General features: G+C 37.6%; 4 protein-coding genes, 1 non-coding gene and 2 pseudogenes across 18 annotated transcripts; 4 read left to right on the top strand and 3 right to left on the bottom strand.

The window, feature by feature from the left end:
* The first annotated feature begins 19593 nt into the window (after positions 1 to 19593).
* Positions 19594 to 28713, top strand: SSB (small RNA binding exonuclease protection factor La). The gene is made up of 12 exons (XM_019459030.2): positions 19594 to 19724; positions 21416 to 21490; positions 23514 to 23617; positions 23706 to 23880; positions 24546 to 24653; positions 24744 to 24844; positions 26073 to 26144; positions 26466 to 26508; positions 26898 to 27038; positions 27568 to 27754; positions 27871 to 28002; positions 28318 to 28713. The coding sequence occupies exons 2-12, from the start codon at positions 21425 to 21427 to the stop codon at positions 28407 to 28409; spliced, it is 1221 nt and encodes a 406-aa protein (XP_019314575.1). The 5' UTR covers positions 19594 to 19724; positions 21416 to 21424; the 3' UTR covers positions 28410 to 28713.
* METTL5 (methyltransferase 5, N6-adenosine) lies at positions 28410 to 36016 on the bottom strand. Of its 5 annotated transcripts, none has more exons than XM_019459061.2 (8): positions 35903 to 36016; positions 35520 to 35676; positions 33561 to 33675; positions 33014 to 33195; positions 31719 to 31801; positions 30850 to 30901; positions 28909 to 28958; positions 28410 to 28513 (listed from the first exon to the last, which is right to left on the bottom strand). In XM_019459061.2, exons 2-8 carry the CDS (start codon positions 35626 to 35628, stop codon positions 28475 to 28477), a joined length of 630 nt encoding a protein of 209 aa, XP_019314606.1. In that variant the 5' UTR covers positions 35629 to 35676; positions 35903 to 36016; the 3' UTR covers positions 28410 to 28474. The 5 variants fall into 5 exon arrangements, with proteins under 5 accessions (XP_019314606.1, XP_053763803.1, XP_019314625.2 ...); XM_053907828.1 differs by having other exon boundaries at positions 35818 to 35930; XM_019459080.2 differs by lacking the exon at positions 28909 to 28958.
* Positions 36017 to 60852: 24836 nt separating this feature from the next.
* On the top strand, positions 60853 to 287677 carry UBR3 (ubiquitin protein ligase E3 component n-recognin 3). Of its 10 annotated transcripts, XM_053907819.1 has the most exons (39): positions 60856 to 61463; positions 96877 to 97016; positions 99772 to 99930; positions 106032 to 106175; positions 106716 to 106765; positions 130675 to 130741; positions 137397 to 137527; positions 139058 to 139286; positions 144818 to 144997; positions 145580 to 145713; positions 152155 to 152241; positions 155292 to 155357; positions 155451 to 155540; positions 156868 to 156996; positions 157663 to 157715; positions 157819 to 157952; positions 158318 to 158394; positions 159938 to 160088; positions 162537 to 162633; positions 176502 to 176643; positions 180247 to 180351; positions 182038 to 182211; positions 184065 to 184525; positions 191248 to 191336; positions 204516 to 204665; positions 212744 to 212877; positions 218794 to 218904; positions 223922 to 224122; positions 225588 to 225724; positions 231810 to 231895; positions 242996 to 243101; positions 255006 to 255109; positions 258215 to 258339; positions 263481 to 263588; positions 263709 to 263834; positions 279180 to 279359; positions 283830 to 284039; positions 284816 to 284955; positions 285257 to 287677. In XM_053907819.1, the coding sequence occupies exons 1-39, from the start codon at positions 60919 to 60921 to the stop codon at positions 285372 to 285374; spliced, it is 5670 nt and encodes a 1889-aa protein (XP_053763794.1). In that variant the 5' UTR covers positions 60856 to 60918; the 3' UTR covers positions 285375 to 287677. The 10 variants fall into 10 exon arrangements, 7 of the variants coding, with proteins under 7 accessions (XP_053763774.1, XP_053763791.1, XP_053763784.1 ...); XR_008424145.1 differs by lacking the exons at positions 258215 to 258339; positions 263481 to 263588; positions 263709 to 263834; ... (2 more) ...; positions 284816 to 284955; positions 285257 to 287677 and adding exons at positions 182402 to 182434; positions 234501 to 234604 and having other exon boundaries at positions 60854 to 61463; positions 242996 to 243105; positions 255010 to 255109; XR_008424142.1 differs by lacking the exons at positions 258215 to 258339; positions 263481 to 263588; positions 263709 to 263834; ... (2 more) ...; positions 284816 to 284955; positions 285257 to 287677 and adding exons at positions 182402 to 182434; positions 234501 to 234604 and having other exon boundaries at positions 60854 to 61463; positions 223922 to 224134; positions 242996 to 243105; positions 255010 to 255109.
* LOC109272776 (hydroxyacyl-coenzyme A dehydrogenase, mitochondrial-like) lies at positions 91978 to 92909 on the bottom strand (annotated as a pseudogene).
* Positions 186050 to 186152, top strand: LOC128772675 (U6 spliceosomal RNA). Its single transcript, XR_008416822.1, has one exon. It is a non-coding gene; the product is annotated as a U6 spliceosomal RNA (small nuclear RNA).
* A 20758-nt stretch (positions 287678 to 308435) lies between the features above and the next one.
* On the top strand, positions 308436 to 429973 carry LOC128778557 (myosin-IIIb-like). The gene is made up of 9 exons (XM_053907793.1): positions 308436 to 308696; positions 331050 to 331186; positions 333699 to 333744; positions 394905 to 395088; positions 395811 to 395945; positions 406694 to 406798; positions 407043 to 407142; positions 410141 to 410217; positions 429824 to 429973. Exons 4-9 carry the CDS (start codon positions 394942 to 394944, stop codon positions 429971 to 429973), a joined length of 714 nt encoding a protein of 237 aa, XP_053763768.1. The 5' UTR covers positions 308436 to 308696; positions 331050 to 331186; positions 333699 to 333744; positions 394905 to 394941.
* LOC128772726 (U6 spliceosomal RNA) lies at positions 319306 to 319403 on the bottom strand (annotated as a pseudogene).
* Positions 429974 to 455997: the final 26024 nt, after the last annotated feature.

Raw genomic sequence — 455997 nt, 5'->3', positions numbered from 1 at the left:
CCACTCCACCCCCACCTACACACACACCTTACCACCATTGTTCACCAACATAAGACTGTGTGGGCACATGTAATCTGTGAACCCTCTTAGCAATGCCAGCCAGACACTGAAACTTGCTAAATGCATCTTTCAGCACTTCTTTCCTGGACAGATGGATACACAAAGGCGGCACTTATGTTTCCCGGATGTGTGTTTCTGCAGCCCCTCTTCTACCCTTTAGCTCTTTCCTTCTCACACCTTCCTCACTGAGGAAATGAGACAAGCCTTGTCCCAGACAACAGACTCTAGGGCCTGTGCATATAGGCAGACATGGAGATAAGAGCTTCACTAGTTTGTGTGTGTGTTTTTTTAACCTTTTTTTAAACTGTCAAATATAATACAAATCCAGAAAGCCACATGAAACAAATGAACAGATTAGTGAGTTGTTAAAAGGCAAACCTTCTTGTAACTGGCATCCATGTCAGGAGAGAGGACTGGCCAACCACCCTAGACACCCTCCAGAGGCACCTCACAAACACACCCCCCGCTGCTATGAATAACCTCTGTCCTCACCATAGTGATTATTTTTCTTCTTCTACTGGCTATTAACACCTGTATTACTAGTTTCCTGTGGCTGCTATTAAAAAATCATCTCAAACTGGATGGCTTGAGACAACAGAAATTTATTCCCTCAAAGTTCTAGAGGCCAGAAGTCCAAAATAAGGGCTGTGCAGGGCTGCTGTCTCTCTGGGGTATCTAGGGGAGAATCGTTTGATTCCAGCTTCTAGTGGCTGTCAGCATTCCATCACTTGCAGCCACAAACGATCCAATCTCTGCCTTGCTGGTTGGATGGTCTCTTCCTCTTCTGTCTGTGTCAAATCTCCCTCTACCTAACTTATGAGGACTCTTGTGATTGGATTTAGGGCCACCTGGATGATCCTAGAGGATTTCCTCCTCTCAAAATCCTTAATGTAATTACATCTGCAAAGACCCTTTTTCCAATTAAGGTGATGCTGACTGGTCCATAGGATGTGGACATATTTTTGGAGGGGTCACCATTCCACTTAGTACACCATCCAAGTGTAAATTCCTACAACACTGTATTTTGCTTTGCCTTTATTTTGTCTTTCAGGTTTCTTAACTGATAGGTTCCCCATCCATCTCTCTCTCTCTTTAACACCTTACAATTTATTTGCTGAAGAAGTTGGATCATTTATTTTGCTTTCCCAAAGCTGGGGTTATACTGATTGAATGCGTGTTGTGTAGTTTAGCATGTTTCTTTGTCCTCTGTGTTTCCTGTAAGTTGGTAGTTAAATCTAGAAGCTCAGTCAAGTTCAGGTCTGATTCTTTTGTCAAAACTGCTTTGTAGGGGGTGCCTGGGTGGCTCAGTTGGTTGAGCGTCTGACTTCGGTTCAGGTCATGATCTCGCAGTTTGTGAGTTGGAGCCCCTGCATCGGGCTCTGTGCTGACAGCGCAGAGCCTGGAGCCTGTTTCGGCTTCTGTGTCTCCCTCTCTGCCCCGCCCCTGCTCATAGTCTGTCTGTCTCTCTCTCAAAAATAAATAAACATTAAAATAAAAATTAAAAAAAAACAACCATTACTTTGTAGGTGGTGGTGTGTTTGTCAAAGGACACAGAATCACCTCTTTCTGATGTTAGCAGTCATAGGTACTGTGTGATGAGAAAACCACCATTTGGAGTGGCTGCCTATGCCTCTTGCAGTATGACAGCCCTGCTCACACCTGGAGTCTGGATATTCATTTGTTTGTTTATGGAATTTTATTTTTATTGAAATATAATTGACACACAATATCGTATTAGTTTCTGGTGTACATCGTAGTGATTTGACGTTTTTCTACATCAGGAAATGAGCCTACAATAAACCTAGTCGCCATCTGTCATCATACAAAGTTATTACAATGTTATTGACTCTATTCCCTATAGTTTATATCACATGCCAGAGTCTGGATGTTTAAATAAGGACCTACGCTTAGGATTCCCGCCCAGGCTCCTGCTTTGCTTTTCCCTGGGCACCTTTTAAAAATAACCACTTACAGTGGAGCCTGGAAAAAGTTAGTGGCCTCTGCCCCTACCACCTTATAAGTAATAAGGGCTTGCTACCCTGCTCTCTATCTCCCACTCGCTCCTGCCCTGGGACAGAAGACTGCCTCTGCCTGGCTCATTGTGCACATCCCCACTCCCTCCACCACCAGTTTCTGGCATTTGTAACAAATCTTGTGACTTTTCTTCTTTTGTGTGAGTATATGGAAACTGTGGCTTCATCATAATGACCCTGGAGTTTTCACTTCCCCCAAATGGGAGTTCTGATGCAGAGGAATCTACCTGCTGACCCCGTGGTGGTGGCTTCTGCCTCCTCATTCAGCATATTCTGCGTATTCTTAATACACCAGGCAAGGGCCCCCTAAAACAGATACTTAATACATAGGTCTTTAATTCATTAGAGACTGCCAAATGGTGATTTCCATGCCATTATCTTTTTGGATGTATTTGTTGAAATACTTCTGTAAAGAGAAACTTTCCTTCATTTACTATTTGTTTACCCAGAGGTATAAGAAAGGTGGGATAAATGCTTGGTTCCTACCTTAATGTACCAGTTTGCAAAATAAACAACCTTCAAAGGTAATTTATTAGAATTATTGGATTTTTTAAATCATGATTAGCGAATGGATTTAAACATATTTGTCACCTTTCAGTCCATTGTAATCTTTTTTTTTTTTTTTAAAGTCTAAAATAGTTTATTTTTATAAAATTGACATATGCTTGCATTGCATATTATTTTTTATTTATTTATTTATTTATTTATTTATTTTTTAATATATGAAATTTACTGTCAAATTGGTTTCCATACAACACCCAGTGCTCATCCCAAAAGGTGCCCTCCTCAATACCCATCACCCACCCTGCCCTCCCTCCCACCCTGCCTTCCCTCCCCCCCCCCATCAACCCTCAGTTTGTTCTCAGTTTTTAACAGTCTCTAATGCTTTGGCTCTCTCCCACTCTAACCTCTTTTTTTTTTTTTTTTTTTTTTCCTTCCCCTCCCCCATGGGTTTCTGTTATGTTTCTCAGGATCCACCTAAGAGTGAAACCATATGGTATCTGTCTTTCTCTGTATGGCTTATTTCACTTAGCATCACACTCTCCAGTTCCATCCATGTTGCTACAAAAGGCCATATTTCATTTTTTCTCATTGCCACGTAGTATTCCATTGTGTATATAAACCACAATTTCTTTATCCATTCATCAGTTGATGGACATTTAGGCTCTTTCCATAATTTGGCTATTGTTGAGAGTGCCGCTATAAACATTGGGGTACAGGTGCCCCTATGCATCAGTACTCCTGTATCCCTTGGATAAATTCCTAGCAGTGCTATTGCTGGGTCATAGGGTAGGTCTATTTTTAATTTTCTGAGGAACCTCCACACTGCTTTCCAGAGCAGCTGCACCAATTTGCATTCCCACCAACAGTGCAAGAGGGTTCCTGTTTCTCCACATCCTCTCCAGCATCTATAGTCTCCTGATTTCTTCATTTTGGCCACTCTGACTGGCGTGAGGTGGTATCTGAGTGTGGTTTTGATTTGTATTTCCCTGATAAGGAGCGACGTTGAACATCTTTTCATGTGCCTGTTGGCCATCCGGATGTCTTCTTTAGAGAAGTGTCTATTCATGTTTTCTGCCCATTTCTTCACTGGGTTATTTGTTTTTCGGGTGTGGAGTTTGATGAGCTCTTTATAGATTTTGGATACTAGCCCTTTGTCCGATGTGTCATTTGCAAATATCTTTTCCCATTCCGTTGGTTGCCTTTTAGTTTTGTTGGTTGTTTCCTTTGCTGTGCAGAAGCTTTTTATCTTCATAAGGTCACAGTAATTCACTTTTGCTTTTAATTCCCTTGCCTTTGGGGATGTGCCGAGTAAGAGATTGCTACGGCTGAGGTCAGAGAGGTCTTTTCCTGCTTTCTCCTCTAAGGTTTTGATGGTTTCCTGTCTCACATTCAGGTCCTTTATCCATTTTGAGTTTATTTTTGTGAATGGTGTGAGAAAGTGGTCTAGTTTCAACCTTCTGCATGTTGCTGTCCAGTTCTCCCAGCACCATTTGTTAAAGAGTCAGTTCATTGTAATCTTATTGAAGTTCAATTTATTCCATCTTGAGCCAGTGAAAGGCTCTACAAATGGCTTTCCAATTCCTTTTGGCACAGTCCCAATAGTCTTTGATACCTTCTTTGCTACCCAGTGTAACGATATACTCCTGGCTCATTGTCTACATCTCTTGCCTCCAATCTGAAATCTGACATTTATACAAAGAGCCCTGGTTTCTTTTACTGAAAAATGATATTCCAACACCATAGTCTGCACGCTAGGGATGTTTATTGCTACTAGGTAGGTCATTGTTTCTAGCTCTAAAATTAAAATATATAATAATAACAACAACAACAACACATAAGACAGGAGAGGGGTAATTAAAGTTTTCTAAGGTCCTAGCATTGTCAAGGAAGTGCTAAAAGCACCATATGGGGTTTACCTAACCTCTTCTAACAGCTGTAGCCCCGTTTTCCCCCAGAAAGTGTTCTGGTTCTCAGAGTTACCTGGGATACTAGAATTAGAATATCACATTACAGTTCATTTTCTTTATCCCACATCTTACACACACATGCACCATTCTCAGAATAACAGTATTTTTCCCCCTCAAAATAACAGTATTAACATGCAGGCTGGGAATGCATTTTCAGTCATTTGGGGCTTCTTCAAAGTCCACACAGGAAGTAAATGCAGAGATAAGGTTGAAACTGACTCACTACCACCTGGGACTTTGTGGGGTTTAGACAGAAGGAAAGGATAGTAAGGGATTCCAGCCACGAACTCTAAACGTGTGTAAAAAGTAGGAACATTTTAGAGGATTTTGTTCTTCATAATTTAAAAAAAAAATTTTTTTTTTTTTAAGTTATCTCTATACCCAACGTGGGGTTTGAACTTACAACTCCCAGATCAAGAGTCACATGCTCTATGAGCTAAGCCAGCCAGGCACACTCAAGTTCTTCATAATTTTGAAGATCTTTGAAACAGTCTTTGTTAGACCTTTCTTCTGCTTTTTCATCCTCCAATTTCTAGCAGAAGGCATTTATGCTTAGGAACTCAGCCAACAGCTTATGGGGGAACTCTTCCAGATAACAATTCTCCCTTGTCAATATGTAAAATTATTTTCAACTATTTTAAAAGTTTACTAATTTATTTTGAGAGAAAGAGAGGGTGTAAGCAGGGTAGGGCAGAGAGAAAGGGAGAGAGAGAATCTCAAGCCAACTCCAGGCCCAGCACAGAGTCCAAAGTGGGACTTGATCTCATGGCCAAGAGATTATGACCTGAGCCAAAATCAGGAGTTGGACACTTAACTGACTGAGCCACCCAGGCACTCCTCAACTGTTTTAAGAAAATGTAGACACCCAAAGTTGACTTAAAAATTTATGTATTCTCTTTTTTACCTCTGCTTTTAAAAGACGTGAGGAAGGCAAAGTGAAGGAGTCCATAACATTTGTCTCCTCGAACAAGAAGAAGTTTATCTAAGGTTTGTGTCAGGAACTGCACAGTTTAGAATCCCCGTGTATCCAAGCATTTATGTAGCCACACCCAAGTCACAGCCCACACCTGGTTATGAAATTATTGGAAAGTTTAAACCAAAATTGCACCCAATGTAAATTATCATTATTATCCTTACAGCTTCAGTCTTCAGGTGCATTTTGTGGCTTTAGATTTCCTATTTGAGTTTTTCATCTTGTACACCTGTAATATTTTGAAAAGTAGTTTTAACTAGGCATCTCTCCATAGTGACATCCTCTTCTGAACCTCTGTGTTTTTATTGTTTAAGTTATAAATAAAGATGTTCTTGGCCATTACAAAGGATGAGCTGAAGCTTTGAAATGTTTTTTTAATGAGGAAGCTCAAGGTTTTATGAGAAAATATAACAAAACATCCTTGAAAGTAGCACAGCATCCTGTCTCATAAATCCAGGATTGGAAACTTTCTCAACAGGCTCTTTTCTTTTCTTCCCCTTCCCTGTCTATAAAAAACATTTAGAAGAGTTTAAGATGTGGGAACGGACAGCACCCAACCCACTTCCCTAGTGGTACATTTCTGAGGATAACCAAGAAAAATGTATCAAAATTGCAAATGAAAGATCCTGTTGAACTGGAAGAGAACACTTCTCATCTCCTGATGTGCCCTTCCAGACAGAAGCAGCTCTGCTAGTTTAATATCCTTGGATTATCCTGCTTCTCCCTAGCGAAGGAGGGATGGCTTTCCTAATTTTTAAACTTATAAAGAATAAACTGGCGGGGCGCCTGGCTGGCTCAGTCAGAAGAACACACATCTCTTGATCTCGGGGTTGTTAGTTCAAGGCCCAAGTTGGGTATAGAGATGACTAAATAAATAAATAAACTAAAAAAAAAAAAAAAAAAAAAAAGAATAAACCGGGAAGGCTCCACTTAACCTCTCTTCTTCCTAAACCTATACAGGGAGGCCTATAGTCCATCAACATTGCCTTGAATAAATGGAAAGAGATTGGGAATTAGAAGCCCCCTTATCTACAAATGTAAGCCGCATTCTTCAAACATCAGTTTTTATCAGCAATAAAAGTCATATTTTGATCACCTGCCTAATTCTTTGTCTAATTTCCCAATTGGCTCAAAAGTTGGGTGGGGATGAGGAGTGTTATTTATTGTTCTAAAATCCAAACACACATCTAAGAATTTATTCTACACATACAATTATGTATGTGTGAAATGACACATGTACAAAATTATTCATTGCTTCACTGTTTGTGAACGGCAAAAGACTGAAAACAAACTGAATGTCCTTGTAGAATTATTTAAATATATTAAGACACTGCTGCACAATGGAGTACTATATAGTCATAAAATTTGAGGAAGCTCCAAACAGAGATTAAGTAAAAACAAACAAAAAACCCCACAAAACAAAAACAATGTACAGAGCTGTGAATATAGTGTGCTATCAGTTCTGTAAGAAAAGGAAAAATGCATAAATATTTGCTGGTGCATTCATAGATTATTTCAAGAAGGATATACAAGAAACTAATGATTTTATTTACTTATTTTGCTTCAGGGGAAAGAAACATGGTAGCTAGGTGCATTTTATATTTGTTGCTCCTTAAAGTCACAGAAATAATGGGTGAGTGAAAATCCAAGGCAGAAATCATACGTCTTAAAGTCTTATGAAGTAGGTATACCTCTGAAATCATATTTGTTTGTAGATGGGTTATAAATTAATCAGTCATAAAAATAAATCAGTTATTCACTCAATCAAAATGCATTCACACTTAGTCATCTAAATTGAAGTGATTGCTGTGATTGGACTTTAAAAGAAAATACTTAATTCACATTTGCATAAATCCACATATAATTGAGTACCTAAATGGAATTTTCAAATAAATAGAATAAAAGCATAGGTATATGAATTGTTGCACTATATGGTAAGTTTCATCATGAAAAGCTATCTCAGTCTCACATATTCAGAAACTACTCATGGAGAGCCTCCTCTGTGCTACGTCCTGCTCTAAACTCTGAAAACAAAGGGGAGCAAGACACTGTCCCTGTTCTTAGTAGTGTTTCCCCTAACAGGGCATAGAGACCATAAACAAATAAACAAGCAGACAATTTTAAAAACTGATAATGCTAGAATCAAACCTATAAATACAGAGAACAAACTGGTGATTGTCAGAGGGAAGGGGGTGGGGGGCATGAGCAAAATGGGTGAGGGCGAGTGGGAGGTATAGGCTTCCAGCTATGGAATGAATAGATCATGGGAATAAAAAGTACAACATAGGGAATATAGTTAATGATATTGTAATAGCCTATGGTGACAGATAGTAGCTACATTTATGGTGAGTTTAGCACAATGTATAAACTTGTCCAATCACTATGTTATACACCTGAAACTAATGTAACGTTGCATATCAACTATATTCAAAGAAAAAAAAATTTAAGGGATAGTACTAAAAGAAAATAAATACAGCTAAGAAGATAGAGTTGATAAACTGGGAGAGGAAACAGGATTATTTTTCCAATTTGGGGTGGGGGGTGATAAACACATGTAGTATGCCTCTCTGTGCCAGGCACTCAATGCGCATGAAGTAGTAAACACAGAAGACACCATTGCTGCTCTCAGAAAGCTAACATTCCGTTGTGGACTGACAATAAATAATCAAATCTATATTTAAATTTGCAGAATCAAATTTATCACGATAACCCAAACCATATAAGCTTCAGGCCCCACAAAACCTGTATGTACCTGTAATAAGGTACCAGATGGGTTGGCATAAAAAACAGACACATAGACCAATGGGATAGAATCAAAAGCCCATGCTACTCTTGATCTCAGGATTGTGAGTTCAAGCCCCAGGTTGGTTGGGCATAGACATTACTTAAAAAAAAAAAAAAAAGTCAAAAGCCCAGAAATAAAACCAAGCAAATATTTGGCAGGGAGCCAAGCATACTCAATAGAGAAAAGACAGGCTCTTCAATAAATGGTACTGGGGAAATTGGATATTCCACATGTAAAACAATGAAACTAGACCCCTCTCTTAGACCACTCACAAAAATTAATTTGAAATGGATTAAAGATTTAAATGTAGGGGCACCTGGGTGGCTCAGTTGGTTAAACATTCTACTTTGACTCGTCATGATCTCCTCGTGCATGAGTTTGAGCCCTGCGTCGGGCTCTATGCTGACAGCTCAGAGCCTGGAGCCTGCTTCAGATTCTGTGTCTGTCTCTCTGCCCCTCCTCCACTCACACTTTCTCTCCCTCTCCCTCTCTCTCTCTCTCTCTTGAAAATAAACATTAAAAAGATTTTTAAAAATTAAATGTAATACCTGAAATCATAAAACTCCCAGAAGAAAACAAAGGAAAAAAGCTCTCTGACATTGATCTTGGCAACAATTTTTTGGATATGACACCAAAAGCATAAACAACAACAAAAAAATAAACAAGTTGGACTACATGAAACTAGAAAGCTTCTGCACAGCAAAAGAAACAATAACAAAATGAAAAGACAACCTACAGAATGAGAAAAATATTTTCAAACCATATATCTGATAAGGAATTAATATCCAAAAAATACAAGGAGCTCATACAACTCAATAGCAAAAAAAAAAAAAAAAAAAAGAAACAATCCAATTTAAAAATGGGCAAAGAACCTGAATACATGCTTGTCTAAAGAAGATACATGAATGGCCAACAGATACCTGAAAAGATGCTCAGCATCAATAATCACTGGGGAAATGCAAATCCAAGCCATAATGAGATATCACCTCATGCCTGTTTGAATGGCTAGCATCAAACAGACAAGAGATAATAAGGGCTGGTGAGGATGTGGGGGAAAATGGAACCCTGGTGCACTGTTGGTGGGATTGTAGATTGGTATAGCCACTGTGGAAAACAGTATGGAAGTTCCTCAAAACAATAAAAATAAACTGCAATATGGTCCAGCAAGCCCACTTCCAATCCCAAAAGAAATGAAAACACTGTGTCAAAGAGATATCTGCACCCCAATATTCATAGCAGCATTATTTACAAGAGCCAAGACATAGAAACAACCTAAGTGTCCATCATGAGATGAATGGATATAGAAAATGTAGTATATACATTATTCAGCCATAAAAAAGAAGGAAATCCTGCAACATGGATAGAACTTGGGGGCATTAAGCTAAATGAAACAAATCAGATGGAGAAAAACAAATACTATATGATCTCATCGTATGTGGAATCTAAAAAAACAAACAACCCCCCTCTCCCCCGGCCAAAAACCAAACTCATAGGAAAAGAGATCAGATTTGTGGTAACCAGAGATGGGGGGCAGGAGTGGGCGGATTGTTGGATGAAGGCGGTCAAAAGTTACAAATTTCCAGTTATAAGTTAAATAAGTACTAGGGGTATAATGTACAACATGATGTCTATTGTTAGCACTGCTGAATGATATGCTGGAAAGTTGCTAAGAGCAAATACTAAGAGTTCTTACCACAAGGGGAAAAAAACATGTTTTTCTTCTATTTTGTATCTGCATGAGATGATGGGTGTTAATTAAACTTCTTTGGCAATCATTTCATGATATATATAAGTCAAATCATTATGCTGTGTACCTTAAACCTTTTCAGTGATGTTTGTCAATTATGTCTCAATAAAACAGAAAAAAAAAAAAAAGATACCAGGTGGTGATCAATGTTATGTAAAACAAATCAGGATAAAGTAGATGGAGTGGGGTCATTGTGAGGGAATACTGTTTATATAGGGTGGTCAGCAAAGGCCGCTGATAAGATATTTGTGGTTGAGGTCTGAAGGAAAACCCAAACCTTGGAAACAGCAAATGCAAATGTCCTGAGGCATGTATACTGAGAGATCTTATGTATATTTGTTATCCAAAAGGATTTAGCCTACGCTTAGTTAATTCTTTTAGAATATTTTACATTTACAGAATCAAGGAACAATTACACTAATAAACATATATACTCATTAAGCAATCAATTCATAAGAAATGCAGAGGGTGAATTTTCATGAAAACAGTTTCATTTTCTGCAAACCAATCTGCAATTTAGTACTGTACAAAGTTTATAGGCTGACTCACATGTTCACACTTGGTCCTCCACAATGATACTCCTAAAATCCTAAAATGATTAATTAAGTTCTCTTTATTTCTGGTATCTTTCTAGTATCTGACTCTAAGAACCAGAACAAATTTCTTTACATCTTCTGTGGGTCTTCCAAAGTTTACTTTATCCAGAGACAAAGGAGAAAGAATCCTTCAAGTTGGTAGCTCTTAGCTCTGTTTTTAGAGTAAACATAACCGTTTAATGAAAACAGACAATGTGCGTGCACTGAGTGTTATTTTAAGGGAATCAACAGAGAAGGGAGGGATGGGGGAAAACCAGAAGAGATCAAAGGTTATTAAACAACCCAGAATTAATAATAATAAGCTTTTGAAAAAGTTTCAAGCCAGTGTATCCTGTTTTTTTCCTGTCTACCTTCAATAAAGAAATGGTCATTAGAGAGAGGATGAATTTAACTAGACTCCAAGCTTTCCTGAATCAGAAGGGAGAGCCTCTTTTGTTTACTTTTGTGTCCTCAGGGACAAGCACATGGTAGGCTCACTATGTATATTCGTGGAATTAATAATTAATGTTAAACTGAGCAGTAGCAACCATAGTTTTCCTACACTTCCTGGTGACACTTGGATTCAATCTTATATTTGGGTTTCTTATTATTTTTCCAAGCCCTGCCCACAAAAAACCTTAAGAAGATGAAATGGAGAACTTTCAGCCCTGACCCTGTAGTCACAGAAAATGGGAGAATACCTGACTGCGGGCCTCACAAGAATTTCAAGGCCCAGAACATGTAAGTTGGGCCTAGATGGCTTAGCTCACTGAGCCTCTGAACGATCACCTTCCATGGTAGTCTAAGCTGCTTCTGAGCTGCTGTAGTTGGGAACATAGAAAGCAGGGAGTCTGTCATTTTATGTTCCTTTGACCTGGGGGATATTCCATTCTGCAGAATTGCCAAGAGATGCAAACTTTGGGTGCACTCTGAGAGATACAAAGGAGGCAATGGAAGCCACATTCATCCTCCTGCATCTATATCTTATTTATATCCTTTGCTCTGCCTGTTGGCTCATTTAGAACTAAATCAAAGTAATATCAACTTGAAGAAAAGCCTTGTCTTTATTCTCTCCATTCCCCAAACTTAGACCAAATCCCATGGTCTAGTTTTGAGCTCTAGCTCTGTGTTTACAGGAAGCATATTTAATTATCTAATAAAAGATGACAATTTATGCAGAGTATTATTTTAAGAGAAACTAGAAATATATGCTCCAGCCCTCGAAGAGGTGACTTTATAGTAAGGGAGGCAAAAAATATAAAAACTATTCCCTCAAAAGCAATGTCAAAGCTACAGGTTCTGGGGCACCTGGGTGGCTCAGTTGGTTAAACGTCTGACTTCAGCTTAGGTCGTGATCTCACGATTCATGGGTCTGAGCCCTGCATTGGGCTCTTTGCTGTCAGTGCAGAGCCTGCTTCAGATCCTCTGTCTCCCTCTCTCTCTGCCCCTCCCCCATCTGCTCAAGTGCGCGCGTGCGCTCTCTCTCTCTCTCTCTCTCTCAAAAGTAAATAAACATTAAAAAAAAAGCTACAGCTTCTAAGAACTATAATGAACCACACGACATTCACTCAATTCGATGTAATAGTGTAGAAATCTGCCTCTTCAAATTATATTTTTTTTACAGAATTTTAAAACATAGTAAAAGATTATCCAGTATGGAATTATTTAATGCATTTAAACTAGACCTCTTGTATGAGTATACCACAATACCATACACTTCTCCTCCTGACTCCAATATTTCTTTGTGGTTGGGGTAGAAGTCCACAGTACTCAAGCTGTCAATGGTGTCTGCAATGGCTCCTCAGTCACCTTGACTTGGATGTGGTAGGAGGAGTCTCATGGAAACAAGGCCCAGAGCCTCTTGGCCTTTCAGGGATAGGAGGGTGGAGGGATAGTGTGTACTCTGCACTGGGAACAAGCATCATCGAGCTATGAAAGCTCTGGGCTTTACTGAGTGAACCCTAGTGTGTTGGTCTAGTTATGATGTAGTATCCTTCAAGAGATGTCAGAAACACTTATGTGTGGGCTCTGATAAGGTACAAGGGCCAGAACAAAGATTTCAAGTCTTAATTCAAATACAAAAACAATAAGAAGTGTTATAATTGGGGACGTGTGGGGTACTATGGCAGCATAGATGAGGGACAACTTCTCCCAAGAAATAGTATCGGCTAATGAATGCAGAAGGAATGATGGACTAATCGCCATTTTGCCATCTGAATGAAATAATGGATCTAGTCAATGATCATCAACAGCTGCTAAAATCATTAGGTGAGAAGCTGATGGGGAACTTTATGATTCTGGATCAGACAATACTTGGGCTCAGTGATTAATTTTTTTTAAGTTTATTTATTTTTGAGAGAGAGAGAGAGAGAGAGAGAGAGAGAGAGAGAGAGAGAGAGAGAGAGAATGAACATGATCTGGGGAGGGGCAGAGAGAGAGAGGAAGACACAGAATCCTAAGCAGGTTCCAGGCTCCAAGCTGTCAGTACAGAAACCAACGCTGGGCTGGAACCCACAAACCGTGAGATCATGACCTGAGCTGAAGTTGGACCCTCAACTGATGAGCCACCCAGGTGCCCCCCAATGATTAATTTTAATATTCCAGAAAGGAGACTAATAGACCATACATGTCTCCTAATGTGATGCAATAAAAGCACAGTATCACCTATGGAATGTTCCTCCCAAAGTTTATAGCCAGAATCTTATCAAGCCTCTAGACCTAATTTTCAATTTATAGGAAATGCAGGGAACAGAGGAACATTTTAAATAACACCCAGGATACAATCAGCCAAACCTAGAATGTAGCAAATTCTATAGGGAAATGATTTGATTTCATCAACAAATAAATGGTGAGGAAAACTAAAGAAAAGAACATATAGATTAAAATAATTTTAAGAGGCATATCAACAATGCAATATGTGAATAGCATTTGGATCCTGATTTGAATAAAGGAACTGAAAATATATTTATGAGGCAAAGAAATTTGAGTACTGACTGCCTATTGATGATATTGAATAATTTTTATTAAATTTACTTTTTGAGTATGATAATGGTAAAGATGGCTATTTTTAAGTCCTTATTCTTAAAGATACACATATAAGGCTTTATGGATGAAATCATTATGCCTGCCACTTGCTCTAAAATAGTCTGCTGACGGTTTTGGGGAAGTGGGTAGCATACAGATAAAGCAAAAGTGATCATATGGTGATAAATGTAGAAACTGGATGGTGGGTATTTGGGGAGTTATTATACTATCTACTTTTGGAGCATTCTTGAAAATTTCTGTGATAAAAATGAAAACAAACAACACAACAACAACAAAAAAACTTGCAGCCCTCTTAGCTCTCTCCTTGTGAATTATTTTTCAAAGCCTACCAATGGTTTATCAACAACACCTTTGCAAAACAATACTTCATCTATGGATTTCTTTCATTGAGGTCCCATGATTCTCTCAAAATTCCCCATGGTTGTTCTGAGTTAATTTATTACTTCATTTCTGTTTTTGAATGAGTAAGAGAGAACTTTTTCCCTGGGATTTTTCTACTAACTGTGCAGTTATGCTCCCCAATGTGGGGATTAGACCAGTCCTCTCAGTGGGAGGTGCCCCCAAAGCATGATTTCAGCTTGTGTGTTAAGAGAAGATCCCCCAGACCTTCCTATGCTGCTCCTGTCTTCATAAAGCTTTCCTGGGAGACCTCTGCATGATAGGGAATTTCTTAAAGTAGTCTTGCTTCTGGAATGATTTTCTACCACTTTGCTGCCCAAGTTGTATGGGTCAGGATTTCCTCCACAATGCCACCTACCCCATCTCAGCTGGTTTTGCTTCTTTTCTCTCCTTCATTAATGAAGTTTCTAAGGTCTTTTCAATATATGCCTGTCACCCATCCATGAGAGAGTGCTTCATGTTGTAATTTAATTGCTGTTGTTATCATTGCAGTGAGTAGGCTCACTTTTGTATTTTGAGCAGTCATCATATCTGAATTTATGGGGCATGATGCTAAATGAAATTTGGGGGACTCACTCTAAGAAAAAGAATACCAAATTATGTAGGAAAATGAGTATCTCTTTAAATGAAATGATAAATCACAATAAAGACAAATACCACAAAATCCAGAAAAAATAACATTTTAAATTAGTTAACTGCCAGAAACATTTCTTTAATACTTTCCCCTACACTTTTGGCTTTGATCCCCAGATCAAACTGCCAGAAACATTTCTTTAATACTTTCCCCTACACTTTTGGCTTTTAGGTTTTGATCAATCTGTATATAACAATAATTTTGTAACATTTTCTACAGAAAGAGTATTTTCTGTAGAAAATGGTACAAAGATAATTCAGTCTTTCCTCTAGAATAATTAGAATTTCTCTAGGATGCTTTTTATTATTGGTTACTTAGAAAGATATTGCTATTGGTGATGCTTTGTAAATATTTAAGAGTATTATCAAATTTAGGGACACCTGGGAATCTCAGTCGGTTGAGCATCTAACTCTTGATTTCAGCTCAGGTTGTGATCTCGTGGTCATGAGATTAAGCCCTGAGTTGGGCTCTGTGCTGACAGTGGAGCCTGATTGGGATTCTCTCTCTTTCTCTCTCTGCCCATCCCCCATGTGTGCTCTTGCCCACCCTCAAAATAAATAAACATTTTTTAAAAAGAGTATTATCAAATTTAGGAAAACTGTCATTTTTTTTCACATATTGATTGTAAGATTTCAGGGTGTATAAATGTTACTTGATGGCACTCATTACAATGGTATAATTTTAGATCATATTTGTTGTCATTATTTTTAAGTGATCAAAAAATTTAATTTTGGGGGCACCCAGGTGGCCCAGTCAGTTAAGCCTTCAATTATGGATATGGGCTCAGGTCATGATCTCACAGTCCTGAGATTTAGCCCTGAGTCAGTCCCCGAGCTCGGTGTGGAGCCTGCTTAAGATTCTCTCTCTCTCTCTCTCTCTCTCTCTCTCTCTGCCCCTCCCCCGCTCACACGCACTTTCTCTCTTTCAAAAAAAATTTTGGGGGGGCACCTGGATGGCACAGTGGTTAAGTGTCCAACTTTTTAAAAAAATTTTTTTTATGTTTATTAATTTTTGAGAGACAGAGCGTGAGTAGGGGAGGGGCAGAGAGAGAGAAGGACACACAGAATCTGAAGCTCCATGCTCCGAGCTGTCAGCACAGAGCTCTACTGGGCACTGGAACCCACTGACCACGAGATCATGACCCCAGCCACAGTCAGACGCTTAATTGACTGAGCCACCCAGCCGGCCCTAAGCGTCCAACTCTTGATCTTCATTCAGGCCATGATCTCACAATTTGTGAGCTCAAGCCTGCGCTGGGCTCAGAGTTGATGCCCTGGAGCCTGCTTGGGATTCTGTCTCTCCTCTCTACCCCTCCCCTGCTTGTGTGCTCTCTCTCTCAAAATAAATAAATGAATATTTTTAAAAATTAAAAAACATTTTACAATGTGTTATGATTTTCTCCTCTTCATTAATTGGATTGTAAATAATCCAAAAGGCTTATTCCTTTCTTTTTTGGAATTTATTCTTCTTCCTAATCAATTGCTGCTATTGAGATGATCTAAAAATTTTTTGGTATAATTTGCTTCTTGAAGTCAAAATTATGCCCACTACCATTCTCTTTATCACTTTATCTTCATGCTCCATTAATTTTATGAATTTTTCTCAGTTCTTTATTCAATAACTCTGTGCTGACAGCTCAGAGCCTGGAGCCTGCTTCAGATTCTGTGTCTCCCTCTCTTTCTGTCCCTCTCTTGCTCACGCTCTGTCTCTCTCTCAAAAATAAATATATATTAAACATTTTTTTTAATAAATAAATAACTCTGAAACCTGTAATTTCCTCACGTTTTACTGAAATGTTCTAAAACATCTGTTCAAATTATAGATATAATGGCTTATTCTCAATTCAACTGCTTCTTAAACAGATAAGAAAAATGCCCATATCGCTTTAACACTATCAGACACTAGGCGAAATGGGATAGAGGGAAATTTGAAATGGAAAGAACACCAGTTTTAAATTTTTAAAATGTTTTATTTATTTTTGAGAGAGAGAGAGCAGGGCACGGGCAGGGGACAGCACGGGCAGGAGAGGGGCAGACAGAGAGACACAGAATCTGAAGACAGGCTCCAGGCTCTGAGCTGTCAGCAAACAGCCCAATGCAGGGCTCAAACTCAGGAACCCTGAGATCCTGACCTGAGCTGAGGCTGGACGCTCGACCGACTGAGCCACCCAGGTGCCCTGAAAGAATACCAGTTTTAATGATCTTGGTTAAAATATTTTACTTCTGCAAATTTAACAAAAACACTATCTCATGAACATGTTACTAGGATTCCTCCCAGGCTTTGGAAAGAGCTTATGTAACTGAGGGGCTCTGAAGCTTAAACTTCATTAGCTTCACTGTTAATCCACCTCTGATCTTGAGAAATCAGTATAAATATCCTCTTCCTTCCCTTGGACAAAGTGTGTTCCTGTGTTTTGTGTGCTGGATCTTCTGTTTGCTCCTCCAGATCCAGTCTCCACGGGGGAGGCGATGCATTCTGGTTGGGTCCAGCTGAAGGAGAGTACTGGTAACAGATTGGAGCAAAGGGGCAACATCCTCTGACCTTTATTTCCCTGGCTCCTTCCCTGATGTGTTGGCATGAGTTGGATGCCTCTTGTGAGGGCCCTCTCCAAACAGTCCTCTTTGTCACCACTTCCTTGTTTTATTCAGTCAGCCCTTGGGATGGTAAAAGAACCTTCATTGTTACTAGTCCCAGGATACTGCCTTATCCCTCAGTTTATTTATGCCCTGCCTACAATTTTGTAGAAAGTGGTTTATTAAACTCTTGAAATTACCCAAGTTGAGTATATCACTTTTTCCTGCTGGGACTCTGATACAGTTTGTAACATCAGCCTTGTACAGGCAACAAATTTTTGTTGTTTAACACTATCTTAACCACTTTGAAGTGTACAGTTCAATGGCATTAAACACATTCATATTGCGAAGCCATCACCACCATCTATCTCCATAATTCTTCCATCATGTAAAACTGAAACTCCGTACCCATTAAACAGTAACTCTCCATTCTCCCCTCCTCCATTCCCTGGCAATCACTATTAAGCTTCCTGTCTTTATGACTTTGACTACTCTAAGTATCTCATTTAAGTGGAATCCTATAATATTTGTGTTTTTATGAGTGGCTTATTTCACTTAGCACAATGTCCTCGGGTTCATCCATGCTGTAGCATACGACAGAATACCCTTCCTTTTTAAGGCTAAATTCCATTGTATGTGTTGAATGCCACTGTAAGTGGCATTTTAGATTTCTTCTAAAAGTTTTTTTTTTTTCTTTAACTCAGCATTGTGTGTATGAATTTCATCTATGTCAATGTAGGTACCAAGAGATGGTCTTTTAGTATATTATCCTATAAAGTTAAGCTATGAAAGAGGTGGATATTAGCAAGAAAGTCTTCACGGTGCTTTTTCTGAAAAAATGAAGCTTGCAGCTGTGTAGCCAGGAAGCTTGGCCTCTGGAAGAGAGAGGGAAGGGGAGGGAGGGGGTAGGGAGAGAAAGGGAAGAACAGAGACAGAAGCGGGAGGGGAGGGGAGAGAGAGACTAAAGGACTAGGGACCCAATAGGAACACTAAATAAATGTCCCGCAGTAAACGTGGTTTCTCGAAGTAGACTGTACCTGCAGTTCTACCCAGACACTATAGGGCATAAAGGAGCAGTTACATTTGTTTAGGTGCCACTGTTTCTAGGCAGAGTCTGGTCTTTTTATTCCCAGTGCTAAGCTCCATACCAGGACATTAGTAGGTATGTAATAAAACAGTTTGCTGAATGGATGAGTGAGAGTACTTTGACACATATTTGATGTGTTTTGTTAAATACCTAAATTCTCACTGACTTGATCAAAAAAGAAAATTAACTTTTTAATTAAGTCTGGCAGAAAGTAGAGACTAGATAAGTACTGAACTTGATGAGTGAATAAAAGAGAACCTGATTAATTTGAATTAAAATTACCTGAGTATACCTAATTTTTTTCTCATCGTCTTGATGCAATGTCTGGATTGAATCTGTAACTGCATTTTCCCCCCCAAATAAATATATTTGATCTATTTTGGGACTGCCAAAAAGCCCTGAGATCACTTAGGGATCTCAAATTTTCAAGAAAACTGAGGGGAAAATAAAGATTACTTCACAAGAAAAAAACTCCGTTAGTGACTATATTATCGTGCAAAAAGTATACTAATAGAAAAGAGTTCTAGCAGAGGTAATAGATTTCTGCATTAGATGGCATCTTGGTCTTCTAAAATTACGTTTTTTGTTTTAAATTAACGTCACCTGCTCCTCCTACTATATGCCAAGCAGTTCCCAGTAAGGAACATGTTGTATCACGTTTAATGCTCACAACTGTATGAAGTAGGTAATATTTATCATTGGCCCCACTTGATACATGAGGAACAGAGAAGCTGAGTAAATTGCCCAACGAAAAAGTCTGTAAACAAGGAGAGGCATTACTTGAGCGCAGGCAATCGGATTACAGATTCCCAGCTCCTAAACGCTCTGCTCTGTTGTTTTCTCAACCTTAAGATTCCTGAATCCCTGATTTTTAAAAATTTCACTTGCCATTTTTTTGAGAACTATCACAACGCGATAAAGTTTAGATATATATACGGATCAAGTAAAACAAATTTTTTGAGAAGTATAATCTGAAAAAAAGCCAAAACTTCATACGCATGAAGCGCCGAAGTAAGTACCGGAGATACAAACCCGGTCTAGAAATACTTAATATATATTTACCCTAACACTCTCCACCACCCTGCAGGACACTTCAAACCAATCTCCTTGGCGAGGGGGCGGGACTTCGCGGGCCGTGGGAGCCCACGGCCGGCGCGCATACTCCTTACGCGGCGCTGGCTCCAGCCGCCCGAAGCTCCGCCCACTTGGGCCGCGAGGGCTGCCGGGAAGGCCCCCATCTTCCTTACGCGCGGTAGGCCAGCCGGCGGCGCTGGGAAGTGGAGACGTTGTTGTCGCTGTTAGTGTTTTTGTGGCGTGGCTCTGTGGGACCGGGACCTTAAAGGTGAGCAACTCAGGGTGGCAAAAGAGAAGTACAAAAGGATATGCTTTGCGTGGCTGCGGCGCATTCCCTTTCCTTTCTGCCTCACGCCGGGTGCGTCCACTACTTTGGTCCGCATGTTCCGGGCGAGCGCCGCGTGGGCCGCAGCCCGAGGCGGCGCGCTGGGCTGGCCGCGGAGCGGCGCGGGCCCCGGCGAGGTGCAGAGCTGGCCCTAGAGGAATGCAGGAACCGGGGTTTCCCGCACGTGCTGGGGTCGGAGCGGGCCAGTGGTTGCTTTGGGACTGGACTCAGGCGGGTTCTTTGGATGGAGGCTGCCGGCATTCCCACTGCGTCTTCGACTTCCTATCTTCTCCGTGTTTCGGTGTCGCCGAAGGTGGACGTTTCGGGCAGTGTTTTCAGTTTCTGAGGTGGTTGGCTGTGGTGAATCGCCGGAGGCGCCCTTGGATCCCGTGGGACCAACTGGAGGTCGGGGAATGGGGGCCGCAGGTGTTCCTCTAGCGTCACCTCTCTAGGGTCTTTAGTGTCCCTCGTTCACTCACGTCAAGGATTCTGTGCGAAGTGAGAAAGTGTAGGTAATATTTCACTTCTAGTTGTACATTATCTCGTGAAACGGAAGTTTCGAAATTGGGTAGGCCAAAGAAGTCTTGTAACGACGGAACAGTTCTTTTCTGTTTCATCCTTTGCTTTGTAAGGGACCCTAGATCATGGTAATAATTTAGGAATGTAGGTTGTGGTCGGCAAACAATGCATAAGATCGAGCAAATTTTGTAGTGGAATGGCACCATACAAATACCTATTATAGGAGCTTCCAGTGTGCATCCAGATTACTGCATAGCAGTTACAGTGTGAAAAGCGATAACTTGAAGAAGTGTACCAAAGATAGTTCACTAGAGTCAGCTAGTGGCATCTATCCTTATGAGTTCTTGCAAATATATTTTTGTAAATGTGGATGACTGGGTGGTTTAATAGAGCACTGGAGGCAAGTCATTTGAAGTCAGAAAAGTTGGTTTGTGCTCCCTAGCAAACCAGCCTCACAACCTTTTTCCTTCAATGCCAACGTCAGGGAAGTGAAACAGGAAACTGGCTGTAAGGCTAACCAATATATTGGTGAATTCGGGGGCATACCCCCAGCTTAACATTATTTTAGTGCCCCCAGATTCTTAAATTATCACGTGTTCCTTAACATACAGATTTTAATCTAACCCTGATGGTAATATTTGATTTTTTCAAGTATCATTATGATACTTAATCTTCGCTGAAAAGTTTTTGGTAAGTCAGCTGTGAGTAATTTTAAAAGACGTGCAACCCACGCCAAACAAATAGAACTGAGATGGATCGAAATATACTGACAGATGGTGATCTGCTTAAAGCTGGAAATGGTTGGTAAGTAGTTGAATGGAGTTTTTGCCCAGTGCTTTCTTGATCAGCTAAGTGAAGATAACTACTTGCTTTGTTATAGAGATGGAAACGTGATTTACTGAAAGGGTTGCAGATTATCTATCCTTTTCAATGTTCCATCATTTATTCCAACATTCTTTTGTTGAAATTTGAGAATTGAGTAGAGAAATTGAAACTGAAATTAAAAATTGTTGATTTTTTAGAAAATAATTGATAACTTTAAAACATTCTTCTAGTCTTGAGTGGTATGTAAAAAAAATAATAACCTCTTTATGCCAATTTGGGAAAATTTGCAGATAGCCACAATGGCTGAAAATGGTGATAATGAAAAAATGGCTGCTCTCGAGGCCAAAATCTGTCATCAAATTGAGGTAGGATTCTTGTGATATTAAATTGCAAAAATGCGCTCTTTCTTTGAAAGGAAATGTAGAGCCTCAAAACAAATACAGAAGGAACATTTAATTTCACTATGCTGAGCTATTAAACATTTCGTGTAGAGTATTAAACATCTGGTTTGTCTTTGATACTTGGAATTAGATGAACTCACAATAGTGTAGAGTTTTGTATTAGTGAAATCAGTTTATGAAATCCAAGACCTGCAAACCTTTCAAAAGGTAACATTATAGACTAATGTTACTTTTTTGTTTTCCTTCCCCAGTTTATAAAGTGAGGATAATAGTACCCTCCTCCTCCTAAGGTTGTTGTGAAGATTACATTAGCTAATAAAATGTAAAACATTCAGAAGAGTTCCTGGCACATAATAAAAGTAAAAATTCTTTGTAAAGCAACTTCTCTGTTAAATAACACTTTATCTATTTGAAGGTCCTAGATTTGTCCGCCCAATTAAGCTAAGTTCTGGGCTGTTACAACTTTTAACAGAGTGTCTATTTTTTTTTTAATGTTTATTTTTGAGAGGGAGAGAGCAAGAGCAGGGGAGGGGCAGAGAGAGAGGGAGTGTCTATTTTCAGTCAGCATTTTTTTCAACTTAGGTATTATATTTAAATTGAAGCTTTTCAGTGTCCATAATGGCTCTGTGGGAAATTATCTCTTAATGTTTTCTGTTCTTACCAAGGAATTTCAGATCATATTATTTGGTGGTTTTTGCAATTCTCAGAACTTTTTAAGTTGCACTTCTCTGCCATTTAAAATATCCTGTGCTACAAGTTTTTGTACTAATTTCATTATATTTTGTGAAGAAAAATTACAAACTTCAGTTTATCATTTAGAAAGTACAAAGATGTGTATAGACAGAGTTAATAATGTCCCTTCCACAATCTGCCACCTCTCAAATTCTGTTCTCTTGCACTAATCAAAGTTAAAAACCTAATGAATACCCCTTCATACTTTGTGGTCAGTGCTCACACTAACATAATTCTTATTTCCTTCCCTTTCCCCATCACACATGGATGCATTTTGGGGGAGTAAAGTTTTGTGTCCTCAGTTATTTACCCAGTCCCCTGTTTGACGTAGGGTATTTCTATTTTTTTTTAGCTGTAAGAGTTCTGTGATGAGTATCTTTATATATAAATCTTGGTAAATATGTTCACTGATAAGGAGATGTTCCAGCTCAAGTGTTATACACATTTTTTAAAACCTTTGATACTTATTGCCAGTTTACATCTCCACTTGCATGACCATTTGTCTGTGTTCAGGACAGTACTAGGTATTCCTGTTTTTAGAATTTTGGCCAGTTTGTTAGGTGAAAAGTGTTATTTAATTGCTTTAAATTCCATTTCTTTGATTAATAATGAGGTTGAACTTTTATATGTTTATATTACATTCTTAGTAATTTTTTGATGTCCTTTACCCATTTTTCTATTAGGGTTTTCAGAGTTTTTTCTTCACCCTTGATTTATAAGAATTATTAACAAACTTCTTTGTCTTTTACTTTTTAGTTACTTTTGGCATTCCAAGTAGTCATACCTGGGTCTTTCCATGTATAGTTTTCTTGTCTTTTTTGCTTTTATACTGAGAAATAGTGTTTTTATGCTTAAATAAACACTTGCCTATTTTTTTTAACTTTTAAAAATTAGAGAGATTAATCAGTTTATTCCAGTTCTTTTTATTTAACAATCTGTTCTTCACACACTGATTTGAAACAAGAGGCTTCTCATATACTAAATCCTTAACTATGTTTTTAAAGACTTGATAGTCTATTCACATATCTGCTAATTACATTGTTTCAGTAATAAATTTTTGGTTTTATCTTTTTAATATGTATTGTAAGTGTTTCATTATAGTATATTTGGGAGACAATGTTTATTGCTTCTTAAGTTATGACATGTATTTTTAAAGACTAGAACATGGTGATGTAATGGTAATTAAAAAAAAACAGTTTCAGAATTGGAGTCAATATTATACAGTGCTCTGAAATATAATGTAATTATCTTGCAGTATTATTTTGGTGACTTCAATTTGCCACGGGACAAATTTTTAAAGGAACAGATTAAACTGGATGAAGGCTGGGTACCTTTGGAGATAATGATAAAATTCAATAGGTAAAAACCTTTTTAAAATCATCTTTAGAGTTTTCTGTTAACAAGTGCTACTATGAAGTTTTATGATCCTTTTATATATATTCTTCAGGTTAAACCGTCTAACAACAGACTTTAATGTGATAGTAGAAGCATTGAGCAAATCAAAGGCTGAACTCATGGAAATAAGTGAAGATAAAACTAAAATCAGAAGATCTCCAAGCAAACCCCTCCCTGAAGTGACTGATGAATATAAGAATGATGTAAAAAACAGATCTGTGTATATTGTAAGTAGGCCTTTAACAACGCACTTAATTATATCTTAAATATATCTTATTTAGAAAAACCATTTGGTAGAGTGGATAAGGATAAGGACTCAGGAATCATAGCTTTACCATTTACTGTGTGTTCCTGAGCAATGTTCCTAACCTGTCTAAGCCTTATCTTCATAAACGAGGAGAATATTTTTTACTTTATAGAACTATTATGAGAATTAAATGAAAAAAACCCTTATATACCATTGTACAAAATCTTGGGCATGTTGTAAGCACCCAGTGCCTATCAACATCTTATTTATCAATAGCCAATCTTGATAGTAATTTTCTTTAGCATCTTAATTTTTTTAAGTAGATTTTTTTTTCCTGGAAAATGTCAGACCTACAAAGGTAGATTGACTGTATAATGTACCATTATCCAACTTCAGTTATTAACACACAATTAATCTTGTTTTATCTCTGTCCCAAGTAGATTATTTTGAAGCAAATTCTAAATTAGTCACTTTTATTGCACTGGAGTACAGTGGCTCTTAACTAGAGCTGTTGTTAAACATTTAAGGGACAGAGGGAGATGGATATGTGTATCCTTGGCTTGGTTTCAAGACAGAATGAGTCAGAATTTCTGATAAATTGTTTACCTGAGAAGTCATTTGTCCATTTCTTTCTACTCTTCACAGAAAGGCTTCCCAACTGATGCAACCCTTGATGACATAAAAGAATGGTTAGAAGATAAAGGTCAAGTACTAAATATTCAGATGAGAAGAACATTGCACAAAGCATTTAAGGTACAGTTGTATGATATTAACAGACTTAATCTAGTTGAAAAATATATGGGACATACCTTTTTAAAAAGGGTTTTCTTCCCCTTTTCATAGGGATCAATATTTGTTGTGTTTGAGAGTATTGAATCTGCTAAGAAGTTTGTTGACACCCCTGGACAGAAGTATAAAGACACAGACTTGCTAATACTTTTCAAGTAAGTCTTTATGCTGATGTTTCTTTTGGCTGCTTAGTTATATGGAGTTGACACATTGGCATATAGAATTTGGAATAGCATCTCCTGTAAGGACAATATTTTTAGTATCTTTGGGCATTCCTTGATAAATACTTGACATTTGCTCAGTGGAAACTACTAGTCCTTTGAGACCTTAAGTGTTTTTTAGTACCTTTTCACTGTTAGCAGTTAATAAAGATTAAGTTTTAGTACTTATTTTGCATCTAAAACGTATAATCAAGTTAGATAGTAAAATTTGGGCTTTTGGTGTGGTTAGAGAATCAATCCCTGTACAATTTCCAGTCTGTTCTTAGTTCTCATAGTCTATACATATCTATATTTGTTAGTACAAAGGACTATTTAATATGGATTTGGATCATGTTTTTGTTTTTGAGAGAGAGTGCCCACACAGGGGAGGACGAGGGACGCAGGGAGAGGGAGGATCTGAAGCAGGCTCCTTACTCAGGATGAGCCTAATACGGGGCTCAGTCTGAGATCATGATTTGAGCCGAAATCAGGAGTCAGAGGTTTAACCTACTGAGCCACCCAGGTGCTCTGGACCACATTCTTTAGTGTGTGTGTATGTGTCAAAAATTGGGACAAACCAGAGCGTTTTGTGGTAAAGTTAGGCCATTGTCCCCTACTTTCTCATTACGCAGTCCTTCAAATGCCATGTGCTAAATCTGATGGACTTAGAGAAAACTGATGAATCGTGCAATCAGTGTTAACCCTCAAAAGTATTGTTTAATGTAATTTTCATAATAGATCTTATTCTTGGGTTTCAGAGATTGTAGAATTTTCTCCTTTTGTGAAAGTAACACTGTAGAAAATTCTATGAAACATTAAAGAATTTACATAACTTCTAGTTTACTTTTTTTTCCTACACATGAATGAGAAAACCAGTGTGAGATTATTATGGTATTGGGTTTCTTTTTGCTCTGAGATTAGATGGTAGTGATGGTTGTGCAATTCTGAATATACAAAAAAAAAAAATTGAGTTGTAGACTTTTAAAAGTTGTAAGTTTTATGGAATATGAATTGGTTTTTAGTAAAGCTATTAAAATAAGTAACTTCCTTGACATCTTTTGAATTTTTAGGTAATTATGTTGATAGAAAATGTAACATTCCTTCCTGTGCTTAAATCACTCAAAATAATTTGCATCTTATCTTTGTTCTCATGAACTCAGTCCCTATATTTTGTGTTCTTTAGGGAAGATTACTTTGCAAAAAAAAATGAAGAAAGAAAGCAAAATAAAGTGGAAGCTAAATTACGAGCTAAACAGTAAGTACGTTGAGCCAGTCATTTTAATTCCTTAAAGGTTTAACAGGGATAGAGTTAATGGTTCTGGGAAGTGGCGCTTGATGATGAGTTCTGAAATGAGTAGCAGTAGATTTTTCTTTTGCTAGTGAAACATTGAGATCTTAAGCTGCCTTGATAATCTGGGGGCCACATTGTGTTGCATTCCAGCCTTGAACAATCAGAAAACTTACGGACTGGCTTTGATTACTAAGCAGTGTATGATCGTGATTGAGGTTAACTTTATCAGGATTTAATTTTTTCGTGCAGTAAAAGGAAACGTTCTAACTAACATTTCTTTTGTAGAGAGCAAGAAGAAAAACAAAAGTTAGCAGAACATGCTGAAATGGTAAGTATGTATTATTGGTATCCAAAGAAATCATTAATTCAAATTTATGAGACTAAAAAGCGAGGACTTTTTGAGGCATGTCTATAGTTGTTACAGTACAAAAGTCATAGCCCAGTAATATTGCCTAAAATCATGATTTATCCAGAGAAGTAACTTAATAACTAGATTTATTTATTAACATATATACCTAAGTAAATATTACTTGTTGAAGAAATTAAGTTAAAATCAAGCTGTTGTGGAACAAGGGATGACATAGGAAAATGCACTGTTAAACTACTTCAAAATAGCATTTTAACTTATAGCCTTTTCCATGTATTAGGTATAGAGTGGTTTAAGCTGTTTGTGGTTGCTTTTAAGAAACTTCTTTGTTGCTTTGTATGTTTTTATAGAAATCTCTAGAAGAGAAGATTGGCTGCTTGCTGAAGTTTTCAGGGGAGTTAGATGATCAGACCTGTAGAGAGGATTTGCACATCCTTTTCTCAAGTCATGGTGAAATAAAATGGATAGACTTTGTCAGAGGAGCAAAAGAGGTTTGGAAACATTCATGTGCTTTTTAGCAATCAGTTTAAAAATCCATAGAAACTTTTATTTTTTATTTAGTTTTTAAATGTTTACTTCTTTAGAGAGTGGGGGACAGAGCATGAGTGGGGGAGGGTCAGAGAGAGGGAGACACAGAATCTGAAGCAGGCTCCAGGCTTTGAACCTGCCACCCAGGTGCCCCGAAACTTATCTTTTAGAAGACAACATTAGTAGAAATAAAATAATTTTTTAATTAATGTGTTTATGAAATAGTTTTTACTTATTCATTTACTTTCCATTTTGTTACTGCCATCACTGGATGTGATGTCTGATATTTTCTGAATTATACTATGAATAACTGTTGATATTAGTGACTATGAGTTTTGTAGTAACTTCCTTCCTGAAGTTTAGTAAAATTCATTGAAATTGGTAATGGCATTGAAGATTTGCAAGGTAGGAAAAATAACTCGACAAAGGAATTAACTACGGATCTAAAAAAAACCTTAAGGGTGTGGCTTTCATTGTCTGTCTTTGGTATAGGGGATAATTCTTTTTAAAGAAAAAGCTAAGGAAGCACTGGATAAAGCCAAAGATGCAAATAATGGTAACCTACAATTAAGGAACAAAGAAGTGACGTGGGAAGTACTAGAAGGAGATGTGGAAAAAGAAGCATTGAAAAAAATCATAGAAGATCAACAAGAATCTCTAAACAAATGGAAGTCAAAAGGTCATTAGTTCCGATTTGTCTTTGACCATTGGTTATTTTAACTCATTTGCTTGTTCAGAGACGCTGACAAGAGATTTAAAATATTTCTTAATGGATTTCTCATTATGTTTCTATAGGTCGCAGATTTAAAGGAAAGGGAAAGGGAAATAAAGCTGCCCAGACTGGGTCGGCTAAAGGAAAAGTACAGTTTCAGGGCAAGAAAACAAAATTTGATAGTGATGATGAACACGATCAAAATGGTGCATCCGGTAAGTTTTTCTAAGTCCTTTGGTACTTTCATGAGAAATTATTTGTGGGAAAGGACAGCAATGTGGGTTTTTCAACTTCTGTATAGTGACATTCTTAGACAGTGATTTTACACAAGTTATCCTGTTTTACAAGTAGAAAACAAAAGATGTTTGGAAGATAAGTTTAGAGAGCAGAAGATCTGTACTAAAGGAAAAGCCTTCTCATTGGTGTTGGGAAGTTGTTTTTAAACAGAACTATTTTTGATAATTATGCTCAGTATTAAAATAGAGTAATGCCTATATAGTGAACATAACAAAAATTCTGTTATTGTGTAGGACCAGCAAAAAGAGCAAGAGAAGAAACAGACAAAGAAGAGGAACCTGCATTAAAACAACAGAAAACAGAAAATGGTGCTGGAGACCAGTAGTTTAGTAAAAAAAAATTTTTATTCATTTTAATTAGGTTTTAAGCTGCTTTTGTCTTTAGACGCTTTTAAAAAGAAAACCGAATTAGGTCCACTTCAATATCCACCTGTAAGAAAGGAAAGTTTTTTGTTGTTTAACTTGTCTTTTTTGTTATACAAATGAGGATTTTTTTTTTTAATGTATAGTTCTGTTTGTGTTATTTCAAATGATTTAAATATCAAAAGATCTTTCCAGTAAATTGCCTTTGTAATATGAGAATGTATTAGTACAAACTAATAAAATATGTACTATATAAAAAAGCAAAAACCTAGTTTTTTTTTTGTGTCTAAAGCATATGAGAAAGAATTTACTTAAACCAGAATATTAGCTGTTTTCCCATAGATAATTATTCTATCTCCTGCTGGCTTTCTGTATGTACTCTGGCAACTTGTTAACACTGGAAACACTCATTGAAAAGTTCTTCAGTACTGAATGTAGATAAGCCAGAATCAAGAGACTTACTGATTTCTTTTTATGAAATTTGTATGATGCTGGCAGGTCATATCGCAACTCTATAAAACAAAAGTCATCTAAGAATAAAAATTACATTTCTAAACATTTACCACCCCTGACATATATATACATACATTCAAAAAATTAAGGAAGTACTTAAATTAACCCTGGTAAGGAGAACATTTGACTTGCTATTTCCCTGAGATTAGCTATGGCTAACTGAGGTTGGCATTTTTGTTATTTTGGTCATTTATACCATAATTTGAGGTTATGGGGAAGAGTGTGAAAGGGAACAGTTGGGGTGCTTGGGTGGCTCAGTCGGTTAAGTGTCCGACTTTAGCTCAGGTCATGATCTATGGTTTGTGGGTCTGAGCCCCATCTTGGGCTATGCGCTCTCAGCTCAGAGCCTGGAGCCTGCTTCAGATTCTGTCTTCCTCTTTCTCCACCCCTCCCCGTTAGCACTCTTTCTCAAAAATGAATAAACATTAAAAACCAAAATGGTTGAACAAAAGAGATAGTACCTTTCTATTTTTAATTTCCTAATAATCTATAGCTGGCGATCATAATCATGCTTATTTTTTAATTTCTTCTCTGGATTTTAGTATTGGTAGTAAGTAATTATTTTCCTACTAAGCTCTCAAATGAAAATCCATTTTTCATAATCTAAGAAATAACGTAGGTTCTCCAAACTTAACACTTTTAGAGGGATGGCAATGAGACAGCCTATTCTTCACGTTTCCCAACATAAATTCTAACTCTATAGGCTACAGCTCTCAAATTTTAATGTGCAGTCAATCATCTTCAAATCAAATCTTTTTGAAATGTGTATTTCAGTAAGTCTGGGTGGACCCTAGAATTATGCAAGACTCCTCTCCCAAGTGATGTCAATAGTATGGTCTGAGGACATTTGGAGTAGCAAGGCAGTGGTTTGGTATATGTGGAATTGTTTTAAGGTGCTCCAGGTTGCATATTCTAATACCTTAAACTAGGTATAGAATGACAGTATTGGGTAAATAGGAAGACTGTATAATTACATTACTAATTATTATTAATAATACCTGATCTAGTTACCACAGTGCTAATCCTGGACAGTATATTATCAAATAAAGATATTTCCCCTATTGTATTCTTATTTCAGGCCTTCCAAATTATTTGGATTTACAGTTAGCTCCTAGTTACAGGTTCTGCCCATTTTGATGTTTGTGAATATTACCCAATTTATTAATAAAAATGTATCAAACATTTACAGTGTGGATGATTACATCCTATCCCCCACTAAAAGAAAAAAACTTAATGTTCTTTGACTTCAGGGACAATTAGAAAATTGAAATAGAAAAGTAATCGGGGAGCCTCGGTGGCTCGTTTGGTTAAGCATCTGACATCAGCTCGTGATTTCACAGTTTACACGCCCAGTAGGGCTCTGTGCTGACAGCTCAGCCTGGAGCCTACTTCGGATTCTGTGTCTCCCTCTCTCTCTGCCCCTCCTCTGCTTGTGCATGTGCGTGCTCTCTCTCAAAAGTAAACAAACATTAAAATTTTAATTAAAAAAAAAAAGTAATGAGGCATAATCTGGTGGTATTTTCCATGAATGGATTTCACACAGGTCTGACCCACTCCAAGCCCAAGATCTTAAGTCACTACGATGCTATATATTGTTCTGAGCCCGGTGTGACCAAATAGTTGGGTGCTATTATAAATTTTCAGTAAAATGCATAAATTGAGACAGTTTTAGCCAAACACTCTACCCTGCCTTTGCTTCATTTCCAACCCATTACCTGTTACTTCATTTCCATTACCCATCACCTAAACTGAATTTTGCTAAACTGAAAACATGTTCTATGATATCTTTTCTCAGCATCTATATACAAAATCTGGTTGGGCTGATATATATTGTCCTTAAATAATTAGGATTTAGATTTGTTTTGTGAAAAACTTAAAAAATTGTCTTACCTGCAATAATATCTATCTTGATTTTCCATTCTGTAGCTTTCTTTTGAATATGCTGAAGATAACATGTTAATGTGAGCTGATTTTTAAAATAAGTTTTTGAAAATTGCTTTACTGCTAATATTTCATATTGAGTTTTCAAGCTTTTATATTTCATTAGACCCTTAAAATTTTTTCAACTGGATGGGTAGTATTTTGAAAATAAGAAACCAAGCCATTTCAATACTGTAAGTGTAGCAGTGAGTACAGTAGTATAGGTGGTAAAGCTGAATTCAAGTACTTTGACCAAGAAAGCTAAATTCAAGTACTTTGACCAGGATAACACAGGGAAACCATAGTCTGGATATGAACCTCGGCAGTCTGGCTCTACAGTCTGTGTCCTTGATCACTATGTTATATTGATAGATAATATACCCAGTGTTCTAGAATACATCTTACATACTCCCATATGTTACATGCTGGCAAGAAGAAGAATGGAAGAGGTAGGTTCTGAATTCAAATCAGTTTAGCTCCAGGCTCAGTGTTCTTAAAAATCAGGTCTTACTGCCTCCCTCATGCACACAAAAGGACAATGGGAGTACCAGGACTTAGCTAACTAGGACATATTATAACTGTAGTTATACCACACTTCTTAAGTCTCTTTCCTGGTACCAGTTCCTGCCTGAGCAAATCTGTGGCAAAAGAAGTTATGTAAGGCTGGGAGAAAGCTAATCACAAATGCTAGCTACTTAAAGGGAAAATTCAGTTTCTAAGTGCCAGATGTTTATAAAGGTCAGGAGAAATAGATACCTTGGTAATTAGTATTCACAACAAATCCTTAAAAACACTGTCATGAATTTTAAATTGACAATATCATGATGATTTGAACTTACATCTCTAGTGGAGGATTTGTGTAAAGAGTACACTGCTGTTCTTGCCATTTCCAAAGCAGTCTTCAGAAATGCCATATCTGTCCCTGTTAAGATAGAAAAAGCTCCTGTTTACATTATATATCTGTTATCAAAATAAAAGATTAAATGACTACCAGGTATTAAAAACTTTTTTTTTCCAAATTCCAAAAGACACTTCAAATTGTTCCTTCAAAAAGACAGGATACAAATAAGTAAAATATCTAAATATCTTTTAAAGTTGATAGAATAAAACCAGAATTATACTATCTTGGTTAAATAAGGCTAAAGTAAAACTTTTAATATTCCAAATTAACAGCTTTCAAGGAAGAAGAGAACAGGAACAATAGTAATCAGAATCAGATGGGGGCTGGAGGGAAAACTTTTCATATCTTCTTACCAACTTCCTACCCTCCTTGCCCAAAGCATACACAAAATAAATAGCCAGAGTCCGTCACTGTTACTAATGGATACATGTTGAAACCCTCATGTGTTAAGGCATCAAAAAGAGGTTTTTAGAAGCATAACAGCCTTGGGGTGCCTGGGTGGCTCAGTTGGTTAAGTGTCCGCCTTTGGCTACGTCATGATCTCATGGTTCATGAGTTTGAGCCCCACATTGGGCTCTGTGCTGAGAGCTCAGAGCCTGGAGCCTGCTTCGAATTCTGTATCTCCTGCTCTCTGCTCCTCCCCTGCTTGCACTCTGACTCTCTCTCAAAAATAAATCAACATTAAAAAATTTTTAAAAAAGTATAACAGCCTTTACAGGATTATTATAATCATTCATAAGGGTTAGGTAAGTCATTCTTGAAAGCACAGTATAAATAGTAAATGAATAAAAAGACTATTCACTTAGTACAAATAGATGAAAACAAAGATCGAAAAATTCGATTCCCTAGCCATGCATTAAAAAATTCAAATTGTATGGGACGCCTGGGTGGCTCAGTCAGTTGAGCATCTGACTTCAGCTCAGGTCATGATCTTGCGGTTTATGAGTTCGAGCCCCGCGTTGGACTCTGCTGACAACTCAGAGCCTGGAGCCTGCTTCAGATTGTGTGTGTGTGTGTCTCTCTCTCTGCCCTTCCCCCAACTCACACTCTCTCCTTCAAAAATAAATACACATTTAAAAAAATTTTTTTAACTGAAATTGTACTAATTACATAGGTAAGAGATGGTTTATTTAATGAATAGTGATAAAATCATTTAGCCCAATCAATAAGAAAATGACTTTTAAAACTTGCTTTTCTACAAATACAGCAGTACACATGATTCTTGTTACTAACCTTTATTATTTTTGGTCCCAAAGGGAGGATTCATAATTACTGTATCAAATGACTTGGACATTCTTTTAGATAATGAGCACACATCACACTGAACCATGTCAACATTTGTTAACTCAAACTCCTCCACATTCCTATTAAATATTTCCAATGCATCTTCATCTATGTCAAATCCAACACACAGCCTATAATACAAAACACAAAGAGTGACTACTTATAGCTCCCAAGTCAAAACAATGACAAAATCAAAACCATATACTTTTTTAACCCAACTGGCAAAGTAAGAGTGAGTATTGCCTTTCAACAGCATGATTTCCCCACCTGGCAAGGGTTGGAAACTGAGATGTGTATAAGGGAGGCATCTGATAGCTGCTGTTAACCATTTTGTGTTTTAATTTTTTTGTTGTTGTTCTGCTCATTCATAATGTACTCAGTATCAGATTCTTGCTCCCCTCATCTCATACTGTAGAGTCTCATAAATCAGTTAATTCTACTTATGTTTCTTATTAAGGCCATCCTATACCCAAACATTACATACAGGATCACCTACCCAGCTCCTAACATTGCAGTTCCGATGCTAAGAACTCCACAACCACATCCTAGATCTGCAACCACTTTATTTTCAATGTCATCATATGTATTATGGATTGTATAGAGCATACACGCTAAAAGATAAAAAACATATTAGGAAATAAGAGCAAGTTGATGACCAAAATCCAATTCATGTAAATGACTAACATAATTTCTTGTTTTGCATTATTCTTCCCCAAATGGTGTTCCAGATTATTTTTAAAAACATATAAAGAACAATAATGCACACCAGTGGCTCCCAAAAACTACTCTGCTGACAATGCCAGGAATGACAAAACTCAAAATAAAATAGAAAAATAAGGTTAAAATGTTTTTTCCTCAGCCTGTTCAAAACATTGCCATACACACATATACATTAGTTCTTTATTTGATGTTGAAATGTAAATAAGTTTAAAAAATGTCTTTGTCAAAATATCAACCTGGCAACCCTGTGTCAGTCTCCAAACTGTTTTGAAATTTTACTGATCTGTGAAATCTGTAAGTCTGGGAGCCACTAATATTGAACAACATTAACATTAAAATGGCACAGAACTTCTTGGCAACAAGTTTGTTACTAGAACACAGGTACCCTAAGTTCAAGATAGAATGGGAAAGGAGAAGTCCTATATCCACAATATAGCTTTTAGACACATATTCTCATGATCTACAGATATATATGCATATCTACTAATGAGAACTAATAAGAGAACTGAGGAGCACAGCGGAAGCTGCTGAGATCAGAAAGCAATCTTTCAAATACACAAAGATGTGGGATATATACTAAAAGTTAAGCGTGAGTAACACCACTGATATCTCCCTGTGGATATCTGAACCCAGCAAGAATTACTGGCCATCACTGATGCCCTAGGATCCAGGGGTTTTATGAAAAACACAATTAGAGGGATACTGCAGTCTGACTGCTGTCCCAATTACTGCTGCAGGTGTTAGTGACTTCGAGCTGGTATCTCAAAGAATTAGTACATCCACGTGCATGGTGCACCATGGGTATGAAACATGGATTAAAAAAAATTAGACTTCACTAAGAAACCCTACAGCCAGAATACATTAAAGAAGTCATCTAGGAGCACCTGGGTGGCTCAGTTGGTTTAGTGTCCAACTTCAACTCAGGTCATGATCTCACAGTTTGTGAATTTGAGCCCCACATCAGGCTCTGTGCTGTCTCCCTCTCTCTCTGCTCCTCTCCCACTCATACTCTGTCTCTCTCTCTCTCTCTCTCTCAAAAAAAAAAAAAAAAAAAGTCATCTAAATTGAGAAAATAGGTCTTAACCCAGACACAGTTTTGTGCCAGTTTGCTTGGAGTTCTGACAATACTTTGGAGTTAAGTGCAGGTATGCATGTATTTTCCTTGATTTTCATTGACTGCTTAGAAACAGAACTATGTTGGAGCTGGCAGGGATTCCCAAATTAATTTTCCTAAGACTCCTCAGTGACTCTGGTAATAGATTTACTAAATATGAATATTTTTTCCTGTTTTCTCCTGTACTCCCAATATCAATCTCTTACATTAACACTGATGATTCTGGGTCATTAAAAATTGAAACTCATCCTCATCCTTATAGCATCTATTCTGGATTTGTTAAACTCAGTTCTTTGGCTACCAACCCTAGTATTCATTCATTGTGTGAACACGACCGAGAAATTCTTTACCCTCAAGGAGTTTATGGTATAAAGACAGAAACAAACATTAAAATGATGTCTGACAGTGTTAAGGGGTGTGCAGAAAACTAAACAGTAAAACAATAAAGGGGGGGGCTGTCTTTAGCTGCAGTGTCAAAATAGTCCTCTCTAACGTGCTATGCAATCTCAGAGCAGAATTCCTCTAGACGTTCTTTGTATTCAAATAACTTCCATTTTCATTATGGAGTAAGTAGACGGGACTAACCCTGGGAAGCAAAGACCTGGTCACCAGCCGCCCTACCTGCAATGTGCGGCCTGGTAGGATACTGTTCTAGAAGTAGCTTGGGCTTTTCGAATCCATCCACTTGTTGCAGGCGACTTTCTAGTTCCTTAAGCCTTAATTTCTTCATTTTTTTTTTTTTTAAAGTGTGGGGTCGCAGGATTTACCGGCACTGGATCTGCAGGAGAAACCCATTTAACCTGCATCTCGCCCCCCCATCTATCCCCGGCCCCACGCCCACCCCCACGCCCACCCCCACGCCTTTTTTCATCGCCGCAGGCCGGGGCTGGACTGTGGAGGCGGGGAGCAAAGCGCACACCCAGCCCAGGCTGTTCAAGCTTTCCTTTCAGCGCCAGCGGCAGGCGGAGCCTGGGGCCAGCCTCCGATCCGCCCGCAGGTTATACCGAGCCGATCTCGGGCCCCTCGGAGACCCGCAGCGGCTGCAGCCCGGAGTCAACACAACGCTCCTCGCGCCGCGTCAGGGCGCTCCGGGAGACTGCTCGCGCCTGGACCGGGGCCGGAAGCGCTGCCACGCACGCGCGGCCGTGTCCGCTGCCCGGCGGCCCCGCTCCGAGCTGCAACAGCGGCCCCGCGGACGGGTTCCGCTGGCGACCCGGGAGCATCACCCACCGGTGGACGCCGGTAGAGCCGTCCCTTCTCGAAGCTACGAAACCGGACCCCGCCGCCTCTCACAGGGCCAAAACCCTCTACCTTTCCTTGAGTACCTGCAGGCCCCCAAAGGATGAGGGAAGAAAGGTGAAAGCAAGGGTGAAAAGTCACGGTGGCTTTGTGTTAACACCTGGTTTAGCCCTGTCTTCCAGTCTCAGGAGGCCCGTCTCAAAAAGTAACTATTTCCACTTACCTTTGCCTCCTTGGCCAGTCGCATGCCCTGCTTTGTTTTACATTCGTTTCCCTCTTTTTAGGTTACCTGTGTCACTTAAGTTGAACACTCACAGGGTGGTGATGTCAGAAAATGTAAGGAAGACAGTTTAAATGAAGGAATGGGTAGTGTGTCAAATGAAGGGGAGGGGTCAGCTTTCATAGAATAGACGCAGAAAGCAAGTTGTGGTGGATTGTGAAATGAATGGAAGTTTAGGAATTAAAGCCAATGTGAACAGTTAAGAACCGTCGCTATGAAAAGTGAGAATAGTTGGTGCTAAGTAAGGTTGGGGGAAGGTTGTTTTGTTTTGTTTTGTTTTGTTTTTAACTGTGGCAGGAGACATGAGCACACCTAAATTCAGACAGGATAGCGCTTATAGAAAAGCAGACGTTTAAAAAATACAAGAAGAAAGGACGCCTGGGTGGCTCAGTTGGTTCAGCATAGGACTTCAGCTCAGGTCTTGATCCTTCGGTTTGTGAGTTGAAGCCCCAAATAGGGCTGTCTGCTGTCAGTGCAGATCCCGCTTTGGATCCTCTGTACCCTCCTCTTTTTGCCCCCCCCCCCCCCCCACCAAATAAATAAACCATTAAAATACAAGAAGGATATTGGAAGGAGTTAGGATCCTGAAAAAATAGGATCCTGTGCATAAGTGAAAGAATTGCCCTTAATCTGGAGAATGGCCATACTTCATTATTAAAGGAAGGGAAACAAAAGGAGTGGATGGATGAGGATGGGTGAGAATGAACTAGAGAGAGTGGTGTCTGAAGCTATTTCCTATGAAGAATAAAACTCAAAGTTACCTGTTATGAAGATTAAGGGAATTAAGATATGTAAAGTTCCTACTGTGTAAAGCTACCACATAAAATTGTCACATAACAAATGCCCAATAAATGTTAGTTTTTGTTGATGGTGGTGGTGGTATCTATAGAGGAGGAGGTGGCTAGAGTAAGGAGGTGGAGCCAAACGAATGATTGAAACTAGCCTGGTATGTGGAAGGACAATGAATTCATCTGAAGTCGAAGGCAATTTTTTTCTTTCTTTTTTTTAGAGATGAAGATTTTACTTTGAGATAATTGTAGATTCGTATATAACCATAAAAAATAGTACTTAGAGGTGCCTGGGTGGCTCATTTGGTTAAGCATCAGACTTCAGCTCAGGTCATGATCTCATGGTTTGTGAGTTCAAGCCCCACATTGGACTCTCTGCCGTCAGTGCAGAGCCCACTTCATATACTCTGTCTCCCTCTCTCTCTGCCCTCTTCCTGCTCATTCTCTCTCTTTCTCAAAAATAAATAATAAAAAAATAATACTTAGAGATCCTGTGTATCTTTGCCCCCAGTTTCCCCCAATAATTACATTTCATAAAACTATAGTATGGTATTACAACTAAGATATTGACAGTGATACAGTCAAGACAGCATTTCCTTTACCACAAGGATCCATGATGTTACACTTTTGTAGCCACACCTACTTCCTTCCAGCCCTCCATAACCCCTGACAACTATTAATCTGTTCTCCATTTCTAGAATTTTGTCATTTCAAGAACTTCATATAAATGGAGGCATACAGTATGTAAACTCTGGGGAATTTTTTTCACTCACCATAATTCTCTGGAGAACCTTCTAAAGTTATGTGTATCAACAATTTGTTTCCATTTATTGCTGTGGTATGCATGTACCAGAGTTTGTTTAAACATTCACCCACTGAAGAATATCTGCGTTGCTTCAAGTTTTGTCTATTACAAATAAAGCTGCTATGAAAATTCATGTACAGTATGTGTGTGAACATAAGTCTTAATTTCTGTGGGATAAATGCTCAGAAGCACAATTACTGGGTCATATGGTAAATCCATGTTTAGCTTTTAAAGAAACTCCAAACTTGTCCAGAGTGGGTATATCATTTTACATTCCCATCCATCATATATGAGTGACCCAGTTTCTCTGCAGCCTAGCCAGCATTTAGGGTTGCCACAATTTTTCTTTTTAGCTATTCAGTTGGTGTATATTGATATCTCATTGAGGTTTTAATTTGCACATCCTTAATGGCTAATGACATTGTACACTTTTTCATGTGCATATTTACCACCTGTATATCCTTTTTGGTGAAATGTCTGTTCATTTCTTTTGCCTATTTTCTTTTAATTTTTATTTTTAGAAAGAGAGCACAAGTTGGGGAGAGGGGCAGGAGAGAAAGAGAATCTCAAGCAGGCGCTATGCTCAGCATGGAGCCTGACGCAAGGCTCAATCTCACAACTCTGGGATTGTGACCTGAGCTGAAATCAAGATTTGGAAGCTCAACTGACTGAGCCACCCAGGCACCTCTTTTTTGCCTATTTCTAATTGAATGTGTTTTATTTACAGTTCAGTTTTGAGATTTGTTAATATAGATTCTTGTCCTTTGTCAGATATGTGGTTTCCAAATATTTTCTCTCAGTTTGTAGCTTTTTTAATCCTTTATTGCAGAATAAAAATTTTCAATTTTAATAAAATCCAGTTTATCAACTTTTCTTTTCATGAATCAGTCTTTGATGTCAAGTCTAGGAACTCTTTGGCCCTAAAACTCAAAAAGATTTGCTCCTATGTTTTTCTGTAAAGGTTTTATAGTTTTCTGTTTAATATTTAAGTCTGTGAATTCATATCAAGTTATTTGTTATATAAAATTTGAGATTTCAGTGGAGCTTTTTTTCTTTATTTATTTTTTTTTAATTTTTTTTTAACGTTTATTTATTTTTGAGACAGAGAGAGACAGAGCATGAACGGGGGAGGGGCAGAGAGAGAGGGAGACACAGAATCGGAAGCATGCTCCAGGCTCTGAGCCATCAGCCCAGAGCCCGACGCGGGGCTCGAACTCACGGACCGCGAGATCGTGACCTGAGCTGAAGTCGGACGCTTAACCGACTGAGCCACCCAGGCGCCCCTGGAGTCTTTTTTTCTATGAATGTCCAATTTGCTATAGCACCATTTGTTGAAAAGGCTACGCTCTCTCCATTATTGCTTTGTACCTTTGTCAAAAATCAGTTGAGTATATTTGTGTGAGTCAATTTCTGGATTTTCTACTCTGTTCTATCAACCTGTGTGTCCGTACATCTTCCAATACCACATAGTATAAAACTGAAGCTATATAATAAATCCTGAAATTAGGTAGTTTGAGTCCTTCCACTTTATTCTTCTTTTTAAAAGTTGTTTTGGGGCGCCTGGATGGCTCAGTCAGTAGAGCATGTGACTCTTGTTCTTGGGGTCTTGACTTTGAGCCCCATGTTGGGTGTAGGGGAAAAAAAAGAAATAATTTTAACTATTCTAACTCCTTTATCTTTCCATATAGATTTTAGAGTAAATTTACCAATATTATAGAAAATGTTGTTGGGATTTTTATAGGAATTGGGTGAAACCTATATGTCAGTTTGTGAAGAACTGATGTCTTCACTACATTGATTCTTCCAATTCATGAATACAGTGTCTTTCCATTTACTTAGATCTTCTTTGATTTCTTTCATCATCATTCTGTAGTTTTCTGCATATAACTCCTATACATGTTTTGTTAGACTTATGCTTAAGTATTAAATTTTTTTTAATGTTTATTTTTGGGAGGGGGGAGGGGCAGAGAGACAGGGAGACAGAGGATATGAAGTCGGCTCTGTGCTGACAGCAGAGAGCCCCATGCAGGGCTCAAATTCACCAACCATGATATCATGACCTGAGATGGAGTTGGGTGCTTAACAGACTGAGCCATTTAGGTGCCCTCATTAAGTATTTAATTTTCATTTTGAGCAAGTGTAAGTGGTATTACATTTTAAATTTCAGTGTTCAAATGTTAATCGATAATATATAGAAGTATAATATGTTTATCTTGTATTCTGTAACCTTACTAAACTTACTAGTTGCAGGAGGTTTTTGTTTTGTTTTAGTGGATTCCTTAGAATTTTCTGTGTAGAAAACCATGTCATCTGAAGCTCAGGACAAATTTATTCCTTTCTTATTTGTATGCATTTATTTCCTTCATTAGCCTACTGCACTGACTAGAACTTCCCATGCTATGTTGACTGAGAGTAATAAGAGTGGACGTTTTTGCCATGTTTTCCGTTTTTGGGAGAAAACTTTCACTCTTTCACCATAAAGTATACTGTTAGATGTAGGTGTTTTGTGGATGTACCTCATCAAGTTGAGGGGTTCCCCTCTATTCCTAGTTTTCTGAGAGTTTTGATCATGAATGGGTGTTGAATTGTGTCAAATGCTTTCTCTATATTAATTGATATGATCATGCGATTTTTCTTCTTTAGTCTTTTACTTTGGTGGGTAACACTGATTGATTTTCAAATACTGAAACAGCCTTGAATTCCTGGAGTAAATCCTACCTGGTCAGGATGTATAAATTCCTTTTTATACAGTGTTGAATTCTATTTGCTAATATTTTATTAAAGGTATTTTCCTCTGTATTTATGAAGGTTATTTGTAAGTGTCTTTTTTTGTACTGGCTATGTCTGGTTTTGGTATCAGGGTAATACTAGCTTCATTAAATGAAGTGGAATACATTCCCTTCTCTTCCATTTTCTGGAAGAGATTATATACAGTTGGTGTTAATTCTTTAAGTGTTTGGTAAAATTCTAAAGTGAAACCATCTGGACCTGGAAATTTTTGAGGAAGGGAATTTTTAAATTACAAATTTAATATTATTAGTTTTAGGGCTATTCAAATTAGCAGTGTCATGTTGGGTGAGTTGTAGTAGTTCACGTTTTTTAAGAAATTGGTCCATTTCATCTAAATTATCAAATTTATGAGTATAGAATTGTTAGTAGTTTTTCCTTATTATCCTTCAGGGTCTGTAGTGGTATCCTCTGTTACAGCTCTTGCTGTAGTCAGAAGCGGGTGAAAGTTATAGGCTCACTATGTGGTCCCCACTGACATCTGGTGGTTGGAGGATGGGAGAGAGCCTTTGTACAACCTGAGGAAGGTAGAAGTCTAGGCTTCCCCTTGGGCCTTTGCTAGTGTGGGTATGGGTGGGACCAGTGTCTTTTGTGGTGTTTGGCTGGAGTAGAGTGGTTGTTGTTTAAGAGTTTTCTGTCTTGCTACGCTACCCCTTTCTTGGTTCTTTGGCTAGAGAGAGAAGCTTTTGTTTCAGCTGCTCCTCTTGGCATTTATGAACTGCTAGCTTCTTTAGGCCCAAGTCTGGAATGTAATGAGACAAAAAGAATACACAGGGAAGTCACCCACTGTGTTCTTCCTTGGATCTCAAGGTTCTTCACTGGTCTGTCTTCTTCTCTTTCCTTTCAGCGTCTTCTTATGTTATATATATAATGCCCAGGCTATCTATATATATATATATCTATATATATATATCTATATATATAGATATATTTGTCATTTTTAAGTACATTTACACACTGACCAACAGCACTATCCAATTCTAGAACATTTTCATCACTGCACAAAGAAAGCTCATACCTATTAGTAGGAATTTCTCATTCCTCCTCTTCTCCCAGTATCTGACAACCACTAATCTGCTTTCTGTTTGTATGTATGGATTTGCCTGTTCCAAACATTTTCTATAAATGAAATCATGTGTCCTTTTGTGTCTGGCTTATTTTTTTCTAATTTTTAATGTTTATTTATTTTAGAGAAAGAGAGAGCAGGGGAGGGGCAGAGAGAGAGAGGGAGACACAGAATCCGAAGTAGGCTCCAGGCTTTGAACTCTCTGCACAGAGTCCAACACGAGACTTGAACTCACAAACCATGAGATTAGGACCTGAGCCGAAGTTGGATGCTCAACTGATTGAGCCATCTAGGCATCCCTGTGTCTGGCTTCTTCATTTAGTATAATGTCTTTAAGGTTCATTCATGTAGTATATGTCAGAATTTGTTTCCTTTTGATGGTTCCATGTTATTGTATGGATATAACACACTTTGCATATCCATTTATGAATTAATGGACATTTAGGTTGTTTTGTGGCTATTATGAATAATGCTGCTGTGAATATTCATGCACAAGTTTTTGCAGGAATATATTTCAATTGTCTTGAGTACATATCTAGGGGTGGACTTGCTGGATCATGTGGTAATACTATATTAACTTTTTGAGGAACCGACAAAGAGTTTTCCATAGTGATTGCATTATTTTATATTCCCACAAACAGTGTATGAGGGTTCCAATTTCTCCATATCCTTATGAACACTTGTTATTTTCCTTTCCTTTCCTTTTATTTTATTTTTTTTTTTGTTAAGTCCATCCTAGTGGGTGTGACGTGGTAATTCAGTGTGGTTTTGATTTGTGTTTCCCTGATGGCTGATGATGTTGAACATCTTTTCATGTGCTTATGGGCCATTTCTGTATCTTCTTTGGATAAATGGTAATCCAAACCTGTGCCTACTTTTACATTGTTTTTGTTGTTGAGTTGTAAGAGTTCTTTGTATATTCTCAATACTAGATCCTTACCAGATACATGATTTGAAAATATTTTCTCTCATTCTGTAGTTGTCTTTTTACTTTCTTGATAGTGTCCCTTAACATAAGGCAAAAGTTTTTAATTTTGGCAATGTCTAAATCTATTTTTTTCTTTGGTTGCTTGTTCCTTAGGCGCTTATCTAAGAACCTGTTGCCTGATTCAAGGTCACAAAAATTTACATCTATTTGTTCTTCTAGAGTTGTATATTAGGTCTTTGATCTATCTTGAGTAAGCGAACACTGAAATCTCCATAATGGTGGTAAGAACTTAAGAAGTAGAGGAAAGCTGCTTTTCTACTGCCAACACTTTTTATTTTATTTTATTTTATTTTATTTTATTTTATTTTATTTTATTTTATTTTATTTTAAAGTTCATTTATTTATTTTGAGATAGAGAGACAGCAGAGGAGGGACAGAAAGAGGGAGAGAGAGAATCCCAAGCAGGCTCTGTACTGTCAACACAGAGCATCACCCGGGGCTTGAGCTCACAAATCTTTTTAAAATGTAGGTACAGGATGCCTGGGTGGCTCAGTCAGTTGTGCGCTAAACTCTTGATTTCGGCTCAGGTCATGATCTAACCGTTCATACGTTCAAGTCCCACGTGGGACTCTGTGCTATGTCAGCATGGAGCCTGCTTGAAATTCTGTCTCCCTCTCTCTCTGCTCCTAGCCCACTCATGCTCTCTCTTTCTCTCTCTCTCTCAAAATAAATAAATAAACTTAAAAAAATGTAGGGGCAAGATTGATCTGTATAGGACATTGATAAGGAGGGTTAAAGAGTGATTTAAATGGATACCACAAGACTTTTGGGAAATACTTTTACCACATCACCAGGAGACCTCTTTGCTTAAACTTTAATTGATGGATTAGTAAAATTTGCTGTTGGTTCTAGGTAGTACACACTGTTCTAATGGTAACTGGGAGGTACATAAAATGTGTGATCCCTTCTAGTAGAGAGTTAATGATTTGCTTGGGGAAACCAACAATAAACAGTTGAAAAGTTTAGTAACAACTACTAGCATCTATTAGAGTGGCTAAAATAAATTAGGAAAAGAAGAAGAAACTCGCAATACCAACTACTGTAGAAAATATGGAGCACCTGGAATACTCACACTTGGTTGTGGGAATGCAAAATGAGTTAGCCTCCTTGGAATGGTTTCACAGTTCTTATATAGTTAAATATACACTTATCATATGATTCAGCAATCTGACTTGTAGGTATTTGAAGACAAATGCAGATACACGTCTACATAAAAGCCTTACGTATAGATGTTTATAACAGCTCTATTCAAAATTGTCAAAAACTATAAACATCCCAAATGTCCACTGACTGGTGAATGGATAAAATGTGGGACACTCATACATGCCATACAATACTACTCAGCAGTAAAAGAAAAAAAGAACCCTTGATAAATGCAACAGCATAGATAAATATCAAAAGCATTATGCTAAGTAAAAGAAGCCAAACTAAAAAAAAACTACATATTGTATAATTTTATTTATATAGCACTCTGAAATCTATCAGAGAGGAATACAAATTAGTGGATACCAAGGACTGAGTTGGGGAGGGATTGACTATAAAGGGGTATGAAAACACTTTTTGGGATGGTGGACTGTGGTGGTTATATGGCCATGCATTTGCCAAAATTCATAGAATACCTTAAAAGGGTCAGTTTTACTGTATGTTAATTACAATTTAATAAACTCAATTTCACAAAAAAAGTTTAGTAACAATATCAAACCAGTCATTTATACATTAATCTCACAGTTTTCAAGCTTTTTTGTGTCAGGATAGTTTTCTTTAAAATGATTCAGGACCAGGGCGCCTGGGGGACTCAGTCGGTTGGGTGTCGGACTTCAGCTGGGGTCATGATCTCATGATTTGGGAGTTTGAGCCCCACATGGGCCTCTCTGCCCACTTTGGATCCTCTGTCTCCCTCTCTCTCTGCCCTGCCCCTGTTTGCATGAGTGCCTGCACACACTCTCTTTCTCAAAAATAAATGAACTTAAAAAAAATTATTAAGAACCTCAAAAAGCTTTTGTTTATAATGGGTTATATTTACTGATATATTTATATACTGATATACTTATATTACTGGAAATAAACACTGAGAAATTTAAAAAATTCATTAATTTACTTAAGGCAATAATAATTCCATTAGATGCCAACGTAAGTAACATATTTTGTATGAGAAGTAACTGTGTTTTCCAAAACAAAAAACATTAGTAGGAAGAAAAGCATTGATTTACATTTTTGTAAATCTCTTTAATGGCTGACTTAATAGAAGACAATTGAATTCTCATATCCATTTTCATAGTCAGTTGGTTGTGATATGTTTTTTTTATTGAAATATCTGAAGAAAATCCAATTTGACAGGGATATTTAGTAGAAGAAGCTAGGAGTAGTTTCACTGCTTATTCAGATGATTGTAGATACTCTTTTATATGATGCCACAAGTTGAAAGCAGTAATATCTTGAAGAGCAGCTGTAATGTGCAATCTTAAGCTATCAATGAGCTACAATTCATTAGACTATGTTGGACTTAAAAACTTGTTTTTAATGTTTATTTATTTTTGAAAGAGAGAAAGAGAAAGACAGAGTGTGAGCTGGGGAGGGTCAGAGAGGGAGACACAGAATACAAAGCAGGCTCCAGGCTCTGAGCTGTTAGCACAGAGCCTGATGCGAGGCTTAAACTCATGAACCATGAGATCATGACCTGTGCTGAAGTCAGATGCTTAACTGACTGAGTCACCTAGGAGCCCCAGTCTATGTTGGACTTTAAATAATAATGGTTTACTTATACATGATTTTGTAACATTATGCGTCAATCATTTGGAAAATATTGGTTCACTGAATTACCCAAGTCTTCTGACATATTTTGTTATACCATAGCTGAAATCACATTTAATAATATCACCACCAATCTACCCAGAAAAATCTTTAAGTAATGGAAAGACTGTCAAGCTCATGGTAGCAGATGTAAAGCTTTTTAAATATTAATTTTGTCTTGAAAAATCAAATTTTTTTTTGGTAAAAAATACTGCCAGGCGTTTTTCATGAAATGACAGTCTACTTCATCCATTTATCAGAAAATGACAGCCAAATATGAAGTCTGAAAAACTGTATTTTGTCAATCATGCTTTCAAGTAAAATTGTGTGATTAATATCCAGAATATGTATAACTCCTACAATTCAATAAGAAAAAGACAAAGAAGCCAATTCAAAAAATGGACAAAATATTTGAGTAGACATTTCTCCAAAGAAGATATGTAAATGGTCAATAAGCACATGAAAGGATGCTCAACACCATTAGTCCTTAAGGAAATATAAAACAAAACTACTATAAGCTTATGCCCAATAGGATGCCTATTATCAGTAAAATGGAAAATAACAAGGATGACATGGATATGAAGAAATTGGAACCCTGTGCATTGCTGGTGGGGATGTAAAAGGGCAGCTGCTGTGGAAAACAATGTGGTGGTTCCTCATAAAGTTAAACACAGTGTTATATGATTCAGCAATCCCACTTCTAGTTACATACCCAAAAGAATTGCAAGTAGGAATGCAGATACTTACACAACAATGTCCATTTTAGCCTTATTCACAATAGCCTAAAGGTGGAAATAACCTACGTGTGCATCAACAGATGAATGGATAAACAAAATGTGGTCTACACCTACAGCAGAACATTTTTTAGCCATAAGTAATGAAATTCAGTTACATGCTACAACTGGATGAACCTTGAAGACATTATGCTAAGTGAAAACAGCCAGACACTGGGGCACCTGGGTGGCTCAGTTGGTTGAGTGTCGGACTTCCACTCAGGTCACAATCTATCAGCTCATGAGGTCCAGCCACGTGTTGGGCTCTGTGCTGACAGCTCAGAGCCTGGAGCCTGCTTCAGATTTTGTATCTCCCTTTCTCTCTGCCCCTGCCCCACTCATAGTCTCTCTCTCTCTCTTTCTCTCTCTCTCTCTTTCTCAAATAAATAAATAAATAAATAAACATTAAAAAAAAAAATCCAAAGCAGGCTCCAGGTTCTGAGCTGTCAGCACAGGGTCTGATGTGGGCTGAACCCACAAACCACGAGATCATGACCTGACCTGAGGTGAAGCGGGACGGTTAACCGATTGAGCCACTAGGTGCCCCAAACAACAGCTATTATATGACTTCACTTATTTGAAATATTTAGAGTAGGCAAATTCATAGAGGCAGAAAGTAGAATAGAGGTACTAGGGCTGGGGAGAAGAAGAATTGTTTAATAGGTGCAGTTTATGTTTGGGGATGATGAAAAAATTATGGGGATGGATAGTGGTAGTGGTTGCACAACATTGTAAATGTACTTGCTAATGAATTGTGTGTTTAGAAGGGTTAAAATAGTAAATGTTATGTATATTTTGCCACACAAAAAAAAGCTGTTCAATTTATACATTACATACACATTTTTTTGCTGGACATTACCTAGATGTTTCAGTATGCAACAAAAGTGCTTTATGTGTAAATTACTAACTCATTGAGACTGTTAAGATGTGTCCTCATGGATGAAAATGTAATAACATTTTATATTTTTTGATGCTTTCTTGAAAACATTTTTAAGGGAAAGTGGTTTTTTTTTCCCCCTGCAAGTATAATAGAGACAAATACAATGTCAAATAGATAGTTTAGTGCCATTGTCTTGATTAATACTAAGTTGTGAGCAGTTTTATCCATCATTGCTTTTGCAACATCAGTGCAAATAATAATGCAGTTGTTCCAGGATAAATCATGAGATTCAAGAATGTTATTCAATAGTCTGAATGTTTCAACGGGAAATTCATTGCCAAGCATTCACATAAAAGATCATGTTTGATGATTATTTGGCACTGAATCTGGACAAATACAAGGAAAACAGCAAGTCCAGCCATGTTTTCAGATTTAATATACTCTTTTTAAGCCAAATAGTCATTCATTTTTTTTAAGTTTATTTATTTACTTACTTGAGAGAGAGAGAGAGAGAGAGAGAGAGAGAGAGAGAGAGAAAGCAGGGGAAGGGCAGAAAGAGAGAGGGAGAGAGACAAAGAATCCCAAGCAGGCTCCGTGCAGTCAGCACAGAGCCCTACGTTAGATCCCATTAACCATTAGATCATGGCCTGAGCTGAAATCGAGAGTTGGACACTTAACCTGCTTGAGTTGCCCAGGTGCCCCGAGTCATCCTTAAATGTAAGAAACCTATAAATACATTTTCTTATATTTTATTTTATTTATTTATTTTTTAATTATTTTTTAACGTTTATTTATTTTTGAGACAGAGAGAGACAGAGCATGAATGGGGGAGGGTCAGAGAGAGGGAGACACAGAATCTGAAACAGGCTCCAGGCTCTGAGCTGTCAGCACAGAGCCCGACGTGGGGCTCGAACTCACGAACTGTGAGATCGTGACCTGAGCTGAAGTCGGACGCTTAACCGACTGAGCCACCCAGGCGCCCCCATTTTCTTATATTTTAGAATCAAACACTATTAGATATTTAAAAACAGTTTTAGGTAAAAAATTAAAATTTAGAAACATTTTCATATTTCAAAAATTATTGAAAAATGAGACAATTAGTACTGACCTTTTATGTTTGCACAGATGAGATGAAAAGTTCATGATAACTGGGTGGCTCAGTCAGTTAATAGGTGCAGAGTCAGCTCAGATTTGTTTGGGATTCTCTTTCCCTCCCTCTCTCTCAAAATAAATAATAAAAAAAGAAAAGTCCATGATTTTAAAACAACAATTTAGTCCATAATAATGAGGTTATAGAGACTATAGCAGATATAACCTAACATAGCCAGTAAGAATATGGTAGAAGTACTGAGAACAAACTTGGTTAATCTGTGAAAATGTACAGATTTAAAACCTAATCCTACTACCTCAGAAAGTCCTAAAAAACAAAGAATACAAAAGGACACATTTCATTAATTGTCAGAATGATCATATCATCATACATCATGTAGCATCTGGAAAACTCTACTGCACGCTTCTAAAATAATAAGAGTAAAAAAAGCAAATAATGTCTTAGTATTATTATGAAAACAGTCTTGTCTTTGTGGATGTCCTGAAAAGTTCTTGGGTACCCCCCAACCCAAAGTTCTGCAGACATACTTTAGGAATTGCTTACCGAATATTCAAATATTTAATGTTGGAATTTAGAAGATACTGTGTTGTGTACTGGAAAATAATTAAGACATGCCTCCTAGTTCTCAAGAAACTCGAGTTATATTATCAAATAATATTTGATTAATTGCTCAGGTCAGTGTGATTGAACAAGTAGGTGTGAATTGCCCAAGCACAGTGCATATGTGCTGGGTGGTCAGGGGCATTCTTACAGGGACTCTTGTAGTGGAAAACTTACCCTCCTGCCCATTGCCCAAACATCCTTTTATGAATTCTTATCTCAGGCCTTGTTCTACATTATCTTACTCCCTTTCTCTTTCTACAGTAGTCCAATAATTTAATATATTTTCCTTTTCTTCTTTTTAGGGAACTCTATCTGTTTTCAGTAGCAGGCAAAAAATACGTGTTCTGAGTATCTTTATGTCCTGTAGGGATGCACTGGAGACAGGAATTCTTTTTGAATTCCCACTCTGGCTTTTGATCATATTGTGTTGTTGTCATGAAATGAACTTTAAAGTTTCTCCTTCATATATGTGAAAGAGAGGCAAAGAGTTTCAGTGAAATTTAAGCGTATTCTAATATTTCTAATATTAGGAAGTATACTCTGAAAGCATATTCTAATATTTCAACTTAAATTCATAATCACATTAAACCTTTAAATTTGGAATGTTTTGTATTCGGTGGTGAAGAGTCACTCATTTATTCATAAATTATTAAATGTAAATTATGTATCCTTCTCACTATTAGTACTAAGTTTGATTGATTGATTGATTGATTGATTTACATCCAAGTTAGTTAGCATGTAGTGCAACAATGATTTCAGGAGTAGATTCCTTAGTGCCCCTTACCCATTTAGCCCATCCCCTGTCCCATAAGCCCTCCAGTAACCCTCTGCTTGTTCTCCATATTTAAAAGTCTCTTATGTTTTGTCCCCCTCCCTGTTTTTATATTATTTTTGCTTTCCTTCCCTTGTGTTCATCTGTTCTGTGTCTTAAAGTCCTCATATGAGTGAAGTCATATGATATTTGTCTTTCTATGACTGACTAATTTCATTTAGCATAATACCCTCTAGTTCCATCCATATGGTTGCAAATGGCAAGATTTCATTCCTTTTGAAAAAAAAAAAGATTTCATTCCTTTTGAAAAAAAAAAAGATTTCATTCCTTTTGATTGCTGAGTAATACTCCATTGTATATATATACCACATCTTCTTTGTCCATTCATCCATCAGTGGACATTTGGGCTCTTCCATACTTTGGCTATTGTTGACAGTGCTGCTATAAACCTTGAGGTGCCTATACCCCTTTGAAACAGCACACCTGTATCCCTTGGATAAATACCCAGTAGTGCAATTGCTAGGGTATAGGGTAGTTCTGTTTTTAATGGTTTTTTTTTTGTTTTTTTTTTTAAATTTTTTTTTTCAACGTTTTTTATTTATTTTTGGGACAGAGAGAGACAGAGCATGAACGGGGGAGGGGCAGAGAGAGAGGGAGACACAGAATCGGAAACAGGCTCCAGGCTCCGAGCCATCAGCCCAGAGCCTGACGTGGGGCTCGAACTCACGGACCGCGAGATCGTGACCTGGCTGAAGTCGGACGCTTAACCGACTGCGCCACCCAGGCGCCCCTGTTTTTAATGTTTTGAGGAACCTCCATACTGTTTTCCAGAGTGGCTGCACCAGTTTGCATTTCCACCAGCAGTACAAAAGAGATCCTTTCTCTCCACATCCTTGACAACATCTGTTGTTGCCTGAGTTGTTAATGTTAGCCATTCTGACAGGTGTGAGGTGGTATCTCATTGTGGTTTTGATTTGTATTTCCCTGACGATGAGTGATATTGAGCATTTTTTCATGTGTCAGTTGGCCATCTGGATGTCTTCTTTGGAGAAATGTCTACTTATGTCTTTTGCCCATTTCTCCACTGGATTATTGGTTTTTTGGGTATTGAGTTTGATAAGTTCTTTATAGATTTTGGATACTAACCCTTTATCTGATATGTCATTTGCAAATATCTTCTCCCATTCTGTTGGTTGCCTTTTAGTTTTGCTGATTGTTTCCTTTGCTGTGCAGAAGCTTTTCATTTTGATGAGGCCCCAGTAGTTCGTTTTTGCTTTTGTTTCCCTTGCCTCTGGAGATGTGTTGAGTAAGAAGTTGCTGAGGCCAAGGACAAAGAGGTTTTTGCCTGCTTTCTCCTGGAGGATGTTGATGGCTTCCTGTCTTACATTTATGTCTTTAATCCATTTTGAGTTTATTTTTGTGTGTGGTGTAAGAAAGTGGTTCAGGTTCATTCTTCTGCATGTTGCTGTCCAGTTTTCCCAGCACCACTTGCTGAAGAGACTGTCATTATTCCATTGTATATTCTTTCCTGCTTTGTCAAAGATTAGTTGGCCATACGTTTGTGGGTCCATTTCTGCGTTCTCTATTCTGTTCCATTGATCTGAGTGTTGTGCCATAGTACTAATTTTAATTGATGTACAACATATATAAGCAAATAATAAATGAACAGCTTATTGAGCAAGTGAATACAGTGAACAAATCTGTAGAAACACCACCCAGGTCAAGAGTGAACACCATCAGCACCCCAAAAACATCCACCTCATGCTCTCTTCCAATCACTTCCCTCCCTGCCATTCCAAAAGCAATTACTATCCTGACTTAAAAAAAAATTAAAAAAAAAATTTTTAATGTTTATTTTGTTTATTTTTGAGAGACAGAGAGAGACAGCATGAGCAGGAGAGGGCAGAGAGAGAGAGAGAGAGAGAGAGAGGGAGACCCAGAATATGAAGCAGGCTCTGAGCTGCCAGCACAGAGCCCGAAGCGGGGCTCAAACTCACGAGCCGTGAGATCCTGACCTGAGCCGAAGTCAGACACTCAACCGACTGAGCCACCCAGGCGCCCCCCACCCCAATTTTTTTTTAATGTTTATTCCTTTTTGAGAGTCAGAGAGAGACAGAGCATGAGCGGGGGAGAGGCAGAGAGAGAGAGAGGGAGACACAGAATACAAAGCAGGCTCCAGGCTCTGCACTGGTAGCACGGAGCCTGACGTGGGGCTCAAACCCACGAGCCATGAGATTATGACCTGGGCTGAAGGCAGATGCTTAACTGACTGAGCCACCCAGGCTCCCCACTATCCTGACTTTTTATACCACAGATTAAATTTACTAATTTTTAAACTTTACATAAGCAGTATCATACTATGTCAGATTTCTTTTTTAAAAATTTTTTTTTAATGTTTATTTATTTCTGACAGAAAGGGAGACAGAGCACGAGGAGGGGAGGGGCAGAGAGAGAGGGAGACACAGAATCTGAAGCAGGCTCCAGGCTCTGAGCTGTCAGCACAGAGCCTGATGCGAGGCTCGAACTCACGAACCAGGAGTTCATGACCTGAGTCGAAGTCGGACGCTTAACCGTCTGAGCCACCCAGACGCCCTTGTCAGAGTTCCTTTGTTCAACATTATGTTTGTAAGATTCATCTATGTTTGCTCTTTTTCATTGTTGTGTCTCAGTCCATTATGAATATACTATAATTTATTTGTTCTGTTGATGGATATTTAGTTTGTTTCAGATTTAAAACAAAGATTTAGTTGACAGAAAATGAACAAATTTTAACCATACAGCTTGATGAAACATGAATAACATAGATACCATATAAGTATCATCTCAAGTAACTCATCCTAATGATTTCTACCATTCACCCTGCAGGCGACCGCTATTCTAATTTCAATTATCATAGCTTACTTTGCCTATTACAAAACTTCTTGTAAATGTAATCATGCATATGCAATTTTTTGTGTGTTTGCCTTCTTTCACATACCATAACGTTTTTCAGATCCATCCTGGATGTATCTTTTTATTACCAAGTACTATTTTACTGTATAAATGTACCATGATTTGTTTATGCATTCATGTTATACATTTGAATGATTTCTAGTTTTTGGCTAATATGAATAATGCTACTATGGACTTTCCTGTACAAGTTTTTTTTTTTTTTCCCTGGGTATACATGTTTTTGTTTCTGTTAAATATAATTTTGGGGTCATTGAGTACATGTATTTTCAACTTTATAAGAAACCACTGAAGTCTTTCCCAAAGTGGCTGAACCATTTTGCACTCCCACTGGCCCTCATTAACAGTTCCAGGTGCTCAACATCCTCACCAATATTTAGTATTATCAATCTTTTAAATTTTAGCCATTGCATTAGGTGTATAATAGATAATACAATTTTGATTAGCAATTCTCTGATTACTAATGATTACTTATTTAATATGTTTTTAAAATATTTATTTATTTTTGGGAAAGCACAAGCAGGGGAGGGGCAGAGAGAGGGGGACAGAGGATCCGAAGCAGGCTCTGTGCTGACAAGCTGACAGCAGCCCAATGTGGGGCTTGAACTCACCAACCCTGAGATCATGACCTGAGCCAAAGTCAGATGCTGAACCGATTGAGCCACCCAGGTGCCTCCTTATTTCATTTGTTATTTTCCATCTGGCTATCTCCTTTTGTGAAGTGTCTATTGAAGTCTCTTGCCCATTTTTCTATTGGGATGACTGTCATTTCCTTGTTGCTTTGTAGGAATTCTCTATATATTATGGATGCATATCCTTTTTGGGTTAGACACATTGCAAATATTCTAACTCCACAGTTTTCCCTTTTTACTCTTAATGGTATGTTTTTTTAACAGGTTTTTTGATATACAATTTACATACCATTCAATTCACCAATTTAAAGTGTACGAATCAGGAGCGCCTGGGTGGCTCAGTCGGTTGAGCGTCCGACTTCAGCTCAGGTCACGATCTCGCGGTCCATGAGTTTGAGCCCCGCGTCGGGCTCTGGGCTGATGGCTCAGAGCCTGGAGCCTGCTTCGGATTCTGTCTCCCTCTCTCTCTGTCCCTCCCCCATTCATGCTCTGTCACTCTCTGTCTCAAAAATAAATAAATGTTAAAAAAAAATAAAAAAAAAAATAAAGTGTACGAATCAATGGTTTCGCTATATTACATTATCAGCTTTTAAAAATTGTGGTAAAATATATATAAAAAACTTGCCATTTTAACCATTTTGAAGGGTATAATTCAATGACAATAATTATGTTCATAATGTTCAATCATCATTACTATCTATTCCCAAAACTTTTTCATCACCCCAAACAGAAATGTTGTAACTCTTTAAAAAAATTTCTTTCAATGTTTATTTATCTTTGAGAGGGAGAGAGAGAGAGAGAGAGAGAGAGAGAGAGAGAGAGAGACAGTGTGGGAAGGGCAGAGAGAGAGAGAGAGGAGACACAAAATACAAAGCAGGCTCCAGGCTCTGAGCTGTCAGCACAGAGCCTGACATGGGGCCAGAACCCATGAACTGTGAGATTATGAGCTGAGCCAAAGTTGGACGCTTAGCTGACGGAGCCACCCAGGTGCCCCCAAATTTTGTAACTCTTATTGGTGTCTTTTAATGACCAGAAATGTAAAGTTTTAAATTAACTCATTTTGTCAGCTAGTCTTTTCTTTTTTGTGGTTAATATTTTCTGTACCCATTAAAAAATGTTTTCTCACTACAAGATCAGAAGTAATAATAATTGCCGCCATAGTAATAATGTATTTGTAGATTAGGCTGTAATATATAATGTGATTTTATCAGTCTGCAAGGTCCATGTCAGAAGTATTGCATCCTATGAGAATGGTACCTGTGGAGTTGTGCCACTCCAGGCCACGCCATGGACCATGTCTGTTTTGTTCACAGTGCTATCCTCAGCTCTTGCAGAGCAACTAACTAGCAGGGGCTCAACAAATACTGAATTTATTTGCTGCATGTATAAGGCAGTGGGTGAAAATTTTCTGTTCTTTAGTGGAGATGCAGAGAAAACAACTTCTCTCTGGCTTAAAAAAAGGGGGGGGAGGGAAGAAAATTAGGACAACATGTAATGGTATTAAATGATAATGAAAAAGACCCCAGAAGATTGTTAAGCATTTATAACCTTGGAAAAGTTGCACAGACCAGTCTGTAGAGGAGCTAATATAGGTCAAATCCTTAATGCACTGTCACGCTTTTTTCCCCAAAATACATCTAAAGCATGAGTTGAGAAACTTACTAAAAATGTCCTAGCTTCAGTATTAAACAAATGAGAGAATCATGGTAAGTACAGTTGCAAGATTTTAAAGGACTCAGTTTAAAGAAAGAAAGAAAGGAGAGAAGGGGGAGAGAGGGAAAGAGAGAGAAAGCAGACGGGCACATGTAGAAACAATAAATTTCTCTTCCAGTGTTTGTTCATATGTTTTGACTCCGTGAAATGAAGGGTATCATTGCTGCTCATAAAATGGGGATAATAACAATTCTCTATCAGGGTTGTTGTGAATCTTAAATGTGATCACCTGGCTGAATTTCTTGGCCATAGTAGGCACAATATTTCTCACAGCGTGAAATTTTAACAATCGTGATTAGAACTGGTGAATTTGCTGTGCACCTAGAGAAAGTCTGGTGTGTATATAGGAGCCAGAAGGAAATTTACAAGTTAATACTGTGGCAGTCATCTTGTATGTGTAATAAGCGTGGCATGGGCCACTAGCTGCGTCGGTCAGAATTCTTCCCCAGGGTTTTAAGGGGATCTGGCAGAGAAGAGACTCATTTCTCCATTGTGAGGTTGTGGAGATATGGCCTAGAGTTGGGGTTGGGGAGGCCGATTTACAGAAGCTGTTTGAGCCCATGGAGCCCATCCTGAAAGCAAAGATAAGGATGCGTCCAGATTGATCTCTCTCTTCCCTCCATTATTTATATGATTAAATATGGTCTTCTTTTTGGCTTAAGCTAGTTTGAGTTGGGGTTTTGTCTCTTGCATCCAGAGAGTCCTGATAAATACAAAAACAACTTTGGAGTGTTTACATTAATTTGTAAGTTCTCTGTTAAGGGTTTTTAATTTTAGAAGCAATTGTGTTATCTATCATTTATAGTTTTTACCTTATGTGTGTGGTTTATTTTCATTTGAAAAGCCAATTTAGACGTATCACAAGATTCTTCCTCATGCTAAGATGGAATACATGCAAAATGCAGTTTTTTTTAATGTTTATTTATTTTTGACAGAGAGAGAAGACAGAGCATGAGCGGGGGAGGGGCAGAGAGAGAGACAGACACAGAATCTGAAGTAGACTCCAGGCTCTGAGCTGTCAGCACAGAGCCCGATGCAGGGATTGAACTCACAGACTGCAAGATCATGACCTGAGCCGAAGTCACAGACTCAACGACTGAGCCACCCAGGCGCCCCCAAAATGCAGTTTTTTAGATACAATATTGCAGCTTTCTGTAACAGCAGTCTGCTGCATTATTTATTCAATGTCCTCAGTAGAGTAACAGTAACATTTAATGAGGTATAGCATTTAAGGAGTGTGGAGTTTTCAGCTGAATTTCAATCTGGCTTTCCCTCATGGAAATATGATCCTTGTAGGAATTCCCCATGATACAGCACAGTGATTTGAGAGGTAGTTTAGAAGAAGAGATTTTATATTTCACTCAGGCACTGAAAGAGAAATGTCAGTCTTCCTGAATCCGAATCATAGAAGCTGCAGACATTTTAGGAAAAGCAAAGATTTGAGAGCCTGTCATATGATTTTGAAAGCTAAAGCAGTAAAATAGTTTCTATCTGGACAGAAACTTGATGATTTCATTGATCTCAAACAATAGTTAATACTACTGATTACTATTATTATTATTAACTGATTTATTGAAGTCTGGTTTCATACCATAAAAACCCACCTTTTTTTAGAGTTAAATTCAGTGAGTTTTAGCAAATTACATAGTTGTGTAACCATCACCCCGACCATCGTTAGAACGTTTTTATCATTCTAAAGAAAGATCCCTTGTACCCATTTGCATCCACTGTCCGTTCTCACCCCCAGCTCCAGACAACCACTTTCTGTCTCTATACATTTGTCTTTTCTGGACAGTTCATGTAAATAGAATAATGTGTTTTTTGTGTCTGACTTCCTTCATTGACATAACATTTTTGAAGTTTATTCATGTTGTAGCACATATCAAAACTTCATTCCTTTTATCATTAAATAGTATATCATTGTATGAAACATGCCACATTTTGTTTATCCATTTACAAATTCATAGACCTTTGGATCATTTCCAGTTTTTTTGACTATTATGAATAATACTGTTATGAATATTTATCTATAAGTTTTTGTGTGGACATATGGTATAAATTCTCTTGGGTAGATTTCTAGGAGTGGAACTGCAGGGCTCTATGGTAAATTTATGTTTAATTTTTAACTTAATTTAATTTTTTTAAAGTAGGCTCCACACCCATGGTGGGATTGAACTCAGGACCCTGAGATCAAGAGTTGCATGTTCTACCAACTGAGCCAACTAGGCACTCCTAATTTTTTTTTTTTTTTATTAGAATATAGTTGACAGACAATGTTACATTAGTTTCAGGTGTACAGCTTGTGGTTTGACAAGTTTATACATTATGCTATGTTCACCACAAGTGTAGCTACCATCTGTCATATGCTATGACAATATCATTGACCTTATGCTCTGCTTTTTATTCCTGTGACTTCCCCATTCTATAACTTGGAGGCCTGTATAGTATCTTCCACTTCTCTTCACCCATTTTGCTCAACCCTCCACCCCCCTTCCCTCTGGCAACCATCACTTGTTCCCTGTAATTGTATGGCCGACTCTGCTTTTTGTTTATTCCTTTTTTTTTTTTTTTTAATTTTTTTCTTTAAAATTTTTTTTTTTTAATTTTTTTTTCAACGTTTTTTATTTATTTTTGGGACAGAGAGAGACAGAGCATGAACGGGGGAGGGGCAGAGAGAGAGGGAGACACAGAATCGGAAACAGGCTCCAGGCTCCGAGCCATCAGCCCAGAGCCTGACGCGGGGCTCGAACTCACAGACCGCGAGATCGTGACCTGGCTGAAGTCGGACGCTTAACCGACTGCGCCACCCAGGCGCCCCTGTTTATTCCTTTTTTAAAAATATTCCATTATGAGCGGAATCATATAGTATTTGTCTCTCTTACTCTGACTTATTTCACTTAGCATAGTACCCTCTAGGTCTATCCATCTTGTCTCAAATGGTATGTTTAAATTTTTAAGTAACTGCCAAACTGTTTTCCCAAGAGGCTGTACTATTTTACATTCCCATCAGTACAGTATGAGGGTTATTGTTTTTCCATATCCTTGCCAACATTTGTTATTGTCTATCTTTTTGATTATCACCATTCTAGTGGGTATGTATAGTAGTATCTTACAGTTGTAATTTGCATTTCCTTAATGACTAATGATGATGAGCATCTTCTCTATGTCTATTGGCCATTAATATGTCTTCTTTCCAAAATGTCTGTCCACATATTTTGCCCATTTTTCAATTGGTTTATTTATGTTCTTGTTATTACCAATGATTTTTAACAGTTTTTTTTGATTTTGAACAAGTCTGATATCCTCATTACCAGAATAAGTGGGAAATCTGACAAGTGTCTGGATTTCTGTGCATGTGCTGCAATGAATATGTAACTGAAATACAGGGTAGTATTTAAATTTTGTTGTTGTTTAGAGAAAAAGAGACCCTGGTGGGATTCTGTGGACATTTGCAGAATTTTAGGAGTGTATAGAGACCACTGAGAAGTCCTGAAAAGGCTTCATTTGCCAGCATGCATCATCATGGTCAAGCAGGGAGGGCACTCTTGTTATTTTCCACAGGAAAACAATCCTGGAGAGCTATATCAGCACACTTCCCCGACTGCCTTAACCCACAGACGTTGACTAGTGACTACATACTAGTTCTACCTTTGTTTGAAATATTCCTGGAATTTACTTGCTTTATAATTTGGTGATTCATCAAGAGAATTATTGAGCAACTTTTTTTTTTTTTGAGCAACTTTTGAATTACTTATCACTGTTTGATAATTAGTATGAAACGCTTTATTTATATAGAGGGTCAGGGCATGTGAAGTAGTATGTTTTACTATGGTGATTCATCGAGAGAATTATTGAGCAACTTTTGAATTACTTATCACTGCTTGATAATTAGTATGAAATGCTTTATTTATATAGAGGGTCAGGGCATGTGAAATAGTATGTTTAAGTTGTGTTCAATTCACTTATAAATTTGGGGTCATGGATTGGAAATACTCTTATTCTACTTCCTTGAATTATTTCTCCTACAGTTTTTTTTTTTTTTTTTTTTTTTTTTTTTTTGTTGTTGTTGTCCTCTGTCATGTGTTACTAAGGTATTTGTATAACACAGCCAAGTGTCTGGAAGTAAGCTGTGGAAACTTCAATGAGCTGTAGATTTTTAGTTCTGGAAGGATCGTTAATGATTCTCTCTCTCAAGATTTATATTTTGCTATGTAGGAGATTTTGATTCCTTAGGTCTGAGGTGGTGCCTGGGAATCTGTTTTTGTGAGTAGAGCTTCAGGTGAGTCTTAGGGATCAGGTAGGTTTGGGAAATACTGGCGTGGTAGTTAAGATCAGGGCTTTGGAATCAGATGGATCTGGGTTCTAGTCACATTTCATTTAATAGCTAGCTGTGTGTTTTGGGGCACATAAATCATCTCTAAGTTTTAGTTTCCTCTAATAACAGTTCTTATCTCATAGAATTATCGAGAGAATTAAAAGAACTAACATAGATAAAGAGCATGGCCCATAATAAATATGCAACAAGCATTATCTGTTGTAATTATGTTCTATTTAACAATCAGACAAATATTTGAGCATTTATGGCCAATGATGAAATTTGGCAGTGAAGAAATTTACCAGTTTGGGGTGCCTTGGTTAAGCAGGCTCAGGTCAGGATCTCACAGTTTAGTGAGCTCTAGCTCCACGTAAAGCTCTTCTCTGACAGTGTGGAGCCTGCTTGGCATTCTCTGTCTCCCTCTCTCTGTCCCTCCCTCGCAAGCTCTGTCTCTCTCAAAATGAAATAAAAAAAAAAAAAAAAAGAAATTTACCATTAGTAGTGGGGTGGAGATGAGATTTTACAGTAAGGGCAATAAGTTGTTTAATCAAGGAGTGTCTGGCTGGCTCAGTTGGTAGAGCATGGGACTCTTTAAGACCTCTAGGTGCGAAGTTCAGACCCAGATTAGATGTAGAGTTAAAAAAAAAAGTTATATCATCAAGTAAGAAGAGCCTTCCTTTTGAAGAAAATAAATTATAGGGGCAGACTGTGCTAGAATTGGTTTGTAGGGTGAGTGAGAGGAATACAGTAGTGTGGGAACTAGAAGCAATAAAGCCCCAGAGGCAGGAAATGATAAAGGCTCACAAAACAGTGAACAGTCCCATTGGTCTCTTTCATAGGGCAAACCTGGAGTAGTGTCAGGAGATAAGGACAGAAAGATGGGTTTTTGAGAGAGGATTTAAGGAGCTTGGCTTTTTTTTCCCACTGAAAATCTTGAACAGGAATATGATAGTAAGAATGTAGTGTACTTTAATCGCCTAAAAAATGTACTTAAGATTAACTTGGTAATAGCGTGAGGGTAAGAACTGATTCAGGGGGGAAAACTAGGAGTTAGCTTTAATAGTAATAGTGATTCAGTAGTAATTAAGGATTAATAACAATGGGAATCTACATCGTAAAACGAAATGCAAATACTTAAAGTACATCTGCAAGATGCCGTGTGTAATTCCACAGTCCAGGTAAATACAGAAGAAAAAAGTCCATATGAAAGATTTTTCATGTGGTCCATATTGAAGTGGCCCGTATTTACTTATTTATTCATTTTTAAGGCGGATCCTTTATTTCGGTAGCTCTCAACTTGGAGAGCCAAGAGGAGGGGGAAGTAGCACCCGAGGTCCCACGAGAGAGGGGGGGGGAGCAGGCCCCGCAGCCCGAGGGGGCGTGTGCAGGGGCGGGGACGCGGACGGAGGTGCGCGGCAGCTCCGGGGTATCGCGAGAGTTGGGCGGGCCGAGCAATCGCAGCAGTCAATTCCCCCACCCTCCCGGGAGGAGCCGCCGGCCCTGGGCTCTCCAAATTCTGAGCTCTCATCATGGCGGCGGCGGCCGCGGCGGCCGTCGGGGGGCCGCAGCCGCCCCAACCCGAGCTGCCCGCGCCCGGGCTGGCCCTGGACAAGGCGGCCACCGCGGCGCACCTGAAGGCGGCCCTTAGCCGGCCGGACAACAGGGCAGGTGCTGAGGAGCTACAAGCGCTGCTGGAGCGAGTCCTGAGCGCCGAGCGGCCGCTGGCCGCGGCTGCGGACGGCGAGGAGGCGGCGGCAGCCGGCGGCGGGGGCGGTCCGGGGGCGGCCGAGGAGGAGGCCCTGGAGTGGTGTAAGTGCCTTCTGGCGGGCGGCGGAGGCTACGACGAGTTCTGCGCAGCAGTGCGGGCCTACGACCCCGCGGCGCTCTGCGGCCTGGTCTGGACAGCCAACTTCGTGGCCTACCGCTGCCGGACGTGCGGCATCTCCCCCTGCATGTCGCTGTGCGCCGAGTGCTTCCACCAGGGCGACCACACCGGACACGACTTCAACATGTTTCGCAGCCAGGCTGGGGGTGCCTGTGACTGCGGGGACAGCAACGTGATGCGGGAGAGTGGGTGAGTGGAGCCCCCCTCCGGGGCGGGGGGCACGCCGGCGGCCCAAGCCGGGTCTGGGGAGGCCTGGGGCGTGCGGAAGGCTGGGAGCCGACCCTGAGCTGTCACGGGAAGGGGGTGGGGGAGGGTGCAGCCACACGGGGATGGAGGTGAGTGAGCTGTCAGCGGCGGAAAGGGAATGGGGAGCGGGGAGAGCCGAGCGCGTGTTTACGGAACGAGGCTTTCAATTTTCGGGGAAGCCAGGGCGAGTGTGTGGTAGCGACAGAAGAGCCAGTGCGTGGGGCAGGAGGGGAAGGAGGAAAGGGGAATCTGGGGAATCTGGTGTCAAGCTGTCAGTTGTGTACTTATCGGGAAAGGCTTCAAAGCTGCCTGATTCTTGGGAAGAAACTGATGATGTGATTTGGATTGGCTGGGCGGGGGATGGTATTAGGGACGGAATTGGGTCACAGGATTGTAAGAGTCGGGGAGGTGGTCTTGCAGCCAGCTGCAGGGGAGAACGGCTTGGGGAGAAGGACTTCTGAACTGTCAGTGTGTCTGTCAGTATCGGGGAAGGAGCTCTAGCGCTTGTGAGGTTGAGGGAGGAGGGAAGGGGAGGGGCCTGCATGAAAAGTGACTGTTGAGCTGTCAGTGGAGTATTTGGTGTGCTGGAATGACATCTAGAATTGGGCTACTGAACAGTCGGTTACAGAATATCCTACACACCAGAAGAACAAACAAAACACTGAGCGAATTAGGAATCGAGTGTTAGGTCTTCTCCAGTTAAAAGGGCACTTCATTCACTCGCTAATATGCGAACCTCTATCTAAAGAGGGACAGTCAACAAATGTTTTTTAGATAGCAGCAATGTACCAGGGTGTTGGGACTTAGGACAAAAGGCATTTCAGAGGTTGCAGTGAGCTAACGAGTTGGTACGTGTATACTGTCTTGGTTTTGGGACACGATATCAATGTCTGGGGAAGTCCTGGGAAAAGAAGAAACCTGATGCAAGAGAGGACATTTTGTCTGGGCGGTAGTTGAAAAGATGTTAGCAAACCCAGTTATTCAAGTTTAAAATTTTTCAGGTTTTATAATTGATGATAGAGCATAATCCCTTTAGAAATGGTCACTGTTTTCTCCTTTGGAGTATTTGTAGGTTACTGTTACTATAGAACCTTTGTATCTATCAGGTGCAAGCAAGGCACCTAGGATATCGAAGATGAACAAGACATTGACCTACCTCTTAAGCCGCTTAAGTAGAGTAGAAAATGATAAATTCTTTAAATAATCTGGAAGTTAGAGGAGGCTTCTGTGCAGAGGCAGTACTTCAGGAGGGAGGTATTTTGACCTTGCTACTGCAACTACTAACAACAACAGCAACGGCAGTAGTAATCACAGCCAACATCTGAGAACTAGAAAATGAAATGTTAAAAAAATATTTAAATATTTAACTATTTAAAAAATTAAATTCTTAAAAAAATTAATATATGAATAGCTAAAATGTTCATATAGCTAAAAAAGCAAAAGAAAAAAATAAAAACATGCACGGTTTGAAGTTTCCCTCCTATCTTGTCTTTTATCTGCCCAGTTCCTTCCCACCATTATTACTTTTCCTAGTGCTTAAAAAACGAATAAGGATGAATATGTATTTTGATGTTTCAGTTTCTTTTATGTAAAAGGTAACATATTATATACACTGTTCTATACATCTTGCATTTTTCACTTATCCAAGAGGTCTTTCCATGTCATAAATCAGTACTCTACTTTAAGAGTGTTGTTAACACTTTCCTGGTTGGCTCAGTCGGTTAAGTGTCTGAGTTGGGCTCTGGTCACGATCTCATGGTTCGTGAGTTCAAGCCCTGCATCTGGCTCTGTGCTGACAGCTTGGAGCCTGCTTTGGTCCTCTCTCTCTCTCTGTCTCTGTCTCTGTCTCTGTCTCTTTCTCTCTCTCTCTCTCTCTCTCTCTTTCTGCCCCTCTCCTGCGTGCACTTTGTCTCTCTCTATCAAAAACGAATAAAGGTTAAAAAAAAGGAAAAAAAAGTGTAATTAACACTTTGGATTTTTATCCATCTGTTTGGTAAACAGTGGTCAAAGATTAACTGCTTTACATTATGTAACTCTTTTAATCTCCAACAGTTCTGAGATTGTTACTGTCATTATTCTCATGATACAGAAGAGGAGGGTGGGGCACAGAGTTTTAAAAACTTGTTTAGGATTATACAGGTAGTAAGCTAGGTATGCTGGCTCCAGAGAGTCACAACTCAACATTTCTCTCTACTGTCTCTACAAATAGCATTCCTATTGGTACTTCTGTTCTATACTGTGTTTTGTCTTTTTTTCTTTCTTTTTTTTTAATATGCCATTACTATTTGAGCTTTTGTTTATTTTTCTTTTTAAAAATGAAAAAAAATTTAAAAGGGATTTTAAAACAGGAATTGGAACAATCCTTTACTGATATTCAGACTTTTTTTAAAATTAAAAAAAATTTTTTTAATGTTTTTATTTATTTTTGAGACAGAAAGACAGAGCATGAGCTGGGGAGGGGCAGAGACAGAGGGAGACACAGAATCTGAAGCAGGCTCCAGCCTCTGAGCTGTCAGCACAGAGCCCGACACGGGGCTCGAGCTCATGGACCATGATAGACCTGATGGTCTGATGATAGACCTGATGGACCTGAGCTGAAGTCTGAGACTTAACCGACTGAGCAACCCAGGTGCCCCTATTTAGACATTTTTTACTTGTTAGACTAGGTTAGCATTTGGGATGCCCCTAAACAAGGTGAAAGTAGGAAATAATATTGATTCTGTCTTGAAGTTTGGAACACGGTAGTAATTGTCGAGTTGATCTGATTGAGTTGCAAGTCTGACCTGTAATTGTGATGCTTCAGTGCTGGGGTGGAAAGATCTCTGAGTTTCTTTGAAGGTACTCATACAGGTTTTCGGGCATTTGACTGTGTCAGATAGTCCACATCCTAATCTTACAACATTTGCCTTTCTTTGCTGACATCTGGTAGATTCTTATTTTTTTTCCTAGACAGGCAGTGCTCTTATGAGTTGATACATAGTACTAAATAATTACTGTTGCCTATCTGAAAGGCAGAGCTGTTGCTGTATGTGCTAGCAGCTGCCATGTCCAATTTCAAGGTATTCCAAGGTAAACAATAAAAGTATTGTGGCCATGTAAATATTCTGAGATTTTTACAGCTCTGGGTTAGAAAGAATAATTCCAGGCTACACAGAATTAATCTACTGCCTGGAGAGACAGAGGTGATGTTAGCCAACAGTGCAGGTTAAAAGGCTGCCTCTGGAACCTTTTCAGAACTGGAAATCATCAACAAATTATAGCAGTTTTTCTGGTGGGCAAAGCTGGACTATCCTGGCATGGACAGAATATATTTAACTTTTCTCAGTTTTCTCAGTTTTGATATTTCTTAAAACCCTGTTAGATTGCTAAAAATTAAAGACGTGTTGTTTTGGAGTTGTAACTGCCATAGAAATTTATAAATCCCATTGTTCAATAAATTTTTAAGCAAGTATTCTATTTTTCTCTGTACCTGTTTTCTTAGTAAAAGAGAGAAAAACCTGCTGTGCCTTAATCCTTTCCCCAAATGTCTGTTTTGGGTAAGATTTTGTATGATTGGAGATGGGGAAGAAGCTTGGATCCATCACAACCTATATTACTATTTAATTTTCAAATTTATAATTATAGAAATATGGGGAGAAGATTTAAGTTATTTTTGATTAGTGTTATAGATATAATGTAATATTAACAGGTATACAAACCAAAGGAAGAAAACAACTGAGAATTCATTTGTGGGATGAAATCACAAAGGCTATGGAATGTGGAAGCTAGATATTAATAACTATATTATAACAGTGTAATTTTGCCATTAATGAATAAATGCATCATTGTCACAAATGGTTGAAGGATGGATAAATTTTAAAAAAGTAATGAAAAATCTAAAATCATATCTGATTGGTTTGGGGTTCTGATGATGCTAAGCAGAAGTTGGAATTTTAAACAATTAGTTCTCAAATTTTGATGAGATGATGACCATTTTTATGTTCTATCCTGTATTTATAGATTTTTTTGTTTTTTGCCTCCTTGCTTGTTCTTCTTACACATTTTAAGCTCCTTAAAAACAGGAATCTCATCTTGCAGTTAATCAGAGGCCAGCATAATCTCATGCACTTACTAGATGCTTAGTAAATTGTATAAAATAAATTGAATTCAATTGGATAAAATAGTGCTTGTTGTATCTGAAAATTTACCCTAAGATTACATTGGTTTAGGTATTCAGGAGGTGGCACTGATTATTAAATTCATAGCATTTTTTTTTCCAGAGTGATTTAGGTTTAATTTCCTTCTTTTTTAATTTCAAAAGTAATACATATTGGTTAGAACATAAAAGTAAGTGGATAAAGTAAAAAGTAAGGGTTCCTCTTTCCTCCATCCCATTCCTCAGTGAGAGATTTCCCTTATTTTCTTTTGAGCTTAGCTATACATTTAAAAGGTATTAGTTATAATTTACTCTGCAATTGTAGATGTTTTGTTGTGAGAAATTTTTAGGTTATTTGGTCTGTGGCAGTGCCAGAAATGGAAGCAGTGAATGTCTGGTTGAATTGTGTCATACTCTGCAGTACCAGGCTTTTTTCCCCTTACTGTATTTATTGCACACGGTCTCGTATTAGTGCACATAGAACCATTTTATTTTGTTTTTTTTATAGTTAAATTATAGTTCATTGCATTTTTAATTTTTTTTCCTGTTAATTTATGCTGTCATTTCCCTACTGGTAGACATTTAAATTGTTTTCAGTTTTAGAGTATTATAAACATTGTTGCAGTCAGTATGCTTATATACACTTACTTGTATATATGTGTGTACACATGGGTGAGGATAAATTCTTAGAAGTGATATCTTGCTTAAAAGAAGTGTATATTTTAAGCTTTGATAGACCTTCCAAAGACATGGATTTACACTCCCACTGACAATGTATGAAAGAGCATGTTTCCCTATGTCTTGGCCAGTGTATATGGTGTTATCTGTATTTCAGTCTTTGTTAAGTGAGAAGTGTATCTTGTTTAATTAATTATTCCTCCCTCCATTGCTCTTTCCTTCCAAACTGGAGTACTTTGAAGCAAATCTCAGTTATCTTATAATTTAATTTATGAATATGTGAATATGTATCTCCGTAAAGAGATAATAAAAATAAACTCATAAGAATAAAACATAACCCAAATGTCCATTGACAGATGAATGGGTCAACAAAAATGTAGTTTATACATAAGATGGAATGTTGGGGTGCCTAGGTGGCTCAGTTGGTTTAAGCATCTAACTCTTGATTTTGACTCAGGTCATGATCTTATGGTTCCTGGGATCCAGCCCCAAGCTGTCAGTGTGGAGCCTGCTTGGGATTCTGTAGCCCCCTCTCTCTCTGCCCCTCCCCTGCTTACGTGCATGCGTGCTCTTTCTCTCAGATAATAAATAAACTTAAAAAAAAAAGATGGAATGTTACTCAACCTTTAAAAGGAATGAAGTTCAGACACATGCTAGGAATGAAGTTCAGACACATGGATTGTGGTGATGGCTGCACAACAATGTGAATGTACTTAATACTACTGAACTGTACATTAAAAAAGTTAAATTGGTAAATTTTATGTATATTTTATCACAATTAAAAGAACAACCACAATACCATTACCACACCTAAAATATTCACAGATATTTTTAAAGTCTTCAAATATCCAGTGAATGTTCTGATTTTCCCAGTTTCATGAATGATTTCTTAGAGTTGCTTTAGAATTAGGATCCAAACAAGGCCCTCATATTGTGTTTGGTTGTTGTATCTCTTAGGACTCTTCTATGTTATAGCCCCCTTAAATCCATCCCCCCCCCCTTTTTTTGTTCTCTGCAGTTGAAGAAACCTTCATTCTGAGTATTACTGATTGCATCTCTATGATGTGATGTTTAACTTGTTCCTCTGCCCATTATTTTCTGTAAACCAGTAGTTGGGATCTAGAGTCTTGATCAAATTTTAGGTTATGTTTTTTTTGTTGTTTTGTTTTGGCAAGGAAACTTTATAATGGTGTTTTATACTTCCTGATTCATTGTATCAGGAGCTACAGATCGTTTCCTTGTCTCTCCTTTAGTTAATGTTAGGATTAACTTGTGGCTTAAATTTGTCAGTGTGATCCATTTGTTATAAAGTTACCTATCTTAAATTTTTTTTTTAATGTTTATTTTTGAGAGAGACAGAGACAGAATGTGAGTGGGTTGAGGCAGAGAGAGAGGGAGACACAGAATCTGAAGCAGGCTCCAGGCTCTGAGCTGTCAGCACCGAGCCCAATGCAGGGCTTGAACTCACGAGTTGCGAGATCATGACCTGAGCCGAAGTCGGACGCTCAACCGACTGAGCCACCCAGGCGCTCCATAAAGTTACCTATCTTGTTAAAGATTGTAGTAACTACTGATTATTATTGTCCAGACCCATATTTTCATTAGGGTTTGCAAAATGGCTATATTCTAATTGTAGTATTCCTTTCATACTCTAGTGAGAGCTTTTTCTAGACTACTTTTAAAATTTCATGGATCACCTACACTCACATTTGGCCTCTGCCTGCACTGCCAACCTTATCATCTCCATTGCAGTGGGATCCTCATTTGTTTAACTCACTGTATGTACATTCCTGTCCTTGAACTTTTATGTTAAACCTTCTCCCGCAAAGTCCAGAGGCACGTTTTACTTTCACTGTCCAGCTCATTTGTAGGGACAACACTCCTATAACGTAAGTACAGGGTGAAACCATATTGTAGGATTTGATTTTCTGAATTGTAACAGTTTTTTTCATTTCTAAGTTATATCTCTCCAAATAACCAACTTTCAATATTTGATGATAAAGGCCTCTTTTGTTTATACCTCACACATATTTAGAGTTTTAGTAATTTGGTTAATCATATCATATTTTGTGTTTATTGATTTTGTGGGAGAGTGTTAGAGCTGATCTCCTAAATTATTTATGTATGTATCCATGCATTTACATGGATTACTTTGTGAAATTTTCTTCCTTATGAATCTGGGATTTTCTCTACAGCGATATCCATCTAATTCAGGTCACAAACTCAAACAAGGGAACAACGACACTCCTCATGATCCAAGAGCTTGGAGGAAGAAGAGTTGAAGAATTTTTTTATCTTTTCTGTGTTCAGTGTACTTTTTTTTATTGCTAATTTACTAGAAATAGTATAGACAGATTCTTAGTGTAGAAGATTCTACTTGAGCTGGAAGTGTAATCTCTAGTCATCTTCATTGTAGTAAAGTTTAACTACAACACAGCAATTTGGAAGACTTATTAGATTGTAATTATTTTTTCTAATCATTTTAATGTTATATAAAAATCATTAAAACTGTTTTCAACTATGAAACATTTTTAATACACAGAAAGGTACAAAAATAATATAAAAATACCTTTGTACTCACCACTGGGATTAATAGATGTTAACCTTTGCCCTATTTGCTATAGAGCTTTTTCTGGTCAAAGAACTAAAGGTCATCCTCTTCTCCCTTCCTTCCTCTTTCCCTCCTCAGGAGTTACCATTATCCTGAAATTCCCATGTCATATCCATGCATGCTTTGTACTTCTACTACATCTAAGCAATATATGATTGTTTTACTGTTAAAATTTTGCATAAATTTTATATTATGTGAATCTTTTTGCAGCTTGCCTTTTTCACTTACCAAGTTACTAATATGGATTAGTTCATTCATTTCTAACCACCATTAAGCATTCTGTGGTATGACTGGATCATGGTTTGCTGATTATTTTGCTACCAGACCATTAGATGCTTTACATTTTTGCATTGTTTCCACAGGGCTGCAGTGAACATTTTTGCATGTGTCTCTTTGTGTAGATATACTAGAATATTTTTAGGATAGATTCCTGGGAGAGGAATTGCTAGGTCATAGAGTGTGTTGTTCTTCGTGTGTGTGTGTGTGTGTGTGTGTGTATGTGTATCTATACATATATATGTACATATATGTGTATGTGTATATGTATGTATACTTGTATATATACATATATATGTACACAAAATGTGTGTGTGTGTTGGATAGAAACATTTAAAAATTTTTTAATTTAAAATTTTATTTTAAGTTTTAAATTTTAATTTTTAATTTTTAAAACTTTCCTGACTACTGGTAAAGTTGAACATTTTTTCATGCTTTTAGGCTATTTGAATTCTTCCTTTGTGAATTGCTGGTTCATATTCTTTGCCTGTTTTTTATTTTTTATTTATTTTTTTGTTTTATCTTACTGAGTTTTAAGACTACTATATATATATATTCTAGATCCTGATCCTTGGTTATGTGGATTCCTGATTTCATCTTTCAATCTGTGGCTTGTCTTTTCCTCTTGTAATACACAATAGTGTTATAAAAAAAAGCTTTAAATTAAAAGTGTAACTTTCCTTCTATAGTTGGTATTATTTGTTTCTTTTTTAAATTTTTATTTTGAGAGAGAGAGTGGATATGCGCAGAGGAGGGACAGTGGAAAGGGGCAGAGAGAAAGGGAGAGAGAGAGAGAATCCCATGCAGGCTCCAAGAGCCCGATGCGGGGCTTGATCTTATGGTTGTGAAAATCATGACCTGAGCCAAAATAAAGAGTTGGATGCTCAACCAGCTAAGCCATCCAGGCATCCTTTATTTGTGTCTTTTAAAAGCAGTCCTATCTTTGTTTAGAAAAATGCTTATATGTTTTGTTTTAAAAGATTTAAGGTTTTGCATTTCATATTTACATCTTTATTTCCTCCATCAATCTATAGCACTACCTCTCATATATCCATTTCCTACATGTGTCCTAAGCTTTCTGTTGTATGGGTATGTCTCTGGCAACAGTATCATACTGCTTTAATTATGGTGACATTAGAATAGTTATTGATATGGCAGGATTTCCCTTATTATTACTCTTAAAAAGAAACTTGGCTATTCTTGGTCCCTAACTCTTTCATTTTAATTTCAGGGTAACGTCAAATTCTGTGGAAAATTTCTGTCTGATATTGATTGGAATCATATTAAATTTGAGGACATTTTAAAAGGAGACATGTACAAGGATATTCATTATAATACTGTTTTAAATTGGGAAAAATTGGAAACAAGGAGATTAGTAAACTATGGTTTAATCATGCAGTAGAATACTTTACACTAGAATACATATATTGTTGTCTTTATAGTATTTAGTCTGCCTATCCATGAGAGTAATTGTTTTTTCTTCCAGTAAAGTAATTTTGTCCATAAGTTGTGTATCTTTTGTTAGATTTGTTCCTCATTACCTTATTTTTGTTTCTACTATAAGTAGTATCCTTTTAAAAATTATTTTTTCCAATTTCTCATTTTTTGCTCTTTTGGTAATATTTTATATTGTAAACATTTTCAAATGCTATTGAGTTTTTTTATTGAGCAACCTTCAACCTTCTCAAAATTTTTTTTCCCTAATAGTCAATCTGTAGATTTTATTAATGAGTGCTTGCTTTATATCAGGAATTTACATATATCTCATTTAACATTTTCAGCAAGTCCTAGGGATTGATATTAGCATCTACATAAGAAAATACTATCTCAGAGAAGCAACTTGAGCAAAGTTACACAGCTCTTATTCACATTTGTTTCTGTCCATATCCAAAGCCTGTGTTCTAAGCTCCTTCCTGGCACCTCTGTTGTTACTGTGTAGTAGTGAACATTAAAGAAAACTTTACAAAGAATTTGATCTGGTGGGAGATTGGGAGGTGAAAGATGACATTGTGGATAGAAGGAACAGAATACATAAAGCTTCACAGGCATGAAAGAATATAAGGCAATCAAGTGCTAGAGTAGTTCTCACCTTCTTTCTTGAATAATGTTAAAACAATTTTTTTTTTAAGTTTATTTATTTTGAGAGAGAGAGAGAGAGAGACAGACAGAGTGAGAGCAGGGGGAGGGGGAGCGAGAGGGAAGACACAGAATCTGAAGCAGGCTCCAGGCTCTGAGTTTTCAGTGCAGAGCACAACGCAGGGCTCAGCCCACAAGCTGTGAGATCATGACCTGAGCCCAAGTAGGAAGCTTACCTGACTGAGCACCCTCAGGCACCTCTCTCTTAATAATATTAAACTGAGTAGAGAATTTTAGTTGACATTTGTTTTCCCTTGCACTTTGAAGATACTATTCTGTTGTCCTCTGGTTTCTATTGTTGAGAAGTATTTCAGTGTAATTGTTTCTTTGCAAGTAATCTGCTTTATTTATTGGTTGCTTTTAAGATTTACTTTTTGGTGATCTGTAGTTTCACTATGTTGTGTCTAGGTGGGACTCTATTTGTTGGGTTGGTTCTAGATGAAGATTTTTGTCTCATAGCTTCTGGAAATTCTCAACCATTGTCCCTTTGAATTTCAAGTCTCTCCCATTGTTTCATTTCTGTTTTGGGATTGCTATAGTATATTTGTTGAATCTTCTCATTCTGTCTTCTAAATCCTAGAGCTTACTCATTTTCTACTCATTTATCTTATTTTGGGCTGAATTGGGGGTGATTTCCTAGATCTATCTTCTAGATAATTTCTTCACCTCTATCTCATCTGCTGTCTAGCTTGACTATTACATTTTTTTTTTTTTTTAATAAATGTAATTTTCAGCTCTAGGAAAATCTGCTTTTGACTTGGCCTTCTTAAAAAAAAAAGTCTTTTTTTTTTTTTAAGTTTATTTTGAGAGAGAGAGAGAGCGCGCACGTGTGTGAGTGTGCACATGTGTGCACGAGAGCAGGGGAGGGGCAGAGAAAGAGGGAGAGAGAATCCCAAGCAGGCTCCATGCTGACAGCGTGGGGCTTGAACTCATGAACTGTATGAGATGATGACCTGAGCTGAAATCAAGAGTCAGATGCTTAACCGACTGAGCTGCCCAGGTGCCCCCCAAAGTCTTATTCTTTAGTTAGGGTTTCAATTCCTTCTATGCTTGTAGTAATTTTAAAAACATTTGTGTGTGTGTGTGTGTGTGTTTTCAGAATTTTTTGTTCTATTTTTCAAATTTTTTGGAAAACAAACCTGCCGTGTATTGTGCCTACTGACTGTTGATGGATGGTTTCTTTCTGTTTTTGAAATTTTGGAATGTAATCTCTTCTTTAGTGTTTGTATTTAAGTCCAGTGGTAGAGTGAAGTAGGAATGCTTTTGCTGTGGGAATACCTTGTGGTTTGGGTTTGTTTGTTGTTTGTTCTGCCAGCTGTCATAGATATCACAGATATCCCAATGCCAATTAAAAAAATTAATATTTGGCTTGGGGAGTTCCAATACGACATGAGTAATGTAAATTTGAACCTCAAACTAGCATGCAGCCTAGATTTGGGGTTTTGACTTCTTAAGGGAATTTTAACCCTTATTCGTTGCTCAGGTTGAGATACCCTGCCCCATAGGCGATTTTATTTGGAGAAGTAGGGACAGTTTAATGGAAGATATTCTTGAAAGAATCTCTGGAAATCTCACCCTGTAATTGAAGAATTTCCTAGAATACTGGTTTGGAAGAGTATGTTATAGTTCTGATTTATTAACTGTGATATTTTCATCATCACAGAACTCCAGTTAGCTTCTCAGTCATCTATAGAAAACTCCCATTTTTGACAGGGTATCTTTGAAATTGGCAACTTTTAGTTTAGAATTTGTGAGAACATTTCTACCTGTAAGGCCATGTTTGGGTTGTACCTCCAACATTTGTTATCTTTTTGTCTTTGGGTAAATCACTTAATTTTCCTTGGCTATAGTTTTTCTCACATGTACAATGGGAATGATGTTTGACATGCCTACTTCAATTTATTTATTTATTTTCAAGATTTTTTAAAAATTAAATGGGATAACACACACATATAGAGAATGGTATCATTCCCATTTTATGTGATTAATTGCCCAGGACTGTGAAACATTTTGGCATGTCGTATTAATATTCTATTTATACTGATGGTCTTGTGGACAGAGCCATAAGAAGCAAAGCCTTTTTTTTGGAGCATTGCATTGGAATGCTTGAATACGGCAATTGCATATGATTTTAGGGCATTTTGTGGTATTAGCTTTGTTGGAGGCATAATTACAAATTGTACACATTTAAAGTCCACCGTTTAAGTTGCCAAATATGTATACCCCTGTAAAACTATCACCATAATCAAAATAGTAAACATAGCAATGATTCCCAAAAGGGTCCTTGTGCCTTTTTTTATTTTATTTTATTTTATTTTTAAAAATATACATCCATATTTTTTAAAATATACATCCAAATTAGTTAGCATATAGTGAAACAACGATTTCAGGAGTAGATTCCTTAATGTCCCTTACCCATTTAGCGCAACCCTGCCTCCTACATCCCCTCCCATAACCCTCAGTTTGTTCTCCATATTTATGAGTCTCTTCTGTTTTGTCCCCCTCCCTGTTCTTATATTATTTTTGTTTCCCTTCCCTTATGTTCATCTGTTTTGTCTCTTAAAGTCCCCATATGAGTGAAGTTCCTGGTGCCTTTTTTAATCCCTACCTCCAGCTTTTTCCTGTGCCCTGTCCCCCAGCAACCACCTATCTATATTCTGTTGCTATGGATTTATTTATTTATGGATTTATTTTCTAGAATTTTGTATAAATGGAATTATATAATATGTATACATAGTTTTTGATCTGTTGTCTTTCAACATAATTATTTTGAGATTCATTCATGTTGTGTAGTTCATTTCTTTATTGATAAGTAGCATTCCACTGTATGGATATACCACAGTTTGTTTATTTGTTCATCTGCCAATGAACATTTGAGTCATTTCTAGTGTTGGGCTATTACATATAAAGCTGCTATCGACATTTGTATTCAGGTTTTTATATGGATATTAACAAGTCTTTATAGGGATACTTCATATCTGTTGGGTAAATACCTAAGTATGTTTTGAGTGGATCATATTGTAGATTTATGTTTAATTTTTTAAAAATTAAAAAGTTTTTTAGTATGGTTTTGTATATATTATAAAAGTTTACATTTCAATTATTTTTCAGTGTATGATTCAGTACATTAATCGCATAATGTTTAACTTTTATTTACTTATTAAAAAAATGTCTTTTAATGTTTACTTATTTTAGAGAGAAACAGAGTGCCAGCTGGGGAGGGTCAGAGAGAGATGGAGACACAGAATCCCAAGCAGGCTCCCAAGCTGACTGAGCCACCCAAGCACCCCTAACTTTTAAAGAAACTTCCAAAATGTTTTCCCATTGAATGTTCCAGTCTATATCAGCAATGTGTGAGAATTCCAGTTCGTCTGAATTCTTGCTAATACTTGCTGTTGGTCATTCTTTTTAATTTCATCTCTTCAAATAGCTATGTAGTGGTGTCTTCTTGTAGTATTAATTTGCATTTTCTTAATGGCTAATGAATTTTTAAAGTATCTTTTCATGTCCTTTTTTGCCATTGATATATTTTGTTTGGTATTGGCTCAAATATTTTGCCTATTTTTTTCTTACTGGTTTATTTTTTTCCTTTGTTTCTAATTATTAACTTTTTTTTCCATTTTATTTTATTTAATGAATTTATTTTTTAAAGTAGGCTCCAACACGAGGCTTGAACTCCCAGCCTTGCGATCAAGAGTTGCATGCTCCACTGACTGAGCCACCCAGGTGCCCCTCTAATTATTAACTTTTGATATAGTTCCTTATTTATTGTGGATACAAGTAATTTTTCAGGTATATGATTTGCAAATATTTTTTCCTGGTTTATGGCTTATCTACTTACAGTATCTTTTGAAGACCAGAGGTTTTTAATTTCAGTGAAGTCCAACTTATCAATGTGTTGGCCTCTTTTGGATCCTATCTTTGATGTTAGATCAAGAAGTATTTACCTAACTCGGCATCAAGATTTTCTTCTAGAAGTTTTATAGGTTTAGGTCTATGATCAATTTTGAGTTAATTTTTATATATGGTATGAGGTATGGCTCAAAGTCCATTTTGTTGCATATGGGTATCCAGTTGTTGAAAATACTGTCCTTTCTTCATTGAATAGCTTTGGCACCTTTGTCAAAAAAAGAGTTGTCCATATATGTGTGGATGTTTCTGGACTTTCTGTTTGTTTTTGTTTTTTTTTTAATTTTTTACAGTTTTTATTTATTTATTTTGAGAGAGAGAGAGAGCACGAGCTGCGGAGGAGCAGAGAGAGAGGGAGAGAGAGATTTAGAAGCAGGCACTGTGCACTGTCAGCATGGAGCCCAAAGTGGGGCTTTATCTCACAAACTGTGAGATCATGACCTGAGCTGAAATCAAGATCTGCGCTTAACTGACTGAGCCACTCAGGCATCCCTGGACTTTCTATTTTTATGCCAGAGCCAAACTCTCTGGATTACCGTAGTAAGATTGTAGTAAAATCAGATAGTATCAACTTTCCAACTTTAGTATTTTTAATTTCAAAGTTACTGTGGGTAACTTTACATTTCCGTATGAATTTTGGATTAAACCTATCAGTTTCTACAAGAAAGAAAGCCTGCTTAGATTTTGACTGGGATTGTGTTGTATCTGCAGATCAGTTTGGGGAGAACTGACATCCTAACATTACTAAGTCTTCCAACTTACAGTAAATCTATTCATTTTTTAAGGTCTTCTTTAATTTCTTTCAGCAATGTTTTGTAGCTTTCAGTGAACACGTCTTGTACATTTTTTAAATGACTAAGTGTTTCATATTTTTATACTATTATAAGTGGTAGTTGAAAATATTTCAATTTCTGATTGTTGCTAGTAAATAGAAATCCAAGTAAATTTTGTATATTGATCTTGAACCTTGCTAAACGTATTTATTCTAGTAGTTTTTTGTAGACTCCATTAGGTTTTCTATGTAGGTGAGTATGCTGAGTCTGAATATAGTTTTACATCCTTTCAAATCTTAGTGCTGTTTATTCATTTTCCTGATTACGTGGAACAGAACCTCTATTACACTATTGAGCAGAAGTGATAGATATGGACATCCTTATCTTGTTCCTGATGTTAGGGAAAAGTAAACCTTTTATCATTAAATATGATGTTAGCTATAAGATTTTGTAGATGTCTTTTCTCAGATTGAGGAATTTCTCTTCTGTTCCTGGTTTGCTGAGAAAAAATTTTTTTAAAAAATCATGAATGGGTTGTTGGATTTTGTCAAGTGATTTTTTGCTTCAAATGAGATAATTGTATGGTTTTTCTTTTTAATTGTAGATATGGTGAATTACATGGAATAATTTTTGAATATTGAACCAGTCTTGCATTCCTAGAATAAACTGTATTTGGTCATGATGCATGTCTTTTTTTACATATTGCTAGATTCCAATTGCTAGTATTTTGATGTGAGGATTTTTGTTTCTGTGTTCAAGAGGAATATTGGACTTCTTTTGTCATATGTTTGTTTTCTTCTTTGGTAATATCTTTGTCTGATTTTGGTATCAAGGCAATGCTACTTATGTAAGATGAAGGAAGGTTTTCTTCTTCTATGTATATATTTTTAAGGGTTTATGAAGAATATAACTATTTCTCCCTCAAATGTTTGGTGGAGTTGGACAGTGAAACAATAATAAGTTTAGAGTATTTACTGTTGGAAGCTTTTTTAAGTAAAAATTTAATTTTTTTTTTATTAAGTTTATTTATTTTGGAGAGAGAGAGTGCAAGCTGGAGAAGAGCAGAGAGAGGGAGATGGAGGATCTGAAGTGGACTCTGCTGCCAGTGACAAGCCCCACACGGGGCTTGAACTCATGAACCATGAAATCATGACCTGAGCTGAAGTCGGATGCCTGACCGACAGAGCCACCCAGGCGCCCCAGTTTCTTTAATGATGTAGTACTTATTCAGGTTACTTTTTTTTTTTTTTTCTTATGTACAGTTTGGCAGTTTTAATCTTTCAAAGAATTTGTCCATTTCATCTAAATAGAATTTTCTGAGCAAACAAAAATTTTCATTTGTGTTGCCCTTTTCATGAAATCAGCTTTTGGTTTTATTGATTTCTCTGTCTCTTTTTTCCCCCCATCTGTTCTTTATTTCACTGATATGTGCTCGTTATTATTGTCTTCCTTCTTGTTTGGGTTTAATTTTGTCATTTCTTTTTGATTTTTTTAAGGTGGCATTTTTAGATCAATGCTTTGTGACTTTTTCTAATGTCAGTGATACTATAAATTTCTATGTACATTTTTAGAGGAATCCCACAAATTTTAATGTTTTTATTTTTATTCAAGTCACACTATTTTCTGTTTTCCAGAGCTTCCTTGTTGGCCCAAAGATTTTTTAGAAGTTTTGAGGATTTTCCAAGATTGTTTTTTAATAATTTCTAGGTGAATTCTGTTATAGTCAGAGAACATACTTCTATATCAACTTTTTAAAAATTGTTAACTTTGGGGCACCTGGGTGGCTATGTCAGTTGAGTGTCTGACTCTTGATTTTGGCTCAGGTCATGATCCCAGGGTTGTGGGATTGAGCCCCATGTTGGGCTGTATGCTGAGCATGGATTCTATCTCTCTCTCAAAATAAAAATAAATAACTAAATAAAATTGTTAACTTTTTTTTTTTAAAGGTTTCCTTCATAGCCCAGAATATGGTCTAACTTGGTGAATGTTGCATGTGCACTTGAAAAAAGTGTGTATTATTCTGTTGTCAAGTGTAGTGTCTTAAAAATGTCAAAATGTTTTTTTCTATTTCTATGAAAAACCCTTTTGGAATTTTGATAGGGGTCACACTGATTCTATAAATTGCTTTGTCTAGTATGGACATTTTATTTTATTTAAAAAAAAAATTTTTTTTTAGCTTTTATTTATTTTTGAGACGGAGAGAGACAGAGCATGAACGGGGGAGGGTCAGAGAGAGGGAGACACAGAATCTGAAACAGGCTCCAGGCTCTGAGCGGTCAGCACAGAGCCCGACGCAGGGCTCGAACTCACGGACCACGAGATCATGACCTGAATTGAAGTCGGACACTCAACCGACTGAGCCACCCAGGTGCCCCTAGTATGGACATTTTAACAATATTAATTCTTCCTGTCCATGAACATGGGATATATTTCCATTTATTTGTGTCTTCAATTTCTTTCAACAGTATTTTATAGTTTTCAGTGCACAAATCTTTCACCTCCTTTGTTAAATTTATTTCTACATATCTTATTGCTACTACTGTAAATGAGATTTTTTTTTCATTTTACTTGCATATAATTCATTGTTAGAATATAAAAATGCAATTGATTTTTGTATGTTGATTTGTATCCTGTGATACTAGTAATATTCTAATCGTTTTTTGGTGCAGTCTTTAGGGTTTTCTGTGTATAATATGTCATCTGTAAACAGATAATTTCACTTTTTTCTTTCTGATTTGAATGCCTTTTATTTCTTGTTCTTGCCTAGTTGTTGTCATTAGGACTTCTAGTGCTTTGTTGAGTAGAAGTGATGATAGTAGGCATCCATATCTTGTTCATGATTGTAGAGGAAAGCTTTCATTTTTTCACCATTTAGTATGAGGTTAGCTATGGGCTTGCCATATGTAACTTTTATTATGTTGAAGTTTATTTCCTCTGTACTCAGTTTGTGGAGTTTTTTTTTTTTTTTTTAATATATGAAATTTATTGTCAAATAGGTTTCCATACAACACCCAGTGCTCATCCCAACAGGTGCCCTCCTCAGTACCCATCACCCACCCTCCCCTCCCTCCCACCCTCCATCAGCCCTCAGTTTGTTCTCAGTTTTTAAGAGTCTCCTATGCTTTGGCTCTCTCCTACTCTAACCTCTTTTTTTTTTTCCTTCCCCTCCCCCATGGGTTCCTGTTAAGTTTCTCAGGATCCACATAAGAGTGAAACCATATGGTATCTGTCTTTCTCTGTATGGCTTATTTCACTTAGCATAACACTCTTGTGGAGTTTTTATCATGCAACAGATGTTGATTTTTGTCACATACTTTTTCTGCATCTGTTGAGATTATTGTATGATTTTTATCCATCATTCTGTTAATGTGGTGTTACATTGATTAATTTGCGTATTTTGAACCATCCTTATATCCCAGGGGTAACTCCCTTTTGGTGTAGGATCTGATTTTTTCATGTGCTGTTGCGTTCAGTTTGCTAGCATTTTGTTGAGAATTTTTGCATCAATATGCATCAGGGATATTGGCCTGTAAGTTTCTTTTCTTTTAGTGTCTTATCAGAGGAATGTTTGCCTCGCAAAATGAAATTGAGAGTGTTCATTCCTCTTCGGTATTTTGGAAGAATTTGAGAAGGATTGGCATTAATTCTTCTTTAAATGTCTGGCGGAATTCACCAGTGAAGCCATCTGGTCCTGGGCTTTTTTGTCTGGGAGGGATTTGATTACTGATTCAGTCTCTTTATGTTATTGGTCTGTTCAGATTTTCTGGTTTTTTTCATTGATTCAGTCTTTAGTGGTTGTATGTTTCTAGGAATTTATCCATTTATTCTAGATTGTCAAATTTTTGGTATTTAATTGTTTGTAGTAGACTCTTATCCTTTGTATTTCTGTGCTACTAATTGTAATTTCTTCTCTTTCATTTATAATTTTATTAATTTGAGTCATCGTTCTTTTTCTGTTGATTAGTCTACTTAAAGATTGGTCAGTTTTGTTTATCTTTGCAAAAAACCAACTCTTAGTTTTGTTGTTCTTTTCTATTGGTTTTCCATTTTTAATTTCATTTATTTCTGCTCTGTTCTGTTTTCTTCCTTCTGCTTTGGGCTTTGTTCTTTCTTTTTTTCCCCCCTCGTTCCTTGACATGTCAAGGTAGGTTGTTTATTGGTAATCTTTCTTTTTCCTTAATGTAGACATTTATAGCTATAAATTTCCCTCTTATACCTGCTTTTTCTGCATCTTGTAGGTTTTAGTTTGGTTTGTTTCCATTTTCATTTGTTTCAAGATATTTTTTTATTTTCCTTTCTTTTTCGATCTGTTGGTTGTTCAGGAGTTTATTGTCTAATTTCTGTGTGTTTGTGAGAATCCCAGGTTCTCTCCTGTTATTGATTTCTAGTTTTATAGTTTTCATTGTGTTCAGAAAAGATGTAATTTCAGTTTCTTAAATTTGTTAAGACTTGTTTTGTGGTCTAACATATGATCTTTTTAGGATAATGTTCTGTTTTGAGATGAATGTGTATTCTGTCACTGTTGGATGGAATGTTCTGTATGTGTCTGTTACATCTGTTTGGTTTATAGTGTTGTTCCCATCTGCTGTTTCCTTATTAATTTCCTGTCTGGATGATCTATCCATTGTTGAGAGTGAAGTATCACAGTTTCTTATTATATTATTGTGTTGCTGTTTATTTTCCTTTTAGAGCAAGAGAGAGTGAGAGCACACAAGTGGGGGAAAAGGGCAGAGGGGGAGAGAGAGAGAGAGAGAGAGGGAGAGGGAGAGGGAGAGAGAGAGAGAGAGAGAGAGAGAGAATCCTAAACCCCAATGTGGGGCTTGTTCCCAGGATCCTGGGATCATGACCTGAGCCAAAATCAAAAGTCAGATGCTCAACCAGCTGGGCCACCCAGGTGTCCCTCTTTTGCCTACTTTCTAATTGAATTTTTGTTGTTGTTGTTGTTTTTTACAGTTGAGTTTTGAGATTTCTTAATATATTCTAGATACTTGTCTTTTGTCAGATAATGTGGTTTTGATAACTTAATGATAATGGGTCTCAATGTAGACCTTTTGGGACTAAACCTACTTAGGGACTTTAGGGCCTCCTGAGTCTTGGTGTTCTTTTTATTTCCCCAAATTTGGGGTGTTTTCGGCCATTATCTCTTTATTTGAAAAAAATTTTTTTAAGTTTATTTTGAGAGAGATAGAGAGAGAGAGAGAGAAGGCACGAGCAGGAAGGGGCAGAGAGAAGGAGAGATAGAATCCCAAGCAGACTGCTCCATCAGCACACAGGCCCGTGTGGGGCTCAAACTCACAAACTGTGAGATCATGACCTGAGCTGAGATCAAGAGTCAAATGCTTTTTTTTGTTAAAAAATATATTTTTAAAAATATATTTTAAAGAGAGAGAGAGAGACAGACAGACAAAGTGCAAATGGAGGAGGTGCAGGGAGGGAGGAAGACACAGAATCTGAAGCAGGCTCCAGGCTCTGAGCTGTCAGCACAGAGCCCAACACAGGGCTCAAACTCATGGACCAGGAGATCATAACTTGAGCCGAAGTGGGACGCTCAACTGACTGAGCCATCCAGGCGCCCCTAGAGCCAAATGCGTAACCACCTGTGCCACCTAGGCGTCCCAGCCATTATTTCTTTAAATAGACTTTTGGTCCCCTTCTCTCTGTCCTCCTTTTGTGATTCCTATAATGATGTATGTTGTTTGTTTGAGTCGTGTCTTATGAGTCCTGTAGCTTTCTTCATTCTTTCTTATTCTTTTTTCCTCTTGCTCTGCTGACTGGAGATTTCAAATGACATGTCTTGTTTTTATGCATTCTTTCCTGGTGAAGTCTGCTATTGAATAGTTCTGTTGAATTTTTCAGTTCAGTTATATTCTTCAGCTGTAGAATTTCTGTTTGTTTTTTCCATGATTTTCATGTCTTCTTGAACTTATTTTATTCATGTATTTTCCCTGTATTTTTGCTTATTTTCTATCAGGGTTTTCTTGTAGTTCACAAAACTTATTTAAGAGGATTATTCTGAATTCTTTGTCATTCAGTTCATCTCCATTTCTTCATAGAGGAACCTTATTGATTTCCTTTGGTGGTTTCAGGTTTACCTGATTCTTCTTGATCCTTCTATACTTATGTTGGGATGTGTGCATTTGAGGAAGTGGTCTCCTTTTCCAGTCTTTACATGTTCACCTTGGTAGGGAAAGATTTTCTTCATTCACCTCAGCCTGGGATTCTGAATGGGCCAGCTGATACTATTCATTGGCAAGCAGCACTTCAGGGTGTCTGGTTGGGTGGAGCCACTGCCTGTGCTCTTAAGTTGAGAGGGGTCCCCTGGCTGGGTTTTACTGTCAGATGGGTCTGCATTCAGGTGGGGCTGCTGGCTGGGTTCTATGGTCAGGCAGGGCCATTGGCTGGGCTCCATAATAATCTCTGGTTGGACAGAATCGCAGGCTGTGCTTCCTGGCCAGGTAGTGTAGCTAGCTGGACTCTGTGATTGGGTGGGGCCACAGGCTAGGTCCTTAATCAGCCCTGATTGGGTGGGTCCCTAGGCTATGCTCCCTGGCTAAGTGCCAGTCTTTGTGTCCTGCTTGGTAGAATTTTTTGAATTCACCCCCTTTAAAAATTTTTTATTTTATTTTATTTTTCTCTTTGATTGTTCAAGCTGTTGAAAACTATGGGGGTTATAATATTTTATTATTTTGGCTATACTACATCTTACAGCTTAACTCTTTCATCTGGACACCATATGAAAATTCTTTCTTTGTACCTTGAAAAAATGTTCTCGTAGGTTTTGTGAAAAAGTTCTAGATCAGAAATTGGGCAGTCCTGACTCTAATTCCTTGAATTACTGGGTGAAATAGGTATGCATTTATACCTTTAATACAATATTGCCAAATTGTCCTCATATTTGGTATGTTAATTTACACTCTTCTCCGTCAGTACAATGAGAATATCCATTGCTTTAGTACTTAGCCAAGCACTAAGCATGGTCCATGCATTGTTTGCAGGTGTGTAAATTTTCAAATTTTTAAGGATTTTTAAGTTTATGTCTGTTACTGATTTCCATTTTAATTGCTTTGTGGTCTGAGAACATAGTTTGTGTAATGTTCATTTAAAATGTTTCAATACCATAAAGTGGTAAGATCCATATACCATTCATTGATATTTTCTGCTTGTCAGTACTGAAAAGCCATCAGTCTGGTTTGGACTAATTTCAGTGCTGGCCATAAGGCGGGCTCCATTGTGTATTTAGGCAGTTGTGTCCCATTGAGGGAGTATATTAGCTTGCTGCCATAACATAATACCATAGACAGGGGGGCTTAAACAGTAGAAATTTATTTTTCACAGTTCTGGAGCCTGGAAGTCCAAGATCAAGGTGCTGGCAGGTTTGGTTTCTACTGAGGCTTCTCTCCTGGGCCATAGATGGCTGCCTTCTCCCTGTATCTGCACATGGTCTTTCCTGTGTGTATGTGTGTAACCCTGGTGTCTCTTTCTCTTCTTCTTTTTTTTTTTATGTTTATTTTTGAGAGACAGAGTACGAGTGGGGGAGGGGCAGAGAGAGAGGGAGACACAGAATCTGAAGCAGGCTTCAGGCTCTGAGCTGTAAACACAGAGACCGATGCGGGTCTTGAACCCATGAGCCATGAGATCATGATCTGAGCTGATGTCAGACGCTCGAACAACTGAACCACCCAGGCGGCCCTATTTTTCTCTTCTTATAGTGACACTAGTTGTATTGGATTAGGGCTCCACTCTATGACTTCACTTAACCTTAGTTACCTCCTCAAAGGTCCTGTCTCCACATACAGTCACAGTGGGGGTTAGGACTTCAATGTATGAATTTTTGAGGGTCACAGTTCAGTAGGAAGAAGAGGATGGAGAGTGGGTATATTGATATGTATGTTGATAAACACATACAGTGTAGATCATTTGAAAAGGTCTGTGTGTTTGACTACATAATTCTGTCAGTCAGTAATATCCCAGTACTTCTTAAAAATGAAAAAAAGGTATTTATTAGGATATATTTTATGAACAATGGAATGAGCTTCTAGCTGTTGTAGTTTGTAGTGTTCTATTATTGTTGGTTAGGTCTAGTTTGTTGATAGTGTTTTTGGTAGTTATCTATCACTGTGTAACAAATCACTCTGAAACTTAGAAGCTTCAAACAATAAAAATTTGTCATCTCATAGTTTCTATGGACTAGGGATTTGGAAGTGGCTTATGTGGGTTGTTTTGGCATAGTGTCTCATGGGGTTGTAGTAAAAACCTTGGCTGGGTTTACAGTCTTCCAGGGACTGGAAGATCCACCTTCAAGGTGGGTCACTCACATGACTGTTGACAGGAGGATCAGTTTCCTGCCATGTGGGCTTATCATAATATTGCTTGAAAAATTTCCTTTAATATTTCTTATGGTACAGGTATGATAGCAATGAATTTTCTCTGGAAAGATTTTGTCTGGAAAGTTTTCATTTACCTTCAGTTTTGAAGGGTGTTTTCTTTGAGGTAAGAATTCTAGAGTCACAGGTTTGCTTTTTTTCTTCTAGCGCTTTGAATATGGTTCTACATTGTGTTCTGATTATACAGTTCCTGTTGAAAAGTCTGCTGTCCTTTGTATTTTTGTTGCTCTGTACATAATGGGTCATTTTCTTCTGGTTGCTTTGAAGATTTTCTTTTTTTCTTTTTATTTTTTTTTTAAATGAAAAAAAAATTTTTTTACATTTATTTATTTTTGAAAGACAGAGACAGAGAGAGACAGAGCACAAGTGGGAGAGGGGCAGAGAGAGAGGGAGTCACAGAATCCGAACCAGGCTCCAGGCTCCGAGCCATCAGCAAAGAGCCCGGTGTGGGGCTCGAACTCACGAACTGTGAGATCGTGACCTGAGCTGAAGTTGGACGCTCAACTGACTGAGCTACCCAGGTGCCCCAAAGATTTTCTTTAAAAAAAAAAATTTTTTTTTTTAATGTTTATTTATTTTTGAGAGAGACAGAGACAGAATGCGAGTGGGTTAGGGGCAGAGAGAGAGGGAGTCACAGAATCCGAAGCAGGCTCCAGGCTCTGATCTCTCAGCACAGAGCCCGACGCAGGCCTCGAACTCACGAGCTGCGATATTATGACCTGAGCTGAAGTTGGACACTTAACCCGACTGAGCCACCCAGGCGCCCCACTTTGAAGATTTTCTTACCACTGGTTTTCAGCAGTTTGATTATGAAGTGCCTTTGTATGGCTTTAAAAAAAGTTTATTCTGGTTGGGATTTGATGAGTTCTTGGATCTGTAATTTTATGGTTTTCAGCAAATTTGGGGAAACTTCAGCAATTCTTCAGATATTTGTGTTTTCTCCCCTCTTCCCCTTTTGGGTTTCCAGGGTAATGCAAGACTGCTTGTTATTGTCACTCTTCACATAAGTTTTGTTTATGTTCTCAGTCTCTGTGCTTTATTTTGGATAGTTTCTTATTTTTTAAATAATTTTATTTATTTATTTTAGTGAGGAGAGGGAGCGTGCGCGCATGTGCATGGATGAGCGGGGGAGAGGGGCAGTGAGAGAGAGGGAGACAATCTTCAGCAGGCTCCATGCTTAGCACAGAGCCTGACACAGGGCTCAGTCCCATGATCCTGGGATCATGACCTGACCTTAAGTTAAGAATCAAATGCTAAACCAACTGAGCCCCCCAGATGCCCCATTTCTTATTGTTAGGTTAGTTAAATCTCTCATCTTTTTTTTTTCTAGTGTCTAATCTACTGTTATCCTGTGTGGTGTATTTTTCATTTCTGATATTTTTCATCTGTAGAAGTTTGATATGGGTCTTATTTATCTGTTATCATGGTATAAGTTGTGAGGAGATTACTCCTCCCCCGAATCTTTGCTGGTTACTCAATTCATCTCAATATCATTCATAATAAACCATGTTTTCCTCATAGATTGAAATCTGCCTTGTCATGAATTAAATTCCATATGGATTTGATTCTGTATTTGGATTCACAGTAATTAATTTGTCCATTGATAGACCTTTTTATGTACCATTACCACATTGTTTCCTTTCTGCCCTTGAGCATTCAATATAATTTATTTACTATGTTAATACTTTAATACATGTACATTTCTAATTTTGCTGTCTTCTAATTTACTGTACATCTCTAATTTACATGTCTTCTAATTTACTGTACATCTCTAATTTACATGTCTTCTGATCCTATATGCACACTGTGACTGAATTTAGAACTTAGAGTTTTCATAAATATTTTGCTTTTGTTTTGGTAGTACTTTAGGCCTCACCAAATAATATTAAATCTATATAGATGGAATTTGTTTTCTTTATTTCTAATAATTTTAGACATGAGATGAATTAATACTTTAAGCTGTACAAATTAGAGATGCAGAACTGTATATCTAGAGAAATGGCATAAGAACACATATAGGTGAATTTGGAACTGAATTTCTGACCTAACTTCACCTTTCTTTACTTTATGTTTATTTAATTATATTTATCATTAATGTCTATTACTGTCTTCTAAAATGTAAGCTCCCTAAAAGCTGTCTACCACAGTTTTGATTATTTTAAAGTAAGTTTTAATATCTGGTAAAGCTATTTTATTATTAGTCTTATTGTTCAAAATTTTCTTAACCTTTCTTTTCCATAGGAATCTCAGAGTGACCATGTTTATTCCTTACTGGTATTTTTACTGAGGTCATATTAAATATATAGGTCAATTTAGTGGAAACCATATATCTTTACGGTATGTCTTTTGTCATCTTTAGGAATTTTTTTTTTAAACAATTTTACTAGTTAGGCATGTCATTTAGTGTTTCTGAGGTTTCCCCATCTGTAAAATGAAGAGAACAGTTTATTTCAAGGGCTTTTAATATGGGATGCCTGTCTTTCCAGGGATCTTTGTGAATTACCTTAAATTATATGCAGAATAGTGTATATGTGTGTAATTTGTGCTATTTGGGAATGGGATGTATATGCCACAGTCTGATTTTTAGGGGAGCTTATCTTAGATGCTTTTCTAATTTTTGAAATATGTGCTTGAGTTATTTGAATTGGCCTTTTCTTACCGTCCTAGGGCCCCCCCCCCCCCCCCCCCAACTAAGTCTTAATAATTTGCAAATGGACCACCAGGAATCTCTGGTCCTTTTTTCTTTCTTCCCTTCTCTCCTCTCTGGTCCTGTCCACTCCCTTCCCATCCTATCTCCTCCCTTCTCTCAGAATCCTGGAATTCCGCTTTTAGTCATTTAAACTCAGTATTGTAGGAGTCACAAGGAGAGTTTCTGGGATACTGGGAATGTTTTGTTTCTAGATCTAGTTGGTTACATAGGTGTGCTGTTTGTGATACTTCACTGAGCTGCACTTATTTTTTTGGAAATTTTCTGTCAGTTAGATTTCAATGAAAAATTTTAAAAAGTTGAGGTAAAATAAAATTTGGAGAGGTTATTTTATTAACTGTTTCTGTAGTTCTGTTCAACCTTTCTATTATTGCCATAACATCCTGCTCCACTAAGGAATATTTAATCTTCTTAATCATTCAAAACTGCTGGATTCTTTGAAGAAAGTATCTGTGATCTGTGAGCTGCTATTGTGAACACATTACTTTCTGCCTCATTTTTTCTTTGGAGCCATACCAGTTGTCTAGAAAGGCCTCTTCCTGTTCACTTGGGGAGAGATCTTTCATACCTGTTTATACGCAGTTGGCTTTTGTCAGACCTCTTGACAATACACCTACAGAGCTTGGTGTGCCTAGCCTAGCTTCTTTATGTCATTTGGCCTGTATCCTAAATATTACCTCTTCGGAAAGGCCTTCCATTTCAAACCCAATTTAAAGGAGCCTGGTAGACACATTCTGTAAATCATGCTGTCAAATTATTTTTGCAGAGCTTATTATTCATATTTATGTTTTTGTTTCTTTCTCTGTCATCTTCTACTCACTCCCCCAGTAGAAAGTTAGCTCCATGAGAGCAAGGCCCCTGTATTCCTGGGGCCTAAGTTGTCAGTGTCAGGCATACAGTGGTTCTTTAAAATATAATTGAAAAGCTCGTATTATTAAATGGGTGTCTAGTCCTTTTTGTTGTTGTTGTTGTTGTTCACAGGAAGTCTGGTTATTTTTTAACTGGCTGCCCTTGAAATCATCTTGGTGTTCTATTATTAGATTCATTCATTTCCTCAAGTCTTCATTGAACACTTGCTATGTAATATGTAAGATGCTTTAGTTACCACACTATGATCAGTTTGAAATATGAAAACCAATTTTGTTGATCTTATAATGCGTTATACCAGTATTGCACAGTCTTACATTATTTTAACTAGCTCTCAGAGCTTGGTCCTTAAGTCTTCTGGCTATTAATTTTTTCAGTCAATAGCCATCTGATATACTCCTGTAATCCCAGTCCCTAGGTTGCTTAGACCACTCTTGTTCCTTGGGCAAAGTTAGTTCAAGGTTGAAATTTCACTCTTTGATGCCACTTGACACTGTTCAAATTGTTCTTCACTGGCTGCCCAGTAGCACTTTTGAATTCATTTCTTTTCTACGTGGAAAGTGTCTAAGAGAGCTTTCTGTGCCCTCCTTCATCTAATCCTTTCTCTTTTCCTGCTTTTCAACTGTCAAGTTTTTCATTGCATCCTTTAGTGTATGTGTTCCCATTCTTCTCTTCTGGCTTTCCTTTCATCTGTTGTTTGTTCTTCATATTTATCCTTGTAGGCAGTATAATTAAATTATCTTCGATCACCACTTGTCTAACCTGTCACACAGGCCAGGCTTTTTTTTTTTTTTTTTTTTTTTTAAGCTTTTAAAAATAGAAATCTTTCCTTGATTTTGCTTATTAGATTTTGTGTGTCACAGCTGAAAGATGTTCTTAAGTTCATATTTATCTTTATGAAGCAGGTGCTTGAGTCTGGTGCCTTAAACTACTTGGCCATCTTGACACAACCTTATTTATCTTTAATGTTTATTTATTTTTCAGAGACAGAGAGACAGAGTGAGAGTGGGGGAGGGGCAGAGAGAGGGGGAGATACAGAAGCAGGCTCCAGACTCTGGGCTGTCAGCAAAGAGCCCGACATGGGGCTCGAACCCATGAACCATGAGATCATGACCTGAGCTGAAGTCGGATACTTAACCGACTGAGCCACCCAGGTACCCCAACCATATTTACCTTTAAAATAAAGGTTTGGACCTTAAGATACAGTACTTCCTAACCTTTTTCATAGTATGCTAGACATGGAAATGATATTTGGATGGGCCACAGAAGCAATTGAGGAGGCTGCTCCGACCCTGCCCATCTGTCTGCCTTGAGGACTGAGGAAATCTGTATCTCTCTACACTGTAATCTGTTGACCTAACATTAAGGATAGATAGGCTTCAGCAGTGTGTGACCATTCTGTTTTGTGGTCCTTCTTTCTTCCTTTTTTTAATATGGTTTTTAAAAAAATCTTTTCATATGTTTTATATTTGAGAGAGAGTGAGACAGAGACAGAGAGCCAGAGACGGAGACAGAATCTGAAGCAGGCTCCAGGCTCCAGGCTCCGAGCTGTTAGCACAGAGACGGACGTGGGGCTCAAAGTCATGAGCAGTGAGATTATGACCTGAGCTGAAGCCAGATGCTTAAATGATTGAGCCACCCAGGCGCCCCTGTATATATTTTTCTTAAGAAAGAGTTATAACTTTCATTAGATTCTCAAAGGACTCTATGAATCCAGAAATGTTCAGAATTAAAACTGTAAATTGTAGAACTAAAACCAAATGAATGACATAACTTATTGTTTGTTTGCTTTTAGTGTAAATCTTTTCCTTTTGATTACAAAGTTATGCATGTGTTACACAAAATTCAAATATTATAGGTAGAATTAATGTGGAAGCTAGAGTGTGTTATATATTGTATTCCTGGTTAATTTACACCAATTAATATTCCTGGTTAATATTCCACAGATACATGTATTTGATATAAATATTTTTTCTTACACGTATTAACATTTTCTTTCCTATTCTTTCTCCAAAATTTTAATTATAAAGATATTACAATATGTATACTATTATGTAGTTCATTTCTCTATTTATCTTAGATATGATTCTACTTCAGTACTTGTTGATCTACCTCATTCTCTTTAACAAACATAAAGTATTTTATGGATCTACCATAATTTGGATAACCTTTATTACTGAACACGAGTTGTTTCTAGCTTTTTTTTTTTTTTTTTTTTTTGCATTGCAAACATCTTTGTAGATACTGTCTTAAAAATTTAGGAGTATTTCTGTGTAATAAATCCCTAGAAGTAGAAATGCTAGGGCGGGGTATGAACACTTAAAGTTTTTTTTAAATTAAATTTTTATTTTAATTCCAGTATAGTTAACATACGATGTTAAAGTTTCAGGTGTACAATATTGTGATTCATTACTTCCATACGATACCTGGTGCTAATCACAACAAATGTACTCCTTAATCCTCATTACCTATTTCACCCATCTCCCCAGCCACCTCCCTTTGATAACCATCAATTTGTTCTCTACAGCTAAAAGTCTGTTTCTTTGTCTCTTTCTCTCTCTCTTTTTTCCTTTGCCCTCTGCCCATTTGCTTTTTTTTTTAAATTATACTCATGTTTATTTTAATTCAAATTTTCACAGGTTAAAAGATTGCATTTTATTAGAATCAATTTATAGGCAGTTTGCAGCAATGATTTCTCATGAAAAAAAAAAAGAGACGATAATCACTCAGATTTTGGATGTGAATGAAACCTCTTCCGGGGTGCCTGGGTGGCCCGGTTGAGCGTCTGACTTCGGCTCAGGTCTTGATCTCGCTGTCTGTGAGTTCGAGCCCTGAGTTGGGCTTTGTGCTGACAGCTCAGAGCCTGGAGCCTGCTTCAGATTCTGTGTCTCCCTCTCTCTCTGCCCTTCCCCTGCTCATGCTCTGTCTCTCTCTCTGTCAAAAATAAATAAACATTAAAAAAAAAAATTAAAAAAAAAAACACCTCTTCCTGCAAACCATGGAGATATTCCTACCAATCTAATAGCAGGAGTTGAATAAAGACATGACATCTTATGTTGTGCCCAAAATGTAGGGTAAGGCTTGAAGCTGCAGGTAGCATATGTTCTCAAAAATGCAAGGTGCAAGTGCTGCTCACTCTAGCATTCACAGACACACTACATATGTGTCCAATGGCTCATTACTGTCTGGCAGTGATGAACTTAGCACGCACTAGGAGGAAGGGCTGTCCCCTTTACAAGTGAATGGATCCAGGCAATTCTTTATGAAAATGATAAGGTTTGGGGCACCTGGGTGGCTCAGTCAGTTAAGCATGTTGACTTGATTGTAGCACAGGTCATGATCCCATGCTTTATGGGATTGAGCCCCGTGTTGGGCTGCGCGCTGACAGCTCAGAGCCTGCTTGGGATTCTCTCTCTGCCCCTCCCCACGCTTACACTCCTTCTCAAAATAAACGTTAAGAAGAAAATGATAAGGTTCAGAAAAATGTTTGCTTCAAGAGTTATAAAACTTGTTAGAAAATACACAGAATGAACAGAATATAAAAGGGAACTAGTTCTCAATGGAGGAATCTACTCTTATTATAACTAGTGTAAATAATTACTTCAGATAGATTACAATCAAAATGCACATTGGGGGTGCATGGGTGGCTCTATTGGTTGGACCTCTGACTCTTGATTTCAGCTCAGGTCATAATCCTGGGGCTGTGGGATCGAGCCCTGTGTCAGGCTCCGCAATGACAGTGCAGAGCCTGCTTAGGATTCTGTCTCTGTCTCTGTCTCTCTGTTTTTCCTCTCCATGTGTGCATGTGTTCTCTTTCACTCTGTCTCTAACATTAAAAACAAAACAAAACAAAAAAACCCCACATCGAACGGACTATGCTGTATGAGGGAATGTCTGACCAGAGAACATTCCCATGGGTACTTGGGGGGCTGCTGGTACATTGCTTACAGGGTTTCTTCGCAGAGGCAGAGAAACTGTGCCTCACTTGTATTTGCAATGTCCTTCTTCAGTCTTCTTGCCAAGCTTATTCTCTGCTACCAACTTCTTCAAGGACAGGCTGGGTTGAAACAAAGGGTTCCATTTCATGCCGCCTGTCCATGATGAACTTTGTAGTATCCGGCCCTATGTAATCAAGCTCAAATGGGCCCATGGAGTAACCAGCTCCTAGCTTCATAGCAGTGTTGATATCTTCCTTTGGATGCATTACTCATTCATGCAGCCTGACTGCTTCCATGAGGTATGGCACTAGGAGACAGTTCACAATAAACTCAGATGTGTTCTTACAAGAAACCGGATGGTTTTCCAGGGCTTTGCTGAAGTCTGTCAGAGATTCAGGTGTATTCTGGTCGGTCAGTGGTGTTTTAATGACCTCCACAAGCTTTATCAAGGGCACTGGGTTGAAGAAATGGAGTCCAGCGAATCAGTCCTGTCTTATGGTGGCATTGGCTATGTTTGTAGACTGCAGAGAGGAAGTGTTGCTGGCAAAGATTGTACGTTCAGAGGCAAACTTGTTCAACCTCTTGAAGAAGTCATTCTTCATCTTTAAATTCTCCAGCATGGCCTCTACCACCAAGTCCATGCTGTGGACTATGGATGCTGCATCCATGCTGGTTGATAGGTTGCTCAGGGTCTTCTCCACAAATTCATCACCCGCCTTGGGGTTTTATGCAGACTTCTTCTCTGGCACTTTCCTAAGGCTTTCCTCAATCTCATTTCTAGATTTTGCCAGCATGTCCTCTGTCTGGTCCACCAACACCGTTGTGGCCAGTTGCTGCAGCAACCTGGGTGATGTCAGTGCCCATCATCTTGCTGCCAGTAACCAACATGTAGTTGATGATGATTTTCTTCACGGAGGCTGAGGTAGCGGATGAGGAGCACACAGAGTGCACAAATTGCCGGGTTATGAAAACCATGCTGCAGAGATGAAGGCAAAGGTGGGAACCGCGACAAGACCCACCAAAGCTTTTTTCCGCTCATTTGCTTTTGAACACTAAAAGTTTTAGTAAATTTTGCTAGAACATCACCAGAAACGGGATTTATATACGCTTCCGTGTATATGATAACAAACATTTCTGAATGTACTTTTCAACAATGAATTAGTAAAGTGAACTTTCCCCAGTCCTCAAGATGAAAAAGATTTTTGTGTTATCAAAATTTTCAAACATACACAAAGATAAAGACGAGAACATTGAACCTCTGTATACCCATCACTGGACTCAACATTTATTTACCAAGATTTTTGTCACATTTGCTTCATTTGTCCTTTTCTTCTGTTTTTCTGAAGTATTTTGAAGGAAATTCCAAATATTGTCATCTCACCCTGACATGCTTCAGTATTACCTTTTTTTTAATGTTGATTTTTGAGAGAGAGAGAGAGAGAGACAGAGAGAATGCTAGTGGGGGAGGGGCAGAGAGAGAGAGAGAGAGAGAGGGAGGGAGGGAGAGGGACAAAGGAGCCCAACAGAGGATCCAAAGCAGGCTCAGCGCTGACAGCAGAGAGCCCAATGTGGGGCTCGAACTTGCAAACCATGAGACCATGACCTGAGCCAAAGTCTGATGCTCAACCGAGCCACCCAGGCGCCCCCAGTATTTCTATTTAAAAAATTCAAATAATTCCTTTCTTTTAAGCATTTTTTAGCTTTTTAGTACAGAAAATTTCAAACATATATAAAGGCAATGCACATAATGAACCCAACTACTATGATCTTTTATTCGGAAAAAGCTCCTTCAGTGACATTTTTTATTTAAAGACCAATTAAAACTACATTCATTTGACTTGGTGCCTTAAATATGTGAATGGAATACTTACTGGCTTTGATATTGGCCCACATTCTATTTAATGAGCACAACATAATGAAACCTCATGTATCCATCTCCCAGTTTCAACAACTAACAACTTCTGGTTGGTCTTTGGCATACTCCCACCTAATTCAGTTCACCCCACTGTGTTATTTTGAAGCAAATCCCATATATATAGCATTTTATCTGTAAGTATTTCTATAGATATATCTCGAACACAAGACTTCCTTTTCCCATGATAACTGTAATGATGCTACTGTCCTACCTACATAAAATAATTCCTTAGTATCACCAAATATCCATGCATATTTTCCTACATCATAATCACAATGCTGTTATCACACCTAATAAAATTATCTAATGAACTAATGAACTGTTTGTTATGTTACCCAGTTCATAATTAGATCTCCCTGATTGTTTAAAAAATACCTTTGTAAAGTTGGTTTGTTAGGATTGGTTCACGTATTATGTTTATTGGATCTCTAAAGCTTTTTTAAACCTAGAGTGGTCCTTCTACCTTCTTTCTCCTCTTGCCACTGCCAGGTTGCATAAATTAAATCCATTGTCCTATATAATGGTCTACATTCATGATTTGTCTATTTGTTTTTTGGGGTGTTTTTAACTTTTTCCTTTAACCCCTATACTTCTTATAAATGGAAGTGAGCTCTAGAGACTAGGTGTCAAGTTCAGCTTGTTTGGTAAGAACTCTTCCTAAATGGTGCTGTGTGCTTCATAAGAATCACAGTGTTTGAATTTTTTTTTTTAACTTCTTGTTATGCAAAGATTGATAAGGATGTTATCATCTAACTTCTTGTTATGCAAAGATTGATAAGGATGTTATCATCTAAATGGAAAATTTCCCCTTAAGCTTTTCTTTATAATGGCTCCATTCATATGTCAGTTATTTCACTAGATACCACAAAAAAGGTTATTTTCTAGTTACTCATTTTTTATTTAAAAAAAATTTTTTTTTAACGTTTATTTATTTTTGAGACAGAGAGAGACAGAGCATGAACAGGGGAGGAGCAGAGAGAGAGGGAGACACAGAATCTGAAACAGGCTCCAGGCTCTGAGCTGTCAGCACAGAGCGCAACGCGGGGCTTGAACTCACGGACTGTGAGATCATGACTGGAGCCGAAGTCGGACGCTTAACCGACCAAGCCACCCAGGCGCCCCAACTCATTTTTTATTTTAATATAATTCATTGCTTTGGTTATTAGAGAACTTGAGCATCTTTTTATTTGTTTATTGGCCATTCAGCAGGATTTTTTTTGGTGAATTGTTCATGACCTTGGCTGCTTTTTCTGTTGAATTGTTTTCTTTTTCTTAGTGTTTTTAAGAGTTCTTAATCAAAGATACTAATGTTTAGTGTGTTTTGCCTCTTGTAAATATATTTTTAATTTGTAATTTGTCTTCTGTATAGAAGTTATTGATTTATGTAGTTAATTTTTATCTTTCATTTATGGCTTTTGGCTTAAACTTGGTTATGCTTTCTGTACTTTGAGGTAATGTAGACGGAATAGTTTATTTTTTTCCTCGTAACTTTTTTCACTTAGATGTGTATGAAATATATTTTGTATGTAGTGTAAGATAAGAATAACACTTACTTCCTGCATATATAAGTAATCAATTGTCCTAAAGCAATTTGTTGAATGTCTTCTCCCTACCACATTGAATTGAAATGCCGTATTTATTATATTAAATTCACAGGTTTACATGGTCTGTTTCTATACTCCATTGTGGTCCTTTGATGATATTTTATTACTACAGTTTTTTTTTTAAATGTTTATTTATTTTTGAGACAGAGAATGTGTCGGGGAGGGGCAGAGAGAGGGAGACACAGAATCCAAAGCAGGCTTCAGGCTCTGAGCTGTCAGCACAGAGCCCCATGCGGGGCTCGAACTCATCAACCGTAAGATCATGACCTGGAGTCGGACGCTCAACCCACTAAGCCACCCAGGCAGCCCATTATTACCACAGATTTTTAATTATAATAGCTTTGTAGTATGTTTTAAGGTTTAAATCACTATCATTAATCATATTTCTCCCAAGTTTTACAGATTTTTTCCTATATATTTGCTCTTGCATTTAAACTTCAGAATTAGTGGTTAATCCCATTGTGATTTAACTGTAATGGTATCAAGCTTGGTGGCACTGATTTAAAGAAAAATAAAATTAGGGGTGCCTGGTTTAAGTGGTTGACTTCAGCTCAGGTCATGATCTCGCAGTTCCTGAATTTGAACCCCACATCGGGCTCTCTGCTGTCAGCATAGAGGGTCCTATGGATCTTCTGTCTGGCCCTCCCCACCTCTCCCCCGCTTGTGGGTGCATGTACTCTTTCTCTCTCAAAACTAAATATTTAAAAAAATTTTTTTTTAAATTATTTTTTCCATTTGAGAATGTAGTTTTTCTCTATTTAGATCTTTTATGCTTTTCAGGTGAGATAGTTTTTGCATTCTTTCTAATAAGTTTGTTTCTAGATATTTTATATGTTTAGTGTGGTTATTCTGTGTTGTCACAAAATACCATATTTGTGATCATTTGGATTGTGAATACAGAATAGTTTGCTTCATTTTTGTCCAAGTATATCAATCATACTTTAAAATAAGTATAAACAAGATTAGAAGGAATGTATATACTTAAGTGTACTATATTAATTTTTCAAATAAACTAAGTATTTCTATCAGTTATGTATTCATTAATACAATGAATTAGAAATAATTAAGGAATAGAAAATGCAAATTCTTAGGATATGATCAGTTTCTACTTAATGGTTTATAAAGAGTGGAAGTAACAAAGTAGTATGTAAAAATAATAAATTGCAGTTAAAAATATTAAACCCTGTAATGAGATTTTCTTTTTATATTCTAGTTGGAACCTAGCTAGTGTAGTCTTTTATTAGGAGGAAATCCCCCTCAGCCACAATTTTGATTTAAAGACTCATTTACAGTCTTTTAACATGGTACCTTGATAAGAATCATATTGGTCTGCATTCTGTTTATGGATATTGTAAATATAGTGATAATATGTTTCTGGCAGATTAGATATCACTGTTAATTTTTTTTCTTTTTCATATTACAGGTTTTGCAAAAGGCATCAAATTAAATCAAGTTCAAATATTCCCTGTGTCCCCAAAGACTTACTGATGATGTCTGAATTTGTTCTTCCAAGATTTATTTTTTGTCTTATTCAGTACTTAAGAGAAGGCTATAATGAACCAGGTATGTTTAATCTACTCTTTGTTAGTAGTCTTTTTAAGTTTCCAATTAACAGAATTTAGTATGAATAATGAAGTGAATTTTTTTCAGATATCATTTTTTTTGTTTACCGTGTTTTATGACAAGACTATGAAATACAGATACTAAATAAAAACATACTTTAGTATATACATCAATTATATAACCTAACAGATACCTTATAATCTTATAACCTTTTAGTAGGCACAGTTTGGAACTTTCTGTTCCTGAGATCATAGATATGTTGAATCAAACTTAGTTGGCCTTTTGCGGATGAGGAAATGATCATTTTATGGGGTTAAAGTGACTTTACGATTATATTGTGCTATAACAGAATTAAGAAGTCCTGGAAATGTGTGACTTTAACTTAGATTTTTAGAAGATAAACTACTTTTTCACCAGTTCTCTTTCTCTCTTTTTTTTGTAGATGTCTATATATTTTTATTCACCTCCATATATAACAGCTTATGAGAGAAATTGCTCACTCCCATCTTACAGGTAGAATGTATGGGTGTAAGCATCATGATAGTATTGAAAAGAAAAAAGAAACATGTAGATATTCTTCTTGCTTTTTAAGATTTAGTCACAATCTTGATTAACATACTTTACTAAATATTTTGGATTTGGATATTATCTGTTAAAGTCGTCAGTCTGACCTTGTAAGTTACAGATATCAATTAGTGTGGTAATTTACTTTTCTGATGATACTTGTATTTTTATCATTTAAGGGACTACATCTTGAATTACTTTTAGAGGTTTTAAATTATGTATTTACCATAAATAATCTTAAATCCAGTTTGAAACTATGGCACACGTTTTAATCTTCTGTCTATCCCCCATCATTGGAGTGTGAAGAAATATTTAGCATCTTCATCATTTCTAAAATACCATGTTATTCTCATTGTGAGCAAACACTTATACTACTGTATTTCTACATTTTAAACAAAATCTACAATCCTTTGTTAACTACTTCTACCCCTCTCAGAGCATATAAATATAGGAAGAAATATTACTTAAAATATAGGAAGAAATATTACTTTGATTTAGCCTCAAACTACCCTCTCTTTGGAATGAAGGACCTGGAGGCCAGCTGGTTATTGAACTTGCCTTTTGTGCTATTTCTCATATACTAGTTAATAGAGTTTTTGGGAATTTACATTTTGTATTATAAATGTCCTATTTTAGAAGAGTAATAGGTAGAAATCATTTATTATGAGAACTTTAAACCTTACCATTAGATCAGGGAGCAATTCACACAAAAGTACATTATGTTTATTTTTTCCTTTAGTTACCTTTAGCAGTTATAAAGGTAGATGACCTAGGTACATAGCTTTGATAATTATTTGCTATTTATTTGCTATTTAATTTGATAATTATTTGTTTTGCAAATATGAATAGAAGCACTTTTTTGTTTTCAGATGAACTTCATGAACTTAGGTTCATGAAGATTTCCTTTCTGTATTACGACTTGTGCTCAGCATTCATTTCTTCTTGCTGTGCCAGAAAAATTACTACATTGCTTTGTGTAGAGATCACTGTTTAAAATTAAAGAAAGGACTTGAAATCATCTAATTCAGCGTAATAGAAACTCAGAGATCTTGTTGTTTGGCAGATGCCTTGAGTTCCATTTCTCATTTCACTCTACAATCCTCAGACCAGTGTCAGAGCTCATCTAGAACCTTTGCAAATGTGAATTAAATATCTGCTGTGTTACTGCCTAAGTCATCGGGGAGGATATGAAGATGAATAATATACAGTATTAGTAATCCACTGAGAAAGTAAGGTTTTTTAGTTTTGGGTCTCAGGAGTCAAGAGTTACCTAAAATTTCATTCACAGATCATCTTTGAGCTGGGTTGTGAGTTCCTTGGGGGGTAGAAACTAGGTTTTATTTAGTTTTGCTTCTCAGTGCCTATCAATGTAGTAGGTACTGAATAAATATTGAATGAAATTGATATCCCCTTTCCTGGACACACAGGCCCCCCATTAGCTCCCTTATGATGCATCTTCTTTGCCAATTATATCTGAGCTCTAAATCTCATTATTTATTTCTTCCTTTAAGACTCGGTTTCTCTGAAGAATCACTTTTTTTCCCCCTCCTAAATATTCTTTTTCAGTTGCTGTACAACTTTCTACTCTCTTCCTCTAGCTCTACTAGACATATCTTGTCTGGTATCTTAAAACTATTTTAGTAAAAACATTCATGTTTATGAAAACAGCTATTTTTCATTTTGCTTGCTTTGACCTCCAGCTAACATGAGTTTGTATTTTTAGAATATGATAGAGGATGGGTTATTTGCTACACAGGTTTAAATTTAGAGCTGACATAATTTTGTTCTAATATTCTTACACTACTCTCAATATTATTTGGTTTCAAAATGTCTTGTTTTATTTTAGAGAATGATCTTACTTTTTCTTAAACACTAATTTTGAAATGATGTTATGATTACATTTATATATTTGGAAGTATAGGACCCTCAAATTGAATCCCTTTTAACCAGATTAAATGCTTAATATCTTATGAAGTCATCTCTTTTCCCCCTTTACCTTTTCTCAGAGAATTGAATTCCTGAGCAAGTCTACCCTAGGCTGGGCTCTGGGTGGATAACTACCTTCTAAACTGAGTTCTTATATTTTTTGATTATAAAATACTCTTACCCAAGTTGCTATAATTTGAAAAGAATAAAATATTGTTATTCTTAGCAAAATATCTTAAAGGAAGTTAATTATATGTTTTTACAGCAGCCGATGTACCATCAGAAAAAGACCTTAACAAAGTTCTTCAGCTTTTGGAACCTCAAATTTCCTTTTTAGAAGATCTAACTAAAATGGGAGGAGCGATGCGGTCTGTTCTTACTCAGGTTTTGACAAACCAACAAAACTATAAAGATCTGACTTCTGGTAAGTAAAATGTTAGAATAGAAGAAAGTTAGAATTTATTTATGTTACTGTAATCATAAGAAATTGCATATTTTCAAACTTAAATGCAAAATGTGGATTTTTTTCCCCATAGAATGCTAAAGCTGGACGTTATTAACTTGGAGTTAGCACTAGAACCCAGGTCTCTTCAAAGTTTTGGTGTGACATACTCATAATTGTACTCCACCTCCCCTTCTGTAAACAGTAACAAAACTACTTCTGTGTCTTCATTTTTGGTATTCTGTACTTTTGGGTTATATTGCATAGAATTTTATAATAATGTAGAGTTTAAGTTAAAAACTTCGAATTGCTGAATATGTTTGTACATGATATATACTGTTATATAAAATAGTACAACAAATATTCAAAAAAAATTTTTTTAACATTTATTCGTTTTTGAGAGACAGCAAGAACAGAGCATGAGTGGGGGAGGGGCAGAGAGGGAGACTAAATCCAAAGCAGGCTCCAGGCTCCGAGCTGTCTGCACAGAGCCTGACTCAGGGTTCGAACTCATTGACCACAAGATCATGACCCAAGCTAAGTCAGACACTCAATTGAATGAGCCACCAAGGTGCCCCAGTACAACAAATATTTTAAATAGCATTATTTTTGCTGGCTTATGAAAACATGCTTTGAAAATTGAGGTTTATCTTTTCTTTAGAGTGTGAAATTTTCATATGTATTGTAAACCATATGTTCTTCAGAGGTTGTCTTATCTGATATGTTTACTTTTTCAACAAATACTTATTAAGCACCTACTATGTACTTGGTTTGGGGGTAAGTACTGGAGCTTGGAGCAGGGAATTTAAGTAGTAAACCAGGTAATCCTATCCCTGCCCTTATAAAGCTTAAGGACTGGTGAGTGAGATGGCATTAACAATTATATTAATACAGTATAGAAGGGAGACTTGATTTCACTGATGGGGAATGTGGGATGCTTCACTGAGGAAGTGATATTTAAAGTAAAACCTAATGGTTGAGAGAAAGTCATTTAGCTAGAGGGTGAGCGGGAATTGGGTGGTAATGGGATGGAATTATATTCAAGGTGGAGGACATCCTCTGCTTCTGAGTGCTGGGCTAGCTCTTATGTCATAAACAACATAAAACTAGAAAAAATGTGAGGAAGCTGTTATTAGGCATTGTACAAAAGGCAATACAAGACTATAAACCTTTGAGAGAAAGGAAAACATGAGACGAACGCCACGATTGCTTTGAATATCTGTCGGGGGATAACTTCCTGACTGTAGTACAGCAAGCTGGCATTGAAGCAGAGTGTGGTTGTCCAAGTGAGCCAAGGAGGCAGAGATCACAGGTTAGGACAGTGGAAGCAGTTGGAAACTGGAATCTTTGGGGTAGAATACCAAGAGGTATTAGGGCAGATGAATGAGGGACCCCTGAAGGTGGTTGGCTGAGGACGGAGATTCACCTGTACAGTATGAGACTGCCTCAGGCTTACTAGAGAGTCACTATAGAGTGACTGCTATTGGGTTAAAAGCAGAATAGTGGCATTAGAGGTTAGGCAGTTTTGGGAGACATTGGCGTTTCAGCCCAACCAGACTGGAGAGACCTTGTTAATACCCCAGGTATCTAGCTGAGACACCTTCGAGTAAGGTCTACCCTAGGTCAGATTTAATGAAGCCTAAAACCCTGGCAGATTCTGCAATGGAGACAGAATTTAGAGATTATTCCTGTCACTTAAAAAAAAATTTTTTTTTAATGTTTATTTGTTTTTGAGAGAGAGAGAGGGAGACACACAAACCGAAACAGATTCCAGGCTCTGAGCTGTCAGCACAGAGCCGACAGGGCTCGAACTCACAAATCGCGAGATCATGACCTGAACTGAAGTCGGACGCCCAACCTACTGAGCCACCCAGGTGCTCTGTCACTTTAGAGGGCCTTTTGAGAACCTTAGGCTTTCTACAGACCTGCCCTTTACAAATTTTAAAACCAAACCTTCATGAGTTTGTGATCAGGCTATTAATTGAGTAGTCCACTAAATTAAAATTGATACTCTTCAAAGGAAGATAATAGAATTCAGAATCTTCTATAATATGTCCTTAGAATGTCCAGTATACAATAAAAACTACTAAACATGCAAGAAAATAAGTTGTGCACTATAACCAAGAAATAGGGCAGTCAATAGAAATTGATCTTGAAATGGTCCATATGTTGGATTTAGCAGATAAAGACATTGAAGCATCTATTGTCAATACATTCAATAAATTAAAGGAAAATCTATTTAGATAACTAAAAGTAAATATGCTGTTAATGAGTGAAGAGATCAGGAATCTTAGCAAAGAAATATAAACAAAAAAAGAAATTCTAGAACTGAAAATTAGTGTTGAGTGCAATAATTGAGAAAATTTACTGGATAGATTTAGCAGCAGATTGGAGAGGGTAGAAGAAAGACTTAGTAAATTCAAAGACAGATTAATAGATCATTCTATCTAGAGAACAGAGAGAAAATACAAGAGAGTCTTAGGGACCTGTTAGACTAAATTGGATCTAACATGCCTATAATTGGAATCCCAGGAGGACAGGAGAGTATGAATGTGGCAGAAAAAAACATTAGAAAAAATCCTGACTAAAATTTCCCTAATTGGATGTAAAACATTGACTTACAGATCCAAGATGCTTAATAAACCCCAAATAAGATAAATATAAAGACTATCAGTCACACCTGGACACCTCCTAGATTCCATGTTGAAATATTTGTGGATGACAATGAGCTTACTTTTTTAAAAAGGACTAAAAAAAGGTCTAGTGTTGAAATTAAATGAAGGTAAGGTGATAGTGACACCAGTAAGGCTACCACATCAGGTTGGATCCATGGCTCTCATAGACCATGTGATATTGTATGTGATGTCCTGAATGTGTTGGGAATTCATGGAAATATATATATTTTAAATGTTTATTTTTGAGAGAAAGAGTGGGGGAGGGGCAGAGAAAGAGGATGACCGAGGATCTGAAGCAGGCTCTGTCAGCGCAGAGTACAGTACGGGGCTCAAACCCACAAACTGCGAGACCATGACCTGAGCTGAAGTCGGACACTTAACCAACTGAGCCACCCAGGCGCCCCAAGCATGGAAATATTCTAAGCTTAAGAGTGACATGATCAGATATGTGTTTTGAAAAGATGATTTGCTGTTTTGCCAAAATAGATGGGAAGGGGCAAGAACAGAAAAGCTCTGCTATAGTAGCCTAGGGTAAAGATGATGGTAGCTTGTATTTGAGTTTTGGTGATAAAGCTGGAGAGAGATAAATTATACCTGGTGGTCTGTTATTCTTCAACCTTACTCAGAAACTCAACTGTTGTGAAAGAAAGCAGCAAGTTGTTCTTAATCATTGTAAGAATGTATACCTTAGGAAAGATTTATGGTAATTGTCTTTTATTTCCACAATTCCTTTTTAATTATTTATTGAAATTAAAAAACAACACAACAGAAATGCTTGAGTGATTTTTAGTGATGGAAATCACATTAAATTTTGATCAAGAAGTTTAAAATTTGCAGTCTAGCTTCACTGCTTATCACCGCTTGCTTACTCACTGGCTATGTTATCTTTGTAAGCCTCAGCTTCTTCACTTTTAAAAATGGTGATTATACATTCATTTTTCTCAGGCTTGTTGTGAAGGTTGGTAAAATACATTTTGTTATTTAAAAAGTATTAACAGTATTACAGTATTAAAAAGTATTACACCTGGATGGCTCAGTCAGTTAAGCGTCCAACTCTTGATCTCGGCTCAGGTCATGATCTTGGCTCAGGTCATGATCTCACAGTTTTGTGGGTTTGAGCCCTGTGTTGGGCTCTGCACTGGCAGCATGGAGCCTGTTTGGGATTTTCTCTCTGCCCCTTTGCATGTGTGCACATGCCCACGCCCTTTCTCAAAAATAAGTAAACTTAAAGTATTACAAAAATTTCATCCATCGTGATTGAGAGAAACACATGGCTTTTATTACTCAGGAGACATGTAGTCATTTCTCATATAGGACGCTTAGAAGGTCTTTATTTTTTTTTTTAATTTTTTTAATGTTATTTATATTTGAGAGAGAGAGACAGATCAGGGGAAGGGCAGAGAGAAAGACCAAGAAGACAGTCTGAACCAGGCACCAGGCTCTGAGCTATCAGCACAAAGCCCAATGCGGGCTCGAACTCACAAGCCTTGAGATCATGACCTGAGCCGAAATCAGATGCTTAACTGACCGAGCTACCCAGGTGCCCCAAAGGTCTTTATTCTTTATAAACTAAATGTAATTGTTTGTGTTACACTAAATGTAATTGTTTTTAATATTGGACTTGAACTGAAGGATAGATGTATTCCTGTCTGTTTTAATAAGTGCTAGAGTGGTTTTTTTTGTTTGTTTGTTTGTTTGTTTTGTTTTTTGTCTTTTTTTAAACCAGCCCAGAGAGACATTTAAAAAACTAAACTAGGGGCTCATGGGTGGCTCAGTCAGTTAAGCATCCCACTTCGGCTCAGGTCATGATCTTGTGGTTCATGGGTTCGAGCCCTGTTTTGGGCTCTGTGCTGACAGCTCAGAGACTGCAGCCTGCTTCAGATTCTGTGTCTCCCTTTCTCTCTGCCCCTCCCCTGCTCATGCTTTGTCTCTCTCTCTCTCTCTCTCTCTCTCTCTCCCAAAAATAAATTTAAAAATACTTTTTAAAACAAAACAAGAAAACCCAAAACTGTTCTGGGGCACTTGGGTTCAAGCCCCACATCGAGCTCTGTGCTGTCAGCACAGACCCCGCTTCAGATCTTCTGTCCCTGTCTTGCGCGCGTGCTCTCTCTCTCAAAAATAAATAAATCTTAAAAAAAAAACAAAAAACGCAAACCAAAACTGTTCTATTGCAATTATTCAGGCTAGCAAGGAGAGAAAATAGAGAAAAGGTCAACAAGTATTAAGTTCATTTATGTATTTTTATAATCAAGAGATTGAGATCTTAATTTAAGATATGTAATTTGCCTAAGAGGTGTCCAATGCCATGGTATTTTGGCTTTCAGAGAGCGAATAATCTTTTTCTTTTTTCTTTTTTTTTTTTATTTAAAAAAATTTTTTTAAACGTTTATTTACTTTTGAGACAGAGAGCATGAACGGGGGAGGGTCAGAGAGAGAGAGGGAGACACAGAATCTGAAACAGGCTCCAGGCTCTGAGCCATCAGCACAGAGCCTGACGCGGGGCTTGAACTCACAAACCGCGAGATCATGACCTGAGCCAAAGTCGGACGCTTAACCGACTGAGCCACCCAGGTGCCCCAATCTTTTTCTTTTCTTTTCTCTTCTCTTCTCTTCTCTTCTCTTCTCTTCTCTTCTCTTCTCTTTTTCTTTTTCTTTTTCTTTTTCTTTTTCTTTTTCTTTTTAATAAAGAACTCTCAAAATACATGTTTTTCTTTTACTGTTATTCCATGCTCCATAAATATATTAAAAAACAAAACAAAAATTGGCAATAATTAATAAGCCGCAATGCTAAAGTGAAAGTTCCAGGATTATGTAATTCTAGAACTTAAGGTTTTCAGTATTACTTGGAATAAATTAATTTTAACTGATACTTCTATAGAAATTATACTTTTAATTCTTGTGATAGAAAATGTGATGGAAAAAGTTTGATAAAACAAATTAAGAGTAATCTCAGTTATAATGCTTGAACATTCCACCCGGGTATTATTTTATCCAGGAAGCCTTTCCTAAGTATTTTGCTTTGGGTTAAGTCTAGCTGCACAGTACTGTGAGAGCACAGATTGTCAAACCAAATGGTGAAGTCTAATACACTAAATTGTCATTTACCGGATTATCTGCCTTTCTCTGCCATGAGTTTTCAGGTTCCTTGAAGGCAGGAATTATACCCTTATTAATCTGTGTACCTCTTGTGCCTTGCTTATAATCTCTGGCATATTTTACATTTGTTACCTAGTAGATTTTATTATTTGTTATAAACATGCTGTGCAATTTTGCCTGAAGCTGTTTTATATTATTCATTCTAGGGTTCTCCTGCCATTAGAATATTCAGCTCTTTTATATATATATTAGTTACTGAGATCGCTTTACTTATATTTTGAATGGAATTTTTTTTCTGATTTTAAATATTAGGTCTTGGAGAAAATGCTTGTGCAAAGAAAAGTCATGAAAAGTACCTTATAGCTCTGAAGAGCTCTGGACTTACCTATCCCGAGGATAAACTTGTATACGGTCTACAGGAACCATCAGCTGGCACTAGCACTCTGGCAGTGCAAGGTTTGTCTGTTTAATTTGAACAGTGGTGACTTTTCTGTGTTAAAACAGAAAGACCCTCACACTTGACTTGTTGTTGGAGAAATTTAAGTAATGTGTCATTCCTTGGTGGTAAACATGTAAAAGCAAGAAAGAATAGATTGGCCAAAGAAGAGAATACATTTCTTAAATGGAATTTGGTTAAGTTTATTTAAGGTCCTGTTTTTAGCTCATGAAGAAGGTAGCAGTTGCTATTTAAGAGTAGCCCAAAACTTTAGTATCTTAATATTTTAGTAAACCATGATATAAAAAGAAAGAGATCCTTCTGAAACATTATTTGTGATGATTAAATCTGGATTTTCACTACAGATTTCCTTTGAAGTATAAACCTATATTAGGCCCAAATTTATTAAAGATAAATGTTGAACTCTCCCAAGATAACTGTCAGAATGAATTGTCTTAATGTAACAAAACTTAGCTTTTTTTTTATGTCTCAGAATAATTTTAAAGTAAGGCAATACGTAACAGCTATGAAGGAAATTTTTTTTTTTTTCCTTTCCAAAGGTTTTGCGGGTGCAACAGGAACTTTGGGACAACTAGATTCTTCAGATGAGGTGACATTTAAAATTTGAAACTTTTTGCAAATACAAGTTTTAGAACTGTATAGATTTGTGGATGTTATCTAGTTTAAATTTCTCATTTTGTAGACGAGGACACTGAAGCCTAGAGTGAAATAATTTAGCCAAGATTGCAAAGTTACTAGCTTTTTACTTCTGGTTTATAATTCATTTCTTTCTTCACAGTTCAAAAGTGGGAGATAGAAAGAGATAGCGATTTCTCCTAGGAAGATATCCCCATGTTGACCCAAATTATCCTATATACAATGAAATTGTTTTAAGAAATTTAGCTTAGTCTAGAACAGTGTATTAAAAGAGTATAAAATGTAATTGCTTAAAAAAATAAAATGTAACTGCTTTTCCAATTTCATAACAAGTTATACCTTATATATCTTATTTTAAAAAGCAGGGAAATGGGCTGTCAGTTTGAAATTTCAACTTTTATAGTACTTATTAGCCAAATAGTAGTGTTTATTAAATATGTCTGATAAATCCTTTAGAACATTTAAGTGATCAAATATACAAATATTTGTGTACAGTTTTGATGCTTATGAAATTTAAATTTCACATTTTCCTAAAATTATACATTTAATGATTAAAATTTATTTATTTTTTGATGTTTGTTTTTGAGAGAGAGAGAGAGAATGAGAGAGAGAGAGGGCAAGAGCAGGGGAGGGACAGAGAGAGACACACACAGAACTGGAAGCTGATTTCAGGCTCTGATCTGTCAGCACAGAGCCCAATGCGGTGCTCAAACCCATGAGCCACGAGGCTCGAACCTACAAGCTGTGAGATCCTGAGATGAGTCGAAGTCAGATACTTAACCAACTGAGCCACTCAGGCGCCCCAGTGATTAAAATTTAAAACCTAAAAATTGTGTTATATTAAAACATACACTTTTTCTTTGAAAACCCATTTTGATTTGAAAATATCACATGAACTAAGAAAAATATCCTTTTTGAAAACATGATTTCTGTTATTGATGTCTTGTAATTGATTTAATGCCTTATAATTTGAACTTCCTGGTAGTATTTTTCCCCTCTAAAAAGGCTCTCACAAAATGCAACATCTTATGGAGTCCCTTTTTGGACAGTTTTAAAGAGTTTTCAACAAATTGGAGAGACAATTTCATAGGCTGTTTACAAGTTTGACTCTGGAATTAGAGTGCCTGGGTTTGTTTCTGGCTCCTGTACCAATTAGTAGTGTGACTTTAGGCAAGTGTCCTAACTTCTCCATGGCTAAATTTCCTTTTCTGCAAAATGGAGGTGATAATAGTATTATTGCCAGGAGTTATTATGAGGATTGAATGAGTTCATATATGAAAGCACTTAAACTAGTGCCTGGCATATTGTGAACACTGTATATGTGTCTGTTAAATAAGTTAAAATAAAATCATAAAAAAATTAAATTTAAAATCATTAAAAATAGTGCAAATGGTTAGCTAAAACTTTTGTTTTTTTTTAACTTTAAAGATAAGTTACAAAGAACATTGCTATAATGATGAATTGGAAAACTTGTATTTAAAATAGATTCTCAAAAGTACATATAAACATTATTCATTATTCCAACCAAAATAATAATAATTCCATTTCGAAGCTAATGGAGGGGAGTGATGGAGGTAGGAATACTAATTGTTCTTATGTCAAAGAAGGAAGAGATTGGATAATAGACGTGGTTTCAAATGACTTATTCTTCTTTCCATAAGGGCATTTTATGGGGAGGCAAAATGGCCTCTAAAAAGGCAAGATCTGGGAATACTAGGAGTTGAATATGAATGGGTGCATGGACATTTTTGGTTTAAAGCCAGCCAGATAGGAAAGGAGCCTTGTATCTATTGTCAGTAGAAACTTTAGAAAATAGTTCCATAATGAAATGGTTTAGTGATGTTACAGAACACTTTTAAAGATAATCTAAACGTTTTATGTGATTTAGAACAATAGAAACCTATACTTATGTTATATGATGGGATAAAATTTTCATATTATTTTAGCATACCTAGCGTTATGCATCTAACAGCCATGCTAATAATTCTGCTTTACTTCCATGAATTGAATTTGATTTCTGGGCATGTAGAAAACTGATCTTCAACATAGATCCTTTTCCTCTGTCTAAGGAAAGTAGTAACAGTCATTTTGTCTTGGCCTAAACTCTCCAGATTGCCTTTTTAAACTGCCAGGGGAGATTTTAATTGTATATAACTGCATTACAATAACACTGTATTTTATGGTAGGGTGCTAGAAGGAAATCCTTTTGTGTATGTGTGTGTGTGTGGGGGGGGTGGGGGTGGAGAGAGAAGTAATTTTTGTGGGGGTATCAGAGGATTTGAAATATGGCTTTTCTTTGTTCATTACCATTGCTTCTAGTCTGTCCTTACATCTTCTGTTCCTCTGTTCTTTCCTTTTGGATTCTTTGTTTCAGCAACTTTTTGTGTGTGATATGGTTTTATTACAATAATATATAATATTTTGTTCCTTGATTATGATTGTGTGTCAGTGTATCATATTAAAAACATCTTGATGGTGACAGCTTCAAAATACTTCATTTCTTCTATCCTCAAAATACATCATTTTTTGAGAGTATCTGAGAAGAATTACTGTTAGAGCATGTGATACATATTTAACTTATGTAGTTAAAAGTACTTTAGACTTTTTCACCTTTATTTTTTTTATTTTTTTATTATTATTTTTTTTTAATGTTTATTTATTTTTGAGACAGAGAGAGACAGAGCATGAATGGGGGAGGGGCAGAGAGAGAGGGAGACACAGAATCGGAAGCAGGCTCCAGGCTCTGAGCCATCAGCCCAGAGCCTGACGCGGGGCTCGAACCCACGAACCGTGAGATCGTGACCTGAGCTGAAGTCGGACGCTCAACCGACTGAGCCACCCAGGCGCCCCTGACTTTTTCACCTTTAAATCACATTTTATAATTAAAATTTTAATCTCTTTAAAAGTACTTTTTGTAATTTACATTTTTTTTTAGTTTATATATTTTCTAAATATATGTGTTTATTATATTTTCATAAAAATGGGGTAATTTGGGCATTTGCAAACTTAAAGAGTTTCAAGTGAGTTGTTTAGCTGGAAGTGCATTGAAGGGCTATCTACTTTAGTTTTTCTCTAAGAGAACCTTGGGCTTTAGAGTTAGGAAGACCTTAGTTTGAATTTTCTTTCATAATCTTGCTCTGCTTTTGCCAGGTTATTTAACTTCTGAACATCCATTTTCTCTTGGAGAAATGAAGGTGATTATGTTAGGATTAAATGGGATAACGTATAAAGTACCTATCATGGATTAGGCATAGAGTAGACTCTTGATACATGTTTTTGTCTGAGTACTTCATGTGAGAAGTGGTTCAAATATATGAATTTTTGAGCTGTTGTGGGTCATATTATATACATTTCTATTTATCGTTCCGGAGGAAATAGTTTGCTAAAGCATGTTTTAAAAGAATGAAGTTTATTTTTATTTTTATATTTATTTATTAAACACATTTTATTTTTTTCACATTACCTGTCAAATTTTCTTTGGCAAATTTACCCCATATACCAAATATTCAATTTAGAGCTTAGTTTATATTTATATAACTGAGTGCCATTCACCAAGATACCTTTCTCTAACCCCTAATGGTTTATTTATTTATTTATTTTTTATAATTTACATTTAAGTTAGTTAGCACATGGTTCAACAATGATTTCTGGAATAGATTCCATAAGCCCCTTACCCATTTAGCCCATCCACTCCTCCCCTAACCCCTCCAGCACACCTCTGTTCTCTATAAGAGTCTTTTATGTTTTGTCCCTCTCCCTGTTTTTATATTATTTTTGCTTCCCTTACCTTATGTTCATCTGTTTTGTATCTTAAAGTCCTTTTATCAGTGAAGTCATATGATATTTGCCTTTCTCTGACTGACTAAATGCACTTAGCATAATACCCTCTAGTTCCAGCTATGTAGCTGCAAATGGACAAATGAAGTTTATTTTTAAAAATTTAATTGAGATATTACCTAAATAATGCACAAATACATTGTAGTTGTTTTCCATGCAGTTCAGATAGAGTAAAAGTCCTTTCTCTATCCTCACTAGCACCAGCTCTTCTTTGGGTAACTACAGTTAATAGTTTGGATGTCCTTGACAGACCTTTTTCCATGGAGTTAAATAACCATATGTTTACAGAAATGTGTGTGTGCATGTGTGTAAATAAAAGGTGTTGTGCTATTTTATGGCCTTCTTTTATTTACTGCAAAATGTATTGTGTAGATCCATCTTTGTCAGTACTGTTCTTTCCATTTGCTGTACAGTAATCTGGAATATGAATGAACTACAGTTTGTCCAATCATTTCTTTAATTTGCAGTTTTTTCTTACAAGGTGCAGTACTTACATTTCTTTTTATGCAGATGTTCAAATAGTTTTCTAAGGTGGAATTGTTAAGTCACAGGATATGCATATCTTAAATTTTAATAAATTATATTTTTCTGATTATAAAAATCACGCATACTTAAAATGAAAAATGTAGAAAAGTGTAAAATAAGATCATTACTTAGGACTAATTGTAGAAGAGTTTTAGTGATAAAGTAAAGAAATTTCCTATTTTAAGATTATAATCACAATTTTTTATATAAAAACACTTATTTTTATTGATTTGTATACCACAAGGTCTTTGCTTTTTGGTTCTGAACACATTTTCAAATCTTGAGCTGGAAACAGAAAAATCAGGGGCTCTTGGGTGTCTCAGTCAGTTAAGCATCCAATTTGATCTTGGCTCAGGACATGATCTCATGGTTTGTGAGATCGAGCCCCACATTGGGTTCTGCGCTGATAGCATGGAGCCTACTTAAGAGTCTCTCTTTCCTCTTCTCTGTGCCTCTCCTCCGCTCACATGAATTCTGTCTCAAACAAACAAAAAAATAGAAAAGTCATATAGTACAACAAAAACAAAAATGAGAATTAGGAAGGGGCAATTTGGTGGTTATAAAAATTACTAATGCTAGAGCTAAAAGAAACCTTAAAGTGCATTTTGCCTAACTTTCTTATCAATGAAGAAGCTGAATTCCGTGGAAATGACAGGTTCACTCAAGCTAGTGAATTTCAGCTCTAGTTAGTAGAGTTGGAAATGGACTCTAGGCCTTCTGTCTAGTTGGTTTAGAGTTCTTTCTATAAAGCGGATAAACTGCTGATTAATTACTATTACTGTGCAGCAAATTTCTCCTAAACTTTGTGGCTTGAAACTGCTCTTTTTCTTTTTCCTTACAATTTTATGACTCGGGAAATTGGGAACTGTATAGTTTGGCATTTCTCACTTGGGTTACCTCATGCAATTCTAGTTAGTTATTGCAGCCAACAACTAACTGCATTGCAACTGTAGTCATCTAAAGCTCAGCTGTGGTAGAGATTTAAGGTGGTCACTGACAGGCCTAGGAGTTGATTGCTGACTGTCCCCAGGGAACTCAGCTGGCTTTTCATTGGAGTGACTACCTGTGGCTTCTCTAGCATGGGGTCTCACGTTGTTACATAGTTACTGGCTTCTCCCAGATTGAGCAGCTGGGGAGCAGAATCTGTACAGCCTTTTCTGAGCTAGCTTTGTAAGTTACATAGTGTCCTTTCCAGCTACATTTTATTAGTTGCGAGTTGTGAAGATGGGCCCAGAGTCAGTGGGAGGGAACATAGATCTCACCTTTACAGGGAGGATATCAAAGAATTTGTAAACACATGTTTAAAACTTCCATAACCAAGATGTGATGTCCGCCATTGTTTTCCCTGGATTCTCTTGATATCCAAAATAATGACTAACAAACCAACAATTGATTATAGATTTTTCCATCTATTCAGTCATTTTTTTTTTTTTTTTTTTGGTTGGAAAAACTATCGCATGATAATGAAACATCACTGCAATCAGAAATGACTTTTGTAGGAGTTTTCCTTAAGTGTAATAGTTACTGTGGTACATCAAGAAAATGAAAGCTTATATTTACGATTATAAGATATTTTTTTAAAAGGTGATGAAAAAGAATGAAATCTTGCCATTTGCAGCAACGTGGATGAAACTGGAGGGTATTATGCTAAGTGAAAGAAGTCAGTCAGAGAAAGACAGATATCATGTGATTTCACTCATATGTGGAATTTGAGAAACTTAACAGATGACCATAGGGGAAGGGGAGGAAAAAATAAGTTACAGAGAGGCAGACCATAAGAGACTTAAAAAAAATTTTTTTTATTTATTTTTTATTAACTTGTTTTATTTTTTATTTTTTAAAATTTATATCCAAATTAGCATATAGTGCAACAATGATTTCAGGAGTAGATTCCCTAGTGCCCCTTACCCATTTAGCCCATGCCCCCTTCCACAACCCCTCCCGTAACCCTCAGTTTGTTCTCCATATTTATGAGTCTCTTACGCTTTGTCCCCCTCCCTGTTTTTATATTATTTTTGTTTCCCTTCCCTTATGTTCATCTGTTTTGTCTCTTAAAGTCCTCATATGAGTGAAGTCATATGATTTTTGTCTTTCTCTAATTTCACTTCGCATCATATCCTCTAGTTCCATCCACGTAGTTGCAAATGGCAAGGTTTCATTCTTTTTGATTGCCGAGTAATACTCCATTGTATATATATACCACATCTTCTTTATCCATTCATCCATTGATGGACATTTGGGCTCTTTCCATACTTTGGCTATTGTTGATAGTGCTGCTATAAACATGGGGGTGCATGTGTCCCTTTGAAACAGCACACCTGTATCCCTTGGGTAAATGCCTAGTAGTGCAATTGCTGGTTCGTAGGGTAGTTCAGTTTTTAGTTTTTTGAGGAACCTCCATACTGTTTTCCAGAGTGGCTGCACCAGCTTGCATTCCCAGAGAGACTCTTAAATACAGAGAACAAACTGAGGGTTGATGGGGAGTGGTGGAGAGGGGAAAATGGGTGATGGGCATTGAGGAGGGCACTTGTTGGGATGAGCACTTGGTGTTGTATGTAAGTGATGAATCACAGGAATCTACTCCTCAAGTCAAGACTACACTGTATGTCAAGTAACTTCACAAATAAATTAAAAAAAAATTATATTTACCTTTGTGAACTCTTTTTTTAACTCTGTAAAGGAGAAAGTTGATGAAGGGATAAGATAGAGTATGATAGAAGAGTACCTAGATATACATTTTCTTGAACAAATACCTATTTGTGCCATTTCAAAATTTCATTAAGGCTTTTAAAGCTATATTACATTTTTTTTCCAACCATAGGCACAAATGGTATATTTGCTTTTAGTATTTATATTTGAAATTTAATGAAGACCTGGATATTATTTAAGGATTGGAGTTTCTACACTCTTACCCTGCAGGCCCATGAGATTATTGAGCAAACTCTTTTCATGATTTCATTCTTGTAACTTAACAAATGGTATGAAAAGACAGGATGAGAAGAGAGCAGTGATGTTTTAATTACTACTATAGAAAAGTGATTATAACAACTAAAAATGTTTTAAGAATTTAGAATTGGAGAGACTCTAGAGGTAAGGTACTCTTAACCACTTTGTTTTAAAAATGAAGAAACAGATTTGGAACTATAACAGCAGCAAGATTTCTATTTGTAAAGTTTTATTTGAATGAGGGTATATATTGCAGTCTACTTAAAGTATATTATTCATACAGGTTGTGTCAGATATTTGTCCCCGCTGTCCCTAGAGTAGCAGAACATTATGTACTCAGCAGTGCTATTTATACACATGACATTCTTCATGCTACTTACTAATACTTATTCTTTTTTTGTATAGCTCATATGAAATAGGAGTAGAAAATGTTGTTTGTGTTGTATGGCACTGAAAAGAAAATAAGCACATTTAACTTTACAGAGTATTTTAAAATTTATATTTGTATTTTTTGTTTACATTTATTTATAACCATCAGATAATTCAGTTCAAAAGAATTATCTCTGTAATGTATGTACATGGGTCTAATTAGAGAATTTATCAGAGAAAATAGTATCTTTTAGAGGAAGATAACTTTGTAAGGAAAGATTATATTCACTGTGGCCATTACCATAGCAGTGTCCATTTATCTGTGTGCAGTGACCAGATCATTAATTTCTGTGGCATTGACGTACTTAGCTGTTCATACAAATGAAAACATTTAGGACACTTTTCCCTCTGTGAAACTGTAAAAATATGAAAAATTGAAATATAGAAAAAAGTATAAAAAAAGAAAACATTTACCTTCAGCTGTACCATCCAGAGATAACCATTGATTTGTTTTTTTACTTCTAGTCCTTTTTTCTTCTTACTCTTATATAATTGAGAAATAATCACCCAGCAAAATAAGTTACTATGTAAATATGTTCTCAATACTCTTGCCTTTATTCAAGACAGAATCCAAATGAACAGTTAAAAAACTAATTTGTCAAACTGTAGCAAAAACAGGATTATTGAAATTGAAAGTCAGAGTTGCTTTTCATAAATTAATAGGTAAGGGAAAAATTATTTTTAGTTTTGGAGGTGTAAGAGTGGGGTAGGGAATCATAGAAACTTTTGGTTGGGAAGGCCTTAGAAATGTCTATTGTATTTCTTTTCCAGTGCAGGAATTGATTTTACAACATTCCTGATAGTTGGTAAGCCTTTTCATAAACACTTCGAGTGATAGGTAGTTTACCTAGTTCTGAGGCAACTTGTTCTTTTGTTTGATAGCTCTAATTATTAGGAAGTTCTTCTCAATACTGTGCCAAAATTCTATAATTTTCACACATTTCTTATTTTTTCCTGTAGAAAGATGTTTGTTTTTACTTCCATAAGATGCCTCTTTAAATATTTAGCTTTAGTTATTTAATATTCTCTGCTGTACATACCTTTTTTTTTTTTTTTAACCTATTCACTCCCTTTTAAATCTGTGATCTAATTCAGTATACAATCATGGGCTATCTTTCAATCAGCATACTGTTTGTTAAGGTCTCAAGTTTTTTTTTGTTAGCCTTCTAGCAGCTGTGCTAGACTGTTCACAGGAGCCCAGTGGTGAAAAATAAAATGCTTAGGATTGACCCTCTCACTCCCCAACACTTAAAGCTGACAAGTTAGAGTTTCCTCTCTGCTTTGCATTTGTAGAATTGATTTAAAGTAAACAATCTGATTGTAGTGGCTTACTTAAATCTTTATTTCATTTTATTGTTCTAGCCCCTCAGGATCTTTGGATTTTAGTTTTATAACCTGCTATGTTAAATATTCCTTTTAGCCATGTATATTCTTTTTTTTAAATTTAAATTTTAACTTTCAGTGCAGTATTGGTTTCAGGAGTAGAACTTAGTGATTCATCACTTACATATAACACCCAGTGCTCAACATGACAGGTGCCCTCCTTAATACCTGTGACCCATTTAGCCCATCCCCCCACCCACCTCCCAACATCAACTCTCCATTTGTTCTCTATAAAGAGTCTCTTATGGTTTGTTTCCCTCTCTCTCCCTTTCTCCCCCTCTCCCTCATCTGTTTTGTTTCTTAAATTCCACGTATGAGTGAAATCATATGATATTTGTCTTTCTTTGATTTGTTTTGCCTAATACATTCTGGCTCCATCCACGTTGTTGCAAATGACAAGATTTCATTCTTTTTGATGGCTGAGTAATATTCCATTGTATTTATACACCACATCTTCTTTATCCATTCATCAGTTGATGGGCATTTGGGCTCTTTTCATAGTTTGGCTATTGTTGTTAATGCTGCTATTAACATTGGGGTGCATGTACCCCTTTAAATCTGTATTTTTGTATCCTTTGGGTAAATACCTAATAGTATGATTGCTGGATCCTGGGGTAGTTCTATTTTTAACTTAAAAAAATTTTTTTAAGTTATTTTTTTAATGTTTATTTTATTTTATTTTATTTTATTTTACTTTATTTTATTTATTATTATTTTTTTAAGACAGAAAAACAGAGCGTGAGCAGGGGAGGGGCAGAGAGAGATGGAGACACAGAATCTGAAGTAAGCTCCAGGCTCTGAACTGTCTGCACAGAGCCCAATGTGGGGCTTGGACTCACAAGCTATGAGATCATGACCTGAGCCGAAGTCACAGGCTTAACTGACTGAGCCATTCAGGCACCCCTATTTTTAACTTTCTGAGGAACCTCCTTGCTGTTTTCTGGAGTGGCTTGCACCAGTTTGCATTCCTGCCAACAGTGTAAGGGGGGCTCCCCTTTCTCCGCATCCTTGCTAATATCTGTTGTTTCCTGTGTTGTTAGTTTAAGCCATTCTGACAGGTGTGGGTTGGTATCTCATTGTGGTTTTGATTTGTATTTTCCTGATGAAGAGCGATGTTGAGCATCTTTTCATGTGTCTGTTAGCCATCTGGATGTCATCTTTGAAAAAGTGTCAGTTCATGTCTTTTGCCTCTCTCTTAACTGTGTTGTTTTTTGGGTGTTGAGTTTGATAAGTTCTTTGTAGATTTTAAACACTAACCCTTTATCAGATACTCATTTGCAAATATCTTCTCCCATTCTAGGCTGCCTTTTAGTTTTGTTGATTGTTTCTTTAGCTGTGCAGAAGCTTTTTATCTTGATGAAGTCCCAATAGTTCATGTTTGCTTTTGTTTCCCTTGCCTTCAGTGACATGTCTAGTAAGAAGTTGCTCTCTGGCTGAGATCAAAGAGGTTTCTGCCTGTGTGATCCTCTAGGATTTTGATGGTTTATTTTTGTGTATGGTGGAAGAAAGTAAGTGGTCCAGGTTCATTCTTCTGCATGTCATTGTCCAGTTTTCCCAACCCCATTTGTTGAAGACACTGCCTTTTTCATTGGGTATTCTTTCCTGCTTTATTGATGATTAGTTGACCATATAGCTGTGGGTCCATTTCTGGGTTTCTATTCTGTTCCATTGATCTGTGTGTCTGTTTTTGTGCCAATGCCATACTGTCTTGATGCCCACAGCTTTCTGATATAGCTTGATATCTGGAATCATGAAACTTCCTATTTTGTTTTTCTTTTTCAGGATAGCTTTGGCTATTCAGGGTCTTTTGTGCTTCCATACAAATTTTAGGGTTGGTTGTTCTAGCTCTGTGAAAAATGCTGATGGTATTTTTATAGGGATTGCATTAAATGCGTAGGTTGCTTTAGGTAGTAGTATAAACATTTTAACAATGTTTGTTCTTCCAACCCATGAGCATGGAATGCTTTTCCATTCTTTGTGTGCTCTTTAATCTCTTTCATAAGTGTTCTATAGTTTCAGATCTTTTATTTTTTTGTTTTTAACTTAAATCCAAGTTAGTGTAATAGTGATTTCGGGATGGAGTTTAGTGATTCATCATTTGTATATAACACCCAGTGCTCATCCTAACAAGTGTCCTTCTTAATGCCCCTCTCCCATTTAGTCCATCCCCCCACCCAGCAGCCTTCCACCAACCCTCAGTTTGTTCTCTGTATTAAGAGTCTCTTACGGTTTGTCTCCCTCTCTGTTTTTATATTATTTTTGCTTCCCTTCCCTTATGTTCATCTGTTTTGTATCTTAAATTCCACAAAAGAGTGAAATCATATGATATTTGTCTTTCTCTGACTAATTTCGCTTAGCATAATACCCTCCACTTCCATCCACGTCGTTGCAAGTGACAAGATTTCATTCTTTTTGATCGCCGAGTAGTATTCCATTGTACCTATGATGGAATACACATCTTCTTTATCCATTCATCAGTCAGTGGACATCTGGGCTCTTTTCCATACTTTGGCTATTATAGATAGTGCTGCTATAAACATTGGGGTGCACGTGCCCCTTCAAAACAGCATTCCCGTATTTAAGGAGAGAGAGACAGAGCGTGAGCCAGGGAGGGGCAGAGAGAGAGGGAGACACAGAATCCGAAGCAGTCTCCCGGCTCTGAGCTGTCAGCACAGAGCCCAATGTGGGGTTCGAACTCACGGACTGTGAGATCTTGACCTGAGCCAAAGCTGGATGCCCAACTGACCGAGCCACCCAGCCGCCTAGCACTCCTGTATTCTTTGGACAAATACCTAGTAGTGCAATTGCTGGGTCATACGGTAGTTCTATTTTGAATTGTTGAAGAACCTCCATACTGTTTTCCAGAGTGGCTGCACCAGTTTGCATTGTCAGCAGCAGTGTAAAAGAGTTCCTCTTTCTCTGCATCCTTGCCAACATCTGTTTTTGCCTGAGTTTTTTATTTTAGCCATTCTGACAGGTGTGAGGTGGTATCTCATTGTGGTTTTGATTTGTATTTCCTGACGATGAGTCATGTTGAGCATTTTTTCATGTGTCTGTTAGCCTTCTGGATGTCTTCTTTGGAAAAGTGTCTATTCATGTCTTTTTCCTGTTTCTTCACTGGATTATTTGTTTTTTGGGTGTTGGGTTTGATAACTTCTTTATGGATTTTGGATACTAACCCTTTATCAGATATGTCATTTGCCAATATCTTTTCCCATTCTGTCAGTTGCCTTTTCGTTTTGCTGATTGTTTCCTTTGCTGTGCAGAAGCTTTTTGTCTTGATGAGGTCCCAGTAGTTCATTTTTGCTTTTGTTTCCCTTGCCTCCAGAGACATGTCAAGAAGTTGCTGCAACTGAGGTCAAAGAGGTTGTTGCCTGTGTTCTCCTCTAGGATTTTGATGGTTTCCTGTCTTAGGTCCGGGTCTTTCATCCATTTGAGTTGATTTTTGGGTATAGTGTAAGAAAGTGGTCCAGGTTCTTTTTTCTGGATGTTGCTGTCCAGTTTTCACAACACCACTTGCTGAAGAGACTCTTTTGTCTATTGGATATTCTCTCCTTCTTTATCAAAGATGAGTTGGCCATACATTTGTGGGTCTATTTCTGGGTTCTCTATTCTGTTCCATTGATTTATGTGTCTGTTTCTGTGCCAGTACCATAATGTCTTGATGATTACAGCTTTGTTATACAGCTTGAGGTCTGGAATTGTGATGCCTCCAGCTTTGGTTTTCAGGATTGCTTTGGCTATTCAGGGCCTTTTCTGATTCCATACAAATTTTAGGTTTGTTTGTTCTAGGCCTGTAAAGAATGCTGGTGTTATTTTGATAGGGATTGCATTGAATATGTAGATTGTTTTGGGTAGTATCATGTTCTTCCAATCCATGAGCATGGAATGTTTTGCCATTTTTTTTTGTATTCTTCAGTGTCTTTCATAACCTTTATCTGTAGTTTTCAGTGTATAGATTTTTCACCTCTTTTGTTAGGTTTATTCCTAGGTATTTTATGTTTTTTGGTGCAATTGTAAATGCAATCGATTCCTTGATTTCTCTTTCTGCTGCTTCATTATTGGTGTATAGAAATGCAACTGATTTCTGTACATTGATTTTATATCCTGTAACCTTGTTGAATTCCTGTATCAGTTCTGGCAGTTTTTTGGTGGAGTCTTTTGGGTTTTCCACATAGAGTATCATGTCATCTGTGAAGAGTGGAAGTTTAACTTCCTCCTTGCCAATTTGGATGCTTATTTGTTTGATTTGTTGGATTGCTGAGGATAGGACTTCCAATACTATGTTGAATAACAATGGTAAGAGTGGACATCCTTGTTATGTTCCTGAACCTTAGGGGGAGAGCCCTCAGTTTTTCCCCATTGAAGATGATATTAGCTGTGGGTCTTTTGTATAATGCTTTGATGATCTTTTGGTATGATACTTCCATCCCTACCTTCTTGAAGGTGTTTATCAGGAAAAGATGCTGTTTTTTTTGCCAAATGCTTTCTCTGCAACTATTGAGAAGATCATGTGGTTCTTTTTCTTTCTTTTATTAATGTGATGTATCGCATTGCTTGATTTGCAGATATTGATCCAGCCCTGAATCCTAGGAATAAAACCCACTTGATTAAGTGGATTAATCCCACTTAATGTATTGCTGGATCTGGTTTACTAGTGCCTTGTTGAGAATTTTTGCATCCATGTTCATTAGGGAAATTGGTCTGTAGTTCTCCTTTTTAGTGGGGTCTTTGTCTGGTTTTGGAATCAGGGTATTGCCTTGTAGAATGAATTTGGAAGTTTTCCTTCCATTTCTATTTTTGGAACAGCTTCAAAAGAATGGGTGTTACTTCTTTTTTAATTTTTAAAAAATGTTTATTTATTTTTGAGACAGAGACAGCACATGAGTTGGGGAGTGGCAGAGAGAGAGGGAGACGCAGAATCTGAAGTGGGCTCCAGACTCTGAGCTGTCAGCACAGAACCTGATGTGGGGCTTGAACCCACGAACCGTGAAATCATGACCTGAGCTGAAGTCAGATGCTTAACAGACTGAGCCATCCAGGCGCCCCATCTCTTCTTTAAATGTTTGGTAGAATTCTCCTGGAAAGCCATGTGGCCCTGGATTCTTATTTTTTGGGAGATTTTTGATTACTGATTGAATTTCTTTACTGGTTATAGGTCTGTTCAAATTTTCTATTTCTTCCTGTTTCACTTTTGGTAGTTTTATATGTTTCTAGGAATTTGTCCATTTCTTTCAGATTGCCCAATTTGTTGGCATATAATTGCTCATAATATTCTCTTATTGTCTGTATTTCTGCAAGGTTGGTTGTAACCTCTTTCATTTGTAATTTTATTTATTTAAGTCCTTTTTTTCTTTTTATCAATCTGGCTAGGGGTTTAAAGAACCCCTTTCTTTCAAAGAACCATCTGCTGGTTTCATTGTTCTGTTTTTTTGATTTCGATATTGTTGATTTCTGCTCTAATCTTTATTTTTTCCCTTCTCTGCTGGTTTTGGGCTTTATTTGCTGTTCTTTTTCCAGCTCTTTTAGGTGCAAGATTAGGTTATGTATTTGAGACCTTTCTTCCTTCTTTAGGAATGCCTGGATTGCTGTATACTTCCCTCTTATGATCACCTTTGTTGCATCCCAGAGGTTTTGGGCTGTCGTGTTTTCATTTTCATTGGCATTGGCTTCCATGTACTTTTAAATTTCCTCTTTAATTCCTGGTTAACCCATTCATTCTGTAATAAGATGTCCTTTAATCTCCAAGTATTCATGGCCTTTCCAAATTTTTTTCTTGTGGTTGATTTCAAGTTTCATAGTGATGTGTTCTGAAAATATGCAAGGTGTGATCTTGATCTTTTTTGTACTTGTTGAGGGCTGATTTGTGACCCAGTATGTGATCTGTTCTGGAGAATGTTACATGTGCACTGGAGAAGAATATGTATTCTGCTGCTTTAGGATGAAATGTTCTGAATATATTTGTTAAGTCCATCTGGTCCAGTGTGTCATTCAAGGTCATTCTTTCCTTGTTGACTTTCTGCTTAGATGATCTGTCCATTGCTGTATGTGGAGGTGTTGAACTCCCCTATTATTATGTTATTATAATCAGTGAGTTTATTTATGTTTGTGATTAATTGATTTATGTATTTGGGTGCTTTCACGTTGCAGGCATAAATATTTTCAAGTCTTAGATCTTCTTGGTGGATAGGCCCCTTAATTATGCTATGATGCCCTTCACCTCTTGTTACAGTCTTTATTTTAAAATCTAGTTTGTCTCGGGGCGCCTGGGTGGCTCAGTCGGTTAAGCATCCAACTTCGGCTCAGGTCAAGATCTCACTGTCTGTGGGTTTGAGCCCCGCGTCGGGCTCTGTGCTGACAGCTCAGAGCCTGGAGCCTGTTTCAGATTCTATGTCTCCCTCTTCCTCTGACCCTCCCCTGTTCATGCTCTCTCTCTCTCTGTCTCAAAAATAAATAAATGTTAAAAAAAAATTTTTTTTTAAATCTAGTTTGTCTAACAGAAATTTGGCTACTCCAGCTTCCTTTTGACGACCATTTGCATGATAGATGGTTCTCCATCCCCTTACTTTCAATCTGCAGGTGTCTTTAGGTCTAAAATGTGTTTCTTGTAAGCACCATATAGATGAGTCTTGTTTTCTTATCCATTCTGATACCTTATGTCTTTTTTTTTTTTAATTTTTTTAACTTGTTTTATTTTTTATTTTTTAAAAATTTACATCCATATTAGTTAGCATATAGTGCAACAATGATTTCAGGAGTAGATTCCTTAGTGCCCTTTACCTATTTAGCCCATTCCCCCTCCCACAATCTCTCCCGTAACCCTCAGTTTGTTCTCCATATTTATGAGTCTCTTCTGTTTTGTCCCCCGCCCTGTTTTTATATTATTTTTGTTTCCCTTCCCTTATGTTCATCTGTTTTGTCTCTTAAAGTCCTCATATGAGTGAAGTCCTATGATTTTTGTTTTTCTCTGACTAATTTCACTTAGCATAATACCCTCCAGTTACATCCACGTAGTTACAAATGGCAAGATTTCATTCTTTTTGATTGCCGAGTAATACTCCATTGTATATATATATATATATATATACCACATCTTCTTTATCCATTCATCCATTGATGGACATTTGGGCTCTTTCCATACTTTGACTATTGTTGATAGTGCTGTTTTCCGTATTGCTGATTTCGCTGCTCTGCTTCGTCCATCCTTGTTGTCGTGGCCTTCATTCTTGCTATAAACATGGGGTGCATGTGTCCCTTCGAAACAGCACACCTGTATCCCTTGGATAAATGCCCAGTAGTGCAATTGCTGGGTCATAGTGTAGTTCTATTTTTAGCTTTTTGAGGAACCTCCATACTGTTTTCCAAAGTGGCTGCACCAGCTTGCATTCCCAACCCTATGTCTTTTGATTGGAGTGTTTAGTACATTGACATTTAGAGTGAGTACTGAAAGATACAAATTTAGTGCCATCGTGTTGCCTGTAGAGTTAGTGTTTCTGGTGATGTTCTCTGGTCCTTTCTGGTCTTTGTTGCTTTTGGTCTTCTTTGTTTTGTTTCTTTTTTTCTCCACTTAAAATTTCTTGCAGGCTGTTTAGTGGTTATAAATTCTCTTAGGTTTTTTGGCTGGGAAACTCTTTATTTCTCCTTCTATTTTGAATGATAGCCTGCTGGATAAAGAATTCTTGGCTGCATATTTTCCTGATTCACCACATTGAATATGTCTCCCACTCTTTTCTTGCCTGCCAAGTTTCTGTGGATAGGTCTGCTGCTAACCTGATCTGTCTTCTCTTCTAGGCTAAGGACTTTTGTTCCCTTTTTGCTTTCATAATTCTTTTCTTGTCTGTGTATTTTATGAATTTGACTATGATACAACCTGATGATGGTCGGTTTTTATTAAATCTAATGGCATTCTCTATGCTTCTTTGATTTTGATGTCATAGTCATTCCCCAGATTAGGAAAGTTTTCTGCTATAATTTGCTCACATTAAACCTTCTGTTCCTTTTTCTCTCTCTTCATTTTCTGAGATTCCTATGATTCGGATGTTATTCCTTTCTAATAAGTCACAGAGTTGTATTGTGCTCTTTTGCCTTTTTTCCCCTCTTTTTTTCCTGCTCCATAATACTGTTTTCTGTATTGCTGATTCCCTGCTCTGCTTCGTCCATCCTTGCCTTCGTGGCATCCATTCTTGCTTGCATCTCAGTTATAGCATTTTTATTTTTGTCTTGACTAGATTTTACTTGTTTTGTCTCTGCAGAAAGGGATTCTATGGTTTTTTCCAACCCTAGCTAGTATTCTTATTATCATGGTTCTAAATTCTAGTTCAGACATCTTGCTTATATCTGTGTTGATTAAGCCCCTGGCTGTCATTTCTTCTTGTTCTTTATTTTGGGGTAAATGGGTGAATTCCTTCATTTTTTTCATTTTGGAGGAAGAAAAAATTAATAAAAAAAATTAAAAACAAAACAAAAAGTCAAACAAGGGAAGCTAGATCCTAGGTGTGTTTTGGTCAAGAAGTTGAAAGAAGCTTGATAGAATAGTGAAAAAAGACAGAGAATAGAAAAAATAGGTAAGAAAATATTTAAAAATTAAAAAAAATTTTATGGGGTGCCTGGGTGGCTCAGTTGGTTAAGTGTCCGACTAGGTGGCTCAGGTCATGCCCTCATGGTTCATGGGTTTGAGCCCCGTGTCAGGCTCTGTGCTGTCAGCTTGCAGCCTTGAGCCTTTTTCAGATTCTGTGTCTCCCTCTTTCCTTGCCCCTCCCACACTCAAACACGTGCTCTCTTTTTCTCCCTCAAAAATAAATAAACATTAAACAATTGTATATAATAAAATAGAATAAAATGAACTAAGGGAAATGAAACAGTAAAAATTTCAAAAAATAATGAAAAAAATAAAAAAATTTAAAAAAAGAAAATAAAAATAAAATTATTTCCTTATCCAAGACTAAGAAAAGAATGGGGGGAAAAAAACCCAAGAAAAACAATTTAAACAAAATCAGAAGCAACAAAAACCCAAAACAAAACCACAACAACCTAAATAAATGAACAAGCAAACAGAATGAAACCCGAAGGAAGTTACACCCAGGTTACCCTGGATTTCAAACTATGTAGTAATCTATAGTCCATAGTAAGCAGGGGGAGGGACTTGTGTGGTCTTCTAGGGGATGTGCTTGGAGGGTGCAGTTGGGTGGGGCTTGGTGTAATGACTCCGTTCTTCACTAGGTGGCACTGCTTAGCTTGCTGGGATGATTAGTGTGGCTTGTGCTAGAGAGGTGGAAATGGCTTCACCCAGCTCCCTTGTCTCTGGCATAGGAACTTCCCATTCTCACTGACCCATGATCAAGCACCCCTCCTCCTTTGTCTCAGGCCTCCCTCCACTCCCCGCCCCTACCCTGTCCATATCCAATCCATCTGCCTGCCAGGCAGTACCTCCCTCCAGAGTTTTATCTTAGGTGGGGTTGCGTTTCAAAACCCCACACTCCAGAGGCCCTTGCTGCTTGGACTTGTGCCAAATCTCTGGTGTAAGATCTCGCTGAGCAATGGCTGGGTGCCAGCTTGCTCCAGAAAATGTGATTGCGCAGTGACAGAGTTTCAGAGATTATGGCAAATCACAACACAGCCGGAGCCAGGTTTCTCTGCACTCTGGTGTCTTTGTCCTAATAGTAGCAAACATGGCTGCTCTCTGAGGTCTTCTGGGATCTTTGCCTTTGGTGAAGCCATATGACCTCTATCAGATTCCCTCCAAGGGGGGAACTGCTTCTCCCCATGTGGCACACTGACCCCTCAGACCTTGCTGCCTGCTCCTGGGGATTTGCCCTACTTCCTCACCAGCACACCACCAAGCGCTGAGCTCCAAACCGTCAGACTCTGCTCTCCAGTGTTTTATAGGATCCTGGTGGTATTGAAACCCTCTCCTTTCTTCCCATCAGTGGTTTTGGGGAATAGGTTGCTTGTTCAGTCCCCTGTGAGTGTTTTCCCTTCTTTCTCTCTCACTCCTGCTACTTTTGGGAAGTGTTTTTTTCCTGCACTCTCCTGATGTGCTTCATTCTCCACCTTTGTCTGTCTTCTTTCCAAAAAACCCCAGCTCTCTATCCTTCTCAGCTTTTCTCTCTCCCAGCTCACCTCTCTGCACTGTGTCCCTGCCGAGTTCTGTGGCTCAAGTCATGCAGATAGTTTTGTTCATCCTCAAATTAATTTCCTAGGGTGCAAATGGTTTGGTGCTGATCTAGCTGCATTTTAGGAATGAGGCAAGCTGAGGGTCTTTGTGCTGCTCTGCCACCTTCTCATGGCCTCCAGATTTTGTACTTCTTTAGTTAGGTTTATTCCTGGGTATCTTATTGGTTTTAGTGCCATTGCAAATGGGATTAATTCCTTGATTTCTTTTTCTGCTGCTTTGTTATTGGTGTATAGAAATACAGCAGATTTCTGTACATTGATTTTATATTCTGTGACTTTGATGAATTCATGTATTAGTTTAGACAATTTTTTGATGGAGTCTTTTGGTAGCCCAATAACAATTCTTTGGGTATTGTTTTAAGTGGTTGTTAATTTACCTGACTTCTTTTTATGGAGTTCACATGTTTTTCATTTGTCTACTAAATCTAAGAGAGAAAGGAATAGAGGTTAATTTGGATTGAGAAACCATCTGCAAATTTTTCACTGGGAGTTTGAATCTGGGTTTTTATGGATCTTATTATCTCATTTTGGACATATACATATTTTGTGTCTGAAACACATGTAGCAGTGTTGTCTACTTCTCTGCCCAGGGATTAGTTAAGATTTGGAAAGTGTTTCTGAGGGTTGCACAAATGCTGTTTGGATTGAGGTTGTACTTGATTTATTTCCTTCCTTGTCCATTAGACCATGATTTTCTCCCAGGGTTTTATATTGCTTCCTCATGGATAAATAGGGAAGAACTACAATTTACCATCATCAATTTGAGGTGTGTTGTGGTATTGTAGTCATGGTAACCGTATTCTCATCTTCCTTAATCCTGAAATTCTCACTACTGGGAGTTCTTCCTGTTGTTAAAAGTATTGTTTTTTTCTCAAAATAAAAATGTGGGATTTTTTTTATTTTTTAATTTTTATTTGTTTATTTGTTATTTATTTTTTAAAATTTACATCCAAGTTAGCATATAGTGCAACAATGATTTCAGGAGTAGATTCCTTAGTGCCCCTTACCCATTTAGCCCATCCCCCCTCCCATAACCCTCAGTTCTCCATATTTATGAGTCTCTTCTGTTTTGTCCTCCTCCCTGTTTTTATATTATTTTTGTTTCCCTTCTCTTATGTTATCTGTTTTGTCTCTTAAAGTCTTCATATGAGTGAAGTCATATGATTGTTGTCTTTCTGTGACTGACTAATTTCACTTAGCATAATACCCTATCCATGTAGTTCCATCCATGTGGTTGCAAATGGCGAGGTTTTGTTCTTTTTGATTGCTGAGTATTACTCCATTGTATATATGTACCACATCTTCTTTATCCATTCATCCATCGATGGACATTTGGGCTCTTTCCATACTTTGGCTATTGTTGGGGTGCATGTGCCCCTTCAAAACAGCATATGTGTATCCCTTGGATAAATACCTAATAGTGCAGTTGCTGGGTCATAGGGTAGTTGTATGTTTAATTTTTTGAGGAACCTCCATACTGTTTTCCAGAGTGGCTGCACCAGTTTGCATTCCGCCCAAAATGTGGGACTTGTAATAGATAACACAATAATCCATTATCTTGAGCAGGTTGTCACATTTTGGATTTGAAATCAGAAGTAGTATTTAAAACATATTTATCTTTAAGTTATAATCCATAGTCATTGTTGAATAAATAGAAAGTATTAACAAAAATATAAAAAATAATGTAGTAGTCTATCACTTAGAGGTGACTTATTGTAAACCTCTGTATTCTACATTTTATATGTAGTATAGTTTAATGGTTTCATGCTGTATATGTTGCTCTATAATCTACTTTTGTCACTAATGACAGTTTTGAATATTATAAGAATGAGTATATTTTAACAGTTTTATATGTATTTTATTAGTACTTAAATGGTTTCATACTCTATATGCTATTCTACATATCATGCTTTTCTCATTTTTAATAATGGTTTATGAAGACATATCTGGCCAAAATGAATTTAGAGCTCTAGCGTTGTTGTTCTTCATAGAGTACAGGTGTAGTATAATTTATCTAATCCCCTGCCATTGGAAGTCAAAGATTCTTTCATTTTGCTTTTATAAATAACACTGTTTAAAATAGTTATGCATATAGTCCTTATTCACTTGTCTATTTCTTTAGGATAAATTCCTATAACTAAAACTTCTGTTAAAATAATAAATAAAGGCTTTTGATGTCTATTGGCAAATTGCCATTCAGAAAAATTATACTACTGTATACTTTTAGCAGTAATGTACAGGAATTTGCATTTTCTGGTACTCTTCGTATAATCTCCCTTCCTGGATGTATTTGCTATCTATCTACCATGATGTGAATCCCAACTCACTGGTCACTGTTTCCATAGTTTGTTGTTGTGTTTTTGTCATGCTGTCTTTTCTTGGAATGGCTTTCCTCTCCTTTGCTTGGTTAATTTTACTTGTTTTTTAGACTATAAGGTTGGGAAATTTATACAACTTTGTTATGCCATGACCATTGTTGGATTGAGGATACTCTTCTTATAGAAAGTTTATATTTGAAATTATGAAGTAATTCTAGCCTGGGTTATAAAATATGTTTTTCCAGATTTGTCTTTTCTCTCAAGATTGGGAGAACAGTTTTATAAGTGGCTGTTAGCTAAATCTCACACTTTAGAACCCTCTGGGCCCTCTGTCATGATTTTATATTCTTGTGTCTTCTTTCCGCCTTTTAATGCTTGCAATTTCATTCTGGCCAAGTTACTCCAAGGGCAAATGAGGCTGGTAGAAGAGAAGGAGGAGACTGTAGTTTGACTTTCAGTACTGCTGCCAGGTAGATGGTCAGAGAGGACTGGCAAAAGTAGGGATTTACAGGGAAGGCATACTGAAGTGGTCAGTAAATGCTGACTGAGCTAAGTGGTAACTTTGGAAGACCCCAGCTCTGAGGATGGATGCTAGCTGGATTTGCCAGATATCTGAAGTTAAGGCTATGGTATGTAGGCCAAGGAAGCCATACCTTGGCCGACAAGGAAGCCAGTAGGTAAAACAGTAGCATGAAGCTAAGGTTACTTTTCTGCTTTGGAGATTTCATAATTGAGAAAGTATCTGGGAATTTGTACCACAGTTTAACCTGCCACCAACACAACACCATTGTTAGTACAACAGACTGTATACAGAATACTACCACACATGTCTTTAGAATACCATTTGGCTCCTATATGTTTGGAAAATAGGAGAAAGACATTAGTATAACATAGAGGTTTTGGATCCCTGTGTGGTCTTTCCTAGTTCAAGAGAGCTGGGATAATGGGGTAGAATCATCCTTTACCTGCATGGGAATAAACCTGAACTGTACTGTGAAGGCAGCAGGGACTTTTTCAGCAACATTTAAAGAAAATTAGAAATGTGCACTTGCATCCAGGGCTCCCTCTGCAAGAGGCATACCTCTAGCTTCACATTGGTTGCACTAGGGGTAGATTGCGGCTTTCTCTGCTTCTCTTACCTCTGTGTTGTCTTAGCTGGCTAGCTTCCCATTCTGCTGTGATGCAGTGGTAATATCCCCTGAGGCAGCCTAACACCACTCCAAGATATTTGTCTGGGCATCCAAATAATATCCCCACGTACCTATTACTGCTTTTGTTACTTCTCTGGTTACAAAACTGAATAGGTTGTAAGTTGTCTGCCCCTCATCCCCCCCCCCCCCCCCCTTTAGCTTTGTTATTTTTAATGGGAGGGTTTTTCAGGAATGAATATATCACATATAAGCAGAAATGCCTGTATTTCCTTTTTGGATTTTTTCTTAAGTATTTAAAATTTGTTATTATTACTTTTTAAACTATCAACTCTAGCTTTTAATGTACTGTGCTTATTTTTCAGAATTTTTTTTTTTTTTTTTTTTTTTTTTTTTTAGAATTTGCTTTCTTAAACTCATCTTTTCTCTTAGATCCTTCAAAGCCTTTTCTCTATTCATTGTTTTAGCTCTCTTCCCCTTCTCTCCTTTCTTCCTGTATTAATCTGCTTCCCTTCTCCCCTTTATCTTTTTTGTGCATTTGATGTTATGTTTAAAAGGTTAGTAATTTTTTTGTGTTTTGGAAATTTTTGTTTTGGAATTTTTGGGTTTTGCAAGTCTGCCATTACAAACACAGATTAAGGGGTGCCTGGGTGGCTCAGTCGGTTAAGCGTCTGACTTTGGCTCAGGTCATGATTTCTCAGTTTGTGAGTTCAAGCCCTGCGTTGGGCTCTGTGCTGACAGCTCAGAGCCTGGAGCCTGCTTCAGATTCTGTGTCTCCCTCTCTCTCTACCTCTAACCCACTCGCACTCTGTCTCTCTCAAAAATAAACAAACATTAAAAAAATTTTTTTAAAGCACAGATTAAATTTAAGAGCTCTTGTATTTTAATACTAAGGGTTTTCATTATATATTTTAATTATAATGCTAATTTTAAAGTAAAAATATATTTTATTACAGTAAATACATAAAAGTAAAATGTGTTAATATTATGGAAGCATGCCTGTGTTATATATTTAACATAATTTATAAGCATATTTATATTTGTGTAAAATGTGTACATTCATGAATAGGACTGTACATGATGCTAATTTTGTTTTTCTCCAGGAGGATCAAGATGGGAGTCAAGGTCTGGGCAAGAGAAAGAGGGTCAAACTAAGCAGTAGCACCAAAGGTATTTATATTCGTTTTTTTCCTTGTATAAAAAGCTAAAAATATAAACCAAGAAACAGACTCTTAACTATAGAGGACAAACTGGTGATTGACAGAGGGGAGGAGGGTGTGGGGATGGGTTAAATTGGTGATGGGGATTAAGGAGTACACTTGTGATGAACACTGGGTATTATATGGAAGTGTTGAATAACTGTATTGTACACCTGAAACTAATACTGCACTGTGTTAACTAACTGGAATTTAAATAAAAACTTTATTTAAATGTTTAATCTAAACATTAATTTAAAAATGTTTAATCATTAAGAACACTTACTGGCTAGCCATTTTGAAGAGAGTTATGTTTTTAGATTTGTCTAATGATGGAGAAAGTGTTGTTAGGGAGTGATTGTGGGGGACCTCAAAAGCAAATGAAACCCTTACTATCAGAATTTTGTTTCTTGTTTTTTTCATAAGATATGCATTATTATATTTGAATCATAAAAACAAATCTTTCATTGATTCTTTGATTTGGATCCAGTGTTTTTGGTGTAAAGTTTTAGTTTGATTTACATCTTGTTATAATCTGGAGTATGCAATTTCTAGAGTGAAAAAGGGTGGACACAGAAGAGATGATGAGAGAGAGAGGTGGGGGGGAGGGAGAGAACTAAAATGAATGGCACTTATTAAGGGTTGTTTAAAGGGGTGCCTGGGTGTCTCAGTTGGTTAAACTGCTGACTCTTGATTTCTGCTCAGGTTATGATCTCAGGGTTCATGAGTTTGAGCCCTGCATCGGGTTCTGTGCTGACAGCGTGGAACCTGCTTGGAATTCTCTCTCCCTCTCTCTCTCTGCCCCTCTCCTGATCACGCATGCTGTCTCTCTTTCTCAAAATAAATAAGTAACATTAAAAAAAAAAGGGTTCAGTAAAGGCTCACTATGTGTTTGCTCAAAGGAGGAAGTAGATATGTCTGTAGTGAGGAAATAGATTAATAATAATATAATAATATTTTTAAAACTTTTTTGCATATGCTAGACGTAGTGCTAAGCACCTCACGTTTCATTTAATTCTTAAAATCACCATATGAAGCAGTTTTTATTATTGTTATTATTGTTATGACTATTTTATGAATGAGGAAATGAAGGCATGTTAGAGATCACAGCTAATGGGAAGTAGTTCCTTAATTCAAGTCCCAGAGCTTAACCTCATAATCACTATGTTTTCTAGACCTTCACTAAAAGCTTTTCTAGAATACTTGTTATAAGTTGATGGCCTGTGCTGTGAATTTTTGCCATGGATTTCCAAATACCAATGTGGTCTATATGCTGGGTTTGTATGCACTGTTAGAGAGTTTCCAGAGGTTATATTACTATTTTGATGAAAAGAATTTGTTAAATTACTATTTTGATGTATCTTGTAGAATATTTAGAACTGCTTGGGAAGGAATATTTAGAACTGCAGGCACTTTCAGTTGAGGCTCATTTTGTAAGTCTCTTCTGAGGTACTTATGCTGTTGCATTTAATTTGCCGCTTCTAGTGGTGGGGACCTTTCAAGGTCCTTCTAGCCAGACTAAGATGACATGAGACAGATTGATAGGAGACAATCAGATTTAATCGCTTATATATGGGGAATCCACACCAACATGGAAATTCCAGAGACAGGCGAAATACAGCATCTAGGTCATTCTGAAGTAAGGAGAAGTGAGTAGGGGTCTGGGACTTCAAAGAGAAGACTTGCAATTCACAGGAAGGGAAAAAGAGTAAGTACTTGATAAATGCATGTTTTCCGAGCCACTCAGAAACAATGGGACATAGAAGACTTTGATCAAACAAGTCTTGCTAGGTTCCTCCCTGTCTACTATACTTAGTTTATACCATAATGTAATTATCTTTGGTGATAGCTCTCTTCCTGGAGCAGATCTTCTATCTAAATTCTTTCTTTTAATTTTTTTTTTTTTAACGTTTATTTATTTTTGAGACAGAGACAGAGCATGAATGGGGGAGAGGCAGAGAGAGAGGGACACACAGAATCTGAAACAGGCTCCAGAGCTGTCAGCACAGGGCCCGACACGGGGCTTGAACTCATGGACCGTGAGATCATGACCTGAGCCGAAGTCAGCTTCTTTACTGACTGAGCCACCCAGGCGCCCCCTATCTAAATTCTTTCTAGGTAGTTGCAGGGGTAGGTTTTCCTGAATCTGCTGGGTTTTGATTGCTTTTTGTTTGTTTGTTTGAGTATAGTTAAGACACAGTATATGTTAGTTTCAGGTGTACAACTTAGTGATTTGTCAAGTTTGTACATTATGCTCTGTTCACCACAAGTGTGGCTGCCATCTGTCTGGTTACTTCACTATTACAATATCATTGACTGTATTCTGTATGGTCTGCTTTTTATTCCTGTGACTTACTCATTTCTTAACTGGAAGCCCATATCTATACATCTATCCTCTCTCCTTCACCCATTTTGTCCCCACCCCCCCCACCCCCGGCACCTGTTCTGGCAGCTATCACTTTGTTCTGTATATTTGTAGGTCTGATTCTGCTTTCTTCTTCTTCTTCTTCTTCTTCTTCTTCTTCTTCTTCTTCTTCTTCTTCTTCTTCTTTTAGATTTCACTTATGAGTGGAATCATATGGTATTTGTCTTTCTCAGTCTGGCTTATTTCAATTAGCATTATACCCTGTAGGTCCATCCTCTTGTCTCAAATGGCATAATTTCATCATTTTTTATGGCTGCCTAATATTCTGTTGTGTGTATATATCATATTTTCCTTATCCATTCATCTATTGATGGACACTTAGGTTGCTTCCATATCTTGGCTATTGTCAATAACACTGCAGTAAACATAGGGGTGCATATATCTTTTTAATGTCTGAAGGAAGTTAGAAACTCATATGGCTGCCTGGCCCTTTGACTTGCCAGAGTTGTCTTTGTATTTACCTGAGTTCTTGAGGTAACATCTGAATTGAAGCAGACTGTTAGGCACATACTTGAGTTTAAGCTTTAGGGATGCCCAGAAAAAAATACCTGTTACGGTGTAACATTGTTTTCCTTTGGTCAGACTTTGGCTGAAGATACTTTTTATGGAGACTTAAAGTTGGAGCTTATTTTATACCTGATTTTTTTCATATTTGAGATTGGATTGATTATCTTCTCTTCCTTCTTCCACTGGTGAGGAGTAGTACAGAGATTTAAGACTTGATCAGTTATCATTTTTGCCCTAATTATGTGCATGGAAGAAATAGCCATTTGAATTAGTAGAACCCCTGTTTTCAAAAAATGATTGTTGCTTTTGAAGATATTGGTAGTCCAGGGAGTGGTGTAGTTTTTGTAAGAATTTGGTTCAGTGGTTAGAAAGGGAGCTGAAAAGAAAATATGTAATGATAGGCAAGAGGTTGAAGCTCTGTGCTACACAAACTCACTGTGTATTCTCAAAACCTAAATTTTAAGGATGAGAAAACTGAGGCCTAGAAGGCCAAGTTTATTGGCCAAGATTATTGAGTTCCTGAGTTATAGAGCCTGGACTCCACTGTTTTAACTAAAACCTTTACCTTACCCACAGATTTTCCACCACATAACTGATTGTTCAAATTTTTTTTTTTTTTTTTTCAGTTTGGCTTAAAGTAGTTTTGGCATTGTAAAAGTCATGACAATTTAATCCAGATTTTAACGTAAATATGTAGTCCTACATAACTACTGGAAGCATTTCTAACCACATTTCCATAACATAGCACACAAAGCCCATCACACGTTTTATTTTTTTGTTAAAATTTTTTACATTTTTTTTTTAATGTTTATTTTTGAAAGAGGGGGAGGGAGGAGGGAGAGAGAGAGGGAGACACAGAATCCTAAGCAGGCTCCAGGCTCTAAGCTGTCAGCACAGAGCCCAACGTGGGGCTCAAACCCATGAACCTCAAGATCATGACCTGAGCTGAAGTCTGACACTCAACTGACTGAGCCACCCAGGCACCCCACACATGTTTTAAATATCTGGGAGAAACTGACATCATCTATTTTAAGAACGACTGCAATGAAGACATTGTGGGGTTTTTCTTTGCTTTTTGTCTGAAGATGAAAAAATTGAATTGTACACAACTGTAGCTATTTTCATCTTAGTAGAAGCCGTAGCTTTTCTGGTTCATTTGGCTTGCTTTATTTATTTAAAACAAAGTTAACGTATCTTTCTTTTTAAATACTTGACATATAATAATTATGGTAGCTTCAGGCTTTCCTTTGACAAATGCAAACTTGCAGAGTCCTGTGAATTCTAAGATTAATACCACAAGTTTTTTTAGCTTTGTAAATATTTTTAGAAACACTTATCCTTGAAGGTTTTTAAATTTTTTTGGTAGCCTGTAAAATTTTCAATCATGTTAGTGCTAAATGAACTGTGCGAATTAAATTGGCATCAGCAATATGCTCTGGGTTACATTCTAATTTTAATTTCTAATCCTCATATTCCTGTCATCTGATTCACTTGGGCCCTAATTTTATTGCTTTTTTGGCTTTGAGTATGTCAGTGTGTGCTTTTGAATATATTTTACCTCAGTTTTTGCAAGACTGGTTTATTTCTATTTTTAAATCATTGTCATCCTGTGAATGATCTAGTTCAGGAGGAAGAGATTTTGGTTTTACAAGTAGAAAATTCTGAGATTTAGAAAATAAAGGATTAAGTAGTTTCCACTAAGGGGATATATAGTATAATTGTATTTATATTTTTATCCCTGTTACATATTGCTTATACTAAAGGCACAGTGAAAGGGAGTTGGGGGATTGGGACATAACTTTTGCTTTTCTGTAGTTAAAATTGTAGTGTCTCCAGAATAATGAAATTGTATTCTGAAAATATTGGGTTACCAATTATTAATGAAAAAACTGGGTTAAAGTTATGTCTAGTAAGTACTGATTCAAGCCTGTTAAGCCTAGAATATTTTATAGAAGAATCAAGAGAGCGATGACATGCTTGTTGATGGCATGTGTATTGAGCGTACTGTTACATTTGCATACCTATGAGCTGAGTAGATGTGGTGTGACCACATTACTAAATAATAGAACTGTACCGCTGAGGCAGGGCCAGTTGAAAAATGCTCCAAGATTACTCTGTAAGACAACTTAATGCTCCAAGATTACTCTGTAAGACAACTTGAACTATAATGTAGTTCGGGTCATTCCTGAGTATTTTAGTGCATGTAATTTTATTATTTTTAAATCTCTCATCTAACTCTAGTCCCTGTGTAAGCATCATAACTGAACCAACCCATTCCATTGACACTTGCTATGTCCTCTGAAATGTGCTTATGTGGACCTGATGATCCAGAGCAGTAGCCCAAGATTATTGGCTCCAGCAAAAATCAGTAGAATTTTCTTGTTCTTTTTCAGGGAAAGAAATTAGAGAAAGTGAGAGAAAGAAATAACCAAAGTATTAAAATATTCAGTTCATTATATACCCACTGAGACCTTTCTGTTGACTAAGTGTGGCAAGGATGCAGAGATTAGCAGGAGACAAAGTAGCTCTCAAGGAGTGAGTAGCACTTCACCATAGAAATTGGCTGTCTAATAGATAATTTTATCCTTTTTTGAATATTTTTATCTAAATGGGGCATCCAGGGGTGCCGGGGTGGCTCAGTTGGTTAAGTGTCTGATGCTTGATTTTAGCTCAGGTCATGATCTCTCGCATGGTGAGGTCGAGCCCCGTGTGGAGCTCCACGCTCATGGCATGGAACCTGCTTGGGATTCTCTCTCTGCCCCTCACCTGCTCATTTGCTCTCTGTCTCTCTCTCTCTCTTAAAATAAGTAAATAAACACACACAAATAAAAGGGGCATCCATTTTCTTTCTGTCTTTCATGTTTGTTTATTTTTGAGGAGGGGGGCAGAGAGAGGGAGAGAGATTTCCAAGCAGGCTCCACATTGTTAGTGTAGAGCTGGACACGAGGCTCAATCTCAGGAACCGTGAGTTCATAACCTGAGCTGAAATCAAGAGTTCAACCTGAGTTGAAATCACTGAGCCACCCAGGCACCCCAGGGGGCACCACCCATTCTCTGTTTCTTCTGTGCATGAAGAGGGCATCTTGAGTGCAGTGCAAGTAAGCATGTATAACACTCTTTATACTTGTTCTGGTATATTCTTTCTGGAAAAAAAGTGAGTGATTCCATATACTAGAGTAAACAATACATTAGTAATTATTTCCTGCAGGAAAGTTAGTATTTTATTTATGAAGAACAATTTTAAAGAAATAAATTATTGAATTCTATAAAAATTTCTCCCCCTTTCTCTAAAAATTAAAAATCAAAAGATGTAATAATTTTTGGCTTTCTGGCTTTGATATTTTGTTTTTAGCTTAAAATTGTTGTTACTGTAAATATTCAGTACCATGACTGTTCCATAATTATTTTGAATCTTAATAAATTTTAGATAAAGTGCTTATGTTTAAGGAGAAATAATTACTTATTTTTCTAGTACCTGCTTCCTATTAAAACATAAAGATTGAGTATTTTGCTATTTTATACTATGGAGATTATAGAAATCTGAATTGATGATGTCAGCATTATTGAATTAATGAAAAGGTATCCTTAATTTATATACATTCAGGTGTTTGAGGTTGATGGATTATTAATTATAGTAAGGTTTAAATGAGATGAACAACTTAAATCATTAGGTGATAAGTTTTCTTTTTTTATGTAGATCAATCTATAATGGATGTTTTGAAACATAAAAGTTTTCTAGAAGAACTGTTGTTTTGGACTATAAAGTATGAATTCCCTCAGAAGATGGTAACTTTCTTACTCAACATGCTTCCAGATCAAGAGTATAAGGTATCTACATTTTTTCCCTTTCTTTCTGAACTTTGCTCTCCTTTCTTTGCCTTTTCATTATGAAAAATCTTTTTGGTGTGTTTCTCAGCTGTGGCTTATTTTATTGTAGCTTTGAGGACTGATATAACACTAATAAAAAGCATTAGCTTCTTTCGTTGTCAAACAGGGTTTGCACAAAAAGCACAGGATCATAGCTCTGAGGCAAAGCAGCTTTACAGAGCAGAATTCCTAAGGATAGTCTTTCTACATGGAACTTGGTCCAAAGAGAATGCTGGGGGACAAAGACATAATTGCACAAGTAAATGTGTAGTTACAAATTGTAGTAAGTTCTCTAAAGGAGAGGCACAAGGTGCTATGAGAATGTTTAAGGGGGCAACTGAATTTGGATTGTGGGGTTAGAGGGGCACTTGGCTGGCTCAGTTGGTAGAGCATGCTTGATCTTGGCGTCATGAGTTCAAGCCCCATGTTGGGTGTAGTGATTACTTAAAAAAATGTATTGTGGGGTTAGGTTTGGGAAAATCGTGGGGTTAGTAATTGCTAGCCATACTGTTAAAGACAGAACAGGTATTGACCTATATATGCATGTAGGTATTGAAGGCTCTAGTCCCAGAAGGTGTGGACCCACACCTGTGACTACCATGTAGTTATGGCAAAGTGACACAACTGCATGCATGAAAAGAAAATAAATTATGTTGTAGTAGTAGTAGTTGTTGTTATTGTTTTTCATTGATTGATTGATTGCTGTAGTTCTTCTTATGGTTTAGATAATAAAGCCTCTTTGGGAGTTAAACTTTAATGAATAATGCCATTGTTTTGTGTCATTATACCCAGTTAAGAAAACAAGAGGAAATGTACATGTTACACAGAGTTTTTTTTTTTTTATTTTTAATAATTTTTTTAAGTTCATTGATTTTTTTTGAGAGAGAGAGAACCCCAAGCATGATGCGGGGCTCAAATTCACAAACTGTGAGATCATGATCTGAGCCGAAACCAAGAGTCGGATGCTTAACCGACTGAGTCACCCAGCTGCCCAGAAAGAGTATTTATTTAGTCATGTAGTGGTCAGCTTTCCAATCAAATAGGGGAATACATTTCTTTTGGAGTAATCACATTGACACGCTTGTTTTTTAGTTATATTACATCCTCTGGTATGGTTTTTAGCTGAGACTTTATATTTTGTTGTTAAACAAAACAGTGACACCTATTTTGACATTAGCTAATTGATATTATTTGTAAGCAAAGTGAAAATTTGTATTTTTAAATCATGGTATTTATAATTGCTCTAAAATTTAATGATTTAAAATGGTAATTAAATTTTTTTTAACCATCCAAGTATTTTGCTAATGTTCCAAAAAAAAAAAAAAAAAAAAAGAATGTGACTACCATCATCATTAAAATTACTTTTAAAATTATCTTGGGCGTCATCACAAGCTAATAATAGCTTTAAAATGCTAACATAATGTATTGGAAAATGTGTTGTAAAACTCTAAACTATTGTGTTTTTTTCCCCCTATTTAAAAAAATTTACAGGTTGCTTTTACAAAAACTTTTGTTCAGCATTATGCTTTCATTATGAAAACACTGAAGAAGAGTCATGAATCCGACACAATGTCTAACAGAATTGTGCATATTAGTGTTCAGTTGTTCAGCAATGAAGAGCTAGCCAGACAGGTGACAGAAGAATGTCAGCTGCTGGATATTATGGTCACTGTGCTATTATACATGATGGAAAGTTGCCTTATTAAAAGTGAGCTACAAGGTAAACTCAGAATTATTTCACCAGTTTTATTATTGGTATACTTTGTGTAACTAGTCTTAAAAACCTCCTTATATGCTTAAAATAACTTTAAAAATATTGTAAAATTATACATCTTTGTTAAAGAATTTTTTTGAAAATTTTCAGCAAAGTTTAAAGACAAACTTTAAAATTAGTTATAGCTTAGTTATTTACAAACAGCTGTTAACATTTGGGGATATTTCTTTTCTGTCTTTTTGTGTGATAGGAGTGTATTTACAGATAGAAATAATACTTTAATATATGGTACAATACTTTAAAAATACACTACCATAGTGTACGTGTTGGGAACATGGTTTTTAATGATTGCAGGTATTAATATCATATGACTTCACCATAATTTAACCATTTCTTTATTGCACATGTTCCTGTTTTTTTATTATAAGTTTAACTATCAGCCTTACACATTTTTATATGCCTATAGTTTTATAATTTAAAAATTGAAATAAATATTGCCTTTTTTTGTTTTCCCATAGTGAGGTCTTTAGTTTTTTTCTTTTGTGCCCACTATATGGTTGATATTCCTCAAACTGCCGTAATGTCTCTGGGGCCTCCTCCTATTCTCATTTCACTGTGGTCTTTCATCTTAACTTTGCCTTCCTGTAATAATTTATATTATTTGAGTATTTGCTATGTATGAGGCGCTGTGTTAATACCATTCATATGTTGTCTCAGTTAAGCTTTGGAACTCTTTTCTGAGACTGGTATTATTATTTTCCCCACTTTATAGATGAGTTAAATTGAGTCTTAGAGAAGTTAAGTCATTTACCATAGATAAGCCAGCTAGTAAATGACAGAGCCAAGGACTTCATATCTCCTGATGTCAGAATCTGCCCTTAACCATGAAACAAGGCAGGTCAATATCGATAGCAGTGTGTCTTCACTTGTTGGCATGTGGACCTAAACTTTAACAACAAACAGTACCTCAGATTAAATCTCAGGACTTTTCCATTTTCTCTGGAAGAGAGATCTTGTAGTTGAAACTTGCCTTGTTCCACTGTTACCTTCTTTTGCATATCAGCTCCTATTTTCTCTCTATTCTGATAGTCTGTCTATATTCTACTGTGATATCATAGCCTGAAAATTGATATATGCTCAGTGCAGGGTACAGTGCCTTATATATACTAATAATAGCTAGCTAATATGATAGCTACCATCTTTTAAGCACTCACTATATGCTATGCTCTTTTTCTTTATATTATGTCATTTAACCATTAGTAGTTCTAAGAAGTAGATTTTGGTTTTTTCCATTTTATAGGTGAGGGAACTGTGGCTTAGGGAGTTAAAGTCAATCATCTGTGGTTTTACAGCTGTAAGTAGTAAGTCTGGGTGTTTGACTTACACCCATTCTTTTGCCCACTCTGTGATTCTGTCTTCCATTGTGGGTATAGTGGGAGCATAATACATTATTTACATTAAGCAATATATCTCTTTACTTTTTTTAAAGGAAAATTTAACAGCTGCTTTGTATTATAGTTTTTCTGTCTTCATGTAAGATGACCCTTTCTTTCTGAGATTTAGTTACATACATTACATGTATTGTTTGTTCTCTTTTGAAATAGTATCTATCATCATTCAGTTCAGTATCTAATATCATATCAGTCATATTCTTGTATATAGAATTATTTATTTACAGAAGGACTTTTCACAAAAAGTATTTTTATTTTATAGACTAGAAAAATTAAAATTTAGAAGTATCTGCTCTTTTGAAAAGAATCTGGGGTCTGTTTTCTTGACTAAGTGGTTTAGCTGTGCTTATTATATATAGTTTGCACTTGATCTTCAAGGAAGAATGTTTGAGAAGATGTGTTTGGATCTGTCTCATATTTTTTCTGCAGCCAGATTTCCTGAAAGAGTTTGTTTGTTTCCTTTTCAGGCACTCAGTTACTGACTAGAGGTCTAGTGTCTAGTGTCCACTCCTATCATTCTGTTGATCTCTCCAAAATTGTCCGTGACTCCAGTGGTTGCATGTCCTACTTTCCCCAGAACAATTCCAAGTAATGTCTGCTGTTGTGATGTAGTTATTCACACAATCCCTTTTACTCTCAAAAGAGTCCCAGTTTATACAATAAATTATATGGTCACCCTTTCCATGACCTACATGATGGGGAAACCCATGGCCACTCTTTCGACCTTATCTTTCCTAATTTTCAGTAGCATTTCACACTGTTGATTGTCTATTCTTTCTGTGGCCCAGAACTCTTCAGCTTGTCCTGTCAACATTGGTGTTTTTTGGCACTTTGTCTTGGTATCTTTGTTCTTCTTACTTTACCCATATTTTATGAACTCATATTGCAAAGTCTTATTTTGCTTTCTGTATATACTTCCCTTCTAATGCAGTTAATCTGTCTTGGAAATTCAACACAAATTGAATTTTCTAGAAGCTAAATAGCTATCAGTAGCATTGCTAAGATCTTTAAATACAAGTGTATTTTTTCTAGCAGTAAATTACATTATTTCTAAGCCAAGGCCTAATATTATCTTTAGATCTCATGGTGTTTTATTCCAACGTAGCATAACATTTCATGATACCTGCTTGATGGTCTTCTAAAAACACCATAAACTTTCCTGTTTTTACATCGAGTATTGGAACGGGCTTTAAATATTTTGAACTACCTGTAACTTGCTACAGATATTACAACAGGATCCGTGTACTTTGTTTTTATTTTTAAATAGATCTATCTGGCTTTTTCATAAATTTTCGTTAGACGCTGTTTTAAAATTTTGTATATATTGTTAGTAAATAGACGCTCATATAATGAGAATTCACATGGCCACAGCAATAGTTGAAGATTAAAAGGAAAAAGCCTCTAGTAGTATGCAATCCCTACTTTACACTTTTACTCTGTTGTATTCATTTCTACACCATACTGCTTTGTAATTCCAAACATAACTATTGATGTCCCTGAAATTTTACAATTTGTATTATGAAACAGTCTGTGTAAAATAGGAACTTAAAACCATATGTTGCATAACTATGGGAGTGTCCGCAATTGGTAATAATCCCAGATCAATCTGTTCTGCACATCAAATTGTTTATTGTGCTATATTCTTTGGATGTCTCAAACATCCAATTGTGTACCTCAAACCCACGATGTCCACACCAAGAACTCTTTCTCTCTCTATCAAGCCTGCTTCTTTTCTATTATTGTGTGTGTGTGTGCATGTGTGTGAATGTGTGTATTTATATGTGTATGTGAGTACACAGTGTGTGTTTTAGTACCCCTGTCCAACTACTTACACAGCTGCCTCATCTAAAAACCTAGGAGTCATTTTTGACTTTTTACTCCTTGTAGTATAATGAGCATCACCGAATCTGTCATTTTAACCTTGTAAACACCTTACAATAGCCACTTCTCTTCATCTTTACATCTTCATGCCACCACCATAGTTCAAGCCATCGTCATCTCTAGGCTTCATACTAGTAGCCGTCACCACCTTCCTTGAGTTACTTTCTATACTGCACATCTGATCATGTCCCCATCTCTCAACCCTACCCCCAGTGGCTTGCCATTCTCTTCACGTGAACTCCAGACTCCTGAAGCTGCTTTATAAGGCCCTCTGGCGTCATTTGTGCCACCCGTCTTCTGCATTCTTTGTCCCAGTGATTCCATCCTTTTTTATATTGCTTCCTCTACCTAGAACACCATTGCCTCTCCCATCCCTAGTTTATTTGGCTTATTCTAACTCCTCCTTCATTCTGTAGATCTTAGTTTAAACATCGCTTCCTCAGGAGAGTCTTTTCTAGCTGTATTTGTTCTTATGATTTCTTATACTTTTCCTATTATAGCCCATGGTGATGGCGGTAGTAGTCAGGGAGGGCTTTCTAATCTCAGGTGTGGATGATTTGTAATCGCCCTCTTACCCCCTACTCCTTCATTCAGTTACACCCTCTCTCGTCCTATTGAGAGGCACTGAAAGAGAGCATACTTAACTTCGCGGGTCCTGTTCTTGTATATTGTTGTAAGTTAAGAGTTGAGTAAAATAATTTCATGGACTGAAACCTAAATTTAATGTATGGAAATTAAGAAGTGCTGTAGAAACCTCTTCACTGATGAGTTTGACAAGTAGATGGTTAGTTGAAAAACTTGGTTAAAGTGAGGAAACATTAAAACAGGTTACATGCATGTATTAAACAGTGCATTTTTAACTAAAAACACAGAGATGCACGTTCATTCTCCAATCTGTTAATTTTGGGCAAAACATTTTTAAAATTATTTATTATTATTTTTAAATGTTTTTATTTATTTTTGAGACAGAGAGAGACAGAGCATGAGCAGGGGAGGGGCAGAGAGAGAGGGAGACACAGAATCTGAAGCAGGTTCCAGGCTCCGAGCTGTCAGCACAGAGCGCGATGTGGGGCTCAAACTCACAGACTGTGAGATCATGACCTGAGCTGAAGTCGGACGCTCAACCGACTGAGCCACCCAGGCGCCCCTGGGCAAAGCATTTTTAAGTTACAGTTTCATTGACTGGAGTTCTCCCTCATCTTTCTTACATGTACCACTTGTGCAAAGCATCATCTGTGGTTTCCAGTTTCATTTTCTTTAAAGTTAGAACATAAAGATCTTTGTGAATCCATCTGAGTGTAAAATCCTAGATTTTTATGATTTTTCTCCAAGATTTTTTAGCATATATGCTTATCCAGTCAGTTTTTGTTTCTGTTCATGTTAAATGTTCTTATTATAAAATTTGAATTAAATGTATATAAACTGATGAAATATGAATGCATAAAGAGAGGTATTACAAAGCTTTTGAGAGACAAAAAAGTAACTGCCTAAGAAGTGCTAAAAAATCTTGGGGTATTAGTATGTTTTATAGTAGGAATGGGGAGCTCGTTTGTCCAGTGAATCAGTTAAGTTGGAACAGGTTAAGAGAGCTAATGCATATATGCTGTAACTTCTAATAGTAAAGGTTTTGTACATGCCTAATCTTTCCCCACCCACAATAATGTATTTAAACCTTGAAGATTTTTTTAAAGGCTTAAGAAGTTTATTTATGTGTGTATCTTTCATTTTCAAAACACCATGTTTGCTAAAAAACTATATGTATTTTTTGAATAGAAGAAAGTAACTAAATGCATATCACTTATACAGATTTGTTTGATAAGATGGAATAAGATTAATCTAAGAATAAAAATATTTTACTGATTAGAACTGAAGATACTGCATTATGTTGTTAAAATCAAGAAAATAATAAGGTTTTATGAACATATAGCTACCTCAGTATCATGTAATATGTCAGACAAGTGGTATAATTATTATAATGATGTACTAAGTATTTATTATGATAATGCTTCATTTAATTTCCTTAAGGTATGTGTCTTTTCCCCATTTTACAGATGGGGAAATTGATTCAGAGTATAAGTAACACACCATATGTCAGGCTGGAGTTTGAATTTAGATGTCCCGATACATAATCTGTATCATTGATAAAGTTTTTGTTTTGTTTTGTTTTTAACTTATTTATTGCTGGGCTGTGTGTATCTGTTTTAGATGAAGAAAATAGTTTGCATGTGGTAGTGAACTGTGGAGAAGCATTACTGAAGAATAACACTTATTGGCCTCTTGTCAGTGATTTTATTAATATCCTTTCCCATCAAAGTGTGGCTAAGAGATTTTTGGAGGACCATGGTTTGTTAGTTACATGGATGAACTTTGTATCCTTCTTTCAAGGTATGAATTTTACTTTTTTTTTAAGTTTTTAGTTTACAAAATGCCTAATGCAAAACTATCAAATAAGCTAATTAAAAGATAATAAGATACCATTCAGGTTACACGTGAAATGTCTCATTTTAATTAATATTTTTAAGTACTTTAATCAAGTGTTCATGAAAATATGTCAGAGTTATGAAAAATGTCAAATTATTAAAAAGGAAACAGGAGTGTAATTTTTTTTAGCACTTTAAACTGTTAATCTGGAAATTTCTAATCTATTCTCCAAGAAAGATTTATAACACTTTCATAAAATTTCAGTTACCATCAGTTAAAATAGTTTTGACTTTCTTATATAACATATTCAAATATGTTGTAAAGGAGGCAATTCACAAAGTGTTCCTAAGAAAACCTAGCTTGTAAAAACTTCCAAAAAGACTAGATTATTTTATTTTAAATATTTATTTATTTCTATACATACTGTGCCATTTATGCCATTTGTGTGCACTGAAGTGTTTGGTACTCAGAAGTATTTTACTTGACTTTTAATATGAATAGTTGCTTCCATTTGGCAAGGTTTATATCTGCTTTAATTTTTGCAAGGTATGAACTTAAACAAGCGAGAACTAAATGAGCATGTGGAATTTGAGTCTCAGACCTACTATGCTGCCTTTGCTGCTGAACTTGAGGCCTGTGCACAGCCAATGTGGGGGCTCTTATCACATTGTAAAGTTAGGGTATGTTGAAATATTTTTGTTAATTTCTGTCTTTACCTTTAAAAAAGTGATTTGAGAAAAATATTTGTGAAGACATTGGTTTGTTTACTCATATATACTAATGGACAATGTTTAATTGTGAATTCAGGTCTATGAAAGCTGACCTGAGACAGTAATTATTATTAGACAGGTAGGAGTTCATTATATTTTCAGATCTTTGCAGCCTTCCCTTACCATGTATATAGCCTTGCAGCTTTGTAAGTCTCCACATTCATTTTCATTGCTTCATTTTACCCATTATCAATTAATTGCCTGATGTTTCTTGTCTTTCAAGGAATGAGAATAGTTCTCAAGACAGTTTCCATTTTTAAGATTCCAAGCACAAAATTAGTACACATGTCATTCAGCTTCCAATTGTTTATGAAAGGAATCTTAAGAGTAGCATAGCAGCAACATAAATTCTTAAATTCTAGGATAAGAAAATGATCACTTGTAATTGCATGTGTGTGTGTCTTTGTGTACAAATATATATTTTACCTTTGCATTTTAAAGTATTGGTTTGATGGGTCTCCTGAATCCTTGGATAATCCAGAAAAATGGAATTCCCTGACCCTACTAAACTAAGAACTTGAATGAGATTTTGCCATATGGATCTCATGGAGACCAACCTGCCAACCTGTATCAGTAAGCATGCTGGACAAGATTTTATAGTGGGAATATTTTGAAGCCCTACATTCTGATCTTGGCTCTGCCTCTTTCTACTTAAGTCACTTGGTCAACTCATTTAAAACTATTTGAATGTCTCAGTCTTTTTCCTTATTTTTTAAAAAACAAAACAAAAGAAAGTGGAAATGGAATACTAAAGTCTGCCCTTCTTCACAGAGTTATTATGAGGCTTTCCTCCATTATATTCGTTAAATATATGGGTTCCTTTAAGCAGATTTATATTTTATCTCATGACTTCAGCTACTCTCCAAATGCACATGACTTACAACTTTGTTACTGTAGCTAGGTTCAAATTTCCAACAGCTCTGGTTATTCATGTGGATCTCCTTATATAGGTACATGAATTTTCTCAGGCCCCTAACTTTCTAAATTCATCTGCCCATACCGAGTCCTTTATGTCATTTAATGGTGTCTGAAAATATATAATTATCCAGCATGGATACTTTCTCTCCCTGCTGTGCCAGCTGTGTTCAGACTATAATAAGATACCATGAAATATCTCTTCTGTTCCAGAAGTTCTCCCTACCACTTCTTTCCTGTGTTTTATTTCTTCATATATTAAAAATAATCTAGGTTGTTAAGATAATTTCTTAACTGGTTCTTCTGAATTTAGATTCCACCTACTCTAATCTGTCCCAATACTTAAATTACTTTTCTAAGCTCTGTGCATATCTCTCCTTTGCTTAAAAATCATTAAAAGTTCTCATCTTTCTACAGGGGACATCTGTGTTTCCTATAGAGACACATAAGATCCTCCATCATAGGGGCGCCTGAGTGGCTCGGTTGAGCACCTGATTTCGGCTCAGGTTATGATCTCATGGTTCATGAGTTTGAGCCCCACGTCAGGCTCTGGGCTGACAGCTCAGAGCCTGGAGCCTGCTTTGGATTCTGTGTATCCCCTTTTCTCTGCCCCTCCCCAACTCACTCTATCTATGTCTCTTAAAGATAAATAAACATTAAAACAAATTTGAAAAGATCCGCTATCATTTGCCCTTAACTTGTCTCTTATAATTCATCTTCCATCTATGCCCCTCTGTCTATCTCCATGTCTTCATTGGATTGAATAGCATTCTTGTTTTTTTTTTTTTTTTTTGAGAGAGAGAAAGCGCGCGCGCACACACACACGTGTGCACACACTTGGGGGAGGGGCAGAAGGAGAGGGAGAGAGAGAATCTTAAGTAGGTTCCATACCCAGTGCAGAGTTCCACATGGGGCTCTATCTCACAACTGTGAGATCATGACCTGAGCTGAAGTTCGAGAGTTGGAGGCTTAACCGACTAAGCCACCAGGTGCCCCTGAATAGTGCATGCAGTGTCTTTTCTTGATTCCTGTGCTTTTGTTCATGTTAGTCCCTTTTTTGGCTTATGCTCTCTTATTCTTTCTGCTTAGTCTTACATGAGAATCATCTGAGAAGCTTTAAAAATACATATGCCCAAGCCCCAGAGATTTTGATTTGATGTGCAGAAGGACCTTGGCAGTGATTCTAACCAGAGTGGAGAACCATTAGTATTAGCTCTTAGAAAATGCTACTCAGATGGTATATAATTTGCTCATTTAAGTTTTTTCAGTCAGGTTTATGATTTTAGTTTCTGTGTTTTCATTGTACTTTAATTTCCACTATAGCATTTATAAAAAAACTATTATATAATATGAGGTTCATTTGGTCATTCACTGAAAAAATGTTTGTTGAATGCTCTTCTTAGGCCTAGACACTATCTAGATTCTTGGGTTTTTGGTGTTGAACCATATAGGTATGGTTCTTGTTCTCATGGGGCAGTCTGACTGGGGAGATAGACATTAAGTAGGTAAACACACAGATGCATTTTGTAAGTGCTCTACAGGAAAATAACAGGTTGCTGTGAGAGTAATGAGTATGAGGACTAATTAGTCTTGTGCTCAAAAGAGAATTCTGGACTAAGGTTATAAGTTTTAGACCCTTGGTAATGTAGATGGTGTTCATCACTGGGGGATGGGATAAGATCAAGTAGGAGGAGAAGAGAAATGGACCCTGAAGAAAGAACTAACATTTGGCATCAGAGATAAGGGTGAGGAGAAAAACCAGAGGAACACAGTATCATATAAACCAATAAAAGACAGCGATTCAGCAGGGAGGTTGATATGATGTTAATGTGAAAAGATCAGTATTTTGGGAGGACTGTATTTAGGATGAAACTGAATTATGAAGCTGGGGTTATGTTTATCTCTGATGATGAGAACTCATTGTTTCTAGACAGTAGTTTAATTTCCAGCTTTGGAGGTTAAGATTACAATGTGTTATGGTTCTCTTAACCTAAGAAGTGAAGAGAACAGAGAGAAAACAAGCTTATATTGTCCTGGTAGAATCTGAGAGAGTAGTTCCTCAGTTAAGGGAGTATTTAGTTCCTAAATAAGACATTCTCTTGAGGAGCACCCACACTATGTCAAACATTGTTATTCACACTATATTCTTTGCATTATATTCTTATCTAATCTTCATTGCATCTCTTATAAAGTAGATACTATCATCTCTTTCTCTTAAAATTTTAAAAAATGTTTATTTATTTTTGAGTGACAGAAAGAGAGACAGCATGAGCAGGGGAAGGGCAGAGAGAGAGGGAGACACAGAATCTGCAGCAGGCTCCAGGCTCTGAGCTGTTAGCACAGAGCCTAATGGGGGGCTTGAACTCCCAGACGGCAAGATTGTGACCTGAGCCAAAGTCAGACGCTTAACCGATTGAGCCACCCAGGTGCCCCTCATCTCTTTCAGAAAGAGAATAATGTTTATTGAACTAGAAGTTAAATAACTTCTGAAAGAAAGAGATATTCAGAAAAAGAATAATGTTTATTTAACTAGAAGTTAGATAACTTCTGAAAGAAAGAGATGATACTATTTACTTTATAAGAGATGTAATGAAGATTCGATAAGAATATAATGCGAAGAACATAGTGTGGAGAACAATGTTTGGCATAGAGTGACTTGCTCAAGTTCATACAGCTTTAAGTAGAAAATGAGTTTGAAAACAGATCCATCTGATTTCAGAAGTAGTACTCTTTACCATTTTGCTCTAATTGTTTCTTAAGCAAGAATGTCTAGAGCTTTGTTAGACTTTAGATACGTAAGCTAGAAGAAAGACCATTAATTAATGAAAAAAAATTAGCTATTTTGTTGTTTCTATTCTCTTATAAAATATAAAACTAAAGGATTAACAATGAAAAGAACTTTACCTGATAGCTGACTTTCTTTGTATGATTGCTCTAAATGCTGTTTGGTTCTTGAAAATGTAAAGGGCTAGTTAAACAAGTAATACTAGATTAATAACAGATAGATTGGTTAAAGGGATGGCACATTTCTAGCACCTTACTAATTTTTGCCTTCCTAACAGCACAAGTAAGTTGTAAAATCCCCATCTAGTGGCAACTTTAGGTTACTGCATGAGTCTGGCCATGACTCTGGAGCACTCAACTAAGTGCGTGTTAAGACATAGTGCTAGACTATGATATAGAGCATTTTACAAACATTATTCCATTTGCTTCTTTCACAGTACTAGGAAGTAGATAGTATTATGTCAATTTATGCATATGGATGACAGACTCAAAAGATTATCAAGTAGTAAATCAACATGCACATGGGATGTTTTTGGGTGGATGTGTTAGTGGTGGGAGATGGGAGATGATCTGAACATGATTATTAAATATGATGTACTTAGAAATGGAATGAACTGGTCACCTTTTTAAAGCCTCTTAATGCATGCTTTTCAGAGTTTTCTCCAGAAGGGCTATATCAGTTTATACTTGTGCCAAGAGGGTGTTATGATACACCTTTGCGCAAGCCCTTGATAAAATGGTAGAACATTTGGTTTTAAATGTTTCTTTATCCGTGACTTATCTGCCATGTTAGCTTGGTTATGACACATTATTTATGGTAACTTAAAAGTGCCATTAAAATTTTTTAGTAAGAAATAAGGGAACAAAATGTATAAAATAATATTCTTATAAAGATAAATTTCATATAGGGTAGATTAAAACAGGGTGAGACCTTGGCAAGGAAACTAGATAAATGATATTTGGTTTGGATGCTAGTGGAAATAAGAGTGGACCTACGTGATAATATTAAGGAAGAATTAGCACGATAGGAGACTGAGCAGGGTGAAGAAGGCAACAACATGAGACTTTTAGCCTTCTTTAAAGGCACAGGATAATTTATATATATTAAAGATTTTAACCTATTTGACTTTGATGCTACCTGCACTTTTATTACACATTAAGGCTCCAAAATGTTTGTTTTTCTTATAAAATGTATTTTTTAAAACTTTTTTTATTGAGATCAAATTTACACAATCTAAAATTAACTATTTTAACCATTTTAAAGTATGCAGATCAGTAATGTAGTATATTCACAAAGCTGTGCAACCATTACCAAAAATTCTCCACTAATCACCCCTCCTCCAAAGAAATGTCATACCTCTCAAACCCAAGTTCCTCTTATCTCCTGGAAACCACTGATCACCCATCTGTCTCTATAAATTTGCCTAATCTAGACATTTTATGTAAGTGGAATCATACAATATATTACTTTTGGTGTCTGGTTTCTTTCATTTAGCATAATGTTTTCATGGTCCAGCTATGTTGCAGCATGTATCAGTACTTCCATTTCTTTTCATAGCTGAATAGTAATCCAGTCCGTAGATATACCACATTTTACTTGTCCATTCATGGGTTGAGCTACTATGGATAATGTTGCTGTGAACATTGTATATAAGTTTTTGTGTGAACATATGTTTTTAATTCTCTTGTGTATGAGTGTAGAATTGTTTATCATATGGTAACTCTGTGTTTAATGTGGCCGCACCATTTTACATTTCCACCAGTAATGTATGAGAGTTCCAGTTTCTCCACATCCTTGTCAACACTTTTTATTTTTGCATTTAAAAAATTAGAGCCTTCCAGATAGGTGTGAAGTGACATCTCATTGTGGCTTTGATGTGTACTTTCCTAATAACTCATAGTATTGAGCATCTGTTCATGTGCTTATTAGCCATTTGTAGATCTGCTTTGGAGAAATGTCTGTTCAAATTCTTTGCTCATTATTATTATTTTTTTAAGAGAGGCTGTCATGATTTTTCCGTTTAATAGTTGCCTATTTCACTGGATCTGTTTCTCCATAAAACATTACAATTTTCTTTCACAGTATCTTTATTTTAATTGGCACACATTTATCCTTTCTTCTTCTTAGCAAGCTAAGATATTTGTAGGCTGCTTATAGTACTTCTGTGTTCTGCCCTCTTTTTTTTTTTTTTTTTTTTTGGTTTTTATTTTTTGTGGCAAATATACATAACATACAATTTAATCATTTTTAGGTGTGCAATTCATTGACATTAAGTACATTTTCAGTGTTGGACCACCTTCACCATTATCTATTTCTAACACTCTTTCATCATCCCCAAAGAAATTGTATCAATTAAATGGTAACATTAGGGAACTTATAATATGTTTGGAATCTCTTCAAATGGAACCTGATATATAACACATAAAACTATTTCAGCTTTGATTTGTTTTCAAGTTGTGTTCTATAATTTTCATAATTGTCACTGGTTGTTAGTATTAACTTGTGAAAGGCTTTCTTAAAATTGCACATGTAGGTATTTTAAAAATATATGTTTTCCCATTATGTATACAATTTTTATGTATTACATATAATTTGAAGTTGAAAATATACATATTTATATACTGTAAAATTTAACTAACTTATTACTTTAGGAAACTCAAGAATACACCCGAAATGTTGTTAGATATTGCCTTGAAGCTCTTCAAGATTGGTTTGATGCTATTAACTTCGTAGATGAGGTATGTATATTTTTGGTATATATCGAGGCACTTAAGAAAAAAAGTGTTAGATCTCATTTAACACTAAAAATAATATGGGGTAAGGGAAAGATGTTGAAATGAACATAGTATCCTTAGGTTTAAAAAAAGAAATGGGAGATCAGTTCTTTGACATTTAGGAGATTGAGGAGTGCACTGATCATACTTGCTTATTTCCTAGAGAAGGGCATGATTTCTTTTTCTATTATTAAATGTACATGTCTCCATATTTCTCAGGAGTGAAAATTAGTTTTATGTAGAGGGGTAAAAGTGACAGTGCAAATGTGAATAGGGTGGGGGACATTAATGGAAAGGGTGTTACAACTTTATTAATTGGTCAGTGTTCTTCTGTGGGCTTGAACAAAGGTGATTGTTATTAATAATAAACTGAGAAGAGTTGGCACGGAACATACTCTGTATGAATTAAACAAGGGTTTGCTTGTAATTAGCCAAGTTTCCTATCAGAAGCCCCTTTTATTTCTCTTATGAAGTGAGTTCAGAATATGCCATATGCATAAGGAGGACCATGTTTCAGACAACTCCAGCTCCCCCATCTGATTTCTAAATCCTGGGCAGAATAGAACTCTTGCTATCTTTGTGTGTGTGTGTGTGTGTGTGTGTGTGTGTGTGTGTGTGTGTGTGTGTGTGAGGGGGGTGGGGTGGGGGTAGTTTTCTTTTTCTTTGCTTTTTTAAAAAAAATTTTGATATAGTCACAGACTTATTGAAAAGTTGGAGTGGAGTACAAAGAACTTTGTTTTCTTGAACTGTTTGACAGTTAAGTTGTTGACTTGATGCCCTTTATGCCCAAATACTTTAGTGTGTATTTCCAACAAACAAGGACATTTCTCTTATATAACCAGATAAAACTGTAAATATTAGGAAATTAACATTAATATATTATTACTGTTTAAGTGTTAGAACTCAATCATGTTTTATAAATTGTCCAGTGTTGTCCTTTATAGCAAAAGGATCCCATTCTGAATCTCACATTGCATCTAGTCATCATGTCTCTAGTCTCCTTCTGGAGCAGTTTCTCATTCTGTCTTTGCCTTGAAGGATAGTAACATTTTCAAGAGTATGGTTGGTTTAGTTATTTTGTAGAACATCTCTCGGTCTGGGTTTGTCCCATGATTAGATTCAGATTGTGCCTCCACAGAACCCCTCCTCCTTTCAACCTGCTTTACTCCTTTGCCCCTCTAGGATTAGTTGGGCAGCTGGAGCATCTTTCAATACAGTTCTCATTGTTATTTGAAACTTTAGGAAGTATGTTGAAATAGTAGCATCACTAAGATAACACCTTGATTGAAGGAGGGGAAAACTCTCTTACACATAGAGGGTTATGAAGTACTTTAACATGAAATTAATAGTTGAGCTTAGGGGTGGAGTTAAGGACAGTTAGAATCATGTAAGGTATGTAGGGCAGCTGAACTTCAGGAAATAGTACATTTGTTTTTCACACAAATATTTTAGGAATATATTGAATATTATAAAGAATTTAAATAGATTTTTAATAGAAGAGAAAATAAGTTTAGAACTTAAGAAATCACATAGAATGGTATGTTTTTAATGGTGTTTTCGAAGGTTTTTGTTTCTTAAAAGTGCTTTGACAGATTTGTTCCTCAAAACAGCCCTGTGAAGTAGAGAAGGTATTATCTTCCTCTTTTTTTTTTTTTTTTTTTGGTAGATGTAAAATGGAGATGCAAAGATAGTAAATCACTTGCCTGTAGTTACATAACAAATTACTGGTAGTTCTCAGTCTAGAACCCACATCTCTCAACTCCTTGTCTGGTAGTATTTCAGTGATGCTGACTATTGGCAGTGGAAAGAGCTATGGGTCAGACAGGCCCAAGTGTAAATTGTGGCTCAGCCACAAACCAATGAGCTATGTGATCCTAGATAGGTTTTTAAAAATTATTTTTAATTTTTTTTACATTGCAAAATCCATCTCCTCATCTGTTTATTGAAGGTAATATTAGTAGTCAATGAGGATTGAATAAGAGGCACATTTTACATTTGTGATAAATATTTCTTTTACCATCCTTGTTCGTGGATGTCAGAAGTTATTGGGATAATATAGCACAGATTAAATAAATACTTTTTGAACTGAATTAAGTCAGATCAGTCATATAGAAACAAGGGATAGGGGGTGCCTGGGCGGCTCAGTTGGTTAAGCATCCATCTCTTGATTTTGGCTCAGGTCATGATCTCACAGTTCATGGGTTCGAGCCCCATGTTGGGCTCTGCGCTGACAGTGTGATATCTCCTTGGGATTCTCTCTTTCCCTCTCTCTCTGCCCTTCCCCAAATCATGCTCATGCTTGTGCTCTTTCTCTCACTAGAATGCAAAGTTCTTTGATATATACCGTACTAAGCTTTCTTATGGAGGCTGTGTTTTCATTGCTGATATGGGGAGCATCTCACCCAGCTTGTGAAGGCACATAGGCCCTTCACTTGTACGTCACTTTTAGGACTGTGATAGAACCTCTTACCACTCTGAATATAACAGTGGAGTCCAGACTGGCTCTTCAGTTCACTATTTGTTAACTGTAGGAAGTTATTTAAGTTTCCAAGCTTGAATTTCCTTACTTATAAAATGAGAACATTAATAGTTTCTACTCCCTAGGGTTCTTCTGAGGATTAAATGAGGTAATGTGAATATGGTCAGCTGTGATTATTGTTCTTACTACTGTCATCATGTTTGGTATGCATGCATTTGAAGATTCCCAAATAGGCTAATTGTAAAAGGAGATCTGTTCCATCCCTTGTTCAATGCTGGATGCTTCAGAGGATTCAGAGTTGAGTAGTATGTAGTTTCTGCCTTCAGAAACTTGCATTTAGGTGTGTAAAATGGAATTAATTTTATCTTTTATCTATACAGGATTTTTTTTAAAGCTATATCTTCTAAAATTTTAAGTTTTGGTTAAAAAGGTTCAGGAATAAATCAAGGTGAAAGTGTGGTTTTAGCATTTTGAAACCTTCTTTGAACTTGTATAAAACATGCTTCAACTTGTGGATTTTGTTTGTTTATTCTAGCCAGCACCTAACCAAGTCACTTTTCATCTGCCCCTTCATCGTTACTATGCTATGTTTTTGAGTAAGGTAAGACTATCATTAAGCAATTCTGGTATTTTTTTTTTAATATTGGGAAATAAATGTTGAATTAGTAACTTGTTTTTTTTTCAAAATTTTTAGGCTGTGAAATGTCAAGAACTAGATTTGGATTCTGTTTTACCTGATCAGGAAATGTTAATGAAACTAATGATTCACCCACTCCAAATTCAAGTATGTATTCAGGGTTTAAAAAGTTCTAAATTGAGGGACTCCTGGGTGGCTCAGTTGGTTAAGTGTCTGACTTCAGCTCAGGTCATGATCTCTTTGTGGGTTCGAGCACCACATTGGGCTCTGTGCTGACAGCTCAGAGCCTGGATCCTGCTTCGGATTCTGTGTCTCCCTCTCTCTCTGCCCCTCCCCGCTCACACTGTGTCTCTCTCTCAAAAATAAACATTAAAAAAAAAAAAAAAGTTTTGAATTCCTCAGTTAAGTGATTCTTCTTTATTTTGTTTTTATGTTTTACGTTGTTGTTATAGCCAAAATGTTTGAAAAGCTTTTTTTTTATACTTGGTTATTTTTGCCAGATTATATTTTGGTGTTTTTTGTTCTGTGAGATTTACAATGAGTTTTAATTTCCCCAGAAATTCTTTTCACCATATTTTAGGGAAGTTTTTAACATACTATGGCATTGTTTTGAGAGGAGATGCAAAAGAGTTCTAGCATTAGTGCTATTTCTATTTTACTAAAACCATGTTGTTTGGGGTAACTTAGCTACTTGATTCTTAGTTTCCGAATCTGGAAAATGAGAGGAGAGAAAAGAGAGAAGAATATTTCTGCATAAGCACCATGGTTTCTTTCAGTTCTAATACTATAATTTTATGGGCCAGTCTTTTATATACAGTACAGGGACGTGTGCTTCAATTTATTTTTCCTGGAAATTTTAGATTTATTAAGTATTATTGAACTTTAACACTGGGGGTAGGAACAAGTAAGAGATGAAGTTGATACAGGACACAAATTCATGAAGAATTAAACATTAAAAAAAAAAATTGTTCTAATCTGACCTTCTCTTACCTGCCAGTTACTTGAAAGATGATTAATTTAGGTTGAAGGTTGAGTTAGGGTCCATTAAAGATATAGATTATATTTATTTATTGGAGCAATTAACTTTGTTTTATGCTTATTTATGCTTATTTGTGTGTTTCTTTAAGCATTATGTAAGTTTTTTTTCTTGAGAAACAAAGAGTTAAATGTAAGTGTCATTGATTCCTCATGAAAGGTTTCATTTAAAATTGTTATAAATGTATCCAGGCATCATCATACTAACTCATGTATAAACTCCAAAAGAAGGGATTGTATAAAGCATAATGATCACTTAAAAATTTCAAAGTATGTATTTGAATAGAATATTTTAAACTAACATGGGGCAGAATGTCAGGCTTATTCTATGATTAAATTACAAAATACTTTGAACTGATTATTCAGTATAACATGATTTTTATAAAGATTGAATCTAGAACACTTCTTTGTCCAGTTTACTTAATTTTTATTTTACTAGGCAAGTCTTGCTGAAATCCACAGCAATATGTGGGTAAGAAATGGTCTACAAATCAAAGGACAAGCTATGACCTATGTCCAGTCTCATTTCTGTAATTCCATGATTGACCCTGACATTTACTTACTGCAGGTAAGCCAGTTTGATAATGCAGATATTATACTTTAGAAGTTTCTCATTTGTACCTGCAGCAGTTAGTTGATAGAGGTGACTCGATGACATGAAGAGGTCAGTGCTATTGAAAGAATTTACTACTTAAATTTTCCAGGAGAAGGGGACATGCCATGCCACAGCAGAACCACAGGAAGCATTAGACTTTGGTCAAGAGGCAGGAACAAGGGGGAAATCCTAGAGCGGGACCTTTTGGGGGGTATCCACAGAAAGGGCAAGGCAAGGCAGGGGAAGCAGTTGAGAATTGGCTAATTTGAATAGATTCTGGTGGGCTTTGGGGCATTGGGGCTGTCCCCAGCTACCTCGCCATGGGTTGTTTCAGGGCAGGGAGAATATTGGCTTGGTGTGTGACAGTTAGATAAAGGGGGGTGATTGACTTATCTGTAAGAGGCTTGTCCCCAGGAAGTTGTTTACTGTTTTTAGGAATATATTTAAGAATGTTTCTTGTCTTTAGCTAGCCCAGAGAGGGGTGGTCTCTCCCCCTGTCTGTAAGTGCCCCCCACATTGCCAAAACGTCATAAGACATAGGAAACTAACAAGCCACATGATTAATACAAGAAGTAAAACTGAATATTGAGAGATAAAGTTTCTGGGTTTTTTTGTTTTTTGTTTTTTTGTCTTTTAAAGGTTTGTGCTTCTAGACTTGACCCAGATTATTTTATTTCATCTGTCTTTGAAAGGTGAGCATAATTTTTATCAAGACCGGTATTAGGAAGTATTTGGAATTTAAGTTGATTTTGTTTTAACTTAAAAAAAATCTGTCTCAAATATTTCTTATTATAGATTTAAGGTAGTGGATTTGTTGACAATGGCTTCACAACATCAAAACACAGTACTTGATGCAGAGCATGAGAGATCGATGTTAGAAGGCGCTCTTACATTTCTTGTGATTCTTTTAAGTCTTCGTTTACATTTAGGTAAAAAGCACTCCTACTAATGCTTGGGTATTAAGTATTCTCTCTTTCCTCCCCTCTCCCTGTGGTAGTAACTGGCTTATGGAAAAAAGAAAAGGATTTGGATATATTTAAATACTGTTTCAAACTCTTGACTTGTACAATTGCTACTCCTTTCATAATATCCTTTAAAAAACCCTTTACTTAAGGGAGCTGCAAACAGCAGGTTAGTTAAACTGGTTATATTTGGGGCATTGCATTCTTTGCTCTTTAATTTTTGAAGCATCTCATTTTTGGTAAAACAGCTTAATAAAAAGTGTGGTAAGTGGTTTTTTTTTTTATAATTTACGTATATTCAGATTAACTAATTTCCTTTTTAATTGTTTTAGGAATGTCTGATGATGAGATACTCAGGGCAGAGATGGTAGCCCAGTTGTGCATGAATGACAGGACACACAGTTCATTGCTGGACCTCATATCCTTTTAAAGGCTTAAGTTTCTGTTAATTATAGAGTCTAAATGATAAGTAATTTTTATGGGTTAAAGATCCATCACTTTTGTGATGAAAAAATATTTTTGGAGTTGAAAAAAACCTTTAACTGTTCAAGTGTGTTTCCAGGGCTAGTTGGCAGATATTTTTGCCTCTCTCTGTCACTGCTCAGGGAGCTCTTGTTAGCCGTGGTTACACTTCTGAACTGATGGCTCTGGGCAACCCAGGATCTGACCTTCTAGGACTGTGTTCGTGAAAGGAAGCTGGACACTTGGTAAGAGGCAGCAAAGTCTACGTTATCTGTATATCTAGGTTGGAATTCTTGGTTAAAATTTATAGGTTTACCTTATAATTATTACCAGGGTTTTAAACATTTTAAGAATTTTTTTCTTAGAATTCAATCTTAAACCAAGAAGTTTTTGAGGGGAAGGACTACCGTCTGTAAACTTTAAAAACTTATGGTTCTTTGTATAGGACAGAGCATACAACAGACACTTTATTATTTTTTAAGTTGTTAATAAAATTTTAGACAAAGATTTTGTTATTTTGTGATAAAAATTTATTTTATAAATTTTGGACTAAGTTTACTTTGTATATTATGAATATGTTTGGAATAATTGGCTGACATTTTGTGAAATAACTCCTATGGAATGCCATTTGATAACCTTGAAGATTTTCATAAGCAAGCAATTTGATATTGTTTGATGATTTCATTCAACTATTCTATAATGTGTATCAATGCTGTAACAGCAGAGGCATTCCTCTGTAACTTTGAATTTTGAAAAGTTAATTGATTAATGTGAAATCAGTGGGAAAGGATCTTTGTGGTTTCCTGGCTTACTTCTTTTTAAAACTTTGTTTAGTATCTTTTCTCTCTCTCTCTTTTTTTTTTTTTTTTTTGGAGGATGGCATTTTGTGTTTTTGGAAAAATAATCTTTGCTCATAAAAATATTGGCTAATTTTTAGCATACTGTTTTTGATTCTCTAAGGGAGAATATAACATTATTTGTAAAATGATGAAAATGGAGGTGCGCCTGGGTGGCTCAGTAGCTTGAGCATCCGACTCTTGATTTTGACTCAGGTCATGATCCCAGTGTTGTGGCATCTAGCCCCGTGTCAAGCTCTGTGCTGAACATGGAGCCTACTTAAGATTCCCTCTCTCCCTGGGCTCCTCTCATGTGTGCTCGCTCTCTGAAAACAAAAAAGAAAAAAAACAGAATGGAGATTAATTTTATAAGCTTTTTTTTTTCTTCATTTCTTAAAATTTGGTTAATTTGTTTTGGGGAGAAATAAACTTGGGAACTACTTTAGCATATAAACTAGAAGTAGGCTTGTAGGTTAAAAATATTTTAAAAATTCACAATTAATAAAAAGTTACTGAACTCTTGTATTATATAGCCCTCTTGTGGCCCGTATTACATATTACAGCCAATTACTCTTAACAAAAATAGTTAGAAACTAGAGTACCTTGGTAATTTTATAAAGCTGGCTTTTAGGCATTAATTTTTTTTCTTGACACATACATCATATTCCAGAAAATCCAAATCCCAAAAGTGGTATTATTCCAGGCAGTTACAGCTTTGAATCAGTTTTATCAGCTGTAGCTGACTTTAAGGCTCCTGTTTTTGAACCTGGAGGTTCTATGCAGCAAGGCATGTATACTCCTAAAGGTACGTTTATATACGTAAATATATTTTTTCAGAAATGGTTTTCTGAAGGTAAGTTGTGTACGTAAAGAAAACATTTTGCTTTTTATTTATTTGTCTTTGAGTTATTCCTCAATTTTCTTATAGATGTGTGTTTGTTTTTTTATGGTATATGGTGATATTGCTTCTATTTATTTACAAATCTATGGTTTTATGTTACAGGAAACCTTCTTAGATGACTCTGAATTAGAAAAGGAACTTTATATATGAATTCTAGTTCATTTTTATACGTGAATGAGCTGTAAATGAACCAGAAATTATAAAACAATGTATATTAAAATTTTTTTTAAATCTATTCTCCCAAGTTTGATTTTGAAATAGTTCTCACTACCCAAAATTTAACTTGAAACAGTTAAAATTAAAATTCAGATACGATACTGATTACATTTTCCTACATCCTATGTAAATACATAAAATCTTTTCCTTAAGTGGTTGGTTTTCCAAGGTTTTCTCCTTAGCTTCATAGATGACATGCTTGCCAAGCGCCACAAGTAGTGAAGTCTTCATTCACAGTCTTGTCCTTTTCACTTTCACGTGTTCACTAATCTAAGTTAAAAGTTTGAAGGAAGTACCACTTACATGCTTCTTGACTTCCTCAACACTCATTGTCTAGCTGAAAAACTGACGCCCATGTTGAAGGTGTGAATAACATGTACTGTTTGGCAAAATCCAGCAGGATAAGCCTTATTATGTGGGATTTTTCCAGGAGTTTGCAATGGTGAATCCAGAGTCTCTGGTTGCAGTGTGTATTCCATTAAAGGAAAACCACAGTGTTTCTCTGTTGTAGAGAACTTCTCAGGTGGAGCTGTATCACATAGTACACTGCTTATTATGGTGTGAGGATTACCTCTGTCCTAGTCACTTGCGGTCCTTATAAAAAACACGGGTTCTTGTGCCTCACCTCAGTCTGTTCTCATCAGGATCTCTCGGGATGGATTCTGGGAATCTGCTTTTTTAATAAGCTTTGAAGGTGATTGTCATGCACAGGAAAGTTTGAGACACTGAGATCGAGCATTGGGCTTTTGAAGATTAGATTAACTGGTTTGTGTGATGTTTGGATTTGACATCTTATTTGTAAAAATGAGAGAGTTGGGGTAGATGAGTACTTTTAAAGCTTTTTAAAAAGTGGTTGAAATAAGCCTTTAGTTTTGGGCAACTAAACCTTAACTAAATCTGTTATACAAAACCAATAAAAGCAAACCTGCTCTTGTTAAAGTGGGTGCAGGTAGTAGACGTGGCTTCTCGACTGTTTTGTCATCTCCTTGCTCTTGAAGTGGCCCCAGGTACACTTGTGTGGGAATCCACAGAACACTAAAGCCTGCCAGACTAGTTAATCACTAACAGTTTCCTTCTATTGCTGTGGTTTTATTCTGATAAAAGCATTGGCATTTTAGTTGTACAAAGTAATAGATTAAAAAGTGAAGGACAATAAATGATAATAGAAATAAGAACAAAGGTCTTTGTGAAGGCCTATCTTAAGGATCTTAAGTCATACTTAGGATAATTTAAGACGAATGAATAGTCTGTTACATGAAAATAGGGACAATTGTTAACAGTTTCTTATGCCAGGAAATTGGAATTACAGTAGATATGTAGAGAGAAGCTTAAGCTTCTTACTGTTTTCAGATGTTAAGAATTCTGCTAGGATGAGATGTGAAAAAATGATCTAGGAAAGATAATACTCTTAAGGCAATGGTTTCTGAAATTATTATTTGCAGGCCATGCTGTAGATTTTTTCTACATCTAAATACCATCTCTGTTACTGTATACATAGTATGCTGTATTTTCTTGAGTGGATTCACTTCTTTAAATTTCACCTCATGCTAAGCATGATTATGAAATCATGGGTTTTATATGCAATGTACAAGTTCTTAATACATGTTAATATAATTGTATAATTGTTAAAAGCTTTGCGCACTTAAAATCATCTTGTATACCACCACTTGTACACATTCCACACATGGGGTAATGGTTCCTAATCACTTCTACAAACCAAAAATATTACAAAGACTCTTGAAAATCAATAGCTCATTAATTTTTTGATCTAGCTTTCACATTTTTATCTTTGAACGTTTTCAAATTTGTTAATGTGTTTTTTTCTTACATTCTATTGGCACTTTACAAAAAAAAAACATGAACTAAACTTTTATGGTGAAGCATTATCACATTGTAATACATTTTTTTTTCTCACTAGTTCTTACTGAAGTTAAAAGAATATTCATAATGATGAAATTATGATTTTTAAGACTTAGAAAAGTAGTTATGATATCAAGCTTATTAAAGCAAATATATGATCCAATTAAACTATCCCATCTTATAAATTTAAAATATACTTAAATGTAATTAGTCATCAGAAATTGACCTTGTTCCTAAGAAGTCAGTGTTTTGTTTCTACTTTCTTTTGAATAATAGCTGAAGTCTGGGATCAGGAGTTTGACCCCGTCATGGTCATTCTTCGAACAGTTTACCGTAGAGACGTGCAGTCTGCAATGGACAGATATACAGCATTGTAAGTCTGTTATGCTAGTATAAAATGGATATTTTATATTTATGTAGAAAAACTTTAGTTATAACACAAATGTTATATGCAGTGATTAAAGTATACTCTCAATCTTTAGAGGAGAAAATAATATTTTAAGATTTAAAAAAAATCTGCCATATATTTATGTTCTCAAGATCTTGATCCAAAATCTGATAAATATTATAATGTCACAAATAGACTAAAAAAATAACAAACTTATTTAGTTGCTGTTTGACTGGTGGAATGCAAAACTTGGTTTTGTGTTGTTCTGCTTTCACACCAGTAGAGGAGGCACAAGTTAAGAGAATAAAATTATCTGATCTCAGAGATGATGGGTATCTACCAAAAGTTTCATAATATTGCTGTGTTTTTCACAACTGGGAAAATAGCCAAAGAAAAATGAATTTTATTTGTAAATATTTAACAAAGTGGTTTAAAATGTTGATGATTGCAGAAAAAAGTTTTGAAGAATATCTTTTTAATGAAGTATTCATTTTTGTTATTGTTATAGACTATTTTTTAATGTATTGTTTCCACCAATTTTTAAACCTTAATGTTATATTGCTGAACATCATATGATACCATGTTTTATCTGTGCTTTTCTTTTTTTATTAGGTTTTTTTAAGTTTTTTTTGTTGTTGCTGAAGTTTTTATTTTATTTTACATATTTTTAAAAATTTATATCCAAATAGCATATGGCACAGCAATGATTTCAGGAATAGATTTCTTAATGCCCCTTAACCATTTAGCCCATCTCCTCTCCCACAATCCCTCCAGTAACCCTCTGTTTGTTCTCCATATTTAAGAGTCTCTTCTGTTTTGTCACCCTCCCTGTTTTTATATTATTTTTGCTTCCCTTCCCTTATGTTCATCTGCTTTGTATCTTAAAGTCCTCATATGAGTGAAGTCATATGATATTTGTCTTTTCTCTGACTAATTTTGCTTAGCATAACACCCTCTAGTTTCAGCCACATAGTTGCAAATGGCAAGATTTCATTCCTTTGGATTGCTGAGTAATACTCCATTGCATATATACACCACATCTTCTTTATCCATTCATCCATTGATAGATATATGGACTCTTTCCATACTTTGGCTATTGTTGATAGTGCTGCTATAAACATGGGGGTGCATGTGTCCCTTCGAAACAGCATACCTGTACCCCTTGGATAAATACCTAGTAGGGCAGTTGCTGGGTCGTAGGGTAGTTCTATTTTTAATGTTTTGAGAAAGCTCCATATTTTCCAGAGTGGCTGCACCAGTTTGCATTCCCACCAGCAGTGCAAAAGAGATCCTCTTTCTCTGCATCCTCACGAACATCTGTTGTTGCCTGAGTTGTTAATGTTAGCCATTCTGACAGGTGTGAGGTGGTATTTCATTGTGGTTTTGATTTGTATTTCCCTAATGATGAGTGATGTTGAGCATTTTTTCAGGTGTCATTGGCCATCTGGATGTCTTCTTTGGAGAAGTGTCTATTCATGTCTTTTGCCCATTTCTTCACTGGATTATTTGTTTTTTGGGTGTTGAGTTTGATAAGTTCTTTATGGATTTTGGATACTAACCCTTTATCTGATATGTCATTTGCAAATATCTTCTCCCATTCTGTCAGTTGCCTTTTAGTTTTGCTGATTGTTTCCTTCGCTGTGCAGAAGCTTTTTATTTTGATGAGGTCCCAATAGTTCATTTTTACTTTTGTTTCTCTTGCCTCTGGAGATGTGTTGAGCAAGAAGTTGCTGTGGCCAAGGTCAAAGAGGTTTTTGCCTACTTTGTCCTTGAGGATTTTGATGACCTCCTGTCTTACATTTAGGTCTTTCATCCATTTTGAGTTTATTTTTGGGTATGGTGTAAGAAAGTGGTCCAGGTTCATTCTTCTGCATGTCGCTGTCCAGTTTTCCCAGCACCACTTGCTGAAGAGACTGTCTTTATTCCATTGTATATTCTTCCTGCTTTGTCAAAGATTAGTTGGCCATACGTTTGTGGGTCCATTTCTGGGTTCTCTATTCTGTTCCATTGATCTGAGTGTCTGCTGTTGTGCCATTATCTGTGCTTTTCTGAAGCATATGTTAAATATTTTAAAAACAAATTTTATTTATTTATTTATCTATCTATTTATTTATTTATTATTTTTAAAAATTTACATCCATATTAGTTAGCATATAATGCAACAATGATTTCAGGACTAGAGTCCTTAGTGCCCCTTACCCATTTAGTCCATCCCCCCCTCACAACCCCTCCCGTAACCCTCAGTTTGTTCTCCATATTTGTGAGTCTCTTCTGTTTTGTCCTTCTCCCTGTTTTTATATTATTTTTGTTTCCCTTATGTTCATCTGTTTTGTCTCTTAAAGTCCTCATATGAGTGAGTCATATGATTTTTGTCTTTCTCTGACTAATTTCACTTAGCATAATATCCTCCAGTTCCATCCACGTAGTTGCAAATGGCAAGATTTCATTCTTGTTGATTGCTGAGTAATACTCCATTGTATATATATACCACGTTTTCTTTATCCATTCATCCATTGATGGACATTTGGGCTCTTTCCATACTTTGGCTATTGTTGATAGTGCTGCTATAAACATGGGGGTGCATGTGTCCCTTTGAAACAGCACATCTGTATCCCTTGGATAAATGCTTAGTAGTACAATTGCTGGGTTGTAGGGTAGTTCTATTTTTAGTTTTTTGAGGAACCTCCATACTGTTTTCCAGAGTGGCTGCACCAGCTTGCATTCTCATAAAAACAAATTTTAAGTGATGTAAATGTCTTTGATCTTGAGAAAGTATTTGTCAAAGTTTAAGTGTAGATATTAGGTATAATTGAAACTTCTTTTTTGCCAAGACAGTGTAGTAATAGATACATGTTGAATTTATGATCCATCAGAGACCTATCTGAAGAAAGTTTATAGTATAGAATTTTAGTATACCCTTCCTACCCCCTAGAAAACAAAAACAAAAAACAACGCATAGTTCAGCCATCAGCATCTCTCTTTACCTTTCTTTAAAACCCTTGAAGGGGGGCGCCTGGGTGGCGCAGTCGGTTAAGCGTCCGACTTCAGCCGGGTCACGATCTCACGGTCTGTGAGTTCGAGCCCCACGTCGGGCTCTGGGCTGATGGCTCGGAGCCTGGAGCCTGTTTCCGATTCTGTGTCTCCCTCTCTCTCTGTCCCTCCCCCGTTCATGCTCTGTCTCTCTCTGTCCCAAAAATAAAATAAACGTTGAAAAAAAAAAAATAAAAAAAAAAATAAAAAAAATAAAACCCTTGAAGAGGTAGTCTCAGGTTCTCTGTACTCTGGTTTCTTAACAACTTCTTTTTATATGGTTTTGTACCTATTTGTTTACTTGTAGGCTTTTACTAGACTCTTAGTTCCTTGAAGGAAGATATTTTTGTCTCTCCCTTTACATCTTTAGTGCTTATTTCAGTGCTGGCACATAGTAGGCATTCAGAATATATTCGTTGAATAAATAAATTGGAGTAGTTCATCTTGAAAAAAGATGGACGGGAGGAAGCATTTGCATGGAAAGCCTAATGTGACATAAACACTGTGGTCTTAAGTGGCTCTGCCTTTTTCAGGGGGTGGTAGTGGTGGCTAGTCATTTGAATATATAAAGAGTATGTATATAGTAAATTTTATTGCTTTTTTTAAACTTTGTAATAAATAGAAATTTGGACTGGGATTGGGCTCAAACTTTCAAAGTTTTCAGGGAGCCATTAAATACTTAATGCAATCAGTTTTAAAGGGGAAATTTTATTAACAATACATATTTATTGAATGCTTGTTATATGCCAGGCACTCTGTAAAGCAAACAGCATTGTATCTTTTATTTTTCACATAGCAGACTTAATTGCTCCGAGCACTTAATTTCCTTCATTGAGAACCAGTAGTTCTCAACCAGGAGTGATTTTTATCCTTCAGGGGACATTTGGCATTGTCTGAAGACTTGGGCGGTTGTTACTGACATCTAGTCGAAGCTAGCTAGATCTGTCCCCCTGAACAAGAATTATCTGGCCCCAAATATCATTAGTGTCAAGACTGAGAAAGCTGGTTTAGACCCATACTGACATAGAGGTATCCTTTTTTTTGTTTTCTGGTATCTTGTCTTTTGTAACATATTTTGTGTTATTGCTTAGAACCAGATCATAGTTTGATTTATACCCACTTCACATAGTCATAGAAGACCGTATCTTCAGAGCTATTTTTATTAATTTTTCCTCTTTCCTGTTTTGTTCTCCATATTTTTTCTAATTCTCTCACGTCCCCCATTGGGCTTTTGAGTTCCTTCCTGTACAATATCTTTATAATTTCTTAGTAATTTCTAAAGTGCAGTGATGTTTCTTGGCAGTTTGGAAATCTCTGTTTTAAAAGAAATATGTATTTTATTTTATTAAAAAATTTTTAATGTATATTTTTGAGAGAGAGAGAGAGGTGAACAGGAGAGGGGCAGAGAGAGAGAGGGAGACACAGAATCCAAAGCAGGCTCCAGGCTCTGAGCTGTCAGCACAGAGCCCTACACAGGGCTTGAACTCACAAACTGTGAGATCATGATCTGAGCTGAATTTGGATGCTTAACTGACTGAGCCACCCAGGCGCCCCAAGAAATGTATATTTAAATAAAGCAGTAATAACAAAGGACAAATAAATGTACTCTATAGCTTCAGGCTAAAACTCTTTAATCATTTTCTTATAAGTTAATTTATGTATAAACTATTATATTCATGTGATAACATTTCATGTACTTAAATATCATACTCATGAGTAAATGTATTAGTTTTTATGTAAACCTTAATTTTGTTTTGAAATTTATTTTGTATGTGAAATAATAGCATCTGCTTTCTTCATGTGATACCTTTTATTTGCTGTATATTTGACTGTATAGTTGACTGTTTCAGTTCTTATTAGAGCACAACGGGAAATAACCCTAAATGGTAGGACTTCCTGGTCATTTTCATTTTCTTTTACTTCTAAGGGACAAGAAGTGGCTAAACTGATTTTACTGAGTATGATCGTTTTTTATTTGCAAGAAGGCAGTAGAAAGTCCTTGTGAAGAATTATGGTGAAAAATGATTGGATAAATTGACACTATTATGTGTTTAAAATCAAGCTTGGTGCTAGGCCCTTTTTAGGCGGTTAGTAATTGCTAAATTAATGAAAAATAAATTTCTTTAAATTTTTGTGCTGTTTAGGTGAAAACAAGCCATTTGCTGTATGTAATGGTTAGATGTTTAGAATCTTAGGATCTTGTTGCTGGAAAAGGCCTTTAAGATCTACTATCCAGGTTGCATCAAAGTGTCTCTGGGGCCATCACTGGAAGAGCAGGTTGGGCAACAGCAAGAGAAAGCCTAAAGAGAATGGAGGTGGCTCATACTGCTTTCTTCACTCCTTTCCAAATACCCCTTAGTGGGCAGTTCAGCTTTTAAAAGGAAAACAAAAACAAGACTACAACAACACAAACACAAACCCAGCAGTTGGAAAACCATCAATATTGTATTTTATGTATGAGGACATTGTGGCCCAAAGAAGTTAAGTGAAAATGTTTTTTAATGGCAGTATTGGAACTATTGTCTAGGCCTTTTCCAACCCACAAATGTGATTTTTCTACAGTGGCTGTTTTAAATTCAGCTGGAAAGTAAGTTTTTTCAACTATAATTTTTGATATTTCTATTGCTTCCCATCTCCCATCTTGAAGGTTAATGATTGCTGGCCCATGTTTGAAAGTATGATGTATGAGTTTATATACATATCATTTTTGCTTCAACCTAGTCAATAATTAGGTGTTGGTTTGAATCACTTGGAAATTTTTTGCTGTCATGTAGCTTTTCATTTGCATTATTCTATTAATGCTTTTGAAAAGAGCAGTCAAAGTGATGTATTACCTGCTGCCTTGAACAAATATATAACCTTTATTTTGGAATACTTTATTAATCTAGGTGCTACATATCTAGGAGCTAGCAAACAAAGAAACAAAATGAACACTAAACATGCTTATCTAAGCTAAATGAAATAGAATAGTTGAAATATTTTATCATAAGGTATTGAGATTTTTTGAAAATTATGCTTTTAAATAGCTACTATAATAGTATATAGAAACCAGCTTTTTTTTTTTTTTTTAAACTTAGTTTTATGTCTTTCTCATCTTGAATCATAGATGCAACTCATTTCTCTGGTATATTAATGATATATATCTTTTTGTTTTTTAGTTTTTCCCCCCATTTACATAGTATCTGTTTATTCTAAATTCAGTTTTCTGTTGTTTGGTCTCTGGCTTCCATATTAGAAGCGTTCTTCAGATGTCTGATCATTCTGGCTGCTCTTGATAAAGAGCTCGGAGTACCTTGGTGTAGCTTGTAGATCCTGAGTTTTAATGTAGGGTGATTTGGGCAGGCAGGTGTGTTGAGAGCCTTTATGTTAGTCTCTTTAGAACTTTCTTTTTGGTCTAGAAAGAGTCCTTAGAGAAGTATTTTCATATATTGCCCAGAAGGTAATGGTTTGACTGCCATTATTCTGTGAACTGAATGGGAGGAGACAAAGGCCTGGCTCTGAATCAGAAGTGAATACTGTGGCTTTAATTCCCCATCCTCCTTCCTTTAACTGTGCTTGTGTTTTACCTTCTCCAGAGATGAATTCTCCAGTCAGAATTCTGTTGGAGTGGGAGAGAAACACTTCTTACTCCCTATCTACTACTGAGGTACCAGGTGCTGTCAGTTTCTGACCTTTTGAGGATTCTGCAGTGTTACTTGGATTGATTCTCAGTTTTCCCAATTGCCTTCTTGTGATTTGGCTTTCTTAGGTCTACTAGTTGAGTTACCGTGCACTCATTTCCTTTCCAATTAACAAAATTTTGCATTTTTTTTCTTTTCTGATTTTCCCCATCGTTGTGGTTTTCATCCTTTAAAAAATACCATTATCATAGTTCTGTTGGAGTTTTGGGTGCAAGTAAAATTAAATACTTATGTTCATTCTTTGATTTTAACTTCAAGAGCTGAATGTGTAGCTCACTTTAATTTGCATTCTCTGGATTACTAGGTCCTCGAGGTTGAGCTTTAAAAAAATCTATTAATTTCTCTTCATGTTTCTTGCTCTGAGAACTGTGTATACATGTTTCTTGCTCTGAGAACTGTGTATACATTATTCTTTGCCAGTTTTTCTATTAGGTTGTCTAAAGTTCATTCGGTCTCAAGTTTTACTTTTTATTTATTAAAAAAAAAATTTGTTTACATTTATTTATTTTTGAGAAACAGAGTGAGACAAAGTGTGAGTGGGGGAGGGGCAGAGAGAGGAGACACAGAATCTGAATCAGGCCACAGGCTCCAAGCAGGCAGTCAGCACAGAGCCTGATGCGGGGCTCGAACCCACAAACTGTGAGATCATGACCTGAGCCAAAGTCGGACACTCAACCGACTGAGCCACCCAGGCACCCCAAGTCTTACTTTTTATAGTTAGATCTGTAACCCACCTGGAATTGATTTTTGTTTGTGAAGTAGTGATTTATTTATTCATTTATTTTTCTCTTATAGAAAACCAGTTGCTTTTGGATCATTTATTGAACAGTTCATTCCTTTGTCAATGATTTATTAATATGCTAATTTTGTCATAAACACTTGATCCTCATTATTTGCAAATTTGGCTACTTGCTAAAGTTTAAACCCCAGATTAATACTTTCTCCTGGGTATTTGTTAAAGCTTTCTCCTGGGTATTTGCAGGTGTGTGCGGACATGAAGAGTGCACCTAGCTGAGGTTGAACAGAGCAAAGTTCTGTCCTCTTGTTTCAGTGCTCATACTTTAAACAAGTGTCCTTTTTGTAGTGTTTTTAGAACTGTTTTTGCATTTTTGTCCTGTTTACTATTTAAAATGGTTCCCAAATGTAGCTGAAGTGCTGTCTGGTATTCCTGAGGGCACGAAGGCTTTGATGTGCCTTACAGAGAAAATTCGTTGTTAGATTAATCTTCATTCAGTCATGAGTTATAATGTTGTTAGCTGAGAGTTCAGTGGTAGTGAATCAATAATATGGTACATCCAGAAAAAGGTAGAGGAAATTCACTGATCTGTACACGGGGTCATTCCAAAAGGGGCTAAAATAACAACTGTAGTGTGTAATGCAGCTATGGAAAAGCTGAAAATCTAAATTTGTGGACTCATGAGATGGTGACTGATAAAAGGTGTAGAGGATAACATTGTTACGAGACTGCAAGCCAAAGAAATTACTGTCATGTTTAGCAAGGGTCAGAAAAAAGGTAAGCCCTACTTTGCTAGTGCTGGCTGGCTTGCACGTTTCAAAAGGTAATATACTGTGAAAAATGTTAAATTTGCAGGCAAGGCAGGCTCTGTAGTTCATGAGATGGAAGAATTTTAAAAATACTTGCTAAGAGTTCTACAGAAAAGGGTTATGTTCAGAGCAGGTTTTCAGTGTTGATGGGACTGTCTTGATTTGCAAGGACATTGGCAAATATAATGTAAGTTGGAATTTTGATTAACAAAATTGACCCCAGATTTGCAGGAACCTAATTCTGTATTTCTCCTAGGAGCAATAATTCAGTGTGGTGTTTGTGGTGTTGTGGTGACTTTATAGAGCATAACTACTGTGAGTAAAGTCAGTTGACTGTATCAGGTATCATGTATGTAGACCTATTTCTCTTTTGTTCATTCTGTAAATTAATGCCGTACTATCACAAATATTGTTTCCTTCCTTCCTCCCTCCCTTCCTCCTCCTCCTCCTCCTCCTCCTCCTCTTCCTTCTCCTCCACCATCACCACCACCACTTCCTACTCTTCTCCTCCTCCTCCTTCTCTCTTCTATTTATAAGTTGTTTATTCTTGGCCCTTTGCCTAGAATTTTATGATCATATCAAATTTAATGATGAAACATGTTGGGTTTTGATTGAAATTGTACTGATTGAAATTATCTAGATTAATTCCTAGATTAATTTGATAGAGATGCCATCTCTTTTTTAAGTTTTTATTTTAATTCCAGTTAACGTATGGTGTTATATTAGTTTCAGGTGTAGAATATAGTGGTTCAGCAGTTCCATACATCACTTTATGCTCATCACAACAAGTACAGTCCTTAATCCCCATCACCTATTTCACCCATCCCCCCATCCATTTGCCCTCTGGTAACCATCAGTTTGTTCTCTGTTAAGAGTCTGTTTCTTGAGTTGTCTCTCTCTTTCTTACTTTCCCCACCCCCATTGCTTGTTTGTTTTGTTTCTTAAATTTCACATATGAGTGAAATCATATGGTATTTGTCCTTCCCTGACTGACTTATTTCACTAAACATTATGCTCTCTGGCTCCATTCGTGTCATTGCAAATAGCGAGATTTCATTCTTTTTTACAGATATGTAATATTCTATTATATATGCATACCACATCTTCTTTATTCATTCATTGGTCAGTAGAAATGCCATTCTAACAGTAATGTGTTCTCCCACGTGTGAACATAGTGTGTATCTCCATTTATTTAGGTTGTCTTAAATTTCTTTCCATAAAATTGAGAATGTTTTGGTATCTTTTATTAGACTTATAAGTCGAATTATCTTATAATTTTTATAGATATGTGGTATATTTCCTATAATTATCATTTCTTTTTGTTCTCATGAATAAGAATGCAATTGATTTTGGGGCTTTTATTAGTTCTAATAATTTGTAGATTTTTAAAGATTATCTATGTGGACCATTAAATTATCTGGGATTTTGTCTCTGTTTTTCACACAAAGATTTTCTATGTGGGCCATTAAATTATCTGGGAATAATGATGATTTTGTTTGTTTTTTACACACTCTCTTGTCTTTGCTGGCTAGTCTCAACTATAATACATGATAATAGCAGTGATGAAAAGACTTCTTGTTTCTAACACTTTTCATGTGTCACCATTAGATACAATGTTTACTTTAGTAGTTTTGTAGTTACCTTTTGTCAGATTGAGGAGATTCTTTTTTTAAAAAAAAATTTTTTTTTTTTTAACGTTTTTATTTAATTTTGAGACAGAGAGAGACAGAGCATGAACGGGGAGGGGCAGAGAGAGAGGGAGACACAGAACCGGAAGCACGCTCCAGGCTCTGAGCCATCAGCCCAGAGCCCGATGCGGGGCTCGAACTCACAGACTGCGAGATCGTGACCCGAGCTGAAGTCGGCGCTTAACCGACTGAGCCACCCAGGCGCCCCTGAGGAGATTCTTTTTTATTGCAAGCCTACCAGGATTTTTTATTATGATTGAGTTTTTAATTTTATTAAGTGCTTTTCTTGCATCTCTGTAGATGATGGTATACAATCCACATATCTTTGCATTATTGAAAAAAACCCAATCTTGTCATTATTCACTTAAAAAAATATTGCTTGATGTGGTTTACTGATTTAAACATTTTTTTTTTCCCCATTATACTTGTAAGAGTTTGGTCTTATAAGATAGTCTTTTTTTTTTTTTTTTCTTAAGTTTATCTTTATGTATTTTCAGAAGGAGTCAGAATCCCAGGCAGGCTCTGCGCTGTTAGTGCAGAGCCTGATGTGGGGCTTGAACTGACGAACTGTGAGATCACGACCTGAGCCAAAGTAAAGAGTCAGATGCTTAACCTACTGAGCCACCCAGATGCCCCATCTTAGAAGATAGTCTTATACATTTTTAAAATCATGTTGTTTTCATATTGGTAACGGGTTGTATTAGCATCATAGAATTATTTGTGTATCTTTTATCTTTTTGCTATTTTCTAAAATTTATGTCAGGAGTTGGAGATTATCTGTTTCTTAAAAAAATTGTTTTAGGCAGCTTTATTTAGATATATTTTACCTACAGTACAATTCACCTATTTAAAAAGTACTATTCAGTTAGTGGTTCTTAGTATATTCAACAGAGTTGTGCCACTGTCACCATAATAATTTTAGAAAATTTTCATCATTCTAAAAATAAACCCTCATTATTCATTAGCAATTACCACGCATTTTCCCCAACCCTACATTCCCTAGGCAACCACTAATCTACTTTCTGTTTCTATGGATTTACCTGTTTTGGACATTTCATATACATGGAATTCAATGTGGTCTTTTGTGACTTGCTTCTTTTACTTAGCATAATGTTTTCAAGGTTCATCTACATTCTAGCATGTATCAATACCATTTTTTTTATTGCCAAGTAATATTCCATTCTGAGGATATCCACTTTTATTGGTCCATTCATCAGTTAATGGATATTTGGTGCTATTATGAATAATACTGCTATGAACATTTGTGTATAAAATTTTGTGTGGACATATTTCATTTTTCTTGAGTGTATGCCTGTGAGTGGAATTGCTGGGCCTTATGGTAACTCTGTGTTTAATTGTTTAAGGAACTACTAGATTGTTTACCAAAGCAGCTTCAGCATTATGCATTCCTATTAGCAGTATATTTGGGTTCCAATTTCTCCTTATCTTTACTAACACTTGTTATCTGTCTTTTTGATTATAGTAATCCTTGTGGGTATGAACTGGTATCTCATTGTAGTTTTGATTTACATTTCCCTGATGGCTAATGATGTTGAGCATATTTTTATTTGTTTATTGGCCATTTGTTTATCTTCTTTGGAGAACTGTCCAGATCCTTTGCCCATTTTTAATTGTATTAACTTTTATTATTGAGTTTTAAGAGCTCTTTATGTATTATGAATACTTACTTATCAGAAATATGATTTGTAAACATTTTCTACTATTCTGTGGGTTGTGGTTTGTCTTTTCACTTTTTTGAATGTCATTTGAAGCACAAAAGTTCATTTTAATGAAGCTTAATTTATCTGTTTTTTCCTTTTGTTACTTGTGCTTTTGGTATCATATCTATTGCTTAATCCAGGATTACAAAGACTTATGCCTATTTTCTTCTAAGGGTTTTATAGTTTTAGCTCTTATATTTAAGTCTTTGATAGATTTTGAGTTAATTTTACATATGGTGTGAGATAGTGGTCCAACTTCATTCTTATTTATGTGAATGTTTCTTGAAGTTTTGATAGAACTTACCTTTTAAACTACCTGGGCCTGATGTTTTATTTTTGAAGGAGGTGTAATTTAAAACTGATTTCACTTTCTTTAAAGCTTATAGTCTTAGAATTTTTACTCCTTTTTGAGAGGGATTGTCAAGTTATATATTTCTAAGAAATCTTTTATTGTCTTTTAAGTATATAATAAAAAAATTGTCTTTGCCTGTTTATTTCTATTATTTATTTGTGTTTGTTGTTTCTTATTCTTGATTAGTCTTATCAGAGGACTGTCAGTTTTACTATTTTTTTAAGAACAAGCATTTGGTTTTGTTGTTACTTCTTTTTCCCCCTTGTAGTCCATTTTGTTCTTTTTTCCTTATTACTGTCTTCTTTCAATTTAGTTTGGATTTTCTCCCTTAGACACTTAGATTTTGACTTTTTACAAAAACATGCATTTATGGTTTTTTTTTTAATGTTTTTATTTATTTTTGAGACAGAGAGAGACAGAGCATGAACGGGGGAGGGGCAGAGAGAGAGGGAGACACAGAATCGGAAGCAGGCTCCAGGCTCTGAGCCATCAACCCAGAGCCTGACGCGGGGCTCGAACTCACAGACTGAGAGATCGTGACCTGAGCTGAAGTCGGACGCCTAACCGACTGAGCCACCCAGGCGCCCCCAAAAACATGCATTTAATGCTGGGGATTTCCTTCTAAGTACTGCTATAGTTGTATTCCACGATTTTTTTTCTCTATAGTTTAGGTTCTAATTTAAAATTTTTTCTCTTATGATTATAATTATGTCTGAATGTATAAGAACATCATGTTATAAAATGTCTGCATGTCTGAAGTTTTGAGTTATCGTGTAGTGGATTTCTAGTTTTATTTGCTTGTGACAAGTGGTTGTGGCCCATATATCCATTCTTTTGGTATTTTCTGAAATTTACTTTCAATCCTAGTATTTTGTAAATTTTCATAAATGTTCTAAGTGCACTTAAAATTATATGTGTTCTCTAATTATCGGATGTTCTATATTTGTCTTAGGTTCAAGCTTGTTAATTATGTTGTTAAAAATCTTGAAAATCCTTACCAATTTTTTTTTCTTGGGCTTTCTGTCAGAAATATGTTAATGTCTTCTATTATGATTGCGAATTTGTCAGTTTCTCTGTGTAATTCTCTCAAAATTTGCCTTTTGTATCTTGAGTCTGCTGTGATTTGTATACAAATCATTGTTAGTTTCTTCCTGGGGAGGCTGTTCTTCCATCACAGAAGAGACAGACAAGCTCTCTTACTTCTCCTAGTGAGTTATCGTTTCATTGAGGGTGAAGCTTTTCAAAAGTGTCAGCTTTATATGGAAGCTCAGTTCCAATAGCTTGAGATCTGCCTACTCAAGGACTTGAAACCATCACTAAACACGTATTTAGTGCTCATTGTTAATTCCTTCCTTTTCTGGTAACTTGGGAAGTTCACTTTCTTTTTTGTGAGTTGAAATATGCATTAAAAAAATTACATTTTATATTTTAACCAGCTTTCCCAGCTGTTTCTAAGTGGGATAGTTTTTCGGTTATCTGGTTTTTTTTGTTTTTGTTTTTTCCAGTTGTTTCAACTGGAAATTTCTTTGTTGAGTAGTTTATTTTGTATTCTTTCTGTTTATTTCCTTTTGTTAACATTTCCTATTCACGTTTTTTTTTTTTTTCTAGTTGTCAGCTTAGGGACTCTGTATTCATTTTTATCTGATACAAAAAGAAAATAGTTATGTTTATTGTGAGAAAATAGTTATGTTTATCTTTTTGGCATTTTTGAGCAATTTGATTAAAATAGTACTGCGTAGAAAAATATGACCAAAAATTAGTATCTATAAATCACTATTTAAACCATAGTTTAATTTTGAATCTATCATCTAATTTTTGTTTTGCTTTCTTTTTACAGTTTAAAACAGAGTGGAAAGTTCCCTGGAAATCCCTGGCCTCCCTATAAGAAAAGGACACCACTCCATCCCAGCTATAAAGGTCTCATGAGACTTTTGCACTGTAAAACTTTACACATTGTGCTATTCACTCTGCTTTACAAGGTACAGTAGTAATTTGAATAGAAAGACTCAGATTATAATTTATTTCCATAATTTTCAAATAAAAGTGTTAACATAATATTTGCATAAAAGTAGCACTCATAAAGCAAAGCGTATTTATACATTAAAGATGTATGAAGATATGTCATAATCGCATATATGTGAATTCTAAGTTGAAAACGGAATAGATACACCATTCTTTGTGGGAAAATATTTCATGTTACCCCCGTTTCAGATAGGAATATTTATTTATGGCTCCTGTAGAACAAAAGGTAAAATACTATAAAACGACAGGAGGGTGAAATAAACAATAGGTACCAAACGACTACCAGAATCCATTAAAATGACAAAACTAAGCGATGAGGGCCAGTGACCCTGTGTTTAGGGTTGTTTTCTTGGCTTTTTCCCTCTGATTAGGAATGCAACATGGAGGAATTTGAATGGTTTTATGTGTGGCAGCATTAAGAATTTGCTTTGGTAAATACCTTCTAAACTAAAAAGATACTTTTGCTCTCTTGTTACCTAGAATTTGTTTTATTCTTGGGTTTTCTTGTATAGAAGAGATTTATTTATATATTTGGCTAACATTAGCTATGTACTCAGAAACTGTATACATAATATTGTGCAGTAGGTGTATATATATAACAGGCATATTTATGATCTGTTACGTATTAGAGATGAAAGATGGAAGAACTGTATACTTGTGTATAGATAAAATAACTATAGATATCAATGAAGTACCTATACATGCGATAAACATAATTAGGTACAAAGAAAACCTTTTGTTTCTTATTCCTAATTAGAATTTGAAAAATTAAAAGAGGTTTTTAGAAAGCATATTTTTATGCAGATTTCCAATTGCTATATACACATTTTTTAATTACTTTAAGAAATAATTAGTGCATTTAGTTAAGTACACATTTGGTTTTAATGTTTGCTTTGTAGTGAAAGAATACTTTTAGATTTCTGTACCCCCCCCCCCCCCATTCATTCAACTCTACCCCTTGACCACTTTTTCATCTTACTTATTAAGTTACTTCTGTTAAGATTTTAGACGTGACTCAAAAAACGTCTTTAAATTGTTTATTTTCATTAATTTCTGAGAGGATTATTCAGTAAAATGATTTAAAATGTTCTTTTCTTCATCAAAAAAGGTAGATTTTTATTAGATACTTGTATTTATAGACATTTTTTGGATGCTTACCTATACCAGATTTTGTTTCAAATGCCTTATATATATTTACTTTGTTTAATTTTAACAAAAATTCTTATGAGTGTAAGTTTGTTATTCTTATTTTTTAGAAATAATTATTGAGTTTTAGAGGTTAAATAATTAGATGCTGAAGCTGAGTACTGTGATATCAGTTAATAAGTAATAGGTCAGTAAGTCACGTTTTAAAAATTAAAGGAGTGGGGCACCTGGGTGACTCAGTTGGTTAAGTGTCCGACTTTGGCTCAGATCATGATCTCACAGTTCGTGAGTTTGAGTCCCATGTCAGGCTCTGTGCTGACAGCTCAGAGCCTGGAGCCTGCTTTGGATTCTGTGTTTCCCTCTCTCTCTGCCCGTCCCCTACTCGGATTCAGTCTCTCTCTCTGTCTCTCTCTCTGTCTCTCTCTCTGTCTCTCTCTCTCTCTCTCTCTTTCTCTCTGTCTGAAAAGTAAATAAACATTAAAAAATTAAAAAAAAATAAAAGGAGCCTTACTGCAAATGATTTGTGTTCTTTCAAGTTATATTTTTCAGTCTTTTCATTTGCTTAATGTACAAATAGAGCTTTCTCAAAAATAGAAGGCAGTGTTTCAGTTGTTACAAGATTATGAACAGTTTTTTTTTTAAATCTCAACTTTGTAATAGCTGTTCTGACTTTAATAATAATAGAAAAAACTCTAATTGACGTTGCATTGGCAAATCAACTTTCTAAACATCAGTGTCAATGAGCCATCTCATCGCCTGCCATGTTTAATGTTAAAAAACATTAATATAGAACATGTTAAGAAAACTTCTCAGAAAATCATTCTTAGAAAGTCATTTTTTTCCTTAGCTTTTAGGTTACTCATTTGAAACTGTGAGATGTAATGTCGTAGGATTTCAGCCAAAATTTATTTGAATTTAATTAGTAATGTTTTATTTATCAAGAGGAGGCAGTGTAGTAACGACAGGCAATAGTTGAGGTCTGAAATCTGTTTGGTGTTGCTTATACTAGCTGGGTGTGTGGCTGAGCCTTGGTTTCCTCTCTGTGAAGTAAGGGATTACAAAGGATGACGTCCGGGGCCTCCCAGCCTTCCGTCATCTCCTCCTGCTGCTCCTCCCACCATGTGCACCACCTGCCTACTGTTTGTTGAACACCAACTGATACATGCTGTACCACACAAATTACAGTTGTTAACTTGTGGGATCCTCACAACAATTCTGGTCTGTTGTTCCAGGTTAAAGATGAGAAAACTAAGGCCAGAATCTGTTGCTCAAGGTCAAATAGCTAGGTATATACAGAATTTGTATAAAACAAGTTTTTTAAAGAAAGGTCCTTACCACCATGCCACACAAAAGGTGAACAGAAAAGCCTTCTCAGTAGTCAAAATAAACATTAGAAAGGCAATGAACTGAAAATCTTTTTATTTTTCAGTCAGAATACATTAGCTCTTAGGTGATTAAGTCCTTTTTTTAAGCCTGCTCAGCCTTTGGGGCAGTTTCTATGAGGCCCATCCTAGAATGTTCTCTTTTGTACTCTCTGTATTCTCACCTGCAGCTGACAAGGCCACCCTCAAACAACCTCTTTCTCTTACCCTTCCGTCATTTGGCTAGATGGCTTTCTTATAATGAGGACGACATGATGGCTGCCAGGCCACTTTTTTCTTAGGTATTTTAGGTATCTTCTGGTTAGTAGTTTGTTGCATCATGTTGAATGAGTGATGTAAGTTAGCCCTGAAATCCTGCATAAGATGTGTAAGACTTGCAGTGTATAATCCACATAAGGGCAGATTTATTGGTAATTTCTCAGAGAAGCCTCTTTTTCAACTAGCTGCATCCCTTTTTGCGTTCTCACCCATATAAACCAAAGACTAACACATACATTTACTCAACCTGAAAAAATACTCAGGCTGAGAACTTTAATTTTAGAGATATTTTAAGAACAATATTCTGTAAACATTTATTGTCCTCCCAATTATATGCCAGGTGCTATGCTAAACACACTTGCATGAATAATCCTATTTAGTACACTTATTTATCTGGTATTTTTGTCATCAGGAAAAGAGTATCAGCAAATGAGGCTGCGAAACATTCTTGTTAAATTATTTCATAGATACGGTATATTTATAATAATGGATTTAATGGACTATTATTGTGTTACCTTTAGGAATCAGTGAACCAGTATTCCTAGATACTGCTTAAAAGACTGTGTGATCTTGAAAAGGAACCTATTGTTTCAGTTTTAGTTTGTCTTTTCACCAAGATATAGTTTTACTTCTGATCATGTGGTATATTTATTTAAATATGTATGATTGTTACTTTTATCTATTACTTTTATCTATAACAATGTTTTTAGATACTTAAATGAAATATATTTTGTGGAAAAAGTAATTACGAAGCATTTTTTCCCCTTTTTAAAGATTTTGATGGATCATCAAAATCTGTCAGAACACGTACTCTGCATGGTTTTATATCTGATTGAATTAGGACTTGAAAATTCAGCTGAAGAGGAATCAGATGAAGAGGTAAGTAAGTTTCTTTTATTTTTAGATACTGAAGTTATGAAATTCCTTAACAAAGGTACTATGTTATCTTGAAATGTATTTATGGATTCATCATACTCATTAACTATTCCTTAGAACTACTGGAAAAGGCCCTTTTTTCTTTTATTTTTTTTAAGTTTATTTATTTTGAGAGAGACAGAGACAGAATGAAGGGAGGGGTAGAGAGAGAGGGAGACAAAAGATCCCAGGAGGCCTACATACTGCTGGCACGGAGCCCCACGTGGGACTCACAAACTGTGAGATGGTGCACAACCGTATCTGAAACCAAGAGTCGGATGCTTAATTGACTGAGCCACCCAGGCACCTCAATTTTCAAATATATGTATGTTCTTTTAGAGGTATCACTGATACTTTAAACTCTACTTACGAAATCACTGAATTTGAAATTTGTAGTTCAGCATATATAGGTCTAAGAAAAGGGGTTAATGCAATTTTGGAGTTATGCTAATAACATTGATTACTAGTAAATGTTATGTTAGGACTTCAGTCTAGAAATTCTAATCATTTGATTAGGGATTAATTTTGAGTGGCAAACTCTTCTGTAAAGGTTTTACGTTAATGAAGTAAATATTGTTATATGGGAGAATTTGTAAAGTACTTAAGAATACAAGTTATGGGGCACCCTGGGTGGCTCAGTCGGTTGAGCGTCTGACACTTGATTTCCACCCAGGTCATGATCCCAGGGTCTTGGAATTGAATCCTACATTGGGCTCCATGCCAAATGTGGAGCCTGTTTAGGATTCTCTCTCTCACTCCCTCTGCTCCGCACCCCCTACCCCTGCCCCAAAAAATAAATAAAAGGGAAAAAAATTGAAAAAAAAAAAAAAAAGGAAAAAAGAATGCTGTACAGGTTGTTAGAGGTGCCTGGGTGGCTCAGTCAGTTGAGTATCTGACTCTTGACTTGATCTCAGCTCAGGTCTTGATTTCAGGGTTGTGAGTTCAAGCCTGGCATTTGGCTCCATGCTGGGCAAGAAGCCTACTTTAAAAAAAAAAAAAAGAAAAGAAAAAGAATACAAGTTGTTAATATGTTTCAGGACTTTAGAAGTATCACTTCAATAAAAGCAGTTATTACTACAAATTGATTTGCAAATGTAAGATTCCCTTCATCTCCTTTCTCCAAAAAGACAAAATACTGTGGAACATTGTAACAGCAAAAAAACAAATAAAAAGACTAGGCAGTATGCTATTGTCTAAGATAAGTCAATGTATATTCTTTCATAGATATTAAAAGATCATTGATATTTCTCTAAGGCCAGGTCAGACTTTTGGTTGATTTTTTTTGACTTTCTTTTACAATTAGTCCAAATCAGCATTATTTGACTGTATTATGAGTCATTATTAATGGGTACTGAAAAATACTTAAGTACTTAAGTACTTAAGTACTTCCAGATTGAAAAGTGTATTTTTTTTTTTTTCCAGGAGAAAGTTAGCTGACTTCAATTGGACTTACCTATATTAGTATTAAGAAATTTATTCTTGTATTTTATGTTTGAATTTGGGTTTATTGGCACTTGATAATTTGAAGATGAGACTGTAAAGGATGCAGAGATAAGACAGGCAGTGGGTGATTATTTGGGCTAGTTCATCTCCATTGTACCTTAGACCTGACTTTTGCAAGGTTTCATGTTCATTATGTTCATGTTTTAGGCATCAGTGTGTGGACCAGAACGTTGTCATGACAGTTGGTTTCCTGGCAGTAACTTAGTGTCAAACATGCGACACTTTATAAACTATGTTAGGGTGAGAGTTCCAGAGACTGCTCCTGAAGTGAAGAGGGACTCTCCTGCAAGTACCAGCTCTGACAGCCTGAGTTCTTTACATGTAAGTGTAGAAGAGGGAAAAAGAAAAAGAAAAAGAAAAGACTACATGTTATGTCGGGGTATATTGTTTAGATCATCCTGTGATATTCAGAAGAAAAATGTGGTTGTAGGTAACTTTAAATTGTCTTTTGTTTCCTCTGATATATCTAAGCAACTTCTGCCTCACCCATCTTTTCCCTTTAATCTGCCAGAGTTCACGAAGGCCTAAAGTTCTTCAGAGAGAGGTAGATATATATGATACTTGCATTAACTAGCAATATGGCTTTAACTGGAAGTCGGAAAACACTTTGAAGTATTTGTGTGTATATGTGTGTGTTTAATATGGTTACATTTTTTAAAAAGTTTAACATGTGTGTGTTTTTATATGGTGACTTAGGCTTAAAGAAAATTCACACTACTGAAGTTAAAAAATAATACTGAGTATTTATTCGTGGGTTTTTCTTAGTATTTTGGATCAGTTATAAGCAGCACATTTGGGTTTGTTTGCGTTTCTCATTGTTACTAATATCTTAAAAATGAATGTTTCCTAAATCAAAATAAATTTAATCTTTAATTGCTGGCAGCATGCCTATTTACAGATTTTTTTTGTTTCTGTGGCAATCAATTAACTTTGATAAAATAAGCCCACAAAAATCTTAATACAGTGTGCATTTGGATTCATTTTGAAAATCAGCTCTTTCATTGCATGTACCTTTTAATTAACTAATTTTAAAACGCAGAAATGAAAAAATCTTGAAATGACCTGCCAAGTAACTGAATTTAAATACCTCTTATTCTTACAATGTATTTTTTTGTGGATAGAGAGCACTGAATCAGATGTTTCTCTTAGCAGAGTCCATGGATAGGAACTTTCTTTGCCTTTGACAGTATGTTTTTGCTGTGAACACCATAAAGAATTTTGATTAAATTGGAATCTTAATCAGAGGCAGCTTTTACCTCTAATAATGGTAGAGAGTACTTTGAAAAACAATTTGGATGTTAAAAAACAGCATATACTATAATTTAGCTCATAAAAGCTCTGTTGATATTGGAGCATCCTTTCTATGCTTGCTTAAAAAAATTAAATCCATTAAACTGACTTGTATCTTAATTAAAAGATGATTTCTAAGAGCTCCGATGCAGTTTGACTGTTTTAACAAAAAGGCTTTTTAGAAGACAAATTATTGAGGGAAATATTTTAAAAATCCTTTCAAATAAATTATAGTGATATTCAAATATGAAACAGACCAGTTTGATTTTTCATCTTTATATTTTATTTTAGTAACTAAGCATTTATTAGAAGTAATTTTTCAACTTTGAAGTTCTTTAAAAATGAAATTAATTAGTAGTTCAGATTCATCAACTTAGGAAAAATTAGTTTATAATTTACTTAACTAGGAAATGTATCAGTCTTGTAGCAGTTAGTAAAGACATAATATTCTTTTTTTTTTATAATAGAAGCATAGTTAACACACAATGTTATATTAGAAATATAGTATTCTTGATAAATGTTGGGTGGAACATCTTTTATTCCTATAAACTGGTGAGGAACTTCATGTATGATTTCTCCTTAACATGGCTGTAGATACTTCTCAAGCTTTGTCTCTTTTCCCTGGTAGATTGGCCTAGGAGGTTGAGAAAGAGGTGTTACTGTGGATAACCTCCTTTTTCCCCAAAATTGTTTCCAGATTGAGTGAGACTAAATATATTTGATTAAGAGAGGTAAAGGGACAGATTTACTTAAAGAGTAAATCTATTGGCTGAATCTTTGGATGGAACGTTGAACATACCCTTTGGAAAATGTTGTACTAATATGTTCTTACACTTGACATTGAATAACTTCTCTTGATTTTTCTTTCTCTTTTTTAATGGTAGAATTCTGGTACAGCTCAAGTTTTCAGCTTAGTAGCAGAGCGTAGGAAGAAGTTTCAGGAGATCATCAATCGCAGTAGCAGTGAAGCAAATCAGGTGGTTCGTCCCAAAACTTCAAATAAGTGGTCTGCTCCTGGTTCAGCTCCACAGTTAACTACAGCCATTTTGGAAATTAAAGAAAGCATATTGTCTTTGCTAATTAAACTTCATCACAAACTCTCAGGAAAACAAAACTCCTACTATCCTCCTTGGCTTGATGACATAGAAATTTTAATCCAACCAGAAATTCCTAAATATAATCATGGAGATGGTATAACTGCAGTGGAAAGAATTTTACTAAAAGCTGCATTGCAAAGCAGAATGAACAAACGCATCATTGAAGAGATATGTAGAAAAGTGACGCCTCCTGTACCACCCAAAAAAATCACTGCAGCAGAGAAGAAAACATTGGACAAAGAAGAAAGGTAATTTTTATTTTTAATATTTTAAACATAAATGGTTCAGTTGAAGATTTGGTGGATCCCCTTTTTTGGCCATCTGAGGCTAATCATCTGGATGTTTAGCAGCTATAATCATAGTTGATTAGTTTGTAAGATAAAGGGAACCAAACATAGTCAGTGCTTGGGCATGTATAATGCTTGAGTTAGTTTGGGGTAAGAAGACAAGAGTTTATGACCCCAACATTAAATTACTCCCCTAAACTTGTGAGATCCCTTTGGAAAAATTGCTACTTCAGTTATTACTGTGGGTTATCTAATGATTCTGCTGCTGTTTTCAAATACTATTATTCAACTTTAAATGAAAATAGAAAAATTTTAAAAAATATTTTAAATATTTCTCAAAAATTTGGTTGTTTTAGGGTTTTTTTTCTTTTTTGGTCTTTTCCAATCTTTCCAGTATATAGTTACTAATTATTAAACAAGTAATGTTTTATTTATTTTTTTAAAGTATATTTTGAGAGAGAGAGAGAGAGAGAAAGCAGGGGAGAGGCAATGAGAAAGGCAGAGAGAGAATCCCAAACAGGTTCTGCTCTGTCAGCACTTAGCCTGACATGGGGCTTGATCACACAAATTATGAGATCATAACCTGAGCTGAAACCAAGAGTCAGACACGTAGCCAACTGAGCCCCCAGGCACCCCAACAAGTAATGTTTTAAAACATGGCTGTAGTGGGGCATCTGGGTGGCTCAGTCGGTGAAGCGTCCGACTTCAGCTCAGGTCGTGATCTCACGGTTTGTGAGTTCGAGCCCTGCATCAGGCTCTGTGCTGACAGCTCGGAGCCTGGAGCCTGCTTCAGATTGTGTGTCTCCTTCTCTCTCTGCCCCTCCCCGACTTGCACTTTGTCTCTCTGTGTCTCTCAAAAAATAAATAAATGTAAAAAAATAAATAAAAAATAAAACATAGCTGTAGTTTTGGGAACTTTGGGTTGCTTTTTTTTAATTAAAAATTTTTAAGCAAACTTTACCACCAACATGAGGCTCAAACTCATGACCCCTATATCAGGAGTCACATGCTCTAATGACTGAACCAGCCAGGTGCCCCTGTTAAATCATAATATTTATAAATTACAAAAAATCTTTCTTGGATGATGTTCCTCTTTACCAAGATAGGGGAGGATAACAGACCAAGATAAGGAGAGGCTTAGGCTTAGCAGTAAAGTTGATATGCTCTGCTTTGTACATTACTAAGTTTAAAGAGCATACCCAAGTGGAGATGTCCAGTCAGATAAAGGGTTTGAGACTTAGGGGAAAATTCAGAGTTAGAGCTATAGATGGGGCCATACAGGTAGTAGTTAAAGGCTTATATATAGAAAAGTGTGTGCTCAGATAAGATTGGTATTTTCCTTTGATTCAGTAGTTAGGTGGTTATCCTTTCTGTGTCAGAAGCAATTTTAATCACATATATAGTTGTACTTCATTTCTGATATAATTAAAGTTGTAGATAATTTATATTAAAAGTATAAAGTATATAAATAAATATGTGTCCACATTTCTCACAAGGCAGCACATACACTAAAATTGGAACGATACAGAGATTAGCATGGCCCCTGCGCAAGCATGACATGCAAATTCGTGAAGCATTCCATATTTTTAATTATATTTGCAAAAAACTTTTTACTCTTACTTCTATTGCATGAAAAAGAGCTCAAGACAAAAAATTCAAACAGTTACCAAAAGCATTCACCAATCAAATAACTTCATTGGACTTTATTGGATAGCTTTATTTTGTTACACATTTCATTGTTGTTAATTTAGAAGACATGGTCTAAAAAAAAAAAAAAAAAATCAAACTCATGTATAATTCTATCCCTCAGTGAAAACCAATGTTAATAAGAGTATGTACAATCATCCAGTATAAATGCAATAATAATGGCTTTTCTATGTGTATTTATCATACTGCATTTTAATTTTTAAACAATTGTTATTATAACAGTAGAGGTGAGATTCTCCATGTTGAGGAATCTTTCTTGTATTTTTGAATCTCTTATATCCAGTACCATATCTGGAACACAGTGCTAAGTATATCTTTGATGACTAAATACATGAAAAAAGAAAAATATATATATACAAAAGCTTTTAGTAGGAGAATGTAGGAGAGTTTTATTTCTCACAGTAGTTCATAAATAGGAATCATTATAAATAACTAACCTATAATTTGCATGACAGTTTATTAATTTTGAATTAGTAACTGCCTAAGATTTAAGAGATCTATTGATAAAGTTGAAAGCGAGGTAAAATTTTTTATGTTTGTTAACCTTTTAAATTGGTGATATTTCCTTGATTATAGAATAATGTCATTTTTTAAAAAGAAGGTAAACATTCAGTGAATCAAAGTTTATTTTATTTGGTTAAAGGTATTTTGTAATTATTACTCAAAATGCATATGATACTGGAGTAGTTCAGATGCTATTTTTACAAAGGCTCTAATGCTATTGTAATAAATAGTACTCTTGAAAAATTGTAAAGGTTTTCTTCATAATAGGCTTTGTTTCCTTTGAGCAGTGGTGGTGATGGTATTGACAAGGACTTGAAACTAATTCTGTAGCAGACAGCTAAGGATTAAGATAAATTTATTTGAATCTCACTATGCTTCTCACATTATGTTTTCTTAATTTATTTTGGATTTTAGATTAAGTTTCATAATAAAGGCCAGTTTATAAACAGTGGTAGTCCATTTCCAACTACCTCACCCATAGACAAACGTGGCATCACTTTTCATTAGAGTAACTGCATAGAAAACAAGATACAAATAGGAAACCTTTAGATGGTTATAACAGTGTGCAGCCTCAATGTTTCTCCCTCTGGGATAATAGTGGAAAATTCCTGAGTTGTACTAAATCTGCTACACTTGTCTGCCTTTTCATTTTTACTCATATTTGTGCCCAATTTTAGACAAACAATTAACCTAAATTAAGAAAAAATTTATAAGGGAAAAAGAATTGACATTCTTTTTCTGGAAATCATAGAAAGCCAGTAGAGATTTTGTTTTTTTTAAGCAGCTTAAGACAACATCCATTTATTTACATAGTGTTTCTGTATGTCGAAGTGTAGGCATGATGTGACTGGGTTCTTTGTGAGAGTCTCTTGAAGCTAAAGTCAAGGTGACAGCCATAATTATCTGGGGCTTATAGTTTTCCAGGCTCATGTGGATGCGGGAGAGTAGACGTGCATTTTAATACTAGTACCAAGCAGTTATTTGAAGTTTTCTTAATGTTTGATATATGATTTGTTATTTGAAATGTTCTTTTATGGATATACTCTAAATGTTCATGTAAAGGTGATTTATAGAGTGGCATAACTGATTGTGCTAATTAAAGAAACATGTAACTTACAAATTTTATATGGAAATTTTATAAAGTAGTGATGTAGGAAACCAAACGTATTCTATCCATTCTCTTGTTGCTTATAGTATTTTTATAATAATAAATTTCATAAAGTAGTGATGTAGGAGATTAAACATGTATTCTAGGCATGCTGTTGTTGCTTATAGTATTTTTGAAGGTTTCACAGAATGCTTTGAGCATCTGTAGAGCATTTTTGTTTGTTTCCATTTCTTCTATGGTGGCAAATTTTTGTCCTTTGAGAATGGATTTTAATTTTCATTTTGAAGAAATGTCAAATTTATTGAAAAGTTTCAAGGACAGTACAGAGAACTTCTTAGACCATTTCAGAGTAAGTTGCTTTACCCTGGAATATTTTAGTTTGTATTTCCTAGAAATAAGGACATTTTTTTTTATATAATCACAATATAGTTTTCAAAATAAGGAAATTAACATTTTATTTGAGTATGATAAAATCCTTAGATCCCAAGTTTTGGTAGTTGTCTCAATACTGTTGTTTTTTTTTTTTCTTTTAAGGTTTTATTATCCATATTTGAGAGAGAGAGGGAGACAGAGCGTGAGCAGGGGAGGGGCAGAGAGAGAGAGAGGGAGACACAGAATCCGAAGCAGGCTCCAGGCTCCGAGCTGTCAGCACAAAGCCTGACATGGGGCTCGATCCCACGAACTGTGGGATCATGACCTGAGCCAAAGTCAGACGCTTAACCAACTGAGCCACCCAGGCTCCCCTCAATACTGTTTCTTACAACAAAAAAATCCAGTGCAGAATTGTTCCTTGCATTTGGTTGTCATGTCTCTTTGGTGTCCTTCAATATGGATTTTCTTTAGTTTTTCCTTTATTTTCTTGATCTTGTCACTTTTGAAGAATATAGGGTAGTAACATGGTAGAATGTGCCTCAATTTGGGCTTCTCTACTGGCCCCTTATGTTTGGATTCAGATTATGCATTGCTGGCAGGAGTATCGAGGAAGCATTGCTATGTTCTTTTGATTGTATTCCATCAGGTGTCCTATGATTTCAGTTTGTTTCATTTCGTGATTAATTTTGATCACTCGATTAAAGGGGTTTCAGCCAGACTTCTTCACTGTTAAGTACCCCCCTTTTCCCCCTTTGTAATTAATATGTAATTTATGGAGAGATATTTTGAGATGCTGTAATATCTTCTTTGTCATAAACTTTCAATTTGTTCATTTTTTTATTTCTATCAGTTTGGACTTACAGATTCTGATTTTATGGGTTGCAACCTCATATGCTTGCTATTCATTTTGATGCTCAAATTGTTTTAGATTTGACCTGTGGGACTCCCTTTCGGCTGGTTTCTGTATTCTTTTGATGTTTCCCTATCATTCTTTGAACATTTTCTTTTTTTCTGGGGCCAGAAGATAGTCCAGGTTCCTTTTGTATTTGGAACTAGCCATTTCTCCAAGGAGTTCTGATGGCTTTTTTTTTTTTTTTTTTTTTTTTTTTTTAAGAAACCACAATCAATGTGTTCATTCTAGGGGATGTAGCTATTTTCAGTCACTCTTAGTGGACAGAACTAGGAAAAGTTTGTGTGTGGGTGTGGGTATGTGAGAGAGTGGGAGGGAGAGGGGAAGGAGTTGGAGGGAATAGGGAGAGAAAGTTATTAAAAACTATGAGTGGGTTGCCTGGATGTTCAGTAGGTTAAACGTCCGACTTTGGCTCAGGTCATGATCTCTTCGTTGGTGAGTTCGAGCCCCACATCGGGCTCTGTGCTGACAGCTCAGAGCTTGGAGCCTGCTTTGGATTCAGCGTCTCCCTCTCTCTCTGCCCCTGCCCCACTCACTCTCACTTTCTTGTTCTCTCTCTCTCAAAAATAAATGAACGTTAAAAAGTTTTTTTAAAGTAATTATTAGAAAAGCAGTGTTAAAATCTTTTGAACGTTATTGGCAAAAGTATGTAACTTCTCATGGTAAGGCTTGACAGTACTTGACTCTATGCCTGTTCATGATAATCTCCACTAATTGGATGGGGGTGGATATGTGAATGAAAAATCTAAAATTACTGTTAGCATTTTTTAATCCAAGATTCTCTATCTTTGATTCATTGAGATTAATGAAAATTCTTTTTTAGGTTTCCCACAGAAATGACTTTATAGAATCTCAGCTTAATACTATGCTTTGACTTTTATAGTATATCTGTATAATAAATAGTCATTAAATGACTGCTATAATATGCTCTATCCATTATGGTTTTTTAGACTTTTTTTTTTTACTTTTAATTTTCTGAAAGTTTTTATTTAAATTCTAGTTAGTTAACGTGCAGTGTAATGGTAGTTTCAGGATATCCTTTATGTTTTAATGGATATGTTTTAATGTTTTTAACATCACAGGCTATGGTAAATTTCTTTTTGAGTTTTGTTTCAGTAAAAAGTTTTCTTTCTTTTGATGACCTAATATATAGCTTACATTGTAACTTTTTTTTTTTTCTTCTTCCTTGCCTTTTGTTTTAGATTACTATTTTAACCTTTCTTTGCTCAGGATAAAATTTTTATGCTTGCTAATATTGTTCGCATCCTCAAATCTAGGGAAGCCTCTGTTTCCTTTCTTTATTAGTTCACCTTTATTTTCTTATTCTTATGTTATAGTCCTGTTGTGTTGTATTTGTGTGTGTAGTTTTTATTTTTTTTCTTTTATTTTTTTCTTTTTCCCAACCAGCCTCAAGTTAAAATACTCTTTGGAAGTAGATAAAGGATAAATAATAAATAGAATTTGATGAATTAATCCAAAAGAATATTTATGCTTAGATTTGAAATAGTTTATTTTTTATGTTGTATTTGAGACTTCTGTATTTTTCCTTGAAACAAAATAAACTAAACTTGGAATATTTCCTAGTAGAAACTGGGAAATTTATTGGCTTCTGCTCATTCTCTTTTAGGAGAGTCCAATTCTTAATATAATAGTAAATCTGACTATTTTTTATCTTTTAGATTCTGTTTATATCTAAACATCATAGCTTCTAGCAACCAGTTTGCTGTTATTTGTGTGTGGGGTTAAATTGTGAGTTCCTTGATAAAAAAACTTTTCTTACTCTTGCTGCCAATTGACATGACATACTTAGGAAATTGTTAGAAACCCAGATTTTCTATCTACTTTAATTATTTCACATTTTAAAATAAATCTTGGCTTTTATTTTTGTCTGTTTAAGCCAGTGATCTTCAAACCATGTTTAAGCAGTGGAATCTAAGGACAGTCAAAACTTACATAAAATTTAATACACAGTTCAGAAAATAGCTGTGTGCCAGGAGCTTTTCATACAATATACACTTCTGAAATGTAGTAGGTAAGTCTTAAACACATCTGATACTTACCACTTTGTTCTGTTTAATCTAGGCGACAAAAGGCTAGGGAGAGGCAGCAGAAATTGCTTGCAGAGTTTGCTTCACGACAGAAAAGCTTCATGGAAACTGCAATGGATGTTGGTAAGCTAAAATTTATTAGTTTAGAACTCTTATAATTATACTTATTACCTCAGGGATTATCTAGTTCAATCTTCACCAGTTTTCAACATTGTAAACGGATGATTTCTGGTCTTTATTTAAACAGTAGAGCGATGGAGGATCAGACTGTTATTGCAGGCAGTTTATTCTGTGTGGAGTAGTCGTAATTATTAGAAAGTTCTTCCTGATGGTAGCAATAAAATATCGTCTGCTACTTTCTTCTGCTAGATTGTCCTTTAGATCTGAGTGGCACACCAATATGTATTTACTTGTTCTGATTTTTCCTGTGAAATTATCCTGAGGTTTTAAAAATAGCTTTCAAATACTTTTAGTGCCTCCTCCTTCTGCTACCCCTTCAATATTTCTTAAAATCAGGTGTACTTCTCACTTCTGTTAGGATAAGCATTGGTGTATGTACAGTGAGAGGGGATGCCGTTTTCCTGTATAATAGTAGATTGCTATGAGTAATTTTTTACAAACATTGAAAAAGAATAGATTAAATTTCAGTTAATCTCAGTCTTCAGTCAACCAGGATACTCCCTTTCTTGACGATCTCTTGCATTCCAGTGGTTTTTATTTTTTCTTTTAGAACAGAGATGCTGAAATAAAGTCATGCACGTAATTAAAATATATACACATATATGCATTCAAACACCCATGTACATTCTCGTGCACTTTTGTGCACATAAGCACACAGGGTCAACATCCAGAAGACGTGTGTGTGTGGGGGTGTTAGTCCAGATATAGTATAATGTCTTCTGAACTGTCAACAGTGGAGTTTATGTTCGGGACTTAATTTTGATGTGAAGAATACTGTTTATCAGATTTAGTATCAGTTGACTTTCTCATTTGAAAGATGAGGATTTAGTTCATTGACATTACTTTCCCTTTCTTCATCTCTTCTTCTTTACGTTTTTCCAAAAATTCGTAATTATTATTTTGTTTTTTACATATCGAATATAATTACCATGTGTATTATTTGTTCTTCCTATAGCCACTGTCTTCATACCCCTTCATATAAAGTAACCTTATAGCACCCCTATTTTTCCTTTTATTTTTCCTTTCCACATTTCTACCTCTGTCTTTATCAGTTACTTATTTACTTTTAAATTGTCAGGGTTGCTTACATTTTCTTCTGTAGTTACAATCAAGTGTTCCATCCAAAGATTGACTTTAAATGTTGAAAAATAATTAATATGACTTTTTGAATGTTGTTGAGTACAGGGCTAAGTAGTGTTCTAAGATTCATTTACTTTATTATTTTTTTTTCAGTCCAGTGGCCTGACTCCTAGACTACTTTAAGGAGATTGTATATAGCCCCATTTCTTACAGTTTCTCAATTGCTAAAACTGTACTACCCTTTACATACCTCTGCTTGGGCCATTACTTTGTTATATTATCTTTTGTTTTTCCTGAAGTTTTCAACTGTTGTTTTTTCTTAAGTCACGTGCCCTTTTGATATCTCTGTTGTTCTATTCAGTCGTACTGTCCTTTGCATGTAATTCTGTTCCAGTCTGGTCCATTTGCTCTGGAGGTATGCTGTACAGCCATTACCTTTGGATTTTCGTCTTGTAGAGTTGATCTGGGGTTTCCTGCATCTTATATCATCTCTCTTTTTTGGGTCTTGTTTTACTGGAGTTCAGCCATAAGTGTATTCCTAATAATGCTTATATGGGGTCTGAAATTTCTGAACTTTGTGTTTCTGGATGGAACTCTGTTTGCTCTCATGCTTGATATTTCATTTGGATAACTATAATTCCAGGTTGAAATATATTCTCTGTTACAAATGTTAAAGCAATACTCCTTTATCTTTTACTATTCATTTGATGAGAAGTCTGGTGGTAGTCCTTTGTAGGTGAACTTTTTTTTCCCTTTTCCGTAACTTTTTAATTGATCCTTAGAGATTTGGATTTTTTAAAAAAGATCGTAATGTGTTTTTTTGTTTCCTTTTGATTTGTTTTGTGTTGTTTTGTTTTGTTTTTAATTTTAAGGAGGCTCCATGCCCAACGTGGGGCTTGAACTCATGACCCTGAGATCGAGAGTCTCATGCTCTGCCGATTTAACTAGCCAGGCACCTCAAGAGATCTGAAATTTTATGATTTGTATCTAGATGGATCTTTTTCCTTTTCCTTAGTCCTTAGTGGGCCTTTTCAGTCTGAAGATTCATATCTGTGAAGCTCTGAGAAAAAACTCTCCTATGATTTCTCTGATGACTAGCCATTCTCCGAGATGACCCTCAAGGATCCATGCCTTACTTTTTATTTTTAATTTTTTTAAATGTTTATCTTTGAGAGAGAAAGAGACAGAGTGCAAGTAGGGGAGGGGCAGTGAGAGAGGGAGACACAGAATCTGAAGCAGGCTCCAGGCCCTGAGCTGTCAGCACAGAGCCTGACGCAGGGTTCGAACTCACGAGCTGTGAGATCGTGACCTGAGCTGAAGTCAGATGTTCAACCAATTGAGCCACCTCGGCGCCCCATGATCCATGTCTTCTGGTTATTTATGCCCTGTGTAGTCTTCTTTCCCATTCCACCAGAACTGGTGTGCATGGCCACTGGCATATGGCAGAAGTAATATTGTGTCATTTCTGACATTAGGTTGTAAAAAACATTGCAGCTTCTGTCTTGTTTTCTCTCTTTCTTGGATTACTTATTCTGGAAGAAAACCAGCTGCCATGTTGTGACCAGCGCTATGGGGAGGACTGTCTGGAGAGAGACTGAGGCATCTGGCCAACAATTATGTTAGTGAGCTTGGATGTGAAACTTCAACCTCCAGTTAAGCCTTTGGATAGATTTTTAGTTTGACAGCAGTCTCATAAGAGATCCAGAACCAGAACCATTCAGCTAAGCTGCTCCCAGATTCCTGACGCTCAGTAACTGTGTGAGATAACAAATGTTGGTTTAAGCCACTGAGTTTTGGGGTAATTTATTAAACAGCAGTGAAGAACTATTACATACTTTTCTCCTTATATTTTCTATTATTATTTTCTTAGAGACAGAGACAGAGAGAGAGAGAGAGAGCAGGGGAGGGGCAGAAGAGAGGGAGAGAGAGAATCTTAAGCAGGCTCCATACCTAGCATAGAGCCCACCATGGAGCCCAACACAGAACCTAGCATGGAGCTTGATCTCATGATCGTGAGATTATGACCCGAGCTGAAATCAAGAGTCAGACGCTTAACTGACTGAGCCACCCAGGCACTCCTATCCTAATATTTTCTTTATACTCCTTTTGTGGGACTCTTATTAGTTGTATAAGTTGGATGTTGAAACTCCTAGATTGCTATTTTTCTTAATCTTTTATATTTGTTACCTTTTATATGATGTGTTCTTTTTACTTTGCATGCTTAGAGATGTCCTTTCTTCAGTATCTTGTTCTTACTTGCTCTACAGAATTTTTTTCAAATCTTTCTGAATTTGTTAGAGTGCACGCATGCTCTCTCTCTCAATTATCTTTTATCCTTTTGAATTACTTTAAGCTATAATTTTTAAAGTTGGAGAGTGAATTTTTAAAGTTCATTGGAGAGGTAGCAAGGTGTAGTGGCTATGAATATGGACCCTGGAGCCTGACTGCCTAGGTTCATATCTCAGCCACTCTGTTGTCTGGAGCAATTTACTTAACCTCTCTGTGTCAGTTTTCACATAATGAAAAAGGGATTATTTTTTAAACAAATTTTTTTTTAATGTTTTATTTATTTTTGAAACAGAGAGAGACAGAGCATGAGCAGAGGAGGGTCAGAGAGAGAGGGAGACGCAGAATCGGAAGCAGGCTCCAGGCTCTGAGCTGTCAGCACAGAGCCTGACGTGGGGCTTGAACTCACTAACTGTGAGATCATGACCTGAGCTGAAGTCGGACCCTTAACCGACTGAGCCACCCAGGCGCCCCCCCCAAAAAAGGGATTATTATACTACCTGCTTCATAAGATTGTTGTGAGGATTGAATGTATTAGTGTATGTACATATATATATATATATATATATATATATATATATATATATTTTTTTTTTTTTTTTTTTTTTTTAATGTTTATTTATTTTGGGGGGGGGAGGGAGAGGAAGAGAGAGAGGGAGAGAGAGAATCCCAAGCTATAAGCACGGAGCCCATTGCAGGGCTGGATCCCATGAACCCGTGAGATCATGACCTGAGCCAAAATCAAGAGTCACATGCTTAGCCCACTGAGCCACCCAGGCGCCCCTGTATTAGCACTTTAAAATACTTAGAACACAGCACTCTCAACAATAGCCAAATTATGGAAAGAGCCTAAATGTCCATCAACTGATGAACGGATAAAGAAATTGTGGTTTATATACATAATGGAGTACTACATGGCAATGAGAAAGAACGAAATATGGCCCTTTGTAGCAACGTGGATGGAACTGGAGAGTGTGATGCTAAGTGAAATAAGCCATACAGAGAAAGACAGATACCATATGTTTTCACTCTTATGTGGATCCTGAGAAACTTAACAGAAACCCATGGGGGAGGGGAAGGAAAAAAAAAAAAAAAAGAGGTTAGAGTGGGAGAGAGCCAAAGCATAAGAGACTGTTAAAAACTGAGAACAAACTGAGGGTTGATGGGGGTTGGGTGGGAGGGGGTGGGTGATGGGTATTGAGGAGGGCACCTTTTGGGATGAGCACTGGGTGTTGTATGGAAACCAATTTGACAATAAATTTCATATATTGAAAAAAATACTTAGATTGCTTAGTACATAAGTGTTTATGAACATTGGCTATCCCTATTATTATTTTTAGTATATAATTTACTTAATTATCCCATCATAATTAGACTATAGCTTTTTTCTAATTTTAATTCTAAGCATTGTATACACAGAACTTTTTCTATATTTAAGAAAATTTTTTTTAATGTATATGTATTTTTGAGAGAGAGAAAGAGTGCAAGCAGGGGAGGGGCAGAGAGAGAAGAAGATGTAGAATCTGAAGTAGGGTCCAGGCTCTGAGCTGTCAGCATAGAGCTTGACATGGGGCTTGAACTCACGAACCACAAGATCATGACCTGAGCCAAAGTTGATGCTTAACTGGCATGACTCAGCCACCCAGGCACCCCAAACTTTTTCTGCATGTTGAGTCTGGGTCTAAGAGTATGAATTTTGGGAATGATGGTGGTTATATAGTTTTGTATGTTAATTGTGTACCCACTACTGTGTTGAATATATTGTATATTGACTTATTTATCCTGACACCCCCATGAGAGAGGTGGTATTATTCTAGATAAAGATACCTAGACTTAGATCAAGTAACTTGTTTGAGGTTATACTGTAGTACATGGTATAGTACCACAGTAAGTGGTATTTCTTCAGATTTGGAGGAAATTAAGAAGAGTTAAGTGCACTCGCCCCAAGTTAGTAGCCTGGGGATAGAAAGGGACAGACATGAGAATAGTTGCAAAGTAAGAATTAAAAGATCTGATCATTGCTTGATTGATTCAGGCACAAGGCACAAGATAGAAGGGATATTTAACGTGTTTGGAAATTTTTATTTTTTAAAAACCAGAATGAAAAGAATACTGTTTTTCCAATAGCTAAAGCAAAAATCTTTGATGTGCCTCTATTAGTCTAGCCTACTGTAGGGTCAGCCCCACCCAAATCATATGAATTAGAAGTGAGTGATGAGGGGGTGATTCTGCTAAACAAAAACTGAAGCCTGCTATTAGCAGAAGGGCAGTAGATACTAGGTAAATTGAAATAATATCTGTCCGCAGTACCTATCCTTTAAGATTTCATTTGGAATGTGGGGTTGTCCAAGCAACAGCTGGCACAGATCAGGATTTGGTTGAGTTTTATTGTTACTTGTGGAGACAGCTGATTATTTTGTTATTTAATAATACAGTTGGGTTTTTTTTAAAGTTTCTTTATTAATTTTGAGAGAGAGAGAGTGCACACAAGCTGGGAAGGGGAAGAGAGAGAGGGAAGGAGAGAGAATCCCAAGCAGGCTCTGTACCGCCAGCATAGAGCCCCACATGGTGCTTGATCTCATGATATCATGACCTGAGCTGAAATCAAGACTTGGATGCACCCCAATAATACAGTTTAATTTGAGATTTATCCTTTTATTTTTTAACATGCATGCTAAAAATGTAATGTTAGCATTTACAGAAGAAGGGGGCTGCGGATATGAGTATATTTTATATATTACATTAAGATATAAAAATACTTACATCCCTAGTGTCCCCTTCTTAGGTAAATAATAACATACTGTGTATGCTTTCTTTACCTTGTTTTTTTCACTTAACATTCTATCCTGGAGATCCCAGCAGACAGTGTATAGAGATCTTCTTCATTCCCTTTTCTAGCTGTATAGTATTCCATTTTGTAGATTTCCCCCGCGCCCAGATTTTATTCAAATGGTCTTCAATTACTGGAATTTGGGTTGCTTCTAGTACAAATAGCACTGCAGTGATTGTCCTTATATATGTATTTATTTGTATTTTGATAATATATCTGTGAAATAGATTTTTAGATGTGGGACTACTAGGCTAAAGGGTAAATACATAGGTAATTTTTCTAGGTACTGTCAAATTACTTTCTTAGGAGTTGTGCTATTTTGCATTCCCACCAACAGTGTGTCATAGTATCACTTTCCTTACATTCTTGCCGTAAGAATAAGTTGTCAAACTTTTGTTTTTTGGTAATGTCATAGTTGAGAAGAAGTGGTATTGTAGTTTAGCTATAATTAGTATTTCTCTTATTATTAAAAAGGATAATCTTTGCATTTTTAACTGCCTCTTATTCCCTGACATCTCTTTTTGCTCCTTACACAGTTTTGTGTGTGGTTTTCTCATGAATTAGCCTCTTTTTCATGTTCTTCCATTTTCTTGGAATCAGATGCATCTGTGAGCTTTGTTCTCTTTCAGGTAGGACCAATCTACTTGGGACATTGGAATGCATGTAGTGCATAGTACTATGCATCTATGGCTGTTGCATATATGTTTAAAAACATTATTTTATGAAGTATCGTTTTGAATTTTGCTGTGTAACTTGTGAAATTCTTGCTCTCTCAACTAAGTAGAAACTACTTGAATTCCTTTTCACTGAAATTAGAAAGCAGATCTCATGGATAGAATATTTTTTACGTTGGTTATTCTGAATCCAAATATGTCAGTTTTGAGGGATGGTGCTTGGTCTGTAATGTCTTGTAAGTTTTTAATTAGTTTCTAAAGTTTACTTTGAGAGAGAGCAAGCTGGGAGGGGCAGGGGGGGAAGAGAGGGAGAGAGAGAGAGAGAGAGAAGGAGAGAGAGAGAATATATCCCAAGCAGGCTCTACATGGCTTCAACTCATGAACCGTGAGAACCTGAGCCGAAATCTAGAGTCAGATGCTTAACCAACTGAGCCACCCAGGTGCCCTTTAAGTTTTTTTTTTTTTTTTTTTTTTTTACTTTTTTTAACGTTTATTTATTTTTGAGCATGAAAAATAGCATGAACGGGGGAGGGGCAGAGAGAGAGGGAGACACAGAATCGGAAGCAAGCTCCAGGCTCTGAGCCATCAGCCCAGAGCCCGACGCGGGGCTCGAACTCGCGGACCGCGAGATCGTGACCTGAGTTGAAGTCGGACGCTTAACCGACTGAGCCACCCAGGCGCCCCAGTTTTTAATTTAAATTCTGGTTAGTTAACGTACAGTGTAATATTAATTTCAGGCGTACAATTTAGTGACCAAACACTTACATAAACACCTGGTGCTCATCACACCATGTGCATTCTTTAATCCCCATCACCTGTTTGACCCATCTTCCCACCCTCCTCCCTTCTGGTAACCATCAATTCTCTATGGTTAAGAGTCTGTTTCTTGGTTTGCCCTTCTCTCTCTCTCTCTCTCTCTCTCTCTCTCTCTCTCTCTCTCTTTCTCTCTTTCTTTCTTTCTCTCTTTCTCTCTCCCTCTCCCCCTCTCCTCTCCCCCATTTTACTTATTTGTTTTGCTTAAGTTTCACATAGGAATGAAATAATGTGGTACTTCTCTTTCTCTGACAGACTTATTTCACTTAGCATTAATACTCTGCCGCTCCATCCATGTCATTGCAAATGACAAGATTTCATTCTTTTTTATGGCTGAGTGATAGGCCATTATTTATATATACCACATCTTCTTTATCCATTCCTTAGTCATTGGACACTTGGGCCTTTTCCATAATTTGGCAATTGTAAATAATGCTGCTATAAATGTTGGGGTACCTGTATCTCTTTGAATTAGTATTTTTGTATTCTTTGTATAAATACCTAGTAATGCAATTGCTGGATTGTAGGGTGGTTCTGTTTTTTTTTAATTTTTATTTTTAATGTTTATTCATTTTTTGAGAGACAGAGAGAGACTGAACATGAGCAGGGGAGGGGCAGAGAGAAAGAGGGAGTCACAGAATCTGAAGCAGACTCCAAGCTCTGAGCTGTCAGCACAGAGCCTGACGTGGGGCTCGAACTCACTCGTGAGCAGTGAGATCATGACCTGAGCTGAAGTCGGACTCCCAACCAAGTCACCCAGGTACCCCTGGGTGGTTTTATTTTTAACCTTTTGAAGAACCTCCATACTGTTTTCCAGAGTGGCTGCACCAGTTTGCATTCCCACCAGCAGTGCAAAAGAGATCCTTTCTCTCCACATCCTCGCCAACATCTGTTGTTGGCTGAGTTGTTAATGTTAGCCATTCTCACAGGTGTGAGGTGGTATCTCATTGTGGTTTTGATTTGTATTTCCATGATGATGAGTGAAGTTGAGCATCATTTCGTGTGTCTGTTGGTCATCTGGATGTCTTCTTTGCAAAAATGTCTATTCATGTTTTCTGCCCATTTTTAATTGGATTATTTGTTTTTTGGGTATTGAGTTTTATAAGTTCTTTATAGATTTTGGATACTGACTCTTTATCCACATTTGTCATTTGCAAATATCTTCTCCCATTCTGTAGGTTGCCTTTTAGTCTCATTGTTTCTTTCACTGTGCAGAAACTTTTTATTTTGATGTAGTACCAGTACTTTGTTTTTGTTTCCCTTGCCTGAGGAGACATATCTGGTAAGAAGTTGCTGTAGCCAGTGTCAAAGGCCAATGCTATGGCTTGTGTTCTCCTCTAGGATTTTAATGGATTCCTATCTCACATTTAGGTCTTTCATCCATTTTGAATTTATTTTTGTGTAAGGTGTAATAAAGTGGTCCAGTTTCATTTTTGCATGTTGCTGTCCAGTTCTCCCAACACCATTTGTTGAAGATGCTGTCTTTTTTCAATTGGATATTCTTTTCTGCTTTGATGAAGATTAATTGACCATATAGTTGTGGGGCTAGGTCTGACATTTTAAGTCCATCATTTGTGACGTGGTGTGTTTCAAAAACTGGAGCCCATAAATAAAAGGTTTTATTTGTACCATAAGACACACACTTCTATCAAGCCAAAACATTTTTTTAAAGCATAATAATATGCTTAACATATCATATGAAACTATTTGAAAGCAAAGGTAATCATCTCTGCCTACCTTCCCTTTTAATCTCACCATTCTGGGGTAAACCATTATAAACAGGTTTTCTTCATATGAATACATATAAAAATTATATAAATGGATTTTTTTTTCTGAAATAAAATTATAGTGTACATAAGGCTGTGCAGTTTGCTTCCTTTTTAAAAAACTTAATGTATCATGAATATCCCTGAAAATTACATATAGTATATATAGATCTCTTCTTATCCTAGATCTCATTATGCACACTTGTGTACACATGCATGCAATATTACATGAATGGGATTAGTGTAAGTGCTTTTCATTTGTGTTTTTTTCTTTTTCTCCCATGACCTATGATTACACTTTGGTTTGTGTACTCCTCTGCTACTCTCTATATTCATATAATCATGTACAAACATACTATAGTTACAGGTTCATTTAAGCTTCTCTCTCTCTCTTCCTCCCTCTCCCTCTTTCCTTTTCTTCCTTCCTTGTTTTTGGTCATTGTTTGCTTTTACCAAATGAGATCACCTTTCCCTGCTCTCTACCTCAGTAATATTTCTAAGTCCTAACCAGTAGTTCTGATTCAGTAGTTTTCAACCTTGATGCACATTAGAATCATTACAGCCTCCTTAAGGTAAATCTGTGCCTGGGTGCCACTATAGATTAAAGAAAAGTCTTTGGGAGTGGAATTCAGACATAGGGAGCTTTAGAAAGTTCACAGCTGATTCTAATGTGCAGCCAAAGTCGAGTACCACTGTTCTAATTTAGTGTTTCTTTTCCTTTCTTTATTTTGGGGCAAGCAGAGAAAGCCCATAATAGTGCATAATGAAGTAATTTACTCAGCCATGTCTTTATTATTGGACATTCACTTTATTTTCAGTTTGTTTTTTATTCTGTTTTAACTAACAATGCTGCAGTAAACAGACAACCTAATTTTCTGAAATTGAAATATCGCTATGTGTATCTACTCTTTGATAGCCACTAGATGGAGATAAATGTTTATTTTTGGTTTTAATATTTGTTAACCAATAGTTTATAAAGATCCAGCTACAGTGATATAAATGTGACATTTAACTCATAGTTTTTTCATGTGTTGCCAGTTAAAAGGACAAAAAGTTCTTTTTCTTGGAACTTTTGGTTTTAGGAATTTGACATTTTCCTCCAAGGTAAATTTAGTCTCACCATATGATCCAGCCATCATGCTGTTAGGTTATTTACCCAATTGATGTAAAAACATAGATCTACACAAAAATCTGAACGAGTGTTTATAGAAGCTTTATTTGTAATCACTAAAAACTGGAAGTAGCCAAGATGTTTTTCAGTAGATGAATGGATGAACAAACTGGTACATCCATACATTGGAGAACTATTCAGCAATAAAAAGGAATAAACTGTTATGCCATACAAAGACATGGATGAATCTTAAATTCATATTGCTTAGTGCAAATAGTCAGTCTGAAAAGGCTATATACTGTATGTTTCCCATTATATGGCATTTTGGAAAGGCCAAAACTATAGAGATGGTGAACAAATCAGTGGTGACCAGGGTTGGGGAAGGGACTTAAGTAAGTGAAGCACAAAGTATTTTTTAGAGCAGTGAAATTATTCTGTATAAGACTGTATGGTTGGATACATAACTATGCATTTTGTCAAAAGCCGTAGAATTTTACAACAGAAAGAGTGAATTTTAATGTATGCAAATTTAAAAAGTCACTTAAGAGGTTGAAGGTCCCAGAATGGACTTCAGAATGTGGCAAGAGGCTCTAACTGTATTTTAAATACACAAAACAGCCTCATTTAGGGGAAGGGGAGAAAAGAGGCTAAGTAACTTTGGAAATTAGTGAAGTCTAGAATACTGAAGATAAAAGGAACTATACATCGACACTGAGGTTGATAACATGCCTCCTGTGGAAGTATGGGTTAACTATTCTGAAACTGCTATCCTGATATACTGAGATTGAACAATTAGGTAAATAGATGGTGGCCTGATGGGAGCTGGATTTCTCACTACTGGAGTGGGAAGTTATAGATAGATAAGAGAAGGCTAAAATGATCCATGTAGTAATAGATTAGAGTTGGAGACTGAAAGTGCTCCCAGTGGCCAAGTTGGCACAGTTTATGCAAGGAAATAAAGTAGTATTGGATTATAACCCTGAGTACAAAATAAATATCCATGAATTCATACTTATATAAATAAATGATTGAATAAATGAAGACGAATAGACAAATTTCCCATGCAGAGGAATTCCAAACCATTTATGTAGATAACTCAACCTTCAAGCAGGTAGAACAACTCTCTACTCCTTAAGTGTAGGCTGTGGTTAGTGACTTCTTTCCAAAAAGTACAGTGTGGAATGGGGGGAAAGTAACGTTACGGTAGAGAAAGTTGGCAAGCACTACCTTAACTAGATGTTCCAGGTAAATATTGATAGTGATGTCATGTTGATAATATGACATTGGTATGATGTGATGAGAATGGTACATTACCTCAGTGGTCTTGTTCTTAAAATCCATAACCTAGGACTAATCTTGAGAAAAGCATTATCCAAGTTACAGTTGAGGAACATAGACATTAGGGTACATGTATCCCTTTAAATCTGTATTTTTGTATTCTTTGGGTAAATATCTTATAGTGCAATTGCTGGATCATAGAGTAGTTCTATATTTAGTTTAGTTTTGTTTTTTTTTTTAACGTTTATTTTTGAGACAGAGAGAGACAGAGCATGAACGGGGGAGGGTCAGAGAGAGGGAGACACAGAATCTGAAACAGGCTCCAGGCTCTGAGCTGTCAGCACAGAGCCCAACGTGGGGCTCGAACTCACGGACTGCAAGATCATGACCTGAGCCGAAGTTGGCCGCCTAACTGACTGAGCCACCCAGGCGCCCCTATTTTTAGTTTTAAGGGAGCTCCATACTGCTGACCAGTTTGCATTCCCACTAACAGTGCAAGAGGGTTCCCCTTTCTCCACATCCTTGCCACGTGTTTCTTGTGTTGTTAATTGTATCCATTCTGACAGGTGTGAGGTGGTACCTCATTGTGGTTTGGTTTGTATTTCCCTGAGAATGAGTGATGTTGAGCATCTTTTCATGTGTCTGTTAGCCATATGGATGTCTTCTTTGGAAAAGTGTCTATTCATGTCTTCTGCACATTTCTTCACTGGGTTATTCGTTTTTTGGGTGTTGAGTTTGGTAAGTTCTTTACAGATTTTTGGATACTGACCAAATACTTTCAGCTAATGTGATTTGCAAATATCCTCTCCCATTTTGTAGGCTGCCTTTTAGTTTTTTTGATTGTTTACTTTGCTGTGCAGAAATTTTTTTATCTTGATAAAGTCCCAGTAGTTCATGTTTGCTTTTGTTTCCCTTGACTTCAGTGATGTTTCTAGTAAGAAGTTGTTCCAGCTGAGGTCAAAGAGGTTGCTGCCTGTGTTCTTCTCTAGGATTTTGATGATTTCCTGTCTCACATTTAGGTCTTTCATCTATTTTGAGTTTATTTTTGTGTATGGTGTAAGAAAGTGGTTCAGTTTCATTCTTTTGCATGCTGCCATCCAGTTTTCCCAGCACCGTTTGTTGAAGAGACTTTTTTTTCCATTGGTATTCTTTCCTTTGTCAAAGATTAGTTGACCATATAGTTGTGGGTCACAAAATTTTTTGAACTTAATTTTTTTCCCTGTATTTTCATTGAAGAAAGATTTTTCTCCTCAGAAATTAAGACCTGCAACTTTTTCCCCCCAGATTCTCCTGAGAACGATATTCCTATGGAGATCGCAACAGCAGAGCCACAAGTTTCTGAGGCAGTATATGATTGTGTTATTTGTGGACAAAGTGGCCCCTCCTCTGAAGACCGACCTACAGGATTGGTTGTACTATTACAAGCATCCTCAGGTAAAATCAAAGTAATTTTTTGGTGGGAACATTTTAGAGCCAAAGTATATACAACAGATTAATAAATACCTGTATTAATCAATTAATATCTTTGGATATACTATAGATCTATATAGCAAGGATCAATTTAGATCTGTATAGCAAAGATTTTTAACATGGCTTTATCTGACTTTCCTGGACATGAGTGTTAGAAGAAGCCCTTAACAGAGAAGTCTTTCTATATGTTACACAGTCTTTTTCCTTAAAGTGTGATGGTATATTATCAATGGTAGGTGGCCAATAACTGAGTTTAGCTTTCTTGACAGTTTGTTTTAAAATTGGAAAGCAGTTTAAGCCCAGAAATACTGTCAGTTTAAATATTTTAATTACATAAGGCACATTCAGGTAGGTTTGCCTTTATGTTTTGAACTACTAGAAGCAGTCATTCTTTTTTTTTTTTTTTTTTAATTTTTTTAGTTTATTTTTTGAGAGAGAGAGCAGGGGAGGGATAGAGACAGAGAGAATGAGAGAGAATCACAAGCAGGCTCCACACTGTCAGCATAGAGCCTAATGTGAGGCTCGAGCTCATGAACCATGAGATCATGACCGAAATGAAGAGTCGGAAGCTTAACCAACTGAACCACCCAGGTGCCCCTATAAGCAGTCATTCTTGAAACAGCCTGCTGAATGATATGTTTGCCAATGTATAGTTAAAAAATTTTTCTTTGAAAAAAAATTGTCTGAATGCCCTTCATCCTCTCCCATACTGAAGTATTTTAAGGTGTGATAGCTCTTACACACTTTTGTCCCAATGAATTCAATCCATTTTCAGCAGGACTTTGTGTGAAGCAAAGAGAAAATAAAATTCTTACACATTTCTCCCAAGCCTTTTTTTCTAGGGCGTTTATTCTCTGAATTAGTATAGTAAAGTGGAAAGAGAAATGACTTCAAATACAGGTATTGCTTGACATAATCTGGTCAAGTTTGTTGCTTTCTTTTAACTATAGAGATAATATTGACCTCCGAGGATTATTGTACTTGTTAAGCAACGTAATATAGGCAAAAGGATCTAATATGATGTCTAGTAAATTAGTTTCTCCTCTTGTGACTTTTCTTGCTTAAAAATAAAATTGATTTGGGAAATAGAAATCAATTGAATAGTTGAATAGAACATTGGAGTAGAGCTGTCAAGATCAGAAATGCTGGCTAAAAAGGAAATGTGTGGGAGTATTGACTAGTTTTATAGCTATTTCTGTTTTCTACTATTGTGAGGAAAGTAGCGTATTAGATTTTTGCCACTTTTTATAACTTCTTCTCCAAATACTTTATAATCATCAATGTAATGTTTTGTTTATTCCTTCATTCATTCATTCCACATATATTTATTGAGAACCTAGGTACAAGATACTGTCACAATAAGAAACAAGGCAATACAAAATCTCTGTCCTAATGCAGAGTTTTGGTTTTTGTTGTTTTAATCTTTGTTTATTATTTTATATTTAGGTTGCTTTCACCAGATTGTCACTTCATTTAATCCTTTTTACAATTTTGCATACTAGCTAAACTTATTAATGTTAGATAATTCTACTATAACATAGCTCTTTTCTCTTTTATAGATAGAAGGAAGTGAATAAAAACTAACATTAAAAAGTGTTAAATCTGAAGAGTGATTTTAATTGGGAACTGTGGCAGGTGAAATCTCTGGCAGTTTCCTTCCTTTCTTTCTGAGCCTCACACACCTACTGACATCGTGCCTTTTACCCCTTTTTACTTTCTCCTTACTTCTGACTTCTTTTTTTATTTTGATCTCTTTTTATCTATTTACATTTGGATATGGAACATTTCAACCACACAATGAAGTAAAGAAATTAGTAAAATTAACTTCCATGTCTCCATCAGTCTTTAATAGTGACTGATTGGCTAATCTTATTTATCCCACCTCCTCAGAATTATATTGAAGCACATTCCAGATATTATTTCAGTTCATCTGTAAACATGTCACTGTTTCAGTTAAAAAGAAAGTTCATGTTTTTTAGATATAACCCAGTCACTTGTAAGTAAATTAGTTCCTCAGTATAGTAAAATACCTCGTCAGTGTTTAAAATTCCCCAATTGTGGGGCGCCTGGGTGGCTCAGTTGGTTGGGCATCCGACTTCGGTTCAGGTCATGATCTCGCGGTCCGTGAGTTCAAGCCCCGCGTCGGGCTCTGTGCTGACCGCTCAGAGCCTGGAGCCTGTTTCAGATTCTGTGTCTCCCTCTCTCTCTGACCCTCCCCTGTTCATGCTCTGTCTCTCTCTGTCTCAAAAATAAATAAACGTTAAAAAAAAATTTTTTTTAAATAAAAAAAAATAAAATTCCCCAATTGTTTCTTATTTACTTTATTTAATTAATTAATTTATACTTATTGGATCTCCTTGTAGTCTTTTAATTAATAAGCTCCCTTTTCATCTCCTCTCTTCCTTCTCCCTTCCCCCAAATAGGGGCCCTCCTATCCCCATACGTTTTACTTTTTTGAAGAAATTAAGTCATTTAAAGAACGTTTTGAATTTTACTGAATGTATCTCTATGATGTTTACCTAGTTCTTCTGTCCACTCTGTTTTCTCTGTTTTTGAAATATTTGCAATGAATTGTGATTATTGCCTAGATTCATCAGTTCATCCACAAATCTTTCTCTTTTTTTGTTTATTAGCTGAAATACTTCTATAAAAGAAATTTTACTTCATCAACTATTTTGATTACTCTGAGACATAAATTATGCACAAAAGGCAGGGTAAATACTGTATTCTTTCCCTTAGATAGTGCTCAAAATATTGAGGTAGCCATTCCTTAGCACTTTCCCAAAATAATTACTTAGTACTTTTTAAATCATTATGATATGTTGCAATTAGTTTCTCATTGAGGATCACATTCTTCCATCTTTGTTCAGTTGGAGCCTCTTCAAGTTACTTCCTCAGTTCTTTTGACACAACTCATGTAGACTTCGGACTTTACATTTTCTGGCATGGCAAGTTATACATTTCTGACCCAGGAATCAGCCATTTCTCTAAGAAGCCCTACTTTCTTTTAGTGGGAAATGGTATTTGGAGACCACAGTCTGGGTGCTAGGTGTGCTTATTGCTCTAGACCTTTTTTATGGCCATTGATTCTTTATTGGCCTACTTTGAAACCATGCATCAAAGAAAAGTCCCATGATATCTCCCCTTAGTCTAACATTTGACTTGTGCTGGATTACATTTTGATTACGAACCCTTCAAAATAACTGCTTGAGATAAGGGTTCTAAAGGTGTTGCTTTATATGCTGTCTCACTATTGTGCAGAATGCCTGTTGTAAATATTATTGACTTGGGAGATTCAGTTCTCCATAGGAGAAGAATACGATGTTATATGATCTTTTCCATATTATTAATCTCCACAGTCTTTGTAGAACTTAAGAAAATCCAAAATTAATGCCAGTGTTTTAATCTTCATAGTGTTTTAAACACATATGTAATTAAAAAAAAACAAAAAAAATATGTAATAAGAAGGAACTAAATCTGGAAAGCAATGCAGATTGAGGTTTTTAAACCAAGTATCAATGTTCTTGTAGAAAAATGCAGATAGATAAAAGCATGAAGGGCAAGGAGTAGAGATGTAACTGTAAAGGAGCAGAATTTTTGTTTACTATTGAAACTAAGTTCAGATTAATTCCAACTTGATTGTTAGAAAATGAAGGTAACTATTTAAGGAGAAACTAAAAAAGAAAAGAAATGAGAAGGAAATCAATACAGTATACTAGAACAACAAATTGAGGAACATATAGAAAATAAATAGCAAAATGGGAAAATTAAATCATCCTAAATCAATAATTACTTGAGATATAAGTGCATTCAGCTCTTTAATTAAAAGGCAGAGATTAACAGAAGAGATTAAAAAACATGAATAGACTGTAGGAGACATTTTATTTCCTTTTTTGTTTTTGAGAGAGAAAAAGAGTGCTCAAGCTGGGTAGGGGGAGAGGGAGAGGGAGAGAGAGAACTCCAAGCAGGCCCCACGCTCAAGGTGGAGCCCTCCCTGGGGCTCAATCCCATGACCATGAGGTCATGACCTGAGCTTAAATCAACTAAGATGCGCAACCAACTTAGCCACCCAGGCACCCTTAGACATTTTAGATCCAAAAGCACAAATGGGTTGAAAATAGGTGTGGGGGCACCTGGGTGGCTCAGTCGGTTAAGTGTCCGACTTTGGCTCAGGTTGTGATCTCACGGTTCGTGGGTTCAAGCCCTGCGTTGGGCTCTGTGCTGACAGCTCCGAGCCTGGAGCCTGCTTTGGATTCTGTGTTTCCCTCCCTTTGCCCCTCCCCTGCTCTCACTCTGTCTCTCTCTCTCTCTCAAAAATAAATAAACATTAAAGAAAATTAAAAAAAAAAGAAAAGAAAAGAAAATGGTTGTGAAAAAATATTCCACACAAATAGTAACCAACAGAGAGCTGGGATGGTAATGCTAATATCAGACACAATAGATTTTAAGTAAAACATTGTTGCAAGAGCAAAAAGGACATTATATATTGATAAATGAATCAATCCATCAAGAAGATAAAAGCAGTTTTAAACATAATATGTACCAAACAGCAGAAACCCGAAATATATGAAGCAAAAATTGATGGAGAAACAGTTTGACGATAATAGTTGAAGACTTCAGTGCCCCACTTTAAATAATGGATAGGACAACTAAACAAACTTTAGCAACAGTATAAAACAATTAGATCTAATAAACTTACATAGAATGCTTTATCCAACAAGAGTAGAGTACACATCTTTCTCAATTGTACGTGGAACATTCTCCAAGATAGATGATGAATTAGGCTATGAACAAGTCTTAATACATTTAAAAAGATTGAAATCATCCAAAGTATCTTCTCTGATCACAGTGGAATGAAACTAGAAATCAGTAACAGAAGAAAAACTGGAAAATTCACAAATAGGTGGAAATTAAATAAGAGATTACAAGTGAAATTAGAAGATACTTAATAGATGAAAATGAAAACACAATATACCAAAACCTGTGGGAAAATAGTGCATAGAAGAAAATTTATAGCTGTAAATGCTTACATTAAAAACAAAGATCCCAAATAAATAACCTAACTTTACACTTTTAAGAAACTAGAGAAAGAAGAGCGAGCTAAACCCAAAGCTAGCATATGGAAAGAAATAATAAAGATTAGAACAGAGATAAATGAAACAGAGAATAGGAAGACAGTAGAAAGAGTCAACAAAAGCAAAAATTGGTTTCTTGAAAATATCATCAAAATTGACAATTTTCAGCTTGACTGACCAAGAATAAAAGAACACACAAATAACTAAAATCAGAAATGGAAGTTGGGGACATTACAATAGGCCTTACAGAAATAAAAAAGACTAAGAATATTATGAACAATTTTCTGTCAATGAATTTGTCAATCTCACCCTTAGGTGAGATGGGTAAGTTCCTAGAAACATAGAAATTACTGAAACTGACTCAAGAAGAAATGGGAAATCTGAATAGACATTAAACAGGTAAAGAGAATGGATCAGTAATCAAAAACTTCTCAACAAAAAAGTCCAGGACCAGGAAACTTCACTCACAATGCTACCGAACATTTAATTTTTTTTTTCTTTCAATTATTTATTTTTGAGAGACAGAGAGAGACAGAGCACAAGTTGGGGAGGGCAGAGAGAGAAGGAGACACAGAATCCGAAGCAGGCTCCAGGCTCTGAGCTGTCAGCACAGAGCCTGACTTGGGGCTTGAACTCACAAACCGTGAGATCATGTCCTGAGCCGAAGTTGGATGCTTAACTGACTGAGCCACCAAGGCGCCTCCCCCCTACTTTTTTTTTTTTTTTAAATACTGACTGCTTAACAAATTTTTTGTTTTGTTTTGTTTAACATTTATTTATTATTGAGAGAGAGAGACAGAGCATGAGCATGGGACGGACAGAGAGAGGGAGACACAGAATCTGAAGCAGGCTCTAGGCTCTGAGCCGTTAGCACAGAGCCTGACACAGGGGTTGAACTCACAAACTGTGAGATCATGACCTGAGCTGAAGTCAGATGCTTAACTGACTGAGCCACCCAGGCACCCCCTGTGCTACCAAACATTTAAAGAATTAACATCAGTCCTTCTCAAACTTCTCAAACTTCTCAAACTTCTCAAAGAAAAAAAAAAAAAAAAAAAAGGAGGAGGGAACTTTCTAATTCATTCTATGATGACAGCCATACACTGATACCAAAGCCAGATAAAGACATCACAAGAAAAGAAAATGATAGACTAGTATCTCATGAATGTAGATGCAGAAATCCTCAACAAAATCCTAGCAAATGAAATCCACCAGTGTATTAAGAGGATTATACATCATATAGCTAATTATATTTTAGTTGCTAGCATCTCCCTACTTCTTTTTTTTCTTTCTACTGCTGCTATAAATCTCTTCAAAACTTGGGGTCCATATTTATATACCTGATACTCCTTCCCTAAGAATGGTCTTCCCATGCTTATTGAGTCTTATAGTAATATATGGCAGTGTATGTTTCTACCCCCCCTCCTTTTTTTTTGTGCTTTGATGTTTTACAGTTATAAAATCTTAGTATTATTTTTGCCCTTTTGTTATATACCTCTTTTCCTAGCTTTTCATTTTGAAAATTTTGTATCTACAGAATAGTCTTTACTTGCACTCAACAATTGTTAGCATATTGCCATGTTTTTCTTTCCCTCTCTTGTCTATACACACACTCATATACACATGCACACATACTTTTTAGAAGAAAATGGCAGATGTCATGATGTTTTATCCTTGTAAGAACAAGGATATTCTTCTATATTATCTATCTATATTACACCCAAGAAATTTATATAATATCTATTATGTTCCAATTATCCCAATAGTATGTATATTTTTAAAGTTTATTTATTTTGAAAGAGAGAGAGAGAGAGAGCATGGGCAGGAGAGGGGCAGAGAAAGAGGGAGAGAGAGAATCCCAAGCAGGCTCTGTGCTGACATGGGGCCTGAACCCACAAACTGTGAGATCATGACCTGAGCAGAAACTTAACTGAGTCAGACTCTTAACCGACTGACCCACCCTCGTGACGCCCCCAATAATATTTTTTTGTAGCAGATTTTTTTTCTTCATCCAAGAAAAAGATCATGTATTGCATTTAATTATCAATTCTTGTTAGTTTCCTTGAATCTAAAACGGTTTCTCCAGCCCCTTTAAAAATTTTTGAAGAGTCTAGATCTTTTGTTCTGTAGAGTAGTTCATGTTCTGGATTCATGTGGTTATTTTCTTATTAGGTTTAGGGTAAACATTTTTGACAATGGCATTATATACATGATGTTCTCTCCCATTCCATCACATTAGGAGGCTCTTAGTGACAGCTTGTCCCATTATTGGTGATGCCAACCAAGTTTGATCACTTGGTTATGGTGGTAGGTAGTCTATAGGATGATACGTTGGGATCCTGACAATTTATCCCTTTACCCCTTTACTTGATGTTCCTTGCCTGAATTGATGAATGTGTTATCTGTTACTATCATTATTCTTTTCAGAACTCAAATTTTCTCAAATTTGACCATCAAAACTCCTGAAGGTCCTCATGACCAGGCACCTCAGTGTTTGAATATCTCCTTGCTGTTTATTACAATACAATTCCAGGCTCACTTTGAACTTTCCCCAACCCTGGATGTAGCTTTTTCTCCAAGGATCTCTGTTTACTTTTAGTGACAAATAGTATATTTAAAGATGAGGTTTATTGATACCAGAGAATCATAACTTCTAGGCCTTTTCACTGGACAGATTTTGAAAACCATTCATCCTCTATTGATTGATCGATTGCTCATCCATCCATCTATCCATCCACCCAGAGTTCATATTAATATTTTAGTGTTATTTCAAAAAATAAATATTGTCATATTTCACACTTATTTACTCTTTAGAAGAAAACTAGAATATCACTTTTTGTTAGGTCTTTAAAAATATTCAGTAGTAGAATAATTAGAGTAGCTTGTGATAAATAACAGCTTTACTTAGTGAATCATGTTGAATCAGGTTGGTTATTTAATGAGCTCTTATTTCTGTTGTTAATGTAGTTTTGGGGCAGTGCCGTGACAACATTGAGCCAAAAAAATTGCCTATCACTGAGGAGGAGCAGATTTACCCTTGGGATACATGTGCAGCAGTTCATGATGTGAGGCTTTCATTATTACAGCGTTATTTTAAAGATGTAAGTACCCTTTTTTATCATATAGTGATAGTTTGTCTGCAAAACTGATGGTTACTTCTCTCCAGAGTTTTATATTTTTTCTTCTACTAGATATCATTCTAATTTGGAATCTGGAAGTTTATTAGAAAAAAAGTTAATATATTGATAGTAAGGAAATAGGAATCTGTAATAAATAAACTTTTTAGGTTATAAATGTCATACCTATGTTTTAAATGTTATTTATTATAAGATATATAAATTCAGTTCAATGGAATAAGTATTACCTCTATAAAAACTTTTAGTTATGGCATGAATATTTTATGAAGATTTTTGCCTCCTTTTACTTTCTTTTAAACATATACAATAAAATCTCATTATGATGCTTTTAAAATGTAAAGTAGGGACAGGTTAATTCATGGCTTCTATGGTTTGTTGTTGTGAACTTGATAGGTTTTTTTCCAACTCTTTACATCTAGGGGCTCTATCTAGCACTCAGGTGTTACTGGTCTTGGAAGGTCAACTTAGTTTATTTAGCAGCACCAGCATTGTTAACTTCCTTATAAAATTTCTATACCATTTTCAGTATTCTCTCAGTGGATTATTAAATGGGGTTTCCATTCACCTGTTGTTTTTGGATTTACTGTATCTTGAATTAAGTAAATAATAATAATAACAACTTAAAATAGTTAAAATATGAAGTGAAACATTATTTTTAGTTAGCTATATGAGATGAATATCTTGATACATTTTCACATATGATTCTTTTTTGCCCATAACGCACTGGATTAAATGGAAGAAACTAGTAGGAGATGTGGAAGACAGAAACTTAATGAGAATAAGCAGCAACTGACCTAGTAATGATGGGAGTCAGAGTAGGATGTGGTTCAGTAGTTTGGACTGAGGAGAAGGTTTCTAGTGGGTTCTGGAGAAAATGATGGCTCTAGTAACGGAGGCACTGTGTAGGGTAGAAAGAGTTACAGTTGAGAAAAACTGGGGCTTGGTCCTGATTCTGCCATTGCTTAGCCATGTAAGCTTGCCAAAAAAACAGACTAGGACTCCATTTTCTCATCTATAAAATAGGCCTCATATGAGCTTTCATACAGTAACCCACCAGGTTAGAAATTTCTTTAGATCACTGTACATGTTATAAAGGTCAGTATAAATGTAGAGTGGTGTTTTTAATATTCAGGCTAGCCCAGTGAGAGGGCTCAAGTTAGGCCTTATAAGGCAGTTGGGTTAGGAAGTGAGGATCATGTTCCCATATATTTTCAGAGGCTTTACAATGAAATTATTCTTATTTGGAAAAAGAGGGGTGCCTGGGTGGCTCAGTAGGTTAAATGTCTGACTCTTGATTTCTGCTCAAGTCATGATCTCATGGTTGTGAGATTGAGCCCTGCCTCGGGCTCCATGCTGGGCGTGGAATCTGTTTAAGATTTTCTCTCCCTCTTCCTCTGCCCTGTTTGCTCCCTCTCTCAAAAAAAAAAAAAAAAAAAAAAAAAGTCTGTGTGTGTGTATGCATACATATGTACACACACATACGTTTTCATGCTTTTTCTTTATTCTGTATTGTTTCTTTAAATTTTTGCAGCATATGTATGTTAATTTATTACTCATAGACCAATAAATATTTTCATTTTGAAGAAAACAATGAAACTGTGCCAAGTTCCTCTTTTGCAGAAATTTACTATCACCTTTATTTAGATTTTATTTTGTTGTCATAATCCTGAATTTTATCGTTTCGAATCACTTTAGAATAGATGAGTAAGGATGAATCCTAGAGCCAAGCAGAAAAGGAAAAAAACTTGATTCAATGGAAATATAACCCAGACTTAAGAATAAAATAATTTTGAGGGAAGGGGAGTTCTAATAAAGGAGAGAAAAAGTAGGGTATCTCTTTCTTAAAGAAGCCAGAATATTCATTTCTAGAAAAAAAAAAATCTTTTTTGTAGGAACTTTGAACTGAAATCTGAACTGGACAGAATCTCCGTTGTGTTTCTGTTAATGATTATGGGATTTTATTCTTAAATATATATATTTTTACACAACAGTTTTTTACTTTCATAATGGTTATTTTCTGTATATCTGGTGTGCTCCCTGGACTATATACATCTAGAGGTGTAGGGCCATTCTTATATTGATTTTACGGTCTCCTCAGCGGCTAGCACATGGTGTGTGTGTTGTAGTTGCTTAGTGGATTTCTTACTGAATTACTCTAGCATAGAGTACCTGAGTTTTGTATACAGGCAGACAGATAGACTGTATACAGCAGAAGAGTTTCTATTAATGAGCACTGATTCTGATTACAGAATTAAACTATGTAGATTGTTCTCTTCATATCAGTTGCATGCATTTTACAGAGTCAACCTGTAGAGTTTTAGTTGTGTAAGGCAGTAGTGCCATTGAAACGGGGAGTATTATATTATGAGAGAGAGGACAGAGTAGGGTGGGAGCCCGAGCTTTGGAGTCAGATAGACTTGGGTTTGAACTTGGATTCTGCCATATATAACTGAGTGGTCTTGGTAAACTTTTCATTCCTTTTTGGTAATGTTTTAATAAATATTGAGGCTATGAAGATTCAGTGTTAAGCAATTCTTAGCACAGTGGTGTGGGCACATTGTTGAAGTCTTCCTAAAATATTAGTCTCATGTTAGTAAATATTTTCCTGCGTTTTTGTTTTGACTCTGATTCAAACAAGAAATCTAACAGTTACTTAGACAAATGGCATACTGATTTTAGTTTTAAAAGCTGATCTATTAAAATGAAAGGGGCACCTGGGTGGCTCAGTTGGTTAAGCATCTGGCTCTTGATTTCAGCTCAGGTCATGATCTTACGATTCGTAGGATTAAGCCCTGTGTCGGGCTCTGTGCTGGCAGTGCAGAGCCTGCTTAGGATTCTCTGTCTCTGTCTCTGTCTCTCCCCTGCTGTGCTTGGGTGCTCTCTCTTGCTCTCTCTCTCTCTCAAAATAAAATAAATAAATATAACATTAAAAAAAGAAGTAAGATAAATTACATTTTTATAATACATTGCCAAAGAGAGCAGCTTATTAACTGACTACTAACCATTCTAAAATGATCTAAATCTGTTTCTACTTCAAGCGCTCCAAAACATAAAACAAAGATGAGCAGGTCTCCTATTGCTATTCTGATTTGTAACAATAGAAGCTAGCTTACCTGCTGTGAGTATTTGATTTGTGCTGCTACACATCTTTAAATAGGCTGGAAAGGCATTTTGCACCGTGTAATATTTTCAACTTTCAGATGTTCATGAAGAACATTAGAATTCTTTTAGAACATTAGAACATTCATTTAACATTAGAATTTTGTTTACTATTGTTTAAAGATTATTTGGTCACCTTACATTATGTTGTAAAAATTTCTTTCTAAAGTAAAAATAAAGTTTAAAGCTATACTCAGTTTTAGTGGCTCTCAAATCTTTCATCATGTGCTATCACCCATGTTAGACCCTTTTCCTAATTTTGCTCTGGCCTGGTCATCTGTTTACTACAGACTCTAGAGGGTGAACTGAACTCGAGTTCAGGCCCAAATAGTGTTTGATAGAGGCCAAATGAAAATTCGAAGAGGATTATTTTAGGAGGAAAAGTCTAAGCCTGTTTATAGGTTGAGGGGAAGGAATTAGTAGAGAAGGAGAGAAGGAAGAGTTGAAGATACAAGAAAAAGAGAAGATTAAAAAAGTTAACTTGTAGAACAGATTTCAAAAGGGTATTGTAGTTGCTTATATAATCTGGGTCCCTTTATTGCATATTCTATTAAACCCATGTAAATGTTAAGGTACTTTTTGGGGTTATCTTATGACCAAATTTGTAGTCCACAAAGATGTATGGAGGGTGATGCATTATGGAGAGAAGAAATTGGCATCAAGGTGACCAGTTAAAAAACTTTATTGAAAAACCTCCTCCCCCACAACAAATGATGCAGACATGAATGTTATAGTGGAAATGAAGAGGAGGGGCCCAAATCATGTTTTATTTAGGAGATAGAATCTGCATCGTTTGGGAGCTAATACTGTGGTGTAAAAGAAAGAATGTGATGTAGAATAACTCTTAGCGTTCTGATTTGGTGACTGAAAAGATTGTGGAGTTTTTAAACCAAGAGGAAAAGAAAGATTCATGGGGGGAAAAAGACAAATTTATGACACATTTAAAACAAATGTTTATTTATTATGAGAGAGAGTGTGTGTGTGGGTAGGGGAGGGGCAGAGAGAGGAGGAGAGAGAGAATCCCAAGCAGACTCTGTGCTATCAGCATGGAGACCAACACAGGGCTCAGTCCCATGAACCGGGAGATCATGACCTGAGCTGAAATCAAGGGTCTGACACTTAACCAACTGAGCCACCCAGGCACCCAGTGACATATTTTTAATGTTATCTGAGGGACATCAAACTATAGATTTCTGCTTGGGAGTTGAGTGGTTGTATCTGTCACTAAGACAAGTGATCCAAGTTTGGAGAGTAGTCAAATTTACTGATTAAATCACTCAGAGAACAGTTCTAGTAAGAAGAGAGTGGCACAAAGAACCTTGAGGAATATAAACATTGAAGGGACAAGAAAGAAAAAAGTTGTTATTCCATTGCATCTATCTATCTATCTATCTATCTATCTATCTATCCATCCATCCATCCATCCATCTATCTGACTATCTATCTATACCACAACTTCTATATAAATAATACTGCTATGAACATAAGCATGCATGTATCCTTTTAATTAGGAATTTTGTATTTGGGGGCAAAATACCCAGTAATGCAATTACTGGATCACAAGGTAGTTCGATTTTTGAGGAATCTCCATACTGTTTTCCACAGCTGCTGTATCAATTTGCATTCCCACCAACAGTGGATGAGGGTTCCTTTTTCTCCACATCCTTACCAACACTTGTTGTTTCTTGTGTTTTTGATTTTAGCCATTCTGACAAGTGTGAGATGGTATCTCATTGTAGTTTTGATTTGCATTTCCCTGATGATGAGTGATATTGAGCATCTTTTCATGTGTCTGTTGGTCATCTGGATATCTTCTTTGGAGAAGTGTTTGTTCATGTCTTCTGCCCATTTTTAAATTGGATTATTTATTTTTGGGGTTTTGAGCTTGATAAGTTCTTTATATATTTCAGATACTAACCCTTTCAGCCATAAAAAAGAATGAAATCTTACCATTTACAATGTCATTGTAAATGTCATTTACAATGTCATTTGTACATTTACAAATGTCATTTACAATGACATGGATGGAGCTAGAGAGTATAATGCTAGCAAAATAAGTCAGTCAGAAAAAGACAAATATCATATGATTTCACTTATATGTGGAATTTAAGAAACAAAACAAATAAGCAAGGGAAGAAAAGAGAGAGACAGCAAAAGAAATGGACTCTTAACTGTAAAGAACAAACTGATGTTACCAGAGGGGAGGTGGGTGGGGAGGGAGGGGTGAAATAGGATTAAGGAATGCACTTGTCATGATGAGCACTGGATGATGTATGGACGTATTGAATCACTGTATTGTACACCTGAAACTAATAGAACACTGTGTGTTAACTACACTGGAATTACAGTAAAAGAAAGAAGTTGTTAATGTCAGATATCACAGAGCAGGTAAAATAATCGATAGCAGAATAGTTTATAGTGAACTATAATATAATATCAAGAGTTTATATTTCATGGGGTAGAGAAAGTGTAATTTATAGTTGCTCTCTTTCATTATGAGCCTAGATATTTGGAAGCTAGAACTTTATGGTATTTCAAGTTTAAAGCTAACTGCCTTGGTGCTGTCAAGTTGGCTGTTACTTTATATCATAAAAATACGAAGTTCACATTAGTATAACGGTATGAAATCATTCAGAGGTTTATGTGGATATGTTTAGGTATGTTTATGCTTCTTAAAAATTAATTGTATTGTCTTTTTTTTTTTTTTTTTTTTTTTTTAAGAGTTCTTGTCTATTGGCAGTATCAATTGGCTGGGAAGGAGGTGTTTATGTACAGACCTGTGGCCACACGTTACATATAGATTGTCATAAATCTTACATGGAATCATTACGGGTAAGTTGATTTAAAGGTGTATGTTTCTTTCCAGGTATTAAATATTTTTATAGCATATATATCCCAGTTCATCTTGGGTGATTTTGATTGCCATTTGAACTATTCAGCCTTGTAATTCCCTGACCCCTTCAGCTTTAGGAATTTCATTTTTTTTTTTTACTTCACTTTAGCAACTGATTTCCATGGTAGTAATTCTAGACTTTGCTACTCTAGCTCTGAAATACTATGCTTTAATATCCTACTATATCATTTTGTTATATGATCACTCTTCAGATTTTCTTATTTCATTTTCATTAGCGTGTTTTGCTTCTGACATCAAGATCTCTAGTCCTTTAACCCCTTTATATTTTCCCTAGCGTTAGTTCTTCCTAGCCTCACTTTTTTGAACAGTGCCTATCCTGCTCTGAATATCATTCATTTAATCCTCCTCCCTTGGTTTTAGACCCAGGCAGCTAGCCCTCCAGAAAAACCATAAAACTAAGTTAAGTGGTATGTCTGTAAATTTGTGGTTTCCTATATAATAGTGGCTTAAACTAGGGTCACAGATTGTAGATATTATTTATCGATTCATTTACCTGTCTTTGATTGGTTTCCTCTCTTAGTGTCCTCAGCAGCTGTTCCAAACCTTTGCCTCCTCTATCCCAGGCTCTTTGCCTAAACTCCAAGATTCCTTTCCCCTCATCAGATTCTGTCTCTTCCTTTGTTACCGAGAAAACAGTGGCTTTCTGTCACACGCTACCTTAGCTTCCTACTTTGCTGATCTATTCCCTGCTAAATGAGTCTGCATCCCAACCAATCCTTTTCTTCTCTACTCTTTGAGATAGTATTCCTTCTTCTGTTCAGGAATAATTTTTCTGTTTATGCTCTAATATTCCTTTCTACCATTACCTTAGGAGCTTTGATCTATTAGTAAGTAACCTCTTTTTATTCCGTATCTTAAGTTTTTCTGCCCATTCTATTGTTTCTTTTCAGTCCATAAAGATGCTCAGGTCCCTGCCATTCAGAATTCCTTCGTTTGACTTTGCATTTCCCTGTAGCTGCAGTTTTTCTCTTTTTCTTAGCTCAACTTGTTAGAAGTGTGGTCTTCTCTATTCCCTGATTCCTAGCTCAGAAGCAGTGGATTCCTATTTTTCCCTTCTTATCCTTCCCTATCACATTCATTTAGCAAATTCTATTAATTCTGTTTCTTAAATCTCACTTGACTGTACTCTATTTTCATTATTGTTGCTTCTGCCTTTCTGTGTATGCCTTCATTTCTCATCTTGACTATTGCAATTGCTTTCTTATCAGTTTCCTTACTCCAAGTCTGATTTATTCACTACATTGATCTTTCTAATATGTAAATCCGATGACATATGTCATTGGCTTAAAAATCCTTTACTGAATTCTTCCTGATGGGATAAAGTCCATTCTTCTCTGAATGGCATTCAAGGCACTTCATGATCTAGGCTTGCCTGTTGTTGCTTCAGCTTTATCTTTCATCACTTCAGCATTAATAAGCTAATTAATGGTTCCTTAAGCACATTATCCATTTTTCATATATCTCCATTCAGTCGTTCATTCAACAAATATTTATTCAGTGCTTACAGTGTTCCAGATACTTTGATAGACATTGGGGATTCATCAGTGAATAAGACACAGTTCCTTCCCTTTAGGAGTTTACTATGGATTGCATGAGATGGTGTATGTGCTGAGTGTTATGAGGTATACACAGGGCCTTTTTGGAACATCTGCCAAGTGCCAGAACATTTGATGAATTAAGGTGCTTGAGTGATGAGAGATAAGGGAAGATTAGGGGTCATACTGTAGAGGACCTGGTAGTTCATGTAAGGAACTTGGACTTTGTTTAGATAGGTTCTTTACAGAGAGCCATTAAAGCCATTTAAGACTTTTAAGCAGAGATATGTTCAGAAAGATCATTGTGGTAATTGTGTAGATGGTAGGGGATTATGGTGGGATTGCAGGAGAGTAAGAAAGAATGCAATGATACTTAGGAGGTACGAAATGATGGTGGCTTGGGGTTAGTCATGGCACTGGAGATGGAGAAGAGCTTAGAGATTTGAAATATATTTAGAAGAAAGGTCTTCTGGATGTGGTGAGAGATAGCATGTGGAGTGTCAGAGGGAGGAAGAAATCAGGTGATCATTGAAAGATTTTGATTGGGAATAAGAGTCACATTAGGTGGATCACGTTGGCAGCAGTATGGTTGGAAGACTAGTTAGGAGATATTAGCAAAGAGAGTAGAAGGAAGTAGATGGAAGGACTTGTGAGATTTATTAATTAGATATTGAGATGGGAGAAGGTAGGAAGCAGAAGGAGCTGTCATGACTCTCTTTTCTGAGATAGGAAGTGTAGCTTTATGCTTCTAGAGTAAAAGGGGCAAGGCTCGGGTAGGTGAAGGGACTTGACAAGTGAGGAGGTGGTTTGGAAGAAACACTTCGGAATTGGGTGAGAGAGTGCTTCATAGGATGTTGGGGAGAGATTGTCAGGAAGTATTCAGGGCTCAGTTGGCGTGGAAACAGTTTGTAGCAAGAAGCTATTTCAGTATTCCATAACAACCCTTAATTCGAGTGTAGAATTGGAGAAGCCATACATTGGGTTACTTTTGTATGAAGGTTTTGTGGAGTGTGCATGATAGAAGGACAAATGGACAGGGAATGAGAAGTATTGACCGAAGAGTTTTTGAAGTGGTAGATCGTGTATAGGCAGGAGAGGAAAGGCTTGATAAAGTGGGGAAAAAAGGAGGAACTAAGACAGCTAGGAATTGGCAGTCAGAATGTAAGCTGTTTGGATTTAATATTTTCAGATACAGACACTTTGGGGTCATTTCAGTATAAGGGGATAGTCATGGTAGCAGGTGCTGGAGTAGAGTGGAGGTCAAAGCTATAAGAAATAATGAGGTCAGAGAGCTGATAGACTGAGATGTAAGATTGGTTGTCTCCGTTACACACTGAAGTTGCACAGGAGGATGACGGGACTTGGAGCGATGAGGAAAACTGTATAAGGGGATAGTCATGGTAGCAGGTGCTGGAGTAGAGTGGAGGTCAAAGCTATAAGAAATAATGAGGTCAGAGAGCTGATAGACTGAGATGTAAGATTGGTTGTCTCCGTTACACACTGAAGTTGCACAGGAGGATGACGGGACTTGGAGCGATGAGGAAAACTGATTTAGGTACCAAACTCTTGAGTGATGGAGGGCAGTGGATGACAGTAAAAAGGAAGGAAAAGGGTGATGTCACCAAATGACATTAGCCACAAACATGGGAGAATGCAAGAGTAAAGATCTCAAGCCAGCACTGGAGATGAGAAGGATACTAGGTGGGAGGGATGTGGGAGAATGAGCAGTGCCTACTTGAGAATGCTTCTGGAGAGGCTTTAGGAAAGAACGCATTTTCAATAAAGGCAAAGAGGGGGATCTAGCATTCTTTAAAATTAAATTATAGAAGAGCTTATCATAGAACGTTCTTCAGTGATATCAGGACCCTTTCCCCAACCGTCTAGTATGCTCTACTCTTGTATATCTTTAAAACTTAGCTCACAAGTCTCCTCTGAGAAGCCTTCTCTGTTGTATTTTTCACACTATTGTTATAATTTATTCGTTTCTATTTGCTTTTATATTGTTAGGACCTTAAGTGAAGATGTACCTTAAGTCTTTATGCTATCACCTGGCACAGCATTTGACACATGTTAGGAGCTTAACAAATATTTATTTGTAGAATTGGATTTAAGAAGACATGGTGTTATATTTTTAAGAACTTAAAAGAAGTGTCAAAAAGTGAAAAAAGTAGAATTTTGTTCTTTTAGTCAAAGTATTTGAGATCCAAGATAAAGCAATGAAGAGTGGGGAACTTAGGGGCACCTGGGTGGCTCAGTTGGTTAAGTGTCCAGCTCTTGATCTCAGCTCAGGTCATGATCTCGTGGTTTGTGGGTTCAAGCCCCACATAGAGCTCTGTGCTGATGATGTGGAGCCTGCTAAGGGATTCTGTCTCTCCTTCTCTCTGCCCCCCCCCCCCCCACTTGTGTGTGCTCTCTCTTTCTCTCTCAAAATAAGTAAACATAAAAAAAATTAAAAACAAAAAAGAGTGGGGAAATTTAAATTCATCCTGACATTGTCATTACCTTTGTAACCATAGACAGATTCATTTTCTTCTCTTTGTATCCTTTTTTGCTCATTATTTTTGTCTTGTTTGTGATAATGGTCATATTGTAGCATTTGTACATTTACATTAATACATTAAAACATATTTTGAGATAGAACATTAGGTTAGGGGCAGAATAAGAAAGAGACTGCTGAGAAAAAGAGTAATATAGTGGTTAGGACTAAATAGCAGTGGCCTAAAGAGCAAAATAGATGTGTGGTGGTGTCATGCAAAATAAAGGAACAAATGTAACCGTCTGGATTCCTGCCTTAAGTTTTCTGGTTAGTTAGCATGTATAGCAGTCTCTCGTGAACAAGAATTTTCCTAGGCATATACACTTATGTGTCTCTTTAAAAAATTCTCTTTCCTCCTCTTTCTATCAGAAACATCTGAAGAAAAGGGTGATAAATTAATTCCCCTCCTCTTACACTTATGTTCTGAATACTATAACTGAATCTTTCCCCATCCATTAATCCTAAACAAATCCACTGCATGAAGTCCAGTCAGTTGTGTTTGGCAGTTAAAGACACATCATGTTTTTAAGGCTCAATTCTCAAAAGTTGTCAATTCTTCATCAAGAGAGAAAGAGGACGTGCACGCGCAAGCAGGGGAGGAGCAGAGAGGGAGGGACAGAGGATCCGAGGTGGGATCCATGCTGACAACAGAGAGCTTGATGCGGGGCTCAAACCTGCCAAATGTGAGATCGTGGCCTGAACTGAAGTTGGATGCTTAACTGAGTGAGCCACCTGGGTACCCCTAAGGATGTCTTTTTTTTTTTTTTTGTATGGTTCATTTGTTTACCGTAAAATGTAATGGTGTGAATTTTGTTTTCTGTAGAGGTGTGCATTATAAATCTGTATGTTTATTTCATCTTTTAGAATGACCAGGTTCTTCAGGGCTTCTCAGTGGACAAAGGAGAATTCACGTGTCCTCTCTGCAGGCAATTTGCTAACAGTGTTCTTCCTTGTTATCCTGGAAGTAATGTGGAAAGTAACCTTTGGCAACGTCCTAGTAACAAAAGCATACAAGACCTCATAAAGGAAGTGGAGGAGCTGCAGGGACGGCCGGGAGCTTTCCCAGTAAGCATCAGTGTAAGGCAGAAATACCCTGGTAACCTCAGCTCTGCTTTCAGCTCTCATTTTCCTTCCTTTCATTTTCATTCCCTTTCTGAATTGCTCTGGACCTTTAAACATTTAATAGAAATTGCTTTTAGATGTTTTTCTCTTCTGTTTGTGGTTGCTACAAACAAAAATGAGAATAATGGAACAAATTCTTACCAAAGACTATACTTTTTCCCTCATCTAAATTGTTATAGTTTTAATATACATCTTCCAGATCATGAAATTCTATAAGCTTAGATATGGTTAGATTCTTTTAAGATGTTGAAATCTTAAACCAAACAAACAAATAAATTACATATATATGTATCTTGTAATGTGAAGCATAGTCTAACCACTTTAAAATATGTCTGTTAGGTATATTAGGATTAAGATGACATGTGTACACATACACACTTTTTATGTGTATAGTTATAGATTTACATACATTGTGTGTGTGTTAGATAAAATATCATACACTTGATTGAACCATTCACAAGCCAGTCTGTTTTACTGTGGGATTTGGTGTAAGTGAACCCATCTTTTATCCCATTCAGTAGGATTTTTTAGTTTTATTTTTTAAATTATTTTTTTAAACATTTATTATCGAGAGACAGAGAGAGACAGAGCGTGAGCAGGAGAGGGGCAGAGAGAGAGGGAGACACAGAATCTGAAGCAAGTTCCAGGCTCTGAGCTGTCAGGACAGAGCCGGACACAGGGCTCAAACTCACAAACGGTGAGATCATGACCTGAGCCGAAGCCGGATGCTCAACCGACTGAGCCACCCAGGCCCTCCAGGATTTTTTAATTTGATTTAAATACTTAAATATTTCACCTTTAATACAGGTTTATGATGTGGGTCTGAAAGAAGTCATAGCTGTGCCTAGTTTAAGCAGTAAATGTATGAAAACTATTAATATTTGACTTTTGGGACAGAAATTTATAGTTAAAAGCTACTCTGAAAGATTCATCTCTTGGCAGTTTCTTTTCTTAGTTGAAGACTATAATTTTAGAGTCTGTAGTTTTCTTCTTTTGTAAATCCAAATTTTTATGTGTTTAAAATATGCTTAAAGCAAGGGACATCAATATTAGTGTTTGAGAAATGAACTTAAATGAAAATCAGGTTGTTTATAAACATGAAAACTGTTCCAAAATATTATTTTAATGACATGTACTCATTTGTTTAGCATATAGGTTTGTGTGGTTAGTTCATGGTTAGATTATAGGTGAACCAATCACAATATAGAATTAGGATAAGATAAGAGAAAATATTTCTTAATCTATTTTATCTTTGTACAGTAAATATATTTATGGTAGAAAGTTAATGTACATTTGTTTTAACTTTTTAACTTTAATTTCCTAGTGTATTCATATGATAAACCTTGTAGACTATATTAGAGAAAGTGAATATGAATAAACTTTATATATATGTTTCCTTTTTTTGCAGTCAGAAACCAACTTAAGTAAAGAAATGGAATCTGTTATGAAAGATATCAAAAATACCACTCAGAAAAAATATAGAGACTATAGCAAGACGCCAGGCTCACCAGACAATGATTTTCTCTTTATGTATTCTGTTGCTAGGTAGGTATACATGTTATGTACTTCAATATTTACCTATTATTGGTAGTTGGTTTTTTGGTTTGTTTACTGTCATCCATATTTATTTGAAGAAAGGATATGTATTTTTTATGTTGGTTAAAATTATGGCTAGTTTTAGAAATTCCTCAAAGGATCATAAAAATGCAGGTTTCCTTCGTTTTCTGAAGAGTTTTTATTTTAATGAAATATTGGGTGAAATGTTCTTATATATTATAGGATATGTGGGAACAAGTATATTGTTAACATTTTGGGACAGTCTACCTCAAAGCATGTGAGTATTATATATGAAGGATGTTGTTAAGAAATCACTGTTCAAGTCCTATCAAGAAGTGATAATACTGTAAACAAAAACATTGTAATATATTAAACACTTTTAATTTGTTTTTAATTCATAAGTAAGAAGAACTTATTTTCTTTGTTTTCAGCTAGTAAAAGATCTAGTAATATCCTAGAAGACTGTAGGTGGTTAGAAAATCAGATAAAGGAGCCAAAGCAAGAGATCAGGCATGCTCTAAGCCTCTATTAGTAGCTAGCAGGGGGCTCAAGAAAATAGAGGCAAATACTTCTCATCTTTCAAATTAGGTAGGATTAGTCTAATTGACTGAGTAGGTGTTCAGTACCTAAGAAATAATTCCAAATAGGAATTTTAGAAAACTTAATTGAATGAAAATGGAGAACCATAAAAGAAGTAAATAGAAAAGAAGCAGGCACAGTTAGGAACTTGTAAACACATTCTGCCAGAACTGATGTTGTAGACCCCTGGATATCCTTAGAAGCATACTTCATATTTCATCCCAAGTAGTGTTATAATAGGCAACATTTAGAGAGATAACGTAACTTGAATGTCATGCAGCAAAATTAGGGGCATGTAGGACTAGAATTCAGATCTGAGTCAAGGTCTATCGTTCTTTCAATTACTGTCTTCCTTTTTCCTCCCCCGTGTTCACATTTTATAGGTCATATGTGCATGTGGTTCATCAGGGCCATTCTGTCTGCCCTGTTCCTGGAGCAGAGGGTAGTAAGAGTAAATGAACAATATGTAGTCTTTAGAACCTAGGAAAAAAGGAACCAGACTTAAGGAAATTGCAAGCAGGTTAGAGCTCAAGATAAGGAGACATTAGTCTTTCATTTAAGAATGCAGATGCTGGACATAAATTGATGTAAAAGGATCTAATGGCTTGGGAAGTAATTTTCTAGTCTGTACATTCCTAGACTATTGTTGTCATTTATCCAGAATACTTCGGGAGAACATATAACAGTTAATTCAACATTTTGTGTTTGGACAGTTACCAACTGCATACTTGCAATAAAATACACTTTATGTGAAAACTAAATTGAATATGATTTAATTTTGCTAAGGTTTCAAGGTTTTAAAAAACTTACATACAATATTGTAGTAGTAATGGTATAGAAGACTGAGATGAATATAGACCCACCCAGTTATGCTATGTGTATGTGTGTGTGTATATATGTGTGTATGTTTATATATATGTTATATATGTGTGTGTATGTATATATACATTTGTGTGTAAATACTATGTTTATGTTGCTTATTTATGCCTTTCATTTTCTTAGGATTGACCTCGTAAGAAAATTCTGGTTGAATAGGAATGATCTGTCCGTGGAATTTTTCTACAGTATGATAAATCAAATAACTTGATTTAAATTTAGTTTAGTGGAAATTTTAGATTCTTATTTCTTGAATATATAAATTCCTATTTTCTCAAATATAAAATAACTTATAAAGCTTGTCATTTTAATAGTAGACTTTATAGGATACCCAGCATATTTTGGGTTTTCTTTTAAGGGAAACCCAATTTGGTTAAAATTGTCCAGGCCATTATAAAGTTCTCACAGTGAGATTACATGCCTTTTCTAAGTTTTGCTTAGTCATTAAAAAGAAAACAAACAGAAACCAAATTAATTTAAAAAATTAACAAAAACACAAATTGAAGGAAAAAAGTATATTGTAAGTTTTGTGTCTTAATGTAATTTTCTCAAAGTATGAAACCAGGTCTTTATAAATAACTTATGCCTAGCATATAACCTTATTTCATAAATACATATGATTATAGATTATGATTATTTTCATGCCTAAAATGTAGGCATTAAAATGTTTAGCAATATTTAAAATGTTTAAATGTTTAAGTATTTGGAAATAAACTTACTTGAATTACTTAACTTTTAAATTAAATATTGTGATTCTTAAATGTATAATTCATTAGAATGTGCACATTTATTTGTATTTGACATTAGTAATTTAAATGGACTGCAACCCTATTTCCCAGAGCTGAATTTCTTCCCACTGAATGAGTAATTTAGTTTGCTCTTTAGGGAACTTAAATTTTTTGATGTTTAGGAACAAAATACATCCAGTGGTAAAGTAGCCTATAAAACTGTGGATTTTAATTGTTTTAGAGATTTTTTTTTTTTTGTAAGGCAATACATTATTTCTTTGTTTTTCATTTTATTTGCATGGTAAAGCAGCCTTGGAGGATTTTTTTGAGGGCAGTAGAGAAGAAATTGTTGGAATAATATCTTTCTGTTACATTAAAATTAATCAGAATTACTATATTCAAGTTTTATTGTATTTCCAAAAAATGGTCTGTTGCAAATGTCAGTCATTCAGATGGATTATGGAAAGTTAATTTGGGGAAGAAAGCTTTCTTCACTTAAATACCAATTCATTATTTCTTTATTGAAACAATAAATGACACTAATTTTAGTATTAGATTTTTCCAAGGATTTTGGACTCAAGTTACACATAGCCTAGAAGTATTGGTGAGTAGCATTTAGCCTGTATATATATAGCAAGAAACACGGAAATGGAAAGATGAAACATGAGTAGCTGAGATGTAGATGGAGAGACATCTTTAAGTCACAGTGGGCAAACTGCTCCATAGAGTGAGTGCACCTTGCTTTACACATTAGTTGCATAATTTTAAACTTTATCAATGAATTATGTTCAAAATAAAAGGAATGCTTGCTAAAATACCATATTATCCATTTTAAAACCAAAATTTATTTGATAATAACCCCCCCCCCCTTTTTTTTGTTTCACTGCTGGATTTAAGGAAATAGAAGGAAGGGTCAGCAAAAGAAAGAGAATAAACTACAGGGCAAGAGACTCTTATCGTTGGTTATATACCAAAACAAAGAGGTTGCCAGTTCCCAAGGTGTTTTTGAGCATTTTGCTGTGTACCATCAGGGATTTAGAAGCTTTATCTGAAATGATCCCTGCTCTCCAGGAATTTACAATGTGGTTGGAGAGACAGAATGAATATATATCAATCTGTATAAAACAATACAGTTTGTTTAAAAAATATCATATTGAAAAAGTGCTGTAGAACTTGAGAAGGGAAGATGAACAAATTGAAATATAAAGTATATGGAAATGCTTCTTTCCTGTCCCAAGAAAAAGGAATTAGTTCTCTCTGACTCCTGAAGGAGGTAGAGCTTGAGCTGAGTCTTGTATAATATAAGCTATGGTATGGATGAAGATATTTTTTTCTCTGAGAAATTGAGTCACTTGTTCAACCAGTAAGGGGTAGGCACAGGCCTTGAACCCACACTATACCAGTGTGTGTTTGAGTGGCTCTGTGTGTGTATGTGTATACACGCATTTGTTTTTCAAATTATTGCTTTAAAAATTGAAATTAGTGCCAAAGGAGGGTGGAGGAGGATGGAAGTTTGGAAAGCAGACCTTGGTCATGCAAAAAGAAGCTGGAGCATAGTTGGAGTTTTTATGTGGTATATGTAGGTGGACACCAAGGTAGGCTTGAAGCAATCTTCCTCATTATTGTTTCAGATACAGAGATATTTTAATTCATTTTTTTCTTTCCAAACTAATGGATGTGTGTTAGAAATATAGAAAGTAGAATCTACTTTTCTCTGAGAACAATCTTTATGTCATCCATTCAGGAGGGCAGAAACAGAATATCGTGTTGGGATTTTCAACAGTGAGGGAAAATCAAACATGGGGCACATGACATGTTTGTATGTTCTTTTCTCTAACAAGTGTTAAATTAAAGGACCAGTTTTGATGTAAATGAAATAAGGAAAAGCTGAGGGTTAGGGTCTCTTACATATTGATTTTTAAAGTCCTAGATTATTACATGATACTAATGTTTTGGGTAGGTGGGGCTGTGTGTGTGTGTGTGTGTGTGTGTGTGTGTGTGTGTGTGTGTGTGTGGCTTTTTTTTTTTTTTTTTAAAATGTCAGAGGAATGTTGTTCAGGAGATTTTCCAACCATAATCCGAAATGATTAATTACATTTAGTAGTTTTCTTTCAAGTAGTCTTTAAAATCAACTTCCTGGTAACATGTTTCTCATCCTTTAAAGTATTTTATTTGATGATTGAATTCTGTTCTTTTATTTATATTTTAATGAATATTTTTGCAAACTGTGCTGAAATAAAAGTTGACATTCTGGTTCTGACATTCGTTTGTAAGAATTGATCATGTTTCTGGTTAGCTCTTTTAAAAGTACAATCTAGGAAATCTTAGTTTTTATAAGAGAATATAGCCATTAATTTTTTTCTACAGATTAGGCAACAGAAGATTTGTGAAAACAAAATATATTGATCTCATTTATATTCCCTTGATGAAGGAACACATGCTGGTCTCCGCTCGCTTTCTGTCCACTAATATGAAATCCTTGTCCCTGCTTCCTTGCTGGTAGGTTTTTAGAAGTTCAGTGAGCAATGCAAATCGCCTGAAGGGTGGAAAATTCCCTTGTCACACAGATGCCCTTATCAGCAGCAACCAGATGGAGCTCTGAGCAGGAACATTATCAATGTTAAATTGCTTTTCCCCCACCCCAGTAGAGAGGATTAAAGCATTCCTTTAGAAATGGGTGGCAAATGTACAGACTTAGGAATATGAATTTAACAGTTTGCATTTATATGTACATATATGAAAATAATGTTTCACAACATTCTGTCTTTAAAATACAACCCAAACCAGTTCAAACTGTTTTGTTTTAAGTAAAATAGGATAATACTCTTCCTTGAATTCATTTACAGAGTAAGCTTGAAATTTTACCTTTTTTTTTTTTTTTTTTTTTTTTTTTTTTTTGAGATGGGGATATCTCACTATTCGTGTCAAATGCATATCTTGGATATAAATTTATTCAATTTTAGTTGTGACAAATAAAGGTGTGTTTAAGTTTATTAATACTGTTGAAGTAAAAATACACACATTTTATCACTCAGATTTTCATTTATTATTCTGGCAAAATTCACTGGCTATTTTATTTTCTTGTTTTTGAGTAAACAATTTGATTTTTGAAATGTCAGTTTAACTATTATTATTCTGTAAGCTAATAATTGCTAAATATATAATAATTGCAGATCTATATGAACATTATTAATGTTTAGCAGTGTCAGTAGTTATACAATGTACTTTATAAAACTGTGATTTTAGAAGTCCATAGAAGAGACTGTTGTTAATTATATGTGTTGTTCATAGCCACTTTGATGTTAGTGATTTTAATACTGAATTCTAGATACTATCTAAGCTCCAGTGAGTGATAACCGTTTCTCCGATAGAAAAGTTGGTATGCCCTTGTGTTTTATATGACAGTAACCACCTATTCAGTGGCTGACAGTTGGGTACAAACTCCTTCATCACATTCATGTGCAGGTTTATGAAATGTGTTGCTGTTGTTTTCCTTAAGGCCTAGTTTTTAGTATTTGCCAACATTTGGGATTTTGCCGCAATTACATCATGATGTATGCAGTTTTGCAGGTTATAAATATGAACATATAAATAAAGATAGATAAACTCTTTCTTTCTTTCTTTCTTTCTTTCTTTCTTTCTTTCTTTCTTTCTTTCTTTCTTCTTTTAATTTTCATTTGCTACTCAGATATATCTTGTTGTGGCATTCAGGTAGCCAGGGTCCAGAACTACAGATCCCTTTTTATTTATAAATATCAGATAAACTATTCTTTGGCAAATAATAAAGTTGAAGAACTTCATTATTTAGGTTGATTCAGACATATCAATAAAACAAATTAAAAAGTATTGCTTCAGCCTAATTGAGTTCCTTTTTAATGCTTTACTTACAGAACCAATTTGGAACTTGAATTAATTCATCGGGGAGGCAATTTGTGTTCAGGTGGTGCAAGCACAGCTGGCAAAAGGTCTTGTTTAAGTAAGTAGTAAACAGTGCTAAATTTAAAAACATTTTTATTTTAAAAACATTTTTAATTATGTCATTTCTGAAAAGTCTCTGCAGGCAAAGTGGTCTTTTGATGTATTTTCACATTCTTTTTATGTTCCATATAATCGGTTTTAATGGTGATTATACGCTTTAAATGGTTTATCTTGTACTTTAAAGAATCATATGAATATTTATCTCTTCCTATACTATGAATACTTAGTAAATAAATGCCATACCAATAGATCAGATTTACAGGGGCTCAAAAATAAAACAATGTCTCAGCTATAAAAAATTGTCTTCAAACAAATTGTTTTAAAGAAGTTTTACATTGTCTGGATTTAAGAAAATCTTTTTACAAGTTAATTTGTGTTGCCTACAGATTTCTGTCATACACAGTGCTGCTGTTAATGAAGGCATTTGCACTCTATTTTGATGTGGACATTACACTATATAAAATTGTGGATGCTTGCTTTTATTTATGAATATACTTTATGTTATGAAATGAGCATGATTTTTCATTACTTTTTGTAAGGGTAAATTTGAGAGAAGTGTCATTTCATACTTAAAGTACATTTTTCATGAGTATGGTTTTGATGCTATCACTATTTAGTCAGAGAATTAATGTGAATAATAGGAGTAATGTTACTGAATGTCATGTACAGCCAATTATTCTTTCCCAATCACTGAAGTTAAAATGTTACCTAATGTCATCAGCACAGGAAATAAAAATTGTTTAAAATATATAATGTATTCTTTGAAAAATGAATGTGTTTTCTTAAATGCTAAAAATATTAGTAGTTTATTAAAAATTATCAACACATAGGTTTCAAAAATATATGCATGTTATTGTAAAAAATATACATATATGTGATTTTGGTATGATTTCAAAGGACTGATCAAAAACATCTTGAAAATTTTAACATAAAGGTACAAATTTATGTGAAATTTCAACTGAGTTACTTTTAAAATTCTTACTAGTTGTATTAGATTTTGATGTTTTGGGTTATCACTTGATTCCTAGAAATGTAAGATTTTGGAAGTTATTTGTTACTGAATAGTATTTTTTGACTTTTGTATGTATTTAAACCCTACTGTACCAGGTGATTTAGTATTCTGTTTTAAAGGAGAAGTTGTTGATACATAAGAGTTTTAGTTTCTGGACTGTTTGAATTAGCAAAAACTATAAGTTCACTTATTCAAATTATTTTTTCTTATTAATTTATTCTTAAATGATGTTTGGCATCAATAGTGTTCCAGAAACTGTCATATTAGAAAGTATTTAGTAAAGGAATTTCAGTTTTATGTTCAAAAGCTCTACTTCATTTTTCCCCCTCTGAGGTACTTAAATTTATCCAGAGACTTGTAAATAATGAATTTATTCAGAATCTTAAAACTAGTAGTAAAATTCTAGCAGCATCCACTTCAGTTATCATCCTTAATTTTAGTTTAAATTATTAAATTGATAGTTACCTCCACTTTCTTTTTATTTTCCCCTTTAATGAATAAGAGATTATAATGTGCCAATAAAGAAAAGGTCATGAGCATCCTAAATAAAAAATCAATACTATTTTTGGTTTTTCTTTTTTTTCTTCTGATTTATGTTAGTCCTTCATTCCCCCAGCTTTCTTGAAGTATGATTGACAAATTATATTGTATACAATTCTATATATTAAGGTTGTACAACATGATGGTTTTTATTTTTACTTGCCATATGATTTATTATTGTTCAGTTGCTTATGCATTATTTATCCTAATGTAGAATATATTTTATGTTGTATAAAATCCCACTGTTTTGCAAATGTTATTTACACAAGCTTAACTCAAACTCAAACTTAAGATGATGATGTGTCTTAGGACCTTAGATCAAATATTTCATTTTTTCATTTTCCAGTAGAATGTTAATAGTATTATTAAACAAAAATTCCGTCTTTTCTTTAGAGACTCCTTTTAAGTCAGTATTTTCTTATTTCCATTTATTGTTCTCTGTTAACTTTTTAAATATCACATTTTTAAAGTGTCTTTTTGATCCCGTAATATTTTGGGGAAAGAGTAAGAAAATACTTCACTAATTAAGCAAATGGTATGGAACTTACACTTTGGAATGGTGTTCCATTACAACTTCCTGATAAAATTGAAGATTAGTCAAGAAAAAAGTTAATATATTTCATCTGGAATACTTGTAAAATGCCTGATAGATAATTATGAACGGACACACACACACACACAGGCAGGCAGGAGTTGAGGGGGGAAAAGATTGTTCTTTCCATAACAACAAAAGTATAAAATATTACTGGCTAAATTTATGTTGAGAAATAAAATTGTAGTGGAACAATGCCATTCAACACTTGCATATTCAACATTTTTAAGCATCGAGGTAAAATGGCCAGTACCCGATCATAATAAAAGTTCATTCCTACATATGTATCTGGGAAATTTTCCGAAGTAAAAAATGAGCAAAATTAATTAACAAAGCAGAGTACTATGGTGTTTTAATAATACCTCACATTTGTAGTTTTAAAGTTTATGAAGTACTTTCACATAAATTATTTAGTCTTTAGAATGACCATGTGAAATAGGTGTTATCTCTTTTTCATAGAAAAGGAAACTGAAGTTCAAAGTGATTGCCTTGCCAAGTCATACAGCTGGAAAATATCAGAGCTTGCACTTGAACCCACCTCTTCTGACTCTAAATTCAGTTATGTAAGACATATCCCTTGCCCTTAATTGTACCAAAGGGTACAGAACCTTTAAGAACTTTTACTCATGGGCTTAGTTAAGGACATCTTACTGAATACTGTTGCCTTGGAATCTTTCCAGGCTCTACCTGCTAACACTCCTATTATTTTGTCTCCTGTTTTTTTTTGTAAACCTTTCACTGTGATTCCTGTTTTTGTTTGGGGCCACTGCTTCAGATATTTTCTCAAGTCCTGATTCCTTCTTCTTTGAATACCAGCTGGTTTTCCTTTTATTTTTCACCAGTTTGCTGGCTGGTTCCTTCTTACTCCTGGTATCTGCATCAGCTCCCACATACAGCTCTGCTCCTGATTTCTGGATCAGAGTTCTGGACCTCCTGTTTATCAACTGGAAGGTCAGGCATTGAGGACCTTGTATTCAGCAGATAAGACTGTCTAGATAATTAATTATAAGGTAGAAAGTGTTCAATTCTATTTTTTTTTAATTTTTATTTTAATTTAAAAAAAAATTTTTAACGTCTATTTATTTTTGAGACAGAGAGAGACAGAGCATGAATGGGAGAGTGTCAGAGAGAGAGAGGGAGACACAGAATCTGAAACAGGCTCCAGGCTCTGAGCTGTCAGCATGGAGCCCGACACGGGGCTCGAACTCACGGACCGCGAGATCATGACCTGAGCCGAAGTCGGATTCTTAACCGACTGAGCCACCCAGGCACCCCAGAAAGTGTTCAGTTCTAAAGAGGGACATGGATAAAGTTCTAGGGAATTTGGAGGTTTGGGATCATACCTAGATGATAAATCAATGAAGCTTTTGGTAGACGTGGCATTTGAACAAGACTGTAAAAGATGAGTGAATTTAGGATTTTTGTTGGAAATTGGTATATATGCTGATAAGTACCACCAGTTTCATTAGCAGCAGATGTAGGACAAAGCAGATGCAAAAATTGAAGGCATAACTTTTAATTAAGAATAATGTTTTATTAAAATTGGTTAATTTCTTCATTCAAGTGATTCAAAAGTACATACAGAGCTCAGAGTCCAGTGAGGTTCACAGGATTTCAACACTTTTTTGCCATGATAATCTTAGTGTATTTCTTAGGTAGAAATTGTTGAAACCACTGGCTGGGCTAGGAGTAAAGGGAGGAGGTGTCAGTTGGTAAATTATTAATATTTTGGATAGCTTTTAAAAATATTTATCTTTAGGTAAACAACATCTTTCCATATCTTTGGGTCTGAGACTTTATATTACTGTCATTTAAGAAGCCACAGTTTATATTAAAAATTAAACTGTAGTGAAGTGAAATTATGGCAAACCCTTGCTTTGACATTTTCACTGGGGAGTCTAACTTAATTTTGATGTATGATCTCATCAAGAAATGATGCATATGGTGAATAACTGCCCCTGTGTTTGTTATTCATAGAAAGCAATCCAGCTTAAATGTGTGCAGGCAACTTGAAATAATTCTAATTGCTCAAAGAATGAATTAGGAAGAATGATTTAATGTTAATTTCATCTTACAGTAAGACTACACAAAGATATTGTTGGTTAAGATTACAAAATTCCTCTTAAGTAGTCTGACCTCATTCTTTAACAGTGGTAAAATTCTGATATCTATAGCTTATTAAGGTCTATTCTTAGACTTAAAAATTATGAATTCTACAAATAGATTGAATCACAACTCTTGTTCTATTCTTTCTGTTATTCCATAACAAGAGGAAAATTTGGCTACCAAATCATAACAGTCAAAATGTATAAATTAATATAGAAATGTGAAAATTGCCTCCTGATTCTATTCTTTATGAATAAAATAGGCAGATGATTTGGGAACAAGCTGTTTTACCTCATGAATTCTTTTTGTTCATAGTACGCAACCAGAAGATTGTTGTAAGAACTCAATATATAAGTCCTTTAATTTTTTTAAAGGACTTAACAGATGTTCTGTTGACCTGGAGATGAGAAGATCAGAATAGGATTTATTCCCAAAGGTTGATATAGTTTATCTATTGGGAACAAAATACATTGTTGGTCTGGGGAGACCTGGATTAGAGGGATAAGAGTGGGGCTTGAGAATCAGAGCTAAGAGGAGTGGCTTTTTTCTTTAAGGTCTTTCTGAAGGTTCTGTGCTTTGTGGCAGCGTAGTCAGGCCTTACTGCATTTATGATTTGTGTATTCCAATTTGTGTATTCCAGGAACTAGGTACCACAGATAATAATGTCCACTATCAGGGCTTAGGAGCCCTGAGACCTTGTTAGGCTTAGGGCAGGGCAGCTTCTTTCTTCTGCAGCATGATTAGAACCCCTGCCCCTCAGTTTTAAATGAGGTGTTCAAATTAGACCGGGATTCATGGAGCACATCCTTTTTGGTAAGAGGAAATTGAGAGTCCTAAGAACCGGCTTTTTTTCTTTACCTTTCCTATGATTACCTACGTTTGGAAGCACATTGGTGCCTCTCCCCATATTGTTCCAAGCAATGATGTAAATGTGAAGGGGGAAGCTGCTAGTCATCTAAACCTTAAAAGTAGAAGGAAAACAGTTTGATGAAATTAATACTGATGTTGTGATACTTGAGGTGACCGGCCAAAGAATGATGGTGTAGTGTGCCCTGGAGTGGAGACATAGGAACTCCAGGAGGCAGTAGAGGAACACACAGCATGGAAAGCAGGGGGGTACTAAAGATAGCTTTTTTCCTCTGCATTTTTCCAGACTCATATGGTGGAATAAAACCTCCCCTAAGTAAGCAAAGCTCTGCTACTTTACCCCCAAATTTCCATGTGCCTTTATAGGATATAGTGCTGGAAGGAGCACTGGATTCAAGTTAGAAGATCCGGATTCTAGTCCTGTTTGTTATCTTTTGTACTCTAGGAAAGTCAACTGATTTTTTACCTTATTGTGGAAATGGAGATGATGATAGCTGTGCTAACATATCTGTCACAGTTAATTTAAGGATCAGATGGTAATAGATGAGACTGAAAGTATATATATACATGCTATGTATATATACATATACACTAAAATAGAGTTTATATATAAAACTGAAGTCTATATATAAAAAGTTATTATTATTATTACTTTTTTTCTTAACCCTCTAAAATTCCTACCATGACTGCCACTCTATTCCCTGCCCTGCCTTGCTTGGAGTGGTGGGGAGTGGGATGGGGAAAGATGAGTCAGTTCCTGTCACCCATGGCATGAATCTCCTGTTTCTTGGGAATCAGAGCTGCAAATCTTCCCTTCTTAGAGTTGTACCCAGACTTCATTTGAGCAGCCATCTCCCATCTTTCTATGGCTAATTTCTCAGGGGTGTGTAGAGGAACCAGGATTAGCTGATTCAGCTATGAGAGGAATTTACCCACACCTATTACATTCACCTTGGATAAATTGGTCAGAATCATTTCTTCACTTTGATTGGTCAGTTACAGAGAAATTGGGATTTTTTTTCCTTATGGTAATTCAGAGAGTCATTGACTAATTGAGATTTTTTTTCATTGACAATTATTTCATCAGTGATAACTGCACTGGTACTACTAAATTCTTGAATGATCCAAAATGTAGACCCAGATAAGTTTACCTTAGGTAAATTTTAACAGTGGTACAATTTAAAATGGAACCAATTTATAAAAGTCTTTAGGACAACTCTTTAGTACATATTTGTTTAATGACATGAACTCCACTAAGAAATAATCTACCAGTTTTAGATTACTAGTTACTTTAATATTGATAAAGATAGAAGGGATTGTTAAAGCTTACCTTTTTGTTCCAGCTGAGAGCTCTTATAATTAAATCATAGGGTGTGTGTGTGTGTGTGTGTGTGTGTGTGTGTGTGTGTGTGTTAAGGACAAACCAGTTTTTCAGGGTGTTTTCTGCTTTGGTGAGGACATGTCTGTATTGTGATTAAGCACGTTATAATACTTTAGACTTGTCACAATTACAAAGAATTTGGTTAGGTATTGGAGAAAATAGAATTTTTTCTCCCAGGTGAGTTGTCAGAGTAACCAACATAGGGAAGAAGATGGTGGGAGCAAGTAGGTTAAGCATTGCGCTAGTAGTTAGAGTTGAAAGGTCAGTCTCTTTGGGGCAATAAAATTAGGACTGATTAGTTGGCATACTTCTTGGTTACTGAGCCAGTGTGTCATTACAACAGGAAAGGAAAGTAAAAATCCTTCATGAATTTTATGCTTATATCATACTATGTTTTTTTGTATGATTGTTGATTTATTCACACAATATTCAGCATACTTAAACAAAATCCTATTATGTGACAAGCACTGTGCTAGCCTAAAAAGTACAGAGAAGAAAGGACACAGTTGTCTTTTTCCGAGCGCTCTCACCATTAATAGAGAAAAACATGAAAAATAATTACAGGACTATATAAAAGAGAAAATGGAGTTAACTCAAGGTATAGAGAATGTATAAAGCAGGGGATGATTACATTTGTCTCAGTTGTGGTATTAGAGAACATTTTACAGAGGAGCACTTGAACTTGCTCTTGAAAGAGAAATCGATTTGCCTGGAGCCCAAAAAGGTACTATTCTAGACTAAGAGAAGAGCTTGCAGAGACGGAATAAGACAATATGACACATTGGGGAATACTTGGAAAGGAAAGGGAGGAGAGAAGGTTAAATAAAAGATAGGGCTTAGCTCATGAAAGGCTTTCGATACTTATTCCTTCAGTGGTTCACCAACCAGTTATGAGATAATATGATAGACTTATTGTTTACAGGGATCAGGAGAGAGTGAAACAAAATGAACCTGAATGAGCACTCTGTTGAGTAATCCATTTGTGAAATGATATAGCGGTGGAGTGAAGCAGAAGAGGATGGATCATAGGAGGCAGAACCAATAGGATTGGTAATCAGTTGGCTATGGAGGGCAAGGACATGGGATTTGACTCCCCAAGTTTTTGGTGTTTTATTTATTTTTATTTATTTTTTATTTATTTTTTTATGTTTGCAGGGGCAGTGATGTCATTCCCCCAAATAGGGATTATGAGAGGAACTGAACATTGCAGCCCAGACGAACATTGACCTATATAATCAGTTCATTTTTGGATATATTGATTTTGTGGTGCTGTTGAACATTGAAATGCTAGAGAAATTTGTGTATTGTCAACTTATAAGTAGACATGGAAGTTGAATTTGATGAAGTAGTATGTGCAGAATGAGAGGGAAAGGAAACTAAGAAGGGCTCCTTTTTCTTTTCTTATGGAGAAGGCTGTCTTTTAGGTTTAACAGAGGAAGAACACGTAAAAGTAACTGAGAAGGAACTGGGGGAGAACCAGAGATGAGTATTACCAAAAGTAGTACCAAAATAAATATTTTTTGTGGAGTGGTAGTTTTATGTGGAGACCTGATGTTTGTAATATTATGATTTCTAATTTTAGTTGTAATATTCTCAAGTTTATAAATATTAAATTTATTATTTATAATTTATTCTTGAAAACTATGTATGTATATACATGTATATAAGCACAGCTATCTACACTACAGATATATACTATTATTTATTTTTATTGCTATATACCAGGCCAGAAAGGTGGTATTATTCCCATTTTACAGATAATAAAACTAAGGTCTTTTGTCCAAGGACATGTGATCAGTACAGAGTTTGGATTCAAATCTAGGACTTCCTGGCTCCTATTAGACAGTGGTGCCTCCTATACATATGTTGAAATCATAGCACACATCTAAATAAATTTAATGATGTTTCTCATTTCCAAAACTCTTATAAATGTAGGTCTAACTTTATAACTTTAAAACATGTCATTCCAAAAAAGACATTATCTATTCTTTTTGCTATTGTTATTCAAGATTTTAATAATATGATTTCTTGATAAAATTATTTTTCAGCTTTTAAAGTATCATACAAATAGTTGGTATTTAAAATGTTTTCCCACTGGGGTGCCTGGCTGGGTCAGTCAGAGGAAGATGTGACTCTTGATCTTGGGGTTGTGTGTTTGAGCCCCATATGGGGTCTAGAGATTACTTATTTTAACTTTAAGAAACGTTTTCCCATTATTTTTAGTTTTTAACTTTTTGATTTTGATCATAATTTCTCTTTATCCTAAGTTTGCTACTGTCATTTGTGTTTTAGTGTAAGAGCTCATTTTGCTGATAAATGAGTTTATTCTTACTGATAGCCCTCAGACTAAATTTTGAAAACACACAATGAATAGTGAAAGGTATTGATTGTTATTTGACCAATTTTCTGTTTGCTGCTGAAGTTACCTGCAGTTTCTAGCATTGTTTTTCAAAGGTAGATGTACCTCGTTAGATATTCTTCAGCTCTAGTTAAAATCAGTACCAAAGACTATTATTATATATTGTATTAATAGCTTTAGAAGATTCCTCAGGGTTACGATATCAGTTTTTCATAGGAATGGAAAGGGGTGTGTATGTGTTAGAAAAGGAGTTTTGTATTTTTCTTTTAATTGTAAGCCCCCAAGGAGAACTGTGTTAGAAATAACAAGGAAGCAGCAAATCTTGAATTCTTAGCTTTTCCAGTATTAGGGTGATCTGGCAGGGTTCTTCCTTTCTCTGGGCCAATTTCCTCATTGGTAGAAATGAGGGAATAGAAGAAAATGAAAATGTTTCCTTCAACATTTGTATTTCTTTAATTAATGGTAGAGGTTGGGAAAATACCTGGATTGCGACATTATTGCTGTGCCAGCCATGGTTTCAATGTAAAATAACTTAGTAAAATTGTAACGCTTATGCTTTTGATTAAATCAGATAAACTTTAAGATAATTGACTTTGATCTTGAAAGGAAATTTTAAAAAGAGCCCTTTGATTCAGTTAGCACTTATATAAAAAGATTGTAAAACCCACCACTTTGCAATTTGAGTTAATATTTTTCTGCTAGAGGAATTTAGGTGTTTTCTTAAATAAACACTTTTAGGTTTTAGACCCTTTTTAGATTATAAATTATGTACTTGGTAAAAACAATCTCTTATGTGTAATTGAAGTGAAATAAAATGACCAATATATCTTCATCATTTTATTTCTCTGCTAAAAACATCCCTGTTGTCAATGCTATTAGTGGAATAAAGTTACTGGAAAAATTGGAGATTTGGGAAATTTAACTGGTCTCAAAACTGGGGGTAACAATATTACCTACCTGGTAGAATTTTTGTGAAAGTAATTGAGTGGCATGTAATAAATACTCAGCTAATGTTGGCTATTAATAGGATGAAGAAATTTTAAGAGAGGATTTATACTATACATTGACCTATAGACAGGAGTGAAGCAGGTTAAGGTATTTATATTTTTCTGATTGTTATAGAGAGGTCAGATTGAAACTTAAAGGTATGTATAGAGTGTTAAGATTCAGTTCCCCACCTCCCATTTCCTCTTCATGCCCCACAGAGTGGAACATTTATTTTCATCTTACAGCTCTCCTATGTCTTACAAAAGCTTCCCAAGACAACTACTACTATTATTCCTATTACTACTGCACAGCCCCCCCATAAGAATTATATTGATGGATCTTAAATGAATCTAAAATCTAGTTGATTTCTAAGTCAGTTGCTCAGAGAAACAAAATCTTGTTCAGTTTTGATTGTTTTAATTTAGAGAATAAGTGGCAACAATATGCTTGTGTTATTTGGCTTTTCATCCTGTCTGGTTTTAAGAATTAGATTCAGTTATACGTCAAAAAAGTATTATCTGATTTTCTAAAAAATGACTTTTGATTTACATGTTTTTGAATATTTATGGCAGAATACTCTAACCCATTCCTTGTCATTTTTACCATCAAAAAAAAGGCCTTATATGAAAACAAAATTTCGGATTTTCTTCTGCATAATTTAAAATTTTTAAACCAAAGTTTGTTGAAAGCTAAGAATTATGGATTATTGTTATGGTTTAAATAGAAGAAATGAAAACAGCTGGATTGGTTCTGCTAAATAATATTATTATTTCAGTTTTTTTCTTCATGTTGAATCAAAAGATGATGAAGTCACAATTCAGTCTAATGAGGATTTGGGGAAAGATACTAAGTGAACAGAATTTCACCTAACTGATTTATGTGGGTGGAGTAGGACTCAGGGTAGGGTATCAAAGATAACACTAAGGAGGTGACCACAAGAGTAAGAAGTACAAGTTGTCAAGTCTGAAGCATAAGCCAAGAAAAAGTAGGTCTGTGATAGGAGATGAGGAAAACAAACCATTCCTGTATTAAGATTGAACATAAGGATAGTCCATATTCCAAAAGATACTATTTAGAGAGATATATGTCAGAGTTTACCTTAAAAGAGTATAAAATAGTCGGTACTTAAAGTTGGTGAATTATCATTATAAGGATGGGAAATATTTCCACACAAATTAGCTAGAAGTTTTGTTTGAATTTTGTTCTGAAAGAATTGTGTGAACTTTCTAATTACTTTTTCTTCAATTTATTTAGATCAACTGTTCCATGTATTAGCCTTGCACATGCGGCTTTATAGCATTGATTCTGAATATAATCCCTGGAGAAAGCTTACACAATTAGTAGAAGATATGAATTCACAGTAAGTATTATCAAAAGATTAAAGTCAATTAAAACTGTTTTTGAAAAATAGTTAAGTATTAAAATAGGATTAAAATTCTCTATGAATATGTAAATTTTCCTTATTAAACATAGAAATATATTAAAAATAAACAATGGTTTATCATTATACATTCTAAAAATTGCATAAAAATTCACACCAAGTGAGAAAATCCTGTAAAGAATCCTGTTGATTTGTATGCAGTTAAAAAGTTCGAATGGAGGTACACAAAGGCTGATTGCCTGTCTTTTTATGTCAGAATTGATTATTGATTCAGATAACCTTAGTCTGATCCCTTTATTTATTGTAAAGTTTTCCATCAGCTTTCTACCCAGTGATTTTTGTAACCCCTGATGATTCTTGCCTAAATCTGGTATTTTATTAGGTGCCTCAAAATAGTGATTTTAAAAAACAAAACAAAAAAACTTCAATTCTGATTTATTAGCTAAGAATGTTTTTTTAATAAAGGGAAACTTTTCCATATCATATCAGCTATTTGGTTACCCTGAAATATAGTCTGGCAGGATGAATGCATGATTTTTCCCAGTTTATAAATTTTCAAAGATACGATTTGATGCCCTAGCAACTTCCAGTGGTGACCAATAAGTTGTGGCTAATTTGGTGATCTCATAATTTTTATATGTTTGATGTGTTCACTCCATTTCAGCCATTCTTCTTTTCATTCTTCTTTAATTTTTATTTTATTTTATTATATTTTATTTTATTTTGTTTTATTTTATTTTATTTTATTCTATTTTATTTTATCTTATTTTTATTAAAGTATAATTGGCATACCGTATCCTATTAGTTTTATGTGTACATCATAGAAATTTAGTATTTTTGTACATTACAAAATGATCTCCATGGTAAGTCTAGTTACCATCTGTCACCATACAGAGTTACTACAGTGTTATTGACTCTAGTCCCTATGCTGTACATTACATCCCGATGACTTATTTTATAACTGGAAGTTTGTATCTGTTAATCCCCTTCGCCTATTTCGCCCATCCCCAACTCCTCCCCATTCTGGTAACCACTAGTTTGTTTCCTGTATCTGAATCTGTTTCTCTTTTGTTTTGTCTGTTTTGTTTTTTAGATTCCACATATGAGTGAGATCATACAGTATTTGTCCTTCTGACTTAATTTCACTTAGTGTAATACCCTCTAGGTTCATCCATGTTGTCACAAATGGCATGATTTCATTCTTTTTTTATGGCTGAGTAATAGTACATTGTATGTATATATCACATCTTCTTTATCCATTCATCTATTGATGGATGCTTAGGTTGCTTCCATATCCTGGCTATTATAAATAATGCTGCACTGAACATAGAGGTGCATATATCTTTTCCCTAGTGTTGGTGAGAATGTGGAAAAAAGGAAACTCTCATACGTTGTTAGTGGGAATGTAAATTGGTGCAGCCACTATGGAGGTTCCTCAAAATAAAAAATATGATTCAGCAATTCTGCTTCTAGGCATTTATCCAAAGAAAGCAAAAACACCCAATTTGAAGAGATATATGTTGCTCCCTTTTAGGTTATTGAGAATCCCTTTAGGATGGCTGTTGGACTTCAACATGATCCAAGTAGTCTTTGGTAATAATATCCTAGTTTTCTGGCACAATAACCTAGGCTTATTTTGTATATTTTACACTCTGTACCTGGAATCAGCCAATCCTCTATGTAGTTCCTTTTAATGGGAAATGGTATTTAGAGATCACAATCTGGGTGGTTAAGGGGTATATATGACTATTATGTTATCACAAAATCTTACAGGCTCATAGGCCATTCCAGTGGACAGAGTTAGGGAGTCTTTTTTTTTTTTAGAAAAAGATTCTGAGTTCTTACTGGTATTTGTAATTCAAATGCAAGATTGAAGGGTATATTTTATTTCTTAACTTTTTTGTTATTTTCATCTTTTTTCTCTTATTCTGAAAGTCTAGGTTCATAATGGTATTAACTTTATTACTACTTGCATAACCTATAGTATAATGATAATTATTAAAAAAAAATCACTACTGACTATATGTTCTTTTGTCCTAGAATCTATACCACCAGGGATGTACAGGCAAAATACTGTTTTTAAACTCATTTGAAGTAACTTTTTTTCTTGTGTTGTTATGCCATCAACTTGATTTATAGTGAGACTCATTTGTTTCAGTTCTTTTTTTCCTCAGTGTTTAAAGATTGCCTTTTCCCCTTTGATTTATTTATTTTAATTTTATAAAACTTGTATTTTTCCAAAGGAAAAACTATGTGATAAAGTAAACTTGGAGACCTCTATCTTACATTCGTGCCCATTTGCATTTTTTGTGTGTGTGAACTCTGTTGCCTATTTCTAACAATTGAGTTGTTGGTTGTTTTCCTCTTCATTTTAAAAACATGTTTATGGATTTTGAATATTAGCCCTTTGTATTATAATTTGCAAATATGTTTCAGTAGATTGTCAATTTAGTTTTACTTTATGATTTTTTTTTGCCATCCAAAGTTTTTTTTTAATGTCATATTTATTAATCTTTTCAGTAATTCTGGAATTTGACTCATCCTGACTCAGGTCTTAGCCCCACTCCCTTTTTTAAAACTCAGGTTTTCTTTTCCTGTTTCTTTTTTCTTAAATTGAGATATGATTGATATACAACATTATATTTCAGATGTAGTGAAACTAATTACAACATGATTTGATATTTGTATATATTGTGAAATGATCACCATAGTAAGTCTAGTTAACATCTGTCATTGCACATAATTACAAACTTTTTTTCTTGTGATGGGAACTTTTGTGATTTATTCTCTTTGTTAACTTTAAATACACAATACAGTATTATTAACTGTAGTCACTGTGCTGTACATTATATACCCATGACTTATTTTATAACTGAAAGTTGGTACCTTTTGACCACTTGTTACCCATTTTGCTCACTCATCATATCTGACATTTTGCTCACCACTGTCCCTGACAACCACCAATCTGTTCTTTGTTATCTATGAGTTCATTTTTTGTTTACACTTTTCAATTTTATTTTATTTTATTTTATTTTATTTTATTTTATTTTGATTTGTTTGTTTTTTATTTAATTAATTTATTTATAAATAAATATGAAATTTATTGTCAAATTGGTTTCCACACAACACCCAGTGCTCATCCCAACAGGTGCCCTTCTGAATACCCATCACCCACCCACCCCTCCCTCCCACCCCCCATCAACCCTCAGTTTGTTCTCAGTTTTTAAGAGTCTTAGTTTTGACTCCCTCCCTCTCTAACCTTTTTTTTTTTCCCTTCCTCTCCCCCATGGTCTTCTGTTAAGTTTCTCAGGATCCACATAAGAGTGAAAACATGGTATCTGTCTTTTCTCTGTATGACTTTTTCACTTAGCATAATGCCCTCAAGGTCCATCCTTATTGTCACAAATGGCAGGGTTTCCTTCTTTTTTATGGCAGAATAGTAATTCCATTATGTATGTATACATCATCCATTCATCCATTGATGGATACTTATGCTGTTTTCATGTCTTGGTTATTGTAAATAATGCTGCAGTGAATATTGGGTGTGTCTTATTAAAGTTTTTTGAGTTAGTGTTTTTCTTTCCTTTGGATAAATATGCAGAAGTGGAATTCCTGGATCATATGGTGGTTGTATTTTTAACTTTTTGAGGAACCTCCGTACTGTTTAGTATGATGGCTGCCCAGTTTACATTCTCACCAGCAATGTACAAAGGTTCCTTTTTCTCCATATTCTTGTCAACACTTAGTATTTCTTTTTGATATCAATTTTAACAATTGCAAGGTGATAGCTCATTGTGGTTTTGATTTGTATTTCCCTCATGACTAGTGATGTTGAGCACATTTTCAGTACCTGTTGGTCATCTATATGTCTTCTTCAGGAAAATGTCTGCTCAGATCCTCTGCCCACTTTTTAATTGGCTTGTATTTTTCCTATTGAGTTATATGAATTCTGTGTATATTTTGGATATTAACCTCTTCTCAGGTACATGATTCTTCTAATATTTCTGTGACTTCAGTTTTTACATTTAGTTCTCTATTTGGAATTTATCATGATATCTGATATAAAGAATGGATCCAATTTTATTTTTTCCCATATAGCTACCAAATACTGCTTTATGTTCTCTACAATAGTAAATTAAAACAGACCTATCAAAAAAAAAAAAAAAGAAAGAAAGAAAGAAAAGGAAAGAAAGGTGAGAAAGCACTTTGTTTACTAATGTGGAAAGATCTCCATCAAGATAAAATGTTAAGAGAAAAATCCAGGAGAAGAAAATATGTACATTATACCACCACTTATGTGATCAAGTGGAGCTAAGAAAATTAATTTGTATTTGCTTGTTAAAACAAAACAAACCAGACCCACACATGTCCGGATACTGGATTTATAGCATAGATGGCACTGAGGAACAGTGAGAGAAGCATAGTTTTTAAAATAAATGGTGCTGGGTTAACTGGACATGTATATGAGAAGTAATTAATATTGACCCCTATCTCATACAGAACCTAACACATTTTGCCAGTTGTTTCAGTAATGTCCTAGAAATGCAAATGCAATGAAAAGGAAATTCAAGGTTGTGCTTGTATTTAGGTGTCATATCTCTTTAATTTCCTTTAATCTGAAATTGTTCCTGACTTTTTCTTTGTGTTTCGTAACATTGACATTTTTTTCTAAGAGCTCAAGCCGGTTATTTTGTAGAATCCCTCAATTTATTTTTGTCCAGTAGTTTCTTGTGCTTAGATTCAGGTTATAAACTTTTCACAGAAATACCACAAAAGCAATGTGTTCTTTTTAGTGCATCATATTAGGAGGTATATGCTGTTGACTTTGTTTTGTTATTGATGATAATGACTCTCATTTCTTGGTTAATGTGGCATCTGCCAGGTTTTTCCACTGTAACGTTATTATTTTATCCTTTGTAATTAGTAATTAAAGTTATCTTCTGGAGAGCTACTTAGAGGCTATGAATATATCCTGCTACTTCTCAGAAAAAATTTGTGTGTTTTGTGTGTTTATAGACAGAATTAGCAAGCTATTAGTATTTTGCCTGTTATGGCTAAGGAAAATCATTTTCCTTAATATTAGCTAGTGATTTTCTTTCCTAGCTAGACTTGCATACTCAAGGGTGGAGATGGTGTGCAAGTATTAGAAGGCCTAATTCTCTGAGTCTAAGCATGTTTAGCAAACATAAGGTTTCCTAAGCGTAGTATTGGTGAATTAATAGTTTTAAACAATAGGGCACCTGGGTGGCTCAATTGGTTGAGCGCTGGACTCTTGATTTTGGCTCGGGTCATGATCTCGTGGTTCGTGAGTTCAAGCCCCACATCGGGCTCCATGTTGGCAGTGCAGAGCCTACCTGAGATTCATTCTCTCCCCCTCCCCCTCCCTCTCCCTCTCCTTCTGTCCCTCCCCTGCTTGTGGTTTCTCTCTCTCTCAGAATAAATAAATAAACTTCAAAAATATATATTGTAAAAACTAGACATAGGTACTATGATTTCAATAGAACTATTTGCCAAGAGTGTTCTTATCAAGCCCTAAGATTTAATACCCGTTAGGATAGTAGTAAATGTTGTGAACACTTATCCAGTGATTATTTCATGCTTTCATTTTTATGCTTTGCATATATAATCTCATTTAATCTTCACCATAACTATATACACTAGGTACCATTGTTATCTCAATTTTTACATATGAAGAACGGAGGCTTAGAAAAATTAATTAACATGTTCTTTAGGGGCACAGAACTAGTAAGGAATAGGGGTGGCATTTGAATCCACACCTTTCAGATTCAGGAGTCTAAGTTCTTAACTATTATTCTGTTTCCTTTCTTAGTAAGAAGAAATCTGAGCAATTATTGGAAAATCCCATTGATTTTTCCTCCCTATATTTGTTCTCATTTTTATGGTTCATTAATTCACTAACTTGTAATATTATAGTTGACTATAATATGATATCTGTGTTTCCTATCTATATATTAGATTTTAAAAGATTGAAATATCTTTTTCTATTTTCTCACTTTTAATAAATACTTTACTAAAATAACATTCTATGTCTAATGATATAGGTTTCTCATATAAACTTTTTTCTATAATCCTCATGAAAGTTATTTCTTTGTTTCTTTTTAATTTCATTGTGTTGATAATGGCTTTGGTTTTAAAAAATGGAAAATCAGGCCTATTAACTCTAACCATCCATTTCTTCTTATCCATAGAGTTAGTAGTATACAGTTTTTATAATCTGTATTTTTTTTTAATGTTTTATTTTGTGCGCACGTGCTGGTGGGTGAGGGGCAGAGAGAAGGAGGGAGAGAGAGAATTGCAAGCAGACTTCCTGCTGTCAGTGCAGAGCCCAGTGCTTGTCTCAATGACATGAACTGTGAGATCATGACCTGAGCCAAAGTCAAGAGTCAGACACTTAACCAACTGAGCCACCCAGGCACCTATGATCTGGATTTTAAAGATAATCTAAAAACTTTAAAAAATGGAAGCAATTATGTATTTTTAAATTAAGTATTAAAAGGATAATTACTATAATGATGGTATTAAATCTCACAGTCAAAAGTTTTGGTTCTCTTTTCTACATTAGGGTATATCCATTCATTCATTTGTTCTGATTATTTGCCTGCTGTGTGCCAGGAAAGATCTATTTCTCTGTCCTCAGAATGATTGTTTTTGTCTTTGTAGCCAACAAGCTCCAGGTTATTACTGTTTTTGTAAATTTTTTTCTGATCATAAAATTGTATTTATTGTACAATGTTTAGAATGTGCAAAAATGGTGAGGGAGAAAATGAAAGAATATAAAATCTTATAACCCACTTACTATATATAGTTTGTTACAATTTAATGAATTTATGAGCTATAAAAATGAGGTCAAATATGAGGGCAGGGAATCAATACTATTTTCTGGGAATTCCTCTAACATTGGTAACATTTTGAGATATTTATTTCCAGTTTCTTTTTTTCTGTATATATATTATGAATTTTTAAGAACTATTTGAATCCTACTATACCAGTTTTAGAATCTGCTTTTTAAAATTAACACATAACTGGGGTACCTGGGTGGCTCAGTGAGTTAAGCATCTGACTCTTGATTTCAGCTCAGGTCATCTCACAGACTTGTGAGATTGAGCCCCATGTTGAGCTCTGCACTGACAATGCAGAGCCTGCTTGGGATTCTCTCTCTTCCTCTTTCTCTGCTCCTCCCCTGCTCGCTCTGTCTCTCAAAATAAACAAACATTAAAAAAATAAATAAAATTAACACATAACAACCAAATTCCCACATCATTAAAAATTCCTTAAATGACAGGGGTGCCTGGGTGGCTCAGTTGTTTAAATATCTGGCTCTTAGTTTCAGCTCAGGTCATGTGATCTCATGGTTCTTGGGTTCAAGTCCCACATTGGGGCTCTGTGCTGACAGCACAGAGCCTACTTGGGACTGACACACTCTCTCTCTCTGTCTCTCAAAATAAATAAACTTAAAAAAATTCTTTAGATGACATACATTATTCATTCCTATTGTTAATCTTTTAAATTGTTTCTCCTTTTCTACAATATCAGATGGTGTGTTTAGCAGTTCTTGACATGTCAGATATAATCCTAGAACTATAGAATGACATGAAAGTATATAAATATTTTTTAGTTTTAGTCATTTATTTGATAAATATTCACACTGCTTGTCAGGCACTGTGTTACGTAGTACAGCATTGCTTTTTGAAAAGAGTGCCCTTTTATAAGCTTTTGCTGGCAATGTAGGAACATTCCTGTTGCTGTTCATCTTGAGTATGATCACTTTAAAAACATATTTTGGGCTAGTTTGATAGATAAAAAATGGGATCCCAAAGTAATAGAAATTTGTTTAATTTCTGGTAAAATTAGCTTCATATTAATATTAAATATTTCCTGTTTATTAGCTATTTGTGTACATTTTTTATGAATTATATGTTTAGAACATCTGTCCATTTTTCTGTTGGCATCTTATTTTTTAAAAATTATCTGAGTGATTCTTCATGGCTTAAAAATAGTAAACCTTATTTTTTCATAGGTGTTGAAACCTTTTTCCAAAATACATTTGTCTCTCAATTTTATATTACTTTTCTTGACATATTAAAGTTTTAAAATTTCATGTAGCCAAACCAGTCAGGCCTTATAATTCTTATTTTTTCTGATTGCTTTCATACTTAGAATGCCTCCCAAACTTGTCCATGATGTTTACCTTTATAACCTGTATTATAATGTGTTTCCTGCCTTGGGTTTGCAATACCTACTTACATATTCTTTGTAGAATTTTCTTATGGGATGATTTTTAAAAATATATCATCCATTTGGAATTTATTTTCATCAGTAGTTATGAATGAAGAGTTAATATTTATTTTCAAAGAACTGACTAATTTTTAAAGCAGTTTTACATCCTGTTTATTATATGCTAAATATTTGTATGTTATGGTTCTGATTAGGGACTCTCCACTTTGTTCTGTTGACCCACAAGCCTATGTCTGTGGCAGAAGCATGCTGGTTTACTTTATTGAGAAGATAATGTGTATATCTCTGATCTAGATTAAGATTCTCTCCTTTTTCTCCCCTTTGACCCCCATCCATACTTCCCAATTTTTCCTTATTGTTCTCACCTGTTTATTCTTTCAGATGATCTTTAGAACCATTTTCTAAGCTCTTCCCTTCACTTGTGATTTTGATTAGAATTACTTAAACTTATAAGTGAATCTGGGGAAAATAGCTATCTTTACAGTAGACAGTTTCCTCAACTAGGAACATTCTTTATTTTTTTAAACTTTTTTATTTTTTAAGTAATCTCTAAGCCCAACATGAGGCTCGAATATATGATCCTGGGATCAGGAGTTGCACGCTTTACCAATTGATCCAGCCAAGCACCCCAGAACATTCCCCATTTTTTAAATTCATTTTTTGTTTCATTGTAGTTTTCAAACATTTCTTAATTATACATTCTTAATCGTATTTAATGTAAAGATTACTAAATTTTTAACAAGAATATATGAATAATTTTAATAGAAGATGTAATCTGGAGGTTTAGACTGATTTTAAATAATATTTGAAGGTCATTGCGATAATAATAAAAAAGCAAATAAGTAATAATAGCAAAAGGGAATTCACCTCTAAATTTGAGAAAGATTGCTTCTGTTACAAAAAAAAAAATTGTTGACACATAACGTAATAAAATAAATGAGAATCTAGACTTATGTTAGCCCTTTAAGCTTTTCAGTTGCTTATAATATCCCTATTTTAAGAAACTATATTTAATTTATTCATTTGAGATGTATTTCGTTTCTATACCTAAAAGCTTTGTAATTTGTTAGTCTTTAGGTTGTGACACAGAAGTTCTTAAGTCTCTTTGATTTTTATGCAGTAAAATATATCTTTGTATAGGTATGAGATTGAGCTAGTTTAAATGGATTCACAAAGTTCCTTTTAATTCTAAGTATGAGTATTTTGTCAACTGTTAGATTTAATGCAGCAGTATAATAATCCAAAATCATTTTTGTTCTAAATAGTTTTTAATGGACCAGTTTCTTACCACTTTCTTTTTTTATCCATAGGTTAGCAAGGATTTTTCAGTGTTATTTTCCTCTTTTCTTTTTGGGAACAGGTTTCATCTTCTTGGCATGTTTTCTTTTGAGTCGTTTGGTTCATTTCACTAAAGTAACTGTGATAAAACCATAGAAATACAAACATGTGTAGGAGTTAAGGGCCCTGATCTTAAGTTTATAATTTACAATGATGTTTCTTCCTTCAGTGCATTTTTTCTCTCTCTTTATGCTCTGAAGTCTTAACTGTCTAGTTTTTGTCTCTTTTGCCACCTGTATGTCCATCCAGCAATCCTTTAATTTTTCATTTTTTAATTTATTCAGCTAGTTTTATTAACTGTTTTAATCCAGCCATCAGGGAAATGATGGTAAACAAGATACAGTTTCTGTGGAATTTTTTTTTCAGCATCTTTAACAGTGTAGAGGATGAATTGGGAGAACGTAAAATTGAGGGAGATTGAATAGTTAGAAGTCAGTGGCCATAGAGATGGCAAAGAAGGAATAAAGATAGTTGTTAGGACTTACTGCCAATTAAATATGGGGTGAGTAAGAGAAGATAGGTTTGGGATATCCCTAAGATCCTACCTTATTTATTCATTATATTTTTATAATTTTACATTGTGCTAAATACATATAAATGTATATAAATATATCCATTGTGCTAAATACTAGAGGATATAATAAATAAGCCACATCAAAACTAAGAACATAGAAGGAAGAACAGATTGGTTATGGCTAGGGGAGATTGAGTGCAGTAGAGTAGAATGTTCATGTGTTCAGTTTTAGGCATGTTCAGGTTTAGCTGCCTGTTGGATATACAAGTGAAGATTGTAAATATTCAGGTAGTGGGTTTAAGAGATTCATAGCTAGAGATACAGACTTGGAAGTCATCAATGTGTAGCTGGTGATTGAAGTCATGGTTTAGGAGGTCTTTCAAAAAGAGTCCTTCATATTAAAAGAGAGTGGGAATTGGAGCCTTGGGAAACAGCACCAGTTCTAGGTTAGTCAGAGGAAGAACTTGTCAAGAAAACTAGAGTAATCAGAGAGTTAGAAGAGAATCTGCGAGAGTGTTTCAAAAAGGCCAAGAAAATTTTCCAGATAAAAGTGTTCAACTGTATGCAAAGTCAAGGGTCAGTATGATAAAGTTGAAAAACGTTCACTAGATTTTGTAATTAAGAGATCATTGTTGGCCATGTGGAAAACCATTTTCGTGGGGATTTGAATACTAGGTGAACAAATGGTGCCTCCCTCCCTGTTTTTTTAAAAAGTACTTTGGGCTTGTTAAAAAAGATTGGAGAGACAAATAGGATTCATAGCATTAATGGAAGGTTAGCTTTAGAGAGGGAGGCAAGTAAATTAAAGGGTTATTTGTAGAGAATGGAGACACTGAAAGAGCTGTCTTCTTCCTCTGGAAGTTATAAGCTTCACAGCAGCAGGCATTGGTTTACTTGCCAGTGCTTCCAGTGCCTGACATATAATAAGTGATCAGTAAGTACTTATTGAATGATGGAGCCTAATAAAAGAGTTGAGCAATTTTTGTTCATCCCAAATCTAGTCTGAAGTATAGCTTCAGAATTTATTGAATTCTTTAGAAACTTAAGATTTGCTTTTGTTTTCTGAATTAAAAATTAAACCTAAGATCAAAAAATGTATCCTTCTATAGGAGTTTTAAAAATTCTTAACAGATCTAGAATGAGATCTGCTTTAGAATATATTCTGTTCCTCATAGTACCACACATTGCTGAGGTTTCCTACTTTGTCTTTTATAGTTTAAGTACTGCCTATTATCTTTTTTTTTTGAAAGTGTTAAAGAATTTTTTGAATTTTGTTAGTCATAAAATTGAAACAACTTTTTAATAAAAAAATATTAACCATGCCTCTTCAATGTAACTTGTTTGCGAATTGTACCTGTTCTTTTTAATAATATGAACATTTACTTTTTAGTGTGAAGTTTGTGACAGCAAGTGTCCTATATGCCACCACATTTATAGTGAAACTAATCCTCTAAATTTCCAATTAATCCTTCATTTTATTTCTGTAATCTAAGAGATCAGAAAGACTCATAATCAAGTTAATGTATCCAATTGTTTGCTTAAATAAGATCTAATAAATTTTGTATATAATTTTTTCATATTAGGCAGAATCAAGGGAATAGATAGATTTAAAAGATTATACTTTTAGGCAAAAAACATGGCCCCTAACCTTTTCTTTTGAGATTTCTCAATTGTTTATGAAAGTTTAATTTCTGTTCCTTAGACATATATGTGAAATATAAAATGAATTAGAAAAGATATGCAATATTGTCTAAAGTAATTATGCATTTTTTTAGGCAGGGAAATGAAGAACAACAGCCTGAGGTTCCAATTCTTTATCATGATGTTACATCCCTTTTGCTCATCCAGATCTTAATGATGCCACAACCCTTACGCAAAGGTATGTCTTTATAATTCCGATTCTTAAATTATATAGTATATATAATATTCTAAAAATAGTGGGGACAAATATTCAGTCTGCTGGAAATGTTTTGAGGTAAATGTACTATTTTTTTATTAGTAGTAAATAGTTCATATGTCTAAAAGAAGATGACAATGAAATGAAGGTTGTTGTTGGATGTGTTCTTTGGAAAAGTGTTCATGTCTTTTGCCCACTTTTTAAAAGTTTTTATTTAAATTCTAGCTAGTTAATATACTGAGTAATATTAGTTTCAGGCATACAATATAGTATCTCAGCACTAACATACATCACCCAGTGTTCAACACATGTATACTCCTTAATCCCTGTCACCTGTTTAACTCATCCACCTACCCACCTCCCTTCTAGTAACCATGAATTTGCTCTCTATAATTAGGAGTCTGTTTCTTGGTTTGTTACAGTTCTTGTAAACCTTAGGCTTTTTCTGTGCCCTCAAAAAATGGCTTCATCTATCTGGAATCCCCCTTTCTTTACCTTTCCCTTCCCCCTTGCCTTCTTTATTATGGCTTATTTCTCTTCATCATTCAAGACTTAACTTTCCTCACTGAAATAGAAAGCTTTATTATTTTTTTTTCTATGCCTTGCCCTTGAATTAGGTTAGTTCCTCCTCTTATTTTCTCCCAGTATACCATGTGTATGCATGTAGCTCTCTGTTTCTCTCTTCCTCTCTCTCTCTCTAGATTGTAAGTTCTTATTGTCTTTATCCTGGCATATGTTCAGCACCTAGGTGTTAGGACATTTAGAAATCCATTTAGAGCTAGTTTATAAGCACAAAGGAAGAGCACTAATGTACTCACATAACCAAACTGTAGGAGTTAAGGGTAGTCTCGGGAATGACCAGAACCAGAACTTTGGATGCTGGCATCTTAGGTTTCTTGTCTTAATGGATCTGCTTTATTCAGTGTTACTTTAGACAGTCTGCCATAGACTAGGAACATGACCTGTGACACTTCTAGACTCACATTTTTATACCTTCCATTTACCTCCAGTTAGAAAAATCCCACAGCTGGCTCAGCTATAAGTTCCCACCCCGAGTCATCAACATGAGTAAGAGACAAGGCTCGCATGTGTATGCACTCACACGTACTCATTTTAACATCAGGAAAGATTTTCCTTAGGAAGTGACTTTAAGGTGTCACCTAAGAGTTAGCCAGGCTTTGAGGAAGGAAAGAGTGTTTCAGCTTGTACAGAGACTCCGTAGAAGGATGCTAGATATTTCTTTTAAAAAGATCAGTTTGGGTGCCTGGGTGGCTCAGTCACTTGAGTGTCCAACTCTTGTTTTCAACTCAGATCATGATCTTCTGGTTTGTAGGATCAGGCCCAGTGTCGGGCTATGTGCTGACAGAGCAGAGCCTGCCCTCTCCCTCTCTCTCTGACCCTCCCCTGCTTGGTCTCTCTGTCTCTCTCTCTCAAAATAAATACATAAATTTAAAAAAAATTAAAAAGATGAGTCTGGCTGTAAAAAATAAAAATAAAAAAGATTGCAGGGGACTAAGAGGTGATGCACATAAACCACTGTGCAAGAAAGACTTAACATAGAAGACCTGTTAACTTTTGAAAGGCCTGCTTACAAGGTTGGCACTTAACTGGCATCTGGGAACTTTGATTTTGGAAGGGTCTCTACCACCCCCACCGTCCACAGAACTGATGGGAGTGGGTCACTATGCCTAAACTGTACAAACAGTGGTTTATGCCAAACACACCTGCTTTCCTCCTGGGAGTCTAAAAACCTAGTTTGTGCTAGGCAAAGGGTGCCTGTGTGAACTTCCCCCAGTAACTTGGGCACTCAATTTCTTAACAGGCTCTCCTGGTGTCTATATCTCACAGTCTGTTATAACTTATTGCTGGAGGAGTTAAGCATGCCCTGTGCTAGAATACTGGTAAAGAACTCTGTATTTCATCTGGACTACACCCAATGTGCCTTTTGTCTTTGCTGATTTTACTTTATAGCTCTTGCTATAATGAATCATAGGACTGTATGTTGAGTCTTGTGAGCCTTCCTGTGAATCATCAAGCCTGGAAGTGGTCTTGGGGCACCCTGAACACAACTACTTAGGGCTGGAATTTTGGGCATAGGCAAGAAAGGATGGAAGCCTGGTCTAGGATTTTAGAATTGACTCGAGATATTTTTAAAGTAGAATTGACAGGACTTGGTGATTTTTTTTCATGTGGGGAGAATGAAATAGGAAAGTATCAAGGATATCTACAAGTTTCTGACCCCAGCAACTGACTAAATGGTAGTATCCATTTATTAGGGGAACCGCATAATATAATAGAAGGAATACTGAATCTGCAGTAAAATCATCTATATGGATTTAAGTTCAGACCTGGATGTTTATTAGCTTTGTTATCAGCGGCACATCATTTTGAAACTCAGATGTCCAACTGAGACTTACGAGGATTGAATGAGACATTCGAGGAAATTTTCTAAGTTATTAGCTGTATGTAAATATTACTTGTAATTTTTAAGCTACCATTTATTAAGTACCTAATATGTGCCAGAAGCTACCAGGCATTTTATGTATTGTTAATATTGTTTTTGCATTGTTATAGTTGTAAATTGAGTTTTAAAACTCAATTAGAGTGGCTAAAATACTGGGATTTCTTTTCTTTTTTTTTTTTTAACTTTAGAAGTTTTGTATTATATATAATATGATACGATATGATATTCCTTATAAGGTTTATATAATATTAGAAGTGGATGAAGTGTTGGTTTAACACTGTTCTCAGACATCATTGTTAAGTACATAATGATCAGGAAGGGGATTTGCCAACATTACACAGCTTGAGTGGCATTAGCACTCTGTTCGTCTAAAACAGAGCACACTTTACGCTGTGCTAAATGCCTCTCATTTACATATTCTGTGGATGAATAAAGGAATTTTGTTTTCATAATTTCAGATCAGGTGGGTAGCAAATATAATATCACCTTATAATTTCATTTTATTAGGTGAAGTGTTGAACAAAAACCAATTACATGTTCAAGGAAAGATGTATTTGTGAAATGATCTTGAGTACAAAATGTCTAGATTCCAAAGAAATAATGATCCTCTCTTTCTCTTCTAGACCACTTCACCTGCATTGTGAAGGTGCTTTTCACCCTACTATACACACAAGCTCTTGTGGCACTTTCAGTTAAATGCAATGAGGAAGATAGGTTAGCCTGGAAACACACGGGAGCTCTCAAAAAGGTTGGTGTCTTGTCTGAATTTGTCATTTATAGTTTGGTGAACTCATTTAAGTTGGAGATATGAATGAATGAGATTAGATGTTTGAAAGGCAAAATGAGTTATTAATAGTATTTCCACTGGAAATGGAGCACCTTCAGGTTAAACAAAGTTAAAAATGTTTCCTTGGATGGTGAAGTCTTCTTCATCTATCTCTAAACCTTGGCCTTTTCCTCTTCTTATTTGGGCAGTTTTGTTTTGCTTTTGCTTGTAAGCCTTAAACTTAGGGAAGTTATGAAAATTGTACCAACGCAGTGAGTAAGTAATAAAATGTCTGCAGACTTACCTATTTTACTTATTTGTCATCTTTTCTTCTGCTTGCTCCTATTTGCAGTCAGTCCAAAGATGGCTTTTGATGTGTCACCTATAAATTTAAAAATCTTAACCTTTTCTTAATTATGCTTCTTTAAATACTAATTTTTCTATCTTAAAAAAATGTGTAAGTTCTTACAAATTTAAAGTTCTCAAGTTAAAATTACATAAACAATTTTGAAAAATTGTCCAAGTTTAGTTAAATGTAAGTGTTTTCAGTGACTTGAGAACAAATGTGATACTATAGAACCGAAGAACTGACTGAGTGGTTTGGCTTAGAGGTAGGTAAAATAAGAAAACTACTTCAGGGTGTATTTGGGGAAGTTGGTAGGAAAAAATAGTAAGTGTAGTGTTAACTGAACCTCTTGATTGGTTTATAGACTCTTCAATAGGTTCAAACCTCTTTGAAAGGTTCCAATTATCTACTTAAATCATGGGGCGCCTGGGTGGCTCAATAGGTTAAGTGTCCAGCTCTCAATTTTGGCTCAGATCATGATCTCACAGTTCGTGAGTTCCAGCCCCACATTGGGCTCTGCACTGACAGCCTGGAGCCTGCTTGGGATTCTCTCTCTCTCTCTCTCTCTCTCTCTCTCTCTCTCTCTGCCTCTCCCCCACTTGTGCTCTTTCTCCCTCTCTCAAAATAAACATTAAAAAAAAATCACATCTACTTATGTCAAAGGAAAGAAAATCCATGATAAATACATGAAATGTATTCAATGTAATCTTTACTTTTATCACTAGTTTACTCCCAAACCATGATTTGGTGTAAAAAAAAAAAAAAAAAAATTAATATAGTATCACCACCAAGCTCATAATGTCTTAATTAGGGATATTGGTTGGACACTGAACCTGAATACTAGGCTGAGCTCCTGCCACTAAATAGAGCTATTATTTTTTTGGTCAAGACATAAACTTCCCGAATTTTAGTTTTCTCAAAGGTAATTGAGAGATTTGGACTATATAATTTATAAGAGCTCCTTTATTTCTAAAATTCTCTTATTCTAAATTCTCAAAATGGATATATCTTTTCCCTTAGTGATTTTTCCTCCTTGTTCCTAGTTTGTTCTTGGATAATTTTGCCTTCTGCAATTTTCTTTCTTTTTTTTTTTTTTTTTTAATATTCTTACAATTTCTCTGCACTGTAATCTGATATTTGGATTGTTAGTATTCAAATAAGGTATATTAGGTTTCTGTGCTGTTTCATTGTTTACATATGTTTTCTTTAGTAAGCTGTCTAATCATGAAACAGTACACATTTGAAACATTTTCTGATATAATTTGGGTCTAAATCTATTCATCTGATTGTTTACTAAAATGAGACCTAATGACAGAAAATCAGGCAATTGTAAATCTATGATAGAACTTAGGTAACTGTTCTATCAATTTTCTTTCTCAATTTAATAATTGTTAGCTATGTAAAAAAACAGTTAATGAAACATTTAATGTAAGGCATATTCTTATCAGAACATAAATTTAGAAGTTTATAGCCATATAAATTGCTTTTAGCAAATAAAAACAATATGATGTTCTCTTGGTTAGTTTGCCACATGTCACTAGCTTTTTCTGTAATAGATCTAAATATTTAGGTACACAGCAGCTGGTAAATAATAGAAACAATATTACAAGGAATGAAATACATCATTGTGATTTTCAACTATTCTGCATCATTCATTCATTTCCTTCTTCCTTTCCTTCTTCCTTCTCTCACCCCCACTTCTTTACTTATTTCCTTTCTTCGTTGAGTCTCATGTATTCATTCTATCCCTCTATTTTCTTATCCTCAGGTATTGATAATTCCAATGAAAACAGATTTTTGCCAGCTGTAATCTGGCCTAGGGCAATAAAAATATAGGTACCATGTATGTATTTTTAAAGGGATATTAGAGTTAATTTGATAATAAGGTTTAGTTGTGCTGGAATAATCATTATTATAGTTAGTATAAATTGTGTTCTTTTGGTTACTAAAATTTCTCTTAAAAGACTCTTTACAACAGGATTTCATAATCTGAGGTCCTGTTGTGTTGTGTTGTGTTGTGGTGTTTTGCTGGGGAGTAGGATGATAGCATCCAGCATATATCCATAGTGTCTGTCATCCCCAAAATTTGAAGAACTACTGTAATTTAAACAAAGCATCTGCCCAACACATAACTGTTGGATCTCTCAACTCTTGATCTTTCTCTTTAATTAACTGCATACCTTTGCCACCTTTCCCATTGGATTCTTTTGATTTGATTCTAGGTCTTTCATCCATGGTCTCCTAAGTCCTCTTCTTAAGCTTTACAAGCCTATTTGTAAATTCATATATTACGTATATAAAAATATGCTTTCTTAAGACATTATGTATGAAATAAAACTATTTTCTTGTCTAATAATCTGATCAGAAGAATTCTCAATACAAAAGAGTGAATAGTATATTATGTTTAACTTTCTGATCTGATATAGTACTTGCCATGTGTAAAAAAAAGTTCTTAAAATATATTTGATAATAATGACTTAAAAGCTGATTATCACTCAGTAACTCACCTGGATGATCTGAACATCATTTCTTATTATTGGAGGGTATTTTTTTCCATAAGTTAGAAAGTATTTTGACTTGAAATACTCTTCTGTTGCTATGTATTCTGTGTATCTTTTACTGAAGAATATATTGAATTTAGGAAGATTTTAGGCTGAATTGTATATTTCCAGAAACTTTAATATGTGCAAAATCATGGTAATATTTTCTTTTGAGTCTTCTACATTTTGAGTTTAAGTGAACTCTGTTTAAAAACTACTCTGACTAAATTAATTTTTGTGTTTTTTTCAAGTTTTTATTTAAATTCTAGTTAATTAACATATAGGATAATATTGGCTTCAGGATTTAGTGATTCATCACTTACATATAATACCCAGTGCTCATCACAAGTGCCCTCCTTAATACCCATCACCCATTTAAACCCCCATTGGGGGTAGGTCACATGATTTAAAGAGTGCGGTTGTAGAATCAGAACTGTTTTTGTAGTTTAGAATCAGGACATGATAACACTACATGGCTGAATGATATGAAAAAGAAGCAGAGGAGTAACTTAAAGATAATGCAAAGAACTTATTACCAAAAGAGATACATCTAGGCAAGTTCCAAGGTCAAAAATTCCATCAGTACCAAAAGAAATTCTATTAAGTAGGCAGCAGGTGTTTATTGCTCAAATTTTTGTTCTGCAAATGGATATATATAAAGTACAAAGCATAGTTCCTGACATTTTGGAATTTACTGTCTAGATGAGGAGAGCATAATAACACAGGGGAAGACTAAGGATCGTCAAGTAACAAATTCTAAAGATCGGACTGTTAGTGATTATCAGATGGTCAGGATAAACGTATATATCCCATAGTGTGTACTCAAATCTTATATTTTACTATGTAAAAAGTATAGTTAATGAGTAGAATAAATGACATCATAGCAAACTTATTACTGTAGCCCATTTTATACTTTATTGTATCTTTTTTTAAGAAATGTTTTTTTAACGTTTTTATTTATTTTTGAGACAGAGAGAGACAGAGCATGAACGGGGGAGGGTCAGAGAGAGGGAGACACAGAATCTGAAACAGGCTCCAGGCTCCGAGCTGTCAGCACAGAGCCCGACGCGGGGCTCGAACTCACGGACTGCAAGATCATGACCAGAGCCAAAGTCGGCCGCCTAACCGACTGAGCCACCCAGGCGCCCCTATACTTTATTGTATCTTGAAACAACCTCCAGTATCTCAGTGAATATAAAGAGAAACATTTGTATAAAAACTTATTGATATAAATTTGAATTTATAAATAGCCATTATTTTTCCTTTCTTATAAAAATATAGCATCATTAAGCTTAATTAATTTATAAGCTGTTATTTAATGTATCTGGATTTTCTTTATTAAACATATTGTCATGTGGTGCCTGGATGGCTCAGCCTGGGTGGTTGAGTGTCTGACTCTTGATTTCAGCTCAGATCATGATGTCACGGTTGTGGGATTGAGCCCCACGGGTCTCTGCACTCAGTGGAGCCTGCTTGGGATTCTCTCTCTCCCTTTCCCTCTGCCCCTGCCCTGCTCGCACTCTCTCTCAAAATAAATAAATAAACTTAAACAACAACAACAACAACATTGTCCTATTTTATTTTTACATTAATTTTTTTAAAGAAATCCCATTCAAGGAATTTGACAGAAATTGTAAAAGAAAAAGTTTGTGGTCCATGTTATTTCATGCATGTATGATTTTACATTATAATGAGTGTATGTATATATGCTGCTTTTGGCCTTTTTCACATCATATTATAAACATTTTTTCATTCAGCTCAAATTTGTCATGTCATATTCACTGCTTATAAAATGTTCTATTGAGTTGATATGGAATAATTTAGGTAACTGCTTTACTTTTGTTGGTCATTTCTAGTTTTTCAGTATTGTAGTATTACAGTGAATGTCTTGGGGGTTTAGTTATTTTTTTTATTTTAGATTATTTGCCTAGGAAGAATTTCCAGGAGTGGAAATTACTGAGTCAAAATATATGATTTACATATGTTTGTTTACTCATTCATTATATAATTTATGTCTGTCTTTTAAAGAAGTATTGCAATAGTTTTAATCCCATGCCCAGTTTCCTTGCGAATCCAGAGGTGTGCTGTTGTACATAGATTTGGAGGACTTGAAGTTTACATGTGTGAAAAATAATGTAGTCATAACTATACCCCTACTTATTAAGAAGTGTTCTTTCCAATGTAATTTTTTTTGTAATTTTCAGTGACTGATGGAACTAATTTTTCATTTCTTCCAGAATGCATGTGATGCAGAAAAGTCTTATGAAGTGTTACTGAGCTTTGTGATAAGTGAACTGTCTAAAGGAAAGTTATACCATGAAGAAGGAACTCAGGAATGTGCAATGGTATGCTCTAGGTGTAGAGATTATTTGTTAAAAATTTAGATTTTGTTGCCATTATGAATATAATTTTTAAGCTGTATCTATTAGAGAATGAATTGTTTAAATTCTCTTTTTTGACTTTAGGTTAGCCCTATTGCTTGGTCTCCTGAATCCATGGAAAAATACTTACAGGACTTCTGCTTACCTTTCCTCAGAATCACCAGCCTTCTTCAGCACCACCTTTTTGGGGAAGATTTACCTAGCTGCCAGGTATAATTTGGGATAGTATTTATATGCAGGACTGTCATGCAAGTGTATGTTAGTCTAACTCAAAAGGAATAAATATTTAGAACATTTACTATTAATGTTATTTTTTTGTATTTGCTAGCATCCACTCATTTTTATGATATTACTAATATTTGATATTAGAGCACTTTTAGATGAGATCAGTGATAATAAATGCCCAATACTTGTATAGGATCATAGTATTCATATTGATATATTTAGCATTATTTTTATCATATTGATAAATTAATCACTGATCATCATCTGCCTTTCTATCCTTTTAAAAGTTATGTTGATCAGAAAGCTCGTTGTCTGAAGACATGATGGCATTTATATAACTTTAGGACAGGAAAATGCTCAGTTTGTAGCCAGTTAAGTTAAAAATTTGGATATATTAGTGGTTTAGCCTATTTCATAAAACTGTGGGTTGATGTGAGTAGGCAAGAAAGTGACAGAATGGGGAACCACTATGTTTATAGGGTTATAATCCTGACATTATCTCCCATCTGTTTCCAGGGAATTTGATATTAATTCCATGGGAATTAAGACATTTATCATATATATGGCCTTTGAAACCTGTAGTATATCAGAATTAAGCAGTTGATTGTTCTTTCTGTCTTAAGTAATTGACCATTGCATTAAATAGTTTGGATTGTTTGGTTTTTTCAAATGATTCAAGATAAACTCTATACATTTGTCTTTGAAACATTCAGAATTTATGGACATTGAATAAATTAAAACTGTTCATCCATTAGATTTTCTTTCATAGGTGTTTTATTTTTAAATTTCAACTTAAAAGTGTTTTCTTCTGCCATACAGTAGTTGTGCCTTATCCATGGGGAATATGTTCTAAGGCTCCTAGTGTATGCCTGAAACTGGGATAGTGCTGAACCCTATATATATTATGTATTTTTTCTCTGTACATAAATATCTATGATAAAGTTTAATTTATAAATTAGGCATAGTAAGAGATTAACAACTAATAATGAAACAATTATAAGAGTATACTATAATAAAAGTTAGGTGAATGCTGTCTCTCTCTTAAAATAACTGTATTCACCCTTGTGATAATGTGAGATGACAAAATACCAACAGGATGAGACGAAGTTAGGTGAATGATGTGTAGGCATTGTGATGTAGTGTTAAGTTACTATTGACCTTCTAACTATATATCAGAAGATGGATCATCTGTTTCTGAACCACAGTTGACCACCAGTAACTGAAACCACAGAAAACAAAACTGGGATAAGGGGGAACTACTGTCTGAGCATCTTCAAGCATGCGGGAGATTAATTTTTTAAAAATATGCTACTTCATTAATTTTTCTTTCTTCACATTTAAAGGCCATAGGCCGTGGCTCTTTGTATGCTTATTACCTTATGGTTTATTTTATCATTTGTTTTTATTGGAAGTTATTTTTCTCCCATAAGTTGGACATTATCTGGAAGCAGAAGCTCTTGAACTGGGCATTGAAAGTTGGTTGGGGGTTGGGTGTACAGTGATGCCTATAGTAGAGCACCAGGCACATGCTTAGAACAGGGAAGGAATGCATCAATTAGGAGGCCTGAAAGGAGCAGTGCTACTTAGTGTTAGAAATACATTAAGGGGAAGTTGTAGTGAATCTTGAATTTCACATGAAGAAATTTGGACCATTGAAAGATTTGGGACAAAAATGTGACATGATTCAAATTTTATTTCAGGATGAAATTTCATTCTAATATTAGACAGATTTGAGACTGTGAGGAATGGGGTGCCTGGGAACAGAAAAGCTAGTTGGGGAAGGACATAATAGAAATAGAAGAGGATAGGGAGCAATTAAAGATTACAGAGGTGGAATAGTCAGGATTTGACAGCTAGTTGAACATGTGGGAGTCAAGGGAGAAGAGAGAGTCACACTGTACTTGGGTTTTGGGCCTCTGAGACTTGAACCTTTCTGGTATAGTTAATAGAAGGAGGAAGTATGGAACAAATCTCTGGGACCTGAGTGAAAGAATTTTGCATATATTCAAGTTGAGGGGTTGTTTGGATATGGATATATTCAACTGAAGTTAGATTACAACTTTAGGTAGAAGTTCTCTTTTTGTTTAGATTTCTGTCATCTGTGTAATCTAACTTTTGTAGATTTCACATTTTTTTCTTTGTGTCACTTTCATTTAATTTTTTTGGTTAGCGATATATTTATTCTCACAAATACTTTTATAATCAATTTGTCAATTTTCTTCCAATAGCCTACAAGATGTTAGATGAGAATTGCTTTGAACATGTAGTTTTAAGACATTGAACATAGTTTATATGTCCATTCAGGGCTTCTTTTAATTTTCATAGAATTTTTAAATTGTCATCTTTTTTATGTTTACTTTATTTCTGAGAGAGAGAGGCAAGAGAGCACAAGTGGGGGAGGGGCAGAGAGAGGGGGACAGAGGATCCGAAGCAGGCTCCGTGCTGAAAGGAGTGAGCCTGATGTGAGGCTTGAACTCGTAAACTGCAAGATCATGACTTGAGCTGAAGTCAGATGCTCAACCAACTGAGCTACCCAGGCACTCCTAATTGTCATCTTAAAGTCTGGAACATTCTTCATAAAGTGAACCCAAAAGGCTTTATGGTTTTAGTTTCTTTCTAAATGATGTGTTATTTCTGTGACACTGATTACTTCTTGCTGATATAGAATAATACTATTAATTTTGGTGTGTTCTTGTAACTGGTCACTTGCTGAACTCTTACTAATTCGAATAGTTTGCCTGTTGATTCTTTTAGGTGCTTTATGTAATTATCATATCATCTGAAAATAATGAGAATGTTGTCTCTTTCCTTCAAATATTTATTTTTCTATTATTGTCTTAATACATGTCTAGTGAGTATTTTGAGCAGTGGATGTAACAGGCAGCATCCTTTTTTTTTTTTTAAGTCATTTTTTTTTTAGTTTACATCCAAATTAGCATATAGTGCAACAATGATTTCAGGAGTAGATTCCTTAGTGCCCCTTACCCATTTAGCCCATGCCCCTTCCCACAACCCCTCCAGTAACCCTCAGTTTGTTCTTCATATTTATGAGTCTCTTCTGTTTTGTCCTCCTCCCTGTTTTTATATTATTTTTTTTCCCTTCCCTTATGTTCATCTGTTTTGTCTCTTAAAGTCCTCATATGAGTGAAGTCCTATGATTTTTGTCTTTCTCTGACTAATTTCATTTAGCATAATACCCTCCATTTCATCCACGTAGTTTCAAATGGCAAGATTTCATTCTTTTTGATTGCCGAGTAATACTCCATTGTATATACATACCACATCTTCTTTATCCATTCATCCATCGATGGATATTTGGGCTCTTTCCATACTTTGGCTATTGTTGAAAGTGCTGCTATAAACATGGGGGTGCATGTGTCCCTTCGAAACAGTGCATCTGTATCCCTTGGATAAATGCCTAGTAGTGCAATTGCTTGGTCATAGGGTAGTTCTGTTTTTAGTTTTTTGAGGAACCTCCATACTCTTGTCCAGAGTGGCTGTATCAGCTTGCATTCTCACCAACAATGCAAAAGAGATCCTCTTCGCATCCTCGCCAACATCTGTTGTTGCCTGAATTGTTAATGTTAGCCATTCTGACAGGTGTGAGGTGGTATCTCATTGTGGTTTTGATTTGTATTTCCCTGATGATGAGTGATGTTGAGCATTTTTTCATGTGTCAGTTGGCCATCTGGATGTCTTCTTTGGAGAAGTGTCTATTCATGTCTTTTGCCCATTTCTTCCCTGGATTATTTGTTTTTTGGATGTTGAGTTTGATAAGTTCTTTATAGATTTTGGATATTAACCCTTTATCTGTGTCATTTGCAAATATCTTCTCCCATTCTGTTGGTTGCCTTTTAGTTTTGCTGATTGTTTCCTTCACTGTGCAGAAACTTTTTATTTTGATGAGGTCCCAGTATTTCATTTTTGCTTTTCTTTCCCTTGCCGCTGGAGATGTGTTGAGTAAGAAGTTGCTGTGGCCAAGGACAAAGAGGTTTTTGCCTGCTTTCTCCTGGAGGATTTTGATGGCTTCCTGTCTTACATTTGTGCCTTTCACCCATTTTGAGTTTATTTTTGTGTGTGGTGTAAGAAAGTGGTCCAGGTTCATTCTTCTGCATGTCGCTGTCCAGTTTTCCCAGCACCACTTGCTGAAGAGACTGTCTTTATTCCATTGGATATTCTTTCCTGCTTTGTCAAAGAGTAGTTGGCCATATGTTTGTGGGTCCATTTCTGGGTTCTCTATTCTGTTCCATTGATCTGAGTGTCTGTTCTTGTGCCAGGACCATACTGTCTTGATGATTACAGCTTTGCAGTATAGCTTGAAGTCCGGGATTGTGATGCCTCCTGCTTTGGTTTTCTTTTTCAAGATCGCTTTGGCTATTCGGGGGTCTTTTCTGGTTCTATACAAAGTTTAGGATTATTTGTTCTAGCTCTGTGAAGAATGCTGGTGTTATTTTGACAGGGATTGCATTGAATATGTAGATTGTTTTGGGTAGTATCAACATTTTAACGATATTTGTTCTTCCTATCCAGGAGCATGGAATCTTTTTTCATTTTTTTGTGTCTTCTTCAGTTTCTTTCATAAGCTTTCTGTAGTTTTCAGTGTATAGATTTTTCACCTCTTTGGTTAGATTTATTCCTAGGTGTTTTATTGTTTTTGGTGCAACTGTAAATGGGATCGATTCCTTGATTTCTCTTTCTGTCGCTTCATTGTTGGTGTATAGGAATGCAACCGATTTCTGTGCGTTGATTTTATATCCTGCAACTTTGCTGAATTCATGAATCAATGGTAGCAATTTTTTGGTGGAATCTTCTGGGTTTTCTATATAGAGTATCATGTCATCTGCGAAGAGTGAAAGTTTGACCTCCTTCTGGCTGATTTGGATGCCTTTTATTTCTTTGTGTTGTCTGATTGCAGAGGCTAAGACTTCCAATACTATGTTGAATAACAGTGGCAAGAGTGGACATCCCTGTCTTGTCCCTGACCTTAGGGGGAAAGCTCTTAGTTTTTCCCCACTGAGGATGATATTAGTGTTGGTTCATTCATATATGACTTTTATGATCTTGAGGTATGCTCCTTCTATCCCTACTTTCTTGAGGGTTTTTATCAAGAAAGGAGGCAGCATCCTTTTTTGTACCCTATCCTAAGAGACTTCTTTTAAAGTTTCCTGTGCATTTCTTTTTGTTTCTTTTTTATTATTATTATAAAATGAATTATTTAAAATTATATTTTCTAGTATGTTGCTAAGATGTAGAAATCCAACTGGATTTTTGAACATTAATATCTACATTTATCCACCTTGCTAATAAATTCTGTGATTATTTGTAATAGACAGTAGACTCTTGAGTTTCACAAGACATTTAAAAAAATTTTTTTAACATTTTGGTAAGCATGGGAATTCATCAAGAATGGTACCTAGTACGTATTCCAGCACAACATTCTGCTCTCCACAGTAATCTTTAGACTTCCTAATTTGGTTAAATGTCTTAACCTAACACTATTTCTACTACTATGGTAGTAGAGGGCTAATTATAGTAAACTATATGGTTCTCCTATATTTTCTCCTACTTAAATGCAGCCTGTCTTATTTATCCCCTAACTCCGGAATTCTTACAGAGGGACTTCAGGTAATTTTTGAATTCCATAGCATTACCTGTAAAATGTTTGTGTATGTGTATTTTTCTTAGAAAAAAATGGTTATCAGACTCTTCTAGGGGACCTTGATTATCACCACCATCCCAACATTTGAAAATCAGTGCTCTAATATATCTCCTTTAATTCTTTTTTCTCTCTTCTGTCAAACAATAGTTTTGCCATGAATATTTATATTGATAGCTAGCATTTATTGTATACTGACTACATGCTAAGCACTGTTAAGTGCTTTGCGTTTGAATTCATTTAAGTTCCACAACAATTCTGAGATGGCTGTTATAGTCCTCACTTTACAGACAAGTAAACAGGCCCAGAGCTGAATAATCTGCTCAAGACTCACAGCTAGTATTTAAAGCAGCCAGGATTTGAACACAGTCAGTCTGCATGCCAAATCTGAACTATTACCGTCTGAACTGTGCTACTGCTTGCTACACAAAACTTTTTTTGAAGCACTGAGTTTTCTTCTAGTATTCAGTCTATAGAAACTGTTAAAATATTGCATGTTGTACTCTCTTTGAATCTCAATACAATTGTGAATACTTCATCTATAGGTGTCTCTTTTAGTACAATAATAGGATGATCAATTTATTGATAGCTGAATAGACATGGAAATAGCCAAAAAAAATTGAAAACATCTGAAGTATCCATCAATGAGAAGCTTGTTAAATAAATTGTGTTTTTTTCATACAATGGAATACTCTTCAGAAGAGAATAGAGGGCACCTGGGTGGCTCAGTTGGTTGAGCATCTGTCTTCGGCTCAGGTCATGGTCTCGCAGTCCATGAGTTTGAGCCCCATGTTAGGCTCTGTGCTGGCAGCTCAGAGCCTGGAGCCTGCTTGAGATCCTGGTCTCCCTCTCTCTCTCTGCCCTTCTGGCACTCATGTTCTCTCTCTCTCTCCCACAAAAAATAAATAAACATTAAAAACAATTTTTTAAAGAAAAGAATAGAAAGTTTTCTATGTATTAATATGGAAAAATCTCAAAAATATTTTAAGTAAACAAAGGCAAGGTATGCTTATATTAAATTCAGTAGGGGAAAAATAGTGGTTTATACACACACACACACACACACACACACACACACACACACACACTCTGGAAAAATACATTAAAAAATTATGGTCAGTTCTAGGGCGCCTAGATGGCTCAGTCGGTTAAGCATCCGACTTCGGCTCAGGTCATGATCTCACGGTTTGTGAGTTCGAGCCCCACATCGGGCTCTGTGCTGACAGCTCAGAGCCTGGAGCCTGCTTCCGATTCTGTGTCTCCCTCTCTCTCTGCCTCTCGCCTGCTCATGCTCTGTCTCAAAAATAAATAAAACATTTAAAAAAAAATTATGGTCAGTTCTTACCTAGGAGTTGGGATTGTGAGTTTGAGATTTGTATCGAAAGGGAACAGAGATGGTTGAAAGTTTTGTTTTTTAATGATATCTTTTCATACTTCCTAGTGTTTAAATATTATAAACATACTCTGCAATAATTATGTTTGCAGAAAAGAAAAATATATATTTTTTGAACAGGTAATGTATTCATACTTTTCAAAATTCAAAAGTACAAACAGTTTCTTTTTTTAAAAAGTTTTTATTTAAATTCCAGTTAGTTACCATACAGTATAATACTAGTTTCAGATGTACAATATAGTGATTTAAGCGCTATCATACAACACTTGGTGTTCATCACGGAAAGTGCACTCCTTAATCCCCACCGCGTATTTGACCCATCTCCCCACCCACTTCCCCTCTGATAACCATCAATTTGTTCTCTCAGACAATTTTTTTCCCCTTTGCTCGTTTGTTTCTTAAAATCCACATGTGAGTGAAATCATATGGCATATGGTATTTGTCTTACTCCGCTTAACTTATTTCGCTTAGCATAATACATTCTAGCTCCATAGATGTCATTGCAAATGGCAAGGTTTCATTCGTTTTGATGGCTGAGTAATACTTCATTGTACATATATACCACATCTTTATCCATTCATCCATCAATGGGCACTTGAGCTGCTTTTATAATTTGGCTGTTGTTGATAATGCTGCTCTAAATATTGGGGGTGCATGTGCCCCTTCAAGTCAGTATTTTTGTATCCTTTGGGGTAAATACCTAGTAGTGCAATTGCTGGGTCATAGGGTAGTTCTATTTTTAACTTTCTGAGGAGCCTCCATACTGTTTTCCAGAGTGGCTGCACCAGTTTGCATTCCCACCAACAGTGTAAGGGGGCTCCCCTTTTTCCGCATCGTTGCTAATATCTGTTGTTTCCTGTGTTGTTAGTTTAAGCCATTCTGACAGGTGTGAGGTGGTATCTCACTGTGGTTTTGATTTGTATTTCTCTGATGATGAGTGATGTTTCATATGTCTGTTAACCATCTGTATGCCTTCTTTGAAAAAGTGTCTATCCATGTCTTCTGCCCATTTCTTAACTGGATTATTTGTTTTTTGGCTGTTGAGTTTGATAAGTTCTTTATAGATTTTGGATACTAACCCTTTATCAGATAATGTTGTTTGTAAATATCTTCTCCCATTCCATAGATTACTTTTTAGTTTTGTTGATTATTTCCTTCACTGTGCAGAAGGTGTTTTGTCTTGATGAAGTCTCAGTAGTTCATGTTTGCTTTTGTTTCCCTTGCCTCTGGAAACGTGTCTAGTTAGAAGTTGCTACACCTGATGCCTAAGAGGTTACTGCCTGTGTTCTCCTGTAGGATTTTGATGGTTTCCTGTCACACATTTAGATCTTTCATCCATTTTGTATTTATTTTTGTGTATGGTATAAGAAAGTGATCCAGTTTCATTCTTCTGCATGTTGCTGTCCAATTTTCCCAACACCACTGGTTGAGGAGACTTTTTTTCCATTTGTTATTCTTTCCTGCTTTGTTGAAGATTAGTTGACCATATAGTTGTGGGTTTATTTCTGGGTTTTCTATTCTGTTCCATTGATTTCTGTGTCTGTTTTTGTGCCAGTACCATACTGTTTTGGTGACTATAGCTTTGTAATATAACTTGAAGTCCAGAATTGTGATGCCTCCAGCTTTGCTTTTCCTTTTCAAGATGGGCTTTGGCTATTTAGGGTCCTTAGAGATCATTTCATATTCAATATATGAAGATCTTCCTCATTTTGTTTTACAGATTCAGAATATTTCATTGTATGAGGTACCAGGATTTATTTAATCAGTCCTCCATTAATAAATATTTGGGTTATTTCTAGTCCTTTGCTCTTTGTAAATGATACAACAATGAATAATAGTATATGCAAGTAATTTTGCATGTTTTTTTTTATTGTATTTGTAGAATAAATTCTTTGAAGTGATTTGCTGTGGCAGCCCTTACACGCACTTATAGTTATGATGGTTGTTACCAAACTACCCTTAATTGAAGTTGTACCAATTATGTTGACAGTAATGTATGAGAGTTTCCCTATACTGTACTTGTATCTACTTAGTGTGTTATCACACTGTTTGATTTTTGCCTCTAGATCTTTTGTCTAGGTAAAATATATCTCAGTGTAGTTTTTATTAGCATTCCTCCTAAGGTTGAGCATGTTCCATATTTAGGAGCCATTTTCTTTTACTCCAATTTACTTGTTATATAGCACTTCTTTTGAAAATAATTAGAGAATGAAAAAATTAAAAAGATAATTTACTGTCTGATCTTGAAAAAAGTATCTCATGACTTTTCTTTGTTTAGAATAATCTGCCACTCTGTTTTGTTTAAGTTGAATGGGAAACTTTTCTTTCATTTTTTATTTCTTTCATAAATTTTTCCTCAGCTATGATTCTTTCATTTTAGTGAACTGCATTTGGACTCAGTATCTGCTTCATAAAATACAGGCCAAGTAATCATGAAGTAGCCTAGGAATCTCAGGAGAAAAGAAATACATTTATGTAAATCTTTGTTAATTTTTATTGATCGTTGGATTTCCTGTCACAAAGATGAAAATGTTGCTATTTTTCTACCATTGGTAGTTCCCTTTTTCTCAGGTTATTTTTGTGCCTTACATTAGAAATAACTGTCTTCTCTCAATACAGCAGGAAGATAAATCATTTATAAATATATATGCACAAAACAACAAAACTCCAAATTACATATGCAGAAATTGACAGAATTGAAAGAAAAAACAGACAAATCCACAATTACAACTAGAAATTTCAGGGTTCTTTCTTACTAGTCAATAACAAGTAGACAGATAACCAAATAGTATAAATGTTATCTGAATAATACTATCAATCAACTTGGTGTAATGACATCTATAGAATACTTCACCAAACAATAATAGAATGCATATTTTTTACTAGTGTACATGAAATATTCACCAGAATATACCATATGCCAAGCCATAATGCAAGTATCAATAAATTCAGAAGAACTGAAATCATACAACACATTTCTGCCACACAGGAATTAAATTAGAAATCAATAACAAAAAATATGGAAATCCCCAAATGTGTGGGAATTAAGCAACATACTTTTAAATAACTTACATTAGATCAGAAATTCCGAGGAAATTAGAAAATACTTAAACTGAGTGAAAATGAAAACACAGCATAGCAAAAAAGTGGGATGCTGCTAAAGCAGTCCTTGGAGAGATACAGCTTCAAATGCTTATATTTAAAAAGAAGAAAGTTCTAAGGGCACCTAGATAGCTCAGTCAGTTAAATGTCCTAGTCTTGATTTCAGCTCAGATCTCAGGTCATGAGGTCAAGCCCTGCATGGGGCTCTGCACTGATAGCACCAAGCCTGCTTGAGATCCTCTCTCTCCTTCTGTCTCTGCCCCCGCCCCCACACAAAAAAGTAAGTAAATTAACATTTAAAAAATTGAAGAAACTTCTCAAGTCATTTGTCTAAATTTCTACTTTATGAAGCTTCTAGTTTCAAATTAGACCCCGAGCAATTAAAAGAAAGGAAATTACAAAAATTAGAGCAGAAATCAATGAAGGAGTAATGAAGAGACAGTAGAGGAATTCAGTGAGTCGAAAGTCTGTTTTTTTGTAAAGATCAGTAAAATGGATAAACCTAAAATGTTAGGAGCTCAGCTGAGCTGGGAGAAAGAGAATTGAGCTGCTGGGTGTCAGAGTAGCTGATTAAAGTCAGTCACAAGCCAAAAGTGAGAGAATTAGGTCTTCAGTCACTTACTGTGAAGCAGGAGGCTAAGACCAGAAGAAGTGCCAGTTCCTTCTGTTCCATTTACCCTTATGGAATGAAATGGTACAACAGTGGAGGATCAGGGGTATCAGCACAGATACGGGGATCTGTTGAAGGAGCCCCAAAAGCCCCGAACTAAAAGCTCTGGCAGTGTTATGGACTCTGAGATAGAGAAGGGGTTGGGGAGACAAGGATAAGAGTAGAAGACACTCCTTCTCAAGGCCTCAGATAAAGAAGCCTAGGAATAAGGTACCAGGGCTGGGAATGTAAATATATGAAAGAGTGTGACAGGATGGGGGTAGGGGGCTGAGAACTTGACTAGAAATTCCTTCAGAGACTGCAGTGCATTTTGTCTGTGTACTGGATCTGATGTAGGGAGGGCGGTTTTCATCCACGAAGCCTGCGAAGTAAAACCTTTATGAATTGCCTATAGTTAGGTCTGAAAAATCACACGTAGAATTTTAACCAGGAGCCAGACTCCTCACCAGATCGATAAGAAAAAGAAAAGAAGGTACAAATTACCAATATCAGGAATGAAGGAGGAAACATCCCTACAAAACTGTAAGAGAATATTATGAATAACATTTGCCAATAAATTTGATAATGTAAATTAAATGGACAAATTCCTTGAAAAATAAAACTTACTAAAACTGACTCAAGAAGAAATAGAAAGTCTTAACTAGATCTGTATAAAGTAAGAAAGTTGATTTAGCTATTAAACCTCTATAATTATTATCGTTCCAAAAAAGAAAAATCAACAACTTTATACCAACAAAGATAACATCATGGTGAATCCTATCAAACATTTAAGGAAGAAATTCCATTGATACATATAAACTCTTTCAGAAAACAGAGGAAGAAGAAACAGTCCAAATTCATTTTAATCGGCCAATTTTACCCTGACACCCAAATCAGGCATCGTGAGAAAACTACAAACCCACATCTTTCATGAACATAAAGCAAAAGCCTTGACAAAATATTAGCAGTAGAAGAGGATAATACATCATGGCCAAGTGGGTTTATTCTAGGAATGCATAGTTGGTTCAACAACAAAAATCATTTAATTTAGTTTAATTCACCATATCAATAAAAGAGATTTTTAAAAAGCATATTATCATCTCAGTAGTCAAAATTTTTTTTGGACGAAATTCAATTCCTGTTCATGGTAAAAACACTAAAAAAACAACAGAAAGCAATTTTTTTCAGCCTAATAAAAGAAATGTATGAAAAATGCATAGCTAACATTATAATTAATAGTGAAAGATAGGAAACTTTCTCCTGAAGATCAGGAACAAGACCAGGATGGCTGCCCTCATCACTTCTTTTTAGTATTGAATTAGAGGTTCTGGGAAGAACAGTTAGGCAAGAAAAAGAAATAAAAGGCATCTGGATTGGAAAGGAAGAGGTAAAATAACGTCTGTTTTCAAATTAGATAATCTTTTATGTGGGCAAATTATAAGGAATCTCCAAAAAACTATTAAAGCAAATCACTGTGTTCAGCAGAGTTATAGGATACATGATCTATGTACCATAAAAAAACAAAAAAAAACCCTTCTAATTTATTTGCACTGGCAGTGAGCAATCCAAAAATGAAATTTAAGAAATAATTCCAGGGTGCCTGGGTGGCTCAGTCGGTTAATCAGCTCAGGTCATGATCTCGTGGTCCGTGAGTTCAAGCTCCGCGTTGGGCTCTGTGCTGACAGCTCAGGGCCTGGAGCCTGTTTCAGATTCTGTGTCTCCCTCTCTCTCTGACCCTTCCCCGTTCATGCTCTGTCTCTCTCTGTCTCAAAAATAAATAAATGTTAAAAAAAAATTTTTTTTTAAAGAAATAATTCCATTTACAATAGGGCGATGAAAATATTCTGGAATTAGTTTGTGATGGTTGCACAATTCTGTGAATGTACTAAACTGTGCATGTTAAGAGGGTGAATTTTATGGAATACAAATTACATCTCAATTAAACAAATATATGGAGGAAGGACTTGTATCCAGAATATGTTAAGAACTCTTGTAAGTCAATAATTAAAACAAAAACCACAAAGTGGGCATAAAATTTGTATAGGCACTTTTCATAAGAATGATATGTGTGAAAGAGAGGCGCCTGGGTGGTTCAGTTGGTTAAGCATCCGACATCGGTTCAGGTCATGATCTCACAGTTCAAGCCCTGCTTCAGGCTCTGTGCTGACAGCATGGATCCTGGAGCCCACTTTGAGTTCTTTGTCTCTCTCTCTTCTGCCTCTCCCTCCCACCCTCCCTCCATTCCTTTCTCTTTCTCTCTCTCTCCTCCCCCCTCCCAAAAATAAGTAAACATTAAAAATTTTTTAATATATATAAAAGACCTACAAGTAAGTAAAAAGGTGTTCACCATCATTGTTGATGAGAAGAGTACAAATTAATGTTACAAGTGTTGGTAAGGATTTGGAGTATCTGCAGCTCTCACTCATTGCTGGTGGGAATACAAAATGTTATAATCAAATTTGAAAAAAATGTGGCAGTTTCTTTAAAGAGCTGAGCATGGACTTACTATGTTTGGACAACCAAACAATTCTCCTATCCTGAGTATCTACCAAAAGAAATGAGAACATATATTCCCATAAAGACTTTTACGTAAATGTTTATAACAGCTTGATTTGTGTAGTCAAAAACTGAAACAAGCCAGAATTCATCAGCTAGTGAATACATCAACAAAATGTGGTAATATCCATGCAGTGGAATACTACTCAGCAGTAAAAAGGAACGGGCTGCTGATAGAATAACATGAATGAATCTCAAAATATTTTGCTAACTGAAAGAGGCCAGGCACAAAAGATTTTCTCTATCTATCTACACACACACACACACACACACACACACACACACACACATACACATACACACACACACATATACATATATACACACACTGTTTGAGCCTATCTATGTGAAAAATTTTTTAAAGCCAAAACTATAATGACAGCAAGCAGGATTAGTGGTTTCTTGGGGCCAGGAGTAATGGCTGGAATTGAAGGCATACAGGCACAAGGAAACTTGGAGGGGATGGAATTGTTCCAAAGTTTTATTGTAGTAGTGGTTACTTGGCTACACTTGCCAAAATTCATCAAAATACACTTAAAGTGGATGAATTTTATGGTATATAAATTACACCTCAATAAAGTTGTTTTTTAAGATGCCTTGTGTAGCTATGTAAATGGGGGATTTGCAGCCTCATTTCTAGAGATTTTAAACATTAACATCTTTTTCAGCCTGTGTATCATTTTGCTTTTTTATCTTTATTTTTCTTTGTTGTACATTTTAGAATTTTGTGCTTAATCTACATAATGAGTTCAGTTTTACAAACAGATGTGTGTTGAATGTCTACTATGTGCCAAGTGCTGGAGGTACACAGCCCCTATCCCCAGGGACTACTCCCACAGTCTTATAGGAAATGCTGATTTATTTTTAAATTAATTAATTAATAGAAAATATAAACATGAGAAGTGTTTACAAGGTATGGAAGGATTAACTTCATCTGAATGGAGCTGAGTAACCTAAGTTGTCATTAAGTTTGGTCGGGAAAGGATTCCCAGGTGACCTGGAATTTGGAGGATGATAGGAACTGATCCAGTGGACAGGGGAAAGTAAACGTATGAGTCTCCTAAATGGTCTTTTAGTTAGAGAAGGATTGGGGGGTGTATTTTGGTGTTTATAAGACTAACAAATTCTTTTCAAAATCAGTATATGTGTCCTTGGCTCACTGAATTCTTTGGTTCTTTTATTACAGAGTAGAGCTTCAGCTTAGCTGGCACTTAGATCTCTCAAGCTTTTAAAAACTCCACCCTCTTTTAAAAACTGACCTTGTTGGGGTGCCTGGGTGGCTCATTTGGTTGAACGTTCAACTTCAGCTCAGGTCATGATCTCCTGGCTTGTGAGTTTGAGCCCTGCATCGGCTTCTGTGCTGACAGCTCAGATTCTGTGTCTTCCTCTCCCCCTCTGTCCCTCCTCCACTCTCCCTCTCTCCCTCTCCCTCTCTCTCTCTCTCTCTCTCTCTCTCAAAGATAAATCAACATTTAAAAACTTTTTAAATAAAAGAGTAAATAAAAAACTGTTTTACACTCATTCAGGGTCCAGGCAAATTATTTTGCACTATGTCTTGTGCATTCCATGTTTTTACTGTTCATCCACACTGACAGCCTGTGTGTTTTTAATCAAAAGCCACTTTCCCTTTGCCCCAAAAACATTTGCTCTCACAGAGTAGCTAGGTTCTATAGACTATTCATCAGAAATGTGACAACACTATTTAAAAAATAAATACATAGAAGACACAGATGGTATGGCAGTTTAAGATTTGAATTTCAAAGAGAAATACCGAGGATATTTGAATATAAAAGCTAGAAACCTATTCTCTCTCCTTTGCTCCTCCTACTCCCTTCATTTTTCTTTAGTTGAATGTTAAGAAAATTTTCTTACTGTCCGAAAGCAGTTGATAAGGATGACACTTAAAATATCTTTAATGAGAAATGAATGTTCTTGATGAAATGTCTTGAGAATTTCCTGTTTCATGTCTAAAAGGAAGAAGAAGAATTTTCAGTTCTTTCCAGCTGCCTGGGACTTCTGCCAACGTTTTACCAAACAGAACATCCATTCATCAGTGCCTCCTGTCTGGATTGGCCAGTTCCAGCATTTGATATTATATCTCAGTGGTGTTTTGAGATAAATTCATTTACTGAAAGACATGCGGAACAAGGAAAGGTATGTAAAAACAATAATAATTAAAAATTTCTGGTCATCTGTTCTTGGCAGCATTTGTTAATAAACTGATGTTGAAAAAATGGTTTTGCTTATATAATGAGTATAAAAGCAGAAATATTTCAGTGAACAAACCTAAGTTATTAATATATTACTTTTAGTTTGTTTTAGGTCATCAAATTTTTATTGAATGCATTAAATTATGATAGTACTAGACTTGGAAGATACAAAGCAATTTTAAGATGGGCAAGGAACTTGTAAGCTTACTGGAAAGAGAACTGTCACCTAAAAGTCAAAGGTCTGGACTAGCAGATTTAAGAGGCCTTGTTTTAACTTTACAATTTGCCTATGCTGCCAGCTTGGCTGGTAAAAAAATTTGTTTTGGAGATGAGGTAATTGGAAAGATAGAGTGGGGGCAGTGGGAGGTGGCTGTGAATGCCATGGTTTGGTGCTCAGACTTTCTTCTATAGGTAGAACTACAGTTTTTGAGAACTGGAATTAGTGTATTAGGGAGGTAATTTGGGAGGTTTTTTTAGTAGGTAAATTGAAGGAGACAGGAAAGTCAGGGATTGTTTAGGTGGTGAAGAAAATCTGGTCTTATAGTAGAAATTAGATAGTAGAAAATCTGGCATAGTAGAAATTAGAATGTAACCAATGCAAGAGACATTTTAGAAAAAATATATAGGGCTTGATGACCAGATGTACTTGACTTTAAGACCTTGGAACTCAAATCATCGGAAGAGTAGTAGCTAGGAGACATAGATCTGATAGAAACGTGGTCTTGCTTAAAACACCATTGATGGTACCCCATTGGCCAGAGGAAGATAGGAAGTCTTTGCATGACATTCAAGAATTTTCACCATCTTGCTTGCCTTTCTAACCTCATTCTATGTCACTCCCCTGCTACCACCTTGCTCAGACCACAGAAGAATGTTTCATAAGTGTGCTGTTTATTTTTAAACATCTGTGTTATTGCTTATTGCTGTTGCTCTTATCTAAAGCAGTTTTCCTACCCTTCTCATGTTGAATTAATCACCCATTAAGGTTTTGCTAAGATACACATACCTCTTCTATAAAGCTTTTTCTGATAACCCATCTTCCTCTTCAGTTCTAATCCCCTCTCTCTGTTGTGCTGTATGACAGTACTTTTGCCATGGTCACTAACAGTTGCCATATTTATCACTTATGTTTGTTTAATATGTCTGAATGGGGGCTCCAAAAGCAAAAATTGTTCCTTATTTATCCTTGAATTCCTAGCTCTTAGAAAGTACCTGATACAGACTAGTCACCTAATAAATATTTGTGAAACAGTTAACTTGTAGGATGATATCATTGGTAGAAATAGAACTGATGAAAGAAGGGCTATGTTTCAGGGAAAATGAGAATTTTAACATCAAGGGACAGAAAATGAGTATTTTAGAGGGAGGTGTCAGACTAGACTTAATTTTTAAAACACTGGGTGAATAATAAAGGCAAGGTAAGCATAAATAAAAAATATCTCTGCTTTTGTTCATTTTGTTTTTTGTTGAAATCCTCAAGGAGATAATATCTCATGCTCTTTTTTTAAAAGGAAAGAGAATTTCAAGACATTGAACCTTGTATATTATGTGTAAAAATTTTGTCCTATGTAGTAGTTTATTTATAGATTATAGCTAGAATCTGAAGTTACATATTGATGTCTCAAAACCTATAAGGAATGACTAGGGGTAAGAGATGGGTATAATTGTAGAACCAGGACAGGAGAAAGTGATAAGTGTACTTAAAATTTTTTGTCTTCATAGGAGTCATGAGTTAAGCAATAGATAAAAATTCACTCATTTGACTGCATAATAGCAAGCTTACATGTTCGATATATGATTATTGGTATGGATATTGATGGATAATAAGAATTTATCATCTAGGGCCACCTGGGTGGCTCAGTCAGTTAGGCATCCAGCTCTTGATCTCAGCTCAGGTTTTGATCTCAGGGTCGTGAGTTTGAGCCCTGTGTTGGGCTCCATGCTGGGCATGGAGCCTACTTAAAAAAAAAAAAAAAAAAAAAAAAAGCATCATTTAAAAATAATTAATCTTTTTTGTAAAATTGAGTGATAATGATTTGTTTTAGAGCCAGAATAGTAGTCATTTATTTATTTCTACTTACATTGAATTTTTACCAGTTATTTGAATGTACTTATATCTGACCTGCATCCCTGTATTTGTTCCTATTCCATTCTGTTCTGTCTCTAATCCTTACCCTGACCCAGATCAACCAGATTTTCTTTACCTGGAATTTTAAGTTTGAACAAGATAAACAGTGATTGGAGCTGAATAGTCTAACAAAACTACCCTTGAAAGATAGCCTGAATTACTACTTCTAATTTTTTTATACCAGCTAAGATTCTTTGGTTATAGGCAGACAGTTTGATTGCAACAGTTTTGGGACATGGCAGGTGGGGTGGGGGGGTGGTGGTGGAAGATCTCTAACTTCGAAACATACTGCTGCTAATTGTATAGCAATATTTCAGTTCCTCCTGATAGTCAAGGTCAGTCCCTCCAGATAATGCTGTAAGCCATTCCTTTCTTCTCCTCGTAATGTGGGGAACCTAAAATGGCCAGATGACATTGAGTTTCTAATTTGGTAGAAATATTATTATATCCTCTGATGGATGAATTCCTCTGAACAGGAATTCAGAATAGCAGGGAAACAGAAATAAAAAACTGAATTCTTAGGTGTAATCTTGAGAGATGCCAAAACCACTTTGCACTCCCTGGTTTCCAGATTGGTGCATTTAATCTGTGAGAAAATGATCACCCATATATACTGGTTGCTGGTTTAGGCTGTATACCTCATTCTGTAGGAGCGTATACCCCATTTGATAGTTATTTTCTTCCAGCTGGTGCCATCTAAAAATTGATCAGCAAAGTAAGTTCATCATTTAAAGATCAGCAATTTTTTCAGATTTTTGAATATATGTTAGAATCAGTTAATTCCATAGACATCTACCTATTGGCCTTATATCTCTTTGTTTGAAGAGAATTCTTTAAGACCATGTGGTGTGAGCTAGTGGGTAATTTACAACCTAATCTAGATAAGTATCAAGTTCAGTGAGGACAAATGGCTATTCCTTCCACTGATGGAAGAGTGTAATATAATCAACCCATTACAAAATATGCAATCTTTGCAGTGTGGGATTGGACACTGAATACAGGCAAGTAGCATATTGTAAGCCATATGCTGTCCTTACTCTTGCCTCCATGGCTACTTTATCCATGACCTTATTGATAAGTGCCAAGCTGGCTGCTTAAGTACTGCTTTGATTTAGATGGATTATGGCTGTAGGTAATGTGAAGTGATCACCATATGAATTGCCTGCCTTCTATACAGTTTCTTGAGATAATAGATTCATACTACATTTTATCTATTTTAAATGTTAATGGAGAGGCATCTAGAAGAAGATTAGTGCTATTACCAGTATTTTTGTACAACTGCGAATAACGAATAAAGTATAGTATGCAGGGAAATTTAATTTGGCAGGTTTTTTCGTACTTAGAGCAGAAAATTTTTGAAAACAGTTGTAAGCCCCAGCACTTATGGATACAAAAGGCCTTAACAGCTTGTGGTGTGAGTAGATTTTACATCTTCTAAGAAGGAGATTCTAGATTATACAGTATCGAGGTAGAAATAATAAGTTACAACTATGACCTTACCTTTAAAAAAAAAAAAAAGCCAATAAATTGTTTATCTGAGAAAGATCAAAACTTGGGTTTTAAAAATGTTTAACTTTTTAAAATGTTGCATTAAGCCTATTTAAAAACAAGTACATCTAGATATATTTTCCATGCTTTCTCAGTTATGTTGAATATTTTTCTTGTAAAGTATTAACAGGTTTCAATGTGCTTAATCTAAAAACTGACATCATATTGTAATTGGAAACTACATATGAAAGTAGAGATTGGTAATTGTTGAAGCACTGTTTTAGTCATTTGTAAAATGAAAATGAGAAGAGTTTTAACAAAGAAGATATACCACATGCATACAGAGGCTTTTTCTTTAAAAAAAAAGCCTTTAAGTCAGAAAGACAAATACCATATGATTTCACTCATATGTGGAAATTGAGAAGCAAAACAGATGAACATAGGGGAAGAGGAAAAAGAAGAGAGAGAGAGAGGGAAGCAAACAATGAGAGACCCTTAACTATAGAGAACAAACTGAGGCTTGATGGAGAGAAGTGGGTGGGGGATGGGCTAAATGGGTGATGGGTATTAAGAAGGGCACTTGTTGTGATGATCACTGTATTTTATATGTAAGTGATGAATCACTAAATTCTCCTGAAACCAATATTACCCTATATATTAACTAACTAGAATTTAAGTAAAAACTTGAAACAAAAAACAAAACAAGCCTTTAAAAAATAAGTACAGTATTTTGAAAAAAAAATTTTTTTGTTAGTGACTTAAATACAAAGGACTAATGAGTATTTTTGGATATTTTAGGCCTTGCTTATCCAAGAGTCAAGATGGAAATTACCACACCTGCTCCAGTTGCCTGAGAATTATAACACCATTTTTCAGTACTACCACAGAAAGACCTGTAGCGTCTGCACCAAAGTTCCTAAAGATCCTGCTGTTTGCCTTGTTTGTGGTACTTTTGTATGCCTGAAAGGACTTTGCTGCAAGCAACAGAGTTACTGTGAATGTGTATTGGTAAGTAATAGTAGATAATATACAATTTATGAAAACTAAAATCTGTCACATGGAAATGTGGTATATGTGGTGAAGCCAACTCTTCATATTTAACTACTCTTTGAATTAAATGCACAGTACGCAAGGATTTCATTTTTGTTCCTTTGTTTGTTCTTTTTAATCTGGTAGAAAGGTTAAAAAAAATTCAAGTGAGTAATACTTTTCTTAAGTACAATTCCAGTTCCTCTCCCTACTCCCATTGCCCTTTAATGGCTCATGCTCTTAAATGATGGACAATGAAACAACAGTCCTGCCTGCTGTTGTGGATGCTAGTCTCAGAGTTAGATATAAGTTGGCTCTTAATTGTTTTCCCATGTAATCCTTACCCAAATTCCTCCTAATGTATTATTAATCAAGTGTTAAGAATGAAATTATAAGTTTAACTTAGATGAAATCTTATTAAAAATTTAAGTAGGGGCACCTGGTGGCTTAGTAGATTATGCATCTGACTTCAGTTCAGGTCATGGTGTCACCATTCATGAGCCCTGCCTCCGGCTCCTATGCTGACAGTGCAGAACCTGCTTGGGATTCTCTCTCCCTTTCTCTCTGCCCCTCCCCTGTATGCTCGTGCTCGCTCTCTCTCTCTCTCTCTCTCTCTCTCTCTCTCAAAATGGATCAGTGAACTTTAAAAAAAATTAAGAAATATTTCAGTATTATTTAGAAGATTAAGGCATTCTTTATTTTCTTATAAGGTCCATTTGATCATGAAGATCATTGATATATTTTTAATTTTTTAGCATTCTCAGAACTGTGGTGCTGGAACAGGGATTTTCCTTTTAATCAATGCATCAGTGATTATCATCATTCGAGGCCACCGCTTCTGCCTGTGGGGTTCTGTGTATTTGGATGCTCACGGAGAAGAAGATCGGGATCTTAGGTTAGATGCACATGGATATATTTAAATGTTTTATTGAGGTTTGATCAGTAAGAACAATGTACCATTCCTGGCTTTGTAATTGTAATAACAAATATGTTTTCTATCAAGAAATTCTGACAGTCATTACTTTAGAGCTATTTCTAGTTTTTGAGATACTTTCCACGTCCATATGCTCAGGAAATAGGAAATAAACCAGATTACTATATGAGATTTTTACCATAAAGAATCTATTTTTTAATGTGTGTGAAATCTTCACTGTATTGTATTACTTTTAATGCCTTTTTTTCCCTTTTTATTCTAGGCGAGGCAAGCCTCTCTACATTTGTAAAGAAAGATACAAAGTTCTTGAGCAGCAGTGGATTTCTCATACTTTTGATCACATCAATAAAAGATGGGGTCCACATTACAATGGGCTGTGATTCACCACCTCAGCATTGCATTATATCATTTTCATTAAGAATTTATCAACAATAAGCTTTACCTTAGTTTTGGGGATTAACGCTTTTGCTGAGAGAGAAAAAGAAAACATATATTATGAAGCCTTTCCAAAATTAGGTGCTTGGTAATGACATTAATGGTATAATAAACTTTTTTTTAAGTATCTGGAGAACATAACAAATAACAAGTTAAATCATTCTTTAATGGTCCTTTTTTTTTTAAGTCCACAATTAATAATAAGCACAACTTGTTGACAAAATCATTTAAAAATTATTCTCCCAGCAATGCATATCAGCTATTCATTGATACTTAGAGTGGGTGTGATTTATTTAAAGTTTTACTGCTTCTTTATATCTGTGTGTTTTAATTTGCATCTGCTAAACACAGTGCATCTTTTCCCTCTGCCATTCTTGTGTTGATTTGAGATTTTTGCTGTATGTAACTAGAAAAAAAAATGTAAAACATGATTTATGTGAAATACTGTATAGTAAAAGTTGGTCTAATAGTAGGACTTTAAAATTTTTTCTTATTGTGGGGAATCTGTTAAAAGTTTAAGGCTTTGCTGAAAACTTAATTCATTCTCAGGAATTTCATAAATATTCTCCCCAGGTAAATAATTGAAATAGTTGTAAAATAAGTAGATAGCTGCTGTTAATATAATACAGTACATTTTGGGGGACATATGTGTGGTTGGGGGAGGGAGTCGTTAAAAATCAAAATTTGCCATTTCAGTTGGATGAATTACTTGAGGTATTAACAAATAGATTTTGGTGTAAAATCGAAAGTTTTAAGAGCATACACATGGCAGATTTTGGTTTTGTGCATGCCCCCCTTTTATTACCAACCAAGTTTTTGTTTAAATGATTGAATTGGAAATGCTCAGACTTACCCACAAATGAAGCTTAGTTTTGGAACTTCCCTATCATCTCGAGAGGTTCATCTATATTGTATTTGTGCAGCGTAATCACTGCTATTTCTGCTTGGTTTCCCAAAAGGAAAAGAAGAGGCTCAGTGGTGATGGCCCTCATGAATGAGCCGCATCTGCATTCTTCTTAGAAGCTGCTGCGAAAAGCAATTTATGTTTGTCGGGGTTTTAATCAGTAAGAATGGGAATGATTGAGCTAAAACCCACTCTATAAATAGAGAAGGAAGATTACAGAAAAGCATGTTATATATTGCTAACAAGATTTTTCTTCCAAATTATTTAGTAATTTGATGACTATTTAATATATAGTGCTATCAAGCAGTTCCTGGTACTTCGGACTTCCATGGCTTGTTATATAAAATTACATTTTTACATGTAAAAAACTAAAAAGCATCTAATGATAAAATACAAAAATAAAGTCAGATCTATGTTCTAAAAATTATCAAATGACATGACATTACAGAATGTGAAAATGGACATTAAATGATGGTCTTGCATTACAATAGAGCAGAACAGTACATGTTCAAATGTGTTCAAAATGTCAAAAAATGACCTATAGCTCTACAATAAAATACATGGAAATAGCTTGCTATTTTTATATACATTTCCAAAATATTAAGATAACTTTCTGAAAGATGAGACTGATTCTGTTTAACTAAATAGTTGTCCTTTCCAACACATTGCTACTTTTTTAAATACTGTATCATAAGTTCAGCCTGTCATATTTTTTGCATCGGTCATTATGAATACCAGACCATTTGTAAGTGTGGTTGAAGAGCAAAATGCTAATTTAAATCTCTAGTAAATACTGTTACAGGATTCATGAACTTGAATAATTCTACAGTTTGAAACTCTGATGCTATATATACATGGTATAATGTATTCCGACTTTGATTACTACATATTTAAAATGGAATGTTTTATGGTTGTGCATATGGATGTGAAGTGAAAATATTAGCCTTAACATTAAAATTTGGGTATTTGATAGTGTTTATTTTGATATTGGTGAATTAGTCACCAGTAAATTTTTAAAAAGCACTTGGTTGAAAATTGTACTTGAATTACATACATGCATGCTGCTAAACTAGAACTTTAATTTTTTCCCCCATAACTTTTATAAGTCCCATTTATAAACCCACTTTTAAAAATAACAGGTCCAAGCTAGAGTGATGTGTGTATATTATTCAAAAAAAAAAAAAAATGTACTGGTGTGATATCTTGTATGAATGATCATTTAAATACAGTACATTACTGTAGAGGCTAAATCAATCTTTATAATTAAGCAGAGATTACAAAACTAGGAATAATCAACATTGTAAGATATGTTAATAAAAACCTACTGTCATTTGGTTTGTGAAAGGTCCTTAAAATGTTTAATTCTTACATGTTTTTCTTTTTTTCAAAGGTATTGACAATAATATATATAAGTGAGCATAGTGGAAAAGATCAAAGCATAACATAACTAATAGTTGCTTTAAGGTAGGGTTAAATATAAAGGGTTTGCTTTCCCTTAATACCTTTTGTTTACATAGTAGTTCCTGTTTCTTCTGTCCTTGTCTTAAAATGAATACAAAGCTCTTGGTATAAGTGTGTGTGTTTTTGGAAGTAGGAGAGAAGGAAGTGGATATGCAGATCTGAGGAACACTGTGTGGTCCTTGCTGCTTTCTGAAAATTCCAGCTACACTTCAGAAATCTGAAGTGCTTTATGAGTCTGTTTATTTTGAGTGATCTGTGGTTGTGCTGGAATTGACGGTGTTCACCCCTACCCCTCCCACCCTGCAGTTTACCAGGCAGTTATCAACTAGGAATCCATTTGTATTCACACATCTTTTTTTCTGTTTTATGTATTTGGATATTTACTGATTTGATTTCTGTGACTTGGAAAAGATGCTGATTTGAAAACACTTGAAGACTTAGAGGTGACAGCAGCATAAGAGGATATACAACACAAGAGTCTATCCCATCTCCGGAATTGTAATGGCTGACTCTCAAGTTCCTGTTGTTGGCTTATCTTTAAGGGCATGTTGAACAACAACAAAACAAAACACAACAGGGTTTTAAGCTCTAGAATCAAATCACCAAGATGAGATACATTTACTGGGGGTTATGTATGACATGTGATGGTTGGTGGGAGAGCAGAAGACTTGTGACTGTCTCAGTCCCATTTATAGCACATCGTTCTTTTCCTTTATGATCTGGCTGGATGAGCTGGAGTGGGCAGAAGGATGGCAACAGGATCACTTCTTAAGTTGTGACCCTTCAAGCTCCCTTGATAATGAGGCATATGAAATACAGAAGAGCTATTATCTACCATTCTGCTGTGCCATAATCAAGTAGCAGTGGAGTGAATGTGACTCCAGCTGAGGCAACACAATGAAAAGGCATAATGGGACCTTATGTAGAGTTACCATATAAAATGTGGCAATGCCAAGCCTGATGCGGCAGAACCCAAAAGCAAGCCAGAGAAGTAGGGTCAAGAGCACAGATAAAGGCTTCAGGTTAAGAGAAAGGAAAAGAGACAAAGGGAAAGGGAAGAAAGTCTGGAGCAGACTAAGAGGATTCATATCTGATTCCCTCTTAAGTTATGACAGAGGAGCAGGATCATCTGTTGACAGTGAGCAGGCCTAGTGTATCTGGGGGCTTGATTAAGTGGTAAGTGATTCATGCATATGCTAGGAGAGAATAGGCTAGAAATAAGGAGAAGCACCACGAAGTCATATTGAGAGCCCAATAGGGTTAGAGGCCATAACATTTGAATGGACCCAATTAGAAAGGTTCTATGACTTTTTAGAGCTCCTGAGATCAGCAGTCCAGGACCTTAAAGGTACAAGTTAGACTGGGAATTAGGTGGGTGCAGTATCAGATGGTAAGAGAATTAGGAGTGCTGGTTGGAATGAGTGTGGGGCCCATGCTAAGTAAATTGAGGGGTATAGGATTGGAATTCATGATAAGATTTAATGAGCAGATTTAATGCAAGTTTTCAAAGTTTTCATTTGGAATCAGGACAAATTACTGTTGAAACATTTGAATCCATTCAGTAAATATTTATTGAGCTCCTCTTATGTGACAGGCAGTGATGCATACTGGAAATACAATGGAAAAGAAGCCAGATAACCTATAAGCTTTTCTCATATAGCTTTCTGTGTGATTAATGCTACAAATGCTGTGTGTTGGGGGTGGGGAGGCTGGCAGGGAGGAAAGTGGAGTATAAGGTACTATTGTAGGGACCTCTAAACCAGACTTGGGAGTATGAAGAGGCTTCCAGGGGATACAGATGTCTGTGATGATCCCAAATACTGTGTAGGAGATACCTGGGTGAAAGTGGAGGTGTGGGGAGTAGTGTTTCAGTCAGTTGAAGGGGATGCCATTGGCAAAGATCCAAGGTTGAAAGGGAACTTGTACTTACAGACCTGAAAGGGAATCGTTGTGACTCGAACATAGGTACTTTTGAGAGATGAATAAAATCTAAATTACAAACTGTTTTTATAAGCCTTCAGATTTGTGTCTTAGAAAAATCAATCTGGCTGCACTGTGGAGAGAGATCCAGAGTGGGAAGACCTGTTAGATACCCATTCAAAGAGCGAAGACATGATGGTTGGCTCAGCTAGGTGAGCTGTGGTAGAGACAGAAGTGGATAGTATCAGAAGAGACTTGACAGAATTCAGTAAAGTAAGGGAGAGCAAGGGATATTTATTAAGTGGCTACTATGTGTCAGATACTGAGCTAAATGCTGGGGATACCACACTGAACAAGGCAGAAGGGGTGTTTGCTTACTATCTAGTGGAAAACAATACTAAGTATGTAATTACAAGTAAATAGATGTTATCAGCACATTAGGCAGAAGGCTGTGGGAACCAGTGGACTCGTGTATCTTGGGGAGTTCAAAGGAGACCACATGGAGGAAGTGATGTTTAAGCGAAGACCAAAAAAAGAAAAAAAAAAAAAAAGGATAGATGTCATTGTAAGACTTTAGGGCAGATTGTGATATTAAAAAAGAGCACTATGGCCTTAGTTTAGAGCAGAGGTCAGCAAACATTTTGTATAAAGGGCCAGATGGTTTCTGTCTCAACTATTCAATTCTGCCATTGCAATGCAAACAGCATCCATTGACATGCGTAAGTGAATGGGCATAGCTGTGTTCCAACAAAACTTCACTTATAAAAACAGGGTGCCAGCCACAGTTTGCCAGGATTAGTTCTGGTGAAGTGGTAGAGGTAGAAGCCAAAGTATAGCTTCTGGAGGTGAGAAGGCAGAAAAGTGACAAGGAAGTAGAGGAGAAGAACGCAATTTTCTGACTCTCCCTAGAATGGCCAGGTCATACTCCTGTCTGCAGGACATCTGACCATGTCTGCATCAAAACCTACTTTCAGTTAGTTTTTGCTTGTATTCAGATGGGATGGTTTACCATCTGAATCTAGGGCTTGAAGTCAGCAGACCTGCGTTTGAATGACCTCACTGCACCTCATTATATTAGTTAGGAATGTGCCCTGTTTTTAAACAAAAAACCTGACTAAAACAATGGCTTGAAGAAGTAAGGGGTTTACTAGTTTCAAGGAAAAGGAAGTCAAAGTAGGCAGACCAGTAAGGCGAAGCTGCACAAAGAAATAATTATGGATCTAGACCCCTACCTTTTTCCTTTTCTACATTGTTAGATTACAGCTTTCATCCTCATGACTACAAAACAGCTGTCAGTCTCCAGGCTGCTGTAAAAACAAAACCAAGATGGCTGCTAACTTTGTTTTCTAGACAGGAAAAAAGGTCAAAGGCTTCTTCCTAAGGCTTTGTCCAGTGTTCAAGAGAAGCCCTTTCCCAGCACACTTTTACATAACATCTCATTAGTACTATCAGATGGCTACTATTAAATGCAAAGAAATCTGGGAAGGTAAGTGTTTTAGCTTTTGAGCTTCTATGCTAGAGGAATACAGGGAGGAAAAAAGGGGTTGTGAATGACTTTTAGATCGCGAATTCAATGTCTCCCACACTCGGTTTCTCATTTGGACAATAGAAACAATAGCTAATATGATTAAAAAACATAGACACTTCTGGCTTCTCTTAAGTTCAGATTAAATTATTCAGACTACATTAGTTATCAATTGCTGTATAACAAATTTCCATAAAATTAATGCAGTGAAACAGTATTCATTACTTCATAGATTCTGAGGTTTAGGAATCCAAGAGTAGCTTAGCTGGGTGTTTCTGCCTCAGAGTCCCTCATAAGATTAAGGCATCAGCCAGGGCAGCTTGGCCGGGGCTGGAGGATCTGCTTCCAGACTCGCTCCTGTGGCTGTTGACTAGAGACTTAAGTTTCTTGACATGTGGAACTCTCCCCATGGCTGATAACAGCACAGCAGCCGACTTTCTCTAGAACAAGTGATCCAAAAGAAGGAGAAGGAGAGACTGAGAACATAAAAAAGCCCAAGATGAAAGCCTCAGTGTCTTACAACCTAATCTTGGAAGTGGCATATGATCACTTCTGCCACATATACCAACGCTGGTGCAATGTGGGAGGGATTTATGTAAGGGTGTTTAAGTATCAGGAGGTGGAGATTATTAGGGGCCCATCTTACTGAAGAAAACTTTAAAAGCCAAATAAGTGGACAGAAGTTGAAGAAGCAACAGTATGTGTGCTGTCTCAAAGTAGGCCTCCCAAGATGTTCATTAACCACAAAGGGTAAGATAGTAACTTTATAGTAGAGAATGGTAGACTCCACTTTAATACAGTAATTAAAGTTACTATCACCAGGAATAAAGCTTATTGACTTGATGAACCCCTTAATATGATTTACTGAGAAATATATATTATTTCTGTAATAAAATTGCAAAAAGTACATAACTTTAATCATGTGAAAGCATCAGACAAACCGAACTAAAGGACATTCTAAAAAATAACTTAGCAGTACTCTTCAGAGTGTCAAGGTAAAAGACAAGGAAAGACTGAAGAATTGTTACAGACTATAAGGGCCAAAGGAGGAATAACTAACTGTAATATGTGGGATCTTGGACAAGATCTTGACACTAAAAACACATTAATGAAAAAACTGGTGAAATTCAAATTGGATCTGGAGTTTAGTTAATAGTTAATACTAATTTCTGATTTTCATAATTTGTCTATAGTTATATGAGTTGTTAACATTAGAGGAAACAGGAATATATAGGAAATCTGCACTATTCATGTAACTTCTGGAAGTCTAAAATTTGTTCAAAATGTAAAGTTTTTAAAAAGACATAGACTAAGAGAACTTTCCTCAAATAAAAGAAGACTCAAGTTCATATTGAAAGAGCCCACAGAGTACCAGAAAAACTGACCCTTAATCAAATCCAAGACACACCCTAGAACAACACTAGTAGACTATACAGATAGAAGTTCTCAGGCCCTACAGACGCAAAAAGAGAAAATACCTGAGAAGGACAAGGTAAGTATGCTGTGTCAGACTTCACATGCAACATGTAAAGCAAGGCAACATGCAAAGCAGAACTTTCAAAAACCCCAAGAAAGAAAGTCACCCAATCATTTTCTTTAAGGTCAGGCTGTCCTTTCAAGTACCAACACTGTAAAGAAACCATTATAAGCACTCAAATGTGAGTGTTTCTGAGCAAATCTACTAAAAGATTGGCTTCATCCAACCGCAAGTTGGGAAAACTTCAGCAGAAGAACTGATGGAGTGAAGGTAGCAATTCCAGCTCTAGAAAAAGTCTTGGTTATAGACTGCTAATGCTTTCCAGTGACTAGCAGAAAGAAAGAACTTCCTCTCTGGAAGATACCATCCAAATTCTAAAGTTATTTCTAGAAATATATCAAATAAAGTAAAGGAACATGATGAGATGATACACATAAACCAGAATCAATAGAAAAAGAATAGTAACAGGCCACTGGGATTCTAGATATTAAAATTGTGATTTTTTTTTTTAATTAGAAAAAGAGCCAATTAGAAATTCTGGTACTGAAAAAAACTCAAGGGAGCTGTGTAATCATTTGAGACACAGCTAAGGAAAGACTTGGTAGACTGGATTATAGGTCAGAAGAGTCTAAAAGATGGAAAATAGGTAAGAGAGGTAAAAGTCCTAGAGGACATCATGAAAATGTCAAACATACTTGAAGTTCCAGAAAGATAGGAGAGACAGAATGTGTCAGAGACAATATTGAAAGAGATGACAGGATTTTCTGCAAGTGATGAAAGACATTGAGCCATAAATTCAAGAAGTCAGTAGAACCCAAGTAGAATTAATAGAAAGGAACCCATACCTAGACACATCATAGTGAAACTGCCAAAAAATAAAAAAGGGAAGAGAGAAATATTAACAGCCTCTCACTGGAAAAAGAATGAACTACTCTCCAGATTTCTGATTTCTGAATAGTACATTGGAAACAAGTAGACAGTAGAAAAATATCTTCAAAGTGTTGAAAGAAAATGACTCAAAGATTCTCTATACAACAGAAATATTCTTCAAGAATGAAGGCAAAATAAAGACATTAAAATAAAAATTGAAAGAATTTAATAGCAACAGATCCTTAAGGAAAGAAGGGAAATCCACCCCCCCCAAAAAAAAAGGTTTTCAGACAAAGAGAAAATAACCCTGGTGGAAGATTAAATTTCAGTAAGAAATAACAAAATTTGTGGTAAATATGTGAGTATAACTAAATGAACATGTTGCACAAAATATAATGTATTATATGGGATTTCAATATTTATGTATGTGAGTGTTTGACAATGATAGAATATAAGCTGCAGGGATAAATGAAATGTTTCAAATTTCTTACATGGTCTCAGAAAAGGGTAAAGGTGATATTAGAAGAAAACAGTTATAAGTCTTTGTGACCTTGGATTGGGCAATAGTTTCTTAGATATGACACCTAAAGCACAAACTTAAAAAAAAAAGCTCCTCCAAAAAAAAAAAAAAAAAAAGATAAATTGGGCTCTATCCATATTAAAAACTTCTTTATCAAAGAACACTATCAAGAAAGTGGAAACCCACAGAATGGGAGAGAAATATTCATTAATCATATATAGATAATGCTTAATATGCAGAATATATAAAGAACTACAATGACCAAAAGACAACCCAATTAAAAAATGGACAAAGGATTTGAATAAACTTTTTCCAAGGAAGATAACACAAACGGCATATAAGCATGTAAGAAGATGCTCAACGTCCTTAGCCATTAGGGAAATACACATCAAAGCCACAGTATGATACTATTTCATGCCCACTAGGATGGCTGTAGTCAAAAGGATGGACAATAACAAGTGCTGACACTGTGGAGAGATTGGAACTCTCATGCTTTGCTGATGGGAATGTAAAATAATGTTGCTGTATTTGACAGTTCCTCAAAAAATTGAACGTAGAGTTACCACACGACCCAGCAATTACACTCCTAGGTATATACCTAAGAGAACAAAAAATACATGGTCCTATAAAAACTTGCACACAAATGTTTACAGCAACATTCTCCACAATAAACCAATGAATGGATAAACAAAAGGTAGTATATCCATACAATAGAATGTTTTTCAACCCCAAAAGGAGTGGAGCATTAATCCATGTTATAACATGGATGAAGCTTGAAAACATGCTAAGTCAAAGAAGCCAGACACAAAGTCTACAGAAAAAAGCTAGGATATCCAGGATAGGCAAATCCATAGGGACAGACAGTAGATTAAAGATTGCCAAGGTCCTGGGGGAGGAGGAAATAGGGAATGACTGCTAATACAAAAAGGGTTTCTTTTGGGGGAGATAACAATATTCTGGAATTAGATCATGGTGATGGTTGTACAACTTTGTGAATATAATAAGAACCACTGAACAATACGCTTTAAGAAAATGAATTTTATGGTATGTGAATTACATCTCGATAAAATCAAGTGACAATCATGTACTCTTAAAGTATTAATACACATTACAATTTCTCTAGCCCTCATTTTGATAAATCCTGCCATGTAATATGGTGGAAAAAAGTATAAGCATTAGAGACAAGCAGATCTAGATTCAAATCCAGCCTACCACTCGCTAGCCATGTGATCCTGGGAAAATTAATCTCACTGAAATCACATTCCTGATTGGATGATAATGCTTCACTATAAGGTTGTTATGAGGATAGATATAATGTGTAGAAAGATATTTGTCAAGATCCAGAGCAGCTGGATTCTCTGAAATAGCGATCTGAAACCAAAAAATTAATATGTGAAAAAGATGTCATAGACTGTTGATAATCTCTACAATAAGCTTATAAAATATTTAGTTCTTTTTATAAACATATGGTGTTTACATAATGAAAAAAAGTAGTAGCCTAAACTTGGGAAACCTAGAGATTCTTTAAAAGAAAAATAAAGGGCCTGACTTAAACTAAAGTTCCTCAAGGAACAGACTGCTTAATCATCTTACCTCTGTGGCTTTTTATTTCACCTGATATAGGGACATACTCAATACTTTCTGGTAAAAGAAATAAGATTAACATTATACCTTGGAAAGTAAATTTCTAGGGTAATTTTTAAAATCTTTAATATAGAATAGAAAGAGGGTAAAACTTCCAAAATAATGTGGGAGTAGAGAGTGGAATAATAAAAAACAATCAAAAATAACATGAAAGGAGTGAAAAAGAAATGTAGTCAGTAGAGAGAAATATAATTACGTAAGAAGGTAGTCATTTGAATCCATACTTACAGAAATTACATTAAGTGGAAATAGTCTGAATTCCTGGTTAAGAAAAAGGTGTGAGCCCAGATTAAATAGAAAACCAACATATGATGTTTACAAGAGACCCATCTGAAAAAACTATGGCTATATTTTGAAAAAGAGTTCTAGAGATATACACTGATGTATATATGATAATAATGACATAATGTCTAGGGTTTGCCTTAAAATAATCTGAGGTGAGGGTGGGAAATGGGAATATGGGAATAGAGATGAAAGAAAGTTGCTTATGTACTAGTAATTATTGAGGCTGGAGGATGGGTACATGGGAATTTTTATGTTATTCTCTCAACTTTTACATGGTTTGAAATTTTCCATGACAAATTATGACCAAGTTGAGTTTATCTCTCAAATAATAGGAGTATTGTTTAACATTAAAATACCAATCAATGTAATCGGCCACATTAACATATAAAGGAGAAAATGTTAACATCAGTAGATACAAAAAAAAATCATGTGACAAAAATCTAACATGCATTCACAGTTAAAATTATTAATAAATTAGGAATAGAAGATAGTTTCCTTAATCTGATAAAGGTTACATACCAAGAAAAAACCTGCAAAGATTGTATTTATGGTGAAACATTGAAATGTTTCCCTTTGAGATTGGCAACAAGAGCAGATGTCCTGAACTACTATTTAGTTCAAGATTGTACTAATATCCTAATAATGATTGAAGAGGAAAAAAATAAAGTCAGTATTCAACAATGATGTGATTGTGTACACAGAAAATCCAAAAGAATCTATAGATAAATTATTCCAGTTAGAGTTTAGATAGTTACTAGAAATAAAATCAACATACAAAAATCAATTATTTCTATTTACCAAAAAATAAAATTTTAGAACATACTATCTACAAAAGCATACAAGTATCAAATACCTATAAGGTAATCTAATAAGAGATTTGCAAGACTTCTTTAGATAAAATTATATTAATGTGAAAAATCAAAGGTAATAAAAATCTGAACAGACTTACATGTTATAAATTAGTAGACTCATTATTAAGATGTTATCTTTTTTAATGTTTTATTTATTTTTGAGAGAGACAGCACAAGCAGGGGAGGGGCAGAGAGAGAAGGGGACAGAGGATTCAAAGCAGGCTCTGCACTGACAGCAGTGAGCCCGATGTGGGGCTTGAACTCACGAACCGGGAGATCATGACCTGAGACAAAGTCAGAGGTTCAACCAACTGAGCCACCCAGGCACTCCAAGATGTTCTTTTTCCTTACATTGCCAGGCAACCAAAACTCAAAGATATGCTGATTCTAAATTTTATATGGAAATTCAGAGGTCCAAGTTAAGCCAAGATATTCTTACAGAAGAACAAGGTTCTGGACAAGACTTGTTCTATTTGTTATCAAGACTTAACAGTAGTTCAATAAGGAATTAAGATAATATGTAATTGAGGGGCACCTGGGTGGCTCAGTTGGTTAAGCATCCAACTCTTGATTTTGGCTCAGGTCATGATCTTAAAGTTGTGAGTTCAAACCTCACATAAGGCTGCTGCTCTGCTGACAGTGCAGAGCCTGCTTGGGATTCTCTCCCTCTCTTCTCTGCACCCCCTTCTCTCAAAATAAATAAAAAACATTTTAAAAAATCTTTAAGATTCTCTCTCTTCTTCTCCCTTTGCCCCTCCCCAGCTTATGCATGCGTGCTTTCTCTCTCTCAAAAAAAGATAATGTGCAGTTGGGGTAAGGATAGATAAATAAATAAAAGGAACAGAGTACAGAGCCCAGAAACAGAGTTGTGCATATATGAACACTTGATTTATAACAAAAGTAGCACTGCATAACAGTGGGGGAGAGAATGGGCTTTTCAATAAATGATATTGGTATCTACATTGGATCCCATCACACCATACCAAAATCTGTACCAGATAGATGCTACCCCTAAATGTGAAAAGCAAAATAATAAATATATTGGAGTCATTAATGCTGTCCACCTAGTATTTTCTAGTTTACTTTCAGGTTCATGTTAGTTAGGATTGTAATTCCTACCCCCTTGAACTAGATATAGCCATATAATTTGCTTTGGCCAATGTAATGTGATTAGAAGTGATGTGTGCTTCCTTTATAATCTTTAAAAGCCAGTGAATGATTCATCCTGTTGTTTATCCCACTGTCACTGCAACTGGCAATGCTCTGGGTGGTGGCTACTCTGTCCCAGAGTGCTACTGGGTCCCAGTTTGAAAACAAGCCAACTCTGTGCTGGATAAGCAAAACAAACATGAACTAAAATAAGCCTAATGTTTTCATATGATGAGATTCTTGTAGTTGCTTGTTATTGCAATATAACCTGGATTATCCTTACTGAAAGAGAAATTGCTATGAGGAATGGGATTTTTTGTAACAAAAAAATAAAATATAGGTCAATGGTTTAAGAGTTGAAGGTAATAGCAAGAAAGCTGATATTGAAGGATGAAAGGGAGATCTATGTTATCTAAGGACAAAATATTTGTTAAGCTGTTGTCTGCAATAATTTATAAGATGATAAGATACCTAATGAGAGGGTTGGAAAACAGAATGTGTTGCCCGCTGTTGGCTGCATTACACAAGGTATTACAAGAGAAGATGAACTCAGAGAAGAACTGACCATTTTGTAGCAGGAATAAACAACAACACGGTCTAGAAATTTGGGGAGTTGAAGAGTTGGAAAGCGCAACTTCTCTCAACCACAATTACTAAAAGATAAAACTGAACAAGCTTTGAGTAACATTAAACTCAGCCTTCTGAAAGATGAAATGAGATTACCGTCTTGATGTCATTGTTAAAACCTCTGAAAAGACTTTGTGAAAGTACTTGTTTCAGAGTAAAGATCAAACTAAGGGTGTGGCGTGCAGTATATCCCTTCAGTTGGACAAAATGGTTGTGGAAAAGAGACTAAAATTGTGGCTCTCACACTGAGGTCTGATAAGCTTAATTTACCTGCAAATAAGTGGAAAGAGAGTCCTGGAAGCTAGAAAGCAATGATACAGAGAAAATTTAAGAAGAATGTCTAGAAAAGAGCTGTTGTTAGAGCTTTTGAAACATGGAACTGACTGAACACCAATAGAAAAAAGAAGTCTTACTATATTTTCAAGAGAGTTATAGTAAAGAAACTATGAATCAGGATATTAGAAGTCTGTGACTCTTCAGAACTTGAAATGACTCAGTAAGCATATATTGAAAAAAAAAAGTAGGCTGTCAGAGAGCTGTGCGGCTCCCAAGGAGACAAGTAGTATAATGGAAAAGGAACATCTTCCCAGAGCGTGGAGCCATAGGCCACAAAGAGCAATGCACAAGGGAGATCCTCCCAAGAAGTAGAATCTGGACCTAATCAAGAAATACACACCTATCAGATAAAGGGCCTTCAAATATCTTGCCAGGCACATTTCAGAATTGCTGTGAATCAATAACTGTTGTATTTCTTTAATTTTTCTATTTTCCAAATGGAAGTGTTTATTATAGTCACTTAGATATTCATATTTTATGTTTTTCTATGTAGACATTTTAACTAAAGTTAGCATTTTCCTCTGTAACAGGTTTTTAAAAAATAAATATTAATTCTTAAAATGTTTACAAAATCACTTTATATTTCTGTTATTTGAGTGTTCTAAAGAGAAGTAATCATTAAAATAAAACCCCCAGAGATTACCGACTTTAGATGTAAAGCAGAAGATGTCAAAGTTAAGTAAAATATTTACCTGAAAGGATTATAACTATGGTAAGTAAAATATACATAAGCAAGTAATAAAGGTCAATGAGAAAATTTGGATGAAATAAAACTAAATGCTTTTGGCCTAAAATGTTTGAGAATTTCTATCTGAGGTCAAATATTTTATTTCAATGTTAGTTGTTTATATTGACCCATATATTGACTCAGATACTCTAGTTTGTTGCCTTCAAAAAATAGATTATATTTCTTTTGGCATCCATTTGCTAGTACATTTTCTAAGTTTCCAAACTAGTTGTATCATCTGGATTCTTTAAAAGAATCATAATTATGTAACTTTATCCTCAGGGTTTTCTTTCCTTATATAACATTTGGGTTGTTTTAAGCTTATTTATTTTTTTCAATGACCTTTACATTTCTTCAGATCAATACTCTTCACTTTAATTTTTCCTAAGGGGATATCCATGATGAATGATCATGTACAGATAATTCCATCACCTTGGAGACCCAGATATACACAGATTGGTTGCTTGCCTGGAATGGACATTATAGGCAAGCAATTTCTCCTAAATGTTCTTGTTTATTTGAAGAGTTGCTTCAAAAAATTACTTCTCTGTAATTTTCCACAATGATTTATAAAATAAGAACCTATGGTTCTCATCTATGTTATTATTACTGTGCAGTAACTCTGCTACTGATAAAATTTGTCATGCATAATTTTATTTCTCTAAAGGATGATATAAACAGGCTCTTTCAAATCTGTTAGGGAAATTATTCTCTTGGTTCTTCTATGTCTTTTCTTCTCTTTGATGCTTCAGGATATCAATTTGGTTTTATAGAGGAAAATAAGACAAATGCTGCATGGTAGCTAGCAGGTGGGTCTCCTCTCATATATGTCATCAGGCATTTCCCATACCTGTTTTGTAAACTCACTCTTATTTAGTCTGGTAGGTTAGGGGATTTTTTCAATTTACCCTAATATTGAAGTGCCCTTCCCATACCTCACCTATCCCATAATTCGTCTTACCAATTCCACCTACAGGGTGCAATAGAGTCAGCACGTCAGATTAAGACCCTGAATTGGTGGACAAGGAAGGGTAAGCCTGTCAACTAATTACTCTTGTGATTGAGAAAAACATTTGTAAAAGTACTTGTTCTTGTTGCAAATAATCTGAAACAGATAAATACAGAGAATTGAGTGAAATGTCCATTGCCCGGCATTTCTGATAAGATAGAAAGATGAGAGAACATTTGAGAATATGGACACAATTTGAATAGATGCCTCAAAGGTGAAGTTGATTATATTATTACTGTTGGTATTCATTAAGAAGTTAAACACACACACACACACACACACACACACACACACACACACACACTGCCCTCCTCCTGGCCCCTGACCCCAGGAATCCCTGTTTATTGGTCTATTTCCTAAAGCTCATCCTTCCCTTTTCTCTCTCTTTAAAAATGTTGTTTTCCTGGGGCTCCTGGGTGGCTCAGTCGCTTAAGTGTCCAACTTCAGCTCAAGTCATGATCTCGAGGTTTGTGAGTTCAGGCCCCATGCGGGAATCTCTGCTGTCAGCATGGAGCCCACTTTGGATTCTCTGTCTCCCTCTCTCTGCCTCTCCCCTGCTCATGGTCTTTCTTTCTTTCTTTCTTTCTCTCTCTCTCTCAAAAATAAAAACATTAAAAAAATGTTTTCCTCCCGATCTCTTCTCAGTTTTCAGCTATTTTGTGAATTTAGCTATAAATCCTTAGACTCTTTTAATACAATCTCAATATTATCAACTTTTTATCCAAGAAACATTTTTAAACAGCCTGCTGTTCCTAAAGCCTTGCCTTAGGTACTAGGTATGATACAAAGTGGAGAATTGAGCTAATATTTTTAGTTCCTACTATGAATAAGAAGATATTGTGCTTGGCATTTTATCCACATTATCCTGTTTAATTCTTATTGGACAGATACTATTTCCCCATTTTACTGATGAAGAAATGAGGCTCACAGAGGTTAATTGGTGCAATGTCACATAGTCAGCAAAGGAATTGGGATTTAAACCCTACTTTAAATATAAAAGCCATGATCTGTCTTTAGTATTCTGCTGTATCGAAAATGACTGAGGCAACTGCAATGTTGTATAAATGTTCATGAACCATATTTCTAGGCAGACTTAAATAATTGTTAGAATGAAGGCGCCTGGGTGTCTCAGTCGGTTAAGCGTCCAACTCTTGATTTTGGCTCAGGTCATGATCTCACAGTTTGTGGGATAGAGCCCCACATTGGGGCTGCTTGGGATTCTCTCTCTCTCCCTCAAAATAAATAAACATTTAAAAATAAAATAAAATCTTTTTTTAAAAAAGAATGAAGTAACAGGAATGCCACGGAGGATTAATTCCATCTAGGAGGTCAAAGAAGCTTAACAGAGAAGATGGCGTTGAAAGTGGCCTTTATGGATGCATAGAATTTCATTAAACAGGTAAAAAAGATAGTGAAGGAGCAGCAGAAGAAAGGGGTGATTGGCTATAGAGCACACTTATCTAGGGAATGGATGCCTTTAAACGCCAAAAGTTTACCTTCATAGACAATGAGCCATCACAGGAGTTTGAGCAGGGAAGTGATGTTCTCCATGCTGAGTTTTGAGGGAAAGAGCCCTGCATCACTGTGAAGGAGAATGAAATTATTATTTTAATGGTGCACATGAGAAATAATCAGGGTCGGAGAGAAATGGAGGAAAAACTAGGGGACCACGAAAAGATGCTCAAAAGCCCAGTCTGTTGGATACCGGAGGTGAGGAAAGTGAGGTTATTAAAAGTTAATGAGGAAGGGTGCCTGGGTGGCTCAGTAAATGCGGGGTATGGTTACCTGGGGTTGTTAGATTAGGCAGGCCAACGTCACTGAGGGATTTGAGGATTCGGTGTAGCTCTTGGTGAATAAGAAGTCAGAGAGTGAGTGAATCGGCCAGCTGGGGAGATGCAGGGCAGGAGATGAAGGTTAAGCTGACAATCTGGGGGCAGTGTAGCAGAAGCAATGTTACTCTCTTTCTACTTAAGGGTTTTGTCTTCTCAGAGGAGCCATGAGCAATGGTTGCAGGTCCCCAACCAAGAATCCCTAACGCAGTAGAAAGTCTGGCTTAGTGACAGTTCCTTGATAGTCTTCTTCCATTTACTGCTTCCACATTCACCTCCATGAATGTGCTCCCAGACTGGGCTCTTAATTCATTCTCTTTCTTATTGTTACCTTCCTTACAAGCAAACTGAACTATAAAGGGTAGCAAGAGGCAGAATTAAAAAAAAAATTTTTTTTTTAACATTTTATTTATTTTTGAGACAGAGAGAGACAGAGCATGAACAGGGAGGGTCAGAGAGAGGGAGACACAGAATCTGAAACAGGCTCCAGGCTCTGAGCTGTCAGCACAGAGCCCGACGAGGGGCTCGAACTCACGGACTGTGAGATCAAGACCTGAGCCGAAGTCAGACACTCAACCAGCTGAGCCACCCTGGCGCCCCGCAGGAGGGAGATTTTGATGGGATGGGATGGGATGGTTCTGTATTTGATTGCAGTAGTGTTTATACATACTCACACATGATAAGATGAAAGAACCACACCCATATTTTACCAATATTAGAGTCTTAGTTTTGATATCAGACTATGGGGTTATAAAATGTAAACATTGGGGGAAGGAAATGGGGTTGTCTCTGTATTATCTCTACAGCTTCCTGTAAATCTGTAATGATTTCAAAATAAAAAGTTTTGTTTTTAAATTTCTTTAATGTTTATTTATTTTTGAGAGAGAGACAGAGTGCAAGTGGGGGAGGAGCAGAGAGAGGGAGACACAGAATCCAAAGCAGGCCCCGGGCTCTGAGCTGTCAGCACAGAGCCCAGTGCAGGGCTCAAACCCATGAATGGTGAGGTCATGACAAGAGCCAAAGTTGGACGCTTAATGGACTGAGCCACCCAGGTGCCCCTAAAAGCTTTTTTTTTAAAAAGGTAGGTGAGAGGCGACTGGGTGGCTCAGTTGGTTAAGCCTCTGATTCTTGATATTGGCATAGGTCATGATCTCATGGTTCGTGAGATTGAGCCCCTTGTGGGGCTCTACACTGACAGCATGGAGCCTGCTTAAGATTCTCTCTCTCCTTCTCTCTCTGCCCCTCCCCTGTTCATACCTGCTTGCTCGTGCTCTCCCTCTCTCTCTCAAAATAAATAAATACACATTAAAAAAATTAAAAAGAAAAGGCAGGTGATTCTGTATGGTCAATCTCTCTGTGATATCTTTGATTTTGACCTGTTGACTGACAGCAAATTTGGGGCCTTTCTCAATACCCCTTTAATTGTGCGAAGGTTGTGCTTTTCACCTTGGTTTCAGTTCTACTTGCTTTTTGATCTGGTTGGCTTGCAATTCCAATAACACTCTGTTGCCACCACTATATATATTTTACTATTTTGGAAAGGATAGAAAGATATACTATAAATAAGATATAATTGCATATGTTCACACATATATATAGGTTTATAGTATACAGCTTCATCAGTTAAGAGGTTTAATAATGACTGGATGGGCTTTTTTTTTTTTTTTTAACTCACTATCCACATGTTTATGTAGGCTCTATATTCTTGTATTTTTCTATCCAAAGACCCGGAAGCATATAATCTTGCACATCTTTACAATAAAAAAACTAAAACAGTACCTGTAATGATTGCCCTAAGATGATTTAACAAGCAAATGAATGATCGGGTGCCTGTGTGACTCAGTCATTAAGCATCTGACTTCAGCTCAGGACATGATCTCACCGTTTGTGAGTTCGAGTCCCACATCAGGTGAACTCGAGGCCCACTTCAGGTGAGTGAGCACGAGCCCCACTTTGGGTGAGCACAAGCCACACATCAGGTAAAAATGAGCCCTGCTTCAGGGGAACCCTGCTTCTCTCTCTCTCTCTCTCTCTCTCTCTCTCTCTCTCTCTGCCCCCTGATCACTTGTGCCCTCAATCTCTCCCTCTCTCTCTCTCTCTCTCAAAAAAACAAAACAAAACAAAAAAAGGGGCACCTGGGTGGCTCAGTCACTTAAGCATCTGACTTCAGCTCAGGTCATGATCTCACCGTTTGTGGGTTCGAGCCCCGCAGCGGGCTCTCTGCTGACAGCTCGGTGCCTGGAGTCTGCTTTGGGTTCTGTGTCTCCCTCTCTCTCTGCCCCTCCCGTGCTAGCACTCTGTCTCTCTCTCTCCTTCAAAAATAAACATTTAAAAAAATTTTTAAAAAAGTAATTAGCACTGCAATTATAGTATAAAGCACAATTGGCTAGTACAATAAAAAGAAAATTATAAATGTCATATAGTGAAAAAAAACTAAAAAATCTTCCTAGGATTGGAGACATTGATATTATTATTTTTAAAAATGTTAATGTTTATTTTTGAGAGAGAGAAGGAGCACAAGTGGGGGAGGAGCAGAAGTGAGAGGGAGACACAGAATCTGAAGCAGGCTCCAGGCTCTGAGCTGTCAGCACTGAGCCCGATGAGGGGCTCGGGCCCATAAGCTGTGAGATCGTGACCTGAGCCGAAGTCAGAGGCTTACCTGACTCGCTCTGGTCTGTTAGTGTGGAGCCTGATGTGGGGCTCGAATCCATGAACAATGAGGTCATGACCTGAGCCAAAACCAAGAGATGGATGGTTAACTGACTGAGCCACCCAGGCGCCCCTGATCACTGATATTATTGAGGAGTATGGACCTTGATGAAGGGGAAAGGGAAGAAAAGATATGAGAGAAGGTAGGCATTTGGAAGACTGGTGCTAGAAGGAATAGAAGGAAACTAGTTAAAACATAGACCTTTCTTCTGCTTACTTTGGGTTTAATTTGCTCTTCTTTTTCCAGTTTCTCAAGATGGAAACAGATTTTTAATTTTAGATCTTTCTTCTTTTCTAATAGATTCATCCAACGCTATAAATTTCCCTCTAAAGCACTACTTTCACTGCATCTAACAAATTTTGATAAGGTGCGTTTTTATTTTCATTTAGTTCAAAATATTTTAAAATTTCTCTTCAGATTTTTTTGACCTGTGTGTGATTTAGAAATGTGCTATTTAGGCGCCTGGGTGGCTCAGTTGGTTGAGTGTCTAACTCTTGATTTTGGCTCAGGTCATGATCCCAGTGTCATGGGATGGAGCCCCACTCCAGGCTCTGTGCTCAGCACAGAGCCTGCTTAAGATTCTCTCCTCTCCTGCTCCTCCTCTTCTCCTTCTTTTCTTCCTCCTCCTCCTCCTCCTTCTTCTTCTTCTTCTTCTTCTTCTTCTTCTTCTTCTTCTTCTTCTTCTTCTTCTTCTTCTTCTTCTCTCTCTGTCTCTTTCTCTCCCTTTGCCCCCCCCTTTGTCTCTTCTCTCAAATTAAAAAAAAAAAAGAAGTTTGTTGTTTAATTATTTGGGAATTTTCCAGTTATCTTTGTGTTACTGATTTCTAATTCCCTGTGGCCTAAGAGCAAACATTGTCTGCTTTCTGTTCTTTTAAATTTGTTAAGGTGTTTCTGTGTTTTATGGCCCACAATGTCTCTATCTTGGTGAATATTACATGGGAGCTTGTGAAAAATGCATATTCTGCTGTTGTTGGATGACGTAGACTGTATATGTCGATTATATTGTCTGGTTGATTGGTGCTGTTCAGTTCAGCTGTGTTCTTACTGATTATTTGCCTGCTGGATCTGTCAACTTCTGAGAGAGGGGTGGTGAAGCCTCTAACTGTGATCGTAGATTCATCTGTTTTTCCTTGAAGTTCTATCAGTTTTATCTCACATAATTTGATACTCTGTTGTTAGGCACATACACATTTACAAATTGCTATGCCACAGTGCTCTTGTATATCCAGGTTTCTGACCTATATGATTCTCCTTCTCTCTACAGAACTTCTTTCAACATTTCTTGCAAGGCAGTTCTTTTGGACAACAAATTCTCTCCATTTCTGTTTGAGAATGTCTTTATTTTCCTTCACTTTTGAAGAATAATTTCACATGGTACAGAATTCTAAGCCAGTGGGGATTTTTCTTTCAAATTTAAATATTTCATTTCACTCTCTTCTTGCCTTGAATGGTTTCTGAGGAGAAGTCAGATGTAATTCTTATCTTTGTTCCTCTTTAGGTGTTTCCCACCCCCCCACCCTGGGTTTTTTCTTTATCTTTGATTTTCTGTAGTTTGAAGATGATGTGCCTAGGTTAGTTGTTGTTAGTTATCCTGTGTGCTGTTCTTAAGCTTACTGGATCTATGGTTTGGTGTCTGACACTAATTTGGAAAAATTCTCAGTCATTATTGATTCAAATATTTCTTCTGTTCCTTTCTCTCTCTCTTCACCTTCTTGTATTCCCATTTTGTAGTTCTCCTACATTTCTTGGATATTTAAAAATTTTTAAAAATGTTTATTTGCTTTTGAGAGAGAGAGACAGAGAGACAGAGCATGAGCGGGGTGGGGGTGGGGGGCGGGTAGCAGAGAGACAGAGACACAAAATCCAAAGTAGGCTCCAGGTTCTGAGCTGTCAGCACAGAGCCAATGCGAGGCTCAAACTCACAAACTGTGAGATCATGACCTGAGCTGAACAAAGTCTGTTGTTCAACTGAGCCACACAGGCACCCTGCTTAAACATCTTTTTTAAATTGAGAGAGAGAAGGAGAGAGAGTGAGAGCACACAAGAGGGGTGGGAGGCAGAGGGAGAGGCAGAGAGAGTGAGAGAATCCCAAGTAGGCTTCACATTCAGGGAGAGCCCCATGCAGGGCTCGATCCCACGACTGAGTTGAAATCAAGAGTTGGACACTCAACGGACTGAGCCACCCAGGAGCCCCCTTGAGTATTTTGTTCTGCATTTTTTTCCCAGTCTTTGTTCTCTTTGCTTTTCAGTGTTTCAGGGGTCTATTGAGATCTTCTCTAGCTCAGAGATTCTTTCTTCAACTGTGTCCAGTCTACTAACAAGCCCATCAAAGGTATTCTTCATTTCTGTTAGAGTTTTTGATCTCTAGCATTTCTTTTTGGTGCTTTCGTAGAATTTCCATCTCTTTAGAATTCCATTTCTTAGAATTCCAATCTCTTGCATTGCCCCTCCGATTTTCCATACTGTCTACTTTACCCATTAGAGCTCTTAGCGTATTAATCATAGTTGTTTTAAATTCTCAGTCTAATAATTCCAACATCCCTGCCATATCTGGTTCCAATGCTTGTCCTGTCTTTCCAAGTTGTGTTTATTACCTTTTGGTATGTCTTTTAATTTTTTCTTGATAGCCAGACATGATGTACTGGGAAAAAGAAACTGTTGTAAGTAGGCCTTTAGTAACATGGTGGTAAAGTGTTGGGGGAGGGGAAGTGTTCTACAGTCTTATGATTAGGTCTCAGTCTTTTAGTGAGCCTGTGCCTCTGGACTGAACTTCAGAGGTTTTCTCAGTCTTTTTCTCTCTCTTTTGTGGAACAAATGGCTACAGCTGGTATTTCTCTTCCTCAGGTCAATTAGGCTCTGATAACCCCAGCTGGTTAGGCTTGGCTTAACTAATGTCACCCTAGGGCAGGCCTTGTTAAGAACACTGTGTTCTGATGCATTTCAAAAGGTTTCTTTTCTGCTCCTCCTGCCAGAAATAGGAGGGATTTTTCTCTGATACTTACTTTGGGAACGCGATCAAGCTGCTGGAGGTAAATCTCATAATATTGTGGGCGCCCCTCGTGACCAGATCCCCCTGGAGTTTTTAACTCTCAGACTTGTCCACACTGAGCCTCCAGCAATTTGTTAATTCCAATTCAGCTTTTCTATCCCCTCAAGGGTTCCCACAGGCTTTTCTCCTCCTGAGTCTCTGCTTTAGTCAGTTGCGCCTTCCTGTATTTTCCTCTCAAGTGTTGGGGGGCAGTGGTTTGCCCTGTATCCTCCCCTCTCTTATCCAGGAAGACTTGTTTTTCAGTCAGTTCAGCTTTTTACTTGTTCAGTTCGAGTGATGACTTTCAAGCTTCTTACTTGTGGAAAGGAAAAGCAGACGTCCCAGAGGATAGACTTGAAAATCCGATAATCTTCTAATTAGCTATTGGATTGTAGGTGAGTTATTTAGCCTCTCTGGCCTCAGTTTTCTCATCTCTAAAATGGAGTTATAAGGGCACTGACTTCTATGATCATTGGGGGGCTTAAATAAGTTAAAATGGAGACCCCCATGATACTTTAGATCCTGCAAATATCTTCCCACATTTGGTTATCTGTGTATACTTTGCATTCTGCCCATAATGTTATTCATGGAAGAAAAATGTTTAATGTTTGACATCAAATTATTTACTTTGTACTTTACACTTTTGGGAGGACTTGTTTAAATCAGTAAAGAGTACTTGGAAACCTAGTAGAAAAATGGGCACAGGGTATGAATAGGCAGTTCACAGAACCAGTAATCTAAATGACTAATATCTGTGAAAGAAATGCTCTACCTCACTAACAGGGAAATACAAACTGAAAGCATAAAGAGATACTATTTAGAGCTGCATTTTGGTGGTACCAAGCAAAGATTAATGTACATACTTGGTGACCCAGCTATCCCAACCCTCAATATATATTCCAGAGAAACATTTGTGCAGGAGATGGATAGGAGGTGCGCAGTACTTTCTGTTGTTCATCACGGAAGAAAAAGATGGATAGAAAAGTAGAAGATACACACTGAATGAATGCTGCAGCAGTCAGAAATAATGAGCTAGATGTGCACATAGCATGAGAGATAATTGTTCAAAACCATGGTGTCAGGTGGAAAAAACGAGTAAATATCTATGGTATAAGCCATTTATATAAATTAAAATTTTACACACATAGAAAACTATAATCCTTCCAGTTTTATTGAAATACAATTAACAAAATTGTATATATTTATGGTGCACAATGTAATATTTTGATACATGTATACGTTGTGAAATGATTACCACAATTAAGCTAATTAACTATTCCTCATCTCACGTAGTTATCATTTGTGTGTGTGTGTGTATGTGTGTATGTGTGTGTGTGGTGAGAACATTTCAGATCTACTCTCTTAACAAAGTTTAAGTATATAATACAGTATTATTAGCTATAGTCACCATGCTATACATCAGAGTTCTAGAGTTTATTCATCCTAATAACTAAAACTTTCTATGATTTATAATTTTAAAGAATAAAGTAACATCCAAGGATAATCACAAGGGCATTCTCTACTTACCTATATCTGGGGATAAGGGGAGGACAGAGAGGGAAATAGAGGAATTGGGATGGTGGAAATAAATGAAAGATGGGCCTTATGTAGTTGGGGGATTATCCCAACTCTATGACCTTAAGACCACCTATCCCACAAAGGAAAGCATCCTTGAGTTTTGTAAGGATGATTGGTGTTAGCCATTGTAACAACAGTTACTGGCATTGATAGGTAATAATGTGAGGAAAATATGGATGAGGATGATACAAATTTTATGAAACAAAAATATTTTATATGAAGTTAAATAAACATTTCTCAAATCATTCTGCTAACATTTAGTTGGTTAATGCCAAATGCAGTTTCAAAATGCAGTTTTACAATGTTTCAAGACATGATAGCACTCTGTATTTTCCTTTTATGCTTGTCACTATTATTTTTAAGAATTTTGATGGAGAACATACAGTCAGAAAACAGAAAAGTACACAATTCATAGCTGTCTACTCTAGTGAATGATCACAAAAGAAACATATCATCACCCAAGGCAAGACATGGAATAGTACCAGAGAAATCAGAAGTCCCCCTATGCTCTACCCCAAATCCTACATCCTGTCTCCTCCCCATGACGTTTCTGTCTTCTGGTACCATAGCTTTTGTCTGTTTTTGAACTTCAGTTTAGCACTTTTAAATGCCCTAGTACAGTAGGATTTTGAAAAACAGTCTAAGGCTGAAGATGAGATTTATACCTGAGACTTCATTTTGTAAGTGGTGTTTTTATTTTATTTTATTAAAAAAAAATCTTTTTTAATGTTTATTTATTTTTGAGACAGAGACAGAGCATGAACAGGGGAGGGGCAGAGAGAGAGGGAGACACAGAATCTGAAATGGGCTCCAGGCTCTGAGCTGTCAGCACAGAGCCCGAAGCGGGACTCGAACTCACAGACCGTGAGATCATGACCTGAGCCGAAGTCGGACGCTTAACGGACTGAGCCACCCAGGCGCCCCTGTAAGTGGTGTTTTGTTTTTTTTTTTTTAATTTTTTTTTTTTAACGTTTATTTATTTTTGAGACCGAGAGAGAGCATGAACAGGGGAGGGGCAGAGAGAGAGGGAGACACAGAATCTGAAACAGGCTCCAGGCTCTGAGCTGTCAGCACAGAGCCCGATGCGGGGCTCGAACTCAGGGACCGTGAGATCATGAGCTGAGCCGAAGTCAGACGCTCAACCGACCAAGCCACCCAGGCGCCCCTGTAAGTGGTGTTTTTAAAAAATTTTAGTTTCCAACGTCATTACTACTATAAAGAAACCACTTTGGTGTGTTGGCTTTGTATCTTATGATCTTATCAAATTCATTTATTAGTTCTAGGAACTTTTTATAGCTTTCTAGGGATCTTCCCTGAGGACAATCATGTCATCTGTGAATGGGGGAAGTTTTTTCCTTTCTAATTTGTATACCTTTTATTACTTTTTATTGCCTCGTTGCAGTAGCTAGGATGTGGAGTATGGTACTGAATAGAAATTGTGACAGCAGACGTCCTTCCCTTGTTCTCAATCTGAGGGAGAGGGTATTAAGTCTTTCACCTACTAAGTAAGTTTGATGCTAGTCCTAGGTTTTTTGTAGATTTCCTTTAATAGAAGTTTCTTTTTCTTTCTGGTTTGCTGAAAGCTTTAATTATAAATAGATGTTAAATTTTGTCAAATTCTTTTTCTCCATCAGTTGATACTATCTTCAGATTGTTGATAAGATGGATTACATTGACTGATTTTTGATCATTGAAGCCAGCCTTGCGTTTCTAGGATAAACCCCGCTTGGTGGGGGTGTACTGTTTTTTAATATCTATGCTGGATTGGATTAGCTAATATGTCATTGAAGACTTGTACCTATGTTTATGAGAGATATTTTTAGTTTTCTTGCGCTGTCTTTGTCAAGGTTTGGTATCATGATAGTGTTGGGAGGTGTTCCCTCCTCTTCTGTTTTCTGGAAAGGCATGTAGAACTTGTATTATTTCTTCTTTAAATGTTAGATGGAATTTAGCAGTGAAACAATCTGGGCCTGGAAATTCCTTTTTCACATAGCCTTAACCATGGATTTAATTTGTTTAATTGTTGTAAGACTACTTAGGTTGCTTATCTCATTTAGGGGGAGTTTTGGTAGTTTGAGGTTTTTAGAGAATTACTTCATTTTATGTAATTTTTGCATTTATAAGCATTGAGATGTTCATAGTGTTTACTTATCCTATTAATGCATTTTGAATCTACAGTGGTGTCCTCTCTTTCATTCCCAGTATTGGGAATTTGTGTCTTTCATCGTTTTTCTTTTCAGTCTTACAAGATGCTTATCAATTTTATCGTTATTTCCAAAGAACTAGCTTTTGGTTATGTCGATTTTCCCTATTCTTTTTTCCTGCTTTCAATTTCATTAATTCCTGCTGTGATCTTTATTATTTCCTTCCTTCTGCTTTATTTAGGTTTATTTGATTTTATTTATTTATGTTTAGTTTATTAAGGTGGAAGCTTAGATAATTGGTTTGAGATCTTTTTCCTTTCTAATATAGGCATTTAATGTTTGGAGATTTTCTGGGTTTTTCTTCCAGTTATTGACTTCCGGTTTAATTCCATTATGGTCAAAGAACATATATGACTTAAATTCTTTTAAATTTGTTAAAGTTTATTTTATGACCAAGGATATGGTCTACCTTAGTGAATGTTCTATGGACACTTGAATACCTATTCTGCTATTGTTGGATGAAGTATTTTATGAATGCCAATTAGATAATTTGGCTGATGGTGACTATTCAAATCAGCAATTTTATAATCTTGCTGATTTTCTGTGTACTGTTTCAGTCAATAGCTGAGTGAGGAGTGTGAAGTCTCCAGCTATAACTGTGGATTCATATATATTTCTCCTTTCAGTTCTGTTAGTTTTTTCTTCATGTTTGAAGCTCTGCTATTTGGTGCATACACATTTAGAATTGTTATGTCTTCTTGGTGAAATGCTCACTGTATTATAATAGAATGACCCTCTTTATGCCTAATCACTTTCTTTGTTCTGAAGTCTACTTTGTAATAATATAATTAATAATGCCACTTGGGTTTTTTTCTGTTTTGAAAATGTGTACACAGTATATTTTGTTCCATCTTTTTGCCTCCAATTTGTCTATATCATTATATTTGAAGTAAGTTTCTTGGGTATAGTGTATAATTGGGGCACTTAAAAAATCATTCTGATATACGTATTTAGACCACTTACATTTAAGGTAATTATTAAGGTGTTGAGATTTAGGTTTATAATTTTAGTACTTGCCTTCTGTTTGTGAGTCTATGTTTCTGGTTTCAGCCTTGTGAGATCCTGAGCAGAAAGCCTAGAAATTCCTTCCCAAGCTTTTAACTTACAGAACCATGAGATAATAAATTTGTGTGATTTTAAGCTGCTGATTTTGTGATAATCTGCTATGCACCAATGGAAAACTAATATAGGTCTCCTCCCACATGGAGTCAGTACTGGCCTATGTGACCAATAGAATACGGAGGAAGTGACAGTGTATGACTTTGAAGTCAACCTCATAACAGCTCTGTGAAGAGGAATGGAGAGAACAAAGCTCTCCTGCCAACAGCCAGGATCATTGTCTAGCTACATGAGTGAGCCACCTTGGAAGTGGATCCTCTAACCCCAAACAAGTCCTCAGATGTCTGTAGCTCTGGCTGACATCTGATCACCACCTCATGAGAAACTCTTGGCTATAACCATTTAGCCCAGTCTCCTGAATTCCTGAGCACTGGAACAGTAAGAGATATAAATGATTATTGTTTAAGTCACTCACTTTTGGGTCATTTAATGCAGCATTAAGTAACTAATATATGGCCTATTGTATGCTAGGCCCTGTTCTACATGATAGGAATATAGCAATGAATAGAGCCAAGTGCCTTCTGTCATGGAGTTTATGTTCTACTTTAAGGGAAGAGATGGAAATTATATAAGTAGGTGAACATATACTTTGCCAGGTGTTAATAAGTGATGACAGAAAAATAAATCAGAGTGAGAAGTTTGGAATTAATGGTGAGATTTCTGTAAGATGATCAGGAACACCTCTTTGATAAATAGAAATCTGGAAGTGACCTGAAGTAAGGGATCAAGCTACACAGATATTTTGGGGCAGAACATTCTAGCAGAGGGAGCTTCAAACATAAAGACCATGAGACTGGGGGTGTTCATAGTGAGTATGAGGAATTGCTGAAGATGTGAAAGTTCTGTCTCTAGTTTTAATTGCTACACTTCTAGAATGTTTGGAATGACAGTTGCCAGATTAAATATACAAATCCCTGTTAAATTTGAAGTTCAGATAAATAATAATTTTTGTTGTTAGTATAAGCATGTCCCAAATATTGCACGGAGACACTTACTAACAAATATTAGTTGTTTATCTGAAATTCAAATTTAACTAGGCATCCTGAATTTTTATTTGCTATATCTGACAACCCTATTTGGAGCAAAGGAAAATCTGAAGACAAGCAGCTAAAATGATTACGATGATGGAAAACACATCTCTTTGGAGGAATGATGAAGAGGTTCATATGTATATTCTGAAATGGAGAAGGCTAAAGGATTGCTCCCATCCCTATCCCCAAATTAAGGCAACACAGTAGAATAGAAAGTGCACAGGATGGAAGACTAGTATAGTTAACCACCTCCTAGACAGCTTCCCTCAGATGTTTTGCAGGCACTGGAAACTAAATAATCTACTGAATCTATGTGTGTCTTTGGACAAGCACCTTTATAGGTCAAATAAAACCACAGTGCCAGTTTATATCTGAAATCCCTTTTGTCTCCAATACTCTGTGATTCAATGAATGGATAGAAATTGCACAATAACTTGTTTTTTTCCATCTACACAGAGAATAGAGCAAGAGTTGATGAGTCTTGCAAGGACTTGCAAAGAATTGATTAAATGTAAGGAAGAACTTCTTAGCTGAAGGGCAATTAGACACTGGAATGGCTTTGCATGGGAGGCTATGGAATCCTGCCCCCTCAAGATCTTTAGGAGAAGGCAGCCGCTGTTATGGGTAACATAGACTCCCAAAGCACCATCTTGGAGTGGGACAGTTGAACCATGTGGCTTTCTTGAGATCTAGATCCTGGGGATGATTCCTTTTTGGTCAAGAGAAGTGGAGGGAAATGACCCTTTATTCCTCTTTGGAGTTGTTGCTGGTTCTCTAGGACTTATGATACTAATGTAGCCCTCAAACAGTCTTTCAAACGTGTCCTTTTTATACCTGAATCAGAATTACCTAGAATGACTGTTCAAAAATGCACCCAGACTTAGTGACTCTAGAAGAAGTTACCCAAAATATGCATTTTAACAAGTTCTCTAACTAGTCCATATGTATACTGCAGCTTGACAGCCATAGTCATTGAGAAATGAGAGGCTTTCTTGTTCTGCCTACAGATGGGCCTTTGAGACATATGTAGTTTTGCATGTGCTGATTGAGACCCCTGCCTAAGCTTGTTCCTAGAGGGGAGATACATGTGCTAAGAATGGGACTAGAGAATGGAGATGCTGAAGGCTTTAAAGAGGATTTTGGTTAGGATATCCCAGGCCAAGTGGAGAAGTATAGGAGAGGGAATGAAACAGGGGTTCGCTGCATCCTAACTTTTGACAGGAATTCCCATTACAATAAAAAACTATGTCTTGAAAACATGTTTGTGCCTCTTTGTTTTATCTTCTTGAAATTTTTTACCCAAAAGAAGGATTTTGTTCCCCCATTACGTAGTCAGAATAGATTGAGGACCCAGAATATCCCAAGCAGCTATGCGATGGACAACCGTGTCTTCTCAAATTTTTTTGGGAAGAACAAATGGAGCTGGTAAAAATCCAATAGAAGAAGACCTCAGGTCTTCTAGGAGGCAATTCAATGTAATTTAATACAATAACAGGAATCCAAGGCACCCAGCATTCCCAAGTTCTACTTTGATCCTGCATTTCAAGAGTTGTTGTGGAAGTCCTTGATGAGGAAGAAGTGGGAAGGAAAGACTCATGTAGGCCATTCCAGATATCCCCTCCATGGTCACTGGAGATTCTGTTGGAGCAGGTCCCTCTAGCCAACCATGTAGGCTACACCTCAGCTCCGTTTTCACTTTTGGAATCTTTTCCAGATTCCTGCCAAGCTCTGAATTGCTTACCCCTCTCGTTCTCTTGGCATTTGCGTGTATTTCTGTTTCAAGTTTGGCTGTCTTCAAGTGACTTCCTGCCTCAAACTCCTCTTGCCTTTCCAGACTCTTTCACCTCCTTTCTAGGTTGATGTGGGACAGATAATGGCTTCCCTGGATTTTGCGTCCTCTGCCTTAGGTAGAGAACCCTGAGCTTGTCTATATGTGGCAGTCGACTTGGGGTTGGGGGACAAGCCTGCTTCTTGCATACTCTGAGCTCTGAAACCAGCCACTGTTTACTGTTTGGGCATCTCAACAAGTCATTTAAACCCAAACGGAGTAAACTCACCTTTTAGCCCACATCCACAAAACTGGCCCCAGAGTGGACTGCAGCTAGTCTTTGCCTTTGGTGATTTCAAATTGATTCTAAAAGTTTCTTCCAGTAGATTTACACAAAGTAAAATTTTCCCTTGGCAGAGCAGCTTGGTTTGATTTGGGTTATTTGACTACAAAAGCCCAGAGGCCAAGCATTTATTTAGAAATATTAGGAATCGGCAGCACAAATGAGATTGAGGTTTTGTGAAAAGTTAAAGATTTCTCATTTAGGGAGGGAGTTCACAAAAGACCCCATTAGCCAAGCCTCACCAGTAATTAGTCTGATTTCTCAGGCAAGAGGCAGGCTAATTGACCGCTATCCATTCCAGAGGCCTAGAGACACTTTAAAACCTACCACCCATTGAAGAATATCTTTGGAGAATTTCCTGCTGCGTCGAAAGTCTTTTCTTATTAACTAAATGTTCACACTGAGATCAATATACGAAAATATGAACAAAATGACTGATTATAAACGTGCCCTTTCAAATAGCAACTCATGGGCCTGTTATGACACTCAACTATAGAGGATGAAAAGGGGCTGGTATTTATTAAGCAATACTAGGAGGTACATATTATTGCCCAAGTTTAATAGAAGAGGGAACCGATGCTCGGAGAAGGTAAATAACTTTCCCAAAGTCACATGATGAGTTCATTGCAGAGCCAGGATTCAATGAATTAAAGCGAGTGTGGTTTCCACAACCCACCATAGAGGTCAGGAACGAAGCAGTGCTGAGTTAGGAGTGTCGGAAGCTGGCTGATTGGCTGGCTATCAACAGATTTGCAGGATGGGCTAGTTGTCACCACATGATCTCTCTGGGACAGAATCCACTAACCGGGTATATATGATAAGTAAGGCCAACGTTGAAGCCAGTGTAGGTGAGCCACCTGGGTCTAATGCTGCAGAAAGAGGGGTATTACCCTCCTTCTCCCTTCCCCGCCCCCCTCCCCCCCCCCCCAGACTCTGGTTTCTTCATGCCTTCAGGATTTCTTAGAGGGGAGTTAATTACTTAAAGACATTTTATTTTTTAATTATTTAAAAAAAATTTTTTAATGTTTATTTTTGGGAGAGAGAGAGAGAACAAGTCAGCAGGGGAGAGGCAGAGAGGGAGGGGGACACAGAATCCAAATTAGGCTCCAGGCTCTGAGCTATCAGCCCAGAGCCTGACATGGGGCTTGAACTCAGGAACTGCGAGATCATGACCTGAGCCATGCTTAACTGACTGAGCCACCGGGTGCCCCTATTTAAAGGCATTTTGATTTTTTTAGAAGTATTTGTTGGAGGCCAGAAAGTTTGACCTAAGTGAAGGGATTGATAATTCTTATAGCAGAGATTAGGCTTTTGTGGTAAAATTGTCCAAGACACACAGCCCTTGGATCAAATAAAGCATGTGTGTGTGTGTGTGTGTGTGCGCGCACACACACACACACACATGCACCTGTGCGCACACACACACACACATGCACCTGTCCTTATTAAACAGCGGAGGACGGTTTGAGCAGACCATGATGTTAGTCTGGGGAAGCTCCTTGGAATACATACAGTGTGCTTTACGTGGCTTTCTTGATTAGGCTTTCTCCCACCAAGGAACCTTTCTTTTCCCAGCACAAGCCATGACCCCAATACTGCATCCCTTGGATGCCCCTGTCCTCTGACTCCCCAGAGCCTTTATACTTCTGTGAAACTGCATCTGGCAGCATCACCGAGTGGGGGAGGTACAGCATCTTCATAATCATAACACTTAATGGTTGGAGAGCTCTTACCATGCCCTGGTCCATGACCTGAACGTCATGCCCTCCACTGAGCACTTGCTAGGTGCTGCCTCACTTCATCTTTGTAACAGAACTTTGCAGACTGTTCCTCCACAGAGAAGGAAACTGAGACTCAGGGGCAGAGTAACTTGCCCTAGGGGTCACGGCTGGTAGTGGCAGAGCCAGGATTTAGACCCAGGTCCACTGGACCCCCATACTACACTCAATTTCTATGTTATGCTGCATCTCTACTTTTTTGCTCAAACAAGGGAATTCAATGTTTATTTATTTTTGAGAGAGAGAGAGAGAGAGGCAGAAAGAGAAGGAGACACAGAATCCAAAGCAGGCTCTAGGCTCTGAGCTGTCAGCATAGAGCCCAATGCAGGGCTCAAACTCACAAACCATGAGATGTGACCTGAGCCAAAGTCGGTGCTTAACCGACTGAGCCACCCAGTTGTCCCTTAAACAATGGAGTTTAAAATCAGTATGTGTTTGTTGCAAAAATAGAAAAGGTACATTTCTATATTTCTTCATTCTACTCTGCTTACTTTAACATTTGCATGTTTCTTCCCAACTCTCTCTATATACATGTATATAAAATAGTTCAGAGAGAGGCACCTGGGTGGCTCAGTTGGTTAAGCATCCAACTCTTGATTTCGGTTCAGGTCATGATCTCACATTTTGAGTTCAAGACCCTCATCGGGACCGTGCACTGGCAGCATGGAGCCTGCTTGGGAGTCTCTGTCTCCCTCTCTGTCTGCCCCTCCCCTGCTCAAGTTCTTTTTTTCTCTCTCAAAATAAATAAGTAAACATTAAAACAATTTTAAATCGTTCAGAGAAAATTGTTATATATATAATCTACATCTACAGTTATTTATATATCTATCTGTGTGTATACACACACACACACACACACACACACACATACACACACACATAATGTAATTCTTTTCTGAACAGGGTAAAAGTAAGTTGTATACTTCATGGCCCTTTACTCCTAAATATTTCAGTGTATATTTTCTAGTAGGAGTATTCTATTACATAACCATAATGCCTGATGAAGTGCTTTTATCTAATCTACCCTCCATATGTAAGTTTTGTTAGCTGACCTGTCAATGTCCTTTATAGCATTTCCCTTCAGTACAGGCTCCAGTCTAAAGTCAGGTACCACCGTTGACTGTCGTGTTCCTTTAGCCTCCTTTAATCTGTCTTTTATGATGTTGATCTCCTGTCTGCCCCACACCATTTCTGTTTCTTCACAAATTTGTATATCATCTTTGTGCAGGGGTAATGGTAATCTTTCCAGTATTATTCCAACTTTAAATATCTGTATCACATGCCATTTTGTTTTATAGCACATCCCTCATTATGTGTTTGGTGTTTCCTCATGTTTACATTGGTTATATAATCTCAGCCAGAATGCTGCCCAGGTGAGGTGTGTCCTGTCCAAGGTACCACATCTGGAGCCACATGATGTCATCTGTCCCATGCGGACGATAATTTGGACCACCTGGTCAAGGTGTTGTACAATTTCTCCATTGCTTGTTGTTTTTTTCCCCTTACTTGACACTAATAGACAATATATGGGGAGTCACTTTAAGACTACACAACTAAGGGGCACCTGGGAGGCTCAGGTGGTTAAGCATCCAACTCTTGATTTTGGCTCAGGTCATGATCTCACAGTTCATGAATTCAAGCCCCATGTCGGTCTCCATCCTGTCAAGTGTGACTCCAAGGGTATTTGATCTAAGTACTAATAGAATTACTATTTGTTGAAATGAGGAAAATCAACAGTTTGTCTTCGGACATGTTAAATGTGCCATTCCTTTTAGATAACCAAATGGAGATGTTGAGCAAATCATTGAATAACTGAGTCAAGTATTTAGGTGTGAGCTCTGGGTTAGAGATAGAAATTTGGGAGTTGAGGGCACCTGGGTGGCTCAGTCGGTTAAGCATCTGACTTCGGTTCAGGTCATGGTCTCACGGTTCATGAGTTCAATCCCCATGTCAGGTGAGGTCAAGTCCTGCTTCAGGATTATCTCTCTCCCTCTCTCTCTCTCTCTCTGCCCCTTATGGGATTTTCTTTCTCTCTCTTTCTCTGCCGCTCACTCACTCATGCTCTCCCCCTCTCTTTCAAAAAAAAAAAGAGAGAAAGAAATTTGGGAGTTGGCAGTGAGTATATGGAGTTTAACAAAATAGGTTTTATTTTTTAATGTTCGTTAATTTTTGACAGAGAGAGAGAGAGAGAGAGAGAGAGACAGAGCATGAGTGGGGGAGGGGCAGAGAGAGAGGGAGACATAGAATCTGAAACAGGCTTCAGGCTCCGAGCTGTCAGCACAGAGTCCAATGTGGGGCTTGAACTCCCTGACAGTGAGATCATGACCTGAGCTGAAATCGGACACTCAACCGACTGAGCCACCCAGGTGCCCCAAAATAAGTCTTATTTTTTATAGCACTTTTAGATTCACAGAAAAATTGAGCAGAATGTACAGAGAAGGCCCATCCCTTGCCCCCATACATTCATTGCTTTCCCCACTATCAACATTGCAGAGCCTGCTTGGGATTCTCTTTCTCTCTCTCTCTCTCTCTCTCTGCCCCCTTCCACCCTCTCCCTCTCTCTCAAAATAAGCAAATAAACTTGAAAAAAAAAAAAAGACTACACAACTAACATCAGACCAGCAACCCTTGTAAGAGCACTTTTCCCGTGCCGAGTACTGTGGGTTACAGACATGGCCTCTTTTCATCCTGGGGAGGCTCCTTTCGTTTCTCATGACCACAAGCCTGTCTTCTCTTGGCTCAAAGCCCTCCCTTGTGGAGACCGTATCAGGAGTGGGATCAGATCTGCAGTTGCTAATGCTGTGATTAGGCAACTGCAGATGGAACTGGAGCAGAGAAAAAGAGGAGAGAAGAAATGTTAATTACAGGGTCCTGTTGAGAGGGGGAGACCGCCTCCAGAAGCCTGGCTCAGCTCCAGGAAAGGGAGAAACAGACTGGAGGGGATGGAGTAAAGGAGTCATAGTCACTGAGCTGCACTGGTAAAGTCTGGCCTGGTTCTGTTAAACTGAGCCCCTGGCCTCTGACTCTGTGGGCCCGGGACCTTGTCTGCAAAATTCTCAGTGGGCTGCAGCATCCTGGAACATCTGAGGAAGGATGCCCTCTGGAGTGGGGCCAGCAGTCACCAAGGCTTCTAAAAAGACCATAAAATCCAACAGCCTCATGACAAAGAAGAACAAATCCCAACTTTAATTGCTTCAGAGCCCCAGAAGAGCCACTTGAGCTCCTGTTCAGACCCCGGCGAGGCACAGCCATTCCAGGACCGAGTGGATGCCAAGGTGCCTGACAGAGCTGAGCTGAGCTGTGCTGGAAACACACAATTCTCCAACCATTCACTGAGAAATTCTGCCCAGGACTCAGGGGACCAGGTTTTCACCCAGCTCTTCTGCAAAACAGAGCAAAGAAGTAAATAAAAGTGTCTTCATTATTAAATTCTGTTGTATGAACCCCAAATGGGCCTTTGACAGGACCCACCTTTGAGTGGTGGGTCCTATCAAAAACCAAACTCTACAATGAATAAAACAAAACGGAAAGATGAGCTTATCGCGAGGCTTTTAACTCAGGAAGCTCAAGGCTATGGGAGAAATGAGTGCAAAGTTTTTCACTGACTAAGGGATATTTTACAGGGTAAATGCAGAAGTTATTTGGCTTTTTCAGCTGATTGGTGGCCTAGTGGTCTTCTTTCTTATTTGGATCAAGATAGATCAGTGAGGGGAGTAAGGAAGTTCTGAGATGTCACAAACAGACTTGGTATTTGAGAATTGGCTGATGCCCTCTGCTGATTTCTAAGAGCTGTAAATCCCTGTAAGGTTAGGTTAGATTTCCTTTATGACCGTTTCCGTCTTGTCCCTGATGCAAGATATTCCATTTTGGTTTGGTTCTATAGTCCCTGAAGAAGAACTACCAAGAAGCACTGTGAGGGTTCTCTACCTAGTTGGGAGGACGTCCTAGGAGACAACAGTGCACAGATAGTTTTCTATCCAACCATCCTTCCATTCATTTTTGCAACCAGTGAATATTTCTTGAGTGACTATTATGTACCAAGAGACCCAGGACACTAAGCTGGACTTGGGGAGGGGGAAAACTTCCTAACAATAGAAGGAGAAATAATTCTATTCTGATTGGGCGAATAGATGAAATCTTTACTTTTCCAGTCGTTAAGAAAACATATAGCCTCTAATGATGTTTATAAATACGGAATCTAGAGTCTCCCAGAAGAAAAGAAATTTTTTTTCTTTTACTCTAGGGAAAGGATATAAAGAAACATAAGCTTATCTTTAATTAGAATTGACCATTAAATCTGTGAGATATGGAGCTGTTAAAAGGGCGGTATTTCACTTTGACATTGGGCTTTGTAACTGGACACAATGCAGACCCTGGAGTGATTCAGCGCTTTCCTATGCCCTCTGTCTTGAGCTTGTGGAAAATAGGTCAAGTAAGCCTGAAGCTGCCCAGAGGGAAGAGGCTGAAAATCTCACAGGCCAGCCTGTCTGGAGAGCAGAGGGTGGAGCCGTGAGATGCAGACTCCAGGACAAGAGCCCCTGCCTTTCCAGGGGACCACCCCCCTACACACACAGCCATGGTGCTAACAGATGATGGATGCTTCAGAGGTCCTGTGCCAGTGGATTTTTAGGGAATGGAAGCAGCATGGCTTTTTCTGAACCAATGCACAGACTCCCGGGAACAGCCGAAGTTTTGCTGTTTAAGGAATTAAATGGTTGGAAGCTCACTCATCCATTGAAAATGCTCCCCAGGATGATACTGAAATGTTGGGCAGGGGTTTTTCCTGGTAGAGAGAAATTCTGGGGCCGGATGGTGCACTTCAAGAGAAAAAGCCCTGCTGGGGAGCCATTTCTACAGGATGGGAGTGTGGTGTCTAACAGCCTGATTTCTCCTCATGGGGAATCAGCCCACTCATATCCAAAGCTATAGAACAAAGTTTCTTCTTCCAATAAGGCCTGGGACAAGAGCTCATGCTTTTAGCAATTCTGGCTATATTTTCAACCAAGATGATGCTCATGATGCTATGGAGAGAATGAAGCACCTGGAGCCTAGTCTCTGTTGTGGGAAACCTGTCATTCGTCATCTTTACCCGTACAGGACAAAGCCAAGAATCACAAAGCAAGAAAAGCAAAATAAACCAACAAAACAACTGAGAAGCCAGAACTGATATTGCAAGATGTTCCATTGGCTTTATTTTTTTACGCCCTACATATTTTCAAAAAAGAGCAACTTTAGATTGTCTACTTGTAAAGTCTGTCATGGCCCCATTCAGAATCCATTTACACTAACTATATGCAATTTTCTTATTGATACTTTTATAAATAACCTGGAGTCTCTAAGAAATCATGACAAATCCAGAGATCATTCTTAAGTTCTCATTTTGATCTTGAGTGGCATAGACTATATTAATCTCTCCCTTCTTTGGGAAATTACCTATTTTGTTCTCTTAGGACATTATATTCTTTTGGTTATCCCATTTCCTGGCCATGTTGTTTCTTTCGTGGTCTGTACTTCCTCTGCTTTCATCAGTTATGGAGGGTGGTGTCCTCTATCCAGACTCTTAACACTCTGTATAGGTAATTCCATAATTCATAATACCACCTATACATTGAAGAAGCTCAAATAATAACGGTTTATTGAGGGGTTTCTAGGTTTCAGGCTGTCTTCTAAGTGTTTCACATGTAATAACTCATTTAATGCTCAACATCATGAAGTAGGTCCTATTATCATCCTGGTTTTATAGATGAAGAAATGGAGAAGGAGAGGCTGCTCAGGGTCACAATGCTAATAGGAGGTGGAGCCAGAATTCCAACCCACGTGGTTCAACTCAAGAGCCTGAGTATGGGGCTGGAGATTATACAACAGTGGACACCCTCTTTAATACAGGCACGCCTGGAGAGCTTAGTGGGTTAAGCATCTGACTTCGGCTCAGGTCCTGATCTTGTGATTTGTGAATTTGAGCCCTGCGTCGGGCTTTCTGTTCTCAGCACAGAGCCCACTTTGGATCCTCTGTCCCCTTCTCTCTCCACCCCTCCCCTGCTTTCTCTCTGTCTCTCTCAAACTAAAAAAATAAATATTAAAAAAAAGAAAAATAATGCAAAATTACAGATAGGATTAAATAGAAAAGTGAACATTTATTTCGAATGAGAAAAGAAATCATAATAAATTGAAAATGTAAAGGGCTGACAGAGGCTTCCACTTTTGGCTAAGACGGAGTAACAGACACCACATTTGCTTCCTACCATATACAACCAACAACACTGCAAAAAAAGTGGACAAAATAAATGAGACAATTTTTCAAGAGCCTGGATATCAAGCAGCAAAGGACACTATTCCCTAAGAAATGGGAAAAAAATCCAATAAACCTTACAGTTGCCCTAACCTACTTCTTTGAGTGTTTCTAGGCTGTAGTGCAAAGAAAGGGAATCCAGGAAGAACCTGGTTGATCGCCTGGTTAAAGAGGCTGAGTTGAGGGCCTGGGACAAGACAGCTAATGTTCACAGAGTACTGGAGAGGACAGAGCTGTGCAGAGAGAATTCCAAAGAGCAGATGGTTCCCTTTAAGAATCTGGCAGAGCACTCAGCAGTGTGCGTGAGTGAGAAGACTGCACAAGGCCAACGAACCACCAAAAGGATTAAAATGAACAATACCTAGAGTTTGTACAAGCCCAAGATTAGTACCTATTCCCACCACACAGACTGGAAATCCTCATAATTTTCAAAACATTAGATAAAATACTCAGAAGCACATTGTCTAAGTAGTGGGAAATAATTAACTCTAGACTGAAGACTGGTTTGCTGTCATCTAAAAAAATCTTAAAAACAAGATGAAAAAGAATCAAACTGTTTCTTAGTAATTTAACTGCATCTCAGAACACAGCCAATGGTATTCATGGCAATTCAAAAATATCCAGCAGCCAACAAGAAAAATTCATAATAACTAGTATCCAATAAAAAATTACCAGGTATGAATAGAAGCAGGAAAATATTATCTGTATTAAGGGGAAGAATCAATAAAAGTCAACCTTGAGCTTATACAACTGTTAGAATTGGTAGACAGGAGTATAGGGCATTTATTATAACTGCATGACATATGTTTAATAAAGTAAGTAGAGGGGCACCTGGGTGGCTCAGATGGTTAAGCGTCCAACTCTTGGTTTCAGCTCAGGTTACAATCTCATGGCTTTGTGGATTCAAGCCCCACATTGGGCTATGTGCTGGCAGCACAGGGTCTGCTTCGGATTCTCTCTCCCCAAAGAGAATCTCTCAAAATAAATAAATAAGACTTAGAAAAAAGTGAGACATGAGAGTTATTAAAAGATTCAAGTTAAATCTCTAAAGATAAAAACTGTAATGACTGAAGTGAAAAATATATTAGAATTAATGGCAGGATAATTACAGAAGAAAAGAGTAGTAAACTTGAAGACAAAGAGACATTTATCAGTTCTGAAATGAAGCAAAGAAAGGAAAAATAATTTTTTAAAATTGAACAGAGCATCTATATACTAAGGGGCATCTTCAAGTGGCCTACCTAATATAGGAGGAATTAGAGTTGTGAAAAGGAAGTGGGCAAAGAAAAATTATTTGAGGGGCGCCTGGGTGGCTCAGCCGGTTAAGTGTCCAACTTTGGCTCGGGTCATGTTCTCACGGTCCGTGAGTTCAAGCCCCACATCGGGCTCTGTGCTGACAGCTCAGAGCCTGGAGCCTGCTTCAGATTCTGTGTCTCCCTCTCTCCTGACCCTCCCCCGTTCATGCTCTGTCTCTCTCTGTCTCAAAAATAAATAAACATTAAAAAAAATTATTTGAATAAAAATGGTCCCCAATTTTTCAAATCTCATTAAAACTACGTGAAGCATAATGACCCTAACCAAAAAAGAAGGAGGAAAAGGGCAGAGGGAGGAGGAGGAGGGAGGAGGAGGAGGAAGAGGAAGAAAACTACACCAAGGCACAGCCTAGTAAGATTTCTGGGAAAATCTTAAAACCAGCTTAGCAGAAAAAGGTCAGGTTACACTCAGAGGAGCAAAGATAATGACAGCAAGTTTCTCGTCAGAAAACACACACAGAAGCAAAGCACAAACAGTGGAGCAACATCTTAAAAGGACTGGAGAAAACAGTCAATACAAGATTTTATACCCCAAAAAATGCCATTCAGAAAATGAAGGGAAAATAAAGACTTTACAGACACACAAATGCTGAATGAATTTATCACCTAGAAATTCACAGTACAAGCAGCAGTAAAGAAAGTCCATCAGGCAGAAGCAAATTATACTAGATGGAAATAGAGATCTACAAAAAAGACTGAAGAATATTGAAAGTAATAACTACATGGGTAAATATATATGATTTGAATCTATATTTAAAATAGCTCTATAAAAGATAATTGATTGGTCATTAGTCATCAGGGAAATGCAAATCAAAACCATGATGAAATACCACCAGGAAGGCTATAGTCAAAAAGACAAATAGTCACAGGTATTGATGAGGATGTGGAGAAATTGTAACCCTTATAATTGCTGATGGGAATGTAAAATGGTGCAGCTGCTCTGGAAGATAGGCTGGCAGTTCCATAAAGGGTTAAACATAAAGTTATCCTATGACTCAGTAATTCTACTCACAGGTACACACCCAAATGAAATGAAAACACATGTCACTAACACATATCACTAACAGTGAGTGATAGTGCTTGAGAGGTAGTGCATGAGAGCTCCTGACTCCAGTTTAAATAAGGTTTCCTTGGGGCACCTGGGTGGCTTAGTCATTTTAGAGTCCAACTCTTGATTTTGGCTCAGGTCATGATCTCATGGTTATGAGATTGTGCCCTCATGTCAGGCTCTGTGCTAGACATGGAGTCTGCTTAAGATTCTCTCTTTCCTTCTCCCTCTGCCCCTCCTCCTAAATAAATAAATAAATAAGGTTTCTTTATTTATTTTCAGAGCATTCATACCAACATTATTCATTAACAGTTACAAAGTGGAAATAACCTAAACGTCCATCAACTGATGAAAGGATTTAAAAATTAATATATTTACATAATGGAATATTATTCAGCAATTATAAGGAATAAAATATTGATACATATGACAACATGAATGAAACTTGAAAGTATGCTAGGTGAAAGAAGCCAATCATAAAAAATGACATATTGTATGATTCCATTTATATGAAATGTCCAGAAAAGGCAAATCTATAGAGACAGAAAAGAAATAGCTGGAAGAATGGGAGATTTGGGAGATATAGGTTAAAAGGGGTTTCCTTTTGGGATGATTAAAATATTCTGGCATTATATAGTGGTAATGGTTGCACAATCTTGTGAATATACTAAAAACCACTGAATTGTACACTTTCAAAGGGTGAATTATATAGTATGTGAATTATATCTCAATAAAGCTGGTACAAAAATGATAATTGTTTAAACAAAAATAACAATTAATTGTGAGTTTTATAACATATGTATAAGTAGGATGCATGAAACATAGTATAAAGGCCTAATGGGAAGAATTGGAAATACATTATTATAAGGTTCTCTATGTAAAGTGATATTTTACTTGAAAGCATATCATGCTATATTAATGACGTATAGTACAACCCCCAAAAGCAAACACTAAAATAAGAAAATGAAGAATCAATAAACCATGTAAGGAGATAAAATGAAATTGTAAAAAGTACTCAATAGAAAAGGAAGAAAAGTAGAGGGAAAAGAATAAAGAACAGATGAGACAAATAGAAAATAAAAAAACAAGATGATAGGCTTAAAGCTAGCTTTAGATTACATGTAAATAGTCTAAACACTTCAATTGAAAGACATAGATTGTAGGGGTGCCTGAGTGGCTCAGTCAGTTAAGTGTCTGACTGCAGCTCAGGTCATGATCTCATGGTTTGTGGATTAGAGCTTTGCATTGGGCTTGCTACTATCAGCACAGAGCCTGCTTCAGATCCTCTGTCCCCTTCTCTTACTGGCCCTCCCTTAGTCACACTCTTGTTTTTTCTCTCTCTCTCTCGAAAATGAATAAACATTTTCTAAAAAATGGGAAAAGTTTACCATGTTAATACCAATCAAAGCTGAAGTGGCTATGTTTATATCAGACAAAGTAGATTTTAGAGTAAAGACTATTACCAGGGATACAAAATGTCCTTTTCTAGTGGTGAAAGAGCCTGTTCATTAAGAGGCCATAAAAATCCTAAGTATTATGCCCCTACTAACAAAAATACATGAAGTGAAGAGGCATCCAACTCCTGATTTCAGCTCAGGACATAACCTACTGGTTAGTGAGTTTGAGTCCTGTCAGCTCTGTGCTGACAGTGCAGAGCCTGCTTGGGATTCTCTTTCTCTCCCTCTCTCTCTCTGCTCTCCCTGACTCTCTGTCTTTTTTTTCAAAATAAATAAATAAATAAATTTAAAAAAATAGAATAAAATACATGAGTGAAAACTAACAAATGCAAAGTAGACAAGTCTTCAATTATAGCTAGAGATTTCAATGCCCCTCCTTCAATAATCAATAGGATAAGTAGAGAAAATTAGAAAATCAATAAGAAGGGGCACCTGGGCGGCTCAGCCAGTTAAATGTCCTTCTTCATCTCAGGTCATGATCTTGTGGTTTGTGAGTTTGAGCCCAGCATCAGGCTCTGCATTGACAGTGTGGAGACTGCTTGGTATTCTCTCTCTCTCTCTCTCTCTCTCTCTCTCTCTCTCTCTGCACCCCCTCTACTTGCTCTCTCTCTATCTCTCAAAATGAATAAACTTAAAAAGTTATTTAAAAAAAAATAAAATCAGTGAGGAAATAGAAAATCAGATCAACACTATCAACCAAGTAGACATCATTGACATTTAGAGAACATGTCATCTAATAAGAGTGGAATACATATTATTTTTATATTATGGTCCATTTACTAAGATAGACCATATTCTGCTGCAAAAAGAGTCTCAATACATTTAAAAGGATTCACCTTTTAAACATGCTCTGTTTTCATAATGGAATTAAATCACTCAAAACATGTTCTGTAATCATAATGGAATTAAATAAGAAACCAACAAGAGAAAGATCTCTGGAAAGTTTCCAAATCTTTAGAAGCTAAAGAATATATCTCTAAATGGGTCAAAGAAGAAATCAAAAGAAAAATTAGAAACTATTTTAAACTGAATGCAAATAAAACCACAGACTGTCAAAGAGCAGTTTAGGGCAGGTTAGAAGGGGTTGTAAAGGGTCCCAAGGAAAGTTTTGAGGGTAATGGTTATATTCACTATCTTATTTATGATGTGATTCACTCTCTTGAGGGGGATAATTTCATGGGTTTATAGAAATGTCAAAACTTACCAAATTGTATATTCTAAATATGTGCAGTTTATTTTATGTCAATTATATCTCAGTAAAGTGGTTTAAAAAGTCTTTTAAAAAGCTTATAGATGCTGCAAATGTAAAATAAGCCAGAAAATAACATATTTTCATTAATTAACCTTCTGACACATCTCTAAAGGAATTTTTTTCCTAGGGATTTTTGCTGAATACTCTTTAATTGCCTTTCAATATGGCAAAGGTTTTGTAGCATTATGTTCTACAACAAAAGTAGAAAGAATTCAGTCTTTCCTCTATCATTGTTAATTAAAATTGTTTTTTTTTTATTTTTTATATTTGAGAAAAGTTTCAACTATTTTACTCCGCTGGTGACAATTATGGTATCATTAGACATCACCAGTATAAGGTGAATCAGATACACCAAAACGAGATTTGCGTGTGTTGTGATTTACGACGTACTTGCTAGCTTTAGTGCTGCTCTAGGATTGGGCCCCGTTAACACAGGAACTTTGATACTTTTTCTTTTGTGCAGTTCTAGTTGAATAAACTGCCTTTTAAAGTATAATTACTGAGTGCCTATAGGCACCAGGCAACATTCTAGGTGCTTCAGGTATAGCAGGGAATGAAATTGGCAAAAAAATTCTTTGTCTTTGTGGAGCTTATATATATATGTATATATGTATATATATATGTATATATATATATGTATATGTATATACATATATACATATATATATACACACACACACACACACATACACATATATATGTATATTATAATTTTTTTAATGTTTATTTATTTTTGAGAGAGAGACAGAATGCGAGTAGGTTGGGGCAGAGAGAAGGAGACACAGAATCTGAAGCAGGCTCCAGACTCTGAACTGTCAGCACAGAGCCCAATGCGGGGCTCGAGCTCACGAGCTGTGAGATCATGACCTGAGCCGAAGTCAGATGCTCAACCAACTGAGCCACCCAGGTGCCCCAAGTGAAGCTTATATTTTAATGGCAGGAGACATAAAGTAATAGAACTCAACATTTATAGGATGATGTATTATTAAATTCTATGACAAAAAATAAAGCAGGAAATGAAGTGGAATTTTATACAGTGAGGTTAGGAAATGAGGTGGAATTTTATACAGTGAAGCCCTGCTGAGAAGGTGACTTTTGAGAGAAGATCTGAAGAATCTGAGGGAGAAAGCCATGGGGATATCTGGAGGGAGAATGTTCCCTGTAGAAGGACTGCGTGTGCAGAGACTTGAGGCTGGCATGTGTAGGAAGTGGTGAGGAATGACGTAGTTCCTGCAGGGTGAAAAAGGCAAGAGAAGTCAGAGAGGAAATCAGAGAGGTGTAGCATCCAGAATTGTATAGAAGTGCAATTTTTACCCAGGGTACGATGGGAGCCATTGCAGGATTTTGAGCAGAGGGGTGACATGATTTGATTTGTGTTTTACCACTATCACTGTATTGGGTTGAACAGTGGCCCCTAAAAGATTTTCAAGTCTTAATCCCCAGTACCCGTGAATGAGAACTTATTTGAAAATAGATTCTTTGCAGATATGATCAAGTTAAGGATCTCAAAATAATATCAGACTGGATTTAGGATGGGCCCTAAACTCAATGACTATCATCCTTATAAGGAGAAAAATGGCCACAGAAACACCTAGAGACACAGAGAAGAAGACAATGTGAAGACAGAAGCAGAGATTGGAGTGATCTGTCTATAAGACCAAGGGACACCAAGGATTGCCTGCAACCACCAGAAGCTAGGAGAGAGGTAGGGAACACCTAAGTTCTCCCTCCAAAGCATGCGGAAGTAAGCAACTCTGCTGAGACCTTGATCTCAGACCTTTGGCCTCCAGAAGTCTGAGAGAGTCAATTTCTGTTTTAATCTACCAAATTGGTGATAATTTGTGAGGGCAGCCCTAGCTCATGAATATAGTGATGTTGGCTTCTGTGTGGAGAGTTGACAGTAGGTCAAGTAAAGGAAGCCTGTCAGGAGGTTACTGTGCAATCCAGGTGAGACTGGTCCTTGGAACACAGTTGGTGCAGTATGGGGGTAAGAAACAGTCAAGTCTTGGAGATATTTTAGAGGTAGAGCCGAGAAGATCCGTTGGCAAGTTGGAGGTGGCGTTCGAGAGAAAGAAGTTTGGTAGAAAGGTGTGTGGATGCTGAGTAGCTAAAGAGGTGGACTGTGCTGGTTCTTACGTTCTTGTTTCTAGGCTCATGTCTCTCTGCAGACCACCCTTCAGCTATTCTAGCTTGGTCCACTTTCAGTTCTGCTGAAAGGAGATGCTAGAGGCGATTCCTCACACCAAGCCTGGGGTGGAAGGGGGCGCTGTTCCATCATGTTGACTTCCTGTTCCTGTCAGTGACACTGCAACAGTAGATGGTTCCAATTTCCTCACACTCCCAGAACCAGCCTCACCGGGCCCCCTCAGAGGTACTGGCATCTTCTGACTTTGGTTCCCTCCTCAGAAGTCTAGCTCTGTGGGCCCCTCCTCACAGACTGTAGGTTCAGATAACCCCAACCCTCCTTTCTGTTCCCCTAGCTCTTGGGGTAGTGGCTTCTTTGAGCACTGACCACCTCTGTGCTACCTCAGAGGTCCTCTTTTGTCTTTTCAGTTCTCTATTACCTTGTTAAAACTTTTTTTTTTTAAGATTTTTAATTTTAGTTTAAATTTATTTATTTTTTTGAGAGAAGAGAGCGCAAGTGAGTGAGGGGTAGTAGAGAGGGAGAGAGAGAATCCCATGAGGGATGGGGGGAGACAAAGAGAAAGAGAAAGGGAAAGAGAAGGAGAGAAGAGAAGAAAGAAAGGAAAGAAAGAAAGAAAGAAAGAAAGAAAGAAAGAAAAGAAAAGAAAGAAGCAGGACTCACCTGAAGTGGGGCTCCAGCTCACCCGATGTGGGACTCAAACTCAGGAACTGTGAAATCATGATCTGAGCTGAAGTCAGATACTTAATGACTGAGCCACCCAGGAGCCCAGTTAACAATGATTTTTAGTCAGCTCTTGGGTGACTCAGTCTGTTAAGCCTCTGACTTTGACTCAGGTCATGATCTCACCGTTTGTGGGTTCAAGCCCTGCTTGGGCTCTTGTGCTGACAGCTCAGAGCCTGGAGCCTGCTTCGGATTCTCTGTCTCCTTTTCTTTCTGCCCCTCCCCTGCTCATACTTGCTCTCTCTCTCTCTCTCTCTCTCTCTCTCTCCCTCTCAAAAATAAACATCAAAATAATTTTTAAAAAAACTGTTGTGTTTTCAAGTTCCCCAAAAGACTGACCAATGCTGAAAGCATGGATGACTCCTAGAAACATGTGTACAAAGAGGCTGTGGGAGCAGCAGGTTTGGAGTCTGGGTTTGGACAACTTCCATTTAGATGCCTATTAGATAGCATGAGATATCCAGGAGAGATGTTGGCTCTGATTTTTGAGCAGGGGAGACGTTGGGCTGGAGACAGTGATGTGGAAGTCACCAACACAGGCAGGTGTTTAATGCCACAAGCCCGCAAGTCTGTCTGGAGATGCTTTGGTCCTATTTTTCTTTTTGATCCCAAGTGTCTCAGCACAGATCTTGGCACAGAGAAAAGGCTTCCTAAAGATTTGTTGAATGAAGGACACATGGTTAAAAGAATCAGCAAATGGCTTAGTTGAGTTGTTGTGCCTGCAATAGTCAACTGCTTTCGGAATGAAAAGGAAGTTTCCTAGGAATGGGGACTACTTGGGCACGAGGAACATGATGAACTCTTCGTCACCCACTTGCAGGTGCAGAAACCAGGTGACCAGCTCCAAAGATGGCATTTTCCTTTAACAGCAAGTATCCTCTTGGAGTTGTTTGGAAACCAAGGTCTGATTTCTCTCAGTCCAAAACTAGTGTTTGGAAAAAAAAGACTCCAGCTCCCAGAAGCTCAACATACCCCCCCGCCCCCACCTCCCCACCACCTCCCTGTCTGGTCTGAGCTTCCTTATGGAATAAAACTTGGCCTTTTTGCTTAGTGTTTCTTTCTTTTATTCACCCTGGCCTCACACTTACCGTCTGCTTCAAGTTCCAGTGAATGATTAATTATTCATCCCTCCTAGTCCTTTATCTTGGGAGCCGGACTTCTCCGGGTTAGTCTCACCGGGTCGAGTAGAACAATGGCAGGTAAGGTTCTTCCTCCTCTGGCCAGGAGCTGAGTGAGTGAAAAGTACTGCCTGGACCCTGGCATCCAGGTGGCCACAGCAGGCTGGCACAGGCTGAGGCCCGCAGGTGCTGGGTGGCTGTCTTAAGTCTCCTTTTTTGCTTGTTTGTTTCAGTGGCCTCGGAGGTGAGCAGTGAAAGCCCCGAAGGAAACAAAACAGGGTAAGGGAAAGAATTCCCAAAGCCATGTCTTACAACTTGGAGAACCGGACTGTATGTAGGCCTAGCTGATGTGCCCAAGTTGGGCTTGATCTTTCTGGCGTGTGCTGCTTTTCATCCCAAAGAAGAATTTCCCTTTTTAAAACGAATAAGTCTACATCTGCTAATCATGTGATCATGATTATGTCAGCTGCAGCGTAAGGGGAATTAAAATTAGGGAGGTTTAAGTAAATGTGATTTATAGTACGATTGCAAACTACTCCCTGTGCAACCCTCCACGTATATTTTTAACATGTTCTTGTCAGAAATATGTTAAGCAGCAGCTGTGAATTTTAGTGCAACTAGGTATGCATAGTAAATATGCACTTTCTGCCTTCTCATGAGGTCCTTTGGTGAAACAACGTTTGCTGTGCTCTCTGTGCCCCCTGCTCTCCTTGTGTGGGGGTCCTGCTGTCCAGCCTTCCCTTCTGCGGGCTGTGTGAGACCTTCCCCTTTGCAGAGGACCCCTGAGTAGTGGTGCAAGAGGGGGGGTCCGTGCAGATGGAGGCCACAGGTTTGTCCCTACCGAGCAGGAACTTTGGAAGCAGGCAGGCTGCTGAATTGCTCAGACCTTGCTCTTTCTCAGGGCTTAGAGGAAATCATCTACCTGTTTTTTCCTCTAGAGTCCCCATGTTGTAGCTTGCAGTGAGTTCTCACCACATTTTGGGAGGGCTCCAGGGTTGCCAGCCTGGGTAGGTGGTGGAAGGAAGGAGGCCTTGTCCCCTTCTCTGCACCCTCCCTTCTTCCCTATCTCCCAAGGCAGGCATCTGCTGGGCACAGGGGCAGGTGGCTGATGGAAGGCCATGTTGTGTCATCAGGAGAGGAGTGTGAGATGACAAGGTTCAGGATGGTAGAGAGACACCAGAGAGGCAGGTGGCATTCCTTCCTCTCATCACAATCCCTGCTCCCAAATCTATGTGGACCCTTTGAGGGGCTGCAAAGCCAGGGTGGGAGCATCCTGCGGGCAGCCTGTCTGCAGACAAGGGGAAACAGGGAGACCAGAGGGCTGGTAACCAAGAAGTAGCCGCAGAAAACCGCCTGCCCTCCAAGGGTGATTTTTTTTTCTTCAGTTTATCTAATTTATTTATTTTTAATTTGCATTTAAGTTAGTCAGCATATAGTACCATAATGATTTCAGGAATAGATTCCTTAATGCCCCTTACCCATTTAGCCCATCCCCCCTCCCACCACCCCTCCAGTTACTCTCTGTTCTCCATATTTAAGAGTCTCTTATGTTTTGTGCCCCTCCCTGTTTTTATATTATTTTTGCTTCACTTCCCTTATGTTCATCTGTTTTGTATCTTAAAGTCCTCATATGAGTGAAGTCATATGATTTTTGTCTTTCTCTGACTGACTAATTTCACTTAGGATAATACCCTCCAGTTCCATCCACGTGATTGCAAATGGCAAGATTTCATTCTTTTTGATTGTCGAATAATACTCCATTGTATATATATACCACATCTTCTTTATCCATTCATCCATCGATGGACATTTGGGCTCTTTCCATACTTTGGCTATTGTTGATAGTGCTGCTATAAACATTGGGGTGCATGTGTCCTTTCGAAACAGCATACATGTATCCCTTGGATAAATACCTAGTAGGGCAATTGCTGGGTCATATGGTAGTTCTATTTTTAAATTTTGAGGAACTTCCAAACTGTTTTCCAGAGTGGCTGCACCAGTTTGCATTCCCACCAGCAGTGCAAAAGAGATCCCCTTTCTCTGCATGCTTGTCAACATCTGCTGTTGCCTGAGTGGTTAATTTTAGCCATTCTGACTGGTGTGAGGTGGTATCTCATTGTGGTTTTGATTTGTATTTCCCTGATAATGAGTGATGTTGAGCATTTTTTCATGTGTCGGTTGGCCATTTGGATGGAGAAGTGTCTATTCATGTCTTTTGTCCCGTTTCTTCACTGGATTATTGGTTTTTTTGAGTGTTGAGTTTGATAAGTTCTTTATAGATTTTGGATACTAACCCTTTATCTGATATGTCATTTGCAAATATCTTCTCCCATCCCATCGGTTGTCTTTTAGTTTTGCTGATTGTTTCCTTCGCTGTGCAGAAGCTTTTTATTTTGGTGAGGTCCCAGTAGTTCATTTTTGCTTTTGTTTCCCTTGCCTCTGGAGATGTGTTGAGTAAGAAGTTGCTGAAGCCAAGGACAAAGAGGTTTTTGCCTGCTTTCTCCTCGAGGATTTTTATGGCTTCCTGCCTTACATTTAGGTCTTTCATCCATTTTGAATTTATTTTTGTGTATGGTGTAATAAAGTGGTCCAGATTCATTTTTATGCTTGTTGCTGTCCAGTTTTCCCAGCACCACTCCCTTGCTGAAGAGACTGTCATTATTCCATTGGATATTCTTTCCTGCCTTGTCAAAGATTAGTTGGCCATACGTTTGTGGGTCTATTTCAGGGTTCTCTATTCTGTTCCATTGATCTGAGTATCTGTTTTTGTGCCGGTACCATACTATCTTGATGATTACAACTTTGTAATACAGCATGAAGTCCAAAGTTTAATTATTTTTTTGAGAGAGACAGAGACAGCATGAGCAGGGGAGGGGCAGAGATAGAGGGGGAGAGAGAGAATCCCAAGTAGGCTCGGCATCTTTAGCGCAGAGCCTGACATGGGGCTCAAACTCATGAAACCATGAGATCATGACCTGAGTCGAGAGAGTCTGACGCTTAAACAAGCTAGCCACCCAGGCGCCCCCCAAGGGTGATCTTTTAATGCTTACATAGCCCACTCAAAAAAGACACAGCCTTTTTTGAGAGTTTATTATGATTTTGAAGTGACTGCAGAGTGTGCTCTGTGATCACAGACACATCAAGAGCTCAGTGTGTTCACCTTTGGTAATGCTTAACAGCAAAGCTGGTGATTGGACCCATCTCCCTTCTCGTAATGAGGCAGCAGTGGATTGAGTGAGCACATTTTCTTCCAAGACACTGGGCTCTGTGAGAACCAGGTGAGGGCCATGCTCGGTGCAGTTTGTTGGGAGCAGCCATTCCCAAGCATTTGCTCCTTCTCCTGCTGAAGAACTGAATGCTTTTGTCTTCTCGTCCCCACGACCCCAGCCCATCCCCAGACCCTCAGGGGCGGCTTCTTCTACTTTGGGAGTAACTGCTTGTCAAGCCCTGAGTTGGAAACATGAAGAATGTTTTCCTGGAGGATACCCCGGCAGATGGGAGACCCCCTAGTGGGGATCGTCAGAGACTTTGCTTTCCGTTTCTAACCAGAATGAAATCAGTCATTCTCCATATGACATCAAAACCCTCACTGATGAGTAAGAAATACCTTATCATAAGGTATTTTTTGTATCATAAGGATCTTTTGCCTAAAAAGATGATGTATTTTGGTATCTTGGCTCTGACACATGACTTGGGTGTATTTTTAACCAAAAAACATTTGCTCTAGTACATTTGAATGCCATCAGTCTGCTTTTTCTTCAGTGATGACCTTGAGCTCAGGCAGAATCCGGCTGGATTGTGACTAGGCATTTTTTTTCTTTTTTGCCAAATAAACCCATTTCATGTCAAAATAGGAGGTGATGTGACAAGTTAAACAGATACTGAAATATAAGCATAAAGAAAACAAAAAAAATGTGCTGTCAAAAATTCATGATAGAAATTATTGACATTTTCTTAATTTTCTATGCACTGTTAAACTCATAATTCCTTTAGAAAATTTTTTAAATAAATGTTTTCTTAAACCAGTCAGGAGGCAGTGAGGCTTTTTACTATTAATAGTCCTCGTGTAAATTTTTAGTGGCCTTGAGCTTGTGGCCAGGTTCTTGCAGGATTGGGTCAGTTTATAGATACAGTGTGCTTGGAAAGACAAGTAGGAGAATGGCTTTTGGCTCATTAACTGGCTGGCCCAGGCCCCTGAGACTGGCTGTTCTTCCTGGAACAGAAGGAGCCTTAAATTGGTTTCAGGGAAACTGCCAGCCTGCCATCTCTCTCTCTCTCTCTCTCTCTCTCTCTCTCTCTCTCTCTCTTTCTCTTTCTCTCTCTCTGTCTCTCTCTGTCTCTGGTTCTTTGCTTTAGCCACTCTGTTTCTTTCTGTTTCTGTGTCTCTCTTCTTTGTTTTCTCTCATACCATTTATTCTGTCAGTAAATTTTACAAAATAGTGTGTATAGGGGCACCTGGGTGGCTCATTCAGTTGTGCATCTGACTTTGGCTCAGGTCATGATCTCACAGTTCCTGAGTTCAGGCCCCTTGTTGGGCTCTGTGCTGACAGCTCGGAGCCTGGAGCCTTGCTTCGGATTCTGTGTCTCCCTCTCTCTCTGCCCCTCCCCTGCTTGTACTCTGTCTCTCTCTCAAAAATAAATAAACATTTAAGAAATTAAAAATAGTGTATATAATTGCACGTGCACGAACACACACACACACACACACACACACACACACACACACACACATTGAAAAAGGTCTGGAAATATATACCCCCCTGATGTTTTAACAGTTATCTCTGAATGAGAGCATTACATAATATTTTACTTTTTCCTTCATACAGGTCTATATGTTTCAGTTTTTTCAGTGAGTATGTATATCTTTTCTCATCAGAAATTTTTGATAAAACCAAGAAGTAGGATACTGAGTAATAGTCTCATATAAGATGAAGGTAGAAGGAAACTTTCCTTGGGATGTGAAAAAGCAGGTTGCACAAGATTCTCCCCAACTCAGCTGTAATAATATGTGTTCGGGGCAGGGACAGCATTTTGTTTGCTGGCCTCTCCCCAGGCCTGGCGGAGCAGCTTTCACAGTGTGGGCTTGGACACGTGTTTGTGGAATGAATAATTAGAGAAGGATCTATGGTGCAAAGAAGGTGATTTTGGAGGAGGCAACTAACGGTGCTGCCAGAGATTCAGTCTACTTGACGTCAAAAGGACAATCAATGGATTGAAACGAAAATATTCTAATTGGATATAACTTGGGAAGGATCTAATAAAACTCTCATTTTAAGCCCCAGTAGTCTTTTTTTTTTTTTAAATTTTTTTTTAACGTTTATTTATTTTTGAGACAGAGAGAGACAGACCATGAACAGGGGAGGGTCAGAGAGAGGGAGACGCAGAATCTGAAACAGGCTCCAGGCTCTGAGCTATCAGGACAGAGCCTGATGCGGGGCTCAAACTCACGGACCGTGAGATCATGACCTGAGCTGAAGTCGGCCGCTTAACCGACTGAGCCACCCAGGCGCCCCCCCAGTAGTTTTTTTATTAGAGAGAATATTATAGATGGGGTCCAGAAGTGGTTGCCTCAGTGGAAGAGTAAATCTGGCATATAGTTTTTAACCAAGAGTGTTCTTTGTTGGAATCCCAAATACCAGTATTTGGTTCCATGCTAAAAATATCTGTAGCAGCAATTGTGGGATGTAGGGGAAGCTCCATCCTCTCTGAGTTTGACAAGCCTGTTTCTTTCAAGGGGAAATAATGGATTTATCCAGTGCCAAACCTGCTTGTAGAGGAAGGAACCTGACCTTACAGTCTCCCCATTCCACATAATCTGGGTGTTCAGCCAGCCGGGACTTGAGGTGTCTGCCTGGCTCAGCAAAGTGCCCTTGTAGGTAGTTTCCAAACTCTCTGGAAGCAAATGCCTACAAGTATCTGGTCTGAAGACTACAAAAGTTTAGCCAGTTAGGAAATGTTAACCTGCTTCAAATGGGAGATTCACCCCAGCTATAATGTTGACAGGCAGTTAAAGCTCTGCCAAAGGAATCTTTCCAGAAACTCCAGTTCTAAAGAAGAACACTCTGAGGCTGTAATGGTGGAGAATCTCTGTTCATAGCCTTTCTCCTCAAACCACTTATCTAGGTGTCTTGTCTCCATAGAACTCACTTCTGTCGCTCTGATGTTTTCAGAATATTTTTGTTGAGTTGCTTAGGACAAAAAGAAGCGATCAGGAAGAACTCACAGAGCTTGTATTGATGGATAATTGTCTAAGGACTTGTGTGCAATTCCTGCTCATCAATGGTCACTTTACTTACTTGGCAGGATGAGAACGGTTTTGTGAGCAAGTGATTTTGATTTATTTTGGTCTTATAAAAAGACCTGGAGTTCTTTTCCCCCACAGTGAGTCCAAAGGAAGTATATTTTTAATGTCAAAATAACAATAAAAAAGACGGAAATTTCGACAAAGGGGATTCCTCAAGCACATTTTATGCCCAGCATTAACTCAGCTGTGTTTCTTTGTATGTGGGCAATCTGTGGTTTGCTGTCAGTCTACAAGCTGGTGTGCCTAATATCTCATGAACGCTCACGGAAATATGACTGCTTGTGAATGGTCTTTCTCCTGAAGATGGGTGCCTTCCTGGAAGAATGGGTGCCCTTGTGTGTCCCTGCTGCCATCCCACTGTGCTTACTGTAAACTTCTCTTTAGCTTTCAGCCCATTTGAAAACCCAGAGCCCTCAGAATGGAGACAAATTGAGTTTAGGAAGACCCCGACCTTCTAAAGCCTTTGTGGCCACTCCCGACCAGCTGGGAACTGTGAAAAACTGTCTATTCATCTTCCCTGCCTCCCACATTCCCCCCTGTCTCTCCTTATTCAAATATAAGTTTTCTAAAATGGTTAAAGAGTGAGTAAGTAAAAACAGTACGGCTTCCTGTATAGAAATTACATGCTTGTTTTGATGAGGGCCATTTATTTATTAGATGCTTTGCTGCGTGTTATATTATCTTTGCAGTCTGCTGAGCCACCTCGATTGGATACTGGGAGGAAATTATTTCTGAATGTAATTTTGTGCTTAATTTATAGATTTGATGCCTGTGTTTTTATCATTATTTCTGCTAGCTTGTAGAACTCTATTAATACTTTGATTATGAATTTTCTTTGTTTTTGTAGCCCTAGGCTATTTGATGGGCAGGCAGCGTTTTATAAATAAGTAGATATGGTTCACTTACAGAGAAAAAGAAGAAAATAATCAGAGAAAGTAAACTATGTGGGGGAGTGACTATAATCAGTTTCCTAATTTAAACGAAGATCTGCCCACAGAACAGAGCTTTGCAGACCTGGTGAGACCATGGCTTCTGAAATAATGGAGCCTTCAGCAACCTGCCCACTGTGCTGTAGACATGAGACACCCCAGGCCTGAACCCTCACATCCGTTTGATATGAAAAAGAAGGAAAATGGTACAGAAACCTGAAGGCCTGGGGATGTTAGTCTTGATGGATATTAATTGGCCATGTGAACTTGGACAAATTATTCGCTTTCTCTAAAGCCTCAGTTTCTACATCTATAAGCGTATCAAGAATAGTGTCTATTTTCCCAGTCATTATAGCAGCTTTATACAGGAGAAATGGCATAAAGGATGTCAAACGACTTACTTGTCAAACTGTAGAGTGTGGTGCAGATATGAGGCTGCAGCTGACACCTTCTGGGCCAAACACTGCGCGTGCATTGTATTTGGCCTGCACTCTATTTTTAAAAATAAACCTAACGTTTAAAAATGGAACGAGCTACATAACATTTTGGGTTTCTGGCTTCTCTTTTTTTTTTTTTAAAGATTTTTTTTTTAAATTTTTTACATTTACTTATTTTTGAGACAGAGAGAGACAGAGTATGGGGGAGGGTCAGAGAGAGAGGGAAACACAGAATCTGAAACAGGCTCCAGGCTCTGAGCTGTCAGCACAGAGCCTGATGCGGGGCTTGAACTCACAGACTGCGAGATCATGACCTGAGCCAAAGTCAGACACTTAACCGACTGAGCCACCCAGGCGCCCCCTGGCTTCTCTTGAAAAAGCAAGCCCTGTGGCAAACATAGGCCCCATTTCTATGTGGCAACAGTTGGCCTGAGTTTAGGTGGGCCGCAGGGTTTCCACTTCCCTCGATCCCTGTCTTCCCTGACAACGCGAGCGGCTCCTTTTGCTGTTTGTGTGCCTGCCTGGCTCCAGTGCGCTAGAGTTCGTGACGCTTGAGGAAGATGTTGGACAGGCTGCTTTGACTTCGTGGTAAAAACCGTTGAATTTGGGGGATGCCTGGGTGGCTCAGTTGGTTAAGCCTCTGACTCTTGACCTCGGCTCAGGTCATGATCTCGTGCTTTGTGAGTTTGAGCCCCATGTTGGGCCTTGCAAGGATAACACGGAACCTGCTTGGGATTCTCTGTCTCCCTCTCTCTTCTCCTCCCCACCCTCAAAAACAAATAAGTAAACATTAAAAAGAACACATTGGATTTGGAGTGTGAAGATCAGAGCTGGAGCCACAGCTCTGGCATTTTTCAGCTGGGCCAACTTGGACAGATCACTTTACCTTTTTGAGTCTTTTTATTTATATGCAAAATAGAAATTGGTAACTGCCTCATAAGGTTTTGTAAAGGCTTTATATAAGATAAAGACCTCAGGTTTTTAAAAAAAATTTTTTTAATGTTTGTTTATTTTTGAGAGAAAGAGAGAGAGAGAGAGAGAGAGAACATGAGCAGGGGAGGGGCAGAGAGGAGAGACACAGAATCTGAAGCAGGCTCCAGATGCGGGGCTCGAACCCATGAAATGTGAGATCATGACCTGAGCCCAAGTCGGACGTTTAACCGACTGAGCCACCCAGGTGCCCCAAGACCTCAGTTTATAAATAAGAATGAGCAACACACTTATGGATGTATATAGTAGTAGGTATATGGGTATCTATTACCCCAGGGAAGCATTGTGTTACAAACAACACAAAAATCTCTGTGGCCTACAGCAATACACACTATTTTTACTTGTGAGTTTATAAGTTGGATGGGTGGCTCTGCTGATTTTGGTTGGGCTCTCCCGTGTGTCTGGGGGCCCTTGCTGAGACATCTGTGCCAATTCAGCCCTGGTCCGTGTGTCTCATCCTGCAGCAGTCTAGCCTGGGCTTGTTCTCATGACAATGTCAGAGCAACAAGAGGGAGAAAGTGAATGTGTAAGTGCTTTTTCAAGTATTTGTGTTACGTTTATTAATGTCCCATTGATCACAGGAAGTCTCATGGCTGAACCCAGAGCCAAGGGTTGGGACACCACACACACAATGGGAAGGCACTGCAAAGTCATATAAAAAAGAGATCCAGGAAGTAAAGAGGATTTGGAGCCATTTTTGCTCTCATTCTGCCATAGGTAGGGGAAGCCACAATCCTGAAACAAATACATTCCCAAGACATTTAGTGGCTCAAATACATAGAGTTTCATTTCTCTTTAACAGTACAAGTCCTGGTTACGGGGTGGCTCTTCTGACACAGTGATCCAGGAACCCAGGGACCCTCCATTGTCTAGCTGCATCATCATCTAGGTCCCATCATTGTCACTGTCAACCCCAGGAGTTGACACACTTCTTCCTAAAGGGCCGGGTAGTGAATATTTTAGGATTTGGGGGTCATATGATCTCTCTTGCCACTACTCAATGCTTCCCTTACAGTACAAAATAAGCCATAGACAATATGTAAAGAAATGAGCATGCTTATATTCCAATAAAACTTTATTTACCAAAATAGACAGCAGGTCAAATTTGGCCCATGAGTCATAGTTTTCTAGCCCTTGCCCTAAAGCTACAGGCCTGATAGATATTGGGTTAACCTCCTATGTTAACATAGAAGATACTTTTATTAAATGTTTTGGCCACAGGACAAGAGGAATTTCCACCTTTCCAGCCTGCTATCTGGTACCAAACCAATAAATCAATTCTCACATACACATTTTTCATGCAGCAGCTCCCCACTTTGAGATACCAATTTCTGTGTCAGTGAGTTTAACTGCTAACACCCACCCCCATCCCAAACCCCAAGATGTGTAATAGCACAGACCTAATAGGAAAGTAGGTATATAACAGTTAAGGCAAGTATTCCTGATCAAAGAGTATCTCTCCTTCACAGGGAGATTTAAGACTGTGAATCTACTTCCTTTCCCTCTTGGGGTCTTGCCACCCTCTCATTTTGACCTGCACCTACTAGATAAAAGAAGAAAGAGCATGGAGAAAAAAATACCTATTTCTTAAAGGTTTTGGTCATAAATAGCACATATTACTTCTCATTTTCCATTGGGGATAATGTAGATACATAGCCACACATAACTGCAATCGAGGCTAGGAAATCAGTCTAACCACATCCCCTGCTGCAATCACATTACTATGAAAGAAAGATCAGCTTTGGATGTACAGTAGTGTTCTTAAACTCTTACAGAATGATTCTTAGACTATACATACCCCAGTGCCTAACACAGTGCCCAGTATGGAGGGAATATTTGGTAAATATTTATGGAAGGAAGGAAGGGAAGGAGGGAGGGAGGGAGAGAGGGAGGGGAAAGGGAAACTCCTGTCCATGTATACAGCTGCCCATTTACAGACAGATAGGACTAGCTATAATGTGCTTCCCCATTTGGCATCATGGTTTATTCTTTTCACTACCGAGTAATCATTTGTGCCCCTTGAAATCTGTAAATGATATACCCACAACTGTATACATGTCCTCTTTGACTTTTATAAATCTAGGGGAAAGAGAATTAAACATTATGCATTTAATTTAAGTAATTAACTCTGTCACCTTGTCACCTAAGTGTAAGTCAATGGGAGGGAATGAGGAAGAAGCAATATAAGCAAAACTGGAACACAACCTCCTTAGGCATCTAGGGTCAGAGTCATCAGGGGTTCATAGAACAGTAAGAGTGTGCCCGTGTCTTCTCCCTTGCACCTTTAAAGTATATCTAAGTGGACTTTATTAAGGCCACCTTCACCTCAAGACCTTGAAGTAACCCAGATGGCACTCTCCAGGTGCAGTCCGTGTCTGGCTGAGGGTGAGGCCTCTGAGTAGTTCTCTCTGGTTGCACATATGGCACTTCTCTGCTCAGTCACCTTTCTCTACCTTCTGCTATTTTGGTGACTGTGTGGGGCTGTTCTATGTTGGACTCTCAAGAGATCTTGGCATCTCTACCATTGAGGACAGTGCTAAGGGCCCAGGGACTGAGAGATCCTTGGCACGGTGCTGAACACAATTCGTGCAAGGAGGAGAGAGAAGGCTGGAAATCATGGTCACTCTCCTACCTCACCCAGGGGAAGGGGAAAGCATGCACAGAGAGGTCAACTGGTGCAACTTAAAATGATGGGAAATGGGTTGGTGTCTGCTTTTGGGCCTCCCCCAATGTACTCACCAAACTGAGGGTCTGAACTACTGTCTTAACCTGACTTTTTCTCACAGAGTTGGCTTCCAGTGGTGAATGTGTATGGTCTGCTAGACACAGTGAGGACTGACCAGTGATGAATGATGCTTTGGCTGGGGCTCCCAGCTGTGAATTGTGATCACTTTTTAAAAACAGTGCCACAGGTCCCACAAGAGCCGCCTCTAGGCAGGGTAGGTAGTTCTACAGAGTGAACACTAAAAAATTTAACTTCCAGATTCTATCAAATCTTGCCAAAGAACGTAACACCCATCTCACACTTGAGATAAATGGTTTAGGAAAGAATTCTATTTGATGGTCTGGTACGTAAAAGAGAATTTGTTTTTGAGCATTTTGATGTTGGCATTCTGGATTGAGTTGAAAGGGTGGACCACAGGCTCTCTTTCATTACATTCCATGCCATTCATTCCATCCCATTCCACCACATCTTTTTCCATTTCATAACACTGACTCTATGATGCTTCATAGTCCACTGTGTTTCTTCAAGTGGAATGCTGGTTAAGTTGTAATCACTTCAGCAACCACTGAAAAAACTATACATTTATGGTGAGAAAATGCATAAATAAATTTAAATGGAATACTAAAAAATGTTCAAATAATTCCAAAAGATGGCAGAGAAAAGGGAACTAACTCCAGCTATGCTAATCAAAGGCAGAGATTGTCACGATAAATAAACACACACACAGACAAGAACAACAGAGAAACAAAAAATAGAACAAACAGAAAACAATGAAATAGACCTAAACCCAAACTTATCGGTAACTATGTCCGAACACACTGATTATATTCTGTCTCTGAGAAACTCACTTCAAATACAGTCATACAGGTAGAGGACGGGAAAAGATTATAATAACTTTCTATGGTGTATAACAATACAAATTTAGTGACTAAAAACAACATATGTTTATTGTCTCACAGTTGCTGTAGGTCAGAGATCTGGGCATGACTTAGCGGCATTCTCTCCTTCGAGCTCTCACCAGGCTGCACCTGTACTTCATCAGGTTATTTGGCAAAACTCATTCCTTCGAGGCTGCAGGACTGAGGCTTCAGTTTCTTATGCAAATAAATTTGTCAACTGAGGTGAAATGGACCAGTTTTTCAAAAAAAACCCAAAAAACCAAAAAAACCCAGAAACTACCAAAACTAGCCCATAGATAAAAAAAGATAATCTGAATAGTCATATAACTATCAAAAGTAATTGAATCCATAGTCAAAAACCTTCCAAATACTAGATGGTTTCACTAGATAAGTCCACCAAATATTTCAAAGAAGAAATAAATATTACATAATCTCTTTCAGAAAATACAAGAGAAAGAAACACTTCTCAACTCTTTTTATGAGGCCAGGACTACTCTGATATCAAAATTAGATTAAGGCAGTACAAGAAAATACTCCAGACCAATATCCTCATGGACACAAAAATCCCCAAGAAAATATTAGCATATCAAATCCAGCCATTTACATAAAGAAAGAATACTCCACCACAACCAAGTGGAAATTGTCCTGGAAATGCAAGGCTGGTTCCATGTTTGAACACAAATCAATGTAATCCACTTTCTTAATAGTCAAAAGAAGAAAAAGCACATGATCATATCAACTGTTGCAGGAAAAAGCATTTGAAAACAAAATTCAAGTTGATTTGTGATTAAAAATTTGCAGCAAACAAGGAATGGTGGGGAACATCTCCATCTGATACAGGGCATCTACAAAAGCCTTGAATGTGGCAAAACCAATGAAGGCCGCTTAGATCCCAGACAACATTACATGACAGTTGCTTTCCCTGTCCAGGTGTGGTCCAGCAGTAAAGTCCCAGGAAACACCACTTCCTGAATTGTGCTTATTAGTTCCGAACCATTCAGAGACCAGCAGCTGGGGGAGAGCACAGGTGTAGCAAAAGTGAACTCTGCTCCTTGTCTCACATGACACTGGCATCAGGACTGCACACTGATGTCTTTCTGCGATGACATCGTGCAGGAACCGCATGGTGAAGGCAACATTAAGTTGGCGGGGAAGCAGTTTGCTGAACAAGGACAGAGGCTCTGAGAGCAAGGCCGTGTGGCAGGAAGCTGGCAGCTCAGCTGAGCCTGGGTACCTCCTGGAAACTAGAACCGACACTCATCCTCACCCAGGAAAACAGCGGGGACCTGGAAATTAGATTTCTGAAAGTCAGTAAGTAGTTTGCAGTTGAGTCAGGGCTGTAGAACGAGCTGAAATACAAACCTTTAGCTCGCAGCACCAAGGAACAAAGTAGCAAGAAAGGGCTCACTAAGGAGACCAGGTAGCTTTTTTTTTTTTTTTTTTTTTTTTGTAACGAAGGGACTCAAATAAAATGCTTTGCTTAATTAATGTTACAGCCTGCCAGAGATTCCAAACAGCAGAGTCATAAAGAGAAATGTCTCATGAAGGTTATTCTCATGTGCAGATGGGTGCACTGGAATCTGTAGTCAGTCTCTTCTGCTTTCTCTTGAGTTTATTTCTGTCAGACAGATTCCCTATACTTTCTTCTTAATGACCTGGAACTTCTGACTTTTCCAAACTTTTCCTTGAGAAGTTCGGTCTCCTAGTTCAGGCAGAAAAAAAGAAAAAAGAAAAGTTCAGTGATGAGGCCGAGTTGGAAATATAACTTGGGGGGTTCTAATATTCAGCACACACTCAACAATGGGTGTGTGACATCTTTTTCTTTCCGGGCCCTACTGGAATTGCTCATGAGATGCTTCAGTTGAATTGCTCAAAGAAGGTGTCAAAGGGAAGCTTACTCGTAGCCCTGAAGTCACTGGTTCCTTCTTAAAGAGCCCCAGGCAAAGAGAAGCGTGGAATGTTGTGGAGAAACAAGTGGTGTGGGAAAGTCTCCGAAAAGAAGGCAGCTCTTCTCAGAGGAAAACCCACTGGAGCTCTCAGTGGCCAACAGAACCCCCAAGTCCTCACTTGAGAATCACAGCCTCTGAAGCAGTGTGGTGTGGTGGAGTGCACCCTGGTCTGGGAGTCAGACGGCCTGGGATCCGCTCCGCATCTGCCTCTGTGTGTGCTCTGGAGTCAGGGAGTCTGGGTTCAAAGGCAGGTTTGCTATTTTCTCACTGTGTTTCCTTGGGCAATTTAGTTCACCTCTCTGTACCTCAGTTTCCTGACTGACTCTACACAAGAGATGATGCCCATATGTACCTCGTAGAGCTGTTGTGGGAATAGAAGAAATTGCTTCTGCGTGGGTAGGGAACATCTGGAACCGTACCTGTTCACGGTGAGTGCTATAGCAGTGTTTGCTGTTGTTACGCACTACGTGGGTCCTAGGGCAATCACCTGTATGGTCCCAGTCCCCTCAGCTGTAAAGCTAGAGAGCTGGGTTAGGCCATTTTTCTCAAAATGTGGCCTGGAGACTTCTAGCATCAAATAACCTAGACTGTCAGTTCAAAAAAAAATCTCTTACATTGGGGCCTAAAGATGGGCATTTAAAAATGCTTCCAAAGTGCTTCTTAAGGCACGTTTATTCAATTGCAGCTGTACCTATGTAACTAAATAAGCAACAGTGGGCACTGAAGTGCTGTGGGAGACAGTGGGCATTGAGGTGCTGTGGGAGGAAGGGAGAATTTATGCCCTTTGAGGTGCAGGTACCACTCTGATGAGTGGATGGAAAGCCAAGCCAATGCCAGTCCCTGCTCCCTGCAGAGGAGGAATTACAGCTGTAGATGGGATGAGCAGCCTTTTCCACGAATATTCAGATGGGTCATGGAATTATCCATGGAAAGTCCCCTTCCCAGTTGTATGGATTCAGGTGAGCCCTTGAATCTTGGTGACAGTAGCATTAAAAAAAAAAAAGAAAGAAAGAAAAAAAGCAATGCCACTTGTTGGAAATTGGAAGAATTGCTCCCTCATCGGTGCCCCCATCTGCATTATTTCCATCCTATTATAATTTGCATCCTACTGTGTTACTGTGAATACCATGTGTGTCTCCCCTGGAAATGACAAGCACCCTAAATTCAGGCTAGTGTCTTATCCTTCTTGGTGCTCGTCTTTCCTCGCTTGCTCTAGCCTTTAGCTCAGTGATTTGCACATGGTCATTGTTTTGTAAATCTTTGTTGAATGAATCAGCAGAAGATCCAGTTGGAACTGAGTCCCTGGCATGGAGTTTACCAGTCAGTGATCCCAGCATGTGCGCTGTAACTGATGAGACCCACAGACACAAAGGCAGTGGAAAAACCCTGCCTCCATCACAAAAGCCTTTGCAATATTAATACAGGGGAAGATATAAATCTTAATTAGTATCAGGAAAAAAGTGATGATGTATCAAGGTTCTCGAAATGTCAGCTGGTGGCTGGGCAATCAATTCATTCGTAGCCACTCACCATTGCACTGTGATACTGAAACCAGTATTGCTCATTAAAGGTGTAATGACAATCAGCCAGATCGCTGTTAATTGATTCTTAATACTTCAATTACTTGTTTTTATGCCAGTCGAATTTAATCAGAAGGAGTCAGAGAGTACTACAAGGCTTATAATTTTAAAAGGATTTGCATATATTAGCTTTTATGTGCACCTTGTTCAAAATCCAAGTGAAAAAAAATACTTATATTTATATATACTTTGCTCACTCATGAAAGCTTTTGGAAGGTGAAGTTAATTTTTGATGACAAATAGATATAAATATTTCATCAACAAGAGGGAAATTTTATTACTTTTAGACTTTGGTTTCATATTCTATTTCTTTATCCTAGGCTCAAGAATAACCCCAGGTTGTTTTCTAACTTGAGAAAAGCTTTCTGTTGATCATGTGGTCATATGCCCTCTTTCTACATCATCTTGTTTTTCCCTTCCTGTCACTGATATGTTTACAACTCCTCTGTTTTCCACCCCTGCAATGTGGATCCTGCCTCCGTTGTTCAGCATGTTTGAATGACACCATTAACCTTTACAAGCTAAATCAAATGGCTTTTTCTGTTCCTCAGTCTTCTCATAGCCTTTATCACTACTAACTGCTCTCTTTAAAAAAAAAAAAATTTAATGTTTATTCATTTTATGAGAGAAAGAGAGGTCGAGTGGAGGAGGGGCAGAGAGAGAGGGAGACACAGAATCCAAAGCAGGTTCCAGGCTCCAAGCTGTTAGCACAGAGCCTGACATGGAGCTTGAACTCACGAACCATGAGATCATGACCTGAGCCAAAGTTGGATGCTTAACTGACTGAGCCACCCAGGCACCCCTAACAGCTCTGTCTTTGAAGCTCTGCTGTCTGTGACTGGGATTCCCACTAACTGCTCTGCCAGAAATATTTTATAGAAGGGAGTTTACACTTGCAAGACAGGCAGAGAATATGAACATAGAGACTACTGGGCTTAAAGAGTAAGGAAAGCCCTGGGGCAGAAGGGGTGGCTCCTTCCCAGGAAAAGGTCAATGGCCAGTGGGTTAGAACACTCTGGAAAAGAAAAGGCAATGGAAAATTCCAGTTCAATTCTGGGCCCATGTCAGTATTTAAGGGAGCAGAATGGGAGTACATCTCTGAGAGGGTAGGCAGCTATGGGACTTCAGTTGCAGAACAGGCTGTGTTCGGTCAAGTCTCTAGAGGTAGAGAGAGGACTCTCAGCAAATAAACCCAGCCTTGGTGATAGGACTGGCAGGAAGAAGAGAAAGCAGACCCCCCCCCCCCCCCCCCCCCCCCCCGCCACCTGGCTTCTGGAGTGCAGCACTGGGCTTTTCTTGGGTACCAGACCTGGAACAAGTCCCCGTGTGGAGTTGATTGGAGAGCCCTCATGTGGGGTAGTGACTTGGAAAAACTCCCTGTTTCTCCTTTACTGTCACTACTTACCACACTCATAGCACTTCTGACACCAGATGTGTGGATTTTCCACACCAAGCAATTCTGGTACTAACTGCTTGGAGCTAGAGCAGACCCGACAGGTTCAGGGCTTAGTTCCACAAGACTAACCTCCCTCCTCCCCCAACACACACACACACACACACACAAACACACACCTTGGACCAGTTGTAAGAAGTGGGTCACCAGGTTATCCACAATTTCTGTCCACCTTGGCTACAAATCTGAGACTCTTATGACCTCCTCCTTGGATTAGATTATTTGCTGGAACAGCTCACAGAACTCAGGGAAACATTCACTTATACTTACAGATTTATTATATATAAAGGATAGGATAAAGGATACAGATGAACAGTCAGATGAAGAGATACACAGGGTAAAGTCTGGAAGGGTCTTACGTGTAGTCTCTTTTGTCCTTCCCTGTGGAATCAGGGTACACCACCCTCCTGGCACATAAGTGTGTTCATCAAACCTGAAGTTCTCCAAACTCCTTACTTTTGGGATCTTCATGGAGGCTTCATTACATAGGCATAATCAATCATTAACTCAATCCCCCTTCCTGGGAGGATAGGGAGAGAGGCTGCAAATTCCAAGCTTCTTTAAAAAAAATTTTTTTTAATGTTTATTTATTTTTGTGACAGAGAGACAGAGTACGAGCAGGGGAGGGGCCGAGAGAGAGAGAGAGAGAGAGAGAGAGAGAGAGAGAATCTGAAGCATGCTCCAGGCTCTGAGCTGTGAGCACAGGGCCCAACACGGAGCTCTAACTCATGAACGGTGAGAGCATGACCTGAGCCGAAATCAGACACTTAACCAACTGAGCCACCCAGATGCCCCTGAAATTTCCAAGCTTCTAATCATGGCTTAGTCTTTCTGGTGACGTGCCTCCACTCTGAAGCTATCCAGGAGCCCACAAAGAGTTGCCTCAGAACAAAAGACACTTGTTTATCACCAGGGAAATTTGAAGGGATTTAGGAACTCTGTGTCAGGAACCAAGCTCAAAGACCGAATATTAGAAGAAAAAAATGCTCCTGGTGCTCTGATGATTTAGGAAATTACAATGTTTTAGGAGTTTTGCACCAGAAACCAGGGAGAGGGACCAATATACAGATATACAGATTTTATTATTATCATTATTATTTTCCTATTATTTCATTGGTAGGCCATGTGGACAAGACCACTGCTGCCTATGGTCTTATCCTCTTTTGACTTTTGGACATCTGAAGAACAACCCTGCTTGCCAGCTTATACCTACAGTTTGCGGATGGCAGCCGTGACTACAGGACCCTGGGGCAGGGCAGATGCTCCCACAGCTCCTCTTGGTTTCCTTTCCTGTGTTCATTCCTCGTCCTTCTTCCCCCTGTCTGGTGTCTCTGGCTTGATGATCTGTCTCTCCTACTCAGCCTTCATAAGCCACAGTTTCCTCATCTGTAAATGACCTCACTCAGCTGTTGTGAGAATAACATGTAATAAGGCATTCAAAGAGCCCAGAACAGTGGCAGTCACACTGCTCGTCCTTGCTTATTTGAAGCTCTTCCATTCCTCCATATCCACATTCATATCCATGAACTCATCCCCGTGCTCTGGGTTCCACACCTCCAGTGGGCTGGGGGCATCAAATGGAAGGCTTTCTCCTTGACAGATACTATGCTACCCCCTGCTTTGCATTATCTCGCTTACTAGGATTGTTCCCATTTCAAATGAAGGAAGAGAGACTTAAAGATCATGTAACTTGCCCAAAGTCACACAGCTAAATTCAAACTCAGGTTTGTTTAACTTCAAGGAGCTCATACTTTTCATATCGATATTTGAACTCGTCTTCCCCAAACAGACTTCCTCCTCTCCAGAGGGAGCCTACAAGTAAAAAATTCCACGTTCTTTTTGACTCTTCCTTTCTTATCACCTTTAACACCACCCCCTTCCCCCATATCCAATCATTCGTCATTCTGTCCAGTTCATTATACTTCTACCGTGTCCTTTCTCCTCCTCTCCTTCCACCATTGATCTGACTCAGTGCTCAGCTCCCAGGGTTGGGATTCCCAATCTGCTTCCAGGAGGCACATTCCTTTATGCTTGTTCTTTGCAAGGCATAGCACTGTGGTTCATAGCACAAACCCTGGAGATAGACCGCTGGCTGTGAATACTGGCTCAACCCCTTACTAGCTATGTGGCCACAGGCAAGTTTCTGTAATCACTTTGTGCTTTGGCTTCCTAGTATCTACCTCAAAGGGTTGTCGTGAGGTTACGTAAACTGAGTTCCTGTTTATAAAGCCATTAGAACTGGCTCTGCCACATAGTAAGCAGTATGTAAAAATGAATACATTGTGGCCAGACGTCCTCACATGTTGACATTGGGATTCTCTTAAGAAACTTCTTAACCCTGAAGAATTTAAGGGTAGGGTTATCCCAAAATATTCACCCAGGCTGACCCTGCTGCCTGCCCCCCCCCCCCCCGGGGTGGGGGAGGAATCCTCTGCTGGCTCTCAGTGATCAAACGTGTCTTGTGCTTTGCAGAGCCTCACATACCTTCTCAGACTGCTCTTCCCTCTCTTGTGTTTTTGCCCATCATCCAGATCCCCTTTAGGATTCTCCTTTTCCAGGCAATCTCCCCAGCCCACCGCAGTGGGCCATGCTGGGACCTAGAGTGTATTGCCCTCATTTTGTAGTTCCTTGTGACCTGCCAGATGATAGTTCTTATATTGCATTCTTGTGCATTTTGGTTTAATTTGTCACAATATTTATGGTTTGTCTACTTGACTTAATTAGATGTTTCAGAGAGGTAGAGACCCTACATTTTGTTTCTTTGTGTTCCCCACTGTTTCTGGGAGAATACCTTGCGCATGATAGCTATCCTATAAACATCTATTGATTGAATCATAAGCCACTTTAAACGAAAGTGGGTAACATGAGGTTTAAGAACAAAATTAAGTGTTACTTGGTTTCTTAGCGAGATCTTTGTTTCATTTTTAAGATTTGAAAGTCTCATTAGCAATGCATTCATCCTATTTGGTACTTTGAGACAGAAAATGTTAGAAATATAGTACTTGGTTCTTTTCTTGAAGTATTACAAGATGTGAAAACAGAATATTGTTTGATTAAAGTATTTGCATTTGGATATTTTAATGCATGAGGGGGACTTTTTTTTTAAATTTTTTTTAACGTTTATTTATTTTTGAGACAGAGAGAGACAGAGCATGAACAGGGGAGGGTCAGATAGAGGGAGACACAGAATCTGAAACAGGCTCCAGGCTCCGAGCTGTCAGCACAGAGTCCGACGCGGGGCTTGAACTCACGGACCGCGAGATCATGACCTGAGCCAAAGTCGGCTGCCCAACCTACTGAGCCACCCAGGTGCCCCTGAGGGGGACTTTAAAAAAAATGACCAAAAGTCAAATGAGAAGAATATAAATGATCACCTAGTTTAATGTTAAGATTAGACAGAAAACCTCAAGAAACCTTAACATCTTTTAGTTCTTACCTTTGGAAAGAACCAGAAATTTCAAATCTACCCATCGGATCTATAGAACCTCTCTGTGTCTCTCTCTCAATTTCTTTCTCTTTTTTCTTTAACATTCAAATCACCCTAGTAGCCATTTTAATTTCCAATACGTTTCACTAGTAGGATTTTATCTATCAATTTAAGATACCCCAAATTCTTCATCTCAAAAGGCAGAGCAGGAAAAGAGGGGGAAAAGAGGAAAAAATAAATACAGTTTTTCATATGTCTGGTATAGCTCTTCAGTATTGCAGATAAGGACCAAGTCACCTTCCTGGTACAAGCCATTTACTTAATCTTCTTAATTTTTTTCTTTGCACTGAAAAATTCTAGATTCTTGAGCTTTTTCGGGAATTTATTCTCTAGGACTTTAATTTTGTAGCTCTCTTTTCAACTCTCTCCAGTTCCACAATAAAAGTAATTAAATGGGGTTTCTGATACCTAGTGCTTTTTCTAGAAGGAACTTGCTTCATTGGAATCTGTCCTCCTCCCTTTTCTTTTAGTGTAAAGATGAATTGTATAAGAACTAAAGAAGTCATGGAGTCTATTCATTATTCCACATCAGCATGCACCCATGTGTGTGCTGTCTTCTCTCAAAAGACCTAACTTTATCCAACATCAGTAAGAGATGTCCAAATTCCCCTCCTGAACTGGGACTTGGGGTTCTGGGAACCTGGCCTGATGAAGAAAGTAGAATGAGGTTATGGTGAAAACACGGCTTATAGCATGGGAATCTTAAAGGCCATTTAGTCCAACTTCTTCTACTGGACATCTGTTGTTTTTGCCCATTCAGTATCCTTTCTCCTGTCATCTTGGAACATAAATTCCATTTCCTATGGGGAACCCATTCCATGTGGCTTGAGTGGGACAGAACCTGCCCCCATCTTGCAGAAGTGGGTATCTACTAAGACCCGGCCATTCAGAGAGCTCCTTTTTTGATTCATAGCGATTGGTTCAGCGCTGGACACATGACCCAAGTCAGACCAGAGTCCTCCCTGGGACATTGCCTTTGGAGCTCTTAGTCCACTGAGGGGACTATAGATAGATTGGGTACAATGGCTTGCTGGTGGACATCTGGTTTTTATGTAGGAAAATCCTGTTACAGTGAGAACTCTGATCAAATTCTTTGAGTGATGCCTGAAATCCATCTATCCCTGGACATTTCTGAAATATAAGCCAAGAAACTACCTTTGTTTAAAAAGCTAGCTTAATTTTTTCACTCTTTTCTCCTTCCTTTACCACTAATATCAGTAAAATTCTCTCGCTGATCACAAAATACTCCTATAAAGATTTTACTGTAATGACTGCAGAGAAATGCGTCCTCATCACCATCCTTGCTTCTAACCATAACAAAAAGAAAAAAAGCCAGCTTGAAAAAAAAAAAGCCAGTTGATGTTATGTTTCTATCACTTACAAATGGCATCCTGACTAATATGCGCCCCCTTTTATACATGAAGACACTGACAGTACAGTAAAGTGACTGCAGGAGCTTCCCAGTTAGTTCTTGCCACCGGGTTGGGATTTTTCCCCTTTCCCCCACTTCCAGCCTGCTCTTCCCCCTTTCTCTCTGATGCCAGAATGATCTTCCTAAACCATATACATGATTGTGTTATCGCACTCTTTACGGTAACCAGCGACTCTCCAGTTGCCTACAATTGCAGCATGGCTCATGAGACCCTCAGAAGGCAGTCTGTCTATGTCCCCACACTCCTGCTTCCTCTTCTTCTGGATATTTATGCTCCAGCTGTGCTAAAGCACTTGCGGTCCCCCAAGCATGTCATGCCATTTTCCGCTTCCTTCTTTTGCCACCTAGAATTCCCTCTCTCTGGAATGCTCCTTATGTCCTATGCAAACCTTGTGCTTTTATTTGTCCTCCAAAATTAACTCAATACAAAAATCAATCCAGTCACCATCCCTTGCCCTGAAGGGGCTCAGTACCTCATTTGAATTCAACCGACTCCCTTGAGATAACTCAGCAGGCAGGCAGGAGTAGAACCCGGGTCTCCTGACTTCCAGCCCCGTGCTTTCCAGATCCACAAGATTTGGAGCTAGAAAAGTGGTGGGCCCTTCATATGGCACTGTTCACAAAAGCATATCAGTGGCACTGGATTTGCACAACAATCATTCCCCTCCCTGGCATCTGGGATGGGAGCAGCAGACTTCATTTTACAGGATTTTTAATGTGCCACCAATTATTGCTCTCATTCAGGTTATGCTAATAGTATAAAATGCACAATGCTGCCCCTTTTCCTCTAATCTGTTCATATATAGTGGTAGCTCCCGGCTCTAAGCATCTGGTCTGCTAACTGCATAGTAAATAATAGTCAACACGCTGTAAGTCTTAAGGAACTACTTGAATAAAATTGTTTCTGTATGATCAAGACCCTATTGCTGTTATTAATAATATCAGCCATTGTGGACAGGTGCCTGGGCCCCACCCTGACCCAATTAAATAAGAAGTGCCTAGTGTAGAGCCAGGTCTTGTGTTTTTAAAAGCTCCTGTGGTGGGGCGCCTGGGTGGCTCAGTCAGCTAAGCATCTGACCTTGGCTCAGGTCATGATCTCATCATGAGTTTGAGTCCGTGTTGGGCTCTGTGCTGACAGCTCAGAGCCTGAATCCTGCTTGGATTCTGTGTCTTCCTCTCTTTCTGTGCCCCTCCTCAACTTGTGCTCTCTCTCTCCTCTCTCTCTCTCTCTCAAAAATAAATAAACATTTAAAAAATTTAAAAAACAAAAAACAAAAAAAACCTCCTGTGGTGATTCCAATGTGCAGGCAGGGTTGAGAACCAGTAGGCTGGTAAGTTCCTCCTCTTTGGGGGGAGGTCTGGCTAGGATTTACAAAATTTTTGAGTTGTGGACAAAAATTAAGTTATAAGGAGATGATGTGACCTATTTTAAGAGTTATGAAATAGATTTACTTTTTAATTGCTAAGGCTAAATGTTGCCTCCACCTAAACAATTTTCTTCATTTTCATATTTTCCCCTCATTATCTCATTAGAATATCATCATAAAGTGTTGCCTTATTGCCAGGGCAACCTGGAGGGGTTCACCTAGTTAATTCAACCATTTGTGAAGACTTTCTTCTACCTGATCATACGTGGTGTTCTTGGCTCTTCTCGTTCTGGCAGTGGGAACAATAAAAGAAAATCTATAAAAAGGTCTCTTGGCTTCTTTTCCCTCTTCCCTTAATCTCTCCAAGGTCTCATTGGCCTGTACATTCTTTTTGTTTTTTTTAAGTTGACTTATTTATTTGAGAGAGAGAGAGAGAGAGAGAGCAAGCAGGGGAGGGGCAGAAAGAAAGAGAGAGAGAGAGAGAGAGAGAGAGAGAGAGAATCCTAAGCAGGCTCCATGTTATCAGCACAAAGCCCTATGCGGGTCTCAAGCTCATGAACTGTGAGATCATGACCTGAGCCAAAACCAAGAGCCAGATGCTTAACCGACTGAGCTACCCAGGTACCCCTGGCTTATACATTCATATCTAAATGCACTAACTAAACCATTTTGTTTCTACATCTAACTTCTCCTAAATAACAGATTTTTCCTTCTGGCTGAGGTAACCCATATAATGATATTTAAAATTTAAAAATAGCTAAAAGATCATCTTTGTTTAATTTTGCTTTGTGCCTAATGTACACAGAATCAGGCTCAAAGTATTCAGAGTCTATGTATGTCTTGGCAAGTGGCCATAGGGCTTTCCTCATCTTTAGCCTCACATATGGAAAACCAAACTCCACAGAGCTGCTCTTGGGCTTATTAATGCTGTTCTGTATTTACCCTTTCTCTGGATCAGAGTTCCTATTTCCAATTCTCCGGTTTTCTCTTGCTGTAGAGAAATTTATCTGTGTTCTACTCTGCATTCACCTCAGCGCCCAGGCCATAGCAGTATCACAGAGGGACAACAAATCCACAAGTCCCTCCAGAATGTGTTGTAAATAAAGTAAAACAGACACAGCCAATGTTCTAGTGCCTGCAAAGAATGAAACAGAAATTCATTTAAAAGTGTTACTAAATTCATAGTAACTTAGGAGTACGTGTTTCTCCAACATCGGATGGTGAAACTACGGTGTCTGTTATGGGAGGAGGTGGAGTGAAGAATCTGTGAGATTTTGGCTCTAACGAATGAGCCTCTATTTCATTTTCATGCTGTGCATCCAGATGCTGGTACCATGGTGCTCCTCTCACTCTCCCTTCCTCTGCTGTCTGTGTCCACTTTATGATCAATGAATTGGTGAGTTCAGAGCAAAGTTCCTAAATTTGAGGGGCGCAGCACCTTCCCCTCAAAGACAAGGCTACCTTGAGCCTCAACCAGGGGTCCGTGTTCTCCCAGGGAGAGCAGATGGAATCTGGGGGTGGTGTGAGATAGCAGCATAGGCAGATAGGACTTGGAAAGAGCCACAGTGGTGTCTCATATTTTTACTCCTGCTCAGATAGTTGAGGAAGGTGGCTTGAGAGTCGGAGGGTGATCACTATTTGATGGCAGGATCAAAGACGGTAAAATAATTTGGATGCTGTTTCATTCTGGCTCCTCTTTTTGCTTAGCCTACCATTCATTCCTTCATTTATTCACCGAAATTTTACTGGGGCCTCTCATGTGCTCAACACTGTATTAGGCAATGGAGTTATAAAAGCAGGGAGACAGACAAGGTAAATACGAAACAAAAACAAAATATCAACAATTCCATCTTGGAGTATGGAGAATAATTATGAATGGAGAGGCCTGAGAAAGCCCTCTGAATGGGGCAGTTCCTTGCCTGCTGGCTCTGATAGCCAGCTCAACAATGTGTGCTTTCCAGAACTGCTTTGGCTTCCTCCAAATGGCTTTTTTTTTAAGTTTATTAAAAAAAATTTTTTTAATGTTTATTCATTTTTGAGAGAGAGAGAGAGAGAGAGATCAGGGGAGGGGTCGAGAGAGAGGGAGGCAGAATCTGAAGCAGGCTCCAAGCTGTCAGCACAGAGCCTGACATGGGGTTCAAACTCACGAATCATGAGATCATGACCTGAGCTGAAGTCAGATGCTCACCTGACTGAGCCACCCAGTTGCTCCTTAAGTTTATTTATTTATTTTGAGAGAGAAAGAGAGAGAGAGAGAAGGAGAGTATGTGTGGGGGAGGGGCAGAGAGAGAGGGAACGAGAGAATCCCAAGCAGGCCCCACCCACACTGTCAGCACAGAGTCCAACGTAGGACTTGGTCTCACAAACTGAGATCATAACCAACCTGAAATCAGGAGTCTGACGATTAACTGACTAAGCTACCCCAGGCACCCCCAAATGACTTTGTTTTATAGATTTTCCTCCACCCCTAGCCACCTCTTTTTATCTTTGTAAAAGGAATTTTACTTGCAGTGGTAAAAAAAAAATCTTGGGGTTATTTCTGTTCAAGTAGAATATACTCCAATGATTACAAACCAGTTATAATTTAAAACATTTAAATTATATTAAATTGTAAAGTATTTCAGCATATAGAAAAGAGCATAAATTTTAAATTTCAAATGAAAAGAAATTCTATGACCCATCAGTACTACTCCAAAGTATTTAAGAAAGAAAAAAACATCCACAAGAAAGCTTTGTACAAGACTGTTTATAGCAGCTCTGTTCAAAATAGCTCCAAATGGGAAACAAGCCACATGCCCACCAATAAACTGTGATATAACCAGGAAAGGAATACAAAAAGCAAACAAAAATAACAACAAAAGAACTATTGATAAATGTAACAACTTAGGCCAATATTTTAAAAAAATACACTAAATGAAAGAACCCTAACACAAAAAGTACATCATGTATAATTCCATTTATGTGAAAATTTGAAACTGTGAAAACTAACCCGTGGCCATAGAAATCTAATCAGTTGTTATGTCTGAGGAGGTTTAGGATTGACTGGGATTGAGCACAAACTTTCTGGGGCAGTGGAAAAGTTTTCTCTTGATATGTACTTGACAAAATGAGATTGAATGGTATATGTAAGATCTGACCATTTCACTCTAGGTATATTATATTTCAACTAAAAAGTAACAACATTAAATTAAGGATACATTTTCTAAAAATGTTTCTGTCCCTTTCCCCATTATCTTGACAGAGCCTTGAGGGTAGGCAACATCTTACTCATTTTTTTTTTAATTTTATTTTTTTTAACTTACATCCAAATTAGTTAGCATATAATGCAACAAAGATTTCAGGAGTGGATTCCTTAATGCCCCTTACCCATTTAGCCCATCCCGCCTCCCACACCCTCTCTAGAAACCCTCTGTTTGTTCTCCATATTTATGAGTCTCTTATGTTTTGTTCCCCTCCCTGTTTTTATATTATTTTTGCTTCCCTTCCCTTATGTTCATCTGTTTTGTCTCTTAAAGTCCTCATATGAGTGAAGTCATATGATATTCGTCTTTCTCTGACTAATTTCATTTAGCATAATACCCTCCAGTTCCACCCATGTAGTTGCAAATGGCAAGATTTCATTCTTTTTGATTTCTAAGTAATATTCCATTGTATATATATACACCACATCTTATTTTTATATGTGAAATTTATTGTCAAATTGGTTTCCATACAACACCCAGTGCTCATCCCAAAAGATGCCCTCTTCAATACCCATCACCCACCCTCCCCTCCCTCCCACCCCCCATCAGCCCTCAGTTTGTTCTCAGTTTTTAAGAGTCTCTTATGTTTTGGCTCCCTCCCTCTCTAACCTCTTTTTTTTTTTTTTTTTTCTCCTTCCCCTCCCCCATGGTCTTCTGTTAAATTTCTCAGGACCCACATAAGAGTAAAAACATATGGTATCTGTCTTTCTCTGTATGGCTTATTTCACTTAGCATAACACTCTCCAGTTCCATCCACGTTGCTACAAAGGGCCATATTTCATTCTTTCTCATTGCCACGTAGTACTCCATTGTGTACATAAACCACAATTTCTTTATCCATTCATCAGTTGATGGACATTTAGGCTCTTTCCATAATTTGGCTATTGTTGAGAGTGCTGCTATAAACATTGGGGTGCAAGTGCCCCTATGCATCAGTACTCCTGTATCCCTTGGGTAAATTCCTAGCAGTGCTACTGCTGGGTCATAGGGTAGGTCTATTTTTAATTTTTTGAGGAACCTCCACACTTTTCCAGAGTGGCTGCACCAATTTGCATTCCCACCAACAGTGCAAGAGGGTTCCCATTTCTCCACATCCTCGCCAGCATCTATAGTCTCCTGATTTGTTCATTTTGGCCACTCTGACTGGCGTGAGGTGGTATCTGAGTGTGGTTTTGATTTGTATTTCCCTGATGAGGAGTGACATTGAGCATCTTTTCATGTGCCTGTTGGCCATCTGGATGTCTTCTTTAGAGAAGTGTCTATTCATGTTTTCTGCCCATTTCTTCACTGGATTCTTTGTTTTTCAGGTATGGAGTTTGGTGAGTTCTTTATAGATTTTGGGTACTAGCCCTTTGTCCGATATGTCATTTGCAAATATCTTTTCCCATTCCATTGTTTGCCTTTTAGTTTTGTTGATTGTTTCCTTTGCTGTGCAGAGCTTTTTATCTTCATGAGGTCCCAATAGTTCATTTTTACTTTTAATTCCCTTGCCTTTGGGGATGTATCAAGTAAGAAATTGCTTCGGCTGAGGTCAGAGAGGTTTTTTCCTGCTTTCTCCTCTACGGTTTTGATGGTTTCCTGTCTCATATTCAGGTCCTTTATCCATTTTGAGTTTATTTTTGTGAATGGTGTGAGAAAGTGGTCTAGTTTCAACCTTCTGCATGTTGCTGTCCAGTTCTCCCAGCACCATTTGTTAAAGAGACTGTCTTTTTTCCATTGGATATTCTTTCCTGCTTTGTCAAAGATTAGTTGGCCATACTTTTGTGGGTCTAGTTGTGGGGTTTCTATTCCATTCCATTGGTCTATGTGTCTGTTTTTGTGCCAATACCATGCTGTCTTGATGATGACAGCTTTGTAGTAGAGGCTAAAGTCTGGGATTGTGATGCCTCCTGCTTTGGTCTTCTTCTTCAAAATTACTTTGGCTATTCAGGGCCTTTTGTGGTTCCGTATGAATTTTAGGATTGCTTGTTCTAGCTTCGAGAAGAATGCTGGTGCAATTTTGATTGGGATTGCATTGAATGTGTAGATAGCTTTGGGTAGTATTGACATTTTGACAATATTTATTCTTCCAATCCATGAGCACAGAATGTTTTTCCATTTCTTTATATCTTCTTCAATTTCCTTCATAAGCTTTCTATAGTTTTCAGCATAGGTCTTTTACATCTTTGGTTAGATTCATTCCTAGGTATTTTATGCTTCTTGGTGCAATTGTGAATGGGATCAGTTTATTTGTCTTTCTGTTGCTTCATTATTAGTGTATAAGAATGCATCTGATTTCTGTACATTGATTTTGTATCCTGCAACTTTGCTGAATTCATGTATCAGTTCTAGCAGACTTTTGCTGGAGTCTATTGGATTTTCCACGTATAATATCATGTCATCTGCAAAAAGTGAAAGCTTGACTTCATCTTTGCCAATTTTGATGCCTTTGATTTCCTTTTGTTGTCTGATTGCTGATGCTAGAACTTCCAACACTATGTTAAACAACAGTGGTGAGAGTGGACATCCCTGTCGTGTTCCTGATCTCAGGGAAAAAGCTCTCAGTTTTTCCCATTGAGGATGATGTTAGCTGTGGGCTTTTCATAAAGGCTTTTATGATGTTTAAGTATGTTCCTTCTATCCTGACTTTCTCAAGGGTTTTTATTAAGAAAGGATGCTAATTTTGTCAAATGCTTTTTCTGCATCGATTGACAGGATCATATGGTTCTTTTCTTTTATTGATGTTATGTATCATGTTGATTGATTTGCGAATGTTGAACCAGCCCTGAATCCCAGGAATGAATCCCACTTGATCATGGTGAATAATTCTTTTTATATGCTGTTGAATTCCATTTGCTAGTATCTTATTGAGAATTTTTGCATCCATATTCATCAGGGATATTGGCCTGTAGTTCTCTTTTTTTACTGGGTCTCTGTCTGGTTTAGGAATCAAAGTAATACTGGCTTCATAGAATGAGTCTGGAAGTTTTCCTTCCCTTTCTATTTTTTGGAATAGCTTGAGAAGGATAGGTATTATCTCTGCTTTAAACGTCCGGTAGAACTCCCCTGGGAAGCCATCTGGTCCTGGACTCTTATTTGTTGGGAGATTTTTGATAACTGATTCAATTTCTTTGCTGGTTATGGGTCTGTTCAAGCTTTCTATTTCCTCCTGATTGAGTTTTAGAAGAGTGTGGGTGTTTAGGAATTTGTCCATTTCTTCCAGGTTGTCCAGTTTGTTGGCATATAATTTTTCATAGTATTCCCTGATAATTGCTTGTATTTCTGAGGGATTGGTTTTAATCATTCCATTTTCATTCATGATTTTATCTATTTGGGTCATCTCCCTTTTCTTATTGAGAAGCATGGCTAGAGGTTTATCAATTTTGTTTATTTTTTCAAAAAACCAACTCTTGGTTTCATTGATTTGCTCTACAGTTTTTTTAGATTCTATATTGTTTATTTCTGCTCTGATCTTTATGATTTCTCTTCTTCTGCTGGGTTTGGGGTGTCTTTGCTGTTCTGCTTCTATTTCCTTTAGGTGTGCTGTCAGATTTTGTATTTGGGATTTTTCTTGTTTCTTGAGATAGGCCTGGATTGCAATGTATTTTCCTCTCAGGACTGCCTTCGCTGCATCCCAAAGCGTCTGGATTGTTGTATTTTCATTTTCATTTGTTTCCATATATTTTTTAATTTCTTCTCTAATTGCCTGGTTGACCCATTCATTCTTTAGTAGGGTGTTCTTTAACCTCCATGTTTTTGGAGGTTTTCCAGACTTTTTGTTGTGGTTGATTTCAAGCTTCATAACATTGTGGTCTGAAAGTATGCATGGTATGATCTCAATTCTTGTATACTTATGAAGGGCTGTTTTGTGACACAGTATGTGATCTATCTTGGAGAATGTTCCATGTGCACTCGAGAAGAAAGTATATTCTGTTGCTTTGGGATGCAGAGTTCTAAATATATCTGTCAAGTCCATCTGATCCAATGTATCATTTAGGGCCCTGGTTTCTTTATTGACCGTGTGTCTAGATGATCTATCCATTGTTGTAAGTGGGGTATTAAAGTCCCCTGCAATTACCACATTCTTATCAATAAGGTTGCTTATGTTTGTGAGTAATTGTTTTATATATTTGGGGGCTCCCCTATTTGGCACATAGACATTTATAATCGTTAGTTCTTCTTGATGGATAGACCCTGTAATTATTATATAATGCCCTTCTTCATCTCTTGTTACAGCCTTTAATTTAAAGTCTAGTTTGTCTGATATAAGTATGGCTACTCCAGCTTTCTTTTGACTTCCAGTAGCAAGATAAATAGTTCTCCATCCCCTCACTTTCAATCTGAAGGTGTCCTCAGGTCTAAAATGAGTCTCTTGTAGACAGCAAATAGATGGGTCTTGTTTTTTTATCCATTCTGATACCCTACGTCTTTTGGTTGGCGCATTTAGTCCATTTACGTTCAGTGTTATTATAGAAAGATATGGGTTTAGAGTCATTGTGATGTCCATGGGTTTCACGCTTGTAGCGATGTCTCTGGTGCTTTGTCTCACAGGGTCCCCCTTAGCATCTCTTGTAGGGCTGGTTTAGTGGTGACAAATTCCTTCAGTTTTTGTTTGTTTGGGAAGACCTTTATCTCTCCTTCTATTCTAAATGACAGACTTGCTGGATAAAGGATTTTCGGCTGCATATTTTTTCTGTTCATCACGTTGAAGATTTCCTGCCATTCCTTTCTGGCCTGCCAAGTTTCAGTAGAGAGATCGGTCACGAGTCTTATATGTCTCCCTTTATATGTTAGAGCACGTTTACCCCTAGCTGCTTTCAGAATTTTCTCTTTATCCTTGTATTTTGCCAGTTTCACTATGATATGTCATGCAGAAGATCGATTCAAGTTACGTCTGAAGGGAGTTCTCTGTGCCTCTTGGATTTCAATGCCTTTTTCCTTCCCCAGATCAGGAAAGTTCTCAGTTATTATTTCTTCAAGTATACCTTCAGCACCTTTCCCTCTCTCTTCCTCCTCTGGAATACCAATTATGTGTAGATATTTTCTCGTTAGTGCATCACTTAGTTCTCTAATTTTCCCCTCATATTCCTGGATTTTTTTTATCTCTTTTTCTCAGCTTCTTCTTTTTCCATAATTTTATCTTCCAGTTCACCTATTCTCTCCTCTGCCTCTTCAATCTGAGCTGTGGTTGTCTCCACTTTATTTTCCAGCTCATTGATAGCATTTTTTAGCTCCTCCTGGCTGTTCCTTAGTCCCTTGATCTCTATAGCAATAGATTCTGTTATCCTCTATACTGTTTTCAAGCCCAGCGATTAATTTTATGACTATTATTCTAAATTCACTTTCTGTTATAATGTTTAAATAGTTTTTGATCAGTTAGTTAGCTGTCGCTATTTCCTGGAGATTCTTTTGAGGGGAATTCTTCCGTTTCGTCATTTTGGATAGTCCCTGGAGTGGTGCAGAACTGCAGGGCACTTCCCCTGTGCTGTCTTGAATAACTTGCGTTGGTGGGCGGGGCCGCAGTCAGATCTGATGTCTGCCCCCAGCCCACCGCTGGGGCCACAGTCAGACTGGTGTGTGCCTTCTCTTTCCCTCTCCTAGGGGTGGGATTCATTGTTGGGTGGTGTGGCCCATCTGGGCTACTTGCACACTGCTGGGCTTGTGGTGTTGGGGATCTGGCGCATTAGCTGGGGTGGATCGGCAAGGTGCACAGGGCCGGAAGGGGCAGGCTCAGCTCACTTTTCCTTCGGTGATCCGCTTCAGGAGGGGCCCCTCTTCCGTGGGCCTCTCATCTACGCCTGGCTCCAGAGAATCCATTCTGCTAGTCTTCTGGTGGTTTTCTGGGTTATTTAGGCAGGTGTGGGTGGAATCTAAGTGATCAGCAGGACGCGGTGAGCCCAGCATTCTCCTACCCTGCCATCTTCCTCTGAAAAAAAAAAAAAAAAAAAGCCACATCTTCTTTATCCAGTCATCCATCGATGGACATTTGGGCTCTTTCCATACTTTGGCTATTGTTGACAGTGCTGCTACAGACATTGAGGTGCCTGTGCCCCTTTGAAACAGCACACCTGTATCCCTTGGATAAATGCCTAGTAGTGCAATTGCTGGGTTGTAGGGTAGTTTTATTTTTAGCTTTTTGAGGAACCTACATACTGTTTTCCAGAGTGGCTGCACCAGCTTGCATTCCCATTACTCATTTTTTTTTAAATGAACTTGAATGTTTTATTATTAAACTATTTATCTTCCTGCAAGGCTGTTGCTTTGCTACATAAAAATGGCACCAGCAAGCACAGTATGTTGTAAAATTAAGATAGTATTGCTCTTTATCTGACATTCTGCAACTAACAGACCTTTCTCCACTGCCAGTTACTTCCAATGGACAGATCATTTAAGTATTTTGACCCCAATCCAAGGACAGATGTAAGCAAGTTATAATATTCCCTAAGGCTTAATATGACAATGTTATCCTTCAATTACATAATTTTTATAACTAGTTTTTAACCATAGATAATTTCAGGATTCTGAATATTATAACTGGAGCCCAGCCTAAAAATCATATGGTGTTACAAAAAGATACATATTGTGTTTATCTGCAATCATTAGAAAGTTAAGGGGTGTAGGGGAGCCTGGGTGACTCAGTCGGTTAAGCTTCTGACTTCGGCTCAGGTCATGATCTCGCTCTCTGTGAGTTCCAGCCCTGCATTTGGCTCTGTGCTGACAGCTCAGAGCCTGGAGCCTACTTCAGATTCTGTGTCTCCCTCTTTTTCTGTCCCTCCACCGCTCATACTCTGTCTTTCTCTGTCTCTAAAAAATAAATAAACATTAAAGAAAATTAAAAAAAAAGTTAAGGGGTGTTTTCTTTCATTAATATTGTTGCAAGTAGTTTCTTTTTGCACTGGTATTGCTAAAGGTTGCTATTTTAAATCCTCTGTGCACTGCCAATTTAAGAAAAATGTGCTAGATTAAGTTGTTTCATACTAGTTTATCTATGGGTTCCATTTTCACTGGTCAATATGCTTATATGCTTCTCACTCATTAATTCACCCAGTTCTGAAGGATTACTGAGTGTCATCATGATCAGCCAACCATCTTCCTAACAGGATCTGATGACAAGTCCTGGACTTTCTGCAAGAGCTTCATTAATTTCAGTTACTTGTCCTGATGGAGGAGAAGAGAGTTCACTAGCAGCTTTCACACTTTCCAAAGCACCAAACTCCTCTTGTTTGGTCAATTTTGTCCCAACTTCAGGCAGACTACAGTAAATGCTTCCTGTGCAAAATGCTGATTCCCACTGTTCCAATACCATTTTCTGTTGTTATCCATTCATGTTTGTCTGAGTTTTCGCACCGAGAGCAGAGCAGTGCCGGTGCGCAGCGTCTGGAAGGCGCCCACCCCCAGGGCCACAGCCTGCAGGCTTCAGGCCGCAGTCCTCACGCTCCGTACCGCTCATAGCGCCCAGTTCCCAGAGGGGCGGGGGTCACGGTCTTACCCATTTTTAATTCTCTTTTTTATTTCAGTGTCTGTAACAGAGTAAAGATAAAATGTTTGTTGAGTGAATAAAAAATGAAAATATGCTATACTCATATAGTGGTTTCACATTTTAGTCTTAGTTGATTCCTGTAGTAACCCTGAGTTTATAGATTAGACTCAGAGAGGTAATGTGAGCCACCCGAGGTCACACAGCAGAAGAATAGTATAGGTAGGACTTGAACAGGGGACTCCTGATAATCATAATCCTCTACCTCCAGACCTTATGCTATATTCATGACATCCCAATTTATGGATGCATTCAAATTCATTACTGCATTGTTTTCTCTGGCCAAGCTTGTCGACTCCACATATACCACCCACACATAACTTCCAAATTAAAAAAAAAGTATAAAAAGTTATTAAGAGGTAAAATTTAGCACTGTTTAATTGCCACCATATTTAATCTTTTTCTGCTGATTTTAAATGTGATCTTAGTAAGTCCTGGCTAGAAATATCTCACCTAGGGAGTAATTGAGAATGATAGATAAAGAGAAATCCTTTCTGTTGTTTTAAATCAGGTTGTCATTTAAGTTCCTGAGTGGAGCAGGTTTTGCAAGCTGCCCAGCTAATGTTTAACGATGTTGGCTACAAAAGAAAACCCATAATTGACCGTCCATCCTTAACTTTCTGTGCTGGAAAAAACCCTCTGTGCCCTAAATTTAATAAAATGTAACCTCATGTCAATACAATAACAATCAGCATGTAGTTGGCTTTCATGCTGTTATGCCCTTTTAATGTGGAGGTAAGAGGAATTGACTCCTATTTATTTAATACCCACTGTGAGTTGGGAGCCAGATGCACGATGTTTGTTTTCTCTTTAATCTTTGCAACAACAAAATGAAGTTGGTATTGTGGCCCCATTTTATAAGTGAAAAATGCTGAGGCTCTGAGGGTTGAGTATATTGGCTAAGGTCATACATGAGTGGCCAATGCCAGGATTCAAACACTGCTCTTCACTCCCAAAATGGGTTTTCTCTGTTACTTCTGTGCTGCCTCCCTGGATACTGCTCGATGCTAAATGCCAACCACAGTTTTAGAATGGGTGGTAGACAGACTAATGTCCTCCCAAAGATGTCCATATCCTAATCCCTGGAACCTGTGAATTTTAATTTACCAGGCAAAATTTGTAGATTGATTAAATTAATGGTCTTGAGATGGGAAGATGCACCTGGATTATCTGGGTGGGCCCAATGTAATCACAAGGTCCTTTTAAGGAAAGAGGCAGGCATGACAGTCAGGATGAGAGTCAGAGAGATTTGAAGAAGCTTGGCTGCTGGCTTTGAAGATGGAGGAGGGGCCATAAGCCAAGGAATGAAGGTGGCCTCTAGACACTGGAAAAAGAAAGGAAACAGATTCTCTACTAGAGTCTCCAGAAGGAACACAGCACTGCTGACATCTTGAATTTAGACCAGTGATACCTATTTTAGACGTCTGACGTCCACAACCAGAAGGTAATAATTTTGTATTATTCTAAGCTACTTGGTTTGTGTTAATTTATAATAGGAGAAGGAAACTAATATAGAAAGGCAGAACAGTTACGCAATACAAAAATTATCTTGACACTTTAAAGGAGCAAATTAATTTTTTTCTTTAAATAGTCTATATCTTGATTAGGAATCCTTGTGGCTGATTAATTAAAATATGCTTGTACTATAAGAGTCTTAGTATGATAGGGGGCGCCTGGGTGGCCCAGCTGGTTAAGCATCAAACTCTCGATTTTGGTTCAGGTCATGATCTGACGGTTGTAAGATTAAGCCCCACATCAGGTTTGTGCTGACCGTGTAGCCTGTTTAAGATTTTCTCTCCCTCTCTCTCTCTGCCCCTCCCTGGCTTGTGCTCTTTCTTTCTCTTTCTCTCTCTAAAGAAATAAAAAAAGAACCTTAGTACAATAGGAGAAACCAACATTGTCAAGCCTCTTCTATAGAAGTGGCAATAACAAACAAGGTAGGTTGCATTAAAATTCAGAGTATCAAAAAAATAAAATAAAATAAAATAAAATAAAATAAAATTCAGAGTATTGAAATAATTTGCTAATCTATTATTTTCTCTACCATCGTGGGCATTATCTATTGCCATCTTAATTTACAATAGTTATTACATTCATTCATCATTCATTTAACAATGATCAGGTGCCTTATATGCAGCAATCATACTGCAGCAATCTGTACTCATACAGATATATGTGCTAGGATATAGGTAAGTGTGTAGATAAACAGACACAAATTCGGTAGTGCTCTGAGTTCTGACAGGCAGATTTTCATTTTCAGGGTTAATTCACTTACCATCTCTGAATTAGTTGGATGTATTAATGTTTAAAAGTTTATCAGGTATCTGATTACAAGAGAATATAAATAATTCAATACAGAAAATTACCCCTATAGAGTTGATAGAAGTGGCAGGTAATATAAATTCAATATAATATAAATGAGGAATTTCAATTTTATACTAAGTTGCTTTGATGATTAATCTTTTTTTCAAGAAAAGAATTAAAACTCCTGCCAGAGAAAGAACCCTCTGACATCTATTAGATCTTATAAAAGTTTGATTTATTTCTTTGCTATCAGAGTTCATTTTGAAAGTTAGGAGAATATCTTGATGTTAAGTGATATGAAAAATCATTCATGCAATATAACAACTCAGTTGGAATTCAAAGTCTCAGTCAAATTGCAGAGCTGCTCACTTATCAGTAGACTTGTTTAGCCGGGGACTAACGGGTTGGTCCTGCTGGTTATGAGGTGCTGTTTAGGGCCTAGATTAGTGGAAAATTTCATTTATATCTGACTTTGGCTTAAGAGTGCTATTCTGAGTTCAGTAATGTAGGTGATCTCTCTGAGCCTCTTTCTTCCTATTAAATGAGAAGGACATGTTTTCTGAATTGTCTTCAGCTGCTAAAATGGTATTTGATCCCAAATGAGTAAACTATAGTTCAGCTGGGATTTCCCACCACCATCCCCATCCCAAGGTAGTTTTAATAAAAGTAGCAGTTAATTATCAATTAATAACATACTCAATCTAGTTGATGTATATCGATGGGGCACCTCCATATTTAAGAACTTTGCTACCTGAGGTTGAGGAGTATGAATAAATATAAGACACAGAGAATGCACCCAGTTTTTGTTTGAATTCTGAAATGCTTGACAGCTTGGTAAGCAACTGTGCCTTTCTGATCGTTAGAAAAAGTTTTCCTTTTCTCTGGATATATGAAGTCCCATGCCAGGGCACTTGTGTTTCAGCTCCCTCTGGTCTCCTTGGTTGGGTGACTTGGGGCAGTGTGCAACCTCCTCAACCACACTTAGCAACCATGGTAAGATCATCCCCACGTTATAATCTAGTTGGGGGAAACAGCACAGCACATCTATTCTGTATTCAGTTCTTAGGAGTTACTTCTAATGGGTGCATTGCTAATTCAGTTTAGATCAAATCAGTAGAACTAGGATATTTTCATTCTTAACAACTCTTGTGAGGAAACCACCATATGGCTGTTTGCAAACTGTTTTGTCTTGTCAAGTTTGTTTTTAAATATTCAAAGTGCTTATGAATTTTACAAGCCTTGCATACAAAAGGGAGGTTGCTAAATCTCATCCATTCATTTAGGAAACATGTTTTAAGAACTGTTGCCAGGCACTGGGAGAACAGCAGTTGATGGTAAACAAGACAGCCACCATTTCTGCCCACACAGAGAAATAGTCTGGTGGGAAAATGTAGTAAAATAGAAACACTCCAGATCCTGAAAGAGTCTTGTTGTTTGCTAATATTAGGGACTTAGTGAGCAGGAGGAGTTGGGGCAACATGGTTGCCAAGAAAAACCTTCCCATTTGAAAAAAAGAACAGGTGTGGGACTGTGGGTGTGCAGATGTGCGGACCATGGTACTTAGGTTTTCTATTCTGACTTTGAGAGGAAGAGAAGCTGAAGGCTTCCCTGGGAAGAAGTTGGATGGGCAGTTAGAGAATGCCAGGGGTACTTAGGAGAATTAAGAAGGCTAATGAGTTGGTCTTTCTGAGATGACATAAGCGGGTAGTTGAGACTTCAGGGGCCAAAGCATTGTGAGAGCTGTGTGCGAGCGGGCAACCTGGACTATTCTGAAATCGAAGTAAGAAAAAGAAATATCTATGGCTGTCTTTTGCTTAGAAAAAGAACAAGAGATTGAAAAAAACTTCATTTAGTGCAAGAAATACTATTTTTTTTAACATTTATTTATTTTTGAGAGACAGAGTGAGAGCACGAGTTGGGGAGGGGCAGGGGGTGGGGGGTTCACAGAATCCAAAGCTGGCTCGAGGCTCTGAGCTGTCAGCACAGAGCCCGACGTGGGGCTTGAACTCACGGATCAAGAAATCATGACCTGAGCCAAAGTCTGACACTTAACTGAACCACCCAGTTGCCCCAAAATATTCTTAATATATTTAAGTATTTCTATTTATTTTGATCATTCTCTAGTCTGTGCCATTATGTTTCCCCCAAATTTATGCATAAACCGTGAAAATATTCAAATCCTTTGACCCCACAATTATACATCCAGGACTTTAACCTAAAATCATCAGGTATGTATACAAGAATGTACATTACCTGGAATTTGTTAGAAATGCACATTCTGAGGCTCTTCTGAACCACAACTAATGCCATAGACTCTGGGTTTGGGGCCTAGAAACCTGTGTTTTCCAAGTGTTGCCAGGGATTCTGATGCAATCTGATGTTGGAGAACAGTTATGATACCCCAATTTTTCTGCACATTAGCCTCATCTGGGAAGTTTTTAAAACTGCTGGTGCTCTGAGCAACACTCTAGTGTAGTCCCACTCTCTAATGGTGGGACCCAGGAATCAGTATTTTAAAATCTCCCAGGTGATTCCAATGTGCAACCAGGTTAAAGAACCCACCACCTCATGGGCTGGATTAGCTCTCTTTTTCTAGGCCTCCTGTGCTATCTTGTATTTCTCTTCTGTAACACTCATGAGCACAAGGAATCTGCTTTATGTCACAAGGACCTGCTACACCCTGGCACCACTGACTGGTGACAGAATGAATCCAACTGTGCTTTGATTAGAGGGTGTGTTAGAAGGATTAACTTAAAAATACTAATACCAAAGGATTTCAACATGGTGTTATCCAAAATATAATTGGGGCAATCTCATATTAGTTCATGATGAAGGAAGATGGTCCTTTACATAGATGGAGGTTTAAAAGTGTAGGAACAACCCCCCAGAACCACCCCTCACACAGGTACATGAGCCACATCAAAATCACAGTCCTCAGTCTTTGTCTCTTTTCTTTCAGCCATTCTTTCTCTCATGTTTTTTCAGACACAGGTGGACTCTGTGTGTGTGTGTGTGTGTGTGTGTGTGTGTGTGTGTGTGTGTATTACAAAACAGGTGAACTCCAAGTTGCCAAATGTTTAAAATCTCAAGTCGAACACATTATTTGTCATTTTTCAGTGGCTGTTCCACTCCGGACAGACTTAATACCCAGAAGTCCTATCGCCTTTTACCATCAAGATCTATTTTTTAAAAAAGTACCAGCTGATGACTTTGGTTACGTTTTCATTTGACTTAGCATGTCATTTGGAATTGAGGGATAAGATCCATGAAATGAAAATATGAATATTAAAATAGAGCAGAAAATGGATTATTTAGTCCTGCCAAAAATGCATCTGTTTAGAGTAAAACGTAATAGAATGTTCTTTGGAAAAATTATCCACGGGAAGAAACCCAAAAAGCAGCTTTTTTACCCTTGCTTTGCAATTCTTTCTTTGGCCTGGCATTCCATAAATAGATGGAGGAGACTAAAAGGTTAATCTGTAGTAATTCATTTTAAAATGTTATAATATGCTTTGCTAGTTTTGAAATATTTCTGCTATGTAAAGAATTTAGAAATAAAAGTATTTATTTTTGACGTACTTGCCTTCTCAAGGTATTTTTACTGGAGGTGTGTGTACCCTTGTGTATACACATGGGCACATATGAATGAACATGACATTCTTGTTATTTCTAGGTCTCTGGAAAAATAAATCTGATATATAAATTTTTAAAGTATATTAGTTGCCTCTGTTATATAAATAAATCACATTCATTCTTCCATCCTTCCTCCAATTAGTCATTTCTTTCAACATTATGTAGCCATATACCAGGCCCTATGGTAGGCCTGAGGTATGTGACCTAAAAGGCCTGGTCCCTATCCTTGTATTGCTGACTGTGTAGTGATGTCAACAGCTGCAAAAATCATCTACAACATTCTTTTGCTTCTGGGTTTTTGAGTCATTGCTGACTTGATGTGTGTATGTCTTATTTTTGATACCATATTATTATGGATACTGTTATTATTATCTTGATACCATTATTATATATTATTTTTATTGAAAAATTTTTCTTATTTTTAATGTTTATTCATTTTAGAGACAGAGAGACCAAGTGTAAGCAGGGGAGGGGCAGAGAGAGAGGGAGACACACAATCTGAAGCAGGCTCCGAGCTGTCAGCACAGAGCCAGCCACAGGGCTCAAACCATGAACTGTGAGATCAAGACCTGAGCTGAAGTCGGACGCTTAACTGACTGAGCCACTCAGGTGCCCCTATAATATGTTATTTTTGATACCATTTTTTCCTGCCACTCTTCGATGCACTTTCTAAGCAAGCTATCTTCCAATCTTATTTCAGAACAATTGGACATTCCAGAATCAGTTGGTGATTCTATAGTAACACAAACTGTGTGTTCTGCAAAATGTCTCCTTGGAGAGAACAAATGTTACACTATATAATTCATGGGTTTAAAACCTTCATAGTGCCTTAGGATTTACCTCCATTAAAAGAGCAGCTCAAGGAAATTTAAAATTAATAGATGCTATCTGGTTTGCCTATTGTTATTTTTGAGGCCCGTTACAGAAGAGAAATTATGCAAATGGCTGTCAGGCTGCTGCTACTGCACTCACACTGGGAATGCATTATAATTTGTTTCTCAGAAACACTTATCTGGAGCAGATTGAGCTCTCAGCCATTTTCAGGGCCATGTCCCTTCCTGCAGATGCTCCACTTTGAACCAATAAGTATTGTTAGAGGGTTGAGGTAGGAGGGGGGGAGGTGGGGAAGGAAGGGAGGAAAAATCACTAGGAAGGGTCCATAATTCCATAATCTGGAAGGGTCAGGGGCAAATTCCTGGTAAAGATGTTTTAGCCAGTCCTCCTGAGCAGGCTGTCAATGACCTTTGAGACTATATCCTGCTGACATTCTATATCCTCAGTCCAACTATATGATGCTATAATTATAGAAGATGCTGTATGTGAGCATCTATTATGTGCACTGTGGGTGATACAAGAACACAGAACACATTATCCTTATTCTTAAAATTCTTAATGACAGTAAATGGAAATACAAAAGGTTGCAATGAGTAGCAGAGGTGGGGTCTTCATTCTCTAAACCATGCTCTTATAGCTGCATATGTGAGTGCTGTTGTTGGCAGATTTCCTTCCTGCCTGTCTACACTAATCCTTTTCACTCCTTTCTCAGAATCATACCTAAATTTGCCTACTCCAGGAAGCACTCCCCCTGGAGTCTTGGTTCTGGGTTGAATGGACTCTTCCTCAGAAGTTATGGATGCAGCTAATCCAAAGTTATTTGGCTCTTGCTGTCTGCTGCTTTGCAAGATTCAGCTTATTTCACATGGGCTTTCATGCTCCCTCGGCTGACCAGAAAAGAAGCTCCCTGCAGGCAGGTGGGCCCTGCCTTCCAGTTCCTAGCTCCTCCTCTGTCCTCTTAGCCTGGTGCTCTGCACACAGGGCATGCAGGGCATGCTCCTGAATGCTGTTGAAAGTCACTTTTCTTTCCTTGGGAATTCAGGTCAGAAACTCATGGGTGCATCCCCTGGGTGCTTCTGCCACTTACAAAAGTGAACCTGCTTTCTTAGTCCTTGACTTAGAAGAAGATGGGTAGTTTGATTGTGCCATGTCTGAAATGAAGGGGCAATGCAACCTAAAAATTGGGGGAATATAAAATTAGAGCTATTACATGATGTGCACATGGGGCCTGGGATTCTGCTGCTTCTGCTGTTTTGATTCTGCTGCTTGTGCTGGTGGGAGACACTAAATAGATTAGGTTCGCTACCAATTAGCATCATGTTAATCTTGGCTGTCAGGGAAGCAAAGCCACCAAGGATTTGGTAGATTTATCAGTCCCTCCCCCAATAGCTGTCTGAGGCTAACACCACTTGGAACCTGGGTCAGAAGATAGTCCTCTGCTGACGATGTGTCATACATTCTGGTCCATGTGCTCTTCAAAGGCACCATTTTCTGGGCATGAAGTGTTCTGCTGCTTTTTGGAGGAGTTAAGAATGCAATCTCGGATAAGCCGGATTCAGAAAATAGGTCATCGGTGTGAGTTGCAATTATTTTCCTTCCAGCTTTCTTTTCTGTGCTTGGTTTAGATCGCTTTTCTGCAAAGGGCAGGCGCAGCTGCCTTGACTGGTGTGCAATAGAGGTGGGTGACCACAGCCACTCTAGCCTCAGGCCCTTGTGAGGCACCACCCAGATTCCTAGGTCCACGCATGGCTAGCATCTGCCTTTTGTTGGGGCTGTTAAAGTCCCATTAAAGGAGTGAAAAAATACCCTCCTCGAGTATTGACTTTTCACACACACACACACACACACACACACACACACACACACACACACAGCTTAGTTCATAGCCACTTGATTTGCCACCTGCAGTTTATAATAGAATGGGACGTGTGGGATTATAAACCACTTTATTCTGCACAGAATTTCTCAGCTTGAGGCCAAATTGAAGGGCATTAGTCATCAGTAATTTGCAGTTATTTTTAATGTATTTCACTCAGAGAGGTTTAAGGCAGCTAACGCTAAGATAAATTTCCCCATGCTTTGGTGAGGAAGTGAAAAATCTGATCATTTAGTTAATCCTTTGTCATAGCTGTGGTTATGTATTGTTCCTAAGTGAGTGCAACGTCCTGACTGATTTGTGATTTGGTAACATGACAATCTGAATGATAGTAGATAAATTCAATTATGCCACGATTCTTCCCTCTCTCCCCAATATTTGTATAGGTTTAAGGTTTAAAATTCATAATACATTAGAGAAGGGAACCTAGAGATGAACTCCGAGATCATGGGAATTACCAAGGGAGCCCTGGCCAATGCCAGTTCCTGCCCCGCCCCAAGATTCAGTGTCAGCAGCCTTGGGTTTGAGCAAGTACCCTGAGTGGTGCGTGGAGCAAACTTTGAGAAACAGTGATTAATTCAACCACCTCATTCTTCAGATGAGGAGGGAAGAACAAAGAACTGAAGAGATTTAAGATTTTGCCCAGGGGCCCCTGGGTGGCTCAGTCAATTAGGCCACTGACTCTTGATTTTGGCTCAGGTCACGATTTTGAGGTTAGTGAGATCGTGCCCTGAGTCAGGCTCTGTGCTGACAGCCTGGAGCTTGCTTGGATTCTCTCTCCCTTTCTCCCTGCCCCTCCCCCACGTGCACAAACACTCTAAATAAATACATTAATTAAATAAACTTAAGAAAAAAATATTTTGCCCAGATCCCAGGAATATAAGGTCTCCTGCTTTCCAGTTCAGTGCACGCCTCACCAGCCAAGAGAGAAATCCCTTGCTTCCCCAGCTCTGGAATTAGCGTGGCACTGCGTGGTTCTCAGCCCCTTCCGCAGTAGCAGAGATCCGGTTCCCTTCATTGGCACGCGCAGGGGGAGGGAGACCTTCCGGTGAGCATTGCCGCTGCTTCCTGGCCTCCGGGTCCTCCTCGTGGGAGGCCTCCTGTAGGGTCCCTCGCTGCTCCCTCGCTCCAGCAGGGCCACCTGCCCAGTTGGAGGTCCAAGAGATTCAACAGCTCAGAAGGACGCAAACCAACTTTTTACTTTTTTTTTTTTTCCTGCTGCTTGTGACTCCCCAGGAAGGGCCCCGCTCTGCTCAGGGGCCCCTCACAAAGCTCACCTCCTTCCTCAGGCAGCGCCTCCTCACTCCTGTCCCAACCGCAACTTTTGTACCCCTGCTGGTGACGCCTCGGGGAACCCCAGCCCAATCCCGCACGCTCAGCCAGCCTCCTCGGGCTCCGCCGTGAGCATGGTGGTTCCAGAAGTTTCCTCGAAGGCCGAGGTACGCCAGCGGAGCCTTTAAAGGTGGGAAGGAGCTGGAGAATGTTTCCCACCCGGGAATAGCAAGGTGCCTGAGGTGAGAAGGAAGGCGGAGCACTGGGCTGGCTGCAAGATGGCAGGTTGCGGGCGAGAGACAAGCAGAAGGTGTGGCCCCAAAGGGAGAGGGGCCTTTCTCGCCAGGGTGGGAGGAGACTGGATCCTGTTCTAGTTGCAATGGCATTTTATGCAACTTTGAAAAAAGAGCCCAATCGTAGCTGTGTGGAGAGCAGACTGTGGGGGGCAGGGGGCAGAACTGAGGCCGGGGACAGGAAGGGAGCCCGGGGCTGTGGGCCAGGGGAGACGAGAGTGGCCTGGACACCTGGAGGAGGTGGCGGGGCTGCAGGGAGCGCCCTGGTGGAGGTGCCTGGCCGAGGTGATGAGTGGTCAGTTTTCTCATTTGCCCAAAAGGCTCTGTGGGGGCCTGCGGTGGCCCTGGTGGTAGTGGTGGTGGTTGTGGCAGATATCCAGATTCAGGAATTTATTTTTAGAGTAGAGCTGACAGGACTTACTGATTGTCCGCAAGGAGTGCTAATTGATTACTTACATCACATGTGAAATAATTGGAACTTGTTAGGAAAAGAAATCTTGTAAATCTGAAAGATTTTCTTCCCATCCATACATAGCCTTAAAATGATCAAATCATATAGTTTTCCATTTTGATCCACGATGTAGCTTGTTGACTGTCTTAATCAGTTTGGGCGATTACAACAGTATATCATAGACTGGGTGGCATAGACAACAGACATTTATTTCTCATCGTTCTGAAGGCTGGGAAATCCAGATGGGGGTTCCAGAACAGCCGAGAGCCCAGGCCCTGGTCTGCTTTGTCCTCACATGGTGGGGATAGAGCAATCATCTCTCTAGTGTCTCTTTTTATAAGGGTATGAATGCCATTCATGAAGTCTCCACCCTCATGACCTAATCACTTCCCAAAGCCCTCACCTTGGAAGACCATCATACTGGGGGTTAGGGCTTCAATGTAGGAATTTTGGGATCATACCGATAGGTAAAAAGCTTTTATTTACCTGCCTAAAAATAGATTTCATTTTTGGAAGCAATTGTACTTTACAAAAACCGTGAGTAGCTGAAAAAGCATTAACAAATAGAATACATTCTGTAAAATCCTTGTGTTTACTGAGAAAAATAACTTCATTTTTCTCTGGTGAAATCCTATGCTTGAAGGTGGAAAGTCATTACTTATACCCCATGGATTGAATCAGTTGTAAATAAACAAATAGATACAAAAATAGTATCTATAGCAATTAGTGCTTAGAAGAAATAAACAGGATTATCTGAGAGAGAATAATAGGGGAAATTACATGGGGTGTTTTTAACTCATCTCTACCATTGTTTCTCAAAGTGGGTGTGGAGTTGAGTGGAGAACGTTAAAATTACTTGAAAGTCCTTGATAAAAATACAGATTCCTCCACCCACTATTGACTCAGAATTGCTGGGGAGTGGGCCCAGAATCTACATTTTCAATAAGTTGCTGAGGGATTTTTATGAGTGTTGCTGGGTCCTCCCAAACTGTCCCAACCGTGGTTCCCAATTTAAGTCCTCCATTTTCCGGTCTCTCCTTTTGCTTCATCTGCCTGGCAAGCCTTCTGAGCATCTGTGTGTCCAGCTCCAGCTTCCCCTTGAAAGCCCAAGTCAGATGCCATCCCCAAATCCTCCTGGCTGGGTGGACCGTCTCCCTCCCAATGTTAGTTGTCGTTAGTCTGTAGTCTACAACCTATAGTGTATACTTACTGCTGTGTAGTGATTTGTGTTTAAGCTGTATCCTTTCACTGTGTGAACCATATGCCCACTTAGGTCAGGACTGAGTCTGATTCATTATAAAGTCTTTCAGTGGCTTGCAAAGAGTGGGTGCTTGGCATACACTTTGTGGAATGTCTGGCTAAGCTCAAGCCTCACTCTCTGGACTGTGGACTTCTGCCACTTGACCATGTTCTAAATGTCCCAATCATAGCAGGTCAACAGCCAGTTTTGTGTTCAAGTTCATCTTCTAAAATGAAGGTAACACTGAAGAGTGATGAGGGAGAGTGCAGTGATTTCTAGCCAGCTGCTGTGGATGCACCCTGGCAGCTTGTTTTAGAAAGGCTCCCAGTTGCAATATAATTGAATGAGGGCTCCCCACAACTGATGTATTCAACAAGACATCATAGGATAGGTGGAAAGAGGCTTCCCCAGCACTTTGTTCTGAAAAAACCAATCCATTGTGATCATACCTTCTGGAGATCCTTTTTTGTTGCAATAGCTTTGCTCTTAAGGGATCTTCAAGTGGCACCTCTTTCAGTCTACTATCTGTGTAGCCACCAAAGTAACCTGTTAAAACATGTCAGATCATGCCCTTCCTGCTCAGATCCCACAAATGGCTTTTGATCTCAGTCTAAGTAAAAGCCAGGTCCTTACCTTACAGGGGCTGATAAAGACCTACGTGATTTATCTGCTTCTCCCTCACCTCATATCTCTCTGACTCCACCACCTACTTCTCTCCCTTCTCTTCTCTTATTCCAGTGTAGCCTGCAACTGGCTTCTCGCTATTCCTTGAATATGCTAAGTAAACTCCTGCCTCAGGGCCTTTGTACTTACTGTATCCTCTGTCTGTAATAGTTGCCCCCCAGAGTTTTACTCTTCCATCTTTTTCCTGTCATTTCTCAAATGTATCCTGCTCAGTGAGTCTTCCTTGGTCTTGTTACCACCCTGCCTGTCACCCACCCTGACTTTCTGGTCACCTTTCCTACTTTATTTTTCTCATAGCAATTGATTACTACCTATCATCTATATATTATACTTATTTATTTTGTTGATTGTCTCTCTCCCCCTCCTAGAATATAAGCTCCATGAAGGCATTGTTTGGGTCTGGTTTTTTTTTTAATGTTTTTATTTATTTTTGAGAGACAGAGAGAGACAGAGCACTAGTTGGGGAGGGGAAGAGAGAGAGGGACACACAGAATCTGAAGCAAGCTTCAGGCTCTGAGCTGTCAGTACAGAATCCTACCCAGGGCTTGAACCCATGAACCGTGAGATCATGACCTGAGCTGAAGTCAGACGTTTAACTGACTGAGCCACCCAGGTGCCCCATGGTTGGTTTTGATCATTGTTGTATCTTCAACACCTAGAAACATGCCAGACACATAGCAGATGCTCATTAAACATTTCTTAAATCAATGAGGCAGAGTAGGGTAAAAAAAAAAAAAATTAAATCCTGGCTTCTAGCTTAACTTCCTTAATCTTTCCATGCATCAGCTTTCTTATCTGTAAAATAGAAATAGTAATAGTTACTTCCTCATGGAGGTGTGGCATGTGGTATAATGTCCAACATTCAGTATTTACTCAGCAAATTCCCTATGATAGATACGGTTTTACAATGTTACGAAAAGGGTATCTAGTGGTGATATTCCTCTTTTCCAGCTAGCAGATTTTTCCACGATGTAATAATAAATAATGTATTTTGTGCTTCCTGTTTGTTGAGACTACCACACAACTTTAAGAGGTGAGTGCTTTCATTATTTCCATTTTATGGATGAAGAGACAGAGGCACAGAAGGGTGAGCAATCCTCCCCTTGCCAGTATAGCTAGTAAGTGTAAAAGCTGGGATTTGATCAAGTTCAGGACTAGAGACCATATTCTTTACCTTATTTTTCATTGCTTCTCAGTATGTACATGAGTGGAAAAGAGAAGAAAAGGAGTCGTTGTTGGTTGACTTATCTCCTCCATAGGAGCATGAGAGAGGTTCAAAGATAGATGGTGTTGGGTGTTCTTCTCACCTCTTTGGTGGAAGTAATTCTTTTGCTCCAGCCAGATCTTGTCAGGGCTCATTAATTCCCTCTCCAGCTGCCCATGGTCCCTTTGTCGTGCCTTCAATTAATCCTTACCTGGAAGCAGTGCCAGGGAATGTCTTTGGTTGTCACAATGGAAGGGGTATACAGTCTTTCCCACAATCCACACTCGACAAATCCAAGGCATGCACTTTCTTCAGGGGTCAGCTGAAGTCATTGCTTTGAGACTACAAAATACAGCCTTCCATATTTAACTATACTCAACCTCTTTTGTTTCACAAATGTCTGTTGAGCTGATATAAAAGTAGAGGGGACGCATATGAATTAGTCTCTCTGCCTTGTTTGGGACCTCATTTGGGATCTGAGGTTTATTCACAGACCGACACCACAAGGCAGCTTATCATATATGAATACTATAGAGTTTCAAAGGAAAAGGAGCTGCCTATTTGTGGAGGGATAAATGAACATGAGCTGGCTCTTGACAGGGTGGTAGGACTCCTGATTAATGGATATGGTGGGATGAGCATTCCTGGTGGTAGAAATCATTCAGACAAAATTACAGAGGTGCAGACATCCAAGGATGGTTTAGGAAATGGTGAGGGGTTTAGTTGAAATTCATCATAAGCTTGATACAGGGAAATAAGAGGAATTTTTAAATTTATTTTTTATTTTTTAGAGAGAGAGCATGTGAGTGGGGGAGAGGGGCAGATGGAGAGACAGGATCCCAGGCAGGCTCCATGCTCAGCACAGAGCCCGATGCAGGGCTGAATCCCACCACCCTAAGATTGTGACTTGAGCCGAAATCAACAGTTGGATGCTCAGCTGACTGAGGCACTCCGGTGCCCCTGAAAAGAGTTTTAAGATAAGATTGGAAGGCTGCATTTAGGTTATGGAGGTCTTAAATATGTGACTGAAGAATTTGGACTTTAATTTAGCAATAGGAGGCCATCACAGGTTACTTTTTTAAGTAAGGTTGTGACATGAATGAATCAATGGTTGTGTGTGTTTATTTGCAATTATATTTACAGTTAACAGTGGTTATTTCCAGTGTTGTAGTATTTTTCTTTGTTTATTTTTCTTCATTTCCTTACTGTTCTATGAAACTACAATGGTTTTTTAATTAAGAAAACCTCACTGGTTCTTTTTTTTTTTAATTTTTTTTTTTAATGTTTGTTTATTTTTGAGACAGAGAGAGACAGAGCATGAACGGGGGAGGGGCAGAGAGAGAGGGAGACACAGAATTGGAAGCAGGCTCCAGGCTCTGAGCCATCAGCCCAGAGCCCAATGCAGGGCTCAAACTCACGGACCGCGAGATCGTGACCTGAGCTGAAGTCGGACCCTTAACCGACTGAGCCACCCAGGCGCCCCAAGAAAACCTCACTGGTTCTTAAAGTTCTGATTTTTAATCTTGTATTCGACAAGCATTTATTGAACACTTATTATACAATGGACATTTGCCTGTGAGGCAGAAAAAAATGAGGAAGGCATGACACGTGTTCTCTAGGAGCCCACTGGTGGAAAAGACCAACATGTGAACAGTGAATGTCAGGCACTGTGGTAACTGCTAGAAAAGAGTAGGTGATACATAAAGGAAAGGTCACCTCTAATGGGAAGATTAAGAAAAGCCTCCTAGAAGAGATGACATCCAAGCTGTGCTTGAATGTATTCTTTGTAGCCACGTGTAGATGGGTTCTGTTTGTTAAGCCAGGTCCTAAAAATGGGCCTAGTCTCTTACCAGCCTTTACCATTGTATCACACACTTGCTTATATGATAGTTTGGAATTATATTCTAGTTTGTTCAAGCTTATATGATATGTCTTTTCTTATTTTATGTGTCTCTGGGTGTTTATTATATTTAATATTTATGCAAATTCCCTCTGAGCTTCCACTGTTTACTTTTCTGATTGCTTTTTAAAAGCTATTCTCTAGTTTAAAAACATTCTTCTATGATTTGTAGTTCATACAGGGTATATTATAACACTTAGACAAGTTATTCTGAATAACATACTCAGAAATGGAAATCTTAATCATAAATTTTCTCACAAGTCTAAAATGTTGCTGGACAAGTTTCTATTTAAATCATACTCGCTAGGCTTGACTGACTGCAGGAGTTCACAGGGTACATGCTTCAGATTGCTTCATTTTCAGCAAGGTAAGGCTGCACCTCCACTATAAAATAATGCAAGATATTCAAAAAGGGTACAGGCCAGGCTTCTTTGGGATTCTTAGGAATTAAAACCAGTTTATGCGGGAGTTAGATTGGCTTGTGAGAAGAGAGAGCTTCTTAGAAGAATGTAGTAAGAAATTTCATGGATGTCCAAGGACAGACAAAGCTTAGCAGACCTCAGAGGGCCTGGGTGTAGAATTGGTAGGGAACCCACTCACCAATCCTCTTTTAAGCATGGTCCTTTTGGTTTCTTCTCTACTTTTTTGGTTTCTTTCTTCTCTACTTTCTTCTTCTCAAGATGGGTTTCTACTGCTTCACATGATTTCTGTTCTCCCACGATCTCAGCAGGCATCTGGGCCAGAATAATCTCCTTGTGGGGATCTCTTATTTGTTAAAAAAAATTATTTAGTTTTTAAAATAAAATAACATATGCACTAGCTCAAAAAATAACGAATAGTATAGAAAGGTATAAATTTTCTCAAAATTATATTAATCTCTCCCCTTCCTGATAGCTCTTCCTAAAGTGTAAGAGTTTCTTTTGTAGTTTTCTGGAAAATACAAACATAAAGATACACCCATATATAGATACACACACATAAACATACACATAAAGTAGCTGTAAGTATAAACACTTTTATTTACAGAAAATTACCATCTTTACATACTGTTCAATGCTTTTTAAAAAACATAATTGTTTATTTTGTTATTCTTTCCATATTAATTGACACAAAACTCATTTCCTTCCTTTTAAATGATTATATGTGGTTATATGGTATTTCATTTTATGTAATTATTATGATTTATTGCATAATCTCTTCATAATGATGGACCTTACAGTTGTGTCTAGTTCTACTAGGAACAGTGCTACAATGAACATCCTTGCATATTTATCTATTAGAAGTTTCATAGAGTTTTAGCTCTTTCATTTGTTCTATGATCAATTAAAGTTACTTTTTGTATGTGAGAAGAAGAGGTGGAGAAACCTCTTTTCTTTCTGTATATGGCTATACAGTTGTTTCAGCACTGTTTGTTGAAAAGCTTTCCTTTCTGATAATATAGAAATATGATTGATTTTAAAATACTGACCTTGTATCTTCTATTTTTAATAAACTCACTAATTAGTTCTACTAGTTTTATTGTAAATGCCATCGTATTTTTTAGATAGATGAACATGTCATCTGCACATAAAGTCTATTTGCTTCTTCCTTTCTAATCTCCAATCTGGATGCTTTTAATTTCTTTTTCTTGCCTTATTGCACTGGCTCCCCCACAATATTGAATAGAACTAGGGAGAGCAGACATCCTTGCCTTGTTCCTGATCTTAAGGTGAAAGCATTCAGTTTTTTACAGTTCAGTGTGATGTTAACTCTAGGGTTTTTATAAATGCCTTTACCAAGTTGAAGAAATACCCTTATATTTCTAGTTTGCTGAGCATTAAATAAAATCCTGAATGGATATTGAAGTTTTTAAGTGCTTGTTCTGTATCTGTTGAGGTGATCACATGGTTTTTCTTTTTTAGCCTGTTCATATGATGTATCTAAGTGTTCTTCTCTGACTGAAATGAAATTTAAAATTAAAAAGTACTTGAAAAGAAGTTTTATGTTGGATTGTACTCTGATCTGTATCTGTTGGGTTAACCATATTGATTGTATTATATATATTTCTTATTTTGTCTTCTTGTTTTGTTATGGGTGGCAATGTCTGTTACTATTACTGTGTTTTGTTGGTTTCTCCTAGAGGTTTAAGTTTTTATGAATTTTGACACTTTGTTTTTGGTGGTGAAAGATTTTATAACATGTGTAAGTACATTATTGATTTAAACTCTGGTGATTCTAATAATGTGCAGAACATTTCCTAGTGCATAGTAATTGCTCAATTATTATTACTGAACGTACAAATAACCCTTTATGTTCTTTAATAGTTTTTCCCTTGAATTTGCTCTTTTCTGATATTAACATTATGATTTTTTTTCTTTTTTCTTACCATTTGACTGGTTTATCTTTGATATCCTTTTTACTTTCAACCTTTCTGAATTATAAAGAGTCTCATTGAGAGTTTATTTTAGATGTGGATCTCTACAGATTTGGTTTGTTCTGTATTTTGGCTTCATTGAGAAATCTTATATTTATTTATTATAGGATGCATGCTTCTTAATTTACGTTATATTTTCTGTTTTTAATGACTCCCCCATCCCTACCCCAACCCCATCTCTTTCCCCATGGATTGTCTTTTCTTTGTATGTTTTTTTTATGTGTCAGAAGAAGTAAGTGTACTTTTTATGATAATGTCAGAGATTTATAGTCTATTTTTTGGTCTTTTAAACTTCTTTTATACATTGACATAGGGGTTTTAAACTCTGTTTATCAATTTATCAATTATCTGTTGCCTACTGAGATGGGTAAGAAGATTAACACATATATTTTCTCCTTATTTTTGCTAATGTTGGTTAGCTTTATAATTTCAAGTAGTATCCTTAAGTATCAATTTCTTGCTTTATCATCTTTAGAAAGTAAAGAAATGTGAGGAAATTCTACCGTTATTTTTCCCTCTACCTCCCCCCATACTGTTGAATTTGGTTTATTATTAGTTTTTATTGTTGAAATGTATAACATTCTCAGTGTGAAGTAAATGTACATCATACTGTTGTTTAACCGTATTTCTAAATGTAAATAGGTTCAGACCTATCGGACTTTTTACTAGAGCTCCACGTTTATCTCTTGGTTTGCTGGATTTGGCATTCAAGTCATTTTTTTTTTTTAAGTGGGACTCACGGAGTCACTGAGCTGTTGCATGTCTGAAAATGTCTGTTGTCTTTATACTTGAACGACAAATTGGCTAAATATAAAAATATTTGTTCACACTTTTTTCTCCTTCAGAACTTTGTACATATAGGTTACATATATTCTCATATTGAGTATTGAGTGGAGGGGAACCTAAGCTTTTGTTCTGTTGCTTTTTCTTTGTTTTGTGGTGTGTGTGTGTGTGTGTGTGTGTGTGTGTGTCTATATTGGTTCTGTGTACCTGAAAGATTCTCTCTCTGCTGTGATATTCAGTAGCTTTATCAGGAAATGTCTGTCTCTCTGAGACTTGTTCACCTTGTTCTCTGATGTAGGGGCACTCGCACTGGGCATTAGGTGCAATCATGGTTGATGGATATTGATTTTGCTCTTCTTTCTGAAATATTGTTTAAAGTGCTGTGCTAGGGTCATCCCACCTGGCAGGAGCCATCTTTTCTGCATATCTTTAGAAATGTAATTTGTTTTAGAATAGAACCTGGTTACTTCTTCTACTTCCTTTTAATGACCCACATAGCCTAGTTTTGAGTAATTATAGAATACTTTCTTAATAAATTCTTATTGAATATATAAGTGAATGAGCCTTGACTCATTTCCCTGCTGCTAATTCTCCCCCTCTATTTCTTTCTAAATTGGGAGTGTTGCTGAGGTTTTTCAGAATTTTGTCTGTTCACCGACTCCCAAACCCACCACACCTCTAGGAAAAGAGAGCCTGGTTGAGAACAGCACTTGACTGTGGGATCTCCCATCTCTCACTCTCCCTGAATTTTGTTTTTCACATATTATGGCATGACATTGTGTCATTTCTTTTGTTTAATCGCTGCTAATGTATCTTTGCTGGATTTCAACATTTTGTTGTTAACATCGTTCATTCACTTAGTTTTAGAGAAAGTTGTTACCTGACTTCACTGTTCTACCTTACCCCAGAAGTCTTAAGGGTTTTCTAAACAGGTTTAGAACCTCAAAAGCAGAATTGAGTTTGTTATTTTTACTTATATTTGTTGTAGAACCTAATCTAGGGCTTGCATACAATTAGCATTTAAAAACTCCATACAGAATACACAGTGATAAATTTTATGGTAATTTTGTCTAATCTATGACCTGTTGTTGAAAGAAAGGGAGATGGTGGTGTACAATCGCCTTGGAATCACCAGGTCTAGTTTTTTTGATTAATCCAAATTAGTCCAAAGAATTGACAGGCAAAGCACAAAGAAAGAAAGAGCAGTGGGACAGGGAAGAAAAAGCCACACTTCAGAATGAGGATGTTTAGTGCTCACTTCAACCCTGGAAAAATTGAGCTCATCTGTTTGTTTTGACCCCATGTCGATGTCAGCTCTTAGAGCCTTTGAAAAGACACAGGTGAATGAACAGGGAATTTTCCAAGAGCATTTTCCTCCCTTAGATTAGTATTATTTTTTCCTTCTTCACTAAACACATCCGTTTTAAGGGCACCAGGTGAGATTTGTTGCATGGATTCTCTTTCTTGCCAAAGTCAAAGCTCACCATGGACTGTTCTTCATTTTTCTTCTAGGCCCTTCACCAGTGGCATAGGGACTGCCCACCCAGCTGGTTAGTGTGTGTTTCTCTCTTCTCTTATGTGACTCTGTGTTTATAGCCTTGGGCAGATTCAGCTTCATGCCATCGGGCAGTTTCTTTCTCAGGGACAAGATGAAAAAGATTATAGATCTTTGTGGTGATGAGTCTTTTTGTTCATTTCAGCGTCTGTAAATTGATGTTCTTTTTCTTTTCTTCCTTCAAGAAGAAAGAACAGGAGTTGGATGGACAGAGGAAGGTCACTTGCCTTCTTCTGCCTATTGATTTTCCTGTGCTGTTCAGCAGTTCACTAGTTCCTCCTAACTATAGTTCTGTATTTAGCGGCAGTTTGGGCTGGGACATCAGCCACAGAGGGGCATTGCCTGTGCCTCAGTCAGCTAGAGGTGGATTAGGAAGGTGACTTTCTGACAGTATGTGGGTGCTTTAGAATCAAATGCTGGTGTGTATTTTTGTTGGTTAAAAATTTACTGTTTCTTACATGAGTAAAGTGCTAGCCTTCATGAGACTTTGAGACTTTAGAATATCATGGAGAGCGGTGGTGGAGAAACTCTTTAGGGAGGTAGGTTTGACCAAGTGTATAAATTCCAGAATGTACACTGACATACATTAGTTACACTGAATTTTAAAAACTTTTTATTATGGGGGGCACACTTGGTTGAGTGTCTGACTCTTGATTTTGGCTCAGGTCATTGATCTCACCATTCGGTTCATGGGATGGAGCCCTGTGTCGGGCTCTGCACTGATGGTACGTCGTAGCCTGCTTGGGATTCTCTCTCTTCCTCTCTGCCCCTCCCCTGCTCACCCACGCTCTCTCTCTTTCAAAATAAATAAACGTTAAAAAAAATAAAAATAAATAAAAACTTTTCATTATGGAAATTGGAAAACATACAAAAGTAAACAGAATATAATCATGAACCCCCATGTATTCAGCTTTAGTAATTACCCCTCATGGCCAATGTTGTGTCATGTAAATGCCCCTTCTTATTTTTTCCTCATATTGTTGCACCTGTAAATATTTCATTGTGTATTGCTAAAAGATAAGGAACCTTTTAAAAAATATAACCACAAATACAATTATCACAGCTAAAACAAAATTAACAATGCTTCCTTAGTATCATCAAATAATTAATCAGTGATCTGAATATCTGATAAATGTTATACATTTTTTTGTGTGTGAATCCACACTTTACTTCACATTTGGTATGTATTTTAAGCCTCTTTTAACCCTAAGGTTATCCTTTTCAATTTATTTTTATTTGCAACTTAATGTTTGAAGAAATTGGATCATTTGTCTGGGAGAGTTTCTTGGAGAGATTTAGGGTCTGGATTTTGCTTACTGTACATGGATGGTATTGTCTAACATGTTGCTCTGCCCTTCTTATTGAAATACAGTCAACACACAATGTCACATTGGTTTCAGGGGTACAACATAGCGATTCAACAGTTCTGTGTGTTATGATGTGGTTGCCCTGTCCCTTTTTATTCCTGTAAATTGGTAATCTGGAAGATCAGATTTGGGTTTAATTTTTTTTGGAAATACCATTTCTTAGGTAGTGGGGTGTTCTTCCATCAGGAAGCCTAATGCCTGACTTTGTGTGTGTGTGTGTGTGTGTGTGTGTGTGTGTGTGTGTGTGTGTGTGACACTAGAAATCTATGGAATCCTGTTTGACAAAACCTAACTATGGAATATTCTGTGGCTTATTTTTTAAAACCATGTTCTCTGCTGATGATTGAAACTAGAACTCCTAAGGAAGTCTTTAGACATTCAATCCTGATAAGATAAAGCAGCAGCTATGCTATTAGTTTACAGCCATATGTGAAACTCCTCACCACAGTGTGATGTGTAACCTGGGCAAGCCACCCCTCTCTTGTCGGAGCAGGGATCTGGAACTGAGCTGGCGGTGTGAGATCTGCCCCCGTTGTTGGCAACAGGCAGAGGTCATGTTTGGTCCATTTGTACTTACCAACAGAAAGAATATTCTCAACCACCAAAAAGAGACATAGCTTCTGCTCCCCAGGAGTTTGCCTTCACAAAACAAAACAGGACAAGAAAAAGACAATTATTCTTAGCTTCCAAGGGACTGTGTTACCACAAGGATAGAGTCTCTTACTAAATCAACCAATTCCCTGGTCTGTCTCTTCCTCTTTCTCTCTCCCTCTCTCTCATCAGCTTAAATAATGAGAAGTTTGGCTGTTTCCTAGATAATTGGCTAATGATGTGTGACAAAGATAGGAAAATATTGCTTTAATACTGTGTACCCCCCTTTCACTCAATGAGGATATCTTTCCCAGGTGATGTCCTCTTTGCCTTGCTAATAGCTATTCCTGATAGTGGAAGGATGTGGGTGCCACAGTAATACAGGGCAGCAGAATCTTGCTCTGAGAGAGTGGTGACTTTGATAAGAAATCCATTTGTGGCATCGACTTACATAATACGACTACATGCAAAAACAAAAAGTGTTCATCAGGTCTCATTTTAGAGCAGCTGCACATATAGACACGGCCAGGCCGATAGGACTTCTGATTGGCTTGTAAACTGCTCAGGCCCACCCTGTGCTGACAAATGTATCACTTTCTTGTGCCAAGACAGACTAGTCCTGTCTGTCTTTCAAAGAGGGAAAGCCTGTATAACCTGAGGTTGGTAGACTCCTGAGGGGTTACCCCTTCATTTCAAGTCCACACAAATTCCAGGGATTGTGGGAGGCCCAGGTGCCTCCGTGGGGACTTCGGAGGTTCTGCAGAGTCCTGAGGTCTCAGGTTCATCCCCTCACTCCTGGCTCTTTTTCCGTCAGTCCTGACTATTTCCATGAGGTCCAGCTCTGTCATGCCCCAAACAGACATTGGCAGAAGTGCAGTGTCCCCTCAGGGTTAACATTCTGACCAGGAGCAGCTTTTTGGTTCTCAGAAGGGCTATTCCAGCTGCCTCCCCGGAGCAGATTATTAACCACGTTTATGGAGCTGTATAAACAGCCACTGTTTGGGCTGACTGTTTAATCAATTGTCAGAGAGTTGATAGAGTCGGGTATTGATTTTAAAGAGAGGAGGACTGGCAACCTTATTCTGTTGCACTTTTATTTAACCTTGTCTGTGGATGCCCAGATAGACATGGTGGGCATGGCAGTGGAACCTGGTCTTCCTCAACTCACTCGTCATTGCTGCTAACTGTAGATGAGTCTCTCCATGTGAGTTGTTTTTGTTCTAGGGGGTGGGGGGCAAGGAGTGCAGGTTGCCGTCTGTTAGGTCTGTGGGCATTTGGCTTCCATACGATTGGGAGTATTTCCACCACAGAACTTTTGAATATTTGGTGCAGTTGGTCAGACAGGATCATTGTTAATTAGCTGACTCCCTTTCTTCTATTCTGTGGAACAAAGATCACAGGATCAGGCGTAGGGAGGCCCACGTTGCCATTCCTACGTTGCTAGTAAGCAGTCGTGACACCAATCTGGGTTTTATTTTCTTCATCTGCAAAACAAAAGTGTATTGGTTTGCTAAGGCTGCCATAACATAGTTCCCCAGAGTGGGTGGCTTAAACAACAGAAATGTATTTCCTCCCAGTCCTGGAGTCTGGAAGTCTGAGATCAAGGTACTGGCAGGGTTGACTCTTTCTGAGGTCTCTCTCCTTGGCTTGTACATGACCCACCTTCCCTGTGTCCTCACATGGTCTTCTCTCTGTGTATGTGTGTGTCCTAATCTCTTACAAGGATACCGGTCATATTGGATTAGGGCTCTGCATATGACCTCATGTTCCCCTAATTACCTCTGTAAAGGCTCCGTCTCCGAATATAGTCATGTCTGGAGGTACTGGAGGTTCGGACTTCAACGTATGAATTTGGGGGAATACAATTTAGAACATACCAGAGGGGAAGGGAGGATGGGGTGGGGGTGCTTAAACAATGACTTTCTGATAATGCTCTGAGGAGGCCTCAGAGACTAGGGTACAGGCTATCTCAGTGTGCCTAGTTGTGAGAGGTTTCCCAGGACACAAGATTTTTAGTGCTGAAGCTGAGGCAGTCCTAGGTGAACCAGGATGGTTAGTCACCCTCCATGTCTCCCATACGGGGCACAGGGTTCCCCAGCCTGCCTCAGCCAGACCTGGGCTACTTCTTTCTGCTTAAACACCAGCATTCTAAGTGTTTGAATTTAACAAAAGGGTTTGTGGCCAAAAATCATTAGAAAACCACTTGATTCAATGGCCTTCAGGGTCCTCTCCCACTGCCACTTTCTGTGATTTAATTTCTTTTGCACACACCAAATTCCAGCCATTTTTCTGAAACTGTTAACTGATTGGAGTAAAACTAATTTGGTTCTCGTTAGTTCATGGCTAAAAGTGAAATAAAAGAGGAAACTGTTGAGCCTTGCCTATTCTGAACCAGAACTAGGTGCTCTGCTTTTATGATGCCAGATGCCCTCTTTGGGCTCCCATTATGCTCACTTGACTCTGCTATCATCTTTTTTTTTTTTTTAATTTTTTTTTAATGTTTATTCATTTTTGAGAGAGAGACAGAGTGTGTGTGGGGGAGGGTCAGAGAGAGAGGGAGACACAGAATGCAAAGCAGGCTCCAGGCTCTAAGCTGTCAGCACAGAGCCCGATGCAGGGCCCAAACTCACAAGCCACGAGATCATGACCTGAGCTGAAGTTGGACGCCCAACCAACTGAGCCACCCAGGTGCCCCGACTCTGCTGTCATCTTGCAATCCTTCTTGCAACTCTGTGAAGATGTTGTATCACCAGCCACAGCAGCCCCATGATGCCAATGAAGAAACTGAGGTGCAGAGACATGAGTAGCCAGTTCACATCTCAGGGCTGGTCAGGGAAGGAAGGGCCAGGATCATGCAGACAGTTTGACTTGAGCACTACTCTGTCAGGACACCGAGCCTAGGTGTGAGTGTCCCTGCTGGCGGGGGAACGGGGACTACCCTGGCAAGTGTAAAGTAATTCCATCTAGGCTGATGGGCCAGATTCTTCTCTCTGGGAAACACATCTCTCCCCTCCTCACAACTCTCCCAAACCTGTCTGGCCTTGACCAGTAACCCTGGCTAGTCCAACGTTTTGCTGTTGTAGAGGCCAGGCCTGGAACAGTTCTCAAGGTGTTGAGAGGTTTTAGGGATCTCACAATAAGAAGCACTGAAACACACGGTGACATAGTTATTTTCTGCTAATTCTTCTCAGGTCTTCTGATGACGTTAAAGGAAAACCTTGTGCTTGTCTTTAATTCCTTTCCAGCATTTGATGAGCTATCTCCTTTTTTTAGAAAGAAAGAGCATGGGGTAGCAGAATCTGGCTGAACTTTTGAATAGCTCTTTATTATTTCTAGCATAATTATCGTTTTGTGGTTAGTTTCAATATATGGCAGATGATACTGGTTTTGCATTTAGGGTAGAGATAAAAGTGCCTTTAAAAGATATTTACTAATATGAAAAAGCAAGTAATTTAAACATATTTAGTAAATAATAGCATAGGTAATGTACAGATGGCAAAAATAGTGAAGCATGTGGTGAGAAAGATTGATTTTGTTAAACACTGGGCAGGAGGAAAGGCTGGAGTTTATTCAAAACTTGAAACTAACCGATGAAAGGCAGGAGTTATTTGACCAGCCAGTCTTTTGGGGTCAGTGCCTCAGCCCAGGGTAAATATTGCCTGGGCTCTTGAGGTACTGATTGTAGGCTCCTTTGAAGCATGGTGTGCCTGCCAGGTGAACTCTGGAAAGACAGTTTCTTTCCAGCATCAACCCCACAGTCACTGGGATTTTATTTTGTTTTGGTAATGGTTTTCAGTATCTTTGAAATGCCCCCATCAGAAAGGTTAGGGATAAAAACTGGATTCTTGTGGCAGGTCAGAAAGCTGCACTGTGAGAGGATGCAGTATCGAAAATGATTAGAATTAGAAGTGCAGATTGGAATGCCCAAGATGAGGCAGAAGTGCTCAGCCTGGGTAGCTACCAGGCCCCTGTGTGGGGATTGGATGTCATGACTTTTGCTGTTGGAGTCTGGCCCCTCTGCTGGGATTAGAAGCAGACAGGTTTGGGACCCTTCATTAAGGAGCAACCGAACTTAAAGAGGATCAGTCTTGGGGACTTTATTTGCCTGTCAAGCTGTTGGTACTTAACTCCATAGGGCTGTGTTCTTAGCCTAAATAGGCAAAGTGAGTTTGCAGCTCCTGGTTAACTACTCAGTGTGATTCCCACACAGGGCTATTGCTGTATGGGTGGAGTCTGAGCTTGGCTAATCCTTGCAGGACCCAAGACCTGGGCAGCAATGCTGGACTTTGACTGATGCCTGGTAGGGGCACCAGATCCTCCTTCCTAGTAGCCTACACTTTGCACATGGAGGTTGGAGACTGGTGTCCAGTGACCATCAACAACGAGGTCTAGTCGTAGTTATAGAACCTGAGCACAAAGATCTTAGTCCTTTAGCTTTCAAACACTTCCCCTAGAGGTAGCCTAAAATGAGAACTGTCCAGTCATGACCAGTTGTCCTCTTTGGCCCTCTTGCTTCTTCCTGTAGTGCTTATAGAATCTCCTCCTTTAGAATCATGTTGCCCACTCCTCCACTTTCTACCACCATTACTTAAGAAAACTTCAAATACCCTTTGTTTTTTTAAAAAAAAAAATCTACTTAAAATAAAAGGGGAAAATAAAAAAGAAAAAAATACCTTAAGATTGCTAGTTAAGAAGTGCAACAGCACATAACTTTTTTTCTCGCCATCAGGAAACATCTGTATGGATTGTTTCATTACAACCCCACGATGCTTGGACTTGAATCGCTTCCAGATCCCACCGATACCTGGGAAATTATAGAGACCATAGGTAAAGGCACCTATGGCAAGGTCTACAAGGTAACTAACAAGAGAGATGGGAGCCTGGCTGCAGTAAAAATTTTGGATCCAATCAGTGTAAGTAATGGTAGTAAATTGCAACCACAATATAGTGTTTTATGCACATTGAGCATTCAGCTTCTTTTCCTGGTTCTAGGGATGATTTTCATGAAACCTGGCATGAAATCTCAGAATGAGTCATGATTTGTCAGCTCATCTGCATGAAGGGACTCCATTTGGAGTTAAAAATCTCCTTGAATTTCTGTTTCTTGTCCATTTTACTGTTGTTTTAGTTTTGACCCTCTGAGTTCATCAGTAGTTATTTTCTTGGAAAGAATAATGTATTTCACTCCTTTCTACAGAGGCTAGTCTCCTTGTAAGCTACAAAGATCTAGATTTGTGGTATTCATTCATCTTAGCCTGGCATCTTCTTCCAGAGCACTGAACACCGAGGTTATAATGCTGGAAGCTGTCTTGCACAGTGAGGTTATAGGTGTTCTATCCTGGGTTGGGTCCCTTCCAGCTACTTCTCCTTAACTGCTTTGAAAATTCAGACATTTAAAAATAAAAATAGATATTTATAGTAGTATTATTGAAGAAGAAAAGATATAATAAAGACATTTTATTGTTGTAATAATTAGAATGTTTTAATTGGGATCTGAATGTCCATTGTTAAGTATTTTCAAGATACAGTAATGATAACATTAAAAATATACAATATGCTTTATTAAGTGATATCATGCCTGTACCCACCCTGACACATTAGACTTAATCTGGCATGTATTTTTTACCCTGTGCAGGATATGGATGAAGAGATTGAGGCAGAATACAACATTTTGCAGTTTCTTCCTAATCATCCCAATGTTGTAAAGTTTTATGGGATGTTTTACAAACCGGATCACTGTGTGGGAGGACAGCTGTGGCTGGTCCTGGAGGTAAGAGGCCCCCGTTGGGTAACCATCCATTTAAACAGAGCACCAGGGACAAGCAGATGCAATGTTGCTTAAATAGTGTAAGATACACATGTGAGGAGTTGGTCCCTCCTGTGTGTCATAAGTACCTTACCAGATGTGGCGTTCTCCTCCGGAGTTCTTATAGGTAGGCTGTGTGCTGAAAATGTTCATGTTTCTCTGCTTCATGTTAACAATCTTTTCTTCTCCTACCAAGTGAATATAGGAGTGCAGCTAGAAAAGGTTATTTTCTTCCTTAAACTGGGAACATTTCGTAGAAAACATGTTCCAATTGATTGCAACTCATTTTCAAAAATTGCTAACCCAAGGTTTATTGGACTCATCAAGTTGGGATTAGTCCTTTCATATTCATTAATCTTCATCTTAGATCAGATTCCCTCAAAACAGACTGAGCATGATGTGTGGCAGGTTTACTGGAGAGTTCTTGCAGGAGCTAGACCCGGAAGGAAGTGAGGAGAGCAAGACTGGGTGAGGGAGACCTGGAATAGCAGTGCAGTTGCAACAGAGGTCTCTGCCCATCCTCTAGGAGTTAGAGAGCGTGGATGCTTTTGTAGAGCTGTCCTGGGTTGTACCTCTGCATCAGCCACTCACAGCTGTGTGCCACCCTGAAGGGGGTGTGGCCTTAGGGGAAGCAGTTCCCTGGAGCCAGGGGAAATTCCTAGTGAGTGGTGCTGTTGGGAACTGGGAGTAGCCAGTGTTCCTGGCAGCATTCCCTCTGAAGAAGAAATCTGAAAGGAGCACCACTGTATCCACTGTGATCCTGCCTTTTTTCTTCCTTATTAATGGTAATGAATGTGTGTATCTGGGTGTAAAAGAGTCAATTACCTACCATTCCATTCCTCATGAGACTAAAATAGCTAAGGTGTAATAATGATAATATATAAAGTTAGTAAATTAAGACAGGTCTGTCGCCTCATGCTCACTAGGCCCAGCCTGATTTGTTCTGGATTCTGCCCCTCTGAACCAGCAGATGCCCCGTGCCTGAGCTCCCATATGCAGTCCAGGAGCACGTGCACACATGTGAAAGCTTAAGAGAGAAGCACCAAGCAAGAAGAGGTCAGGCCTCAATTCATCATCTACCCTCTTGTCCGAATCTTTTGCCTGGCTGTAAGAGGGCCTGGGCATAGAACAATATATACTGGCTGCCATGGCAACTGTGTATGGAGAATTCATTTGTTATATTCAAATGGGGTAATCTGCAGGGACACCACTTTGTACATTTCTGTCGTATCAATTGCCTTCCTCAGAATATGACTATGTAAGTGGCTTTGGTTTTCAAAGATCATCTTTGTCTATTTAGTTGTCTGCTTGTCATATATCACGTTCTCATAGTATCATCTTTTGGATTTTATTATTCCCTACCCCTTCCCTGAAAACATATTTTATCCGGACAGTGAGCTCTAGAATAACATTAATTTTTTTTTAATTTTTTTTTAACGTTTATTTTTGAGACAGAGAGAGACAGAGCATGAACGGGGGACGGTCAGAGAGAGGGAGACACAGAATCTGAAACAGGCTCCAGGCTCTGAGCTGTCAGCACAGAGCCCGACGCGGGGCTCAAACTCACGGACCACGAAATCATGACCTGAGCCGAAGTTGGCCGCTTAACCAACTGAGCCACCCAGGCGCCCCAACATTAATTTTTAAAATGCTGTTTTTCTTAGAACATGGAAAGTATTGTTTCTAGGGTGTCTGATTATATTCTTCTTCAGCTCTCTAAGATCTCCATGTCTTAAATCTCATTGCAATTTAATAATGGAAGTACAGTGACCAAGAAATCTTAGTTTCAGTTCATTTTCACCCCCTGACTGAAAAAGGCTGTATGTTCAGACATGGAGAACTGGAATTTCCAGGAATTTTCCAGGACTTTAAAAGAGGCCGCCCCTTGATGTGACCAGGCAGGCAGGTAGGCTTTTCAGGCCTGTGGCCACCTGGAGAATAAATGCTCTTCCTGATGAGGATATTGAACATCAGCCCCTCAGGCATGGCCACGGCAGCCAGAAAGGGCTGGGCATGGCCTTGAAAGACGAGAAGGAGCCCAGAACTATGAACTAAGCCTCATGCAAATGCTCCCCTGACAGGTGCTTCCTTTTTCAGGGTGACCACAGACAGGTAATGAAGTTGCCCCGTGATACTGAATTATTCATACACCAGCAATACAATATGCTGACATTTATGCTTTTTGCAAGTTGCTTTGGCCCATGCCAAAGTTGGTAGTATGGGGAACCAGATATCCTTAGTCTTTTTTGTCCCTGAATGGGCCATCTGTGTCAGGCTGCTGGGTGGTTGGGTGTGTCCAGTGCCTATAATATGCTTATAGAAAAAGGGACTCCTAGGCTTCTAGAACTGGCCTTGACCTTTCTTTAGGTCAGTCCCCTGGTATTCAGTTGAAGAGCAGAGGCCCAGGAAGGAGTGACATGGCAGAACTGGAGGGAGAACCACACTTGAGAACTTGTCTCCCGTCATGTGTTGCTGCTGCCTGTGGCACTGCCAGTCCTGGGAACATAGACTTGGCTTCTCTGGCTGGGAGCAAAACAGTTTCTGGACACACACACACACACACACACACACACAGCAGGAAGACCATGATGATCTACATAGCACCCTCATTATTTTGCTTTATCTGCAGTTTTTCAAGGCAAGCTTTAGGAGACTCACACAATAAACTTATGATCTGTTTAATATTGTTCATATTATGTATATTGAGATTAAATTTATGTTACTTTTGCTCTTTCCTTGCTGAATGAGATGAAAGGACCAGTGAGAAGCTACTCTATAGAGCAATTCGAGAGGACAGAAAAATGTTATTAATAGCCCCCTTAAATCATCACAACTCTGAAAACAAAAGCAAATAAAAATGTCATTGCTGAAATTCATTACTAATTGTTAGCAGAAAGTAAACCAAAGGTCTCTTTCATGACAGACACCTATTATATTAGAAAGGTGTGGAGAGAAAACACACATAATAACATTTTGGAAAATTTGTGAATAAGTTTTCATCGAAATGAATATTAAAATTTAAAACTCCGTAACTCCTATTATCTCTCACCTAAATGAAATATAATAAGAATTTAGACCTTTAAGAAAAACATGGTCGGGGCGCCTGGGTGGCTCAGTTGGTTAAGCATCTGATTGGGCTCAGGTCATGAATCTGCAGTTCATGGGTTCAAGCCCCATGTCGGGCTCTGTGCTGACAGCTCAGAGCCTGGAGTCTGCTTCAGATTCTGTGTGTCTCTCTCTGTAACCTCCCCTGCTCACCCTCTGTCTCTCTCTCTCAAAAGTGAATAAACGTTAAAAAAAAAATAATTAAAAAAAAAAAAAAAGAAAAGCATGGTATTCAGAAAAAATACCTAGTATGTGCTAAGGCATAAACTATATTTTCTCTTTTTCCCTTTTAGCATAAAATGTTCAGCAGATAGAAACTGTTAATTTCAATATGAATCATGTGTTAAACTTAAAAGAAATGGTTTGGAGTTTAGTGCACATAAATGAGGCTGTAAAGTAAAATATTTATAAAACCGGATAAAATAATTAGCTTTTTAAAAAATTGTTTTATTTCATCGGAGATTTGTGTATAAGTTCAATAACTAAGCCAGGTTGGAGTGGGGGTGGGGAGGGAGACACCTGTGTCCAGTTTTTGCTTCTATTTAAGGCCCTAGAAAGTCCTGGATAGGCCTGAATTTCATTGCAAGTGTTATACTTTAAAGCCGTTCTCACCCACTGATATTGTGGCATGAATCAAGTTTATCATGTGAACGAACCAGGGTTGCAACAGGGCTCTGATGGGTTGGAACCTAAGACTGGTACTTTGGGTTGACCAGAGATGGTTAGCAAGCACTGCTTCAGACAGCAGCCTCTGGTGGGGTTCTAGAATGAGAGTCACTGGAGTGCTGGGCGTCAGAAGGAAGCTATAGGAACCCTGGGAGTGGAGAGGAATTTGCATCCTATGTACATGTACTGTCTGTGCTCAGAGAAAGCAAGGGAGAGTTTGAAGTGTGACAGTGACCCTGTCCACCCTGGAGAGAGACAAGATGGAAGTAGGGAGTCTTGCGGCCCACCTGCCTCTCAGAGTGGGAGCATCTCTCCACTGTGACTGGAACTCTAGAGTTGCAAGTGACACAGTGTTCATTCTTCTTGGTGCAAGCCATTGGCTTCAGCTGGTGTCAGCAAAATAAACACAATCTGCCCCAACAGTGTGGAGGAAAAGTATGTTGTTCTGGACTTACTGAGAGATGGACGGTGTCCAACAGGGTGCTTCCTGAGGCATCTTATTCAGTAGTTTTGACAATTCTTATCTTTTGCTTTATGCCCTCTGTAGAGCCTAACACACCTGAAAGATAAAATCCACTGAACAAAAGGGCACCAAAGAGAAATTCCTCTGAATTCTGCAATCTGACTAGGTCAAATCAACATGCCAGTACAGAATCTAGTTGGAGCTTTGCAAGTTGGAGCTTTGACTAGAATAGAGGCCTGTTGATTGTACTGCATGGGCCATTCTTTAATAACATGGAGGAAAGTTGATGGCTTATTGAGCAAGGAACATTTTATTGCTTGAAATTATGGCCACCTTAGCAAGTGCACATACTGTGATTGAATCAATATTCAATGGTGTTTTGGAAAATAGATGTGGTACATAAATGATTTTTCTATTTTTCTTGGTTTGCAGCAAAATGCTCATTAAATTCTAGATGCATCCAGCTGCCACATTTCCTGAATGCTGAGGGCATAGGGAGGAAAGCAGGGATGGTGACACACCTCTGTGTTTGAATCTGATGGCTGGCAGAGTGGGTGGGAATGAAGGGCTGCAGGTGCCAACATTCAGGGGTGGGGCGGGAGGCACGGTTGCCTTCTTACAGTTCTAAGGGGATTATTTATTTAATGCAGGTAAATGTAATTCCTTGTCATGCTTTTAAAATATTCATTTCACTGAACATTTGTACTGGTAGGACAATTGTCAGTGTGTACCTGCTTTCCTTTTTTGTACCAGGTACCCACAGTCCTTTTTCTGTAACCCACAGGTTGCCCTTTAAAACTTTGCTGGGGAGCTTTTCAATTTCACAGGACAGCTTCCTCTTAAGGGGCCCTGAACAGTTTAATTGTATGTTTTTGTGAAGCACAGGAAGTCACACAGCTCTTAAACTCTGACATTTAGTGAACAAAAGGCACCTACCCAGTAAGATCCTTTTGTTGTTTTTAAATCCACAGCTCAGTTTTGATCCTGCTGACAAAATGGCTGCTCTTAATCTCTTCACAGGTTCTAGAGCTATGAAGAAAGTTTGTAAGTTGGCTACCTTTATAAAATATCGCTGAATAGGCTTCTGTTGCAAAAGTGGCCACTGTTAAAGTAGGGCAGGAGATACTAAAATGAGGTTTCAGGGAAAAATTCCAGGGTTGAGTTAGCTTGGATCATCACCCAGCATTTAATTAAATTTTCTCTCAGTAGAATTTTAATAGTGCACTTGCAATTCAACAAAGCATGTGCCTCCCTGAGACAGGGGCCAGGCTGAGGGGAGCTCTGATGAAGGGGTTATAGTACCTTGTACTCCTATTACTGCTTTGGCTTTAGAGGATCAAAGAACTTTATTGCTGTTTTCCTTAGTCTCACAAGATTCCTAGGCTCTCTTCTTTACTTTCTACATCCAGCTGGTCAGAAATTACAGCAGATTCTATCTCCTAAAAGCCTCCTGTATCTGCCCCTGAATCTTCATCCTCATGACTTTTGCTTTTTGACCTTGCCTTTCTTGATTGCTTCAACACCTCCTAGCAGGTGTTCAGTTTCTGATGTCTTCCTATTCTGTCTGCTCTCCAGTCTGCTGCCCTGGTCTTTGTAGAATACGAATCTGAACAGAGACCTCTTGCCTAAAACTTGCCATAGCTTACCATTCCTATCTAATGATCTATTATGGTGTTGTAATACATGTGTGTATAGTAATAAAGCCCATACTCCTTAGCAGGGCACACCTGTCATTTCTGCTCCCCACCTTCCTTCCCCATCTCCCTGCCCTAGGATTCTGGCACCCTTTGTTCTAATAGTAGCTCAGTATTTAGATGATAGATGATAGATGCCCTTCCCTTTCTTGTCCACCTGCTGTAAACTCATTTGTTCCTTTAAAGTCATCGTAAATGTTACATCCTCTGAGAAGATTTCCCCGACTGTCTCCTCCTCACTCTATCTCAGGAGACGCCACCATTCCCTTTTTGTGCCACCACACTCCCTTAAGCACACCCCTGCTTCCACATGCCATACCCTTATTACTCATGTGTCCATTACTGGTGGTGACCTCTTTGAGGGCAGGGACTATATTGTATTCATGAATGAGTAATGGGTCATAAGCTGGACAGTCACAAACTATTTAGAACAAAGAGGTAAATTTCTTTTCAATAACTGAACTCAACTTCGTTCTTGAGCCCCCAGCCTGCCTAGAGAAGACAACTGGTTTTAATTCATTCTGTTAAACTTAGTCCAATGGAGTGACTTCTTTGGAAAGGGGCAGATTCTGTTTATATCCCATTTTCACAGTCTGGGTCAAAGCTTAATCGTTTGGGTAAGGACTTAAATTTTTTAGAGCCTCTTCTTTTCTTCTTCCTCTTCCCTTCTCCCTGGGTGGCACCTGGATCTGGGTACAGGAGATGCTCAGATAAAGCTATAACATTGAGGACAGGGGCCTTGAATTGTGTGGTGAACCCTAAGTCCCCGTACCGTCTGGCTTTGGTATCTCTCTATGTCCTTGGTCCCTGATACTCCTTCCTATTATGAGGTCCTCACTTTTTTTGTCCTTCTCATTCAGCCTCTAGTCTTGTCCCTGTCTCCAAATGGAGCATAAAGTTCTGAATCTTCTGCAAGTCATGAGTGGGCTGTAGGGAACTATCAAAATCCCAGCCTTGGTCAGCCTCACCTTGCCCTGCTGCCATTTCTGCTCAACATGGACACCTCTTTGTTGTCATGAAGCCTTATAGATTGAAAGATTTATAGAGTGAAAGAGGGTCATGAGAAATTAAAGTTTTATTACAGTTGTTTCCTTATTTAACCCCTCAAGAGGGAGCAATGTCACTCTAACCTTGTTCTCTCAAGCTCTCTAAGCTCTGTGCCACCAACTTTAGAAGGGCTTTTCTGTTTCTTGAGAACTTCCCTTATGTCACGTCCTATGTTGTTCATGATCACCATTTGATTCTGTGGTCAGTTCTCCAGTATTTGTTCCTTGAAATGTAGAATCTAGTTTATTAAGTTCTAGAAAATTATTTTTGTCTGGTGAAAGAAAGCTGAGCTTTTAAGACTATTATACAAATCATGGTACTAAAAATGCATTCATTGCCCAAAAGGATATTAGGTTGAATATTGAATGTTATTTGCCCTTTCAGGGTCACATAAAACATAGAATCAAAAGAATGAGGAATCCTTTGGAAACCATTATTACCCTGGTACTCAACGTTAGGGCCATCAGAGTGATCGGTGTTGAATGACAAGTTACACCTGACATTGGTAGAGAGTAGATTCCAAGGGAACTTCAGTTGCAAACTGATGGGACTTTTGTCACCTTCAGTGCATTTCACTGTTTTCAGGGTGCCTCCTAAATCGTTCCTGATAGTAAGTTTGTTGTAATTTTAAAGACTGCTAATTCTGTATTAGATTTTTAGTCATACTGTTGCTTATGAGCAATTTAAATGGTAAAAAATGGGCAGATTCAGTTCCAGGTAATTTTGATTGTTAATGTGTATGCAAGGTATCTGCCATATATGTAGCAGGGAATGATACACACGTAAAATAAAAACATCTACTCACCCTTTATTAAAACATTGCAGATATTCATAATTAGAGTAAAATAGATCCTCACGTATTATTATCTTGATAAAGAGTTGTCTTCTTTTTTCTTTTTTAATATATGAAATTTATTGTCAAATTGGTTTTCATACAACACCCAGTGCTCATCCCAAAAGATGCCCTCTTCAATACCCATCACCTACCCTCCTCTCCCTCCCACCCCCCATCAACCCTCAGCTTGCTCTCAGTTTTTAAGAGTCTCTTATGCTTTGGCTCTCGCCCACTCTAACCTCTTTTTTTTTTTTTTTCCTTCCCCTCCCCCATGGGTTTCTGTTAAGTTTCTCAGGATCCACATAAGAGTGAAACCATATGGTATCTGTCTTTCTCTGTATGGCTTATTTCACTTAGTAGCATCACACTCTCCAGTTCCATCCACGTTGCTACAAAGGGCCATATTTCATTCTTTCTCATTGCCACGTAGTACTCCATTGTGTACATAAACCACAATTTCTTTATCCATTCATCAGTTGATGGACATTTAGGCTCTTTCCATAATTTGGCTATTGTTGAAAGTGCTGCTATAAACATTGGGTGCAAGTGCCCCTATGCATCAGTACTCCTGTATCCCTTGGGTAAATTCCTAGCAGTGCTACTGCTGGTTCATAGGGTAGGTCTATTTTTAATTTTTTGAGGAACCTCCACACTGTTTTCCAGAGTGGCTGCACCAGTTTGCATTCCCACCAACAGTGTAAGAGGGTTCCCATTTCTCCACATCCTCTCCAGCATCTATAGTCTCCTGATTTGTTCATTTTGGCCACTCTGACTGGCGTGAGGTGACACCTGAGTGTGGTTTTGATTTGTATTTCCCTGATGAGGAGCGACGTTGAGCATCTTTTCATGTGCCTGTTGGCCATCCGGATGTCTTCTTTAGAGAAGTGTCTATTCATGTTTTCTGCCCATTTCTTCACTGGATTCTTTGTTTTTCGGGTGTGGAGTTTGGTGAGCTCTTTATAGATTTTGGATACTAGCCCTTTGTCTGATATGTCATTTGCAAATATCTTTTCCCATTCCGTTGGTTGCCTTTTAGTTTTGTTGATTGTTTCCTTTGCTGTGCAGAAGCTTTTTATCTTCATGAGGTCCCAATAGTTCATTTTTGCTTTGAATTCCCTTGCCTTTGGGGATTTGTCAAGTAAGAAATTGCTACGGCTGAGGTCAGAGAGGTCTTTTCCTGCTTTCTCCTCTAGGGTTTTGATGGTTTCCTGTCTCACATTCAGGTCCTTTTTCCATTTTGAGTTTATTTTTGTGAATGGTGTGAGAAAGTGGTCTAGTTTCAATCTTCTGCATGTTGCTGTCCAGTTCTCCCAGCACCATTTGTTAAAGAGACTGTCTTTTTTCCATTGGATATTCTTTCCTGCTTTGTCAAAGATTAGTTGGCCATATGGCTGTGGGTCTAGTTCTGGGGTTTCTATTCTATTCCATTGGTCTATGTGTCTATTTTTGTGCCAATACCAGGCTGTCTTGATGACGACAGCTTTGTAGTAGAGGCTAAAGTCTGGGATTGTGATGCCTCCTGCTTTGGTCTTCTTCTTCAAAATTACTTTGGCTATTTGGGGCCTTTTGTGGTTCCATATGAATTTTAGGATTGCTTGTTCTAGCTTCGTGAAGAATGCTGGTGCAATTTTGATTGGGATTGCATTGACTGTGTAGATAGCTTTGGGTAGTATTGACATTTTGACAATATTTATTCTTCCAATCCATGAGCATGGAATGTTTTTCCCTTTCTTTATATCTTCTTCGATTTCCTTCATAAGCTTTCTATAGTTTTCAGCATACAGATCTTTTACATCTTTGGTTAGATTAAGAGTTGTCTTCTTTTAGGAGAGGTGCTAATCTGTGCCCATTTATATTTCCTTGTTTACCAAAAGCCATTTGACTCAAGCAGCCACAACCCAGGGGACCCCTGTTCCCCCCCCCAATGTTCACTAGTTAAACCTTTCCCAAAATTTAGACAAAGTGCCCAGAGGAAACTTAGGTCTAAAGTGGGGTCTTTACCTTTGTAAGAGAAAGGATTGCTCTGAGAATCTGAAGAAAGCTCTGAATTTTCTCAGTAGAAAAAATGCAAGATGCATATACAACATGCATACCTACAATTTCAAGGTATTTCCATGTCCTGCTCACACCAATTAAGAACCTTTGATTTAAGACAGCATGTAGCAAGCCCAAACCTGTATATTGACCTCTACAGTTAGTAAAAATTATCCTTGAAAACCCTTACATTTCCATGAAAGTATAGTATGCCTGGTTCATGTGCTCTCAAATCTCAGTAATATATAATACATAACAAAGAGCAAATATGCAAGATTTACTTTTACAGTATTTTTAATTACAGAAAAAAAAGAAGGGCATAAAGTTGCTGAACACCCAGGGTTGAATACGAGAAGGTTAAATGCACATATGAGGCAACTCCATTCCATAAATTTGACATGCAATGGCAACTCTGGAAAGAGCTGCTTGGTTGGGCTTCTGATGCCTGCAGTGCTAACCCTGGAGACAGGAAGTTTTGAATTGAGATTTATTTCCTCCCAGTAGCAACGGCATCCATCTTTACCTCTTCCCATCTTTTCTTATCTTTAAAATGCATATGTTTTTATTTTTTTTAAATAGGCAATATTCATGTAAAATTAAAAGTATCCAATAAGTCACCATGATTACTCATATGCCTTCTCTTTCAAATGTCTAAGTAATTTGTACTTTTATATTTCACTTGACAATCAACTTTTTAGACATGTACTTTGTGTAATCTAAATCTGAAGTTTAATTATTCTGACCTGGAGTTTTGTGATCTGTAAATTTACTACATCAAGTCAATAATTAGCTTTTCTTCTTAACGTCTTTTTCTTTTTCTTTTGTATGTGCTCTGCTGTCTCTCTCTCCTCGGCACTCCCTCTTGCAGTTGTGTAATGGGGGCTCAGTCACCGAGCTTGTCAAAGGTCTACTCAGGTGCGGCCAGCGGTTGGATGAAGCAATGATCTCATACATCTTATATGGGGCCCTCTTGGTAAGAATGTCCATCAAGCTGGGGATGACGTCAGAGGGGACAATTTTTAATCTTTCGGGATCACCATTGCATATTAACAAGTGGAAATGGCCCTATAATATACAAGGTGCATAACAGCAAGGAGGTGTAACCAAATGTGGACTTTGATTGGATTTTTAATAGTAGGGTAAAAATTGTCTTAAATAACCATTCAAATTTACCCTTTCTCTTTCCTGTTGTTTGGTCGTGGTGGGATGCCATGCAGGGCCTTCAGCATTTGCACAATAACCGAATCATCCACCGTGATGTCAAGGGGAATAACATTCTTCTGACAACAGAAGGAGGAGTTAAGCTCGTTGACTTTGGTAATGACTGCTTGTCGTTTGTTTTCTTGATGTGTGCAGTTTAGCCCAAGGCGACAATTTATTGGAATCTCAGAAGACTGGGGCCTCTCTGCTATCCATAGGCTGAGGGACTTTTCCAGTCAAACACAGACTGGAGAGTGGGGGGGTTACCAGATGGATCACCCTAGGAGATGCTGTTTGTTAATCTATTTTCAGCTTTAGAAGCAGTTTTATTAAAGATAGAAAATAAAAGTGTTTTAAAAGAAAAATTTGATAGAAAAACTTTTTGGTTTTCTGGGAAGAATTTTGCATCTCAGGGCGATTGTCTATAATTTACATTTCGTCATTTCTTCTTTTGCATATGAAAAGAGAAAGCAGTTTGGTCTTTCAAATGACTTTTTCTAGCCTCAGGCACACTTATTCCCAGTGAGCAGAAGGTAAAATAGTCCTTTGGGTCTGGGAGCTAACATCCCTCTAAATTGTGATTATTGCTGCTACATGTGAGGCTGGTTGAACTGGAAACATTAAGAGGAAATGGAAATGTGAGAGGAAATGCAGAGCAATATCACCTAAGGCCAGAGACCTATTAAAATCTCCTTGCAACACTCATGTATTGATAGTCACAAACCATCAAACCATTTGGTTTTCCTTTTTAAGTTTATTGAATGGTTTAATCTTCTAAATGTGTTCAACAACAGTTAGTACTTCAGTATGATTATTACAAATAATGAGAAAACATTTACAGAAGCACTTTTTAAAATGTTCTTTATCAAAGTCAACAAAGTAGGAGAAAAGATTGATGATTTTGAATATGCATTATATTTTTGTTAAGTAGGAATTCAGTGTTAAAATGTGAATGATTAGCTCAGAAGAAATTTCTCAAAAATAAATGGAGTTACTTTAGGTGTATTGATCTATTTACTAAAAGAACAACAAGCAAAGAAAAACAGCAAAGGGGCACTTTGTTTAAGTCTTATGCTCCTCTTTCTGAATAAGGAATGGTGTAACCTTATGGATGTCCTATGGATAACATCAGAGATGCATTTTACACATAATCCCAAGGGCAGTGAATGTATTGTGAGGGAAAGAGCCTAGAAGGATGAGGATGGGGATTAATGCTGATTTATCTGCTTACCAGTTTTGTGATTTGAAATGAGTCTCCTATCTTGCCAATAGAAGGTTCCTAAACTTCCAGTTGCTGGAAAAGGAATTTCTAGCAATTAAAAACAGAAAAGTTTAGTTTTTTCTTTAAAGCAAAATCACAGTAGAGAACTTGGCAAAATAACAAATTATCCATGGTCAATAGAGTTTAGAGAGCCCTCTTTTGATTTCTAATAAAGAGAATGCAAGCATCCAGTACAACAACCACCCACCCAGAGCAAGGCATGGGTCCTTGGCAAATCTGTGCCTGATTCAGGTTTTTAAGTTCTCATCACCAACAAGCATTAATGACAATGTTTGTCATTATGTTAAGGGCTGCATTAGATTTCTTTTATTTTTTAATTAAAGATTTTTTTATTTTTTATTTTTTTTAAGCTTATTTATTTATTTTGAGAGAGAAAGAGAGAGAGCATGAGTCAGAGAGGGGCGGAGAGAGAGGGAGAGAGAGAGAATCCCAAGCAGACTCCATGCTGACAGGCTTGACCTCATGAACTGTGAGATCGTGACCTGAGCTGAAACCAAGAGTTGGATGCTTAACTAACTGAGCCACCCAGGCACCCCTACATTAGATTTCTGCTTGGTATAAAAGAATACCTTATATTTGTAAAATACTGTACAATTTATAAAATATTTCACATTTATTTTCATATTTGATCTTTAAGAAGAACCCTTATGGAAGCGCCTCGGTAACTCAGTTGGTTAAGCGTCTGACTCTTGACTTCAGCTCAGGTCATGATCTCACGATTCATGAGTTTGAGCCCCACATTGGGCCCAGTACTGGCAGTGTGGAGCCTGCCGGGGATTCTGTCTCCTTGTCGCTGTCCCTCCCCTGCTTGCTCTCTGTCTTTCTGTCAAATAAAAACAAACTTTAAAAATTTATTTAAAAAAGAAGAAGAACCCTGGCATTAGGTGTGACAGGTATCATTATCTCCAGTTTGAGGATAAGAAAATTGAGGCTCAGAGTGAGGGAGTCTGTTTGAGGTCATACAATTAGGAAAAGGCATAATTGGGATGGAAAACAAGTCTTCTGACTACTAATCCAACACATCTGTGCTTCTACTTCACTCCCTTTTGTATAGAGAAGAGAGCTGTCTGAAGACTAAAATAGATAAAATACATTGGAATTACATTAAAATTCAGGTCCTCAGCACTGAGTCCTAGATAATAATATTATTAGTCAACTTTTTTTTCCATTTGACATGGTTGTCCTGCCAGGTTTCCAGGCTTCTAGGTAAGATAAGGGACTAAAAAGTTTTTATGTCTATACTGATACTCTATTATAGATAATACATGCCAATTTTCTTCCTCTGTAAAAAGAAGCACCACTTTAAGAGAGAAATCACCTGGAATATTTTGGAAATGTAATAGGAAGATATTTTGGGTTTAGTTCTTGATATTTTCTTTTGATTCCAATTTTGCAGCACTATAGATAGGAACATTCATTAGGAAAACAAACTATTCTAGTGGTTTGGGTAGAGTGGTAAATGCTTCCACACGATGGTTGGCAAAGTACGGTGTCTCAGCTGAATCTGATCTGCCTCCTGTTGTATGACATGTGAGAGAAGAATGACTTATACATTTTTAAATGAGGGAAAAAAATGAAAAGAATATTTTATGACTTGTGAAAATTATATGCATCCATAAATAAATTTTTATGGCAACACAGCTGTACTTATTTGTTTCTGTGTTGTCTGTGGCTGCTTTTTGCTCTCCACAGGCAGGGTTGAGTAGTTCTGATGGAGACCATGTGGCTCGCAAAACCTATCGACTCTCTGACCATTTATGGAAAAAGTTTGCCAGCCTCTGGTCTAGCATCATCCTCTGCTCACTGATGAATTACGATACCCTTATCTTATAGGTGTCTCAGCTCAGCTCACCAGTACACGTCTACGGAGAAACACATCTGTTGGCACCCCGTTCTGGATGGCCCCTGAGGTAATCAGAAGGCACTTATTTGTGTTTGTTGAGTACCTTGATACTGTGCCTTTTTATGGGAAAGTCATATACTTCACAAAATTTTCAGAACTGTAAGTTCTGCTTTGGTCAGTGATAATGATGACACATAATCTCAAAAACGCAGGATTTAGTCACAGCTAACCCATAGGGTACCTTCATGCAATTAGAAAAAGGTATTCCCCCCAGAAGATGCAGCCCTTTCCAAGGGTCATGGCTTGGCAAGTTTACCCAGCCTTTGTGTAAATTAGAAAAAGTTGCCTTCCCTGGATAGATGCAGCCCCACAAACACATGGCTTATTGATAAAGAGAAAGATTTCAGCTCCAAATGGATTACAGCAGCATATACAGAAGAAGTCCTGGTTGTTTTTTGCTACCAGGTACATAGCAACTTCTCTTGTGTACTTTTTTGGCTCTCTAGCAAAACCTGGGATTTGATCCTAATTTGGTTCTGGCATCATCACAGAACCCTCTGTGAGATGATGCATGTAGAAGTTTGGGGAATTTTCCAACTAGATAAGGCATACCCTGAAATACTGATACAGCTTTGCTTGCCAGGTCAGCATTTAATTCCACCATACTGAGGCCTGTGCCCTGAGCCGGTCTCTGGGATTAAGCAAATGGGTGCTTTTAATAAGAGGACTCAGGCAGTCATCTCGTTAGAGGTCTTTCTATCTATTCTGTCCCCATGGCTGTCTTTCCTCTGTGTGACTGTACGGGAGGTCTCCTAACACAGTAATCAGTTCACATCAATATGCTCATTGTTTTTCAGTGGCTCGCCATTGTCTATGGTCCTCTCTTTCATACGTGGGTAATGGACAGGCTCATTTTAGAGAAAAAGAAAACGCCTGCAGATTCCAGGGTTTACTTAAATCTTAAATGTTTTTTAAGTAGGATTTAAAAAACATGAAACTAGATATAAACTCCTTACTGCTTATATTTATAGAGCTATGAACCTAAAAGGAAAAAATGTGTTATAAAAAAACTACAAAGCCAATATCATTCAAATAAGTACCTTTAATTTAATGAGACAAATGACACTGTTTTGTGAAACTCAGTTGTCCTTTGCAGTGTAAGTATGTTTCAGAGTGTGACAGTACAAATTACTTTGAGTTATTTTGTCATACTTAGTACTGTACCACGTGGTGACCCACCACTTTACTCTATTTCAGCTAGGGTGATCTTTGTTCAAACGGCATCTCCTTTGGTCTCTAACTGGCACATGTCTCTTGGCTTATGCCAACTTAATAATAAACATAAATACAGGCACTGAAATTGTGAGGCAAATGGTCATCCATATTTGGAATATGTTTTTATCACTGTTCTCTGATTTTATTACTAATAAAGTCATCACTGCAGCAGAAACAAAAACATAAGAATTTTCATAGGGACCTTGTGAACCCTACTTTGAGTAACACTGCAGGACAGAGTCAAAACTCCTTTGGATGGTAAACAAAGCCCTTCATATTCCAGCCCCTGTCTACCTGTCCAGTCTCATCTCAGGTTACTGTTCCCCAATTTACTTGTTCTTAAGCCTCAACAGTAGTGAACAGGTTCATCCCAAATCCATCTTGACCCTTCTACGCATTGCTATATCTTCTGGAGCAGGCCTCAGACCCCTGAAACATTCCTTCTCAGTCTTCAAGTCTCAGCTCAAATGCATCTCTATCCCCTAAGAAACCTTCCCTAATGCATGGCTGACACTGAGGCTCCTATCCCTAAGTTTCCACTGCAACCTTTTAGTCTCCATTAGTACACCATGATCATCCCATTGTAATTGTTGGTAGGGTCTTAGGATGTCTAGCTCTCAGCATGGTGCTTGATACAGAGTAGGTGCTCATAAGCCTCTATTGGATGAATGAATCCATTGGTTAAAAAAAGCCAAAGGAGAAGATGAAATTGGAGGGTAGTTTGAGGAGGCTTTACAACTAGTATTAAAAAATTTCTCTGTAGATTTTGATTGATCTGTTATTGAAGGAAAGCATAACTGAGGCCACTCAACTCACATTTAGGGTGGCATAACACAGAAGATGTTGTTCTTGTTCTAACAGCAAGCTGGTGTTCTTAGAATCACACAATGTGAATAAGAGAAGCCTGCCTTTGGCTTCATACGTTTCTTATGAGGTGTTTGTGGCTTCTCAGTTTTAGCCACGTTGAATAAAATATGTGGACTGTTTCTGTAAGGGGCAGTTTTGTGGTCTGTGGTGAGCTTCTATTGCCCAGATTGTCTGGAGCTGGTTGTGTTATCAGCAGGGAAAAGCCAGTGTCCCATCTTACCTGCTGTAGTGGTCAAGTTGAGGAGTACGCAGATTGCGGTGTGGAAACCTCGACAGTACCTTTCAGGAGCAAGTGCCCAATTGCTCGTGCATGCCTCAAAGACTCTCTCAGGATGTGTGCTGGTGCCCAGTATGCTCTGAGTTCTAGGCTGCACTTCTTGGGATTCAAGCCTGCACAATCCTCACATTTTTATTTTCTTATTTTTTTTTAGAAGTATATTTATTTATTTTGATTTACAGAAAGAGTGAGCAGAGAAGGGCAGACAGAGAGGGAGAGAGAGAATCCTAAGCAGGCTCTGTACTGTCATTGCGGAGTGTGACGTGGAGCCTGGTCTCACGTGACATGGGGCTCAAAATCACAAATCATCAGATCATGACCTGAGCCAAAACCAAGAGTCGGAGGCTTAACCAACTGAGCCACCTAGGCAACCCCTATCACATTTTTTTTTTCTAAATGGAGAATTACTTTTTCCAACAAGGCTTCTTTTTGCTTCCTATTTCTCCCTAAATGTGTCCACAGGAACAGTCTTCCATTAGTCAGTTCAATTCCACAAACGTGTGCTCTCCCTGGTGAGCAAGGCTTTGGGTCAAGAGCAGTCCTTGGAAGTATAATCAGTAGTGGTTGAAATGAACATTGTCTTCAAGTGATGGCCTGCATAGCATATTGATCTTAATATACATTTACTTCTCTAGTGTGAATAAGTGGTGTTTAGATTAAATATGGCGGGGCGCCTGGGTGGCTCAGTCGGTTAAGCGTCCGACTTCAGCTCAGGTCACGATCTCGCGGTCCGTGAGTTCGAGCCCCGCGTCGGGCTCTGGGCTGATGGCTCGGAGCCTGGAGCCTGCTTCCGATTCTGTGTCTCCCTCTCTCTCTGCCCCTCCCCCGTTCATGCTCTGTCTCTCTCTGTCTCAAAAATAAATAAAACGTTAAAAAAAAATTTAGATTAAATATGGCAACAAGTATGCAATGCCAATACCAGGGGAATGAAATAATTGCAGGTGACCAGTGCTTTTATTTTGCAAATGCAGCTGAAAGATCCTTGATCCTGTTTAATTCTGAGAAATGGAACCGACTTATTCTTTTCCCAATTTTGTTTCCATTTTTATTTCACCAGCTTGAGTAACTTCAATATTTAATTCTAATAGGCTGTACTACAAACCAGGTAGCTAATGGAATGTGACCATACCACAACCAAATGTTGATGAGCAGTCCAAACGCATAGTTCACTGGGACAGCTCAAAGTTGTAGTGTGAACTGACTCTTATGTTGTCAACACTCTCCACTTATTTCCTCTCACTGTCTCATTTGGATACTACTAAAGTTGAAAAATACTGGGTAAAAGCGGTATCAACTCAGCCATATAGAATAAGAAAAATTCTAGGGAGTGCTCTTAGGGTGATAGTACTTGGAAGCAATGCTCCTGGGGAAATACTGCCTAGCATAGTAAAAGGGTTAATCTGAAAGTCAAGATCAAAAAAATAAATCAATAAAAGTCAAGATCAGTACAATTTTTTATAAACTGAGTATATTGGTAACGTACTACGACCCAGGGAAGGCAAGAGGTAGGTGGTTGCAGAGTGTGTTGGTTCAGCAGCTCAGTAAAGCCATCAAAATCCAGGCTGTGACTTCTGCAAGCTGCATGGCTTCACTGTTGGGGACTGTCTTGGGGGCAGTCGTGACAACATTGCCTGTGAGTATCTGAGGGACAGTAGTAGCTCCAGCATTCCAGTAGCCACCAATGAAAGTACCCTTGGTACAAATAGACACCCCCCTTTACTTCCATGAGGCTGATCATGTGGTCAGCCAAGAAGTTAAAGAGTGTTCTTCTCCTGTCCTGGAGTCAAAGACTGTCCACTCCATACTAGTTTTCTAGGACTGCCATAACAAAGTAGTACCAACTTGGCTTAAAACAACAGAAAATTATTATCTCCTCGTTCTGGAGGCTAGAAGTCCAAATCAGGGTGTCAGCAGGGCTGTGCTCCCTCTGAAGCCTCCAAGATCCTTTCTGGCTTCTTCTTAGCTTCTAGCAGTTTGCTGGCAATCTTTGGTATTCTTTGGCCTGTGGCTGCATAACTCTAATATCTGCCTTTGTAGTCACATGGCACTCTCTTTGTCTCTGCCTTAACATGGCCATCTTCTTATAAGGTCTCCAGTCATATTGTATTAGGGGCTCACCCTACTCCAGTATGACCTCATCTTAACTAATTACATCTGTAGCAACTATTTTCAAGTAAGTTTTCATTCTGAGGTTCTGAGGGTTAGCACTTTAAAATGTTTTTTTTGGAAACACAATTCAACCCATAACAGCCCTCCAAATACTTAGCACCCCTGCTTTGTAGTAATTCAAATTTCCAGGGGAATCAGTCAGTCATTTGGAACCTACAGGTCAGGTTTGCATGTTACAGGTATTAGCTTAGAGAGTTCAGCTTTGACTGTCTACACATGCACGCATGAGTGTGCACACACACACATACTGTTCTCTCTCAGCCTCAGGTGTTTAAGGCAAACATCGTTCTTACTGGATGTACTCAGCATAACATATTGCCTTCCCACATGGGGGCTTAATACCTTCAGAATTTTGTTCTGTCCTACCTGATCTCTGGCCAAGAATTTTATCTCCTGAGATGTTTGGCTCTGGTGACCTCCCTCAACCCTCTGTATACGTTGAGCCTCTGGTCTCCCTGATTCTTACTTTAGCCTATATCTTAGACATGTATATTTTTTTAATGCAGTCTTCCCATTAGCTATGTTTATTGTCTCTTTTCTCCTCTACTGTCTCCTGACAGCCAATTTCTTATAATAAATAATATGCATAATAGTGTTGCACATTTGCATAGAACTTTCACAGATATATTTTTTTTAATGTTTATTTATTTTTGAGAGAGAGAGACAGAGTGTGAGTGGGGGAGGGCAGAGAGAGAGGGAGACACAGAATTCGAAGCAGGCTCCAGGCTCTGAGCTGTCAGCACAGAGCCTGACGCACAGCTCGAACTTGTGAACTTTGAGATCATGACCAGAGCTGAAGTCGGACGTCTAACTGACTGGGCCACCCAGGTGCCCCTACAAATATATTTTTTTAGTGCTCACACCTACCTGTGAGGATGCCAGTTAGGCATGATTATATTGCCTTTATATGTAAGAATCCAAGCCTCTGCCAGGCTGTGTTCCCAGGGACACTGAGTAGGTAGGTGAGTAACAGTGACCAGAATCTATCTGTATGTTTGACTCACTGAACTGGAACCCATGCCCATTGTCAGGATTGGTATTGCTCAGCTAGTGTTTGCATCATATACTTGCCTGGTAATATCCTGGGCTATAGCAAAAAGGGACACAAGCCTACTTTATGTTTATTTATGATGATGGTGGAGGGGGGTGGTTGGGGGAACTGATCCTCCGTCTTCCTTTCCCACCATCACACATAGCAAAGAATTAAACTGAATGTTGTAAATGACTGAAACTAAAGAAAAAGGACCAAAGTTGTCATTATTGTTTTTATGGGGGACATTTGTGGACTGTGTTAAAATTATGCCTTATAGTAACTGGTATGCATAGGTGTGGCGTGCTGATTAGGAAATTTTTGAAAGACTTCCATTCTGGATGGTAAGTGGTTGGCATCCAGGGCCCCTTGAGTGCTCCTCGGCCACCAGAGGTGCCTGTCTCTTTCCCTGGGAGCTCAGATCTCCTAATGGTCTAACACCTGCAGGTAATGTCTGGCAAGCAGGGGACCTCAAGGAAGAGCTCCAGCTGAATGTCAGACAGTTTGAATATTGTACCTGCTAAACATGCGTATGGTGGGAAGGAAACGTTCACTTGCTGAGGACCCATCAATGTATCAGGAACTAGGATAGGGATATTTAACACATTATTTTATTTGATTCTATATTAGACATTATTTTCTCCATTTTACCACTGAGGAAAGTGAGGCTCAAAGAAGTGTATAGGAGATGTCAGGCCCAAATTCACATACCTAGTAAGTAGAGGAATGGTTTGGCTTTTCTGAGAGCATGGGCAGGCAAGTCCCATTTGACAGATGAGGAAACTAAGGCAGGGAGAGGCTATTCTCTGTGATAGTTCAGATAGTTCAGTCTTGGTTCTAGAATTCAGGTTTCCTAGCCCACCAGCCTTGTACTATTTCACTTTAATGCATTCACACAGAGTGTTCAGTGTGGAAAATGTGTGCTGAGACAGCTCAAACAACAAAGACCTGCAGAGATAGAGCGGAAGAATACTCTGAAACTGGAGTGTGAGACACATCATTTTAAAAGACATACGTGAAGGACCTATCACCTGTAATTTGTAGTTGACTACACTTTGTAGTCCTACCAGTGAGAGAAGCAACCCATATATTAAGGATTCAGTTTACTTGGCATCTTACTAAAACCGCTAAAGGTCTGTTTCTGTATCAGAAAGCAGACTTGTGGATAAAGGAAACATTTGCTTCTTTTTTAGAAAAAAATTTTTTTTTTTTTTGTTTTTACTTCCATCTGCTCATTGTTGCAAACAAGAGCTAATCAGCTGAGCAGAGAAACAGATGTGCTGTGACGGCTCCAAAACTGGGTCTTTTTCTCTGCTTGGAAAAGGGTCGTTGGCAGGGGACGGTTGCCATAACGACAAGCTTACACCAATGCAGAAATATCACAGGCTTTTTGCAACCACTCTTGCCTTCATTAATTATGCCTTTCCTAGCTAAATGATACGATAATGCTATTTCCTTTGGCATGCCAAGACGAGAGATGACAAATGAGATATTTTGTGTCGAAGGGCTCAGAAAGCCATAAAACACTATAGAACTAAAATGTTATTATTGTCGTTATTATCATTTTTTTGTTCCCTAAGCTCTAGCTAATGGGTTTGGTCCCCAGATAAGTGTTAGCATTTATTGAGTGCTTACTAGTCACCAGGTACTAAGTGCATTATTTTTTATTTTTTTAAGGAAATGATTTATTTTATTTTATTTTTTTTGACGTATAGTTGACACACAATGTTATATTAATTTTAGGAGTACAATATAGTGATTCAACAACTCTATATGTTATGCTATGCTCACCACAGTCACTATGCTACCATCTGTCACCATACAATGCTATTAAAATACCATTGACTATATTCTCTATGCTATACCTTTCATTCCAATGACTTATTCATTCTATAGCTGGAACCTGTACCTCCCATTCCCCTTCACCCATTTTGCTCATTGCCCTATCCCTCTCCTCTCTGGCAACCACCAGTTTGTTGTTTGTATTTATGGCTTTGTGTATGCTTTGTTCTTTTGTATTTTTTTTTAAGTTTATTTATTTTGAGAGACAGTAGGTGAAGGGCAGACGGAGGGAGGGAGAGAATCCCAAGCAGGCTCTGTGCTGTGCTAAACCAACTGAGCCACCCAGGCGCCCTTGTTCTTTTGTATTTTAGATTCCACCTGTAACTGAAATCATATGGTATTTGCCTTTATTTGTCTGACTTATTTCATTTAGCATAATACCCTCTGGGTCCGTTCATGTTGTCACAAATGGCAAGAGCTCATTCTTTTCTATGGCCATGTAATACTCCATTGTCTGTAAATACCACATCTTCTTTATCCATTCATCTATAGATAGACTTTTAGGTTGCTTCATATCTTGGCTGTTGTAAATAATGCTGCAATAAACATAAGAGTGTAGATATCTTTTGTTACTAAGTGCTTTATATGAATTAGTTCATTTATAATCCTCACAACAACTCCATAAAGTACGTGCTATTACCATGCAATGTTTTAGATGAAATAAATGAGTTACAGAAAGTACTATTCTTGTTCTTGAGCAGGGTATTATGTGATGCCACCAGGACCTGAACCCAGCTATTTAGCTCCAGAATTATTCCTCTTAACCACTATACTAGAGCAAACTGTTTAATTGTGACCACCAGCATACCAGATAAGATATAAATCTTTTCAATTTTAAATTATTTATATAAGAATTATAATTATCCTTTCTAATATGTTGAGAAAAATGTAATATTTCAACATGACACTAGAAGCCAATATGCTTAATGCCCTAGGGAAGGATCTGGGGAAAAAAATGACAAAGTTCTTCAGAACAGAATTTAGAATATTTGGATTTTACGTTTATGTCTGCCACTCATTTTAAAAAACTGTGGTTCAGTTATTTTAATATGGCTTCAGTTTGGGTAAAAAAGTTAAGAGCACAAATTTTGGAGTCACATAGACCTGGGAGCAAATGATAGATACCTACTTACCTCCAGCAAGTTACTATTTATGATTAGTAAGATGGGAAGTTAAAAAAGGTAAAATGAGAAAGGGAAAAGAAAACAGTTTCAAAGGACAAAATTAAATGATGTACTGAACATGTTTTGTGCAGTTCCTGGCATGTTAAGTGCTTTAAAAAATGATGGCACATACTGCCTGAACACCACTCCTCCCTAAACTTGATCTCATCTGTAAGAAGAAAGGATTGTCTTGGGTAGTTTCTGCTTCCAGGTCTCTTCTGTTTTTCAGAGAACATTTACATTTTACAGAGGGAAAGGTGTCTTCTAGCTCACATGTTCCATGGCTCTGGTGTTCCTCTGATAATGAAGATATGATCTCTCTCAGTAAGGGTGAAGTGATGAAAAAAGGCCGTTTTTACTGGACTCAGTTTTAAATGGCTGGGGATTATTGGGATCCCATGTGCCAGTCACATCACTGTAAGAAATGCAGGCCTTGGTTGGTCAGGAGTTTCAACTGAGGTGTTTAGAACCCAGATCACTGGCCAGTAGACCTGTGTGTCTTCCCCCAAAACATTCATTCCAGAGATTCTGTAGCCTTGTCTTCCCTGATTCCCTTCAGACTCCCATGTCAGCTTCTAAGAAACAGAGGGATTCCCTTCCTTCTTGTTCTGGGCTGACCCTGCCTGTATTCCCACAGTGGTTCTGCCTTAAAGAACCCTGAAGCACAGCCTAGATACTTGGGGCTCTGGGGAGTGAAGGGCCCAGGGCAAGGGTGAAATGACTGAGTGCGGCCCTGGCCTTAACCTCAGTTCCACCAATAGATACCCTCTCAGCTGGAGCTCTGTGGGGAAGTTGAGTCATGTGTCATATGTCAGTGCAGAGGTGGGGGGCTGGTCCTGGAGGTGGTGGTGACATATCATCTCCTTCCTCCTGGAGGGTCTAAATATAGGACTCCTTCTGAGAGCTTCAGCTTCCAGATGTGCAGAAGCATGTGAGGCCCAGAGCAGAGGCCTCATATCCCCTCCACCCCACCTTCCCCTGCTCAGTACTGAGCAAGAAACATCAAAACATTGGCCTCTGTGAACTTTTGGAGCTCTGCAGGCTGTCCTACCCCTTTCTGGGGAGGTGAGAAGGCTCAAACTGTTCTCATATGGGGGCAGAAGTGTTTGCTGAAGGAATGTCACAGCCGGCCTCAGCTCTTCCTGAGCTCCGAGTCCCAAATTACCTGGTGGCTACCCTCCTATCAATGCCTCCACTGCCCTGCCCAGGGCCCAGGGGCTCAGCCCCATGAAGGGGAATTCATGCCTAGGCCAAACTCTGCATTTTGTCTTTTGCCTGATGGTCACTGAGCTGTCAGAAGGAAGCAAAGGCAGGCTGGTCCCATTCAGCATTAGGATTGGGATCCTAGAGGAGCCTTGGGGTAGGGCGAGGCAGGATCAGGTGGAGGGTGGGAAGACTAGTATTTGTGGTGCTCTGTTATGTCCCAGGTTTTTTCCACCGTGTCTATAGTTTTAGAAAGTTAAAGGAAATCACTCTGTGGTAGGAATGTTTGACATTCCCAAGGGCATCCTGGTTTGCATGGTGATATCAGCCTGTGAGATAACAAAATCCAGAGACTACTTGCAAATAAAGAGATATGCCTTTATGAATGTTAGAGCATTCAGATATTCTGTTCGATTTGCTTCAAATCAAATAAAATTTGTGGGCTCATGCTTCAGTTCTATTACTTACTAGCTGTGTGACTTTGGGCAAGTTTCTTCACCTTTCTCAATCTGTTTCCTCACTGACCTAACAAGCAGTACAATGAACTGAATTGTAGAACTGCTGCTCTTTATTTCCTTAACTGTACTGTGGCAGAAATGGAGCACTAGCTGGCAAAGGAAAGGGGCAGCAAGGAAGCAAGAGGTGGCAGTAAACCTACCTGTGTGAGTGGGAGGTGTGCTTACACGTTCACAGTATGGAAGTTACTGTGGCTATGGCTATCTGAAATGGCTTTGGCAATGACCCAGTGTTCTCTGTTTAGTAAGAATTCTCAGGAGATGCCTCAGTCGGGAAGTTAGTGGGGGAACCATGGAGCTTGCTCCTGGTGTGGCCACAAACCAGCTGTGTAACAGTAGGTCTCCCTACTCTGGGACCTCAGTTTCCAAGGCGGCTGAATGAATCCTAAGATCCCTTCTAAGCACCCATCCATCCAGCAGGGGAAGCTGCTGGAACAAAGGAGGGCAGTGGGGTTATCCTGGGTTTCCAAGCAAATGTGCTCCTTTAGAGCATTTTTTCTTTTTTTAAATAAACAACAGACATTTATTTCTCACAGTTCTAGAGGCTGGAAGTCCAAGATCAGCATGTCAACATATTCAGTATCTGGTAGGGCCTGCTAGCCTCCTGGTTTATAGATGCCATCTTCTTGCTGTGTCCTCACATGGATTCAGAACCTTTTGAGTACTGAAGACACATACAGAAATTGGGGCACACTGATTTATCTTTCATAAAGGAGTTCTGTGAACACCAGTCCTGAGTTTGAATATGGGGCTTATCACATAATTAGGAATAAGTGACACATTTCTGGGGTTTTGGGGAATTAAATTTCTTTTTTTTAACATTTATTTATTTTTGAGAGACAGAGACAGAGCGTGAGTGGGGGAGGGGCAGAGAGAGAGGGAGACACAGAATCTGAAGCAGGTTCCAGGCTCCGAGCTGTCAGCACAGAGCGCGATGCGGGACTCGAACTCACGAAACGTGAGATCATGACCTGAGCCGAAGTCAGATGCTTAACCGACTGAGCCACCCAGGCACCCCTTGGTTTTGGGCAATTTAAATGCAAAAATTGTTGTGTGCTGGCATAAAACCCAGAACCAGTCCCCCTCTATCCTCTACTACGATGGTGGGAAGTTAGTGTTGTACAGGCATTAATTTGAACCTTGTTTTATTTCTCTAAAGGTATAAGCTGAATTTAATAATCCTGAGCAAAGTCTTGTAGAACATCATATTTTAATTAAAGACCTTCCTGAATTTTGTAAGGACAGTATAATTTAACTTATTTTTGGCAATTTCTCAGTGTACAAAATATAGATTTAATGCTAGCTTTGAGTTTTATAAAAGAACCAAAAAAAAAAAAAAAAAAGCAGCAACCTCATCAATTTCAATTCTTCTAGTCCACCTCCTTTTTGGAAAAAAAATTTAAGCAAATCTCAAATATATCCTCCATTGAAGTTATATTTCATCCAAGGGAAGAGACTTCATTTGTTTATTTAGTATCTCAGCTTGTAACACTTCAAGATTTTTATATGTAAAGCTGATGAATGATATTTGCCACTGGAATATTTATAACTGAAATTTCTAATTCCAGATAAGTTCTATTTTAGAAATCTTTAAGATCAACAAGTATCAATTATGCTGCATAAATTACATAAGCAAAATTAGGAAACCTATTTGCCTTCCTCCCTCTCAGCCCATCTTATTTGCCAGTGTGTTGACTGCATTTCTGGGCTCAAGGTCAGCCAAGGATTAATAGCTTTAGGTCTGTTTGCCTTGCCGATTTCAAAGCTGAATTTAGCTCTTGAAATAACAACATTTTGCCTGTGTACTTGAGTGAAATTTTAATATAGAGCTTTGGTTATATTTGTAGATCACACAATCAGTTCTAGTAAGATGAGAAATTAGAACAAATAAGGTGAACCTAACTGCATTTTTGGTGACATTTTAAAATATTAGTGGGAAAATGAGATCGTCTGAATAGGATCTATTTTTTTAAGTTTGGTAAGTTATTTTTTATAAGAGTGTAAAATATTTTTTCCTTATGTTAGATGGTGCTTCTATAATATTTTTACTTAAGAGTATTGGTTAAAATCACATTATTGAAAGAGATTTCAGCCCAGCAGCTCTTTGATATATAATTTGATACATGGTATAAGTTAAATATCTTGTTGGAAAAATCTAGGTTTTCTGAATGCAGGAGCTCATGTGTTACTGTCTTTTATCCCCTTTACATCTAATCTAATACAGGTGTTCTTTTCAGATAATGAATACCTTGAGATGAGGAGAGACTGTTCCCTCAGGTTCTAAAGCCCAAGTCTTTTTGTAGGAGATAGAAAGTGGATCTCACTCCTATCTTCAAAGCTTTATCAGCAAGTCCTAGTTTTGGCCTAGGCTGAAATGAAACTCTAATCATGGGGCATTTCATGGGATTGTGATGGCCTGAGAAAGTGAGAGTAGTACCCCCAGCCTCATGGTTACAATAGAAAGGGATATTGTTGGGAAAGGAATTTAACTCTTCTTGTATTAGTCTCACAGGAACCTAGTGTTCTGACCAAGACACTCCTTTAACGTGCCAACTTGTTGATGAAGAATCTCAATAGCCAGCAAATACTCTGAAAGAAAGGCTCCCTTGAAAATTGAAGCAAACTTTGCAGTACTTATTCACATTTTCAAGACAAAAAAAAACCAGACAATATTTGCTCTTTTTTGTTATAGAAATAATTCATGCTCCCTCTAGGCATTTTAGAGACTGCAAAAAAGTTTTAAAGAAGTAAATAAAATAGATGTTATGCATGCATCATTGACCCCGTGATATCTACAACTAACATTATGATGCCATAGAAAACGGTGGGTAACCAGCATTTTCATAAGCAGTACTTCAGACAAGGCCCAGAGAAAGGGATTGCTTGGTTTGTATGGGAAGAAGAGGTGCAGGGAGATTAGGTAATTTGCTAAAGTAACCTAGTGAGGGGATGGCGAACCACAATGAAGATGCCTGGCTCTGGGATTTTCTTTGACCAAGCAGGAGTACAAACCTTTCCCACAATCCAGGTGCTACTGACAGTTGTTTTTTCTGTCATTCCCCTGGTAACTGAAGAAAGGGTCAGCCATCCTCAATGGAAATCAACCAACTCTATGCCTAAGGGTGGACAAGGAGATGATATTTGTCAAAGCAGTTGTGTTATCAAGTGGTGGGTACAGTTTTACCCCATAAACTCCTTCAGGAGAGTGGAGGAGGTGCTCCCTCTGTGGGGTGGGAGGAGTGACAGGCAGATTTAGAGAGTTTGGAACTTTGGAACTCGTTAGCCTGAAGAAGGCTAAAGAATACTGCCCTAACAAAGAGGGTTGACTTGCAGCCTTTGCTCCAAAGACCAGTGGAACTAAACTCTTAGTGAAAACTTATTTCTAGTTCTTGTGCCCTTCCAGAAAGAAAAGTTTTTAGCAGCCAAGGTGGTAATGACCCACATTTGGGAGACTCAAGCCCACCTCTGGCTAAAGTAGCTATGGCCACTGGGCACTGTGGCTTCTAATGCATAGATATTGTTAGTAATCCAAACATTAGTGCTTTTCCTCTTCCTAAAATAAGCAGCAGTGTGGTCTAAGTGTACCAGAAGAGCTGTAAGTTTGCATTTCAAGGTAGGAAACTGGACATGCTCCATTAACCAGCATCCAAACAATTGCTCTGTCACTGAAGCTCATCTTCCCTAACATAGGCATTATCACAGCAACCAGCATCTTTTCGTAGACCTTAAGACCTTTTACAAAATATTGGCAATAAAATCTCCTGACAAAAAAATTCCAGCCTTCTGGTTCACACCCCAGAATAATCTGTTCACTCTAGCTAATTTGCATGGAGAGGTTAGCCTGTTTGTTTGAAAACAGTCCCAGAATCACTTACTTGGAAATTGTAAAGCCATAGAGTATGAGAGCAGGAGGGATAGCAGAGATCATTCATTAACACCTTGCCACTTTGTAGAAAGTGAGAGCCCTATAACTAAGGACACTCAGCTCAGAGTTTTCAAGGGACTTGCTCAAAGGCACTCAGCTGTATTTATAATAATGGAGTAATGAAGTAAATAATGGAATTCAGACTTTTATTTTATTTTTAAAATTTTTTAATTTTTTAATGTTTATTTTTGAGAGAGAGAGAGAGAGAGAGAGAGAGAGAGCGTGTGTGCGTGTGCATGCTAGTGGGGAACGGGCAGAGAGAGAGGGAGACAGAATCCAAAGCAGGTTCCAGGCTCTGAGCTGTCATCACAGAGCCTGACGTGGGGCTCGAACTCAAGGACCACAAGATCATGACCTGAGCCAGAGTAGGATACTTAACCGAATGAGCCATCCAGGTGCTCCAAGAGTTGAGATTTTCTAATTCCAATCTGAAGATTTTCAGCATAGCTTCTCTGAAGAGTGCCACAAATTGATGTGGACAGGGAGGGAAGAAAGATAAGGATTATAATCCTCACCCTGGGTTACTTCTGTTTACTTCAAGGGTCGCTTTGATGAGATCATCAATTCTCTGGCCCCTTTAAAACAGAAAAAAATGATGCGGTTAATGGTAGATTAACACCAAGTGGATAAAACTATTCATTAAAATCAGAAACAGTATAAACACTCACTGATATGTCAGAGAATTGAAGATTGTTAAAAGTGGCTATGCAGAAGTATGTAGGGATTTATATGCCACTGAAACTCATTGAGACTCAGAGAGATAATATTTTAATCTTGGAGTGATTATGCCACTAGCAATTACTGTGCTAGGACTCTGTCTCCATTTTGATTCATTTAATGCTATGTTCTTAGCCTTTACTGGGTACACTAAACATTTTGTAACAGTCCATACATATGTCTCATGGAACATTCCAGAAGACATATTCTCTTCATATCAACCTCCAACATGCTGTGGGACTTTAAAATCAACTTTGGAGAATCTATACTTTGTAAAATTGACATTTATTAGCAGGTTTTCTATTCACAACACTGGATTAAGATAAATACACATATTTGTTCATGATAAACAACCTGGTATCTGCTTCTGGTACTTAGAACTGTATATTAAAACCACAAATTGTGACTAGTTTGTTGGCAACTAACAATAGAGAGATTAAAATCTATTCAGTTCTGAAATGTAAGATGTATTTACTGCATTATACAACTTCAGGTAGTCACTGAAAACTTGTATTTTATTGTTACCCTTTAGTATATTGTGCTTCTGATCTTAATAGAATTTTGTTTTCTTATTGCATTTACATGTGAAAAGAAAGTGAGTTCCAAAGAGCACAAGATATTTTTCTGCATCTGGTGAGGAGTAGAACTCAGACCCAGTTTGAACTTGTTATACTGCCTGCCAAACTGACTTCTCTTCTTGACATCCCTGATGGCACCATCATTCTCCTGATCACCCAGGATCAAAGTGTCAGTCTTCCTGGGTGTGTCCCTTTTCCTAACCACCCATATTAAATCTCTGTGCATATTAAGTCCTTAAGGTCTTTCCCCGAGCTCTCTCTTAACGATTATTCTATCTTCCCTCTTCCCTATTCCCTATCAACATCACTAATACTGCTATGATTGAAGCAAAGGCTCCAGGTAAAGGAGCATATACACTTGCCTTGGTGGGTCTCCTCCTTGGGCTGGCTGAGGTGAGTTGGAGAGGTATGAAAGAATGAGGTGTTTGGGGTCCTGGCCTGAGTCAATGCCATCTCACCCTGTCTCTCTCCGTCCCTTTAATATGACTTACAGAACCTGGGAAACTTGGTCTGACCACCATATACTTATTTGCCATTGCCACTGTCCTTGGTGGAGGCTGGAACATCTGATTCAGAGTGCTCTTTGAAAGGTTGCCTCCTCCTCCTGGCAAGGAAACCAAAGACCAATGGGACATCTAAGCATTCTTTTAAATTTTTTTTTTTTCAACGTTTTTTATTTATTTATTTTTGGGACAGAGAGAGACAGAGCATGAACGGGGGAGGGGCAGAGAGAGAGGGAGACACAGAATCGGAAACAGGCTCCAGGCTCTGAACCATCAGCCCAGAGCCTGACGCGGGGCTCGAACTCACAGACTGCGAGATCGTGACCTGGCTGAAGTCGGACGCTTTTCTTTTCTTTTTTTTTTTTTTTTAATTTTTTTTCAACGTTTTTTATTTATTTAACATCTAAGCATTCTTAATTCAGCTTTATTTTACCTAGAAACAAGGAGAATGCTATGCTAAGGAGAATGAGATTACTTCTCCTTAAGAAATAGTTGTAGATTTTGGTGTTGGATAGATAAGGAATCCAGATCCAGGATGTGTTGACCTTAGTTGAGATGCATCCTCTTAGAGTGCATCTGTAAATCCCATCACACATGTGGCCCATATAAGGGTCTTTCACTCCTCTGAAGGACTGGTCCTGAAAAAGAGATTCCTTCTGAGAAGATGGAGTTGAGGTGACAAAAGTCTCAAGAAACCTGGTTAATTTATTCACAATATGAGTACAGAAGCTGATAATTCAACCATTCTTTGAACATAAACTTTATTATGTAGCACATTTATCATATTATAATGATTTGTTTGCTGGTCTCTTCTCTATGTTCAAATTCTGGCCCTGACAATGACTCACTGTGGGCCATGGATAAGCTATTTAACTATGCTGTGCCTCAGTTTCTACACCTGTGCTAGGTGATGATAGCACCTACCTCACAGAATGATGATGAGGATTCAATTCAGTGTGAATTTAGCTTTCTCTCCCTGGGGCCTAGTACCATGACTGGCTCGTGGGCACTCTGTAATTATTTGTGAATTATTTTAGTAGCAAAATTTTCTGTAAACTTCTTTGGAAGGCTGAGCTTAAAGAATTTGTCACATTACTTACTGAGTTTTGGGAAGAGGATTTGGCCAAAAGATACTTTTCAATCAGATGGAACTGAAGATAATGTCTGTCTGCAAAGAGAAATTGAAACCAGATGAATGTTTTGAATATTTTACGACTGCATTTGAGAAACGTTAGGATGTCTCCATTCCCACATTTGGATGGGTTCTTGGAACTACCTTTTGTGTCTCATCCAAGATGGCTAGAAGTTGATTTGAATTTCCTCCAACTTCATTTGAAGCTGTGCTCAAGCTCCAACATATTTGAAGATGTGGAGTTTGGGCACTAGACACTTTTTGCTGTCTTGCTTCCCCTGGCATGATCTCCCTCTAATATCCCAAGCATTTGGAGCCCATATCCTTCACTGGACATACTAGTACACATTGTCTTAGGCCATTTAGAGTTGCCATGGTTTGTCATTTGATTATTATAGGTTCACTTTAAATCTTAATTGACTGTAACTTTTGTTGGGGAAGGACAGAGTCTTATTTTTCTTTCCTTCACACGAACATGTAAGAATGGTGAGCTATTTGCTCTGATTGATAGGTTTAAAATTATGTTTGTCCCACATGTTTAGAGATGTCATTTCTGAAAGGAAAGGTGTTTGAATAGCCTTCTCTGGAGATCTTTAAAAATAGTGATACTTCTCACCTGATTGGGGTGTTGAAAGTGAGGTCTTGTGGGGCAATGAAATGGCTTCTGGTCCTGAAGTTGGAATTATTTTAACTTTAGTTTGAATGCACATTTGAAAATAATGTGTAAAAAGTATGGCAGGATATTCTGTGGCAGGTAGTCTATCAGATGGGGCTGGGATCAGGCCAGGGCTGCAGGTACATGGAAAAACGTTCTTCAGTTCAGAAACCAGAAGAGAGGGTAGAGGGCAATTATAGGAGCAAAAGCATCAGGTCTCAGGCAAGACAATAGGCACGTTTGGCCTTGTAAGTCCAATTAAGTGGGTCTGAGCAGTGTGTTAATTTTCTGTCATTGCCATAGTAATATTGCACGTGTGAGGCTTAAAACAACACACGTTTATTCTCCAGGTCATTAGTCAGGTACAAGACCTACCTGGCTAAAATGAACTTCTCCATCTGGATTCTCACAGGGATCTCAGACTTAACATGTCCTAAATGGAACTCCTGCTTTCAGCTCAAACCTGCTTCTCTTCCTGTTTTCCCCGTCTCATTAAATATCAGTTCCATTCTGGAATTGCTCATATATCAAAAGCTCTGGACTTGTCCTTAATTCCTCTTTCTTATAAGCCCCAGTCAGCCAATCTGGTTGGCTCTGCTTTCAAAATTATATAATCAGTGTGATTATTTCTCACTGTGTCAATATCTGTAGTTTGGATTCTTGTAGTAGCATTTAAAACTGGTTCTGCTCCTTCCACTCATGTCCCATTTCAACGTATATCGTCAGCACAGCAACCAGAGTGACCCTGCTAACATGTAAGCCAAATCTCACCCCTCTGCTCTTCACAACCAGTTGGCCCATCTCACTCAGAGTTAAAGCCAAATACTTTCTGGGGCCTAACGGGGCAGGCAGGCCTGTCGCTCTGGCCCCTCACTGCTCTCCAGTGATGTCACTTGTCTACCTCATAGGCTGTTTGGACCTGTACATCATCAGACTCTCAAAGTTTCCCACCTGTCCATAGCCAAAGATCATCCTTGGTTAAGAAGGCAGATTTCAGGTCAAATAGGGATGCTTGGTTCTTCCATTCTCTGGGTCAAATAGTAGGGACATCTGGTTCTTTCACTCTCTCGCCTACCCCAACCTTCTTCCAACCCCATTGTGATAGCCTCTGAGTCTGAGTAGAGGGGCTTTTCATGTTTGACTCAAAGATAGAGATTTCCTCACAGGGTTCCATGGTCTCCAAACCGGTGACAAACCCAGGGGCATTTTCTGGTTCTGTTGCTCTTGTATCCAGTCAGGCCAGTCACTGACACAGCACCTGCTGCTGAAATACAAACCAGTTGTTGGGGTTTGAGGTGGGGGCAGATGTTCCTGGAAAAAAGGGATGGGAAGGAGTGGTTCCTATTTTAGGTTAACCACATCAGTCTTCCAGTCTTCCAACATCTTTCTGCTCAATTGGCTACACTCCTGGGGATTTTGTGCCGGTAACAAGCATTTTCTCGAACAACTGTTCCTCATTGTTGAATTCAGCAGCTGGCAGTGAGGTGAGGGATGCAGACAAAGCCTTAAGGGATGTCAGAGTGGGCTCAGTGAGGTGTCCACTCTTGTGTCTTCCCTTGCACTGTTCTTCCCTTGCACTTGTACCTAGAGGATTCAGTGTATGTTTATTGTACTGAAATGACACATTTTTAAAGGCTAATGAACATACCAGATGATAAATTAATCACACACAAATAAAGTCTAGGTAACACATACCTTATTATCTCTGGAATTCAATATCAGTGTAAATAAGGGAACTAAGAAGGGGGCTAAGATTGGCTGAGGGTCTTTTAGGACATCTGAGGTGGCAGTGGGATTGATGTGTCTTGTTTTTGTCTGATAGGTCATTGCTTGTGAGCAGCAGTATGACTCTTCCTATGACGCTCGCTGTGACGTCTGGTCCTTGGGGATCACAGCTATTGAACTGGGGGATGGAGACCCTCCCCTCTTTGACATGCATCCTGTGAAAACGCTTTTTAAGATTCCAAGGTAGGACACAAGATGGCGCTCTTGGCTTATTAGTTCTTTGTGAAAGAGTCTGGTTAAGAGGGATAATAAGTAGTTTGTAAACAATTTCTGGCCAAACCTAAGAAAGCCTAATTGTAAAATGTATTTCTTTTGGGGGGGAACAAAAGGGGGAGTGGGGGAAAAAAGAGACGACTGTTCGTTAAAGCATATCCCAAAGAATAATAGGACTATATTGTAACCATTGCAGATTTTCAGTACTCTTATTTTTCTGAGATAACTCATTTATTGTGCTTTGCACAAGAGGACTAAAAATACAATTTTGGGTTAAATAATCTCTCTAAATGCTGATTTTCTCTTTTTAATTATATAATCACATCTGGTCATTCTGTTTATTGGAATCTTTCTCGAGTATTCAGGAAAATTTGGGGATAAGAAATGTGTATTATATTTTCGTATACACCCAGAGAAGCACTAAAAAACATCAGCTAAGCGAATCAGTTATAAGACTTACTCTCCATCCCCTGATTTCCATCTCAATGGGACATTGTGCTGAAAGAGGTCTGTTTGGAGGGTATTTAAATGCCAGTATATTTTCTATTGTATGTATTCATTAGGGGTTTGTACTAGAGATTTGGTTGTTTGTCTTTCATCAGAATTGGACTGCTGTTTGGCCGCTTAAGCTTCTAGTTACCGAAAAGGAAGCAATCGGGTGAGCTCTGTCCTGGTTGGGTGGCAGATTAAGAGATTTGTACCCTCCACATTTCTCTTTCAAAGGAAGGCTCTGGGCCGGCTTGGAGCTGTTTAACTACTTTAACAGTGCAAGTGTTAACCTTTCCTTATCTGCACAATCACACAGCCTTTAAAAATCTCTCCTGATTGCAATTTGCATTTCTGATTAGGTCTATTTAAATGCAGATGAAGCCTGTGGTGTTCATCATCATAGTGTTATCGTTTTATACCTAATCCAGATGTGAACCACTACCCACCATTATTCCAAAAATGATTCCCACCCAAGTCAGGATTGGTCTTTTTGCTTTTTCCAAAGTACAAACACAAGTCCAGGAGATTGGAAGAACAGACAAAGCTCCTGGCTTTTAAAATTAATAGTCTGGTGATCATTTAAAACAAAGTACGAATGCAGGACCAAAAGCACTGTTGTATGCAGTAATATGTCAGAAAATGAGAAATGGTGTCTGGGATGGTATGTGTGTATGCTTTGATTTTTTACAAATCATTAACTTTTCACCATTTATTTACTGTGGCCACATAATTTCCCAAAGATCAGAATTAAAGTGTGGCTTCTGATTAGCAAGATATATGTACTTCTGATAAGACATCATCTACTTGGGTATATATTTTTTTCTTTTTTAAAGTATGTGTTTGTGTACAGACCACCTGTTCAAAAATTTCATAGGGTGATAAATGTGAGGCAGCTTAGAAAGTGTGTGTGTGTGTGTGTGTGTGTGTGTGTGTGTGTGTGTGTTTAAATAGACTGTTCATCTCCAATGACTCCTCTGGGCTTGCTTCTGTGCCTAGCAAAGTCTCTGATCTCTAATAATCTCAGTACTTCACTTCTTCCATCTTGGGAGAAGCTCCCAGACCTTTGAAATACAAATAACCAAGCTCCCTTCCCCCACTGCCTGCTTCCGGACAGGGTGAATCCCAGGAACAGGACAATTGCTAGAAAAGGATTTTAGGGGAAACAAGGATTCTTACCCTAACATACGTTAAAGCTTTCTTTTTCTCCTTTTAATGTAATCTCCTGCCCTTTTACCATCTCTTGGTTCCTGCACAAGTGATGAATCAGATCAAACTGGGAAATGTCAACAATAATCAGTCAGCAGATCCTCAGTGAGATTCTATGTGCTGAATACTTGCCACTGTCCCAACCTTAACAACCAACTTGACGTTCCTGTGCAGGAAGGATGGATTTTTTTTTAAATGTAGCATATTTGCATATACTGCACAGCGTCTTATACTCCCCAAGTTATTTACTTAAAAATTACCCTTTCAAGGGGTGCCTGGGTGGCTCAGTTGGTTGAGCGTCTGACTTCTGCCCAGGTCATGATCTCACCATTCATGTTCATGGGTTTGAGCCCTGTGTTGGGCTCTGTGCTGACAGCTCAGAGCCTGGATCCTGCTTCATATTCTGTCTCAGTCTCTCTCTGCCCCTCCCCTGCTGGTGTTCTGTCTCTCTCTCTCAAAAATAAACATTTAAAAAAATAAAAAAAATTTACCCTGTCAATTAGAATTATGTATTGCTCTTACGAAGTATTTGTGGATTGACCAAGCAAGTGTGTGTGTGTGTGTGTGTGCATGTGTGTTCATACTATCTTAATTTTGAGTGCTAAAAATGTGCATTTCTTCAGAAAAGCTCTTTGATGGAGAGTGGAAAAATTAAGCATTTACATATTTTAACTGGGCACTCAAATTATTTACCTGTGTGTTTCATGGGGTACTCTCTCTCTCCCTCTCTCATTTTCCCATTCTTTCAGCATTTTCTTTCCTGATGGAGAAGAGAAAGTGACAAGTAATGACAAAAATCTGTTTAATCCATTTGGCTTCTGGTTTTTTTCCTATTTGGTTATGAGTGTCTTTGCTGTTCTGGAATTCCCTCTAGTTAAACAATGAAGTCCATTTCAGAGTATTCTAGGATCCAGAACATTGTATGTGGCTTCCTTCTTTGGCCCTCCTAACTCTCCTCTTCCCTGCAACCTTCCTTACTGGAAATAAGTACCAAATAAGGGAAGAAAAGAAGACCTTTACTGAGTCAGGGAAGATATAACTTTCACAGGTTCTGAAGGACTTAGGAAAGAATGAGGTGCTGGTTACATGTGAGATGAGAGCCTCAGGTGTCAACAGGCAGATAATTACACAGGTTCCCTGGACACTGTCAGAAAGCATGAAGCAAGACCTGCCTGGATGTGGTTGACTTGCCTGCACACAGGGCTCCTTACTTTTCCCCCCTCTGCCTCCATTCCTTCTGGAGGCACCTTCTCCTTTCTTTTGACCTTCACTTTAGAAGATGACACATGGAGTATTCGTGACCTGTCTTTGAAATGCTGCGTGACTCACAGTCTTTCCTACATTGCAAACACACAGAAATTATCTGCTGATTGTGACAGCATCCACTATTTGCTGAACCCGTCAGCATGTGTCATCTTGTCTAACGCCTTTGCTCCAAAAAAGTCACCCCTCTCTGACAGTCACTGCTCTGTCTGCTGCTATTTTTCTCTAGGAGTTAGAAGAGAGGAAAAGAATGAAAGCCATTTCTTTGGGCATCAGTGGATTTGATAACATCTCTCTGATGACCCTCTCCTGAGGACTCCTTTAAAATGTCAAAGGCTTATTAGAAGGATCTTGCTGATGACCTGGATATATTTTTTTCATTTAAAGGGAGATCCATTTCATAGATGTAATTGCAAGAACCCATAGAGTTAGGAGAAATATACAATTATATTTCTCTCTTGGCAACTAAGTATCTTTCCTTAGCTTGGAATCTTTGCCTCATGACCCCTTTGACCTTCATAGATGGGAGTCAGGAAGGCAGTGGGGACCAGTGTGGCTGTGTCTGTTGGACAAGGGCTAAGAGCTGTGTTGCCCGCCCATTTATTTGGGGCCAGATAGAGGCTGACTCTTGCCACACATTGCATAGTACTGCCGCTTCATTCCTTGTGGATAAGTGTAGAATGTTTTCAGCATTCCCAGCAGAAATGTCTTTGGCTGGGAGTGGATGGGCCAGAATGGCCTGAACATTCCAGTTCCTAAAGCCAGTGGTTTTCCCTTTCTAAAGAGAAGTTTCCCTGCAGTACACTGCAAAAAGGAGAACTCATGATAATTTCCAGTTCACATTTGGGCTTGCTTTTGTCACCAAACTTAGGTTGTTCCAAGCTGTACCCAAACGGTACATTAGTTTCCTAAGGCTGCCACAACAAATTACCACAAATTTGGTGGCTTAAAATAAGACAGCTGTATTGTTCTAGAGACCAGAAGTCTGAAGTCAAGATGTTGGCAGAGCCACGATCTCTCTGAAGGCTCTAGAGGACAATCCCTCCTTGCCCCTTCCAAGGTCTGGTTACTTCCGGTCATCTTTGGTTTGTGGCAGCACAACCCCAGTCTCTGCCTCCACTTTCATGTGGCTTTCTTCCCCGTCTTTCTGTGTGTTCTTTTTTGTCTTGTCCTATAAGAACATTGTTACTGTTTTTAGAAAAACCCGTCCTAATCCAGAATGATCTCATCTCAAGATCCTTGTTTTAATTACATCTGCAAAAGCCCCTTATCTCAAATGAGATCACATTCTCAGGTTCCAAGTGGACATATCTTCTGGGGGCCACAGTTCAACCTGCTATACCATCAACTTTCATGTTTTCTAAATTCCCTGAGAAACTAATTTGGGGCAGAATACAGGATAACTAGCTAAATGATGATGGAAAAATAATAATAGCTTAGATTTATTGAGTGCTAACTGTGCGGCAGGCACAGTGCTGTGTGTTTCCCAAATATAAATGCATCAATCCCTACAATGACCCTGAGGTGGATACTATCACCACCCTTTTTTCTGGAGGAGAAAACTAGAAGCCTTTGGTTATGCACCTATGGAGGAAAATGGTTTGAATCTGAGAACTTTGACTCCAAAGCCCAATATTTTTGCAGCTATAGTTGACCATTAGACAGCATGGGGGTTAGTGGTACCAACCCCTCCACACAGTTGAAAATCTGTGTTTAACTTTTGAGTCTCCCAAAATGTGACTACTAATAGCCTACTTTTGACTGGAAGCCTTACAGATAACGTAAATAGTTGATGAACACGTATTCTATATGTTATATGTATTATATATTGTATTTTTTTCACATTTTTAAGAACTTATTTGAATTCCAGCTAGTTAACATACAGGGTAATATTAGATTCAGTTGTAAAATATAGTGATTAAATACTTACATACAACACCCAGTGCTCATCTGAACAAGTGTCCTCCTTCATACCCATCACCCATTTAGCCCATCCCCTTCCCACCTCTCTTCATTTATTCTCTATAGTTAACAAGTCTGTTTCTTAGTTTGTCTCTCCTTTTTCTTTCTGCATGTAATCCCTTGTTTTCTTTCTTTTTTTAAATTTTATTGTTATTTTTTAATATGAAATTTATTGTCAAATTGGCACCTGTTGGGATGAGTACTGGGTGTTATATGGAAACCAATTTGACAATATATATTGTATTCTTACACTGAATTAAGCAAGAGAAAAGAAAATGTTATTAAGAAAATCAAGGAAGAGAAAGTACATTTACAGTACTGAACTGTGTTTATCAAAGAAAATCTGCATGTAAGTAGACACATGCAGTTCAAACCCATGTTGTCCAAGGATCAACTATACATTGAAAAGTTAAAGCCCCTCTTCAGTTATATTTATTTATCAATGAATTATGAATTAAGCACTAAGGGGACTGGAGTATACAGAAATAAATAGGACATCTCAGTCTTTAAGAAGCTTATAATCCAGCATCCTTCTTCCTGCTCCCAATTTAAACGGACACTATAAACCTGAGAGAATCTTATTAACATCAGCGATTGTGTCAGCCACAGAACTGAAGAATAGAAATCAAAAGTGTCATCACAGGTGAATATAGGTCTTGCTTGGCTCATTGATTTATGTATGACCCCCAAACCAAAAATCCCTTCCTTTTCCAAACTCCCTTTTAAGCAACTGCCTTCTAGTTCCTAATTTGGAACTTAAGACAAGTGTTTGAACTAAAGAATTGTAGAACATATGTTACATAAAACTGGCGAGGCATTTCAGGTTATCATTATTGTACCCAGAAGTTCCTGTCCCATCCTACCCTTCTTGGAAAACTTGCGTCTGCCACATCAGGGCTATTTCTGGTATAGCCAGAATCTCCTCCCCCTTCACCTTCCTCTTATTTTTTTGATTGGAAAAGCTCACTTTGGTTCTGGGGTAAATGGAAATCTGTTTCTGGCATTCTCTCATGCATTCTCTCATGGAAACTATTTTAAGTGGTTATTTAAGAGGAGGCAATGTAACACCTAAAGTTCTCACTTTGGGTGCATTATTAGACTCTTGTGGCCAACTAGAGTTTTATGGTCGAGTCTGAGGACTTAGCCTGTCTCTAGAACTTTATGCTTATGGGAAAAAAACTTTCCAAGCTCTGAACTACCCATTCACAGAAGTGTTTTGGAACACAGTCTGTTGGGTATTTGGGGATGGCTATGCCCTTTAACCTAGGACATCTCTAACTGTTCACTTTAAATTAGGCTTGTTTTGAGCGCTTGAGTTGTAAGGCAGGGGTTTCTTCTTTTTTTTTCCTCTCTCAAGAAGAACACAGTTTTCCTGTGCTTTCCTTATTCATTGTCACAGGTGAAAATGGCAGAAGTTGGATAGTAAAGAAAAGAGGAACAAGGAGGAAAAATCAAAAAAGATACTCTCAGGGTTCTTGAATGATGTGGGTGGTGCGCTTAGAAAGGGTAATTTGAAACATTTGTGAGTTTAATTGAAAGGTTTCTTCAGGGACCCAATGCCTACAATTGACTCTTGTTCTGAAACAGAATCCTTGCACTGAATTTTCATCAAATTGCATCTGAATTTCTATCCTTTTTTAAAGGTAAAGATTCTTTGTATTCTGACTTTACTAATTCAGGAACCAAATTGTTCCTACATGGGAAGCCTGCTCCTCAGCTGTGAGAGGATGCAGAGGCAGCAGGGAGCCCTGAGTCACCAGTAATTGTCTTACTATTACAGAATTGTCACAGGACATTTTCCCTTAGGGCTGTGAAATATATGGAAAAGAAATTAAAACTAAACTATTGTTGTTGAAGTGTAATGAGTGAGGGGGTTGGGTGTTTAATGGCACAGTAAGGCTAGATCTGCCCCCGGGGAATTTTGGTTTCTCTTCACCAACCCAGGTCGCTTAGCTATTGGCCTTTTGAGCAAGGAACCCTCACAATCCCAGCTTCCCTCATAAAGCAAGAAGAGCTAGAAGAATTAGCATCATTTAGCATTTATTGAGTTCCTAACAGGAAAAAAAAAGTTTTGAAATACTCCCGTAGAAAAACAGTAGTCTTTTATGAATGTTTTTCTTTCTTTGGGAGATTTCTAGTCCCATTTTTAGGGGATTGTGGTCCCTATCCCTCAGGATGCTTTAGGGGTGCCCCTTCTCTCCCCTGGAGTAGCCTTTTCATTTCCTTGGGAACACAGTAGCTGGAGGCAGCTGGAAGAAATGCCCCAGAAGGCCTCCACTCTGTGGAACATGTTTCTGAACTCTTTTTTAATTTGAGTTGAGCAGCTGGGGCTGTTAGTTCCTGTGGAGGTGCAGCTTGCTGCCCCCTGAATCCTGGCAGGCAGGAAGAGTTCAGCTTTGCAGGTTTTCATTTGGGGATCAGGTGGCAAAGGAGGAGTGTGCCTTCAGGGACTGCCTGCCACTCCCCATCCACGTTGAGTAAGAAGCCCATCCTGAGAGAAGGGAAAGGCCAGAGAATGAGAGGTGTTGATTTACAGCACTACCTGTGCTTTTCCCCCATTACCCTGATTTCGTTATTTTGGCACCACTCACTTTGGCTAATTCCAACTTAGCTCCTAAATGATGGCGAGATGGGCAAAGAGGAGAGACAACGAAACAGAGCTCTAAATAGTACCAAAGGATTTGAAATACCCTAGTTTCCTCTTGATTCTAGAAAAAACAAGGGAGTAAAGGTGAGGAATATTTATAAACTCCTTTCATAGGTTGGCATAGTGGTATGGTAGGGGCAACACAAGGATGAAGAGAGGTAAGGTGGTAGTCTGGAGGAAGGCTTTTCATAGCTGAAGCTATCCATTCTGGGAGAATCCTAGAGTCAGATGAAACTAGTGAAAGAAAATAGAGTGTAGTGGTTAAGCATTGGTGTATCCGATATCTACTGGTAAGTAGCAAAACACCCCCAAACTTAGTTGCTTAAAACCATAATCATTTATTATTTTTCACGACTCTGTTGGGTCTCAGGGTGGTTCTGTGGATCTTGGCTGGGCTCACTCATGCATCTGTGGTCAGCTGGGGATTTGGCTGGGTGCTGGCTGGTCTAGGATGACGTTGGCTAGGATGACTTGGCTCTGTTCCATGTGGTTTCTCATCCCCTGGTAGGCTAGCCGGGGCTGGTCTCACATTGGTGACAGGGTTCCAAGCATAGACACAGAAAGGGGTAGAAAACTGGTCTATTTCTGCAATCAGTTTACCACAGCTGAGTGTTCTACAGTCAGTCTCTGTGGGTTCAAATACTACCATTACTACCTTCAAGCTGTATCAACTTGATGAAGTTACTTAATGTCTGTGCTTTAGCTTCACCCTCTGTAAAATGGAGATGTGAAAACTATCAGCTTCACAGAATTGTTGTGAGCAGGGAATCAATGTAAAGTGCTCAGAACAGTTCATAGTAAACAATTGATTTTTGCTGGTTGCTAACAAAGAAAAAAAATCCCAAAAAAGCACTTTGCTTTCCTGTGTAGCTCAAGAATTAAAAATTTCTGCTCAAAAGAGCTACCCATGAGATCAATCATTTGGAAGTTTAGCTAAGTGATTGAATGATGATTGTATGGGGAATTGAGAGAGAATCAAGACTGATTTTCAGTAAATCCTTGCTACTACTACTGTATCTGTTTGAAGGACTCTGCCATGAATATTCATGGTCACAACTTCTTTGTTAATAGACACACTCCTAGGAGATGAGGACCCTCCTCTTGCCCCCATACACACCCATAAGTGTATGACAGGAACTGCCCATTTGGAAGCAGAGCTGGCCCTAGTCCCAACTCCCAGTGTGTCTACAGTGAGTCGGGTGATGCTGTCATTCTCTGAAGAGAAGTGGGGCCACAGTGTCTTTCCTTTCCCATCAGTTCCATCTTTGTGGTGACTTTGCTTGGTGGATGAGTTGTGTGATCGGGGGTTGTTTGCCTCCTTCTACAGGGTCCCTTTAGCCTCCTTGATAGGTACAAACTTCTTCAGGTTCTGGAAATGTTTTGTCCCCAGGTAAAGGGACAGGAATAGGAGTTCTATGCAGAGGGCACTGACTCTGGATCGGGTTCCATTTTACTTCCATTTTTTTCCACCAAAGAGAATGACTTTTTTCTAGCCCAGCCTGGAATGGCTAAAAACATTGGCAAATGGAGACAGAAACTCAAACCAGTCAAGGGGATTGTAAGGAGAGCACTTAGTTGTTTCAGATGAGTTCAGGTTTCTTGGCTGGGACGAGTGATACCCCAGGTACTGAGAGAATATACAGGTAAGACTGCTGACCCACTGTCAGTAATCTTGGAAGAATTCTGCAGCATAAGAACAGTGTTTGAGGAGTGGAAAAGGGAGGATATGCTACAATTCTTCAAAAAAGAGAAGAAGGCAGAATCTGCAAATTACTACCTGGTGAGCTTGACTTTCATTATGGGCTAATTACTAATATTCTTTTTTTTTTCCTTGAATGATTTGTGAATTCTTAGAAGAAAAAGTGGTGATCATTAGAAATTAGCATGGGTTCACTAAAAGTAAGCCATGTCAGATTAGTTTCCTTATTTGGCATTATTGAAAGGCTGCTACAAAAGGGGGATTGTCTTAGACATAATATATTTGTAATTTTGCCTTTAGGTAAAATCTGTTGTGATATCTTTGTGGCTAAAGTGGAGAAGGTAGGCTGGGGAATGGTGGTAGTGATGGATCATACCCAAGAAAGGTTGTATTAAGGAACGCTGGGTAATGGTGTCGATGTCAACATGGCAGAGGAAGTCCTAGAGGCCTTGGGGAGGGCTCTGCTGATCACCCTACCTGTTGAATGTTTTAAAATTTGTAATGAGTTGGAGGACATTGGTAGCCTGTTGTTCACATAAATGAAGGGTAGCTGGTATGTGGGATGACAGACTTGGAACTCCAAAAGATCTCAGTTGTCAAGAGCAATGGGGGTTTCTAGCAAGCAACTCAGAAACCCTGGTGAGCTCTACAGACTGACAGCCATGGCCTTATAACCCACAAGGGGAAAATGAATTCAATTGTGGCTGTAAACCCGAGGAGTCAAACAGGAAGATAATCATGTGTGGTTAATATGAGGTTTAATAAACAGAACAAATACCACCCCACCCCCACATTGGTTCTGTCCCAGTCAGAGCCCTTTTGGAATGATGGCTTCATTCTGGGCACCACACTCAAACTCTGCTTCAGGAGAGTCTTATCTAGGCAGAACTCTAACTGGCCTGAAGCTAGCATTTCAAATGGGGATTTGGGCACTTGGGTGCTATTTCTGCTTCTACTCTTTCACCAGTCCATCATTTCAACTCTCAGAGGGGCAGAAATGGCACCACCTGTAAGCAGAATGTTTTGCACTCAGATAACTGGGCCTATGTAAACTATTTTCTTCGGCTTCCTCCCTGCATTTTGAAGGGGCTCAGTAGAGAGGGATGTGAGTAGTCACCCAACTGTAGGGCCAGGGCTGTTCTCTACAGCAATGACTCTCACCCAGCACAGGGTTCTTAGTTTTAGCTATAGGTTAGAATCCCATGGGAGTTTTTAAAAAAATACCAGCCCCTGGACACCACCCCCACAGATTCCAGTGTAATTGATCTGGGGTCACATGTAGCATTTATAAAAATATATATTTAATTTACACAAATACATGTTTGTAATAACATGCGTATTGCTTTATATTTCACAGTTTCCCCAGATGATTCTAAGATCAATTTTTAAAAATTTATCATTATTACTATTATTATTATTATTATTATTATTAGAATTCAGGTTAGTTAAAATATAGTGTAGTATTGGTTTCAGGAGTAGATCCCAATAACTCAACACTTCCATATAACACACAGTGCTCATCCCAACAAGTGCCGTCCTCCTTTTTTTTTTTTTTTTTAAATGTTTATTTATTTTGAAGGAGAGCACAAGCAGGGGAAGGGCAGACAGAGAGGGAGACAGAGAATCCAAAGCAGGTTCCAGGCTCTGAGCTGTCAGCGCAGAGCCTGATGCAGGGCTCAAACTCACAAACTGAGATCATGATCAGAGCCCAAATTGCTTAACTGACCAAGCCAACTGGGCACTCTGAGCCCTAACAAGTGCCCTACTTAATGCTCATTATCCATTTAGCCCATCCTTCCACTCAACTCCTTTTATCAACCCTCAGTTTGTTCTCTGTCATTAAGAGTCCCCAAAGTGATTACATTTTTTTAAATGTTTATTTATTTTGAGAGAGAGAGAGCAAGTGAGAGGGCACAAGTTGGGAAGGGGCAGCAAGAGAGAGAGAGAATCCTAAGCATAATTCTAACAGTGCAGAGCCTCATGTGGGGTTTGAACTCATGAACCAGAGATCACAACTTAAGCTGAAGTTGGACACTCCTCTGACTCAGCCACCCAGACACCCCAAGTAGTTGTATTTTTAATTTTTTAGGAACATCCATACTGTTTTCCAGAGTGGCTGCACCAGTTTGCATTCCCATGAACAGTGCAAAAATGTTTCCCTTTCTCCACATCCTTGCCAACATCTGTTGTTTCCTGAGTTGTTAATTTTATCCATTCTGACAGGTGTGAGGTGGCACCTCATTGTGGTTGATTTGTGTTTCCCTGATGATGATTGATGTTGAGCATCTTTTCATGTGTCTGTTAGCCATCTGGATGTCTTCTTTGGAAAACTGTCTATTCATGTCATCTGCCCATTTCTTCACTGGATTCTTTGTTGTTTTTGTTTGTTTTTAATATTTATTTTTGTGAGTGAGAGAGAGAGAGAGAGCGTGTGCAAGCGGGGGTGGGGCAGAGAGAGAGGGAGACAGAGGACCTGAAGTGGGCTCTGTGCTGACAGCAGACAGCCCAATGCTAGACTGGAACTCACAAACTGTGAGATCATGAGATGAGCTGAAGTCAGACGCTTAACCACCCAGGCACCCCTGGATTATTTGTTTTGTGTGTGTGTGTGTGTGTGTGTGTGTGTGTGTGTGTGTGTGTGTGTGTGTTGAGTTTGATAAGTTCTTTATAGATTTTGGATACTGACCTTTTATCAGATAATGTTGTTTGCAAGTATCTTCTCCCATTCGGTTGGTTACCTTTTAGTTTTGTTGATTGTTTCCTTCTCTGTGCAGAAGCTTTTATCTTGATTAGGTCCCAGTAGTTCATTTTTGCTTTTGTTTCCCTTGCCTCTGGAGACATGTCTAGTAAGAAGTTGCTGTGGCTGAAGTCAAAGAGTTTGCTGCCTATTTTCTCCTATAGGATATTGATGGTACTGTCTCATATTTAGATCTTTCATCCATTTTGAGTTTATTTTTGTGTATGATATAAGAAAGTAAGTAGTCCAGTTTTATTCTGCGTGTTACTGTACAGTTTTCCCAGCACCATTTACTGAGGAGACTGTCTTTTTTTCCATTGGATACTCTTTTCTGCTTTGTTGAAGATTAGTTGGCCGTAGATTTGTGGGTCTATTTCTGGGTTCTCTATTCTGTTCCATTGAACTATGTGTCTGCTTTTGTGACAGTACCATACTGTCTTGAGGATTACAGCTTTGTAACACAGCTTTAAGTCCAGAATTATGATGCCCTCAGGTTTGGTTTTCTTTTTTTTTATTATTTAAAAAAAATTTTTTTTTAATGTTTGTTTATTTTTGACAGAGAGAGAGACAGAGCACAAGTGGGAGAGGGGCAGAGAGAGAGAGGGAGACAGAGAATCCGAAGCAGGCTCCAGGCCCTGAGCTGTCAGCACAGAGCCCAACACGGGGCTCGAACCCACAGACTGTGAGATCATGACCTGAGCCGAAGTCAGACGCTCAACCGACTGAGCCACCCAGGCACCCCTGGTTTTCTTTTTTAACATTACTTTGGCTATTCAGGGTCTTTGTGGTTCCATACAAATTTTGGGATTGTTTATTCTAGCTCTGTGAAGAATGCTGGTGTTATTTTGATAGGGATTGCATTGAATGTTTAGATTGCTTTGGGTAGTATAGACATTTTAACAGTATTTATTCTTCCAGTCCATGAACATGGAATGTTCTTCCATTTCTTTGTGTCTTCTTCAATTTATTTCATAAGCCTTATATAGTTTTCAGCGTACAGATCTTTTATCTCTTTGGTTAGGTTTATTCCCAGGTATCTTATGGTTTTTGATGCAGTTGTAAATGGGATTGATTCCTTGATTTCTCTTTTTGCTGCTCCATTATTGGTATGTAGAAATGGAACTGATTTCTTTTTAAAAATTTTTTTAAATATGCTTTTTAATTTTTTTAAACGTTCATTTTTGAGACAATGTGAGAGACAGAGTGCAAGCGGTGGAGGGGCAGACAGAGGGAGACGCAGAATCTGAAGTGGGCTCCAGGCTCTGAGCTGTCAGCACAGAGCCCGACGTGGGGCTTGAACCCACCAACCATGAGATCATGACCTGAGCCGAAGTCAGACGCTTAACCAACTGAGCCACTCAGGCACCCTGCTGCAACTGATTTCTGTACGTTGATTCTATAGCCTACAACTTTGCTGAATTCATGTATCAGTTCTAGCAGCTTTTTGGTGGAGTCTTTCAGGTTTTCCATACAGAGTATCATATCATCTGCAAAAAGTGAAAGTTTGACTTCTTCCAGATTGCCCAGTTTGTTGGCATATAATTTTTCATGATATTCTTTTATAATTATTTGTATTTCTTTGGTGTTGGTTGTGATCTCTCCTCTTTCATTTGTGATTGTATCTATTGCATCCTCTCTTCTTTTTGAGAAGTCTGGCTAGGGATTTATCAACTTTGTTTATTCTTTCAAAGAAGCAGCATTTAATTTCATTGATCTGTTTTACTGTTTTTTTTTTGTTTTTGTTTTTGTTTTGTTTCTATAACATTTATTTCTGCTCTAATCTTTATTATTTCCCTTCTTCTGCTGGCTTTAGGCTTTATTTGCTGTTCCTTTTCTAGTTCCTTCAGGTGTAAGGTTAGGTTGTATGTTTGGGACTTTTCTTGCTTGTTGAGATAGGTCTGAATTGCAACGTACTTTCCTCTTTGCGGCATCCCAAAGGGTTTGGACTGTTGTATTTTCATTTTCATTTGCTTCCATGTATTTTTTGTTTCTTCTTTTATTTCCTGGCTAATCCATTCATTCTTTAGTAGGATGTTCTTTAACCTCCATGTATTTGAGGGGTTTCCAAATTTTTCTTGGGGTTGATTTCAAGTTTCCTAGCATTATGATCTGAAAATATGCATAGTATGATCTCAGTCTTTTTGTACCTGTTGGGGACTAATGTGTAACCCAGTATGTGATCTATTCTGGAGAATGTTCCACGTGCACTTGAGAAGAATGTGTGTTCCGCTGCTTTGCAATGAAATGTTCTGAATATGTCTGTTAAGTCCATCTGGTCCAGTGTGCCTTTCAAAGCATTGTTCCCTTGTTGATTTTTTGCTTAGATGATCTGTCCATTGTTGTAAGTGGGGTATTAAAGTCCCCTACTATTAAGGTTTTATTATCATTGAGTTTCTTTATGTTTGTTATTAATTGATTTATATATTTGGGTGCTTGCAATCTGAGGGCATAAATATGATTGTTAGATCTTCTTGATGGATAATATACAATTAATTATTGTATATACAATGGATGGATATACAATTAATTATTGTATAATGCCCTTCTTCATCTTTTGTTGTGGTCATTGTTTTAAAGTATAGTTTGTCTGATATAAGTATGGCTACTCCAGCTCTCTTTTGACATCCATTAGTATGATAGAGGGTTCTCCATCCCCTCACTTCAATCTGCAGGTATCTTTAGGTCTAAAATGAATCTATTGTAGGCAGCATATAGATGGGTCTTGTTTTTTAAATCTATTCTGGTACTGTATGTCTTTTGATTGGAGCATTTAGTCCATTTACATTCAGAGTGATTATTGAAAGATACAGATTGAGTGCCATTGTGTTACCTGTAGAGTTGATGTTTCTGGTGATGTTCTCTGGTCCTTTGTAGTCTTTGGTGCTTTAGTCTTCTTTTTCTTTTTTCTCCACTCAGAGAGGCGCCCTTAAAATTTCTTGCAGGGCTTGTTCAGTGAACAAGTGAACTTTTTAGTTTTTGTGTGGGAAACTCTTTATCCCTTCTTCTATTCTGAATGACAGCACTGCTGGATAAAGAATTCTTGGCCGCATATTTTTCCCATTCAGCACATTGAATATTTCCTGCCACTCCCTTCTGGCCTGCCAAGTTTCAGTGGACAGGTCTGCTGCTAACCTTATGTGTCTACTTTTGTAGGGTAAGGACCTTTTATCCCTAGCGGCTTTCAGAATTCTCTCTTTATTTTTGTATTTTTCAAGTTTCACTATGATATATCATGGTGTTTACCTGTTTTTCTTGATTTTGAAGGGAGTTCTCTGTGCCTCGGACTTGAATGCCTGTTTCCTTCCCCACATTAGGGAAGTTCTCAGCGGTAATTTGTTCAAATAAACCTTCTGCTCCCTTTTTTACTCTTCTTCTTCTGGGACTCCTATGATATAGACATTGTTTCGTTTTTTTAATTTATTTTATTTTTTTAATGTTTATTTTTGAGGGAGAGAGAGAGACAGAGTATGAGTCGGGGAGGGGCAGAGAGAGAGGGAGACCGAATCTGAAGTAGGCTCCAAGCTCTGAGCTGTCAGCACAGAGCCTGACACGGGGCTTGACCTCACAAACTGTGAGATCATGACCTGAGCTGAAGTCAGATGCTTAACTGACTGAGCCACCCAGGTGCCCCTGGACGTTGTTTCATTTTATCGAATCACTAAGTTCTGTAAGTCTCCCCTCATGATCTAATAATTTCCTCTCCCTCTTTTTTTCAGCTTAATTATTTTCCCTAATTTTATCTTCTATATCATCAATTTTCTCCTCTGCTTCTTCCATCTTCACTGTCACTGTATCTAGCTTATTTTTCATCCCAGTTATACCATTTTTTAATTCATCCTGACTGGTTCTTAGGTCTCCTATCTCTGTAGCAAGAGTTTTTCTGCTGTCTTCTATGCTTTTTTCAAGCTCAGCTATTAGTCTTATGAGTGTTATTCTAAATTCTTGTTCAGGTATATTATTTATATCTGTTTTGAGCAATTCTCTGGCTGTGATTTCTTCTTGAACTTTCTTTTGGGGAGAATTCCTCCCTCTTGTCATTTTGGCCAAGTTTCTGTCTTTTGCATGTTTTAAAAGCTTGTTATGTTTCCTGCACCTGAGAGTACTGCTATATTAAGAAGGGGTCATACATGGCCCAGGGCCTGGAACTTCAGGAAGTGTTTTTGGTGTATGCTGTGTGCACTCTGCTGCTGCATTTTGGCTGCTCTTTCCCACTGGTCAGTCCCCTGCAGAGTTCCTCCTTGCTTGCAGTGGGGAGTGTTTGGAACTTCAACTAGGTGTGCTTTGGTTTGTTTGTTGAAGTAAGCCTCATACCTGCCATGCTAGCTCCCTTCAACTGTGGAGATCCTTCTGCCATTCTGCAGATCGATTTCCTGGGTATTCCAAATAATCTGACCTCAATCTATCCATGTTTGAGGGACGAGGAAAGCCTGGAGTCCCCGTACTTCTCTACCATCTTAACTCTTCCCCGCTAAGATCAATTCTTTTTTTTTTTTTTTTACATTTTATTTTTAATTAATCTCTCCATCCAACACGGGGCTTGAACTCACAATTCCAAGATCAAGAGTTGCATGCTCCACTGACTGAAACAGCCAGATGCCCCTCCCCAGATGATTCTAAAGTGCAACCAACGTTGAGAAAAACCCTGCCCCCAAATAACCATTAGACTGTTGTTTGTTTATTTATATTTCAAAAATATATCTGCTGGTGGGATTCTGGTGCCTGCCTTTGCCATTCCCACTCTGGCTGAGATTGAGAAATGACAGATGATACAAATGAGAACGTATTGCATGTTATGAAGAATGTAAAGGTAGAAAAGAGAATTCCAGCAGAATAGTCAACCATGACTGCTTCAGACTGAATTGTAGTGTGTCTCCCACAAAAAGTACCTTGAAGTCTTAACCCCCCTACTCCCTAAGAATGTGGCCTTATTTGGAAAATGGGCTCACTGCAAATGTATGTGTTAAGTTAAAATGAGATCACATTAGGGGCGCCTGGGTGGCGCAGTCGGTTAAGCGTCCGACTTCAGCCAGGTCACGATCTCGCGCGGTCCGTGAGTTCGAGCCCCGCATCAGGCTCTGGGCTGATGGCTCGGAGCCTGGAGCCTGTTTCCGATTCTGTGTCTCCCTCTCTCTCTGCCCCTCCCCCATTCATGCTCTGTCTCTCTCTGTCCCAAAAATAAATAAAAAAAAAGTTGAAAAAAAAAATTAAAAAAAAAATAAAATAAAATAAAAAAAAAATGAGATCACATTCGAGCAGAGTGGGCCCTTCATCTAATATGACTGGCATCCTTCTGTGAAGAGGGAAATTTGTGACATACAGAGACACATGTGACAGTGTGACAACAGAGACACAGGAAGACAGCAGCACTGCCACAAGTTGAGGAATGCCTGGGCCACCAGAAGTGGGAAGAGGCAAGGAAAGATCCTTCCCTAGAGGCTTCAGAACGAGTATGTTCCTGCCAACACTTTGATTTTGGACTTATGACCTCTAGAACTGTGAGAGAATGAATTTCTATTGTTTTAAGCCATCTAATTTGTCGTACTTTGTTATGACAGCGCTAGGAAACAAATACAGTGACTTTATTTAGTTTTGACTCTGTTGCTCCTGGAGCACTGCCAGAGGCATGATTACAGGTGGGGGAGTTGGAGGTGGAAGGGAGGTGCTCTGCCTAGGAGAGTCCTGGGGGTTGGGCAGACTGCCACCCCATCAACCCCTAGGCGGTGTTTCTGTAGAAATCAAGACCTGCTTACATAATGTGCCTAGCAGGACTTAGTCTGCTTTTAGACAGGATGTAGGCACATGAGAGGTTCCTCTTCTCCCTTGTTTTGTACCACTGAGCCAAGAACTCCTGTCCTCATCCAGACCTGCCTGGGCAGGAAAGACTCCCTTCGCTCCACAGTGTTCAGCGTGGAAAGAGCTCTGCATTTTCTCTCTGAGTTCTCCCTGGATTTGGGACTTCTGGAATGGAGTGTGGAATGAAAGGAGTTGATTCTTAACTGCCATCGGTTTTTCCATTGCAGAACAAAGGAGACTGCATGGTAGAAGTAGTACTTGGGTATTGAGGAGCAGCTGTGGTGGCCCCCTGAGACAGGTGCCATGGTTTGAGGGAGATTTCCCAGAAAATCCAGGTGTCCACCTAGGCAGGGCCAAACACTGTGGGGTATGATCCAAGGAGCAGTACCATCTGCTTCTTGTGTCTCGAAGGGCCTTCATACCTGCACAGAGAGCAAGTGGGCATCTCAGGATTAGGCTTCATACTGGTTTGAGATATGGGCATTGATCTCCACCAGGCCTCACCCAGGTTTTGTTATTTAGCTTTACACAAAGCATGTGGCCAGGTGTACTGTGGTGGGGATGGTGGGGGGGGGGGCGGTTTCCTGCTGGACCCTGCTGCCTTACTGCTTCTTCTGTATCTGAACCCTCAGCTCCCACTTCACTTTGGCCTTGTATTCTTGTTGTAAATCTTAGCTGTGCTCTCTGGACTCCGATCACCTCCTCCCACTCTTTTTATGCCACATATCTCTTGGGCTGGCAGCTCCTGCATGCATGCTATATTACTCATCAGTCTTGGTGGGTATGGCCTCTTCTGGCTGCCCTTACCCTGCAGTCCACACCTAGCTCTCATGAAAGAATCCCCTTCTTGCCTTCTTCCTTCCAGAAGACTGAGGGAATGGGAAGCATAGTACCTGAAGAGGTGAGGAGGTGTTTGGAATTAGTCATCTCTAGGCTACCACGTCATAGGGAGCCGGCTGATTTGGAAATTTCTTGAAGCCATTCAGCATCTACATAATAATACTGCTTTATATTTATATAGATATATATTTAGGTTTCTAATGTCTTCAGGCTCAACCTCAAAATAGCAAGGTCTGAGCTGCACATCCCTGTGTTAACTTCATATTGCAGCTATAACAAATTATTACAAATTTAGTGGCTTAAAACAACACAAATTTATTATCTTAGAGTTTTGAAAGTCAGAGGTCTGAACTGGGTCTCACTGGGCTAAAATCAAGGAGTTGTCAGGGCTGAGTTCCATTGTGGAGGCTCTAGGGGAAAATCCATTTTCTTGTCTATTCCAGCTTTTGGAGGCTCCCCACATTCCTTGGCTCATGTCTCCTTCCTCTGTCCTCAAAGTCAGCAGTGGCCTTTCTCACATTTCATCACTCTGACACTGACTATTCTGTCCCCCTTCTCCCCATGTAAGGACACTTACTGGTGGTAATCCAGGGTAATCTTCCTATCTTCAGGTCAGCTGATTAGCAACTGTAATCCCATCTGCAGCCTTAATTGTGCTTTGCCATGTAACCCAACATATTTACAGATTCTGAGGATTAGGACATGGACATTTTGGGGGTCCATTATTCTGCCTACAGAACCCCCAAAGTATTGCCCAGAAATTCTTAGAAATCCTAAGAGTGTGTTCCATTTGTGCCCACAGCCAGTTTGAGGTACCATCATTATGTGGCATCTGCCCTCTTATTTCTTTCCTGTCTGGATCTTCTTTGCCCTTTTACCTGCTGCCCACTTAGTCACCATCAGAACACCACTGTTTGTGGGGCTGCTGGTTCTGGTTATTCCCAAAGTCTCCGGTTTCAGGATGCCAAAGCGCTGGGGTTCTACTCCAAAGAAGGGAAGTAATCCCTTTTGTCAGCTCTGAGTCCCACTCTGTTAGTTGGGTCCCTAAGCAATTCTGCTTGTGCCCAGAGCCTCCCAATTTTGGTTGGCTCCTGACACTCCTCTCTTTACAGAGTAGCGTCAAATCCCTCCAGAAAAGCATTTCCTTCTATTTTTGTCCTCAGGCCAGGGAGCCAGAGAGGAAATAAACATATACCACTTCCTCCACTTTCTTCCACACTTCCCCTGCCCTAGACCTGACCTTCTTGGCCTCATCAGTTACTTATATACTCATCCACATCAACACACACTTGAGGGAGAAGAGGAATAAAGGAGGAGTACCGACTGTTCCGGTGGTCTCCAATATGGGAGGATACAAAACAAGACATCAGGGTGCAGACAGAAAATACTTTTATATCTGCTTGTTTTGGATCTAAAAAACAAGAAACAAATTATGCTTTCCTGTTGCCATGTGTAAAGTTAAACACTAGTGCCTTCACTCAGTCTAAACATTGGATGGTTTTGTCTGATCTGCAGATGAATCATGAGGGAGCTCGATAGCCAAGGGGCTGAGTGGGTTCAATTTGTGGGTTCAATTTTTAGATTCCTGGAAAGCACCAAAGTAAAAGGTGCCTTGTTACATGGTTACATGGCAGATGCCATCGAGTTTCAGCTGACTAGATCTTTACAAAGTGGACAAGCGGCTTTAAAAGTTTTATTCAAAGAAACCTCGGATTGAATCTAATTCCAGTGAAAGCACAAGTGAGCAACAGAAAACAAACGGCTGAGACCATGGCAACTGTTCTCCTAGGACAAGCTCTTCATCAGCCACATCAGGCTGCAAACAATGACAGGCTCCTCACGTTTGCCAGGAAATCATTTTTAAAAACCCAGAATTACCATGCAGACCACCTGAACTATGGATTTATGTTAACTGCTGTTAGCGCTGTTAATGAGGCACGTCTGCCCCAGCGTTCATCATGCAGGAAGTTATTAGTATGACACCATCAAACCTCTATAGTCTTAACTGCAGAATGTTTTGGGTACTGTTAAAGAACATTATTTATTTCATCTTATTCATTTTTAAATTTAGTAACACTTGTACACAACTGATAAGAAAAGAAATTGTTATCAGAGGGTGTGCTCAAACATTTCTTATGGGTAAAATGTATTATCAAAACAATTGGGAGACCCAATTTTGCAACTTTGGACCCCATTTCAGCCACATTAAATAGTTCTTTTGCAATCATTTGTCCTTTTACAATGTACATTTACTGTCTTATATATGATTTCTTTGACTCCACTACAGCTCTGATAGGTAGGGGTTTGTTATTTTAGAGTTGAGCACTGAGGACTCAAAAGAGGTATGGTTTGGTTTGTTTCAAGACATATAGTTAATAAAAACTAGTAAGTGGCAGAGGGTGAGCCTCAAAGAGCCTGTAAACTCTCCAAGAGTGAACGCAAAACAGACCATTTTTAGGAACATGGTTGCATTATGGGTTGAATTACATTCCTCAAAAAAGGTATATTGAAGTCCTAATCCTCAGTATCTGAGAATGTGACCTTGACAAGGATAATTAAGTTGAAATGAGATTGTTAGGGTAGGCTCTAATCCAATATTATTGGTGCCTTATAAAAAGGGGGTTGATTTGGACTCAGAGAGACACATACAGTGTGAGACGTGGAGAGAACACCATGTGAAGATTGCAGTTATGCTTCGAAGCAAAGGAACACCTGCGGCTGCCACAAGCTGATAGAGGCAAGGAAGAATCCTTGCCCTACAGGTTTCAGAGGGTACATGCCCCTACTGACACCTTGACTTTGGACTTCTATCCTCCAGAACTGTGACACAAGAAATTTCTGTTGTTCCAAGCCATCCAGTTTGTGGTACTTTGTTATGGCAGACCTAGAAAACTAACACAATGGCTTATAGCTCTGAAAGAGGTCCAGGACCCAAAAACATTTAAAATCACTGTTAAAATCCAATACAGCCACAAGCAGAGGAAGAAGCCCAGAGTCTGGGAGTGGATTTTCTCAGGTGATATGGCTAATTAAGAGAGAAACACAGCTGAGTCCCACACATCCTGACTCCTAGGTTCAGCTTCAGTGGCAGGAGGGCTCAATGTGGGGAAATTGGCCTGTATCCTTACCAGATTTGGTGTCAGTCCTGCCTTAGTGGTCCACCATGGTCTGGCACAGCTCACCATTCTTCCAATGACTTTTTTTTTTTTTTTCAGAGAGAGCACAAGCAGGAGAGAGGGGAAAGGGAGAGAGAGAGAGAGAAAGAAAGAGAGAGATGGGAGGGAGGGATCTTAAGCAGGTTCCACACTCAATGTGGAGCCCAACATGGGCCTCAATTCCACAACCCTAAGATCATGGCCTGAGCTGAAATCAAGAGTCAGGTGCTCAACTGACTGAGACACTCAGGTGCCCCTCTTCCAATAACTTTAAAGGAATAAATGGAAAGTGTGTTGCATCTTTGCCTTGATGATGATGCACCTCCCTGTAGATCATAGTCCTTCTTCTGCCCCCACCCTTCACTTTCTTCCCAAAGTTCATATGTTGGCACTTCTGTGTCTATTAAGAAGGAAGAAAAAACCCAACTGTAACTGTATATATATATCAAGATGGAAAGAGTTCATTGACTTGGTGAGGATACACGCTCCACCTGGAAAATGGCTGAAAAAAAAATAATGCACCTGGCACAAAATTATAAGTAAATAAAGAATGACCCCAGGGTAAAAAAGTTTGCCAAATGAGTCTGGCAAAAGGTAAGAGCTTCCTAATTAAAACTATTTCAGGTCTTTAGGACCATGTGTGTGAATAGTGACCTACTTAAAAGTGGGCTGTGAGCTGATCCTTGGAATTAACTTATTCAGTCATTTGGTAAATATCTATTAAGCATATTCTGCGATCAGTCACAGTATCAGACACAGCAGTGAACAAAACAAATTCCCTGTCCTCATGGAGTTTGTATTTTAAAGGGGGGAGAGAAATAATAAAGTATATACTATGCTAGGTGGTGATAGGTGCCTGACTAAAGAAAGTAAAGTGGGATAAGGGGAGTAGAGAGTTACAGTGGAGGTGGGATTTATCATCATACCAGGTGCTGAGGGAAGGTCTGTCTGAAAAGGTAGAGGGAAATGTCTAAAAGGAGTGAGGGAGCAAACCATGCCTAGGGAAAGAATAAGAGCAAAGGCCCTGAAGTGGGAAAGAACAGGGCATGTTTTAGGGATGGTAAGGAGGACAAGGCAGCTGGAACACAGTGAGAGAAAGGGAGAGAGGTAGGAAATGATGGTGGAGAGAAAGAACTGGGGACAGACCATGTAAAGTCTTATAGGCCTCCATAATGATTTTGGATTTTTCTATGAAGGAGATAGAAAGCCATTATGAGTTTGGAGTAGTAAAGTGACATGAAGTGTCTTCTGTTTAAATGGACCTTCTAGATACTATGTGGAGAATGGAATGTTAGTGAATAGGAGGGGTTGGTAGGAGTAGAGGCAGAAAGACAAGGTAAGAAGTTCTTACCTGTAACAATCCATGTAAGGGAGAATGGCAGCTTGGATCCAGGTGAAGTTGGTAAGAAGTGGTTGGATTACGGATATAATTTGAAGGTAGAGTTGATAGGATTGCTGATGGATTAGATATAGGACATGAGAGGAAAAGAGGACATAGTGAAAATCTCAAGATTGTTGACTGGAGAAACTGGAAAGTAGAAGCTGCCATTTTCTGAGGTGGGGATGATTATGGGAGGAGATGACGTGGTAGGGGATGGGGCAGGAATCAAGAGTTTCATGTCAGACATTAAGTTTGAGATGAAAATTTGTCACCCAAGCAAAGATAATGAGTAAGCAGTGAGACACAGGAGTCTGGAGTTTCATGGAGACATCTGGACTGGAGGCATAAATGTAGGAGTCATCAGAATGTATGTGCTATTTAATATCATGGGTCTAGTAGTCTTTACCCTGGCAGTGGATGTAGATAAAGAAGGAGGAGGTCCTGAAGGCTAACCCCACATTTAGAGACGGGAAAGAGAGAAACCAGGAAAGGAATTTGAGAAGCAGTGGCCAGTGAGGCAAGAGAACAACTAAAAGAGGGTGGTGTTCTAGAAACCAGAGAAGGAGTTGAAAGAGAGAGAATGATCAACTGTATCAAATGCTTCTGAGTCTAGTAAGACAAAGATTGAGAATTGACTGTTAGAGTGGTGGCAGAGAATTTGCAGCCACCTTTAAACCACCATCCCAACATTCCTGGATTTGAATTCCTGATCTGCCACTTGCTGGTTGTGTGATGTGACACAAGTTATAGGAATTCTCTTAGCTGAGATAATATCAACGTTATCCCTCCAAGCTGTGAGGGAAAGAAATGATGTGGCAAGGTGCCCTGGCATGCAGTTAATGCTCAATAAAAAGTAGCTACTATTATTACTACTGTCACATGCCCTTAAAAGGATAAATAGAATGAAAATTGGGAAGAGGATGTTTGTTGACTTGACATTTAGGAGACCTATGGTGACTGCCTGATTTTGGAAGAGAGTAGTAGCAGAATGAGGATCAAAAGCCAGTGGCAAAAGTTAAGCTGTAAGTGGATTTGAGGGCAGTGAGGACAGCTTGGCAGTGAAAGGGGACATAAAGTGAAAGGGCCTGTCATGTGGGAAAATCAGGTTAGGCAGAAGGGCAGCTGGAGAGGTGGAAAATGAAGACATGTGAGAGGAGATCATTGATGAGGGCAGGGTTTTAAAAAGGCTTCTTAAGATTTAACAGATTCATATTTAGAATGTTGTGATGATAAGCCAGAAAGCCATTGGGGTTTGCTCTCATATCAGGACTCAATGTCTTTAACTTTTTTGCCTCCTGATAGAGGGCTCTCTTGTCCTCATCTCCTGAAGTTCTCCTCTGGTTGGAGATCCACTTAAAGCATATGTAGCTCCTTTAGTTTTTTAAGTCTTTGGCCTTACTTTCAGAGAACTGTGAATTCTTTGCCTATAAATCATACCATTGGAGACTCCAACACTCTGAAAAGATTCATGCCTTCCAAGATTCTAAAGAAAGCACTTTTCTGTATAGCTTGGAAGGTAAATGTGATAAAACCTATATCATATATGAATTTAGGAGTAATTATAGCATGGCTTGGGCCAAAATCAGCAAATTAGACAGGGACCCAGGTCTCCGTGCCAAGATGTGAGTAGTCATAAGCAGAGGGCAATCCAAGGTGAGGTGAGGCAGGGGCCCGGAGACAAAGTGAAGGAGCTAACAAGTCAGAGAGATATCAAAACCAGGAGATTCAAGGTAGATGGAGATAGGCAGGGAGTTAAGGGACTTTAGCCCCCTGGCTGGATTATGGCCCAGGGGATGCCAGACTCTGTAGCTTGACCAAAATCTGGTGTTGTATTGAAGTTTACTTTTAGCTTCTACTCTTACACCTTGATTTCTCTCTTCTCTCTAGTTAGATGTCCATCTCTCCATCACTTGGCTTATTCCCCAAAGTAGTTAAAACCATTGACAAAAATACAGACTATGCAACCAGATAAAATATGTGAGGAAAGGAATTTTCCAAAAATAGAAAACAAAGACAGGAAAAAGATTAAGCCAAGGGGACGTTGATGAACAAAATGGACATCTTAATTTCTTATTCATTCATGGACTATGCACGTGCTTCTGAGTTTCCTAGCTGCCAGGGCAAAAAGCAAAATATAGTCAGTTTCACAATTTGCAGGGTTCAGAAGATTAAAAACAAGCAGTGTTCTCAGGATGGGTAACATAGGAGATAGTGTTTTCATCATCATCTTTATGATAACTCCAGCAACAGTTTTTCAGTGTGGGTTGACATCATGACTATAAAGAAAAATTCAGTCGAAATCAATAAAACAATGCAGCTCGCGTGTATAGCTTTCTGGTGGGTCGGCCCAATACAAGATTAATTTTTGGATTTTCTAGAGTAATAGATTGAATGCCCACCTTGGCTATAAAACAAAATACATCAGAAGTCAATAAAGCATTTAAATTTAATTTTTAAACTAACTTTAATCCATTTAATCCACTTCCTGGTATACTCTCTGAGTTAAACAAGTGGATTTCTAGGTAACTGATCACTTTGGTTTATTGCTGGTTGTAAACTAACTATATTATTATAGTATATCTACTGGAAGTCATGACTGCTTTTAGAATACTCTTAAGTAATTCTTTCTATGGCTCATGTATTTCTTAACAGTTTTTTTTGTTTAAAAAAAGTCAGTGCTCTGTGTACAGATGTGTGCTTACCATCGTTTTTTCTGTCATGAGGGGAGTAGAAAGACTGATACAAGTGAGGGAAGGAAGGCCCAAGTTTTTAGGAAGCATCATAGCAACTAGGAATCTCTAGTGAGTTCACACCTCTTAGTTTATG

This window comes from Panthera pardus, unplaced genomic scaffold (assembly GCF_024362965.1).
Source record: "Panthera pardus isolate Hobbes unplaced genomic scaffold, ASM2436296v1 HiC_scaffold_10, whole genome shotgun sequence".
NCBI lineage: Eukaryota > Metazoa > Chordata > Mammalia > Carnivora > Felidae > Panthera > Panthera pardus.
Note: the sequence above shows the minus strand (reverse complement) of the source record. Positions and strands in the feature narration are given on the sequence as shown.

Bases quoted from the DNA above. Each gene is read 5' to 3' on its own strand.
- METTL5 (XM_019459061.2), bottom strand. From the start codon at position 35,628: ATGAAGAAATTAAGGCTTAAGGAACTAGAAAGTCGCCTGCAACAAGTG. The intron at 33,676-35,519 runs GTAGGGCGGCTG...TTTATCTTTTAG, and splicing joins TACCAGGCCGCACATTGCAG to CGTGTATGCTCTATACAATC. The intron at 30,902-31,718 runs GTAAGTTCAAAT...TGTTATCTTCAG, and splicing joins ACAAATCCTCCACTAGAGAT to CATATTCAAAAGAAAGCTAC.
- SSB (XM_019459030.2), top strand. From the start codon at position 21,425: ATGGCTGAAAATGGTGATAATGAAAAAATGGCTGCTCTCGAGGCCAAA. The intron at 21,491-23,513 runs GTAGGATTCTTG...ATTATCTTGCAG, and splicing joins AAATCTGTCATCAAATTGAG to TATTATTTTGGTGACTTCAA. The intron at 24,654-24,743 runs GTACAGTTGTAT...CCCTTTTCATAG, and splicing joins CATTGCACAAAGCATTTAAG to GGATCAATATTTGTTGTGTT.
- LOC128778557 (XM_053907793.1), top strand. From the start codon at position 394,942: ATGCTTGGACTTGAATCGCTTCCAGATCCCACCGATACCTGGGAAATT. The intron at 395,089-395,810 runs GTAAGTAATGGT...TACCCTGTGCAG, and splicing joins AAATTTTGGATCCAATCAGT to GATATGGATGAAGAGATTGA. The intron at 407,143-410,140 runs GTAATGACTGCT...CTTATCTTATAG, and splicing joins AGTTAAGCTCGTTGACTTTG to GTGTCTCAGCTCAGCTCACC.
- UBR3 (XM_053907819.1), top strand. From the start codon at position 60,919: ATGGCGGCGGCGGCCGCGGCGGCCGTCGGGGGGCCGCAGCCGCCCCAA. The intron at 130,742-137,396 runs GTATTTATATTC...TTTTTTATGTAG, and splicing joins ACTAAGCAGTAGCACCAAAG to ATCAATCTATAATGGATGTT. The intron at 160,089-162,536 runs GTACGTTTATAT...TTTGAATAATAG, and splicing joins AGGCATGTATACTCCTAAAG to CTGAAGTCTGGGATCAGGAG.